Genomic DNA, 576716 nt, shown 5'->3' on the forward strand with positions numbered 1-576716 from the left:
TCTTGGTGACTTATGCATTATTGGAGTGGCTCAAAGCACCTGCCAATTATTTATTTGAAGTCGTGGAAGTAATCTTTTAACTTTTGCTTGTGTCTGTATAGCTCTTACCGAGTACATGGCTTCTCCCTGCCAGAAAGTCATCAGAATTTACTCTTTATAATTATTTTGCTAATATACTAGAGTTAAATGGATCCTGACTACCTTATTTTTATCTCAGTAAGTATCAGAAGGAGAGTTATGAAGTATGCTTACTTTAGTACCTGGCTTGTCATTGAGCTTCACTGCACTGATGAGACAGTCTAGGGTTTTGACATTGATTTGTGAGTCTCCTGGTAAGTCATAAAGATCAAGAGAGATTTGTTGGCTTCATTAACACGTTGTCATTCTAAAGGTTAGGTGTTTCCTTCACATCAGTTATAAGTCCCTACTGCAGCCACTAAAGCTGTCTCCTTTCTTTTCTCACAATGTCGAGTCAGTTGTGATAACAACTAAGACATCATTGAAATTTCTTAAAATCATTTCTACTCTTGTTTCAGGCTGTTATGCTATACTTTTCCTTTGAGTCAAGTTAGTTTATATAAGCAATAAAATTCAAAAGTGCTAATACATTCAGATTTATCTGCAACTTTTGGTATCATTAATCATGACATTTTTTTCTTTTACTGATTGAAGTTCTAGTAAACCATATAATGTTTTTGGATACTGCTTTTTCCTCAGAAGAACTTTGCAACATTTCCCACCACACCAACCAGTGCAGCAGATCACAGTTCACAAGCTATGGCGCTCTGCCTGCAGCCCTTTTCAACAGCAAGTTTTCTTTTCAACCGTCCATCAGCAAAATACTTGCATGAAATTAAATGCATCTCCTATCAGACGACATTGAGAGAGTGCTACCAGATTGCAAGAAAATCTGAACAGCATTTCAGAAATGTTTTCTTTGAAAAAAATCATCTCTTTGTTTAAATAAGAATTACTGTTTCAATCTCTACACTCCTGAGTAATATTAATAAAAGATGCACCATCAGAAAACATTGTAATTGAATTGATTGCTGAAGGAAATCATAACCCAGAACAGAGATATGTGGACATGTTTTTCTCTTTTTCCAGTAGGTAAAAAGATAGTTTTCATGTCTTTACAAAGCTGACAGTCCTCTCTACCAATTCTGTCTATGTATAGTAAATCTTGTATTTCTTGCTAAGATACCACCACATCTGTTATAGATGTTCTCTGGTCAGTCAGGTAATTCATATTTATAACTGTCTTTAAAAAGTGTATAAATTATGCAATATACCGGGGGGAAACTATTCTTATCTCATATGAGAATCTGAATTTAAGCTGCATACCATAGTGGGCATAGCAAAAGTTCAGGGTGAAAACAAAGTTTCACTAGGAAATAGGACTCAAAAATTATGTAGTTGATGAATAATAATACAGTTTATTTTTTTATTTGAATATTAATAAGTAATTGACAGTAACAGCCAAAAGATCATTCAAAAGACTGCTGAACCATTTCTGCATTGTCATTTAAATCATTAATACCACATTGGAAGATATTAATTTAGATGTTATTAGTTTAGATGTTATATGGTTACAATTTATTTCAGGTTTGTCTATATCTGGAGATATAAACTAGATTACAAATTCATAGTATTTAAATTAATTAGACATCAAGCTTTCATTAATAATCAAAAACTAATCCACACAGCCCATATAAGCATGTTCTTGTTAAGCTATGTGTTGATGGCACAGTCTTAAACTGCAGTAGGTGAATACATTAATTTAGTTGAAACAGTACCAAAGTTATTACTGATGTCTCTGTGTCCAGGAATTCATACTCTTTGAAGATTTTCTTTGAGATATTTAGAAAAATGAAATAAGGAAATAAATGCTCTTAGAGTTGGATTGCTCACACTTTTTACCCTTTAAATCAGAATAATTTTTTGATCTTTTCTATCATGTCCCATTTATCATCCTAAATATATCTTAGTGCTGTCTCCAGTTTTGAGGCAATTGAGCAGAGAAGTCATAAGGTTCTAAATTACATGTTCATGATGAGAACACTGGAACAGGCTCTGAGCAAAAGCAGTGTTGGAAAACTTCAGTTGTTCTAAAGAGCAACATGTCAAACATACCATACCTGCTTTCGAGAGAGCTCCAAAAGCAATGATCCTGATTGTCTGCCCCTATTACCCAGTATGAAACTTAGCATAACAAGGATGATCCACACAGGCAGGATGTGTCTGAAACGGGAACAGAAAAGGGTTATGAATGTTCACATGTCAGCTCTACAGCGAGATACCTAGCAACTCCTGTAAGAAAGGAATTTAGTTATAAAATGCAGCTAAACAGCAGAAAAAAACTTTCAAATATAATTTATTAATAACTGTGATTTTTTCTTGATGAAATATATTACATATTCTCAGGGAAATTTCATTCATTGATAATTGTTTTGATATAAAGATGCAGTGGGAATGTATAGAACTAATGAATAATTTAAAATATATTTCTTTTTCTTAGCTGATTTTTCCTACTGCATAAGACAGTGAAATAAAGCTATTTAAAAGTATATGATTATTTATGAAAATCATTAATGTAATGCAGCAGCAGGAAAGACTGCATTTGTATAAGTATGGATATGCTGCTGCTAAAACAGCTGGGGTTACTGCACTTTATGTGAATTAATAACGTTTGAATGTGCACTGTAATTATATTAGTAATAAGAATATAGAGAAATGGAAAAGATTATTTTAAACTTTGCACAGTTCCAGGTCAGTTCAGTATTTGTACAGTGAGTGGTCAGGGCAGGATTTTTCTTCACAACACTGTGATCAAGTTTCTATTCTACATTTGTTTAGATAAATGCCTCATAAAATTTAAGGTAGTTTGGCAGTATACTTGCTGGAATGCATGAAAGGGTGGGTAAAAGAAAGCCTCTAAGCCATTATAGCAAGTAATCCTTCCTGCTATATTGACCATGCTGCATTCTGTACTTAAATAACTGTACTAGAAAAAGAAATAATCACCTAATAAAACATGCCAGGATGCATAATAAATGTGCTGGGAGATTGGATATTAATGACTACAAATTCTAGCTGATTAGACAATTGTCTTTTGAATGTGCTTTTGTATATATCAGCAGCTGTGCCCAGACCTTCCTTCTTGCTTGGAAGTTGGAAGCCATACATTAGTATAAAGTTGGATCAAACTACTTGAGTTGGAGTAAAAGGTAGAGCCTATATCAGTATTAACAAGTAATGATATCAGCAATAGCCTAGTAAATTTAAACTTTCCTTTTTATTTTTTTCTTCTCGGAGGGCCAGTAAGAAATCGGTGACCCACCAGAAATGTACCTGATGGGAGGGTGAAAGTGCCCAAGTCCCTCACATTTCCCATGGCTTCTGTTCAGGGAGAAAAGCAGGTCCCTCCCTAGTGGAATAGTGAATGATCTCGGAAAAAAAGTGAAAAATCTCTAGGAGGAAAAGAGCTTACTTTTTTCTTTTTTGACTATTTGCATCTTCTAATGGTCTTCAGCCACCTATTACTGACTGCCTGATTCACTCTGCCCATGTATTAGCAATACAAGCTGGTATTTCCTAATTTGTACTTTATGCTTGAAACAGCATAGCATCAAAGGATCCGTTGGTTTCAACCTCATTGTGATATTCTATAGGCAAGAATAAACCAAAAAAAAATAGCTGTTCTTTTTCCTAACAGTTATTTTAGTGATTATTAGCAAAAATACCATTCGCAGAACTGGTATTCAGCACAAAATTTTGGTACATAGTAGTTTCCTTATTAGCAGGTGGCAGTACTGAACAAAATTTCTTTGCTTTTGCAGTACTTACCTAGCAAGAATATATGAATTGGAAATGGCACAATGCCTTGACACAATGGCGTAATACTGTGCACAACTGCACTGCAGCTATCTTAGCAAGATTAACATGTACAGAGTAAGATGTAAAACCACACCTGAGTTTTGCTTACTTTGCTTTATTAATTTGAAACAAACTAGACTAGAATAAAGCTTCTTAGCATTTTGTTTGGAACATCTTCATCAAAGATTCCAAGCAAAGAGAAAACCTTTCTTCTATTAATTTTATTTGAAATAAGAATTTTAGATTCTGTGCTGCAGTCTTCACTGTGCAGAGCTATGGACACCAACCAAGGCAGTGACAGATAAAACATGGCTGAGAAATGAACAGGATTTTGTCTGTCTTTTTGAGTCTTCTTTGTGGCAAAGACACCTTAAGGAAAAAACACACTTAATGGTTTAGGAGGGTCGATACTTGTCCACACTGGCAAATGGGACATTCTGGAGTCAGAGTTTATTCAGAAGAAGAATAGTAGCTCGTTACTGGAAGAGGATATGGGGTATGGGGATTAAGTCTCCTTGCAAAGGTGGAATCTGAGCATCAAAGTCTTGTTTGCGCTTGCCCGTGCAGCGCTAGTGAACACTGTTGATTTGTTGTTGGATGTATATATGGTCCAACATGTACACACAGATTTTATGTAGACTAACTATTACATTTGGGGGCTTTGTAAGCTACTTGTCTAAAGACAAAACTTAGTAACTGTGGTAACTTAGAAGAAAGGACTTCTATTTTAATTTAAGTTCTTTTTACTTTAAGAGTTTCATCAATTGTCCATCACTGCAGCTACTGACAAATGATGAAGTGACTATTGAAAAGGGAGGGGTATGCTTCAGTGATACTTAGCAATTCCAGAGGGTGACCGCCATCAAGGTTTTTTAAAATAAAACTAGGATCACCAAATATTACAAAGTTGCATGATGTTTATTGGTTTGAGCTAGTCCTATGAAGGTTTTTCAGCTAAACTACTTTAAGCTGTTTTTCTACCTCACTTCAGTTGTTTTTATTTTACTTTCCTGCAGTGCCACATTGTAAAGCATTTTCATTTTTATTTTGGTAATCAGCAGAATTACTTAAAAAAGCATAAGCAGAACTGTTGATGTGTCAGCAGTGGTGTCTGATGTGTCCACAAATATACAGAATTGGAAACCAAACTGTTTATAACTGTTAGCATAAAAAGGTTTTAATTGGGGGGATTGTGATCTGCAAAGAGATTAAAAAAAAAGTGGTGGTAGAAGGAAGAAACAGCAAACACAATGAAGATATCTGTGCCATTAAATTTAGAATCAGATTTGCTATTCATTTGCAACTTGGGAGAAAATATAAAGAGATTTAACAGATGTAGATAGTAACTCTTACAAAGTCCTGGAGGCACAGCTAGAATGATTACAGCTGTATGGAAACGGCTGTTCTTAGTTCTCAAGGAAAAGAAAACAACAGATAAAGGATGGCAGACTGATGAAAGTGGTGTAATATTTTATGGACCTATGTTCCCAAGATACTGCAGTGCAATAGCAATATAAATCTTCTTTGGTATTTATTCTGCAGTTGACCAGCATTCCAAAAATGAAAAGTGCATTAGATTCTCTCTGTTACAATATGTTCAAACAGACTGCTAGTTGTGTGCAAGTATTTTGTGTTCATCTCATAAACATAGTTGTTGGTTAATAGGGCTTAGATCTCCCTTCTCAAATATTCATGACATATTTGTTTCTATATTAAATGTTATTATGAAGTAGAAGATATTTTCTTGTACTCCATGTATAAACTTTTTTGTATAAGATGTATTTTTTCTTTCCTTACAATGTAGCCTTGAATGGGAGCAAGAGCACCCATGTCCATGTAAATGCAACTGCTGAGAGAAAGAGTGTGATCTCTTCCAGGTCTCATACATCCTCATGAGTAGTCACAGTTTCTCAAGTGGTTCTCACTCCCCAGGAACCTGGCCTTGAGCACAGGCAGCTTAAATTCCTGGCCTGGGGGAGACACTTGACAAATGCGTCTTTGAATCAGAAGCACCACATTAAGGACCTGCTATTTTCTAAGCATCCACCTTGAAACATGTTTTTTCTAGTTTTCCTGTTTGGTCTCCTAACTGTTTGTTTGCTATCATATTGTGATCCAATATTTTACAAGTTTAAAAAAATATATGTGGGCATAACTGGATGCATTTTTATTTTTACACATGCTCTTCCTGAATCTCTAAAGGTAGGATTCAGATGCCAGATATATATTTACCTACAGTTAGTCTACATCCATAATATGTATTTTCACTGGTGAAATAAAATATTGCTTCTAAATATCCTAGAGGGTTTTGGTTGAAGGACAGCAGTACATTAAGAAATGTAAAGGGTGTACACAGGTTGTGTAGTTCCTGCCTGTCTAAACAGACTAAATATTCATTATTCATTATTAGTTTGGGGTTTTTTCTGTCTTGAGTCTTACAGACTTGGCAGTATTTTAACCTTTTTTTTCTGTTTTTCTTAAGCAAAAACCAACTCTATACCACCTTTCCTTTGTTCATCATCCTAGAGATAATGTTTTTGAATTTTAAACTTTTAAATTCTAATACTAGATTGCAGTGTCATGATTTAAGGATATTAGTAATTTTTTGCCAAGGGCAAAAGGCTGATTTTAACAAAATAAGTATTAAAGATACAAAAATCCTATGTCTAATAAGGGAAATCAACAACCTTACTAGTGAACTACATGGGATAAGGATTGATATATGTTGGTATATGCAGTATTTGCGTTTTCTGAAGTATATTACATGCTATATTTACATATAGGAGCAGTGTCTGTTTAAAGGTTGACTTTACTGTGTGTTAAAATTCAAACACTTGCACAGAAATGTTATTTGAATTTTACAGAGTGAGAACTGGTAAACAACAAGAAAGCTTCCAAATGCAAACCAAGAAATTCCTCAGACAAAATCTCCTTTAAAAAAAATGCACACAAACTTGAAAAGCTTTTCTTAATAGTAGTTGTTCTCTTAGTGCTGTATTTATGTCATTTAATACATCAGGTCATGATTCTGGCGGAAAAGTTATTTCCAGCATTTATTTTACTGCTGGGCAGTTGATAGCTCAGGGCATACAATGAAAATAATAAGGTGAAAGCTAAACTCTCACTCAAAGTGTGGTCATTTTTGAACTAAAAAGAATGTATTATATCAAATCACTGGGGTCGCTGGCCAAGATTTGCTTCATAGAGAAATGTGCAGCTATGCCTGGGACCATGTGTCTCATTTAAATATTTTTATTCTATGCAAAACAGCTCTTGATATAAAATGCTACAGATAGCCTTAGAGTATTAAACATTCATGTGTGGTGGTACCTGCCTTTTCTTCCTTTGTTTCAGGAAAGCTGTGTTGCAGAGATCATTGAACAAATCATTAAGACTGTGCATGGGGATGCCACTGGGGTCTGACAGCTGGATCTAGTACTCTTGAGAGTGTCCATTACCCTTTTCCCACGAGTGGGATAAAATTTGCCCTCCTGTCAAATTTTGTCTGACAACTTCTACTCACTCTCACTGCTTGTCAGCACAAGGAATATTCTGAAATACATTGATTTAACCACCAGAAATTTTAGAAATGCAGTAGTGAGCTGAAGACAACTCCTTCATGCCTGGAATATATTAATTTTGTTTTCACTGGGGACTGACAGTTGCAGAGAGGCTGAGGGTGTTGAGACTGTTCCTTTGCTTCTGTGTTTTGCTTTTTTCAAGTGGCCTTTTGCTGCTATATGTCCCTGAACGAAGATAAAACCACCTTAGTTTTTTGTCATCTCATCCTTTTATTCCTTACCACCATCAGAAATAGCCAGTTTAAATAGTACCTTGGGGGGGGGGGGGGGGGGGGGGGGGGGGAACCCAAAAACAATATATTGAATTATTAAGGAAATTTTTTGAAAAAAATTGTGATAAATATGGTTTTTGAACTTAATTATCCATAGAGAATGTCTTTCAATACAATCTGTTGTCTACTGGGGTTTGGGATGGGGAGAAATTACTGTATTTATTCGAATTGTTTAATTACTTTAACTTTTCTTCTCCACCTACAATAAAAAGATTTTTAGTTCTTAACTTATTAATACCACTGAGAAACTTCTTTGGGGATCAGTAATTCCCTCACTCTGCTACAAAAGAAACTTGGTTCAACAAATAAGGCAGCAAGTATTGCTTAACCTTTATTGCAGTTGCATTCCCTTTCCCCCAAACAATTAAAAGTGAAAGAAAACAATTTTCCGGTAGTGAGGGAGCAAAACAACCACTGTATTCTGTTGGTCTGTCACTCAGAGCACATACCTCATGTATCTCTTTTGGTGTGTTAGACAATGTAATTCACTAGGAAGGAAAAATGCACTAGACTGGAATTCACCAAGGGAATTTACCAGTTGGCTGAACACCATATAATATAAAATTAACTTACTCCTTTAGCCAGGATCCAAATCAGAAAATCTAAGGAATACCTTTCTGAGGTACTAGTTCTGTGAGCATATCCTGTATACTTATGTTAAGAAGTGTAAATCAGAATTAGCCATAAACCATGTTGAACATACAAAGTTGGGCTGAACTGTGTTGTTTTGTTACTGCATGTGAGCTTAGGATCTTGTTGAATCCCACACAGCGAGAAATGCAGTTGCTGCTTGACTGCCACTTCTATTTGCATACATCTGGTATGACAGCAAGTTTTGACTACTTCTTGCAACATCTTTGTGCTGATTATGTCAGTTAAACACCACCCAGGATTCATTTCCTTAATTGCTTGGCCTTTCACCTCCTGAGCCTTGCCAGTCTTAGGCTACAATCATGAGATAGCACTCAAAAGTGAAATGAGCACTGCTTGCAAGGTATTTTGAGGACAAAAGCTCTGGTTTTTGTTTGTTTGGGGTTTTTTTTGTCAGGTTGTATTTTGTCTGATTTAAGATTATGCTTGAAAGCTCACACAGTATCAGATAAGCACTAAAACAAATGCAGAAGTGACAACATGCTAGGGACAGGGAAAGAGACTGTCAGACCTGTTCAAGCAGCCTTGGAACAGCCTAATTATTCTCAGTGTGCTTCAGTGAATGACAGCATGTGTCACTGTCCTATTAGCAAAAAATAAGTTTGAAAATACACATTACCCAAAACAAGCATCAGTTCCAGTGAGGGAGTGGGCTGAGATCTGGCCACACTCCTGAGGTACCTCAACTGTAATCTCAACTTCTGAAACTGAAGGGATGCTCAAGTTTCTTTGCTTTTGAGGGATAAACAAGACATAACATTTTTAAATAATTAATACTATTTTCCTGAGAGGAAGTTGTTAATTAAATGCTAAGGCTATGGTAGGCCTGTCATAAATTGTTGCTCATCACTAATTGAATACCTAAAAACTAGTTACTAAATTTTTTCTATATAACTCTTTTGCCTAATTAGAATGAGTTCAGAAAAGAGCAACATGATTGGAAAGCTACGGAAATTGCTTCTGAGGAGATTAAAGAAATTAAAATTCATAGCCTGGTGTGCAGATGATTATTGGGGGGAAATGATTCCTGAAGTATTAATGACAGTAAAAATATTCTTAAAAATGGCTGAGAATGGCTTGAATATTCAGCCAGTTCCAAATCATGTTGGTTTACCACGAGGAAGACATCAAGGTATCTCATTTGTGGAATTTGGGTTTTGCCATGTGCATGTCAAGAAGCATCTGAAAATTAATTTCTCATGACCCACAAATTTGCTGTACATAATGGAATATCTGCTTATCTAAGCTGTAAGCATGGATTGTATAGAAGGTGTGGTAAACCCTACAAAGCTACTAAAGAAGAAAAATTTGATCCCTGCATCAGCATAACACAATCAAGGTTCAAGACTGTGTGTTTCTGTATTTTATTGCTTCCCTCATTTCAGCATCTACAGGAGCCTCAGGATGCTGTGCTTAGTTGGGCGTTATAATGATTTCTCAGGGAAAACCTGCAACCTTGCTTTAAGTTACTTAAGTGATAAGGCATTGTGAGCTCATTGCTCCTTTCAGGGTTTGGTTTTATCCTAGTGCTGCTTTCCAGTTTGCAAGGACAGCAAAATTGCTGCAGCAGAAAGATTTTCATTGCATTCTATGGATCCTCAGATATCATTGTAGGTTCTTGCATTGGAATAGGGCTGTGAGCCACTGTGTTAGGAGCTGAAAAACATCAAGTTATGCCATTTCTTTTAACCCCTTCCCCATATGTTTTTTTACTCTCTCTCTTCTGTGAAATAATGGGAGTCCAGCTCATAAAAGCTTTAAACTTTCTTAACTGTTAGTACTCTGCCTAACTTATACTTTTAATGGCAGAATTAAAAGGTCTAAGAAGCCTCTAAGATTGCCAGAGTGAAACCTCTGAATGAAAAAAAAGAAAAAAAATTTTAAAAAGAGAGAAAAAAAGAAAATTAAAGCTCCCTTACCTTTCTATTTGGAGATTATATGCATTTATATCCCTGTGTCCTCATCCATTTATTTTTCTTTCTACTACTACCATTTTTTAGGAGTAAACCTGTTTATCAGGAGTCACCTATATGAGGAAAAGAAAAGGTCTTCAGTGTCCATGTTACAACCCACTACAGAAGGCAAGGATAACCCAGGTTCTTGTTAATAGATCCCTTGGGATTTATTAGAGTGAAACAAAACTGAATACATATATATGTATTTACAAATACATATATGTAGGGTTTATTTTGGAGCAGTTTGGCTGCAATGGAAAGCAGGTGCATAGGCATCTTGGTTATTATCTGTAGTAATATAAAAGCTTAAAAATAAAATTTAAGAAAATGTAGAAGGGAAAGAAAGAAAGAAAGGATAAGAGTAGATAGATATCACCACGTCTGGATCCATGAATGAGATTTGATTTTTGCAATTTTGATGTCCATTGGTCAAAGTGATGGTCCCAATCTTGATCCATTGCAGGTGGGGGAAGCCTGCAAAATACAACTTTCAGTGGGTTAATGTATGCTGAGGGTCAGGTGGAAATGTTTTACTCTGTCTGATACAACATTGTGGACCACGGGGCACTTCAGGAGTCGCTGATGGTTTATGATAGCTCTCACATCAGCAAGGCTGAGCCAGCTATGCCCCATTGGAAGGGATGAATGCCCTCAGGTCTAAGCATTAATGTCCCAGTACTTCCTTGGAAAGCAGTTTTTCATATCCAAGTCATTTCTGTAAGGGAGGACACTGATATCATAAAAAGCACTATCTTGCCTTGCAGGATCTTCTTCTCATTGACCTCTTCCCACATCTGGCTCAAAACCCAGCTTGTTGCTGAACAAAGGTCAGTTTGTCATGTCCATCCTTCAGTGGTAGGTGTGCACCCCCTCTGCACCTGGGTGGTTACTTTGTGTATGGTCAACAAAGCACTCTGCTGTTTTTGCATTCTGCTGTTTTTGCAACTCAATTGTTTTCAGTCATTAACCATTAACATTCCAGTCTCTCACAAGGTGGTATGGACTAAATTCTGAATATTGCATAATTCTGAATGGTAACCACATGTTGCAGATCTGTAGTCAAATCTGTGCATATTTCATATTTAGTACAAGTCTTATTATATAGAGCTAAGGGACCAAATTAGGATTACAGTGCTTTCTTTAATGTGCTGCAACCATGTAATATGGATTGATTTACCGTAGCTCATCTTTACAGGTCAGATACAGTCATTTTTTAACAAGAACATCAAATGTAGAAATATGTCAGCCACTTCATTCTTCATTTATAATACTTTCCAGTTGCTATGGTGAAATACAGTCTGGAAAAGCCAAGGAGAGAAATAGAAGATTTAGTGTACGTGGGTCATTTTATATCAAAGAAAGGTGCAGCACAAGAAAACAGCTGCATAATAGTGATGTTCTTATGATTGAGGTTAATAATACATTTATTTTTTCCTTTGGTTTATTTGCTAACCATTCATTGAACCATAGGGACCCAGAAATACCAGTTTTGAAAGAGGTTTTGCACAGGATGAATTGACGATTTTAAATTGAGAGATGATTTGGAGGCTTGGATGATGGATATTCCTGTTCATTAGTAGAATATTAGCTTTTATTACTGGCATACACAGTTCATTTATTTTCTCATTCATCACCACAGAAAACACCTTCCCTTTCTATAGGAACTCCTCTGAGGTCATCTAACTGCACAGCCCATAAATACATAGCTTCCTGGATGTATGGGCAGGCACAAGTGGGTACAGTCATAATTTGGCTAACAGAAAATGACTGAATATGGAGCTGTGAATGGTGCTATTCTCTTCCATCATTTCTGCCAGCTTGATGTGTAGGCGTCCCAGTAGTTTCTTATTTGCATGAATAAAGTGATTGATAATGGCGTCCTCTTGCTTCAATGTATCATTACAAAAATAGTAGTGAAAGAAGAAACTCAGCAAGTCAGACATTATCATGTTTGTTCCAAATGTGAAAAGACTGAAGAAGACAAGAGTTGTACAGGCAAAAAATTGCATTTTCTTATAAGCAGGAAAAGCGTATCTTAGTCAGAGGAAGGTGGGTGTCTGCAGCTAACAAAGTAGTTGGGTGTGATTGGCCCTTAGTAGTTCCATTATACTGCACTTCTCCTGTGTAGAAATATATTTGTGCCTACAAATTTGGTAGTGGCCATTCCTGCTGCAGCAAGTATGATTTAATACAAAAAAACCCCCAGGTCTTTAGGCTGAAGACACAGTTGCATATTTAGAGATAATTTTATTTGTCAAACAAACCAGTGGTCTTTGCAGTAAAAAAACCAGAATTTGATTACTGACTATTACTAAATGTAATTTAACCTTGTTTAGGAAACATATAGCTGCTCTTTAATGCTTTGCTAAAGCTTAATGAATTAAAATGCTACTGTTGCTCCTGTTGCTACTCTTTATGAATTAAATGCAAGGACATGCCATTTAATTTACAAACTACTTGTACATTAGGTATTCTAAACATATTTGTATTTCATGCTGTATCAATTATATTTTTTTACAAATAAAACCACCGGTAAGTATTATGTTATGAGGGGAGTTGGCAATGGTTTTCCTGTGGGATTCTTTTCAGTTCCTGTTTTCAGATCAGTAATGGCAGCAGTCCTTTGATATAGATCAAAACAAGAACAAAAGCTTCTTAGAATCAAGTGAGAGCCATAAGGTGAAAATGAAGAGAGGAAAAAAGAAATGAAATCCCATGCCATAGCCTAGAACATTTATACAGCTATAACTGTAATATTATTTTAGTGTAATTTACTTCTAAGTATGAGACTGAACCTTTAGAAACTTGGATATCATATTTTCTTCCTTGATTACAAACCAGTGAAATTTATCTTGCCTGTAGAGATGTTGAATTTTTCCTTTCTCAGCCTATATTCACTTACAGTCATTAAAGAGCTAAGGCACTTCGTGTAAATATTAAAGAGGATATATGAAGCCTGACAAATTTAATCTTAGGTAATTACACTCTACCTTGCTCTTCTAGCTAGCAAAAGTTTCCCTGAAATTCTGTCTGCATGAGTAATCTGCTAGTGTAATATTGGGCTCTTGAATAGCTGCAGCACTGGTGAGATGAACAATGATTCCATACATTAGCCTCATTTTTCTAAACATTTTATGAAAGTTACATGATGTTCCGTGATTAGCTGTAGCATCCTACAAAGGAGGCATTACATTCAAAATTATTTTACCCTGGGAATAATTATTGAAAAGGTATGTGTAAATTAATTTCTTCTCCTGGTTTTTGAAATGCTTTCTAGTGAACATAGTTTTCTTCTGCAGATCAGAGATAGAAACTTTACTGTGTAGAAAACTGCAGTTTATTGCCTGTGAAAGGATTTCTTACTGGCTAACTAGTAGGATTAGGTTCATTATCCACCAGATAACTTTCCTAATAAGCTCAGATGTGGCATGAACAAGAAGCTGAAGATTTGCCGTTTATCTGACCTGTATGTAGGTGCCCTTTCTGTGTTTGTTTGACCATCTCATTCTCTTCTGGCTGTGCAACATCTCCCTCTGGAAGAAGTGAGTACAGAAAGAAGGGCAGCTAATTAATACTTCCAAATTTTGTTTCTATTTCTAACTCATCTGCCGTTTCCCTTTTCAGATGCATTGGGGGAAAATATCAATTAGACTTTAATGAACTATTACTCCCAGCCAATTAAGACACACACACACACAAACACAAATTAATTGCAACACTGCAGATTTCATCACCCAGGAAGGGAGTAAAATTCAAGTCAATTAATGAATAATAATACATCCTTGCCTTAAAAACTGTCATTGTACATTAGACAACAGCAAATACAGAATGTCTGTACAGAAATGAAAATCATTATAAGAATAAAGAGAAAAGTCTGAAAAGACTGATACTGTTTACAAGCAGTTGTTAAAAAGAAAATATAGTGAAAAGGCATCAAACACTTAAATGTATTTGGAATCGGGTAGGTTCTCTATAAGAGTCAGAAGAAATATGAAAAGATGAAGAGTTTATAACTTCTAGCAAAAATTTCTTGTAAATATTAAAAGTTATTTAAGAGAACTAAGGGAATTAAAAGAAAATACATATCATTTTACTGTGCTAATTACAATGACAGACATAATCCAAAAGCAACATCTGACTGGGATTACACTAATTTAAAAATAAACAAAGTATAAATGAAGTCTGATAATACCAGATAATTTTGAAAGCACAGGGTAGCCATATTAAATTGTTGGGAAATTTTATATCCTAATACACTAGTAACTGAATTATTATTTAGGTATTATTTAGGTATTTTTAGAATTTGCAATTATTTTATTCCTTAATTGTTCAAGTCTTAGCATCCTATGTGTTATTCTTAAGCATTTGCTACTTCTTTTAATGTGTTAAATTAGGTGGAATTTTTGGTTTTAAATGGCAGTTTTTCTCTGCTCTTAGTCAACTTTGAAATTAATGAAATGTAATTTCCTATATCTAAGCTTTATAAATAATATTTCTGGGTGTTTTTTTCTTTCAAGAAGTAAGGGAAAATTGTTGGTATTCTACAAGCATACATCAATCAGTTACAAAATGTACTTAGTGCATAATACACTGTCCTATTTAAGGTGTCCTTTTTATATTATTTGTATTCCACACATAAATGATTCTATTTACAATGGTTAGAGTAGCCAGTAATTGGTAGGGATTGTTTGTAGAAAAATTTTAGGACTCCAGAACCGGATCATTCTTGTAGGTGCCACTAATTTAGGCATATCTCATCTGTCCAGTTCAAAACTCACTTGGGATCTGTGCCTTCAGGTAAGATATATCTCCTACAGCACTTCAGCACAGATTCCTCTTGACTCTACTTAGGAGAGAAATATTTGTTCTTGTTTTTATGCAGAGGTCCTGAGTTCCAGCTGAAGCTCTCTGCTCAATCAGGCCAATCTTCCCCTCTGGCACATCTTTTAGCACATGGAGAACAGCCTACTCCTGTGACTGTAATATTGCCTCCCTAGAGCACTTCCAGCCTCCCTGGCCTCCTCTGCCCTTTAGGACTGTCTCTGACAGGACTCTCTCAACCTTATCAAGCCAGTGTCTGTCCAGATGTCCAAGGTGGCCTTTCTGATCACCCCCCTCCAGAGTTTTCTGAGAACTGAAAACTCCCATTTCATGATTGCTGTGCCCAAGATGGCCTGCAAGCACCCCCATTACCCACCAGCTGACACTCAGCAGGACCAGTGGGACATCTCCCCTCATCAGCTTGCTCATCAGCTTGTCAGGAAGTTATCTCCCACACACCAGGGACCTTCTAGACTGCCTGCTCTCTGCTGTGTTATATTTCCAGAAGACATTTGACAAGTTAAAGTCCCCCATGAGAACAAGGACTAGCAATCACAATACTTCTCCCAGCTGCTTATAGAACATTTTTGTGCCTCTTCATCCTGACTGGGTGGTCTGTAACAGACTCCCACCATGATATCTGCCCTCTTGGCCTCTCCCCTGATTCTCACCCATAAACACTCAACCCTATTGTTGCCATCATTAAACTCTAGATAATCAAAACACTCCCTGACATGCACAGCAACCCCACTGCCTCTCCTTCCTTGTCTGCTTCAAATCTTAAGGGAGAAGAATTGAAGGCCAGTGGAAGATGCAATGTTTAGATGGGACAGCTTCATAACGAATTCTAGTACTTTCTTTTTCCTTCATGCAACCTAGTGAAGAATCACAGGGAAGGTTGTGCAAACTTAAATATATTGCTCAATCACCACCAGAATGTGTTGAAAAGTCAAAAATGAAAGCTGGATTTAGGGAAAGAGAACAAGCCAGAACAATGCTTGGATATTATAAGATGTCATCCCCTGGTTTCAGTTTTTTTCAGTTTTATGTAAAAATGGTGTTTCCTTTTGTATCCTGGAGGGTTACATTATTGAAAAATTCTTTTCCTTTGAACAACTTCTAAAATTTTTTTGTACTGTCAATACAGGCACCCCGTAAGAATGTGACACATAAATATTTTTTTTTAAATAATTGAACAAAATGCGAAATGTGTGAGAGAAATTACAATGGATTTTGAATTTAGAAGGATCAGAATACAAAGAGTTGCCCTACATATAGCAGAATTTTATTATCTCCTTCTTCAAGATTGATTTAATTTTCTAATGTTTTGGGGTGTAAAGTTTTTTTAATTGAACTTCTTCCAGAACAACTCACATCTCTAAGTAACATTGTTGTTTTAATCTGTTGCATGGCATATTGCAGGAAAGATTTCATATATCACTTCCTTCTCCTTTCCACATAGTTTCTTATCCTTGCTGCTTTGCTTTCTAGGGTTAAGGCTTGGAGATTCACAAAGTCAATGTATGGTTCCCCTAACTTAGAGAACTATCCTGAGAAACAACAGGAAAGGTCTATTTCTTTTTTTAAGGACGTATTCTCTCAAGTCAGTAATCAGTTACATTGATTCAAGTGGATGTTCTCAGCTTATGTTTTCTTCTGTTTAAAAATTCTTCTGTAACTCATTTGCTGTGCAGGTAGAATTGGCCCCTAAAACTCATCAAATTAATAATCTTTCTCCGTGTCATTTTTTTTAAATATCCAAGCCTTTCTTCTTGTATGAAAGCAGAAAACAAAACCTTAGCTGTGTCTGGGACCACTTCTTGCTGGGTGACTTTGTGCACATGGGTTGGCACATTCAGTGGTGGAGTAGAAGGGCCTCTGTTCCCAAGAGCGGGAAGCTTAAGAACACAAGGTGGCCTGAACCTCCTGCATGAAAGGAGAATGTGGACTGACAGATTTCTCCATTTTAATAATTTCCCTGAGACTATTTATTAACAGTAAATAAGGCCTCTTTCACTGATATAGTATGAGTGGGACATTATATTAGGATTATTGTTTCTGAAATACTGTAAACATTTGTTCGTGCTTCTTCATTTAAGAAAAAGAACACAAATTTGAGAAAAAGAAAAGCCTAAGTAGGAATAACCTCAAGGAAAATATAGAAGCCAGAGATGAGAATGAGGTCAAGATGAACATGTCAGAGTCTTAAAAGGAGAAGGTGATATGGAATAGCTAGAAATTGTAAAGAGGAAACAGAATGTTACTTTTCTATTAAAAGGAGAAGGACTTAACAGGAAAATGTATTGAATCATTAATGTAGAATATGAGGTTAAAATAATGACATATTTGGAAGGTGCAAATGTGGGATAGTGTATTTGGTTTGATTTGCTTTTACTGTGCTTTCCTCTTAGACACTGTTTTAGCTTTACAGGGTAATGGGAAAGTGAACTGACACTCAGATGGAGAGCATATATAAATAATAGAGAATTCCTGACATTCTACTATTAAATACCCAGAAGTGTAAAATCAAAGAATATTCTTGCTTATATATTGACTAGATATAACCTAAAATTAACTGAATTACATGCATTTTTGAGTAAATAAAAATATGTAGATTCTAGAGTTTTGCCTATAATGTAATTCAATGCGTACAGACTTCAAAGAAAAACAAAAAAACCCCTCATAGTAAATTGTAGACTACATTTTTCTTTCCCTGCTTGGTAGCCCATAAACAGTAGATTACTAATGTTACAACTTTTATTATGGTAATTTAAAATTATAATGAATTTCTAAACAAAAATAGAAGTATCTGAGCTTCTTGATAGTTAGCAAGATTCTTTTCTAGTTGAAAGAGTTTAGCAACCTGAGTGGTTGATACTGGACATCATTTATGTAATTCTTTTTAGTGCTAGAACATATGTTTTTAATAATAAGGGTGTCTAAAATTATTTTTTTCTGAGGCTTTCCTTCTCTTTATTCTTGTGCCTTGTATACCAGTGGACAAGATTTATTTAAATTATTGGGATGGGCACAAGGGTAAGAATTTAGGCATAACCTTGTATTGTTTATGCATGTGCTGCATAAAGATTCTTCAGAGTGTATTCTTTGCACTGGGTATCCTCTTGGTAATCACATTAATAAACTCAGGACAATTAGTTTTATACAGATTGTGTAATAAATCAGCTGGGATTCCTTTTTCCCTGAGGTGTAGCCTGGACAAGATCTTCCCAGGAGCTGTGAAAAATGCCTAACACCCATTCATGTATATCAGAGTTTGGGGTTCAGCACTTCTAGGTTCATGTCCTGAGGCAGAAAAGCACTGTTTTGTTTCTTAATCAATAAAGAATAAATTCTTCCTGGCTGCAGGTCAGGGGTTTGGGCAGTGCATGTCTCCTTGACAGCACGGTATTTTGCTAGCTGGAGGCACTGATCATGCTGATGTGTATTTCTTTAATTTGTATTCTCACTTTCAGTGAAGATTCTAATTAGACTCTGGTGATGCTTAAGAAGAGGAATAGGAAGCGTTTCTCTGAACATTGTTCTTTCTAATGCAGAGGATGGTAGTTTTCTGACATGCAGCATTTAGCATGTGAAAACAGATGTCTGTCTTTAGCAAACTGTCATTTCTCAAACTTAACAAAAATTGTGCTAAGAGAAGCTGGGGAAAGGCTGTGAGGCTGGGGAGAATTGCAGTGCCTGTGCCTGGCAGTGCTGGAGTACTGAGTGCTGATAGCAGCGTGCTACCTAGTGCAAGTTTCCAGAGAGCTTTTCTTCTTGGCACTGACACAGCCAAGTCCCTGCTCTGACACAGATGTTCCTCCAGCAGCTCTAAGTAACGCTGCTCGACGGATACAATGTCATACCCAGAGGTTCGTGGTCCACCTCAGCCTTCTAAGAGGACTCGCTACTGATGAAATCAAATGCTTAGAGAAGCATGAGATACAGGGCTTTATCTAACATTTTATCTCAGCTAGAGTGGCTGGTGAGCTGCCACGGCTTGGTATAGTGCTGCTTTACACCACTGCAACTTTCTTCAAAGCGAACTCTTGGTAAAATCCTCTAATTTCCCTCTGATTGCAAACCGGTGTGAAGACTGGAATGATTTGCCTTTTGGAAGAATGTTGACTCTCGAGTGGGAGTCAGAGGGACTGCAAACAGTGGGTATTGTTGTGATTATATTTGCATCTCTGAAGCTGCTTCATTTGCTGGGACTGATTGATTTTTCAGAAGGTAAAGTGATCACTTACAGTTTGTGCTGTTTGTAGGTTTGGTGTCTGATCTGCTAAAATAGAGAGCATCAGCTATAGAAGCTGTGAAACGAAAAAAGTGAAAGTAACAGAATAAAAATCCTGGTTTGCTTCTGTTGCTTTTACTTTGTTATTGAAAACAGAAGTAGATGCTAGCATAAGATTTTTATTTTACAATTAATTTACAACTGTCTATGAGAGGATGTTTATTAAAAAAAACCTTAAATAGTGAGCATAACACCTGTCAGTTGCCTTTAAAAGCTGTTCAGTGCTACTGAACTTGATAGATTTTAGTTCAGTTCATGTTTACAAAATGCTTTGCTCATCTGATTTGTGATGCAATTAGAGTTTTGTTCTGTATCTGTGTTTTAAAAATCTGTTTCATAGATAAATGCAATACACTGTTATTACAGGGTGAGCTTTAGGGTGAAGCCTGCTCTACACCTTTCAAAAAAAGGCATAGATGTCAACATTAAATGTGTGTATTTTAAATATATATCATGAATATATTTTAAAATTAATGTTGCTTGCTCAGAATCTTGTCTGCACTCTACTATATGGGTCTAACCATTTCATCTACTCCCAAAGAGGGCTTCACATCAATTTATTAGGACTTTTGTTTCTATACAAAGTGAGGGGTTTTTTTTCACATTTTATAGAAATGAGCTATTTCAGGTCAGTTATTAATGAATTTTTTTTGCTGTCAACTTTTCAAGTTTTTCACAAAATGTCTATTAAGTTACTGAAGACCTTGCTAAAAAATTCTTGCTTTTGTCATTATGTTTGCTCATGTGAGTCCAAACCAATCCTTTTTGCTGGGTAACTGCTTTCAGTCAGAATCACACAGCCAAGGGGAGCACTCCAGTTTTCTGGAACATTAACTTTTCATCATAGAATAGGATCTTTGCTGGATGTAGATTCAAATAATAACCTCATAAAATTGTTCAATGCTGATAAAATTTGAAATCTTTAACACAGCACTTATATAGTTACTGAACTATTGAAATAAATCAATAATCAAATAAAATTTTAAATCCTTCAAACTGTATGTGGTAAGAATATATCTTTGCTTTGTTACTATATAATGTATTGGTTATGGAATTACTTTTTCAATTCTAAACAATGGGTAATTTACTCCTCATAGCAGTGCTCACTTTTAGGTTTTTTTAATACTCTGGATGTGTAACATTTGTGACATGTAAAAAAATCATCATGGTTATGGATTAACTTCAGCTTTATTACATATGGTAACAAATAGGAAAAGAAGACTGAAATGCAATTTGCTTTTTTTAGTATATGTGGAGTTAGATCCTTTTCCTGATTCCTCACTGGTATTGCCATTATGTTTGTGGGGAAAGGTTTTATATGATTTCAACTCTATTAAATCACTTTAAAAAAAAAAAAATTCTCCTGGTACAAATTACACTGATTTTAATAATAATAATAATAAGTTCAAGATGATCTATTGATTGAAGTACAGCTTTTTGTTCTAATGCACCCATTAGTGTCATGGCATTTCCTCACATGCTAATTTCACTCAAAAGTACCTAGCAACATAAACCAACCCCTAAATGTAAAAAGATTAAACTTTGTAAGGTACAGTTGATATATTTGTAACTGCAGTGTGAGTAATTCCAGTAACTTGGGGGATTTTCAGTTCTCCTGGGGCTGAACTGTGCTAACCAACTCTTCCATGTCTGGGTATTTCATTAAATGAGAATTCTGCACCAAATGCTTAAGGAATATTTTATAGTGTATTCAGAACTTGTGATTTGTTGTTCACCTGCTGAATGCAAGGACAGGTTTTCTGTTCATATCCAAGGAAGAGCACATTTAAAATGCCACTGTTGATCTGGAAACCAAAATGAGCAATGAGCCCTGCCCATCTACCACATCCAGGCAGGTCATGGGTCATATGCTGAAACAAATCTGTTCCCATAGTTAGGCTTTCTGATGCCTTAACATGCCTGTCTTAACATCCCTGATACATTGACCTATACTGCAAATATCCCTGAAAGAAAGGACAGCATGTCTGATGGTTGCTAATACAGGGCAGAGAAGACAGATAAAGGACAAATCCTTAGTTGCTAACTTGCTACAGTTCCACTGATTTTAGTGCAGCTATGGTGAAGAAGAGCCTGACTTGCCCTCATCTTCATGAGAAAACAGGAGAACCCAGTAAATCTGCTTAGTTTTACTGAATAAACTGATTCACAGGATTAACTAGGTTGGAAAAGACTTTTGACATCATCAAATCTAACCTATATTATTACAGTGTTCAACAACTGGCAGGACAGAGAGAAACCTGATTTTACCCTGTGTCCCATACTAGGGACTATGTTATTCTGCTTCATCCATTCTCCACTTTCCAATAAGCAGAAAAGAGACCAGAATGAAGATAAAGCTGGTTCATTGGAGCCAGCAAGCTATTTCAGTTAAAAGGACAGAATTGAATCAATACAACTTTTACTAGGAGAGATTGAAACTCCCCTTTCCCTCTCCTTCCATCGCTTTGAAAGTGGTTTGACACTGACCATTATCTTCCCTCCAGCTTCCTTGCCTGGAGCTTTTTCTGCCTGGCAGCTTCACTCCAAAGCTTTTGTTTTGTTACTCAGGCTGGAAGGGGAGGAGAGGAGAGGAGAGGAGATCAAACTGAAGCAATGGAGCAGAACAGTAAAGCAACAGGGCCAGGCTTAGAGGGAATTCATCCACCAAAAACTTGCAGGGGATAGATGGCAAAATGAAGGATTCACTTTGCATTTCTGTATCCAGAACAGCTGTCAAGTAGTAGCTATGGAGAGAGATTATGTAAACACTTGTGAGCAACTTTTTAAATATTAGGGAACTGCATAAATCAGTCTTTGAAAGGAAAAACTCTGTGTCTTTTCCTACATCATGCACTGATTGTATCTTGAAATATAACATCTCTTACAGAAATGTTTTTCTTTTACTTGAGAATAGAATTGGCCATTGTTGCAATCTATTTTAGACTCCATTATTCCTTCCCTTTTCCTTACACTAATCTCTAACAGTCTCCACAGCTTGTTGTTATCTTTCAAATGCTTATCCAGATATAAATGTCATGTTTGGCATGTGAATGTCCCATGAACTCCATGTCTTTTGGTTAGTAGGACTCACTGGTGTCTGTATGTCTTTCAACTCAATAGGCTATCAAGGCTGGGTAAGAATATTTGATCCTTAGTTCCTCCTACTGTGATGCAAACAAAAGACCAGTTCACTTGCAGTTATCAATAAACATATTAGGGTGCAAAGTCAGCTTTGTGAGTAAGTAATTTGTTGCTTTATCTAGAATCTGGAAATTGATGAAGGGGGTGAATAGAGGTAGTTTTTAAGAGAGGTAGTTTTCTACCTTAGGATATATCTTCTCTATGCAGGTACAGAAAGATCTTTTTTTTTCTTATCTAATCTAATCTGGATGGACAGAAGTCACCTCTAGTTCCAAAGTTATGTTAGTGCATTTATCTGTTCTGTCACACAAACTGCTAAAATGTGGCCTCTCTCATAGTTCAGATACTTAAAAGCACAGAGAAGGCATTAGGTCTGTCTGCAACCATCTGTGTTAACATGTTGTTTGTTACCCTTAGGGCTTAGCAAAACCAGTAAGGTTTAAAATACTGTCTGGAGTGCAGTATGACTCTCACCCTTAGAAAATGACTGATATGGGGTAAGACATACTGCTGAGAAATTCTGTATTGCATCATATTCTGCAAGAAAAAGAACACCAAAAAGCATGGGAACTTTGTCCTTCTCTGCATGTGGCTGACATGAATGATCCTAATTTGAATGTCCTCTTCATCCACTGGAAACTGTGCTACAAGTCCAGCTTCCAACAGACTATGCTGCTCCCTTTCCTGCATAACTTCTCTCTGCCAAATGGGGTGCAATGTAGCATAATTCCACAGTAAACAGAAAGGCAAAAAATATGCCATGCAGCAGTACCTGTCCCCTTGCCTTTTCTCAGCAGCTGCTTGTAACACCTGGTCTCAGTAAGCTGTTCAGTTAACATGTGGTGGAATGACCACCTTCTGCTTGTCTTTTCTTCTTCTCCATACAATGCAGAGCTGACAGAACTACTGTATTCTGAGTAAGCATCTGTCACCTGCCCCAAAAAATTCTGTTCATGGGTGCTGATGTCCCAGTGCCAATTAATGGCATCAAGGTATACAGCATTATTAGGTCTCCTGTGATTGTTTGTGCATCTGCCACACCTGAAACGAGAATAATTCCCCCACCATCAAGTATGTGCACCTGTGCATATAGACTCTGTTTGCTGCATATGAATAGATGGAAGGTGTTAAGGTTCAAATGCTATCTTTCCAGTAGCACACTTCTCCTCCTCAGAGACAAACAAACTGTATTACATGTTTTCTTTTGGTTTGTTTTGCCCACCCTCCTTGTAAACCTTGGCAGACATTCTGGATTCAAGGTCTCTAAAGGAGAGTCAGTCTATAGAAGTATCTATGGATTGCACAGCAGAGAAGAGTTACTTTAGAAGACCAGATGTGAAACTGCATTAAGTTGCTGCTTTAAATCCAACCTTGATCCAAATAGATGTAAAAATTGAGATGTGAATTTCAATATGCACATTTATATAGATGTATATCTGTGGGCTTATGTTGGACACAAGACAGGCTGAAACTTACTGAAACATGAAAGATGTGACCATCTTAATAACCAGACTCAGGGTTGTTGATGATGTGCTATTTACTCTACACCTACCCGCAAAAAATAGGCTCCTCCAGGCTTGGGAGAATGATTATATTTGGAAAGCACTGTCTTGATTAACCTTAACATAATTATATTGAAAGTGAAATTTTTACTTTGTTTTGCTTTCCTTTTAGTTTAGCTGTTTTTCTACCTGGACCTAATGATATGATAAAAGTGTAAAATAATGTGCTTGGTAGACAACAGCAAAAATCATTCTTTCATGTCAAAATTAGGGAAATCAAGCTTTTTATCAAAATAGGAATAAAATGGGGCAATTTATGTAAAAGTTGTGAGGAAGGGCCTTTTGGTTTATGAAGACCTTTTCATCAACTCATTTCCATGGACTTCTTCAGGGCATTTTAACATCCAGATCAACTGAATCACTGAGGAATAGGTCATTTTAGGTCCATATCAGTCTGAATTAAAAATTTAGATGCTGTGTGAAAAACGGTGAGAAATATTTCAGAGATGCTACAAATATTACCAGGAATATTTGTGTAAGGATAACGGATGTCCTGTCTCTTCACATGGGTGTTCACAGATCCTCTCTGGTTCAGGATCATACAGTATATTTGCCTTCTAACTTGGGTAGAGCTCTTTTTGGCTGCACTGTTCTGGGAGAAGCCTTCCCCACAATCATTAGAACATCTACTTTTGGTCTTGATATTTTTTTGAGAAAATATTCATACTAATAGTCATTTTAGATTGACTATTTGTAAGCAGGTAGAGAAGTTTGCCCTTGTATTAATCTCTGCAAATATAGAGTTGCTTTTGAAGCAACTTCATTTGAAGTTCCTTAAAGAATTCTGAGTATCCATCTCGAGGTTATTCATCCAGATATGTCTTGGCCATTTCTGGACAAAATCACATGTGTTTTGAAAGGAAAGGAGGTATTTTCTCCCAGAATATAGATACAAACACCCAAAATAAATGTAGATGACATATATTTGATACCTGCAGCAAAGTCTGCTTTTAACCCCCTTGCATCTCAGAGCATGGATACCAGGAACTTCCTACAAAATGCCCTTATCAAGGATTTTCCCTGTGCTCTCTGCCACTGCTCCATGATCAGGCTGCTTTTAAAATGTAGCTCTGGATAAAAGAATTCATTTTAAGATGACAAAAATTTGTTATGACAAAATATGCTTCTGAAAAATACCTACACTTGGTCATCTGAGTATAGGTGTGGAGAGAAAAGCATTGCCTAATCTCTAATGTACTTTAGGGCTGAGAATGTAGAAGGCCTTACTGTTGGCATAAGATATTTGCAGACATAAATGATCATTGCCTAAAATTTTATAGAACAAGATTAAATATACACAATGATGGAATGACCGAATGAAAAAAACTCCATCACAATGTACTGATCAGAAATAATGCAGTCACCTTTGGTCTCTCAAATCTTAAATTATTTTTTTCCATTTTTGATGCACTTTTTCACCAGAATTCTTTGGCCTTTTAATGAGATATGGGAGACACTCAGTGATTTTGTAGGGATTTATGTATCTGATTATGTGTAGACCTATTTGAAACATCGAAATTTACAAAGCAGCTGCATCTATTCCATGTCATGCAAAAATAATAACATAATTTGGAGACATTATGCTACAATTTCATTGTCTAGTATGCATTTTAGCTCATAATAAAAATACTTATGGAATTACCTTGGGGAAAAATTGCAAAAGCAGCCATAAAGCTCATTTTGCAGTCTAATCTGTATAACTGCTTCATATTACTAGAGCAGCATGAAGAAGCACAGATGAGACCATTCTGTTTATAGAAATGAAATATGTCCTTCCAAACTCTGTACTCTGTGAACTTTTAGAAATAGGCCAATAGTAGATTGATTGCATGTGTTTTTGCATATGTGTACATTTCGTGCAGCAAGAGGAATAATCTAAAATGAAGACCATGTGTACCAAATTTTAACAGTAAGTAACCTTTAAAAGATATGATATCTCAAGATAATGACAACTATATAATGGAAGGCCTGACATAGGTACAAATAGGTCACCTTTAATGTTTTTTAAAAAAGCTGTTACTGATCAATGTCAGTAAATTATGCTTCTTCTGAATAATATATATTTTCATGTTAAAATGGTAGGCTATTTTTCAGATTGATTATTTTATAATTGCTTCTAAGTAGATTGGTATTACAGCTGGTGGTGGGGTCCGAGGCTGTGACCCAGGAAGAGGTGACCGGTCTGGGGAGATGGTCCCGAAAGGAATCGCCTGCCCGGGGTCCGGTGTCTTCCCTCAGCTGCTGGCAGAGGAGCCCTTGCAGAAGCTATCAGCTCTTTAGTGATTATCAGCTCGTGATTCCAGCTCAGCTCTGCAGGGCAGCCTCCAGGCCAAACCAGACCAGAGAGAGAGACGAGAGGCCCGTGTGGCTGGTTCCGCACGAAGGCAGCTTTATTGTGGGTCCCCTCCAGCAAAGGGGGGAGCCAGCGATGGGAGCCCTCTCTTGAGGGGCCCGAGGGGTCTTTATAGGGATACAAGGGATCAGTAGGGGACCAATGGATTACAGAGGGTCTGGGACAGACCAATGGGTTACAGAATGATCTGCATAGTGTCTCCCAAAGGATTGTGGGTCTACCTTTCCTCGCCATGAACCAAGAAGTGGTTGCCTTTCCAGGGAGTCCTGCTGCGAGATTGCTCAATCTCCTTATCTCAGCAGATATCCCTCCAGGGCAGTGGCTGGGCATACCCCACAGATTGGTATATTCCAAATGTGCATTGGACCAATTTTTGAAAATGTATATAGACAGATGTTGACTATTTCTGATAGATATCTACCCTTATTTTGAGAACATTTTTAGTCTTCCATTAATCACTCAAGAAAGAATAAGTTACGTCATATGAAACAAATCCTTGTTCAGACAACACAGCTTTCATAAATTAGAAGGAAGAATATTGATCGAAGTTCACTAAAATGAGTCAAACCAAAATGAAGTGCAACAGTTTAGTGAGTGTTTCATGATGCTCCCAAAGGAGGCTTTTTCCTTGCAGATAAAACTGCTGGGTTTGGAGTAGAAGAGTGGAATTAGAGAAATTTGAGAAAATATACTTGAAAAGAAAGGACAAAAAGAGTCTAGTTTGCTTAGTGGTCAATCATCAAATGAATAAGTAGGAAGGTAAGGAGGGCCTCAATTTTTAATTTTTTTTTTTAAATAAAATAGAAAAGTTAGGAAAGTAATTTGGCTCATGAATTTCAGAGAATTAGTTTTCTATATGTCATGTGTCAATCATGTTATATTCGAGCATGTACTCTTGTGTAAGGAGAGGAAATGTAGCATTCCTTGCTCAAAACCGAGTTTTATACTTCTGAGTGATCTAATGGGAACTCCTTACTAAGCTGTGATTCTTCAGACAGTCATAGTGAGAGAGGGGCTGGTTTCAGCCTAAGTATATCTGAAAAATGCAGCCATAATGTTTAACCTATGTACTAGCAGTTTGATCTATATCCTTCTTGTACTGTAAATACTTTAGATTTCTTTGTTTCTCAGTAAAAGACAGTGTTCTGGATTTTACATGTCATGATGAAATTTGAGCTAAGGCAAAATGTGTATTTTAACATTTGTCTTGCAAAGTTATATTTATGAAGCAATGATCTAAATTTCTTCCTTAGAGACAGTAACAGAAGAATATTCCACTTGATGTGAAATAACACTCCTAGGGAAAAGCATCCCTTTCTATAAGTGGTAGAGCAGTGGTATTGTTTACATTGACATACTTACTGCCAGTTACTTTTTATAAGAATATGACTATTGGCTAATCTGCAATCAGCATCTCCCTATATTTCTTCTGTAGTTTGAATTGTTTGTAAGTTTCTTTATTATTTCTCTGTCAGGCAGGTACCAATTGTCAACAACTTCAATCACATAATTAAAAGAATGACAAATAGATAGGCAGCTGGGTTGTCATTCAGGAACTCTCATTATGATTCCTTTCTTTTTTGACCTTAGGAAATCTAGAAAATGGTGACCATTATACTGGTTAGCTCACAGGTTGTTGTGAGAATAAGTAGGATGAAAAAGTGGCATCCAATGCTAAAGTGGTGAGGCCATGTGATGAGTATTGAGAGACAGACATCAACAGATTTCTCCTAATCTCACTGTCAAAACCCAGGTTTGAAACTTGAACATGGTGAATGATAACAACTTCAAACTATTGAGACTATTTAAACCAAAAAATCACTCTGTATCCAGATAGAAAGGTATTTGCATTAGGTAACACCCAAGATTTCACGTTTTTTACTAGGAATAGCATGTATTTTCTTGTTGAGAAAGAAGGTAGTCTCATCTCATATTCCAATAAAAAGCTGGTTTAGAATGAATTACAGTAAGATTTTGACTGTAGCATAGTCAGTACCTTATGTTGTACTCTTATATACTTTCTGCAGTTACAAATGCTTCATATTACCTGTTCTTTTTAATACAAACCTTGCTGTTGCTTCTTTATTATGAGCAATATATTTGTCTGTACTCACATGTATATATGCATAGAGAAGTATACACTCCTTTATGAGATCCATAGCACATAGAATACATTTATACACATATGCAATGAAATATGTATGGAAAATAATTTTAGAATTAAATTTATGGTGTACTAAGTTCAGGTAGATGAATTTGCCATATTTCACAGGCTGCAAATTAAAAAAAAATCTTAGGTGGTTGTATTTCCTTTGAAATATTTCAAATACAGGGCCTATTTATCAGTCTCTTACTCATATGAATAGTTTTTTAATACAAAAAATTTATAATAAAAATGCATTTTTAATTTCAGCATGAGGTGCTTCTTTCCTAATAAAGTGTGGCATTTTGCTATGGATTCTGTTTTCCCAAACATAAGAATTAATTTTAATTTTAAAATGTAAAATTACAAATAATTTGAAGGATTTTTTTTCTTACTTTAATGTTGTATATAGGGTTTTTCTTGTTATATTTCAATAATGATGCCCTGCAAATAAATGTTTCTTTGTTATATTTCAATAATAAATGTATGCCTTACATTGCTTCAGTTCTTTCTCCCTCTCGGCAATTTTTCGTCCTCATTACTAAAGTCACTAAATGGAGCCAAATCAGTTAACTTGCAATAATCATTTGGGGATTGGATTCAGCCCCTGATCCTTAGGTAGATCAGAAAACTTACTTTTCTACTTGTTTTTCTCAGTTGAAGAAGCCTAATGCATCGTAGTAAATACAGAGCTTGTAGTGTATAGCAGAGATTACATATGTCCATCACTTTACTCTCTCAGCAGAATATTGTGCACAAAACAGCATTCCAAATATAGCAACCAACACAAAAGTGTAGGCTGTTTTTACAGAGGTAGAGAACTTCAGTGTATACCAAATAAATGGATGCTTCAATATGTACCCATATATTACCATGAATTTGTGCTTCTAGCTTTTTTCCAAATGGAAACAAAATTGCTGAAAATGTTATTAGAAGCTTTTATTCAGATCTCTTTTATCCATGCCAGGTTAAACTTGTATCTTATAGATGAATGCTTGAATAGAAGTATCTGAAGTATTATAATTAAGTAAAATCCTGAGTAGCAAATTCTTGTTGTTGTGAATTTTAGTAAGTGGTGCAATTTTGTGTTACTTGTATAACAAGACAGTAGTTGCAACCATTCCATTGGTTATTATTTTAAAAATTAGATTTTCTGCCTAAAGGCTTTATAGTTCAGGGCTGTTTCTCTTTGTACTGCTACAGAAGCAGCCAGAGAGAAAGCTGGCAACACAGGGAGCAACAATCTCATTTCAAGTTCTCTGCTGCTGAGAAGGAACAAGTAGCAGCAGGTCAATATGTATGGCAGCTCATACTTTCTGCACTCTGCATGGCATCCTAATCTGGGCTATCTGATGGAGGGACAGAGAGGAGATTCAGGGCAATGCCCATGTGAACAGAAAGCAGAACAAATGGGGTCCTCAAATCTTCTCCAGTGTTGAGGAGGTGGCAAATGACAGCATTTGCATGCAGCAATATGGCCAAGCATGAGAGTTTATGCTGCATAGATAATGCCCAGAAACATTGCAATGGATGCACATTTTTAAGGAGGGCTTAGAACTATAATAGGTTAACTCATTAATCACAGCAGGGTTTGTTAAGGACCTGATGATGTTTGCAGCCTTTTAAGACTGGATAAAAACAAAAACAAACATGCGGGTGGGGGAGGGCAGGCACAACACCAAAAAAATTAAACTGTTTAGGATTTTCTGTTCTTGCCACTTTTCCAGGGAACTGTAGTTATTATTTACTTTATTGGATGATAAGTGAATACTTGAAAACAAACTGGTTTCAAACAAAGGAGCCTGGCAATGCAGGAATACAAATAAAGATAGTCTGTTTTTCAGAAGACTTGGACTATGAGTTTTGGGGCAGATCTCAGAGGAAACTTTTCAGCAAATTAGGCCACATCAATTCAGTTCCTAGATATTGATCTTTGTGACCCAGTTTAGACACCTAAATTTGAAAATGTAGTTTAAGCGCTAGTAGTTCTTTTCATGCTATTTATCCTCAACAGAAAATCCTTTTCTTTTTGATGTTTTTTCTGACTTTTAAGTTGTATGATCAATCTCTTCATGGAGATGAATCCAGACAAGTCTAAATCACATGGTTTGGTATGGAGTTTAGTGGACTCAGATATCCCGGAAGCTGCCTGAAAAGTGCATTAAACTACTTCACACTGAGAAAACAGTTTTCATAGTCTTGGTTTTTGAACAATCTCCCTCATTCTTGTTCCAATAAAGACTAGTCTTATCCTGCAGGAAGTAAGAAGCATTATTTAACACCAAATGATTCACAGTGTATTACTACTGCACTACACAGTTGTACATTTCTGAGGAAAAATTAACTTAATAATAGTTTTATTTCTTTAATCCTATGATAATTGAATTCATAAATTCTTGCTTTGGAGTGTATTTGAGAATATTTAAGAGAGTGTAATTCTAAAAATGAATGGAAAAAAACCCTGTGCTATCTATAGCTGGATATTTTAAAACAAAAGTAGTATCATTCATATCCTCCATTGCTTTCTTTTCAGTTGTAGTCTTTTTGCAAAATATTAAGTCGAAACCTTAGTTCCTGAAAAAGTATATAGAGGATTTAAGTCTTCTTGGCTTATTATGCAAAGGAGAAAGGAGGAGAAAGTTAATATGTTAAAATTGAGGTTTTGTTTATTTTTCTTTAATGATTATGTAGAGAAACTGAAAATGCAACCTTTTCACAGAACTGAAACTCAGGAATTCATGGGGTCGATAGGAATGTGAACTGGCAGAATATGGTAAGCCTTCACTTGACTTAATGCTTTCTGATTTAATTTGATATCCATTTAATATAAATTTGACCATTCAATGAATATTTTACATTTAAATCATGATGCTCGTTCCCAAAGCTTGCAAAAAAAGGAGTAAATCTCTATATTATTTCCATAAATGTATTCCTTTAATATAAATTTATCCTCTCATGATCCTATGTAGTTTGGATTTTTCAAGAGTGAATGGAAGGTTTAAAAGCAGACAAAAGTACCAAGCTCCCTTAAAGCTGGGATCCAGAAAAACTCAATAGTGAGCACATTTGAACTGAAAACATTCATGTGACAATTCCTCTCTTTTGAAATTTCCACCCACGTCTGTCTGCCTTAATATATTAGGGTGGAAAGCTCTTTAAAAATAATTCATGTGACAATTCCTCTCTTTTGAAATTTCCACCCATGTCTGTCTGCCTTAATATATTAGGGTGGAAAGCTCTTTAAAAATAATTGTACTAAGCTAGTACATGTGTTAAGAGAGAGGTGTTCAAGGCCTAACTGTAGATAAAAGTTGGATATCTGAACTTCCTGTCCTTCTATAAAGGCATGAATTGAACTCTGATATTTTATACTGCCAGATATGTGTATGTTTCCTCTGGCACATCTTTTTTTCCAATTAGTAAACATCCTGTTTCCAAAACATTTGCTTTACAATGACAACACAGGGCAACCTGAGTAATTTGTATGTATAGTAGTTTCATGATAATTAAAATGGGCTCCAGACTGGGTATGCTTTGGGGAAATCATTAATCTTCCTTGAATTTTATCTTTAAATTTGCAAATTTATATTAGGTACATGAAATTATTCATGTAACAGGATATGTTTAACAAATTAAGGTTACTTAAATATTCAGTGTGTAATGAAGAAGGCAAATATACTACATATTTGCTTTCCATAGTACTATGATTATGTTCTTGTAAGAGATGTTGAGATTTTCTAAAAAACTATTTTTGTCTGGAGACAATTTTTTATTTTAATTGCAAATTTTCCAGCACACATGCATTCCAAACCCCTAGTTCCCCACCCCGAGAAAGGTTGGTATGTGACCATAGTTTCAGCTGATTCAGCTTATTTTGTGGAAGATCAACTTGCACTAAATGTTTAATTGCTGTATTCAACTTAGTGTCTATCAGTTCATGTGTTTGACACTAGTCAGGTACTTGTCATTCAACAGCAGGATGGAAAGTATCTCTGAAAGTGCTATTTTAAATTAGAATTGAAAGCTTAGGTTTTTCACTTCAATCACTACATCTGTCGTCCTGCAGTCCTCAGAAAAGCCATGTTTGTAAATTGGAGTGAGAGGAGGACGGGAGCAACCTCTGAGTAGCTCAGTGTTACCTTATTTCTTGTCCTCTGTGTAAACCAACATGTTAAAGGCCTGATTTATTAAAAGATGAATATCAATCTAGTATCGATATCCAACTGAGACGGACAAAGACTCCCTAATGTTTTACAGTTGGAAAGTGTATGTTTATTTGGCGCCAGGCACTCTGTGGGATAGCTCCCTAAGACACAGGGCCCCGATCCAAGCAAACACAAGGCTTTTTATTTACAAAAATTATGAATATCCAAAATACAAATGCATATTCATAACATTAACACCTCCCATTCTCCGCTTCATATGGAAATGAGCTTAAATGCCATTAAGCATGCGTAGTGTGTGTTCTGAATTGAGTCAGTGGTCTCGAATTGAGCCAGTGGACCCAGATAGATGAAGTGAACTCATCTCCCTCATTTTGACCTTTTTCGCCTTTTTGAACTCCAACAATCTTAATTACTTTAGTGACCTCCAAATTTCCTCTTGCGTGACTTTTGGATCGGTACTCACAGAGGGAGGAAATTGGTTATTGTCTTTGTTTCCTAGACCAACTTATCAATGTTTCTGTTCCTCATTCTAAGCACAGCTAAACAAACATGCAAATGACAGATCACCAATTATTCAGTAATCAATTACTAACATCTTGAAAACCGTTTCAGGTCCAGCTCTCCTAACTATTTTAACTAACTCTAGCTGGGCCCTAATTCCCTCTTATTCTAACTAATTTCGACACAGCGAGCCTATAACTAAAATCCTTATGTTTCTTTTAAATCCATGTTTCAGGCCAAGCTGTTATACTAAAGTGAGAGTTAAAATTAACTTTAAAAAATGCATTTCTTGATGTTATGGTAGCAGATAGCGTTTTATTTCAATCAATGAATAGAGTACTATCTGTGGATGCTACGTGTTTTAATTTTTTTCCCTTACCCTCCTAGAAGTAGTAGGACATTAAAAATTAAATAGCAAAAATGAATTCAAAAGTTTATGATTTACAGCTGTTCCTGAAGGGGACAGATTAATGAGAAAGACTGGGCTGGGATTAACTAAAGTGATTCTCCTTCAAAATTATTATGACTATATTATAAGGGACTGGATTATGAAGGTGTGAAGGTATAATACACAGTGGAAGTGTAATAGGCTTAAAGAGGGAAAGTTTGTTAAATGTATGTCAAAGATATCACATGACAGTCCCATAGTTTAAGACTATATTTCAATGATCTATTTAAAATGAAGTTGAGTCAAAATGGTCTGAAGGTTGCCCACAGAGCTCTTTAATGGTGATTTATTTTGTGGTTGTACATTGTAATAAAGTGTAACGAAAACTTCCTGGAGCATGAATGATCTAAGTATTGTAAATGTTAGCCACGAAGACAGTATTTGTCCACCAATTCTTGAAAGACCACTAGGAACTCTAATTGAAAAAAAAGGAAAGAGGCTATGACTCATTATTAATCTCCAGAACTAAACTGGTTTAATTAATTGAAAAATAATGGTAACTATCAAAGTGAACTGAAAAGGTACAATTTCTGTCAATATTTATTGGATTAGACCTTCCTGTTTTCTCTGAGTTGGGTACCGCAGTGGTGCTGCGTTGTCTTCTGGTAGCTGTGTTCACAGGCTGGATCTACACGGTAGCACTGTCCTCATTTCAAGCTGTCTTAAGTCACTTTAACCTTTAGTCTAATACTGGCTCCATATGACAAACAGCCAACCAGACTACTGGCCTGTGAGCTGGGGCTACCACAGTGCCTCTGATGTTAGCAGGGTATGTCGCTCTGGAGACAGACAACCTCTTCTGTCCTCTTTCCTTGTGTGTACTTAAAATACACTCAATGTCATATACACATCATTAGCAAAGCAAATTTCAGACAGCAGAGACTATGAATAATATTTTCAGTGTAATAGAAATGAACCTCAGGTTAAAAAACCTCTCTCTTATTATTCCTTCTTCAACAATATTTTAAATTAGGTTAATACACACTGAGGCATTTTACCTGTCACATTCAAATGAAAGTGGTGAACCATATGCTGGTTATTTTTCTGAAGAGCTGTTCCGTGTGAAAGCTATTTTAATAAGAACACGCAGTTGTGATAGTTCACAGTATACATTTATAATGTATAGTTACTCGGGGCTTGTCCTGCATTTTCTGCCAATTCCCATTTCTCATGAAGAACCCTTGATTATAATCTTCATTGTTAAAGTTACCAGGAGTTTAGAATACGTAAAAAGTGCAGAATGTGCCCTCCTTATTGTTATCAGCAAAAGTGATCTTCAGACAATATGAATAAATTACTGTTTTTCAAATAGTAGAAAGGTCAGCTTCTACCTCTCTGTTCTTTGCAGAGTGAAATTGTATGCTTGCTACTGTTAGTTTAATAAGATCTATTAATAATATAGAACTTTTTGGCTAGGAGAAAAAAAATCAAATGGCACAGGACTTTCAGTCCCCTTTTCAGATGATGCACAAATTTAGCAATTCACAAAATTGCATTATGAAAATGAGACACAAAATATTAATTGCCTTTTTGTTTTGATTATGTTTTTTTTTTTTTTTTCTTTTTGCCTTGTTTTTTTGTTTGCTCTTTTTTTTTTTACTGGCACATCTATAGTAATTGAAAGACATCTTTGGTTTAAGGAAATCTCGTAGGCAAACTGCTGCATCACAGTGGCTGACTATTTTAATAGCTGAGAAGAAATCTACCTTTCTGGGCAATTCATTTGTAGTAAAATGTCTACTAGGCTCCTTCTGCAATCTTTAAACTTTCCTTGATCACATGCTAGCAGAGAAAAATAGCTCAGCAAAGGCAACTGGTTTTGGGACCCTCTCTGCCTCAGTAAAGAAGTGGTGTCTCCATTCCCAGGAGAGGAGTGGTCTGGAGACCTTATGTACGTGGACTGTTATCTACTGCCCAAAGGAAATTAATATCTCAAAATTATGATTTTCGGCTGCATTGAAAGCACATAGAAATGTGGTTTTCAAGGTTATCTATGAGTTTGTTGAGCTGTAGAGTTTTAATTTATTCAATACTTTATTTTTTATTAGGAAACTGCACAGTCTTCTATAGTCAGTTAATGTTGGACTTTCTGTTTGTTTTAAAAATGAATAATTAAAGTTGCTGACCAAGGCAAGAAATATTCACCTTCTTTTAAATACTGATGGATTTACTGGTAATTAGACAGATGTAGCTAAATTTTCTAATTTATTTATAGGTGTTGTTCACTGAAACATTATTCAAGAAAATTTATGATATTGTGGTGATTATATGAGATGCAACATTACATATCTCCATAAATGAGAGATAATTTAATATATTGTACCAACTATTTTATACAAACACTTATAACAGTGACAAATTGAAAAGTAGTATATTTTACAAGTTCATCCTTGAGAAAGGCCAGACAAAATGGATTGATTTAGTAAGAAACAAACTTTTCCCTTGGAATAAATTCCTATTTTTTTCAAGATAAATGGTGAAAAAGCTGTACATATTGCTGAGAGGAAAAGGGATATGAACTATTCTCTTGAAGCATTTTTCAGGCTGGCAGTTACTCTAGCTACAGCTGCCAAGGTACAAGCTATCTTGACTGCCAGGCTTTCAGTTTTTTTCAACAAGAAGTTTTTTATCAGTAACATTTGTCAGGGAGCCAGAGAAAGCTCATCTGTTTGAGAGAGGACTCAGTTACCCTCACTCAGGGTCAACTAAACTTTGGAATTTGCTGGTAGCCAAAGGTTCCAGCCTAACTTACGGAAAGGTTTTTTTTTTAATCAAGCTGTGAATTGATTAAGTGAATTGATCAAGTGAAGCCATAATAATTCCCTTGTATTTGGATCCCTTTAGGCAAACAAGTAGATGTTCATCATTATCCAGCTTTTCAAATACAGTAAATTCTAACTTTTCTGCTCACAAGTTGCCTGATTGTAGTAAGGAGTTGGTACCTTATTTATTTCTAAATATGTTTCCACACATTACAGGAATCAGTGTAGATGAGAGTAAACCATGACTAGGATTTATGCCCATCTCCTGGCCTTGCAAAATTGGTCTGATCTGCACATATCTGTTATGACTGCAATGACTGGTGTTAAAGATGGAGAAAGTGTTAGAGACTGATGTAGAGAGAGATATTGTATAACTTTCCTGTTCTGTTCTTCATGTATACTTAAAAAACCCTTGCTCAAGGAGAAAGGCTGGATGTCAGACTGACATTTTCAGTTGGGACCAGAGTAAACCAAACAGGAAATTACATATGCTTTTCTGATCAGTGTTTGTAAAAATATTTTGCTTGAACTTTTACTGCCAAATGAGACTGTAACATTGTCTGTCCCAAAAGATGACACCATAGACTTCCCCATGGCACAAGTGTGACTTAGACCCTTTTTAGTGGTTTAAAACTTCCTCACTTGAAACTTCCCGACCCTTACATTTCTAAAGATATCATTTACAAATAATTTAATGCTGCAGGATGCTAGTCACATTTTTTTTTCTCCAGGAAAACATTCATAGGAATGTGTAAATTAAAAGACAATTATTTCCATTAAAGTCTGCACACTTAAAAATCAGTTGAGTGAATGTTGCTCAAACTTAGAAAAAACTGAAAGCTAGAATAGTATCAGAGAAATTATTGCTTGGAAGAGTCACATACATGATTAGCCATTCAACCTAATTTATGGTGTTGTCTTGGGTTTACCTAGAAAATTATCACTTATTAAGATGACAGGTGTGAACAAGCATGACTAAGTTAGCATGTGGTGGCACTGTATAAAGGCATGAAAAGTAAGGAAAGTTTGCAAGACACACTGATTATAAGAAACCTCTTACTTAAACCAGGTCTGATGTTGCTTCCAGTGTACCCAGAAATGTACATTAGTCATCATTATAAAATCAACCTGTCCCAACAATTACCACAGTGATATATGGATACTGCAGTTGTTTCATGGACACACAAAAGCTTTGCAAATCCATCCCTTCAATTTCTGAGTTGAAAAACATAAATAAATACTACAGAACTCTGAGCACATGGCTGTGCTAGAGATGAGGTAATGGCTGGATTGCTGTGGAAATTTATGGGTCTCCAATAACCCATGTTAAAAATGTACTATATTAATATGCAGAGTCAGAGTGGCTTTTGCACAGTAAAAATCAAATTAGGCAATGGTATTATTATGGGTTATTATTGTGCTCTTGTTACAAAAATGCTGTCTGAGATGATTCTTCCTGTTCGAGAATGTAATAAAATATTTGAGGTCTCTACAGCTGTGTTCTGTGGGGCTAAGGAGAAGAGTAAGGAATGCCTTCAGAATAGCTCCTGGCTTTCTTGTGAGTCACTCTGATAGAGCCTAAGGAGTGCATACAAAGAAGTATTATCACCTCTGGTACAGGCATGAGTGATTACTAGGTGTTTCTGAGGTGCTAATGTGTCATGACTTCTGAAATTTTCCTTCTACTATATTTTTTTTCTGATTCTAAACTTTCCTTTTCACTTGTGGAAGGTTCATAGAAATCCCTCATCCCAAAAATTACTTGCAGCATTTGGTTGCACTTAAAGGCTTAATGACAATGATTTCATAAATAGTGGGATGAATAAAAGAATGTGTACCATATATATATATCCAACATTAATGAAAGTTCACTGAAAATAATAGGTACTTGTCATTCTGATCTTTGAAAAATATCACTCTTGTATTTGTGGTATTGTCACTAATGCTTTTGACAACCTCAGAAGTTCATGACAATGTCATGTCAGTCTGTGCCAAAGGGACCCTTCTTCTGGCTAGGGCTTTACTCCGTTTTATATCCTTGGCAGGTAAAAAATCCTTTTTTCTCAAAACTTAAACACAGTTCCATTTGGTGGGACTGAGAAGGGGCATGTGCACACCATTTCTTGGTTCTCAACAGCTGAGGACAATTGTTAAATTCCATGTGGCTAATCTTATATTTGGCAGAACCTTAAGCAGTTTTGGCATCTTTGACAATAAATTCTTCAAGGAAATCACTTCTATTTTTTTTTCCCCCCCCATCTAATTTAATCAGAATTACTATAGGCAGCTTGAAGACTTAGCTTTCCAACATTTCTTCTTTTAATTCTGCAAGTTGTAAAACACTCACATTTGTAGTTCTCTGTTATTATTATCCTATTAGCTACTTTTAACCTTAATTTTACTGATCACAGATAAAAACCCCTTTCACTTCATTATAAAAATGTAATATTCCAAATTAACTGGAAATTATGAGGCAGGAATATATGAATGAAACATTATTTTAAGGCTGAATTGTAGATGAATGCAGGAAACCCACCTAAATAAAATATAAACTTGCTATAATTAACCATCCCCAAGGTTTTGTATTTTTATGTTGCTATACTGACATTTGCTTCAGTTAAAATGGTGTCTTAGAAGAAAATACCAATGTGGGAATGACAAGATACTTCCTCAGATTTAGAAATTATGAAGATTACATTTAACACCCTGAACGGGTTTCTCTTTCCCATAAAGGGGCTTGAGCTCCACATAGAGAAATAACCCTTCTGCAATGGAAACAGAACCACACAAAGCTCTGGTCTAAGTGCCAAGCTGGCTGGTGTTTTGCAGACAATTGAGGTTTTTTATGGGGAAAAATTTCCTTCTCTGAACTACTTAATTTCCTTAGATTTCATCCCAAAAACATCGCAGACAATCTAATTTATCCACTGTTCCAAAGGTGGCTTCTTTCGGTGAACGTGCCAAAATTGTATCCCATTACTCCAGCAAGCAGATTACATATCAAACCATCTTATAATACGTCTCCTATCCTTTACACAGGTCCTCTTCTGCATGGCAATATGCACTTTTAAGAGCATAAAAATGTGCTTTGGTATCAGTATTCAGTTAGTAGACTTGGGTTTTTGCAATACTCTCTCTTCAGCTGCCTATCAGAGATATCATAGAAAGCAATGCATTTTTACAAAATTTCAGATTTTTCACCATAAGGATTTGCAGGTTATATCTACTTTTCAGACTTTTTAGAGCAACAATTACATCTCTTATTCTATTTCAAGGCAAAATAACTGATAATGTAAAGTAATTTCAATATTTTGTCTGGTTCTCTTGAAAACAGCTTTGTTAACAGTCTGTTACAGAATAGTGTATTAATCTTAATATCTATTAGGTTCAGGACCTCTTGTTACGAGCATATGTAAAGTTCCAGTCATATGAACTTAATCATCTCTACTTACATGGCATTTATCACTTTCCTTGTTGGGATGGTTTTTATTGTTTATTCATACATTTATCCATAAAATCCATTGTACAAGAAAATTGACATAAAACTTCCCTTCTCCCCCTGTTCTGTAACATGAGATCAACAATCCGCTCTCTCTCTCTGTGCCTCTATGAGTTAAAAATTGGGTTAAAGTCAACCCTTCTGTGTTTCTCCATTTTTAGTAGAGGAATTCCTTCCCTCTTCTACCATAAGTACCAACTCTCACTTTCCACCTAAAAAGGTTTTCCAAGGCCCTTCCTTCAGGTCATCTCTTTTAAACTTGAATGTCTTGTGTCTTCTTGAAATTCCTTAATCCACTGGAAATGGTGTTCCATGTTACTAGCCCTTTCTTGGATCTCTGGTAGTTGTGGAGGAGATTCTTGTAGATTCACAGCCTTCTTACGTATTTCGGTGTTAATAAGGACTTTATCTGTGGCCACTGAGAAACTTTCTGTAGCTCTCCTTTAATTTTTTACAAATTTCTGTTCTTGCTTTAAATTACTTCAGTCATTTCATTTTCGTATCTGTGAGCAATTTAATTTTTTTCTGTCTTGGTCTAATGGAAATTGTCATTTCCACTTTCCCTTCTTCATCTTACACCAACACTGCTGTCTACTCTCAGATCAGCAACATTCTGGGATTTTGTGTTGGTGGTGGGGTTTGTTTTTTTTTTTTCAGGGGATTTTTTTTCTTCTAGTATAAGAGAAAAGACACATTGGGCTCACATAAATTCTAACATCCTGTTAAATTACTGCAGATGTACATCGTGTTCCAGGGTATGGTAGGACTAAAACAAGAGACAGAATTCTATTTACAAATACTGTTGCAAATATTGTTTCTGTTGACTTCTTTACTAAGTTGCATTGTGTGAGCCATTTGAGACAATATGATATATTTGTCATGTTAACTGCATTCCTCCGTAAAATGTAGTTACGGAGCTTCTCTTTGCATTAATTTTTACTACTCCTACTGCCTTTCATTCTGAGATTCTCCCTGGCTTTATTAGGATTTCTACTGACTGGCAGATGCCTACTGATTTGATTTTCCAGTATAGTCTTTGCTTTAAAAGAATAGACACAGAAGACAAATGGAGTGTGGTTTATTATTCTTGTGGATATCTATTATAAAATGCAAGGAGTGATGGTTCACCAAGGTCACTGTCAAAGTCAGTGATGATGTAAGAAATTTATCCTTTATTTCCCAGTACTTGGGATACCCGTTCCTGCTGGTGAAAGATGCAATCAGGAATATTCTGTATTACTGTAATTTCTGGTATATTTATTATGCTTATCTTCACACAGGCTGGAAGGAGATTTTTCATTGTGTCTGTTTTATGTGTTTTCACGGCTTATGTCCTGATGCCAGAGCAGAGCAGATTCCCTGTAGTTTATATTGTGCTCCATTTACATCTGACAGGTAAAAAGCAGAGTTACTGTGAGTGCATGGTTTATTGAGACAGAAGCTTTTCAGTCAGGGCCTGAACACACTGACTCTGAAATTTCAAAGTAGATGGTACAACAAAAATTGGTAGAAAACCCATGTCAACCTGGAATAAAAAAAGACAGTATGAAGAGAGGTTAGGCTGTTGAGCTGTGTAATTAAGCAGTATCTTATATGTACTGTGTGTAGCTGAGGTTTGGGCATGGGAGTAATGTGTTACTGTGAATCACTGGTTCTTTGGTAAATGCCCCGCGCGTGTTTTACTATGTTACCTGTTCATGGATATATGAGATGGTTCTCTCTCTTTTTTTTTTTAATTCTGTAAGGATTTGAACAGAAATCCTCTGCTAATGAGGACAGATAGGAGTGCACCCCTCAGGGGTAGATAGACATGTCTTGTATTACCACTATGACAAGAAATAGGATGGGATGCTAAACTCCCAAAAAAATGTGAGAACTGAACTGTAACTCTTGAGGACTTCTTTTACTGAAGAGTTCATTCATTACTAACAAGACCACTAAACCACTGCTTGTTTTAATTGTGGAAAAATAATCTCAAAGTTAGTTAAGCATAATGCAGGATATATGTAAGGGACACAGTCTTTACGATATTTTCAACAGGTTTATGCCATGTGCTTTTTCCTAAAAGGTATTTGAGGTATGTTCCCTAACTAAAAAGAAAAGCTGCATCCTCAAAGTCCAATTTACCTCTAAAGAGACAGCCAGAGAGTTCCTCTTAGACCATCAGTTCAGCTAACAAGCAATTTAAAAGCTAAAGACTCAGCATAGTGTATACATTTTTGACTGAAATGAAGCTGCAGTAGATGTACAACTTGCAAAAACAGCCAGTGGAAAAAACCCAACAGACATGTAAAATTATTAAATATAAGTAAAAATAGTGACAAAAAAAAGAGAAAAAGCTCAACTTCTTTGTTGTTTGCTATGTAATTTTCCTGGTATTACCACACAGCTTTATATACCCACAAAGATGATTAAATGGCATTACTTTGCATTAGTATTTAGACCCAAAAAGGTCTTACTTAAACATTTTTACAATCAGTAGGTTATTTTGCCAAACCATAATTTTGGCCAAACTATAATCCAACACTGTGATTTATCAAAGTTCACTGAAAGGTGCTATAGGAATTGCGAGTGTTGCAAGGTGCTAACTGGACAATATACCCCAAGGGACCAAGACTGAAGAAGGACTCCTGTCCTGACACATTCTCACAGAATTCTTCCCAGAGCTCTTCTGGAGCACCTGCATTGCACCAGGGAGAAGGCAAAGCTTTGCCCCAGTTTCGCTCCCAAACCTCTGCAATTCACTAACGTTCATAATTAAAATTACTTTAAATTGAAGGTCCTTGTTCTGGGTCACAATAATTACCATGGTGATTTAGGGAATATACCTAAGTATAATTTCTGATCTCACTTTGAGAATTTGAACTCTGTACTTGTAACTGTGTCAGACTGAAAACTCCATTTGTATTCCACTTTCTACCTCCATATTGGAAAAAAAGCTAGCAAAGGATGGTCAAGCTTTGATTCAACTGATTTATGTGAAATGTTTGAACAATTTTGAGTGTTGCCACATGTGAGTATGGTCATCTGAGAAATATATTAGAAATCATCTGATGAACATGCATGGAAGTTGTAAAAGATATTTTCAGATCCAATGTTTTGTAGAGGGAGAGTAGATGAGACAAATTTTGTTGACGGGTAAAAATTCATGTCAGAGAGGTAAGGAAGAACAGTGCATTACTCACACAACTCTGATTCAAGTAGAAAGGAAAAATTTATTGTTGAAGTAATACATTTTCACCTGCTTTTTAATTTTTTCTTTTTTTTTTTTAATATTTGATGAGATATCTAGAGACAGGATAAAGTATATTGGAGGTTTTTACAAGTAGCACATACTATATGCTGTAACTGTTGTTTAAGCCAGAGGAGGTTAATTGTAAACCAAAATTCTGGTCAAACTAGTGCTCTGGAAAATGATGGGTTTCTAGCAATTGAGGTATTTGGGAGAATTTGCATTAGTCATAAGGCCTAGGCAACTAGGCTGTGGGAGATCTTACCTCCCATTAATGCTCACTGTCTGGCAAATGTTATATCCTGAGACAGCATCTGGAGACTGAAAACCAGGTTTACATTTTAACAATGTTGTTTTGGTAAGTAAGCCTGAAATAATAGCTTAAGGAGTGATCAGCAAAGGCAGATTTACCAAAACTGCGATGATTACCAGCTATAAAAGTCAACCAAATGAAATTGGAAGAGGAAATGTTCTTTTAAGTTAGCTGGTATTTCAGAACATGTGTTTATATTATCAACAGCTTCTAAAGGAACTTACTGTTCACAATGTGGTCTCCTGGGATGTTAGAAGAAAACAGCATTCAGGCTACTCCAGCAAATCCTCAAGAAGTTACTACTGGATTTGGTTCTGGGTAGCTGAACCTCTCAAATTTTATCCTTACTTAAATATAATCCTGATAGAACTTGCACTAAAAATCAATGGAGGAATTTAGGAGAGATTCAGGAGGATTATTTGCTGCTTCCTTTCCAGAGGGAAAACTTTAGGAAAGAGATACAAACACTTGACTGATAAATTATGGTACTCATCTTTGCATATTTTCCTGTAGAACCAGTGGTCTTATTTTCTATAACTGCAAGACTAAATCTCCTGGATTCCCTTAGCAATGTTTCCTTATACTTTCTACAAGAACAGACCAGAGATTTTTAGAAGCTCTGTTTTGCTGCAGTGCTACAGCATGGTTTTATGTGGAAGGTGTTGTTCAGCTCAGACCATACTGTAGTTAGCACTCTGATTTCCTAGCCTGCACCTTGGTGGTTCTGGTTCAGCATATCAAATTTCATGGTTCCTCCCATAACAACAAGATGAGATAAATAGTTGCTTTTCTCTTTCTTAAAGTAAAATGGAGCATACCAAGGGAAGATGACTTCGATAACATCACTCTCATCTTATTTTAGACTATCTGACTTACAATCAGTGTTTCCCTTTCCTTTATTTCGCTGATCTTCCGTACACCTCTGGACAACTCAGTCTAAACTGCTGGTGTTCTGTAGTTACATAATTACTGACATTTTGGACTTCAACAGCAGTCTGTGATGGAGCAAGTAGCCAAAGGAAAACAGTTATAGAGCTGTTACTGATCAGTAATGGATCAGTTACTTTATTACATAAAAGAATGTGTAGTTGGAAATGATTAGCAATATCCAGTGATCTGTAATTAGCAGTATCTTTTTAACAGGATGGGGGAAAATTGTGATGGAAAAGCTCATGGGTGGACATAAAGACAAGGTGCTGGCTTACTAAGTACCTCCTCTTCCATGGCAAACAGCACAGGGAGAAGGGGAATGAGGGATTGCAGTCAGTCTGTAACAGTTCCCCTTTCTCTTTCCTTCCCCGTTACACTTTTTCTGTGCTCCAGTGTATGTCCTTTCCATGATCTGCACCTCCAGCTTGGTCTCTCCACAGGCTGAAACTTCCTTCAGGAAATATCCTCCTCCTCAGGCATAGGGTCCAGCAGCTACCCCACTGCTGCCAAAACCTTGCCACTTAAACCAAACACAAGAGGAAATAAAAACCTGGATAAATACTCAGTCACCAAATCCTAAAACCTCAAAGGCAACAGTCATGTAATCTTTTGTGCTGTGTCACCAAGCATTTACCTTGAAACTGGATATGTTCTTGAGCTTACTAGTGCAGCTGAATGACTCCAGGTTTCATGGTATATCAAAATCTTGTTGTTGTCCAGCTTCAGAGTACTTGCAGTCATTTCATACTCATTTGTTCAAATATTATTCTTTGACTCACACAGCATTATTTCCAGTTCTCAAGTTGCCATTTTTGATATATCTGCTGACAAGAGCCATATCCTTTCTTGGTATTGCCTTAACTGAGCTAAACAAGTTCAGGTCATCCTGGAAATTTTTGTCTTTCTCTATTCCAACTTCAGTTCATCTTTTACAAACATGACTGAACAGAATTTTGCATTCTATCATCGAGTGTTTCTGTCTGATACCAAAGACTCAGAGTTTCAAACTTTCTCTAAAGCATTTTAGGTATCTTCTGTCATGCCGCGTCTGATTGATCAGTAGTTGATGGCCATTTTATGATCAAGTAATACATGCAGGTTTTTACTTTCTCTGTCACTTCCAAATAAGGGGATCCTTTGTCCAGCTCACCTTTCCTGTTGTTAGGTTATTTAGATTACTACTGCTTATTGTGTCAAAATATTTTATAAAAGCCTTGTTATTTTGGTATTACCTATTTGTACAAGGTATTGTCTCAGTACTCGTATGAAGAGCTGTGAAGAGAAATTTGCCCATTAAAAGAGTTGAAACAATTGTTTCAAAAAATTGTGATGGAGAGGTAAGAAGATAAATAAATATAACTCAGCAACCCTGATAAGGCTGTCTGTTAAACTGATACTGTCTGGGTGAGAAGGAAGTTTCAGAAACTCAAATAATTGGTTAATCTAAATGTTAAATGAGTGCAAGATTGGCAAGTATACCATAAAGGAGTGTTATTTTCCTGGTTAAATGTACTAATGCCACTAATAAAAAAACTGAAGCAAAGCAACTCCTACCCCCTTCCTCACATACAAAGTTGTTCTTTTCTTGAACGACCTTCATAAGCTCCAGTAAAACATCTATTCATCTTTCCTACCTGACAAGACCATAAGAACAAAAAGAGGGTTGCTTCCACCTACAGATCTCAGAAACATTCTGGCAAGTTGTTATTGTTATAAACTTTGCTCTCAACCACCAAGATAATAACCGCAGAGTGGCAGTCTGCTTTCATCTTTTTTAATACCCCAAATTTGTTGCCTTTCTTGTCTTTGTGTCTCCGTGGCAACAGCCAGTAATGAAGTTGCTGCAGGTGTTTTAATGCCAAAACTTTGTAGATTGGTTAGTTGACCAAATCCATGCACCTGTAGCCTTTTCATTAACACTTAACTTATTCCTATTTTCTCTCCAACATGCAATTAATTGGGTACTTGAAGCAAAGGCATAGGCTACCACCCAAATCTCAATGCACCTAACTATGCCTGAACAATGTGTTTATTACCTATTTACAGTTGTGAGAGTGTGTGGAGTGTATATTGTATGAACCTCATACAGTACACAAGTCTCTTCCATTCAGTTAAGTTTTTCTTTAAATATGAGGTTTATAATTGCTGTTGCTTAGTTCTCAAAATTGTAAAATGAGGATGAAAATAATTTATGTAACCTCTGCCTGAAAATAGCTCAAGCCCTGTGTATTTTAAGCTTTGGTTGTTGATAAGTATAGGAGTTTGCTTTTCATGCAGAAAAGCAGAGGCACAAAGCTGAATGGTTTTAGTGCTTTTCAAATCTGAATGCCTCATCATCTTTGGGTATCTATTTTGTGTTACACACCAGGAATGATTTTGATAGAAAAGCTTTAATGTACATCATAAAGCTCCCATGGCAGCTCTTCTGCAATATTTTGTTTTGCTTATTTTTCTCCACATATTTGCTGCCCAGATGATTTAGGATTTCTTAGATCACAAGGGCCACATTGTGAGTGAAATTGTTTTTTCCCAAGAAATGTTCTTTCTAAAGGAACAGAGATTTGTAATTATCTCAGAGCTGAGAAAACCTCGAAGTTGCAGAGACATATTGATTGAAATATATTACTTTGGGGCTTTGTATGAGACATATATGACTAGGAAGAGCTTATTAACAGAAACAGTGATTATCCCTCCATGGAAATGTTCATCTTGGCATGTGACTTCTGATAGTGCTAGCTCAGATACCTTACCTTCTTCCACTCATTCTCAGCTAGATATTATAGGGGACAGTCTCTCCTGCCAAATAAAGTAAAGGATCAGACTTGTTTTAGTGTAGACCAGATACCACTTTCTCTGAAAGCAGTGTTTTGTTCATCCAACTTACAATAGTGATACCAAACTTATTTTTTAGTACCTTTTTGATGTAATTAACTTTATGCGTAACTTGGCTCATCTTTCAGAACTAAGCAGAACTGACTGGGTTTGCATACATTTTATACTTAAACTCTTCATAGTTTAGTTTGTGTGTTTCTAATCATGCAGAGCACAGACCTCAGCATCAAAATGCTGGTTGTGAGTTGTGAGAAATGTATAGGAAGACACGTGAAAAAATAATATCTCTGTCTATTATACACACAGAATTTCTGGTGGATGCTTCCCAGTGAATGTGTCCAAACAATCCAATAACTGGGTGATTTAAGAGTTCAGTTGGCACCTGCTTTCATTCAGCTTTCAGTGCTTTTGAATTATTAAATGATACAGTCTGGTGACAGCAGTAGAGTTACACTCCAGGTGCCTTAAAATTAGATACAGAATTTCATTAAAGCCTGAGAAATGAGAAGAGAAAGTTCCTGTGTTGTTGGTTGTGCCCTAAAACACACTGTTTGACTAATATCTGTTTTAATTTGGGTCCAAGCATCTGTACTTGGGAAAGACCACAGTCATCAGTCCAAGCAGTTACAGGTAATATTAGTGAGGAGCCAGAACAAAAGGGTTGTGATGGATGATAACATAAGACCCATTCACAGGAAATTAGATTTTTGAAGTGCCAAAGAGAAACATTACAGAACTCAAACACCATAAAATAACTGCTTTCTCCATCCTTTACCCTGGAGGAGGCAGCACTAATGTTCCTATAAGCCAGAAGGAATGTTGTTTTAGTAATTGAAACTGTACACTTAATCTTGCCACAGATCTTCTCTTTCATTAGACTTAAAGGCAGTTCTGACTCCTAAGTGGTTATTCCTCACAGAGGCACAGAAATACATACTGAAGAAAATAGTGTACAGACTTTTAAAATGTAGTTACCAAAATGTATATTTTTGTCTTCATTTGGGTCATTAACACTTTTTTTTCTGATGCTGATTAAGAAGACATCCAAAATGAGAAGGAAAACCAGAAATACTTCAATTTCAAAGGCAGCTCTTAGTAACGGGATCTTTAAGCAAGTGTTAGTTAGATTAGGCTCAAGTAATAGATTACCTGATGTAGGTGAGGTTTGACATGATTCACAGTTCTGTGTTTTTGTAAATATCTTCTTTAAACTTATGCTATATGCTATTATATTCCTTTCTGCACTTCATAAAACATTCTTGATAAATATTTGCTAATTACAGCCTTACTGGAATACTAAACAGTCAGAACCATTCATTATCCAAGTATCTGAAGGTGAAGAAGATGGAAGGAGCCCATCCTCAGGAACTTGTGCATATGTTTTGCTGGGAGTTCACTCACACCACTGTACCAGCCTCTTCTGAACCAGGGTTAGTGGTATGATTTATTAGTCAGTCTTAATCAGCAGCTATGCTAACATAGACTCAGGTAGAGGCACAAGTCCTGCCTCAAAGATATAACAAAAGTCACACTTAAGACAACTGAAGCTCCTTGGTAGGCTGTACTTAGATAAAAAACGAGATTTATAATTTATGGGGGTCATTTGTTCTCCACAGGGAATTGTCACTTCTCCTAGAAACAAAGGTGGTGAGGCTGTCAGGTGGTCATTTATTGTGTTGCCTAGTCTAAAGCTTTAGCCATTTCTGACAAATGTTTTGAAACAACTAAAGCAATGTTGAGTACACAATATGCCTAAGAAATCTGACATTATATTAGAATTATTAAAAAAAACCCCCAACCCTTACTATAAATCTTTTCTGGAACTTAAGTTTATTACATACTGTTGTGGCTCAACAGGCATTAGAATATACTTCTGGTTTTTGTGACAACTTTGCAGGGAGTGAAGATTGTTGTATTGTTTCCCTTAAGTCTTATCCTCCTTAAATGAAAAAAACCCTTGTTTTTCAGAATTCTTTCTATTAGAGTCCATTTAACTCCTGATACTCATTGTGAATTCACTTCTACAGGTTTGTGTCCTTGAAAAACTGTTCCCTGACACTGGTGCAAAGCCATACCTGAAGTTTTACTAATTTTGCAAAGTCATCCTTTCTTCAGGGAGCACTTTGCTCTTTTCTCCACTGACTTGTATTCTTTTTTTTTTTTTAGCTTGTCCAAATCTCTTTGAATTCTGATCCTGTCTCCAGTGTGCTCCCACATCTTCCCAAAAAATTCCTAGAAGAGTTATTTTAATTTTAAGACCTGTGAGGTTATTTCATGTAACTTGCTGGTGTTAGGATGTGATTTTCAGGAGTAGATTTTGTCCAGAAAAGCCTTCTAATCATAGCAAGATAAGCCATTTGTGCCATATAGAAAGTTATAATTTTCCCCTCTTTTTTTGATATTATCAATAAACTCATCTCAAAAGTATTTACAATAGTAATGACATATTCTGAATATTTGGCCTTTTTTTTTTTTCAGTATTTCTTCATCAATGTTTTTCAGCAGAAGTGCTAAAACAAAATTTCTGCATCATTATTTACACAAAAATGCAAATGGTTTTTTTGTAAGTGATATTAAATGACTTGCAGAACTATCTTTCTGGTTAGCATATTTGAACAGTTAAAGCAAAATTTCCACTATGAAAATGTTATTTTACGCATCTTGGAATGTGCTTTCTACTTCCATTTTTACCCCCTGCTCAAGAGTGATATAATACAGTTTCAATTCTCTATTGCAAAATTGCATTTTAGCAATTATTTAACCAAATTCAAACCAGCACAGCCTTGGTAACTTCATCATAACTGCAGTAGTTCACGTTTGCCCAGCACCTGCCTATCACATTTTTATGCAACTTCTAATTGTTATGAGTGGTTTCAGTCATTTGTATTACACAGACAAGGACATGTAATAGTGACACCCAATTGATGCTAACCTACTAAGTCAGTGCATCTGACTCACTCTCCATGAACCTTTATGTGTAATAGGATGTGATAGTCAATCAGAACAAAGATTGCTTCCATGTGCTCTTCCAAATAGTTTCTCTTTACATAATTCAGTTTTAGGAATGACTTCAAATCTACCTATTCTTGGACTATATTGCTTGCTGGAAAATGATACATTTTCATCTGCCATCAGTATTACAAATTTATGATTGCTGATGAATCATTGTTCCTCAATATTTGACATTTTAATCAAATGTTCCCTGGGGTGCATTTTCATTTCAGATCATTAGTGTGATTCTTATTGGAGTACAGAAAGAAATGTAATGGAAAACACCCAAGAGCGATCTGCAAGGCAAAAATTTTTCTACAGAGGGTTCAAAGTCTATCAGAATCCCATTCTGACATTTTTAATGAAATAATTTAGACTAATTTGATATTCTGACTGTGAAAAGAAGCTGTGTTTTAGGTGATCACAGAGGATCTTCCAGGATTACATGGGCCTTTCAATTTTAAGTAATCCAGTACTTCTAATATATGCATATGGCATGTAGGTTTTTTCTTTCTCTTGCTTTTGGTTGCAACACTTAACAAAAGGGAAAAAAGGTACCAAAAAAGTGTTTCTTTTTGCACAATAGGTGTTACTGAAAAAAACACAGCTGCAGGCTGTTTTAAATATTGGACTGCAGCTTTCATCAGGGAGATTCAGACTGTAAATTTTTCTGTTCTATAACACAGTGCATGTTCCAAATAGCCAGCAATAAAGGAGAAACAGGATAGCTTTCCAGATATCTCAACAAATAGGCCCCTGGATTTGCTATCAGGAAGGAACTAACAGTAAATACAGTAAAGAACATTTCCATAAGGCCAGAATCTGTAGCAGCAGATTTCAATGTCTTTCTGAAGAAATATGGATAGATAAATAGTAATGCTCAGTTGACCAGAAAGAGGCTAGAGGATGACTAACTGGCCTAGATTTCCAGAATATATTTCCTGAAGTTGTTCCATTCTTAAGGTCAAAAGAAAGGTGTGATCTCATCATCAACCCAGACCTTAATCCTGAAAGCAATGTGTATTCTGCCCCCAATCCAGCAAGATAATATTTCTGCCTTGTATGAGACTGAATTTATAAAATTCAAGTATTTGTCTACTTCTTCAAGATGAAAGTAGGATCTCATTCTCCACATCCTCAACTTCGTTTTCACTGAGTTTATCATGAGAAGTGTGGGTAATAATTTTGTATGGCTTTTAGCATATATACACACATCTTCTCTGACTTTTTTAAACATCATTAGATTGATAGTTCCATTAAATTGGCAGAAACATTCTTCAGTTAAGTAATTCTGATTACAAAACTATGATTATCCCCACAAGGTTTAATTCAGAACTGATTTTTTTTTCATTCAAACTATTTTCATAAAGTCACACCACTGCTGCTCCTTTACTTTCTATCTTTCCTGTGTGCACTTCTGTCAAAACTTTTCCAACAGATTTACCCTGAAGTGTCCTAGGATGGTCTAGCTCTTTTGGTTGAGTAGACTCACAGTGACCTGGTAAAGAACCTTGGGCTATGTTTGTGAAGAGTGCGAATGTGTTCTGAAGGACCATAATGCTATAGAGTAACTTTAGCTAAAGAGTAATACTTTGATGTGTCTTTTTAATTGTGGAAGCAACTGCCAAATTCTTTCATTCATTCATTCATGCATTCATTCATTTATCCTTTCATTGATTCTCCTGCTGTTGCAGCTGCTGGCTTTATGCTCCTGAAATTACTGCTTTTTTTTTTTTTTTGAGACATCATAAGGGAAGGAGCCATGTGTGCTACTTGCAGGTTTTGCTTTATTCTTGCATGGTTTTCCATTAAAATCAGAGCATTGCTGCAGACTTCACACTATGAGAGCTTTCAACAAACCCTAACAATATTTTAGAAGACTGTATTAGACTTGGGCTTCTGTAACAAGTCTCAAATGTGCCATCCAAGAGGTGGAATCTCCATCTCTAAGATAAGCTTGTACATAATTTTCTCTCACCTTATTATTTTGAAATAATTACTGGCATTATTTTGAAATACAGTATTGTCAGTTGGAACCACCTCTTAAAGCATGCAGTGGAACCCTTTCAGACACACGCTGTGCAGTGAAGACAATTTTAATTAAACAGTTCTAAGAATTTCATTTATTCAGCTGTAATGAGCCCTGCAGCATATAAGTGAAATGATAAAGATTTTGCAATTCTGAAAAAGCTCACAGTCTAGAAGCTATGAACTAGCAATTTAAGGGAATAAAATAACATATTTTTTGCTATCGTTATGAATTCCCTTTGTGCGTATTATATCCTAGAGACAGTTTAGGAAAGGTTTTGATGCAAGTGATGCAACATCTTGTTTAGTAGCATCATTGTCTGAGGGGATGAGATGAAAATAGCAAATGCCAAATGAGATATTTTAGTTACACAGATTTGTATAAGGAATGTTTAGCAACTACAATAAATAAACCTTTGACAAAGTCTGTGTTGATTAATTCACCAGGTGAATATTTTAAAAAATATTTAATATATATATATATATATATTAAAATCACACATAGAAAAATAGCATTGCAACTTAGACATAAGCAATGCTTACACCAGCAAAAAAAGGTTTCATTTAAAAATAAGTTTTTTTTTTCTTTGATATACCTGCCCCATTACCGTAATTAAAAGCCAGAAATTCTTCCGAACAGTGTGCTTTCAAAAAATGGTTGACTCAGAACTGAGGAGCAATTAGAAATGGATTTTCTGTATATAAATATAAACACTTGTTTATTTCAGTGCAAGTATTTTCTATCTGCTAAGAAAATCATAGAACTCCTCCAAGAACATGGAGTCCAACCAGCACTGCCAAGTCCATCACTAAATTGTGTTCCTAAGAGCCATGTTTACACTAAATCCCTCCAGGGACAGTGACTCCACCACTTCCCTGGGCAGCCTGTTTTAATATTTGACAACCCTTTTAGTAAAGAAATTACCACATATTTATTTTATTAGATAGTGGTCCTGTCTGACAAAAGAACCTGTAACAACCCTGATATCAGCAGCACCCTAAAGGCTCAATCACTTCTGGCTACAGATTTGCCGGCAGGAGAGATTATTATCCACTGCTTTCTTACAGACATTTTTCACTCTGGGGTGGTTATTGTCCTCTCACATCTATTAGCTCAGTCTCAAAAATAGACCACACTAGTATAAACAGTTTCAATAGTATTTTGTTCACATTTCTAAGTATATATATGTGTTGAGTAATGAGGTTTTATTTCTGAATTAACTGCCATAATGGCTGTGTCACTGGCTACTCAAGGAGAGAAAAAACTGGTAGATGCTAATTTACAGTGTATTGCACCCCGAAAAATAGCCAGGTTTCATCTCAAAAACACATTAAGCTATACCGTAACAAAGCGTTGTACTAAATTGCTTATTGATTCTGAGATCCTGAACAATGGGTCATCAGGTTGCTTTCTCAATGCTCTTTGTCCAGTTCCCTCTTTATTTTTGTAATTGATTTTTTTATTTAGTTAGCAATAATAGAAGTTCTATAGATTGCAAAACAGTATTAAAGAGTCTAAAGTTATTCTAAAAATGATTAATTATAAATAGAATTGATGCTTTGAAAAAGAATTCTTAAATTGCTAAAAGAAAAGCAGTACCAAACACCAACAGATTTTTTTTAAAAGCTTAATTAGCTAGCATTAGTACGACCATCATTAAACACTTATTCTAAACAGTCACCAAGAAGATTGCTGATGGTTTATTAGGCACCTTTTATTCTGTCAATCCAAGTGCTTTTATTAGGAGAAGGGATCTTAAAAAAAAAAAATCTTCCTGATGTCCCTTTTCCTGAACCTCAGTAATTTCCTGAAGTTTCAGGGCACAGATTTTCTTTGCAGGTAATTGCAGACAGAATGCTGCAAGCCTTAGTGTCATTGTTTAGTGCAGTGCAGCCACTCAAGTTGGTTTGACTGTCCAGAGTGACAATTTCCCCAAATCTCTTTTCCACATGCCTAAGAGATCTGAAAGAAAAAAGAAGAGTAAGGTGCTGCTCTACTTTTCTGAGCTGGCTAGTAAATATCCTTGTGACACAGGTCACCAAAACAGGCATTTTCTGAGAGATTTCTGTCCTACTCAGAGGATCAGGCTTTCATGCAAATATTCCTGGTGTAACAGCCTATGTTTAGTGTAACAGCATCAATTTAAAAATCCCACTTACATATAGAAAGTCTGGCTTGTTTTGTTGAAAATGATATTTTTCTCCTTCAGTATATTTACTCTGTAGTTTTTATTACTGTTTTTTATTGTTTTGGGGGTTTTTTTTTGTATTTCTGAGGACAACAAAGCCAGTAGAGAGATTTGATTTCTTAATGAGAAAATGTGCATGTAAGTTACAAAAATTATCATTAAATACTCTTATCAGAAATAATATCTGAAATGATTACTGTTCCTTTTTAAATAAATCTGATTTTTTTTTCTGTGTCCCCACTGTCCTAATTCTATATGCAAACAGCAAGATTTTGTTCTTTATGTCCTAGCAGAACTTTGAAAACTGTTGAATTAGGCATTCTTTAGAAAATACCAGCTTATGGTTTTGTCCCTGTGATAATTTATTTTTTATACCTAATATATTTTTTTAATTTTCAAAAGAAATAATTAGGAGGGTACTTTTCTTTAAAAGTAGATAATTCCAGCTTAGAGAAGCTGTTCTCTTGAAGCCTGTTACAAAAAGAGACAGACAGAAACTTCTGCAAAAATGCCATAATTGGGAATTTGCTGTCTATCTCAATATTATTCTTAATTGGTGGGAAGGAATTCTGATTAATTATGGATTTCTGTTTTAAATTCTTAGTGTCTGTGAATAAAATTAAATTAGATGGATGTACATGGGCTTTTGAGAAGGTATTAAAATTGGGTCCTTCCTACTGCTTCTTTCACCAAATTGCTTTAATTATTCTTAATTCCTATTAGATAAAGTGAGAATTATTGGTCTTACTGTAAGTATTGGTAGTGGTCTGTATTAAAAATTCAGAAACATACAATTTTGTCAATACACAGTCAAGACTAGAAATAGAAAGGTACTTTCTATGCAAATATTTTTCCACTGTTACTGTTTTAATTCTGCTTCCCAGTCTTTAACAATTGATACTAGTTCTAGTGTTTCTCTTCCACAGCTGTCTCTGTAAATTTTTACAAGCCACCTACTCTAGTCACAGCTCGTTCCCTGTGCTCTGGCTTGCCAAATTATTGCTTTCTATTTTAGCTCATTTCTTCATCAAACCACTTCTCATCTATGTTACTTCATTTAAATAGATCAACAATATCTGTTATTTTATCAACTTCTCCACTGGGTCACAAAGTGGGAAGGCTTGAGACCCTCTCTATTACTGATTTGTATTTGGACTGTTAAGTGCTTATGTGCTTTTCCAGTTACAGAACTTTCACACAGGAATTCATGTATTCTGCACTCTAACTAACCATCATTTGATGACTGTCTGGTAGTACAGAACACCAAAACAAATGGCTTATAATAATGTATTAATCTTTTTGAATGTGGATTCTGTTCAACAGAATTAAGGATTTTTTCCATTGAGTTAAAATCACACCATATTCTGTGTAAAACAGAATGAACCGTTCACTATGGTGAACTATTTTCTATATTCAGATATTCCTTGAAGGTAAGTCCCACAAGAAGAAAGGACTGAAAATTGAACATCTTAATGCTACTCATATCTTTCTTCCATAGGTTTTCACCACCTAGGTGTTAAGCACTGGGTAACCTTCTCAGAAGTAACATATTTTTTACTACATGAAAATCTAAGGGACATAATAAGAACTGGAGTACTTCTGCTGAAATTACCTTTGACCAGAAAAATTGAGAGCTTTATTCAAACATAATTGGAGAATTATATGCCAAGGGCTGTAAAATTATTCTTTCCATCTTTTTCTTTTTAATAAATTGCTACAGATTTGCATATTTACTTACAATATTTATTTGGTCATGTCTTAATTAGTGTATTACTTAAAAACTAAAAAAATGTGTGGTCACCCCAGATTTTTCTCAGTATGACATAAGTTTTTTTTCTGACAATTTATTTAACTACATATATTTATCCATATATGAATGTGGTTATATCTGTATCTGCTCACCTGATTTTAAATTGAGCAACAAATACCGTTAAACTTTGTGGATATAATTTCAGACAGTAAGGCTTCTGTCACTAGCAGCTGACATTAGACAGCTGTGCTGTATGGCTTTGTGCATGCATATGTAAAAATTCACAACGAATTTTGTTGTTTCTCTACTTTATTGTGTTTGACTCATTTACTTTGTCTGGGACTTACCAATAAGTCTCTATATCTCACACTTTAAGGAGTTAATTGTGGCAATTAGTCTGAAGTGATATGCTGTAAGCACCCTGAAGAAATAATCTGAAATTATTTCTTTAAAACACAACTTCTTTGTGTTCCACTGGGAAAGAAATTTTTTGAAGAAGTCTTGAGAAACTAAAAAGGAATTTCAGTTTATTCCTGACAACAGTTTCTAGATTCCCAAGATGGCCAAGATCCATGTGTGGATGGGCTATCAGAAGACAAGAGAGCAACTTGAGGACAATTGCCAAACTACAACAATAAAAAAGGTCCAAGATTTTATTTAATTGCAGTCAAGATTGGAAGTGGTCTGGAAAAGAAAACTAAAGAACACCCAACCAACTATCATAGCCTTCTGTGAAAAAGATAGCAAGTGGTTTTGTGTGCTTTTAGGCCTGATAAAAACCAGTATCCAGTAGGGCAATTTATCTAGTATGGCAAGAGTGTGGTTTGTCAGGATCACTGGGGAGTCTCTCTGAACTGAACAGATTTGCCCTGGCAGAACTCCCAAATCAATAACCCTTGCTCTAAAGGGACTTTGCAAATACATTTTTTTTATTAGTGATAGGACCTTTGGGGCAGGTGGTTTCTCTACTGGAAGTTTGCTTCTCCTTGTTTCCTGTATGGTAGAATTACAGCACTCAGTGGTCTTCCTACTTACTCTTTCTCCCATATTTATTGACTCATAAATTGATGTTCCTTTGGTCGCTCCTTTTACCACAAATTGATACGTGTTATCATACATGGGTACTTTACACTGGTTTAGCTGAAAATTTTGAAAACTAATTAGATATCATTTAGTAATAGGGAATGAAAAAGACACAGGGATTTTATGTATAGCAAATAAGCCATAGCTGATTTATACCAGGATCTCTCAAGTTCAAAAGTCAGATGTATTTCTTTCTGATTGACACCAAGTAAGCAGGAGAAAAATGAGATACAGCATCCTCTTTAACAAGCTGAATCATAAAATATCCTGAGTTGGAAAGGACCCTCAAGGATCATCAAAATACAACTTGCTTGGAAGTAACTGACTTACAGCAGGGCCATGAGAGCTGTGGTCCCAGCACTTGTTCTTCCTGAACAGTTGGAAGTTCTGTCAGTCTCAATGTAAGAATTTGCTTCATGCAGCTGATAACAGAGCACTGCAAAGGCTCTTCACATGAAGTTAAAATCAAGCACTTCTTCCTGTTGAGTAGCTGCCACAAGTCTTTCTTTTGTTCTTTTTAGTAATTGTTTTAAGCTTTTGAAAAATATTGTCATTTATAATCATCCTGTATGAGATTATTGCCTAAGGATCAGAGTCAGCCTGCATTTACAGTAGTAAGTATTAATTAATGTCCTTGTCCTCCCACACACAGTGGGATCTAAGTGACCAGCAGATAGAAAAGGAGTCCCTGATAAAAGCAGAAATAAAATACAAGTAAAATACAAAGCAATGCATGCCTTAAATGCCCTTATTTATGCCACTCACAGATCTTCACTTTTCTCTGTGAAAATTTGATCTAGTTGTAGCTCAGTGCACAAATAGAAGAGTTTAAAGGGATGGCAAAAAGAAGAACATGGTCCAGTTTTCACTTCCTTGTGCATGCAGAGATATGAATAGAAAGTCTCAGAGTCTTAGCTAGAAATTCAGAGAACTGGGTGATGAAAAGCTGAGATCACTAAGAGAACAAAGGAAGATGTCAACCTCATATTAAAGTAACTAGTCTAAATGAATTATATATATTTAAAGTGTGGATAGTTTCCACAAGATGAGAAAGGAGTATTACTGCTAGAGGAGCAATATAGAGAGAGATGTTTAGAAGAGATGTCTATCCATGTTACAGAGCAGCAAGCAGTAACTCCATGTCAGAATGATATGGTTATGTCAAGGCAGGAATTTTATCTTAGTAGCAGATTCTGAACAGAGTGCAGGAGATACTAGAACTAGGAATGTAATTAATGCACAACAAATGAGAACTGAAGTATGAAGTTTATATGGTGAAATTGAAGCTGCAGGCAAAAGAGAAGAAATTGAGCACTAGCAACTTAAAAACATTTCAACCACAGAAAACTGCAAGTTTCAACAAAATCAGGAGGAAGTAATCAAACCCCATTATTTGCAGCACTTTTTTTCTTTTATCTTGTGACCTGAATTGGCACAGGGCAGACTTGCTATCAGCATTAGCATACTGCAGTCAGTGTTTGTGTGTGTGCCTGTGAGTGCGATTGTTGGTTCGTAGAGAAGAGCATCGTTAAAAACTGTCCAAAACCTAAAAGTTTAATCTCTTGTTCAGTAAGTGGCATTTCTTTTATGTTTCAGTGTTAATCCTTACTTATGTCCTTTGCAATGGTTAGCAAAGCATTAGGATGGAAAATTTCAGTTGAACCTTTCTTCCTAATTGTTTTGCAAAGGTTTCAAAGTTCCTTTATAAGCCAGATTTCATATCTCCTTGTTCAAGGAACTAGTTTTGTTAGGACTTTTGGCTGGCAGAATCTAAAGGCCTTTTCTCCAACTGTCCTCATAATGTTCTGTGAATTAACCAGCCTTGAAAACATTGTAATTCATAGAAAGACTAACATAAATAAATTTTTGGAAACTTTTTTTGTATATTTATTGCATGAGATAGATAAAACTCATTTTTATGACAGTGTATAATCATCTAACATTTTTCAGGCTCTTGCTGGTTAATAATTTCATGGTTTTGCTATAGAATAGATGCCTTTGAAAACATTCTTGAATAAAGAGGGCAATAAATGCAATTTCTAATCTCAGAAAGTATTGTGGACTACCTCAACTTCTTTCTTTTGCAAGGATTAACGGGAAAACATTTTTTGTCTTCTTTCAATAACACTGCACCTTCTCTCCTGCTCTGTGATGTAGAAAACAAAATCATGTGTCAGCATTATGTGAACTTGGCAGCAAGGTAGGCTCACACTTGCCCAGGTTAAGCATTTGTTCTCAATCCCACACAAATCCATCACTACCCCAGGCATTCAGAAAGAAATAGTTTCAGAGAAGTTAGGAAATACAACCAGTTTTGCAAAGGAAAGGGCTGTTCTTAAGCAGTCAGATGCCGTCATGGGAAACAGTGTAAAGGAAGAGAGGAATAGTTAGGGATTCTCAGCCAGGGATTCAATGGAGTCTGCCATTGAATCACAGACTTATTTTTACTAAGGGAAAGAAATTATGATTTTTTTTTTTTTTTACTTATTTAAACATTATTTAAAATTGATGCAAACACATCATATTTATATATTAGCAAATACATGACTCCTGATTTTTATTATGCCTTAAACTGCTCATGGAATTGTTGTAAGTTCTTATATTCACCACTTAAGAGATTTTGTTACTTCAAAAAGATTTCTCTAATTAATACTTTTAGAACTCTAGTGAAAAAATTGTGGTATATGATCACTCCTATCCAGATCATTAATACTTCAGCCTATCTGACATTAATTATACTCTCCAAATGCAACTGTAGTCAAGATGTATGAGAAGACTGAGTAGAAGTTCTGCATTTTGTAGCAAATTACACAATGGTTCTTATGGGATCAGATTGACAAAAATATATTTGTTACTTCTAGCCAGTCTGATAGCAAATCTGTCTTACTTGCTAAAATCCATCATGCTCACATGCCAGGTATTTTTAATTACAGATTCACCACAACCTTGGTGTTATTAGCACCACACTCTAACTAGCTAAGACTGTCATCTTTTGGGTGCCTAGCAGTGGTTTTCAAGATGGAACTGTACACACGGTTGTAGTAGCTGCACCATTCTTAAGGAAATCAGAACAATTTTGAAATAAAACACAGCACTTACCTTTTGTTAGTAGGGTGTACTGCATCCAACTACATTAAATAATTTGTAATAACTCAGCTCTGTACAAAGGAAATGTAAATGTAAATATAATGTTACACTTTGTTTTAAGGCTAGTTAGTGAAGAGGAAGGACTGATACTAATTTCTTCTATTTCTTCTTTATAGTATTTTTAATGAAGCATTTAATGAATGGCACAATTTTTGGTTTCTTTCAATTTTTTTGTGAAAAGGAAAAGTAACACGTTCATTACTTTGTTCTGCCCCTCTTCTGTCTTAGTCAAAAAGATAATTTTTATGGAAGCAGCATATAGATTTTCAGTGGAAAGTGGAGCAATTTACCTCAAGAGTGGCAGCATAGCAACTGGAAACTCTTAATATATCAGAAAGTTGTGGTGTCTTCTGTGCAAAGATAGTGTAATGTCACTATCAGGCCAAATCAAAATGAGCTTTACCCAAAACACAAAAAAATTGCAGAAAAATGTTAGCAATTTAAGTATGGAATATAAAATTTAAGCTCCAGACAAACCCTACAGAATTCTGTGGAAAATTTGCTGTTGACTTTGGCAGCAGGCTTGGAAATGACCTGTTCCTGACTGACCTAGGTCAAAGCTGACTCACTGACTAGTTCAGCAGAATTCAAAAACATGTACTGGTTTAATTTCACCATTTTGTGGCAGTTCTCTTTAAAATCTTATAAAGCATTTAAAAAGCACATTACAGTGACTGCCTAGAGCACTGCAGGTTAATTATTTCCACTCAGATTAATAAGATAATAGTGTGAACACTATGAAGGTATACTCCTCAAATTATTCATTAAAAGTATCTCTCTCCTTAACTTTCCTAATGAGTATGAAAAGACTTCTCTCCACAAGATACTGGTGTACTTGTTAAGGGATGTTATAACATGCTCCACACACATGATTTGGAGGAGACACAGATGCTCCTCCCTCCTGCAGCTGGTACCACACACACGGGCTGTGACCTGGGGTCCCGCTGCAGCTGCTGGCACTGAGCCTCTCACTCAAACTGGAGCCTGCAGTAGGGGTTTTTCAGGACATGCACCCAGCACAGTGGCTGGGACTCCCACCCACTCCAGTGGGTGGCACAGAGACCTCACTGGCTCCAGCCAGCGGGTGACACCACAGGTCAGAGGCACCTGTGCTCCTGGGCTGACTCCAGCTGCTGTCCCTTTGGCAAATGTAAGCGTCTGAGTCCAGCATTGTACATGTTCACATATGGCATAGACACAGTTTAGATAAGAAGCTAAATTTGGAGGTAATAAATATTTGAAAGGTCTCTTTCTTTTTCATTCAAATGTGTTTACTTTTTCATTCAAATTATTAACTACTCTTAAACATTTTTGCTTTTTTCTCTCTCTTCTTTCTCTGCTGACCTCTTCTTTTTCATTACAGCTCATCTCATATCACCCATTTGATTTCTGTCACTGTCTTTTGATAGACTAATTTTTTTTTTTCAGTTGCTTTCTCTAATCTTCTTACAACAGTATTTTTCCCTCTTTGCTTTCATATTTCACAGCATAGGCACTGTGCGCCATTGGTCTTTAGCCTCCGGGTTAGATCTGATCCTTCATTTCAGTTGAAGCATCAGTTAGTTTTACTTCACTGCAAAACTCAGGGAATCTCCACTAAACCAGATGAACTCAATTGAGTAATTAGTAGAAATTCAATCACTTTAACAGGTTTTCTTAATGGGTTTGTGCTGCTGTTTGTGACACGCTAAGTGCTTGGAGGGCCTTTCGCTGCCTGCGCTGCCCTGTCACTGGTGCTCTTCACCCTCCAGGCTCTTCACTGACCAGGGACACCACCACTGAGGTGTCCAGAAGTGTCTGCCCAGTGCTAGGGCCCATTCACTGTTACTCAAGTTTCCACCTTCTTCACTCTTTGTAACCATAAGCCATCTGCCAGATCTCCACTTTCTCAGCATCACTTGCTGTTTCTGTGGCACCAAACTGCTTGTGAATAGACACGGCCAGAGAGACTTTTCCTAAATTCAGTGTCCTTCCTGAAGTAAAACATTATTGAGCCACATTTCCTTTGCCCCACAACTTATATTTGCTGCTTATTTCTTTGAAAGAAGCTGTTAAATTCCATTAAAGCTGTACAAACATGTTTGAATTCAAACACAAGGAAAAATAACTTTAAAAATAGTTCTTTTATATTTTTTTATTACTACTTACACATTTGGTTTTAAGTCTGCTAGAAAATGTTACATACAAAAGTTGTTAACTGTGGTTCAGCTTTTTTTTTTTTTTCAATTCCAGAATCCCGTTGAACAATGCTAAATTAGAAATTTTGTTAAGTATAGCATACAATTCTTTTATTGCTCAGGATAGTAGAAAAGCCGTACTTGAAACTATTGTATAGGACAGATTTTTTATCGTTTTCTTTTATTATTATTGTTTTTCTGTCCCATCTCCTACACTCTGCTTTGAATATAATTTTCCTTTGAGCTGATCTCTTATCTATCTTAAATACCTCTTCCTAATCTGTCTTCTTTCTAAATCCCCACAAGATCCCTTTCTGCTGATGTAAGTTTTTCTGTGAACATTTGTATGCATTGCAGATCGCAAAAACTTCTAATAAACAACAAAAGTGGGGAGAGGAAAAGGAAGGAAGCTGCATAGTTCAGTGTAGCAGTAAACTTGATTCATTGTGCATTTATTCATATGCTCACATGGTCCACTTCAAGTGAGATTTCTCTAAAGAAAATAAGTGATCTGGTAAAAATGTGTTTCCTCCCATAGGGGACCAGCTTAGCTTTACACACACTTACAGAATGTGTGTGCACATGTGTAGAGTGCTATTAAATGAATGAAGTCATCTTGACATACTAGTACACTTTCAAGTGTTGCACTGAAGAAACTCTGCAGTTTTCAGCGTTTATGCTCCTGAAGATGTTTATAACAGTTTTAGATAATGTTTGCATTGAATATTTGCATAGAAACTGTTCATAACATAAGCAGTTTTTCAGATTAAAAATCTGCATGTATATCATGGAAAGGCAGGGTCTGAATGATAAAGCTGTATTTGGGAAATCTAATGAAGACTGTAAGGAGAAAATTATGGCCATTTCTCTGCTTTATCATTTTTATACTTTGACGCTTATCTACTCTATTTCTTCTCTCCAGTGGTACTACTTAAGCCTCTCTTCTTTCGTCCTTTTTCTTTTGACAATCCAACAAACACCAAACTGTAGTTACTGGTTGTGACAAGATCACTGGGTCTTTGCCCTTCATTTTCAATCAAATCCTGTTGCCTCCAGACTTCCTGATTGGCTCTGATCTCTAATTTATTGATAGAGAAGTGTAGCTATCAGTTCCTAATCTGCATTGCCATTGGGGGACTGATTTATAACAGTATGTACAAGGGAATTTAAAGTGAAGGAGAACAATCTGACTTTTAAATTAGAATTTCAAGGTATTCCCTAACATGTTGCCATCCGATTTTTTAGCTCAATACCTTCGTGAGTGATCTGATGTGATTTATTGGGTTTTAGTAGTCAGTGAAGTTGATAGGTATATATTGCAATGAAAAACAGGAAGCGAGGGTCAGTAAAGGAAGAATCAATAAAATGCATGGGTACGGACAAATGAGATTGTCAAGAATGTTTTCCTGGCTTGACAAAAAATGCTGATGATCTACCAAGTAGCCTACTGACAACTCACACAGTTCCTTGGCAGGTGCTTCCAAAGAACTGAGGCTGAGACTTATAAATATTTATGTTGTACATAATTTCATTCTATTCCCAAGCTTACTACACAGAAAGCACATGTACTCTGATTTGTCTCTCTTCCACAAGTCCTGAACTGTGAATATGAAATCTGCACTTCATTTTGTCTCCCCTGCCTTTTCATCTGTGATGAACCATTAACAGTTTAGTGGGGCTGCCACTGTTAAGGCCCTGAGAGAAATTCCATAATACACCTGAAATTGAGCATAAATCATCATGTCAAGAAACCACTTAATGCATTTCCCTTTCAGTTTTCAGAGTCTTTCTCATCTTTGTCTCAAAATTTTATATTTAGAAAAATGAACTCTCCAGCCTAGATTTCAGATCTTCTGCTAAACTGCTTCCAAAATTATCACATCCAGAACTAATATAACATAGGCATTTTCCCCATTTTTTTGGAAGACATAAAATTCTGTTGGTGAACAAAATCCAAATTCCAGCACTGCTGGGAGCTTAGCTGTACTGTCAAGGCATTGGAGGTGGCCAGTGGATTGTAAACACTGCTGACTAAAAAACAGAGTTAAGACTTAAAAAGTAAGAGCTAATCTGCTGGTTTTGCCAAATATAGGAGGGAGACTTTAAGAAGGAAAAAAAGTAAACAGAAATAAAAATACATGAAGAGAAAGAGAGGGGGAAAAAAAGAGGTAGTTTACATGTGACTGTTCTCCTTCACCAACAGTGAGGGAAGAAATTGTTGGAAGAATTGTTTCTAGTTTTTGAACTAGAAGCATCCTCCTAAATAGGATAATTACCTGCCCCAAAAGCTTTTAGGGACTCAGATTACTGTGCCTTCTGTGCATATTTATCACCTAAATCCCATTACAAAAAGACAGCAATGAGGCACGTGGGTACTTCTTTGAAGGGAGAGCATTTGATGAAAGCAGGAAAGGTGAACAAGACTTTGGGGGCAAGGGCAGCAATAACAAGGTCTATCTTGTGCACTTAGTGGGCATTTAAGACAGACTGTCTGATTTATCTGCCACACCTGCAAAATGTGGCCTACCTGCCCTTGCTTTCATGCTGACTACAAAGAATTTTCAAAGACACCAATCACACATGGAAAGGGAGATATTTTGCCTCTGAAAACTCTTTTCTAGATTGTCTTTCCTGGGGTAGTCTGACCGGTCTCTGTAACAACAGGGCAATATGTAGTATGTACTGTCTTTCTAAAGCTGAGATCATATGTCTGAAAAAAGTAAATAAATCGAGTTAAGATAGTCTGGGTGTAGATGTATAGGATTAGAAGTATACAGTCATTTATAAATCACTTTTAACTTTTAGCTTATAAAATTTATATATTTTTGTATTTTTTCATAACCAGCAGTGTCAACACTGTGTGACTAAGACTAAGTCACACAGATAACAATGACCTGGATGCTTTTGGTCAAGTAGAATTTTTAAAAGTAGCACTTCAGAAAAAAATTGCACTGGTCATACGTCCATGCTGTACTCTTGATATTAAACCTTGATTAATAAGTTACAGTTCTCTAGTTTAAATATCTCTACACCAGAGCTTTAAGCTGGTGAATTTAACAGTTGCAATTACAGATATAAATCATGCTAAATAGCACTAGCTGGGCACTCCCACATGTCTGTGCACAGGTAGCAGTACAGGGGTACCAAGATATGAGAATAAGCCATGTTCCAGTTACAGAACTGTTTGTGAAATGTAAGCACCTCTTGGGACAATTGCCCACAATTCCACTGGTGTCATATGGAGATGAGTTCTAGGACACTCCCACAGTGAATTCTGGGGAAATACGTGTCTCATAGTTTAATTTTCATTGCAGGGAAACAGATTATTAAATCCAAGAGCGAGCAGCACCAGTGAACTAACCTTAATTTGAAGAACCTTCACACCTAGCCCAGAGGAGTTTGTGCCTTACTGGGTTAGGGATAGGAGTTATGACAGTTCTAGTCAACATATTACTGAAAAAAACCCAAAATGAGTCTGGGAAATTTAGCTTCTCCTGAATATCTATTTTCAGGCTAATAATTACTATTATTCCATTATAGAATTTTGAAGGAAATAGCATCAGTCCATCATTATCAGTGTGTTGATGCTTCATAGCTCTTCTTTTCATGACGAGGCACTTTAAAGACTGGTAATAAGAATTTCCTACTGTGTAAATAGTTTTAATCTATTAGATTAATTAGCTTCTTAATGGTCACACCTTTTTCCTTAATCTGTTTCAAACTGGGTAAATTGGTACAGAATTCACAGAAATCATTGCAATATTTCATCTCCATTATCACCTTTAGTGTTTTGACACCACATAGGTCCAGTGTGCAACATATTTTCTCTGTATTATGTATTTTTTTAGCTCATGAAAAATCACATTGAAAGTTGCAGTACTGATCAGGAGATCACAACAGCAGACTGCAGTAGCTGCAGAATAAATTAACTGCAGCCACTGGGAATGAAAATCTTCCATGCTGCTTTCTCATACTGTGACAAGATCAACCAATCCCTTCACCACTGCCCTGACCATAGTGTCAGAATCTTAAATTAGCTCCCAGAAGTGAGTACAGAAGCTATACTGTTCTCCTTGGTTAGTTACACCTCTGATATTACTTTCTCCCATATATATTATTTTGGTTTTGACCTTTATCATACGACTGCAAAGCCCATATGGTTTGCATTGAATTCCATGAGCTTTTGTGTGAGCCGAAAAGTAGCAAAATTGTCTGTTTACTCAAGGTTTTTAGCTTCAAACCGTTTAGAAATAATACATCCCTTTAGGTTTTTTTAAGCATTGTATATATCTTCAGTAATTACATAGGTGTAGACCTATGTAATTATATAAGTAATACATGTATAGTAAACTTTTGCAAATCTTTACTCTTTAATGAATGAAATCGCAGTAGATATTTCTGCATCATGTCTATGCTAGAAGAATTCCTAATAAAGAAAAAAATCTTTAAGATAAGAACATTTATTTCATGCTCAGATAGGTACACTTCAGGCATAGTGTGATACTACAGAGACTGCCAGCTGAGACAACAAGCTACCCATTTAAAGGCTCAGGTTTTGTACTCAACTGAAAATAAGAAGTTTGAGATCCCATCAGATCCCAGATTGCATTGTATCTTATGCATTTATCTGCACTATGTTTCTGAGTTGAGCTTATGGTTAGGTGCTATGGGCTAAAAGTATATTCATTCTTATTATTTGTATTAAAAGGTTTAGACATTTCCTGAGATAGTCATTTAGGTCCATCTGACCTTCTGCTGAAACTGGATTGTTTTGTCTATTCACTAGACCTGCTTCTCTCTCAGAGGCAGAATTTGTCTGCTGAAAGTTGGTTGACTTTTTCAGTCTGTGGCTGAGTTGTCCCTATTTTTCCTCATTCCTTTTCAATTTCTTTCAATGTTTTACTCATATACAAACTGATATTTTTTTCCTTTTATTTACAAAGTTTAATATCCTTAAAGCTTCTTGCTTGCTGTTCCCAAATACAAGCGTGTACCTAAGATGGCTTGGAAACAGTTCTGTGTCATGTCTCTAACACCGGGATTCAGCACAAGTGTAGTAGAGGGCATAACCAAAGATTATACTGGTGCCTGTGCCCTTACCACAGGACTTGTCAGTTGTGTCTTTCATCTCTTGCCCTGTCTGTTTTGCACCCTTGCTGTTGTGGCAAGAGCCAGCATAGTGTTTGTGTTTCTGTGCACGCCATCAAGATGAAAAGTGCAGGAGTTGCATAATGTCCCAGCCAAGCTCTGCCTTTCTCAGGAACATAAATCAGTTACTAAGCTGTTTTACAGGTATTAAGTCTGCCATTTGCAGCAAATATCCACCCAGGCAATGCTTGCTTATGTCACCCATTTTGTATAAAATGGTTGGTTAGACCTCACAGGAAGATAGTCCAACAATTTCCATCACAGTAAATAAGGGTGATGCTGTTCACCTGCTTTATGGCACATGAACATTAGCCATTCAGCCAAATTAGTTTTTAAAATGAGAATATAAATAATATTTATATTTTATATGTGTAGAATGCCAAATATTACAGGGAGACTGGCTACACATCATGGTTGATAATTTAATACTCAGAAAAGGCAAAAGTACCACATTGGTTATCACAGTTGCCGAATTTGTTATATGGGAAAGCTCAGCCATGAAACTAGAAGTCTGCCAGAAAGGACAACAAAAGATATCTTTGAGATTTCATTTGGGTTTGGTTTTGTTTTCCATTTTAAATTTTAAAATTAAATAGACTTAAAAGTCTTTAAAATATTTTAACATTAAAATTTTTACGAATCTTTTACCTTCTGTTGCTTCAAATAAATAATCTGATACTTCTCTGTTAGATGATTTAAGGTGGGTTATAAAAACTTAAATGAGTTATAAGAATATTACAAGAGATGCACACAGACAAACAAATCCCTTTTATTGGAAAGATGCTGGAAAGATACAAAGACAAAACGATTTTGTTGTCCTGTTCAAAAATTCTGTTTGTCCTTTGTGATTCATAATGGCTGCCATCTGTTTGGCCTTTTCCCATGAGGATTCTGCTATAATGATGAACTCTGCAGCATGTACAGAAATTGTTCTCAAGCCTATGTTAACAGTCCTGATAATATATTTTTTAGGTTTCCTCTACGTTCAGAACAGTACCAAACGCAGCATTAAAGAGCGACTTATGAAGCTCTTGCCCTGCTCGGCTGCCAAAACGACATCTCCTGTTACTCAAAGCAAGTTTTATTTTTCATTTTTTTATTTGATTTTTTTTTTTTTTTTAGGTTTGCATGCATTAAGAGTTATGCTTTCATTAACTGCTCATTTGAGAGGCAAGATATCTGCTGAAGTAATCATAAGGTCTATCGAGGTTTAAAACCTAGTGATGAACATATTTGTCTATGCAGAGTGCGATGGCAAGATACCAGCACCACAGTCTGCCATACAGGAGCTGCTGGGTTGGCACTTAGGATCTGAAAGTTAGTTGAGAAGTGATTCCTTGGTTAAATTTGATACTTGCTCTCCATGTATTTGAAAAATGGTAACTTTTTTGCATTTTTATGCACACGTCTATGTGTGCTTCCTATCCAATACACAGGGAGTACCAGCATAACTGGTCTGGGAGGAAAGGATTGGCCCTGCAGGTTTTGAACATATAACTTCAAACTATTTAGGGAACAGAACTTAAATTTGGTGTCTGAGAGAAAAATAATATTAATGAGATTGAAAAGAAAGTATGTGAATGTGGATATACAGGAAAAGCACACTGAATTATACTGAATGTCTTGATATGCTGTAAGGAAATAAAATATCTCCAGGGTAGGTAACAGATAAATATAGAGGGACAGAGGGAGTGAGTGAGAGATCAATACATAGATACATATCTATACCTAGATAGAGATTAATTATAGTAATAACATTATAATGTCTTCCTATATAAATAGGCTCCTATAGCAGATTTTAAAATATCTCTCTGAACCAAATTCAATCTAGATTAATTTGGTTTAATTCTAGGCACTAATATGAGCGCCTAAAACCAGAAGCTGAATGGTCCATGTGCTGCCTGTATACTCTTCTGATAAAGCATATCAATCAATCTCAGGTAAAAAAAGCCTGCAAGAGCAGTTTCCCATGTCTAGTGAATCCAGGACAACCAAAGGCAACTTGGCTAGAAATGCAAGCCCCTACTAAATGTCCAGACTTCACAGATCTACATCTAGGCTTTCTTTTTGCTATCCCCCTTCACTGTCGTTCATATGCTCCTCTGTAGTGAAAACTCTGGTACTTGCTTTCCTTTTTAAGCATTTGAGATCTCTAAGATGAAAAGGGCTAAATTTCTGGATGTATACTGATTTATTTTTTTCATGGTATCTTCAGCTGATATATTTTAATTGAAAATAGGGTACCTTAAAAACCTCAGTTACTGTTGTGGCACTTGATAATAATTCCTTCTGGAGAAGTTGCTTTCAGCTGCATGACCTGATCAATATAGCCCTAGACAATAAAAGGAATCAGAGAATCACAGGTTTGCTTGAGTTGGAAGAGAGACCTTTAAAATCATCTAGTCCAGTCCTCCCGCACTAGACCAGGTTGCTCAAAGTCCCATCCAATCTTAACACTCCCAGGGGCATGGAATAAATAAAGGAAATAGAACAGAATTAATAGAAGTTTGATCTGTTTGTTTGAAGTTGGTGAGAGAGTGACACATCCTTATTCCTTGCATACTTCTATTAAAGCTCTTCGTCTGCACAGGTAACCAAATATATTTAGTCAGTCTCAGAAACCTTGATCATGTCAAACTTATGTTTTCTTGCTGAAAGTATTCTCTAAACCAGAAAAGAGGTTGAACTAAAACTAGTATTAAATACTTCCTATTTGACAACCAAGTGGTAAAAAAGGTGCACTCAATAATTTTCTCTGTAATCTCCTCAATAATGAAGTGCTATGTTAAGTAAGAATGTTATATGAAGCTAAAATGTTAAATAAAACTACCATTGTAGATACACATTGTTATTATTCCATTTTGACATCATGTGCTATTTCATTTCTGATAGCATGAAAGAAGCAACATTATAGTGTCTTAGGAATAAAAACAGCACTACTTGCAATAACAATCACATGATGTGAATTCCTTAGAAATTATCAGGGAAATATTTTTAAAACAAGTAGCTTGTTGAAATATACATAGGCTGAATTTGCACTTCTACACTTCTATCAATATGTGCTGACAAAGGTTATCTAAACACATAAAATCTTGTTTCAGCTTTTGTATTGAACATATTTCAGCATTCCCATTGAAAAAAACATGTAAAAGTACACTATTCTTATTTGTGTGCTCTAGTCTAGTAACTCTAAATTTAAAACCATCATTCCCTAGATACGTGCATGTACTAGCACACTAGGATAGGACTACACTCAAGAATGGTTTTGAAAAAGAAAAACATGCTAAATAGTTATTAAATGGTTAGGGAGGCTATAATTTGGAGTTTGTGCAGGGAAATGCATGTGCACAATTTTTAAAGATATGAACTGAGCCCTAGCTTTGGGCATGTTTCTCCAGCTGCCACTGTTTACAGAGTCATTTGCTTTTTGCAATGTTTTTACCATTTAGTTCTTTAATGAATAATGAAAGGTTCACAGCATATCTCCTATGACATTCACATTAAAAACTCTCTTTACTATTTATCTATAAGAAACCCACTCATTAGTGAAATCAGTAAGGATATTTTGTTTAGTATATTAATGAGGGATTGTGAACTTGTTTCTGGTTTTCAGTTGACATGAAATTTCATTTCTATGAAAAAAAAAAGTACTCCTAACTTTTCTAGGCTGAAGAAACCAAAGAACTGAAATAACTAATGCCATAGAAATCATAAGTGCTTTGAAATAGATAAATTTTTACACATGTTCCCCGCATATTTTAAAGTATAGATTTTTTTTTTCCAGCCTGGTAGTTAGAAGTGTGAAGAAAAAAATTTAAAAACTGCAAATGACTCATGAATGGTATAGCATTTTAATAATCACAGTTGTTACATTCTTATATTCTTATATTTTTATTATTTGTATCTATAAGAGACTAGAGAAATTGAATGTGAAGAATGTGGTACTTAACCTTTTCATTAACATCATCAGCCCATTGCAGTCTTCTACATTCTCACTGAATCATTTAAACACAATAAAAATGCTTACTGCTAAGGATATACCAAAAATCATGCTCAGTATCCCATTGTCTGACCTTTATCTCTAGCCTCACATTTATTATGTGTATTCATTTAGCTTCCAGAAAAGCTTGTAGATGTCTCTCTAGGTAGCCAGATGTTTTACAAATGGGTGCTTAGAGAACTCATTTCAAGTTAAGTCCTTTTCTGTCTAAACTAAAGCCCATTTAAATCCCATGTAACAATTTGAATATAAAATACAAGTGAGCTTTCAAGAATATTTATTCTCAGGTTGATTTTTTTGCCAATTTAATCTAAGTACTTGGTGTTGACTTGCAGTTAACAAAAAAAAATCATCTGGATCACACTGAGATCATCTTCCTGAGATGAGTGCTAACAGCTACATATCTTTTACAGGAGAAAGGACAAAGCCCTAAATTTTGTGAATATTTTTCAAAATGTTTATATATTATTAAATATCTCTTTAAAGGTTGCTCATTTTTTGTTTAGCAGAACTGTATCTTCTCATGCCAAATTTCTCCCAAGCAGCTGAAAGCTATTATTACTGCATTGTAGCAGAACAAAAAATATGTGAAACTGTAGGCATAATACTACTTGGAGTATTCTCTCTGCTCTTATGGATATTGAACCAAATGAAAGTTTATTCTAAGAAAAAAGAGTCCCAGATTCTAATGAAATAAAATATGTATCTTCAGCATTGTAGAAGTGACAATTAGGCATGTTGTATTGTTTTATTTCTATAGTTGGTATATTTCTTAAGTCGGAATAAGGCAGTGATTTCATTAAATTAGTCTGGACTACTACGTAAGTTATGTTTTATGCTGGCAGTACTTAGAAATGGACACACATATTCGTAATTTTTGGTCAGAAGTGACTGGCACCCTATATATGAATACATATTGTAAGTTCCTTCACCTGTTTTATTGAACTTTCACATTTAAGACTGTACCTAGGAAAAAATGCATTGCTAATTCTCACTGTTTTAGGGCTACACACAACTGTAAACCTTGAATGTGTATATCTGCATTCTTACTCACCTAAAGAAGAGGTCACTAAAACTATCATGTTCCCCACTTAGGCTGCTCACCCTCCCCAAAGTGTCAGTTACACGATACTCAAAGTAAGATCAGCTCCTGAGTGCTCAATCTCAATTTCATATGCCTTCCAAAGGACAACTTCACAATAAAAACCCCAGTCTGATATGGTGAATTCACATCCATTAACTAACTGAAGGAAAATGTTCAGTTTTCTGGAGTCACTAAAGTTATATTAGATTGTTTCCTTTTGTCAAGGACTTTTAGAAACAGAAAAGTCATACTGAATGTATCATGCCTGCCCTTGCAGGATGTTGGCTGTCCAGTTTATTGCTATTAGTACTCATGAAATAATATGCAGGCTACTGGATCATCTCTGCTGTTCACGATTCTTTGCAGCCCCAGAAGCAGATGATAGACACCCTTTTCCTATGAGCTCAAAATGGACTCATCATTTGTCATTAAAGCAGCAAAATCAAGTCTTTAAGAGAATGTTCTTTCTTGCTTTCTTTCTTGCTTTCTTTCTTGCTTTCTTTCTTTCTTGCTTTCTTTCTTGCTTTCTTTCTCTCTTTCTTGCTTGCTTGCTTGCTTTTGCTTTCTTTTGCTTTCTCGCTTGCTTTCTTGCTTGTTCTCTCTTCCTCTCTTTTTTCTCTTCTCTTTCTCTTTTCTTTTTTCTTTTTTTCTCTTCTCTTCTCTTTTTTTCTCTTCTCTTCTCTTCTCTTCTCTTCTCTTCTCTTCTCTTCTCTTCTCTTCTCTTCTCTTTTCTCTTTTCTCTTTTCTTTTCTTTTCTTTTCTTTTCTTTTCTTTTCTTTTCTTTTCTTTTCTTTTCTTTTCTTTTCTTTTCTTTTCTTTTCTTTTCTTTTCTTCTTTCCTTTTCTTTTTTCTTTTACTTTCTTTTCTTGTTTCTTTTCTTTTTTTCTTTTTCTTTTTCTTTTTCTTTTTCATTTTCTTTTCTTCCTTCCTTTTATTTCTTTCTGAAAGTGTTAAGTATTTCTACCTCCTGTATTTCTTGTTGAGTTTTCCTTCTCTGTCTCTTGTATTCTGCAGACACTGTAGAAGATGAAATGGAAATGGCCACAGTACGACATAGACCTGAAGCTCTTGAACTGCTGGAAGCACAGAGTAAATTCACAAAGAAGGAACTTCAGATCTTATATAGAGGTTTCAAGAATGTAAGCACTTCCTTTTAAAATTTACAATCTGTTTACAGGATATGCCACTGCAATCTCAGCTGTGTAAGAGTGACTAGCAGTGCAACTCATGAGATTCAGTAGCTAAATACTGCATGTCTGATCAGATGAGGAAACAATCACTCTGAAACAATTGGTCTAAAGTCATTAAGCTATTTAATGACCAAAAGATGCAGACAAAATAGAAAGCATGCAGAAGAGAATAATTATAACTTAGTATAGTAGGACTTTGTTCAAAGACAAATTGAAAGTTTTGTCGGGGTTGTTTGTCTAAGGATGCAATAATGGAAGCATCCTGAAGAATTTGGTCAGTAAGAGGAAAGATTTTGATTTTAGTATTCACAGGAGCTGTCAAAAGAAGTAATTGATTTCAACTGCACTAGATGGCTTTTTTATTTGGTGAACAGCTTACTAGTTCTACAAATCTATAAACTTCTTAGACCTCTTATATCCCCTAGATCCCTTTACTGGGAGTAACTGGGAATTTTTTTGCTGATAATGTGTGATGTAGTGGCAGGTTCAATGTTTTACTCGGCAGGGATCCCAGCTGAGGACCCCAGTACATCAGTGTAGTCTGACTCCTTTCCAGTGTGTACAGCTGCCCTGTAGTGCTGGACTTGGCTTTGACTTGTGAGGCATGCATGGTTAGTACAGCAAAAAAATAAGACTCAAAAACATGTCAGTAAATAGTACTAAGCTCTGTTTCCTTTAAAAATAGACTTTTTCTCTATTTATTTTACTATCTTTCATGAGATTAAAAAATATGTAGAATATTGCATGCAGTTAACATTGGATAGAAAATATTAAAGAAATATTATATTAAAAAACTAATAATAGTAAATTTTTAATCATCAGTGTTAAATGTTAATCTATAGTGCCAGCTGTAAGTATTAAAATTGTGCAGATGCTATGTCTCCTGCTAAGCTGAAGCTGAAGATGAATTTAATTGCATTTATCACCTTGTGATTTAGTTTTTCTTTCACCCTTCTTGGGTGAAAAGGGCCGACTTTTTGTCCATAGCATTTGCTACTCAGATGAAACTGCATAACAAAGTATAATGTTGATAAAAACACAATGATGCTCCATTATGGAATCAGAGAGGGTATCTTCAATAGCTTGTACAAGAAGTGTAAATTTTGCAGAGTTCTTAGCTCTCCTGCATTCTGTAAAGAAAGCAAGACATGCAAAGGGATGTTTTAAACATATATTTTTATGAAAAACTTACAATGCAAGTGAAACAGAGTCATTTAATGTGTCCTGTCTGTATCATCCTCAGTTCCAGAAAGTATATAATGTTGGCATGTTAGTGATTAACAGTGATTGCTCTTAAAAGCTTTTCATTTCCTCAGGGTTCCAGAGAACATTCCCCTGCTAATGACAGTATTCTCCAGGCATTGAAATCATGATCTAATGTCCCTAATTATCTAAGGCAAAAAGGTACAAAGTATAGTGGATAAAATAAGCCTTCTGTCTGTTTCTCCAAGAATAATTATTTTAGAGTCTCAGAAAGGAAGAGCCTTGATATTTCTTTGCATAAAATGAAGTATGGAGAAAGAGAATAGGTTATAAGGAAGTGTTTTAATTGATACCTGTTTTAGCATATTCTGGAAAGAGGAATTCCAGCTCTTCATATGCTTTTCTGTTCCAAGATGTAAGTTCTACTTATATCTATACAAAGGAATGTTGATGGTAAGACATGGTAATACATCTTTATCCATATGTTTCATTTCTTTATCAGTACATGATAATTCAAGATGTGCATGTGTAACATATCTTTGACTATTTAGAGTTAATAAGCATGAAATTCAATGTTTCTGTGTATAATATCATTGCAAAATTATCAATTATGATCTAAAATGCTGTAAAGCATGCCTAGGGCTAGTGACTATTATAAAGATAAATCAGTTCAAAGTAGTATTCTTTAGCTCAAGAATTAGATTTCAGAAATGAATGATTTCAAACTTTTGGTTGAGTTAGAGTTTGTTTTATTTTTCATATTAACAGTTTCTACTGCAAAATATGGTGCTAGATCACAGTTCTCTAAACCCTTCAGAGAACTGGTAGGACAGGTCTACTTCAGCTCTATGAGCAGATTGTCTATGCTGATTAGTTCACCTTTCCTGTCACATATCTATTTTTTATCAAATACAGCTTGAGTGGCTTTGGTGGGTACTGACCCACAATGGCATTGCAGTGCCTCCCATGATTTGCTCTCAGACTGTCTTGCCCTTACAGTGCTCCATCATCCTCTTCTGCCTGCCACAGGCCACCTGCCTTCTCTCTTTCTGATCCAGCTTAATGCTATCCTGACAATATTTCCCTGCCTGTGTGCTTCATGTGTCTGTTTCATGTACCAGTATCTCCTGGGTGCCACTCAGCTGGAGACTGACTTTGCTTTTTTGGGCATGAGCCAGCAGATGTGTCTATGCGGCGAAGGCAGCAAATGGTACCCTGTTCTACTTTAGGCAAGGCATTTCCAGCAGGTTGAGGCAGCACTGGGAGGCCACACCAGCCCTTCACTCACTCAGCCCTGGTGAGGCCACATCTGAAGTGCTGTGGCCTGTTCTGGGCTCTCCAGTAAAACAAAAATATTGACATACTGGAGAGAGTCCAGCAAAGGGTCACAAACATGTCTAAGGGAGTAGAGCATCTCTCCCCTGAGGAAAGGCTGGGAGAGCTGAGACTGATCAGTCTGGAGAAGAGAAAGCTCAGCAGGGATCTTACCAGCATCTCTAAATATCTGAAGGGAGGGTGTAAAGAAGGTGGAGCCAGGCTCTTTTCAGTAGTGCCCGGTGCCAGGACCAGAGGCAATAGGCACAAAGTGAAACACAGGATGTTCCTTCTGTACATCAGAAAATCCTTTTCACTGTGAGGGTGACTGACCACCAGCACAGGTTGCCCATTGGGTTTGTGTCATCTTCCTGCTTGAAGATATCCAAAAGTTATTTCTCTGACATGGCCCTGGGGATCCTGCTTCAGGTAGGCCTGCACACTCAGGAGTGTGGAACCAGATATCTCCAGAGACCCCTTCCAACCCCAGCCATTCTCTGAATCTGTGATACTCTGTTTAATCATTCCACTAAGAAAGGAAACTACTGAAGAGATTTAATGAAACACACAGGTACACATATTTAACATGACGCCATCAAAACTTGTGCAGATCCTACCTCTGTGCTTTATGCTTTTCACCTGATATTTGCCTGTCTTACTCTCTCTTCAATAATTTAAGTATATAAAGCTAGATGAATTAAAGCATGAACTTAAGTTACTGTAGTTCTGCTGATGTTGTGGTCCTGTTAGATGAAATTAGCAGCATCCTACAGCACATTAGTACTAATTGAAAAGCTTTTGTCTGTAGAATCTCACTCCAGCCTGCTTATTTCCCTGAATCCTGTTGAGTTTTAGGATGTCTGTTCTGAGATAGGGATGAACAGAACTTTTGGCAGCTTGCCTCCAGTTATTTGTTATTTATGACGTCAAATTGCTTACATGTAGTTCTGACTGACTTCAGAGGAGAAAGCAGCAAAATACACTTGTATTTATGTAGTGTTGATGATTACCAAGGTTAATTTACTATCATCCATTTGATTTTCCACTGTACACAAATTACATGCAAAATTCAGGCAGAAGGAGCACAGGGTCTCACAGAGCATCTTTGTGTGTACATAAACACCTGAAAGCTTTCGGAAGTCTCAGATCACACTGTAGTAGAGCTGATGCTCTGAGTAAGCAAGAGGTAGAGTATAATTACAGGGAATGCTCAAAGTCTATTGAAATACCTTTGGGACAATGGTTGTTTTGGTAGAACTCAAAGTCAGCATTTAAAATGGAAGAGGGGATACACTAAAGAAAACCTAAGGAAGTGGGATAAGCACCTTCAGACGACCTAACAACTATTATAAGGAAAATTATCATGGGAGAACTGATGTCTATATTAGGTAATTTAGCCATTTTTAAGCTTCTATACTATCCTTGAAAAATGAGCTTAATATAAGTCCTAAGCCCTTCTCAGGCTCAAAAGGTTGTCCCCAGAACTCTGGCTTTACAATATTCCTGTGCTGTTGATGAATTGTTGCTCAGCTGCCATCACAGTGGGACGTTTCCAATTTGTAGTTGGCTTCCTGTCATTCCATTTCTTGTAAATTGAAATTGTGATTGCTGTAGTCATTAACCTTTCAAACCAATGGCTCTGTGGCAGTCCTAGTACAAGTGGTACTTCACAATAAATTGTACAGACTATCAAGCATGGACTCAACATGTGGTCTTTCTTTCTCTTCTGTCCATTGATAGATCTCTCCCAGTTCTAAAAACGTCAATTTTAAAAATACCTAGATAATGCTTTTGCTGCACAAAAGATGCTCCTCTGCTAAATTTAAATGTTAATAATCTTTTCATTTTTGGTTGATTATTCTTTAAAAATTTCTGTAGAATCCTGTGTTGGGAAACTGCTAGATTTTTCCAGAAACTGAAAGGATTTTTCATGAACATTTATCTTACCTGGATGTATATCAGAGAAAAAACATAAGTTGAAGTCATACATGCATAAGAATGTCTGTGGACACATACTGGAGCTTTAAATAGGCAGCTCCATACTTTTGACACTTATTGGGAAAATGGCATTTCTAAGACACTTCCCTTTTTCAAATGAGACAAAGAATGATAGTAAGAAAATAAATCTGACAATGTTACAACACAAAGATCTGTTCCCTCATTACACTACCAATCTATGTGCATAAGTCAAAATATGATAACTTATTCTGAAATTTTCATATTTCCGTTATGATTTGATGGTGTGTGGCATTTTTAAGTCTCACAGAAAGTTTAATGGAAGCTAGTTTTAGAGGTGATAAAGCTCATTTATTGATTGTCTAAAGCATTTGAGTTTTGTGTTTGAACATTTTCTCCTGTAATTCGAGTTTTAAAAAGCAAAAGGAAAATTATAAATTTTATAAAAGTAATTGAGATTTAGAAAAGCAGAACTGAGTTGGTACACTGCATACAAATAATTTTTACTGTATAAAACATTTTTCTACTGCAATTTTTTGTTCCATAACGAAGATGAAATTTGAGTATATACCATGCATTTTGCAGGATATGCACTAGCTTGTGCAAAAGCTGAAACACCTCAATGTAATTTTGAGTACCAGAGTTAAAGTTTTCAGAATTATTTAACTTTTCTGATGTATTTGTATGCATGATATTCTAGAAACTAAATACAGTTGTTTTTTTCACTGCAATTGGAACTGACTTGGTAAGAAAGGTATGAGAAACGTATCTCAGTGTCCTACACATGGATGGCTTTTATCTTTATGGCTATGCTATTTGCACAGCCTCTGATCTATGGCAAATAGAGATGTACAGTTCTGTCTTTCACTTTTGTCTTTCAAATGTATCTTCTAAGATAATCAATGTCTTGATTAGAAATTATTTAGTACAAATTGAAATCTTGTACTGACAAGGGACGTTTGACTATAAAAGAGATTAAAAAATGGGCATCGCGAAGAGTTAAAATACCTCTGTGATGATCCAAAACAGAGATTTTGAAACTCCATTCCATTTTTCTTGCTTTCTTACTTGACCTTTTCCACCTGTTCTAAAGCATGACAGGGGACAATGACAACATAATCCTCTTAGTTTATATCTCTGGAACGTATATTATGAAACAGAGGCTTTCATGCTACAAGAAGTAATATTTTAGTTTGGATCAGCTTTCTCTGAATTGGCAGTGTCACCTGTCTCCCAGAGACAAGAGGATGTCTTCAGTTCATTGTGATCCCATTCAATTCTATACTGAACCTGTATGTTAGTATTGCAATGAGTAAATGCAGATTCAAGATTAATACAGACCAGAACAGAGAGGAAAAACCCCAAAGTGAACATGAGTGGAAGTGGCACGTGTGCAAGAGTATTTTGCCCCTTACATCAGTCCTCCAAAGCTTGTTCTTGTAAGTGAAGTAGCTTAGAGCTTAAATATGATTTTCACCCTCCCATGTGGAGCCCTAGTACAAGCAAGGAAGAGTTTTCATTTGACCAGCAGTCGGTGCAGTTGCTTTTCCTTGAGATCTGATGACTGTACAAGTCTTAGGGCTTCACAGCATGCAGTCTTAGCCAGAGTAGGTTCTTTCCAGATGCAGAATTTCTGACCAAACAAAAGAGGGCCTAGAAGAAAACTATAGATCAGTTAAAGGTTCCTACCTGGTTTTCTTGGCTAACATAAATCAATACTAAAACCATTTGAGCTACATCCCTCTGTGACTCTGAATATCAAATGGGATCTCTGCTGGGCATCAGTGCATGAGACATTCCCATTGTGCTGAAAGCTTTTGCAGAGGTGCTGACCCCTCTGCACAAAGCAGTGCTTGAACATCAGTGTTGTGGACATGAAGAGGCTCTACGAACAAAGAAGTACCAACAACTTGTCTTTTCAGATAGACATAGTGATGGCAGCTGAACAGGTGGTGCCTCATGCATATAAACCTGCTAAATTTGGGGCATAGAAATGCCAATAAAATAGAGAAAAAAAAAAGTAGTTCTGAATCTTGCTAGAAAATCAGATAGTAGTAATTCAAACTAAAGATAAACATCTCCCATGTTAGAAAACTCCTGTGACTTGTTTGTCTTAATAAACTAAACAATATACAACAGCATAATGAAGTTCAAGCAAGTAAACCTAGAAGCCAGATAATGAATGTAAGCATTATTTACTGCTCAGTTTGTTAAATGATTTTCACAGTTCCCTCTGTGCAGTCAATAGACAGATTTCTGTAAATCTTCTTTTTCTCTCTAGGGTTTCAGTAGACATGTATAATGCACATAGCTCAAATCTTCCTTTTTTAAATTGAATTCTTGTTTTCCTGTTGTGCTTGAGATCAATTGTTTTCTCAACTTTAGATGACTGAAGAAAAACTTTAAAATAACCAGCCCTTGCCAATGAAAAATTTTGTTATTATTTTACAAAAGCCCTGGCATTCATTTACTACAGCCTTGGAGGGAACTCTTCCATATCTCAAACAAGGCTATGTGAAAATCTTTTAGCAAACTGAGCAATAAATAATGCCTACATTCATTGTGTATTTCCTTCAAGTGTTAGTAAAGAGACTTGAAACATTTCAAAAATGTATCAAGTAAAAATAATTTGGAAGTACATTTTGACAGACCTAGGGTATAGTTGTCAGTTGTCACAAATTTACAGATAGTAATGTGTTCAGCAGCAATACTTGTTTCAATTAGTCTCACAGCTACTGGCAGAGACTGAAATCTTCTTTCTGAAAGTATTAATGAACTCAGTCCCTACACTTCTATTCGTCTCAGGACTTGCACGGAGATACTTCACATTATGTTCACTAGGGAAAAAAATGTCATCTAGCTTACCAAGGACTGTCTTCATAATAGTGGCTGCTTGCTCATGAATTATCTCTGAAAAGGGTAGATGCCAAGTCTCTAATTAAGAAACATACAAAAAGACTGTGACTTTAAGTATCCAGTATTAATAGCAGCACAGAGCACCAAATGCCTCTAAAGATTGTCATTGTGAAGAAAAAAAAAAGAAAAAAAAAGACAAAAAATAGTCAATATTAAATTCTAGTGGAATTGTATTGCTCTGTGTGCTTGTGAGCCCCTCCTATTTGGAATTGGCAGTACCCTGTCCTGTGCTCTGGTGTGCTCTCCCTGGGACTCACAAGTGCCAGGTTGACACTTGAAGCACAGTACAGACCTTCTGCTCTACCAGCCAGATGCTCAGTGTAACTCATCTGCTGGTAGAGCTGTTTTCTACCACATGAGCTTTTATGTGCATCAGTTTGGAATATAAATGTTTATGTACTGGAATACGAGCGGCCAAATGTTGTCTTTGGCTACAGCTCACTGCAGTTATGTTTTTGCAGCATCTGGTCTAAGCAGTACAGAGCCCGGTATTTGAGTTATGGGCAATTGTTGGATTTTGGTTTCTGGGTAATCACCAACACTAGAGAAATAATGTTTGGTGCAATGCAGCTCTGATGATGCTGTAAGTTAAAAATTTAGTAAGGAGACACCTCTTATTCTCCTTTCTCTGTCTGTCCCCTTTTCTTCCTGAGGTGAGATGCATATTAACTGTAACTGCTATAAACATTGTACTTTATAACGCACAGCTTAACATAAAAAGGTTCAGTGATAATATTTATCAGTTGAGACAGCAGCATTCAAAAATCCCTTTACCTGGCTTTCTTGCTACCAATTTTCTTACTTTCAAAGAATTTTTATACAAAATGTTGTAATTCTGTATTAAATCTTGTACTAAATGGTCTCTCTGTTTCCCTGCAATTCTGAAACAGCAAGTGGACATACACATTTTCAGGTAGGGATCCTAAGCCTGCAAAATGAGAGGAGAGGAAATAACCTGCTGGTGAAACTTCACAGTGGTGCAGTTCAACCATTTGGGTCCTATGGACTTGATAGATAAATCTTATTTGTTCTGGACTCAAGGTTCTGTCATGGATCCCAGGAATTTCCAAATTATTTTGGATCTTTATATTTTTTTCTACTTTAAATTTTTGATCAATGTGAACAAAATTAGCAACATGCAGGTTTTGTCAGAAATAAATGAAACAGAAAAAATTCCTTTCTTTCAAGAGAATTAATTTCTGTTTACAAATGTCTTTAGATCTACATCTGTGCTAAAAATAAACACTGGTAAATCTTCAAATGAAACAGCAAATCACAAGTGACAAAGTCTCAAGGTCAAGTCTTTCAATGTCAGGGAAGTTTATTACAAGTCTTGGGTCAACCTGCATTTACCTTTGAGTGAAAGTGTCTGACAGAGCTTATATTCTTTAGATCAGCTGGACATTTGTGCAGTTGCTCTTCCCTCCAATTATGTGAATGATTCTCATATTAGCTTTCAAGTAATGGAATTCATTCAACCCAATGAATTCCGTTGTGAAATATTCTTAAAAGATCTTCGATACGGTGAGTGTCAGAGAAGAAATAGGAGCCAATAACTCAGAAGACAGCATGATTCAGTAAACACAGCATGAAACTAAAAGTCTAAAGACTCCAACCTTTTTTGCTCTCTGGCAGGCTTATTAACTGCCACACACCTTTAAAGGCCTTAACTATCACACTAAAAAGCCTTCTGGGTTGCCTGAGAGCATTATACCAGTGCTTCAGAGCCTGCGTGGGCTCCACATTGACAGCTGCCTAATTTAATGTCTCTGGTCTGACAGCCAAACCTTTCAGAGGGTTCCTGGCTATCGGAGAGATTGCTTCTCAGCCATTGATCAAAGCCTTCTCAAACACGTCCTGGGAACAAAGTGGGAAGTACCAGTGGGGGGGCTGGTGGCTGTGGGAAACTGAACTTTCCCAGGAGCTGGAGATAGCAAAGTTCATCCCTAGAGGAGAGAAAAATGAACACTGAATTCCTTGGTGTTAAAAGTGAAATGTGTGTTCTGTGGGCAGTGTATTTGAGGGAGATGCTTTACCCTTCATTGGCCAAGCTCCATATCTGTCAAGTAGAGCTCTCAGTAAACTCCTGGCTGAAAAAACACTGATCTAGAAAGCATTTTATGTGCACTTTATGTATTTCTAACAATTATTTACTCACTCCATTTATGCATCTCTGACACTGTGACCAGCTTCACAGTAGCCTCACAAAAAAGAAGTGCCAAGAACAACTTCGAAAGTGAACTTTCAGTGGCTGAATATAGCAGTGTTTGTATCTGACATACTATCTTGGAGCAATTACAAGTATCAGAACAACACCATGATTATGATTTTGCTTGTGACTTAAAATGTCAGAATTAAGCACTGAATTTTGATGCACAGGCTACCAAGTCAATAGTCTACTTCACTGAAAAAGAGGCATAGTACCACCTCCTGTAATAGAGCCTAAGTTATAACAGCCTTAATTTCTTATTCTGTTCTCAAAAATCTGCAGTTATGGAACAAAGGCAAAGTTTATGGCACATAAACTTTGCAGACTATGCGAGAAGTTTTTATGTCCTGCAATTTCAGCCTCAATGTACCTCCATAAGGAATGATACAACTATGAGAAATGAAATCTCTTTTTTAGGCCTGAACTGATTGATAGATGACTCTTTTTTATATGTATCTGATTCTCCAGTTATCTCTTTTTATTCTTCTTGTTACCTGTTTTAACTGGGAAATGCCTTCTCCTTTTTTATTTCTCTATGCTGTTCATGTTTTCATGAAAATATGCCAGCAAAAATCAAGCACCATTTACATTGGTTTATTTAAGTATTCAGTTCCAATGATTTGACTTATGATACAAATTTTAGATATGCTGCCAAAAGCAATGTCACAAGTATCCACATATGAGAAAAGGAAAGTTTCAGAACAGTCTAAAGGAGACTTATATGTTTATTTCAGTTTTTTGCTGTGCTAAAAGATTTATCAGTTCATATTCCTTGCTAAACTTCAAATTCCATTCTGATGCTTTTCTCATGTCTTTTACTGAGTTATAGGAATAATATCTCCTTTGTAAGCAGTAATGGTACATCCTCCCCTATCTTACGGAACTGTTCACTCCTCCTTCTCGAAAGGATTTAGATGTATGGCCGCAAAGCCCGCTCTGGCCCTTCCATGATCACCATGAACAGGAGAGCTCTTATGGCCAAGTGTTTTCTCCTTATCATGGACCTGCACTCTGGGGAGCCCTTTGGGCGACAGAATAAAATAAAAATGTCAGTCCTGGTGGACTGGGCAAGCACAGATGTGACAGTGAGGTTTTCATACACGGGGGGGACCTTGTGTCAGACATTGAGTGCCAGAGATCCTCCAGGATGAGGCATATTGACCTCACTGTGTGGGCAGGAAAGAAGCATTTCTTCCCACAGACCACATCTCTCTCTCACCCACAGCAGCCTCATACACATCACTGCCTCAATTGTGTCTGATTTTCCCCACTGTACTTGGTGAATCAGCTCCAACTTATGCTAATGTCAGGATCAGTTTTATAAATATTTATGCAGGTAAGCACATTTGTTCTTCTGTTTGCACTGCTGGGGCCCTTCTCCTGAGATAAAATGTTGTTAGTAGTGGGGAAAGCAAAACCTTTGTTAAAGGGTAAATGTATTACCATATAAAATATAAATAATGAGCATAGTGTTTGATTTTCAGTTCTAAACCAGTCTCCATTGAATTTTGTTCTTTGCCATTTCTGAAAACTGGCAGGAGGCTGTAGGCAGTGAAATTCCTTGGTCTTTTCATTGTATTTAGCACTAACCAAATATTGACCTGTCAGCCTTTACCATTGCACATCTTTGAAAGAAACAAAGAACAACCACTCTGAAAAGTACTGCTATAGCATGACTTAGGACACACTTTCAGCCTGACTGTCTTTCATTCAGACATCCGTCTCAGGAACACAAAACTTAGTGTTCTTACTTCATTTTTAAACTAAAAAATTTGGTTTGATGTCAGTACTTAGAATCAACACCAGTTGATTGATGAGCACAAAAAAAAAAATCATATCAGCATTTGAGACAGGATATAGAATATTTTTTCACCCCCAACATGCTGAGGCTGCTTCATAAATACCTTGTTCTAAATTCAGGCTTTTCTATTTTCAGATACGGCTATATAAAGATGGCACAAGTCCACTAACATTTAGCAGAAGGTTGTTGGTACAACTTCTTCCTCAGTGAATCTCCCACTCTTCAAGGATGCAATGAGCTTTTAGAATAAACAAAAGCACCATCTCCCTCATGTAAGAAAAGCAAAATAAATACCTCCATGGTTTTAAAGTAGGGAATTGACCTACCTTAAAATACAGCTTTTAGGGACTGGTAATGTTCCCCATGCTGCAAGAGAACTGTTCTTGCTGCACAAGAGAATCTCTTGAGTGGGTCTAATGGAGTACACCCAAGGGACCAGCACTTGCTAATATGGAGCTATTCCTCCTCCTCTCACCTAGGATTTCAGCTGATCTGAAGGGGCTTGATCAAAAGAACTCACGTGGGAATGTGTGAAAGGCAAGTCGCCAAAGCAGTGCTCACCTAAACACAGCTTTTCCCAATTGGATGAGCACCTTTTGTTTGCCAAAGTGTTTACAACAAGCTGCACTGCTGAAGTATAGCTTCTGCTTGCATTTAGTTTAATTATATTTCCTGCCTATTTGTCAAGTCAGGATTGTAAATGCCCTCCTGCAGTGACAAGTAAGGACAGAAGCAATAAGCACCATTCAGATGCCAGGGACACATCCATGAAGTTCGGTGTATTGAGCTTTTGGGAGAGCTTTTTAATTTCAAATCTTTAGTCGTGTTGTTTACTGTTGTTTTACTGCCAGTGCTAATAATAAGAAACTAAAAATTTCACTAGCACTAGTTAGTGGGCATTGCTAAACAAAGAATGGCACTGATTAAAAGCATTTGCTGGCACCTTGCCTGCTGAGTTGTGGAAGCGGCCAAAGTGTTGATTGTTATTTACTGTGTGAAGCTGCACATGCTGGATGTGAGCCAGTTCCTTTATTTCTGCTTGTTTTCCTCTGAAACTGCCATAGCAAGTAGGGGGTGGGAAGAGGCTTTTGTTCATTAGAGTATCCTCCAGTGGAAGACTTAAAATGTGGTACATCTTTGCTGTGCCATAGGGAAATATTATTGTAACTCTTCTACAGGTGGCCAAGTAAAAGCAAGAAGTTCTGTGTTTTACCTGATGAGACAAAGCTTGGAAGGAGTTTTTACACATATTTCACCAATGGATGTCAATGGAGACTGATGCTGTCAAATAAAGACTGCCACAATGTTCCTAGAAATGTAGACTGTTGTCACTGAGCTATAAAATGAGTTTACAGCTCCTGTGACAGACATGAAAATGCAACAACCTGAGGTGTTCCCCCTGTGAGTCTTTAGCTGAAGTAATCTTACTGTACTTTAAGTCAGAGAGGAAAGATTGAAAGGAAAGTTGTCCCTTTACTCCCAGTAATTAGGCCACTCTGTTTGGGTCTCCTTTATTTTGAGTCTTATAAAACAGCTTAAGCTTTACACTGGTAACCAAATAGGCAAATTCATAGGAAGACTTAAGAGTAGGGACAGAAGATTTTCTGAGGTAACCATCCCTAACCATTTCTGAAAAAGCACCATCCTTTTGTATTACTCTGTATGTCTTTCACCCCATACAGCTTCTATAAAGACTGGAGAAAATTTTTCTTTCCCACCATCACTATTAGCTCTCTGGGCTCACAACTATATTCAAGAATGCAAGACTAGAGTATGTTCTTTAGTGTTCTTATCTATAAGGACTGATTCTGCAATAAATGAAAACAATAGCAGACTGTCTTAGGGAGGTATTTTTGTCCCTCTTGAAGTAAATAAACCTGATCTGAGATATAATTTTGTTTACACATCTTTCATCGTTCATCACTTTTTTTGTTACATCTTTCTATATGATGGCATCTCATGCCATCATATAGATATATATGTATATATCTATATGTATATATGTATATAATAACCATATGAAGTTATTTCTAAAAATGAACACCAAATTTTTTTTCAATAAAGAATAGGTGCTCTGAAAGTGATTTTTTTAAAGCCCATTCCTGAGAAAACTAACACGAGAAACCAAATAAAAAGCCAAGAAAACTAAGAACTAGTTCAATTTCAATAGACAGGAGGTTAAATTAATAGCTGTCCCTTTCCTCATAACACAAAATATAGAAGTGAAAATTGAAGTTAAAAACACCAGTGGTTTTCAATATAACTGAGTTGAACATAGGTTATTTATTAGAGAAAATGAGTGAAAATCCATCACACTAGAAATAGGTTGTTATAAACAAATTCATGTGTATAACATATATTGTTACACATAGTGAGGAAAATATTTCACAGATGAAAAGCTTATTAATACTGGCCTTGGAGTTAAATTTTTCATAAAAACTAATTTCCAGTAGTGTAATAAATAAAAATTAAAAACCCTACACCACCTTGTATTTTGTGCTTTTACAATTTCTCCTCTCTGAGTATCTTCACATGTCTTACACACGTGAGTATACTGGGACACTCGACTCTCCTACAAAGTAGGAAAGGCTTTGAGCCTGTTTGGTGGCCAGTACTGTTGACTGGGCACCCGGTGCACACATGTTCAAAATTTTCCTTTACCCATCTCTTCTACAGCAGCCTCTGCTCTTCTTCTTTTCTCTGCATGTTTCTTGATAATGAACCAGCAGCTCCTTCAACAGCCTTGCAGAAGAAAGGTCTGGACTTGTTCCATTATAGCACAGGCCTGGGCAGACCCCAAAATGATAGGCATAAAGATAGAATAAAACAAATTGTCATCCTTTGTGAGTAGTTTGAGATGCTGTCCTGCCAATCATCCTCCCAGCCCTTTGACAAACTGGCTTTTACAGTAGGCAAACAGCAAGGCTCAAGGAGAGCACAGAGTTGGGTGAATAATATAATTGCTTGATCAAAAGAGCCAAAGCTGGCATCTCTTCTGTAGTCACTGCAATTATCTCATATGTGCACTGGTTTCCTAAAAACTTTCTCAAAGCTCCCATTTGATGTGCTGACATCTTGAATGATAAATCTATACAAAGGAAGCTGTCATTCAGGTAGTTTCAAAAAGAGGTGTTTAAATGCAGAAGCCCAAATACTGACAATGCAGCAGTCCAGAAGGCACCAGTTCAAAGAAGCTGATCAGAGAAATGACTGTCTAGAATAGATTGCAAAGACATGGGTTTTTCCTTTTAGTTCATAGCTGAAGCAACCCCTTGAAATTTTATCAACACCTAATGGACAATGCTTATATTTCTACTTCTGTGAATTTGTTGCTCTCTTGGGGATATCTACAGCAGGAAAGCAGTGGCTCTCTTCTCCCTACATAATCTTCTGTTATTTATTCTTTTAGAAGTATTTAGAGAAAAGGAAAAAAAAAAAAAAAAGAAAAGGAGCATAAATATGGTTGTCTGTGATTTCTGATTTCTGAAAATCTGTAGTGATAGAAAAGATCTTTTGAACTGTCTGAACCCAGGTTATTTTTTCTATTCTTAATATCTAGTGCTTTGCTTAGCCACATTTCAAATATTTCAAGAGAGAGGTTTTTCTCTGAATTAGTTTTCTGAGGCAGCTTCACAGGCTAGTGCATGGCGTGTCTTTTAAGCATATCTTTTGAGATATTCTTTATAGTACACTTGTTTTCTCTTTAATGACTTCAAAACCTTCTCTCCCCCAGAAACCTCGTTTTGTTTGCATGATCTACTTTGAAGTCCTGCTAGAATATGTTCACTTTTATTAGCAGCTGCAGGATATTTACCCTGCTCTTGGTGTTTTTTCTATGGCCAGTAGTGTGACCAGAACTCCAGAAATTCCACCCAGCCCCTTTTCACAAAGATAATTTCTGATATGTGTTCTGTGTTTTTACTGAAATAAACCAGTATCAAAAGTAAACCCTGTATTCCAAGATTACTTTCAGGACAGAAAATTAATCATACTCACACTCACTTCAAAATAAATAGGCAATGAAATATATTCCTGATGAATATAACATGGACAAGTTTATTTGTATTTACTACAGAGAAATGAGTTACAAAATTACAAATTTATTTGGTTTTTAATTTACAATAAATTACAAACTTATTTATTCTCGGCATGCAGCTCTAAGGTAGGTCAAAGTTTCCATTTAGCCCTGTTGGTATTTGGTAAATACATCTTTACTTCTAAAAGTATTCCCAAGTAAAATGGCTACAGTACTGATGAATGAATGTATTGAATTATAGACATTTATTAAATAAAAGAAATGAAATAATTACATTTCTTAGGGGGAAGTATCTGGTCAGATTCAACAGCATGAGAGAGAAGAGGATGCTGCCATGCCCCAGATCCATCCAGCAGAGGCTGAAGGTGTTTTCCCAGAAGGCACATGCACACAGAGCAGATAGGTACACACGGCCAACCACACGGGTCACAGGCAGGTGCACAGAGCAGTCACACAAACACAGGCAGCACCAACAGCCTCATCCTGCTCCCCTCTGTGGCTGAGCAGGATGGAGGTCCACTAATGCAAATACATTCGTACATACATACATGTTCACACACACATATACACACAGGTGCAGATCCCTCCAGCAGCCAGACTTAGATATGGGGCTCATATGATGCCCAGTGACTGCTTCTAGAGACCAATTTCTCCAATTGCTGGCACCTGGGCTCTTAAGATCCAATTAAAAGAGATGCCTCTGTCTAAATTACTGTGCAAGTAAGAACAATATGCCAAAGTCAATAGTATGGATTTTATTTAACAGTAACTGTGGGGTAAAGAGAGAAAGAAGGAGGGTGGGGGGAAAAGGGGAGAGAGAGAGAGAGATTTAGCAAATATGTCACTACTACGTGGATCCCTGTTTCAGTCTACAACTCACTTGTGAAGGGAAGTGGAGGTGCAGACACTGATCTCTTTTCTGTGATGAACAGCGACAGGACGCAAGGGAATGGCCTGAAGTTGTGTCAGGGGGTTTGGGATCGGATATTAGAAAAAGGCTTTTGACCCAGAGGGTGGTTGGGCACTGCAACAGGCTCCCTTCGAAGTGGTCACAGCACCAAGCCTGGCAGAGTTCAAGAAGCATTTGGACAGTGCTCTCAGGCACATGGTGTGACTCTTGGGGATTGTGCTGTGCAGGGCCAGGAGTTTGATGATTCTTGTGGGTCCCTTCCAACTCAGTGTATTCTGTGATTCTGTGAAAATGCCAGAAGCATCATACTTACAAAATATAAACAGTTATTATTAAATATAAATGAAATATAAACAAGTTTAGTGTTGTATTAAATTCTGGTTTTGTTTTCTACACTGCTTGAAGTACATTCAGTGGTCTGCAGACATGACTAAATCATTATCTGGGTACTAGCAAAATTTCAAAGCTGCAAGGCATAGTAAAACTGTAAAATCCAATTTCTGCATTGGTCCTGGAGCAATGAGGTGCAGCAGGCATTGAATTCTCTTCTTCCTGTGTCCACAGGCCATGGGATTTTTAGATTTATTTAGTGTATAAACTTCTCCTAACATTTTGCATGTGCAGGTCCACATCAGGACATTATCTGGTACCATTACTTTTTTGCAATTAAATAAAACACCTAGTAAAAATATAACTTATAAGCATACATGCTTACTTATATAATCTTTCAATTGTTTTCTTTAATGTCCAATTAATATGTTTCCAACACTGCTTCTGCTTGCCAACTTAAGATCACCCCTTTCTCATGTCCCATGAGTGCTGCAGTTGCTGAGGGAGCACTGACTTTTCCTGTTAGCCATGAGCATGTATGCTATCAAAACAACATGATGTTATCACTTACACTGCTTAATGCTGCCCATCTTGAATTGCACCTCCTTTTTTCTGGGAAAAGTTTCTCTCTCTGCATTCTTTCTCTGACTTATGCTACAGAAACAGCACAAGACAAGATCTGACAGAGTGAAAATGCAGGAGTATTGGGAAATAAATTCTTTCATGCCTTTCACAGAATGTGGCAATTCTTAAAAGCGAGCTGGGATTTTGGATCTGTCTGACATGAAATTTGCATCTATCTGATGCCTTCTTGGTCTGATCTTGGACTGTTCTGTCTGACATATGGAGTAATATTTGGTGATAGCCTGATTAAAGGTTATCTGGGAAGGAGCTTCAAGAAGGGAAGAAAAGATCAAGATCTGAAAAAGATTTTGAGATGTGGGGATTTGAAGGGGAGTTGATAGACCTGTTCTTCCAAACAGGCACTATGTGAAATAGAGCTTGAGAGAACTTTTTCTCCCACCCTCACCCTTGTGCTTTTTTAACTACTTGCCCTCCTTTGTGCAATCAGCCTATGGATTGCAAAAAGGCTATGGAGCTGGTGCCTGGACAGCAACACTGGGAAGCAAAACATTATCCAAAGTGAACTGGAAAAACATACAGAGGCTATTGAGGGTCAGAGAGCTATCTTTAGGTCTTGAAAGTGACAGTTGATAAGATTTATAGAACTAGTTGGGTTTGGATCTAGTGCTGTACCTGTATGACAGATACCTGCTTAGCTCATCTGCTGCAGCACAACGCCTGATCAATGCCTTTGTCCTGGCAAAAGTCTTCAAGGTAAAAGTCATATTGATACCAATATGTCAGTGTCTGTGTCACCTTTCAGAGCAAGATTTATGTTTTTATTGTTTCTCTTCTTCCAAGGCATATGAGATCATGATAAACATGTTTCACCAAAGTCATTATCTTTTCCATCCCCAGGGAGAGTGCTTGTACCTGAGTTTCTTATATGTACCAATTTGACACACGTTTTGCTTTGGAGGAGGATTGTTCCAGATAATTTATGTAATGCTTAAATACTTCACCAAATGAATCTTCAGATCATCTGAGTTCCCTTGTGATAATTTTTCTATAAGCCTAAAGAACCCACTGCACATTTCAAATACAAATTGTGCCAATATAATGCATTACTGTAGCCACATGAACAAAATGCTTCTATCTGATAAAAAATTGGCTAATGGTTTGCTGGTACTTTTGCTGAGTAATTTTGCTATGCAGCCACTGATCTCTTGACACAGGCTATATGCACATCAATGTGCACTGATCAAACACCAAATACATATAATTCTTTTCTGAATGAAGCTAGATGTTTAGTCCAAAAATACTAATTGTATTTCTTAGTGGGAGAAATTAATTTGGTATTGCAACCCATGTGAATTGTTTAAATTGTAATTTAGCTCACTTTTCTGAAAAAAAATGAAAATCATCAGCAAGGCTAGGTTTTAGAAGTAGCGGAACATTAGATACAGCAAATATCCCTGGAGGGCCCCAAGACTGTCCCAAGCAGAGAGAGAGAGAATAACTCCTCATCCTGCTGGCCTTGTCCCAGTAGGTAGTTTATCTCATATGTCATAAAAATGTTTTGCTGGCTCACCCTCAGCTTGACATCCCCTGTACCCCCACATCCTGTTTGGCAGTGCTGAGTTCAGTCATTTCACAGCTGGTGCTGGGGCAAGGGCAAATTTCTTCCCAGATACAGAATACAGAAATTCTTGTTGAACTTCATGACGTGCCGGATTGCACAGATTTTGTTATTATTTGGCCTAGATTATGTAATTAAATCAAGGCCATTTGTTAAATGCTCATGTTGTTCTGTTAAATGCTCTGTTGTTCTCTATCATACTCAAATGGAAAAATTAGGAACTGGATGGGTCTGTGAAAAGCCACTGTGAGTTTAGGTTTTGAGAGTTTTGGTAGCATTAGTTTTGACATATGTGCACACTATGTTCTTCCATTAAGTTTTGTGTTTATGGGAAATTCAAATTTGCGGTCAGAATAGAAGTACATGCAAAAAGAGAAAATATAATGAGTTATTGATAATTAAATCAATGGACATGAACATGTATCTAAAATGAAGCAGTATGAAAACTGACAGCAGATGAAGCATGGGATGGAAACCTGTCATGCAAAAGTTTAAAATATATTCAAAGTTGCCAAAGTTCCAGCTTTATCCATCATTCAAAATTGCTTGTTATGCAGACAAATGTCTGAACTTTGAGTTTTTTTCTCCTTCATTCTCTTTTCTACATTTCATTATTTCTCCTTTTTTGTGTCTTCTTGGTTTTCCTCTTGTCTGAGGAGGATGTTGATTAGGTAGTAAAGAAGAATCACCTACTGCAGCCTTTTTAAAAATACTGAAGGAGAGACAGCTTAGACAGTATGAAGCTTGTAAATAATTTACAGGGTTTGGAGTGGTTCATAAGACCATGTGCTGGAGGTGTAATTTCCCAGCAGCAAAATTGCAAGCAAGAGAGATCATCAAAAGGCAGAATATTCTCTGTCTCTTCTTTCTGTCAGTTTATATTATTTTCTCTTTAAAAGAGAGAGAAGTAGACTCAGCTCAAGATGAACATTCCCTCCTTTCTATTCTCCAGAAGGACAATCTAATACATTAATGCAATTTTAAAAGATTGTCAAACAGAAATTTGCTGTAACAAAATAAATTTTATTCAGATCAAGGAAAGAAAGAATATAGGAAAATTTTTAAATAAGCCTCACTTTTTTTTTTCAAACTCTTTAATTATTTTCCTCTCTTTTATAAGAGTTTAATGAAAGGTTAGATAGATTTTTTTAATTATAGTTGGTACAGTGGAAAAAGTCAGCAATAGCTTGACATAAAACCATGGGGCATACTTAACAATTACAGTATTTAATCTCTTTCCCTGAACTGCACAAATCTCCTGATAAACACAATAAAGACAGATTTAGGAGTCAAGAAAAGTACAGTCATGGAGGTAAATCATGTTGGCCACATATATTTTTAGAATGAAATTATTCAAGATCAGAAGTGTTCCCTGTCATGTAGAGTCTCAGAGGAAAGATGCATGCTAAAGAAAGAAAAGTTTGAGCTGATATTTCTGGTAAGTATAATTGGCCAGCATCTCAGATTTTTAATGAATGTCCTTAAGACACCATTCCTACAGACCTTCAAGGATGGAGAAGGTAAAGTGTTACTGGTAATGCTGTGGCAAAGAACAGAGGAAACTACAGAGGGACACGCTAGAGAAACTCAAGATGTCATTCCTGGCTCTGCCAATACATAATTATCTGAAAGTAGGTTGCCTTTTCAAGCAATGATTCTTTCAAACAGTATGGTGAAACCAGAGCTTATTAAGTGACAGAAAAAGAAGGACTGCCTTTAAAGGAGGTATGTAGATCATGTATTTCTCTAATAACAAAGGCTGCCAGCTTATTTTGAGCTAACAAATAATAAATCTTATAGATTTTTGCAGAGTATCCTTAATTCACCTCTAACATCACAACATTTAAATGCAGTCAGGAAATGGGACTCGGTCTTCACAGCTTCAGACTAAGCACTGACAGAGTTGGACTTGCTGGCATTTCCTGTAAAAAAGGAGAGAGCATTCTTTGCAAAATGAGTATAGTTTGAATGTCTGTTTCAGCCAACGAAAAGGGGAAAAAAATGCTTTACATGTTAGTAAGTCAGAGAGTTAGACGAACTTAAATGTACATTTTGTCGTTCATTATTTATTAAGCTTCTCAGGGAAAAAAAAAAGCAATATCTCACCTGTACAAATTCAAATATACAGGTTTTCTCTTTAATTCCTTCAAAATGTGCCTAGTTTCTTTTTCTCTTGTCTGAAAAAAAATTACCTGCAGAACATAGAGAAGCCACTGCTTCTTTTTGCCACCGCATTACTCTTTCACACTCACACCCATCTCAGGGGAAAGGCTGTTTATTTTTCCTCCTGCAGGTCTGGGATTGACTTAGATCATATACCAATGTATGGTTGGAAGAGGAAATTGTGAAATAATTCTGTTGTATTTTCTACATTGAATAACTATAATATTATTTCGGTATCTGAAGAATTCACTAATATTTTCTTTATTGTACTTTGAATCCAAGTAAAAATACTGCTCTTCTGCATGCACTTATACAACTCCAGAAGGCTTCACAAAGCCAAGCAGCCTAGTAGAATCACAACATCAAGAATCATCAGGGTTGAAAAAGATGTCTGAGGTCATCAAGTCCAGCCATTTACCCAGCACTGCCAAATCCACAACTAAACCATGTCCCAAAATGCCACACCTACACGCTTTTAAATATTTTCAGGGATCGTGACTCAACCACTTCCCTGGACAGCCTGTTCCAATGCTTCACAACCCTTTCAGTGAAGAAATTTTCCCTAATATCCAATCATAACCTCCCCTGGGGCAACTTGAGGCCATTTCCTCTTGTCCTATTGCTTGTTACTTGGGAAACCTACTGTAAACCTGCTAGGAACCACAGAGACAGCGGCCTATCTGACTGCAGTCTTTTTGGGAAGCTGGTAAAGAGAGAGAGAAATGTTTTAGAATGCCCTCATACCCAAAGACATGACAGACAGAGAGATGCCTTCTCAGTTATGGGTTGCTCTTTACCCAGTGAAGGGTAGGGATTCATTTCACTGTTCCTCCCATTCCCCACAGGCTTTGGTTCCAAAGGCAGTGTGGCCCAGCAGTCAGTATTCATCTCATCTTACAGACACCTGTGCTACAACTCTGCCTCCATTGGTGACAGCCTCTGTGCCCAGGGACAAATAATTTTGTATGTGTATCTCTGACACAGCTGTTTGTCTGTCTGTCTGATCAAACATAATTATTTCTAACTGTATGTTTGCATATACTTAGTTATGATGAAAAGCTGATTTAGCTAAGGATAAGTGACATAATAATAATAGACCTACAGATTTGACATGCATTTCTCAGATGGTGCATTTGTATCTCAGTTAGAAAGATTACACTATTTGTTTCTTAGCAGAAGGTGCCAGAACTATGAATATTGCAGTGGTACTTATTTCATCTAATTGGAGTACTATTTATTCTCACAGGAACAGTTGTTATTACACTGGTAAAGGATGTGACACTGCTCTTTATCTCCATTTCAAGCTATTTCGTTTCCTGAGTTTAGGAGCACATATGTTTTGACTCCTCAGTCTAAATAGCATGACAATAGACAAAAATATATATAAATGTATGAACCTTAAAACTTAACTTGCATTTTCTTGTTTTCCTCTGTTTCTAAAAGTCCTTTCCTTTTAAAGAGCATACCGTGCTTTTTTCCCCCCTCTTTGTGATAAAGAAGGAATTAAGGCAAAAAAGGAATTAAGTGCATTTCCCAAAGTCTTCTGCTCGGTCTGGCAAATTCAGGACTAGAAATCAGCTCTCTGGTCTTGGATGTTTACGTGTGACTTAGTAAACAATTACAGTATTCCTTCTGCTTTTCCTACCTCTTTGCATACATTATTTTTGTAAAGTCATTTGTTTAATCACCTTTATTCTTCTCCTTCACTTCCTTTCATTTCCTTTGTAGTCACTGTGTTCCAACATTTCCTACTTATTCTTCTTACATGTTCCAGATTTTGAAAATTATGTGAAGATGCAAAAGGATCTGCAAGGCTTGAATAAGATCTTCAGTGGCAGGGTCTTTTGAATTCATTGACTATAACTCTTCCAGTAGAGTATGACTGAGTGTTCTATCAGTAACATCAAAGTGTTTACATTCCTGCTTGATTTCCATACCGTGCAAATGCTGATTGCAGCTGAGGGAGCCACCACCCATGGCCCACAGGTGACCCCAACAGCTCCTCTCACTGCAGCAGAGTGGCTGCTGCTCACGTGTGTCACTCAGGTCTCAAATGAAGTTGAGATCCACGGCACAGAAGGAATTTTTGTCTCATAGGAATCCTTTAGGAAGATACCTCAGTGTGAAAATGTGCATTAATATTTGGTTGAGAGTGCGAAGTCACACATGTTGAACTGTCAGTCACACACATGTTGCGGATGGTCTCATGAGCTGACTAAACCAGATTGGATGGTATTCATTTCTTGTCATTTACTTTTTTTCCAGGAATGCCCCAGTGGTGTTGTCAATGAAGAAACCTTCAAAGAGATTTACTCTCAGTTCTTTCCACAGGGAGGTGAGTACTTGGCAGACATAATTAGTACTAAAGCACGTCTGTTAGTACCTCAGTCTGACAAAAGAGCCTGTTGTTCAAATTAACAAGATTGTTGCCTCAAGCTCTGCCTGAACTCACAGGGTACTTCCTTGAAGCTTGGACACATTTTTAAGTATGTATTTCTGAATGAAATGCAATGATATCTACAAAAATTCAGTCTTCTGTTATGAAGTTACTGCCGGTGCTTGGATACCTTTGAAAAACAAGTTTCTCTGAGTAGGTTATTTCTCTTTAATGTTTCTAAAAATTCTTGCCCATTCTCTTACTCAAAAAAACCTTTCACAGTTGGAGGAACTGTAGGAGGCACTGCAGGTACCCTCTAATATCAATAGCATAACCCCACTTTAATTCTGTGGGGTTTCTCTTCTTAAATGCTAACCTGGATTTCAATTAATTGAAATTCCAGGAGTTTTGTAATTTTTTATTTCCATTATCTTGTAGTGCAATGAAGCTAACACAAAAATGTGTGACAGGTTTCTTTTCCTTGAACCTCAGATTTCTTTCATTTTGAATTTTTTCCTCTTTTTTTTGCTCTTGTATTTGCTACTTAGTTACCCCTCTTTATATTTTCCTACAATCCTTCAATCCCATCTCTTTGACTTCTCCCAGAGCACTTGAGATTTGTGTATTTCTCTGAGACTGTTCAGAACTCCTTCTTTTTATTTTTTATTTAAAACCCCATATTAATAGGTAGGAACAAAATATCTCCCCATTAGTTTTATTTTGAATAAAGACCTAGAAGGTAAAGAGCAGCTTTCAGTGTGGATTACCATCTCTGAAATCCTTAAGAAGTAGGCACACTCAATAGAGATGAATAAAAGGCTAGAAGGGTTGACCTGCCTAGTGTTTGTTTCTGTATGTAGACTTTTAGACCAAGCTAACAATTACAGTTTGAAATACTCTATTTTGTATTTACCCTGGATAATGAAAAAATTCTCTCGATGTGATTTACTATACCTTTACTACACTTAATAAAAAAACCCCTATCTTATTTCTTACTGTTACACCCAGCATTTTTTATGGGCAAAGAGAAACCACACCTGTTCTAAAAGTAAAGTCAAAACATATTGTGAGAGTAAATGTAATCTTAAAAGACCAATCTTTATTAGTCCAGATCTAATTGTTACAGAGAAGAAAAATTATTAATGTAGTTAAAATGGATATATACTGAATGCCTAGTTTCTCCCCCTATTCCTCATGTTAATGCTGATCCTTCTCCTCCTCCTCTGGTACTTAGGGCAGTGGCATCCTTTGGAGAAGGAGGTGAGAACTGCAGCTGACTGTCTAGTTAAGAAGCCAGACTGGGTTCTTAAATCTTTGAATGTCTTGTCAAAATAATGTGTCCAGATGGGGCTTTTAAATTTCAGTTGTGCATAGAATAATGATTTTATGTATGTCCCAATATTAAAGAGGAAAAAAGAATCTTGAAATTTGTCCCCAAATTAAAACATATAGATCTGTATTCCAACTGTCTGCGTGATGAAAAAACAGGTACAACATGATATATCATTATGACAATTCATATCTGAACAAACAAAATTATGTCTGTAAGATTTCAAGCTTCAGGGCAACCAAATAAAGTTTTCAATGTCATCGACCAAGTCACTTCCTCAAGCAACTTCCAAGACTGTCCAAGACAAAGTACATGAGGATTGCAAATAGGACAAGGGGCCACAAGAGTAACAAAGGAAAGGAGATGACACTGGATTGCAGTAAAAGCAATGTATTTTAAAAGGCAAAAGTAGCTTTGTAAAAAGCTTTCCATGCCAGAAAGGGCACTCCAGTAACTTCTTTTTAGATTCACTGCCATACAGGTGAATGAATACAGCCCTGCATTTATGCAGTGGGTCACCTGAAATAAAACTTAGGATTTTTCTTCAGCCAGGCGGGTGATAGATAAGAATCCACACACCGAATAATTATTACACTCCTTCATCACTTCTGAACAAAACAGATTGTGCTCGTAGTTTGATAAGCCATACTCTTCCACATATAATGATTATCATTTTTTGTCTCTGACATTTAAAAGGCCATGATGGTGTTTTTCAAGGGAATTCTGATTTAATATCTGTTCCTATCTCAGCCTGTTAAAAGAGCAAACTAGCCTACTAGTTATGATATCAGATCCTTGGAAAGAGACTATATTTAATTTAAAAAGTTAAGATTTTGTCTAAAATGAATAAAGTTCAAGATTTAGGGGGGAAACCAAAAGGAGGAATAAGACTAATCACTCTAATTAAAAGACTAACTTGCCTCATCCTGCTGTGGTTTTGAAGGCAAAATTTAAGACCAGAATTGCTTCAAAAATCAACTCGGAAAAAGGTTTTTGATTTATTTTTTTTCAGAGCAGTTACCAGAAAAAAATATTCTTCAACTAGAAACTTTTTTTTTTGTATACCACCATACAAAAAAAGTAGCATATTGTATCATGTATGGGCAACATAAATAAAGTACCATTGTGTTTTCTCTATATCTACAGAAAATAACCAGGATTATTTCAGATTTTTTTAAGAAATGAGTGCCAGGAGAATAGGAGGGTATTTAAAATTTATTTTACAGTAATTATACCTCTATAACATGTTTTGTTCTGAAGATGATTTGCATAATATAGTCTATTGCACAACAGAAGTCTCAGTAGATTATAGAAAATATGACCATTAAAATGCTAAATATAAACTGTAGTCAACAAGTTTACATTTTTCAGTTAAAGTGTGAAGGTTCCTGCCAAGCTGTGCTTAAGCAATTACAGTGGTGACTGGATACGTGGAAGAATGAATGACTCTCTCAAATAGAGGTGGTGGGGATTTAATTCTCTGAAAATGTGTTAACAGACAGGGTTTTAAGATTGTAGGTTTTTCTTGTTATGATTATTTCACATCATACAAAATTAACATGTTGAAGCAAGACTAGAGAATTTTCTTACAAATATCAGGTCTGAACCTGTGAAGCACAAAGCTTTGAGTTTTGGTATATTTGGTTTCTCGAAGTCAAGGTGGCATTTGAGGTGAGTGGCCCAAGACTATTGCTCAGTTTAATACAAAACAGTATTTTGGGCTGTGAAAAATAAAGGTTTGCAGGATTGATATAAAAGACAAAATAGTTTAGTGCCAAGAAATCGGAAAATGGCATTTCAGCACTGATCATGTTTTTCCATAATAGGGAGAAGTTTGTTCTGCAAAGAGGACACTGATTTCATAACACTTTGCCCTTTATTAATAATTTGTGAGTTAATGTTAATTAACCTAAAATTAAGGTAAACATATGAAATGGAAAGAGAAAAATGAGTATTAAAAGTAAACAAACTCTCATTCTACATTAATTTGCATGATTTTGAGGGAGGGAAAAACACTGAGGACAGCTGACTTCCCTTAACCCCAGCAGCTTGTACCTCAGATCCACAGGGCATTCTCTGGATAAGTGCTCTCTCTTTGCAATATATTACTCCTGGAGCAGGTTGTACCTTTCAGAAGGCATTCAGTGGAAATAGAAAGATGGATCTTTACAAAAATTACAGTCTTGACAGATTTATATTCATACCGCCATTTGTTTCTGAAATGAGTCAATATGCACTGAGGAGGAGGTTTGGAAAGTATGCAAATAGTGAAGGGATCATTGTTTAAGGTCATATTTCAGAGTCTTACTGACCATTTAGTGAGTCACAGCCAGTTTTTCCAATCCCTAATACCCCAATCATGGGAATTCAGCAGCAAGCCAGCTTTAAGAATCTGCTTCTCAGGAGAGGAGTTCCTCTCAGCTGTGGGTGAGCATAGGACCCGATAGCAGCATCAGCTTTCTGCCCAGATCAGCTTCAACCGGGGAAACAGGTCTGTGTCCAGAGCAAAACTGATACAGTGAGTGTAGTGTCTGTTTCCCTCATTTAACGGGAACAAATGAACACATTCTTCATTTCAAGCATATGAGATAGATCCCTGTCACAGTCAGTGTTCCTGTTAAAACTGGTTGTTTCAGAGTACAATAACATGTCGTCTTTGCTATCTCCTCAGGTATCAGTAAATAAGATGTGCTTACTGTGAATTATTTTTTTCTGCTTTAAATTTTAGATTCCACAACATATGCACATTTTCTGTTTAATGCATTTGATACTGATCACAATGGATCTGTAAGTTTTGAGGTAAGTGATGCCGTTGCTTAGTTCTATAAAATTGAGTATTTTGCCGTTCCTTGTAATGAAGTACAGTTGGTGCCTGGCTCACATTAGGGAAAATTTAGCTTATGTGACTCAAGTTTCAAGTTTTTCCAATGTAATAACAAAAGTTGTTTTACAATTGTATATTTCATAATGGTAACTCAGACTGTGCTACTACATAGTATTTTTAAAAACTTGTCCATTTAAAAGGTAACCCGATTTAAACACAAGTTACCTAAAACAGTTCTTGCTCTCTGTCTTTACAAGGTCTCTGAACTACAACTAATGGTGTGGGGATGACTCGGCCAAAATAGGATTTTTCATACTTAGTTTCCAGAAATTTCTAGAAAAAGGCTTTAAAGCAAATGTTTTTGCAAGCACAAGAGTTGGAAATTCGTTCTTCCTCCATTTAACTATTTTGTTTTCCCCATTCTACCTTTCTGTGCTAAAGCTGATGTCATCCACACAATATAATATGGAAAAAAGGGACCTTACTGCAATGGTGTAGATGAGAACAGGGTGTACAAAATACTGCAAAGGACACAATATTTTAAGCTATAGAATTAAAAAAAAAAAAAAAGTCAGTTCATTTGCAAAAGGATTTGTTTTGTCATGTTTTCTGTGGTTTTGATTATAATGAACGAATTATTTCCTTACAACTTTTGATATGTTTGAGATAAATACACTCACTTTAAATTTATTGAAATGTCCTGTCATGTTTTTATGATTTATTTTAGTGAATGGTGTTGTGAGGTCTGTCAGATTTTTTTTGTAAAAATAATGAATTGATGTAATAGGAAGAAGACATGTGAATCAGGTGCACTGTGATCAGGAATCTGTACCCTAAACTAAGACTATAATCAGACAATTTTTTGATCATTATTTGCATTTATTTAAAAAAATCCATGAACCCTATCTACCTTTTTCCAGGCAGATGAAGTCTGTGTGAAAAAGGGATCTGTGTGAAACTAGGAGCAGGAATGGAGGTTTTATTCATGTCTTCTATACATAAATCTGCTAGGACCCCTCTGGTCAAATCACAGAAAATCATATAATGGTTTGGATTGGAACAGATATTAAAGATCACCCAGTTCCAAACCCCCTGCCATGGACAGGAACACCTCCCAGTAGACAAGCTGCTTTATCCAACCTGGCCTTGAACACTTCCAGGGATGGGGCATCCACAACTTCTCTGGGCAACTTGTGCCAGTGCCTCACCAGTCTACCAGTAAAGAATTTCTTCTGTATATCTAAACTAAACTTCCCCTCTTTCACATTGAGAAAAAGAATTTTTAGAATCGGTAGTTGTAAAGTATTTCTGCTGTTATCACTAAAAAGAATGGTAACAAAAAAAAAGCTTTTGTACCTTTTCTGGTCAATTTGTTAACATTTGTATCTCAGAAAGCCTTTAGAAATGTGCTGTATTTGGAGCCCTTTTTAAGGGTTTTGATTATCTCGGAGTGCAGGTTTGTGCACTAAAAAAGGACTTTGGAATAAAATAAATCAGGAAAATAAAAGCAGCAGTGCTTTTTTCCCATTGCTCAAACAGACATTTCTAGCTTATTTTTGTTCAATATCAAGGCAGGCATGAGTGATCCAGACTTTGATATTATTTGCACTAATTGTGAATGCAGCATAACTCTACTGCTGTCAAAATATTCTCACTTCTGTGTACTTGTAGCAACATTATAGTTACAAACTCTATGATAGGATTCTAAAAGAATCCTCCTGAAGTTAAAAATGTATGGGGTTTTTTTTTTTTGTAATCACATGAAAATAGCTGCAAAATGTGAAGGAAAGACTGTGAAATGTGCAAAATACAATCATCTAATTTTTTCCTGCTCCTTTTAATCCTAGGTGCAACTGTGCCATATTCTTTCTATTCCAATCTTTATTCTAGTTTTCTCATTTCCATTAGAAAAACAACAAAAGTAAACATCTCAAAAGGTAGAGAGGGAGTAATTTAAAAGTTTGGAGAACAAATAATCATTCTTTCCAAAGTACCTTCTATATCAAATTGTAGGACTAAATACAATTTAATGTAATTACCTATGATAAAAACACTCTGGCTATCTTCTGTGTAAAAAAAATGGTAGCAAAATTCTTTTGAAGGTAAGAATGACTTTCTTTTGTATTGCACTCTCAATTTTCCATGAAGCAGTGGTAGCTGGAGCTGTGGGTAAAAAGAGAGAATTTGCTTTAGCTTTTTCCTCAAATTTTCAACCATCAACAATGAAGTGTTAGAGCTGAGCACAACTTAAATGCACACCTCAATTGACATTTCTTAGTGAGATTGCATGGTGAGATTGCTGTGTCCTTAGAGTTTTGTCATCTCTAAATCTGTATGATCTTTGGTAAGAGCCAGGATCTCTAAGTGAAGGATTTATGTAGTATAAAAAACAAACTTATAAAACTAGGTGCTTGAATTTATCTCTCCTTATCCCATGATTGTATTAATTTTGAGACTATTTTATTTCATTAGTTATGTGAACTAGTTTTGCTTTAATATGAGGACAGAGTTTCTGAAGACCCAGTGACTCAGCAATTGGGCATATTAATGAAGATCTTTTTTCCATTAGGCAGAGACAGATATAAAAGCAAGGTTTGCATTTGCTGCATCTATATTGTCACTGAGCCAAAATTAAGATCTGGCCTCAAAGCTATTTAAACAGCCAGAAAAATGGAGGCTAATGAGCTTTGGACACATGGTCAAAGGTAAAGCTCATTGCACACACATGCAAATATCCAAATCAGTATCCTTCGTTTGTTGTAGATGCAGATTAAGGCTACTCTAAATGTGACCTTGCTGAAAGTCATTCAATAATCCCACTAATTCTCAGTGCCTTAAAGCACAACGCTGTGTCCAAACACAATGGAAGTGTTTAAAGATTTCTGTCATATTTAATCAAAACCAAATGTATATTGGTTAATAAATTAGCAAGCATGCTAATTTTCTTCTGTAGGGAAGTACAGTTCGTAAGATCAAACACAATTTCATATTTCACTAATAATAAAAGTAGTGTCCAAGGCAGTATTATGAGGGCAGCAGTTAAATGAGCCATAGAATCATTGAATGCCTTGGATTGGAAGGGACCTTGAAGATCATCCAGTTCCAACGCATGGCAGGGACACCTCCCACTAGACCAGGTTGCCTGAAGCCCCATCCAATATGACCTTAAACACTTCCAGGAACAGAGCATCCACAGCTTCTCTGGGCAACCTGTTCCAGTGCCTCACCATCCTCACAGTGAAGAATTTCTTCCTAATAGATAATTTAAACCTACTCTCTGCCAGTTTAAAGCCGTTCCCCTTGTCCTGTCCCTACGAGTCCTTGTGTAGAGTCCCTCCCCAGCTCTTTTGTAGGCCCTCTTTAGGTAATGAGAGGTGCTCTAAGGTGTCCCTGGAGTCTTCTCCAGGCTGAATGAGCCCAACTCTCTCAGCCTGTCTTCGTAGCAGAGATGCTCCAGTCCTCTGGACTTGTTCCAGCAGGTCCATTGCCTTCGGCCCCTGAGCTGGATGCAGTATTCCAGGTGGGGTCTCATGAGAGCAGAGAAGAGGGGCAGAATCACCTTCCTTGACCTGCTGATCACGTTTCATTTGATGCAGCCCCGGTCGTGGTTGGCTTTCTGGGCTGCAAGTGCACATTGCTGGTTCATGTTGAGTTTGTCATCAATCAGTATCCCCAAGTCCTTTTCCTCAGGGCTGCTCTAAATCCATTCTCTGCCCAGACTGTATTAGAGCTTGGGATTGCCCTGACCCAGGTGCAGGACCTTGAACTTGGCCTTGTTGAATTTCATGAGGCTCACAAGCATAATTCTGTGAGTCCAACACAAAGAGGTTTGTCCATGTCATGTAGGAAATGAGCTGATTTTTCTCAGTACAATGGTGATCTCATAAGCCTTTTAACATCATCTGATTTAAAGTAGCTACAAAGAAATGCATTTCCTTTCAGCAGCAGTTCCTCCTCTGTAACCTGTGTTTTACACATACCAGGGCTCCACCACTTCTGTGACATCATTTGATTCCTTTGCAAAATCCTAAAATCTAAATTTAAAAATGGATTTAGGTTCCTGCCTACCTACTTCTGGCCTTGAAAAAGACATAAAGGAGCACATGACCAGGTGGAATAATTTTAAGCTTTCCTATGGATTTGAGACAGCCCACTAATAAGCTTGTTAAATAATTTATTAATGAACTAGTTATCCCCAAAGATTTACTGAGCGATAAAGCGATCAGAAAGTCATCAACAACCTCTCTATGAGATAATTAATCACTGCTGAAAAAAACCCCACAAATACAAGTTCATCCCAGATCACAACTAGACACTCTCTACAGCTGTAGTGCAGAACAGAAATGTCAGCAGGCTCTGAATACACAGAGGCTCTGATACAGGTGCAATGATGCTGCATTTTGCAACCCTTCAGTGAGACATCCCCCTTTCTTGAAGAATCAAAATTAGGCACAGAAGGAGGTCTGAACAGGTATTAGCATGCTCTGCAGGAAACTGGCAAGTTACAAACAGGAAGCTGTGGAAAGGAGCAAAGGCAAGTACCAAGGCAGAGACTTTTGTGCTTCTAACTTCACTGTCACAGACTGAAGACCAAACCTCGAGCTGAGTCTCAACCCAGACCTCCTGTTTTAGGCTCCTTTGTCACCCTCCCCATTAGGTGCTCAGCTGAGCAGGACCGTCCCTCTCAGTGGGCAGTGTATCTGAGTATGGTGAAATTTTCTTAAAAAATAAACAGGCTCTAAAAGTAGAATTCTTCCGTCTCTAGAAATTAGATGTCTAAACCAGGCCAGAAAACAGCAGCTGGGTACTCTAATACTGTAATGGGGACTTGTATTCAAGCTCTTTGCTAAATGCTGTGCCTGATTTGTGCATCACTGTGTTGTTGGTAATATGCATAAAGATGGGCAGCTGCTCGCTGGGTTTAGCTGCTTCCCTCTGTGCTGCTGTTTCACTGTGGCTTTCTGCACTGGATTTTCAGCTTAACAGCTAGAATGGCTACACTGCTCCTGACACACACATTGCCTCCTACCATGCAGAGCATTTTCCCAGTCAAGGCTCTTGCCCAAAATATCCTGTGGATTTGGCCTATATCCATTGAATCAGATACTCTATTTCTGTATGATTCTATTATATGTTCTTCAATTGCTTGAAAGTATGTGGAAAAGACATCCCATCTAGCTGGTCATTATCCAACTCATCACAACTTCCTATTACAATAAATCCTTTCTGTTGTTCCTGAGATGACTCCTGCACAACACTCAGACAAAAGCAGTGCACTTGAACTATGTGTGATCCCAAGACATGTTGATGCAATATGGAAGGAGATGACTCACTGCTGCAATGTTTAGATCACATACCCAGAAGGCTTTTGAGTTGTCTCTGCTTTTTAAGAACACCCAGTCTCATGAAAAACAATATAAAGTAAAGGGCTTTATTTTTAAAATCAATGACAGAAGGGTAGTCTTGGAAATGGGGATATAAATGATTCCAGGAAGCCAGCTAACATGACAGAAAGGAAGAAAGAGAATTGAACAGGAAAAGAAAAATGGATGTATTTTAGATAAAATAAATTCACAAATATTGCTGTGCCAAATTAAAAATAAATTCAGAATTCTTACATATAATCTAAGAGAATAATGCACCTGGGGACCTTAACACAGGACTTCAGAAGAAGCTGCATCAAGAATGTAAAACAGTGTAGAAAAGATCTGAAGACATGGTACTGAATTAAAAAGGTTAATTGTTAATGCTGTAATGTGATCAAATCTGTTCTGAATTTCTTGAACGTTTTAATGCTTAATAGTACATTGTTAGAGAGCTGTTTGGAGATTTAACCTTGTGACCCTCAATTAGTCATTGAGATGTAGACAAGACAAGATGAGCAAAATTCTTTCAAGATTCATGTATTTACCCCAAAGGGCACATATACCAATAAGACAGAAATTTGTGACAGACTAAGAAAACCCAGAGCATGCCAACTGAATTGTTAAAAAGACTGAAGAGCTGTCTGTGCCTACTAGACCATCTGAGGCCGTGATATCTGTGTGTACTTCACTGTATCAGGTATACTCATCTGACCATGTGGTACGCCAGGCCTTTGTAATTCATGTCTAACCTCAGTGCAGACTTTTCCATTGTTCCTGTGTTAGAGAAAATGCAAAACCTTGCTGGTGCAAGTAAGAAATAGGTCAGCTTTTATTGTCTTTGCTTTAATGTTACTCTAAGACTTCCTGTATGTCATTGCCAGCAATGTAGAAAGGCACAATTAAATATAAGCACTTGCCATAGTCCTCTCAGCCTATTATGAAGTCAATTTCATATATTTATGGGTTCATATGCTTATCAAATAAAAAGAGGTGGAGGAGATGGTTAGGGAAGAAGAAAGCTATTGTTTAAAAAATATTAACATGCTAAGAAATACAGAAGAGAAGTGATGGGAGTTAATATTTTCTCCAATCTGGAAGATGCTCACTAAATGTAAATGAGGTTTGTGCTGTCAAAAGAGTATTTATTATGAACAAAAATCTATAACCAAATACTACATATAAATAATCTCAAAAGCCTTCTGATTCATTTCTGTTCAATAGCTCTGTAGCAATAGAGCATTGGTGGGTCACAGAAACATTAAGATGGTACATGGACATGTAATATATTTACTATTCCCTATCATACATCCAATAAAAGCAGTAAGAATTGAGGTGTGCAGCATCATACATGAAGTTTGAATTGTTGACTGCAGCAGATTGATATCAGAGATCTGGGAACCACATAATCCACTTTAACAAGGTACAGATTTTACAAGAATTTAATGTTCCTTAGTACATAATTCTCCCCAAATTGATCTCCTGTGCATAGATTAATCTAACTGCCACTTAAGCTTTTCTTGGACCATTAAACCATGGGGATTGCTTTTTCCTGGTATTAACTTCAACAGGAACTGCTTAGGTGCAACATTAGGCATTTCAGAGGATACAACCAGTAATGGTAAATGATGGTTTACTTTATAGAAAATTACTCAATTTACTTATTAATTATGAGTGTAGGAAATAGTTCTTAGATTGTTAATCCAGCAATCATTAATACAGTCAGTGAAGCAAAAAAAAATTGGAACAACCCATCTTTCCAGACTTCTGACAAATGCATTATTCTGGATTTCTGAGTGTTTGTGAAAAACTGCCCAATTCCAAACTGACCAAGACTTTTTGTTTATTTAGGATTTTGTTATGGGTCTCTCAATTTTACTCCGAGGGACAGTACAGGAGAAACTGAACTGGGCTTTCAATTTATATGATATAAATAAGGATGGATATATAACTAAAGAGGTAAGGTCTACTTCTTACTGTAGTCACTGAAAGCAAAGGTTGTAAAGGTAAGTCCTGCATTGAAAGAAGAATGGCTTCATTGTCAAATTAAGCGTGTTAACAAATTATCAGATATTATGAAGTTAGACACGCTGAAAATTAAAGAAATTATCTCATTTTAAATGCATATATGAACATTTAAAGGGGAAAATCTTTACAGAAATTGTAAAAGTTCAGAATTCTTCATGTACAGAAATGGTTGGCTTCAACCTATACAGTCCCTAGAATAGATTCATAGGATATTTGGACAAAAATGAATTAAGTATGTGGGCAATAATTGTTACTTATTTTATGAAACTACTTCTAATAATTTTTACTTGAAACAGAATTTATAAAGATTCCTACCTCTTTTATTCTGCAAGGATTCAAACATATACTTAAATTACAGTGGGACTAAATGAGTGCTTTCATCAAAATATATGGAGGGTTTTTTTAAGTGGGATTTATGCAAATATATAAATTACAATTATAATTTTACGCTTTTAGGAAACACTTCAGGATCATTATGAAAGGGTAATCTAAAGAATAATTTCTTAGCGTACTGCAGATGACTTGTTTTTTGTAATTATTAAAATTTTCACAAGCCACTCAATAAAATTCAAAGACTTTGATATAAAAGGAGGATTCTGCATAAGTGCAGGTGTGTGCATGGGTGTTTTGATTTTCTCTGGGAAAAACAAGTTTTAAGAAGCTGATGTGCTTTGGCCATTCACTTGCTGTTACAGAACCTATTTTCCTGTTAATTTTTATTCATAAGACAATGGGAGATTCTTCCCACAATCAATGAACTTTCACATATTAAAACCATTTAAAATTAAAATCATACATCCATGAAAGCTGAAATCAGATGCTAGAATTTCTGGGAATTAAGTAGTTCCTTCTTGAAGCTGTTCAGTCAAAAACTAACAGGTGAATTTCAAAATTTTATTCTAAAATGCAAATCCTAAAAATTATTTATGTGTTCTGAGTTAAAGCAGTGTTTACAATGCACATTACATTGCAGAAACATAAGATTTTTCCTCTTCAGGAAATGCTTGATATCATGAAAGCAATATATGATATGATGGGGAAATGCACTTATCCTGTTCTCAAGGAAGATGCACCTAGACAACATGTGGAAACATTTTTCCAGGTAGGTCGGGTAACATAGAAGTCAACAAGACTGCTCTGTGAGCAGGTACAGAAAGATTTTCATTGCTATAACAGTTTTGCATATCCTTCCAATTCTGTAATCCTTTTTATTCTCTGTGGTTCCATCCCAAGTTTCTCAGATCTACTCATTGCATCCTGTTTTTTCAACAAGCTCTTTAAGCATAGTCCAGTATATCACTTACTGTGACTTTTGGACTGGTTGTTCCTGGGCCGACATGTAACTGAAATGAATAATGAAAAGGACTTGTTTTACCCAGGAATTCAGGAGGAGAAACACACTGTAGAGGTTTGACCCTGTCTGGATGCCAGGCACCCACCAAAGCCTCTCTCTCACTGCCCTGTCAACTGCACAGGGGAGAGGAAATATAGCAAAGGGTTCAAGAGTATCATTCCTGATGGGCTCAGCCTTGGCCAGCAGGAGGTCTGTCCTGGAGCTGGCTGGCATTGGCTCTGCTGCACATGGGGGAAGAGAAGCCTCTGGCAGCTTCTCACAGAAGCCACCTCTGTAGCCCCCCTGCTACCAAAGCCTGGCCACACAAACCCAATTCCCATACATTCTTCTTCTTTTTCTTTTTTTTTTTTTAAACAGAAAATGGACAAAAACAAAGATGGAGTAGTTACCATAGATGAATTCATCGAGAGCTGCCAGAAAGTAAGTACTCAGTGTTAAGTACTGAACACATATCTGTTGGTTATTTCTATCATAGCTCTACACAGACTTCTGGAGTGTCAGTGAGGGTGATCTGAATACCAGAGACAGCACTTTCCCAAGGTAGAGTATGCAGGTACACCATTACACAAAACCACTAAACAGCGTAAATCAATTTGCTGCCTGAATCTGCAGACGAGCTGTTATATACAAGCTGTCACTGCTTATTAGAAAACTGTGCCAATATCGTTTCTCTCTTTAATAGTGTATTGTTTGCACTTGATAGGAAGAAGTTTCTTCACATTCAGCTAAATATTTATTTCTATCTTCTGCTCATGCTGGGGCATACAGTCCTGTCACAACTGGCCTATAATCAGGACAATAATAATATTGCCTGAAAATTTATCACCCATGGGTGAGTTTCGCAGTGAGTTGTGATGTGCTTATAAGGAGTGAGGCCTTATAAAAAGAGAGTGCAAGGGGCTTGCAAAGTGTTGGATGGCAAGAGTTAACACCAGACAAGTTTTCTCCAGGCAAGGCTGAGAACTGATTGTGATTATCAGCCACAAGCCTTTACACTACCCAGGTGGCTGTTAATTTCTTTCAACTGCTGTGAGCAGCTCTTGGCCTCTAGAGCCACAATAGAGAACTTCTGAAGCAGGAGTTACAGCCTGTTTTCACTCATTTGCTCTTCAGAAACCAGCTTGTTCTCAGACCAGTATATGATATGAGGAAAGGTAAGATGCATTTTCATAAATTTAAGGAAATCTTGTTAATTTGACAAAAATTGTAAGAAAAAGAAACACGATAAAATAAGGATGACTAGCCTTTGGCATGATAAGAGGTTCATAGAATTGTAGAATCTGCTGAGCTGGAAGGGACCCATCAGAATCACAGAGTCCAAGTCCTGGCTCTACAAAGGACACCCCAATAATCAAGGTTGTTGAGTGCAGTAAAGCATCACATTAGACCTAGTGAATATGATAGGCTTGATTGCATTATGTAAATTGATACAGCAAATAAGCCTGACACTATTTGTTACAGTGAGAAATATAAGAAGCCGTAGTAGTGGTCTACTGATACCTTGCCCAGCAGACTGATTAATACAAAGCTGATGGAGACCAGCACTATAACCTGTGCTTATTGATTCTTATCTTCTATGTCAAGAATAGAGTAATAAAGAGACAGAAGATAACAAGACTATCAAGATAAATGCATTTATTGAGTGATAGTTTTTTAACTATTTGGAATACAGAAATCTCTAGATGCTCAAAGATGCTCTAGAAGCAGCCTGTTTTTATATGCATCTGTAGCTATTCATTGGAGTTGCTCTTATGAGCACAGCTACTTAGTAAGTGAATCTTTGTTTGATTTTAATCCACTGATTTTGGGCGATGAAAGACAGCCAAGAGCTCTGCTAATGGTGGCTGTTCTGTGGATCCTTAGCAACGGGCACTGGGTAGTGTCTCATCTGTCAGCAGTGCTCTGTTGCACTGACCATAGTTCCAGCTTGTCAGTCTTGTTCAGTACCAACAAAAGGCATTTGCTCTGCTAACTCTGCATGATGATCAGAAACAGAGAAGAGATTAATTTCCCAGCTGAGGTCTGTAGCATTCCGGAAGTTAAATGACACATTAATCTGCATATGACAGCAATTGTGCTGATGGGCTGAGTGATTCATTTACAAAGAAAATTAATACCTTTAGTAAGGAATTGACTGCTCCTTATCCAGTGCAATTCAGTTTCTCAAGTCTGTTAGATTTATTTTGTTTGTTCTAAGTATTCAGAATACATGTGAGAGAGATGCTCTCTAGACTGCTAAATGATGGAGATACAATGAATGCTACAGAATGCTACGACTGTCACCATGCTGCTTATCTCACCTTCCCTTGCTTTTAACTTCAATGGTGGCCATGGTTTTTTGATACAAAAAGTGTCCTGCTGCCTAAATTCTTGTCTCTCTGACAATTAAGAACTGTTTTTCTTTTAAGACTTCTGTGCTTCAAAGTGTGTAATTCATGTTTATATAGATATTTGGTTTTAGAAATGAGGTTTGGGGTTAGGATTCATAGAATCACAGAATACAGAGCTGGAAGAGACCCATCAGGATCAATTGCAATTCCTGGCCCTGTGCAGGTCACCCCAAGAATCGCCCCAGGTGCCTGAGAGCATTGTCCAAACGCTTCCTGAACTCTGTCAGGGTTGGTGCTGTGACCACTTCCCTGGGGAGCCTGTTCCAGTGCCCAACAACCCACTGGGTGAAGCGCTTTTTCCTAATATCCAACCTAAACCTTCCTTACACAACTTCAGGCCATTCTCTCAGGTCCTGTCACTGGTCACTGCAGAGAGGAGATCAGTGTCTGCCTCTCCTCTTCCCCTCATGAGGAAGTTGTAACTGCAATGAGGTGTCCCCTCACTCTCCTCTTCTCAAGGCCGAACAGACCAAGCGACCTCGGCTGCTCCCCGTACAGCTTCCCCTCATGAGCCTTCACCATCCTCATGGCCTCCTTTGGGTATTCTCTAATAGCTTTATATCTTTCTTATATCGTGGCACCCAAAACTGCAGTTTTCAAGGTGAGGCCGCCCCAGTGCAGAGCAGAGTGGGACAATCCCCTCCCTTGCCCAGCTCGTGATGCTGTGCCTGATGCTCCCAGGACACTGGTAGCCCTCCTGGCTGCCAGGACACTGCTGACTCATGTTCATTTTTTCATTGACCAGGACGCCCAGGTCCCTTTCCACAGTGCTGCTCTCCAGCCTTGCATTCCCCAGTCTATACACACAAGCAGGATTGCCCCATCCCAGGCGCAGAATCCAGGACTGGCCCTTGTTAAACTCCGTATGCTTGGTGATTGCACATCTCCCTATTTTGTCCAGGTGTCTCTGCAGGGCCTCCCTAACCTTGAGTAAGTTGACAGCTCCTCCCAGTTTAGTGCTCTCCACAAAGTTAGTATTCCTTTGAGTCCTGCGTCCAGGTCATTAATGAAGATGAAGAGAACTGGTTGAGGATGAGCCCTGCAGGACCCTACTAGTGACTAGTCAATCAAAGTCCTTCAAGAAACTCAGTTCAGGAGTTAATGTGGCTTTGCTCTTTTCAGGATTATTTATTTTACAAAAGAATATGGCTGCTGCTTTTAAAAGACAGCTGCAGGAAACCCTTTTCTTAACATCCTGATAGGTATGAGATCTAAAACGGTAAGGTCTGAATCTTTAAATAGACCAAAAGTGTGTTCTGCCAGGGAAAGGCTGCAGGAGCCTTTCTTTGAAGGTTATCTCAGGCAAGATTTGCAGTCTCTGAGAACTGGCATTCCTCTACTTTGAGTTGGAAGCCAAATTAGTGAGTTGCAGAAGTACATCCCTTTTACTGCTGTTTTGCAATAACTAAAGGAAGTGTGGCATGCTTGCTTTACAAGCAAGAAGGAACACGGCAAAATATCTTTGAACAGAGGTCGTACTTCAGGTTCCTGGGGTACATTCCTGAGATTTTTTTTGTGTAGCATCAAGAGACTCTGGTGTGTTCTTAAACACTCATTTTACATGTGTGCACCTTTTTTTAAAATTGTGTTGTGCTGAGCACTTGTTTGGCACAACTATCAATGCAGCGGCACTGTACAGCCTGAGGTATACAGTTGGTTCAAGGCTCTTAATTCACAGTCCCATTGCAAAGAATAGCCTGTTCATTCAAAAAGCATTTAAAGTTATGCAGGGAATTATAAAGCATTGAGGCTTTGAGCACTGTCTTCTCTGGCCACTGGGTAGAAAGATCTGAGTAGAACGGAGATCCTTCCTCTATCTTAGAGAGGGAACGTGTATGCCCTCATTTCCCTGCTCTCCCTATCCCACATGAGTTTGAATGTCAGTCTGCCATCCAGACTCCAGGATTCTTCCTGCTCCCACAGGAGAAATGGACGATGCTGCCCTAGACATGCCAGACTGCATCTCAGAAAGCGGTGGCTGTTTGTCTGGCTTCATATAAATTACCAAAGAGCATATCTAGGTCCTGAGAAACAGTGTGGCTACCTCAGGACCTGGGCACGTCCCAGTTCCTTACCTGCCTTCTTTCACTGCTTGGTGCTGGTGGAAAATCGTCTGGCATTGCTTCGTATCTACAGCAGCACCATGAAGAACAGAGACAAGGACTAAGGGCATGCACGGGGCATAGGTGACTGTCAGGGGGAGTGAGTTATAGGTCCTTCTGATAATGAGAAAAAGGCTTCTGGCACAGGTGTTTTCTGCAGGAGTAACCTTTTCCATATACAATGCTGATGGTCTGGGTTAGCCTGAAAACAGCAAAGAAACCATTTCCAACCTAAGAAAAACTGGCTTAAAGGTAGGTCAGATCTGCCAAAGTTCATTCATCCAGCTTTGTGCTTCATATGGACAATGCTTCATATGCGCTAATACCTCCCTTTGTCTTGAGTTAGGAAGTGTTTAACAAATCTAAGATGAAAAATTGTGTAGAAAAATGTACTGAAAAAGAGTCAAATGAAAAATATACACTTGACAAAGAATTCCAATGCAAGCATCTGGGGGTTTCTGGTTGTGTTTTTTTTTTTTTTTTTTTAAATGGGAAAAAACGCTACTAAAACTCATCATGTTCTAAATATTATGACAAGTCTGTATTTTCTTGTGAAGACTCTTCCCATTTGATTTACTAAGGGAGTGGCATTGGAAGTCTGTAAAGAAACAGCCAACCTCAGAAATACGTAGTTGATTTTAGAAAACTGCTAGTTTCATTCATGATAATACATATATAATAAAATTGGTAGGAAGTGTCAAAACACTTCGCAAATTCAGAGCATGTTCTTTGCTTCACACATTTGCTGAGCATAGTTGCCAGTGTATATACAAAAACATATTAGTACAAAAACATTTGTACTAATTATATGACAAATTACTTAAGTCAAACCAAACTTTAACCTTACATCAGTAACATTCACTGGTTTATTGATGTTTCAAAGCAATGAAGTGAGGAAGAATTTAACTTTCAGTAATTTAATATAATACCTTTACTATACAAATTTTTGAAGCATTAGCCTATATAGTGTATTTTTTGAAATTACATTATCATTGCTTCCCTAAGTTGTTTTATTGTACAAAGTAGTGTGCAGATCATTCCTTACAGCAGCATCATTTGAGATGACATACTGAATCAAAGATAAAAAACCCCACTGTGCATGTTTCATAACATAAATTAAGCTAATTACTCAGACCTGTCATTTTCTACAAAGCAAATCACCCACTAGACTGAAGAGTGAATAATTTAACTGGAAATTGATACTGAACATGTGTTACTGGAAGATTAATGTACAAAAATCTCACATACTTATCAGTAGTGAAGAATACTGTTGAGATAACCTCTCTAAGAAGTGGGTTTTTCAATGCACATATTTCATGAAACATTCAAAAATAAAAATAATTATTCAGTCTTTTTATTCACTAGAATTAAAGATGGCTATATTATCTCTGAAGAAAGTACTAAAGGGTAGGATCATTACAGTGGAGACCAACAAATGCTAAATCAGCATGTAATAAACTCTTGTATTGTGTATATACATTGTTTTGTGCAAACAACTGCTGATGTAGAAATGCCAGCAAATATGGGCTATTGCAAGTAACTCTTCTATACACTGGAAGGTAAAACTTACAAAGAAAAATAATTTTTGCTGACTGCTGTGCTGAGCGTTACCGACTGGTAAAACCTGGAGTAGAGAGTGATGCATCAGTATAATACAGAACTTGAAAGAATAATATTTTGTTAAAAAAATTACCTAATGCAAAGCAATCAGAAAGCAGAAGTAGCATTTAGAAGCAGTCACCATCTTTCAGTGTGAACACACAGAAAATCTCAACTGAGGAGCTGAAGAGTGTTGTGGTGATACTTGTCAAACTGACTGATTTTGGCTCATGCAAAGGTGCACACTTCAGTCTATTTTTCTTAGAGTTATCCCTAACTATGCAGCAGAAGCCCCAGGATTGCAAAAAGGATCCTATGTACTCTGCACAGGACTAGCAATTACATGTACAGGTTCACACTTGATACCACTATTCCATGATTATTTATTGTCTAAGTGTATTCTGTTATCCTGAATATAAAATGATAACTTCAGAAATGTTGCAGATGTAATTTTCTCAACATGCTATTGTATTCTTGACAGAATAGTTTTGGTTTCATTAATATATAGAAAAACTTATTTAAGCATGGATCCATTAACAGCCTTTTTCTGCTAACCATTTCTCCAAACCAGCTGAAAAAAATGTTGCAATTAACTAAAATTTTCTACCACATTTCAGTATAGATATATGCTAACTACATTTGTAATGGTGTATGATTTTTGGTTTTGTGTTGTCTTTTTTTACAGGATGAGAATATAATGCGATCCATGCAGCTCTTTGAAAATGTGATTTAATGACGACATCAGGTCTACAACTAATGGAAAAATACGAGCTATTCTGCAACATTATCTAAAAAATTGATTTCCCACTTTATCATAAATAAAGTTACTCAGCTTTACACTGAGACATGTATTATGCAAGTAAATTTTTTATTATAAACTTCCCAACAAAAAATCCTTTCTAAATTATACAGTTTAGCACTTCAGCAGTGGCTACTTAGTTAACAGGATTGTTCTGAAAAATCAAGTTCTTACCACAAATGCAACAAAATAGAACTGACATTATGCACCCTTATTATCATTCCAACCCCTAGTCAAAATCGAGAAAATCACAAGGAGATTAAATAAATATTCTTAGTTTTGCTACTCGTTTGTACTGGATTAAACTCCAGGTGTTGAAGTATATTTCTTAAATCTCTAGCTTCTGATTTATACAGAGGCATTACAATTTGTTTTCTTCTCATATTTCTAGGGTGTAGTCCTCATTTTTGAATGATCTTTTGAGTTAAAATGCTATAATTAATGTGCAATGCACATCTTGCTACAACTGCCTTCCAACTTTGACTTGATTTTCTCTTCAGAAAAAACCCCAACAAACCCAAACATAACAGATAACTTGAGAGCAAGATGTTACAGAGCAACAACAACAAAAAAATTGCTTATAGGTATTTTTATTCCATAAAAAATATGAATAAGCTTCTACCAATCTCACCTAATAAATCTGTACTTAATTTATCATGACATGAATATCAGGAGTCCTACATACTGTATTTTTAATTCTTGGATGTGTCTGCAAAATTCTTTGCCTAAAATTAAGGATCTTCTGACTTCTAATTTTTCATGAAGAAACCTTAACTGGATCCTAACACTTCTTTCCTAAGTATGTGTCCTTCTGCCTTTAATGAAGAAAAAGGCATGAACTTTTGAAACTGCCATCCCCCTTTAGTGCTGAGAATGAACATCACTAAGTAGTAACATCTAAATGACTGCTAGAGAGGCTAACATCCATTTCAGCTTTTTGTAATACCTTTAACTATGAGACAGAACCAAGAAAACAATGAAAACTTTAGCTATATATCATCTATATGTGATAAATGCACTACACTTTTTAAGATAATTTCCTCATTAAGATTGGAGCTACTTAATTCTGAACTAGAAAGATCCTCCTAAAAAAGTATGCATATAAAATATAACACTGCCCCTCCATCCATGTAATTTTTAAGATATATTGTCCACAGAGTCTATGCCAATACTTCAAAATAGGTGAAATGCTATCAGATAGGCCAACCTTCATTGTGACATTGCTGCAGAAAATGTGAAAGGGGATTAATGAAGTAGAAAGAAGGTTACAAGTATTCTTTTGTAAAAATAAATCAGGTATCTATTCTGGTGTAGAGATGGGATGTTAGAGGCATGCTGAAGGCTGCTCTGCTATCACCAGTGTAGGATAAGAGTAGTACAATACATGTACACCTGAAATCTGCTGTAGCGTGTTTGTGTAAACTAAATGTGCACATTTTGTAAAAAAAAAAAAAATAAAGTAGACATGAAGAAAAAAAGGACCATGATCAATTTTTTGAGCTGTTAAATACCTGCTGGCAAAAATGCTTATTGAAGAAATAAAATTTTTTTAAGGCATAAATACATTTATCTTGACTTAGCACAGGTCTGATCTTGACAGAGATTGGTCCTGAAGTGAATTTTAGTCAGGCTGTAGTAATTTTAAAAAAACTTCTGAAATTGCTTTCACATGACAGACTTTTATTAATACTCTATGCATCAGCATCTTGTTATGACAAAAGACATCCTTTCCAACAACTTTAAATGCCAGAATTGAATATTCCTCAGGGGAAAACATTCTGTGCAAATTTTGTTACTTCAGTTAACTCTCCCTCACAGTGTACTCAAATAAAACATGACCCTGAATAGGGTCAAATTCAAATCAAATTCAAATCTAATTTGAATCAAATTCAAATACATTCACAGACAAATGTTGTACCCTACAAAGCTTGACAGGTAAGCTGGCTTGTACACTCTTTTTGTTGTCTTTAACTCATATTTTTTATAGCTTCCACGTTCAGAAGCTTAGTAACTTGTCTGGACCTGAATTCACAAGCAAGTCCCAAACATACCTATGACATTACTGAACTCAGTGCAAAGGGAGCACAGTGTAAGTACTCCAAAGTTACATCCAGCTCCCATTCGGTAGGCCCAAAGTTAACAGGGACTAATGAGCTGAGCAAAACCTCTGCTGTGGCTCTGTGGAGCAACCTGATGCCTCTGCACTGGATTTTCAAGAGCCTCTCCAGGCTCTCAAAACACCATGCTGAGAATGCACTGAGCAAGTTCAGCTTTGCACCATATGCTGCCTGTTTACTGGGTTCAGCTTCACACCTTTAAAAGCTGACTCTGAAGAAGTCTGTGAGGGCTCACAGTTCTATGTCTGCTCTAGTCCTGATGAATCTAAATGCATCCATCTCTCCTGTGTCAAAAAATAAGTAATATATTTCAAAAGCAACTATACATATACAATTTAGCACCAAGTTAGATTTTATTTAAGTAATTACAACCAATTTATTTTGCATCACACAATTATACAAAACATATTAAGCACAGCAGATATATTAAATGAAATTGTAATTTAAAACAAAATAAGATTCAATATTTACTCTTTGAAATAACAGCACATTAACCAATGTCATTGTTAAGCACAATGCATATGCAAATATACAAAGAGAAGTTTTCCATAATTACATATTCACAAACTGATAAGACTCCTGCTCTCCATCATACTGAAGGATTATTATTATTTTAAGAGAATGTATCATACCCCAAATAACTGTCAGTGATACTTGCAGACAGTTTCTTTCCTAACTTCACCTTACAGTACAAATCACTACAGTTTTCTTGTTCAAGAATAGATAGAACTATAGGTTGGAATTTTAGATTTGATGATAGCCACAGTTGCCTGTTGAAGAAAACAAAACAAATTTAAACAAAATAAGGGACACTAGCACTACATATGACTACTCATATAGTCACTACAAATTGCATAATTCATCTTTGCTATTATCAAACCGTAGAAAACTAAAGTTAATCTTGGCTGAGAAATTTACTGTCAAAAGGGCTGAAAAAAATGAACTGAGAAAATGCACCACTGTGATAACTAATGCTGGAGAGTAAACATCCAAAAGAAGGGACATTTAAACTCATACCCAAAACTGGACATAAAATATAGACATGAAATAGTAAGGATTTTTAAGTAGAGGAGTGATGTTCTGGAAGGCACTTCCAACAAAAGTAAGAATCATATGCTTTATAACTAACTTAGAAAATAAATTTGATAAATTAATTGGTTGGATTATATAATATTGCTTTGTAACCACAATTTAGGAGTCTGTTTCCAGGTTTTTTTGCTTTATCTTATTACTGTATTTTTAAAAGACATACAGAAAGACCTACTCACAAAACAGGTAAGACTACAAGAAATTGGGGGACTGACAGAAGAATTAGAGGTTAATGACTCACTGGATTAGTTACATTACTGAGACCTAAATTTTCAGAACATTAAGATGAGACATAATTTTCCTTGTATTGTCTCATTTCATATAAATAAAAAACTCTCGTCCTCCTTCATTTTTTGTAATGTTTTTCAAATCTGTAAGACAAACATTGCTACTGCTCTTAAATGAATATGAGCACACACACAAAAATGAAGAGGCACCTATTGATTATTTGGGCACCTACTGATTCAGGCACACAAGCTTGGTACTGGTAGGCCTGCATGTATGGTCCCTAATCTTCAGGTCATTGCTATTCTTTGCAAATAACCATTTAATATAACACATACAACTGTTCATAGGGTCAAGAAAGCAAGTATTTTCTCTTCTGGACGAACATCCAAGCCACTACTCCTCACTTTTTCTCCTTTTCTCCTTTGTGCACAATGTACAGCATAACATTTGGCAAAAGAACGTTCAACGGAAGAAACCGCTGCCATCTATTACTTAAAGCATCTTTTTGATTTATAGCCACTGCAGATCCAAACTCTGCATTAACCAGGGTGGGCTGGAATGTGTCAGATTCCCTCAGTAAATGGCATAAACAATAAGCTATTAGTGGGAACAGCAGGCATCATCAATAACAGCAAAAAGTAACTTTTTGCAAGAGTAAATCTTGTTGAGAAACGTATTTAGTCCCAGAAAATGGAGCACCAAGCATGTATCCCAGCCCTACTGAAGCAAGAACATGGCAACAAAGCCAGAGATGAAAGTTCTTTTGGCAAAATTGTATTTAAAAGTGCAGATTACTGAATAATCATCCGATCAACTCACCTTTCCACCATACTGCTCCAACTTTTGTAAAGCAACAGTAACTTTTTCTCTAAATTTCTTGTCCATTAATCTCTTTAAAAGCTATTGGAAAGGTAAAAATAAAAAGGTTTGTTGCACAATATAGTACAGCATATGCAAAGAGGCAATAATAACCTATTTTGTTACTTTATTCCACTTTAATTTTGCAAAATTAAAGCCACAAAGAAACATTATAACTTGCAACTGACGTCAAAGTATGGAACTCAATAAAAGCAAATGGAATAAAAAGTTAACTAAAGAGAAACTTAAATTCAAAGAAAACTGATCTGTTAGCCAACAAAAATATTTCTTTTTCTTTTAGCGAACGAATTTGAAAGAAATATCCACCTTAAAAAAAGTCATGAAAAGTCGTCCACATGAAAAGTTAACTTTTTTTTATGTGCATTGAAAGAGATTTGTTGTAGTGGAAATACTTCAAAAAAACATGCTGTAGTTTCTCTCTTTTGTATTGGATGTCAAAAAAGGTCCTTTTATTTTGCTGTAAAAGTGCACTTTACAAGCAGGTTGAAAAAAAACCATGAAAAGCCTGTCTGACAGAGGAAGAATGTCCCCAGAATGACTTGGTATAAAAGTACTTCTCATAATCCCACTCAAATCTTATTTAATGAAAACTTCCTTGTGCAGAATTCCCATCTGAAAGAAGTGGGAATATTTGCTTCTGTTAATGATTTGAAGCGTTCATGGTTTTGTTAAAATACTCAGACTTAAAAACTCATTTTGCAATAAATTTTCCACCCAAAACAAAAACATCTGGATGTTTTATTAAATAGAGAGAAGACTTCTATTATTCTCCAGTTTACATTAACAACAGTTTTTGGACCCTGCTAGAACTTTATAAGTCACCATACTATAGGAATGAAGGAGTCACACAGGGGACCATATGAAATAATGTTTTTCATAGAACTGCTGAGTCCTCCACTGTATCTGTGCAGATATTATAGTAAACAAGAGTGCCATTAAAATACAAATGATTTTTTATTACAACATTGAAAACTTACATTTGTGAGTAGAAGCTTAAGATGATCATTAAGAGATGGGCCCACAAGAGCACTCAGTTGCACTAAAGCATCCAATCCTCTTCCAAATACTTCGTCATCTGCATGGGCCTTCAGAAGGGGCAGAAAGAAAGAAAATCCTATGAGTAATATTCAGACTAACACACAAGTTTTTCTAAACTGCAATGTCTGCATTATGATTGTATGGAGTAGTTTTAAACATAAAAACTACTGTGCGTATATACTAATACTGACTGACTAGCACTATCTAGAGGCCATGTTTAAAGCCAGAGTATATTTCTGAAGTGGACAACAAAAGCATCCATGAAATGTCCCCAGAACCCTTGCATTTCTTCTGAGAAAACTAATAATTTACTATTGATGAAATAAAAAAATTGGCACGCAGAGTATCTTGCTACACTGGCAATTTCAGTATTTCACTGCATATTAGAAATAACCTTCCAAATGCTGCTGTGTCGAAATTGAGACACCATTTTAGTTGCAAATGAAATGAATTCTAGGTAATTTCTATGTAATTCATAATGATAACTTTCTTTGTTGGAGAAACAGAGGAGCCAATGACCTTCTGCCTCAATTTATTTAGTTCCTTGCCAACTACACCTTTGTCACCTGCCAGCAATTATCAGGCTCTTATCTACTTCTACAATTCTTTGTCATCTTTATTGCTCCCATGGAAAGGTTCTTCTATACCCGACTTCTCTAATGGTTTAGTTATTTCGCTTTTCCTTTAGCAGAGAAATAGACTCATAACAATTTATTGTGGTCTCATATTAAATTTTAAGTTTGTTTAAACAACTGTTTTTCCTCTCCAGCATTTGGGCCCTGAACATTTTCTTTTCAACTATAAATCATTGACTGCTTATGCAGTAGAAGGTTTAACAAGACTTAATACCAAAACAGTGCAACAATAAAAATTATCAGATGAGTAACATTAATTGGAGAACTATAATTCTAATTTTGTCTTCAAGCTAAACCAAAGACAGTGATAACATACAATTCTAAACTTCTGTTGCATCTGATTTGAGATCACAATTAATCTTCAAACTTCAAGCCATCTCTGTTAAATCAGAACTGAAAAACAGCTAGATAAAAAGGACAGATACTTACTGAACCAGAAAACGGCTCACAAAGACATGAAAAAGATCCAAAAGAGATAACCTTCAAAGTCAATATCTCATTTTATTTTCTGATGGCGTAGAAGAGTTAAAAATATTTCAAAAAATTAGGAATATGACCTCAAACACTTTAAATGTATTCTTCCCTTTTCCTCACAGACATATTCTGGAGATGGTGCTGTGCAGGGCTGGGAGTTGGACCCAATGATCCTTGTGGGTTCCTTCCAACTCAGCTTATTCTGTGATTCTCTTTTACCTTTGTAGCATGTTTTGAATTGTTACATGTAATAGATGAGTATTTATTCCTGAATATCCATTTTACTTCACCTCATTTTTATTTTTTTAGATGTTATTGTGTGGACATATAAAAAAAACCCACCACAAATACGTATTTTTATTTCTGCTTATATTAAAACCTTTAATAGAACAGTTTCATAAAATTTTCCCATAGCTACTGTTATGTAGTTGTAGAAGAAGTTGCCCATCTGAATTTATATTTAAAGAAATATTTAGCTAATAAACTAAGGTAGGATTAACAACAGAAAGAAAAATCATTCCTATCCCTCCAAACCAAAAGCCCATGCAATAGATTCATTACATTAATATTATCCATGTATTTCTCACCAGCAGATGAAAAAAAAAATCAAACTCATTAAAATCTCTGCATGAAGAACAAGACATACCAATGAAGCCTTTAAGACTGGAACTAGACGAGGCAACAAGGGAATAGCTTTTTCAGCAGCACCTTCAACCAGAAGTAATTCTTTAAAACCCTCCTTGGAAACAAAAGTATAGGGATGTTTTGTCTCTCTTAGTCCCTGTTGCAAATGTAAAACATAATTTTCTTAATAGTGAGCCTTCTTTTACACAAAAACATGTTTTAAAAGTTCCACATAGCAGCAAGATAATGATTAGATTTTGTCAGATCAGTTCAAAACATAAAGTACACTAACTCCACCATGTGGAGCCACTGGGTACAACTCTGCTCACAGAATATTCTAATTAATTTTTCTTTTAGAACATTGAATATTAAAACTCACATTACGAATACTGCCAATTCGATCAATATTTGTACTTCACTACCTTTAATCTAACAACCCAAGGTATTTTTTCAATGAGACCATGAACTAGAACAGGCCATGTTTGTAAAGGGGTTTTGTACCCTGAAGAAAAAAAAGAATAGAAAGTGAACTATGGAAGGAAAGACACCCCACACCACATACCTCTGTATGCAACACTAAAAACTTGTAGACAGTACAAAGATGCACTTCTGGCAAAGGCCTGACTGGAAAAACTCAAAGATTTAAAGCCCTGTGGCTGAAGCCTTTCTTCTTAACATAATAGAAGCTTTATGTTACTTTAGGAGTTGACAGTTTTGTTAGTCTTAAAAGAAAACAAAGGAAAGAAAGAAAAAACCAAAGGAAAAATAGAAAAAAAGAAAAAAAATGGAAAAAGAAAGAAATAAAATAAAAATTTAAAAAGCCACCTTAGTGTATGCACTTTATTCTACCTGCAACATTGGATTCAGCCATTGGATCACATTTATTTAGACACCTGAAACATTTTTGGTGATAAATGTCACGGATGGTTCTGAGAAAACAGAAGCCTCAACCTAATGTATAGTATTTCTCTTCCAGTTATTTACACTGTACTATTTCAGTCTATTGAGGAGAGCATTCTTATTTCACAAGGTAGGCTTTTGTACAAAAATAAGCAAAACAATTTAGTTTACAAAAGATCTGCAAAACCACAAATTTCATTCAACAGCTGGGAATTTGAGATGCAGTCTTGCATTTGATCAGTATTATGAAGATTAAACAGCTCTACCTAGCTCTCCCAAAATGCTCTAATTAAACTACAAATAGCAATGTTCTTGACCATTTTCATTCATATAAGTGGGTCTTTTTTTTATATTTTCCTAGTAGCTAAGCCTAAATTAGCTTGATTGTTTAAAAATGACATTTGCCATTAGGAAATGGTTGTGTGCTTAATGTTACAAGAAATTGAGTTTACCTCTGCCAATGTTATAAGGAGAGGATCAAAGGGAACAGTTTCGGGAAGGCAGTCCCACTGCAGTTTGTGCTTTACTGATCCATGCACTAACCTATACAAAGAAAAAAGTTTTAACAAATTAACATATAATAATACATAATTTATTGCTAAGACTATTTGCTTTAAATGTATCACCAATTAGTTTGTCATATTACTACATTGTACACACAATCACAATACATACTGCTCTCCTCAGGGAAATCACAGGATCACAGAATCAACTAAGTTGGCAAAGATCTCTGTGATCATTGAGTCCAACCTGTGTATATGTATAATGGTTAAGAGTGCAATTATAATAAATTCCCAAAATATGGCAGTTTTCAAAATTCCACTCCTAATCACATAGAAATCAGAAAACAAAAGTTACAAAAATTATAGATGCCTCTCATACCAGCACAGAAGCTATTCCTTTTGCAAAGTTACTTATTTTGGTACGTATATCAAGAAACATTTTCCTCAAATAGCAATTGGTAAGGGAAATCAGTTCAAACTGAAAAAGATCATATTGGAATTTACTATTTACTCCTAAGACACAAATAAATGTATTAATGTATTAATACTATGTATTAATGATTATTTTATACAAGTATATACATGCACATTTTATTAGTGATGACTTATATTTTTGTAAAGTAATTCTGCATCCATGTGAAAAAACACTAGAGTATTTATTGTCTAGGCATATATATAACTAAGTAACTTAAAATACCCTAAACTATTACTTAGAAGTAGTTTTGTTAATATTTGATATTATTGAAAACTACAGAACAGAAATATTCAATAAAATTTTGTCATACTACTAACTTCAGATAAAAAAGGCTGTGAAATGTTTACTTACTAAAATGACACTAGAGAAGTAAACACATTTACCTGAAGAAATTGTTTGTGAAATAGGTTTAGGAAACCAAGTGTGCACATACTTAACTATTCTTTAAAAATGTGGCTTTGATATTAATACAGCATAAAAAAGAACCAAAATAAGACCATTTCAAAAGCATGGAAAGTTGCTTTCTGCTCTGGAAAGAGTCAAGTTATTTAAAAAATTAGAGTTATTTAAATTAAATAATTTAAATTAAATTAAATAAAGTTAATTAAAGTTATTTAAAAATTAGAAATTTTTCCAGAAATTAATAGAATCAAATGACCTAACTAAAAAATGAAACATGAAGAGATGTATTTCATAATATATTTAGTAAAAATAAAAACCAATCCAACACACCTGCATGGAATGCCACCTCTAGCATATGTAGCAGCAAATGCAGTTGACGGTTGAGAATAAGGACCAAACTGTGAGGACAGAAAAAAAAGCATTATTTATTCATAACAGTAATGTTTTAAAGCTATTATGAATATGTTAAAACTGAAGTTTACCAAAACCTGAACTTAATCATGTGATTCTAAAACAAATCAAGAAAAGAACTGCAGCTATGGGGTGGAAAACATAAGTGAGACACTTATGAGAAAACAGCTTCTAAGACTCATCTGGCTGGGGAGTTGTTAAAATATATAAAAATGTAGAATCAGTGGTCTCCTGATGGAATAACTTTATTTTTCTATTTTTTCTTGCAAATGGTAATATTAAAGTTTTACAGGTTCTCTCCTTAGCAGATCAAGGCCTCCCACTTACCTGAAGCTCTTGTTGCTATATTGGAAATATACAGAAAGCACGTTTACTGCAATTCCATCTTGATCTGAGTATAGACAAAAGTGTATGGTGGCAAGATGTGGGAGAAACACCAAATATTGGGCAAGATGGTGGGAGGGCACTGGAAATGCACAGGGAGGTTCACACTGGGTGAGAATCTAGGAAGGACACACTGGAGAAGGACACTAGGACCTTCATGCAAGGAAAGGCTGAGAAAAATTGGTTTTTATCATATACATGCTTCTTATGCATATGAACTATTATATTTACTAGCATGATCATTCAATGCTGTTTTCCAGATTATACATATTATCACAAAGCATTCAGAAGGAAATACCATGAAATCTCAATTTTTGTCTTTTGAGTGTTTAAACCTCCATTATGATTAGCAGAATTGTGTTTATGGCTTAATTTCAGTCATTGTGCTACTTGCAAAGAGATTTCAAGTAAAAAAGATTCCCACATTGAAGTATTCAGCCTCTGTTTATCAGTGAAGTACTTCTGCATTTAATTCACTTTCCAAAAAACCTGTGGCATTACTAATTGTCCAAATTATATGGCCCAGTGGTGAATTATAATTCATGCATTCAATGCTAGTTCTCCAGGCACGTGACTTCCATAAAATAAACAACGCCTTTCATTACTATTCTCCCAAGAGCACAAACTTTTCCTGAAGCATTACAGAGTCACAGTAACTGTGAATTTCAAATAATGCTCACCAGCAATTAATTTTCCAGATTTTATGAAGCCTTGAATACCTTCAATATGCCACCCCATTCTTGGTTTCATTGCACAATTGAAATAAGTTTCTCTAAAGGAGCAGGTGCCAAAGTTCAGACGTATAAGGAAAAGAACAACAATCCTTTTTAATGTTTAGCTCTAAGTCTCTTTCTAGGGCAATAGTACATAGAGAATAACAGTTACCATCCAAGCCACAATTGTACCAAAATACCTTTTTATAAAAATGTAATATACAATGTTATACTTCAGGTATTTGAGCTTAGAAGATAAGGAATGTATGATTAATAACGGAAGTTTAATTTCTATGAAAAAAATAGGACCAGAAGAAGCATGTCCTGCATGCCATTTCATAGAGTAAGGAAAATTCTTCAAACCACAGATGGGTTTTGACCAAACAAAACCACCATCACCTATACATACCGGATCAATAGTTTTAGGATTCAGCTTGTCACTAGGCTTTGGCTGTGATTCTGGAAAACATGTCTTGCTTTTCTGTGCTGCAGTCTTTGTTTTTATTTGGATGCCTGCTGACATTCTTAGAACATTGCTTCCTACAAAAAAAAATTATTAAAAACATAAAATAATTTTCATTCCTATATGAGAGAATATCAAGGGTTAGAATCCCCAGGCTCAAAGACTGACATGAACAAACAATCAAGTAAGTCTGAGTAAGTGCACTAGGAAACAAATGCTTATTCTTATATATTGGACACAGTGCATGGAATAATTGTAATAGTCTTGTTATTCCATTTTTCAAATGCACACATTTCCCAACCTGCTCCTCTTCACTTGTGTTCTTTGAGACCTGCAGCTAAAGTGAATTAGATACAGTCTGCTTTTCAGGCAGCCTACAGAAATCCAAACAGCAGTACACGGCTCTGCAGAAGAGCCCAGAGTCAAAGAGGGTTGGGTGCAGTTACACCAGAAGAAAGCAACAATTTGAAGAATGTCCAGGATGAAGGAATGAAGCTAGTACATTCAGGACACAAACTCCAAACCACAATCAATAAGAGATGAGAATAGAAATGTAAGCCAGCAAAGAAAAAACGCAGAAAATGAATTCCAATAACAAGAATGAAAGTACTTTTTTAAAAAGAGTGCAAAAATAACTTCGTCTACATCCTTAAATACTGATTTAAGTACACTTATCTTCTATAAGTCAATGTGCCAGCTACACATCACTACATATGTATGTAATTGGGTTAAAGTGTCCCTAATAAAAATAATAGTTCTCTGCCTATTTAACATACCAAGTCTGATACTATGCTGAATAATATCAATTATTCCAAGATTTCAAATATTAATAAAATTATAAAGAGTGAAAATGCTAGTTTTGAATAATATTAGTGCTCAGTAGTTTTTGCTGTGGTATATTCTGCATGGAAAAAAAAAATTAGTAAATAAGGAATTAAATTCCAATAGTGAAAAAGAAATTACACTATATAGAGATGAAAATAACAGGAAGCTAAACATGGAAACAAATATTGCCTCAGGGATGAGCAGAGTGCTTGCTATCCAGCCATCACCCTTGATGACACCTGTCTTTCTCAAAAACATGATTAAATGCCAAATACTGAGATCAGGATGAATCAGAGAGACAGATTTTTTGGCCATGCTACTTTCTCACCCTCAGCTCTACCAGCCACCATGCAGTCCTTGTGTAGCTTGGCTATTTTAATTCTTCTCTCCAAACAGGATTTCCAGTCAGGTACCTTTGTCATCATCTACATTATGAAATCTTTAGGATTGCTTCTGTTTCTGATAAGTGATAAGGTCCCAGCACGTGTGTAAATATGCTGTCTTTATGACTTGTGGAAAGAATTAAATTAAGTGCCTAAGTTTTACTGAATGTTGTGAAACAACATATAATAATGATTAGCAAATTAGCTAAAATACAAAGCAAAACTAAAACTGAAAGTTTAAATTCATACTTCTTGACTGATGATTTAATCAGAATTAGTGATACAAATCAGTTCACCTACTACACATATGTTTTCTCTTTCCTACCATTTCCAGAATGTGGCCTGTCTCCACTGAAAGTCTTTTTAAAAGAACTAATATACCACAATTAGACAATTAAGCCTCTTCAGAACACACAAAAACTTACATGACACTTATGGGAACTATTCTGTTTGTAAAATGGAATCAAATGACAAGCATTAATATAGAAAGAAATCTACTGATTTTGTATGTCCATTTATTATCACAAAATTCTAATCACATTAGAGTTAGAAGACAGATTTTTAACTGTCAGAAAAGTAAGAATCAAGATTGTTTCATACTATAAAAACACCAGGTAAGTTCTTGACAGTAGCAGCACATATCACAAAATACTGCTGTCAGTGTCAGCCTTTGAAATGTACAATTGCTCATAATACAGTCAGCCTGCTAATACCTACATAAATATTTTTCTCAGAGAAGTATTTAGAAGTGATTCAGGTATATTTAATCTTCTCTGTTTTCCAAGTAATCAAGATACATGCTAAGGTACATTAGGTTTTAACTAATGACAAAATCCAGAAAAGTCAGTGGTTGTACCATGAGAGAAAGTAAACAAAAAGAGTGACAATAAGCAGGAACAACGTCAGCCTTTTGGTACAAAGTAAAATAGGAGTAATGAACAGTGATAATGGTTTTGTAAAAATACAACTGGGACAACATGCCAATGTATTGGCAGGGAAGGAGGGAGCACTGAGCAGAAAAAGAACTTTTCATAAGGACGTCCCACTCTCCAGAGATGAAAGCTCTTCTATAGTGAGGAGCTGGAAGGGGTCACACGTGTTTGTAGAGCGATCAGACGGCTGAAGCACGGCTGTGAATCAAACAAGCGACATACGAGGTTTGATACAGAAGTGACCCATCTACTGGCAGATGACGGACTTCAAATAAAGGAGCGGCACTTTAAACAGAAATAGGAAAAGCGCTTTTAAGCGACATCTTTCAAAGGACGAAAAGTGCAGCCTGCAGTTCGGGTTCTAGAAGTCACTTAAGGCAGGCAGAATGGAAGTCAGTAGGATTTGAAAGGCGAGGTTGCTCCCTTACCCTGCGGAGTGTCAACTCTCCAGGAGTGCAGAAGCAGAAACAGATGAGGAGCTTCGAGCACCGTCACCGCCGAGAGGCTCAGGCAGCGAAGCTCCGGCGAGTTCCCGCAGAGCCACCGGCCCAACCCTCAGGAGCCCCGTGGGACACCCAGGGGCCCCGCGGGACCACGAGAGGCCGCCCCGCTCCCCTCGGCCCCTCTCCCGTCCCCCGGCTCCCGCTCCCTGGGCACGCCGGGACCCGGGCAGCGCCGTCCCCGCTCCCCTCGGCCCCTCTCCCGTCCCCCGGCTCCCGCTCCCTGGGCACGCCGGGATCCGGGCAGCGCCGTCCCGCTCCCCTCGGCCCCTCTCCCGTCCCCCGGCTCCCGCTCCCTGGGCACGCCCGGATCCGGGCAGCGCCGTCCCGCTCCCCTCGGCCCCTCCGCACCGCAGACGCTTCCTGCCGGTTGCCAGGGTTGCCACGGTAACTACGGGCCGCCGGCAGCCCAAACTTCCTCCGTGCTTGCTGCAGACAGAGCGACAAGAAGACTAAAAGATTGAAAGATCGGGGGGGTTTTCTTTTTTTTTTTTTTTTTTTTTTTTTAGCCTAACTTGTATGCTGTGATTAGTCATTCTAATGACTAACGGTGAATTTTCAGGTGACATCTCCACTCAGTTCTAGCCACTTTTTAAATACCTTCTCAGCTATACAATCCACTCATACAATATTGAAAGGTCCATTGGAAGTACAGCATCACATCTGAATGTGGTAAACGAGCTTTGGGTAAAAGGCTACTTTTTAACTTGACCACGAGAGTGCTTTCATGCTTTCTTCAAGAGATCTGCATATTCTTTCACGCACACAAAAATAAATCTTCAAGCAAATTGTTTCCTTGGTTTGCTTAAATTGTGTGGGATACAAGCTCTCCACCATTGCATTCTTTCTCACTTCTGTCATTTCTACTGCAGAACTGGATGTCGATAAGAAAGACTATTTTCCTGATTTTCCACAGCAAAAAAATTGCACTGACAGTGGTGAAAAGTAGTTGCAGACTATTTTTTAAATGCCATCGGCGTTTTGGGCAATGCAAGCATTTCATAATTGTTTCTATCCAACATAAATACTTTGTATCTGCCAAAAATGGGGAGTCAAAAGTGAGGACTTTTTCAGAGTTAAAATAGGCTGCGTAATTGAGTGCTGTTGAAAGGCATTAGTGCAACATACCTTTTGGAAATAAATAAAGAAAAAACCCTATAAATAATATTGGAGAAGGGAAGATTTCTATTTTTTTAGGTGTTGTTAATTAAACTCAAGAGACATTATAGTACTTTAACAGAATTATTTTACTGTTCCACAGTACTGAAGGCAATAGAAAAATGGATGTCTTTTTATCCAAAAATGTTATGGATTGATAAATGATCTCAGAAAAAATCCAATATTTGAAAAGCAGACCATGAAAATCTTTGAAAATCACACTAAAAAATGCAAAGCAGCCTGATCATTTCCAGGATGAGAAAAAAATCTGCTTTTCTTTTGAGCAAGGTTTATTTTTGTTCAGTGTTTCAGTATCATTTTATACATGTATGTGCTGTAGCTGTTTTGTGAGTACAAAACAGACCACAGCTGTGGAAGAAAGTAGTAGTACAATTCCTAAGTCAGTAGGAGGTATGAACTGCTGTGTAGCACGAAGCAAAACCCCACTGATCAGCTCCGTGGAGTCAGCAGCTCCCACTGAGTTCACGGAGGCACAGAAACGACTGGGTTGTAAAAGGACAAGTAAGGCTCCAGTCTCTGTGAAAGAGCAGGGCTTAGTACAGAGTCCAACCATTTTCCCGAGAAATGCAAAATAAGAGTGTCACGATCCTGCAGTGAGTATGTACCACGGGGAATCCTGCTGTTCTTGGGGTGTTGAATGTATGGCAAGGCTCGGCCACCTGAGTGAGTGCAGGCAACCCGGTATTTTGGGTGGGCTTGGTCCTCTTGTGTGGGAGCCTAACTATCCCACGTGGGAGAAATACAGACTAAAATGATCCTAAATTCCTGGAGTAGGGTAGGATGAAACTGTATCCTTATCTATATTTTTCTAACTTGCATGAAATTTTAAGAGTTAGGAAAAGAGAAGTCCTAAGGTTAAACACAAATTCAGTCCCTTCTGATTCCTACAGTATGATCTTAAAATGTTTTTTATTACACTTGTCCTATGCATTTGCAGATCCCCTGCTCCCTGAGTAGCTTCTTCATTGTTATAACTTCCCTTGGATTTTCTCACTTAATATAGACATTGGGAATATGGGTCAAAATGCTTGTAATAAAATATATTTATTTAAAATAAAATGCTTTTCATTCTGTGTCTTACTGGTTTTGGTAGTTTTAATAGGAACTAGTCTGTGACATTTTAAACATATTTGGTGGATGGACAATTTAGGAGGGAAAATACTGTATGATCACAGTATGGATCAACAAAACATGACAAATTTTAGCATTTTTGTTCATTGTGATGATACCAGTTCGTAATGTTAAATATGGTAGCATGAGCCACTATTACTGTATGCTTGTGTAGCATTAGCTCCAGTTATGAGTTTCTTCATTATGCATTTTTAGTTTGTTTAATTTAACTGCCATAAACTTTCCTAAAGGTTTGAAAATAAATAAAGACAAAAATATGAATAATTTCCAATGAGTATTTATAATGAAAAGAAACTTACGTGTTTGCATGTTCAGCTGAGCATATGGAATACAAAAATGAAAGTTAACTCAGCACTGATTACTTACTTTTCCATAATAATACTCAACCAATTTAAATAGAACCAATGATTAATTAATTATCTATAACTGCTGATAAAACCAATGTGCAATTTGACTTCTTTTTTTTAATTAGTCACAATTAAATAGTTAAGTACTGAGGGGGAGGAGAATTCACCAATGCCAAATGAATTCTGAGGCTTATGAAATAAAAACTAAGGCTTATTGGAATATGGCTAATTGAAAGAACATAAACCAGTCACATGTTAGATCTTTTTGTCTGAGCATATTTATACCTTTGTTAAGCTAATTCATTTGTCGTGGTTTAGACTTGGCATGTTGCCAGAGCCAGTTGTGAAATTGTGGGGAGAATATTTCTTGACAAGTGCAGGCTTTTGAATGTGAAAGAAAGAGAGTAGATACTTTAATTTTTGTCATAATTTAATTAATTTGAATTGTCAACATTTTCCTCTCTGTTTTAGCAGCTTTTCTGTTAGACAATAAGTGGTTTATGCTGATTTGTTCACTATTTTTTTACTAAATACAAGAAGGAGATTAACAACGGATTTAAAAATTGACTAATTTTACATCTTACTGTACAGAGTCTTAAATGTTCATCTAATAGTACACAAACATATATTTTCATTTGAGATTATTTTAGAAGCTTATAAACCAAGTGCAATGTTAACCAGTTGGGGGCTGACAACTTGCAACCTAGTAAGAACAGTAAAAGAACAAAACATATTTCCTCTATGTATATGGTAATTCCTTTCATTTCTCCAGAAACTCTGAAAAGTTAGAAATTCTCACTGGTCTTTCAAAAAGTTTAAAACTGAATTCTAGGAGTGTGTTACTTAGATAGTCTTCAACTACCATTCCACAAAGCTTTTATCCTGACTTGACCACTTGGCATACTTTATAAATAGTGCTCTCTAAAAGAGGAGTTACCGCGTTTGGCAGTAAATGTGAGCTACGGAACAGGTTGTTGACACCTAATTGTAGTTTTCAGGTTTGACTGCAAAGATTAAATGCTCCAGGCACTTGCATTGACAAGTTGCATCAGATGATTAGTTCAGTGCCTGTCACAGTCCATGGACCTGTGAATATACCCTTTTATCTTCAGTGAAAATTGGTGTGAAACAGCATCCCTTCAGTTGAACAATTCTGGACAACAGCCCATAGATTCTACTGGATTGCTTGCTCTTTTTCTGTAATACACCAGAAATTATTTGATTGCCTATTATTAAGTGCTAACTTGCTATAGGGACTTTGGATTAGCAGATCAAAGTCCTGTGTAAAACTCAGAGGCAAGGTCCCAAGAAACAGACTGACCCACAGGAACCTTCAGGGTCTGATGTTTCAGAGTAACAAAAATTCATACAGGTATGACCCCCAAATTGACAAATTTAATGAGATTCCTAATGAGTATCATGGAGTACATGGTACACAGAGTACTGTTAGTGTGCAGGCACGCTGCTTTGGCTATGATTTGTGAATGAAGATGCAAGGCTGAGCACAATCAAGTAGTTGCATGGACAGTTGCATGGACAACTGCAGTTAAATTCCACGCTAGGCTTTTTGATTGCTCTCAAGGATATCTTGCTGATCTGAAATTATTGGGAAATTCAGGTTTTTCCATGAACATGAGTGCCTGAGTGAGTTGGAGAAATTTATGTCCATATAGATATAAAGATGCTAACTCATCATTGCTCCACTTTACTTAATTAAGTGTTTAGAGCAGCTCTGCAATGATTCAGTTATACTTGTATTCATCTTTTACCCATGGCCATACAGAACCAATGTTCCTGTCTCCTGTATATAGCTAGTACTACCAGCTTCCAAAGTAGACCAATTATACCCATCCTTCAGTGAACTGTACTACTTTAAAAAATGAAATTAGGATTAAAATGAGACATGTCAGGATTTGGTTTTTCTTCCGATTTGTCTAACTTTTCATATCCCCATCAATAATGGCAGTTTGAATTTGCTCTTTCTGGTGATGCCATTTCTGGTGATGCCAATTGCTCAGGAAGGACAATTAATTCCATTCCATCACTCAGATGCTGGCAAAATCACAGCTACTTCTGTAAAAGTACTTTGCTTGTTTATGGAGAAATCCATTCCCACAAATTTAGTTAAAAAAGAAAGAGTTAGGAATCTCCATTTCTTTGAATCACTAAATCTGAGTTTTAAGATACTTGATTTCCTGCCTCCCTGCTGTTCACTGGAATTTTAGTTCCTAATTAGTCTCAGGAGTCAGAGCATTTCCATAGTTAAACACCTAAGAAGAAGATTCACAGGAAGTACCAAAGATGACCTGGTGATGACCACCACTGAGTCATGGAAAAAGTAAAGGAAAAAGCTATGGTTTCAGAGAAAAGTAGTTGACAAGCAGTTGGGGAAAGAAAAGGGGGAGTTGGATATACATTTGTGATTTCTTTTCTGAAATTCACAATTGTCAAAGTTTTCAAAGGTAACAAAATGTTTTGAAAGCAGTGCTAGGAGGCTCACTGGATTATGGAAAATCTGTTTTTGCCTGATTTGTACAGACTTGAACCCAGACTCTCCTGCCTCTCAAACCTGACAAACACATGGTGATATCTGAGTATTATTCTCAATTGCTTCAGGGCATAGCAATGGTATTCTAAATTTTCCCAGAGTACACACTTTTATTAACTATTTTTTGCACTAAACAGGTGAAAGTATTTGTAAGTAGAAACAGAATGAAAGAATGCATAGTAATCCTGAAAATGAAGTCATACCCAACATCACAGAAAAAAGTGAAAAAACTAGAAATGACATGTTCTCTTTATAAATCAGAATCTACCTTTAAAAAATGGACAGGCTATTAAAAGATGACTACTTTATCACAACTTTGAGTGCCTCGAGAAATGTTCACCACTATTTTATATTGCAGGTACTTGTATCTAATATGATATATGCCACCCCATGCCAATAAAAAAAAATTAGTAGTGTGGCCTTTCTCTTTGCCCTGCAGAGAATGCCATTATTCTCCTCCTGCTGATTTTTGTGAACTTGGAATTTGATTTTAAGAAAAATAAAAAAAGTTCTCATTGACTAATGTTCTATAAATGCAAGACAGACATGAATGAGCTCTAACTGTACTCACCAGATGATTTTTCTATAATTATTTGAAAAAAAACCCTCCCTACTAAAATTCTAAGGCAGGATAAATATAATTTAAATTCTGCTGAGGGAAATAATTAAGCAAAGTTGAAAACTTGCACCTCATTGTCAGGGTGCTGCTATGAGGGCTGATTGACATGTTTTCCCCATCAGAGTTGAATAGAGAAAAAAAACAAAACCAGTTGAGGCACACACTGCAGTTTTGTGTTTTCCCACTCGGTGGCAATGATTCCCTCTCTTTCCTTCCCACTTCTGTGCTTCCTCCCAGATAACTGCTGCTCTGCATTCTGCAGCCTCTGCTCAGAGGAAGAAACAAGGGAAAAATCATAGTTTTCTGTTACTTCAAATATCAGAGATGGCAAAATAGAGGAGTTTGTTAAGTGAAAATGTAAGTATCTTATAGTTCACTTGTCAGAGAAAATGTGTTCTTTGATGGGAATTTTTTTACCAGTTTTATCCCACTCTAGGGCACAGACCAGTAGCGGTGTGTAATGTATTGAATATGAGCAAGTTTACTGGGCTTTATAGCCCTTCGCAGAATAATGCAAATAATAATAAATACAAAAAAGTCTGCCATGAATTCACAAGGCATCACGAGAGTATTTCCACTCTTGTCTTTTCTTTCTTTTCTTTTTTTTTTTGTTTTTTCTTCCCAACAGCAGGAATAAACCCATGTACTTGGTACTACTTGGTCTGCAGAGAACATGTTAGGGAAGAGATCTAATTGCACTGGCTAAACAAATGTATCTCTGCAGAAACTGTAGCTAGGTGCAACATGTTCTTTCATAACGTTTACAAACCTTTCAGCTTTTGCCTGAGTCCATGAGGTTCCCTTTGCTGGATCAGATGTAGCAGAGTGCTGCAGCAAGGGCATCAGCCTGTGCTCTGTGGCACACACAGCTTGGGAGTGCTGCATCACAAAAGCGTTTAATGTCTCCCACATAACAAGCACAGCTGGCACTTGAGATAATAAGTCCAGGCATGGTAGGAAAAATATCTTTGCTTAAGACATAGAGAAAGTTTGAAAGAAAGGCTTAAGATTTATAAGACTCAATTCAAGATGGTGTCTCAGAACTAGTAACAGCCTAGAAGTACTGGCCATAGTGATGGTGATGAGCTGTGATAACAGTCATGACTAAATAATAGACTCAAAGGTAGTGGTGATGTAGCAATTGTTTTCATATTTTCTCCTTTTAGAAAGTGGTTCAGCAACATCCCCTCTGTCCCTGCCCACCCAGGAGCAGCAAGTGGGGGAGGAAGGCTGCCCTGCTCTCTCTCACTCTGCTACTGGATTTTGGAGGAGGATGAATTGAAACATCTTTGCAAATCAAATAAACAGAAAAAAACAGAAAACCCCAAGGAAAAAAAGAAAAGGAACGAAAGAAAGAACAAAAATAAGATATTCCAGGAAAGGTGTTGGGAGGTAGGGGGAGGAGAGGGGACAGTGGGGACAGTGCACTGGAGTTGCAGTGAGAAAGAAGGCGGTTAGTGGAGAACGTGGAGGGATTAAAAATGAGGATATTGGAAGTGCAATGTCTTCAAACTCATGTCTTTTAGACTTTGTCTGTTCATGGATTGTAGTTCCTGTAATTCAGACATCATTTTGGTTTTCCACAGTTCTACTTTTTGATATGAGAAGACACTGGGTAAGAGAAACTAGAGGATGGAGAAACTACATAATTAACTAGAGGAAAAAGGGGCAAGGAGGAAGGGAGATAAGCTTTTGGTATATTCCTCAACATAGTACATTTCTTCAGTCTGTATTTGAAATAGTACGATATGAGCACGTGTATTTTTGAGGAAAGCAAAGGAAAGGATGGGAACGGGAAGTGTGGGGAATGAGGACCTCACTGCACTGTTCAGCTACAGACTGCCCTGCTATTGCTGGATGCCAACATAGGTCGTGCTCCCTGTGCGGGTTGACTGGAGAATCTCAAACTGATGTCCCTGTGGATGTGAAACTAATCTCAAGAGTAGGCTGAAAAGAGTCGTGGTGTTGTCAGAAAGGCTAAGAATGCAGGAGTCTGGAAAGTTGGTGGATTCTGTAGGATAAACACTAACACATACACACTATGGGAAGCAAAGAGGAAACTTCCCGAGAGCCTGCCAGGTCATTTATTTGCCATGAGACAAGGTATGGACAAGTACAACATTTACTATCAGCTTCAAGTCTGAAAGGTAATTCAGTTCACAAGACAACTGTGTGTTTAAATACTACAAACTTGCCATCTCACAAAAAAAAATCACTTCAAAACTGTTGCACATTCTGTCTAACTGGAAGACTTTTGTTGAATTGAACATAGGGGAGATCAAAGATTAATGCATCATAGTGTCTGTTCATTGAGTGTCCAATCTGAGAGAGCTGAAGAGGGTGCCCAGGGAAGACTACATGAAGTGAGGCAACTGAACATAGCACTTCCCATGAATATTCTCCCATCTTTCAGCCTTTTGCCATTCAGTAACATCCTGAGCCAGGGATGGTTGCAGCATATTCCGTAGTTTTCAATGGATTTCTTTCATGGGCAACTCTCCTGTTGAACCACAGGAGACTTAGTATTCACAGTAGCCTCTTGCAGCTCACCCTTACCTTTTTATGTTGGTTGAGTATTTTCTCTCAATTAATTTTATTTCTTGTCAAATAGTTCTTCTACTTAGGCCTTTTCAAGGTATCAGGATCATGAGCAGCACGAGTTTGTGTCAACCCACATATTTTAGGTTTTTTTGATTGGATAATGAAAAATATGGTATCACTTCTCAGAATCTCAATACTATCTCTTTGTTCCTAAAGTCCCAAACTTCTTTAGGTTTCAACTTTTCTAGACATTCTGTAAAATTAGTTTAAATTGTGGCAATTTTTCTAATCAGTAGTGCAAAGCAGTGGGCCAGAGTGTGCTTTATAACTGTCAGCTGGTTCACACTATATGTGGAAATTTTACTGCACATGGAAGACCCCACAAGGTTTTCTCCTTTCATCCTCCTTAATTTACTATTTCCTATACTTATTTACTTCTTTTGCTACTCTGAAAATAGATTCAAGTTTCGGCCAGGCCACTTCAGTCTGTGTCCTGTTCTAGGCCAACCTCTCAAATGCTTCCATCAGACGCTGGTTCTGTAGATTTCCATCCACAAAACTGAAATGTCATCATTTTCATTACCAGCCCAATCTAGGAAGTGCAGTGCCCCACTGAATATGTTGGTATAACATATTCTTGAGAGCAATGCAGACTCAGTCCTGCAGTATTATTCCATTCTGTGCATCCATCCATTTTATTTAGCATATATACCATGAATGCAGCTCTAAAATGATTCCATGAGCACTTCTAGCATGGAATTCAATCTTGCAACTTACTACAGTTTTCTAAAGATGACTTCTGCAAACAGTGGTGTTATAATTGTGGAAATCAAAACAATCAGTGGGGGATAAATAGTGGTAAAGACACTGATGTCCTTGCATGGTCCCAAAAGGACTGTATCTGTTAGGACAAATACTGTGTGCATTCCCCAAGTAGTGGAGAAAAGCAATGAGCTGTGGGAGAAGGTTAGGTCACCAACTGGAGGTTTTTTGTTTGGTTGGTTTTGTTTATTCTAATTAGATACATTCTAGTTTGAATAAATATTTTAATGCTCTGTGATTTTTGCTGAATAGTAATTATCCATCAGCGGCAATAAGTGCTGCATAAGTGGTTATTCAGAACTTACATTATTTCTTTGACTCAAAATAAATAATAATATTTTACACCCTTCTTCTTCACTAAAGTGTGATTTTGCACTCAGTTGTTTTAATGTTATGGATTTAGATAGTGACAGTAGTAGTCAAATTCATTTAACAGTTTGTTCTTAAACTGAAGAGGCAATGACCATTTAAACCTACTCTTTAGTTTTTGTTCTTTAACTGGTCTTTTACTTACAACAACATGTCGGCCAGTAATATTTCATTTCTTAGTGCTCTGAGACACTGGACCTTGTCACAAAGAAAATGAAAAAAGATTAGTCCACTGTTTTGACAAGCAAGCACCAGATATTTTATTGCTAAGAAAAATCTCTTTAGCTGAATCTGACAGTTAGACCCAGACATATCTAGGTATTCTAGTATTGATGTATGTGCTTTTAAAAATATGCTTATATTATTATTTCCTTCAGTTTTATAGGTGCAAATACAATTTTATGGAGTGCTGCTGTTTAGATCAGATTATTATGATTATTAGAGATATTCCTCTGCCTGAATTAAGGTGTAAACTACACCATATGCTGAAGTCAATAGTATGGATTTTATTTAACAGTAAATGTGAGGTAGAGAGAGATAGAAGGAAATAGAAAAAAGGAGGGTGGGGGGGAAGGTTAGAGTAACAGATTAAGTAGAAAGATACCACCACCCATGGATCCAGACAGTGTCCCATTGGTCCTGTTCTTCTGTTCTTCTTAGTGATGGGGAGGTCACTCAAAACTTCTCACCACTTACACGTTTTAGCAAACAAAGGAATCATTTCTCATTGGGTAAACAGTTCTCTTATTCTATTGGTTAAATGGTTCCCTTGCTTCCAATGCTAATTAGTCCCATGCTTAGTCTTTCTCTTCTTTTGAGTTGGTGGGCCATGTCCTCTCCCTGCTGGACTCAGTCAGAGCTGATTTCAGCACAGTTGCTGAGTTGACTTTCCTTGTAGATTCTTTTTGTTCATTATCAGTGCTCGCCCAGCTTGTTTACCTCTTCCTAGTTTGAGATAATTGGACAATAGTACCACCTTTATCCCATCTCAAGTTCCACTCAGGTGGCTCAACTTATTGCCCAGAAATCCAGGGTTTCACTGAGACATATTCAGAAGGGGGTGTGTTTGGTGGTCACAGATGAGCAGTTACTTCTTTATACAGTTTGCCATAGTGGGTAAAGTCCTTCAGTGATCTTAACAGTGTTTGAGGCAATTATGACCTTTAAGTCTCTTACAGTTGCTTCCTGACCACTAAGTAGAGCAAACCCTGGGAGATGGCTTTTGAGCATCAGCTGTGCTTGGGAGCTTGTGAAATTGGGTACAGAGCAACTACAAATGCGGCAGTGTTTCTAGAGCCAACATGGGTCCAGAGGCACTCTGTGCCTGCACAGCCCTGAGCAGGAGCTCTGCTGTTAATAATAAGGCCTATGGACTCATGCCAGCAATGACCCAACACAGCACCCTTGGACCTGAAATGATGACAAAAAGGATGGCAAGAAAGCTGCATGGTGCCACACAGTCAGCAAGAAGCTGTAGGAATTCATTAGCTCTCATCAAGGTCTGACTGGGCTTATTAACTGCAACTTAGCGCCGTATTTCTTCAGTTCCTGGTGTGCAGGCTGTAGGTACAAGAATTCTCTGTGCAACCTAAAAGTTCAATAGTTATTTTAATAAGAGAAAATTCTTATTTTTGCAAGATCCTGAGATATTTCAGACTTAAAATCACACTATGTAGCATGACCCTTTCCCAGATGAGTTCCAGCTGAGCTGGTATGTCTTCACAGCATAACCTTTTTGCTAATCTGTACAGCAGTACCTCTGCCCCAGCAATGTTCACCTGGCCTCTCAAGCTGTAGTCTGTAAGACTCTGCATGATGCCCTATTTCCCCAGGTGCTTGGTTGGTGCATAAACAAAAAATGTGAAGATACCATAATCTCTAACAAAACTGTGAGAGGTTCACCATGCTGAAGAGGCCTAAGGTCCAAATGCATGTGTACAAGCATTTTAACCATAGATGTGGTGCCAGGTTCACTGTGAAAAATAGAAGCACCAAAAAGCAGAGGTGACAAGCAAATCCTGTGACAATCTGTTGGTAACAAGCCATTGGAAACACATCAGGTCCACTGAAGATTTAGAAAAATTAAATAGGAAGCACGATTCCCAATGGGTTTCTTTGGAGTACTGTTAATCAGTAAAGCAGAATCATTTGGAGAATGAAATTGAGATTTAGAAAAGAATTGTGAAAAGTGCTTATACTGGAAATATGAGCCACAAAAGTGGCTAGAGCAAAACAAAAAAGAGAAGGGTTTTAGATTATAAAAGTAAAGGTTCAAGACAGTATTAAGTACAGATGTTTGGATATACCTCTCAACTACAAAGTAATTTACAATAACAAGACTGAACTTGAGCAGGCTGAAAAATGTCATGTGACAATTATACTGAAGGAATTGTTTCTGCACAGTAGAATATAATAAAACTGATTCTGCCAGGCCCAATTCAATGCTGTTATGTGCCCTCAAGACTCCATTTATACTCCAATAAAGGGAATTTGCACATTGAAAATTATTATATCCTTAAATCACAACAACTCCCTGCATTTTGTCCTTGCAAAACTACAAAATGACTAATTCAAGACTCCTCCACAGAAAGTTTAGCAGTTAGTATTTTTCCCCCTCATCCCAAATATGTGTTGCTAGGTTGGGATTGTTTTTTTTTTTTAAGATCTTTGTGAAGGAAAGGGCTTTGAGGTAATGAAAGATCTTCTATCAAAACAAAAGAGGAGTCTTTAATGAGTTACTCTTTAGCTCTATTGTAAATGTAGTGGCCCATTCCAGATCAGTCAACTTCTTCATCAGCTTAGAAAGAAATTCCCAATAGGGCAGATCCCAGATTCTGCCAAAACTCCATTTGTTTGTTTATTTTTTCTTATTTTGACTTGCCAAGGGTTTGTGTTTGACTTGTTGCCATGAATAAAACTATTCCTCTTTCAACAATGGGCTCTCTGGGAATGGTGTGGGAAAATTAATCCCATTACACAGCTCAGAAGTTCCCACTCAGTGGTGACCCAGGACAGGCAGCTTATCAGGCACTTAGCAGAGCTGTCAGCTGGTCAGCTCAAGTGGGATATTCTTCTTTGTGAAGTGAAGCAGGCCAGCAGGAGCAGTAGTGGGGTTTGTTTGTTTGTTTTAAGTAAATAGAACAACAGGGAACTTCTACATCCTTGACCTGAAAGTCATGCTCTGTAAATAAAAGGCATTAATGGTAGAACATGTAGGGTGTCATTAAGACACTGGTCAGAAGTGTTAATTAATTTATAATCCACAGATGAGAGGGGTCTCCCCAAGATGCTGTGTCTCATGACATTTCCTTTGACTCTTTCTCTTTCCAGTAGTTCAGACTAGCCAAGTCCTTTCCTACGTGTCTCTTGACAGAATAGTTTTCCTTCAAGGGAAGTTGTTTTCAGATTCAGTGATGCCTTCATATTTTTGCTCTGAGTGATGGGCATCTACTGATACTTCTTGCCACATGGCCAAGCTCTCCTGATGATATTGAAGGGAAGATAAATACCTAGAGAAAGAGTTCTCTTTTTTTTTGCTAAGGTGGAAACAGTGGCAACACTGCCTGAGGAAGGGGCCTTGCTTCCCAGTAATGAGGTGAGAATTTGCTGGGGAGGGACAAGATTATCCATAGAAACATTAAAAAATGCATGGAAAAACATGTGAGAGTACCTGGGTTTTGGAGAGAGCAAGATTAATACAGAAGAGGAAAATGTGATTTTTTTTTAGTGTAAGTGTGCCTTTGACTTATGAAGCCATCTCTGCATGAAGGGGAGGCTGCATGTGGCTTTTAAGCACTACTGTTCCAGAAGCCCAAGCACTGGAGACTGAAATAGAATAGAGTGCCAAATTGAGCCTGACCCCAGTCTTAGTAGTGTTGATGTCTTACCTCATTGTCCTAATTGTTCAATTAAAGCAAAATATTATCTGATTGTGGCTAGGAAACACCACACTGTATCAGAACTGAGAAAAAATTGGATTCTGGTCATGGTGCAGCTTGTGGAAATCTTTTTGTGTGCAGTCCTTGCCATTATTGCCCTGATATTCTCAGTATTTCACTTTTACCTCAATGTAAGTGGAGTGCTCGTATTCAGGAGACATAAACCAAACTGTGCTCATGAGAGTTTTGAATAGACTAGTGACGACAGCCTAGCCAGAAAATATAGTGGTTAAAAGTGCCATTTAGAGAATGGCCTTCTCAAATTCTTCTTTAAGAGGAAATGCATTACTTATTTTTTTTTTAATCTCCTTTATTTTAAGCAATTACATTACTTCAGAGCAGCTCCCATTTCCTAATATACTTCTTGAGATGAGCCAATCTTGCAAGCTACGAGGTGTCATCAGTTCCCAGTGCCAGTGAAGACACTGAGGGACCTCAGTGATTCCACAGACCAAGGACTCTACAAGGAATTGTCCTTCAGCCATAGTTTGATATTTGTGCGTTTTTTCATAGATTCTTAACCAATGGCATGGCATTCTGTGATTCTGAGTTTCTGTTTTTGGGGTTTTTTTTCTGTTTTTTGTTTGTTTATTTTGCGGTGGTTTTTGTTGTTGTTGTTGTGTACTCAATATTTAGGCCACATAGCATAAAATGCTAACAAAATGAAACTGTGTTAAGAGCACCTGGGTGTGCCACCTAATACTTGCTAAAGGAAATAAGGAGGCTGAACTAGATAAATATGATCTGTGTTTTAGTTTTGCAATTTTTTTTTTAATTGCCTGTTACTTCATTGCCCAAGGTCAGTCTTGTCAGACAAGTGGACCAACAGTTCTCTAGAGTAACATAAAACCATTAAGTTGCTCTTTGATCTTGCACCTTCTTTAGAACCTTTTAATCAATTAACCATGAAGCTACTCAGCTTGTCTTATTTCCTGCACATAAAACTACTCTGGTCGAGCTGACACATCACTACATTATAGATCAAAGATTGAAGGAAATTTCACATCCAACCAGGATAATTATGTGGAATTTTTCTGAATCCATTATATACATTTTCATGCCTCAAATGGATGAAAAACAACATTTTGATCTAGAATGAATTAAAGGATTCTTGTGTATTTGAAAGTTTGGTTAAATGGGTTTGTGCATGATTGGCCTTACACAAGGTGTGGATAGATTTCATGGCAATGTTGCTGAGCCTCAGCTGTCGGTCTGTCCTTTGAAAGTGACCACTATTGACAATAATAGGAAACATGACCTGTTGTAACATAAGCACTGTTCTCTTGCTTAGGATACCTTTAAATAAAAATGATATTTCAGTTGTTGACTGTATTGTAAAGTGATACATATTGAAGTCCTCTTAGCTCAGGAGTAAAATTTTGATAATGGAAAGAGTTGTGGTTTTAGGCTTGTGTAGGGTCACACTTCTGTGTTCTAATTTGTATGCATAAAATGCTTTTTTATCAAGAATCAGAGATACCTTCAGTATTATGTTTTTAAAGATCTATAACTGTTTATACTTTTATTTTCTAGTTATATGGGAATGAAGGTGTGTCAAAACATATATTCCACTCCTTCTGGACAAATACTGGAATACACAAACAACTTCAATCAGCTCTTTGTTTGAGCTTCTCCCTTAAGTGGGACAGTGTTACCCACACTGGTCCAAAGGAGCAAAGCATCTGCTCATTCAGATTTTGCTTAAGGCATATTTTGCACAGCTGTTTCTTGTGGGACTGGTTTGTTCCCCTTCTACTTGCTGATGCCGAAAGCAAAGATGTCCTGACCCAGATAAGAGTGTCACCTGGTGCAGGTGCAGTGGTAACAGGTAAAAATACCAAAAGCCAGCACAATTTCTGAAGAAAAATACGGCCCAGTAAAGAAGCATTTTTGAAAGAATCCATGTTATAAAATAAAGGTGTAGGATCTTCTTCACAGATATCACCTTATTCCCTGAAGACATATCTTGAATTTAGACTCACTAGACTTAGAAGGAGATAGGAAATAGGAACCCTTAGAGCTTCTATAACTCACATTCTTTTCACTGCTAAGTTTAAGCCACGCTCTTTGCAAATCTGTATTGATTTTTCTGAATGTCGCACTTCCTTTAGTTAAACAGCTCCCTGCTGATATTTGTCATCTTCCTTTTAAGCTGAATTAAAAGTGAATGAACAAGTTTGTGGATAGAGTGGATAAAGTGCTCTTTGATAGATGTACTTCTTTTCTTCTGAACAAAGATGAGTACATTCAGCTCTTGGTACTAAGGAGGAAATATTTTCCTCAATCTCCTTCTATATAAATCCCTCATTTAAGTCTAAATGGAAATTTCCCAGGAAAGGGAAGGATATTTGTGAAGCTTGCTTCTACATTTACCACTGCAGTGTCTTTTTCATGCTGGATTCAGGATTCAGTGCGGTGCTTTCCTTCTGGGATTTGAAAAGACACAAAAATCCAAAAGGAGTCAGTAGGAGGTTACGCTTGATTTTGAGCATAAAGTAGGCCAAACTTTAAGTTCTTTACTTGTTTTCTTTCTACCTCCAGCTATAAATCATCCCAGATTCATCAAACTGTTTGCAAAGCTAATCCAAGCTGGACCAAGTTACAGACTGGACCAAGATGTAGGTTTATAGTAATGTCTGAAAACAGGAAAGACTTTACATCAGAAAGGAAAAACTATCTGGTTTCATTACATGTGGCTTCAAGTTTCATTACAAAAGGTTTTATATGGCTTTGATGGTCTAATTTGGCTAAAAACTGGGGGGAGAAAAAAAAAAAAGAAGTGATCTCCATGTGCACACAGCTATTTCAGTGCATGTATGTGACTAAATTAGATATGCTGTACCCCAGTGAACTACAGTGTGTTCCACACAGACATACTGCATTTAAATGCATAGAGTACAAAGTCAAGATAGATTAGGTCAAACCTCCTCGCTGCCAGCTACCTTGAATTCTTAATCATACCTGCTGTTGTTCATAGCTGCTCAGGGGAACCAAAAAGCCTGAATAAGTACATATCCTGAAAAACAAACAAAAAAAAGTACTCACTTTCTACCCTTGTATATATGTATATATATACACACACACACACACTAAAGATTTTACAAGAAGAATCTGTTTTCCATAATGCTTTCTTATGGAGCCACAATTGAGTCTTTAAAAGAGAGTATTAAAGAAATGACTTCAAGAGACGACTTCACTAGAAGCAGTTTTACTGCAGTAGTACTCACTTAATTTTATTTTTTTGGTTAAAGACCTTCTGTCTTTCATTTTTGATTGCTGTTGCTGAAGAGGAATTGCCAATTCCCTTCGTTCCCCTGGAGTCTGGAGAGCAGCACTGAAGAGCAACCTCCTTTCCCACAGATCCTCAGCATCCTTTAAACGGGGAAGCAGGGCAGAGCTGAGCGAGAGGGGCACAGAGGTTTTCCCAAAGTAACACAAGTGATGGTTCCTTTAGCCAGTAGGCTGCAGGATGAACCACAGTTCCAAACCCAGGTTTGATGCACTGAATACTCTTTTTCTTCTAGCAGATAGAAGTTGTAGTGGCTCCAGGCCAACTAAGTTGAGTTTACAGCTGCTTTGCATCACTGAAACAGCATGAAGCAGCTTGAGCCTACAGTGAATCTGGCCCTAGATGTCTTCAATCTTTAATATTTTCTTCTGTCTCATCTAATACTGTTGTTTTTCTACATTTTACCAGTCTGTTAATTACCATATGAAATTCAAATGAATTGTGATTAGTTTTGCTAAAAGAACTTATTCCCAAACAGTCCTTTCATGTCAGCATGAAGTAGGATGACTTGTGTAGCTGGTCACTCTTTTCTGGGCTGCAAGTGTCCTTTCTACAAAAGTTTGAAAATACATGTTTGTATTTGTTGCCCTTAAGCAATTGCAGCAGTTAATTCCTTTGTGAATTCACTGCCTAGCATTTTGATATATCCAGAGCTGGTTCCTTTTTAGCACTCTTATTTTCCAGGCATGCATGCCTTACCTATTTGATTGCTAATTCTTTGTTCTCTTAGTAAAAAACCCAAACAAAACGGACAAACTGGGGCATATTTTCCGTTTGTAGTGTTTACATGTGATTGCTGAGCAGATTTTCAGTTAGTGCTAGGTCTCTTTACCCTTCCTTTCAATTAACCTGGTTACACTTGCTTTTCAGAATGAAAACGAAGAGGTGTCATTCTCCATGTTACACACAGACTGGGAATTTTATTACTTAAATGTTTTGACAGCCACAGTTCCCACTGATTGGTACTAGCACTTTGCTGTAACAGTTTAAAAATTAATAAGTTATTTTAAAATGCTCAAATGTTAATTAGATGAGGAGTGTTCTTTCAATTGCCAGCATGGTGTTTTGCCCTGACTAGACGCCTCATGTTATCTTAGGGAAGGCACATGCAGGAAGATGATTGCTGTGACTTTTCCACGAATGGGAAGGAAGAAGTGGCATCTGGGAAGGCTGTGGGAATGGCAGGCACAGTCAGGCCTGGAGTCGGGTGGGTAGGAAAGGGGGGAAGCAAGCAGTGTCTGGAATGCCTGGAGCAGGAGAGAAGGTGGGGATGCCAACAGCTGGTCTGTGGTTTGCAATAATGGATGATGAGCACTGTTTTGATCACTTGGGACTGAAACCTTTTGCTTCTTACATTTAAGCTGCTTTTCAAAGTTTCTTGTTACAGGTTTTTTGTTTGCCCTTTTTTTTGTTTGTTTTGGGTTTCTTTTCTTTTCTTTTTTTAAATTATTTAGAGTAATAGTGAATCTTTTTCTGCAGAGGAGTATGTGCTGTGCCACATGATCTTGCTGTGGATATTCTGCGTAGATCTATGTGTCTTCTGTGGTCAGTTTTATTTACTGTTGACATTGTTTCATGTTCTTACCTTGCCTCTACAAAATAAACATAAAACTACACAAAAATGGGTGAGCTGTTAGGGAAGGAGATCCAGTGAAAAATAAAAAAAAAAAAAAAAAAAAAAAAAAAAAGGAAAGAGGAGAGAGAACAGGCAAACCTCAGACTCTTTAAATTTGGTATTTCTAAATAGCAAACAACTTCTAAGGCACAGGTCAGAAGGTACTCCTCTTATTGCTGTTACCATAGCAGAAACACATAAATGTGATTAAATAAATAAAGCTAATCAGAAGCAAAAGAAAAAAAAAAAAAATTTGCAGTAAAACCAGCTCAAGCTAACCTAGTCTCAGAGGACTTTGAAAGAAAACATACTTCTAAAGATGTTCTGTGAGAGATTTTAGGCACAGCTGCAGGAAAAAAAAAAGGTATCATTTTCCTTTCTCTGCAAGCATTAAATCTGTTCTGGAAATTAAACAAAGTCGACAAAGTTTCACAGAAACAACAGACTGACGCCTAGAATGTGAAAAACTATGAGAAAGAAGAAAAATGTCCTGAAGGAAGGCTACTGGATACTTTTAAGGAACTTTAATGTCAGAATAAGCAACCCAGGCACATTAATCCTATCTTTACTTGTCTCTTGTGATATGGAAAGTATCCTAAAAGGAATTTAAAAAAAAAGTAAAAGTAGTAGCAGACAAAACCAGATAATGATTCCCCTGGTCTACGTCTACAGGTATACAAAATAGGTAAGTTTATATCACTCTATAGCTGTCAGACTGTTTCACATGAGCTAGTTTAATATTTTCTGAATTATAAAGACTATGAAAACGTTTTATCTCTGTAGCTGGATGTATAACCTTCTTCTTTAAGGCAGGTCTTCTGATCCCTCTACAGATGTTAATAAATACCTAAAACAGGAACAAAAAAAACAAGTCCTAATTTCCTGTATGTAGCATAGGACAATGATTGAGAGTACTGAGGCTTGATGTGTAGAACTAGAGGAGTTTACCTCTTATCTGGAAAGAAATAAAAGGATGGAGTTGCAAAGACCAGAAAACACTACTAAGATCAGCATTCTGAAATAAAGTTGTGGATATGGGAGGCAGTTTTAAAGCCTGTTCCCATGGCTGAGCAAAATTCCTGCAGTCATGCTGTAGAGCTGGAGCGTATTTACTGGGACTGTGGATAGCCAGAAGTCTTGCTGTTCAGTGAGATGACTGTTTTTTCTCAGCTTGACAAATGACATGCAGCTCTGACAGAGTACTTCTCCTTTGCTGGCCATCACCCCTACGGACACTGGCCAGAACAGCAGCAGCAGGAACATACCCTCCAACTCTGATTTAATCACATGGAGCCCAGGAGACTAGTGAATAGAGCTGTTAACTCTCTGTTTGGTTTGCTTTTCCCATCTGTGTTTTATTAAACTGAGAGCAAGATATATTCACTTTTTTTAACATCAGGATCTGTTGGTGTCCGAGATGATGGTTGATGTTAGGGTATACAGACACAGCTTAACCTGGCTGAGGGCCAAAGAGGCCTATGATTTCCAGCCTAGACAATTTATTTACAAAAGGACACAAAATCCCTCTATTCTAAAATATTTTAGAAAGGATGAGCATGACTTCCCACTCTCCCAGGAACACAATACGTAAAGAACACAGTGAAAGAGCAGGCTCTCCAGGCATGCAGGCAAACACTTCAGTTTTACTCTACTCCTGACAGCCCCTACATAGTCACAACTACCAATGATTTTCTGATTTCCTCTCCAGGAATCTTAAATAGATTGGAGATACCAGCTCTGTCTATAGATACTTCTAAAAGCCAAGAATCCTGAATGGCTCAGCTGGTGAACTGCACTTTATGGGAACTGAAATTATGTGCCAGGCTCTCCACTGTAAGGTGGGATAGCTGAAGAACAGACACTTGCATGCCTAATGAGCTACTGCAGGAATAACGCTTCGAAAGGAGAAGAAAGGAACTAAAAGAGATTTTGAATTGCTTTGAAAAGATACACTTTTCCTGAAATAATAGGGTTAACTCAAGACAGAAATATCGACTGTGTTTGTCAGAACTGTAAAGGGTTTTTTTAAAACATGTAAGTTTCAAGCAGCAGCAGATAAAGCTCCCAAAATAGAGCTTCAATACAAACAGCCCCCAAGACTCTTGACAGTTTTCCAAAGCTTCTGGGCATTTTCTTCTTAACAGCAAGCTCCTTTCCATAATGTACCACTCTCTCTCTCTTAGTCATCACCTTAGTGACCATATTTTAGTCATCCTCTCACCAAAACTAACATGGTGACAATCCACTTACTGTGGTGCCTTGCTACTGTCCCTGCAAGTACACTGTGGATTATCAGGTCTGCCAGACTTCTTGTCATTTCCAAAACCTCTGCATGTTCCTCTTTCCAAGCAAATGCCTTCATAACATCATATGAGTGTTATATTGGTTGTGGTGCCTACACAGAGCATCCTCATATTACAACGATTCTTGTTATACTAAGGCTTGTGGTATCCTCACATGGCAATGAAAATTATTCTGAAGACAAAACTGTTACTACAATAGATCTTATAAAATGAACTGCATCTCTTAAAGCTTGTTCATAGCCTACCATTGGTTTGCTTAGAACAGTGTTTTTATCCCTCAAATATCCATCTGCCCCAGAAAGGTTAAAACAGACTGCAGAATCTGGTTCCATGTGTGATAGCTGCTGCTCTGAACTGACTTTCAGTGTTAACAAAAGAACAATGACTTTTGTTAGCTTTATTCAAGAATGGTCTTTTTTCATGCTCTTTCACAATTTTGTCATCTGTGAGATGACAGTAAGAGCTGTGCATGAGCCAGTACAAATTAAGCAGTATTCATGTGTTTTCTCTTTTTTACAGCTTTTAAGAATACTGGCAGAAAATGATGGAATCTTCAAGTTTTATTTTTCTTAGTTTCTAATGAAAAAAGAATTCAAATTGTATGCAGTGCTGCATTGACATGAGAATTTGGACACTCTACCAAGTCATATCCTTCAGATCCAATGCATTTTATGGATTTTATTCAATACATTAAAAGCATACTGTATGAGAGTGATTCCTAGAGAAAGTAGCAGATACAAGGAGAAAAACCTCATCCCTAAGCTCTGTGTTAAAAGCTGCATGACTTATGTTTTTGAATGAAAACTTGTGTCTGGAGCATTCTGCAGTGAACTAAATTCTCCGCAGTGGTAGTGATACCTGAAGTAGCAGTTCCCCATTTCCTTTTTGTGGAATACAGGTACAAGACAGCCTATGATGGCAGTATTACAAGAACCTTGATTGGAAAGGTGTTAGGGTGACCCAACCCACTGAGGAAGCTCTCTCTTGTCATGCACAGTGGCACTTTGTGATGCTTGAGGATGCTTGAGGTGGTGAGAAAAGGGGTTAAGGAGAGCTGAATCATCACTTGATGTAGGTGCCTTGTCTTTCTTCAGAGGGCAGGTGACAAAGCTGGGTTTGGTTTTGGGGTGTTGGGTGGGTTTCTTTCTTTCTTTTTTTTTTTCTTTCCCTCTTTTAATTCTAACGGTGTTTTCTGGTTCTGCTTGGGCACCACAGAAAATCCCTCTCTTGATGACCTCAAGATCACCAGTAGCTGCCAGTATTGCTTGAACACCATTGCAAAGTTCCTCTTTCTCTGTCAATATGTGGACAGAAAGCAATCCAGCTCCAGATACTTGGCACAGGGACTTTGAGCTCCAAGCGATATTTCCATATCCAAGAACACTGTTTAAGGACTGTTAGGCAAAAATGGCTTCTTTCTCCTCAAAGCTACCCCTATTTACAGCACATTTTTAGCAGTCATAGAAGCTGCAAAGAAGGCCTCATACCAAAGGCTGTTTCACTGGATATCTAGACAAATTCTAATGTAGACTAAGTAAAATAAACACAGAATTATTTGTAAAAAATATTTTAGAGAAGATAAACTTGGTTAAGTATCATCCCATCCAATTGATTTAAAATACTCAGTCAAAGATTAGTGAGAATGAATCCCTCTAAAGAATCAAATTACTTGCTAGAACAACTATCAAATTGCCATTTTTATAACCAATAAAGTATTAGGATAGACTCAATTTGCCTTTTCCTCCAGTGTACTTTATTTTTAAGTATTTTCTTAGTTTTGGTGTAAGTTCATCTGAGTTCATAATGCACAGAGATTTTCAGATGTCACTGCTTCTAGGTGTGGTAATCCCAAGTAAATTCCTTCTTCAGATTTTCAGCAATGAATACACTAGATCTAGAGTTGGGTTTTATACTGTTTTTTACCAAATATTCTTTGCAACAGATGTTTAATTAAAGGCTGCTAGACAACTTAAACTTCTCGGAAGAATACAAATAAAAGCTGTTAATGAAGTAAATATCTGTTTAATTTACAAACATCAGTAGCATTACTGATATCAGTCCAAATATGACAAAGCACACTGCATTACACATGTACATCTAACTTTTTTTGTAAAAAAAATAATAAAATAAAATTGAAAAAACATCTGCATTTTTACAGGGTACCCTGGGTTTTACTGAAAGAAGAACACAACCCACTATTGATTACCAATTCTACATTATAATTTAGCAGCAACATGTTAACATGGGGAACATTAGGGCAGTAAAGTAGTTTTATTATTTGGGGAAAATCACAGTTTTTGATAGCACAGCCTTTTTTCTTTTTTATAAAAAAGGTAAAGAGCTCCATGGGAATATTAATTTATAAAGATCTATCTTCTAATATCATTTTCTACACGCCATCTTATTTTCTGTAAGTACTGTATATAGGGAAAATTAACTTCTCTACAATTGCCATCTAGTGTAAAGACATTTTCTGTCATATATTACAGGTTCTTGGAAGGTGTCCTGAATATCTGCTATACGTGAAACTGCAAATTGTCACCACTTTCTATTCAGTGACACCAAGTGGTCAGATTCTAAGGAAAAGTAAAAGGGAATGGAAATATAAAAACAGACTGAAAACATTTACCCCAAGACCACATGCTACCGTTAGTTCTATTGCAAAAAAATCCTGATTTTTAAGTCCTTTAAAAAAAATTACAAAAATACTGGGACAAATATAAATTAATATATATTAAAGCATTGAAAAACAGTAAAAGGGGTGGCCTAAAAGGGTTAAGTACAATGTACTTTGATACAATAAATATTTCTCAATGAAACCCAATACTGTATAGAGTTGTTTAGAACTCATAGAAACAGAAATCCATATTATTACTAATTTATCCATCAATAATCTATTTTATCATCCCCAGAACATTTATATTACAAAAAATTAATACTGTAAAAGGGAAGATAAACAATTTTTTATGCTTCTTTTGCTAACATGCTGACATAAAAGTACACATCATAAGGAGATTTCAGGATTATAGTATATTCTCGTATCTCCCATTTCCCATTCATTAAATGAGACGCCATCTTCTCAAGATGCTTAATAATTCCAAAAGACAAAATGTGTTTCAAGCAATTATTATTTCTGTATAATCTGATTCTTTTTTCTCATAAAACTTCCTCATCCATAGGTAAATGACTGGTATGGCCTGTCAAGACAATAAAATAGACTGATACGAAAGTGAAAAAACAAGCCTCGTGTTCTGGTCAGTATTTCATCTCTGAGATGTTAAGTTGAAAGTCACATGTGTATAGTGTCAGTGTATCTTCAGCATGTTATAAAGAAGAATCCATGTTAAAAGCAGTTAAAGTTTCCCATCTCTGCTGCAATGTTACCAGGTCTTTTTTTTTTTCTTCAAAGCTCCTCTTGGGTATGAGAAGTCTCAGTTCAAGCACTTGAATCTTTTTTTCAATGAAGAAAAAGTCTTTATTCTCATAATAAAAATAAGTCTGTTCTGTATTTTACAATATATTTCAAATATTTCCACTATGAAGCATTAATTAGTCCGACACGGTCAATAAGTATACAACATTTTCAAAGGACAAGTGTGACAGGGACACTTAGGAGGGACAACTTGTACAGCCACACTTCACCACTTTTTCAACCTCGTCCACAAATGACGACCCGTCAGTGCATTCGAAGGAGTATTTCCGCCTCTTGCTCCGTAGTGGCCCGCAGCACTGCCCGGCTGAGCACCCGCCTTTACATTCTAGTCTCGATACCTTCTTGGTCGTCTGGCACGCAGCATACCCTTGCTGCTTTTGGTAGTAATCTCGGACTCGTTCCCCTCGACAAGAGATTTCTGCACAAAACAGCATTTAAAATAAGAGATACAATTTTGAGACATGGGTCAAAGATTGTGCAACACAGGAAAATGCTGTGTTGCTATTTGCAGTTGGGGTTGATATTTTAAAGTTTGACTCAGACTGTATATTGGAAACTAGTGCTTCTACCAAATGTAAGTTGATTAATGCTGGGTTTCATTCCCTATACCTCCTATTTTCGGTAAAGCTTATATTATGTATATGTAAACCATAAATACAAAGCTATTACAATGACAAGAAAATTGGAAGCTTAAATCTTTTCCTCTTTTATAAAAATACACATCTTCTGTTCCTACACTGCTTGCAGCTGGTTCTGTTTACCACAGGGAAATGTTTCAGAGAGCATGCAATTTAATTTATTAGACCTGGAGTTTAATATTATTCAAACTCTTATTTAATATAAGTTACATTCCGCTAACTTCATAAATTACTGAGGTATAAAGCCAGCTAAAAATGAGACATCTGTTAAAAGTTCTACAACCATATTCTTCTATTCACATCTATGTACAATACAAAATAAATGCCATCTGGGGTAAGGGAAAGAGAGGGAGAGGGAGAGCTTTGATAGACAAAGGAAAAAGAAAAAGGTAGGGGGAAAAGTCATCCTGTTTTCATCCATCTCACCTGCATAATTCGCTGTGATAAATCAGTTGAAGCTGAGAGGTCAAAAGTAGAGTTTGTGATAAAACTAGGAGCAGAATCATTGGATTTGGCTTCTCAGTTGCAGAAGGTAGAGAAACAATAAATACAGAAAGATACAGCAGGTAAAAGGTAATAGTTAAATATAGTAAAAATGTGTTTCTGAATAAAGGCAAAAAAAAAAAGAAATGTTTTCACGGCAAAACATTTGATGAAAAAATCCTCAAAATGTAAACAAATTCATGGGAAAGGCTTGATTTTTCTCTCATCAAGATAAATTCTTATGGTACAAAAAAAAGCAACAAATGTGTGTGTTGTGGAAAAAAAAAATTGGTCATGTTTTTGGCTGTTCATGTGCTTGGCTGTTCATGTTTTACTAAAAAGGCCTATTTTCTAAGACCACAACAACATTAATTAATTTTTTTACCTTTATCACAACTGTCCCCCGTGTATCCGCTGCCGCATTCGCAATATGCTTTCCCAAGTCCTGAAAGCCTACATTTGCCATGTTTACACCTGATGGATTGGCAGGGGTTAAACAGCATTTCCTCTTCATCACAGAGGACTCCCCCATGTCCCTGCAGGCATTTACAACTGTATGAAAATGCATTGATCGGCAAGCAGGTACCATGCACACATCTACAGGGGAAACAAGCCCAAGAGAATAAAAATAAATTATTCATCAAAGTTCAGGCCAAGCAACATTAACTACAAATACTTTGGACTGTACTCAGGAGAAATTGCTTTTGTTTCTAATGGACTTTTTGAGTGAGATGCAGTGAAGTGGTTTATAATTGGTATGCAGGTTTACACAAAATAAGCTGCAGTACAGAACTCTCTCTCACCAGAAAATAGCCACTGTAGATGTGTTATGGAAAAATTTTACAAGCCACAGTTACTAAAAACAACATTTCCTGTCTACCTAAATTTTAAGCATGCTTTTGAGAACACAGCAAAATCAAGCCAAAGAAAAAAGAAACTCACCTGAAATTCTGGTTCACGTATCATTTAAAAGGAACTCCATATTGTCACTCATGAAATATGGGGCTCCCAGCACAAAGACAGGTCAGGCCCTTCCTAACAGAAACTATTTTGACTCAAGAAATGGTAGTATCAAGCTGAACATGTGCTTTCCCTTCAAATACATTAGTCTGCATTGCCAACTGCCAGTAGCAGGGTCTTGTATGAGGCAGGTCTGTGCTTCACTGCAAGGCAACAGCACTCACCCAGAATTCATACCAAACCTCACATTAGAGGAGACTGTGCATTATCAAGTCTCACCCAAAGTGATTGAAGTAGCTAATCTCCCAGTTGAGCTTTGATAAACATTTGTGGCAGGCTCAAACCTTGTTAGACAAAAAAAAAAGTGAGTTAAGCTGCATCTGATAAGTTCTGATGTATAGTGGTATGGGAACACACAGCTGGTCTTACTTCTCTTTGAGAGAGAAGTGGTGCTTCCCAAAAGGAGGATGCTTAATTACCTGTTCATAGGTGTAATTCTAGGGGATTTCATCTTCAAAACATCGCCAATGACTCAGAATAAAATTACTTCCCTTTCCTCATTTTTTAGCACAGGGTCGATAATTTCCTTCCAAAAAAAAATGTTATTCTCTTTCAGTGTTGTTTCCATAGAAAAATTTCTATCTACATACAGTTTCCTAGGGAGATCACAGTGAATATTCCTGTGTGTGGAGGAATGCAATCCTGACATACAAGTCACCCTTCCTGATGTTTCTCCTCTCTAATATTTTTCCTCTCTATAGTGTAAGCTTCTTGAGCTTGCAACCTCCTTAGTATGCTATGTATGCCACCTAAATAAATGCAAATCTTTAGATAAAAAAATACATATAAAAATCCCATTTGATCTAAAATAAAATCATTTGTTTCAATTTGAAGATAGCAAAAATTCATCGAAAATTGTATGACGTTGTAAAAGAAGAATTCTGTTAAGAGCAACATCTCATTTTGAAATTTTTAAGATAACATAGCCAGTTTGGGATTAAAACCTGCAAATATAAAACTAATAGGTTAAGCACTTCCAACTTCTCTATTAGTCTGTATATTGAAGCAACTATATTCTCTACAAAAATTAAAAATTGTTCCTGTGGTTGAAGTCTGATATTCCAAGACTGTTATTAAGCATTTAAAATGGAAGGCATAGACAGTATCACAGGGCAGATACCTTTTGTTTAGTTTTCATTATGTTCAGCATTTGATCTTTTCACCATTTATAAAACATCCACTTTTAGGACATCTGATCTACAAAGTTACTCATGTGGCACTGACATCCTGTCATACTCTATACAGGCTTTAGATATCAAAGCAATCTGTGTCAAGATCAAGTCAAAGTTTTGCTTTGACTTAGAAGATGATTAAATTTTAGCTAATGCCAACTCCCATACTTTTGTTTCCACCTGCTCTTTGAAGTTCTAAATTTCATCTTCAGACTGTACTGAAAGGAACATCAAGCTAAGTGCAAACTCTTGGGCACAGTTTCATCTCATCTAATTTTAGGTACCTGTGTCAGGCACTCAAGTTAGATGTATAATTGCCATAAGCTCCAGACACAGTCATGGAGAGAAATGAGCTTACCCAGAGGGTGATTAGACAACTTGAGGTCTAATTTATTCTTTTGAAATGTGCTTATTCCTTTACTGACTAGAGAACAAACTTTGGTCACTATATGTTGAATTCAAACGCCTAGATGTAGGTAAAATAAATCTATCTCAAGCCTTTTCATGATGTGCAGGGATCTCCAAAAGATCATCTACATTTTTGAAACAGAGATCACAGTGAGAATTCTGTTGCTCAGATAAAGCAGCATGTCAAACTGTATTAGATGGATAAAACACATCTATTCAATAGACAATTTAGAGATGAATCAAGAAATAAAGAATTAAAATCCACAGGAACTAAAGAACAACAAAGCCCTCCTCCACTCAAAATAATTTTGGTTTGGCTTTCTGTCTTAAAAGCTCACAGCACTGTATACAGCTGAACCAAACCCAATACTTTTCAAGAGCAAACAAAATATTAATGCTGTGCTCCCTTGCTTTTATCTTTGATCCTGCCTACCTCTGATACTGAGAACTTGTAATTTGCTGCAAAAACCACTCAGTTTGGGTGCTAATGTGCACAGTTATAAGAACCTTTGAAGAATCTAGTATTTCAAGGACAGTTTAAAGAAATTCTTCGGCTTTTCTTATAGTAGAACTTGTGGTTACAGTTTGATGTTATTTTTTAATCCTAAAGTATAGAAGTATAAAGTCACACTTGTATTTTTTAACCTGCTGCGACTACCTTTCTTTAAAGTTAAAAAGAGAAAGAGGACAGGGTAAGAAAAAGACCAATAAACAATGAAATGGTATAATGACATCCTTGAAATCCTGACTGCTCTAGCTCTGGGAAAAGTTCAAAACTTAATGGCACTGAAGGAGTCTATAACCCATATAAAGAAAACTGCATTATAAAGCATGCTTACTGCTGTATAAAGATTTAAAGTGTCAGACACTCCACACACTATGTGAAAAGATTATTTAAACATCATTTTATATGGGAGTTGAAAATCATCTTATTAGAATCTCTTAGCCAACTTAGGCCACTGGTCCTTAAAAGTCAAAAATTACATAGGTAAATGCTGCACTGAAAAAGCAGCAGCCAAAAGATCCAAGCAGGCTTACTTTACCAAAAAAAAGAGATATTTGCCAAGCTGTAATGAGTACAGTGGTAATGACAAACAGAATGACATCTTGTTGCCTAAGATCAACAAATACAGAAGAATTTTGAACTTCTGAAGTTTCTGATCTTCTTGTGCTGGGAGTCCATGAACCCAAATTGAATCTGTCTCTACAGCAAATTTAAAAGATCAATACTGTCATATACACAATTATGCCCAACTTCTTCTCTCTCCACACATTTATATACATGAACCTCTCTAGAGACATATATAAAATGTCTAAACTAAAATTTTCTGCTCAAATCAGTAAACAGAATTAACACACTCAGACTTAAACAGAAGTTCACCATAAAGATCGAAATCTATTTTCCTGCTAAAACCTGGGGTACTCTGAAAATATAAAATATTAGATATATCCATTTTATAATTTTTCAAAACACAGTAGGGAATATTAATAATAATAATAATAATAGTATTATCTTCCTCTATACAATTGAAAATAAGCCTTCTTCAAAATTATTTTTGTGCCAAGGGTCATATCCACAGTTGCATCAGTATATCTCATTACAAAAGAAGCCCATTCAGAAGTATGTAAGAGAACCTCCCAGGCTTTAGGCAGAACTTCAGTGAGATGTGTGAATCTGTTCCTCTAAACTGGGGACTTTTCCTCATTAGGTTTATGGAAAGAATATATACTAAACCTGGATGCTGTTTTCACTTTTCCATGCTCAGGTTATGTTGCTTCTTGCAAGTGTGAACTTTTATGAAAAAAATATACATAACAGGAGACTTATATACATATTATACTACTGCTCTTTCTTGAGGAAGGACATACTTATTTCCAAGACATGGGTCGTTAGTTTGTTGATCACAGAGTGGTCCGGTCCATCCTCCTTCGCACTCACAGGAAAAGCCTGACTGGCTGGTAGCATGGCATGTTCCATGCACACAAACTTTCTTATGACAAGGCTCACAACCTGGCAGAATTCCCACTTGCAGTGGCACATTTCTGAAGTCCTGGAGTTCACTGTTGATATATAGATTACGGATGCAGCCATGGAAGCTAGTGCCATTCTGCCCTGGGGACTGGCGTAAAGCTGCTATGTTATTTTTCACAGGCATGCCTAGGAAATTAATAAAAGCAAATAATCAGTGTAATAATCTCACAATTTTCTATACCCTTTTTTAAAATTTTTAAAACACTTTTAAAGGACTGCTTCTTCTTAATTAATTATTCTTAGCTATTCAGACTAGAACCATGAACAAGAATCTAATTTTTGGAAATTTTCCTGGTTCTCAAGCATGTGTGTAAGCCAGCTCCGAACCTGTAAGTCTCTAAGTCACACTTAAGAGATGTATATAAGACTTCATCATACAGGAAGCTCAGAACTGTGAAAAGGTCAGCTCTGCCTGGTTTTGACCTAGTGCTTTTAAGCCCAGGATAGCACATAGTTTCTGAATCCCAGAAAAACAAAAGTTGTTGAAATTTAGCAGCTGATACGGCATTTTTTGTAAGCTAAGATACTCAAATCCAGAAAAATTTAGTAGGACCAGCTCATCAAAATGGGGCTGGCATACACATTTCAAATGTGAAGTTTTGCTATGGAAAATTTCTTGGAAAGGACAGGTTGAGGTTCCAAAACTAAAAATACTTTTGTTTAGCATGTCTCAAAAACAGATTAATGAAATAAAACTGAAAGCCATCCATAGTTTGATATTACAGTCTAAACCAGTCAATAATAACAATAATTCAATATCAAACTACTTAGGTGTATAAACTTTTAGGTAATGCAAATGTCCACAATGTTGACCATTTTCAGAGTAATTCCTCTGTTACAGTCTATAATTGTAACAGGTGAAATTACAGCTGTAGGTGTATGTGATGCACTTATTCTGTTATGATCATTCAAGAATAATTCAGAAGAAACATTACTATTAAACTTTTTCTTGTAAACATGGAAGTTTCTTCTACTCTACCCCCTGCTTTTCTTTTTTCTTTTAACTTATTGCCAACATATTAGCCCATAGTAGGTAGTCCTTAAGATGCTATTTTCTAAAAATGAATACACAAATGCCTAAATGAATCCCAAGACTCACGAGTAAAGGAAATCAAAGGGCACTGAGCACATTAAAAAGGATCTGTTTACCTGAAAATAAATATTCTTATTAGCTGCATAGGTTTATTCCTAGACAAAATCAACAATTTTCATTCTGGTACTTAGATAATGACAAGAAAGCAGCAATGTTCTGCATAGCTGCTCCTTAATCATGTAAACTGATACTTCTAATAATTTTCTGTATTACTCTGAACAGTTAAGAGTCATGCAGAAATGCTTTGCAACCTAATGAAGTAGACATGCCTTTCATTTAGAGGTTATTGTAATTTCATTTGTGCTAGGCTTCAGTGATTATAGAAATGAACAATATTGTATTCATATTGTTGAAGAGCCTAATCTTCTTTGATCTTATCAGTTAAGTAAGTGTATTGGGTTTGTGTGGCCAGGCTTTGGGTAGTGGGGGGCTACAGGGGTGGCTTCTCTGAGAAGCTGCCAGAAGTGTCTCCCATGTCTGACAGCGCCAATGCCAGCTGCCTCTAGGATGGACCCATCAAGTCTGCCAAGGCCAAGCCAGTCAGTGATGGTAGCAACAGCTATGTGATAAGATATCTAAAGAGGAAAAAACCCCAAAAGAGTAATTGCGCAGATGTGACCAGAGAGGAGTGACAACACTGTCAGAGGAACAGCTCTGCAGACACTGAGGTCAGAGAAGCAGGAGGGGGAGGAGGTGCTCCAGGCACTGGAGCTGAGATTCCCTTGCAGCCCGTGGTGCAGCCCATTGTGGAGCAGCTGGGCCCTTCAAGCCCATGGATGTTCACAGGGCAGCAGATCCACCTGCAGCACATGGAGGAGCCTCATGCCAGAGCAGGTGGATGGATGCTCGAGAGAAGACTGTGACCCCATTGGAAGCCTGTGCTGGAGCAGGCTCCTGGCAGGACCTGCAGAACTGTGGAGAGAGGAGCCCACACTGGAGCAGGTTTTCTTGGGACTTGTGACCCTGTGCGGGACCCACGCTGGAGCAGTTTGTGGAGAACTGTCTCCCATGGAAGGGACCCCACACTGGGAGAGGTGAAGGACTCCTTTCCCTTAGGAGGAAGCAATGGCAGAAAGAATGTGATGAGCTCACCATAACCCATATTCCTCACCTACCTGCATTGCTTACAGGAAGGAGATAGAGAATCGGGGGAGAAGAAGTTAAGCCTGGGAAGGAGGGAAGGGTGGGGGGAAGGTATCTTTAGTAAGCGTTTTACCTGTCCTTATCCTACTGTGATTTGGACTGGAAATACATTAAATTAATTTCTTCAAGTTGAGTGTGTTTTGCCACATCAGTAAACGATAGAGGATCTCTCCCTGTCCACATCTCAACTCATGAGCTTTCATTAGATTTTCTCTCCCCTGTCCAGTTGTGGAGGGGGATGGTATAGTGGTTTTGATGGGCACCTGGCACCCAGCCAGGGTCAAACGTTAAAAAAGGCTTTGAAGTATTATATTAAAGGACTCAGACTGCAAACAATCAGGAGTTTCCATTTCCTCACATCTACTCACCCACCACATTCTCAAACCAGGGACAGGGCAGAGTCATCAAGGTCCCTTCACCCTGTTGTCTCCCTTGAAAGCCACACTCAGCTAACGTTCATGGAAAAGGCTTGAAGTATCTCAGCAGAATAGATGCACTGAACTTACTCCTTGTAAAAATAAAAGGTGTATAAAACTAAGCACACCAATGCAATGCTGAACTAGATGCTATACTTGAAAGTGTCAGGAAACTTCGGTGTGATTTCTGGGAAACATATAAGCATGTATGTATGATACCAGATAATAGGCGGTATATCACACATCATTCAGAAAAACTTTTGTCTACATTCTCTAATAAGGAAGATGTTTGGAAACACAACGCAAACATATGCACAAGCTTTCAGCCTATACACTTTTGCTTCTTCTAGCAAGCTAACAAATGTCAGAAGGCCGAAGTGTGTAAAACCTGCTTATATTCTTTAGCAATATTTCTTAGATAATTTTTATATAAAGATTCTTTGCCAGTTAGGAAAGAACTGTGATAGAAACAATACAGACAAATACCTCAGATCTATTTTTGGCAAGGTAAGAGTGTAGTTCCCACCCCCTCTTAAGCTTTTGGAGACTGAACCAGACTATGGGTAAACTGCTGTTCAAGGAGGCAAATGGGAAGAACCTCTCTTAAATAACAGTCACACAGTAAAACTGTCAAAACAAGTATCTTATTCTAGAAGCTGCCAGAACAGAGCAGGCACAAATGAGAAGCAGCTGATAGTCTACCTGTCTCAGAAATAGGGACATCCATGAAAGAAGGTGCCACTCTCAACTAGTAAAATATGCTCTAATTTCTGAGAGAAGAATGTGAAGTATCAGTGATGTCTGTGACTCCTTTGAAGAATTTTTGAGAAGAAACAGATTGTCCCTTAAGAAATCTTACAAAAGCCATGCACTTTCAATATGTTTTACTGAAATTTGTTACAGAAAGACTGAAAAATATGAAGCATGTGTATTTCTGACCACACAAAAGAGCCATATACTTGGAAAGGTAAAAAAACCCCAAAAAGTATAAATTGATTATCTCACTTTTGGTAAAAATAATGTTAAATTATCCCTTTCAAACCAAGCTAAATATTGTGACCCAAGAGCAACATTAAAAAAAAAAAAAGAAGTAGGGGGAAGGCAGGAAGAGATGGAACGAGAGGGAATGAGAGCACACACTGTACAAGGGCTTGCTGTCAAGTCTGAATTTCATCCTGCCAACTGAGGTGATGCTTATCAGAAATGCCATTTTAGCAGGAAAGTGGTAAGAGTAAGTTACATGATGATATAGGTGTCAAACTAAGACTTTGGCAAAGATAAAAATACTGCATAAAATCCTAGTGAGAATTTAAGTTCTTAACTGATGGAAATGTGTGATAAATTCTCTAAAAAAATCTAGATATAGTTGGATAAGAAAAAAATTATTGAATCTCAAAAAGATGGGTAGTATAAAGATACAAGAGTGAAAACTACCATCTTGAGAATTTAAAAAAAATCATAAATACATAAATTAGATAAAGAAGAGGAAAGCTTGAGAGCTGAACATCAACCTATTTGGTTCTTTTATTTTATTATCATGTTCTTCTATGACTGGTTTTCATGTTTTTTTGAATCAACATTTTCTATGGCAGCAGAAAATTGTCTGTTTGGAGCCAAAATGTGAAGAATTATAATAGAATAAATGCAGGACCTCCCTAAAGAGCATGCACTAGAATGCAAAAGACTGCTGCTCTTAGGTATCAAACCACTCAAGGAAAAGATTATTTCCAAAAGTTATTCTTCCGATACTTGAAGATGACGATGCAGATTGGTATGATTCTCCCAGTGGAGGCACAGATCTGCAGGGTGAAGAAGCAAGGAAGAGAACCATATGTCACAAATCAACATCACCGTGTTAAGAATGTGCCCAGAATAAATGTTTACAGTTGGCAGGCTGGCCTCATTTCATCAAAAGGTGCTTAGAACAGACAGGAGGATTATTGTTCTGCACTAAGCTCAGATTTCAAGTAGTACAACTGGCCTCAGCAGTCATTAGACAAACTAATGTTGACAATACATGTAAGCAAGCACACAGTGTCTTATCAGAGTCCAGGACCCCTTCTTGCAAATGTGGCATAGGACACTGTGAACAACAGAAGTGATACACAGGAAAAAAATGCAATGTGCTTCTACAGGGCAATCCTCATTTGAAGGCATCAGTACCTCACACAAATGTACCACTGATAGCATAATTTTTTGCAAGGAGGCAAGATGCTTAAGTCTAAAAAGTTATTCTCAGGCATAAAAGAATTAGGCAAAAATGAAAAAGAAAGTAAATATTCTTTTTATAGAAAGATCAGAAGGAAACTCCTTACATGCCTCTTGTAGGAGTATAAGGTTAAACTCAGAACATGAAAATTTGTAGAATTTAAGCAGTATTTAAAAACCATGCTGAATCTCTGATCACAAAGAACTTTGACTTGCTACCATGTGAGGAGGCATAAAGTGTGGGCTGAATTTTCTTTTCTAGATTGCACAGGCCATCAGAAATCCAACAGGAACTGCTAGTTAAAACAATGTGTTTGAACTCAGAGTTCTACAGAGTAAATTGCATCAAATGATCAGAATTTTTCAAATACTTTAGCTGCACAATTTAAATGAACAATTAAAAAAAAAATTTTTTTTCTCAAAAGAAACAAAAACCAGGCCCTGACAAATACAGTGAGGCAACTGTCCAGTTGGTTCCCTTACCTAGTGTCCTAACTCCTATCAGCCCTAAGCAATAAGATCTCCAGACATAAATTATACTTCGTGACATTATACACTGCTTTCATTTCCTGCAGATACCAGTACAGGGAAATAGAAATGTAAACCGAGCAAAACAGAATGCTACCATTCTACACTTTCTAAATATGCATTACTAAATCTTCATGCAGTTAAACAATGTTAAGCACACTTCTTCAGTATAATAAAAGGCTAAATAACAGTAGAAAATGACAAGATTTTATAGTCATAAAAAATAAACGCAATTATAAAAAAGCAACGGGTTCAGTTTGAGGACAGTATTTCTTAAAATTGAAACTATTGACATTAACTGACAAAGTTTCATCGTAAGGTGTTATGTCAATGAATGAGTCTCTTACCATGTGTTTCTTAAAGCATGCTACCAGAGTAAATTGTCCATAATATCTCTAGTAAGAAGCAGTAAGATCCTCTTACCTCCCACATACAGCGGAGAATCAAAATTCAGAGTGGATTGCTTGGACAAATTGGTAATTATCTTGGGACTTCCTCCATCAATAGATAAAGATAGAATCTGATCCATAGCTAGTAGCTCCACAATGTGGAAATTGCCATCATTAATTGTTTCCACACTGCAAAATAAATATTAATATTAAACAGGTTAATGGTCTGGTTAGAACAGTTTTTTATCTTCTTCCCCTTCAAGAGTCAATACAGTTTCAGAACAGAACTTCTCTAGGAGTGCATTCTCCTGAACATTACATTTGAGGCAAAGACATGCATGTATGCTTAAAAGCCAACACAATGTAACATCCCTTCTTCTGCACTAATGATGACAGGGCTGGAATACTTTTTCTATGAAGACAGGCTGAGGGAGCTGCGGTTGTTTGTTCAGCCTGAGAAGAGAAGGCTCCGGGGAGACCTTAACAGCAGCTTTTCAATATTGAAAGGGGGCTTATAAGAAAGATGGGGAGAGATTTTTTACCAGGGCCTATGGTAACAGGACACAGGCTGTTTTAAACTGAGAGAGCATAGATATAGATCAGATAGACTCTACTAAGTAAAAGAAGTGACATAAAGAAAAATTTCTTTAATATGAGGGTGGGTTAACATGAAACAGAGAATTTGTGAACCTTTTATTGGAAATGCTCAGGATCAGGTTGGATGGGGCTTTGTACAACTTAATCTAGTGGAAGTTGTCCCTGCCCATAACAAAGAAAGTGGAACTAGGTGATTGTTAAAGGTCCCTTCAACCTTAACCATTATGTGATTCTAATGTTACTTCAAGATCATATATGCATGCAAGTCTGTGTGTATCCTACACTTTGCAGAGTATTGGGTTTACATATCTTGCTTGCAAGTATGAAGGCCTGAGTCAACTCCAGTGATACATAAATCTACTATTTCATGGAATATGGAACTGCATCTAACTTTAGTCCTGCCAGACAAAATCACATCATTGGTGCAGACAGATCCACTGACACTTGCAATAAAGTTGTTATCTTTACTGGGCATGGTTATTTGTGTTCAGCTTCTGGCTAGTACAGTGAGTATGAATATTGTATTCTTTTTCTTTTTCTCGTCTACATACACCATTTCCTTCTGCTTACTAACAAGATATGAACTCACTAGCAGGAGAATGCCTGAAGGCTGTCAAGGTGAAAATGCTTGTTTCAAGCATGGGTGCTTACCCTGCATAAGGACAAGCCTACTCACGTTACTAGGCACAAGAAATGGCTGCGGGTGCTTATCAGCCTCAATACCTACATAGCAAGTGCTTAAGTGCAGGAACTACTCTGCACTTGAACACAGTTTAAGTACATCAGAGAAAGAAGAATATCATTACTCAATTCTGGGACTGAATATATCATTGTACTTGCATAATTTGTAGTCCATTTTCCACTGGAGAAATAGAGCTGAATATATGCATGGAAGGTGTGAGCTGTAGTCCAGAGACCAGACATTAAAAGCATTCCCATGAAAGCCTTTATTTGTTTCAGGGCACCACCAAATAAGTGAACTTAAGCCATTGAAAAAAGTTATTTAAATGAACCAATTGTATGATAGCCTGAAATGGACTGAACAGTCACACAGTCAATCAGCTCCTCTCATTGAGAAAGCAGGATAGCTGAAAGGGATTAGGTTCCTAAATCTCAAGGCAAAAATCAAGCAAATTACCTTAAAACATCCTTTGTGATGTTTTAATTAACCTAACTGCTTTTGTCCTGGAACAGATCAGCAGCACACATGGTCATTCACAGCTGTGACACATTAAATACCTTCTTAGCCATTTATTACCAACTCCACAGTGAACAGCCTCTGCTCACTGTGGATCAAAGATCTGTATGGTAGCATGCATGCTTTACATAAACCCAGCTCTATGTGAGAGTGCAAACACATGACAGAGCAAACACTAGCACAATAAACACTTTATGGGAGCTGGCAGGAGGGGGACTGCCAGTTTCCATGAGTGGAAAGGAAATGGTCAGGGCTCATCATTGCTAAAGAGCAAGATTTTTTCAAGGTACCAAGAGGTTTGTTTGCTCTGATCAAGCAATATAAAAGATGCCATGATTAAGTTACTTAACACATTTCAATGAATCCAGGCAAAAAAAAAAGTGCTAAAAAATCAAAGTGCATATAACTTCTTGACTTCAGGAAGCAGGAAACCCTAATATAATGTTCTTGTTTCAAGGAAACTTATTTTACAACTTCTCAACCTTTCACCCAACAGTATTTAAAAGAATAAGAGCAACACAGAAAATACATTTTTAGAGCAAGAGGTCATACCAGGGATATACAAACCATAATGTGTAAGGGGAATGTGTCTCTGATAAGATTATTAAAAGCCTCTGTTTTAAACTGTTTTACTGGTAAAAATTTACTGCACAAAGAGGAGCCCTCCTAGGTAAGGGTGGTTTAAATTGAAGGGGAAATAAACTCAAGGCATATCTGCGATATTTCCTGCCAATGCACTGACATTACTTCTAGCCCATTTCCCATTGGAGATATAAGAGTTGAATGCATAGATCGTAATGAAAAGCTGTAAGAGGAACTGATTTAAGGCTTCTGATACTCCGTAGAAGAATAACGATCTGGGAAGAAATACTCCCATATTTCCAATAAATATATGATGAAAACTAGTTTACAAAATGAAAAGGGGTTTTTTGTTTGTGTAAAAAACAGTTAACATTAAAAATGGATGCCTAGACAGAATAAAACACAAGTGAATCAAATTTTTCCAAATAACCATCTCCAATGAATGAATATTAATTATTGGTCTTGGCATCATCTCATCTTGTTTTACAGACTGACTGATGAATGCTTTTGGGATGATGGCTCTTTCAGCAGTCAGTTCCCATGAACTGGGACGGAGGAAGGAAACAAAAGGGAGGGACTGAAGGAAAGACTGGAAACATTCCAGGAGACAGCTTTAATAGGCAACAAAGGTACAGAAAGACAATGAATGGATAAAAAGAAGGTAAAGACCTTAAAAAGGGCAGAAAATACCACAAAGATCCTAGGAGGGTAAAACCGTAAGAACTGGAAATGATGATGAGATTAGAGTAAAAGATCCTGTGCTACAACATACTTCTTTCTAGAACCTGAAATAGGGATTGAACAGTATGCCATTTGTAGAGCTATCACTAGATGCACATATATACCTATATACAAATGTGGAGATGTATATATGGCTTCCAAAATGGAATCATGAAATCACAGAATCTTTTAGGCTGGAAAAGACCTCTAAGATCATCAAGTCCAACAACAAAACCAGCACTGCTAAGTCCACCAAACAGTGTCCCTAAGCACCACATCTACACTTTTAAATACCTGCATGAATGGTGAGTACACCACTTCCCTGGGCAGCCTGTTCCAATGCTCGACAACTCTTTACATGATGAAATTTTTCTTAATATCCAATCTAAGTCTCTCCTGGTCCAACTTGAGGCCTTTTCCTCTTGTCCTATTGCTTGTTACTTGTGAGAAGAATCTCACCTGGCTACAATCCTCTTTCAGACAGTTGTAGAAAGAGATGAGGTATGCCATCAGCTTTTCCTCAACAGCAGGAGACTTCACTACAGTTGGACTATTACACGAAAGTTTTCAAATATCTCAGTAACTCACCATCACACTTATTTGAAATTAAATGGAGGTTAATAACAGTAACAACAGTAATAGAAACAAAAATAATAACACTAAAAGTGTGTATCTGCTTCACTAAACAGTGTCACTCTGTAACATGTCACTACATTTTCCATCCCTTTCTTCACTACACTTGCATTCTTCATATGCCACATAATTCAAAAGAGACAATCAACTATGTAGGTGAAATGCTTTTTATTATTTTGTAACAGTAACCTAAATGGGACTTTGTTAATTGGTCACTTTGTTATTAAGTCCTTACATGTTTATGTTTTTTTTTTCCTGTGTGAGTACTGTTTTTCAATCCTTCTCTAGAAAACTATAATGGACAAGTGTGAATTATCAGTATTTATTATATTTCAATAATGCTAGAGAAAGCATTAAATTTATGAGAAGGAAATATATGTTTTGAATGGGAAGAAGTATTCTAGATAGATTAAAAAAATGGGAGCCAAAATAACTTGAAACTACATATGACCCTCATTCATAATGCTTCTTATTCTCAGACAGATGTAACTATTGAAATAAAAATCAACAAAAATAATTAAACTCCTGAAAAAACAATCTAAACTTTTTGTTTAGCCCTAACCAAGATAGAAAATAAAAATAATACTATTTTCAATTGTAGAAACTTGGAAAAGTGAAAATCTACACAATTGAAATACATGCACTATTTCTACATGTTAAACCATTTCATGAAGTCGTAAGGAAACCTTATGAAATACAAATCACATAAAAAAAAAGGACTCTTAAGACGCTTATTGGGTATGTTTTTTCTAAACAGCTTTATATTGTGTTTTATAGACTTTTCCCCCCCCTGTGGAATGCTTTTAGTAGTCTACTAAAATGATAGTTCCCTAGGTGCTACTACCTAACAGAGTTTAACACTGTTTCACTGCTATATATATTTAAGCTTTTGATTTTGTATTGCCATAGGAGTACAGTCATTTATAAAAATCATTTGTTTTCAGTGAGATGTCCCTAACAGAATGCAGAACAGTGTCACTGCTACAAACTCTATAAAGTAAATATACACTATATATAATTTTATAACACGAAATAGAACAAAAAGAAGATTCAAGGAAAACTGATTTAATACTTCCCCTTTACTTCTGAAAGTAGTTTTAGCACCAAGAAGGCAGTCAAGGCCAGGAAGTGATGCCTGTTGTCTTTCTGCTCACTCTTGCAATGACTGTCTGCAAATTTTTGTGAAGTTATATAATACCTCCCAAAAAATTCAGGTTGTACTTTTTCAGAGAACCAGAGAAATTTGATTTTAAAAAACCCTCAAAAATTATTCTCCAGAAGCAGCTGTGGATTCTCTCTCTTAAATACTTAGGAAGCAAAAGTCATTTCTTTTTCAAAGGTAGTGCCTTTTTTCAGAATCAAGCTTTTAGCCTTCTCTTCACTTGCCAGAGGAAAATCCCACATTATATGACTGTCTAACAGAGAAGAGAAGCTTCTATTTAATTTCTGCTTATACAGTACAGTTTTACATTTTATTCAGCACACTAGGAAATTATTTGGCAGTTACAACAAAGAAAAAACTCCAATGCCACTTGCAAGCTTTACACAAATGTATAAATATTCTGCTGAAAGCTAACTCTTATTCTGTTTTATTGCATCAAATAATATATTTATCTGACATATCTGCATTAGAGTTATTTACCAAGCCAAATCACATCTTTTGGCAAGAGGTTTTAAGTGTCTGACAATACATTCATTTGCATATATTTCTTTTAACCATCTATTAAAAAATGTGACACTGATATAAGGAATGAATATAGGTTTTGTTTCAGTCACAAATGTGTTTCATCCAGGTTCACCTGTAAATAGCAGAGGCTGGATATGATCCTGTGTCATAGCTGACCCTCACTCTACCCCGGTACAGTTCCACTGCTATATGATCTTTATCACCTTTGTACAGCAGGATCCCACTGTCTTCATCTGTGGCAATCTAGTTAAAAGATAGAAATATTTAGAAACAACTAAAATTAAGTATTTAATAAAAATGAGGTATTAAGTGAATCTCTGAATTTACTGCCATAATCTGTTACTTCATAATAAAATTCTGTTTTGAAGGGCAACCTGACAAAACTCTTTCTATTCCTATCAATAAGCCCACCTTCTCCCATATGAATATAGTTATTGCATTAACTCTTCTAGAGTTTTTAGCTCAAACTGTGAAAAGCTCTTTAAGTGACCCAACGACAACTTTGGGTAATTTTCCACATCATGAAAAGTCATTTATTCTCATTTCCAGAAAAGACAATCTACAATGCAAGCAAACTTACCTGTAGAGTGATATTGGTCTGGGGGCGTATCTTAGCTGAAGGGATTTGCAGATAGGATTCTTTGTTGATGAAGTTTATACTAATCAACTTTTCACATTTCTCACCCTGGTAGCCTGATAAACACTGACAAATTGGTTCACTTTCTTTTATGATACACTGGGCTCCATTTTGACATTCATAATTATCACAAGGGCTGGTGCGAGGTAGAACCATTGGTGGTGAAAATTCACAAAACAAGCCACTAAATGAAAACAGAAAACAATCATTATTTCCAAGAAAAAACAGCTTTGACAGAAGACATACGTGTTTGTACCACCTTCAGATCTTTCTCACCTGTATCCTTCTGGGCAAATGCAAGTGTATCCATTAACTGCATCAGTGCACTGCGCTCCATTTTTACATTTGTTGTCTTGGCAGTCATCAAAGTCAATATCACAATGCTCACCTACATATCCAGGTGTGCAATCACATCTGTAAAACAGGAAAGCAAATCAGATAGCACAGTGCCCTTTAATGATCCAGTGTGATTATGACCAAGTTAAGGAACTACTGTATTGTTTAAAAATCAAGGAAAAAAAGGCATTACTGTTACTTTGTGTGTAAAGACTATATAGCTTAATCATATTATTAGATGGGGAATCTACATATGTAACGAGTAGAGGTTTGCTAGTTAAAATGTTTACACACCTGCTATTATATTGAAGAATTGTGTGTAAATCTAGAGAGCCCTCATAAATAATTTTGACAGTTTTTAGAATTTATGAGCAATGCAGAATATTGCAAGATGTTGTTCGTGGCTGCAAACACTAAATATAATCAATATTGTTAACTAGTGAAACTGAGGCAAATAGTCCAAGTCTTGTACTGATGGTTATTTTCTTTGTCAACTGAACAGCTATGAACAGACCAATGGTCCATTTATACAGTTTAAAGGTTATGCATAATTTTTTCCCTTACAGTTCCACCAGTCTGATTTACTGCAATAGCTCCATGGTTGGTGAACTAACAGAAATCTCAAAACACATCATCTGCCATCCCTGAACCCCCACTGAACTAGAAACAGCTCATCCTCAAGAGAGTATGTAATGGTTTTTGTTTACTTGTTTGGGTTTTTTCCATGTGAAACTCTCATTGCTAATGCTAGTGACTTTTCTTCGGGGATTTCTCATATGTAAGACTGAGTGAATGCCCAGAACTCTGTGAAAAATTAATGGAAAAGATTACAAATCCATGCATCCAACATGGTATTCTTTTTAATTAAAATGTCTTTAATTGATTTCATGAGATCTTGTGATTCCCTCCTTGATGTTATTTCTTTCAGTATCCAAAATTTTCTCTAAGCTGGCAAGTGTGATTTTAAATAGCCGTGTAACTTTAAATTTAGTACTTCAATCAAGTATGTCTCATTTTTATTCAACAACATGCATGAACAAGAAAAGGGAAAAATATAAAGCATGCCATTAAAAGTCTGACTGAGATACATTCTTGAAGTATACTGCATGTGATGTTTTCTGATTTATAAGCTCAGAAAGTAACAGGAAAGGTTAATGAACTGGACAGTAAAGTATAAGACACTAAACTAGGTTTATTGAAGTGACATGAAAAAACAAACATAATGCACTACAACATAACCCAAACCATTTTTCTATTTTCCAGTTGAAAACTATCAACTTTATTTCACATACAATTGAATATTTAATATATTTTTCCCATATTTTAAATAAAATGTCATTTCATAACTAGTGGAAATGATAATAAATAATCTGATTTTAGCACAAAAGCATGCTATGTATAAAACAGGTACTTGTGAGAACAATTTAAAGCTGCAGGTTTCCTGTATTTATTAACCTAAAGCCTATAAAACAACTTTAAATTGTGCATACTAATTAATCATGATAAGGATATGGCATAATTAAAGATTAGCTTTCCTGGGGAGGGAATTCTTTGCTTTATACCTTTCAGCATGCCTTCCTAATAATCTCTTTCACAATTACTTCTCTAAAAGCAATATAATTATTTCACTTCAATTAAATGCAATTATTTTCCTACTGCCCAGAGTCCTAAAAAGGTTTTGCACAAACCATCATAAAGACTACCCTGTGTTTCCATTTAAAATCTGATTGGAATTAGAACTGTTAGAGATCAGTAAAATTCAGTAAAACATACTTAAGATAATAATGCAGCTTTACATGAAAATAATGGCCTGTTATGCTGTAATGCTTACTAATAATCAAAATTAATACTTTGAGAATAGAATTGACTTCCACTTAAACAGAAGGAAAGGAATATAGGCAGGATAGAAAAATACAAATTTCGATTCAGTTGGACTCTGAAACAATATTTCAGACTTACTTGTATCCTTTGGGTGTCAAGATACACTTTGAATCATGCTGGCAAGGATTCAGGTTTTGGGCACAGAAATCTAATTTCTCCTCACAGAGTTCACCTGAAATATAATGTATGTTGTCAATTCAGTGAAAATATCACAGTGACCTGAAAATAGCAATGAACAGAATTTTAAAAGCAATGGCTACAAATTCCTTTGCTAACACTGAAACATGCATACTTCTTTACATAGTAATAAATACGTTTAGAATAAATACTAATAAATAAATAGTAATACAGAAATAATAAAAATAAATAAGAATATACCTGGTAACTTCTTTATAAACAATATCAAGTTCAATCATCTATCCATGGATATAAATGTTAATTTTGTAATTTTTAAAAATTTACAATATTTATCCACCTCTGCTATATAGCAACACTAGTGATTGAAAGTCTTCCCACTAGAACAAAGCCATCAATATGTTTTTCTCTTATTTCTAAGCACATTATGCACAGATTTGCCCTATCACTATAAGCAATCTATTACCTGAAAAAAACCTGTTAATATCACTGCATGTCAATACAATTCCAAATATCCAAAAATGAACACTTGTTTTCTACTTTTCCTTAAATATGACTCTCCATTTTTTGCATTTGTTAATGTACCATAATTATCTATCATCTGTGAAGAGAAAAGAAATAATCTATGTAAAATATCTACCCTTCCCTGCTGATAGAGGCAGTGGCTCTAATTTCCAAAATGGGGTTATAATCTAAATAGTATTTTAATATGGTTAAAAATTATTTTATTTGAAACTTTATGAAAAGGAAACACATGTTTATAAACAGATCAACAATATCTTGTTCCCTGACTAACTCACCAGATGATATCACGAATAGCACACTCGCCAAGCTTGTAACCACTGGTTTGTAAGGTAGAGACACTTATTCCAGCATCCACATGAAGAATATATGTATAATGTACAGGTATAAACCCTGTGCCTGCTGAATTTAGGGACTGACAGATCCGTCAGACTCTAAAACTACGGAGGGAGTAGGATTGTCCCTTGTCCTCCATCCAGTAATAAAACATGAGCTGGCAAGTAAAGTAGAACTGTACATTAAAATGACAAAGAAAAGAGCAGAAGAAAGGATTGAATGATCAGACAATCAGTGCTCAAGCTGAACTTGCCTTCAAAGAGGCAATTATTTGGTATCCCTCAGTTTTACTGAGCTGAGCATGGCAGTGGCTTGCAGTGGAGTGGACAAATAAACAAAAACTTCAAAAGCGCTGAGGAATAGTCTATATTAAAGCAAGGATAGAGAAAAAGGCAAAATTGAATCAGAAGAAAAGATGGTTATGCCAGTAAAAACAGAACTGAAGCATATATACTAAGTGCAATAAGACATGGGACCTCTACACCTTCAAAAATGAGAGGACAAGCCAAAAAACAGCTAGACAAGTATTTTGCAGCCATTAAAAAGATACAGCGTGGTTCTACACAAAGATTTTTTTTTTAAAGATAAATAAGTAAGTAAATAAATAAATACCACCTTCTCAATTTGCAGGTAGTGCATTTTCTCTACAAACCAAATAAAGGTTTGAGTTAACATAAGAAAATGGCGCTCATGCACAGGCCACTTAACAGCCTCAGGAAAACTGTCAGCAACAACGTGACTTACTCATTATATGTAGGAAACTGAATGGAGATCAAATGCAGGCCACTGAAGACGACTAATACAAAGGATTATAATTCTATCCCCAAAGTCTCTTTGAGCTCTCAATAGAATTATTAGTCTGGAAATGTGCAACTGTTATGACTAGGTCAGTGCACAAAGAATCCTGAAATACCAGGGATTCTTTGCATCCCACGCTATATTAAACAAAACCCAGATCTCTTTCTCTTTTCAAAGGGCTTTGTTCAAACAAATACATATATAAGAGGTCTTCAGTGCTATTCTTCACATAGCATTTAGTCAATTTGCAGAACTTGTAATAGCTAAAATCTGTTTAAAGACCAGCAGTGTTTAAGAGTGAGATGCAAGTATGGGAACAGAGAATTCTGATTTTAAGGATCATGGGAGTAGAATAAGCAAAAAGTGACTCTTGTTTTAACCTAGTTTATGCACATTCCCATAGTTTAGAAATGTATGTATGTGCCTACATATATGTGGATATATATGCACATTTATATACACCTACACAAATATCTTATTATGGCAAATATTGTATATTAAATTGTATACAGAACTGAAAAAATATAAGACAGCCCAACTACAAATAATTAAAATGTGGTTGTATAGTACTAACAAAAATTGGGACAGAAACACTTCTAAATATTCCCAAGATTATTAAATCTAACAGCATATCAGAGTTTCTGAAAGTGATACACTGAGCCTCTCTCCCATGCAGGGCTGGAGCTTGCTGTCTCTTATATTTTCACAGCAACAGTTCAGTGAAAAAAAAACCAAAATACCTAGAAAAAGGCAATTTAGGAGTGGCATAGTAGGAGCAAGCACTCTTACCATTGCTGTCAAATTTATTGAACTGATTTTGCTATAGGATATTAATTGGGCCATGGCTTAGATTATCATTGGCACAGACTTCGGACATACCCTGTGGGGAAAATAGCTTTACTGAACAGTCTCTAAGCCTGACCATTTTTGTATATCCTGCCCCAGGTATTTAAAAAATACAGGATTTCTTAGAGTACACCGCATTTCAGTATTCATAGGTTGATGGCCCTAATATCTTCAGAACTATACTGAAAGCTGAATCACCTCATGTGGGGTGCTCAGGGGCACTTGACATCTCCTTATTTCCCGCTCTTAGCTGTGAATCCTACATAATGATTGGATTTAAGTTTTAAACAGGTTTACAGTTTTGAAAAAATTCCCACTTCAAATCATAAAATCAATGTTACACTACCAGGCGTACTGCAGCCAAACAGCTTGCAAACATCATCAAACATCACCAGGCATTTTTGAGATTATGGTCAGACTTTGATCTGAGTACTCTGTAGAAAAACACTTAGAAGCAGGACTTTTTGTGCTGTGACAGCAGGAAAGTAAGGAAACTTTCCCCTTGCATTTTTAAATTGTATGCATGGTGAATCACATCCCTGGAGTTTTAGTTAAACAGTCCATAGCAAATAGGAAACAGGATTCAAGGAAAAGGATATGGTAAACATGGTGGCCATATAGCAAAAGACTCATGTAAAAAATCCTATGATCATAAAAGCTAGCTTTACTTATACTACAACCTTCAGTCATTAAAAACCCCATAGCATTAATGACAGACTTGAGCACAGGATCAGTAAAAAGAAAAACAAGAAAAATTCAAGATGGAATCCAAATATGTACAACAGATACTCTATTTCTGAATGAAGATATAAATACCAGAAGAAAAAGCCAAGATAATCCATATGCAAGGTCTTCTACAGCTAATAGATAGTATTAATAATTGTTAATAACTGCTAATAGGTCTATACTCCAAATGGAGCATTCCCATGGCCAAAATAAAACTGAAAAAATTAATAGAAAAGGTAAGTAAATTATGGGATATGGAATCTGAAGCACTGAAGAGTATAGTTTCCTGCTAAAGAAACCCCTCCTTCAGCATACTGAATAATCATTGTGTTATTCAGAATTCAAATGAGACAAGGTGAAAGGGAGTAGTTAATTTTGTTGAAATGAAAATACAGCGATGAAAGTGAAACACTCATTGGAGAAAATACCAGATTTACCAAGTTAGGCTCCTTGGCTTTACTGGAAGGAAATCTTAGAGACTTTCCTGATTCAGGACACATAATACAATGTTTAAAGAGCATACTGCAAAATAATCAAAAAAGGTTGTGAGAAAGAAGTCTCAATTCAAGGAAGCTTGACACCAATATTTGAAGACATTCTTTCATTCATCTAATAATATTTTAACTGAGGCTTCTGTAAGAGCTTGGCTAAGTAATTATGTTTTTGAAAGATGGGAACATTTCTGTGTGTAGGAAAATAAGGAACAGACTAGTTTGTTTAAAAGTAAGTAGTGGATAAAGTGTCAAAAAACCTGTGAAAAGTTTCCAAAGTTTAATTAGAACCAGCAATAACTCTTTTCATAAGACATCTTGCTTAATTCATCTAGGGAGTCTGGATTCTGGTATAGAGTAGCATTGAAACCAGTGGAACTCTGTGTGGCACAAATGAACACGGCCCTCCAAGCTTCAGACTAATATTTACTGAGATTTTGCATAGATGATGCAGACTTAAACAGCCAGAAAACATTATTAAATACTGATGTATGCTGATGATACTTGATATAGCTATCCAAGGCTATTTATGTTTGCTAGATTCACAGGTCAGTTTGTGTTTCCCCTGAGTGTGTTAATTCACTCTTATGACTTGATAAGATTATAAATCACAAAAAACTTAATCACAGAGTACCAGGTTGATCCCTCAAGGATCATCTCTTGGCAAAAGCAGAACAGACAAGATGGCCCTGCACCCTGTCCAGCTGATCCTAAAAATGACTAATGTTGGGGAATCCACCACTTCCCTGGGAAGGTTATTCCAATGGCTCAGTGTTCTCATTGTAGAAAGGTTTTCTCTTTTTAAATCTAATTGGCATCTCCCCAGGAGTAACTTGTACCCATTTCCCCACCCCTTTTCCACGTGACTCCTTGTGAAAAAGGGAGTCTTCATTTTCCTTGCAGCCACCCTTTCAAATACTGGAACAGGGTGATAAGCTTGCCCCAAGCCTTCTTTTCTCAAGGCTGAACAGACCCTTAACTCTAGATTTTCCAATATGCTAATTACAGGCAAGGTTTTGAAGAAACAAGTTTAAAATCACCCTTAAATTATTAGCAAAGCTGAGTTTGCTATTTGAACAAAAACTAGACAGAGAATGAGAAAGCAAAGGTAGTCAGTTTTAATTATCAAAACTCAGGTTTTTCCTAGAAGAATTATTTCCTCTTCCAAAGTCAAAATACCAAATACCTACCACAGACTAGAATAGAAGGATTTTATATGTGTGCTTATATATTCATTCCAGCTTCTGAGCTTAGTTATGAAATACTGTGAGTCAACTTTTGCAGTGTTTATGTTTTATCAATTAGGTATCACTATCTGACTCTGTGACTGGATGTCTCTGTTTGATGTTGTGACTCAAATAGCCAATAGAGCACATAAGGGGTTGGAAAATGTCAGTGCCATTTAACAAACCATATACAGAAAATTGCTGCATTTTTATTAAGCCTTGAGTTCAATGTACAGTATACAACATAAATTATTTCAGGTCTTAAACTCATTATTCAGAAAATACAAATAAAAGTATCTACTATATGAGGGACAAAATTACTTAGAATTAACAAAAGTTTGCAGTCACAGTAGGATGCATTTTATAATCATATATCTAAATATTTTTTTGGAATTTAATTTCAGAGTCAAATTGCTGGATTGTTCCTATCTTTCACCATCCCGTAAGTCTTTCTTGCTATCCCCCGTGCTTGTGGATCTCAGTGTAAGATGGGGCTTATTTAGTTTAACATTTCTATTTGTTTTACATTTGCTGCTTGGTAACAGCAAAGAAATAGTAACTTTTAGGTAAGTAAGCTTTAAGACAATTAAGGTATACAGAAGGGTAGATCGTAGACCAGAATGAGTAATGGCAGTGATTAAACCAGTAGCAGGTAGCTTAGGTGCCACAAATATCATGTATAATTCCCCTTTATGCAAATGCAGTAAAATTACTTTACTACTTGAGCTTTTAATATAGACCAGTCATTTAAAGTATATTAAACTAGATGAAATAGAAAATTTTATGAGTGATAAAAAGCAAGAGTAACAAATGTATCTCTTTATTCTAAGAATATGTAACACATGCAGTTCTTACAAGGATGGGGATTATGATTTAATTTGATGAAATTATTAAACTTTTTATCAAGTTTGATGTCACATGATTTTCATTTGATTACTTGCATGCTTAAATTTCAGGAAGGTACTTATTTGATTAGCAAGTGAATTCAAAGTAGTAAAGCAGCTCCTTTATTGCAGTGGCAGGAAGGTTGTCTCTAAGGCTTGCCTAAACTGAGATAATTGCTTGAAATGATCCCTTTTTTTTTCTTAATACTGTCACAATTCAAAAGATGTCTTTCATGATAAAACTGACTGATCCTCTAAGCACCTTATAAACTATCAGTAACTTTCATGTTCCACTGGCAAGCTAATATAAATATGTATCACATGCACATCTGCTTAATTTTGGAGCTGAACTTAGTTCACGTCCCCTGGATGTTTGATAATTTGTTTGTGAGGACTTTGTTCTTTCTATAATCAGTAATTTTAATATGTTACAGTTCACACTTGTGTAATAAACAAGAAAAACAGCAGGCTATTTTTGCTGTCCACATGAGTAGTAATAAAATGCAAATACAGCAACATGTCTAAATGGAAGACAGTTTAAGCATGGAACATCTATGGTTGGAATAATTTTCTGGAAATACCTTATACTCTGCTTCAGTTACAGAGAAAATTTACATTGAGTTTATGTTGTAGTAATTATTCATCAGAGGTCTAAATTAATCAACATAGATGATATAATTGCAGTCTTGCTCAACATGTTACTTCATGGATAATGAACATATTTTCATTACTATATATAATCTATTATATTGCTTTAAAAACTGAAAATATATTTATCAAATTAATGGCAAATACACCACAAACTTATTAATTTGCTTTTAAAACTAAATATGCAACTTTGTACTGTCATTAACTATGCTAGGTCTCAGATTGTATATATGATTGGATTGCAGAGAAGATGGTTTATGTCTGTTAGTGTGATAGGTGCTAAGCAGAAACTTAAAAAAAAATTAAAAATTAAACACCCAAAGTCAGTGTCATAAATCTCATCAATATTACCTTTCTTTTACCACAGCCCCAGATTAATATGGCTATTTCAATTTGTTAAGATATTTACAGCAAATAAAAAGCCACAGAAATGATGAGCAAGAAGATTGCCATTTGATACTCCAGCATGTTTTCTAGTAACACAATCTATTGAAAAAATTAAAGCAAAACAGTGCTAAGTGCTATAACACAGAGAATACATTGGCACAGAACCAAGGGATGGCTTTAAGGTGAGGTGAATAAGGATTTCAGAACATAATAATTTAAGCTTTTTTTAGTCCTGTATCAGTGTCTGCACAAGTTTTTAATACATCTGAAAAAAAGACAATGAATGCAGTATTAAATTACTCCTGCACAGCAATCTGCATCTTCAACAACATCCTTTGGACATGGTATTCACAGCAACAGCCAAGTGCCTAATTTGAGGATTTGCAGTGAGCTTTCTAAATTATATCTATATACGATTTATTTGGTCATTTGTAATAACTGAAATCCATGCACCTTTAAGAAAAGGAAAGTGAGAAACCAAGGTAAGTGAAAATAGGCTTAAAAGACAACTGACCTTTTTCCACTTCATTCAGATTAGCAGCTTGCAGTGACAAAGACAGAAGAGACAAGAGACTTTTTACATTGTAATACGACAGCATAGCACATTAAGCTAATGCACAACTATAGCAGCAGAGAGGTTGATATAGCAAATGAAGCAAGCTTCAAAGTCTCACCTCCAGCAGAACAAAACAAACAGAAAGGTAAGAAGTACATGCCACCAGCGGCGTAAGAGAGGTTCTACTTCTGGATCAGTTAGTTCTGTGGTCTAATGACTGACGACAATGAGCAAGAGAAATGATTATCTGTAATCTATAGAATGTACATAAAATGACCTGAAGTTTACTAGACTGAGGTTAAAATAAAGGACATGGTAATGTTAAGAGAATAGCAAGATTAAAGAGTGCAGGACATAGTGAGGTATTTTGAATGTTTTATTTCTCCAGGCTTCATCAGACACCTGAATGTCTGTTGATTCCATTTGCTTACTGTTGTTTCACAGTTACAGTCTTAAGAAAGCTCATATTATAGTGCAAATACCATTCGTTGTTTTTCCACCTGTAACTGTGGTGGTTGCTGTAAAACTTTACTGAGGCAGAGAAAAATGGATTCCTGATTCTTAAGCAACAGCACAATAAGCTTTTTAATTGCTTGTTTTTAAATCAACACAATAGAGTTGAGAAGTGTTGATTTTCAAGGAATTGTTAGAGAAGTCAAAAAGAGACAGTTTTACACTGGAACATTCTTTGCAGTTCATTTTGGATTCTAACAAGCCCTCATAAAAATAAGACTTTATAGAAGAATGATTTACATTTCATACCAGCAGGTTTCAGCTGACTTCTTCCTTACACTATGCTGCTGAAATGTAAAGCGTATTTGCAGATAACCATTCACTCAGAAAAATATTCTGGGCTGGTGCAATTCCATGTTGAGTTCATATACGCTGTGACATCTTGAACAAAGATGATTCGGAGTATTGTCAACAGAATTAAAAGAGGAAAGGACAAGGCTACAGTAGTATTTTCCTAGTATTATATACTGTGCCACTTACGGCTCAGGGACTTTCTATGCTAGAGATCAACACCTGTGAATCTGAAAATCTTTGTATATATTGAATATATAGCCTGTTTTCTTGATTGTTAACAGACTTTTGGCCAGCTAGTACATGAATTCATTTAGTGAAAAATACCTTTCATAAAAAACCCAAACATTAGAAATATCCGTATCTGATTTTAACCTGTTAGGGACAGATATCAAAAACCAAATGCTTACAAAGTTCCTCATGAAAATCACTCTATACGTACTTGACAGGGATTCTGTTATTTATCTTTCAACTCAGGTTATAGGCCAGAGAGAAAGAAAAGTACCTCATACACACTTGAGGAAACTGTACAATTACTTTATGTTCTGAACATTACCCTTTTTAGATCCTGATGTGTCCAGACTGCTTTCAGTTTAATTCTTAATACTGAAGGTTATTTACTATGCAAGACCATGGTTGACAGATATGGGGACCCCTTGGCTAGCTCAATGTTTCATTTCACCTTATAATTTATTTCAAAAATCACTTAAGATCTCACACATTGTGTCCTATTCTTAGATGCTTTGTATGATAGATAGTATATTGTAGAATTCTGTACTTTATTCTGTATAATGGAAAACCTAAAGTTTTGCTACAATTTCTATGAAATGAGTCGAGGCTCTAGTGATGCATTTAAAAAAAGGTCTTTTTTAAAAAAAAGTGTTGAAAAAAGCCTGATAAGCTAGCGCAAATTCTCCACAGTTTTTAACAGGGAGGCTAAACGTAGTGATTAGAAATAGATTGTTTAGATTTCTTTTAGAGCTGGTGAGAAGATTCTCACCTATTCATGTGTCTTACTGACTTCAGTAGAGATTATGAGCAGGTATTGTATCTGTAAAACTCACCATATGATTACAGTGAAATTATGCACAGCTATGAAACAAATTTAAAAATGCATTTTCTTGTATTTTAATTAAAGAACTGCAATACCAACAGCAAAAATTTTGTCAATGTTTATGCACTCCTTTTTTGCTCTATCCATAGAGATATATAGAGAAATGCTTCAATTTTTATTTCAATTGTAAATTTAAAATTTACATTTCATTTTCAATACTCCAAAAATTCAACAGGCACGCTTAATCAAAGTTTTAGACTAGGACATATAGACAATCCTTTGTGTCCATGAAACCTCTTAGCATGAAGCTGCTGAAGAGGAATACTGGACTGATGTGACTTTGCTTTACATTCTTCCAGCCTACACAAGAGAATACCTGATCCCATTTTAAAGGAGATAGCAACTGATGCCTGGGGAGCTGAAATTCGACTCACATATACCTGAAATATTAGTTGTAGGAGAAATAGAAAACACCTGTTTCTGCTTACTGAGGCTGTTGCCTGTTATTTCTTTCCAAGGCTTGAATTGTCAATTGCTCTTAGGTGTTAAGGTATTGGTACTTGGCAAAACAGTATTTTGTCTTAAGAGAAGATAATGTCTGTCGTTCCAGATATGGATCATCCACTCTCTGTTAAATAGCTTTCTAGCTTTCTGGCTTTTTTATTGCTTTAGATATTGTAGCTTATCCTGCATGGGGGAATTTCTACCAAACATTTACTGAGAATAAGTACGGGATGAATACCTATATTAGATTATGAAGTTGTATTTCTTACACCTGTGTTTTAACATCTTCACTCACTATGCATTCCCAATACTTAAATTCTGACTTTAAATCTGGATACCTTGAAACATGGGAGCAATCCAACATTTTGTGGAACTAGTGATGGAAACCCATGGCATGAGAAAGGAGTTACCTGGGTTTTCAATAAAGGAAATTAATTCATGCCTTCACCTCTCCTTACAGTTTCCCTGAGCTCAACTTTGACTGATTGATTAAAGTAAAAATATAGGATAACTGAGTAGAGTTAATTCCCAAATTATGGTGGATCTTACATTTCTTTTTTTTGCATTTCAACTTATAATTAATTTAAGCTCTATGTTCTTCTAGTGGTCAGCTAGCTGATAGAAAATAGATGTGTCTAGTTAGAAAAGCTATAAAACATTTCAATGCAAACAACAGATCTACTTCCCCCGTGCTGCTTTTCCAACTATCCTTCATTCCTACAGAGACCATGACAGCAAGCAAGAGATCCTCTGTCACAAAGAGAAGGATATGCTTTGGCTTGGCTGCCAACTGATAGAAACAAATAATTAGACACTTGTCTTTTTATTCTGTGCAGGAAGCATCACACTCGGCATTAATATTTCTAGCAGAGTACAGGACGGACAGCATCCAGCCAAACACAGTTCCCCAATGGCACAGACAAATTCTTTATAGTAAAATGAGGATTACAAATAAAAGTTGAATATTTTTCAGATTTCTACAGCTACAGAGGTCCTCCACTGAGGTGTCTAGGCAAACAGTAGGGAGGAACACATTTTGAATGACTGTAATTTCAAAAGGAAAACAGGAATTATTGAGTGGACATTAACTCTAGTTTTGACTACAAACTATACAGGAGAAAAATATGGAGGGAAACCTGGTATTAAGTCAGTTGTAGAGTAACTACTAATTCACCTGCAAAGTGGAAAATATTACTGTTCTGCTAGGAATTCTTGGAATTACCTGTGCTTTCTCTTATACTCCTACCTGTATATTCAGGTGGACAAAGGCAAGTATAGTTATTAATTCCATCCACGCAAGTAGAATTGTTTTCACAGTCATTGTCTTCACAGTCATCAACATTTACTTCACAGTTTTCACCTTCAAATCCATCTGCACAAATGCACCTGTTAATACAGAAAACCAAATAACCACATGGACACTTTAGATGGGGAATCCAGACAAGAAGTTCTGAAACTAATAGAATTATATTAGAATTATAATATTCCATAACAGAACATGATTGATATAATGTAAAAAGCCCTTATATTAAACAATCCCAAAGTATTTTTCGTATTTTAAATAACAGAAAAATACTTCTAAAGTCATACCTTAGTCTTTACTTTAAGGACCCTGCTAAATTAAATCATGGAGCATTCCTTTTGAAAAGCATGCTTCCTTTACATTATAAGATTATATTTCTTATGGAAAGTGATCCTTTTGGTTTTTTAAGGTTAAATACATGGAAAATACTCCGAAATCAGTGATTAGTATGTAATAGTTTTCCACAATCATTCAGTTAAGTGCACCAATATAAACTCTCTTTAATGTACATGCATTCATATAAAAAAACCAAATTCTGTATAAATTCTTCAAAGCAGTAATTTATTTTTTGCTTTTAATCATGTTTCTGCAAAACAAATACATCAAAATAGATAGTAAATGTAAAAGTCACTCAAACATGACTGCACATACATTTTCACGTAGTTTGCACTATCTATAATTTCTGAAGCTTTCACTATGAGATTGTTTTGATTTTCAAAATATGTAATGTTCAAACAAATAAATGAAAAAGGTCAAATTCTGAGGCATGACTATGTCAATTTAAATTCTTGAGGCATAGTATTAAGATGTATACACTTAATTTTTAATAGAAGACTATTTAATCCTTGGGCAGAATTTGGATTAAAAGTAGGAATAATGCCATAATGAATTGCAGGATAATGAATTGTATTTTTTTGAAGTGTCATTTCTAACAAGCTTGAGGTATAGATTATTAAATGGCTAATAATCTCACATAAGAATGCTAAAGAACTTTATTTCATAATTCATGAAGTACATCTGGACAAGTGTACTGTGTGATTAAATAACTCAAGATTAAAAATGCTCACAGCATGTTTATCTGCTGGCATAGTGAGTTTCAAATGAATCATTAATTTTCTGTTTCACTGGGATTTACATTTTATCATTTACATGCTGTCTGTTGAAGTAATACACACAACAACAGATGAATGATGAGATTTTTTCAGCAGGGATCTAGCTAGCTATTAATTAGCATTATGGAGTCAATACTATGTGTCTTGACCTGATATGCCTCAACTAATTACAATCATTTGTTATTGTTTTTAACTGATTCAAAGCTTTAGAAGCTTTCCAAGGATGGCAAAATGTTCTGAACATTTCCCAAGTGCTAAAAATCTGCCTTTGTGGTGCACTTACCAGCAAACACAGGGAACCTAAAGATTAACACCAACATTATTTTACCATATAAATCTCAGTAGTTTTCCATCCTGTTATTACAATTAAAAAACCTACCAGAAACCATCTTTTTCTCCTTCTTTCAAGTGACAAGTTCCACCATGGTGGCACGGGTTACTAATGCAAGCATGAATGGGAATATCACAGTCTTGACCCTACAGGGAACAACAAATATAATGTAAGAGGAAAATACAGACACTAGTGGAAGGGAGACAAAGAATACTTCAAGGTTGTTAAGGATAAGCTTACATTTCAGTGAGCTTCTTCCTCTTCATGCAGTGCCTACCTTGAAACCATATGGGCATGTACATCTGTAGAAGTCAACTGGATCATTATTGCAGGTTCCATCATTTTTACACGGATTTGATAAACAGGGATTACACTTTGCAAGAATATTAACATCCACAGGCCCTTAAAAATACAAATTGGATAGTCAGAAACAAGCAACTATTAATTTACCATGGACAGGACCTATCTGCCATGTTGCTTTAAATTTTAAAATAGACTTTAGACTTTGTGGTGTATTAATGAAATGCTGAACTGTCCTTAATTCTTTTGATGTGACCAAATAAATTTGGGATTGGATTTTTGGTTTAAGTATTACTTTTTGGTTTTTGTTAAGAAGCTGACACCAAAGTGATTCCCATATTCCTATTCTATGAAAGCTGTACAGTTATAATCCATGAAAATTACCTTCCCTTTCTACTAAAAAAAATGAAGAATACAATTTCAGCTTTTGCTTTGATATGGGGTAGGAATTGCCTGTGAGGAAACGGGCTATCACAGTTTTCAATCCTTCCCATGATGGTGTTACAAAGAACACTTTTTTAAATGCATTTTTGCTTTAACTTATTTTTTTATCTGCAGGATCACAGAGATGGCAAAATGAAATGTTAAAATTGCCTGTAAATTTCTTGAGCATCTGCAAACTGTAATTTAAATTCATTGTCCAAGCTATCTCACCATAAATAGCTCTATACTGTGTCTTTTTTCCTTAGAAGTCAGCCACTGTTCTGTGCATTACTGTGTTAGTTGAGCCCACAAATTATGTAAACTGTACCTTGAACCTATGTGCAAATGAAGACTGCAATCCATGCTTGCAGGCCAGCTTCTTCTATTAATGATTATAATTAAAGGATTCAGAAACGAAAATTGACAAAACCCTAAGTTTCAGAACCCAGACTTAGAGCTTTGACTTACACAAATCTTGTCTCTTTTATATAGATGTTTTCTAGTTTGTTTTTTTTTTTTTCCCCTGTAGTTTTCCAGTTCTAAAGCCATTTTATGGTGAATATTTAAGTTAGGTAACCTTTTTTTTTTGTCAAGCAACCACAGAAATCACTGGTTTCTTGTTAAATGTTAGAAAACACCTGTGTACAAATAATCATTAATTTTCATAATTTTTGTGAAGTTTGATTACTGTAAGAGAAAATGGGTGACTTTGCCAAATGCCTATTAGTGGAATGAAGATACATTCTCTATCACCCACTCTATGGCTTAATGACAATACTGCCTCCAGTTCGATTTCAGATTTCCCCTATTAAAAAAACCCTTCAGTTACCCACAGGTTCCTCTGAAGGAATAAACAGTGATTTCTTCTAATCTAAATGGAAAAAAACCCCAAACTCCTGGGACCTGCAAGAGCTAATGTCTGATGGCTCTGTAACAGGTTTTACACAAAATGAGCCAAACTGCAGAGTTTTCCAAGCTGAAAGGGATTTGCTGAGATATGGGGCTTTATTCTATTTTTAAACTTAGATTGCTTAACATTCTGATTTGTCTTTGAAAATTAATCTCAGATTAATTGTAAAGGAGCTGGCCTGGAGGGAAGCCATGTGGTTGTAAGGATCCAGTAGGAAGTGTTAGACAAAGAGCAGGTGACTTTAATTTTTTTTTTTTTTAATCTGCAGTTGCTGGTATCCTTCTGTGTCACAGCTTACAAGCAGAACATGGTAATATGTGATAAAGTGCTTACTGCCAAAGCCATAATCTGTATGGATCATTAATTTTTTTTTCTCTTCATTACATTATTTTGAAAGAGAAATCTATAGCTAGTTAAAGTATGTGCTATATCAGCACACAGGAGAGGTAGAAAAGTTGAAATAAACATGATAGAATCAACATCTAGAAAGCCCTGACTGTACTCTAGTCTACTGCTGATTATGGAGTACATTAAGAGGTTCTGTGAAAAAACTTAAGTCAAAGAGGCACATGCATAAAAATTTGTAACAATGCACTATAGACTGGGAGACAATCCTTCCTTCTGTTTATTCTGAATACTATATCCTCTTTTCAACTTTTCATGCAATAAAATGCTAATTAATTGGCACAAATTAAAAAACATTCAGTAACTAAGGTCTTGTTCCAAAATGGTTTAGCAATCTAAATTTCACTTCCAAAACAGAGACAGAAAATGGGAACCTAAGTCTCAACAAGATAGTAAACAACATTATCTGATTTCATACTTTATTTATTTCAAACTAACACATATGTAGTATCCAATATAAATGAGTATTTTGATTTATCATTCTTCAGTTGTAAGATCAAAAAAAAGCAAAGACAATTTTGGAACCTATTTGTGTTTTCACTATAGTGTTCCTCTTTCTGCTTGCATGTGTTAAAAGACTTGTATGTGAAAAAGAATTTGGTTCATAACTTATTGTTTAGTTTAGTTTTTCAAATTGTAGACATCTATGTTCTTGAATAAGCCCTGAGAAAAAAAAATTCTTTTGTAAATAGAAAAAACCTGATAATATTTTATTGACACAGAGACATACATGTAGCTAAGATGCTTTAAGAAAACCTATGACACAAACCCTCTCAAAACACCTTCTAGAGAAACCTGTTCCAACAAAAACTTTGAGCTCTGACATTTTATGACTCCTCTCTTGCATATGGCCTCAAAAGTAGTATCTACACTGCTAATGAAATCACCAATTTTAGTACAATGCAATGGAAGTAATAATTTCAGTTAGATAACCTTCAGATTTTAAATCCAGACTTTTGAAATAAAAAAACCTGTTCATACAATATGCTATATATATACATAAAATGATATATCATGAATAATCAGCTGTAAATTCATCACAGGGAAAAACGGACAGTAAACATGCGTGTCTTAGGAGAGAAGTCTGCTTGAGGTACACAAAAGGAAGGTCAGAAGGTCTGTTCTTAAGCAGATCACCCATTCCAGATCTACTTATAACCTTACCTGGTATCAGAAAACCACAAGGCCCTGGAATCTCTAGAAGCAGGGCATGGATGACAAAGAGGTAAAAGCAAAAGATTGAGAAGCTGTTAGAGGCCACATTAAAAAAAAGAAAGAAAAAACCCACCCACAAATGCAAAAAAATAACTGGAAGAAGAAAATATTAACAGATGATTCCTGCAGTAAAAGAATTCAGAAAATTAGAGTAAGGCAAAGTGATTTTGCCGAGCTTTACAGCTGGATGAGACTTCATTGTAAAATGCCATTTTCACTGGGAATTATCATTATGTAGGTAAAATTCAAGCACCCATTTCACTATCAGTCAGATCCATAGATAGTGATAAGAGGGAATTACACATTACTCTTTTCCTGTAAATACATATACAGTAGCAGACCATCAAGGGATATTCTGAAAACAGCCCTTTTATTCATAGCCAAAAATTTTGGTTCTAATAGGAACCTAATTTCTATTTTCAGCAGTTTATTTTTAAACAAAAGATAAAATTACTTTGAGCAACAGACACAAAATGTCTTACAGGGCCATCATGTCACTGAGAAGCTGCTGATCTGCAATCTGTAATTGTGAGCATCTTCATATGACAGTGGCAGGAAAATTATTTTCTTTCAAAGGTATCCATAATACCAGATCTCCTCTCTTGGAAGTGAAACAAATACACAGTTCTCACCCTGCATAATAATATAAAGGATATTTTCTGATGGGCAAGAGGGAGTAAGATATACTTTCTGGATTGCCTGACAGAAACATAATGATTGTAAGCAGAAGTGATACAGTTTGTAAAAAAAAACCCTTGAAAAAGCTGGAAAATAACTAAACAGGTTCTTCATGTCCATGCAAATATTCTTTCACTCTCATCCCTACGGCAGTGTGCAATAAAAGCGTATCTGCAATATTGTTCAGTGGATGTTTGCAAAGAAAACAATCAGATTGGCCAGCAAATGTCCTATCTAAAATGAGGTTAAGAGACTTTACAACAGATGAGTGTCATATGCAATGAACACTGGCATGACCTCAGAGATGTGATGCTGAAAAATTTCAAGAAGGATTCAGAGGGAAAAATAATTCACTGGCATCACAAGTAACAAGATGGCTTCCAGTAGTTTTTATATTAAAAAAAAACAAAAAGTTTTTTGACAGAAAGTCTAAAGAGAAAAGATTGAATAGATTAAGTGTGCAGTAAAGAACAACTTTGGATAAGACAAACTCTGACAAAGTCCCACAGCTTTTTTAAGAACAAAATGAAAAAGGGATAAAGTTCACCTGTGAAGATACATTAAAAGATGAATAAGTCAAAACAGCTTGAAGATTACCTAGACACTACGTTACTTCTACAAGACTAAAGATCATATTCATCTGATGCCTCAGAAATCGCAATGAGCTTAGTAATGGCTTACAAATGTAAGAACACATAATTGGTTGGTTTTTTTTCAGTTGGAGTTTTAATGTTTTGAAATCAGGCCCATGAAAAATGAAGCTACAGTAGAAGCTTTCTGTTTTCAAAATATTTAAGAAGAGATAAATCAGTGGAATGGAGGAAGATTAAACAGTAAACAAAGTTCTCACTTGATGTAAGTAAAAAGTGTACTTTTCTAAAAAGTAATGGTACAGTTGAGAAAAAGAAACTAGGAATTAATGGACAATAGTACGGGTTGTGATACAAATGCCAGCAACACTGGTACCAACATGGAGTTAAATACCCTGAGAAACCTGCCCGTTTAACAGCATTTTAGAATGAGGCCTCTAGAGTGGTTATTACATTCCTTTATCTACCTTTTCCTTGGTTTTTTGTTTGTTCATTTTCGGTTTGGTTTGTGCTTTCTTCTGAAATATCAGAGACATATTATGCATTTAATTGCAGACTGCAAGGATTATCAATGTATTTACAGTTTTTACAGTGAACAGCTTGAAGGAAAAAGGCTAAGGGAAGTGTAGATGTTTAAACTCTATTCATGACTGGGACAGTACAAAGTACCTGTGTACCTCCTGTACTATGTTGTACTATGTACACATGAGGAATACTATACTGCAAATCCAAATACTTTTTTCTCTATCTATTTTAAAAGAAATAGGAATTAAAATCTTTAAAATAAATACATTTCCTGAGTGGAACCAAAGGCCATCTCGCTGAGTAATAATGACAAACTGAGTGAAGATGTTATAATAAACGTATTTTGAGCACACACGACTCCTAATTCACAGCTCAACTATTTGTACAAGTTAAAAACTGACACTTCAAAGAGAAAAAAAAATAACAACCATACCTTGGCAAGTAAATTTCTTAGAAGGAGTTGTGAGAAGAAGTTTATCTGCCATTTCTCCAGGACCAGCACAACGTGCAATACCAGGTTCTTTGTACTCTGATTTTACCCAGTCAGATAGCCACTGCATGTTGCAATCACAATAAAGAGGATTTGCTCCAATAGCCCTGTGGAGAACAGACAAATAAAAAAGGGAATCAAGTTTTAAATGGCTGCGTTTTAAAAAAGAAGGCAGAGAATGGGTTGGCAAAAACCATTAAAAACCCAAACCTGCTCTCCCACCACCAAAATGCCTGTTAGAGCACTAAGTGTCTGGATTTGGGTTCTAGATCAAGAAGTGATAGTTTCAGTAGAAACTTGGTCCAGAAATCTAGATATTCTTAGCAGCACTATGTGTGAACTTTGATGAGCCAATACCAGCTAGCTGTGTTTCACTGTTAGCCTGTAATGGCAAAGATCAGCTGCATCAGCAGAGTGAGACTAATACTGTGCAATTCAGTTAACAAGTATAAAGTATTTCTTCCGAAGCAGTCAAGACAATTCCACAGAGTTCTGCTCTGGTATTTTTCCTTTTCAGTTTATGGCTCCCAGGCTGGTACAAACCATCTGTTTCTAAGCTTACAAATTTGATTTAATTATTTCCTCTTTGGAGCTCTCTCACTGAACTCACAACTATGTGCAGAATTCTGTAAGAGTTCTCTGCTGTGTAAGTAAATAAAACTACATTATCCTGGCTTTGTAGTAGTTACATAATAATTACCTCATTATGAAAGAAAAGCCATTTCTTTAAATGATGATCCTTCTGACTTTTTTAAATTAAAAAATAATTTAGCTAGAGATTTTCAGAATTAATTTCTGTAACAGCTTTTTAAGTGTTTATTTTCTCTGCTAGAAACTATAAATACTCTTAAAACTCTGAAAACAATAGCACATTGTGTAGTTAATTCAGAGGATTGAAGCATTGTGCTATTCTGTAAAGATGTACTCATGTTCCTTTTCAGAAATAATCATGGAACTTTTAACAGATAATCTCAACCTGTGTGAACACTATCAAATGGCAGTATTAGAACATCCTCCTTCTCTAGATGTTTCAGTAATTTTCTTCAGATTGTTCCACAGCTTTGAATCAGTGGGTCTTCTAGAAATACAAGTAAGTCTTTGGCAAGCAAAGGCAGTAGAAACTACCAGAGTTGACATGCTCTTCTCTGCCTCACTGAGCAGAAAGCCCTCTCATATTAACTTTTTAATACATTCAAGCCGAACTCAAGAAAATATACATCTCTTTTCAGTCAGGCTTAAGAGCCTGTAAAAAAATGAGCAGTAAAAAATGAGACTTAGTGACAAGGGAACTTCCCATGCAAGGAGAAACACCTCGAATTTGTCCATTCCATATTTGCAAAAGTGGATGTCAGCCTGAACTGAGATAACAGAATTGCTCTGCTAAAATAAGAATATTAACAAGGATAACTGGTATCCATTAAGAAAGAAATACCAGCAACAATCAAATTTATGTAAGTTTTACTGATATTTTATGCAGGTAAGGTAAATAGTTGCATTTGAATGAATTATCAATGATTGGGAGCTTAATCAGTATGAAATTTCTGAGAAATGGCAAGCTAAATGTAAATGTCCAATACTGAATGAGAAACAGATAATTAAGTTTTTAACAACTGCTGCTGTTCAGAAACTTAAACCCCCAGATATATCTAAAGGCACTAGTCAACTTACTCCTCAAAGTCTTAACTATCCATAAACACGAGGTTTGCAGAAAGGTAGCTTGTTCTCATTTAGGTTCCCAATGAAAATTAAAAACCAGGAAACTATTGCCTCAAATTATGTTCTGAAGTCAGATGTGATGTATTTAGTGTCAACAGATGCCGACACAGAATCGTAGAATAATTTACAGCACTCTGGAAGTCATCTATTCTCACCTCCTGCACAAAGCAGGGCTACCTTGGCAGTCAGGGTTGTTTAGGGCTGTTTCTAACAGCTCTCGAGATCTCCAGGGATGGAGATTCTCCTGCTTCTTTGGGCAACCTGGCTGAACCATCCTCACAGTGAAGAATTTTTCATTATGTTCAATCAAATTTCCCTTGTTGCAGGTTTTGATGGTTTACTCTGATTCTTCACTGTGCACTTGAGTCTTCTTCATTGATGTAATCCTTAGAGGCCTGAAGACTATTAGGTTTCTCCCTTTCTTCAGGCTGGATAAGCCCAATTCCTGTAGCTTCTCTTTACAGCTCATACGGCCACCTCCCAAACTTGCTTGCCCCTATGCTGGACTTGCTGTAGTTCATAAACATCTGCTTTGTACTGGAGAAACTGAACACATATTCCAGATGTGGCCCTAGGAGGGCCAAGAAGAAAGGAGTGATCAGTATCCTCAATCCCCTGGCTGCTCACTTTCAAATTCAGCCCAGAGTGTCTCTAGCCTTCATTGCCATAAGGATGCAGGGCACACAAATTCAACTGGCAGCCCAGCAGCAAGCCTAGGATTTTTCTGGTGAGCTGCTGCCACCTCTCTGGCCCATGCCCAGCCTCTACACTTGCATAAACTTCTTCCAGAGAACTTCTTTGCGTAATGTCTTTGTTTGACTATATGAAATTTGCTAAGCATAACAAAAAAAAATACAGTATACCAGCTGAATACTCACAGGTGTGATAATGCTGAAAGATCATTAAAGGCTCCTTCAGGAACAACAGAAATATCATTGCCATGTAAAGACCTGAAGAGGAAATAAACACAATAATGTCAATGCATAAAAGTCATCAGGTTAACTTGACAAATTTCATCTTCTTTCAACAGTTTTCAGCTTTTCACATTTTTTTTTCTTCCAGTTCCTCAGTGTTTCCAATTGTTTGTGGTTTTTGTTTCTTTTTTGGTAAGCTCTACCTGGCAGCCTACTTATCATTTGATTTTTTGCATCCTGGATTTTCATTAGAAATGTAAATACTGTGGTTATTTTAAAATTGAAAAATACAAGTTGATAAAAGTAGGTACACTTCTGCAAAGTAATGATTGGATTTAGAGATAGCAGATAGAAAAAGAGTTTCTGATTTTTTTCAGCAGCTCCCTGAAATTTGCATTAATAATGTTCATATGTTCTTTTTAATCTTTCATGAATGCATAGAACATACAGGCATTGACTGTTAATAGAAGTATTAACATTTTTGTCTGAATTTGATAGCAGAGGTAGAGAATGAAAGATTTCCATAAGCATCACTACTGGGAATAGTCATATTTCTTTTGTAGAAAAGCTGCTGTTTTCACCAACCATATGAAGTTCAACAAGGGCAGGTGCTGGATTCTGCACCCGGCATGGGGCAGCCCTGGATGTAGGTTCAGACTGGGCAATGAGATGCTGAAAAGAAGCGCCACAGAAAGGGACCTGGGGGTCCTGGTCTTCAAAAGCTGAACATGAGTCAGCAGTGCCCTGGCAGCCAGGAGGGCTGAGCGTGTCCTGGGGCCATCAGGCACAGCATCGCCAGCCAGGCAACAGAGGGGATTGTCCTGCTCTGCTCTGCTCTGGGGCAGCCTCACCTCAAGTCCTGGGGGCAGTTTTGGGTGCCAAAATAAGACTTTGAACTATTAGAGAATGTCCAAAGGAGACTAATGATGGTGGTGAAGGGCCTTGAGGGGAAGCCATATGAGGAGTGGCTGAGGTCACTTGGTCTGTTCAGCCTGGAGGAGAGAGGGGAGATCTCACTGCAGTTACAGCTTCCTCGTGAGGGCAAGAGGAGGGGCAGGCACTGATCTCTCCTCTCTGGTGACCAGTGACAGGACCCAAGGGAATGGGCTGAAGCAGAGTTAGGGGAGGTTTAGGCTGGATATTGGTGAAAGGTTCTTCACCCAGAGGGTGTTTGGGCACTGGAACAGGCTCCCCAGGGAAGTGGTCACAGCACCCACCCTGACAGAGTTCAAGAAGCATTTGGACAATGCTCTCAGGCACATGGTGTGACTCTTGGGGATGGTGCTGTGCAGGGCCAGGAGCTGGACTCAATGATCCTTGTGGGTCCCTTCCAACTCAGCTTATTCTGTAATTCTGTGAAAAGTATCTCTCCTTTTCTAGAAATTTGTTCAGTTACATGAATATCTACCACATATAGAATTATGGTTCTTGAAATTATCTATATTTATATTGAACAATTGAAGTTATGAAAGCACACTTAAATAATGCCATGCTTGAGGTAGTTAATCCAAACAAGTATTTACATGGTTATAAATTACCCAAATGGAGGCCTGTGGTGGCCAGTGAACATACATTACAAGGGACAGAGAGTTTTCAGTAAGACAAGTCCCTAGTACCACAAATACCTCTTTACGTTAGGGTGACCAAAAAGGCTCCTCCCACGATGCATTGTTCTGTTATGTTAATCTATCCCAGTTTGAATTCCCTGATTGGCTGTTGGCCTCTACCCCCCCCCTTGTCACTCCCCCAGAGCTTCTCCATTGGTCCCCGTTCCCTAGTCCTGCCTTTTCTCCGCCCCTGGATAAAACTGTGAGCTTTGGGACCACGTTGGCATTTGCCTTTGCACTCTTCGACAGTGCAGCAGCAATAAATGCTCCTGCTGGAACTCACACAAATGCGCTTCTCGGCTCTTTGCTACCGACTGTGATATTGAACCCACGCGTGCGACTGTGGGGGCACGTGGGACCCCACGGGCTGGGCAGGGACAGTATTAGAGGCCAAAATTACATGTTCTGCTGTGGATGTTTGAAAAGGAATTTTTGCAGGCTTTTTACTTAATGACAAAGTGAAGCTGTAAATGAGACTGACTGTTCTTTATTTTCCTTTGTCCATTTTTGTGCCCTGTCAACCATGTTTTTCCTAGTGGTAAAAAGGAAAGTTTTCATGCAACCAAAAAGTAAAGTTACTGATTTTCAGTACTTAACCGTGATGTCATGGTTTTGGAAATACTCCCACATTAAATGAAACAAGACAGAAAGAAATTTACTGTTGGGTTCAAAATTCAACTGCAAACCCCCTTCATATATACTGAAGGAATTTATACATACAGCATTTCTGCTATACTTTAATGCTTATAACAAGGAAGAAAATAACACACACAAAAAAAAAGAAATACAGCTGGCATTAAAAATCAGAAAAGTAGAAAGTGCATGTCTGTATATAAAATGTTCTCCAGCATCAGGTCACTTCTTGTGCAGCATTTTGAGACTGTACGTCCCCAGAATGAAGCCACTTAGTTTTTAAGGCTACATAATTATCACTTCTCAAATATTTGATAGGTTTTAAAAGCTTCTAACTTCCTACGGTTCTGCTATCTTCTGTACACAAATAAAAATTATGGAAAATAGCAATGATTAAAAAATAATACTTACAACAACCTAAGTGATTTCAGCCCATCGAAAGTCCGTGCAGGGATACATCTTAGGCGGTTGTAACTAAGAATTCTGAAAATATATAAAATGCTGTCAGTAAGGGTATCAGTCATTCAATAAACTATGCAGAGCATGACCAAAATCAGCTTTTGCACACACAGCTAGTTAGGAAACAAGTTATTTTACAGCCTCCAAACCAAGCAAATTTTAAGATCAACTAAATGCCCTTTCTTTCCAAGACAAAAAACCCCACTGCTTCCAAAGAGTCACTGTTACATGTTTAAACTTACAAGGTGAGCAGCTGAGTCATGTTGCTGAAGCTCTGATTAGAAAGAGTGCTGATTCTGTTGTTACTTAAATCTCTAAAAAATAAATTCAGAAATTCAGACCTTAAAATGACTGCCCCAGTCCCAAACCACTGTAAGTTAAAATGACAGATATATTTTCATTAGTAGAAGTAGTATCATCATTGATACAACTATTTAAAGCAGCACCTGTTTTTATTTTCACATGCCATATACAAGCCCAGCAAGTGTTTAGCTTGATCAATAAAAAGCATTCTCATTTCAACACAGATGGAAAAGCAGTGCAATGCATTCTAATACAACAGCAATGTTCATCATGCTACCAAGTTAATAATGCAATCCTTCATAAACTCAAGCACAAAAATGAAAGTGATTTTTTTTTAAAGGGAAAGTCATTTCAGTCATGTCCCTAATGACACCTAAGTAAATATCATTTAATACTCTACTTAACACTTACATGTGGAAGACATCAAAGCCCAGAGCTATTATTATAAAGAACTCTATCTAAGATTTACAGATAAAGCCTTAAGGTCCTCTTTGTTCAATATTCTAATGAATAAAATCTTAAATATAATGGAATCTGGATTGGTATGCTGGTAGCTTCAAAGATGCTGCATTAAATGGGAATACTCTCTGTTCTTTGTTCTCATATTGTGCTTTACTTTTCATTTTATGTTGACTACTTAACTATTATTTCATGTATTTTGTGGTGAAATACTGCCTTTGTTTCTGAGGGAACCTTGATGTGTTAACTTAAGAGTACTGTTGAATAGCTATGCAATAAACATATTTCCCCACTTGAAATTTTCATGAAAGCATGTAAGATGACTGACTCAAAATAAACATATAAGGCAAGTATAACAGAGCAATATATTCATAAGAGAAAGAAAAAGTTAAAAATAAACAAATTTCCTTGTTAATTGGGAGCTCAGGAGACTTGTATGTAATTCTTTGTTTGGCCACAGAACTATGAATAGTGGTTTCTTTTTCCAAACACAGCTGAGGAACATTCCCTACTACATAACAGCAGTATGAGTAAACGTACAAAAGAATTTAAAATAATGTGCCCTGCAGGTCTGATAAATGGAGACTGTTAATACTCATTTGCATTCTATTTACTGTTCGTCTATTCATAACTTGTCTAAACAATTCACAAAGATTTCCTACAAGTTCTACACTGGATGGACTTGAAAATATTGCAAGGCTTTTTTCCTGATGTTATTTGAAAAATACAAAAAATTTTGAAAGTATGGGTTTTTTAAAAATTTGTGATTGTGACTTCTTTTATTTAACATGAGATAAATAAAGGAAACCAAACTCTTATTTTTGAATTGCTCTAAACCCACTGAAAAACGAAATTTAAGAGATTCTGTTACTCCCCTCCACTTTTCATTATAATGAAACCACAAAATGCTTTCAGAATGTAACACAGTTCAGCCTCAGCTGGTATAAATTTTTATAGTCCTAACAAAGACCGTGGAACTACTGTTGGAATTACAGCCATTTACATCTACAGTCTTCCTGTTTTTCTCACTGTACACTTAAAAGGTTCAGAAATCATATTCAAACCATTCATGAGGTAGAGGTAATAAATATTAGAGCAACTAGGGTTTTGCCTGAAATCACATAGTGAGTCAGCAGTATAGTTGGCAGCAAGGCATGTTAGACAAGCTCTCTCCTTGTGTCCATACACAATGAACACCATACATTGTGGGAGAAACAATTACCCTGACTTTATAAGATCTTACATCTCTTTTGAAGTCAACTATAATTTTTGCTTATTTATTTTGTGATGTAATCACTGGAATAAATACCCATGCTCATAAAATGTGACTGAATATATTATATGTAGGATGTGATAAGTAGAATAAAATATACATTATAAAATATGGTTGGGCATTGGCTGAAAGATACAGGCTTTTTCTTTTAAATAAATTCAGGTATAATTGAGTAAGGTATTTTATTATGTTTTTAATTCCAGTAAAGAACGTTGCTTCAAAACTACTTACATGAGTGTTAAATGCTTGTAGTTGGAAAGCTCTTTTGGAACAAGGGTAAACTGATTTCCATCCAAATATCTAAACCAGAAAAACAAAACAAAGAGCATTATTTATTTCATTAAAATAGCATAGTAGCATCTTCATCTACTAATCTCAGTATCCAACAGTAAAGTTAATAACAAATGAATGCATACTGTTTCCATTTTATAAGAAAACATGCTTACAAATTTTGGGTTTTAGAGGCACAACTGAAGATTTTTAGCCTAAGATCCAAATGCTACTGTATCATATAGAATGCATATTATGAAGTAACACAGTAAAAATCATCTCTTGCATTATAGTTTCTATTACTTCATAATGACTCTGCAAAATGAGGTCTCTATCATCTCCATTTCCCACATGCCTACAGAGGAAAGGTAAATCTGACTTCCACAAATCACAGTGAGTGTGGATTTTTAGCTATCATAAATAGAAACAGACTCTGACATTGCAGAGGAAATCCTTTACAGTATGAAGAGCAAGGCCTGGTTTTAGCTCTAACAGCAAATTCATTTGTCGTGCCTGTGGTTCAGGTCACCTTCCTTAATTTATCCCTGTATATTTCATGATACATCACATGCTACAATCCTATTCCTATGAAGTATGTTAGGGACTGAAAACAGTAATCAATTACCCTTCACCAGAAAAGTTAGATTTTTTCCCCCTCTTGGTAGGTTTACAGCTCCTATATTATATTGCTCACTCTTCTTCCATGCTCATAATTCTCAATAAGAGACCTTCTCATCCTTAGAATTAATGGGTACAGAGCCATCAAATTGTATCAGCACCTGTGTTGCAGGCGGAGAAAGGTAACAAACCTTGCCTAAAAAGCTTCCAGTGTGCAGCAAGACATAAAGTACAAGTGGAGGGGTTCTTCATGTAACCAGGGCAAGTAGTTTAGAGATGATAAGAAGTGCTGAATTTACCTGATGGTTTGAAATGAAGCAGATAGTGGCAAGAAGATTAAAGGCCTTTAGTTTCTCAGCTAGGGCAAATGACTTTGCTGATGGTGGTATTACATATGTTTCCTGGAACCCAAGTGGAAACTACACCCTCATTTTCCCTATACAAAGAAGGTATTTTTGCTATCCAAATACTTGTAACAAGCTTGAGCTAAGAGCAGTCTTTGAAAGAGACATTTTTAGTCTGATTTTGGGCTTAATGTCTTTACGTATGCTGTAGCATCTGTGGAAACTTTTGTCTTGACTAAATGGATGAGCTGAAACACAGTTAAGCTTCACGAAATAACCATCTACATCTAATAAAAAAGCTTTCTTTCTTTCTTCCTTTTTTTTTTCCTTGGACCATGCCTTTCTAGGGCTGCTTGCCAAATCCAAAATGTGTCTCAACAAGCTTTATACTTACACTATGTTAATGGTGGTGAATAGAGCATGGGCTCATATAATTAATTATTAAGAAAACCAAACCAACTTTTAAAATTTTTGAAGTAGTAACTATTCTGAGGAAATTCTTTTATCAACAGATAAATTAGGTTATATTATTAAGCTTCATTAGAACTGAAGTACTACAAGTATCCACTTGTCTGATAAAATTCCTCCTTGTTCAAATGAAGCATTATTAAGATATTTTACAAAACACATGAAGAGTGCATGTTAGAAGAGCCATGCATGCTAAAGAGCAAGAAGAATCAATCAGTATGCAACTGTTAACAGGAACCACCTCCATTATCCTTTTGAAAAATATGCCAAATTGCATGCTTAGACACTAACTAAAGCCTACAAAATTGTACACAAATGGCTTTTCAGTCACAGAGTTCCACTTGAAATTCCAAAAGTATCTCTCTTTATCTGCTTTGTTTTACATTGCTTTGATAACCTTATACTGCCAAATTATGTTTATACCAAACTATATTCAAGAAAGTCATCTCTTTGAGGAAAAAACCCCAAAATACCAAACCCAAAACCTAATGAAGTTATAGTTTTATATACGTGTGTGCTAATTTGAGTTCTTAATAATTTCAATTTATTAATGGCTAAAGACTTTTGGATGCTATTAAGCATCAGACTAATGATGGATATCTCAGAATCTTCTATACAGTACCAAACCATAAAACAGTAAAATTATGACTTATGAAACATAGTTATGCTGTTTCCTGGAAAAGCACTATATTAACCAGGCATTATGAAACATTATTAAATACTTGTCATATGTAACACAAACCAACATTTTTTCTCATAAATAATTTCTTTTATTTTTCTATATTGTGACCTATCTGATCAAGAATTAAATAAATTAGTATTTCAATTTTTAGGTTCCTATTTTCCCTTTCATAATGCATAAAAATTTGCTCATATATTCTTATGAGTAGCTTATTCAGTTAATGTCTTCAAACAATACATGAGGTAGCAAGCTGTTTTTTATATCTATGTTACTGTTCACCTGCATATTCAAATCGTATCTTTCATGAAATGCAATCTTAACAATTTTTCTCATAGAAAAAAAATGTATCGAGATTAATAAAATATCCCAGATTTTATAAAACTGCCTATGTGAAAAGGAAGACATACTATTAAAACCAGTATTTTTGAAATATCACAAAACTATCACAATCTCTGTATCATAGAATATTCTAAGTTGGAAGCATCACAAAATCACAGAATCATTAGGACTGGAAGGGACCTCTGGCAATCATCCTGTCCAACCCCTCTGCCAAGGCAGGGTCACCTAGAGCAGGTAACACAGGAACACATCCAGTGAGGTTTTGAATGGCTTCAGAGGGGGAGACTCCACAACCTCCCTGGGCAGCCTTTCCAGTGGTCTAACACTGTCGATGTAAAGAAGTTCTTCCTCATGTTGAGGTGAAGCTTCTTGTGGCTTAGTTTATGGACATTACTCCTTGTATTGTTGCTGGGCACCACAGAAAAGAGTCTGGCACCATCCTGTTGACACCAGCCTTTGAGATATTTGTATGTATTAATGGGATCCCTTCAGTCTTCTCCAAACTAACCAGGCCCAGCTCCCACAATCCCTCCTCATAGGAGAGATTGTCAGCCCCTAATCATCTTTTTGGCCTCCACTGGACCCTCTCCAGTAACTCCTTGTCTTTCTTGAACTCTGGAGGCCAGAATTGAACACAATACTCTGGAAGTGGCCTCACAAGGGTTGAATAGGGAAGGAGGATCACCTCCTTTGACCTGCTGGTTACACTTTTTCTAGTGCACCCCAGGACTGAGTCCAACTCCTGGCCCTGCACAGGACAATCCCCAAGAGTCACACCATGTGCCTGAGAACATTGTCCAAACACTTCTTGGACTCTGGTAAGCTTGGTGCTGTGACCACTTCCCTGGGGAGCCTGTTCCAGTGTCTGACCACCCTCTCAAAAATAACCTTTCTTTGCCATAATTTTACTTCACACTAAAGTGAAACTGACTGGTTTGTAGTAACCAGGGTCAACCCTCTTGCCTTTCTCAAAAATTGGGACATTCTCCAGCTTCCAGTTGACTGGGACCTCTCCAGATTACCAAGAATATACAGAAATCATTGAGAGAGGCCTTGCAATGACAGCTATGTCTTTGAGTACTTTTGGATGACCCCAGAGACTTAGAGAAGGCCAGCAGGAGCAGCAAATCCTGTGCAAGTTTGGGGTTGGCTGGGAGTTAATCATTCTCACAGTCATGGTCCTCCAGCTCAGGGCATTGGAACCCTCAGAGCCGATCATTGGTATTGAAGACCGAAGTGAAGAAAGCAGTAAACATCTCTGCTTTCTCTGCTGTCCCTGTTTGTGAGGTGACCATATTCATCAAAAAATAAACCAGTGTTATTTCTGGACTGCCTTTTGCTATTAAGATATTTTAAAAAGCTCTGTCTATTGTCCCCAGCAGTACTGGCCAGCTTCAACTCTAACTGGGCCAATTTTCTTCCTATGCTGATGAGCAGCACCTCTGTATTCCTCCCATGTCACCCGACCTTGGTTCTACTGGATGTACACTTTTCTTTTTTGCCTTAGCTCCAGAAGATCCCTGCTTAGCCGAGCTGGCCTTCTGCCTCACCTGCTTGACTTCTGACATCATCTAATTGCTTGCTTTTTAGCTCTTAACAGATGATAGTTGAAAAGTGACCAGCACTGATGTACCTCAGTACCTTCCAAAGCATTTCCCATGGAGATCTAGCTAGTTCCCTGAGCAGCCTGAAGTCTGCTCTCTTCATATCCAGAGTTGAAGTTTTGCTGGCACTTTTCCTCCTGTCAACAGAGATTTTAAACTCGACTGCTTTATGACCACTGTGGCCAACGCAGACACCACATGCCACTTTACTCACAAGACCTCTTATTAACATGCAACAAAACCAGGAGAGCACCCTTCCCAGGCCACTTCCTTAGTACCATAAAGCCACTGTCCAGGTGTTTTTAACTCCCTGACTGAGATGAAGGCTATTGATTTAGAGGATTAAGGTGCTTGATTTGGAGGTAAAAAGTATTGATTTAGAGGTATAATAAACATGTTCATTATGAAAACACATTCATATTATTTTCTTTTTGCTTTCTTGTGTAATTGAACTTCATTCCTTCCTAACCAGTGACCAGAGTTTAATCAGATTCACTGTTGCCCCTAATTTAACCCATTGTAACATATCATCTACACGTGGTTATACAGTTGTTCAGTGCTGGCGATATAAATTCTGATTACAATTTTATATACATATATTTTTAAAGCTTTTCAGTAACAGATAGTTCTTAAGAGTGGTTTGGGACTTACAAAGCATTGCTAATTCAGACTTAACCTAAAGTTTCTCAAGATAATGTGAAAGTCTTTATAAAGCAGTGGATTAACAAATTTCAACTCATCTACTAAATTCAATTCTTCATTTTCTTTTCTTGACCTCATTCTTGACCCTGACAATAAAAATCTGACATTAATTTTCATAAAAGAGAAAAAAAGTGTGCCACTTACAGTTCAGTTACATCTTTTGGGATGCCTTTAGGCAAGGCTTTCAGACCTTTGTTGCTGCAGCGAACTACTGTGTCCAGACAAGTACATTCTGCAGGGCAGCGGGCCAGGGGAGAGCAGCTATTGTCATCATTTCCTGGTTAATAAAAACAAACAAATGCTAATATTGCTAATAAATGTCACTTTAGTATTAGCAATAATAGCCCAACTGGATTTTCTTTAAGCCAACATGATATTTCTACCTTATAATATCTTGATAGGGAAAAAAATTACATCATCTATGTAAACCATCACTCCAAGAATTTACATTTCAGGTGATGCTTTACTTAGTACAATGCTGTTTTACTAGGTAAGAATGCTATTATAAGGGAAAAAAATCATTAAAGAAAGAATAAATCTTGAAAAGAAAGACAATAAAATTAATAAAGTATTAAAAACAATGTCTTTAAAAAAAGATGCAGCCTTGAAAATTGACAAATCAATAATGCAGTAAATGGAAGTATATGTGAGAGATACAGGATAGCAGCATTTCTTTTAATTAAGAGTTAATGAAGCCACAAGCTATAAGATGTCATGTTATTTGATCAAGTAACCTGAAAGTGTGCTTGATTCAAGCATTGGTGTTTGAAAATATTCTCATCTGAACTATAACATTTGATCAATTTCTTTATACTATTTCTAAATTATTAATTACAGTACAGAACATAGGCAAGAAAAACTTTAGAAGGCATATGTACAACAGCCTGTGCTTGCTGATCATCCAAAAATGAGTGGAAAATTTTTAAACTGATATAGAAACTGAGCACGAAGGCCTTTAAAGTGCAATACTTTGGGATCTATGGGAGTCATGCAGCTATCTATATGAAAGCTGAAATTATAAAAGGTTCAAATATTGATTTCCTTACCATCATCACATGTAAAATCCTGAATTGCCACATCCTGGATAGGAATCTCTTTGAGGAAGTAGGGTTTTTGGCAGCGAGGGTTCCCCGTCACAATGCGTTTCTTCCTTAGCCAGTCTCCAAGCCATGCGAGATGGCAGTTGCAGTTGAAGGGATTGGCCAAGAGGTTTCTGAGAACCACAGGAAAATTCATCTCAGATGACATCACCCTTTCATCCTAAGGATTCTACTTCTATTTTCAAAAAAGCACACCTAATACACTGTTCTTCAAAAAATACTGCATGTAAACCATAGGTGAAAGGTGTAATTTAGGCCCTATGTGGTGAATCTTGATACAGCTTGTTCAGAAATAATTTAAAACTGTCAAAGACCTGACTGCATGTCAAGCCACTCTCTACCAATAATGCAATAATTTCATATAGAGATGGAGGCTGATTACTTTACATTATTAGCTTTAACCTGACAACAGCTATTCCATTAATTTATCATCTCAAGATTTCCATCTTTTATTTGCTCCAGAGAATAAGTTTCCTATCTGAAATGACAGCTAAGTTGATTACATGCCAGTTACAAAAATGAATTTACTTCTAAAAACCTCAGTATTTTGGCATTTCCTTATTTCACCACAAACCTATCGACAATTCTGTTATTTATAAATATGTCATCCTTAATATGCAAAATTAGTAACTGGGTGCGAAGTGTCACTTTTCATGTAAAAAGGGGATTAAGTACTTTCCTGAATGATGCTACCTACAACCAGCATTTCTTCACGAAACTGAGTGGCAGCTTTGCTTACTCTTTTCACTTCCCTTAAATTATACAATATTTAAATAAAAAAAAGATGCTTCTTTTTATAGACAATATGACTGAAGCTTCATTATTAAACACATATGAATTAAGATTCTCAGCAGGCCAAGGAAATTTAAGCTAGTAACTTTGTGGCACAGGGCAGAAGGACAGACAGCATGGTAATCTGACCAGCTGTGATTGCGTGCTGTCTACCCAAAATGTGGCTTTCTACACTGGTTTAGATCAGTGGGCTTCCACAAGGGGACTGACCAGGGTGTTTTTCCTGCCTTCTCAGACACTTCTGGAAACCAGTCTAACACTGCATCAAAGGGCACCATGAAAACATACTCTTCATGTGCCCAAGGTGGTCCATAAAATAAAATTTCTCAAAACTGCCTCTATGAAATCTTTTTATCCCTTAACTTTACCATGTGCTGTGAAATTACACATCAAAGTATTAAGGGAAATGCCCCCCAAAGGTCAGAGATTTAAATATGGTTATGGTAAAAGAAGAATGTGACTTACAGCGTAGACAGCGAATGCAGCGTGTCGAAGGAGCCGGGTGCCACAGTGGTGATCTGGTTGTCATACAGAGAGAGCAGGCGGACAGAGCTCAGCCCTGTGAAGCTGTCGTTTCCCACACAGCTCACCCTGTTGCTCCTCAGCATCCTGAGAAAGAAGGATCAGCATTTTTCAGCTTAGCCTGGGCAAGGACCGGGGCTGAAGTGGCTGCTGGAGTGAGGACCAAGAGGTATGACTCCAAAGGGGCTGCTGCCAGTGAAGAGACCACCAGTGCAGTGACCCCTGTGCTGCCTGTTTCCTCACTGAAGAGACTGAGTGCAATGTGTGTGGAGCAGGCTGGAAGACAGGTGGGTCGGTTTCACAAAGGCAAGGTGTGTTTCACAGAATCACAGAATGCGTAAGCTTGGAAAGGACCACTGGAGATCATCTGGTCCAACCTCCCTGCTCAAGCAGGGTTCCCTAGAGCTTTTCCCTAGAGAGTTACTCAAGATTGTGTTCAGGTAGCTTCTGAGTATCTCCAGACGAGACCCCACAACCTCTTTGGCAGCCTACTCCAGTTTCCCCATGGCATTTGTGGTTTTTTCTTGTTCTTTCAATACGAGAAGCAGTAATTACGAATTTTTAATTGACAAGAAATGAAACTGATTGAAATTCCCCAAATTAGAGAAACACAGCAGCCCTCTCTTCATATTTCCAAGGCTGATGATTCCACAACTGCTATTTATATAGAGCGGAGGCATGTACCAGCTGACCTCCTCTTCAGGCCCCTTTCACTTCATTTTCCTTAGGACAAATTCCAGAAACCACTTCTACTGCATTCAGAAGCATTTCATTCAAATAAAATCAAGCTACCCTGACTCCTCCTCAGCATGACTCTAAGACAGTACAGCTTTCAGAATCCTAAGCTATTCTAAAATCTCTCGAATTTCTATAAAACTTAAGAGCTTTGGAGTCTGTTGTTCTCCTCTCTGTCCACCGAAAGATGGTAATTTTCCCCCATGCTCTTGTCTAGGACTAGCTGTTTTAAAAAATTTTAGCAGCTTTAACTACAAGCTTAGAAACTGTAGACGTGCTTTATTTAAAATACCTAATGTCTGTGGACAGCTGAAACCCCGAAGACCATTTAATCTTGGCTCTGGCCTGCAGATCAGGAGGACAGGCTCTCTGAAGAAGGCCAAGATGCTGCAGACTGTATAAACACCTTTTTTGAGTGGAAAGAACTAAACTGATTCACGGAAAGAATGAAATTAGTTCAAGATATAGTGCTTTTAATCTTGCCTTCACTGTTGAAATGACAGAAAAATTACTTAGGAGAGAATCATTTCCCACATTTCAATACACACTAGAACAATTTCCTCCTCCAGCAATTCCCAGTAATGGCTGAGCTGAAGTGAATCAGACTCCATTACGTAAAATGTGTAATTCCCGTGCAAAATTCTGTTACTTTGATGATTATTCCCATTTCTATTTCTGAAGTTGGATGTTTACCCATTCTCAATTGCTTCATTGCTTTAGAGGACTCATTATACCCATAATTAATAATTAATAAATTAATACAATGTATAGCTTCTTGTAAAATAGGAACAAAAACTAAAATATGCTTGAATAATCCATAGCTAATTCTCCAAAATAATTTTTTTTAGGACAGATACAATAATATTCTCAAAAATACTGGTGAGAAAAGAAGAATAAAAACACTGAAATAAATATACTTACAGTGTTTTGAGACTTTCTAGTCCTTTGAACATTTTGTGTTGAACACTTTCCAAGCGGTTGCTTGTGAGCAAGAGTTCATTCACACCAGAGGCTCCATCAAATGCTCCTTCTTCTATATCTGTAATCTTGTTATTGCTCAGGTTTCTATTACGCATGAACAGAAACAGAGAAGAACTGAGAGGATTTTCTTTTATAAATATCCTAAATTAACTGTTAAATGCTGCAGACTGCATAAATTTCAAGACAGACTTAGAATCTTAGTTTTCCACTAAGGCCCACTAATATCCTCCAAGATCATCAAATGCAATCTTGATGCAACAGTCAAGTTATTGTGTAAAAGCACAAAATATAAATATACCATTCAACTTCAAACCAGTAAAAAAAATTGTATGCCCTTCTAATTAAAGAAGCAAAGATTTTTAAAGTAATTTGGAAGATGTTTTTAAATAATGGCAATTACCCAACCCATGCTGCAGTCCCACAAGAACATATTTTCCTAATTTTGAATCGTATCTCTAGCTATATTTTTTCAGGTCTCCAGCCTCTGTAGTATTTTTAGATGAATTTAATAACAAAATTATACTGTATGAGTTCAGCACAACTAACCTCTCTGATTTATTTTAACTTGATAGACAAATATAGGAAAACAGTATAAACAGCAACATATGTAAAGGAAATGTGTGAATGTAAACAGTATATGAAATGTTAATAATTTATGACATTAGTTAGAAGGCAGGGTTTATAAGCAAGATAGTTCATTTATCTGCAATTTGCATGCAAAGTGGATCAAAATGTGGGGAAAATGACCTAAAATATTGCCAAAGTATTTAGTAGTTACGATTTTAGTTGAAATATGGAAATTACATCCCAAATGTGTAGGATCTGTACTATATATACACAAAAGTATACATATGCAACAGCACACATTTTCTTAGATATTTTCATGTTAGTCTCCTTTTGTTTTGTTTGTTTCGTATCATTATTTACACATTACAGAAGTACATAGCTACACATTAAATAGTTTTATTCAATAGTGATTTTTCAAAAGGTCTTAAAAACTCTCTGAGACAAAGTGAATGGAAGTAAAGCTAAAGACTCTTTGATGGAATTAATGGTATTGGGAAGAAAATCAAACATTATTTGATGCAATTTTTAGAATAGTGTTTAAATCATTCACAACAAGAAAGATACTATTTCTTAGAAAAAAATCCAAGAAGTTGTGGCTTAATCTTTAGTGCTGACTACTCTCTCTAACCTGAAGTAGAACCTACAACTGAAATGTAACCTACAACTTGCCTGTGAGGAAGGATACAATCATGGAACCAGTTAGGTTGGATAGGACATTTAATATCATCAAGTCCAAGCATTTAATCCAGCACTGCCAAGTCCATTACAAAAAGGTATCCCTAAACCTTTTAAATTCCCCAGGGATGGCAAGTGCACCACTTCCCTGGGTGGCCTGTTCCACTGCTTGACAGCCCTTTCCATGGAGAAACCAAACTAAACCTCCTCTGCTGCATTTTGATATCATTTCCTCTCATCTTGTCACTTGTCATCTGGGAGAAAAGGACAACCGCCACCTCACTACAACCTCCTTTCAGATAGTTGTAAAGAGTGAAAGGTCCCCACTGAGCTTCCATTTCTCCAGGCTAAGCAACCCATTTCCTAAGCTGCTCCTCATCACACTTGGGCTCCATACCCTCCAGCAGCTTTGTTACCCTTCTCTGGAGTCGTTCCAGCACCTCAATGTCTTTTTGGTAGGGAGGGATCCAAAACTGAACTAAGTACTCAAGATGTGGCCTTACAGGTGCCAAGCACTGAGGAACAACCACTGCCACCAGTGCCAAGCGCTGAAGGACAATCACTGCCCTGGTACTGCTGGACACAATATTGCTGATACAGGCCAGGTGCCATTTGTCTTCTTGGCCACCTGGGCACACACTGGTTCATGTTCACCAGGCTGTCGACCAGCATCTCCAGGTCCTTTTCTGCTGGGCAGCTTTCCATCCCCAAGTCTGCAGCACTGCATGGGGATGTTGTGACAGTGCAGGACCTGGCACTTGGACTTGCTGAACCTCATACCGTTGGCCTTGGCTTGTCTGAATTCCTCTGCAGAGCCTTCCTGCCCTCCAGCAGATCAACACTCCCACCCAAAATGGGATCATCTGCAAACTTGAAGAGAGTGAATTTAATCCTCTCATCCAGGTCATTGATACAGGTATTAAACACAACTGGCCGTAATACTGAGCCCTAGGGAACACCACTTGTGACTGTCTGCTGACTGGATTTAACTTCATTCACTATCCTCTGGGCCCAACCATCCAGCCATTCTTCTATCCAGTGAGGTATAAGTCCATCCAAGCCATGAGCAACCAGTTTATCCTGGAGGATGCTGTGGGATATGGTGTCAAAGGCTTAGCTAAAGTCTAAGTAAACAACATCCACAATCACCGCTTTCATTTAGTTTAACAGTGGAGCTGTTCAGTCTGCAAGGTGCTGTGGAAGACTGGAAGCAAGAAACTAATTGTTTCTAATCTCAGATGGCTTGTCCATGTCAAGCCCTTAGTTTCCTAAAATCTTTTTTGTTCTTGTGGTAACACAGATACTACTTCACCCACTTCACACAGATATTTTAAAGATTAATGTTGCATAGCTAATCAATGTTCCAGTCCATACACATGCTTTGTTACTGACGAAGCATCCAATCAATGAAACATTTAGGCCTTAATTTTTCAATGTCATCTGTGCAGAAATATCTTTGCACCTATCTTGAACCTCCAAAAGAAATACGAACTTCACAAAAGTATAGAATTCACTCATATTGGTGTCTCTGTAACACTAGTACTTCACTGCTTTCCAGTAATGCTTAAGCAGTCACTGTGTTATTCTCTCAATGAAAAAAATGTTGTAACAACTGATAACTATATTAGGAAGTTATGGAGCAGTATTATTAAAATAGTTAACTTTTTATTTATCTTTTTAAATTTTTTTGCCTTTTAAATTAACCAGATTTTAAAGCCTTTGGGAATTTCAACAGACAGGTACCCCAAGACTGATTAATATTCTTTTTTTTTTCTTTTGTCTTGAACACCTCCTCAACTTAAAAGGAATATGGTTAAATATGAAGATCTGATATACATATGTGTGTGTATGCATGTGCATGTATGAAGCATGAAGCATTTTATTTATTTTCTAGAATCCTGCAATCATAGAATGTCTTCGGTTGGAAAAGACCTTAAATATTATCTAGTTCCAATCAGACTGCTGTAGGCTGGGACAACTTTCACTATACCAGGTTGCTCAGACTCATCCAACCTGGCCCTGAATACTTCCAGGGATGGGGCATCCACAGCTTCTCTGGGCAACTTTTCCCAGTGTCTCATCACCCTCACAGTAAAGAATTTCTTTCTGATAGCTAATCTAAACCTACTCTCTTTCCATTTAAACCCATTCCTCCTCGTTCTGTCACGCCCTTGCAAAAAGTCTCTCTCCACCTTCCTTGTAGGCTGCCTTTGGATACTGAAAGGCCACAATTAGGTCACTCTGAAGCCCTCTTCCAGGCTGACCAATTCCAAATCTCTCAGCCTTTCCTTGTAGGAGATGTGCTCTCCATTCCTCTAATAATTTTGGTGGCCTCCTCTGGACTTGCTCCAACAGGTCAATGTCCTTCCTGTGCTGCAGACCCCAGAGCTGGATGCAGCTCACCAGAGTGGAGTAGAGTGATAGAATCCCCTCCCTCGCCCTGGTGCCCACACTGCTTTGGATGCAAGCCCAGGACACATTTGGCTTTCTGGACTGCAAGCACACATTGCCTGGTCATGACCTTCTTGTCAACCAACCCCCAAGTCTCTTCTGTTCATCCCTGAGCCCATATTGATACTTGGGGTTTCCGGGACCCAGGTGCAGCACCTTGCACTTGGGCTATTGCACATCATGAGGTTCCCAGGACTCCCCCCTGCACCTTGTCCAGGTCTCTCTGGATGGCATGCCATTCCATAGGTGTGGCAACAGCACCATTCAGCTTGGTGTCATTTGTAAATTTTCTGAGGGTGCACTTGATCACTTTCTCTGTGTCATTGATGAGGACATTAAATATAGGTCCTTAAGGGACACCATTTGTCACTGATGTCTGGTGGGACTCTGATCCACAGACCAGTACTCTCTGGATGCTGCTGTCCAAACAATTTCTTATCCATCTAAGCCCACCCATCAAATCCAACTCTCTCCAATTTAGAGAGAAGGATGTTGGAGGGGACCATGTCAAAGGCTTTGTAGAAGTCCTGATGAATGACATCTATAGCCCCTTCCTTGTCCACTGATGCTTTGTATTGATACTTGATAGTTCCGAAGTACACGGTAGTTGTAAAAAGTGCTAATCTGAGATTCTTGAAGATTGAAGAAAACAGCGTTATCTACTATACAGCACCAGAACACTGTTGTGCCAGACATTCCTACATTCTTTTTTCTAATTATCACAGCCCAATTCAAAGTGGCAAGGTGTACTCAAGTGGAGAGGTCAAAGGCAAGTTCATTTTACATTGTTGGAATTTTAAAAATCTTTTTATCTAAAAAATCAGTAATAAATATTTAACTAATTGTGATCATGCCAGCAAGGATTTGGTTAAGGCTAACAATAGTTGAAGCAATACTACTGCTCCCTTAAGATTTTGATCACTAATAATTTAGACTGATCTCTTACAAATGGTAGTCACTTGGTGACTACTAATCTATTTCCACTTGCATTTTTCTTCACTTACTATTTATGTTTGGATTTAATCCTGAAACGATTGAGCACAGAGTCACAAAGTCTAACTAAATGATCTACCCTCATATACATCTTTTACATAGGCTAAAGAAAAGATTTTCATAGTCTTATTTTTAGAAACAACTTCACTGGTGAAATTATAAACTCCTCTTAAAACATTAACTGTTAACATGGCTTTACATGGACGACCTAGCAAACCACTTTTTTCAGTCATTTTAATTTTGATATTCCCCTCACCTAATGACAGTTTAATGAAGCACAGAATCAATGGCATGTCCTTAATGTGCTGTAAGAGGCAAAATTGTCTGGTTAGAGAGTAATACAGCAAGTTACAAAAGATTACTGGAATCTTTTCTAAGCAGCTTATACTGCGAGCTCCCTGCTGTGGCTGCACAACAGACCAGCTGGCTGGACATTGCCACAAAGGTGCTGGAGCTATACACCATGAGAAGTGGTTGCTGGCAGTGCCAAGCCCCATAGAGAAGAGCTGCCAACTCTGACCTACCTCAGGGATTAATTTAAACCCATTCTTGATTTTCGATTGGAATATACTGAATCTTTTGTAGATTAGAACTAAGAAAGGTGGAGAGACACAGCAAGGAGCTAATACACTATCTGAATAGACAAGGTCATTGAAGTTGCACTTACATTTTACGCAGCTGAGGAAGTTTCTTAAAGATTCCAGTAGCTTCCAGGACTGAAAATTCATTGTTATTTAGTCTCCTAAAAGAAATTACATCAATGTCAGAAAAAAATGATTCAGGCATTGGTACAGAATGTTCCACATTAAGTGAACTTTTCAGTTTGGTTTCCCTGGATAGCTGACGTTTAACTGGTAGCTGAAGAACAATTCCTTATATAGTGACATTTCTAATTTTGATAATTCCTGTGAATGAACATTCTCATTAGTTGAACTTAGGCATATGTAAGACATTTTTAAAACGTGATCACAAAATTTTACATAGCTGAAATCGAAAAGGAATATAAGATGATGTTTTTAATTTTTCAAACAAAAATGTAACTAAGGAAGGATTCCATGGCAACTTATAAATAAAAGTCTTTAAGAAGGACATATAAACCACTGAAGATTAGTCTTCTGTTCTTTAAAGGATATCAGATGGAGTCTGCCAGACATCTGGAGGTACTCACAGAACACTATTTACAAGAATGAAATAATTACTCTTCTTTTGAATAGGGCACCCACTGCATTGGTCTTCCCATGAATTTAAAAACACTTCTCTCACCATGATTTATCTTCATACTACTACAGCTGGCACACATATATTGCTTAAGACAGCATTAAATGCTGACTTGTACCACTGTAAGAAGATATGCAATGAGCAACAAATACTAGCTGGGCACTTCTCTTTCCTGCACAGGTATCAAGGCTTACAGTACAGTACACCTTTAACAGCAGCTAGGTTAGGGGACCATCTATATTTCAAAAATTACCTGCATTGACCCAGTACTCCCTATTTCCTCTCTTGAAAGAAAATGGAAATTAAGAGTCTTAGATCCTTTATATGCTCTAATTATTATTTTTCATAAAATAATATTATTTTATTATGCCATAATATTAAGGAAGGGAGTCTGTCCAGCTTTTCTTTAAAGATTTTAGAAGATGTGACTGACAAGATCACCGTGAAATGGAATTCAGCATAATTCTAAACCCAGAATGCTTTTCAGAATTGTCTTACTGTAAGACAAGTTTAAAAAAACCCTAGAAAATTAAAGAAAGCTGCTTGTTCATCCTTCCCTCCTGTTCATTCTCATTGATAGCCAGAAGGGAAATTAAGGTTGTAAATCTGAAGGTATGGTTGTACAACAGTTTCAATATGGAACCAAAGTGAAAGAAGACAGAAGTTTTTGGATATACACAAAACATTCGTATACCACACCAAATTACAAGAAACACAAATTTCAGAAGATGCTATCACCTCTAAACATCAGCTGAATGACTTAATATCATTTTTAGTGGGACCATATAAAATATTCTTTCACATTGTCAATTAACAAAATTACTTCACTCTAAACAGCCTTTTCTTTACCCTCTCTATCAACAACAGAAGCACTGACCATTCTATAAATGTTGACATCTTCAAATACTTTTCAAGTGCTATACCATCTAGAAGAATAACTTAATAATGAAAACATTTACTGTTTCTAGTAATACTTGCTCTACTGAAAACATTTCTAACCCCATTGAAAAAGGCAAACAATTTGATCATTTATTCTTTGCAACAATCTTCTACCTATTAGAAGTAATTTGCTTTGTCTGTCCCTCAAGTTTCTTTCACACAAATGCCCTCAACCTTTCCAGTCTTCTTTTCCACAATTCTTGTTCTCCTTGAATTTTTTTCTGAGCAATTATATCCATCCTGAAAAGTGAAGCCTTTAACACAGTATTCCAGCTGATAGTTTACTACTGCTATGTACAGTACAATAATTATTTAATATAATTTACATGCTACGTTCCTGTACCTATATCCTGAAATGAAATTTGCATTAGTGCCCAATAGCACTTCTTCATCTTTAATATGTATGATAAGCACATCCTTTTATCTTGACCTACTTGCTGGTTTTTCCTCACTCTTGTATGTCCGGTGCTATATAGTTCTATCTAATTTCATATGTAGAATGTTAATTCTCATTTAAATTGTATTTATTTTGTTTAAATTAGTCCACACACAATGGAATCAAAATTATTACAGATGGCTGGAAAGTTTACAGATGTGATCTCCATTCTGGATCTTAATATTAGTTTTTGAGCCCAGTGCTCCTCACTGGTAAAGACAGCAACTATAGTTGTTACCTATCAATCACCAGATCAAGAAAATGATCTTAAAATTACATTTATCTGGTTTAGTCAAAGAAAAGTACTGAAATACCATTCTCAAAATAAAAAAGTAAACAGAGGCATTTGATGATGATGTCTATACATTCTGTTTGGATGGAATATTTGATGTTTTTTCCTGTTTTAGTAACACAATGGCTAAGATATTGCATATTTTTGAACAATAGCTGAACTTTCCTGGAAGGCAATAGACTGCAGTGATATTCATGCTTTCCAAAATTACCTTGTTAGGTTATCATCTATTGTACAATCATTTTAAAAATTCAACATATAAGACTGAAATTATTTCTTATTTAGCATTTATCCTGGGGACTTCGGTTTGAATGACTTCTGAAATGCTTCCTGACTTTTCCTATGTATTAGAAAGCTACCTGAAAAATATTTTATTTCTGAGGTCCAATTACAGACTTGTACTTTATATCAAATTGGCAGATTACACAGATATTTCACTGCTTTTCTGGAAGACTGTGAGCAAGAGACAAAATGGGAAGTTAGAACAGCAGTTAGTTGGTTTAGTTATAATTTTTTTAACTTTAAAAATTAAGTATCTGCCTTGAACAACATTAATATTTTCAGATTTTTTTAAAAAAACAACTACTTTGAAGAAATAGGGTTTTTTTCCTGTGATATTATTACTGTTGCAATCTACACAATGGACACTTTTCTTAGAGAATCAGAGAATATGCAGAGTTGGAAGAGACCCAAGGATCATCGGGTCCAGCTCCTGGCCCTGTCACTGGTCACCAGGGAGAAGAGATCAGTGCCTGCCCCTCCTCTTCCCCTTATGACAAAGTTGTAACTGCAGTGAGGTCTCTCCTCAGTCTCCTCTTCTCCAGGCTGAACAGACCAAGTGACCTCAGCTGGTCCTCATACGGCTTCCCCCAAAGGCCCTTCACCATCTTTGTTGCCTACCTTTGGACACCCTTTTTTCCTTACTTTTGATCTTCCTTTCCAAGCTGAGATTCAACTCCAAACATCACCCTGCAGCAATTAGTCTAGCTCTCCTCATCACCTACAGAAGCATCAATGTAATTTGACTCTAACAAGTAATTTTATATCACATTTTGTGGGTAAAAAAAAAAAAAGGCTAACTAGCTGCTATTCTCATACATGCCAGTAAATATTGTGAACTGGAAATCAAAGAATGGGCCTAGAACTAGACTGGGAAGTCCCAAGATGAACAACAAAGACAACACATCGAAGACCAGGAATAACAGAAGGAAACAAGAGAAAGAGCTGTAACTTTTGCATCAGTGAGGCAAACACCAAAAGAGTGTATTTGGCTAGAGCAAATGGATTTTCAGCAGAAGTAAAAAAAATGAAGAAGCAATTTTTCTATCCTCTCTAGAATATTTTCAGGACTATTGAAATTTTTATTACATCAAATGGCTTGAAGGACAATCTGTACAGCCTATCAAGTACCATAGAAATAGAAGGTTGAATAATGACTTTGTTACAGTTTAACACCCTTATACTTGCATAGAATGCTGGAAAGAAGAGGGCTCTTTAATGGCAAAAACTATAAAGGGAGCCATGATGGAAACCAAAGAGTGGTAGATTCCATCTCAAACTAAAAGTTCTCAGTTAAAAAAAAATTTACAGAAGTGAAAGGAAATAATTACCTTCTGTAAAAGTCTCAGGGGAATGGTGGATTTTTTAATCCACTAACATTTCAAACAAGACTGGGTGTTTTCTGAAAGAAGTTCTGTAACCAAACATTTAGTCAAAAAAAAAATTGTTGACTGAAATTTGAGTGTTTAGGATACAGAGTAGATGAAGCTTGATTATTTAATTGTTCCTTCTGCATTTAACAGGTAGGAACCATAATTACAGAAAGAAAACACCTGACACTATCTTCCACATGTAAATAAATGAATGAGAAAACCAATTAAAATGCTAAATTAAGATTATTATTTCTTCAGAGAAGAGACAATTAAACATGTTTCCTCCTAAAAATCAAAGTAATACATGCTTAATCACTTCAACAACTCCATTTCTCATCTCTTGGTTCAGTAACTATCGTATTTACAACCACTACTTTATGATCTCCTGCCACAATTTAACCTGTTACCTATTCCATCAGCTTTTATTTTTAAATTTAAAAAAATTTATCCCAAAATATTGGATAACATAAAATGTATTTCTCTTCTGAAATCTATCTCCCTTCATCCAAGACTGTATCCATTTTTTCTCTGATTGTAATTTTCAGATTTGTAATAAGAACATGTTGTGGTTTAAACCCAGCAACATACCATGTTCAACACAGCCACTCGCTCACTCCCCGCCAGCAGGATCGGGGAGAGAACCAGAAGGGTAAAAGCTAGAAATCTCATGGGTAGAGATAAAGACAGTTTAATAGTAAAAGAAAAAGCCAAGCACACAAGCAAAGAAAAACAATAAATTAATTCACTGCTCTCCATGTGCAGAGAGGTGTTCAGCCATCCCCAGGAGAGCAGGACTCCTTCATGTGTAACAGTGTCTTGCAAAGACAAACACAATCACTCCTAATGTCCTCCCTTTCCTCCTTCTTCCTCCCCTTTACATCCTGAGCACAATGTCACAGGAACTGGAATAGCCCTTCAGTCAGTTTGGGTCACCAGTCCTCACTCTGCCTCCTCCCAACCTCCCAGGCACACCCAACTTCCTTCCCAGCATAAAAAGCAGAAAAGGCCTTGGCTCTGTGTAAGCCCTGCTCAACAATAACAAAAACATCACTATACTATCAACCCCGTGTTCAGCACAAATCCAAATCATAAGCCCATACTATCCACTGTGAATAAAATTAACTCTACCCCAGCCAAAACCAGCACAGACCATCACTAAGTTCAACTCATTCTCCCAGCTTAGAGACAGACAAAAGTCTCCATCTGTGTTTTAAAAATACTTCAGTTTTGAATCCCTTTTCGTCTCCAGGTATTCAAATACTTAACAATAGTCTCATTATTTCATATCTCATTGCCATACTGCTGCTTTGATGCCAGCTGTAGACTGCTCTTCTAAGAGATGTGCCATCCTGTTGCTCATCTCACCCCTGTGGGTGACAACTTGATCACAATACTCTTGTCTCCAAATCTCTATACTGCTTTACTATATCAAATCAAACTCTCTTTTTTTTTTCCCCCTCAACATTTTGCCTTGTTCTTTAAACTGAACCTCCTAGGAAAACCAGCTATTTCCTTCCACTTTTGCTCTGCAATGACAGCCACTTTCATCTACCTTTCTGCCAATCCTTCAACCACCTCTGCACTCCCTTCCATAGCATTCTTTGCACATGGGGAAGCCTTGTAAAGCTGTCTTATTTTTATCTTTCACTCCCTGCTCGAAGACTACTCCAGTTGTAATGCCTACAAATCATTCCCATATGTCACTTACTAAGCAAGTAATAATCTCTGAGTTCTTCTCTGCCCATCTCTATTCATTATATTATTATCTCATCTTCTTTACCCAACTCTGTCCTGTTTGTCTGCTTGATCTTCCTCTGGTCTCCTGCCTGATAAATGTAATGTGTGCTTTGCATAGCGATCAGCTCTGTCTGTTTAAACATCTAGGTAGCACTTTTTAAGACAGACCCCTTTGGTTACTGGGTGCCCTACTTTCTCCTATAGTTAAAAATTAAAAGTAAAATAAACCCCACTACCTTTCAAAAATCCAAGTGGATTGCTCAGGTCCTGAAAAACTAGAAACATAGAATAGTTACCTCATTTATTTATCATGGGTTTTTAAGGCTACAGGGTATTGAAATAATGCATAAATAATTTTTATGAATATTTAGTCCATTGAAGTGCACCACAGAGGTTACTTTTAATTTTTGCTGTTCAAAAAAAGTAAAGCCGTGGTTTTATATTTGACTGTTTTAGTTAGTTTCTCCATAAGTAAATAATCCTTTCTTATGGGTTCAACTTACAACTCTGCTGTGTACTGGGGGATGTGATCAGGAATTTTGTTGAGTTTCTGATTGGAGCAATCCACTGTGGTCCCTTCACAGCGACATTTCTCAGGGCAGGCCAAATCTGCAAAGCAGTCTCCACTTAATTTGGATCTGTAATCTTCAGTGCCTGTAGAAGATTCAAGTCAAAACACAGATACTAAGTCAATAAAGTATAAAATTTGCTTCTTGTGAGAGGGTTGAAAAGACGTCTGCAATGCAGATAATGGGTGGGCAACTTGGGAAATGCATGATAAACTTCGTGATACTGAACAGACACAAGGGCTTCAAGAGAGGGTTCAATATAGGGACTTAAGATATGCTGGAAAAAGAAACTGAGACCAACTTCACATAGCAGGATAACATTAACTTGAGCTTTTCACAGCTGTACTTTCTGCTGATTATGTTGTCAGCCAATCTAGCCTTGTTTATAGCTCATCACACAAATGCCACTTTTTGTTTTAGAATTTGTTTTCTTTCTCTGCATCAAGAATAAATAGATCCTGAGTGCCACCTTTTCTCTTTCTCTGGTTACAAATTTGTATTGTTGACTGGACTTCATTAACCTCTGATTTTTTTTTTTATAGCCCCAATACTCCACATCATCTCAACACATAAGATTGAAAGCCCTGTTTCAGCTTTAATTTAAAAAATGTGTGATCCTGACTTAAGCCTCAGCAGCTTGCCATGCTGTAGAAAGCTGCGTGACGTTCCATGGTGCTTGACAGAACCATGTTTTACTCATACCTCACAACCACATGGTTAGATCAAGCACAACAGAAAATCTCGCTACATTATCAAAACTGCATCCATTAGGCCAAGGATAAGAGCAAGGGAAAAGAGGAAGGAGTAGGTATAAATCACAGAAGCATTTGAAGTTTAATACTTGCTTACATGACATGGCATTCTTATTACTGAATGTCCAGTGCCACAGTAACAGTATCACTGTCACAGATTAAATAAAAGTACAGTATATATTAAAAAAAAAAGAAAAAAGAAAAAAAAAACACATTGAAAGTTTCCTCCACCATTTCCCAGAGTCAGTCAAAGAAAACATCCTAAACATATCAAGAAAAAACATCCAGTAAGGAACTGAGGGTGGGTGACAAAGAAAACAAAGAGAAGCCGAAAGGACCTGTGGGTTCTTCTTGGACAAAGGTGAAAAGACTGAGACTAGTAGAAGGTGCATCAGGGCTGGGAGGTACACTGTGATTTAGTTCAGACACTGAACTTTACTTACAGCCAAAATGGTGAACTCCTGCAAAAGTAAAGATAGCCAAGAAGGAAAGAAAGACAGAGTAATGCCAATTAAGACAAAAACATGAACTAAGCTCTCGTGTTCTCTACTTAACTTTCATTTGATTAGAAGATGGTTCTAGGGCCATTGTCTTTAGCAGAAAGAAAGAATAATTCATTTTGAGTGGCATTTAAAAATGAAGATAAGATAGGGGTTTATTACAGATTTCATATAAGATGATGATCATGCCTCCCATGAATTATTCTTCACTATTTTGAATGCGTTCTTTAAAAGCTGCTCCCTGAATATATAAAGGAGTTACAGAATATTCTGAGTTGGAAAATACCCTGAAGGATCATTGAGTCCAATATACATGCTATGCCACTTAAATCCTTAATAAACCAAACAAATATAGGAGAAACAGATTGCTCAGTGGAGGGGAAAAAACCCCAAGAGTCATCACATATTATGTTATCTACAACTTGTAAATTTTTTAGTAATACATATGATGAAACTACTATAGAGTATTTCTAGGAGGTAGCAGATAAATGATTTTTTTTTTCAAAGAAATGATTTAATACTTGCCAACTTTTAGTCTTCCAAATTACTATAATGAAACTTTAATAACACTTCATAGTGTCCGCAGAGCAACATCTCCAAATGACATATTTAAAACAAATATTAAAAATATTTAAGTGTTTAAAGAAATGCTAAGATTTTTTTTTATAGTATCTGCTTAAGTATAAAGTGTTTTTAGCACTTTCAAATACCAAATGAACAAGTCTACAAATAAGTTTTTTTTTTTTCCTCCTGTGTCCAGAGTACATCACTGTTAGCAGTTTAAACAATTAAAATATTCAGGGACAATGCCTTCAACAACTAAAATAATTTTAGGTAGCATCTACCTGATAGCCTGCTAGAAAGAGAAAGCACAGAAACTGTATTTCAAGAAGCAGGTATATAGCCCATTTTGTTTAACTGAATTGTTTCCTTTCTTCTTCTTTCCCCCCCGCCTCCCCCTGGAATAGCAATTTTTAAAGAGTACTTAAAGAAGCCTCAACTGCATGTGTGGCCATATTATAACCAGGCTGTGAAGACACCTGCTGGCAAGAAAACACTTGTAACTCACAACAAAAGTTGTGCTGGTAAGGTTGGGTAGAATCCACTCTGTGGCAGCTGTTCTACATATTAAGGAATTGAGTGGTACTACAGGTTTGTGAAATTGAATACCCCTGTTTTATGCTGCTTTAAAACACATTTTTGTGGATGCCAGTGCTGATAAATTGCTGCCTTATTTTGTATTTCATTTTGTCTTTTCTTCATATTCAAAACAACGTATTAGTATAAGGGCATGAAGAACTTCACATGACTGCTGCAAATGTAAGTGTTAATTCACACAGCATTTGGAGAAGAGCTGTTAAACACACGAGCTAAAGAGACAACAACTAAGATGACTGCAGAATGATGATATACCTGTAGTATTTGAAAGAAGATGTGCACTGGTGTCCTATTCAATTATTGTAGATATTTTTCTAGATATTAAACTATGGCAGAAAATCCTGATTGCAAATCACATACTGTAATTCATCAATAGATGCATTATTCTCTTGTTAATGTTGTTATTTATAATCTGTTATGAATATAACTTGAGTATTTTTTTTCTATTAAGAAAACAGTGCACACACTGACAAGCAAGGTAAAATAAAGAAAGATCCATACTTCAAAGAGCTAGGGCCAACATCAGTAAATCTTTTGTAAAAATATCATAGACTTATTGTAGCTTAAAGCAGTGTGTAAATTGCTATTTCACCCCAAATCTAAAGTCATATTTTCTTTAATGGAAAGCATTTCTGATTCACTGTATGCGTGTGACCACCGAATGCCTCTAATTAAGAATATCAGCTTTCTTTTCCAAGCATTCCACTGTGATTTCCTAAACAAAAGGAGGGTGAGCAAGCAGTAGATGCAGCCAGTGTAGAGCATGAAAGCGAGGCAAGAAAATGTTCATTTGTAGAATGTTTAGTTCTTAAAGTTGTGCTAGCTCTTTGATGGCAGCATGGTTTCTTGTGTTTAAAAGCAGCTCAGGAGCTACATTTTAAAAACAGCAGCAGCAGAAAGGCAAGGTACAAGGTAAGTAAAAGTGTCAGTTTAAATATGAACTAGCAGGTGCAACCTTCTAAATAATTTAAGTATAGCTATAATTTTGGTAGGTTGTGTGCAAATCTGTGAGAAAGAAAAAGGTAAACAGAGCTGCATGCTAAGCTCTTATATTCAGAAAAAAGAATTACTAATATTCTACAAAGGAAAACTATGTATAGCTACAGGTATTGACTAATGTTAATACACATGCATCAGTTTCCTAAAAGCTATGACAAACTTTGCTTTGGGGGGAAAGGGAGAGAATATCTGCAGTTAGTCAATCTTACTGCAGAGCCAAACCTACCTGGAATGAAATACTGTTCTTTAGCTAAATAAAGAGAAAAAAAAAAAAATAGAAGATGCACCTGAATGTCAGCAAGCAAAGAATGAGTTTTATTAGATTAAGTATGGACTGCAGTTAACTACAGATAATTTAGTGAAAAAATGTGTATTCACAACGAGAGCTGATAAACAACAAAGTGTGAATAGTCATAAATGTATCCGGAACATGGATAAAAAACCAGTTTTCATCTGGTATTTGCACTTGAGACTGAATAAACTGTAGAATGTGAAATGCACCTGGAACAGCTGGATACCATATGACGAAAGTTAGGATTTAAAGAAATGTAAGTAGGAAACGGAATAAGATTAGAAAAAGAAAACAGTAAATTTCAGTATGAGGCAAGCTGCCTCTATAAAAGGGATATGTCATGTTTCCATATTTAGCTTAGAAATTTGCAGATCTTTCACATATTCCAGAGCCCTGTGGAAATTTTACAAAATGATTTATGGTGGTGATATTTGTAGTGAATAACTTTAGCATTTCATTCTGAAGTTTTACATATTACATTTATTTTCTTAGACTTAATGCTACTCAGAAATAGTGCCAAATGTGTAAACTATAGTAATGTTCCGTGATCCAATAGTCTATGACTTCCCAGATTTCCCTTTATTCAGTCAAAAAACTAAAAAAAAATTCTGCAATGTTTAATAATTCTGTAGAGAGACAGCTGCTTTCATTAGAACTTCTATAACCACTACTTTTTTTGCCAATAAAGGAAAAATAGCAGCTGAACTAAGAAAATTACCTGAGCAGCGGAATTTCTTGCTTTTGATCTGGCCGATCCTTTTGTTTGCCAGACGGCGGGGGCTGGTGCAACGGGCACCACTGGTCTCAATGGGGTTTGTGTGAAGATAATCCGCCAGCCACTTCAGATGGCAGTCACAGATAAATGGGTTCTGAGCCAAATGCCTTTCATGAAGAAAAAAACCAATAATATCACACATTATTTCCCTTTTGTCTCAGCAGTATCCAGTGCTTTTACTGCACTGTAGAATATGAAGTCGTACTTGAGAAAACCATAAACAAGAACATACGTACAAGGTCTGAATCGCACGTAGGGGTGAGAAGGTGCCTTTTGCAATGGTCTGAAGCTTGTTGTCATACAAAGAAAGAAGATTCAAGTTGTGCAGATCTTGAAATGCATCAACTCGCAGACAATTGATCTTGTTGGCATTCAGTAATCTGTTTAATGGAAGACAATTATAAAATTGAAAGAAATTGCTCCATGCTGCAGCTTCAGCATTTTTCACAGACAATTCTTTGTGCACCTTTGCAACCAGAACAAGAGATGTAGTTACAAATAATAATTGACAGTGACATAAGGAATTTCAGTGAATTGAAAGTGATGTAAGGAATTTCAGTGAATTTAAGCATCTTCTTTAGGTTATATGTATTCCTACATATTTGAACCTTGGAGTTGAAATCTGTACATTTATTTAGCTAAAATCACATTTCTTATATGTGCTGGTAGAATGTCTGTGTGGTATTTGTGTATAGTGCAAAGAAACAAGCCTAAAAATCAAGTATATTCAAGGAAAACTAGTTTCTTTTGCCAAATAAACAAACAAAAAAGGAACTGAACACTGTGTTCATTAGCTGGAAGAGATGTGCAGTGGCACTTTTAATTATATGTTACTAATCAGCATGCTGCCACATTAACAGAGTTGTAGTAAAAACTGGTGGCATGGAATATATCCAAATCTGTCTTGGATCCTTTTCCTCTGCATCTTCAAAGGGAACCTTTTCTTCCCTGTACCTCCCAGACTTTTAGTGTTAAAACAAACAAGCCAATCTAAACCAGCTCCTTTTGAAGAGAAAAAAAAAAAAGTCATTCCATTAGACACATTTTTATAACCCAATATTTTTTTACTCCTTTCCATGTTGAGCCAGAAATGGAATGAAATGGTGGATTTGAAGTCTAATGCTCTGATAAAAAGTTTTGCAAACAAGTAAAAACTTACTTGGACCTAAATGTACTATCTATACAATGCATATTAAAATATGGACATTGTTTTTAATACAGAATTGAGAGTTCAGAAAGGTCTCTTACTTTTTTTTTTTACAAGATCTGAATTATATTTTATAAATAAAACATCTTTAAAGGAAAACAGGAAAGTATACCCTGCCCACCACTATACTATTTTTGTGACTGAATTAAATCAAAATGCAAACCTCTAGGTGGTGCTAGAACTTGCATTTTCTGTGTATATATTTACTGTTTTGCCATGTTCAATTAGTTGTTAGTAATGGACACTTTGCCAACACTTCATGGTGAAGTCTGGACATTAGAAAATTCTAAGCATGTGTGAAGAAACCTTAGATTCTTTAAGAAGACCCTAACTCAACAAGTCAGTTATTCTGGGACAAGTTCTTTCAAAACCACCGTTGTTTTATGGTCTATTTAACACATTTCTTTTACACAGTACACCTACTGCACAGCCTCTTCTGCTAAATATTGACAATATTTAATACACATATTACCATGGCATTCTTTATTCCAGTATAAAATTTAAAGAGCAACGGTATCAAAGGTTACATGTGGAAATTTCCAAAGTGTTAAATGAAGTAGCAGCTGGAGTTCACAGAGTCAAAGAATTGTACTGAATGTCAGAAAACATTAAAAGCCACCAATGAAACGGTGGTGTAGTACTGTTCTTTCATGGGTACAACTAGAAAGGCAATTGCATAGCATTTCCACTATATATCTTCTCTTTATAAAACACACAAATATTCCTTTTATGGTTCCTACACAACTTCATACATGCTATTTGCCATTTAGAGGGTATCATATCTTTATGTGTTTTATCCTTAGAAATTCCACTCGGGAGAATGATTTAATTTTAATCATTTTAGGCTGAAACAATAACTGATATGATCACATTTGTGGATGAATGGCAAGCTGGCCTAGAACAGTCTTGACTCTTTCGGTTTTAGCATAATTTGGTTTTACTGTACTTTGATCTTACATTTGGGATTTCCTGCCAGTTCTTCTTCTGGCATAAATCTCTCATCATGTTTACCCTTTTGAATGATTCCAAAATAGAATAAATAAAAAAATACTCACAGCAGTTGCAGAGAAAAGAGTCCTTCAAACAGGCCCTTTGGAAGTTCTGTGATTTTATTGCCATAGAGGACTCTGTACCAGGGAATAAAGCAAAGCTACCATTATGAAACGCATATGCTATGGGATTTTGACTTCAAAAATAGAGAAATTCCAGTATTCCTGAAAGGAATTTAATAACAACCACTTGATACTTGCAATATCCTTGTGGTCCTGTGAGGCAGCAGGATCACACATTTTCCCAAAAGGTGTGTAGCCCAACGAGCTCTCTGCAGAACCAGCACCTCACTGATTACAGGTTTACCAAGGGACCTTGCTAAGTGGATTTGCTGTTTGTAAAACAACTAACTGGGGAATAAAAGACATGTTTGGTTTTGTTCAACTCCTTGCCATGAACATATTTACAAAAAACCCCATAAGTTATTAGTGTCAAGCTGTAAAAGAATGTTCAATTACCACTGTTGTTCTGAAATGATTATTACAACTTTCAGAATTGATTGAATTTATAGCAAAATTTTGCAGGGAGCCAAAAGGGCAAAATAATTTCACCATAAGAATATAAGAAATTTTCTTCTGTTTACAGGTCAAACAGATACCTACAGTGAATTGAGAGAACGTAAGCCCTGGAAAGCATCTGGAGCTGCTTCAGAGATCTGGTTATTACTCAGGTCACTGAAATAAATAAAATTTGATTCAATTAATTCAAGCTATTTTCAAAATAATGAAATTTAAGATATGTAATTGGAATTAAGCATGAATGTGAGAAAGAAATTAAAATATTTACATGAGACACTGCTGAAGAATTTTAATATAAAACCACTAAAATTGCCAGTACACTGAAACAAAATGCATATTAAAAATAGACCTTTCAAATGCTTGAAAAAAAAGACAAAATATTTACTTTTCCTAATTGCTTAAGCACATTTTCTTAAGGATCCTCTGCTTGCTATGACCACAGCGCTATATAGCCTCAAAAACTATCTGAAATTATCCTCATTCTCTTTTTTTACTAGAATTTTCACTACAGGAACATACTGCTTCTATGCAGAACCATATTAAACAATTTCAATATTTTTTAAAAACCCAAGTATTATTAATATGACAAAGATGCTATATGGTGTCAATAATCAGGCTGCCATATCAGTTTACCTTCTAGCAGTCAAATTTTTTAAGTGCTCACACATTAACTGCAGTTCCCCTGTACCATCTTGACTTGTTTTTTATCTTGTTATATATAAATTTATGAAAGTAAATGTAAGTTATTGGGTACATACATTCTTCGAAGCTTTTTATAGGGGGAGAAAGCTCCAGGAGGTATGACCTTAATTGAATTTTGTTCCAAGCGTCTGCAAAAGAACAGCAACAGCATAAAAATACAACCCCCAAGCTAAATAAGAATCTAAAGTCATAAGAAACTAGAAGGGATAGATTTCAACAAAGAAGACAACTTTTTCTTCCTTTTTCAGTATAATTTTTATTTCTTTCATAAAAAAAGAAAAAAGAAAAAAGAAAAAAGAAAAAAGAAAAAAGAAAAAAGAAAAAAGAAAAAAGAAAAAAGAAAAAAGAAAAAAGAAAAAAGAAAAAATTATTCAGCCTAACTTAACCTATTGAGAGTAATACTGAAATTAAAAACCCAATATTGATTTTATATTTAAAGAAAACTTATTTTCAGAGCATACAAGAGTTTTCTAAAATTTAAGATAGAATTGTCATTAAAAATTTCAATCTTGAATTAGTCTTAATTTACTCCCAACGTACTATTCACATACAGCAACTTACATAGTAATTTTTATTTTAAAATGCCTAGAGACTTCCATGAGTTCATTGAAATATGCAAACCATGGGAATGAGAAGGGGAATGTTCCTACAGAGCAGATAACATATGTTGCTACCTGCAATAAGACAACTGCCATGTTTTTAAAGATGCACACAATTTCTTTAGATACGGTACACTAATTATTTTCTTTAAGATATAATATTAGGATTGTACAGCCACAACTCTAACTTCTTTAAACAAGTATTTTAATCTCCACTTGTAGCTAATGTTACTGGCCACACTTGCTTTGTGTGTATAGTGGCTGTAATTGAAAATTCCCATACCGCAAAGTGTGAATTTATTGATGGAAACCATTTTCCAAGAAGTTCTTGAATTTGGAGAGTTTTGCATTTGGGAAATCAATGCAGATATAGACCTATGGCTCAGGTACCAACGAGTCAAAACAGAATCACCAATGAGCACACTTAAAATAGAAGCTACTTACTCACACACGCCCTTATACCACAATCATGGCAGTGCAAATTTCCACCATGTAGACATAAGGTAAGAAACTATTATACCAAAAAGCACTACAGGAAAAGGCAGGATTATTCGAACTCCATACCATGCTTATCTAATAAGCTTTGTATTTCCCTCTTTCATGCACAGGTATCAACTCTATGATTTATGTACACAAAGACAATGCCAAAATCTACTTAATAAAATTAATCAAAAATCTGTAAGTTTACTGCGTTAATCTAAATTACAAGGACATTGCCTCAGAATTTAAGGGGAAAGAACCTTTTTAAATCTAGATGCAGAAGTATTGGCCTATTTTTTTCCTTTTACTCTTGTCCTATTAACTGTCTTCTGTTTCACTTTTGTTCTGATTGAGACATATGAGCCTCTGTGTGTGTACAGTGTAACTAATAAACTCAAATATTTTGAGTAAGCTTTTCCAAGAAAATATTCTAACAGAAATTGTTTCTTTTTGTAAAGTTTCTCAAGAGATCATGATATGGCTTAACTGAAGCTTTTTTTCCTCGCCTTCATTAAGTCTCGTACAGATGGAGATATTTATATATTTAATACTTAAAATCTCTTTATTCTGGTCATGCTTTAACTTAGCAGAATTTGTTGTTGAATGGCTTATGATGAACCCAACAAAAAAACCCAAAAACTCCAGAAAAATCTTCCAGACACAAAGAAAATCTCACTTCATCACAACTGTTTTAGCTCTTTCTAGGGAAATGTTGTCACCTTGCTATAGATTTCAGGTATATTTTAAACACGGAAGGGAATCCCATGGCACAAGACTGAAATCTTTTCCATAAACATGATTCTCATTCATACTCTGCCTTGGCTGAGCCTTTTGGATCCATGAAACACATTTCGCATCAGACTAGGGGTGCTGGCCAGGATACAAAGCAACAAGGTCACTTCTCTCCTATACACTTGGCTAGATGCAGGAGGCAAACACCTGAATAAGTAAAAACTTGCTGAAGTTAAAGGCCAACACCAAATTAGGCCACACCCGAGTATTTTCTGTCCTTACATTAAAATTTTAGCTTAGTTTTCCCAGAAAATAAAGATTTGGCATGTTTATCACCTAAGATAGTTTTCTACTCAGATGGCTAAATCAGGGAGAGATAAACTCTCCAGGTAATAAAACTTCCTCATTTTAGCAAGTGGAAGGAGTTGAGAAACCAAATTAACCCAGCCATGAAGAGCACGGTTGCCAACCATCCATACCTGTTAAACACTCTACTAGGCAGCAAGCAACTGCCTAACCACCAGGGATAGCCTAACCTGACATTTATCAGATGTGGAGCTCTAAAAACCAGCCAAAGAATATCTTGCACAGGCACATACATAGGGCATATGCAGAGGACTGGAAGGGAGCCAGGGGCGAGGGGTGGGTAAAAAAGGACAGGGAAGGACTAGGCCATAATACAGAGGAGGTCTTGAATTGCCAGAGAGAGAGAGAGAGACTGTGGGGAAAAATGTCTCTGGGTATATGGGAAAGAGATATTGCAGAAACAATGCTCCCACATGAGGCTGTCATTTATAAAAGCTGCTTATTAGTCCATGACATAGAGATTTGTAACTGGAGTTACTAGTATCTGCACTAGTGCTGGAGGGGCTCCAGCCTACATTCATGTATCTTTAAACATATAATGATCTTAACTAGGTAGAGATAAGGCATGTAACTCGAGGGCTAGCATTAAATAAAGACACAATGCATTTTCCAGTTTACTCTCTTAATTAAAAATATATATTAATTCTATAAACTGAAGTACCTTACAGGATCCATGTAGGCCATTTTTCAAGAGAAGATGGAATAGCAGCTTTCATTTACTTTTGTCCAATTTGGCTACAAATTACATGGGTCCAAAACTTGGAGAAGTCTTGCTGCAACATATTTCTGAGAGCTAATTTTCCAGCAGTTCTAGTACCAATTCACTGATGGATATGAAAATGAACTTTATGTCAACTTTACCTAATATTTCCTTTTAGTGAGACATTTATATTCTAGCAGACAAAATGTGCAGTGCTGGGATATATTTACAAGCTCTTCTGGATAAAGGATTTGTTATAGTAGGATCATCTAAATATGTCTTTTCTTATGCCAAAGTGTAGGAACTGAAAGACATCACATTTTAGAAAATGAGATTAACATAAAAAGGGAAGAATAAGATTATATAAATACAGAAGAAAAATCTTTTATACTCCACTTTGTCTGCAAAGAGAGCAAATCAAATCCACATTTTCAAGCTTTGTTATCCTCTGATTTTCTGCTTTATCTTCATAGAATCAGCTGAATTTCACAGAGTATAAATTTGCATCCACTATTCCAGAGAAAATCTAATTAGATATATTCCAGAGTTACAAAGTACAGATAGACTAATAGCTAAAGGAAATTTGCATTCTACTGATAAAAACCATAGTAATTAAAAACTCCTTTATATTAATGCCCTATATTAATGAAATATTTCAAATTCTAGAATAGGCTGGGTTGTAGTTATCTGTTACTGAAAAAGTCAGCCATTAAGTGCTTGCAAATGACTTGGCCAGAAATAGCATTTTATCACCAAAGAACAAAAAAAAAAAAAAAGCTTGAGTCAGTATTTTTCCATGAAATTTGTATTAAATTTTGTTCACAACTTCTTTCAAAGTCATTCCAGAAGTCATTCTTCCTTATAAATGAACATGTATGTATCATAAACAGTGCCTTGGTGTTTTCTTTTTCAAAAGTCACAGTCAATTTTAGTAGCATATTTAGTAAGGTAAGCTAATGGAGGAAGACAGTTAAGTACATTCTTCATCAAAGCTTGCATTGCCTCATGTAAAGAAAATACTCTGCCCATCACAACACAAACGCTAATTAATGCTTTTAATTAATTAAGTCTCTGTCTCCTTTTAGTGTTTCACTTCAAAGAAGTTCTGCATTGATATATAAGTGTTTTATTGTCTGTTAATTCTACCAAACTGGTTGAAACTTTTTTTGAAGACTACTCCCTAATTTCTCCTATCTAGGAAATGTACTGAGAACATTTCTCTTTGGAAATCTTTCCCCTCTGCTTATCACTGCAGACACTGTAATGCACAACCACTTACTATTCTAAGAAACAAAGGTGCTTCTGCAGTTGTGACTTCCAACCTAATCAAATCAAATCAAAGTAGGTCCCCAGCCAGTAGACAGATTCTTCCCACACGGTCCCCAGAGAGCCCTGTGACATGTAAATCACTTGACACTTTCCAGGAGGATGCTGTTCTGTACTATAAGCCTGCAGCACACCATTACTGATTACTACTTCCGCACTTACAGAGACAGACAACATGCTTATTTATACTGACACTTTTAAACTAGCTTATTTTCCCACTATAAAAAGTCATTTCTGTGAGCGACTGCTGCACCAGGAAAGAGTGCAGACTGGGAATGAAGAACACCCTGTTGTCTACAGAATCATTTTTACTTTAAATCATACAGATGGGGTACAAGATACTAAGTCCTCCCAGTAGAGAATGGTAAAAAAATACACACCAAGACGTGCTGCACCTAAATGCATGTAAAGGGATCAGAGATATATAAAAAGTATTTTGTAATACTAAAATAAAACAAAACATGTTGCTTAAGAAAACATGAATTTGAATATGGAGGAGCAAATTAGACATATATTTTATAATTAAACAATCAGAACATAACATCTTGATTAAGTAAATATGGATGACAGAGTAGTACCTTTAGCAGTTAATTAATCTATACTTTTAATTCCACTATCTACTAATTTACAAAAAGTCTTGCAAGAAGGTTGTCAAGAAATCCCAAAAGAATTTTACTACAAAGTACAAGCTGTGCAATGAGTCTGATGTATTGCACAGATGCTGATTATACATGGTAATAAAATTGACAGCTCTTCTTTGCATTTTCCCCATCTGCTTTTAAACTAAATGGCAAAAACAGCTGTCAAAAACCCAAAAAATAGATTTCAATGATGGGATTGAGTGCAGCTCCTGAATCTGAAGAACTGCAATATACAGCCAACACATCTCTCATCACGTGCAACATCTGCCAGATTCTGGGTTTTTTTTGTTTGTTTGTTTTTAAAATAAGGAAACAGTAATGATCTCCCTTGCTGGAGGAATCCTCGAGGCTATTAAACAAAGTACCTTTTTTCTCTCTCCACAACTGTGCCTCTAGAGTGCTTAAATCCACTAAATGTCACTCCTAGCTTTAGCAGCAGCAGAATTCTGTTGAAATCTGTGATATCATCCACATCTAACAAAACAAAAGATGTATTTTGAATGATTAGATTACTTGCATTTCTTACTTTCAGAATCTAATTCTGTGTATTAATAAATCCATTTGACAGTTTCCTAAATATTTGTATATAAAGAATCACTGTCAATGTTGCCCTAAAGCTTGCCAAACTGTTAACATCCAGTCTAATTGTTCTATCAAATATTTCCTCAGGGGATTGATTTTAAATGACAGATGACTCCCTCAGCTGCATTACATGAAGAAGTAACAAGAATTGTCATTCTAAAGCTATTAAACAATTCATTGAATTTACTCAAAAGCAGGTCTCAAACCTGCATTTCGTTACAGAAAGGGCCATCTCATGCTCTGAACTCTAGAGCATCACTAATGATGATGGGCTTGACATCTCTCCATTGTTACAGATTCAGCCTATAGCAAAATACACCGCTTGTTAAAGAATTATTTGGTTAGCACTTTGGCTTCTGTCAGTGTGGCTCCAGTGCAATTAGCCCAGAGTCAAGTTAGTCTCTCTAATTAGCCCATTTTTGATGAGAGTTCTTATACTACCAAACCTAGTCAAGCTGTTCAGATAAGTGTTTTAAATTCGCAAAAAAGTAGATAAAATCCTGCTACAGTCTTGACTGATCACAAGTATGGATCTGTCCACCTGTTCTAAAAGAGCAGAAACACTACCTTGAAAATCCCTCCACTGTGTGAGACCAACAGTGTGACAGGAGTTTACCTTCTAAACAATATGTGGTTTCACACTACAAATGTGCCATAAAAATAGAAGTTTTTAAACTGAGAATATGTGGTTGCTTACTTTAGCATGTATTTAGAAACGTAATTGATGAAGAAACATTTGAATGATAACAAAGCACAAACTACCGAGAAGTCAGTATCCATAGTTTCTTTTGAAATTACTTCACTCCCATAATTGCTGAGGAAAGTGAAGAGCCATGTGTAAAAATAAAATCTAAGATTAACAACACCTTTGGAGTGTGGCACAGCTGTCAGAGATCTAAGAGGGTTTTTCTGGAAAAGTGACATGGGCCTTCTCCAGCTTCCCTTCACAATGTATAAAATATTCATTTATTCCATGCTTGAGTTATTTTCTTTCCCTTGGCAGCAACAGAGAGGTCCATCAAGGTGCCTCTTCTACTTAACACCCACGAGAAAATTGCACAAACCCCCAAGAGGTGGAATGGTGTTCATGCTGGCCAGTACCTACTGCTTGTGTCTTGAAACCAGCACTGGTTTCATGTGTTTCTTGTCTGGTTGTTGTGTTCTGTGTCTCTATGTTCTCTTGACTCCTGAAATTATCCTGTTGTCTGAATTTAATTAGTTTTCAAGATAGGACACAAGGGTATGAAGAAAGCCAAAGATGTGAACAATGGCAGCATAGAACACATGCTAATAAAGAACAGATTAGATGTTATACGTACAAAACCATCTGACAACTCAAATGAAAAAGCTGGTTTTCCTGTTTTGTAAAAAGCACAAAGGCACACGATTTACAGTAATTTTCAGATTAGGAAGATATTTGAGTAAGAGCATGACAAATCATTTCTCTTGTGTGTGTTAAGCAGGAAGGATTAGCTATCCAAGTAGCAAAATCATCTATTTTTGAAGTAGGCCAATGGAATATGGTTTAAGTTTTGCCCAAGAAATATTAAGATAGGAATGCCAAATATAAGTCACAGGTAATTCAGTGAAATCTGCATTGGTAAATTAAATATATTAGGGTGAAGATGTTAATACCTCCACAGATTTCTTTACCTCATTTTAATTTGCTGAACCTTTATTCAATACTCTGCATTATGGATAATGCATTTTTTGTTATTTACATGTAGTTATTCTGTGTTTTTATGCATATATCATATAAAAGATGTTTAGATTTTAGCAAATTTCTAAATTTTTGATTAAGCACACAAAGCAATTTTATATTGCAATGGGCATAAACTCTGCTTTAACTAAAAAATAATGACCTACCCAAGATCACAGAAAAGCACAGCAAGAAAACTGTATCATTGACAGATGAACAGTCTAAACAGAGATCAGTGAGTAGCAAATCATAAAACCTTTCTAGTAAAATTATAGTATAGTATTATTTTTATTTTCATGAAAAGATTTTCAATGTTTATGGCCTTATTTGAGATATTTAGCCAACTAGAGAGGGTAAGGGACATTTTTTAAATTATCATGCAGAACATGGAAAACTTCAGTCAGTGTATATTGATACTAAAATTTTCGTTTCATGTCAGCTATTTTGCAGCAGATATTTTCATTTCATTAGGAACCTTTTTGGTCCTCCTCCATATGTAAAGCTGTACTCATGAATTTTCATGAACAAGCATGTAAGCAATACATTATAACTAATAATATTGCATCTGAAGATTATGTACTATTATTATTTGATATAAGCTTTTGGACATAAAAATGCATTAAATTTTATCAAAAACAGAAGCAAAAGTTCTAGATTTCACTAAAAATTCACTATGTCTCCATAGTCCAATGGTGTAAATCTGCTTATCTGGTCCAATGCATTAGCCAGGACTGATCTTGAAAACACTGGTCTTAGAAACCTTTGGGAAGGGAAGACGATAAGAAAAGGTTTGAGGAAAAGGACACATGAAGTACAGTTGAAGAGAAGTTAAGAATATAAGAAAAGTTAATTTTAATATCAGGACAGCGATATGAAGTTGCTCAAAAGTTTGGAGTGTTAGAATAAGAGCTGAGAAAATATTAGCCAGACCATATGAATTTAAGGGGCATTTAGTTACTTATGTATCTTTTAAGACACTTTATTTTAATCCAGCAATTTCTGAAAATTCAAAACCTGACAGTTTTCTGGCTTCCTACTGACCAAAGTATGTATCAGTATTCATAAGCAAATGAATGCTATAACAATTAATTTAATTTTTTATCCATAAGTAGACATCATCTTTTCACTTGACAACTGCAAGTGAAGAGCCACGTGTGAAAATAAAATCTAAGATTAAAAGCACCTTTGGAGTGTGGCACAGCTGTCAGCATTTGTTACGAGAGCAATTAAGAAAAGATTTTGACAAAACACAGAAGTTGCAAAAAGAGCCATAAGAATGATTAAATTATTTTGAAACATTTTATAGTGAGACCAAAGAGATTTAGCTATTTCAGGTAACATCAGAAAGTTAACATATATTTTCTCAAAAACAGAAGACACAGTTATAGAGGATTCTTGCAAACTGCTAAAAAGCAATACAGTGTAAAGAGCAATGACTATATAAACATATGTATATATAGAAACAACTTGGAAAAACCCTTCTAGAATCTCACTGGATGTGCAAGATTCTTGCTGATGGCTCAACTGTTTAAGAGGTAAATCACATATATGAACGAAGATTCTAAGTCCTAAGAAGACTGATGTTTTGATTTAAACTAAAAAGCAAACACAAACCTAACACGGAAAACCAATCACCAATTTAATGTCTTGTAACTTAATGCATCCTCTCCACAGTATTCCTCATTCCTTTCAATCTGCAAAGATACAGGGTTTGCTCTCATTTCTGTCGTGCTACATAGACAGCCAAATCATGCTTTGAACTGCTAAAAACAGAGAAAGCTGCCTTATCACTGACATTTCAGAATTTTCCTGCTATGAGAGTCTTTAAACTGTCTTCAATAAACATTCCTAAACCCTCCCCAGGTGACTTTTCTCTGTAAAGGGCCATCCTTACAAGTACCTTTGCATCTTGATAGAATAGTCTCTCTGTTCAATTGCGACTTATTTAAGACTGTACTTTGGCCTTTTATCTAAGGATTAATATTAAAAGACAACAGAAATGGCGAAACTGTACACATGCCAACTGTCACTGGGAAAGATACAGACACAGAGCTCCCAGTACCCAAATAAAATTCCTCATGTATGCAAAGCACTTTCCCAGTGTCTGCAGTGTGAGCAGACCACTTTATCTTGGTTAAGTCCATTTGTCAAAATCAGTTCTGTCAGATCTCTTTTCCTCTTCTTTTTCTTTTTTCTCTCCTTTCACTTCCTTTTTTCCCCCTTCTCCTTTAATATAATCTGAGTGTTACTGTGAGAAGCAATCTCAGGAGCTTTTAATCCTGCTTAATTTCAAACACAACTCACAAAAATGTAGTTGAGTGCTTGGCATAACACACAATCATTAATCAACAGACTTATGAAAACAAAGTATAAGGAAAAATGAGATACAGGAAGATGAAAACATCAAGAAAAATAGCCAGAAATCAGGATGGCAAGATAAGACAAGACTAAGAGAAAAAATTAGGAAACTCATGGAAAATGTAAATAATGTTGTCATGGAACAACTGTACAGTTTCTACTTTTGGCATTCAAACATTATAAAGCTCCATTCACATGAAACAAAAACTTTATCCTGAAAGCCATAGTAATAAGAAGTCAGGGGCTTTTCAGTACACTGGATTGTGAAGCTGAACTGTTAAAATTCCTGACTCTGATATGTTTTTTCATTTCACAAATTATGTGGTTTAGGGTCTTTTCTGCCCATTACAAAGACTAGAATTATCTATACAACTGTTCCTTTTTTAACAGTGGCAACCCTGCAGTCACCCTTTCCTCCAGCAAACCTTCCTCCTCCCCAAAACGCCATTGTAGTGACTGTTACCCTTCTGAAAAAGAAGAATTTAATTAAGTCCTTCCTTTGACTAACAATTTTTTTTAATATAAAAAAGTGAAGGAACAATCAATTTAATTCCATTTCTTTTTGCTTAAATAATCACTTGTACAAATTTATGGACATCAGCACAGGTACTCCTTTCCCCCCCTTCCCCCTCCCCCACCCCTTAGAAACACTTATTGCAGGTCTATTTACTTTTGTTTATGCATAATATTACAGTAAGGAAAGAAGTTTAGAACCACTTTGACAGGTTGAGCCATGGAAGAGAAAACAAAACCAAAAGAATATAAGAGCAGCAGTTCACAAAGTCAGGTCTAGCTCATTAATGGCTTTTTGGCCTCCTTTGAAATAAGGGCCTGTCACACCATTCTGAGAAAAGGTACCAGTACAATTAATAGAATTGCTGCTGGGTTGCTATTTGTACAGTTTCTCACAGTCTGTTTGAACACATGCCAAAAAAAAGTCTCTATTTGAAGGGGACCAGAATTATTTCTGCCGATCATTCAAAGAATTTTCAGAAGGTGAATCCTGAAATTGAACCAAATGAAAAGAGATTAACAGTGACGAAAAACTAAAATATGGAAGGAATGCCTGCATAGAGGCTGATAAATGCTATTGCCATTAGAAAGGCTGTAATTTCTAGCACCAATTAAAGTAATAGTTTTGAACCTTAAGAATGACATTTAATGCCTTTAATACATGAACTCCATGACAAAGGAGGAGAGCACTAGGTGCGTTAGGCCACTTAAGCTGCTTATGTCTAAGAGACTGAACATGCCAATGAAGGGGCATCCCCTAAAAATTTCTGTAAAAGGAGAGGGGTTTAAACAAAAAAATCTACACCAACTCAAATTATGATGTTTGAGATGAATTAATGAATAATGTACCAAGCTTTGCTTAAGTCTATGAAAAAAGGCTAAAGTAAGGCATACAAAATAACAAAAGTTGGAAGACTATTTGTATTATTTATGGCCACTGTATTTTGCCTCACAATGTTACAATACCAACATTAAAATAACAGGTCTATGGGAAATATTTTAAGTTCCTGAAATGTTTCCTGCAGGTCACTCATGGTATGAAATCTATTCATTTGAACCAGTGGCAAAGGTACATCTGTGCACCCTTTTAATTGTTGTGTTTACTGTAGAATTCATAGGTGCACTAAAACTGGAGGAGTTTTGGTGCTCAACAAAATATTTCCAAATGTTTTTAAAATACAAATGGAATATGAACTATTTCTTTCTCAAATATTATCACATTGATTGGATAAATCCTGAAAAGTTTAGGTATTCTAATTTGGCTGTGAGTTTATTTAGATAATAAAGTAAGGATTAATTTTGCAGAAAGGGTGTAACTGGTACAGATGCAATTGTACTAAGTCAATACAGATTAAGAATTATATTTACTGAGATGCGGAATACTTAATTTTGCTGAAGCTTTATCAAACAGAAGGGAAAAATAGAGGACACCACAGGTTTTATTCTCCTTCCATTTTCACTGGCAGCTACTTGGAGATAAGCAGTCCTGTTTCTGAAAGCATCTTCCCAAGAGGCACTTGGCAGACAATGCACTGCCTGCTGACTGCCTTCATGCAGTGGGAATCGCTGCTTCCAGCCAACTGACTTCTGTACCAATTGAGAAGTCAGGCAGAGAGTATGACAAAATCGTCTCAGCAACACCCTGACAGTCACCAGTAAATCCAACTACACTGGAATGAAACAGCATTTTGGCAACTGGCTCTGCCTCCTCCTGCTCCCGCCATCACAGAACGCCTGCTCATTCCTCAACCACTTCAGCTTCCAGTGCTATACTGTTTTTCTTAGTGGTTTAGGCTATCACACCAAACTCAAGAGACAGGGAAGCTGCAGTGCAGTGCAAGCACATGCTCTCCCTGCCAGCTCTGCTACAGAGGTAGCCATCAGCCTGAAAGGACAGTTCCTAATGTCTTAAAACAGCATTCTGAGACAGTAGGGCTATCAAGGCAATGTAAAGTCACAGCATCAGTGTTAGACTAAACAGAAAGCCTTTTCTTGCACTTTTCCACAGAGAGCTAATTCAGAGCTTCAACGTGCAAAATTTTACTCAATTGAAACTGCCAGTGTATAATACTTAAGAAATTCAATATTCCATTTAAAGGTTCTTTATTTAACACACTATTTAGATACAAGCTAATTTATCAACCCCCTAGGGCAAAAAAAACAAGCATACAATTGTCAACATGAAATATACACTTTAAACCTACAATTTCATGGTATTTATCAAAAGGATAGAGAATAGCAACATTAGTAATACCACTTGGCTTTATACAATATTGCCCCAGACGGACTGTAATGAATTCAAAGTGTTCTTGTGCAGAAACATATCAGACAACATTTTTTTTTTAAACAAAGTTAAGAAATCAGTGTTTCATAGGGTACTGAGAAGTTGATTGAGGTCAAGGTTTCCACTGAGAGAAAGAATGGAAGAAACAGGCAGAGAACTTGGCAAAAAATCACAAAACCGTGAGCATGTGTTGAAGACAAACTTCAAAATAAACTCAAGAAAAAAAATAATGGAATTACAGATCTTTTAAAAGTAAATATGGATTATATTCTTATTAAAAATAACCTGCTCTCCATATAAGAACAAATAAGTAAGAGGCAGATACAGATGGAAAAACAAAATCTCACAAAAATAAGTTGTCAGATTTTAAATACCTCTGTAAAGGAGGTTTGACAATAAAGTTTAATGTCAGCTGCACAGGAAAATATTATTCATATGAGATACAATAAAGAAAAGACAAAAGGATGGAAAGGTGTAAGCACCAGAGGAGTTTGTGTACCATGAAGTTGGATGAAGCACAATATAACAGGCTGGTGGTACTCAGCACTGGATTCTTCAAACACCGCTCATAAGCAGGGGAGAGAGGGCAGAGAAACTTGTTCAGAGCAAGGGAATTTGAAAGTATTGTGGATTTTTCTAATGTTCCTGTCAATAAAGTATAAAATGTTCAGATGAAAATGCAGTAAAAGATTGACAAAATAGGAAAAGTACTGAAAAGATTGGACAATAATTGGTGTAGGTAAATTAGAAGTATAATCCTAATTTTCTTGCAGTGTGCACAGGAATCTGGTAGTATTACAAAGACGAGTGAATAAATAATAATTTGGCTGTTAAAGCCTGTACATCCTTCAGAAAACAACAGGGAGCCAGCACAATTCTCTTTCCCCCTCTCACTGAGAACTGGGGAGCTCCTGCCAAAGCATGTGCTTAAAATGGTGATTAAGGTAATGAAGCCATGTGTGTGGGAACTGCGTAGTGGTGGTGGAAAAGCAGTGCTCACTGTACCCTTCTGCCTTGTGCTCAGCAACTACCCAGTATTCCTAATGCTGCCATGACAGCATGGGCTCATCTCTTCAAGTATTTACTGTCAGCTACCATCTTGGCATACTGACAACATTATCGCCTAAGAAATAATTGAAAAAACAGATTATTTTGTGGGATACAATCATTCCTTTCAAACTAATCTCAAGGGATTGCTATAAGCAACAGTTGCAGAGGACTTCTTTAAAAGTGAAGCTTTAAAATACTTCTTATTGTATGATAACAATACTGGAATGTCACAATCTTCCAGCATGTTAAATTTAGTTAAAAGCAGAGAGGACTGAAGTCTTTCATAGAGCAGCTTTAAAACGTGACATACAACCTGATTCAATGCTAGAAATGTCTGTGGATGGGATAATAGGATTACTTTTACCAACTTCTTGTTCCTGACAAAATCGTAACAACTGAAAAATAAGCCTAGGACTCTGCAGGGCTAGTACATGGTGCAACATGTACTGGCAGTTAAATAATGCAAGTGAGTATTAGGTTGCAAAAGGCAAATGAAAGAAAACTAAAATTCTGTTAATAAAAACCTAATGATTCACTGTCATCTGGAATATTGTATTCAACTCCGGTCATTGAAGGTAAAAAAAAATTACAAAACAAGTATTTCAGAGAATGGCATCAAAAAAGATTGAATGGAGTTAGAACATCAGAGAAGAGGTGAATGAAGATGGCATGCAAAATAGAAGGTGACAAGGCAAATTATGTATCTGACTGCATTTTTCTTCCCACTACAAAGACAAAGGAACATTAATGAAACTTTAAAAAACTGTATTTTAAACTGGAAGAGTTTGAGCACAACTCCCTCCTCCAAAATTAGTATCTTAACATGAAGATTTAAACATAGTAGGGTTTAAAGCAGACCGGATATTTAAAAGAAAACCCTTTTTTTCCCTGAAAGCTATGCAAATTTTCAAGTTTCAGAGCAACCCCAACACATATTGGGAGCAAAGAAAATACTTATGCTACTGGTATTTTATTTCTGAAGTTGTAAATTTCTGTTTCCAAAATATTCTTTAGGGACAACTGATGTGGGCCACTGGCCAGGGTGGAGTGCTAGTTTAATCCAGAGTCTCAGATTTCCCTCACTTCGTTATTGGTAAAACCTTTTTCACTCCACAAACCACCCATTTTCCAACCTCTTCTCTCTCTCTCATTCTCTTTGATGCTATGAAGCTAAATACACCTCCCACCCATGAGAATCATAAGACAACTATCACTAAATGTTTTCTTCACATTAAAGCAATAAGCATAGCATAAAGCTTTCTCCATATAACCAGCAAAATATATTTATTGTCAAAATTTATCTCCTCTTCAACGTACTGACAAGGAAGCAGAAACAATCCTGTGATTCTCATCAAATACTTACAAGATCCTCTAATTCTTCCACTCAGTCAGTTTATCCCTCAATTTCAGAACATTTCCTTCCTTCCTTCCTTCCGAATTCCTTCCTTCCTTCCTTCCGAATTCCTTCCTTCCGCCCTCCCTCCCTCCCTCCTTCCTGCACTTTTCTCTCCTTACCTTCCACTCAACAGGGAAGTGTTATTCTCTCTATGATAAGGTCAGCCTACCACTGGCTCAAATCATATCTTGTATCATATTCTTCTTTCTGAGTCACTCAAAACCTATCACTGAAGTTCAGTTCTGTCACCACACCAACATTCACTGTGTGTGATGATTACTAAAATTTGATTTTTTAATGTTCTGTATCTTCTACCCCTCCTGAGCAAAATACTGTGATCTGCATTTTATTTAGCCAGAACCTATGAACTAGATACAGTAGAGAGAGATAACATATAGTTTACACTGTGTCAGTATGGACTACATACACTGTACATATTTATATGAGCACACATATCTCTATATTTTAATGGATTATGGATCTCAAAATGTGAAAAACCTCACTCTGGAAACTGAATGATGCCTAGCCTAGCAGGAAACATTGAGCATCAGTTTGCAATCTGTTAAATGCCTATAATCTGTTAAATGTATACTGAAGGTGGTGTGACATGGTTACTTTTACCTTCCAGGACAATAAGCTGCTAAAAAACCTAACATTCCATGCCTAAAACTCAAGAGCATTTCTTACATATCTAAGAAAAGTATAGTGGAAAAAAAGTCAGTCTTCAGTGTCTGTAATCATTGGTTAGCTCCAGTGGTTAGCACCAGAAATATAGTGAGGAATATGTGACATATATTCCCTACTTCTTTCTTGCAATATTTTTCCTCCTCTATGCACATATATGCATATATGCAAGTAAAAATGTTGATATACAGTTTATTAAGTAAACAGTTCTTCCTGGCCACTGTGAGTGGATTTTATGAAGGAGTCACTTTATTTGGAAGCAGAGGGATTTTTTTGAGAGTGGTGAAAGGTAAAATTGTTTGTACTATACAGCTGAATGACTGTATTGGTTCATGTGGGGTCAGCCAGGTCAGTATTAACAACAGTAATAATGAACTGACAGATGTGATTATTATTCACATCCTAAGAAGAAACCAGGGTAGTTCCAACCCTGTAATGTTCAAAACCACAGGTCAGATATTAACAAGCCAATTAAAATCTCATTGTGGAGCCCTAGATTTAAGCATTCAAGATCGTCTTGTATCATCAAAATACTCACAAGCTTTTTATTCTGAAAATTTTCTCCAACTCATTTACTTCTAGCCAGACTCCACTAACCAGGCTGTTGTCACAGCTACTTTGCCACTATTTCCCTGGAGGGAACTCCCAGCTTCCGTTCCAAAACACTGCCCCTGCCGATCCCAGAAAAGAGAGATCTTCATGTTGCTGTTCCCCTACCCATCTTGTTAGCAAGCTCACCTTTTACTTTTGCTGCTCACCTGCACAGACAACAATGCAGCAGTAACTTTCCTGCTGTGCCCACACAACCTCTCAGCCACATTGCTTTTGGAGACTGTGGGCCCTATAGCACCCTTGCTATGACTCTGCTCTACAGTCAGGACATGGTAGTACTCTGCATATGACATGTCACAGGACACTACCAGTGTTCATGCTCTTCTGTACACAGATATGTGGCATTAACACAATGACTACATTTTACTCTTGCCTTCTCAGATTACCCTCTGAGGATACTGCTTTAAGCAGAACACTTATTATTGGTGGTACAGATTGCTGATCTTTCACGCAAAGATACGCCTCTCTAGTAGCAAGTCTGATGAATAAAGTGACTAAAGGTGAGTGGCACAGTTTAACCCCAACTGGCAACTAAGCCTCACAAAGCTGCTCACTCACTCCCCCCCACAATAGGATGGGGGAGAGAATCAGAAGGTTAAAACTGTGAAAACTCATGGGCTAAGACAGAGACAGTTTAATAGGTAAAGCAAAAGCTCCATGCAAAAAAGCAAAGCACAGAATTCATTTGCCACTTCCCAAAGGCAGGCAGGTGTTCAGCCATCTCCAGGAGAGCAGGTCTCTGTCATTGTAACACTGTCTTGGGAAGACAAACGCCATCACTCTGAACCTCTCACCCTTGCTTCTTTCCCTGGCTTTATATGCTGAGCATGATGCCATATGGTGTAGAATATCCCTTGGGTCAGTTGGGGTCAGCTGTCCCAGCTGGGTCCCCTCCCAACTCACTGTGCAGCCCAGCCTCCTCTGGTGGAGTTGGGCGAGGAGCAGAAAAGCCTTGGTTCTGTGTAAGCACTGCTCAGCAGTTATAAAAACATCTCTGAATTATCAACACTATTCTCAAATCCAGAACATGGCATCATACCAGCTACTATGCAGAAAACGATCTCACTCCAAACTAGCACAGAAAGCAAACCTGAAAGCAACAGGCTTTAGAGTCTGCAGGGAAAAGCCATTCACTTACAGAAGAGCAAGATTCCCAAACTATTTTTAAACCAATTCAGAATGCAGTTTACTCATGAAATATGAGCAGAACATAACAAAAATAACTCATAAGATAGCATAAAGGCCTTAAATGCTATCATACACCCACATATTCTTTTTTACATCTGAAGTTGAAGGTATATACCAAAATTCCTACCCTATATAAGGCATGAATTTATACAAATAACAAAAAACTAATACACAAGAAAAAAATGTTTTCTGTAAGTTAATGGAAAAATGTCAGATTACGCACATTTCAGTAATGGTTTCTGGAAGGTTCGTTGGGATCTCAGTAAGGCCTTTCCCACGACAGTCCACAATGTTGTTACTACAGGTGCATGCAGTAGGGCAGTGCAAGACACTGCAGGATGGAGCCATAAAGGACTGGTGACCTGCGAAAGAAAACACAACATTTCACTTTTTGCTAAATTTAAGGCAGAACTTCTAAAATAAACATTGTAGCCTATCAGTGCTTTCAAACTGCACTAATTTAAACACACAGTTAATAGTAACATGTTGATACAACCCAGAGAGGTGAAAGACAAGTTCTCAACTATTGGGCCAGCACTACATAATTTTTCAACTTCTTGGCAATAACCATTCAATATCATCTCGTTTAAGAAGACTAAGTGTGATCCATTTTTCAGGTATATTTTATTTATTGCATGTTGTTAAAAACTAATTACTGATTTATCTAGTTTTCAGAATGTTGTATAGTATTAAAAAATGCATGTCAAGAGAAACTAATGAACTTTGCTACAAGCACTGAAGGTGACCTGCCAGTTTTGTTCTGGTCTGTCAATACTTATTTGAATATGGTCCTTCAGCTATGTATTGCTTATAGACAATTTTGGAGTCTTCGTTCATTTCATGATGTTTTCATTCAGTCACACAAAAATACATAGAAGTTTTGACTTTCACTTACTCTGTTTTAGCTCATCAGACTTCTTCCTCCCACAATCTACCATTCTTTCTAACTTGGGTGGCTAATTTACATGAGTTCCCTCCTGATTTCTTAGTGCTGTATGTTAAACTCAACATTTTATATTGCATTTAAACTTAATAATTTCATATTTAGGTATGTTTTAGAAAGTAAAAACTGTATTATATTTTCCTGCAAACAGATAGATTGCACATTTTAAAATACATAATGCACACATTCTTCTATCAATTTAATGATACAGAACAGTTGTTTTGTAATGGTACAGAAAGACATAAAGGGATGGGAAAGGCACAACAGCCTTTTCTTTCTTTTTTCATTAAGTGAGGAAAAGCTAGAGACTGTTTTGAAATTCTCAAGGAAAAAAAGAAACAACTTCTTTACTATGAAACCACAATTTAACTTAAGATCTCTCTCACAGTATTTAATGTCATATATTAATATAGGAAGGGTACACTGATAATGTAAGTTGCAGCCAGCGCTATTCCCATTTAAAACTTCATATAACAACTGTCCAAGTTCTAAATTGCTGAAAAGATTTTGAGGCCAGGTTGGAAGGGGCTTTGAGCAAGCCTGTCTGGTGGAAGGTGTCCCTGGCCATGGCAGGGGAATTGGAAGTAGATGATCTTTAAGGTCCCTTCCAAGGCAAACCATTCTACAATTGTATGAGACAGACTTTTATAATATAATAACTTGATTTCACATTTATGTTTGTGTTACAAAAGTACAAACAGCTGCCAAATCTAATAACACACACTACTCTTTTTATACTATCAGGAAGGAAATGTTTCACCTACCTTTATTGAACAAAAATACAGTGATTCAGGGAGAAAATATGGTTATTCCCCTTCCTAATAATCAGCATTATAATGATCAAGTTATAAAACTGTTCTTGACACCCAGGCTCTGCAGCCATAACATTTACATGTAAGATATATGAAATTATCTTGTTAGGAAGCCTTTTAAATGTACATAAAAGCAGAATTAGTGGCAAGAATACTGTTAGCATTTGCTGTGTGAAGGTGGCAGTGCCTCACACTTCGATGTCAGAGGCTATTTAATAAGGACAGAACACTGTGCTCTCCACAAAACTCTTTTTAAAACATGGATCTGTGCGAAATTTGGCATATTTGGCAATAGGCTTCTGGGAGTTTGCAGAAAATCAACCAGTAGGAGAAACCCTGCTGAACCACTGAAAAGACAGCAATATTGAAGCTGGTTTTTAATGTTCTTGGCAAAACTTGAAATAGTAGACAAAATTTACAGAAGATTTTCCATCTGAGTGTAAAAATGTTTAAATAAGAAAGATAAACTTGCCTTCTTCCTCATCTAGAAGATACAAATAAGGAAAAAAAATTGAATAGAGAAAATGTGATTAGTAATGAACTGTTAGTCATTTCATTATTTCATATAAAAAATAACCTGATGTATTAAAGCATAACAATAAAATTCAGAAAGTTACTTAGGAATTCAAAATAGTACTTAAAAGTCAGAAAATAACAACAAGTATATACCTGTAAAGTTAAAAAAAAAAAATTCCTTACTACTAATGGCTTTATATTCTCAAACAGTACACATTTTATTTCATTTCCTGTACCTCTCCCCCACAACTATACTTTTAGAAGTTTATAAAATCTATGTCAATGCAATATTTACACAAAATTTGAAAGGACAGGAGCACCCCCACAAATACCAATAAAAATGATTAGGTTTTTCTTAATAAGCATTCATGCTTGGATTAGGCAAGAGCTAACAACAGCCAACATGCAGTGCTAGCAGCCACCCCTGAGCTGTCAGCAGCGTGGTTCAGGCGGGCCTCGGTGGGCGAGCCAGTTTCTCTTACCGCTGCAGACAAACTCGCGCTTCTGGACCTCGGCGACGTTGTGGCCGCGGAGGTGCGAGGGCCCCATGCACTGCGTGTAGAGCCCGACCCGCGGCCGCTGCCGCAGCCAGTCCGACAGCCAGGCCAGGTGGCAATCGCAGTACAGGTTGTTGGAGTGAAGGCGGCTGCAAGGAACAGAACATGGCAACACCTTCCCATTAGGAAGGACAAACAGAAAAGCAGCCGGCTTGCCCAGCCCTCCCTTCAGCAAGCAACTATTCCAATTTAGTAATAGAATTGTTAAGGAGGAACTTTTTACATATTTCACTGAAAGTCTGGGAGTTACAAGTTATTAGATAAAACTATACAAGCAGCAAAATCACGTTTTATTTGTGGTCTAATTAACTGGAAGAAAAAAGAAGGTTTCTTAATAAATTAACTTTTCTGTAGTTTCTTGGTTCTTGCCTAAAAGAAAGAAGTAAATATACAAAAGCTTGAAAGCTGACATGGGACTCTTCCATCCAGATCTGTAACAATAGTGAATAAGACAAAAATGTCTCAAGAAAATGCCCTAGAGTGGTAATATAATGTCAGCAAAAAAGGGTTAATAAAAGATTTGGTTTCCAATTAGATATATCTGTAAGTCTGGCCATTATTAGTCTCTATAGAAACAGCCTGAAAGATCCCTTTAACAGGTCATACTCATTTTCTGCTGAAAAAGATAGAGTAATAACTCAGTATAAAGCACCTTCTTTCACATCTCTTTTCTGATTTCCTCTCTAGTTGTTTAATAGCAGAAAGTGGGATTGGCTGCTTTTGGCTGCTAGGCATCTATGTTTTAAGCAATGCCTGAAATTAAAAGACCAAATGGAAGCAAGTGATGGAATTAAGAAAGTTGTCTCTTTGTTGGTGTGATCTGACACAAGACCATGGCTCCTTGCCAAGTGGCAAAAAGCACTTTGCCATTGATAAAATATCAGACAAATGTATTCACTAAATCAGGTAAATGACTCTGGCTCTTACATTTTCTTAAACTACCAAAAAGGATGTCCATAGCTATAAATCAAATAGTTACTCAGAATCATCTATAACAGGGAAATGCCATTTTGGTCCTTTTTAGCTGATGTACTCAGCCCTAACTAAATAACTGGAAAGGAAGTGCAGGAAATTCAGAATGTAGACAAAGAGTCTAATTAATCCATTAGAAAATAAATCTGCAAAGCAACATGAAATGTGTAACCAACATAAACTAAAATATTAACTAACAATTTTTCCCCCCCATAACTGACTAGAAATCAAAGGCAATATATTTTCCTGTACTAATTCTTGTGTGGGTGCTTTGCAAATACAGCTCACAAAACAGCACACTCATTCAGTGCAATCTGTGGCCAGCTGTAGGCAAGAACACCATTGCAAATCAGAACTAATGCCACTGAAATCAATACAGTTAAACAAGCATATTCTGACTGCAAAAGCAATGTTACAGCTATAATCCAGGACAATGTGTGTCCAGTTTATTTTGTTTCTAAAATATATTTTCAGAAAATGAAATATCCTAAACAAAGAAAACATAAATATAGCTAATTTGATTAACTGTATTTTATGGTTCAAAAGAGAAACTATATTTGAAAGTTTGAAAGAAGTACAGAATGCACATTTTCAAGACTCAGGCCTGCAAGAACAGAATGAAATTCTATTATCAAAATCTAGCTGAAGTCACCAAAAGCCCATGGTCAGCATTATTTAAGTACTCTCATATTTGTCCAAGCAAGAATAGTTGCAATTCTGTTATGAAAGCAACAGAACTGCTCACCTGTGTGAAGTTTCTTCAGTGACATGTCATACGTTAACCTGGATGAACAGTCCTACTGATTTCAGAACAGTTATGCAACCCAGCATGGGTAAAAGAAACTAGACAGGTTTTTTTGTAAAAGTAGTTTTTTAACACTAACAGCTACTTTTGGGCTCTGATAGAAACATCCCATTCATTTTTAATTCCCACTTCACTGGAAAATCTGTTTGAAAGTGAGTCTCTGGACTAAACCTGGTTTTGCTAGTCAACAGGATCTAGATTTATTTGTAGTCAGTATAAATATACCAAAACATAATTCCAGCCTGTATGACTTGCATACATATTCTTTTCCCTTTGCTTTGTTTTAGAAGCCTGAAGTGTTCCTCTGTGAAAGTCGTAACCTCTAAAAATGAGGACCTTATTGTAAATGCTGACACAACTTTAATTATAATAGCACTACTGGATGATGCTATAATTTTATGTTACAAAGAATGTTGGCAAGCCAGTTTAGTTTAATTAGGTCTGCTAGCAGTATGGTAATAAAAGCATAAAGATTTCCCATTTATCACGTCTGACAATCAATCAAAGAATCTCCAATGTTCCTAAATGAAATGTGACCCATTCAATAGCTGAAAGTAAAACAAATTTTTGACTTTCAAAAAACATCAATTTATTTCTCCATATAGCTGTAATATGTAAAAAGAATTCCCCCTGCCTTCATCTTTTTTTTTGTTAGAAGGTGAAGCTTTTCTGTGACTGAATACAGCACTGTGGAATACCATTTGGGAAGAGGGCACGAAACCGTTTTTATAGACTTATTCATCTCATATCCTAAAAAAGTTGATGGAAAAGGATACAACTGCTTCTTTATCTCCTGAGCCCCAAGTATAGCTTTGGGGTCACTTGTTAGGTTTACATTTCAGAATTAGCTTCCATAGACGCACACAGAGACTTCACGCTCGTCAACCTCATGAGACATCAATATTTTTTATTTGAGCTTATGCTTGCTTTGCCTGTATATGTATCTATAGATCCCTGACAAAACTTAATAGAGGTAAAAATAAAATATTGAACTGATAAAAAGGGCAGCCAGTTTCAGTGGGACTACTCACAATGTTCTGAGTTTGGGCATATGGTTGAAACTTGCCACAGACAGTCGAGTGATGTTGTTATTGTTGAGAGTGCTGCAAAGCCAAGAAGAAGCACATTAACATGTTAAGAGTTTTGTCACATTTAAAAAAGGCACAGCTAATGAAAGTCATGGGGTACTGCTTTTAAGGATGGGTATCAGGAAAAACCCCATATTTTTAGTTGTATTTTTCCTCCTTGTTGAATCCCTAACAAAATACCACCATTACCAGTCCTAAGTAAGAGGTCGCATTAGCCTATGATTCACTCAAAAGGAACTTCCACCATATTGATAACATCTATGGCATTCAAGCCAAACTTGACATCCTGAGGTAAAAAACAGAGTCCTTGGAGAAAATGTCTTGGTTCTAGGATGGTTCTAGGATGCTGATTTCTCTTTCTAGCTTCTGAGAGTCTGTTTTTTGACAGATAATACAAGATCTGAATGGTTTTTCCCAAGAATTTTAGGAAAACAAAATGGACTGCACTTAGGTTTTATATGGAATGAGTTGCTATAAATGATCCAGAGCTGCATGAACAATGGGGGAGTTTCCAATATGATAGAAGGAGTCAGGAATTATAACACTTTAACAAACTAGCAATTTAAATTTTAGACAAGGTGTTGGGAAATTGAGATAGGAACTAGAAACAAATCTTAGCCAATTCTTGGCTACACAGGCCCGTTATACTCAGTAAGTGTAGCTTGTAAAGAATCAGAAACTTTATGAATTAACTTGCAGTTAAATATTGTCTTTAGGCTGCAAATAAAATGCAAACAAGCTTTACTCCAGAAAAAGGAAGCAAGCAACAGAATTGACAGATTTGACTTAAAGATTACTCATTTGAGCAGAACGGAGAATGAGCTCTATGTAACTAAAACAGTAATAAATAACTCCACTGAAAAAATCTATTCTCACTTTTGAAACAGAAAGCATTTTCCTTTTTCCTTTTGTTTTTTTAAAGCAAAACCCGTAATTTGTACCTATTTTGAACACATTTTTAAGTACTGTCTGATCTTGAAACACAGAAAGGTAAATTCACAGCACCCTGACCAGGATCAGGCTATATATCTCCACATTAACCAAGCAATTATTTACTGGTGCAATGTGCTGCATTTTACCTTTGTGTGCTTACTCATTCCATGTACAAAATCTTTCCTTCGCTGTGCATAAGGGATCTCCCCTGTGGGTTCTTAGGGATACATAAACAGAGAGAAGAATAATTGATAAAAAGATAAAAAAAACCAAAACGAAACAAATAAATAGGGGAATTGTGGCCCTTTTCAAAACATAACAAAAATGAAACAACAAAAAATGGCCATGCACAAAAGGTGTCTTAATGAATAAATGTCAGTAAATTGTGGCAGAGTTTTCTTACAATGTTCACATGGTAAATGATGGCTCCCACAGTTCTTCCTGCATAACTTCGTACAAGATTTTAAAATCTTATCTTATCAATGAAGGGGAGGGAAATGAGTCCATATTTCCACAGCTGTTAAGAGAAGGCAAATCTACAAATGTTTTAATTTCCAATTTTGACTGCTTGATGTTTGCCTTGCTATTTTGTATATATGAGCTATTAATTTATTTTTGCAAGAGTAAAAAAATTAAAAATAGGAATAGATGTAAGGAATACATAAGGAATTAAATGATTTTTATAGCTATTTCTCTGTAATGATAAAAATGCTTGATTTCATTACAGAGATGTAATTAAAAAAATTTGGCTCAATACTTTTACCGAAGTGTTACATACTATAGCAAAGAATTTGATGACTGACTTTTTTTTTCTATTTTGTAGACACTTTCCTTTTTTTTAACATGTCAGCATTATATTTTTCTCATAGTCTGTTTCCCAAATACAGCAGATTTCCCATTAAAAAAAAAAAAAAAAAAAAAAAAAAAAAAGACAAAGGAAAGCTAAAATTTCACAGAAATTCATGGGGAGGAATATTCAGCCTATTTTGTATCTTTAACAGCCTCTAAAATTCTACAGTTATTTAACCAAGATATAAAGACTTGTTACTTTGGTAAGTGTTTCAAATTGTCACTAAACAGGATTACAACCTATTTAAAAGCTTTACCTCAAACTTGAAGTTTGAAGTAATATCCACTGTCTGTGCTTAGTTAGAATAAGTGACTCCAAATGAAAACGATATGCATAGCCTTATTTGCTACTCAGTGTATATACAGTATGGTCTGATCTACACATCTTACATTCTTTAAGCCATATTGTAAAGGAAGCTTAATTAGATACAAAATCTTCAGTTCTGTTTGGAATACCTATCTCAACTTCTTAAAAAGCCATGAATCTGTACATTATTTTTATCACATAACATAAATCAAAATAGCAAACATTTAGTTGTATATTTGAACAATGCTAATAGACTATGTATATTCATTCACAAAAATTCTATCTACTTTTCAGCAGGCTATTATTTCAGAGGCTTCTTCCTTCTTTTTTCCACTCATTGAAATCAGTGTAAAAATTCTACTCCTGACCTCAACTGCAAGGATGACCTTTTAAGAACACTAAAATTGCAAGCATTAAAAAATGCAGAAAACATTTCATTTCTTTTTCTTCTTTAATAAATATGTAACCCTTGCACTTGTAAAGAAAGGCTCATATTAACAAAACAAAACAAAACAAAACCAAACCATAATAAGTAGATTAAACCATTACTGGAAAAAATATTCTGCCACATATATGAGTTCCAAATGTAAAAATCTCAGAGAACATCACATTTACTGATGGACAACTAATCATCAACTTAACAATTAGATGTAGTATTGAACCTACACTATATTTTACATGGCTTTATACCAGAGAGTTAACAACAGGCTTGTTATTATGTGATTGCAAAGTAAAAAAATATCAAATTTGGCTGCCAGTTTCATTCACTCACAAGTAAAACCAACTAGTGTTTAATAATAAAAAACTTTTACCACCAGCTACTCACATACTCTTCGGTTTCTTAGACATGTAGACACTAGCTATTGCCAGAGAAGCTTCTGTTCTTCAGAATATTTAAAAAAACCTCAAAAACCCAAACACAACAAAACCTTCCTCACCCTCCTCAAGTTGTGATTTATCAGGTGTGATTCAAATTAACATGAAGTAACTCACTTACACACAAATTCTTTCACTTCTCTTAATGAAGAAAATCCAGAAAAAACAGTGTCATTTTGACTGACAGAGCAAGTATTTCAGGAATGTGTCCTGTGTCCTGTGCCTCAGATTCTTTGAGAACTAAGGCACTTTGCTCATTACAATAACTATTCTCAGATGATAATTTTGTTACCTTTAACCTCACTGATAGCCACTTGAAGAAAGTGAAAAAAAAAGTATGCAAAGAAGAGTTGCAACAATAATCTTCTGTGACACAAAAAAAGATTTTCCTACACATACAAATGTATTTATGCACATAAAACTTAAAATGTTTTAAAAGGAAGCCATTAACATGGACATGATAAATATCTTTAACATATAGCAGTAGTGTTTGCTAGAAAGTGCCTCTTTGAAAACATCCAGATTGTCAAATAGATATAGCATATTGCTCCTTACACTGAGTGTGAAAGATCAAATTGATGTTGAGTATACAACAAAAGCAATCCTGAAAACGTTCAGCACATCAACAGTAATGGATAATTTACAAAATTAATTGGGTTCATTAATACTGCTGCCCTCCCCCATTTTAAAATGAAATATATTCTTTTCTTACAGTATCTGCCAGTGGCTTTTTTTATTATTATTATTATTATTATGTTTAATGGCTGTCTTGGAGAGTAAAGGAGTATCTCTGCCTCTCCATATCTTCTTACCATTTTATAGCACATTGCAGTGGATTATTTTAAGATATCTTTTCACTAGACCATCCTGACACCAGGCTGCAGCTTGCAGATAAGCTTCTACATTAGTACTCCCCAGATGCTGAGCTCTTGCTACAAGTAAGAGATACAAGGAATACTTACAGCACTTCCAGGTCACGCAGAGCCCTAAATGCCCCATCTTCAATACAGCTGATCTGGTTGTAATCCAGTTGCCTGTTAAACAGATTAGGAAGGCATTTGTAAGGGAGAGGCACGCTGGCAAGGAGAGGTGTAAGGGAAGCCTCCCGAAGGGGTGGCAGAGCCAGGCCATGCGAACAGAAAGGCTCTGGCCATCCCTGCCGCCCGCTCGAGGCTGTCGCACGGCGCTGGCCTGCACGCTGCCACAGAAATCCCTTTTTGTTCTCAACTGTCTGCGCAAAACAGCAGCACTGGGAAAGCTCCAGTAAATAATAACTGCACCTTATATTAAATGCCAAAGGAATGCAATTTCATTACATCAAGAAAAGCTATCCATTAAAAGCTCTCAGCGTCATCTTGCTGAAACAATTTCATTAAGGTAAAGGACGGTAAATCACTTAATGTCACACGCATCCCCTCGGTGACCTAACAGAATCCATTTATCAGAGCAGCCCAGCTGCATGTTAATTCCACCCGCCGCGGCAGAGACCAGGGACAGACACGAGTTTTAGGGGTCTCCCTGCGTGTGTGCATGCCTGGAGCGGGTGGGAGGTGTTACCCCCAGGCATGCGGGGGCTTTAGAATAATTACCTCCTGGAATATGCCTACATGTAGAAATAACAGTGTCTGAGGCATTTCCAGACTTGTTTACTTATCTCCTTTAATTCTGCTCCAAATGAAAGTAGTGTTTCTGCTGTAACCTTCAGTATCTGGTTTTCTACGGACTTTGTGCTGTCTGCAATTATATGCAGACAGTATGTTGTAATGGAGCACTTGAATTCTAGACATAAAACTCAGCAATCCATCCCATACATTATTAATCCTTAAGTATTAAGATATGAAAAATTTAGATTCATTTCTCTGAAGAATATTATTACCTTTTCAATTCAAAACATTGACACAGCACATATAGCCCAATTAAAAATGTCTGCTTAAATTAACAACCATGCAAGTATGAAATCACACTTTCTCTACTGATAAAAGCTTTCCCTATAAATACTGAAATGTCTTATGCATTTCAGGGCATGACTTGCAAAGCAAAGATGATAAAACCTCACTTTAAAACTTCTCCAAGCTGGTAGCTTGTCAGTGTCAAATAATATACATGAGTAAATGTGTGTGAACAATACTAAGAAAATGAACAAAATACAAATGAACTCTGCCCTTCTGTCTTCAATTATATATTAGCTAGCAGGGCTAATGACACTTTTACTAAAGCATTTTCTGTGATTCTTGTGAATCCATGATAACATTTTACTTTATTAATAAATCATCACACCCACTGCTGAACGTAATGTACCAACTTCTATGAAGTTCTTCTAGTTTCATCTGAATTACTACTACAAGGGAATAAAATATTGTCATAATTGTAACAGTGCCTGTGTTTCTGTGTACTGAAAGTTAAATGCAAACTATCAGTTGCTGAATATGATATTTAATCATTTTGGTGCAATGTTACAACACCAGTGCTGCAGTGTTGAAATATTTAAGTCTACTTTCTAAGGCTTCTTCAATTTTTACTAATGAATTTCATTTAACAATTAAGCTAATAGCCTTTTTATTTTAAAGAGGTAAAATATATACACAGTACAATTCTCTAACCTCTCAAACAATTTATCAAAGCTATTTAAATTACTACAATGGCATGAAATGTTACCCTTGACACAATACAAAAGAGAAATTGTTTCCAGACAAATTGGAAAAATCTTTTAATGCTATCAAATTTGCCTAATGCAGTCTGCAGGTTAATCTGTAAAAGGGTGAGCTGTATGTTTGCCCATATCTTATTATCCTTAGCTGTCAATGTATAAATCAGTGCTGACACAGCTTCTTCTAAATCATCCATATTATACACAAAGGAAAATCTTTTAAAGCAGAGAAAGCACTTGAGCAAATCTTGTCCTACACAAACTGGAAGGCAGATGTCTTCCACTAGACTGTCAGCAGTTGCGGTGATCCTGAAAACTTTTGGACTTCTTCCTTTAATGAGTCACCATGATCACTACCTTAGTGAAGGGTGAGTTGTTACCATTTAAACCTTCTTACTCTGTTTGCACTGAACTAATGGATTGGTTTCAGTTTGAGGAAGGGAAGTTTGCAGATGGGAGAGAAAAAATATTCCCTAGTTTTAAAAATTACTGTCTTTGAAAGATGCATTCATCTTTATGTTTTAGATTATCTCCCATCAGTTACACTCATGATATAAAAATGATTAGACACACACCATGAATAGCAATTGGTGTGATATATATATTTTTGTTTTTCTAAGCTATGAAAAGGACATGATTTTGAAGACTGTGTGACTGGTTTGAATAGCAATTTATGGTAAAAGTAAAGGTTAAGGGTAAGGATACCTACACTGCATATATGACCCAAACAGAAAGTTAGGCAGTATTCCACAACCAGCATAACATTAACTTATGATGTCCTTCTAACAGATATACTGAAGAAGTCTGATTGGGTTTTTTGATTAAAAAAAAATACTCAATAGCAAGTATGTATTAAGATATGTCTTAAGACATAAGCAAGAATACTAGAAATTAAAAAGTACATATTTATCTATTTTTATGTTATGCTTTACAGTTTATTTTAAACGTGACTTTAAAAACTACACAATAAAAATCTCCAGTATCATAATGAAACCTTTCTCACCACTAAGCTACTGAGGATACTAATAACCCTAATTCCATTTTAGAAAGCCTTTTTTTCCAAAAGAGCTGCTTTTCTTCTTTTCAAATTATTAGAACACTCTGAGAACCGAAGCTGACCAGACATGGACCAGCAGCTCTGGCCCATTCTAATCCTTCCCCGCTCCCCAGTTTCTCTTCATCATCTTCCTGCCTGCTCCATCTCCATTTTGGATCTTTTCTGGGTGGGATCTCTCCATGCTTTTGTAAAGTTGCTGTTCCTTTCTGCCTCCAACATTCACAAAGCTTCGGCAGTGCCATTCCTGTGAAGCTCATAAAATACCAAACACCAGTTGTCACGTCCAAAATCTTTCCATAATCACAAAGAACTAACTGGACTTTGCACCCATGTCTGCAGCATTACCTGGGTATTTCATATACTTACTAGCCTACTGCTACTTAAAACGTCAACGTTTTTGTGAGTTCAGCAATAAGAACTAGTAAGAATAATAAGCATTCAACTAATAATAAAATGTCTGCTTTAAAATGTTTTCTATTTATTGCTCTTGTGGATATATCCTATGCTGTAGAAACATGTTGCTAACTTATATTTTCTTCCCTTCTGGCATATGTTGTCTACCAGATAATGATAAATAAGTAAATATACTTTGTTATCCTTCACGTAGAACATTTAATGACTAACAGAAGTTGCATACATTTAAAAACTACCACCCTCATACAGGCAAAATCCTTCATCTGACTCTTGACAGAGAAAACCGTCTTTACTCATTCCTAGAGGGTTAAAAGTTGGGACAATTAAAACAATTGTCTGCTTTACTCTCCTGTTCTTCACAGTTTGAGGACACTTTGTGGTCCCATGCTAGAGAGCTACGTTTTACAACAGAACTGAGTTATGGTTCCTATTTCTTACTTCTCAATTTCAGTTTCAAGACAAATCAATAATAATTTCAGAGGAACTAGTCAAAAATGATGTAAACAAAATTGTGCCAGAATTTATTCTGCTTTTATCAAACGTCAAAGAACTGCTTGTTTCCCATGACTATTACTAGTTACATCCAAGTAACCCATACTTGCTGAACAAACTAGAAGAAAAGGGAGAACAGATATATAGTTCTGGTGCTTAATCCCCTAAAAATTGTCTAGCACTCAACTTGGTTAATCCCAGAACTATTGTACATTGTAAAATAACAAAAGAAGTAAAAAATAAACAGAAGAATATCATCAAAAGGAGAATGTGTACAAGATGAACAATCTGTATGTTAAATGACTCAAAAGATACGATCACATTATTAAGAAATAATTTTTTAAAAGAAAACGAAACTCTAAAAATAGTATTGAAATGCTATTTATTTTAACAATCAGTAAGAACAAGGGGGTTTTTTTGCCAAAGGCTCACCAAAGGATCACCAACTAGCTTGGGAACAAGAGGTTTAGGAGGCACTAGAAAACTATACCTATTCTTTCCTTCATGGCTTTAGAGCTATTTTTTATTATAACAAAAATCTTAGGCATACACAGAATATATTTCACTAATACCCTGTGAAAATCCTTCTTGATGTAAACTTGAAATGCAGGTGGCTAGCGGTCCAGTTGAGATTCTCAGTAAGAGCAAGCATGAGAAATATTGAATTCTAGATTCTTTAAGCATATTTTAGACAAGTGATGCATTTGGAACAGCACTTGTACAAATGAATAGACAACTATACTTCCAGTTGCAGTGGAATTTTATGCGTGATCTGAGAAGAAATAAGTAATTAGAACAGCTTCAGCAGGAAACTATTTTTCAACTACTAATATCTGAAATTAAAAAAAGTCCAATCATTCCCAAAAAAAGATTAGTACAAAATTCATTTATGTCCTTAGTGGCAGTTTTAAATACTTCAAAATCAGCATAAAAGAGGTATCAGGGCAACAAGTAATACTGATCAAGGTTTTGGACAAAGATTAGTATAATGGGAAGGACTTTGATTGGAGGCTGGTGACTGTCTCCCTCGTCACTAATTCTTCATTTTCCCAGGCAATTTAATGGGTGAAGCTACTACATTGCCCTGCAGCCTTTATCCCTGGCATGACAGCTACAGTCTCCCCTGCTTGCTGGGAATGAATGGAACCAAATAAACACAAAGAAGAGAGGAGTCGAAAGAAAGGCCAAGGGCATGACAAGAAAAACAGGGCACAAGATCCTTGCATGAGATACGATGAAAATGTGCCCTGCTGTTTTTGGTAACATTTGAAATTGCATATATTTAGAGCACAATTCCACCATGATATTTGTATATTCCTTTCCATCCTCTGCCAAGTATTGATTACACAGAGAAAGAGAAAATTGGAATCTTATAAAATTTTACACACTTGAAATGGAAAAGTCATAATGTCAAAATCTACTCAAAAGGAGAGCATAGCACTATTGTTCTTTCAGTGGTGTCTTACACCTTTATGTAACTGAGTTATTTTTCTTCCTAATTCAACCAGCTTCAAAAAAAACCACCCCATCCAAGCTTACAATCTGGGCACCTAAAGCGTTTTCTTACCGTATCAAATATAAACAAAATTCCTGGGGTTGGGAAAATTTAGAACATCTTTCACATCCAGTGTGTGTGCTATATCACCAGGGAGGGTTATGACACCTTCATTAACATGTATATTAACAAAATTGTGTTTATTTTCCCATTTAGATGATAATTTCTCTTTATTTTTTTAAAGTGGGTGCCACTGTGTTCTCTGAAGAATCTAATGTCTTGGTGAATACTTTTCTCCCTGAAAAATTAGCAAGTTAAGGGTAACTTTCAGAATTATATTTCCAGAATTTCACGTTTATTTCTCTCAAGTTGCAGATGAGTAGCTATACTTACAGTGTATTACTCTAAGTCATTCAAGAATAATTCCTTGAATAGAAAAATTGAGACTTTGACACATTGCAGCTATTTTGTTTTCCTACATTTGAACAGCCAAAATAATGGATACTGGTTTTATAGTTTGGAGAGCTACTACAACATACGCTTCCCTCATTTTTTGTCACTTTTACTGAAGAGCTTAATGCTTTACAAACAACTGTGCTGCAGTGGTGAGAGTGAACCCAGAGACATTCTGTTTGGTGTCTGTGAGATGACCTCTGAGTTTGTGAGATGGCACTTGGCGTTAGCCTCCCCAGTAGAAGACAGAGACTGAGTCCAAAGAGGGCCACCAAGATGAGAGGGTTGAAGCAGGTGACATTTGGGGATGGTCTGCAAGAACTGTGTTTCTTTGGCCTTCAGAGAGAGGGGAAAGGGGCGACCTTACTGCTGCCTACAACTGCCTCAAGTGAGAGTACAGACAGAGCCAGACTCTTCCCAGCTATAAGACAAAAGGCATAACAAACTGGAAACTGGGTAATTCCAGTTTGATGTAAATTACATTTGTGAGGCCTGAAGGTTTCTCAGTTTGGTTTGTTTTTATTATGAGGGTGTGGCAGGTTGCCCATGTTGTCAATTCTCATAATGTCTTGCCCATTTTGTTTTTATTTTCTACAGATTCTATACTGTGAGTGTTATTAAGATGTCTAGAAAGAAAACACAATGGATGCATTTTATGGAAACAAAACTGCTTCTTTTGAGAAACATCAAGAGGACTCTAAAGCTAACACACTGCAGGAGATTTTAGTGGTATTATCAACCTCAAAGGAAGCCATTTCCTTCAGATTATCTGAATTAACACCTCATTCCCTTTGCTCTGCAAAGACTAGAAGTATACAAGTATCCAAAATATTCCAACTCCTGATTCAGAACAAAGGTATTTGGTGGAAATGAGAGAATGGTGAGTCTCCATTCAGGAACATAAAATACTTATCAGGTCAAGTTCTGTGAAATTTGTTAACCACTTTTAAAAGAGCTTAATAGAACTACTATTCTGGATGGTTGTCAATCATTCCATGTTAAAAAAAAAGGCTCATAAATTAAAGTGAAACTGATGTAATTACTATTGTTACACATTTTTTTTTTTTTAAAATATATATTACAATATGCTCTAATGCAGATTTCTTTTCTCTTTGTACCTTCCCATATCTCATAGATGAGTTTGGAAGAGATGTAACATTTTTAACATTATGCTTAGCTACTGGGCTATTACTAGAAAAATTATCCAAAACTAGAACAAATATGGAATTCTGTTTATGACAATTCTTAGTAAGGACATACAAGTACTTGGTTCCTGGACCTTAGGTTAATCACCTTCATAGACTCATAGAATCACTTAGGTCAGAAAAGACCTGTAAGATCATGGAGTAAACCTGACACTGCCAAGTCCACCTCTCAATCATGTCTCTTAATGTCATATATTACACGTTTTTTAAATACCTCCAGTTTATGGTGACTCAATCTCTTCCCCAGGCCACCTTCCCAAACCTTTAAAAAATTTCTGGTGAAGAAATTTTTCCTCATGTCCAATCTAAACTTCCCCTGGTGCTACTCTAGGCCATTTCCTCTTATCCTCTCGCTTATTACTTGGGTAAGAGACTGACACCCACCTGGCTACAACCTCCTTTCAGATAGTTCAATTCCTCCTGGAATAGTGATGCCTTCTACTACCTATCACTTACCAATTGTCTCCTTAATTTTCTTGAACAATGAAATAAAACTTGTAAAATTCTTGCTATACCTTTCTTCTCTAGGTAATGTCCAAGGCTAGATGGAAGGCTGGGGTTTATCTCTCCTTGCCAAAGATTCTGGAAAGGCACAATGGCCTGATCTAGTTATATAAATGCTGTGCTAGAATCCACCCAACCCACCCCATGAACTCATTGGTCATTCTGCAGAGTGATTGTAGAGGGATAATAAAGTTTTCAGATTAGGATTTTGATGGCATTTTTTCCCAGGGACAGCTAATGAGGAGATATCTGTAGTATTTGTCCTATCACATTAAAAAATATGCCATGGATATGATTTGGAATTTGTGGCAACGCTATGGAATTTATGATTTTTTAAAAAATTATTTCCCCAAAAGAGAAAGGCTTTAAAGGGTAGATCTACTGTTTTATGCAAGTTTCAGACACAATTCAGGATCCTTAGCTTAAAAATACACACTAAGATAAAAATAATATCTCAGATAAAGATTAGCATCCTAATGCTGTTTCTAACTGGAGTTTTCTTACAATGTATAAGTACATTTACATTCTAAACTGCTGCTTTGCCACTAGAATATTCTCAATGATGCTGCTATTTTTACTACCAAAGTTCCCTTCTGTAGCTGTATAAATTTTCAAATATAAAAGATCATGCAGAAAAATGCAGGTTTCTTGTAGCCAAACCTCTTTTTCACCATGCATAGTGATGGGACTAGTTCTGAAAAAAACTCATAACCTGTCAATTAAACCAAAGTACCAAAGCTACTTTGAGAAGCACTTGCATGTTTAGGAACACAATAGAATTGAACATAATAATTTTTTCCACTGAGGTACGATAGAATTTCACTGCAGGAAAGAACTGTAGTAGGCCAAATTCTCGGGCATTCCACTAAATCTTAAAAAGACATTTTCCTCACCAATTTGTGTGCAGTGCTGCAGGCAACAGAATGAAGTAGAGTCCATCACAGAAAGACAGAAACACAAAGGGCTTCCTGTCCCATCCTCTCCTACTGAGGATACATCACAACCCTCCCTTTACAATCACAGAGCATTCTGTTTACAAAGCAGTACAACTAGAAAGTTTGTCTTTCTCTTTTAAAACTGGCAACTTCAATTAATAAAAATTATTTCAGCAGAAATTACATGAAAGCCTCCTATAATGATTTGATATTTCCCTATATTTATTGATGCCACATAATTTAGCAATCATATTTTTTCACAGTTCCATCACACTGGAAGCTCCATAGTCTTTCTGAAACACATTATTGCATGTCCTCTGTCTTTGTTGGTTGTTTATAAGTGGCGAGTCCTTAGCTTACAGCAGGGGTTATAGCTTTTGAGAGCATGACATTTGATTTCCTGCTACAGAAGTTCAGAACAGTCTTCAGGTTGCTTGACTCGTTCAATCCACTAAACTGACCGACCACTCTGAACAGAAAGTTGAAAAGTCACTGCTTTGCTTTGTCTTGAAACTCATGTATTTCCACATTTAGAAACCATAAGAATACAAAACCTGCCCGTGAACATCAAGGTCACTATCTCCAGGAAAGTGTCTTTCTTTCAGAAAAGACAACAGAAGAAAACTGAGCAAGAAAAATAGTCACACAAGTATAAAAACATATGTTAGCAAAACTAGATAATAGCATGATTTTCTTTTATGCAAGCAAACAAAAGGCAAACTTTTAAAACCAAGGCAAAATGATTTTTTCCACTTGAAGCCATAAAATGTTTCAAATTGCCTGACATTCAAATATTAAACTCAGGTTTCATAAACTAATAGTTATAATGCCATGTTGTCTTCAACTCTATTTCAATGTCTTACATTTCCATAAGGCAATTTTCGGATGTTTAAGACGTGTTAAAGTATTTTGCCAAAGCAAATGGTATTGGTTTTATGCAGAGATTCCTTACGTAGCTGTAACAGTTCTTAGAAAAAAAAAAATCTGATACAATGAAATAGCACTGTATCAACAAAGTATTATCATCAGAATATATGGAAAGAAGGAAATACTTACAGATTTTTTATGTCTACTGCTCCTCGGAATGCCTTCCTTGGTATTGCTTGAATCTGATTTTCACTAAGATCACTAAGAAAAAAAAATTAAATTAAACGTAAAAATGCTATATATATATATTTAGTTTTGCATATAACAAAAAGGAAATATTAGAAAATAATTTCAGCCATTATGGTTCAGTCAGTATTTCTAATGAAGGTAATTTTATTACATAAACTGTTTTGACTATTATTGCTACTTCTTCTTTTCAATTACAAATCAGTTAATCTGTGTTGCACTAAGTAGTTCCTTTAAAAATAGCAACTTATATGCCAAAAAAAAAAAAAGCAGAAGTGAGTGTTTTCACTTTTCAACCATTGCAAATCCCTGTTTGATAGTATATTCAGCTTTATGTAAGGAAGACTGTAATCCAGCAAAAAGAACAAATAGTGAGCTATTGAGAAACAACGATGATCTGTGTAATATCTGAGATCAATATGCTTCTGACTTTTGTTTCAGAGTGTCAAGCACCATATATTTTAAAAGAAAGCACCATATATTTTAAAAGAAGGAATTAATATACATTCTGCAGCAGATATCTAATATTCCTCCCCAAATCCCTGTATGATCAGCTGTACCATGCTATCTGAAACTATTATCTTTTACAAAAGAGAAATATTATTAAAATGCTTATAAAATTATTATTCAGTAGTGGTTTTTTGCTATCAGTATGAATAAACAGCCCTTTTTTTTCTGAAAACCAGACATATTTGTGGCCTTCACAGGTCAATATTGGAAATAAAATCTAGTGAACTGAAGACAGTAGCAGAAGACACAGAGAAAATAAAAAAGAAAGAAACAAAAGCAAATTAGGATCCAGAACTTTCCATTTATGCCATGCACTATTAACAATGATGCACTGCAATAGAAGATGACCAATACGTTAAAGTCAGTATTGCTGTATCTATACCACATGCAGTTTGGAGGTTTCACTTCAGACAATAGTTTGCTACCCTGGACCAAATACACCTATCACACATGGTACATGAATGTTTGAAGTCTTGCAAAGGGGCTTATCTACTTCATTGTACTAAAATTATGAAATCAGATCTTCTTTTGGAAGCCTTCCGAGATGCACCTATCTGTACACAATATGGGCAACACAATTACATGAAGAAGCTTTCTTAAGCATCTGAATAAAATGTACAAACAAATCAGATGCATACAGGTGTATCTACAGAGGGATTTTAAGTCCATTTGCACAGCAGTTTTCTTGTGGTTAACTAGATTTCATTTTTCTAAAACCAATCCAGGATCTTCACTCCAAAGCATATCAAATGCAATTCAGCTCCTAACAGAAGTTTCTCTGTCTTGAGCTTTAGAGACATCTTTAGAGGGCCTTTTTCATAGAGTTTTTAGAGAAACATTGCAAAACTGTGCACAGAAAAAAAAATCTAGCTCAGAGTAAGTGAACAAGCAAGAATAATTTAGTTGATTAGACATAAATAGTCATGCTTTTGAGATATTCTTTCTCTAAAATGTAATCTAGCATGGGCTCATATTGCCAGTTCTGAGAAATCACTCCTGAAGATCTTTCAGATTTATGAACTCACAAAAAAAAAATTTGAGGACTTTATAAAACCCCATGACGCCCAACTTTAACAAAATTTATATCAATATAATTATTTTGAAAATAATTCCACATACATTGACAGCAATTTTGTTTTATCCAATTCATTGTTAATTTATGGAAAATCACTTTCTATTTACTAAATCTTTCATAGTTCATGCACCTAATTGCACTGCAATATCTTACAAAGTATACTTAAAACTAGACCCAATTTTAGTATTATTAACCGTGTGTGAAAAAAGAGAATTTGTGAGCTGTGATTTAATTTTCAAGCCACCTAAGTAATCTTGAAATGGGATATGACTGCACTGCTCTGACAATAAATTCAGGGGCAATGAATGAAAAAGCAGCCTTCAGCATTTGTTACGGTAACATGATTTAACAGCCTACTTCCTTGGAAAAAAATTCCCTCATAAGCATAAAATGCAAATATCTATATTTACACTTCTGCTTAATTGACTAATACATTTTACCTATATAAAAAATTATGTGTGAAGTGGCTAAGCTAGCAGTAGTGATTTGTATCATGATCAATGATTAGTTTATAACACAGATATATATATGTATCTATGTAAGCCACTGCCATACTCATATACTAGAGGAGATAATGGGTAACAGTGCATTAAGCTTTTCATGGCATTTGATATAACATCATCATTCACCATTTTATAGAATTTTAAAAAGTGAAAGATGAGCAATACTGAGGCCAAATGCAAATTATTTTAAAAAATCTAATAGAAAATATCAATGGTCAAAATCTTTGTTTCTGTGGGAAATTTTGGCACAAACACAAGGACTTAAAGGACAGCTATTGTGCCAGGTTCCTCAACAGACAATACACTTAGGCTGGATGTGCAAAAGACAGAAGACTAACTAATTACATGTTAGATTTTCTGCTGGGTCTGCACAGTCAACACCATTTCCATGTAGCACAAGCTCAAGAAAATTGAAGTATAGTGTTCCCTGGTAATTTTAGCTCATTTCAAATGTAAACTGCTTGACTGCAAAGGTTCCCAACCTTGCTGAACAAGGCATTGTTTAAAGCATCCATTTAAATATGCAGAGCTAAGTAAGGTTGGCAATTGTTGTTTTCCAAAAGTAATTTTTTTGCAATGTATCAGCTGGTTTCTGAAACTTTCTTTGAACTGTTTCTCTAACAGAAGTGTAAGTTCATTTCTACACTGCAAAATTCTACTTCTCATAAAAAAATATGATTTTCCTTATAGCAGGAAAACTTTTAGTAGTTATTTATTGATTGCTTCAAGTTTTCATCTGCACAGTGTAAAAAGGTTTCTTCATAAAAACCTTGAGGGGCTTAAACAAACATCCAACTTTTTCTTCTTGCATAAATTACACCTACATTTCACAACTCAGAAGCTGTGTGTGGTCTTTTTTATTGATGACTGAACCCATTCCACTGCAATTCTTAGACTGCTCACAAAAATGGCCACAAGCAGCACAAGGTGCATTGTGACTTTCAGGGCAAATGGGGCAAAAATCTATTTTGTAGATTAAACCAGACAATTTTGCAGGCCATTACACTACATTGATTTGACTTTGCAACTTATATTCTGTAGTGAAGAAAGGTGCAAAACCCCTTTTCAGCCTGATGGTCATTGTATTGCTGCACTAATAACTGTGTGGACTTCATCTTCCATTTCCAAAATAGGGAGCATTTGAACAGAGACTCTATGATGGCAATTGATACCCCTAAAATGAAAGAATGTCTAAGCATTTCAGTAACATTTAAGCCAGGATACAACAAAACATCTTTTATAAGAAAAGATCTGTATTTTTTTAAAAAAGGCATGAACCTGCTTCGCATTAGAAAGCATCAATATGACCAAGATACTTTAATTGGAACAAATTATCCTCCACTAATATTACAGCCCAAGACCTTACATCAAAATCCAGAATACCTCTGAAACAGCAGAATTAATTTAAAAATACAGCTAGAGTGAAAAAGCCAAGGCTATCTGACAATTTCTTTCTTTAGAGCACAATGGTCCAGTGAGATGTTTAGACAAATTCATCTTTATGCAGATTCTAGCTGTCATAGAGGCCTCTTGCAACTAAATTGTTCTTGACTCTGTTACATAATTCCTAGAGAGATACACTCCAAGTTATTAAGGGGAGTACCTTAGACATTGAGCTTTCAAGAAAATTCCATGGTGCAACTTTGTGGGCCTCATTTATGTCATGCAGTGGTGGGCAGAACACCTTCATTCCTCGGCTTCCACCACTCCTCCTTGCTCCGGCATCACCAAACCTGTGCTCAGGGCCACGTGTAACTTCAGTCTCTCTGAATGTGAGATGTTCTCAAGGAGAACTCTCATGTTTGTTTCCTCAAGTTAAAAGGTAATACAGGGGTTAAATGGCAGATTTGCACCAAAAGCCACCTGGGTGAGTTAGACTGGCAGCAGCTGACAGAGATTTTTTAGAGGAGGCATAAATGAGCATCACTGCTGCTCTAGATGCACAAACCAGCCTGGGTACAGCAGATTGTTTCAGATAAGTTTAAGATGTATATAAGTCAAGAATTCTTCTGAGTTGTAATATCTGGCTGCAACCCCATTTTCTCAAATGTAAAAAAAGGAAAACCAAACCCATACACCAGACAAAGCTGAATCCCACTATAAATGAAGATACACAGTGGAGAATGCACAAAGATTTCTGAATTTTTGCCCAACTATAGCAATGTTCAGAAAAACTTGCATACTATTTTTTCCTCTCTTAGAAGATCAGGTGTGTTTTTCTAAATCAAAGACTAAATATGCTGCATCTAAATAATTACTTTTTATAATTAACATAGTCTATCCAAGTATTCAAACTCATCAATAAAACCAGAAATAGTATAGATTCTCTAAGATCCATGATCAAATAAGTTCTGCAATTACGTGCTTATGTAAAATAAAATTTTTTAAACAAACTGGGTAAAGGAAATTTATATGCAATGGATTCTGATAAGCACATATGCCTCAGCTTTTAAAACAAATTCCAAAGATTAAAGATTTAATTCAGATATTCTGACAAAGCAACTGAACTTGTCTAATTTGACATTATGCCTAAAAGAATGTAGATTTCTGTATTTCACAAAGCAAACTAGAAAAAAAATCAGTAACAAAAACAACATCAAAAAAAGCCCCAAAGACCTCTGTCCCACTCTCCCTCTCCCAACAGCTTCATTTTGTGTATGCAGGGTTTTTTCTCTAAGTATCCATGGGTAATGATAATGTATGACACTTGTGAAAATAGCATTCGGAAGACCTTGCCAAAAACCTTGTTACTACTGAATCCCTCCTAAGAACAGGCGGGAAATGGTACAGTTATATTTATCATATCTACTGGTTAGTAGAGAGATGTGTATCAGGGAAAAACCTCACAGCTTAGAGTCCTGTGAACATTTGAAATTCATACCAATAGAAGATACAAACACGTTCTCAGAAAATAAAACCTTGAAGACTTACATACAGTATTGTTTTCTTATCTGAAGATAAAGCCCTGAGATAACCTGAAATTAATGATCCTGATAGAATGTTTCAGCTCTTAAAAAATGCAAACACTACCACATCTCAGTTATTTTATTACTTACCAGGTATGGTTCTCAGTTGAATATCCTATTTACCCTTAAAAAGGAGTGCTCAATTTTTAATTATATAAATTGAAACATCACATAAAATATCTATATCATAAACTGTTAAGGCTGTATCACAGTTTTGTTGTGTGGCTAAATCATTGTTCATTCTGAAACACTAAATCTTTTGAAGATGGCAAACCTGCTTGTAAATTTAATTACTTGTAATTTTATTTTCCTCTATGGTTTAACCTCCCTCTGTGTCTGACCAGTGATATCATAAATCTATACTGCCATCCTGTACTTTGCAAAATACTGAGTGCTGGGAATGAGTAATGTGTCCTGATTTTTAAAGGAAGAGGCAGAAATACTCAGCCAAACTAAGTATTGAATGCTTACCAATTTACTTACACCAGTTTATAAAAACTTCTCAGAAAGTGGCTATTTCATAATCAGCAGCCTGATAATTATTTACATATAAGTGACATGAACAAAGTAAGCCTTGCTAAGTACTTCTCTCTTACTGGAAAACAACAGTCTTAACATTAGCTAACTATATTCTGCATGAAATCCTCCATGCCTGTGCAAGGTGGCAAAGTATCATAGTTCATGAGACTACTGGACATTCAAAGAAATAACAAGAATGAGAATTATTTAAATTATTTGGCTGAAAATCAATTATATGTATTTGGACATGGGGGATTTCACTTGGAATACAAAGATGGTGAAAAAAAACAAACAACAAATTTTAGAATAGGATAGTTCAGTTGAAAGGGACCTACAATTATCACCTAGGCCAATCAGATGATTTTGATGGAACAAGTAACAACTTCTTTTTACATATCAATTAGACATTTATCCTAAAATAATAAAGCTAGCAAAACAATTGATTTATGAATATCAAATGTTCCTGTCCATTTCAGCTGTTTTTATTATGATCGGCTTTTTCTTCAGTGTTCCTGCAATATTTCTGTATCTGAGTACACCTTAAAAATACAGGTGGCAGGGAGAAGACAAGCACTACCTATTCATTGAGGAGCTCCTTGCAGAAAGAGCCTGTGAAACGTGCTCTGGTATAGGCTACTCACTGGATCCTGGACTTGATTAAGATACCTGTGAGGTCTTGCATGGTCTGAGATAGTTCTCTAGTCACAGTCACATTAACGAGGCACATCATCTAAAACCTCAAAGCGATTCCAGAGCAAGACCTAAGAGCTATTGTTTATTCCTCTGGCTTTGATCTTAGGGAAAGCAAAGTACTCTGCCTCACTGGGAGGCACTGAAGACACCAGCAGTAAAATCTGAGATATGGAAGGCAAGAACATGCTGACACATGATAGTGTGTGACACATGATAGACAAGGGAGCCACAGCCCCAAGTTTCAACTGTCTTGATATGTCTCCAGAGAAGTATGGCAAAAGATTATTTCATATTATCATGAACACTGGCAGCTGCCTCTGTTGGCAAAAGCTGCCATAGCCATGGGCTTTCTGATTCAAAGAGGAGAGAATGAAACCCCAAAGTAGATTTCTCATGTTGCAATGGATCTCTGATTTGGATTTTACTCCTAAGATGCCAGTTTTCTACTTTCAAAATTTGAATAAATACGTTTTTCTACTCTGTATTAGATGTCTTGGGTTAACATGGAAAATTTCTGATCAGACGGGTTTTTTTCTGCTCATGAAACTTCATTTATCACTATATAAACATACTCCTAAATTTCAAAATTCCAGCATGACTAGGAATTTAATCTAAGACCTTTTCTGAATGCTACAGAGGCATGCTTCGACAACCACAAGTTTTGCTGTGTTAGGATAAAGTATATATGAAAATTATTTTCCAAACTATGTAATGAGAATCAAACCAAAGTAAAAAGTCTTCAAGAATTCAGATGCTACTGAACATTGTGGTGCTATACCTGGAGAGACAGTTCCTTCAAAATTAGTAGCTCAGGTGAACTGAAGATACTGAAGCCTATTGGGAATTCCATCACGGCAGAAATATATCAGATTGTAACACAAGCTTTCTAAACAAACGTGACACAATGTGTTTTAATCTATGATACAACATGTTTTATCCTATGTCCAAAAAATACATTAATATATACAAACAATTAAGTACCTTTCCCATCAGTCAAGCAAGGCTTATCCAGTTAATTGTAAGAATACTGACATATGCTTGGCTTTAACTTTATACAGCTACTGTATAACAAGTTACAGTACAGTATGACTTATTCATGAAGATAATCTTATACCCAAATGGCTTGTCGTGTCCTTTTAGCAGGCATAGCTTCCTGGCAGATCTACAGATCAATTATGATGGAACAAGGAAATGTTTAAAAATATATACTTAAAAACACAGTCTAAACTCTTGTTCTGAAAAAGCAAAACAAACAAAGAAATGAAATCAAACAACCAACAACTCTGCTGCACCATTATTCTTTGACTGTGAAATAAACCAGTTAACTTCCTATTAATTTCAAGGTTTTTTTCCTTCTGTTCTTTAGTAAAACAATCATTGCAGCTATTTCTCTTCATATTGAAGATACAAAAGGTGTCCAATACTATCAGCAGTAGCTAATATGTCTCTATGGCACATATATCCCTTTATAAAGATAAAAACCTATAAATTATAATTTCAAACATCAGTCCTGTAAACCATTATTGCTGCTGCTTCCCATAGGAGGATTAAAATTTCATGTATGAGAAGGCTACTACGAGCCTCCTTTTACAGATGGGGAAACCAAGGTTGCATGTATCAGCGGTAGCATGTATCAGTACCCTGCTGAGGAGCACAAAATCGATGAGAAAGATTTCGATCACAGAGTTTCAGGTTCTCTCCGCATCACTAATTTCCATTTGCTCTGTTGACTCCCTAGAGATTCAGATGCTGCACATAGTAGGCACATAACCTATTCTCACGCCAAAGCAGGATCACTCCCTGGGCCATGGTGTGCTACATTGCCCAAGTGAGTATTTCACATTTCACAACACAGGGCAATCATCACTGCAACACGGACTGAATTATTAGAGTCACACCAATTCCCATGGTAAGGAATGCAGCTTTTTTTTTTCCTAAGAATATTCAGACTGAATTTCCCTGCCCACTTTTATCTCTCATTTTTTAATGATAGCACTTTTGATTATATCATTGATGTTTCTTTCATTCTTAATGCTTGAGGTTTTTTAAACGTCATCCATTTATAAATCTGTTACAGAATCAAAATGTACTTTTTATTATAGTTCTGACATACTATTATTTGTATTATTTAAGCAGCAGGTCTTTTAATCCACTTTATCTATTTATTTATTAAAGAAGAGAGATCATTTATGCGTAAGTATAGAACATATACAGCAAAAGAGAAAAAGTAATGCACTACACAATAGTAGTACTGGTAGCCTGGTGATCTCCAGAGTTTACCAGTACCTTCAACCTTAACATTTAGTACAAGTCATCCAAAATTTAAATTCTGATAATTAGGTCTAATATTTTTTTTGTTTGAGAAACTCTCTCATACCCATGCAATATAATACACAACTTATTTATAATTTTGAGTAGTAGTAATTAGTGATTTCTGCAGAATCTAAATAGCACAGACTACAAGTACTAGGACTTTAACTTTTTAAGAGGAATACATTTTGGGTTTGGACTAAGCCAAAACCATCAATCTCAGTCTTGGCAGAAAAGTTAACCCATGGGCTACAAAATCAATTCTACTCTACAGTGTCTTCAAAAGTGTACTTAAATCAATTTGTATACTCAGATACTACTGAAAATAATTGCCTAAGAATATTCACCATTTATTCTTTATTGTTCTAGAGTGGCCTAGCAGGGCAAATGCTAATTGTGCAATAAAATAGGAGTATTAGGACCACACATGTATTTTATTGGAGTCTTAGAAATTATTTTTGAAAAGGAAAGCAGTCTTTAATAGTCTTTTCCACTAAATTAATATAGAATTCTCTTTTGTTTAGACTATAAAAACCCCAAAACAAAACAAGAAAGGAAATTACACATTGTAGCTCCTGAAGAGGAAAGGACCACCCACAATTTCAGAGAGAACTGACATACTACTTCAAATTTGGCTTCAGCGTAATCCTTTTCATAGAAAAACTCGAAGCTCTTAAGAACACCCCTCACCCCCCAAAGAAAAAAATTGAAAATTTTTATCCTCCACACAGTCTCAAATTGGTCAAGCTGAAGGAAGGCACTGAGTAACATTTTACTGACTGCTGCTTATCATGCCTCCCTAATAGCACTATCATTCCCCAACAGGGCCCAAGACAGCAGCACAGCTGTGATGTGTGCAGGCATTGTTGACCTACAGCCCTACTTGCAGTTTGCAGAGTGGGAAATGACTTTTACCCATATGGATGTATATCCATATGGTGAGGCTGCACCTCCGGTGCTGTGTGCAGTTCTGGGCCCTGCAGCGCAAGAAAGACATTGAGGGACTGGAGTCCAAAGGGCAATGGAGCTGGGAAAGGGTCTGGAGCACAAGTCTGATGAAGAGCAGCTGAGGGAGCTGGGGGTGTTTAGCCTGGTGAAAAAGAGGCTCAGGGAAGACCTTATTGGTCTCTATGACTGCCTCAAAGGAGGTTGTGGATAGGTGGGGATCAGTCTCTTGTCCTGGGTAACAAGTGACAGGACAAGAGGAAATGGTCTCAAATTGTGCTGGGGAGGTTTAGGTCAGATATGGGTTTTGTTCGTGGATTTCCCTCTCCTTTTTCTTTAACCAGTTTGGAATTGAAGGCAAAATAGAAAATAACTTAAATCTTTCTATGCCACTTTTTCATACAAGGCCACAAAAGACTGTTTCTTTGTAGGGAAAGGGTGAAGATTCTGCTATTTTCATTTTACTTGTCTCTGATAGGCGATTTGGTGATTAATTTTTAATCAACTATTACACTTGACAGACTTGAAAATGCACTATAAGTTGAGAACTTTAAAAGAATAAAACAAGATTCTGCCAGGTAACTTTCACTTCTTCTGGCACATTAGACACTCAGCATATGCATGGCTGAAACATCCATTTGGCTTGGCTGGGGATCCGCTCACATTAAGAATAGATGAGATGGCATATTTAATTTTCCAAAAGACCTCTTCAACAGTATCTGAAAAATCTATCACTACTTTTCCCTGTAACAAAACTTCCTTTTTAGAAGAAGTTTGCAGCTGTCAACATGTCTTTAATATTTAATATTGTTTCACCTGCTTTGGAATTGAAACTGTAAGCACTTTCAGGAACTGATTGAAAGGTTGTCTGGTACATTGTCTAGTTTCACTACACAGGCGGTAACCCTGTATATTCTCTTCTGAAATATCACTCAGCAAGCTGTGGCAATTTCTGTTTCTTCAAAACAGAGCAGAGCGGATTCCTGATCCAACCCCATTATGCAGAGCTGCAATTCCAATACAGACAAGTAATAATTACTTTCCTGGACACAGACGTTTTTCATGAAGTATAGCTCCAAACTTTTACTCTAATAATAACCTGAGTAGTTCAAGTCTTTCCTAACAGTAAAACTAACCTTGAACAACTTGTCAAGAGACAGGGAAAAATTTGAAGAGGAAACTAGAAAAGATCTTGCAGACCATTAATGTTGAACAGCACTGTGCTCACTCTTCCTTCATTTGAGTCAAATGATGCAATTTGGAGATTGTCTCTTGAGATAGCTCATTGCTTGATAAGACAGATTTATTGTACAGTCTTAGCTTTATACAATATGTATAGTTGCATAATATATATGAAGCACTGATGCTTCAAGCTTTAAGGCTGTTGCCTGTCAGTGCCAAAAACTATGCTAAAACAGTGAAAGAAACCAAAGCAAATTATTTAAAGGATTACCACAGATGATTTAAAAAAAATTGACAACAGCTAAGCTACCATCTTGGCTGCTTATCAAGATGACCAATTTTATGTGACTGTTTTTCTGGTCTTCACCCATCTCTTTATAGATATCTGTCAATTCTTATACTGTAATATCTTTCACTAAACTATTTTGCTTTACTGGGTGCTGGTTTGTTGGTATTTTTCTTATTCTGCACAACAGAGTAAGTACAGGGACTAGCACCACTGGGCTTCTGGACCAAAGAACTAGGGCTTTTAGCTGTTCTATGAGAAAACTAATAATGGAAAGGACAAGAAACGTATGTTCGTTTTATCTTCCACTTCACTGACAATGAACTATAAAACAGTAATAACAAGCTCAATTATTTGAGTAACTGAATGACTGGATTTTTTTGTTTATTCTATTTCTTGTGTGTTGTTTATGTGCTGGTTAATACAATTAAAAGCTCTTAGGAGAAAAAAGAAATTGTTTAGAAACTTCAGGGCAATTACTGATACATATATTCAGGTACTCTGGAAGTAAAACTTCCCACTGACCAGAATTAGATTACTTTAATACTCTAGCTGCACATCCCAGAAGTGCCTAGCCTCAAGTTTCTCTGTTCAAGGGCTCCAGGCTTTTCTTTCTTCTTGAGCCTGCCTTCTATTTCTCTGACTGTTCCAGCCTTTTCCCCCAAACTTCTGTCACCACAATTGTTTTCCCTTTCAGTGCCACACAAAGAATGAGAATTTCAAGAGGTATTTTCCTCTTATAAAAGGAGCTGAGAATACAGAAGAGGCAATATAACTGGTCTGTAAAGCAAGAAGAGTGCATCTTACCTGGATTCAGGGGCTATTTAGAATTGAAAACCCTTGTAAAAATGGTAAAAATGTATGTAAGTAATAAAAAGAAAATTCGCCATTACAGAATGAATTTATCACAACCAATTTCTTAATCAATAGCAAAATAAGATGAACAACTATGGGTAATATCTGCATCAGAGTGCTTGCATTCTATATTTCAAGAATGTGAAAAATCCTATTTCTTGTTACAGCCCTGTGTGTATGCTGTTGACACAATACCAGTATGTAAACCACATTAAAATGTTCTAGGAAAAATAATCCATGCAAAATGGAATTTAATATTTTTTATAGAAAAGCTTAAATTTTATTGCTACTTCTGCCATATTTATCCCCCTTTTCCCTCTCAAACTTGCAAAAAGGCTCAGCTGTTTGTACTAGGAATAATTTCCATTCAGACATTTTTTTAAGCTTGAAGTCTACAAAGCTGATTTTCTGTTCCAGGACTGCTCTTTTCCACTGACACCATCAAAAAGTAGCTGCTCTTAATTGCACTTTAAAAACCCATCTTCCCTCTTTTCAGATGTTTTTCCTCTATCTGTATATTCTCAAGCCTTTTTTTCCCAAATTGCTAAATTCTTTCCCTTCAACCAATATCCAGACTCTCCTAAGCAGCTGATGGAGCTTTGCCTCAAGTAACTACCCAGAAAATTCCACTAATCAGCCCTAATAATTAGGGTAAAGGGCATTTGTGTGGGGGGTGTGGTGTTTTTCTCTTCTTGTTTGAGGGTTTTTTCATTCAGGAGGATGGGTGTTGTGTTTTGCTGTGTGAGGGCACACAAAGGCAGTTGGATGGAATGGATATGAGTTAAGCAATTGCAATCAAATGAGAGCGCGGCACACTCCGGATGAGCAAGGGTGACATTGACGTCTCCATTCACAAGATACTACACACTCCAGCAGTGAATAAATGGGTAATTTCAGAAAATAGAGGTCCAGGTGACCACAGAGAGGCTGAGAACAGTTAAGGTAATGGGAAAAAAAGACTATTAAATTTACTTTTTAAAACCCCAACAAAAAATGCATAAGCTTCCCTATTGCTTAAGGACTAATTTAAAAATATACCATAAGATGTTTAAATATTTAGATTGACTGCATTTTGTTTGAAGCATAAATGTTAAAAAGGGATTTAAGAAATAAGGCTAAATAGAAGAACACATGGCATTGCACCTGTACCAATAATAGCCACTAAACAGATCAACATCTCAGCACTGTACAGCTGGGCTTTCTGATAAAGCAGTCAGTGTGAATCCATTTGCACTTCTAGGGAATTCAGGAAGACTTCTGCCAGCTCAAAAATCCTAGGACATGCAACTTTACAACAGCAGGAGCATCTGTACTCGCTCTTTTAACTGACTATGAACAGATCTCCTCTTAGAACGGGACCGACTCTGAGCCCTGAGGTGATTGAATTTAAACGATATTTACACAGATAGCAGAGAAGGTGTGAGAATTTGCCTCTTCATAGCTCCACTGCACTTGCTATCTCTTGCCATATGGCTAATTCCTTCTCATGCTTATTCTTCTGTTTCAGTTCATGTTACAGTATATTCTTTTTACAGACCTGCAGCTTCTAACATCTGTAGCAAAGGTCCCAGAAATTGATTTACAGGCTGAAACACAAGCATATCCAATCCTGCTCCTACGCAAGGCTATATATCTTTGTTGGAAGACTGACACATGGGCCCCATATGCATCAGTGATAACATAAGCCTTAACATAAGCCTGCCAGGCACAGATGTACTTATAGCTCCAGAGAGATGCAATCTAATGATGGATAGGAATAACCCAATCATACGAACATTTGTATTTGTAAACCCTACCTAGTGCTACAGACAATATGTCTACATTTCACTGCCACATTTCTGCAAGGATATCAAGATGTTCCTAAGGTATGACGGGCATATGATGAAACTTAATGGTATGTAAGATAGAGAGACTGCTTTCTGAAGCACAACTTCATAGCTGGAAGTTCTAAAAATTAATTGCTCTTCTGGCAAACCCAATGAAAATTAAATTAAATTAGATACTGGAATTTTTTCATTTGAAAGCTCTGGCAAAATAAAGTTAATAGACGGAAAGCTTTCTGCAATTAAAAGTGACAGGTGCATTGCTTTCTCTAAGCTTTTAAATCACATCTGTCAGAAAGCCTACTAAAATGCATTTTTTAAGCTCCTTCCAATGTACTCAACTTTTATGAATCAAAATACTGTAGAATTATTAAAGATATATAACTTAAGTCACAGCTTTATGGCAGTAAAGAGCTAAAATTTCTATAGAGTTAGTCATCTAACATATTTAGGACAATGGATTAAATCACAGAGTAACTCTGTCTCCTGTTTCCATTCACTTCATTTGTCAGCATGATTTCCTACTTCAATTCCTAACCACTGCATGAGAAAGACACAACTTGATTTCCCTAATTTAAAGCCAAGTTTATAGTAAATTCTGGCCAATCACAACTTTGCTTGAATTATCTATTCTATGTGTTTAAGGTGATTTAGGAGAGAGATGGTTAACAGTATTTATGCCTATGAAGAAACTTTTTCAAGACAGAAAGTGTCTTGGAAAGAGGCAGAAAAGTCTGAGGCCAGGTTCTGCTGTGCTTCTTGCAAGTGAAACTGTTTTCAAAGAACATGTGTTCCAACAGCGGGAGCAAAACCACTTATTGCATGTCTTCCCCCTGCCCTTCAGACACACCTGAGCCAATCCTCTACCTCTCATTCCTCACTCACAAAACCAGGAAGTACTTATGCCCAAAACTCAAAAATCTTCAACTCAAAACTCCAAACTCTCTAATGATTATTTACAGGGGTTTTTTTTTGTTTTGGTTTGGTTTGATTTGGCTGGGGGTTTTTTAGGTTTCAGTTTTCATCTTGTTTTGCTAGCTGTTTTACTGTTGGTTTTGTTTTTCTTTAGTAATCAACAACCAACCCCAGTTTTGATAGGTTAGGAATGAAGTTTACTTAGGGAATGCTTCTCATCCCCACTAATTCAGAAAATAAAGAAAAGCATTACTCTTCAAAGATCCTAACTATCAATTAAATGTAAAGCTGTTACACATTGTAAGATGACCTGTGACAATATGAATTTTATAGGCCATGGCACAGCACCTTCAAAGACAGAGGATGGAAAATTACGCTCAGTGGTACATATCTCTTATTAACCACACACATACAAATAATCTCATCCCAATTCAGGAGAGCACTGAAGTATGTACAATTTATCATATGTGCTCAAATCCCAATAAATTCATTGTAACTACTCACAAGTTTAGCGTTATGAAGGTCATGAAATATATCTTTAAATCACAAACAACTTACAGAAAAGCAACACTGAACAGATTTCAATTATAGGCTTCCCTTATTTAAGCATATATGAACAAAGACAAAATTCTCCTCAGGTGGGAAAACAGAACAAGAAAAATAAGTAAATTGGGTTTTGTTATCCATCTATAAATTTTCATCACGCCCAATGCCAAATTATTGTGACATCAAAACTAGTATTTCAGACAACTGGACCATGTGCAAGTCCTTAACATAATTATCATTCGTATTTAACAAAACTCAGGGGTTTGGTGCTGCTTTTTGGGGTTTTTTTTGAGGAATGGAGGTGAATCTTGCCAAGTTCTCAGCTACTCCTGCAAAAAAATAATTTTGAAACTCCAAAGTCCTCACATGCTTCTCCCTTGCACTCCTTATGGGTTCAAGGGATTTTTCTCAGAGATGGAAATCTCTTCCAGTGGCCAGGTAGATGAAAGTTTTGGAGTGGCAGGTCAGTATTTCAGGAAGATTGACCATTCAACATAATACTACACTTCAAAATTATGTGTCAGGTCTGCATCCCTGCAGAATAACACAGGAACTGTGCTATTGAGAACAGCATTCTGAGGAGGAATCAAAAGCAGTTAACATATACACTGGAAGAGTATATATATTGCTGGAAAAATAAACACAGATAAGGATTCATCCCTGACTTGCAACTGAGTAAGTCTGAGAGCTGAACTGCAGTGCTACTGAGTGCTTCACGCATGAAAACTAAAAATACACCAAAACTGCCAAAGGAGCCAAGGTGTCATCAGGATATGTCTACAAACATTTGCTCCAAACAGGGACAAAAATATTTAAATATTTTCCCTTAGTATCAATTTTAACTAGACTGTGGGTGAGAATGAAAGGTCTGCAGTCTGTGAAAATGAAAAGATCAAATTCAGCATTCAGTAGGGATACAGAATATCTAATTAAGCCCTGGATCTGCAGTAGTTTTTTTCCAGTTTCTGTTCCATATATCTTTTTCCCTCTGTTAACCATCTTCCCATCCACATCTATAAATAATGAAAATAAGCCAAAGTTTCTTCACTGATATGTTTTATATGAATATCTGAATGGAAAATATATCCAGAACTCTTTTGATGAGCTGTATTAATTGAACAGTTTAAACAAACATAAAAAACCATATAGAAATACGGACTTGAAAAAAGGTATCAGATAACCCTCTTGTAAATAGAACTTAAAATACTGGAATCTTAAGGAATAGGAATTACCAGATTCAAAGCCAGCATTAAAAACAGCTTGGTGATACAAAATGAAATCTAAGTCTCTGTGTTGGTAATATTGACTTTACTCAGGTGTTAAGTCTAAGCTTAAAAATAAATGTTCTGATGAACTTTAGGATATGTATTTTATTCTCCTGCATTTGTTTTTTCTTTTCCTTTAACCTAGCTGAAATTTCATTATAGATACTTACTATTTATAATACTGATTAACGTGTATTTTTATATAGAACAGGAAGAAGAGTCTAACATAGACTTCTGCATACCTATACCAATTTCTCCCTGTTGGGTTTTCTTGTTTTGATTCTACTTTTTTAATTAGGGACACATCACTTCCAGTGGGAAATTACCCTCCACATATGAAAACAAATGTTAACTATGGTACAATGCCTAACCTGAAGAACCAGAAAATATCTCACAGTGTCTGTTTTCCACAATACTTTTAATATGCATTATTTCCTTTTCCATACATACAGTAATAAGCAACACAAAATAGAGATTCTCAATTGAGGCAGAGATGACATCTGAGCTTGCAGTTGAACAAAGAAACATAGAAAAACTATTTGAACAACAAAGAGAAACTGACTGTTGTGTTTTGTTTTGTTTTAATAAAATCAGGATAAACCTCTGGGTAAATGTGCTTAACAACAAAAATCACAACAGCCAGGATTACAATATAAGGATTTCATATTACTGCCAGGTATGTACATGTCTAATAGTGAATGTCTTTGTCTTCCTTCCATTTATGAACAGTTAAAGATTATAGCAATAAATCCCCATGCTGAAATAAAACGGAGACTAATCTCAAGATTAGGAATCTAATCTCCATTAGAAATAAGATATAGGTATTTAAAATGAATAGGAGGTCAATTTGCTACAAGCAACGTGACATTCTGTATTGTTCTGTATTGCACATGCAATGCATACTCCTGCACCACAGGTGAAGTATGTTAAAACTTACAAGCTGACACAAAAAGCAACAGATTTAAAGGAGAGTTTCATTAAAAGAAACCAAATGTGTCAGCAACCATCTTCAAATTGAATTTTGGTCATACAGCTCCCTGGTATTTTTCGCTTTGCTTTTCTAACTAGTTCCCCTATGGATTAACCTCTTCTCACCTCTGGTTGTATATACACTGCAAGATAGAGCTGCTGGACAGTTCATTAGAGAAGCTCCTGCTGTTTCTTCCACTGGAGAGGAGGCACCTCTAAGTTATCATACACAGGCAGGCCCAAGTCAACATATCTTCTAACAACTTCTGGCAGCTTTGATCACACTGGTGGTTCATACAAGTTTCACAGGCAAAAAAAAAAAAAAAAAGAAGGCAGGAACTTTGAGGCATTTCCTGCTACTGCTACTCCTTTGGAAACCAAACACCCTCACTTAGTAATCCATGCACCATACTATCACCGGGCAGGGGCAGTGGGGGACGGGATTTGGGGGCTTTTTCTGTCTGGCACACCTTAAAACTAGAAAAAATATATTTAAATGGAACACTTAAATGCACTTCTAGAAAATTTATGTTTTAAATAACTCCTAGATAGAGGTTCAAACATAACACTAAATCAAAATTAAGTTTCTTGATTCAATATTTCAAATGCCTGTTTCTGAGATGTGATCCACCCCAAGGTTTACAAGAAGCTTTGCTTTTACAGCCTCACCTTTGTAAACTGCTTGAGGCTGCTTCACTTTTCTAGAGTTGCTCTATGTGACATGGTGGCAAAGAACCTTAAATTGCACTTAAGCACTTGAAACAGGCTCCTTCATACCCAGCAACATTTCCCACTACTCAGCTAGGTCTCTTTCCTTGACACCTCTGGTGGCCAAGCCAAAAAAGTCAATGGTCTGCAGCAATGAATGAATACTCCAGGATCTTTTCATAATGGTGTAGCTGATTGAAGCCGTGTTTGAGAGGCCTTACCTCATTTCCCACACATTTTCTGACCCATTTTGTCTGCCTCTTCTCAGAGGGGTTTTGCCTGTTATATTGAGGACTAAGCAGTAAACTAATTATCTTGTTCAAATCCCTTTGCAACCCCTCTAATCCTATTAGTTATAAGAATGTGTGAATACTGATTGCACAACTTAAAACAGGGAGAAACAGAAAAAGAGACAGAGGCAGAGGGAAAAAGCCAAAAGGCAGGATCTGGGAAGATCTGCTAGGCACTTCAGCTTTTCAAGACTTGTCAGGACGCTCAAGACTCCCATCCATCACAACACAGGACAATTTGTAAGGTCCACATTTTCATTTTCTGTCAGTCTTTCGTGTCTGCCCCAGAACTGCTGCTATTATCTGAGGCAGCTCCGAGTCCTTTGCTCACAGCAGAACTTGCTGACCCGTGACTCCAGTTAACAGTTACATTTTCTCTCTTTCCCCTTTCATAATGAACATTTTAATGAAGGGGATGACAATATTACAATGTGTCAAAGAAGCCATATGAAGTACCGGAAATGAATGGATGTTAGTGTAGGCATCTATAGGCCCTATGAGCCCTACTTCTTTTCTTCAAAGAAGCCTCACAAGTCTTATTAAAGAGCCCTCTCGCCCTCTCCCTCAGCTGAAGATACCGGAGCAGTTGCCTCCTGCCGTCCAGTACTGAGTGAACTTTAATCACTTTTCCTATTTTGTTCACACTGGGGAAGGAGCCAGACTTCAGTGAAAAGCCTGCAGTCACTGTTGATGTTAAAGAGCATGAAATTTATCTGACTTCCATAAAAGATGAGCTCTGCCCTTCCATTCCTGCTTTTGCTAAGCTGGCTGCTCCGGGGACAGCCATTCTCTGCTCCAAAAACAAATATTTGCTTTTAGCGTGGATGGATGCTGCTGCCTAGGAGCGCCTTTCCCCTTGCTTTTTAAACTGTACATTTAGTTGTTTCCACCTACAAAGAAGACTTGTGGTCTTGGGAAAGAAATTTAACTTTATCATTTAGACATGCTGTTTTGCAAATGAAGGTTTTAAAAATTCAAACAGTTCCTGTTTTACATGAGTAATAAGCTCTGGCTAATTGGTTACCATAGAAGCAAATTCACCAGAATTCTCAGAGAATAAGAGAGTAAGAGATTTACCTTTTATTTTTTGACCCCCCTTCCCTACAGAAATGTCTGACAGTGAAAACCTAACTCTAGGATAAAATACGAAGTTTCTTTTCTCACAAGCCGTACTTGGAAATTTGAGACATCATTTATCTGGTGAAAATTATAGTAAGTTGTATTATTTCATAGCATTCTATTACTGGGTTTTAAAACCTCGCTATTTGGAATTGGCTCTAAAATTCCATTATTAATGCTTGCTTTCCTCACAATGGCAAATCAATGACATTTTTGTGCATATTTCACAGTGCACATCTTCTCTAAGGATTACTGCTATATAAATAAGCGTTTTCAAAACAACTGACGGTGTAACTTTAGAAATGTGTATTTCTGAAGTGGTAACATTTCTGTGTCATTTAATTACTCACATATTTCAAATCCTGTAGCAAAATGGAATGTAAAGAACCCAAAAACAATTCCAGGAGCAATTTATCTCTAAAACATTTTATGTATATAGCAAACCTGAAAAGCAGTAACAAAATTGCATTGATAAGCTTGATAATAAAAAGATTGTGCTAGAAAGGAATGAAAAGTGGTACTGATCCACTGACCATCCACTGTGCATGCCATAACCTACTCTAATCCCCAATTGATACTGACAACTGCAATGACAAGGGCTAAATTGGAGCCATAAGTGGGAGTAATGATTGACTGCCACTTCAGTACGTCAGCAATTGCCCAACTAAAATGAATACCACGCAAACGTCCTCCTGTAAAGCAGAGACCTATCAAAGGGAAAGAAGAGCTTCTTTAACTGTAACGCATCCCAAAAACATGCCACCGTGGGTGGGATGTGCACCCAAGTGCCCAGCAGACGTGAGCTGGCCCTCAGCAGGAGGCAGATGCACAGAGGAGGCTCTTCTTGCTGTACTTTTAGCTGTGACCACCTAGGGGCACTCAGCGTCCTACAAATCCATTGCAAATCTCAGCTTTTGATCCAGCCCCATTCCGGTGTAGAGCACAAAACATATTTTCTGTCAAGCATCCTGCCTTATATTCAACTTGAACAACAATGATGAGTATTGTTTATTGATACTTTATTACTGGCAGATAACCAGCCAGACAGCCTTGTTCCCTCTAAATGCTTCTAAAGAGCTTTTTTGATAAAGGCTTTAATATACCATGAAGATTTTCAATCAATAGGCAAAAATATACAGACCATATCTTTTGAGAAAGTGATTTCAGAATTTAAGGCTGGACTTCTTCCAAACTGCCAAGAAACTTCCAAACTGCATGGAAAGCTGTCTAGAGGGAGTTCACTTAATTATAATTCACTACTGCTTTGAAAAGGACGTGGCAAAAATGGACAGGAATATAAAACTGAGAAAGCACCATAAGGTCAAGAGAATCGCAATTTTTTTCTTCTTCACATGCATTCTTCCTTTGTACATTATATTTTTTATATACAAAACGTAAATGCAAACATAACTATTCCTACATTTTGGGATTCTGTGAATTATTAAAAAAAAAAAAATGGTATCATTAGCCTTCCAAATTTTCAACAAAAAACTCCTAAATATTTTCAGTGAAGCAATCAGCAAAATAAAGTTTTACATTGGCACAAATGGTTCATTTAGGCTAAACTGCAGCAGCCTACTAGCCAATCCTATCTGATATTTTATGGTCAGGTTTTATAGCATGAAAATTCTGACTTTCAGCCACATTTTTTTCCGTTCAAACAGAGTTCACTTAACAAGCAGAATGCAGACCTGCTGCTTTCCCTGGTGGCCAACTTCACTTGTTCAAAGTCTTTGAGAATCTTGGAACAGAGTAATAGCTCTTAAAAGAACTTTGGCCTGCAGCTGTTATTAACTAGCTTTGGACGTATGGACCTCCGTTGACAAGCACCTCATGTAGAGAGGTTAAAAAATTGCTACCATATGCTTTCAGCTTTTTTAACCTACAATGTAAAGGCTCAAAAAAACCCCAAAAAAACCCAACCCCAAACAAACCCTTTCAGTACTTTAAAAATACAAATCAATTTACACATAAGCCGACACTTCTATCTTCTACTGCCTTACAGTTATGAAATATGTATGTCATTTTTAAAAGGGTACTGCAGTGTTCCAAAAGGCAAGAGCTGATTTCAATGAAAGGAACAACTGGTTATAGGTACAAAGATCTCAATGGGCTTCATTACTGGACACAAATTAAAAGCCACCACACACTTAAAACCAACATTAAATAACAATAAAAATCTGCGTCATGAGAAAATGTCTACTGCAGAGAAAAGCATTCTCTCCTCGATGAAAGCTAAAGCTAGCACTGTTTATTACACCTTTAGCCTCATGTGTGTATACCTCATGTTAGTTTTCTTTTTTTGTGATCTAGTTCAGATCTGAAGGAGGAGCTGTATGCTCAACTCCTTGTTCCTTTTTTCCAGACAGATCCACTGGTTTACTGAAAGGTATAACTCTCTGGACAAGGACAGTCTCATCATGAGACCAGAGAACTTTTCTTACTCACTAAGGAAGAAAGGTACCAGTACTTGTACCATACATAGCCTGAAATGGATATTCAGTATTTTTGACTTTGCTGAAATAAACACCCCAAAACAGTTAATTACTGAACTCTTATGTCTCTGTTCCACAGACTCCCATTTCATTCTCTAAAAACACCTTAACAGCGTTTAGTGAAGAGGTTAGTGAGCCTCACTTCAGCATACATCAGATCTGGGTTTGAAGATTTCAGATTCTACAGGTACTGTACAGATTTTCCTTACTTACTGGAGGATCCCCACTGAGTATCAACAGGAGTTTATTTTTTAATTTTAATTTATCAGGGGGTTAAAGTGCCTACTCAGACTGTTAGATGAAAAAAAAAAAAAATACTACCATGAAATGAATCGCCTTATACAAGAAAGTTCTGCCATTCACAGTGTAGCCAAATATCCCAAGCAGTAATCAACAATAAATTGGAGTTATGTTTACAAATCCAAGCTACTGCTCTATGAGATGATGAGAAAACCCAAGGAGACTTACTTTCCCTTCTACCATAATAAGTTTTAACTTCATGTATTTTAATCCAGGCCAGTTTTCCCAAAATCCAGGAATATTCCATGTGCCAAATATGTTTTTTTAGTCAGAGAACAGAATAATCACTGGGAATATTAAAACTACCAAGAATTATATCTAGATAAATGGGCAGGAAACTGTAGATCTAGAAGAAATGCAGTCACTAAGGAAAGATTTTCTGTCTATCATAAGTACTTACAGAATTTCATTACCATGTTGCATAAATATACATATTTATACATATACATATAACTATACCTATTTAATACTTTTACAGTAAAATAAAAATTCATCCTGCAAAGTATATAAATACAGTATTATAATTTCATTTTAAGATAGGGGAAAAAAGGGATCAGTACCAAGGGACTAGCAGTGGGAGTCATCTCACCCATCTTCAGCCAGATAAAAAACATATAGTCTAGTCTCAATTGTCTACAGAAAGGTGATGACACCTTTAGAAGAAGAGTAGCTTTATCTCTGTCGCCGCATTTGAGAATACAAGAAGTTTTGAAAGGCAGCTTGGATTTAGCACCTCAGTTTCAAGGAAGCCAAGACAGAAATCCACACAGACTGACCCTGGCATGCTGCCTAGCCAAGGTCAGAGAACAGTTCACATTAGTTGCGTACTGAACTGATGTCTCCCAAATACCAGGATGGTTCCCTAAGCATTTGTACATTAGGATATGGCATACTCTAAAAATGCTGGATTTTTCTGAGTAGAGGAAACAATCCAGACTTTGTTCTCTAGCCAAACTAGAGCATCTAGTAGAGTATCTATGGGCATCTCCTGAGCTCCACAGTCTGCTCTGAAGTATGACAGACATCCTGTATTAGAAGACTTACAACTGCTCAAAGCTGGAGTCAACTATCCCAGTCTCACTGCCTCTTCCTCTAAGGGATTTAATTGACAACTTTTAAACCTCAACAAGTTCTATATATTTTGATGTTAATTACAAGAAACACAACCTATTTTCCAAGAGGTGACCAGAATGGCAACCCAGAGACTTTCAAAATAATTTACCACTCAGACCCACTCTTCAGTCACAAGTAGAGTCAATTTTTTCATTTAAATTATTAGCTGGATCAACAGTTAGCTCTTAAACATGCAAATCTGCTTACCACTTCAGGCTCAAAAACCTTAGTTAAATTCTACCCATATAAAAATGTGATGAGAAATTGCTGAGACTTAGAAAATACAATGCTATTGAATAGCCACATAAACTTTCACCTAAAGCTGATCATCTTAATAAAGAGAACCTGTTAGATATTACTTATATGGCAGCATTGTCAACGAATGGACACATTGCCTTCTAATGAAGTTGCACTAAAATATTAAGGTGGGGAGGGGATGGATGGAGTGTGTGCATGAAGTTGATTTTGTGAGCTTGTTTAGTTGTGAAGATTTTTTTAATTTGGCTTTTGGACAAATTCTTAGACCATGACTTCCAGGATTGCACAGCTTTACCACACAGGCACCCCTAAGGGAGGGATCCCCATTCTCCACTAACAGCACAAAGACATAACACAGGAGGTTCATGGAAGTGCTTCATCTCTGCACGCATTCCCTGGCACACAGCCAGGAGCCTGACAGCCTCAGCCCAGGAAACCTACTGGAGCAGGGCAGCCACGGGAGCCTCTACTTTCCCGCAAAAAGTCAAACACAGAAGTTTGAATTTTTTCAGTTTGGAAAAATGTTCAGGGTGGACCCTAGGAAGCGATAAAAAAACCTCTAGCCTAATTTTTGTCATTGTGAAAAAATATGAAAATATAAAAATCTTTCAGAATATGAAATGCAGGAAAATCCATTAGTGTACAAGTCCACTTACTGAATAATACTTTAAAACACTTCTCCCCCTGTTTTGGCTCTATGCACCATCTGATCATTCAAAAACTAAACCCACATGATAAAGACAGAAAAAGATACATTTTCAAAAATGTATCAACATGTATAGGTGACTAACAGAAAAAACCAGATTATTTTAAAACCTTTCAATAAATCTCACATAATTTTCCAACAGCAGTATCAGCCGGCTAAAGAAACCAATTAAAATGTACCTACCCTCCCATACTGACGTAGGCAGTAAAAACAGCATGGATATTCTGATTGGTGTTCCTCCCCATATACTATGAGGATTTAACCAGTAGTCCATGCATAAACTATCTCCTTTTATATTTCTTAAACACATCATTAGTATAAAAAGTTTACTGCTTTTGGAATGAGGACCTTTTAACTAAAGAAAAAGAAAATAAAATAATAAAAAGAAAATAAAAATTCCTTTCTAGACTACTGCTTTTCTATGCTTTTCTATGTGAGACTATTGAGTGACTCACAATTGTTTTACTCTAAAAAGTTGTCACCATTTACAGTAAGTTCCTTACAATTTATTCAGTATAAGTAATTTAGGGATTTTAATTAAGCTTGGTAAAAATAGGCCACAATTCTTTATTAATTTTGCCACTGTTAAGAAGAGTGTCACAGAAGAGCAAAAAGTCTTGAGTAGTTTCATAATATTTTTATATTTTAAATAAATGTAGGTTTTAACTCTCTAAAGGAAGTTTCAATTATAAAAGTATACTAGGTCTTAAACCTACTTGCAGGCACGAAGCTAAGAATTTGATAATTACAGGAAACATCAAATTCAAGATGTAATAAGCAAATAGTCGACTTCTTTACAGAACAGACCTTTTTTATTGCAATGTGAAATACGACATATTTCCTATATATTATGGTAAAATGGATATTTTAACAGTAACAGAGCTAAATATAGGAGAAATTTGTGATTTAGGAGGAACATTTGTTTTATCTAAATTTAATAAAGACCCCATGGCTTAGATACAGCTGTTTTTATCAGTGAAAGCCACAAGAAGTTGAAGTTTGGTTATTGAAAATTTAATTAATTTAGTGAACCCATTCCATTACCTTAACATATGGTATTTTTTACAGAAGCATGTTATATTTTATGAAGTTGTTTTAGCTATATCTACTAGCTTTCATAATCTGGTTCACAATTCACCAACTCCTGGAAAGCATCAGTCCCGATTTGCATTTTTTAAAAGACAATGAACAAAATGTTCTCAGAACAATAGGATTGTAAACATAGGGCAACCTGTGAACTTCTACATTTCCATTCGGATTTTGCAGTACTAGTACCATTTCTAATGAACATCTGAAAAATATTTTAATTCATGAATGATTTAGCATCAGTACAAATCTGCCAATACGAGCAATTCTTGAATGAGAAGAGAAAACAGAGTTCTTTAAAGAACAGGCATTCTTTAATGGATTATTCCTCTGTGTTGCTTCCTGGGTTTAGATTTAAATCAGGGCATCTATTACAGCAGGGACCTCCATTCCTGGGGGGATACTAATTCCATCTCATGCAGCTAAACACCAGGCAGGCTTAGACTATTTATCTGGACGTCAATAGCATCATACAGTGTCACACAACTGACTAAGCAAAGATTGAAAATTCTCTATTCAACAATCATGTCTTCATGGTCACTTGCACAAGTGTTATATTTCACGCTGCACCTATTATAACAATCGTGCAACTATACTTTATGGGTAGCCAAGCACTTTTTAGAGTAAATGCAGCCCAATTACCTGTTCCAACAAGCAATAGGAAGTTATTTCACAGAGACGTGATGAGTAAATATCATTAAGAAAATTTATGAGGGTTTTTTTCAATAATTATTGTTTTCCTATATATAAATTCTTTTGTTACTTATTACATATTAGCAATCAACTTTTCAGGATCCTGGTATGAAAGCTCTTTGGAGATTTCAGCAGTACCAAAAGCATAATTATCCCTTGTATCTACACAATATTAAACTAATTGCCCTCACATTTCCCAAGCAACGTCAGAAGCCACGTGATGGTTTAAACTGAGCTCTGCCTTGTGAGCAGAGCTCTACCCATCAGGCTGGCAACAGAGTGCAAACATCTTGTTCCTTGCAACTTGCTTTCCATCCTGAAGCACACTGACTCTTTAATACTAAGAGAGAAGGAAAAGAAAATAACAACCAGAGTTGTGTTAGCACCTTCAACAACTGTAAAGCATATTCTGCTTCATAAGAAATCAAATCTAATTTTGACACAGTTATTTCTAAAGAAAACAAAAGAATTTTTAAAGAAGTGATGCTTCTGAAGTTATCAGAGAAATACAAATGACAAATATGCACAAATGACAGTAACCAAACTCCAAATCCTGAATTTATCCTTTAACATATTTCTTTGACAGCCAGAAGCTTTGATGGGATACCAATAACAAAACATTAAAAGCAATTTCTTCTGGATTCTGATAAGAGTCATCTGCCCAGCATCTGAAAAGGAAAGCAATGGTGAGTTTTGAAATGAGAGCAAAGATGTGTCATATATGCCACGAGGGCATGTGCAAGTTCTAAAAAACAGCAAAAGAAATAGGAAACTACACCAAGGGGAATTTCAGATCACTTCACATCAATTTTTGCCTGTGGCAGATTTGATATACTGCATTACTGAATTACAAGATGCTTATCAGGCTTTTTTGTTCCTGTCTACAATAGAATAAAACTAATCTATTTATAATTTTTATTTTTACAATCTTTAGAAAAAAATACACAACTTGAACAACTGGAAAGCTAAACGAAAGAGTGAAAATCAATAATTTTTATTTCTGCACCTAGCATCTTTCCAACAAAGAGAATAGAGAGTCACAAACATTCCTTTGGATTAACTTAATTATAACCTTTTCACATGCAGGGACCTAGAGACAAACTGCAATCAGTACAAGTTCTCACCTTTCTGTCTGCTCAGTTACAACCCTGTCTCTCACGTAATTCAACCCCAGTATTCCTGCTAAAACATTTTGAACTTCAAATTTAGTTCAGTGTCAAACATCAGCAGCCAGCCTAGCAAGCACTGACCTAAAGGATTCAATCTGTAATAAATTACATACATTTTAATCAAGTAAATACAGCTAAATAAGTTTGAACGGATAGACACGAAGGAAAAAAACCCTTTAAGTTAGGTTTGGGGTATGCTAGTGATTCCAAGGACATCATCATACATAAAGAGAAAAGCTTTTGAAATATGAAATAAAAGTAGTTTCTAAACATTAATATCAAACTCTTTAAACATGTGCAATCTAGCAAACTACAGAAGATTTCAGCTACTGGTCTCTCAGCACTATTCTTATTTAAACTTAGTTTATAGGAAATGATACATTATTCAAAAATTCCAAGGAAATATACTCTAATTGATTGTGATAGGCTTCTCTACTTCACAAGTTTAGGAAATTTTAAAATTCACTCTGTAACTCTAATCTATTTTAAAGAGCACTATAACACCAAGAACACAGAGGTTTTTAAGTTGTATTTGAGGGTAAAGAAGAATGAATAACATGAATCTGAGTCTCTGAAAAAGGATTTTTCACACTTGGGAATTAAATTAATTAACTAATTAATGACTGTGAAGTGTGAGATGGTGGGAATATGAATCAGAATTTTCCATCATAGAATTTTGTGCTTGATTTCTAGAAATCATTTCTACTGAACAACTTAAAAAAATTTTACTGAACAACTTAAAAAAACCTACCAAAACCAACTAAAAGCTCTACTGCATGTGAAGTCATTGACAATTAGCCTAATTACTTACATGAAAATCTTAGTTAAAAAAGAATTGTATCTTATGCCAGTATATAGATTTACTTAATATTGACTGACCTATTTTCCATAGTTTCATAAAAATTGGCTCAGAAACAGAAATTAAAAGTACATATTTCAAATCGATACAAGATAGTCCACCAGCTCTAACAATTAAGATGCAGCACCCAGATTTAAATACTATTTTCAATAGTTTTTAGTGTTTTAGCAACTTGTATAAAGTTTCATATAGGGGAGATCCCCTGCCTCTCACAGGCTGTAGAAAGGGCTGAATTAAAACCTTGGAAGGAAAAGCAGAAGACTGAAAGGAAGTACCTTTTTGGCATGTATGGTTAATGAAAGTCTGCATCTACACTTAAAAATTTGTAAGCAGATCTGTCCTACCATCTTTGAGTCTACTAGTCTAATGGGTAGTCTCTTCTGCCTGGGAAATGATCTTGAATGAAAAACATCTGACTTACAAGCCACCATACAACTCTTAAAAGCACTGAGTACCTAAATCAGAATCATATGAGCTCTTGGTGTTGAACTGAAACCAAGCTGTGCTTCAATCTGGCCCTACAAAATGGCAGAGATTAGACAAATATTCACCAGCTTGAAGAACCTGAGAAAAACACTGACAAAATTATGATCGCGTGTCAACATGTGACCGTAGTTAAACTGCTCACATGTGTAATCAGCAGGGACCTTAAACATATTATTTGCATCAACCAAACAAGAGAGACCTGTCCAAACCATTGTCACAATAAAACTTTGAGAAACAATCCAACTCCAGTATTTTTATGAGGATGTAATCAAAGTCATTCATCAAAACACCATTTCAGCAGAGAATTAGGCCTCCATTGACATTTTCTCCGGCAGCTCAAAGGTTATTAGGAAGAGGCAAGTATACCACATTTCAGTATTTTCTCCTTGAAGCCTAGATTACATCTCCTGGAAGTGCCTGACTGAAAATAAATTCAAGTTTCCTGTATTTGTTTAAAGGAATTAAAAAGGAAAGCATGGGAAACAAATACATAAACAAATTTGTCCAAGAGAGAGGCATAAACTTAGACTGAAACAGCTGCTGAGAGGCTGCTGTGGACCACAAAACACACAAAAAGGAGGCTGTGAGCAGGGTTGTGGTTTCTAAGCTCCCAGGGAACTTCTCAGGCAAGAGATGGAAAATGACAGGACCATGGATACCAGGCTTTCAGAAGGAACAGCTCTTTGGAAGATGCTTGCAAGCCCTCAGCACTCTCTTCAAAAGGGCGATGATCTTATAAATTTGAGACATTTTGCAAAATTCACATTGTTCCCTAAAACAAGCCACAACTTCAGATTTCACTGTGCCATTGAGATGTCTCTTCTCCTTTTTTCAAGGATGAATGAGGAGGAAGGAAAAATTGGGAAAAGCACATGCATCATCCCCTTGCAAAACTGTCCATGGAAATAACTTCAGTGTAGCTGGCCCTTCAAGCTGTTGGAATGCCTTCTCATATATCAAAGTAGGAATGAAAGGTGGTAGCAGGAAAATCACTGACAAATTCCTACTGAGTCAAACTATGTATTTCCATACTAAATTACACAACATCTTTAGTATTATTTTTCCTATTACAAAGAGCTGCCCCTAAAAATAACTGTGAGATTTGTAACATCTTCTCCTGGCCATTGTTAAGAGTCTTCACCGTTATTCTCCAAAAATAATATTCCACATGTACTTATTTAACTATTTAAAATCAAAGTTTTAATTCAGGAGGAGAATAGTCCTCAGATCCTACCTTAAATAAAATTTGAAAAATTAATGCCTGTGCAGAATGGAAACGAGGATTAATTTCCCCGTGGAAAATACTTAACACACATAAGACAGTTAATGGAAACAGAACTGTGCTAATGTATTTTACATTATGAATACACATACATATGTTATTACTTCACACTTACATCATGTCCCTTATCTGATAATCCTCAGATGTGTTTAAAACATTAATGACTTTATCCTCACAGAAGCTCTACTATGTTGGAAGCATTTTCCTGTTGATTTCATTCCCCTCGTGTGAGCTCTCTGGGCATGCAATACTATGTTGTACCTGTTTGGAGAGTGCCTATCAATACCATGGAGAAAACCTCATTAGCAAATTCACGATAATTAAGAAGTCACCATGGAACAGTGAGATTGTGCACTGTGGAAATTATTTATATGCCCCAACTATCATACAACCATACCATATTCCTACTTCTGCTTCTAACCCTTCATAACTCTAAATCAGAGCTGTTTCTACTGTGTTACACACTGCACAAATCTACCATGAAAAGAAAATTCTACTACTTCAGAGAATTTATATCTAAACTTAAAGCAGAAAGACTAGGCAAGGGAAAAAAGACAAAACATAATGTGATTGTAAAGCCACAGGTTAGTGGTATCTATAATTAAAGCTAATTATTAAGACACTGGCAAGTTCTCTTCTACCCTGCTTGCAAAAATCACTTATGTGTGAAAGCCACTTAACTTGACCCAAATGGCTGACTAACAAAGGGGATCTTAACAGGATAATAAAACCCACGCTTTTTGACAGAAAAAACCCATGCCTTTGAATTATAGAAATTGTTTAATTATATATGGTCTATTTAACTGAGGTTTATATAGACAAGAAAAAGATTTTAAATATTAAAGGCATGACTGTTTCTCAGCATATAAATAAGACTTTTCTCTAAATCCCTAGTATATTGAAAATTCACATTATTCCTCATAGGATATCTATGTAGGCAAAAGACACTGGAAAAGATGGATTTGATAAACAAAAAGTAGTATTTCTTAAGAAAATGTGAACATCAGAAGTTAAAATACCAACTGAGAGAGGATTCATGCCCCTCTTAGACTGAACAAGATTTTGTCTATGATGTATATGCTGGTGAACTCAGAAAAGAGCTATCTCCCCCCTCACTAATTTACATGCTTTGAGATTTAAATAAATAAAAATTCACTTTTAGGATGCTATTTATAGTTCTTTTCTATAGGTTAAATAGAATTCCCACCTCAGTAGACACCCTTAGTGAAATATTTCATGAATTAGTTCTAGAAACAGATTTCCAAGAAGCTATAAAGACCTCAGTCCTTTAACTGTCTGGGAAAAAATGTCACACATGATTTTATTTCACTTTATATTTGAAGTTGTTTTGTACAATATGTTCCCATCTTTATCTCTACCAGTGTATATGCCAAAAGAGGATAAACAGCTCTCTTATCATCCCCCAAATGTCAGTCTCCAGGAGGTTATCTTACATCTGGCTCTCAGTGTTCCTCTTGGAAACTGGACATAAATGATTACCAGCAGTGCTTGGAAGGCTTTGGTCGAGCAGCAGCTCTGGTCAGGCTTTGTGACATAAGCCTTCATATCCTTCATGTCCAGAGTCAGAGTGTTCATCACCTGAATCCAGATGCCAAAAACTAGAAGGCTGAGAATCCCAGTGGATTCCATTGAGTATTGCTGTGCCTTCAAAGAGCAGGAAAGAGTTTTATGCCAAATATTTAAAGTGAGCACTTTATTGCCAATCCCTGGAAGCTACAGTGGAGCTATTTCTCTGGCTCAGAAAACTTATATTGCTTATACACATATGTGAATTAACGGAAATAGTGCTCATTAGGCCATTTAAATTTGTAATGGGCACATGAATATTTACTGGAAATAAGGAATATCATATCCATCTTATTAAGATTAGGTAAAAATGCCCAGGCTGTGTATTCTTTGTGCTTCTGTATCAATTACTGCATTGAATGAAAGAGACCTGCACTTTTGGTTTCAAAGTTTCTTTCCCATTTTCCAGTCTAGAAATAATTTCATAGCCTACCTGTATCAATTTCAGTAGTACATAATTTCACAGATATTTAAACCAGATTATATTCCTATTTCTATAAGATCCATAGGTTTCTAAGATACAAATTGAGGTGTTGCATTTCTCAAATTGTCATCATTCAATGAGATTCCAAAGGTCCTTCCTCGCCAAGACACTGAATACGTAGTTATTGTGATTTACTGTAGGGAACAGCATTGTTGTAAGCTCAGAGCACGCAACACTTGTCATAAAACGAGTAAGTGGTATCACAAGACAAGGAAGTGACTTGTCAAAACCCCAGGACAAAACAACACAGAAACTCAGTATTTAAGAATCATTTTTCTGCACCGTAAAATAGTTCTGAAGTTCAATACAATTATATGATACCCAATAGCCCACACCAGAAACAGTTCACAGACTGTGAATTCTTGTTTTTCACATGACAGGACATAGGCTTTCTAAGTTAATGAGAAAGAATGAAGACTGAAATGCTGCACTCGTTGACCCCAGAATTAGAACCATAACCAACTACATCACGTAGTCATACAGATTTTTTTTGCTATAAATGCAGATGCAGCTGTATGTTTGTATTCAGCATGTTGCAGCAAATGCGTACATTTACAATAGCTCAAAACATCTTGCTCCAAGACCTCATGAAAATGCACTTGTAAATTTAAAATTCTTATTCTAAATAAATTTCAGATCTACCCAGACAGAATTGTACTTAAAAAATTATTTACCCAAATGAGTATTCTACAGTCCTTGCTAAGTCAGTCTTCAGCCATGAATCCATTTGTTACAATTTTCTTCAAACTCATTCTTGACTTCAGGTGTAACATAACAATTGATGTAATCCATAAAACAGCTTACTTATAAACAGTTGCAAGGAGGGAGTTCAGTAAAGCCTCTGCAACTGCCCACAAATTAAATGTGCTAGGAATAAAGAAAAACTGTTTACAAAATCAATTTCTGTGAAAGAAGAGTTAAAGAATCCTCTCAAAGAGTTAAATTAAAAGCCAGAATTTGTTTCTCTGCAGAAAATACTATGACTGCATCTCCAATCTTTAGAATGCTATTTAATGTACATAGGTAAGATGCTTAAGTGTGGGGAAGAATGGGCAAGCAATACAAAGATAATGATTTCTTCAGTCTGTAGCTTGTCAGTTTCATCCTGGAGAAGAATTAGCAACCAGTCATAACAAATGCAGAAACTGTACATTCTGAATATACTGAAAAATGTCCATTTTAGAAGGAATAGCACAGGCAAGGTTGCAACCATATGGGTTTCTGGAAATCATACACAGGAAGAGAGGAGTTTTGGAAATTATAATGACCTAAGTGTCTTGTGAGACATACACAGATACAGTTTTGACATAATATAAATGTATTTCACCCTAAAATTTGTTATTTTTAATTAGTTTCAGCAAAGAGAAGTCCTCACCTCAAAGTAAAATGAGTTAGATGACTTAACACATTCTCCAGTGCTGTTTTCTATTATTTCAGCTTATAGAAATAGAATTATTTGGTCAGGAAGGGACATTCAGAGATCTCTACTCCAACTCTCTGCTCAAACAGGGATCAGGTGGTTCAGGACCACATCCAGTTAGGTTTTGGAACACCTCCAAGGAAAGAGATCCCCTAATCAGTCTGGGCACCTGCTCCAGTGTTCAGCCATCCTTCATGGTGAATTTTTGCCCTCTGTTACATAATCAGAATTATATATATTCATCTTCTATATTGCCTATTGTTCTACTGCTGTGCAGCTCTAAGAGGAGCATGGCTCTGTCTTCTCTGCATCCTCTGATGACGGTGTTGCACACAGCAGCAAGGTCTGCCTCCACCTGCTCTTATTCATGCTAACCAGACCCAGATCCCTCCGCCTCATGCGCCTCAGCCTCCAAACACTGTGGTGTGATCTTCTTCTAATGAAGAGCCCAAACCTGGTCACAGTTATCGAATTACTTGAGAATACACATTTGAAAAGAGTGCTGCCTGAAATAAAGCTTTAAATAGTGCCCTTAAAGGAAGACAGCATTAGTATCATAAAAAAAATTTTCAAAATCTGTATCCTCTTTCAGTTTGTATTTTCATCGTTAAATATTTCAAAGATTCAAAATTATTCTAAAGAAACTTAAAATACTGGTTAGAAGTTTTGAATGAAGTATTACGTGTGGTCGTAAAAAATATAATTCCAACCAATGCTATGGACAGTAATATGCCATCAGAATTTTAATAAATCCCAATGAGACATCTTTTAGGCACTAGATAAGCAAGACATCAAGATGACTATAAGATATTATGAATGCCAAACAGAATCTCTATGGAGATCACTTCAAAGGACATTTTCCTGCATCCATAAAATTAAGTTTAAATTATGTGCTGCATGGATCTTTTGTATGTGTTCCTGTTACCATGAACAACCAAATTCCATTACAGATGTATGAGCAATTGTTTTCCATCTTTTCATGACAGTACAAAAATTCTCTTCAGATAAACTTTCATTTGTCTTTTGATTTTACAATGTTAACTCTGATAGACATTAAAGGTTTGCTGGAAAGGACTGATAGAGCATTCCTATGATCTTTTATTTCCACTCAGACTTAGGACATAATCTTTAATCTTGGTACATAGAAAACTTCCCTCGATGCAATTTGGTATTTTGCCTAGGAACAAAAATTGCAGAATCAGGTCTGCAATTTGAATTATTCTGTCTTTTTTTTTTTTTTTCTTTGTATAGCCAGTTTCATGACTGATTAATCGACTTTAAGGCAAATAATGAAAGCAACACATTTGAACTGCCTTTTCCTTGGAAGTCAGCTTATATATTAACAGAAAATAAATTAAAATTCTTAAATTACAAGTTAAAAGAAGAACAAAGTAATGTTGAAGCCCCATTATTTGAACATTTTGGGATTTGTTTTTAAACTATTTCTTCTCATCACGGGTCAATTTAATTAGAAGTAACTTCTCAGAACTACCTATAGTCATGAAACTAGACAGAAAACCTGAATGCATGTAGGACTTACAAGGCCCTTCAGTTCATTCTTACTCTTGCTTAGGGCTCCCCTCTAGAAAATTAAGACTGACCTTTGCCAGTATTATATGACTTTACGCCAAAAACTTTCAGCAAGAATTGTCAAATTTTGCAGATTTTAAGATGTCTTTTACCCCAAATGATGCATTTCTCCCATGCACCTGGAACTTTACCGAGATTTAACGTTCAGGGTTGTTATAGTTTCACACTTCAGTTAGGCCAGACAAGGATAAATCACAAACATTTCGCTCCTTCTACTTTCAGTGGTGACTGACACTGGATTAAAATGTTTCCTGTTTGCAATGATTTCAATGTGCAATTCTCAGAGCTACAGAAAATTGTTGTACAATTATGAATTTAACCTACAGCAGATGATGCAGACCTTGGTACAGTAAAACATTCAAATACATGCCAATTTTGACATTCTGCAAGTGTGTCATCAAATGATAACTTACAGATAGATGTTCAAATTTTTAAAGTATTTTTTCAGTGTCCTAATCTGGGAAGCCTTTAAATGTATGCACTCAATAGGACTTCTATTACTGAATTCAACAGAACCAAGATTTCACCCTCTGATTCACAGCACCTATACTGGATTAATCACAGCAGCTAATTTTAGGCTCCTACACATAACCTTGCAAGAACACCACACTTCTTAGTATTTATTAATGCAATCTTTTCTACAATATTGTTCAAATACCTTTTTTTAAACAGCAACAGAATGAGAAAAAAACAAAAACATCCACTCTCTTGCATTCTCAATCTGTTCCTGTTTTAGTTTCTGTCACAGAAACAAACTGTTTTCAGCAATAGTTTTTGACTAGATTTCTGCTGGTGTAACCAGACACAATTTAACAAACTTCTGTTACAGGAAATTATGAGGAAAAAATATTGCAACATCTCTTTTGAAACCTAATTTAAATATCCTAATCCTGATGTTTTTATAAACAGGTCTAAACAAAAATCATAAGCACACATTACTCTTACTTTACCTTCACTCCTCCTTTTCTTTAAAAAACTAATGGAGTAGCTTGCCTTTCCAGTCAACAAAGCTCTTTTCATCAAGCCATGCTGACTATCTCTTCCTCCCTTTTTTACCCCCACAATGAAATTAGTATCTTGTTAGTATATTATAGAAATTAGTATATTTCCTGACACACTCAGCTTAGTAAATCTTAAAATGTATGTATTTCTTCTACAAAGGTGATTTTCACTCTCTCCAGTGACTGCTGTTCAGTGTATAAATCAAGATTTGAAAAAAATTTATTTCCTGAAATTCAATAAGCTTACCATGTTAGTATTCTTCTAGCCAATTCTGTGGAATGCCAGTTTTCAGCTACTGGATCCACATTTTTCTATTCTCACATTCTTAAGTTTTAGTCGCATGGAGAATTAAAATCTCACTTTTAATTGCTGTGGATCATCTCACCAAGTTTATTTATGCTTAAATCAACCTGTCAGTGGATAACACTATGGAACTTTGTGACTTGCAGAATAGAGACTGCATTTGAATTATAAAGCTATTAATTTTGGCAGAGGTGGGCTCTTTTTCGGCCAACATTTGTGGTAATCTCATTTGGTGTATCTGGTAGACTTTCCACTCAAGATGCAACTTTGCTTGCTCCACCTGTTCTTTCATGTCCCCTCAAGCGTCTGCAGCTCTCATTCTCTAGCCAATACCATTTAGAGGGCAAATTCTTCTCTGCTAAAGCAACCATCTGCAACATCTTACTGATCCCTTCCTTTACCCTCTACATATATATGTGGACCCTAAAGTACTACTCTACTCACATGTGCCAAAACCCACATGAACTTTCTATAATTTTCTTCCCAATCCTGTCTCCATATCCAGCTGCAGGATAAATTAACCTTCACTATTTATGTATGTTTCAGGAAAGAAGTAAGCAGTAAGCAATCCTTTGAAAATCTGCAGGAATAACAATAATGTTATTTTCATCCATTTACAGCTGAACAACTGAAAAGAAATTTCATTCATAAAATGCATTGATAGTATTCCTCTTTCTTGTACACAAAATGATCTGTATGGTCATACTCTTGTGATTTCACAGTACTGTCATCTAAAGAAGTAGATGTCTATAAATATGGAATAGTCAAAAAATTGATTTTTTAAATTTTTTTTCCATGTAATAGGAATAAGCTCATTTTTTTCCTCAAGTTAATTAGCTTTCCTATTTACAAGGAAACACCATGTTTTATTACCATGAAAAGATTATTACTTGGATAAAATATCAAACAGAATAGATTTGTAAAAGTGTTGTAAATAATTTTCCTAAAAATAACACTGGGTATATTTATCTTGGAGACAGCCAAAAGCTTAAAAGGACATTAAATTAACATTCTCTGAAGAGTTACACAAATTTAAAATTTCTTTCAACTCCTGTGGGAAGAAGGAAAATAAGCACTGTTATTTCTATTTTATGGCTAAAGAAACACAGACAGAAGTTAAGTGACTTGCCCATAGCAATGCCGTGAATCAACGTCAGTGCCAGGACTAAAATTTATGAGTTCCTTTTTCCTACCAAGAATGCTAAGACACACACTGCTCTTTAAAACATATACTACTTAATATTTATTACTATAAAAATATGCAGTGTGCACCTGGAATTGGATTAGTACAAATATGAGTTAAAGGTTTACAGTCCTTTGCTATTAGGTGAGTTGGTAGATGGATAAAAATACTCATTTAGCTACTTCATTACAGCTTTACAATTACAATTTTAGGCCAAATTAATACTCTGCTAATCATCTGCCTTCCCTTAAAGCTCCTCCCCCCTTACTTGAATGACAATCAGTAACAATCGCTGGCATTTAAAAACTGCTGCACTGGGTGGTCTTCATTCCTAACCCAGCTATCCATATACATGTATTTCAAATAACTTACCTTACTTCTGCTTAGTCAATATTCCTATTTATAAATAATGTTAGGGTATTTTTTTCATGTGAATCCAGTAGTATCAGGAGACCAAAACTGAAAGGAAGTCAGAATTGCCTAGCAGCACTTAACAAATGCACAGCAAGAAAGGAAACTCAGGTAGATAAGAGTAAAAAAAGTAAAGAGGAAGCAAAGCAAATTGAAGTTGTTCATTCCAGAAGTCTCAAAGATGGTCAGGAATTCAACCCTACTTTCATTGCTGTTACTGTTGCTAAAAAGACAGCTTTGCCCCTCATCTGACATGCATGCTTCTCCTCTGAAGGTCCAGTTACCAAATTTTCCTTTCAATCCCAGGATGACCCCCTCCACAGGGTAGCATGGAAAAGTTCAAAATGCAGTTCTCATTGTCAAAGCTGTGCCTGGATAACTTTCTAGTGCTGGCCCAAAGTCTGTGTACAGTTTAACATATGTATAACAAAAATTAGGCAGAAAAATAACTTTATCAACAACTAAAAAAAATGCAAATCTGGGCAAAAGAGCCAACAAAATTCTATCAGCGCAGAAAGCTGTAGCACAGTTTACTATGTCTAGGATTAAAAATACTTCACTGCATTATGCTGGCAATATTTCCCTCGAATGCATTCTTAAAACAAATTAAACCCCAACACAGAATTATTTCACATAGCAACTGGTACTTAATGTTGTATCAAAATGTAATTTGGAGTTTAAATTAAAGCTTGTTAAAATGCTTATCTGAGAGATTTATCCAATCAGCTTGAAACATCAGTTAATCGATGAAATAGTGATAGCAGTGTTGTATAAGTACAGAACCACCTACCAAAACTAAAGAAAATACAAGATAAAACAATCTGTGAGTACTACCTATTTCAGTATGAACACTTTACAAATCTGCAGGAACCTCATCTTGCTACAGGGGATAGGACACGTGATATGCAATATAATCCTCCAGAAAACCAAAAAGGATCTTCTCAGTACTGAAAAGTTGTGAGACTGAACAGAAGGAAAACAGGAGTTGTTAAAGGGACGCCAAAGAAAAGATACAGCAAAGAAATGTGTTCAGTTCAAGTCAAAACATACAAGAAAGTCACAACATCTCAAAAAAAAAGAACGCAAACACTGAGTCACAAATTTCTTTCCTACAATTTAAAAACATTGAAAAAACTTCTGAGCAGTTTTTTCTGACCATACTACTTTTCATGAATTTAGGAATATTTCCTTCTTAAGCTCTATGCCTTCTTACACACTGCAAACTCTAAGTAGTGACAGCAGTAAAATCTATTTGTACTTACAACAATGCAGTTTAAACCAACACCTGCTGCTAATTTAGCAAAACACAGATTTAAACTCCTTTTGCCTTCACATCTCTCTCTTCCAATTCTAAACCTATTCTTCTTCAACCCTGCTAAAAATCAATAAACAACTTTTAAGATAAAGAAATAAATATTCAAGAATAAGTACTCTAAGAAACTCCTGCCTCATCATCTTTATGTCAATAATGTCATTTAGATTCTTTGTTTTCACTTGTTTAAAAATCGTCAAAACTTCTAAACCTTAGAAGTTAGGTGCTAATGCAAAACAATAAAATATCTTTGGGGCTTGATATATGAAATTTGACTGAACACCTATATTCTTCATTCAAGAAGCCTCTATACAAAACATAGATTATGAACATTGCCCAGTCTGATGTGGGGCTGCTTCTGTGTGACCAAAGCCTTCCAAGGAGAGCCAATGACAGTGCCCCAAGGAAAAAAAAAATCTGTCACACTACAGAAAGGTTACATCTAAATGGAGACAACATGCTTGCGGTAGAGTTATTTTGAACAGTCTCAAAAGACTGTTCATCACAAATCTCAAGAGTAGTGTAATTTAACAGTAAGGTTATATATAAACTAATCATAATTATATTAACTTACACTGTCCAGTCAGGCAGGAGGGAAGGTTCAACGAAACATTGTACAAATGACTTTGTAACACTTTAAAAGTCCTCTCAGACCCACTACCATTCACACAATTGTAATTTTATTAAAAATACATCACACCTTTATTTTAGCAGAAATGTGATCCTGTTTTAAGGATGAGTTGGTGAGGAATGTAAAATTACATTAAAAATACTTTACAAAAAGAAGTTGCAATTTTAATATGTATTTATACACATCATAAAAGATTCTCTTCTCTTCGACTTCCCTTTATCAAACCAACAACATACCAGTCTCTTACAACACAGGAAAAAAAAACAAACAACCCAACATTAAATACCTGAAACAAAAAGTTTTACCATAACTGACGTTGACCTTATAGGAACAAATACCTATCACAGAAGGCACTGCAAGTGTCCCACAAACACCAATAATTAATTCATTTCACAGCACCTTCTGAATACAGTTTTTCATCTCATTATGAGGTGCTTCAAATTTAATTACTTCATATTTTACATTATTACTTCTGTTATAAGATAAAAAGCTATTTGGCAACCTGCCTGCTTTGATCAAAGTATCTGATTTAAGAGCAAAACAAAATGAAAATTGAACATTAAAAACTATGGGAACAAAAATTTCTGTGTGCACAAACATACTGGATTTCTTAATAGCATTATTTATATTAATGTCTGTTTTTATACAAAGCAAGTATTTGCCTTTACTTTTCCTTTGTAATTTTTTAATCACCTCTTATCCTGGTGCCTCAAAATTACTGGCATAAATTAAAACATAATTACATGCAGATTTCTTCCAAGCAGAAAAAAGAGACAGTTTGGGAAATTCCATCACATATGTAGAGGTTTCTTGTAGTTTACTATATGTTTACTTTGCAGCTCTATAATCCAGCCATGCTGAATGCAGCATACAAATTATCAAAGAGGAAGAGGTCTCTGTGGCTTCATCAGGGAACTGTAGAAGTCACGTACAAAACTTTTATTAGAAAGATTGTGGTACTGCTAGCCAGTTTCTCAATCTCATTTAAGATTTTCCAGCATTCAGAGACAGATATATCAGGAACACAACTACCTGGGACAGAAACACAGACAACATAACTCTGAGGAACACAACTTTCACCAAGACCAGTCATGCCCCTGAGTATCCACCACCACAGTTAAATATATTTCAAACACATCATTCCTCATTCAAAGATGCAACAGTTTACCCACAGACTGAGCCTGAGGAGTTGCAGATCCCAAAGGGGTATTTTGGATTGCTAACTATTTACCTAGAAATTGGGATCATTTGTTTTGTTTACCCACGCAAACCCTAGAGATAATGAAATTTTTTACAAAACTGATAAATAACTTGATATAGGCAAAAATTCTTGCTTCGCTTGTTAAAAATGGTGTGCCTATATAGGTGAATTTTATACATATATAGATATACGTGTAAACAGACACGCAAACACACATATACATTCTCCTTCTCCACAAAAAGTCTAGATTACCAACCTTCCCCAAGTGAAAAAAGGATTCTCTGATATAAATGCATTCTCAGACTATGGGTGATTTGTTTAATAAGTTTCTAGACATTTTTTATCAACTTTCCTACAATTAAAATCTTAAAAGACATTCAATGACTTGATCAAACAATAGACTTGCTTAGTCTTGAAGCTGCATTTGAAGGGGATGATAACAAGGTTTAACCAGTTTATGAGAGTGAAAACCCCCATTAATATTTCCAAAGTTGAAGTGAATTTTCTCATACAAGAGATCCACTGGTTTCCATAAGATATGAATAGAATATCATTATTCTATACAAATAGAACATCATTATTCTATATGAGTTATTTCTGCAGCACTGATTGCTCATGTGGAAGACAACGAATTGTCATATTTTATGTAATTTCCATTCAAGTCAAAAGAAAATTATTGGAACATTTTTGTAAGCAAAAACATGATTAGTGTTCCCCATATAGTTCTGTGTAACTCAGATAGGAAAAACTTTTTGATTACGGCCAACAATTAGGTTCTTCAGATGTTAGTCTCCTTTGAAAAGAAGGTTTCCCTGTGTGTTGTATTCATGGATCTTTGTAAATACCACAAATTGGAATGAAAATCTGTTTAGCTAAAAGGTTCAAATACAGAGGAGTTGGTGTTAACACTAACAGAAACCTGCCCACCACACTGTTTTGAAAGACATTGAAACTCAACAGCAGACATGTCTTTGGAATAATAAACAAGTAAAAAAATAAAAAGAAACCAAACACCACAGACCACAGCCATCACTAAATTCTAATCTTGTCTTCTGCTCTACCAGCAGTTTTCCAACCTTTTCAACCAAAGAAATTTTTCAGATATACTCCTCTTTTGAAGTATCTTTATAATTCATGGAAGAAATCCATGAATCCAAGGGGAAGAGAATGAACAAGAAACCCATAGAATGGCTATCTACAATTTCTGAAAATTGTTGTCCAAATAAGCATATTTTCTTTTGAGCTATGGCCAATAAGCATGGCAAAATAATGCTGTGTTCCAGAAGCTAACCCGTATCTTTAGTCTTTGCCTTTGAAGAAAGGTATGTTCTGTCTTCTCCAGGAATATTAATTCTTTTAGAGACAAAGATGAGGCTGGCCTTGGTGATCATCCTACCCCTGCTTTCCCTTTCCTAGACCAATACTACTGCATAGCCCTATTCCCTCTCCCCACTTCCTCCAGCACAGCAGTTGGCATTCTTCATATCACCTTTATGGCGATGAACAAGTAAGTTAAGTGCTCTCTGGATGCATTTCAGTATTTTCTGTGCATGTTCACATCTAACTTTCATAAACTATGTGGAAAGATTGTTAAAAAACCAAAACAAAACCGAATAAACAGGAAAATAAAGGGGAAAGTAGAGACATTTTCTGTGCTTTATATGCTTTCTGAGTAAAATGAAAGCATTATTTCACTTTTGACTTCAACATCACATTACCAAAAACTGAACTCAGGTACCAGAACAAACAAAATTAAGGTGTTTACCACTAACTTTTAACTGATGGCTTTGCCCTTTTCCATGATGGCAAAACCTTCCCTCTTTGAGCTGCAGAGAATATATTGGTGTCCATACCAGTCTCAGTCCCATAACCTCCAAAAATCAACAGAAATCAAAATTGCATAACATAATAGATTACTTTTGCTTCATAAGCTTAGAAATATGAACTTGCGTAAAACAAACAAAATTTGATTCCTCCCTGTGAATTTCTTTTTACTGTGAATACAGATTTGCAAATCATTGATATGGTCTTTCTATCTAATGCCATCCTTCCTTGCCTTTAGCTTCCTACAATAAACCTACAGCTATTACTATTTCAAATTTATTCTTATTACTTCAGAATGTTAAATTTCACATCTGAAAACAGGGAATGTTTATGCTGAAAAAACCACCTCCACACTAAGGCAGCTTTCTGTAGTTTTATTTCTCCTATGCTTTTTGCTTTGGAACTTGTTATTCTGAAAATACTTGTCAGCATTAAACTTTAAAAAAGGAGTTTTTCCTTTGAGTAAATAAAATCATTCCTGTTCACCTGTACGCAAAAGTGAACTCAAAAAGACTGGTGAAAAATAAGTCCAATACTGCAAGGATAAAAATTTAAACATTTAATTTCAGCATGTTTTGATGGAATATAGTTCAGGGACAGAAAAAACAAGATGTGCAAATGTGTGTGTCCTGTTAAAAAAACAGGCAGCCTTAATAATAAAACCATTACACCGTCTTATGATGGCAGAGCCCAGAAAACTCTTAAGGTTTGTATCTTTTCACAGATAAGTACAAACTCCTCCGAGCAAATAGCATTAATTATCGTTACTAATTAAGTCTAGACAAGCTAGATCTCTTCCCCTGGAATGTTTTTGCCAAGCATTTAATACCTGCAGACTTCAGGCTGGGTGACGGGCTGGTAACGCTTCATGAGTTACCCCAAACGCAGCACTCAAAGCTGGCTGGAGCTTTGTGTTAACTTTGCACCTGCGCAGGGCCCCCGGCTTCGAGAGGCTGTGTGGGATCAAGTGCTCCTGCCACGGGGGTCAGTCAGCTGTATCAAAATCACAGCAGACTCCCTCATAACAAAGTCTCCTTTTTGTTGTTAATTAAGACAGTACCAAAGAAATAAACTTACTTATTCAGTCATGAGGGCTGAATGCTCCCAGTAGGTAGTCTTTTCACAATTCAATTTCCCTGATGGGACTCGAAGAGGAAATGAAACAACAAATTGTGCTCCTGATGATCTAAGCAGAAGCTGCAATTCCATGGGGAGTCCTGCTAGGTCAATTAGTTCATCAGGCTAACAGAGTGCAAATCCAGAAACCAGTGTCCCACCAACAAAGGTTTGAAAAAGTGAAGTTCAAGGCCCAGTTGTAAGGCAGTATCCAGTAGATATTATTGTTAGGTTTGGCAAAAGCACATTTATTGAGTATAAAACCAGGGCAGCAGTACTCAAAAGCCAGGGGGATATGCCTGTCCTGCCAGATTCATTATTTTGAATGCAACAGATGCAGCCCACCTTTGTAAGATCTCTACTGAACGTTCCTGAAAAAAGAAGTTCATCTCAACAAAATGTTTCCTTCTTAAATTAGTTATTGAAGAGATAAGTACCTTTAAGCAAGCCTTTCTCTGAAAAGTCGAAGTGCACTGCTGCACCTGTTGTTTTTTTTTCTTTTAAAGTGTTTTGATATTCTGTAAACTCAGTATTATTTCATATTATATTCTTATTGCATAGTATTGTTTTACAAATCTGTGGCAAAAAAAATTAACAGGACATTATTCTTACTATACCACCCAACAACACTGTAATGCAATTGACAGCATTTAAGTATTTTTAAAGCCCCACTTCAAGCAAATGTATCAACCTGTGCCAAGTTTTTACCCTTGATATTTTGAATAAGAACTTGATACTTCAGTGGTAATTTTATAAATTGCAAGCACTGTTTCTGGTGCCACAAGGACAGGCTTCAAAAGAAAAGGTGGTCTAACAGACTGTTGAAACTCCCAACTTTCACCTTTAGTCCTGTGAATGTCCCAAAATATCCAAGCACCCATTTTGTTGCTGTAACCTATGGGATCTGAATTACAGAACTCATTTTTACCAACCTCGCAGCAGGACTCTGGGATTAACAATTCTTCTCAGTTTGGGAACAGAAAGGACTATAAATTTCAGGCATCTGTACTCCTTACATCTGCATATATTGCTGCAATATAGTTGTCTTACTTGAATAGTCAAACATGAGGCAGCTGAATCTGCAAATTGTTGTCAATCCTGTTATGTTTATAAACAATTACTGCATTTTCTGCTGCAAAGCCACTCTAGATAGTCCAAGTTTTTGCAGAAATAACAAAAAATAAATACTCTTTTTTTTTTCCTTTACTGGTCACAGTTGTAAACAAAGATGTGTAACGAAAAATGGGTTATTTGGTTCTAGTTTACTTTATTGCTATCAGCTACTGCAATATTAGACCTTGATGCTTTATTTACAGAACTCCCCACTGACAAAAAATAGCACTGTATAATGAGTAGACAAATGCATTTCAAGAACACATCTTGAAAGCTGTTTTTGTAAAACGCCTTCTGGCTGCAGTATTTGAATGTACTGTATGCTGACAATCAGTAGGGACAGCAACACAGATGTGCTTTGTTTGGCTCCTAATGGATTCAGTCCTGAAAAGCATTAAAAAGAAAGAGTGGAGAAAATTTAAGCTTTACCTTTTCATGAAACTCTGATCATGCACTCTCTTTCTCCTCTGGCCATGTGGGTTGAAATACGGCAGAACAATAATACAGGCTATTTATGAAAGAATGCATCCTCTTTTCTTTCAAAAAAAATATTAAAGCTACAATATATATTCACAGAAAACTATGCTTAGATTGTTATGTTTAATTTTATTTTCTTAAGAATAGGTTAATTTCAGTTAAATTTAAAATCATGCACTAAAACATTTAGGTCAAGACTCTTTAGCTTGTCTATCTAAAAATAACACTTTGTAAGTCCTGTAGAGGTTGTAAAACTTGTTTTACTTAATTAACTTTTTATAATTTAAAAAAAATGTTTTTACTTGCAGTGTCTTGAAATAATTTGAGTGCTTCTACATAGTAAATATAAGTGGTGGCTGAAAGAAATTCACAGCCAATGATCCATCGTAAAGCCAGTCCTAGCAGTTAGTTTTAATGGTAATGCTGTTGCCAGTAAGATCATATTATAAAAGATATCAAAGAAGCACCTCTGAACATGATTATTTTATTTTACACTGGAAATCTGCATTTTGATGCAAACATAGACTACCACTAGATCTGATCAATTATCCAGGTGTTCTGACATAAAACTGAAACTAGAAAATATGGTAACTTTACGGGAGCAATTGCTAGTGATCATGTTCTATGAAAACATGATCTCTGTGAAGACTGCTGTTTTGAACAAAGCGTACCTTTTCAAGAGGGAATTATGCTGACTTCAATCCCTTTTAAAATTTTCTGGCAGGAGAACTGGTGTGACAGTGTACATGAGTTGGTAAGTGTAAAGTAAACCTGACCTACAAGTTTAGCTCCTAAACTTATACAATGTCACAATTGCTTTCTCATTTCTAGGCACCATGCTCAACTGTCAGCTCTAAGAGTCTGTGTTACTTGTGACTGAGAAAACAGGCATGGAGCACCTCATGTGAATCAACAGAGAGTATGTAAATATAATACAAACATCATTATCACAATCCTGTAGTCTTCCAGATTGCAGCAAAGAAGCAGAAATGACACAGTAACTTGTGAGAAAAATCTTGCTAATAACAGGTTATGCTGTTAGTTTATATCAGATGATGGCATTGTAAATATTTATATCTAATCCATTTTCACATACCACAGTAGAAAGGATGAAAAGTGGAATTAGTAACCTTAGGTCCAGATCTTTTCTTCAAGTAAAACAATATCAGTACACAAGACCACAAGTTCTCTACTAATTCTCTTGCGTTTTCTTACAAGGAAGAGGAGGAGAGATTCCAGACACTTTGAAAAGGCTGCTGTCCTCACTGTAAGAACATTCAAGTGACCTTTTCAACTGATGATACTTCCATATGACAGCTTCCAGGAGCACTAATTAATGCCCTATGGTCTTCACATTTGTGTGCCTATTAACAATTATTAGCTCACCGGACTTCGGATGATTGCTTTATTTCTATCTACAATAGATCCTGCACACCAAAGCTTCATCTGAGAACCACTCAAACAACTGTTTGAAAACATCTCTCATAAATGTCAGGCCACCATTCAATTGCATTTGGCATCATTTTAAATGACAACTAAACCATGCAAGTGGAAACTTGCTCCAAATAACAAGGTAATCATAAGATGTTGGGTACTTAATTAGAAACTGCTCCGGGTCCTAGATTCTCTGCTGCTTAGTAATGACCACAGTTTCACCTGATTATGGACTTCAAATTCAGTCTAGCAGACAGATAAATTCTATAAAAAGAACACAAATATGAAGAATGCTCTCAGGAAAGTGGACTTCTCAGGAAAAAAGTTCTTGTTAAAACACGATGTCTGATGGACTCATCAGATCAATTGACAAAGGCAACATCATTAATGGAAGTGACTTCTATAAACTCTGTAACGCAGGCAGTGATATTACTTTGATCTGGAGCATAAAAGAAACTCTTCTGAAAATACATTATTTCTAGTTCCAGTATTTTTAAATAGCGTGTTGGAAAAATGGAAAGGAGAAAACTAAATGAAATGAGAAAGCAGGCTCTTTAATGACGGTACTTCAGATGCTCATATTGCATACTCAGCAGACATTTTGAAGGTTAATTGAGCACTGACACTGCAAAAAATTTAAAAGAAGATCCTATACTTAGAACATGAAGATAGATAACCTATAGGAAGCAAGGAACATTTTTAACAGTAAACAACAAAAAAAAATTGGAAAACCTACTGGGGAAAATTCAGCTTTTCATGATGTATTTACATGAAAAAAAAGCATTTTAAATAAAATTTTATTTTTAACATCCCTTTTGAAAGTATGCTGAGAACCACTTAGGTACTTGAGAACAACATACTAGCAAATTCTGAAATTTTATGCTCCTTACCTAAAACATCCAGTAAAATTGCCTTGTATAACTAACCAGCAGCAGACATACAATGAAAAATTTCAATCAATTTCTTAAAAAAAAATTTAAAAAATAATTATGCCAAAATGTATTATTTGTCATGTTTATAAATTTTGGAGCAATGAGACAAGTGGGATTTCACTTGGTGCTCTAAGCTCCTCTCTGTTTTCCTGTCTGCCTACATGTCCACATCACACAGCTCTTAGTGTTCACACAAGTCATTTCAAGTGTCAACAATATTGTGATGGTTCTTGGATGAGTCAATAAATTATACCAATTTACTTTAAGAAAAGACTGAAACACTGATATAAATGACAGCTTGGAATATAGAGATGATTTCACAATAGAATAAAGAAAATATCTGCCTTTGTTATATGATGATCATGCTACTTATATTTGCAAAATAAACTTCAACAAAGGAACCAGAATTAAATTTTTTTTTTTTAATTTATATTGCGATTTTAAATCTTGAGCCCAAAGTACCTCCACAAAATTAGGTGTGTCATAGTAGAAGTGAAAAGAAGCAAAACCCAATATCATTACACTTTCTTCAACTAGCAATGAAGTGGAGTAATAACTTTTTATGATTTCAATGTGAATAATCTGAGCCACTGGATATGCCGCAAGAAAAATTCATAGGTCTTCCCCACAGCCACCTCAAACCGGATTTATTCAGTCTAATGCAGTCAATGATAGGAGCCATGTAATTTGGTGCCATGCAATCTTCAGATAGCTTTATGGAATATACCATATATTATTCCCCATTTCATATGGATTGGTAAAACCTGTCTTTTCCTTGGTTTTCATATACACGCTTGCATTTTTATTTCCCTCAGAATATAATCAGAATTCTATTAAAAGAATGCAGGAGATTACTACTTTTCAGAGGCACCCACACTGTTTTCAGGAAAGGAACCAGTGCTTTTACCCAAAACTTTTTACAAGCTATTTTTAAAGACGCAGAAGTAAAAGGAAAGAAATCTAAGTTTTTGACTTTGATTTTACTTTAAAAGAGTTAGAACAAAATGCTAAGTACTAAGTAGTATTTTAACAAAGAATTGTCAAAATACTTTTAGAATTCAGAAATGTTTGTGGGCTAAGAATTGCTGAACAACACTACACCAGTTCTTTTATTCTGTGCATAAGTATCCCCTGCAGTGCCATAGGAACTTCTTGATGTATTTTTCAAAAGGTTTTCAACTCAACCTACCAGGTGGTTTTAGGAACTCAAATTCTTGTGCTGAAGCCCTGTGCCAGCAGTTATCAAAGAATGTGTGGCATGCATCCTAATGTTCTTGCTGTGTGATCAGTCTGTTTCTATATTTGTGAGTATATGTATGTGTATTCCCATATTTGTGGTCCAAATCTTGTGACATTGAACATGGAATGGTGTAGTGTTTTACTACAGCTATGTACATAGCAGTCTCACCAACAGAGGCTTTTCAAGCAACCATTAACTGACTTCACCAGAATGGTTTGAAAAGCAGGCTTTTCATTTCTAATGGTTTAATAATAATGGTTTGGGTTTTTTTCCAAAAGAGATGTAAAGTTTGGTTTAGTGCTAAAACAGATTAATTCTCTCAGGTTTCTACCTCCACACCATGGGAGATCTGACTAGGTTAAATATTGCCACGGTTTAAGCCCAGCTGGAAGTTAAGCACCATGCAGCTGCTCACTCAACCCTCCCTCTCTCCCTGGCCCAGTAGAATGGGGATGAGAATAAAAGTAAAACTTGTATGTTGAGATAAGAACAGTTTAACATTTGAAAATAAAGTAAGATACAATAATAATGGTGAATGATAACATTAATGTTAGTAAAAAGGGAAAAAACAGTGATGCACAACGCAATTGCTCACTACCCACTGAGCGATGCCAGACCCCTCCTTTCCTGAACCCAGATCAGCACCACTTCCAGGTAACTCCCACCAGTTTAAATATAGATATATATATATGTATGTATATATATATACAGTGTATCTTTATTTAAATTATTAAAAGAAGAGCATCGAGTAGTCTAGTATTCTGTTCTTCAGCTCTTGTAGTTACCTGAGCTTCCAATAAATGTATATACAGCTATTAAAAATGAGAGCCATGAAACATTAAAGGAAACCTTGGTCTTTATACTTTATCACTGGATACCGATCATGTTACAGAAAGTAATTATTACAACTTCCTTTTAATTGGTTCTAGTATCTAGTCACAGCCAAAAAATCAACTCTCATACAACAAGTATCTAACTCCTTGACTTGAATCTGAACAGGAATGGGGATTAAGGAGAGCTCCATGATGCCACATCAAGGGGAGTGCATGTTGTGAGAAGCTTCTTGCTGCTCACTCTGCAAATACTGGGTAAATTCTTTAATAGTGATACCTCTGGTACTGAATACAGCAGCTCTACGAGTAGCAGCAACTAGACCAGGCAGCTTTCTGGAAAGTCTTTTTTCCAGAAAGGGTAAATTCAGCTCCTTGAATTACCTCAAAAATTGTTCGCAGCAAAGCTACACTATAATACCTGGGTGTTTGCTCTTGAAATTTTGACTGCTGACAACTATGGCTAAGCATCTGGGATCAAAATTTACTGCAGCACCCATGTATTGCTCTATACCAACTCTATCTTTGCACTTTCATCAGTTAATATAAAAATCTTTCATTTGAATTTATTCAAGTAATTTTGTTTAATGATCAGCTCACCTAAAGCTGGACAACCAGAAAGCGCTTCTTCCCTTCCAAAGCTGCATATATTTGAGATGCTAGAGGATAGCACTTAATACCTCTAAAAGCTGACAGAAGAGTACTCAGTATCCAAAGCTCTATGAATAAGACACCTTCCCCCTTCCCCCACTTCATGCTTATATTCTTTTGTAGAATGAGTATAAAGTTTCTACTAATAAACAATTTTTAAAAGCTAGTCCTCTGCATTTTAATACACACAATTTTAGCAAGTGTAGTACATTCAGGTATATCTACTACTTAATGTGTGCAGAGTTAATGCATCATTTTTGGCAACATGTGAAAACATTGTAAAGATTAAATTGTATACTACATTTCATAACAGGTTTGAACTATTACTATCAAGTATTCTCAGGGGAGAAAGACACACACCAGACACTAGAGAATAAAGCCTTTACCTATAACTGCAAATAACACTGCTCATTGACATTCACCTCCCAACCATGTGGGCTTTTTTGGGCAATTGTCTTCATGAGTTCTACCTCTTGCCGAAGTTCCCTATTTGTCTCTAAGTAACTTTTTTCCACCACTGTAAGATACATTGTACTTTCACACTAATGACAAAATCTGCATGTATCTGGCTGAAAGCGCAGGTATCTGTGGCAGACTTAGGGAAATCAATTCTAGCACATAGAGAAATCCACTCCTCACTATGAACATGTTTTTCTGCCTAAAGTCAGCTCTTAAGAGCTGCAAAAGGTAGTTTAAATGCCTCTACTTAGTGTATGAGTAATGATTTCTCAATAGATAATAATTTCAGATCTATGAGGGTGGCTCCAGAGCCAGGATGAATAATTAGAACCAAAAAACAACCATTGTTAAGGCTCCTCCCAGTACTCTTATCTGTGTGCCATCACTGTTGCTTACAAAGCAGCATGGAACAGGAATATGGGAAAATCTGATACAAACCATGACTGATGCAATTCTTAAGAAAGAAAAACCTAATTATGGCTAGCAGAAAGTATCCTGCAAGCTTATAAGGAAGTGTAGGCAGAAATAAAAAAATGAAACTTGTGTTCAAGGCTGTCTGGACAACTGAATATCTTAAAGCATAATAGCACATTAGCCTAGCAAAAAAAAAAAAAAAGCTCAAGTAGGGTTTAGTTAGCAATTTCAGTGGTTAAGTTCAGTTTAGAGTGGGACAGAAGCATAGCCAGTTCAGCTTACAGTTCCCCCTAGCTTAGCACCAATCCTGATGAGTGCTTCCACAAAGAATCACCAGCCAGTTGAAGGAGGTGACTGTGACTGTCCTGCTTTACTCTGCACTCTGCTCACTCCGAGTGCTGCATGCAGTTGGCTGCCACAATAAAAGAAGGATATAAAGAAACTCAAGGAGGGCCATGAGGTGAAGGGCTTTGAGAAGCTGCGTGAGGAGTAGCTGAGGTTGTTTGGTCTGTTCAGCCTAGAGAAGAGGAGAGTGAGGGGAAATCTCATTGCAGTTCCAACTTCCTCATGAGGGGAAGAGGAGAGGCAGACACTGATCTCTTCTCTGTGGTAACCAATGACAGGACCAGAGGGAATGGCCTGAAGTTGTGTCAGGGTAGGTTCAGGTTGAATATTGGGAAAATGTTCTTCACCCAGAGGGAGATTGGGCACTGGAACAAGTTTCCCAGGGAGGTGGTCAGAGCAACAAACCTGACAGAGCTCAGAAAGTGTTTGGACAACACTCTCAGGCACATCGTGCAATTCTTGGAGTGCCTTGTGTACGGCCAGGACTTGGACTCTGGTGGAAAAAAAGTCTTTAGTGTGAGGGTGGTGAGGCACTGAATCTGTTTGCACAGGGAAGTTGTGGATGACCCATCCCTGGAACTGTTCAGTGCCAGGCTGGATGGAGCTCTCAGCAACCAGGTATAGTGAAAGGTGTCCCTGTCCATGGCAGGGTGGTTGGATCTAGATGATCTTTAAGGTCTTTTCTGACCCAGGCCATTCTACGATTCTATGATCCCTATGGGTCCCTTCCAACTCAGGATATTCTATGATTCTAGGAATGATTTAGTTAAAATATTATAGCATACTGTGTAACAGGTGTTCTGAAACCAACCCAAAAATTTTAAATTAATAACACAAAAGGCAGCACATATATACATACTTGAAAGACTTTGTAAAAAGACGTGAAAATTAGGTATCCCACTTTCCAAAATACCTATTAATATGCAACACTAATCAACATACAATTCAGAGCCATTTAGAAGTGGTTACAGATCATCTCCTTAATATTCTTTACCTTGCTCTCTAGGCATTCTGAAGAATGAACCATGCACACATTAAGAATTCTCAGTATAAAAACAAGCTGCTGAAAAGCAATCTTTCAATATTTATGTTTCACTATTACACCACAAAAAACTGTAAAAATACACATACATCTACAGTAAAAATAGGAGAATGCAAAATAATACTGAATTATATTAACCCCTTTTCAGAGAGCACAAATGGTCCTAAGATACATTTCAGTCTTATTTATATAGCAGAATATTAAAAAAAAAAAAAAATCATGCTTACTTGAACTCCCTTCACTAGATGAATTTCATAGCTATGCAATATTTTCAACTATCAGTGTTGAAGCTTTATTCTTATCTAGGTCATTTGAAATGTATAGATATGCGATGTGTATGTACAGTTGTGCATATAGATATCCACAATCAACATCAGCTCAGGTTTTACATCAGTAACACAAAACTGAAGAAACAGGCATGAGGATGCACAAATATATCTGCATGTTAACAGAATACTAATAAAGATACTGTTACACTGGGGTCTAATTGTTGGCAGCTTTAATAACAAATGGAGAGCAAATTTTCACGCCATGCTTAATCCACCTCATAGTGGACTATTCCCTGCAGTGTCCATCCACAAATGTACAGCCACCTCCCCTGCATCAGGTGTAACAAATAGATGGTCCCATCAGACAGATCCACAGAAAATCTAACCATGTTTTCTTTCGGATTGTCTGTGGGTCCAGCTCAGTCTACGCCATCTTCTCTGTGAGTGGAACTCAGCCACAGGCTCAAGAAGCAAGCAGAACAGCAGCATTTAGAAGCAAAATGCCTTTATTTTGGATCCACTGCCATGGGAAATTATATCCCTAGCAGCAAACGTGGCTGCAGAAATACGTGGCAGTAAATCACACAAACACGGGATCAACGGCAATGATGTGCTAATGCACCCTGTGCTCACAGCGATATCCACTGAAGTGCGATTTATAAAACCATAGAACAACGCCATCCCTGTGCTTCAGGACCACACAGACTTGCAGCCTTTCCTTTCTGAAATCAAGTGTAAACCACGTTATTCAGGTAATACTAGCTGGACCTAATTCTCCCATGAGTGCCTAACTTGATCCAGCTTTTGTCCTGCTTATGCCTTACTGCCAGAACTTGTAACAGATTTTGGTTTTTTAGCATGAGTACCTAAAATGTATGTTGTGAACTGTTAATATCAATAAACGAGAACAAAATACCATATTATCTTCAACCCCTGCCTGTCTGGATTTGAGTCAGTATACTCATGGGAGAGGCTTTATGGAATAATCAATAAAGAAGTAAAAAAGCACAGCATCTTCTCTAAAGGAGAGAACAGAGGGCATACAGCAATTTAAAAACCATGCCAATAACAAGAAAGGAAAAACTAAAGTGGAAAAGGAAACCCAAAACACATCCTCTCAACAGAGCTCCCAGCAGAGTAGAAGACAAATCCATAAAATCTAATTTTTGGTATCCAGCTGAGATGCAGTAGCAAGCTCTCTGTAAGCACTCAGTGCTCTGCATCAGATAGGTACAGAACAAACATATATAGCTGTTCAAATTAATCCTGCATAGACCAGTGATAAGTAACCAAGTATCCAGTGATCTGCAATATAATAAGGTACTGGTCTGTTCTGCTGCAGGAATAACCAGCAAGTCCTACTCCCAATCTAGGCAGGTTATCCTCTAAGTGCAGGCTTATTCCCCTCTTAACAAAGTACACAGAAACCCTTAAGCTTTCTCTCTTGCACATCATGTTATTCTTATCAGAGTTTTTCCCAGCTCCAATCTCTGCTCACTACCTAGGCACTAACAAAGTGCACACAAAACCACAGTGCTGCTACTGTCCTCCTCTCAAAAATGGAAGAGTCAGGAAATTACTCCTGGAACACCCACACAAAACAGATCTGTGAAATGACACAGAAGCTTATAAAACTACTCTGATTACAGAAATACAGAAGGATGGTTATAATCATCAAAGACTTCTAAATATAGAGAGGAGGATGACACTGAATGAAATAACAGACTTCAAAAATGTTAGATTTGTTAACACATATTGTAGTGACCTCAGTTTGTTTTGTACTTGCAGAGCTGAAAAAAGGAAGGTCATGATGAGCTGTCAGAACCTAACAGCACACAGGCATGAGAGTGCTGCATCAGAGGCCTCATCCTTACTCCAATTAAATTGTGACACAGCAACATCGATTTTAATGGGCTCAGGGTGGGATCTCTGTTGGAGTTTCTGTCACCATTGACCCAAACCAGAACTCAGATGCTTTGCTTGAAGCAAAAAAAACTGGTGTCCACTAACCCCTGAAGCCCGTCTCTTTACAGTAATCCATTTTTCAGGAACATTTTCTGTGTAAATATGTCTATTTTTCAAGCTGCACTCTCTCAGAAGTCTTCAAAAAGATCAAAACATTTTTCTGTGGCATGTAATGATAATCTGCTTGTGAATTTTTAAAAAAATTTAAGTCTTACTTAAATATTAAAATCAGGACTTAAAGATACACCATAAATTATTAAAGGAGAACCCAACTTTAAAAATAAACACAAAATCAAGACATTGCAGTCTATGTATACTTCAACATAATTTCTCCAGAGTTAAGCTTTCAATGCATGCAACACCTACACAAGACGGGTGAGTTAGAAAAAAACATAGGACTTACTTTTCTGGTTTTGGCCATATGTTTAAACAATCATTACCAATTTTTGTCATTTAAAGATCTAAACTCCTGAGGAGGTACAATGGAAATATCCAGTACTCAAATGTAATCATCACTCAAGTACGGATTTAACAAACTGTATTTCAATGATTTGAGGTCCCACTACAATGAACAAACAAAATGAAATTATTAACGGAGTTTTTCACAGTTATTTGTTAATTAATCATTGTATTCAGAGATGAAAATTAGTGCCACAGGACATTACCAGAATACTATATCTGATGCATATGCATAGTTTTTTTTCACAGATTCCTTGTGGCAGTGCTACCTTTTCAAATCCTGCTCATGTTTCATATCATTGCACACCAATGCACAACTACAATTGTGCTATTCTTTGTACATACTAAGGGACATAGATAAAGTCTATACAGTAATCTTCTGGTATTTTTTAATATTACAAATTGTAGAAGGATAAACCCCGCTGTGATCATTGAACCATGTCATGATCCTTCCTAGGAAATCTCTACAGAGATAAAGATAACACAAACTGACCTTTAGAAATCAGATGAGGGACACAGCTATCATAACAATGGTAGCTGAGTTCAAATGCTCAGTCTACAGAGAACAGGAATACTCTACAAATAATTTTTTATTTCTTTGTTTATTTAATCCAAGTGGAAATGTTTTTTTCAAGACTCCACTTGAAAGCTGGAGGCAAAATACAAAGATAAATATGCTCACTAATTACACTAGACATTGCATTTTTTATTTTTTTGAAATTTAAATTAAAAGATACTTCCAAGATCTCCATTCAAATTAGGAGATCACTGTTGAACAAATGTACAACAGGTTTCATCATTGTCAACAGCAATTTAGAAGCAACTTGTACTTAAACATTATTATGCTGGAGAACAACAGGCAGCAGAAGCATGGGATTCTGCCTTCTACGCACTTTCAGAGACCAGATGACACAACAGCATGCACAGAAGCTCTGCCTGACTGCTTTTTAAAGCAAAAAGTGTAATGGAAAAAGCAGTCAGTTTTTCCTGATTTTTAAAGAGTTAAGTGTTCTCCCTGCAAGCTGATACCTTGAAAAATGGAACATCCACAGAAAAACCCATACATTTGGCAATCTGAGTCATTTTTATATGGAATGACAAGAGGTGGGGTATTAAGCAATCATATAAATGCATTTGTAGTACATTCACAGCCAGCTAGAATGGGCGTATTGGTAAACATAAATTCTTGCATCTATACCACTTGATTCCAAGTTGTGTTGAGTATGTGCATGCAATGAATGAAGTGATACAAGACACGACATGAGAAATAAGATGCAAGTAGTGAAATAACCCACTTGACATAAAATGCCAGAAAAAATATCACTTCCTGTAAATATGCAAAAGCAACTAATAATTACAATCTTGTTTTTGTTAATATGTGTTACCATACATTAAAAATGTTTCATCTTGTCTTAACTATGATAATATTGACTGACTCTGATTTAAATTCAAAAGATACACAAAAATCGTAACCTTTTATCTTTATTAATATGGAAATATAGCTTATAGCAGTGAATTTTTTTTTTATGCATTTCCATCAGCATATTTATAGGTGCCTAAATATAAGCAGCTTGATGGCTTTTTTTCATACTACTATCAAATTCTTCTGTCAGCAGCAAGTATTGAGTGCTTAAAAAATTAATAACTAAAAGATATCTGAATTTCGAGTCGGAAATAACAGTCATATTGAAAAATTTCATTATTCTATTTAGAAGCATGCATTTGAATCAAGTTTCCAATTTGCAAACTGAATTGCTATAGATAGACTGTGAGTAAAATGCTCCTGGTTGACACATGAATGATTGTACATAAAAGAACTCTTTTTAGAGATCAAAAGGAGATTGCTCTCTTGAGCAAAAAAAGTATCATTTTCATAGAGAAGTTACTACAAGTTTTAAGAACCTTTGTCAAGGAGAGATGTATCTGTTTATACAGCACATGTGAATGCCTCCAGGAGAAAAGACAGATAACTCATCTAAAATTATATACCTGCAAGGTCTTTTGGTTACGCATTTCTATTTTCCTTCTGTCATCTTTCCTGCAATAATGACATCATGGGTTTTGAAAGAAGACTTATGTAATGGAGAATACTGTAGAAAAAATTGCTATGCCTTTTTTTTTTTTCATTTCTTTGTCAGATTTCCCTCGCACACCCATAAAGGAGTTTACCGGTGTCTCCCAATGCTCCACAGCATTTATGAATACATAAACAATGTATTTAAGGTCTGAGTAGATGATCTGAGAAAGCCAAAACAAAGCATAAAGCAGGAAAAAAACTGCATCTCATGTTACTGTGATGCTGAAGAGGCCTCTTGGTTATCTGAGGCACTTTGCACATTATTAAATTTGAGGACATTTTGTCAATAGAGTTTGCAGATAACAAAGGCTTGGTGAAAGCATTTATGTTTTAAACAATTTAACTAATATTGCTCTATGAATATTGCAAAAAAATGAATTTTCACTGGTGAAAATGTGTTGGGTTTTTTCCCCTCAGGTCAGGCAAAAAACTCAAGTCCTGTAGGAAGACTTACCTTCACCTCATAGATTTTGTTGGAGCTATGTCAGTTCATACAACAATGATCTGGGGGCTTTTTTTTTTTTTTTTTTTTTCTATGGTGAAAGATTTTCCAGATAAAAAAATTGCTTTTAGCCTCAAATTATATTTTTGGGGTAGACCTTATCTCTTCTGCCAAACATTTAATCACATTGTTATAATTTTTTGTAAGCCTGCCAGATCCACACCGAAATGAAGATCAGACAACTCTCAGACAATTAAGCATTCTTTGAAATACCATTAAATAAATTAACTTAAATTGACTTTCAGAAAACTATAGGACAAAAACCACAAATTAATAGCAGGAAAGTTTCAGGTATCAGTCTCTTTCTATTTCTCCTGCTCACTCTTCATCAGAATGAAAGAAGTTAATAAGTAGTTTAAGTGCCTTTATTAAAAAAAAACAAGTCTTCCATGTTCTTTATGTGATCCTAAAAGACAGCCTCACACACTATAAAGCCAAAAGGACCACTCTTTTCATCTCACACTCATTTCCAACACAGTCCTTCAGATTTGCTTGCCACATGCCTAATGCTAAGAAGTGCCACTGACAATCCTGATTTTAAGTTAAAATCCAATTATCTTTTAAAAATTAGCTTGCTTGCTACAACTTCCAAGTGTTTCATGATGTACCCAACAGTTACAGAGCTCCTCAGCAAAGTACTAAAAAACTTAGATACAAGTAATCTGTATTTGCAGATTAAAAATACCTTTCTTAGCAGCTGTGGTTTACCATGATTCTCAGTTATCAATGAAATGAAAAGTAGGTTGAAAATCATCACTGATTTTTTGATGTTAAATGAACAAGGTTAGGCCATTCTCAGTTGGGATTTTGTAGGTAGCACCAGCCATTGACCATTGTCTAATATCACATGTAACCATTTAAAGCACAGATTCTTACACTTTTAAGATTTTTTGCTTCTGAATTGTCATGACTAATAAACATATGGTGTCATTTTAGGTTCAGAAGGCCACTTACTCTCTCTTTTGTTGACTCTGTTCACCGACATGTGATTTCTCTGTGAATCATGAGCATTAACTTTTGCCCGGACAGAAAGCTCACTTACAAAGGTGCAGGGATGCAAGGAAAGTCGTCATCTCTCTTTGTTTTCTCCCCAAAGCAGTCTTCAAAACCAAAAACAGCGAAAACCTCTTGCAGAGCAAGCTCCCATGAAAGAGCCTCCTGGCCCCATTACAGTGTTAAGAGTAAAAGGATGAAATGAATGTGTCTAGTCTCTGTAATCTCTTTATCACCAGCATTGACCTGTTCACTGCTGAGCAGGTCGATGATGACTAGGCAAAGATATAACAAAAAGTCACCATTCCTAAACATTCCTCCCTCTCCAGAATTGCTGGTAAAAGATTTTGCTAGCTAACATGTACAAACCCCTTAACAATTAAAAAAAAAAAAAAATTGAAAATGTTAATAAGAAAAATCAACATACAATGGCCATGAAATGGAACACAAACAACTCCACTGTTAAAGAAAACTGGATTTTGTTGGCACAATGTACAGAGCAGAGAACGAAGAGCTGATTAAGTAAATTAATCACTTATGCAACCAAGTGGAACTTTAACTATGGAGCAATAAAAACACCTCATATAAAGGGCAAAAGCATTCAGGATATCCACTAATTCAAAAGACTGTTAATCTTCAAACTTGCTAGTTAGAATGAACCTCCCCTCTTTAAACCCTGGGGGTTAGATATAGCTCACATGAACTGCTGAAATGAGAAAATGTAAGGCATGTATTAAATATCCCAGAGGCAGCAGTACTTAGTCCTCCAACAGCCATTCAGACTAGCTCTTTATACCTGAATGCTCCAGTGAACTCTTTGTGTTTGCTATACTAGATGGCATTTTTACCATGACATCAACAACTATATATCATCCCTCTTTTTCTCGTCTTAGGTGGACTCTAATTTTCTGCACTCAATACAGATTGATCTGTAAACCTGCCTTTTCTAAAACTGCTTTCATTCTCTTCAGGAAGCAAAACAAGGAATATGTAAGAGCATGTACTTTTTATACATTTCAAAGAAAAATTTTTTTTAAAAAAATCAAGTTTATATTAAAACTAAGAAAAACTGAAGACTTGCACTTTAGATCAGGAAAAAAAAAACCCCAAAAACCCAACAAAACTAACCACAAATATTTATAGAGGGTAATAGGACATCGGAGTTCAAAATAATATTTAGTTATGAAATCAAGGGAGCAGCAAAGGTAGCCCACCGAGCTTCCAGTGAATACGTACACTTCTACAGGGAAACTAATCTATGCTTCTTTTATAGTCAGAGAGCAACAAAAATTTATGGGATGCAAATGATCAAAGCAATTTCAGATTTTATCAGCATCAGAGAAATTATACCCATTATTCATGTATACCTTTGACTCCTTTTTCTCCCAACTGATTTAAAGGGAGATGAATAGCTCTAATTCAGATGTCTTTGTTGCAGAGAACAGCTCTGGTCCTTAGGCTTCATGGGAGCTTGTCTTTCCAGTCCAGCAATTAAATTCAGTTTCAGTGTACAACAACACTTAGTTATGGAAATTTTTATTTGATTTCAATAGGACTTTGACATCTACGGGTCTTAAAACAGCAATCACACTTCAGGACCACTAACTTTATCAGCTCCTAGATCTGCTCAGGGTCCTGCACATACAGAAACAAAGTGAATAATATTCAGCCATAGAAGAGTGTTAAGAACCAAAAAACTGAACCACAATCTATATATCAGGTGTTACCTACCACTTATACGGGCTAAAGTTTTGTATATACTTTAAAGGGTACATGAAAGGATATACATGTAGAGGGCATTAATGACAAGAAGTTCTTGTTTATAACCTGCAGATAGAGAAGTTCCTTAAATATTCAAATTCTCATTGCACTAATCCTACTGAATTCTAACATGTTTAACCCATTTAGGCTCATGGATATTTACTGCTATAATTTATAATCAGTAAAAAAGTTTATGTCTTAATGCAACCAGTTTTCATAGCTGTTTTACCAGTAGTCAAATCCTAGAAGGAGATGGAAAATTTTTAAAATAAACTAGAAATCTATAAAGAGGTGGTTGCTGTTGTATCCTATATGAAAATAAAAACAACCTACAACTACTGAAATATAAAAATATAAAACCTTGAAAGATTTCAAGAATAGAGGGAGGCAGTCCTACATAATTTTTTGCTTACACTTAACTCCTTATCAGTGATACTTCCCTCATAACCTTCACAGGAGATACAACATCCCCTGTAATGCAAAACTTTCCATACAAATAAATACATAGTGCCTAATAAAAGATAGCAGTGTGTTATTGTCTTTTTTTGTACCTTTGACTCTTCCTCACTTCCTCCTCTCCATTTTTGTGATGGAGTAACACTATCTAACTCCTTGAGCTTCTTTCTTTCATTTGAAAATGATGCCCAGGGTATAGAACTACCCTGCAAAAAAGGTACAGCAAAAGACATTCATGCAATTGACTTATTGCTCTTCACATACAACATAAATGCACGTGACTCCTCCTTTCTTTTTCCTCAAGAAAAATGTTTGTGTTTCAGACTACCAAAAAATATTTTCAAAAATTTTTATTTTCATAAACTTAACTTTCCAATAAACATGTGATCCTATATGAATTCTTACATAGGTCATTTAAACTTCCTGGAAGTAGACCAAGTTCTTCCTTTTCTTGTGTGTATTCGTAGTAGACTGCCTTTTCCATGGACACTTTGGGAGATGAGAAAGACATTTCCTCACTGTGTTGGGCAGGAGAAGCCTACAACCCACCCCACAGAGTGCCAAGGAAAGCCTTTTCCTGCTTTTGAAGCTCATGTAGCCAGGAAACACAGACTGTCACGTGACATACCAGGAATCCTTTGAGTGTTAACTGTCTGGTCCAACAGCATTCACAAACAGCCAGCTTTTTCTACCCAATATCATCCAAGAACAAGTCAAAAGTGTTGAGGTTTAACCCCAGCTGGCAAGTAAGTACCACACAGCTGCTTGTTCATTCCCCCTCAGCTCTCCCCCATGGGGAGAACAGGGAAGGAAAACTCGTGGGTCGACATAAGAATAATTGATAATATTCAATTCAGCTTAATAATTGAAATGAAGTAAACTATACTAATGATAGTAATAGCAATATTATTAAATGTAATGGAAAGTAGAGAGAGGGAGGAATAAAACTGAAGCAAAATAACTGCTGCAAACTACAACTGCTCACCACCCACTGACTGATGCCCAGCTTGCTCCCAAGCAGTGATTGGCTCCCTTCCTGGTAACTCCCCCACTTTTTACTCTGGACATGACATTCTATGGAATGGAATATGCCTTTGGTAAGTTATGGAGCCTGAGAAGCTTCACATTACAGCCTTGGCAACATAAAGGCAAAAGAATTAGGTCAGTAAGACAACATAGTTTAACCTAATTTTTAAAACACTCTGCATCTTTTACATGCCACTGAACAAGTTTCTTCACAAACCATCCCTGTTTTCCACCATAAAACAGCCATTTTTGGAGGGCTTTCCTTGCCACCTAAAAGAATAGTGGTTTTTTATTTAATTTATTGAATATTTATTAACTCACAACAGCTTTCCCAAATAACTCTGCTAGGAATACTTGCATGTTGTATAACTAAGTTACAGAAACTAAAAAAGGCCCAGTGGAAAACAGGTGGCCCCAATTTTACTCATCACTCTGGGACATAACTAAAACTCAAAACAGCACAAAATTAAGAAAAGCAGATACAAATTCTTCCAAGCTTACTTTCTTTTCTAGTGTAAAATCTGAAGCGATGATGATATATATATGACCCCCAATTCTTCCTGCATTTTCTGTGTACAGACTGGTAAGCTAAATATTTCTTCCATTTTTTAAACCTACAGAGTATGCTATACATTATGCAAGTGTTTTACATTATAAAAAAATTACCACACATATTGGATTTTGTTTTATAGCCTCCTCATTGTTTAGTCTGTACAGCTAATAGTTCTCTAATATTTCTCTCTCACTCAATAAAAAACTTAATCCCAAAGATTTCCTTTTATTTTTAAGCAGGACATTTCAAAATTGTATATGACATCTGAGCAAGAGCTATACACAAAGTTTCACTTCATTTTACTGTCCATAATAACCATTTTTCTAGTTGTTTTACATTCATATGCACATATTTTTCCCAAAAAATGTGCAGTACTTGCAGTACTCTACATCAGAAAGCTTCCTCACTGTACCAAAGCTTACAATAAAAACAGAAGTATGACATTAAAAAATTCAAATAGGCTCCAACTAATGGAGGCCAAATCCAAGAGCAAAATCTGTGTCTCGGTTTTTATTCACTGCTTTTGGAATCTATATTAATGCAGATTTTTTCCTCCTTACATCTTTTGATTACTGAGAATTTTGCTTCCCACTGTTTCAGACAATGGAGGCTTAGAGAGCAGAAACAGTTTCAAGGGGTGGTGCACATTTAACTACCACTTTTCAGCCCTAAAAGCACACACTGGCTTTTCACTTCGTTTGGACAAAAAGACAAGGAGGCTAATTGAAAACTCTTATCTTGGCCCATTTCTACTGCTTTATCTCAGTTAAGTACAAAATACAGCTTAACGCAGGAATCACTTCATAAAATTCTGGTCTCTGAATACAGTTATACTTAATGACAATTCTTTGATCTGGCCTTCAACATCTATTACTCCAGTTAAAAAAGAACCTTTTAATTTGGCACACAATGAATCTTTAACTGCAGTTGTATTTTAAAAACAGAACATTAATGCATTCATAACTGTGCAGTTATTACCACCTTCCTTTAAACTCCTCTTCTCCTGTAACAATTCAGAATCTATATGCTTTTGGGTGCAGAGTGACTCATTTTTCTTTCAAATTAGTAATGAGTAGTCTATGATTTACAAGATTTTACTTCTGAAATAAAATCCATACTTTTTCCTTTTTTTTTGTGATAGTTTGATACTTTTATATGTCATTTTTTCCCCCACAGTGTTCCTACTAATCCGATTCTATCTTGCAAGGATGTGAGATGAATCTATTTAGAATTCAAACCAGTAGTGTAGGTCAAGTCCACTAATAAATTCAATAGCAAAGAACAGCAGAGGTAAATTCTCCTTCCCTTGACAACAAAGTATTTTCAAGGATATATATGTATGGGAAGGAAAAAAAAAAAGCAGTAACTGCAATCCCCTATTTTCAGTGAATAAAATATTCCAGGTTTTCCTTTCCAATAGGCAGAAAAATTAACTTGGGGTTTTTTTGATAAATGGAAGTGAAATCACTGATTACTCATTTACAAAAGTATACTGAATTTGTTTTGAGCAGATGTTTTTCTGCTACATAAGAAAATTATTAAATGCTTTGTTCAAAGTATTGCTGTATTTATTCTTGATAATTTTTTTACTTTTTGTTGTTGTTGTTGCTCTGTGTGATACCTTGGCATGCTTAGGCAATCTTTCTTAGGTAATATTGCTGGAATAAATGGAATAAGATCTTACGAGGCATCAGTGCAACAGGACATTTACTAAAATGACAGATTCCTACTGACCCTGATGCTTGTTCCAATCCTTGCAGAAGTTCATGACTTAAACCTGCTAGTATCTACTTGTACTTCCTCAAGCTAAGAGCATTACATACAAACTCCTGCTGGACTCTGAACTTGTCTATGGATGCCATGAAGCTCATACCACATGAGAATTTCAGAAGTGTTAATAAAGTGGCATTGAAGCCTCTGTGCATATGTTAAAACTTTCCTTGATAGATGATCGGAAACAAAGCTGGCTTGTATAAATATATACAGTACTGCTCAAACGTTGTATTTGACAATAAAAGTAAATTCATCTAGGGACTGTATGTCACTTAAGACCTAATGCCAGAGAGCTAAAGAACCTTTATGACAGGAAATTCTTAAGGAAACCCAGGAACATACATATATATAACCATATAATATACTACACATTACCATGAGAGTTCTAGAAGTTTCTAAAATAAAAATCCTAAGGTGTATGAGATCATGGCTGAAAACAATCATCCAATGCCAAGACATTTTTAGGGTAATGACTAAGTTGTGACTGAAAAAACAGCACCTTAAAATACCGTTTTATCTCACAAACAGGACTCGATTGCCACAAATGCACTTGATTTGCCATGAATCAGCACAAAAAAAAAAGAGATTTTTCTGCATTTTAACAGTGTTCTGCTTTGATTCCCATGTGTTTACATGTATGCATACAAAGCAATGACAAGAAATAATATTCAGTGTTCAAAGTGTGAATCTGGGCACTCACGACTGCAGAGTCCTTTTGAGAAATCTCAGTAAGTGACTCAATTCCCAATACAAAATGGTTCTTCTACCCCTAGCATTCGTGGCGTTTGCTATATTACCTCCTTTTTCTAATCCCTAGTTCATTAATATCCTTCCTCCTATCCATACTGTCATTCTTTATAAATTAAAGCATGTCATTCTCATACTCTCTCATACTCTTTCACTGTGTTCTCCTACACTCTAATATATAAATGCCTTTGTCACCTCTCCTCCTGCATCATTCCTATCAAGTGTACCTTATTCTCAGTGCACCATCTCACACCTCTTGTAGATGCACAAGGAATGTTCTCTGCTCACCTGGGGCATCAATAAACTCTGGGGTGAAGTCGTCAGTACTGAATGTCTTAGTCTTAGCTACTTATACTATCAAGTTCTCCCAGATATTATTTTAATAATTAATAATAAAGATGGATCCTGACAATTAGTTCAAGAATGACAAAATGTACAATGGGTCAAACTGATTAAAGGTCTTGAGATCTTCTCCCCCTCCCTGAGTTCTTGCTTGCTTACTCAAGAGTGAATTTTTCTAAGCAAAAATACTTTATATTTTTATGTATATAGTCTACAGTACTTTCAGTGACCCTGGAGGAGAGATATGCCATTTTGATATGGAATATCACTTTAGCTGGGTTTATACAAAAGTTCAAATATGAATAGTTTCCTAAACTGTATTTATTCTCAAAGCAAGGTGGCTTTGTGAAGAATCAGGTGTACTACTACTTTTTGGGGAAAAAGCCCTCAACAAACCCTAAGAAAAGCTAAAAAGCAAAGCAAACATTAAAATAGAAAAAATTACTGGAAAAAAATTTTAACTGTATTCTTATGCTGAGCTTTCCAAAGACTCTTAAACGAAATGGTATTAAGACAACAAATGTTTCTTAAAAATTTTCATTTTAACAGCAGTAGCTCTAATACAAAATAAATCTACTGGATATTCTTCAAAAAAACAAAAAACAAAAAACTAATATTAAACTGTTTTTCAAAACAATAATCTCTATCTCCTTTAGTATCTTCTGCTAGACATGTTTGTTTTTTCTGATTTTCCAAAAATATCTCTGAACTCCCTCAAATCTAAAGGCATATTTAGCTATGCTTTGTGATCAAGAATTATTCAAAAGTTTCCTTGTTGAGTCACATAATCCTCTGCATCAATTATTTTTCCTTTCTTAGTTTCACCTCTTCTGTGTAGTTTTACATTACAGCATTATCCCCCTTGATAAGTGGGAACAGTACACTGCTCCTTGAGCATCTTTCAAAATTTCTTGCCCATTCTCCACTAAATTTTCTATTTTCAAGGTCCAATCTCTGTCCCTCTGCTGAACAACTAATCCTATTGGACTGATAGGATTATACTACAGTCTTTGCACTTTACTACAGTCACTGCAGTTCTTCTCTGCACAGCCTCCAAAGCAGCCGTAGGAGCAGTAAACGGAGCTTCCATGTGGTGCCTGTAGCTGTGCTTCCCATTCCCAATAAGCCCTGCCAGGTCTGTATTTCACGTGTAGATTTCTTCTTTCCCTTCAAGACTAAGTCCCCAGTTCCCAGTATGGAGTGCATTTCCGCCCATTTAGCTCAGCTGCTCCATGATGGCTCATGGGCTAGAACCACTGTTGAATATTTTCTGTATTAGACTGCATTTAGCACCTGTGGGTTCTTGCAGCAGTAGTGATAGAATCCTTCCAAGTTTGCTCACACTGAAACTGTGTTTTCCAACACTGAAACTCTTGTCCAACTAAAGCAGGAAAAAGGTATTAAGAAGTTAATTTAGATACAGAAGTAAATATGGCTATATCTTATAAATATACAGAAAAAACGGAAAGAAAATGGTAATATTTTAAGATTCTAACAGGCACCACTCAAGAACAGAGGTCTCAAATTTTATAATATTACTCTTTCCAGCTGAGCACAACTTGCTATACTGACAAATAGTCTTCTATACTACACTGATTAAGTTATCAGTTTCACAGTGCCTAAAAGACCAGTTAAAAGACTTGAATAAAGATTTTGTAAGTGTAGTTTTATCTCTAGTAAAACAAAATACTATGCTGCTACTACAGTTATAGACTGAAAACACTAAAATCTACACTCAAAGTTAGCAGAATTACACTATGAAAAAAAAAGAAGACGACCCCAAAAAAACCAGAGAATGGCATTTTATCCATACACATTTACAGAAATTGTTGGTTCATCCAGTAACCTGAAGCCAAGCTCTGGGTAATATCGCAGGCAGTAGATAACAAAATCACTTTGGGATTCCTACTGACACAAAAGATGTTCTTATAAAACAGGCTTTTGATTTGAGAACTTAGAAGTCTTTGGTACAAGAACCATGAATCTCATTTTGTAGCAAGACTGAATTTGCTCTGCTTAAGGACCCTGACAAATCTTATTGAATTGCATCAATGAGGAATTGCCAAACAGTTTCCAGCATGCTGATAGAGGGATAGGTAGCTGTGATGTATCTTTTTTTAAATTATTCTACCATTTTTTTTAACATTTTTGTTTCTATCATATAGTTATTGGCTTAAGTATGATTAGGTTTTCCATGTGACTATGTAAACTTGGAGGTTAAGAACCCGAACACACAACCCTTATTCTATCAAGTAAGATAGAAAGAAACAATCACATCCTAAATCTAGTTATCTCTTTCATTTCACACAGCACTTATAACCAGACTAGGAAGTCTCAGAGCCACTCTGCTCTCCTTCATACCCTAGAGAACTCTTATTATTTCAGTCCAACTTGCTATCTTTAAGTTTATAACTGGCCTAAAACCTTTTGGGAAAAGACACAAACGCTCTGGTTCTGTGAACTAATTAAAAAAATTTGGGTGCAGATGAAAAGAGATGGGACATGCAATTTGTCCTTTAGTGACAATCCTTCTAGTATTATTCACTCATTTTTTTATAACTTCAGAACTCAATGAACAGCATAATGCAGTGTTTGTAAAGTATCAAGGGACGTATAACAAATGCACACTTGTCAGTTACAGCAGTAAAAGTTTAGCCTTAAGGGGAATGGAGAAGGCTGGGTGTCAGGAAAAAGAGAAAGGCACAGGTCAAATAAATTCCAAAGAAACCAAATATCTTGGGGTCTGTGCCAGTGTGACATTACTCATGAAACCACATGGAGCCAAGTCAGTAGAGACATCCCAATACACAGGTCAATGTATAAAGTAATACTTAAATTATTATCTCAAAATAGTAGCAGAGAGAGAACTGAAAACTATCAGAATAGAAAGCAGATTAAATCATCATGTAGCAACCCTTTTTTTCCCCCACAGATCTTTAGCTCATGCTACTTGGAGAACAGTGATGGCAATATTCAATTCCTTAGCCAGAAAATACAATACCAGCCAATGTTTCACATAATATTACAGCAGATTATTTGTATTCTTTGTATTAAGGAAAATCTATTACCGAGAAGGTATCCATGCCTCAGCATTTCTCATATACATAAATAACATGGTTTATAAACCAGCTGAGAAGATTTTGCATAGTAGCTGCTCAAAAGAGTAATTGGTTTAACATAACAGACAAAGAAGCAAGATTGTTCAGGTCACTTATTTGTGAATTAAACTAAATTATATAAATAAGCATGGGATTCGATTTATCCTGTTCACCAGCTTGCTCAAGCTAATAATGACTGATTCACTCTGAAATGCTGTATCAAATACAATTGATTTCTGCAATGTGAGAAAAGGAAACAGCATGATAAAAGGAAATGCACGTTAGGGAAAACTTAACCTAGGCATATAGAGCATCAGGTTTGTTTAGAATTCATCACATGGCACGTGAGATGAACCAGCACAGCATAATTTAAAGGTAACGTGTTTCTCAATGGTTTAACCTAAAGCAGAACCTAAGAACTAGTTAGGCCTTTTCCTTAGTCCAGGATTTTTTAAATCATCAGGTAACTGCTTTTGTGGACATCCGATGACATTGCCTCTTGGCTGGTGCCGAGTTTGTTTTTTAGCCAGATAATCGTGCATGCTACAATGCTGCATTTAAGAGGTCATTGGTTTAGCATCAAAAAGGTCACAAAAAGCAACCACACTGACTGTGATCCTCCTCTGAATCCCTAAGCACTCAACTGGTATGACTTGGGAGGTGAAGGAAAATGACTGGAAGGTTTTACTCAGTAGAAGGTTTCCAAGCAACCTTGCACAGTTGAGCAACCTCAAGCAATAGGAACAATGGCTATCTTTGGCAAGGATCCATTAAAGGGAAGCCTGCAGCAATACCATTGTATTCCCACCACCACTGGCTATAAATACAGGCTACATTAAATAGGATAAGAAATAAAATAAAAACAAACCCAGAAATGCGGTGAGCAGAGAGCTGGGCAGACTGACTAATTTTGGCATCGCTTTAACTCCAATTTTGCACAATATAGTAAAAAGATTAAGAACCTTTGCTTAAAGCACTGAACTTTGTACTGGGATATTTCTAATACATTTGTCGTTCTGGTCTAGGCACAGTCCTCACATACAGCAAAGATAACAAGGTGTTGTGAGATTGCTAGTCACGCACAACTCGTAACCAGTTCAACCCCTTAAAGCTGTAATTTAGATCCTTGCTGGGATAGTTTAAGGTAGGTCAAGCTTGGTCTTTTTCGCATTCTTATCTCATGCTTACAGAGGATTTTCTCAAAATCTAAGAATGCCAGCCCACACATCTGAGTGAATTGGTGGTGGTTCTGAAGAGACACAACTTGGATGCCAGACAGCTACACAGTGGTTTTAGACTTCAAATTGCAAGATAGGTAGAAAAAAAAAAGAATATGGTGAAATGTTTTTTACTATTATTTCTCACAGCCATGTTTTTAATGAAACTGCTAAAAAGCATTTCCTTTTGAACCCTGCATCCAAATGATTTGTGCTATGTAGGGCGACCAGAAATCAAATTGTACACTTTTCTGCCATTAGCATTTATGATCCATTTGCATAAGCCTTACAGCTTGTCTCTTTCTCTTTAAAAAGAAGCCTGATGTTTTAATTAAAGTGTTTGTAAAGGAAATTCAGTATGTACAGAAATAATCTAGAAGATTTCATTAAATAAATTAATCTGACTGGAATTCCTTTGAACTCCCACAGCTTCTGTGCAACTGATTTTTTTTTTCAGCAAATAAGCAAACATAATTAAGAGGTTTTTGAGCTTTGCAGAAACACACAACCTTGTAATACCAAACAAATAACTGAAAACTCACAATATGTTTGGTACATGCCATTTGGCACTAAACACCCTAGTTTATTTCCTAGAATGTCAATAGAATTACATTTCCAAGAATAAATCACCAAGTACATGCCCCATATTCAGTAGATACTCTTCTGATACCTCTAACTACAGCACTAAAATACCTTGGGGGGGAAAAAAAAACATTGTGAAGGTAGAGATTGCAAAACTAAAGCGAACACATATTCGCCTTTGAAAATAAAACACTGGATTGATAGACTTGGAAAAGGAACAAATTACTCAGATGCTGTGAAGTAAAAATTATCTATAGATAACTAGGTAAATTTACAAGCCATCCTCAAAGCATTGTTCTTGTACCAGAAGTTGGTGAGCAGTAAAATTTAACATTCATTCAGCCAAAACAAATAAATTAAGATTTGTAATGCTGAATACAACACCTGTTGCCATACCAGTTTTTGGAAGTTCAATATTCTGCTTTTAAAAATCAGGACACGAAAAAAAATCAAGTAATTTTAGCAGTTGTTTCCTTATTTTAATAAAATCAAAATAATAATGCATCAAATATGTCTTAGATCTTTAGAATTATATCAATAAAGAGTATAATTTCTGATTAAGTTTCCCATTATGCAAACAAGTTCTCCTTGAATAACAAATGTAATATAGTGAAGTTTTTCCATTTTTCCAAATACAGGTAGAATATATCTTTCTCTACCTTTCTATTATCCTATTACAACAGATGGTGATGATGCATAATCAGATTTCGGAATCTCATTCAGATCAATTTCTGTATTATCTACCATCATTTAACCATTTGGATTGTTTGCAAGCTCTCTTTAATGTACAGAAAAGACTTTTGCATCAAGCTGTGCTCATTGAGTCACACACAGAAAAGCTTTACACCAACTGAAGTTGTTTTACAGTTATTAAGTTATTATACTTGAAAACTTAACTTGCATAAGTTTGTACATGTACTGAATCTATAGTCTAAACTTAGGATACAGGGGTTTTTTTAGGGTCTTTCATCAGTGCAAATGGTTATTTTACAGTTGGATTTTTTCCCCTGCTTTGCGTTCTTACCATCTAATCAGCCCAGAACCCAGATTAGGACTGTCATGTTGCATCAGGAGTTTACAGTGAGTGCTCACTAGAGTGCCTTTAATCCTCCAAGGTTTACTCAAATGTCACAACCATCTGGAGGAAAAGGCGACTCCTTGCTGGGTCCCGCTGACCACAAATTATTTGTAAAGAGAAAAAACAGACAATAGAAAGCAAAATGCTAAGTGTTTTCTCCCCTCCCTGTCAAACACACTTGCAGAACTACTTTTGACATCATGAGCAAAATCAGGAACAACCTCACAACTACACTTTAATTACTAAAACTTATTAGATGCCTACGGTCATTTTGTTATCAGAGGCCCAGAAGAGCAAATAACACAATATAATGAGAATATGTCAATGAGAAATTTTCCTATGAGTTTGTAATCAATTTTACAATATATAGACATGTTGTTCAGACTAGAGTTCCATTATATTACATTCTTTGTCAAACAGACTAGTTACATTCCAAATTTGAAAAAATTTAGATTCTTTACTCCAGATTTTTTATTTCTTCCTAACTCAGAGATACTCATAAAATTCCTGTGACAAACTTAAAATTGCATAAATATATGTTAAGTAGTGAGAAAATCATATTGCCTTAATCAAATTACAGAAATATAATGGCAGCTTTACAACAGTTTTTATTAAAAATCTGGCATAAGAAATATATGGTATTATAGCTTTGCTCAAAGCTTTTACTTCAGAGCAATGAGGAGGAGGTTGTATGCCCAATGCAGCTTCTGCTTCTTGTAAGAAAGAAGTCTGTGTCTAGTTTTCATTTTGAGAAGATACATTCCTAATCCTCTTCTCAGAGGAAACCCACTTCCTAATCTAGAATGGACAATACTACAAAGGCAGCTGCAACCCATTCTTTAAATAGCTCCATTTGCCACTGTATTTACTTTCCATGCACCACCTCAAAGAGTTTACGTGTGTTTACTGTTAGTTTTCCATTTAAAAAATAAGAGAAACAAGGAAAGAAATAGGTATTGTAGGTAATTTAGCTTCACATCTTCTATACTTGTCAAAATGGCATTCCTGTCCTTACTTTCTGCTTCTTCTCTGCACAGTATTTCACAGCTAAAAAGTAAAAATGGTGTGAAAACACATAACAGAAGTGTGGAGCTTCCCATAGCCACCATCTAAACAGAAAGAGCTTTTTTTCAGTTAACAAGGCACTGTCCAGATTTAGCCTGATCACCCTAATAAGTTACTTTAAAAAACAAATTAAAAATCAGAAGTAAATGCTTTATTGCTTGCATAGGGTATATCAACAGCATCTTTGACCAGTGGTTTTATGCAAGCTCACTTTCATGTTTGCTCACTTTCATGTTTGATCATATAGATGCCATGGTATTGTTTTATATTCAGAACTGACTAGCTAAATATTAGGGTTGATTACTCAAAGTGTCACTGGATGACTTGCAATTGCAATGAAGTGCCCTTGTTGCCTATTAAGATATCTAGTTGGCAAAATTTCAGCCAAATTTTATACCTACTTCAAATACATTCATCTACAGTTTTATTCTCTTCAGTGAACCCTTGATGTCCAATATTTGCATTCATAAGCTTGTAAATACCTCAGTGAAAGCTGGAGGAAAAATCACTCATTTCAGAAATACTGCCAACTGAGTTGTACCACTTCTGAATCTGCCTTTGCTTTGCAAGCTGTAGACTCCACTTGAAATTAATTTCTGATACTTCATGATGAACAGTCCTTATGTTGTGTGCAGGGCAGAAAGTTCTATTCCTTTTCTTGCAGATACAAGATATGTTCAGTTCTCATTATAAAAGAAAACATGACATTTTCATTTTTGTCCATAGTCTACTACTTTATTTACTCATAAGGAAGTACTACCTTCAGCACTGTATTTGAATTAATCATTAAAGCCAAAAAATGTTTTGTTACAAGAAACATAAAAATGTCAGCTGAATTCAAAACATAAAGAAAACAAGCCTAATGTCTTCAGTGCTTTGCTTTGAGCTGAATTTCGGAAGATGACAATTCTATCCTTAGATCCTTCAAAATAAATAGAGCAGAGGTTTACGTTGAGTTTTAAATCCTATCTTGCAAATATCAGTTTTATTTATATTCCTTAAAATTTCCCAGGAGAGAACTGCGGTCTCTACTTCCTCGCCTTATATCCTCCTACCAAGCATCAGGCAGCCAACTCAACCTAAGGAGTAAGAGGGGCTAGGTTATCAAAACAATTCAGAAATCTAAAGCTCTACAAATGCATAAAATACACTTACTCTGAACTGTTTATAAAAGAGAAAACAGCTTTTCTTGTGAAAAACTGCTTTCTTTCCTGCTACGGTGCGTCTTGTACGCGACAATATGTTGTCATTGGTTGACAGAAGGTACTCAAAGCCAGTCAAAAGCCAGAGTCAAATGATGAGAACTAATTGAGAGTTACCTCTGCTCTCAAACAAATTTACTTTCTAATATAGAGAAAGTATTGTGAAAAGATAATGCAGTTCTCAGAATTCAATAAAGATATTAGATGTTACCAGTAAGCTTCTAAATAGCATTAAAACACGGAAATGGTTTTAAGCCGAATGGTATAAGCCTACAGTTTGTGGGAACTATTTATTTAAAAAACAGTAAATTCTCTCTTTCTAATTTGGCATATTTGTATAGCACAAAATCTTTAGGCCCAATAGCTACAACTCATTTTACTTACTAACAAAATCACATACCCCTTTTAAACTTTTACCTAGTACAGTTGTGACTATCTCTAGGAATGGTAAAAAATGTCATCAGAGAAGAAATATGCAATAAATAATCCTCAATCCATTGAACAAGTAAATGCAATTGGGGGGGGGGGGGGGGGGGGGGAACGGACAAATCTTTCTCCTACATTCTGAGCAGGAACCAGAGAGGTTCAGCAGAGCAAGAACAAAACAATCTACAGTAATGTATTTTTCAGATCTGTGAACTCACAATAAGTACCAATCACTATGACACACTAATTCAGTCAAGCACCAAAAGCTGGAAGGAAATTGATAGAGAACAAGCAAATAAAAATCTCACACAGTTATCATTCATAGACACCTATATTATGCCAGCAGCAGTGGGGAGACCAGTCAGCAAATATGAGCAGATGTTATATCCTTTAAGTTTTGTACAAAAATTAAAGATATGAGCAATATATAAGTGATAGCACAACATAATGACAGATATTACTGTCATGTTCTTGAAGTAACATGTTCTCTGTAATGAATAAAGTCCAAAAACTTCTTGACTGGATATGTCAACATAGAAAGTTAATCATCTTTTCTCCAAAGTCTATTGAGATTAATGTCACTATTAAGATGTGCTATGATCCAAACAGTACAGACAGAATTTACATCAAAAGTGATTTTTGTAGTAAGGCACTTTGCATATATAATACAAATATTGATTACAGAGATCTCAGTTAGGGCAAAGTCAGTATCTGCTTCACTTATGCTTTACCAGAACCAGGCAAGGCTTTGGGCTATTCTGTGTGACAGGGTTCAGGTGACAGTGAAGCCTCATCACAGAGACTTCTAATCCCTCATTCATTTATGCACTCAGCCCACAAACAGGCAATTAGAAAACAAATATCCCATCCTACATCATGTCCAAATATTGATGTTTCAATACCAACTCAGGGGCTTGGCAGAAGGATCATGTTGAAAGATAAGGTTGTGTTTGCACTCACTAAAAAGAAAACTACAAACAACAAATATTACAGTTATTTTTCACAGGATAAATGACATTGTGTTCTGCCTTAAAGCAAACTTAACATTTCAAAACAGAGAGATGGGACAGATGAAACAGACTGACCTTGTCTAACACTGCTGAGGAGCTATTAATACAATCCAATAAGATTAAGGATATGCTTTTCAACAGGTCTCCATTTGGAAATAACCAGTCATAATAAATGAAACGATAGGATGCTTTAAAGCACAAATAACGCTAATGGCCACCCCTAATGAAGGTGTAGTAGTTTGGTCCAAAATACTCACTACTGTTTACCTTCTGTGAGATAAGAATTAGGAGAAAAGCAAAGCAGGCACAAAACTTGAAAGAATATAAAGTTTATTAATAGACCTAAAAGAAGGGGAAAAAAATAAAATCATACCACACCTTCAGAACACTTCTCCTTCCCCCACCTTTCTCCCTTCTCCCACTGACAATGTAAAAAGACAACCCTTGAGACGTTCAGTCTGTTTACCACTTCCATAATAACCTTGTTCAGTTCATTTAGGAAGAGGAGTCTCTCTTGCTCATACTATGGAGATACTATCACAATGCCCAGGCTGGTTCTCTGCTCGCATCATGTGTGAGTCCCTTCCCCCGACTCGCAGCTTTTCCCACAACTGCTTTCAAGGGTCCAATCTTGAGCTACTGGGGTACAATTTTAAGGCTGAGCTGCTCAGAAACAAAAGTTCTCTTCACCCATCTCTGGGAGCATTTTCATCTCTGAGAACAGAGGCCCTCCCCCGGGAGAAAAAGGGTCCTCATCATCTTCATCTCTAGGATGATCTCTGGGAGCATCTCTAGGAACTAAGATCTTCTCCTTCCAATTTGGAGCAAGAGTCCTATCAGTTCCATCTCTCCCTGTTCAAACTTCTCATCAAATTACAGCTGCTTCAGCATTTGCTTATTCCAGCACAGGTACTTTTGCTCACAAGTACAAGTTGAACGCTCCACTCTCCATGCTTTCATGAAATTACAACGGGTACTCTGATATATCAGTCTATCACCACCATAGCTTTACAACAGAATTTCAGCTTTAAGCATCTCCTCTTTCTCCTCCCTCAGGTTTTCAGCTCTTCACAGCACTAAAAGGGTTAATTTCACCTGGGCCTTGCGGCTGGAATTTCGCTTATCGCTGTTGGTTACATGATCTTTGCTGGGCAGTGGGCAGTCTCATCTGAATCTTCATTTTCGGCTGTACTGGAGAGGAGGGGAGAAACCGGACCGCTCTGTCTGCACGTAGCAGGGATGTGGGGAGGCTGTGGGTGGAACAGGGCTGCACGGCTCCAGGATGGCTGTGGCCTGGCCCGGCCCAGGCAGAGCAGGTCCTGGCAGGGCCCCAGTTACCAGTCCTCTGGCCAGAAGCAAGAGAGAGAGCTTCCTGGGGTTTGTCCATTCTTAAATGTGGACCACAGAGGCGGTCAAAATTCTAAGTGGCTTAAAAAATTGTCCATAATCAAACTAGCCAGCTGATAGGTTCTGTCATAGAGGAAGCTGTAAGCACCTCTTTGCAAGAAAATCACTTGCAGGGCTATGCTTGTTAACCCATGACAGAAGGTTTATTCTATGTGCTGCATTGATAAAGAATGTGCACTCCACAAATGTATCAACAACAGGAGGGAGGATCAAGCTCACAAGCTCCACGGCCTGAACAGAAAAAGAGAAAACTACCAAGAAATTTAAAGACGTGCTAGATCCTCAAGAAACACTGCTGGGTGCAGGAAGAGAGGACTGAATTTAATTTCTCGCTACAGTTTAAAAAGATTTATAATATTTCCTTGAACAGTTGACTAGAAGGCATGCACTGTTCCTACCACACTTTATGTTAATATAATTCAACTTTCAAAATAAGTCCCAGTCATTGCATTTACCAACATGTTCCTACTGCAAATTTCCTGCATTTCTTAACTTCATCAGTTGTCTTTTGGACTTAAAGAAATTTACAATATTTAAGTATATTCTTAAAAAATATTTCATGACAGAAATGTTCAAACATTTTACTAATGCATCCTGTTAACTTCGAAAAAGAAATAATCCCAGATGTTTATCTTTTGGTAATGCACATCTGATATAAATTAAGTCATCTTAAAGGTAATATTTTCATATGAAGGGCATAGTTAGAAATTTGTATTAGCCTCTTGATAAGACTCAGATCAACAGTCATGGTCACATCATCAATCAGACTCAGCTCACTACAGCATGAATACTTTTAACTCTGTTTCACCACCAGATTCATCATACAGCCTTGCTGCTTCTTCAGGTGTACAACAAAAACTTTAATCATGTTAGCCCCAGTAATATGCAGTGCTCCCCCAGGTGTCTAACCTTTGATAAATAAGATGGCATTTTAAATAAAAACCCCAAACAATATATCAGCACAAAGGTATTTCTACACGCCTATTAGAAGATGCAAAAATTTAGACAATTAAGGCAAAAAAGATAAGCATACTTATGGATCTATATAATGCAGAAATAAAACAAACATAGTGAGCAAATATACCAACACACCAAGTACTATGTACTATAATCAACTGCTCAAAGAAAGCAATTTAGGGTTCTAAAATTCTTATATCTTTTCCACACTACAATGAAAAAAAGGAAGTCACTAGTACAGACTTACTGTTTCTCTGACAAAATGAAAATTTACTGAGAGTCCTCTCACAATAGGTTCTATAGATATCTCCTATTTCCATCCCACTTATATGTAAAATAAATGTGTAGAATGTGTAAAGCTCCTACAGGATTTTTTTAAAAAACAAAGATTAAAATTCTTACGAAAAGAGGTTGGTTATTTAAAAAAAAAGTCCACGAACACCAAGTAAAGAGATTCAAGACTCCTTGTCCAGCCATTGGAGAGATGTCACCTGGGGGTACTTTGGAAAAAAAAAAAAAAAAACATTCCATGCTAAGTTTCTCCCGGAAAGAGTTGTCTGCTCATCATAAAGTGTTAGCCTGCACTGTCAGTCATCTCTACCTATTTAAACTGAAAGACAGCTGAGGAATATAGGAACAGCTTACATAAGTTTTCCTTATTCCTACAGCTTCTTAGTTTAAGTTAATTCATATTACTTATATGTATGTTTTCATTTATCAAAGATTTCAAATGTAGGGAAGAAAAACCTTATGGTCTAGGTAAGACCATGTGGTGGTTTGACCCTGGCTAGATACCAGGTGCTCACCAAAGCCATTTTATCACTCCCCTCCTCAATTGGACAGGGGAGAGAAAATACAACAGGCTCATGGCTCAGGGTAAGGGTAGGGGGCGATCAATCACCATTACTGTCATGGGCAAAGCAGACTCAACATGGGGAAGTTAATTTATTACCAATCGAATCAGAGGAAGATAATGACAAACTAAATCAAAACACTTTCCTCCCATCCCTCCATTCTTCATGGGCTGAATTCCACTCTGAAATTCTAGTTCCTCCTCTCCCTCAACAGCACAGGGGGACAGGGTGTGGGGGCTGTGGTCAGTTCATCATATGTTGTCTCTGCTGCTGCTTTTCTCCTCATTCAGAGGACTCCTTCCCCTGTTCCAGCACAGGGTCCCTCTCATGGAAACAGTCCTTCATTAACTTCTCCAACATGAGTCCTTTGCAGGGGCTGCAATTCTCTGTGAACTGCTCCAGTCGAGTTCCTTTCCACCAAGTGCAGTCCTTCAGGAACAGTGTGGGCCCCCCATGGGTGTCTCAAGTTCTGCCACCAAACCTCCTCCAGAGTAGGTTTCTTTCTCCACAGGTCACAGGTCCTGCCAGGAGCCTGCTCCTGCAGAGGCATCTCCCAGGTCACTGATGGGCTTGGCCCTGGTCAGTGGCAGGTCCCTCTCGGGGCAGTCTGGCACTGGCTCTATCAGACATAGCAGAAGCTTCTGGCAGCTTCTAACAGAACAGTAGCCCCCCCATACTCCTCACTACCAAAACCTGGCCACACAAACCTCATGCAGACAAAGCTGCCATCCAGCAATTCCAAACGACATCTATCCATCACCAGATCAGCAGGAATTGCTTCTGATGTGCAATGGGAAGCAAACAGAAGAAGGGGTGTTTTATCTTATCATTTTTGAGCCTGTGGTGTGTGAATTAAGTGATATATAGGTATATACATATATGTTTAAATGTCTGTTTCAAAATTAATTCATGTCTCTGTGCAAAGCTTCTTTTGTAATGTAGCGTGCATTCCATCTTTATATAAAATTCCATCTATCTTCTAGCAAAATAGAACTTTCACAGAACAGAAAGGCACTCTTCATAAAGTAAAATACAAAAATGTACAGAGAAAATGGGTTTAGCTTCATGAAAAGAAAGGAGCTTTGCCTTTTTAGTTATGTTAAACAAGAAGTGAATTCTGATTCCTTCAAATTACTTCTACTGACTGTTAAATCATTATGTTTTGGCTTTTTCCCCGATCTTAACCATTACTTTATTGCAACAACAAGAGCAAGTTATGGATTCACTGATGTTACCTCCTTCTGGAATCACTTCACAGGTGTTAAATTCCTTGCACATTTTGATTTCAGGAAAGGGAGACCGACAGCACAGAGCAAACCAGCCAAAAGACACATTATGCTGGACTAAAATTAAGACAGCCCAGATGGGTAAACACTATCAACACAAAAGACTACAACAGGTACTCATAAATCATGCAACAGAAACCAAATATTGGTTGGAAAAGGGAGAAGGAACAGAATAATGACACAGTTGGTTTTGATTAAAATGGAAAAAAGCCTGAAAACTCTGGGTGTTCAACACACGGGCATAATTTCAGAAATCTATGTGACATCAGTTGCTATAAACCATAATTGTTGCCCAGAGAGTATCAGATTCCACTAGGAACTTCACTTTTATTTTTAGACTATTCTAATACAAAGAGGGCCCAATTTTTGCAACAACAATCAGCAAACCTTTATTTTATGGCAGCGTGATAGAAAGAAACAATATGACTTCTCTAAATATAATTACTAACCTTGTCAAATTAATACGATCAGTAGTGTTCCGCTAGATTAAACTTTCAGCTGGATGAAAACAGCTCATTCTATCCACTTGCTATTCTACTGAAGTTAATTCCTGTCTAAATAAAGAATGACAAATACTGAGACCACTTATTTTCCAAACTTGTGCAAAGAATTCTATCAAAAGACAAAGAAATTCAAACAAGGGAGGTAATAATTAATTGGAGAAAAGCTTACAATGATAAATCTGAAGGTAAATAATAAATTATAATTGGTAATATAGTGTTGGATTTGAAAGTAGGAAAAAAGATGCAAAATAGATAAAAAGACCAGTGATGAGTGGCATCCCTCCGTGTTCTGTCTTGGAAGAAGCACCATCAGAAAGTTTGCAGATGACCTGAAGCTGAGCAGTGCAGTTGATACAACTGAAGGACAGGATGCCACGCAGAGGGACCTGGGAAAACTTGAGAATGGGTCTATAAGAATCTTATAAAGTTCAACAAGTGCAAGTACAATGTGCTGCACTCGGGTCAGGGCACTCCCAGACAAGGTTATAGACTGAGAGAAGAAGTCATTGGGAGAAGCCCTGTGGAGATGGGCTTGGGGGTTCTGGTAGATGAAAAACTGGACATGGATCAGCTTGTGTGTGTGCTTGCAGCCCAGAAGGCCAACTGCATCTTGGACTGGATCAAAAGCAGTGTGGCCAGAAAGTCAAGAGAGGGGATTCTCCACTCCCACCTGGAGTACTGCATCCAGTTCTGGGGTCCTCAGCACAGAAAGCACACGGATCTATTGGAGCAAGTCCAGAGAAGGGCATGAAGAAAATCAGAGGGATGGAGCATACCTCCTTTGAAGATGGGCTGAGAGAGTTGGGGCTTTTCAGGCTGGAGGAGAGAATAAAGACCTCATTGCAGCCTTTTCAGTACTTGAAGAGAGCTTATAAAAGAGAGGGAGACTGACATTTTACATGGGAACATAGTGCTAGGAAAAGGAGGGAGAGGAGGGATTTAGATTAGATAATAGGAGAAAATAGTTTACTGTGAGAGTAGTGAGGCACTGGAACAGGGTGCTCAGAGAAGTTGTGGGTACCCTATCCCTGGAAGTGTTCAAGGCCTGGTTGGATGGGGCTTTGAACAACCTGATCTAATGAAAGACATCCCTTCCTGTGGCAGGAGGGATAAACCTAGATCATAATTCACTTCCATAGCAAGCCACTCTATGATTTTCTAGTCAGATTTTGAATGTGCTGCTTTAGAAGCATAAGCTATAAATATGGCATTAAAATTAATTTCAATAAAATGTTATTTGAAGGCAGATGGTAAGAAGGGTTGAGATGGATATGTCCTTACTCTTTGTATATATCTATATAAATTTATAATATTAAAGTATTTATACCTGGCACTCTAGACTGATTGTATGCATCTACTTCTCTATAGTAATTACTATGAAAGTAAAACAGTTCTGAGACCAATAATCCTAGAACACATGCAAGTACAAATGTCAGACAGTGAACCCCTTCACTGAAAGCAGTCTTTCAAATATTCTGTGAGATAGAGCATTGAATTTCATCTACATGAAAAAAATCAAAACACAGCAGTATTAAGTTATCAAAGTCAATAGTTTCCATGGGAAGTAAAGAGAAAAAGTTGATTGGCACCGTTTCAGCAGGTATCCATAAGTTGTTTAAACCAGTGTTTGGGGAACAGAAACTTTTGAAAGCAATCAACTAAAAACTTCCAGAATTAATGGGATAGAAGTAGATGCTAAAATAAGCTCTTTTCGTCCTAGGTACACTGCCAAATCACTACATGCAATTGCCTAAAATTTATTTATCCTGTTTATTTATTACAGATTTAATTGCATTTTGAAGGCACAGATCTGCTTTACATGGGGAATTCCCCCATGCAATTCCTAAAAAGCTCATCTTGCAGAAATAGCTCTGCTCTCAATTGTGCTACTAGGCAGCCATACTGCAAGCTGATGAATGTTTGAAAGCATAAGTGTCTTATCAACACATAAAAAGAGACTGTTGACTCAGCTAAGAATTTTGCCCACTTTCAATTCCATCTTTTCCAAACAATAGGCTATGATGATGGGGAACGTGAGGATAACCACCAGCACTGACAGATTGAAAGCTCCTTTTAATTCCTTGCTCCATAGCCAACACCATGGATACTTTTGCACCACCTCTGTGATCTGTCATATAAATGCTCCAAGCCAATTTCCAGAACACATTTATTTTGCTAAAAAAAGCAAAACCGCTGATTTACTGAAAAAGCTAGGCTTGAATGTTTTGTTGTCAGAAGATGATCTATCCCATGACTCAATAATGAACACTTGATCAAAGAGGAAGAAACTAACATAGTTCCAACCAAAACAAGGGAAATATTAATGTCCCTGGGAGAACCTTACCTTCCTTTCAAGTCAGGTGATTTTATAAAGTAAGAGTGCAAATGAAGGCTCTTAAAAGAAAACGTAAAAACAGCTGGGTACAAAATTGACATAGTTTGTCTAGGACTAAGAAGACCATAGGGAAAATTATAAACTTAGCACCTGCTACTAGCATCCCTAAATAAATGCAATCAGGAAGCAGTAATGCCACTACTAGCACTTACTCAATTTAAACAGCAGCGGTATGATGTTTGTCTCTAGACATCAGCTTCAAAAGGCTACCTTAAAAATATAACCCAGACCCTGAGATAGTCCATTACTTCCATCTCCTATCCATTGTTCATCCTTCAAAAAATGCAAGCGTTTAAATCCATTAAGAAGGGCAAACTTACCTGTTAAGCACTGCATTGCTAATTGCAGAGATGAATATAAACTTAAAAAGCAATTACAAATTTTCTTTAATCTGATCATTTAAAAGAGGGTAAATTATGCCACAAAGTGCCTTTCAATCAAGGTCTGCTTCTTTAGGACTTCTTTACTGAAGAAAAAAAAAGAAAACAAAAATTCTAGTATTTCTTTTCTTCATGTAATAAAGACTGATCACAAACATTTTTTCATGAAACTTTACAGCAAACAAATCAAATGTAAAGCCCTTAGCAAAGCGGTACACTGATCAGGTATAATTTGTCAAGAAGAAGGATCTGCTATAAAAAACTTCACCTAAATACACAAATGCTTTAATCAAAATTTCAAAATTAGATACCATACCACAGTTGTAACTCTCACGCTTTGGTTGTTTACTATATTGAACTTTTCATGAATTGTCTTTCAAAACAGAAAGAAAGATACTTAGGAAATGTCTTCACTTTCAGAATTAATAGACTACTGAATATTATACAAAAGTATTCTTGTTTGTACCAGATGAAAAGCTTCCTCCTCTAAGAACCAAAACATTGTTTTACAGAGGCCAGGTTTTTTGTGCCCTGGCTGCTTCACTGATTTTAAATTGAGGGAATTTTGACATACTCATCAAAAACAATATCTATAAAAACAAATCTAAGGCAATAATATAGTCCACCTGTAGCACTGAAAGCATATTTGACCTAAGCAAATCCAAAGTTCCTCAGATTGCTGTAATATGAACATCAGCCTTAATTGGTTATTAAAGACTAACATAATTGACAGAAAAGAAAATATTACTATTTCAATGACACATTAAATTACAGTAATTCTAATAATCAGTAATGTTTGATATTAGCTTTTTCCCATCTTGTATCGATGAGAGCACTAGGATCCTTCAATTTTTTTTTTTGTCTCAAATGTAAGCAGAATGGGAGATTAGGTTAACTTATTTCCTAAATAATTTGCTAAAAGCTAGATCCGAGAAGATAATCAGGAAAAAATCAGAGCTTCCTTCCTCCATACAAGAAAAGACATAGTAACAGAGAGAAGAAAATGAGATGGCCAGCATGTATCATAAAAGAAAAAATGATGAAAAAAAGAGATCAGTGAATGAGAATAAAAAAAATAATAATGGAGTTAAGGGTTCAGACCCATGTCCCTAACCCATACAGTTAGTATAAAAGAAAAAGAAAAAAAACCAGAAACTGAAATCATAAAGAAAAGGGAAGAAAAATAAATTCATTAGGGGTACTTACTGTTAATAATATCCACATTCCACAAACTCAGTCACTGAGATTTTATCATTGGTGGGAAACTAAAATAAGGCCCCTGTAAAATTATGTGATTAGAACACAATATTTCAAGCAGACCAAACACCTAGGAAATCCCTCCAAGTGAGTAGTTTGGGTTGGATGGGTTTATTTATTTTTACTTAACCTACATACTTGCTACATGCAGATTTTTATCACTTTAACTCAAGACATGGGCCTAAATATATTTTTGACAAATGTCAGGCCAACTTGACCAATCTGCTTCAATTCAATGACTTTTCTTCAAGATGCAATAAAGACCACTTCCAACTAATGTTGCTGCCACTACTGGTTTACAAAACATGTCAAAACGAGAAGCATGCAAAAAGAAAGATTAAAATCTCAGAACACAGCCATATCCTAAGATGCATTTCAAAAGAAAGACTAAAATTATTACTATGACAAAATCAAACAAAGGATCTCAGTTTCTATGAAGAGTAAGAAACAAGGACTGAGAAGAACTTTTCAACTAGTAGAACTATCATCCAGGTGTCTTGAAAAACTATGAATTCCCACCCCCAAATCCCCTTCTCCTTGAAGGGAATATAGCTCCTCAACTTTTAAAAATGTGCACATTTAAACTATATAGATTTACCTTTTTTTATTTTTCAGACACTGAAATGTCATCATCTCAGCAAAGCTGCATTATTTAAGTTCAAATAAACTGTTTTCAGCCTGAAAATCTGACTCCACAGTAGACTGTGAGGGTAGTAAACCGTGAAGAACCTGAGTACTTCTGACCAGCATGAATGAGCTGCATGACACTGAACAAAACAATGTTTCCCTGTGGTCTACTTCCCATATTGTCTATGCATGCTCTTGAGACCAGGGACTGTCCCACTGTATGGCTGCCAAGTGCTCAGAAAAGTGGATTTCTCTAAAAACCTACTGGAGTCTAAAGAATAATGCAAATAATATAGTAATGAGTTGTGCTTAAAAAAGGGGGAAAAGCTGGGTTGCATTCTTGCAATGCAAGAAGAGATTTATTCCCAGTATCTCCAGATAAATTATATCTGACAAAGCAGCGCTCACGCATATACAAGTCACCAACACATAGTCTCTTCTGGTATGCGACCAAGACAGAAAAATTTTTGGATCATGTCCAAATCATCCAGCTATTAAAGCTGTGGGGGTGTCACAGACTTTCTCCGGAAAATCTACTGGCTAAGGTGAGAAGTCACCAGCTCTACCGTTTCACCCCTACTTTTTGAGACCATAAAGATGAAGATTATACACACTGTCTAGCACACTGTCTACACACTGCTGAAACTCTCCTGCACCTCATATTAACATGAAATAATCTCCTACAAAACTTATTTTATCAAAATAACATCACAACACTGTTTTGAAAATGAATGATAAAAATTTTGTATTTAGTAATTTTTTCACCTCAGATTCATGTTTACTAATAAACGTAGACCAGACAAGGGGATCAGAGGAATAAGGCTCACTAAATAGGTTATTGTCTTACAGGTCTATACTTCCTAATAAACAGTCACAATGTAGCGAGTGTCAAGTGGGTTTTAAGATTTATAAATGAGCAAAATGCCCTAAATAAGTTACTGTTCTTTTTCAAGCCCTCATATACAATTAACCCTATAAATGAACTCTCATCCCTGGCAGATACAAGAACTCATGCACATTTAAGAGATTAAATCTCTTCTGTTTTTCTGAAACATCAGGTATGTATGCCATCCATCTGATAAGGCTTTTCCCTATTTGTGTGCCCAGAAAATCTGCTTGACACTTCTGACGTAAAAATGAATCATTAATACGGAATGCTAGGAGAAACTGTATGAACACTGCCATTTTACGAGTATTTACTTCTTAAGAAAAATCATAGCATATATCATCTGACTTCGAATTTACCTTAGTATGTATTTCTTAGTGAAGATTTAACTCTCTTCTATGTGTTCATATGGTCATTCCTCACACTCTTTCTGTTGTATTAGGTCATTGCTTCATCAGCTGCACTGATGCTTTGTCTAAACTTAGCTGGTTTGGTTTGGACAGAGATTAAAGAAGTGACCAAGAACTGTTCCTGTTGGATGAAAAATGGAGACTAAATGATTTGGGACTTGTCCAAAATTGTTCAATTTCTAATAAACAAGAAGTGTTGAGTAGGCTTTCCAACTTTAGCAGAAGTTTGCTGAACTACTTTTCATTCAGAAACTATGAATTGAAATAATGATCAGACTTCCTACTGGGCTTCTGGTGGACAGGTATGGAAAGCCCATTTTATAAATTTAATTACATTTATTATGTTTCAATGTATTAATATTGCTAACATACAATACTTCAGCACAGGAAGGCTTTTTTTTTTTTTTTAGCTTTGACAATCTGTATGATGTATAATAAAAACAGAGACAAGACATGTCAATGTATTAACACCTTCTCCAATCTGAGCTAAGGACAACCATAAACAAGAGTTCTCACTATAATGCCTTACCAAAATCAACAACCTCCCACAGATCCATTCCATGCCATTCATGCCTATCCCAAGATAAACAATGGCAAGTGAAACCAACCAGCAACTTGCCAGCTTCTGACACAGAACACATAGTACTGAAGAAGCTATGCAGGTTGTTTATTTATTTATATATATATATAGATACTCCTATTTATACATCTATATTTAACTAACCCAATTTTATGTGGTCCATTTGTTATTTAACTTTGTATGAAGATGTTGGATATACTATGCTATACCAACAGCACATCAATACTTCCAACCAAGCTTCTATCAATGGCATACTATGGATGGGAACCTATTTTGAACTGCTAACATTCTCTGTCCTTTCTACTGGAATATTGATCTCTACAGCATGTGAAAAAAAAATCTATATGCAGTTAATGAACAGTAGTGCCACAGAATACACAGGATTTATATAAATTTTCCAGCATCTGTACTCAAAGAAAGCTTGTTAAAAAGGAGAGTGATAGCAGACAGGATCTCATGGTAGCCAAACAGACTGAAGCAACAACAGGAAGAGAAGAAAAATTTTAAAAATACAATTTAAGAGGAAAAAGAAAAAAAAAGTTATAAAATCTAAGGATGAAACATCCAGCCCATTATTTGTCCTAATGATTCCTATTCCCTCAAATGGGTTCAACATCATCACATGGGTACACACATAATCTTTGAAACTACATCTATTCTTTAAGATGACAATATTTGTATTCTTCAAGAAGGAAATCTTAAAGGCACAGGACCAGGTTGCACTCCTGTTCTAAAAGAAAAGCTAGTGGGAAAGAATGGTCTGGCAGAAACTTAAAGACAAAAGGAGAGTTTATGACCTTTAGAAGAAGGGGCAGGCCACAAGGATGTTGTGAGACTGTGCAGGGAGGAAATTACACGGGCCAGAGCACAACCAAAACTTAATCTGTCTACTGCTGCAAAAGATAATAAAAACTCCTTCTATTAATACATCAGCAACAAAAGGAGGGCTAAGCAAAATTTCATCCTTTATTGCATGTGGGGGGAAACATAGCGACAAAGAAAGAGAAAAAGGCTGAGGTACTGAATGCCTTCTTAGCCTCTGCACTAGGTAAACAGACTCAGGGATCTCAAAGGCCTTTTCCAACCTAAATGATTCTTTGATTCTATTCCTCTGGTCCTTTTTTTCTAGTGCTTCATTTGGAAAAAAAGGAAGGGCACTGTAGATCAGCAGTCACTTTCAACCAGTCTGTGGACCTCTAGATCATGCAGCTAGGAACAGTTCAAAATAAGTATGCCAAGCTCCCAGCTGGAAAAACACCAGGCATGTTGAATCCATATGTTCTGTAACAGAAAGCTTTGCAAATGTTTCTAATGCCATAATTCTTCTTCAGTGGTAGTTAAGAAGGCCTCTTTCCAATTTTCTTTGAAACCTTTCATATTCTTCCTGTGTAATATCTTTAAAATTCATTCTTTCCTGCACTGGCACATAATAAATAGTCATATAATTAAAATTCCTAGTATGAAATCCTTACCACAACAGCATCCTATGGCACAACTCCTAAGTTATAATACAATACATACAACATGCAAATAAAGGATTTGGAAGGAACTCAAGAGCATCCCAATATATCTTACCCATTCTACAGACCATGAGTTCTCCTAACTTCTCTCACAAGCTCAGCTCTACTGAGAAGAGTCCACTTTCAGTAGTCTTGAGTAGGCACTCCTCACGAGCAGCTTAGCTCAGCTTCCCCTCCTGATTCAAAACATGAGTCTTCCCTCAGACATTCATGTTGAAAGCTGGTATATTACCATTGAATCTTCTCTTTTCTGAACTAAACAAAACTACTTCTTTCAAATTAATCTCATTCACTGCCTTTACTAAAACTCCAGCTTATTTTGTCCTCCACCAAACATGTCCTTTAATTTGTCCACATCCTTCTGCTTGAGTCCATTGAAACTAGCTACAGCATTCTGACTGACAGCCCCCCAATATCAACTTGCCTAGAATAAACAGACTACTGAGTCTGCTATATGTCTGAAATGCACATACTGTACTTAAAATGCAATTTAGGAAAATACATTGCACTTCTGAATAACATCCTGGCTGAATACGAAGCAAATATCCTGGAAATTTTTGCTGCATATCTCTTATTTAAGTATCTCTTATTTTCAGTGTATTTGACATTTCCCCCTTAAACATGGCATTTTTTATTAAATATATTTCTCAATAGTATTTTTCTCCATCTCTACACATTACTGATAGTTTCACTTTAATGAGGTAATTTTTTCTGTAATTTCTTTCTTTCCCATAATCATTAGAATGCTCAAGTTTCATCCAAGTGTGCAAGTATACATGGTCCTAAACAGAACTGTCTTTGGGGGGAGTGTGTGTGTGGAATATTTCATTAAATCCTAATTGGTTTCCATTACATTTAATTTTTAAAAATTCACTTGCCATGGGCATAACCACCTAACACAACTGTCTAATGCAGCAGAACTTCATTAAACAGAAAACATAGAAGCTTTTAAAATAACTTTTCAGCTTCTCCAGTGTAAGACAGTAGCTGCAAAATTATCCTGCCCAGGTATTTGAGAAATGAATTCTATCTTGACATGTTTCTAGTATGTTGTGGAAGTAGTTTTAAAAGCTGTTTAAATGTAATGCATATATCTATCAGACAGTTTTTGCTTTCCAGCTTGGATTCTGAAAATGCCGCTTTGAAGTGATGGGCCACAGTTGCTTCTTTTTGAAAAATAATTCTCTGTTTTTTGAATACCTATTCACTGCAGTGAGAAGTCAAAAATTATATGTGTTAGCATACAATTATTGCTAATTGTGTTCTCGGCCGATTATTGCACATTTCCTCCAAGATCCCTTGGCTCCATTAATCTTTTGCAGTCTCAGTAAAACCAGATCTTTTAGTACCTTATTCTAAAATGTTTACCATTTTTTGTAAAAGTTATTTTTACTTTAAATGTAATAATAAAAACCTAAGTGGTTTCTACTATAACAGACAAAATGAACGCATTTCAGAAAAAGACAGCATAATACTGTTCATTACACAGTTCAATGATTGCTTCAAACCAATTCACACATAAGAGCCTGCAATCAGCACATGAAATCACTTTTCTTAGAGCTGAAATAAACTTTCCTTGCTTTGGTTCATTACAGAGTTAAGCATATGTGTTTATGATCACAGCACTGAAGCTGAAGTTAGAAGGGACCTCTCGAGATCATCTAGTCAACCCACCTCAAAACTGAGTTAACTAGAGCACATGGCTTAGGACTGGGTCCAGTCAGGTATCGAATAGCCCCAAGGATGGAGACCTTAGTGTCTCCACAGGTGACCTGTTCCAGTGCTTATCCCCCTTATCCTATTGTAAAGAACTTTACAATCTCTAAATGGAATTTCTTCTATTCTGATTCATGCCTTTAAAAAAAGTATTTTTTGTTCTAAGGAAAACATTTTCAAAATACCTATGCTTTGGGACCCACACTTAATTTTGGGTTTTTGTTTTGACAATTTGCCAGTTTCACGTTTTGTTATTTCCTTAAAATGAGCGACAGAATATTATTAAAAATTATATAAACAATTTCACAGGATCTAAAACCTAAACAGTCCATTGGATTTAGGAGGCAAAATGCATTTGTAATGCTTAATTTATCACTATGAAAAATTTTGAATTATTCAAGCAAGGCTCAACCTGCCCAAAAACCATTCAGTACGCTTAGGTAGAAAATACTTCCTTTGAAAAGAAACATTTTACACTGGTTCTCAAAAATATCTGTAAAGCAACTAACAATACCAGAACTTCTAAACAACTAATCCTACCCAGTTCTGTAATGGAATTTGAGTTTTCTATGACTGCAAGTAGCAAATAGTCAAGTCACTTCATGCAGACATAGTTATGAAAGGACAAAAATTTGTTGCTCACCCAGGCAGTAATCTCCAACTAGTGAATAATCCTGTTTTATGGAAAAAATTTTACAAACCTCCCATTTTCCACCTTCAGCTGTTCCATTCCCATCACTGTAAAATAAAACCTATTAGTTAACTCTATTGCAGGTTCCTTGATTGATTGGGTTTTTTTATAATGACTGTCCTTTTTGGAGCAGTCTGGTGGGACAAGAAGCCTTATTCCTAGCATATCCTATGTGTCTTCTCAATTGTCCAGCTTGTTTCAGGTATTGTAAGACCAGAGCTGCTCGGGTTGGCATTGTCCATGGTAAGATTTTATACTCATTTCTAAAAACACTACAATAATGCTTTTTCTTAAAATTTTTTGAAGGTGCATGTTGTTTTGAGCTGCTATGCTGTAAGACCACAGTAAAAGTCTGCACTATGTAAGTTTATGTTTATTGATTAATTAGTCTCCCTCTTGCACTGGTCCTAATCTCTTGCATTTACCTTTCAAAACACAAAAAAACATACTAAACTGCAATGTTGAACAAAACCAGGTAGGGTTTTTTTTAATTGTGATATCAACTCACAAAACTGAGTTACTAATTTTGCAGAGACGATGTTGGCTAAGTTACTGACATTGTTAATAATCCTTCAGTGATTCTTCATAAAACCTTGGTCTCATTAAACATGGAATAGTTTCCACACAGTGGATTGAAACAGAAGAGAGCTCTTCATCTTACTGCCACGCAAGAGATATCCAAAATACTCCAAGGGGAGACAGTAAACACAGATTAACTTTGATAGATCTTTGCAGTGGGACTATTGAAACACAGTGGAGTAATTCCAATTGTTAAGACACAAAATTCAATCATCCATGTTCTTTTTGTAATAAAGGTCATACACACTGCAATCAAGTCAATTTTTATTTTCTCAAAAAAGAACAGAGGTAGATAAGGAGAACAGTCAATAGGTTTGAAGCAAAATGACATTTTAAAAGAGTCGCAAAAAAATTTTTTTTGATCTGCTGCTAAGATGTAACAGGACTAATTAAAAGGAAGAAGAATGCCATAAATACTTGTTCTACTTTAGACAAAAAAAATTCTTAAACAGCTTAATGAATAAAAACATGACTGAATAATTCTAACATATCCTTTTTCAGCAGGTAATGTTATCTAGTTTAAAGAAAAAAAAACCCAAGCATTTTGAGAAAAGTATACTACTGACCTATTTAAATAGTAAACAAAAGCAAGGGATGGAAGAATCCTCAAGTACCATTTAATTGCAAAGGACATTTCAAGGATTTTTTTATATTTTCCCAAAGAAATACTTTGCAAAGTTGTATTTCAGCATCAACTTCACAATCAACTATTTTATATTGAATACAGTACCAATCAAGTTCAACATCAGCTCTGCAATTCACTGTGAGTAGACTAAGGAATGTAAATGCCATTAAGTGTCCTTCAAGTCTTATGTTAAGCTTGAGCACCAAATTCCTTTGTAGTTCTTCTCGGGTATTACCATTAGTATAGAAGGGTTAATAGCAAAGGCTGATGATTGTTTAAAAATTCACATTACCAAAGTGGATTACATTGCATCTACTGAGGGGATCAACAATGTAAGCCTACACTAAGCCATTATTGCAGAAACAAAGCTTGCATTTTAAGCCTTTGGAAACAAGCATAAAATGGACAAAAGGAAAAATTCTTCTGATGTAAGAACAAGGCAAACACTACATGCTTTTCATACAGACTCACATTTTCAGAGCCATACAGAATACATGAAAATGGACAAATAGCATCCCCTAAAACTCATCATGAACTCCTGAAAAGATCAGCAAACTTGAAGAAAAGGACAAAATGGATAACTGTAAGTGATCAAATGGTATAAAGGAAGTCTTGTCTTCTCTTTTATTCTAGGCACAACAAAATTAATTATCTTGAATTTAGGAATGATGACTAGAAGAATCAAGTATGCTTGTTAAAATCTGGGGGTTTAGATACTCAATTCAATGCTTGATGTTCCAAGGCACTAAATGATGCAAATTTCTGTTAAGGTCAGTGGAATCTGAGGTTTCTCAACACATTCATTTATCTGGCCAGTTAGAATTCAAATCTCACTCATTTACGTTTGAAAATACTAACAGAATCCTTTGGCCTTTCTTCCACACTTCCTCTTATGCTCTCTGAATCCATCACTAAAATTTATCTCATTATACAAAATTAAAAATGAACAAATTAAAAAAGATTAACAAATCCCAGGCTGAGCATGCTTTTTCATCTGGAATAGCTACCCCAGCTAGTTTCTAAGTACCTCTTTCCAAACTCTCCTATGGATGAAAATGCTTATTGTTATTTCCAGTTGTAAATATAGGAGTTCAAGTTTTCTACCACATTACTAGGCAGAGTAAAACACTCTGATGTTATGAAATATATATAGGAGTATATATATATATATATATATTTAGGAGTAAATCACTGCATATGCTATCTATATTACAGAAAACACCCTAAACTTTTTCAGAAACCTATTCTTCAGCAGAGAAGATTATTTTATATTAATAGCACAAAACCACTTATTTTAAACCCCATGCTAAGCTTCTTCAAAACAACTAAGCAGGAAAGCATTATTCAACATTTCCACAATTTAGGCTTGCTTTTGTTTTAATTTTGTCTCAATGAATTGAAATTGGATCAGCTACTGAAAAGTTGTGCAAATCTAATAGTTAATATTAATCATAGCTGAAGCAGACTACTGCAGGTTGTTTTCTGAAGAGTTTTTAAACTGTTAACAGGAACAGGATTTATGACATTTGTCTTCTATGTTTACTTTAAAAAGAGAATCATTATTTAAACGATCCTTTATATGACTACAGAAGTTCACATATAAATATAATAAAGTTCACACATGGAACAACAATTTTCCTAGCACAGGCAAAATTAATTAAGTGATTTTTGTTAGAGATCTTTTTGCAAGACTCAGACTGAGTACTGTAAACTATTTTGCAAATGGGGCAATTAATTTAAACAAAGATAGAAGATCTTTATTCTAACTTCAATTCCAAAGCTCTTAAAAGTAGGATGACCTTGGTACATCCTATAACCTTTTGCATCTCTGGCTTTGGATTCTCTGAAGGATGGATAGAAGATAACAAAACTGAATTCCTTCCACACTGTCACCAGAGTCATATGTTCTAGCGAGTCAGAACAGGGACAAGTTTCTCAACATTTTTCCTCTTCCCATCTATGATAAGGTGTCGGCCACATTTTCTCCTTCCCTCAGTTTAAAAGCTGATCTTTATCTTGTATTTTCAACATATATAACCATATGTCCTTTTTCTGCCTGATGGTTTTTCAATTCCTTAAGGGAGGGGAATGGATACAGTTGCATTTTTCTCATTAAGGATGTTGCAATATTTTCTTAAAATATGTTACCTCTTCCTGAATTTTAAAAACGTATTTATCAGAACAGCAAAATTCTAGCAACAAAAAGAAGAAACAAATTGTTGTACAGAAAGACACAATTTAATTTCTTTAAAATACATTGTGCACCTAGCTACCTTTTCATCTACTGATGAGATAAATATTAAAACAATCTTCTTAGGAAAATGGGAAAGGCAGTATATAACCCCTTTGATTTGACTTCATTTCATGAGCTTAGATTTCTTGGCTCAGAACAGTCTATTTGTTAGCACTTCAAGTATAAATTAAGGAACTCAGAAGACAAATAAAAAATAAAATTAAAAAGATAGTTTTAAAAAAAGCAATTTCTTAAAAGCCAGTAAGTTTTTGGCAAGTGATAGGAAAAAATTGTCCCACTCTATAGTTTTTCCTTTGTTCTTGCTACATTTTCTAAAAACTGAACAGAGCAGAGGAAACTGGTTGCAGCAGACAAGAGCATTTTTTTCTGACATGTAATTAATTCTTTGCCATAGGAACCACGTTGACATCTCATACGTAGTACACATACAAATAGACCAAGATGCACCATTGACACTGACCTGATAGCCTCATTTTTCTGATTACAGATAACACTCTGTGTTGTAGAGCTACACAGAAATTTTTACAAGCAAAAAACTCAGAAAAGTAACAAGGAAACAGAAATCATAAAGTGTCTATATTCCAATAAGTAGGAGCTGAGAAGCAGAAATACGACAATGCTCCAAAAGAATAATACCTAAACTTGGTTTTCAAGGACACTTTTTAGACACAATCACACATAACAGAAAAGAGATAATACAGTTACTTAGCATTTTTCAGAGTTAATGCATTAATAAACAATAATTCCCATGCAACAACAATTTTTCACATGTAGCTTATGAGGCTTAAAAGCTTACACCCAGCAACCTTCAGTGATCCCAGTCTGTAGTCTATGAGCTGGATGAGCTAGGACTAATGGCAAGAGACAGAGAGAGGCTCTGGAGGGAGGGACTGCCTGCCTCTTTCATATTCCCCTTTATACTATTCCTCTTCAATATACCTGAGGAGTCGTCTTCTTTTGTCCTTAAGCAGCATATTAACCTTCTCCAAGTAACACAGAAAAGGCTAAAATACATAAACTAATAAAACCCTAAGACATTTCTGTAATTATTTTTACATTCACTAACTCTTTTCCCTCCTTGCCTCAATTCTGTTGCATTCCCTAATTTTTTAGTTATTTATTAACATGAAAAAAAAATCAAGTTTTCTAAAAGTAAAATAACATTAAAAGGTAATTGTCTACTAGAGAAATTTCCACTCACTTGACATTAAAACACAATTGTACTAGGATGTTTTTTTCCTCCAAGTGTTCCTACCATTCTTTTAAAATACTTTTTATAATACTTGTATGAATAAACGTATTTCTCTTTCCTAATGTCTTTCAATCAGGAGTAGAACTGGCATGGAGGAGTAGTATGGACCCTGCTTTTGCACCTCAACGAAATAATGAATTGCTTACAAGGGCAAGAAGAATGGCCAAAACTATTTTCAACAATAGCAAGAGGCAGAAAAATTATATGCTTACTTTTGTTAGCATTTAGGGAAGTGTGACCGTGTTTAATATGTTCATCTCTGAAGGAGGTGGGGAACAGTATACATCTTGTATACTAGAGAGATGAAAAACACTTCTGTGGAAAAATGCATATACTTCCTATTTTTCAGGTATCTATCAAATATCTCCTATTAATTCTTTGAACTAGAGAATGTTCTGCCAGCTGAACTGGCAATAGTGTGAAAAGGAACTTATTGGGCTTTGTTAAGTGCTCAGCACACTAACTTATTTCTGATAACTGGAAGAAGAGCAACAAGCTCCTCCACAGGCCTTGGCATAGAGAAATACAAGTCCTACATGAAAAACTGTCTTTGAAATGAAAAAATGAATTATGGAGATTGTAAATAATACAGACAAAAATCAATCAAGACACACTGCAAAGCAGAAGAACAAAAACCCTTGTATTTCTGAGAGATCCCTTGGCACAAGGCACTGAACTAACTCAATAAAGATAATGAACAGAAACAACTACAGCATGACTCTTTCTGGTACAAACAGATCAAACTGACAAGTAGGTAGTAAAAATAATAAGGTGGAAATAACTACAGTATCCCTAAGTCTAAGGAGTTTCACCTGTTGATCCCAATTAGCACCGGACCATGAGTACAAGCTGGAACATGCACTGTCCTGTTGAATGAAGGAAGTCATGGAAGCAAAAGGTATCCCATCAGCTAAGAATATCTTCCTACTCAAAACTCAGAATCTGGTTAAAAGAAGGCTCCAGCCCCATCCTGGCTGGTGTGTCCTGGCCAAAAATCTAAAGAAGCATTCATAAAATAGGGGTTTTTCCACAATGCCTCATCTCAAATTCCGCCTACAGATGTATGAATTTAGGACTTTGGTTCATAGTACACTCATGTATCAAAACAATCATTTATATGCACCATAGGAAGTGATACAATAAATACAATTGATAAGTAAACAATGAAGAAAATAGAACCAATGCTAGCACATTTAATCACTGATAAGGAACCCAAACATATCTGATTAAATTTCAATGATTTTATTTCAATATACAGTTTACATCAAAGAAAAATCTGATGGTATGGGTAAGAAGTCTTCTCAGTTCATAGGAACTTTGAACTTTATCAGAACTCAAGTAGCAGTCCAAAGCTCTAAATGAAAACTCAAGTCATGCTGCTCCAAACCAAAGAATAGAAAAAAAGCAAGAGAAAAAATTCTGAATGGTTTTCATCCTCTTCAGTTCAGGCTGATTAAATTCTATGATATCTCAAACTGAGTGATATTTTGATCTATAAATACAGAATTCATGATAGAGGCATATTACTACCGAAGGGGAGGAAACACATTCCCTGATCACGGCATAGAACTTAATTTTACTGAATTATTACAAAGGGTAACAAAACAGACATTAATAGCTCAGCAGAAGAAAGCAGACAAATCCTGAAGAGGGTATGTAATTCATGCCCTCTAACTTTCAATGAATAAGTAGTCTCTTTAAAATCTGTATAGACAAAGTCTCTGGGGCTGAGGCTGGTGAAGCACTGGCTGGCCATGAAGGTCCTCAGCACCTGCCTGGGCACAGCCTTGAGCAAACTGCTTCAAATTCAATGTTGCTCTGCTATAGGCTAAAGGCCCATCTGATTTATCCTACAAATTCTCTGATGGCTTTATCATTCGTGGGCAGGATTCAACAACATTTAAGAAACCTAAGCTTTCTTGGTTTGATTTTATATTCTGCAATCAGTCTTAAATGATAAAATACTAATAGAAAACAATTTCCACTAAAGTAACACAAAGTATTACTCCTGATATATGATTCTACTCTGAACATCAATGGTACACAGACACTCCAAAGAGTTGGTGAAGAAATAGTTACTCTGCTTGTTATTCTGCCTTCATAAAACAAGTCTTTATTACAAACATACTTTGTAATGGCATTGTATAAGCAACAAACGAAATGTGGTTCAACTTGACAAAAATGTAAACATTTAATTAAAATAGATGAGTTAATCACAAAAGATTGCTTTTCATGTAATGTAAAAAAGATAAAGTAAATCATTAGGCTATAAATAAATGCACGTAACACATGTTCACATGTGTTATTTCCAATGTTTTCCATTTTAATGTTCATGCTAGGGTTGTTCACCATGAGGATTGATTCAATTAAAAAAAAAAATTGTTCCATCTTCAAAATTTACTGCTTTAAGACACTACACAAAGTAAAATGAATAGCTTAACATTTTGAAGCTTCCTCTTGCTCACACAAACTCCTCCAATTCTAAACCAGTCTAATTAGGCACCTACTGTTTAATAAAAAAGAATCTCTGAACTTCAAACAGAGGGATCTGCCAAAAAAATTGGATAGTGTTTAAAAAACCAAACTGCCTTCAAGTATTAGTGTTTCCACAGTGGTCCTTAGATGGTTTTAATCAAAATCCTCGCATCAGACTGAAAATGTGATTTTTCTCATATGTATATAGTAGAGCTAACCATTTTTTCTTTTCTACTCTTTCCATCCTTTAATTTTTCTCCTAATTGTTTTTGAGCTGCTTAGCCTTTGAACATGAAGCATTCTGTCAAAAACTCCCTGCTTCTATTCCTGTGTTCTCTTCAGTTTCATGCTATAATAACTGAATATAACTTGACTTGTGACAATATATCCAGTCACTAGTACTCCTGAAAATTTCAGTCACATGTTAACTGACTCTAATGTGAAAAAGGGACATAAAACCATACTTGGTGTACAGAGATGCCATGTTTCCTGGAATACAATGAACACTGTTTGTGGATGCATACACATTTATACATACAACTGTGAAGGCTATATTTTGATTATAATACCGATTTTAGTCACGCAATTACGTTCTCAGCCTTATAAGAACAACTATCTAACTCTTTCAAATAATTATAAACAGAGTCAATGCATTACCTGGGTGCTGGCCACATATGCCAAGAGAAAGATTCTTATCCCAAAGTTACAGTCATTACTGTACTGCTCTCAATCTTTCAGTGCATCTGCATATTCAGACTGCAGATCTGCAGATTGTGCAAATTCCTGCACTTAGCTGAAGCAACCCCCAGTATCAATACAGGCTGAGAGATGAAGGGATTGAGAGCCCTGCAGAGAAGGACTTGGGGGTACTGGTGGGTAAAAAGCTGGACAAAACCCATTAAATGTGCACTTGCAGCCCAGAAAACCAACAGCATCCTGAGCTGCATCAAAAGAAGCATGACCGAGTTTGAGGAGGCAATTCTGCCCCTCTGCTCCATTCTGGTGAGACCCCACTTGGAGTACTATGTCCAGCTCTGGGGTCTTCACTACAGGAAGAATATAGACCTGTTAGAGCAGGTCCAGGTAGGAGGGTAACAAAATTCATCAGAGGGATGAAACACCTCTCCTATGAAGACAGGCTGAGAGAGTTGGGGTTGTTCAGCCTGGAGAAGGGAAGGCTCCAGGCAGACCTAATTGCTTCTTTTCAGTTCTTCAAAAAAGCTTATATGAAAGATGAAGATAGACTTTTTATTAGTGCCTTCAGAAACGCAACAAGGGTAATGGTTTTAAACTGAAAGAGTATAAATTGAGAGTAGATAGAAGGAAGAAAATTTTACAGTGATGGTGGTGAAACACTGGAATGGAATGCCCAGAGAGGTGGTAGATCTCTGGTAGATCCTGGAAACGTTTCAGATCAGGCTGGATGGGGCCCCGAGAAATCTGATCTAGTTGAAGATGTCCTGATCATTACAGGGGGGTTACTAGATGATGTTCAAAGGTCCCTTTCAACCCAAACCATTCTGTTATTCTACAATGGACAGAACCAAAAGGATTCAAGTCACATACAGCCATTCAAAGCCTGGCCCTCTATAAACCAATGACAAATTGCATTCATGTTCCAGGCATGCAAATTATTGCCGCCCTTCAAATGGCCAAAAGTAAATTTCTGTGTTACAACTCCACAAGAATTCCACCTGATAAAACTGAATTTGTCAGTTAAGAACACAGAATCACAGAGTCATTTAGGTCAGAAAAAACCTCTAAGATCACTGAGTCAAATGTTGGGCCGATCACCACATTGTCAACTAAACCATGGCACTAAGTGCCACATCCAGTCACTAAACACCCAGAGAAAGGCATCCTCCTTCTGTTCTGGGGTTCCCAGTGTCCAGAAAGATCCTCCATATCTATAACTGTTCAATCAAAATCATTATAAGTAACTCTAATCACTTATTATTTCCTTCTGTTGAAGGAAAAGACTGGAATAAAAGACAGCATGAATCACAATTTTTATCTAGACAGCATTTACATATTTTTCCTTTTCTCTTTTTTATTTAAAGAACTGACATGATCCTATCAATTTGACACACAACACTACATGGCACAAAGATACACATCCATTTACAAATTTCAGCAATAAAAAATAAAACATCCACAGCTATGCTCAAGCCCATAGAAACAATGCGTTCTCATGCAAACCAGGAAAAAAGTAAAATTTTGGAGTAAGAATGACAGTTCTTTTTTCATTCCCTTAAAACCTTTTAAAAATTTATATTACTATTCGTGTATGTCCTTATTTGAATTGTGATCTCTACATCCCTACAGAAGTGAGGATTTTCAATCAAAATAATTTGAAGGCAGCACTTTTTAAAGTAAATTGCATTAAAAATGGAAAAAAGCATGCAAACTTCTGCAGATATGGGTATAGTATCTCTAGCATATGGCAGAGGGCTGGAAACCAGACCAGACATATAACCTGCTCTCAGAAGGCTTAAAGACTTTGGTATTACTCATCTTGCTCATCTGAAAAATAAATGCAGATCAAAGATTCACCTGGAAGAGAAATGGCAAATATTTACTGAGATCTACAAATATTCATCTACTTGCACAATTTCCTACTATTTGAACAATCTGAAATAATTTGACAGGGGGTGACACATTTAGCTATGAGAAAATAGTTGTATTACAAGTTAATGCTTCTATAATTTCTCAGACCTCCATTAATTATTTCTTTCACTAAACCAAGACTTTATAGCAAAGCCTCAAGTGCATACATTTTTTTACTGGCAAATACAAGTGAAGGTGATCTCTGAAAAATAAATGTATTTCTTGAAATATTTTCATGAAACCAGGCTTCATTGTGTCATGCTGAAGAGTTACAATTACCTGAAAATAATTTTGATGGCATTTCTGAATAAAGTAAATAATATCAAATTTCTGAGTTGATTTAGGAAGAGAAAGAAAGATGAGCTCTCAGACCAAAATCTTTGATTACAACAGACATGTTTTTTCATATGGCTGCCTCAGTACGTTACTGGATTTGAACCACACTTTTTCCGCCTATTGTACTTAAACTCCTCATTTTACACCAAAAATGCTCTGGGTATTCTGGTGTTTGAGGTTTTCACTTGTTTTGAGGCTTTTTGAGGTTTTGTTTTGAGGAGGAGTCTTACAGAGAAGAACTTGGTTTTTTTGATCTTATGCCCCAGAGCAGGAAACAGAATCACCCCAAATAACTACATCCCATCAGCATATCATTTCAGTTTGTTCCTACTGAAAAGAGCACAAAGGGTCAATTTGCAATGCAATTCCAACTAAGACAAACACTTTATTTGAGCCACAATTCACAAGAAAATGTCACTATATAATACCTTAGAATTCCTAACTGGAGTGACAAAATGCTGAAAAGGCACTGTTCTCAGCCTTTCTGTCAACTCAAATCTCTTAAAATGTGCAGCTAATCTATATCCTAATGGCACTGAGTGGGGGATATCATTAAGAGTGACATTTACTACACAACTCCACTGGCATCGGGATATCCAAATAGTACCAGAATGTACACCCACATTATTTGGATTACACCTAAAAATTTACTATTAAGATACCAAAATCAGTTCAAGTCAATGCAATTTATCCAGAAATATCTATTGCAAAACACTACGGTTTAACCGAGAAAGCTGGATAAATCGCTGGACTAAATAATTCTGAATTTTCAGGTGTGGTCCTAACCACCATTTATTCACACAAAACCTCCTTTTTAATAGGGGAGAGTCAATATTATGACAAGTTACCATTTGTCAAGTCCTGCTAGGAGATGCATCAATTTTCCAGGCATGAATCTACTGGGACTGCTTGTTAACCATGGCAGCTCTGGTGGTCTAAGCAGGCAACATGTCAACTTGCTTACTACTTAAATTGGTTTCTGTTTTCTAACAAATGTTTCCACTAACAAAAAAATCAGACAAAATCAATGCATGTGTACGTAGCTAAAAACATTTTCCTAACATTGGAAGTTCAGTACTGGAGAAGCAGAGATACCCTGAAGTTAGCTTGATAATACAAGAAGAGATAAAATCAGACAGCCTTTCAAAGGGCCCAAATCTTTCTTTGAGAATATATATTATGAAGTTATACAGATTGAAGCTGAGAATCAGGTCTGTGTGCAGTTCTTGATCAGATGCTTAAGTCTTTATACTTTGGTCAAGCCCATTTACCTACTTCACAAAAGTAAGTAAACCAAGCCTCAAAGTGATTTATTGCTGTTACCTGCATCAATGAGATGGAGCTGTGAGGCTAATGTTGCTTCTACTCTTGAAAATCCAGGGATGAAAGGCACACCATAAGTCCAAAGTAGTAGTAGCATAATTAAGTGTTCAGTGTAAAAGCTACCCTGGGCTTTGAAAAGCTATCTTGAAACGTGTGAATATCAACTCATTTCTGTATTAACTGGCTCTGCACAGTTATCTCACACCACCATAAAAATTCCAGATGTGATACAGTACTTATATTTAGAAACACTACCCTTTGTCAAGATAGTGGTACTTCCAATTTTGGGAGGAAAAATTTCTTTGACATAGTATTTAATAGGACTGCTTATATTAAGAGAGTGATTATGTATGAAGGTACACACATAATGGTCTAACTCATTCATGTGAGCAGAATGAACTGCAATTTAAATACAAAACCTGTCAGCTGGTGCTGAGTGAAGATGGGAGCTGCTGCCTACTTTTGAAGTTAGAACAAATCAAACATCAGGATTGGTCTCTGTGTCTCTTTTCTGATGGCATTTTTTTAGTTATGATATTTAAAGAGCACTAAAACATTTTGAGAGGAGGAGGGACACACTACATCTTTTCTGTAAATCCTTAGCCATTATAAAAGAACTTCAGACACTTATTTTCATACAAAATCCCAGATATTTAGTTACTTCTTATATATATTTTGAAAATGCCAACCCCTTCAATTCCTAAAAAAATACTGTAGGACACTCTAGCTAGTAGTTCTATTTCTAACACTGCATCACTGATAGTACATCTTGGCTTGACTATAACAAATTTCTCCTCATAAAATTCAAGATGGCCTTCTTCCAAAACTACTTAAAAAAAAACCCCAAATAGACAAAAAAAACCACACAACAAAAAAAAGCAAGGTCTTAATAAATCTAGTACCTGAAACCTCTCTGTCAAATCCCAGTATTTTATTAGTAGTATTACAAACACAGTGTGAACTCTAATTATAAAAAAGTTCTATATGTTTTCTTTGAGAAATGTTATTAAATATGGGGAAAAAAACTTACTCCTGTAAGTAAGTAAAAAAAAAATCTGGATCTAAATTATTAGATCATGAGATTGTTCTTTTTAAATATATTCTTCCAAGAAACGATGAACGAATGATAACAGTTTGGTAAGTCATGAATTCCACTGACACCAATACCAACCTATTCAATAAATGAAACATGAATAAGACAGCAATCTGGTATCTTAAAAGTATGATGTATTAAGATGGCATCATCTTTCAGGTAAGCTATTTACACTTTTAACATGACAAGAAGCAAAAGCTCTTTTAATGTTAATAATGAAGTAATGAAGACTCGTAGATACAACAGACTTCAACTCCTGGGCTTTAAAATATAATGCCAATTAAGAAACACCGGGAGCTAAAAAAATTAGTTCCAGGTACCAACATCAGATGTCACCGATACCCTCAAGTTTCCCATTCAACAGCAACCTAATCCTTTACACAACTAAAACCTCCACAACAAGGGCATTTATGTTCAAGACCACGTAAGTTCTAACATTCAGACACTTGCACCCACAGTAATGCCTTATAAAATGAAGCAGCTTCCTCCCTAAAATACCAGTTTGGGGCAAAATATAGCTAGCCATAAGAAGATCACTCTGTTTCAAGGATGCAGTCATTTTCACATTGCCATTTTCAAAAAATTATTTAAATTTAGATGTTCTTCATCCCAGGAGGTTGCCCTAACCATCAGGTTCCTTCTGAGCTAAATTTCTCCTTTTCTACAAACTACTTTACTCTGTAAGACCAACCAAATACTCAATATAAAGAATGGGGAATAGGAGAAGGGAGTCTCCAATGGAAATGCAATGTCAGAAAGCAGGATTAAAACCACTCTGCAGCCACAGGTACGTTTTTCCTGAGAAGCAGGACTTTTTCAAAACTGAACATGACAACAACTTAGATTCCAAGCCATTGAGTATGTGAGTAGAACCTTGTCCTGGCACACATGGTGTGTCTCTTCCAAGATACAGGAGTATCTAAAAAGAAGTCTTCAATGGCAATGTCCTATTCATCTTGTGATGAATACGGCAATGTCCTATTCATGTCTCCTGTTAAGACAACATTTGTTTAGCTTTCTCTTGTTTCTCTTAACAAAGCCAGGCTATCCAAATATCAAAAGAAAGTACACCAGTAAGAAAGCAAAGGATGGAGAGTCACCCGATTATCTGTGGGAAGAAGACAAACTGTGGTGCTGGCCTCAGCACTTCCTACTGTTTTTCTTAATTCACTCCCTGTCAGCTTGCAAGTTCCTAGGAAACATCAGACCTGGGCACCAACTCAAGACTTGTGAGAAGTTAAATCCATAAAATTACAGGATTTCCAGAAAACATCATGTAGGTGCAAACCACAAACTTTAATCATTCCCAGCTGGCACTTCAACTTTGTAGGCACCACATTTCCTTTAATATATCATGTAATGACACTCTTGCCTTTATTCATGCCAGAGTCATACCATCCTTGAAAGAGCTGAGGAGCACGGGCCCAGTCTTGTAGACTACACACTAAAATATCAATCCTAGATCTGTTTCATTTCTACTACATCATTTCTGGTTTACTTACTCCGCATCACTCCTTGATCACAAATTCTCCTTCACCTTCTCATTTCAGGAAAGAAGAATTAAAATTCCAGAAGTATATGGTAAATAATGTTTTAGCAATAGCCAACTACTTAGCTAACCATAACCCTTCCTATCATAACTCTCACAAAAAAATATAAACAATTATTGCTAAAACAAGGTGGTAGGGAGGTTATTTTATCTTTTCAGGTATTCTGAATACTAAATGTAAAGATGAGATCATAACCCAAAATAATTATTAAGAAATTAAAACAGAAGAATTTATTTCTTGCTAAATAAAAAAGATACAAAAGATATCAGGATCACAATGCAATAAAAACACCACAACAAGTAAAGCTCTAAGTTATACCATGTTTGCTGTAAAAAATGTTACTTGAAGCCCACAAAACAGGTACCATGCACCTCTCTTTAAGCATCCTAAGAAGCTTAAAATCTCAGGCTCAGACCAAGGAAAGGAAGGAGAAAAAGGTTATAAATATGCTACAGAGAGAAAAGGAAATTAATTAATTTTAAGCAAGCAAAATAAATTAATCCAGAAACATTGAGATCTCTGCTCTTCTGAAAACAGTCCTACATGTTAGACCATAAATAATCTGAAACAGATAATCACTGATATGAAATATATCACAGTTCAAAAGCACTTGGGGAAGAACATAATACATTTGCAAGTCTTTGAGTGAAATATCCTGAAGGATGAAAACAGAATGCTCTAGATAGAAATGAATAGGAGAAGTTTTTTTGTTTTGTATTCTAGGGGTTTTTCAGTAGCACATGCTGCATTACTTATGAGTGAGATTTTAAAAGTAAGAGGCCAGTAAATATGAAAACCACTGGATACTTTTTTTTATGGTTCTAATGTCAATTTAAATTATCAGGTTATTTTTTTCTAATATATAGAAGGCATAGCAGAAAATTATAGAAGTGTATATTATTCTACTTTAGCAGAATAATTTGACTAAATTCTAAGGGTGTTTTTTTTATATTAGTAAAGCCTTTCTTTTCACTTTCACCCTCTTTTTCACTATTGAAGGACTCCAGAAGGTTTTCATTTCTGCACTACTCTGAGAAAAATGCATTCTTCTTTGTTAATGATGTTTCCTCTGTCAAAAGCAGGAGCTTGATGAATGGGTTGAAACTTCATGTAACTTCACTGTTGCTGCTGGAACACTAACTTTAGCTTTGTCAAAAGCCATTCTATAGCTTTTCATAGTAATATTCAATGAAAGAAATGTTCCACCTACTAAACTGATTATTACTTTGTGAAGGTAGAAGTTCATTTATTCAACAAAAGAATTAAAATATGACAAACCAGAGCACTTAATATAGTGATGCTGTAACTTACATTCAGATCAAAACTGAATAGCCATTAAGGGAAGAAATGTTGGTGAAGACTTTTTAAAAGCTCAAGAAATACATCTGCATTCTTCTGTTACATTATTAACAAGAGCAATAAGAATGAAGTCACAATAATATAAATAATTTAGTTTTTTCTGTAACCTAGTTTGTGGCGTAGCAGGATGAAACTGAAAAAGAAGAAAAAATGGTTTATAATCTAAATATAATAATTCATATGTGAATTAACTGGATTTCTTATAGAAAGCATTTCACCTTAGGTATGATTAAATATAATTTCATATTAAATATGGTAACATAATCTTTAATTATTTAAATTACAACATTTTCCTTATAATTAAAAAAAAATGTTGACCTTCCTAAATGTTTAGCTTGTGAAAGTGTCACTCTGAGTCAGAATCAGTTTACACAGCTAAATAATCCCCTACCAGATGTTATCAACCCAGTCTTTAAAATAGCCATTGAAGTATGTCTTCCAAAAGCCTTGGTGGCCTTCCACTAATTCAGACAATAGAAAAAGGTTTCCTAGTTTTAAACCTAAACTCATCACTTCAAATGAAGCTGCTGGAGAGAATTGAACAAAACAATTAGTTGCTAATAACTCCGTAACATTCTTCTCTTACTGTCCAGTCCTCTCCCCTCTAGGATAAGCAAACCTAAGTATTTCAAGATTTTGTGGAGCTACATTTCCTAAACTCTGTAATACTCATATATAGTTCTTTTTAAGGCTTGGTCTTCTATAAAGTTGCAGTAGTTCTATAATCGTCTATAAAAAAAGTTTCCCAAAGTAGACACAGATAAGCACGAAACAGAAGATGATCCAGCCTTATTACAGCAGGAGCTTTGGTAGGTCAGACAGACTATATGCCTTTTCTGCAACAGATCTATGACTTAACATTTATCCTGTGACCCCCAAACCACTCACAAGTCGTACTTTGCTACGCTACCTTGTCTCTGCTTTCTATATTAATTTCTCCTGCTCAACACTGGTCTTCACTGTATTTTGTGAGTGGATTTCAGATCACCTACCTAACACACTACAGACATCATGAACCCCAATTTCAGCCAAGGTGTCTGAAGCATCCACTCACTGACCACGTGCCCCAAACCCATATGTTACAAAGGCAGGGTAAAACTCCAATATCGGGGTATTTAGAGCACAAGTAGATCTAGGACTGCACTTGTGACACCTTCTCAGCCTAACAATGAATTGGCTGTTAAGCATTCCCAAGAGAGCAGTTTCAGCTAGGAAGATAGCTGTTAATGATTTATCTGATCCTATTTCCTTATATCATTTATAACAACAGAGTAGAAAACAGAATAACAAATAACAAAAGAAACAAAGTTTATATTCACTGCTCAACATTTATCCTGAAGGCTAGAATTCCTGTCCCATTCCCACACAACACACACTTAAAAGTAGGGCATAAACCAGTGACTGTGCATTGGTTTCCTGGAGTGCAGCAGGACCTTACAGTGTTAAGACAAACATGTGAAAAACATTAAGCTACATCACCCTGGGGAGAAAACTTAGTGGCAACACAGGCTCTCCATCCTTACCCTCATTCTGACCACCCTACTGAGCTTCAAGCAGAAATGCACACTTACATACACACATTAGCAGAGTAGAGATACCAAACTCACTTGCAGTATTTGAGTTCCACAATTTATTTTAAAAATATGTCACCATCATTTAGATAGATGGTGGCAAAGACAGCTCGATCAAAGTAATATACTGTAGGGGATAGCTCATTTGTCTTGACTTCCATCTCCTTAAATGCATTTAAAGAGTCAGAAGGAAGCTTTTATGACATGATCCTTCCAGACTTGCCCTTTTCATCTGGATCTCCGAAAACATATTTCTCAAATACACATAGAAAGTAGTTTCAGTCAGTTACCTAATTCAAAGTACAGGCTGGCAGAAGTGGTGGATCAGGAGACAGTAGCAAGGAAAGATAAATTTAGAGAGGGGTGCAAAGAATATTTTTTGCAGGATACCCTTAGACTCCCAGAAAGGTGGCAGGTATATTAGTCCCTGAGATAGACAAAATGAAATGGCAAACCATGCAGGCAGAAGAAAAGTTTAAAAAATTACCTTTTTTCTTAAAACTTTCTGCCTCACCCCCTTCTAACTATGCTGTTCCTACAGTGATAATTATAATTATCTGCTTTATTCTCCACCTCTCTATAGAATTCAGGGCATTTTTTTCCAAAAACCAAATTTTAGAATCCTCCACTGAAAAAAAGAAGGCAGTTTTAAAGGCATGTTTTATTAAAGGTAATTTTACAGCACAAAGAATAAACTAGCAGAAGATTAACACAATTCATCAGACAATTAAATATTACTGTACTCAGAGTTAGCTTCTTACAAAACACTTCAAACAACTACACAACAAAAAAATTTTAATACAAATCAGGCAGATATTTACCTGAACATGAAGAGACAACACAGTTTTACATTAATGTATCTAGATAATAGAACTGGAGATGCAGAGAAAAATTTTATTATTCTAAAACAGAACACCAGTTACTACCTATTAAACCTTTTCCACAGGCAAAAATACAGACTAGAAGAATAGGAACATTGAATGAGGAACACAGTTCTGAGGAATACTTTTTGACTTACAAATTCTAGAACAAAAATACTTTGTAATCTAAAAGAAATTTTAAAAATTAATTCACTAAGAAAACAGCTTCTGTTGAGATAAGTTATCAGGCAACCCGATTCTACTAACTCAGATAAAATAGTTTGTGAGAGTATTTTTTAAATTTCATCCAGTTTTTGAATTTTGGATTCATTTATCAATTAAATGCCCAATTTAACCAATGCAATCAGAATCAAATAGTGTCAATAATTACTAGTATTTTCAGCACTGTTTCGAAATGCAATAAATTACTCATACTAATTCCATTTTCTGCATTCACATATATTTTTTTAAATGTTGCTAGTTCCTGTTTCTTTATTGCACATTGCATATAATTTTGGGTACATGGCTTAAAACCTTTTGGAAATTTTTCATATTAATTTATATATTTGGATGATAGAGGCATTAAAGCACATAATGCAGAAAAAAAAATACAAGATGCTTCTGGAGGTCCAGGTTATCAGACGAAGCATAATAATTTTGTCATTCAAATACTTGGAATCTTTTACAAAATATTTAACAATGCTTGAATAAAAATTCTCCTAATATCCACTGCCAAAGTAAAAAGTATTCAAGATGCTGAGACTCTTGCTAATGCTTAAAAAATATACCCAGAACTTAAGTGCCATATACATTCTCAATTCAGTAATTTCTAGTTGTATTTTTATTGGTCTCTTCTATTTCCTATCTCTTGTGAAAAATCCCTCACCTTATAATGAGTTCATTTATTTCAGTCACTCTCTCCTTCGTGTTCACAACCTTTCTCTTTCCAGTTTCTAGAAGTATCCTTGCTTCCTTAGTAGTGGAAAGGGCCTGAATGCTAGTGTGTTTCTTTGCTTTCTACTTGAGACCCCCATCCTCCAGAGAGCTCCAGACACTTTAGGTCTGTTCAGCAGTTTCCTGAGAATGAGCAGAACAAGCCTGACCCAATACAATAGGTGTTGCTACTGCTTAACAAAACACTTAGGAACGGTAACAGGTGCAACTGAAGATAGCAGACTATACTGTGTTAAAAAAAAATTTTATTTCACTCCCCAAATACATTTTTCCATTATCACAACACATTTTGCTGCTATTAGGTCTGCACTCTACTCAGAGCTCTCCAGACCACGCCCAATCGTTTAACACAACCACAAAAGCTATAATTTTAGGGGATAGTCCACAACGGAGGTGGAAATTTCTTAAATTATATGGCAAGGTTACAGCAGCACACTGACATTTTATGAAGAAGTAAGGTGAAATCACCATATTTAATAGAGGTAAAAAACTAAATATACTGGATTTTTTAAAAAAACAGTAGCATCTTAAAAAGGTTCTCTTCACTTGACTTTAGTGCACTCAGAAAAGGGTGAAAGAAGTTTCCATCCAGACTACAGGGTCTCTTATCACAGTCTTACCATAGTTTAACACAGTTGGCCATAGTCCATTTAGTTCCCACTTAACTGGAGAAGAAAAGTAAGTTGGCAAACTGGGTGAAATCTCCAGGCAACAGGGAAAAAGAGGGTCACTTGTTTGAAAAGAGAGCCTAGTCTAAGAACAGATAGGAGCCTGTTTCACAGCAAAAGATCCAGTTAGCAAGATAACAGCACAAACCACCTTAACCTGTGATGTGAATGATGCAATAGATGTGTCTATGTGACCCACATGTGACACCTCAAGACTAAGTTGCAGCATTGAGCCTAAATTTACACTAGCTGTCTTTGATCTGCCCGTAAGAAATATAGGTATTAGGTTAAAGCTGCAAAGCATTCACAATATGTGAATCATCTTTCTTCACTCAAGTATCAATAATCATCTTCAGCTGAAAAATGAAGTATTTGTCATGACAGTCCTTGTATCCTCCAATTTACCAATACTGTCTTGATTCTACAAAACAAAGATCTTCAAGGACAAACCAGTGAAGTTATCTGTCTTTCCAGAGGGTTTTTCAGCTTGGTATTTTCTTTCTTTGGTGCATTGCAAAGAGCAGGTGGCAGGGAAAAGGAGAGGGTGAGAGAAAGGTAAAACTGTGCCTCATTGGTGAATATTAAGAGCTACATAGATTTAATGTTCATTTTCTAGGTGGATCTTGTTTTGGAGGCAATAGGTGTAATTCTGCAGTATCACATCAAACAAGGTTTTTGTCATTTAAAGATTTTTCACGTTACAAAAATAATAAAAACTTACGGAAAATGCAATATCTGAACTTCCTCTTGCCAGCACTGTATTTTATTAATATAAACAAATATATCACTCTTGGGTTATGTCATACTAAAGTTTTATAGGAATGCAAGGTAATAGCGAAGCTTTCTAAAGAAATGAAGAGAAAGACCGCAGTGGCACATTTAGTTTCCTGATCAACAATAATGTCAAGATACATTGGCAGTAAAAGTTTAATAAAAATTGGATTGCAGCTACTTCCTGAGGCTTATGAGGTGTCTGTAGCACTGCACCACAGCATAGCATATCAGAACACAGTGAGGCTGTTTACCCTGTCAATCACTTGTCAATCTATCCAGTTTTCTACAAATACCCCTTGTATTTGGAAGCAGTTTCACAAACCTCAGTAATTAAAATTTTTAACACAATGATAGACAGGTTTAGCAAATCTACTAAACTAAAGCAACTAGCATGCACAAGGAACAAAATTTACTGTCATGGTTACCTTTGAGCAATCAGTTAGATGTAAAAATCCCATACAGCTATTTAAAATACATGTTTATTTTTCAGGTACTCTTTTCATTTGTCTTGGGGATTTTTTTTAATATTTTATTAATAAGCATGTGTGTGTGTGACTTTAAAGTGAGCAGATAATTTGTTTTTCTTCTCCACTGCATGATTCCCATAGAAGTAAAAAGAAAACACTTCCTTTTACACAAAGTATCTTGGAATCATTTATAGTAAAGAAAGATAGACTAACTAGATTTTCCATTAGGAATGCAGAAGAGAATTTTCAGGAGAAAAGGTCATCTTCTCCAGAAAAGACAAATCTAGACATCACAATGTCTATCAGCTGAGCTCACAGTAAAAGTCACCAACAAGTAACATCATGTTGAGGTTGAGGACAGTGATGAGACATAATATACTGAAAATATTGAGAAGAAGAAAGCTTTCACTGCATCCAAGAATTTCATGAATTTGGTAACAGAAGTATGGAAGAAGCATGACTAAACATGAAATCCCCTGGGATCTGACAAGTTATACAAGAAGAACAAGTGTCATCAGAAATTATTGCTGATATTTTATCCATTAAACGATCCTCTATTTCTTTGCACACAATTTTTTCTTTTATTGATCCATGACATGCAAAAAGGGGATTCGACCAGTATAAAGCTCCTTCTGACTGCCCAGGAAACTTAATCTGGAACTCTGTCAAATTAGGGGTTTGATTGGAGTATGCAGTCAGAGTTTTTATTGGTGAGGAAATAAAAATTTCTGTACTGAATTACCCTATCCTGTGACTCTGGGTTCAGGTGTGGCAAGCTTACATTTCCTGAAGAAACAGGGGCCCCTGCAACTCTAGCAGCTGGCCAAAGCATCAGTCCACAAAAGCAGGAGAAAGAGTAGCATCTTTTTCCCAACATAAATCTAATTACGATTTTTTAAGTAATAGCCATCATAATTCAGACATGTAAGATGAATTCTTCATCTTATACCTAAAACACATTTCTGGGAACTATAATCTGCATTTTCAAGTGACCATATACAAAAAGGAAGTTATATAATTTGCCAAATTTCTTGGTGCTAATTCATTATGCAGCTTCACTGTTTGTTGAAGCTGCATTGTCAAGAGTGTACAACTTCTTAGAGTCATCTTACCCATTTCACACTGAAAAAAATGAGTGAAAACAGCAAACACCAACTCAGGGACTGAGAATAATCTGAGAACAAACAATTAGCTCCATCAGCCAGGAAACCATATGTACATTATAACAGTCCTGGCTAGTACTGTGATAGGAAAAAAGGAATCTGGAAGGACCAGAAGGTTTCTGAATTTCAAAAAAGCGTATTTCAACAAGACTGTCATTCACTTTAGAGACAATGTCAACTACTAGGACATTGATCAAGCCATCAGACCAATTAATTGTAGGCCATTAAGAAATCTTCAGGGATAGAGCTGGCACTGATAGAAATGGAAGAGTGAGGAAGATTGACTTCTTCATGATGAAAAACACACATCTTCCATCTACAGACACATCACTATTTTTCAAGATTCACATACAATTTACAATATTGTTTCCTACATTTTTCATATGCTTCCCTTGGCACCAGATTTCATTAAGATGCTGGCAGTGCCATCTGCAGCTCCAAAAGCACCTCCTCTGTCAACAGTTTGATCTCAGATGAGTCATCCAGCTTGGGCTAGCAAGCAAGCAGAAAAGCCTCTTAAGCCCATGTAAATAAGTCAACTCAATGAGCTGCATTAAACACCTTTCAAGAAACAGTCAGTCAAGTGAAGAGGGCAGAAAAATTGCCTTTACCAGAGTTTGAAATTCTAACCTTGAAATTTTGAATTTTAAATTCCAAAATTCTAAAATGTATCACAGGCCACATTCCATTGCTAAGTCCTGCACCGTCAAGACAAACAAAAGACACATCATTCCACACAGCAATACAGGGGTCCCTAATCTTTGGTAGAGTTACCTGGAGAACCTGATGGAAAGTAATCTCCCAGCTGCCAGTGCTGACACTCTCAGTAGTATCAGTATCATATGTCAGACATCCACTACCGGACATGACTTCATTTAGCAGAGGAGCTAAGCAGTACATTTAGAAAAAGTTAACAGAACACATTTATACAGAAATTGCTTTTATCAAAAAGGAGCAGCAGAGGTTGCATCAAAAACAGGAGCCACGACAAAGTTAAGACCTTTCTGTTCTAACAATAATTTTCCTACTCTCAAACCTTCTTTCTGAGTTAAGACTTTTTGGGTCGGTCTGGCTTGAAAATTACTTGAGGATACAAAAAAAATAACAAAAAAAAACAAAAAAAAAAAAAACCTGACCCACTTTTGAATTATATACAGATACTAACTTAGAAAAAAACAAAGTGGAGTTATAGGTAAAGTTAGTACAATGCTAGGAAGCTCATGGAAGCTGAAAGTAACTGGCTCAGCATCCACAAGGGGGAGCCTGCCCTTGGGAACAAATCTGAACTCTTGCACTTCATTAGACAGTTTACAGTTGTCGGACAGCTCACCAGTCCACAATTTGGTACAGAACATTTTCTGCAGGTTTTAGACTTTAATCAGGGCTGATGTTTGCCTAAGAGGAGAGTCACAGAGAGGGAAAGCAGGAAGGAAGCTGAAACAAATCAAGAAACGGGGATGTGACCTTTACAAAGGGAATATATATAACCTGTCTAAATACACTGATTTTTAAACGGAAGAACCAGCCCAGGGAAACAGGAATGGAACACACGTACCCAGAAGATATATTTCTTATCTCAGTTCCTATAGTATGTCTATTTTCACTTCTAATCTGCTTGGAAATGACTAAATATTTGTTAGTATTTCCATTTTGGAACTATTTATCTTCATAGCCATGGTAATACATTCACATAAAGGCATCAGAGCTGCCAAATTCCTTCATTACAATTTGGATCATGGTGTAGAGGCTGGGGCGTTGGCACTTGCATCTCACTGGACCCATAACAGCAGACACTCATCATCATCAAGTGATTATCACATTTTCCCTCTATGGCTATGTTTATTTTAAGAAATTCCCATATGTTCAAACACTACCTAGGCTTATTTCAGGGTACCAATTCTATATAAAATTCAGCACAAATATTTCTTTACTTTCCCTTTACAGTTCATACCCTCTGGAGCAGTTTGTACAGATTCACATCTTCAACACAACATCCAAGAACAAAACATAAAGCATAAAACAGACTAAAAACATATTTACTATAAATGTTTTAACCACACCCCCTGCTCTCCCCCCCCGCCCCGAAAGTTACTAAGTTTCATTTCAAAACTACAGTTAATTCACACCACATTTTCTTTTTTAAAAAAGTCTCATATTTGGAAAGTTTTATATAGTGTAATCCTCTCTAAACATTACACAACCTCAAAAGCACTGCTGATAAAACTACACACAGCAGGATATTGTTATTAAGCAAATAAAGCAAAGGATCAATTAAAATGTTATTTCTGATTATACAATATTTTCCTCCAGTAAGGAACAGAAACCAAATTCAGAACATCTTTTCAATCTTGTTCTGGACCACCCCACTGAAACACTGAACACGACTGAAATTGTTTGGGTTTTTAAATTACTTGTTATAGCTTTCTGTGTACAATATTTACTCTCCTTTCTAGATGCAAAAAAAAAAAAAAAAAATAGACCCTGGGTTTTCCATATCTTGATTTAGAAAGAAAGATGTTCCTAGCACACTCAGGGAAATTCATTAAGCATGGCATGCCAAAATGATGATGACCTTACACTTGAGCAGTACAGATACATTAATTATCTTCCGTTGGTATCTTTCCTTGGGCATATCAAAACTACTAGCCCTTTTTTGTTTTAAATACTTGCCAAATTATATGGGACCTGTACTATTATTGTACAGAATTAGATTACACCACTAAAGACTTTTCTGCAACATTCGCATTTAGCAAACTAGTTGAGAAGTCATCCCAAGTTCAGAAGTCAGAATAAAACACAATGGAAAATAGTCATACAGCCATAATTAAAAAATGCAAGTAAAGTGAACAAAACACATTAATAACAGCAGACTTTCTTACAAAACAATACCACCCACAGCTAATCATGCAAAAAAGGAGGCTCTAAACACAGTTATAGGAATCTAGCTTAAGTTCCATTTTCAACAAAGTACACAGTTAAAAAGCTGTACATTTCTAAGAAACTATAAACTGTAGCATCACATTATTATTCCCTATATGAAGATATTAAGCTAAGTTTCAAATTTATATCTAATTCATCAAATAATAATGCAACATTTAATGGATAGATATTTTTCTTAACTACTTTCTTTTGGAGAAACTGAGAGAAATCTTTTCAAGACAGACATCTCCACCTTTATTGGCATTTTCTCTTTGACTACTTCTCAAACACCGGAATTTCTTTTAGTTCTTTGAGGGGTTGTTGTTTTTGTTTGTATTAAAATGTTAGTATCTTAAACATTAATAGTGAAGGCCCAAAGAATTACCAGTGCTAATGCATTTGCATACCCACACATCACACTTTAAGGCCTTGCTGTATGCATGAAAGGCAGAGTTGTGAACACTCAAATTCCTATTCCATGGAATACACAAAACTGAGTGGTTATGCTAATAGCACTTTACTTCAGGAAGCAGACTTTGAAGTCTTTTACAGCAACAGGAACAAAACTATGTTTTTACAATACAAAATGTTTTCTACTTTTGTTTATTCAACATGCAACAATCTTTATGTATCTTAATCTAAATTTCTCTAGAGTAAGCGTGCGAAATAATACACTTTTCTGCCAGCACTGAAAGGCTCTCTAGGCTCCAATCCTACATTACAAACTATTATGGTCATCCGCAGCTCTTGTAAGAGAAAGTCTTCCCTGGACAAAAAGACAAATCAGCAAGCAGCAGATTCCCAAGTATTTGCACCTTTCAGTTAAATGTGAGCTTTTTCATGTTTCAGAGTTTACTGCCTACTACCAACCCACTGTCTAGGGTCTATCTAGGTAGGAGAAGCACTGCTGGCCAGCAGTGCTGGCTCCTTTTCACCACCCTAGTCCAATACACTACATGGAGCACAACAGTGCAAGCTGTCATTCATACTGCAAGGAAGAATTAGGCTCCTCTCCCCACTTTGCACCTTTGTGAATAAAATCATGAGGAAGAGAGCATATAAGAGAATGGTTTGGAGACCAGCAATGAACAAAATAAATCGCAGAAAAAGCTTTGATTTTCAGCTACTACAGAGAAAATCCAATACCCCTATTATTCCTAAAGGTTAAGTCTTGTGAATTTATTATTCCAGAAATCTGTCCAGTTCCATTTCTTTAATAAGAATTTGTGTATCTGGGAGTACTATTATTATTTTTACTTCAATGCTGACTATACATCAATTTATCATTCTTAGATCACCCCTCTCAAAAACTTGCAACTCCCTTCAGAAATCTTTTCTTGACCAATCATCTTCCTAATTCAACTACATTTCTCCCAGTTTTGCTTTTTGTTCTTCCCAATATACATGCACACATGATACTGCCATTATTTTGTTATTCCACTCATTTAAACAGGCTAACAGCACATACTAATTCTAAAGCCTTCCCTACAACTGAAATCCATTTCTGTTTTCTTTTATTTGACTGAGGAAAAACAAAAAATAGGTTTTGCAACCTGATTTACAAAAACAGAAAAAACAACTCAGTTTAGCCAAAATATTAGTGAAATATTTTTAATGTTGCAACAAAATGGAAAAAATATTCATTTGAAGTGAACATCCCATAACATTAACTAGCAAAGCAAACAACATCATCATCGGTTTTGCAAAACTCCGTAACATAGTTAGAAATACTTTCTTTTCCATTTCCTGCAGTTCCTTTGATATATACACATGAAATGGGATGATCTTATTGTTCCATGCTGCACATTTACAGCTATTATCATTAAGTCTCTCACAATAGTTTTTTCCCCAGTGATCACAATCTTTAGTTTGCCGTATTTTGTATTTCCCACATTCTCCAGTCCATATCTACAGAAGAAATAATCCCAGCATACTTCTTTTTATTAATTTAAGTCCCTTAGTATTATTTCCTTTATCAAAATTTACTGGTGTGCTGTTTACACAATTTAGATCAGCAATCAATTGACTACAAAAACAATGGACCAAATAAATACTTCACCCCAGTATCTAAAACTTCAATAATAAGTGGCACAACTGGCCATGCCCCAGCACTTTTGAACAGAGCATATAGTTTTATATGTAAGACTTCAAAGGTGATACTACACTGCATGTTGCAAAACTGCTTCATCTTAATATGGCATGCTAATTGAACAATTTTTACTAACAGTAGTCTTTATTTTAGAACTTAAAACACTTGTACAATTTTCTGATTATTTCCTACTCCAAGAAGACTTACAGCATGGTGAAAGACTCTCTTCTTTTACACAGATAGAGGCACTGTTATCAGCCAGAACAGTGAAGATGATCTGACTGGCATTTAGGGCCTCAAATCTGAATGCACATGGCCACCCTCATTACACTGCGGTTATGATTTTTTTAATAGACAAAATTTCAATTTGGCATCTGCTAAACTTGCATGCAAAACTCAAATTTTGCCATGAGACATCTCTGTACTCTGTGCCAAAAGAGTAGTTTCAGCTTCTGCACCTCTGACATGAACACTGCACTAGAGATCAAGTAGCAAAGCATTCCTCTACAGATTTGGTAGGCTCTCCAAAAAATTCTGTTTTGTCATTTTTAGAAATGACTCTGACATAAAAAATTACAGCTTTTGAGTGGTATTTTTATTGTGTCATAGGCACATAAGTGACAAGGAGAGTACTGTTGTTATAACAAGTTATGGCATAGGAGAGTTACACAAAAGTATTGGCTCTATTGAATTTACGGACATTACTAAAATCTAGAAGGGAATTAAGCCTCTTGCCTTTTGCAAAGAATGCACAATTCATAAAGAACACAGAAAATATGACAGAATCAATTACTCATTGACTACATTTAACATTTATGCAGAAGTAGTAAGGACCAGATAGGAATCTTCTCCAGTTTCAGAAATGATCACTGCTTTCATGCAGTATACATATGTGTCAGTGCCATTTTTTTAGTTCATCTAAATAACTTTCTTTAGTTCTGTTAAGCTTTTCAAATTATTTTCTCCCTCTTTTAGCTGTACATTTACATTCTTCTCTCTAATAAGCCTTCCATAACTTTGCATTCAGAGAAGCAGCTACTATAAATCCACCTTCGTTACATTAGCTGTTATCCTATCTTCACTGCAACCCTTCCCTGTGGGTCTTATCAAACTCAGTATGCAACCTTTGCAGTTTCAGGGTCAATCAACTATCTAAATCCCTGTCAGCTATCCACCACTCCTACAAAAAGCCACATAAGTGGGAAAAAGAAGAGCTGATGCTCCTTCTATCTCCCTCATGTTAAAGTACTAAAAGCACTGAGCAGCTGCCACCAAACCTCCCCTTGTACATGCTACCTTATAAAGTACAAGCAGCCCTTCCTTACAATTGTGTGGATTACACATTCATAACAAAAATAAAAATAGCATTCAACTGTCTGGATAGAAGGAGAAATGAAAAGAGGCAAAGGTTTTGTCTCTTGTACATATTGCCCCGCAAATCCTCAAGAAGTGCTTAACTGAAAGAAGTACCCCCCCCAATTCAGCCCCCTTGTTTCTTCCCCCTAAAGACTAAGGGCCCTGGAAAGCAGCCTTCAGAGTGTGGTCCTTTAAACACCCTTGAGACAGGGAGGGCCTGCACCTGGGCTTAGCTGTAAAGATGAAAAGAGTTCTGCAAGTCCCAGCTTTATTCCCCATGAGGTGGGTCTGAACAGCCATTAGCAGAGCAGGCCTCTCAAGTGTCTGAGGGAGAGAATAAACTCCGCTCAGCATTCATAAGCAGCCTTTCCCAAGTAAAGCCACCAGCCCTGGCTCCAATACCCTTACAACAGCTTCAAGGATCAGGACAACAGTCTCAGTTGTTCATCACTGCAGCCCTGGCTTCAGTTCTTCTCCAAGACCAAGTATTGCACTTAGGATATTGGCACTTTCCTTACCACAATGAGAGTCCCTTTAATTGGTACTTAGATAATTGGTGTGACCTTCCCACCATGCCTCTGAGTCCCAAACAGTTCAGAGTAGTTTCAGCTGAAGTTTACTGGTATGCATGTAGATAGTGTAGCCTAAGTCTTCCTCCATGCATTACTCGTCTTAATCACTCACCAGCACAGCAAACCTACAAGCTCTACCAGGACTGAGAAGAGAGCAAGCTGCATGAAGCACAGGGTAAGCCTTTCTTATCTATCCTAAGCGTCTCCTAAGGCTCCTTCATCCAACATTTCAATTCATAAATGGATATTGCAGGATTATTTTTCAATTAAAAACACTTAAGAGACGACTGAAATTGCAATACACTGCTTTAACTGCAAATGTTCAAATATCTCAGACAAACGCAAAGGCAAATCTCTATCTGAATACTAAATTTCAATTTAATAAATATATTCAGAGAAGTCTGAAAAACACTAAGATCCCAGTGGCAGATAGAAGTCTTACTGCAGCTGTAATATTTCATCAAGTGTTAGATGGTTTATGTCAGTTGCGTGAAAAAAAACCAACATTTACTATATCAGCAGATTCCATCTGCATTTTCTAGCTCAGTTATCGACATGTGAGAAGGACATGATCACGAGGAAAAACAACAATAATACAATAAAATTTGTGGATCAACAATTGACTTAAGCTGTGCTGGGATTTTTATTATTATTCTCTTACCATGCTTTGAAGTTGTGGGATTTATTCCCTGACCAAAAACCAAATAATAAACAACCCCCAAAACAATCTCTAAACCTATATACAATTTCAATTTTCCTACAGTGTGCTTGTTAAAACACATCAGTTGAAAAGCATCTGCTCTTTAACAAAGAGCATTTCATCTAGCATTAGATCTAGGATGCAAAAAAACCCAATTCAAACACGCTTTCTAGGGCAACATTACTGCAGAAAGCATTTGTAGATCAACATTACAACAAAAAGCATTATGAAGGACCCAGAGCAAATTAAACCTTTTAGATGGCTTTGACTTTGATACAATGGAACATATGGAAGTAGATCTGTGCTGTGTGAAGTGGATACACAATTTTGTAGTAATGCTCTTTCCCTTGCCAATTTCCTATTCTTTTTGAAGAATTCAGACAATTCTGCAACCAGAACACAATATGATATCTGTTTCAAACTTCCTTTTTGGTTTTTCTTATAAGATCTTGTATATACTTACCAAGAACATACAGACAAATCTGGCAAAATAACAACTTTTTAACTACAGTAAAATTTTTGTGGATAAATTCTGTATACATTAGTAATTTTCTAAGAAAAACTATACTCTTAAAACAATGTATACTTCGGGAAATTTTTTTAAAAGGAAAAAAATACATGTGTTGTTTGAACGCTGTGTGAGTAACTTTAAAGAAGCATTAAAACAAATTCAATGCATTTAAAATGCTATATAAATCAACATTCAGGATGAAGGGTCAACAGGGGTTAAACTGTCTTTCTTGATTGCATTCATAAATGTCTTTTCTAGCTGTATTATGGAAGCAACTGCAGCATAACTTGGATATTAAAACCTCCACGGAAACCAACAATAAAAGCTGCTAAGAATTTCACAAGGGTTTTTTGGTTTTTTTTGTTTTTTTTTTTTTCTCTTAGGTGTTAATTAAATGATCATTTAACACTGAAATGTAAACACAACATTTTCATCTACTGACAGCATAGCCTCTTATAAATCCAGGGTAATAAACGTCCTGGTGTTAATACTCTGAACCAAGTTCCCACAACACACTAAGATGCCTTGTCGTGTCTAAGGTTAAGCATCTAGACACAAAACAAAGATTGTGCCTACTCGACTTCCAGTTCAATTTTCCCATCGCCCAGTGACCTAGGTAACACTTTGAGCAATAAAGAATAAATTTAATTTCTCCAGCATTTTGTGAGGATTAGGAACAATTGTTGGCCTGCAATGACTTTTTATCCTTGGATTCTTTCTCTTCCAGAGCATTCCCCCAGTTCTAAAAGAAAATTCTGATGGTTTAAGACACAGAACAAACAGAACTTTAAATTAGGCTTTTTTCAATCAATTGGAACTGTTGGAGGGGAAGCAATCAACTTTTCTTTGGACTTTTCTCAGCTATTCAGTTACTTTAGGCTTTAATCTTCCACTTGTAGAAGAAATCTACCATCATAGGAACAAGCCTCTATACGTTCAGATTTTCCCTTGGCCTGATTTATTCCTCTTTTCTGTTCTTTTTTTCTTTTTAATCAAGATGACACGGCTGCACTTAAGTGTCCACTCTGTGCAAGCCAAGACTTACAGATGTCCTCTTTATAACATTTCACACCACGTTTCTGCACCACATAATAACAGCAATTCCTCTGACATGCTTTTTCACTTCCTTCACTGAGTTTCAGTTTCCTACTTAACTCCGGACTGAAAGGTTTCTTGCATCACAATTTACCAAAGCTTTCAAGGTCAACCCTCCAGGAACAACCCAGGGACTGATTCAGACTGGACATGAATATGGTTACAGGTCACCCAAAACCAGTCACTTTTATTTTCATATTAAAACACAGTTCTCTGCTTTAACTGCTATCATGCCAACAAAGACACAGAAGATAATTATTTATGCTGGGGGTCAAAGTACCAAAACCACAATAGCTAAAGTAGGCCTCTTAATTACCCTGAATACCACCACACTATTTAAATAGATCTATGGCTTGAGTAATTAATATGATTCATGTTTTCACATTAGACATATTTAAATGCCAGCAGCTAATAGCATAAAATTTTTTAAATAACACAGATATTGATGTTGGTTGAGAAGAATTGCCAGAAGTCATGTTTTTGTTTGCTTGGTGTTTAACATAAATTTCCAATTAAGGTTAAAAAGGGACTGAACAGTTTTGGAGTGTTTCTTCAAATGAAAAAATCAGTAGTTATAAGCATCACAGAATCACAGAATGTTCTGAGTTGGGAGGGACCCACAAAGATCAAAGTCCAACTCCTGGATATCCCTACAGACGCCTTTTGCTGAAATTAGTCAGCTATATCACTTACTAATGCAGCTTACATAAAGAGTTAGTGATCTGCCCAGACGAGAATTTGTTTACAGCCCCAGCAGTTCATCCAATTTTCCATTTTATCCAATAGCAAAAGAAATATTACTTGTAAAAAAACGACAAAATCATATTTTTATAATTAAAGAAATAAAGGCAAATTCAACCACAGTTCAAAGACAGCTTCCAATTATCTCAAAAGTAAAAACTACAACAGTCCATACTGATAGCATCATTTCACAATAAAATAGTTTGTTTCCAATTTCAAACATCTCATACTATTACTTCCAGTAACAATATTTCACCTGATTTCTCTATATTTGATACACCATTTTTTTTCCTGCACAGCACCATAGAGGTGACGTGCAAACCCAAAAGAAAGCATAGCTCAGGAAAGACCTACAGATTAAGAGATTCTGTAACAAAGGGCAGGAAGAGTAACATAGTGAAGTCTGAAGCCCAATAATCTCACAGAGTGATAATACATTTCACTCTTTTTTCCCCGACTACATTTCAAAAGTTCATTCTGGTTCTACCAACATTTCCACTCAGCTGAATCTAAGGCTGAATGCTTGCTGTTGCTAGGATATAGCTACTGCAAGTTGTACACCAAATGCATATAAGCAATACTTGTTCCTTTGCTCAAAAAATCAATTACCTGATGAATTGCAAGCATTTTTTCAGCACTTCCAAAAACCTCTAACATGCCATCCTGTCATATCAGTAAGGCTTATGTCTGAAGCAAAGCTACAGTGGTGTTTTTTGTTTTGTTCAGTACCTTGAGATGACAGTTTTCAGTTTTGAAACATTACAGCAGAGAATGAAAGCTCAAGGTAGAAGCAAGTGGTGTCAGGACCAGAAAATGATGCAGATGCGAGTCAAATTGCTTAAAGTATTCAAGCTCCCAATTCCCTTTTGTCTTTACATTAAAAATGAGCAGGTAACAGAAGTAGCAGTCTTTATAATGTCTCACAAAAGTTTATCTCCTCAGTCTTCCATACCAGAAATTAATGCCAGAGAAGAGGCATTACAAACCTAGCACAGAGGTAACATGCTCTTAGTTAACTTTAGTTTATTCTTACAGGCAATGAACCTTAGCAAGCATATTTTTAATACACATTAACTATTTTTTAGATAGGCCTTTCTGTCTACAGATTGGGATTATTGCAAAAATAAACTCACAGAACTGTAACTGGCAGTGGCCATGCAGCATAAAGGACCACATTCACCCTGAAAACATTCCATACTGGGGCAATAAGACCTCCTGTTAGCAAAAACACACTGACGTAGCAAACCAATAAGTGAGCTTCCACACTGCAAAAAAGATTAGTAATTACACATATATTAAAGATTTCTTTTTAATTACCGTCTTACAATAACACAAAGTCAGAACTATATATTCATTTATACCTACACTAATATGCGGTATCTCTTCACTAAATAATAATTTTAAAATATAGTTACATTCTAAGAACTATAGTCACTGTTCAATAGTGATGCTAACAAAACAATGCTAGTATTTAAAACTTAACTAGCAGTAGAATTGCTAGCTCTAAAATGATAAGATTTAATTCTATCACATGAAAAAAATAATGGAGTTGCCTTGTGTGCATGCTGCTAGAATACACCATAACAAATCATAAAAAAACTCAAACAAATGAGTAAAATACCTCAACACACTATCCTGAGGAGGATATACCAACAAGGTGGTTTCATAATTCGTGTTTGAATAAATGTTTGTTAAATCGCTGTCCATCCAGCCCACATCTGCAATAAAGTGGAGCACACTGTAATATTACTGCAGCACAGTGGAAACCAAACCACTGCGCTTACCTGACAGCAGCTCCACTAACAATGTACTCTCAAAAGGAGAAAAATTCTTCACTATTGCCTTTTGAAAAGGAGAAACTCATTTTTGCTCCTATTTGGATTTAACACCCAGAGCAGGTGTTTGCAGTTGGAATACTTCAGAGGCTTTGAGATAACGAGCATTTTTCTAATGAGTGATTCCTTTATTGAGTTGTTAAAATGGATTCAGACTGAAGATAAGTGTCTTTTCTACACAATTATGACCATAGTCCCACTTACCATGAATACTGTTAAAAGAAATATGACAAAATCATAAATTACACCTTAACAATAGGGAGTCCAGCACTTAAAAACATTTAAAAGTCCTTGTTCCAGCACCTTACATGCACCATCTTATTACCTTCTTTCCTTCCTATCTGATGTGGTTTGTTTTGTGGTTTGGTTTTTTTTTTTTTTTTTCTTTTTTTCTCTTTCGGCAAAGGTAAAAGCAAAACAACGCTCAGCAAGTGATGCAAACGGCACCTCCAGCACAGCACCGAGAAGCAGCGGGAGAAGTTCCCCGGGCCGCCGGCTCCCCGCGCCGGGAGCGGCCACGGGCTGGGGCTGCCGGCCGGGATGAGTAATGATGTCAGTCCGGCCGGACAACGGTAACCCTGGCAACTGTAACCTGCAATTCCTGCCTAACCATTGTGGGATTTATTGTGGCAGGGGCCAAAGAGGCCAAGAGTAAAATGAAGCAGAGAACTATGGTGTCTGACACATCGAGTACCACACACTTTAATCATAGCTGGCAGAAATTAATTCAGGAGGAATTTTTGCAAGGGCCCCCCGTACGGCATGTTTTGTTGTTGTAGCTGCTGCTGCTGTTGTTCTGGCCTAGGATAATTTTTTTAAGTTTTTTGATGTTTAGTACTTCTTCCCTGTAATTATTTGCTGTTGGGAATTTTTTTAGTGACTAACAGACATCTCAAAAGTGATGCTTATTAATCAGACCACATTAAGTTTTGGGGTTTTTTTTCCCTTTAGAGGAGAAACATTCACAGTGTGTACCTTCAAATACATATATTAGAAGAAAACATACATAAGACCACATTCACTACAAAAGTTGATTTTTTTTTTTAAAGCCAACATTGCCTAACTTATACCACAGATATTAGTCGGTAAGGAAACTTAACCACATTCCAAGCTCAAGAAATGTAAAGCAAAAGGGACAAGCTTTGTGCATGTAATTCAATCACCTTTACATCCCACTGATTAATAAAGGTATCTTTTAAAACTGATTTTTCAAACAGCTTGTGTCCAGCACTCAGTATCCTGCAGCAAACAGCAATCAATGAACTGTGATCTAACCAGCCAAAGTCAGCAGTCAAAATCTATTTGCCTCAGATAAGCACTCACTAGGCTGTAGTAGTTCTCTGTGCTAAGGTACCATCCCTGAGGCTACACAACTTAGCGTGAGTGGGCATACGGGTCACCAAAGAATGCATCTGCTCCTGGAGGAATACTACTTGTTGAGCAAGAACTTATATCATCATCCCAGGGGACTTACAAGAGCCCCTTTATTTTAATGGTGTTGCATCAAAGCATAGGTTCACGTGCATTGTGCTTTGAGAGATTGCTTGCAAGGTAAGATTGATATACCCTCCAGCGCTCTTCATACTATTTTTAGAATTAACTACTTCCTATTGAAATATTTATGTCAAAATGCCTTTGTAGATAGCTCTTAATGGGAAAATCAGCTTCTGTTTTGACTAAAATTATCCATTTTAACTAGTTCCAGGAGATTTCTTGGAAGGCTGCTAAACTGGAAAGAAAGTAGCCTGAAAAATAATTTAACTGCCTTTGAAATTAGGTGTCTTTAGACACAGAAAATAATGCACTGTCTCTTTTAAATTCTCAGCCTATTGCTTTCCTTTACTTACACTTCCCATCTGTCAACAAGTGCTTGTAATTTTATTACACTGTCCTGTAGTTTATGCAGAGTTGGTATTATTTTACAGAGTTCTGTTAATGGACTGGATAAATGGTAATGCTATTTAAACTAGTCTCCTGCTCCAGCAAACACAGCTGCAACTGTACTACTATTTCTAGGCAAACATCTTGACCTGAACATGCAGTGCTCTCTCAACCCGTCCAAAGAGAAATTGGAGCAGACAGCAAAGGGAAAGCATAGCCGGCCGCTGGCGGCGACCAACTGTGTCGAATCATAATTCATATACAGTGTAACCTCTTTCTTTTATATTGCATTTAGCCTACACAACAAGCATATGTGCTTCTTCACCTGGCATCTCATTTACAGCCAAGGGTCAAATGGTAATTATTATTCACAGAAGCTCAATAGTATGTTGAAACCTTGCAGTACACACATTGTTGGATTAGCTGTTAAATGCCAAAAATAAATACTAAACCCAAAGCAAAATATATATATTATTGATCATGTTTAGAGAACTTTAATTTTCCTTAGAAAAATATTTATTGGGATGTAAATACACCTAAGCATATACAATGATACATGTAAAAAACAAATCACTTTATACTCTTCAAAGGGAACAAGCTACATATTTTCTGAAAACTGACCACAAGCATTTAACTAACATCAGTGCTTTTGTGGGCCCAACATTTTTTTTATTACAAATTTAGTGCTAAGCAGCTGTAGTTTTTTTACTATCATTCATATTTTCTTTTAAACATGAATACATTATAACCAGACATTCACTTTCATGGTCTGATCAACAATAACCCTTAGGCAGAGGAAATTTAATACTGTGAAGCCAGTGATCTCTTACTTTCCTCCATATACACTATGAGCAGTTGTGTGCTTTAGGTCAAAGAACATTATAGATTTAAGACTAGCATCTATCAAATACACAATTCTGAGATAAATATATTCAAATACGAGTTTGACTGAAGTGGGTATCTCTTTTTTGCCTGCAAATTATGGCTCATTTCTGTATTATATGAATCTAGGTAGCAACCATTACACTATAGGTGAAATAATAAAATGATCATAAATCCCTTTCATTTCCTTCCTGATAGAAGTAATGTCTTTATCCCAGCTGATGGAAATTATAAGAGACTCAATTGTTACTATATAATACCATATTTGAATATATTATAATATTATACCAGAGCAAAATACTTTTGTTTGTCAGGAAAAAAGCCTTCAGCAGCTTTCTGGCCTAGTCATTTAACAACTGTCTACAGGAAATTTCTGGAAACAAAGTATACATCCAAGGCAAAGGAATTAAACATACACAAAGAAATGTTTACAACAATAAGTAATTTTCAGTTTGCCATTGCATATTGCTATAAGAAGGGAGAAAATAACTATTATTTCACAATAGTAAATTAAAAATCAACTAAAAATAAAAGCTTCAATATCACATTTGTTCTCAAACATAATTGCATATGCTAAAGGGGTACAAGAGGAATCCCACTTTCCTCCACCTTCACTTTTCTTTTTCCAAGCACACAAGTGATGAAACCCAGTATTAGTCAGCAATTTTGAGAGCAGAAATCTCACCTGGAGTCTAAAGAACTGTATCAAACACATATCTAATTAAAACCAGCTGAATTGGTGCAACCCTTCCAAAGCCTACTTAAGCATGTCATGTGTTACCTCTTCCATAACACATACTGTAACTTAAAGATACCTTACAATTTATTTTGTTCAAATAAACCAAAATCTAAACTTTATTCCAGATTTCAACTGCAACAGAATTAAGTGGCTTCTTAGAAAGGACAATGGGTCAAACCATTTATTTTAAAATATTTCCAGGAGCAAAACATTATCAAACCAAGTAATACAATCAAAACAAAAGCTCATTACTCAATTTGTTGTTGTTTTTGTTTAAGGTAAAGCGTTTAATAGTTTTTTCTTCCCAGAGCTTGAGTTACTAGCTTTGTCCTCTCTACAATGGGACACAGGAGAGACTTCTCTACAGACCTAGCATTTGCCAATGCTATCATTTTTCTGGCCAAGTGTGTACAGCCACAAAAGCCACAAAATCAAAGTGCTTATACAGTGCTGTAACTCTGCGTCAGAATCTCCACAAGCATTTTTTATTTCTTTTAACACAGAAACCATAAAAAAAACCCGCCAACATGAGAAAAGGAAAGTCAAAGTATTATTTCAGCAAAACTTCCTTACAGAAATGGGAATCAATGACAACACTCTCATACAAGTATCAGTATCTGACCTAGATGTAAAATAAAATTTTTTAAAAATCTTGCAAAGCAGTCAAAGAAAGTACTCAGCTTAAACAAAACACCAATGTTCCATGACACTCCTTAGTTCTATTTGAGGCAAAAGACAAGCATCCTAATAATAAGACACAATAACAGACCAAATCCAAATTTTCCCAAAAAACAGTTATTGGGCCATGCCTACTTACAGCCTGTATAACTTCGGTGTCCCCAGAAAGAGCAGTTCAGAAAGCAACTGGAGGTTATTTCTGTTTAGGCGCCTTTGGAAAGAAAAAGAAAAAGTTGTGTTAAATTACAAATGCTACAGCAATGCAATGCAACCACTTTGAGTTGGAATCCCAGTGCTGTAACAAGCTAATTTTAAAGACCAGAAAGGTCCATTAGCGGAGACATGGTCCAGTAGTAAATTTACCGTGGACTAATTACATTTTCTGGTTTTCCCCAACAGACCATATTACCTATTTTATGAAAGATTTTGAATCTCTGCAGTGTGAATCAATCACTACGTCAGGACACCCTTCTGCATAAGCAACATGAAAGCTAAAAATATAAAATCAGCAGTGTAAATGCAATTCCCTACCAACTCTACGTTTGTCTTGGTATAATGAAGGAGATAGATATTTTGTGACCATGAAAAGGTTCAAGGGCGTATGTATCAAATGTATACACTTTCAGTAACAAGATAATGTTATGTCTAAAGATCCATATAACCTATTTACATAAATTTTAAAAAGCAAAGGAAACTGTTACAGAAATCCTGATCAAACAGGAGTCAAAAAACCCAAGGGGTCACAGTTTATATTTGGCATTACAAGGAGGTTTTTTCAGGCAGTTTTTTCTCTTTAACTGTAAAGATAGGAACTTCGAGAAAGCTAAATTAAAAAAATAGAACCCAATCAATTGTACAGAAGACAGTCTACTAAAGAAAAAACTGCAGCTGAAATCTGGAAGGTGCCTATTTGTCTGTGAAGATTCTCACTGAGCATGCTGACTCAGCTGCTCAAAGGTGACAAGATCAAAGCCCATTGAATTATACCCATAGACAACAGAACAACCACTAGATAAGGCAAGTATATTCTATCTTCATGATCTTTTCTTAACATACAATGCAGATTCTTCTTTCTACCTTGTGTGACAGCCTTGGAGCATACAGTCATCCCAGTCGAGAAGTCAAGCTTAAAACAGGTTTTTTGGTTGTTTTTAAGCAATGTACCACATGTGCCACCTGCCATTCGAGCAAAGCAGCCTACTGGAAAAAACTGTTGTGTCCCATAAAATTTATCACAAGTCACAGTTTGCAATGAACGACACTTGTCAAAACAGTAATTCAAGGCACTCGTGGAAACCAGACTGCATGGGACTATCTGATATATATATATATACACACACACACATGTATATAAAAATATAATCATTACAGTGATTACACTACATGCACCAATAAATTGCTATCAAGACATTCCACAAGGTGAAAAAATATACTGGGCATCAGTCTTGCAAAATTAAGTTTTAGAATTTCATAAAGGCTCAGATTTTCCTGTTTGTTAGTATTAGGGCTGAACTTAAACAATTAAGCCTGTTTAGCCTCTCTGGGCTAATTTTTCAAAAAAAAAATTTCCATATAAAGGTTTTTCCAGTTTAAAGGTGTTTCCAGAAATTCCCTTTTAGATGCACAGACATTAAAAATCTGATTTTACATAGCTCCATGGTTTAGTTCACTTAGTTATTGCTCCCTTAAACTCAATGTGACTACTGATGAGAGTGAGATAATCTGAAAAATATTTTTATGTACACAGAAGTTTGCAACCACTCTTCAGGTCACAAGCAAGCAGTCAGCTTTTTGAGTTCTAGATACCCATAGTTCTCCAGTCTTAATGTCAGGTTCCCTTCTGTTAGTCAAGCTACAGAAATCCTGATTACTCTAAGCAGAAGAAAACTAAATCACGCATTTAGAGATTAAAAGAAAATTTGGAGTGAAAAAACCAGAAAAGGAAAGACTACACTACTGGGATAAGAGAGATGAGTGACAACGCATTTTAATAATTGAGAAAAAATTCCTAATTCAGCAACAATAAAAAAAAAATCTGGGTTGTGATCTTGAAAATCACATTTCCAAATTAGTAGAAGGAAAATTTTACATATAGAAGAAAGATAGAGCTCTAATTAATGACTAGTGGAAGACTTCTGATTGAACATTACTTCAGAAGAAAACCATCCCTACATAAATATAACAAAGTGATACATTCTATTGTTTCTGCATCTACTGCATTTTCAAAATAAAATCATTTAAAAATAGACATTTTTCTGACCGTTAGTAAATTTATGTATAAAATTATATGCCAAGACCACAAAACTGAAGTACAAGACAATTGTTTCAAACTAAGTTATATCTGCAATCCAAAGAGATTTTGAAAATGAACAAATGATTAAGTAAAAAATAAACAAAATTCATTCACCACTTCTCTTAGCTAAATAGAGATTTAAACCTCTAAATCTGTGATTACAGATCCAAAATTACATGCAGGGTAAAGACTTTAAAAAGTTAGTTTCTAATCAACTGTTCAGGACAATAATCTCTGTTGATATTTCTTAACTCTATTGTTTGGACACCAGACAATGATGAGCTGTTACTGAAAGGGCAGTGAAATTACTCAGTATCTGTATTTTTGCAGAAGTTTCATATAAGAAAGGCTCTGCAGTACAATGACATAATATTAATTGATGATCAAGTCTGTCAGACAAGCTACCTTTCACTAAATGCAACAGTCTTACAAGGACACACAAGATCACTCAGAGGGATACTTTACAGGCAAAATAATTGCTCTACTATTTAACTCCTTATACAAAGAGTAAATACCTTAGATCAGGACTTTCTGTTATTACTTGTAGTTCACATGGCCCTCATAACTGAGTATACCTTTAACATACTGATGCATCTGCCACTGTACAGACTTTCAAATCTAAATTATGGACAATAAATCAACTTCATTAATTAAAGTAGCAATAAATAGCACTACCCTCATGTCTCCACAGTTTCTACCAAGTGAGCTTGGCACTTCAAATTAGCGTTTCAACACACGATTTTAATTTGCCTTTCACAAGACTAAAATATTTGTTCTTCGAACACTACACAGATTGAGGGAATACACAAGTTAAAATACTAATCTCTTAGGAATCCTGCATTTTGTATCTTCTACTTTGAATAACTTCATCCCAGTCACTGAATTTTCTTTTAGAACTAAGCTTTCTCTACCAAAAATTTGACCATTCATTATTGCCTGTGACCAAGAACATAAAACATTATTAATTTTCATGAAGGCAATAATGGGAAATATGTCTTTTACTATACTTCAGAAAGAGGCTTCAGCTACTCTTTACATCTACAAGTTATATCAGATGCTTTTAAAAGAGTCAATTTGCTGAGTTTTCTATATGGAGATTTTATGAACTAGACTTCACTGAAAAACATTTTGCAAGACTGCAGTAGGTAGTTCTGTCTAAAAAAATGCCATGAAATCATAAGTGGATTGGAAAAAGTAGGCAGAGCAAGTCTGAAACAACAGCCTAGTATCACAGTACACAACAGCTTCCCATTCAACAGTCACCATGAAGAGTTTCTAATCTTTGGAAAGAGCCACACAAGGAGTCCAGAAAATACATTACTATTTTAAAATGGTTCAGTATTTTACATGGTTACCCAATAGTTCCACTTTTTCAGGTGACCTGATGCTTAACTTTGTCTGAAAAAACACCTATCCAGAACACACAAACATACTGCAACAAGACTGAGTGAGAAAGATATGATCCCTTTCTCTCTGGAGCTGAAACCCAAGGTAAGCACAGTGGATCACAGAATCCAAGACTGTAGGTTTTAAAGAGCTACAGCTACTTTGGGTAAAAACAACCAGAAACACTCCACCACATCTTCTTTCAATGTGTGCTGGCAGACACTTCAGCACAGCTACCTAGCAGGTCATGTTTCCACTTGGGCAATGTGAGAAGAGAAATTTCAGTTTCACCAGCTGAACTGCTCTCCCAGGACTGACAGGAAGCTCAGAGTGAAGCACTGAGAAACAGTGATGAGATATCCCATACTGCTACTATTCAGTTTTCCATCTGAGCTACAAATATTTGAGTTTCTCAAGCAGAGAGCTCAGAGGAGATGAAGCATTAGTGGTGTGAGCAACAGAAAATGTACTGAAGAATCTCCTCTAACACTGTAATAACTTGGACTGCAAAGTCCTTTGGTAGTGTCCAGAAATAAACAGGTGAGGCTCCAATATCATATAGCTTTCAAGCTGCAATTCAAATACACATAATTTTTTTCTTCTGTTGCTGAATGCATCTTTAGGAAGAGATTGGGCAAACTTAGGTAAATTTTTGAGCTCTTTATGATGAATTCAAGCAAGGTCCACATACTACCCAATGTATACAAAGTATTTCAAATACTTCAGCTTAAAGCTCTCAGAGCTCAGTCTTCTAGATACAGTAAAGGCTAGAAAAACATCTTCAAAGTAAAATGATGGTAGAAGTATACAAAAGGATTTAGGGACAAAGAAAAAAAATCTTTGACAAATGAGCAGGTAAAAATACTCATTACAGGAAGCTCAATACCAACAGGCAGATAAAAAGTAGGAACAGACAAAGAATAAGTAACACTTTGAAGCAAACAACATTAAAGTAAGCAAAAAAGTGTAACTTGATTTGAGCCAGTGGTTCTAAACAACAGGCTATTTTAGTTGAAATTGGTATATATCTGAGTTGTACTTGTCTTCTGCATGCAGCCAGAGGATATGTAGATGATGACAGATAGAGGTACATTGCAGGAACAGCATATTGCATTCCCAGTAGCAACATATCCTAACCCACTGAAGTCTGGCCATGCCACAAATCCATAGTGATGTCTCTCTGAAGTTTTCACACCACAATAACTATGATCCAGTAGCAATCATGCATGGAAGAGGAAGGGAGAAAAAAAAACAAAACAACAACCTTGATTGCACTGGGTAGAGTGTAATCATCTACAATGCTATAATTCACATCCATTTGTTTCAGACTTGTTACAGCCTTCACTGTTAACTTGTTTCTGATCCCACTATACCAACTACATACAGCCAGAGAAGGTGTGTGAGACTGTAGAGCCTTTCTGGGGAAATGAGTTGTTGCAGTGCTTGCCTGTCCTCGCAGTGAAGAAGTTTTGCCCTCATGTGCAGTTACACTTCTCACTTTGATTTATGCTTGTTGGCTCACCACAGCAATGAGCCCAGCTTGAGCTTCTCCATAACCACCTCCCAAGTACTGGAAGGCTGCTATTTTGTCCCACCTAAGTAATTTTCCAATGGGTTTTAGTTCAAGTAGATGCAATTCTACCCATAGATCCCATAGGACAAAGAAGCCCCCAAAGATAACTTGAGAACTGATCGAAGTTAAAAGCTGTTCCAAGCAAGTTGTAAATCAGCTGTACTCTAATTAGAAACAGCCTATCCCATTGGGTGCACAGAGAATGAGAGCCTTCCAAAACTCTTAATACACTGCAGAGATGCATTTTATTCCACCACCATTGCTTCGGGAAAAAAGGATAGAAGGCTTCCAACTCACACAAGATTATTGATAGCAGAATTCATTGTTTTTCATTCCTCCTTCAAAGTTAGCCAAGAGAAGTAAATACACTATCTGCACATAGTAGCACACAGCACTGTACAGCTTAGAAATTTTATTCTTCAAAGGAGCATATCTACACCTCCTGTTTGTCAGCAGAGGAAATTACTATTACACCCATTCAAAAATAGCATATAACAGCTACTGAAGCTCATTTGCAAAATATAAATAAACTTTAAAAGCACAAAAGCCTGTTTTCATTATATTTCACTTTAAAATGGAAGAACATGCCAGTAATCAAACCTCTGTGTGTTCACACAGGAGCACTTTCTACTCACAACTGAGCCCATCAGGGTCCTTAAGTAGTTCCAAGATGTTACAGGGATATGCATCCTCTGGGAAGGTCTAAAAGTAGTTCAGGCTTTATGAGCTCAGGAAATATAGAATCCACCTACAAAATTATCCAAGTACCTCAAAACAGAATGCTAGTGCACAGCACCCAAATCATCTCCATGGGCTGGTTTAAGTATGATGTCCTAAAAATCTGACTCTAATATATAGGGTCAGAATAACAAACATCAGAATAAGTGACTCCTATTACCTCAACAGAAAAATTACAGAGAGCTTTCAGACTTGCATCTGAAAGGAAGGCAAATCACTACTTTCCTACAAAAAACACTGTGCTATATCTGCCAGAGGCAGAAAATATTTGTGCATCCATGTCCAAAGCCGCAATCTGCTGAACTTCAACACATCTGGCAACTGCTGTCTGTGAATGTGACTTGCATGTCATCAAGTGAGAGGAAAGCCCAAGATTAAGAGCTAAGCAGAAGGTTGTGCCAGTTTTTCCATTAAGAATTCTCTGCAAACAGAATTTCTCTAGTCAAACTACTCATAATCTCATTAAGCCTAGCAATATCAAGTTTACCAACCACATAAGTAAAAACCGGAATCTGAGAAGTTCAAGGCTGTTCTTACAGCATTTGGGTGTCCAAGAAGTTTTTCCCCAGGTCAAGAACCACTTAAGCAGGACTCCATTTTCCGGGCTAAATAGTGACTAGCTAAAAAAGGTATCTAAGTTATTCTCCATTTAATTTCAAATATAAATTAGATATTTGTTTCAGTAAGGAAAATATAAATTCTGAATGGAATCAGGACACTACTGCAAACTTAGCTTCTTATTTGTGTAGGAAACAGTGAAAGGTACTTCTCAACTATAATACTACATTGAAACAGGGTACACTACTTGAAACAAGGTATTTCTGTCCTTCATTTTCTTCTCCCATGAGTTTGATGTCAAGTCCAAAATTACCACACCCTTCTCCTACCCCATCAGTTCTCCCTACATTATGCAGAACAGTGTTTTGTACTGTCAAGAGCTTAAACTCATTTTGCCTTTTTAAAATGTTTTTTTCACTAAGAAGGAAAGCTAGAAATTAAGGCTGCTGTTTTCTGTATTCTATATTATATTTCTATAAATAGTTGGTCATTATTCCTATTAACTCTGCCTACAGCACAAGAAAAAAGCATGAAAAACATAATAAAAGCCTGGGAACTGCAGGCTGGGAAGCCTCATCTCAATGCCTGGGAAGGCTATAGGGCAAAATAGAAGCTATTTCTATTCCAGACACAGTAAGGACAAGATGACGACTGGGAGTAGTCAGCATGGATTTAACACTGGGAAAATGATGCCTGACCATCCTGGTAGCTTCCTACAATGAATAAGGAACTTGGCAGTAGATGCTTCTGGTACTGCCATTCATAATGATTGTCCTTACAGACAAACTGATAGAGTACAGACTACAGAAGCAGATAGTGAGGTGGATTAAAAACTGCCTAAAGTCCCAAGTTCGAGAGCTGTGGTCAGGGGCACAAAGTCCATTTGGAGAACAATCACTAGTGATGCACCCCAGGGGTCAGTAATGGAACCAGTACTGTTCAAAACTTCATTCACAACCTGGAAGATGGGACATATTGCACCCTCAGCATATTTGCAGATAATACAAAACTGGAAAGAATGACCAATGCACTAGGTGTGTGCACTGTCTGTCAGAGGCACCTGGACAGGCTGGAGAATTGCTTGAAAAGGAAACTTGGGAAGGGCAACAAAAGGGAAATGGAAAGCCCTGAAGCTGGAGAAGAATAACCCCATGCACCAGCACACACTGGAGAACCACCAGCTGGAAGAACCACCACAGAGAAAGGCCTAGAGTGCAGGTGAGTAAGAAATTGAACTGAAGCCAGCAATGTGTCCTTGAACAAAAGGCCAACAGCATCCTGGGCTGTAATCATGAGTGTTGCCAGCAGGTCAAGGCAGGTGGTCCTTCCCCTACAATCAGCACTGGTGAGACAGATGGAGAGGTGTGCCCAGTGCTGGACTTCCCACTACAAGAGACAGGGACATACTGGACAAGTCCAGGGAAGAACTGTTAAGATGACTAAGCAGGCAGATTGAAGCACCTGTCACACTGGAAGAAGTTGAGAGAGCTGGGACTGTTTAGCCTGAGGAAGAAAAGTCTCAGAGATATCTCAATGTGTATAAATAAGTGATACACTTCCATCTCAAGTAAGGAAGACTGAGCCAGACTCTTCCCAGGGGTGCACAGTGAAAGGACAAGAGGCAATCGGCACAAATCAAAGTACAGGAAAACTGTATTTCAACTTAAGAAAAGTGTTTGACTGTGAGGGTGGTCGCACTGAAACAGGCTGCCCAGAGAGGCTGCAGACTCTCCATTGCTGGAGACATTCAAAACCCAACTGGAAACAGCCCGCAGCCACCTGCTCTGATGGACCTTGAGTGTAACATGGGATTAGACAATTTACAAAGACTTAGTCAAGCCTCCACTATCTTGTGAAGCTCACTCATTGGACTTTATTCTACAAAGTATACCACAAAGAAGGAAACAAGCTATAAAACCTCCACAGAGTAACAAAGGTTCAAGTATCAGATGAACAAGGATGATTTTGACAATACCTGGAATTACTTCCAAGAAAAAAAAAAAGGCAAAGAAAAGGGAGGTGAAGCTGACCTAGTAGGTGGAATTTAGCTAGGGTTTGAACAGATTGTTTAGAGAGACAAGGCCTGCAGAGAGTCCTGATAGGTTTGTAACTGTCTTTCTACCACAGAGTTCAGACAGTAAATTTTCACCCAAGCATTTTACTATAACAGCTGTACGGACATTCTGCCTAACTAGCCAGAAAGGCTGGTGCACCCTAAAAAAAATTAAGGGAGACTTTGCCATATTGTATTTGATTATCTGTCTAGACTATTATTAAAGACAAGCCACCACAATGAACTATATACTATGAAGGAAAATAGGAAAATAAAACATTTCTTCTGATGAAGTTTCAACCAGGCTCTTCATAGTAAATGAGGTAATGTAACAGTATGAGTCACTGAAGTTGCAACCAGATCCCTCGTACATTTTGGAGTTTAACTGTAAAATTCCAGATAGAAGAATTCTGCAATCAAAATAAGGAGTATCTTAGATAATCTTTCAAATATGCTATATTAAAATGTAATCACAAGTCAATTTTCACCTGTGGCCACCTAATATTAAATCAGTATGCTAATAAAATTCAATTGGCTTTGCAACAGATAAATGTGATTTTTACAGAGTAAAATGAAAATGTATAGCTTTAAGTTTAATATCAGTGCTCTATAGAATCGATTTAAAATAGCTTCTGAACACAAAACACCATTTGAAACAAAAACATTGGCACAAGAGCTCTGCAGAATCAGATTTAGTTTTACCATTTTGCAACAGTGCAAATTACCCATTTCAGAGGAAGCAAGAAAGAAGAGCATCCAGCAAACAATGCCACAAAGGATGAGCACAAAACAGATGTGGGAAAAATAAACAGCGTTCCTGCCCTGGAATTTGTAAAAAGGTCTGCAAAGAGCAAACAGCACTTCTCACTGCAATTTGACTTCTAGACCTATAAAAGGAGTCCCATGAGAAAAGACACTCAGATGAATAAAATATAATAAAAATAAATAGTGGGCATTGACAAGGCTTTTAGAAGAACACTGTTCTTGGACTTAGAGTTTTATCAAATATTTTGTAGTGTTCTGTAATCAAAACGTAGCTATAATTTGATTTTTTTTAAATTCCATTAGAACACTGCATCTTTTTAAAGACTGTCTTCAAAGACAGACTTTGTCTACCTCTGATTCAAGAGACATTTTTAGAAAACATATTTGAAGTTGCTTTGACAAAAGCCTGCTAATGCAGAATAACTTTTTTATTCTTTTTCTTAAAAAACTATAAATACAGGTGGCCAGTATAATTAATGTAAGATAGTCCCACACTCCCTTGGTAAGTGATTAACACCGCAGGCTTTGTGATCTCCTCCCTGTTCTAAGAGGATGAATGTGCTGTGCACTGCCCTTAAACTATCTAAGGCTAGCTAAAAGAAGGATTTTTCACATCCATGATTAACAAAGAATAACTGTTCACCCCCTTCAGGGCTGTTCAAAACCAGGTATCCTCTACCTGAACTCATTATTCTTCCATTACCTATCACACACCTGTGCGAAAGTATTAACCCTTCAAATGCTCAAGTATTCCAACTGAAGCCACACAAGTGATTAAGTACCAATGCTATAGGGAGGAGACAAGAGTAACATCAAGCAGCCTTAAAAAACAAGCACATGCATAATCCTACAAGTTTTAATCAGCCAAACCTAGACTTTCCCAGCAGCAGCAGTCAGAACTGTTCAGAATGTACTCCAAATGAAAAAGTTACTTCCCAGACTTCACTAATGAACTTGCACACCAAAATGAAGACCAGCATTCAGTGAGAAAAGAAACTGTAGACTAACTTTCAGCTAAAGAGCTGATATCAATCTGAGAGCTCAGTACAACTACTATATAATGCAAGATCTTACCACCAAAAAACTGATTTCATTGACACAGTTTATAGTCAAGCACAAGATGAAATATTGTTCGTTTATCAGCTGTGCTTTTAGGAACTATAGTGATATAAATGACTCCTGGAACAGTAGTTCCACTGCTAACACAGAATTTTTGCCAGGGATCCTAAAAATCCATATTAGCCTTGACACTTTACACCTAAGTGTTTGTAACTTGGGGAAAAAAAAAAGTCATATTTTTCTTCAGCTAAAACCACAAAACTGCATCATAAAAAGAGAAGACATTTAACATTTTTTCCAGAATTCCCTGCTCCTAAGTTTTTGATCATATATCTTCATAGAAGTGAAATCTAAGGCTTCTAACACTTCTCTTCTGTAACTGAAATAACTATATATTACCAGATTCAAAACTCAAAAACTTCAGCCCAAACCTGCTTATTCTGGGATTAATTTATTGATGCAGCTGACATTTAAAGAATCACAGAAAATATTGCTAGTCCTCTTTTAGAAGTGTTTTCCTACTTGGAATTCACATTTTATTGACAGAGCTAGTCAATTAATTGGAATAAAACTGCAATCTCATGCCACACATCAATGCATAATGAAAAGTTAGAACATAGGTTTATTTTAATTTCTGGACAACATGTTTTTTCCCCCATCAGTGATTCAGTAAGTCTGCACCCTAAAAAAAGAGCATACACATAATACAGTGTGGCCCTTTACTAGACTAGACAGAAAGAACAGTACTCGTTCATCTAGTCTCTTTTGAAGCAGCTGTTAATGCTCTTGATAAATGCCCAGGCCTGCTGCAGTTATGCCCAAGACAAACTGTATTTGTTTTTACCCTAGATGGAACATTTTATTTCTTAGCCTACCCTGCGATGCATGACTTTGTAAGATGAGCTCTGTAAAACACCATACATTCAGAGACCATTTAATAATTTCAAAACCTCCTAACGCAGTGTAATAGTTTACCACGTTTATCCAACTAGGTTAGAGCTCAAGCAGATAACTCTAATCCCCTAATACATGAAATACAGCTAAACCCCACTTTATTTTACTGAAACTTACTTAATATTTTTGACAAGATGATCTCCTTTGTATCGAGGTTATAATTAAGCCCTTGCTCCAGCTGAAGCTGCAAACACAGTAATTTCACACACAGATTTGTATCCTGGAAAGAAATCCACCTAGTACCACAGTTTGTTTACTAAGTAGAAAGAACTTTTCCTTGAAACTATTTTGTTGAAATATACTTTACCTTCTGTGAGATGGCACAGAAGTAAGTTTCAAATTGCTCATCCACAGCATGTACAAAACAATACTGATTTTCAGTACTACTCCAACTCTCATAAATCCACACCTAAGTAAGCGCTCTCTTCATGTTAACTTTGAATAACCTGCTTTAATGTATTTATGGAGATGAAGCCCAAATAAATAGCAAGTAGAAGCAACTCCTCAGTTTGTCATTTTAGAACTGTGTTGCAAAAATTTAGAAAAATCAATGAACTGTAACAAAACATTTAATTCTTGAAATGTTTCTTTCTACATCATTCAGTAATGCATTGTAAGAAACATGAATATACAACAGATAGCTTTCAGTTTAAAAGCTACTTCATGTACCAACTTGATGTTCAACCCTTACAGCATTCTTTTCTTGAACTCGTGATTTCAGCTTACTCACATCATGTAGCTCAGGAGGGCTGTTTCTTGGGGAGGTATGGTGGGGTATTTAGCCCAGACACCAACTCAGAAGCTGCTGTTCGTCCTTTGAGAGTAACATTTTATGTACACACAAGTTTTCAGCAGAAATAGGTTTGGTGGGGATTGGTGGCTTTTTTTTCCTTTGTTTGTGGGTTTTTGGGTTGGGGGCTTTTTTTTGTAGTTTGGCTTAAGTCTACACCAGTAACACTTTAGAACTGTTAAAATAATAAATGGAAATTTTAAAAATAAAATATATTAATTCAATTATCAAAAGTATAGGGGCTTGGCCTGGAAACATTTTAGGCCACACAAGTAACCTTTCTCACAAGAGTAATCAGTGAGACTACTCATGCAAACCAAGTTATTCACATGGTAAATGTCTGCAGAATCAGACTCCAAATTAGCATTTTAGGGACATACTGCTCCTTCAATGGATTATTCATAAATACAGGAAGAAAAAGAGTGAGTAGTTTTAAAACTATTGCTGTAAACTCTTCCTGTTCTGACATTTTTTCCATGTCATAGCCTTAGCATAGTAACAGCTGGAATCCCAACTACTATACTTAAAAAACATATTAGGAAAAATTATGATTGAAAAGTTTTCCTATCAGGCAATTTTTTTTTTTTTAAATAAATGAAAAGGCAACTGCTCTTCTCTATAAACAAGTGAAGAGTATATTTAGCCCTCAAAACCTGACAACCCTATATTTCTGGAATACATAGAACTGTAAAGAAGTTTTAGATTTAACTAGCTTCTAATAGAACTGGTTCAACAGTCTATGGTAGCTGTCTTCAACAAAATTTTATACTTCCCTCCAGATGACAATAACTTGTAAAAACACTCATATTTTGAGCAGTATTTGCAACACCAGCAAATGAGGTGAACTTGGGGATAACAATGGCCTATACTTACTAAAAATAAATTTTAAAGCTGTGTCTTATAGTGTTAGTTTTTATAAAGTGGAAACTTTCAGTTTATCTTCATTTTGCTTTCTTAAGATACTATTTCAAAGTATAATAAACATCACACCCAAGATGACAGCTTTACAAAGAAAGAAGAACAAGTATTTAATTTCACATTCTCATGAGTTGCTTCAAAAGCTCTTTCCCCCATAATAAGCAGTGATCTCTGGAAACCCATAAGCATTGTGAAAATCCTCCATGTCCTGACCCTTTTCGTCTTCCTGCGATGAAGCATATTGAAAACCACTGCTGACACGTGACTGTGGTCTCTGTAAGAGAGGTTCACAAAATGTAACAGGCCACATCCAATCCTTTCTCTGTGGGACCTGCCATGTACTGAAGAGCCATATACTCTTTAGAGGCCCTGCTCAAGAACATGGGCTCACACAAGTTACTAGCTAATACAGAAAGTCTTGCAGATGTTAAATACAGTACAGTCAAGACTAATTAATCCAAGAATTTTAGCACTGCTTCAGGATGTACTTAAAGGTACAAGCTGTCCCTACTGAGCTTCAATTCATACATCCCATTTTTCAAAGAGGGTTGTTTCAGCAGACAGAGCATCTACATGACACAATAGACCATGTGATTCTTCTGTTCAGTATCCAGTCTGAGAAGAAAACCAGATTTGTGGCAGATTTGCCAGCTCAGGCAGTGCTGTACCAAACTGGACTGGAGCCTTAAGAACTCACCCCTTAAGAGCCTTCAAGACCGTCAGAGATTGGAACTAAGTGAATACTGCAGTGTATAGCCATTTATTTGACTGAAGACTTATCACAGAAGTATCCAGCTGAAAGGCTTACAGCAGTATCAGCAATTCACCAGTGTTTCTCCAGCTACTAAAGTTTCCACAAGCCTAAAACTTACTAAGCTGCTAATATCCACCTTGTTTTCTCTCCTGTTTCTTAAGCAGCATGCATAGCCACACAATCATTTATTGCAAACTGAACAATTTTACTTTAATACAGGCTGCTGTAGTAATAATCACTTATTACAGCAGTATTTACTGTAGCCTTGGGTTCCATTGCACTTCTACAATTACACTGGTGTGATACAAATTCCCATTGTGGAACATAGTAGGTCTAAATAGCTTTGTGTACATAGTAACCTACATACCTAGTGTACTAGAGATACATTGTTGTTTTATTAAGTTATAGGAGAAACCACCTGACAGATTTTTATGGATCTAATAAAATAAATCTTAAGTAGATCTCTTCTGAAGAGGTCAATTTTCTTCTCTCTGAGATTAATTTTGCAAAGTGTTTCAATTCTTCCATTACAGGGAGATGAGGATACCCAGCATTTTGAATTATCAGACCTATAAATGAGTATTCACAAGTAATTCATTAACCAACTAAACAGTTCCTTCTAAATCAGAGTTAGTGGTCTAAAAAAAAAATTGTAACTGAAATTCCAGTTAAAAACAAACAAACAACCCCCCGAAAAACAAAAAAAAACCTACCACCCAAAAAAAACAACAACAAAAAAACCCCACCACTTCACTTAGATAGATGGGCATTTCTTTTTTTCCGAAAGGGAAACTACTGTGAAAGTCTGTTGTTCATGTTAAAGAGTACTAAAGTACAGGAAATATATTTTAAAATTCAGCCTGTGTACACTAGCAAGATACTTCAACATAAGCAGTACTACATGTAAATAATCTTATAAATCAAATTGACTTCATTTAAGCTGCAGTGAAGTTCTCTTATACCTTCTGCTTGCATGCTGAAAGGCCTGCATCAGGTATTCTTTGACAGCAGCTTGGCACATTGCACTTAGAGTGAAAACTTAACACCCTACACATACACACTGAAAAAAAATTAAAAAGCTTTAAAGTGCTTGCTATTTAATGTATAAAAGAAAATACTTGAACAAAGTACCCAAAGGTTTCCTGAGAAATTTTGGATTTCAAAATCCCAAGGAGATGAATTGGCTGTCAGATAACAATGCGCCTTCATCAGATGGACTTGGCAGTTGTAAACAAGAAGAATTCTCTCAGCTTTCCCCCACAAATATGAAATATTTGCTCTTAGCCAACAGCTGGGGCAGTTTAAAGACATCCTGCATATATATTCAAATTACAAGTCACCCACACACCTAACACAAACTGAATTCCACCAAACTAAAGAAACTGACAAGTATTGGAACAGATGTAATATAACTCTGAAGACAAAATAATAACCTAACTTTGTAGGTCCAAATAACTAAACTTTCAGATAGCATAGTTTGCCTGCTGAAGGGCGAACAAACATAACTCACAAAACATCCAAAAGTATCACAATTTCTCTTCAGAACTAGTATCTTATGTAAATGGAAAATATCTATTGTTTTCCAATTATCAAGGGAAAACCAAAGCAAAAATGAAACAATGTAATGGCAAAATACAAACACATCAGACAAGTAAGTTAACTATTGAAGTTCATTTTTCTCTCATAAAACAATTCTATATTTCAGAAATATAAATAGTAAATGCCTTGATATTATGACAAAAGTTAAAACGTTGTTTTAAATTTGTTAATAAATTACATAGCAGGATCATACTTTGATATACTTAAGAAATGAGGCTGCTGATAAACTGTTTTAAAACTTAAGCATTTGTAAGCATCAGTGTCAAACCACATTCACAGTGAAAGTGTGGATCTTCTAATGTTTGTTCATGTTTCATATATGTGTATTTACATTTGCAATATGAACTACACTGCTGTTTAATTTTTTATCTAGACGCCATAAACCAAATTTAGAAGTGTGTATATATTATTCCAATATATCCGTCAGCAAGAAAAGCTGTTTAAAATCCCTATACCTTGTACAAAGTTGAAAACACATTGTAAAAATGCATTGAATTAGGTGTTTTAATATGACTTAGAAATGTACAGCAGGTTTTTTTTTTCCAAAGAGCAATCGATCTCATTAAAATTTATTAAAAAAAAGTTGTACTATATAATAACACTCCCTTTTTTTAGGTCAAAAAGTTACTTCAGCATATTTGAAAAAATGAGGTAATTATCTCAAGTACGTCATATTTCAACTATTATAGAAATATCATAATTACAGTATTGGTTACTAAGTCTCTTGAATAGCTTTGTCTAAATGACCAACCAAACCATAATGGTTTGTGGAGGTTTTTGTTTTAAACACACAGCAGCTGTGGATACAAAGCAACTATGATATGACAAACCACGTTCAGGCCAGGGCTGCTTTTCAGTGGAGTAAAGCAGCAATACTTTTATAAAGTTAAAGCAGCAGCAAATGAAACACTAAGCAAGACCTCAGAGGTATGCTTAAAGAAAAGGTGATACAATGAAAATGCAAAAACTAAGATGCCTAATAATGAAGACACGAGTTCTACAGGAACATATATATTAATACTTTCCAGGCTCCACACTGAAACTATGTCCAACAATCAGCATCTTGCCTTTAACAAGTCAGATGTCCCAAGTCGCACAATACATTTTTAAAAAATTTCATTTGAAGAGTAACAAAATAAGAAGGCACATACTGAAAACTAGTTTGGGAATTACTCATTTCCTAGGTCTCACTGCAACTAAGCAGGTGTTTGTACTTCAACTTCACCAGATAAGGTCCTCTCATCTCTGCTCCATCTTCTCTCCCCACAGTACTCAATCTTTTTTAAATCCAAATTCAAATTATTTTTGAAAACTAACAGTTCATATTTTTTCTAAGCCTTCGTAAAAGCTTTCACCATATAAAACCTGGAGAAGAATTCAGTTACTGCTATGTACCAAGACAACACTTTACAGCCAGTAGTTACTTCCAATAAGACATATAAAACATCCAACACTAACACCTAACACTATAGGTCAAGAACAGGCTTTTCTTGGTGCGTCTGTGTTTTCAAAAATCCTTGCGTATTCAATATTAAAGTGAAAATATTTGATAGTATTCAAACTATTTGCAACAGGAAAATTGCAGTTTGCACTTTGAATCCAGACTGCTCTTGAATGCTCCTCCCCAACCTAGTCTCTAACATACTGCTTGAGAATTTCTTACTTCTTTTGTGTCTCAGTAAGGCTAGAAGTCCCAAGTTTAAAAAAAATAAATTAAAAAATCTGAAGCGTGAGTACCTTAATACAGAACTCATTTGACCCCCCCAGAAGTTGATACTTGTAGAATTAAAAATACTTACAGCCTCTCCAGTTCTTTTAAATCCTGGAATGCTCCTCTCTCAATAGTACTAATCTTGTTCTCCATGAGCTGACTGAAATACAGAAATTTTTATATGTAAGTTTTAACATCTCTGAGACAACTTGTTGCATTAACAATGGTCATTTAAAGGCAGCTACATATTCTTTAAAACAATACAACAGCTATTCTAGACTGACATCCACTTTAACCTTCTGTATCCCTGTCACCAGCAATTTACACGGGCTCATATACCCAAAAGAAGGAAAATACACTTCGGTAAAAGAAACAGGAATTGATATTACATTTGCTCATTTACTTAAGGAGTCCCAAGTTTAAAAGCCACACATATGCCTACACGCTGTGGGCACACATGCACACACACCACTGCCCTTCGGCAAGACCCCAGTTGAACAGTATGAAGGCGATATTAGTCTCACATGAGAATAACAAAACAAACGCGGAATCGTGGTGTTGGAAGAAACATGAGGGAAAGACTGAACAGAGACTGTAACCGTAACAGTAGTTCTGCTTTGTAACAGAATTAGAAATTACTACAATTTTGTATTTATTTCAGAGGGAAAAGGAAATGGATTTTACAAGACTACTTGCTCGAATTAAACTGGCCTTAACAAATAAGCTAAGTAGTTAGATATTTCCTCAGAACACACAAAAAAAACCCCAAACCAAAAAACAAAACAACCAAAAAAAATCCCAAAAAATCACAAACCACCTCCAAATTTTAAAGTTTCGATAATGCTCGAAGAAAATTGTTTCAAACAAATAAACAAGAACCCACCCAAACAAACCAAACAATTCCTTCCTCAACTTCACTGATAAAGTCTTTCCTTTTCATCCAGAACTACAGAAGAGTAAAAATAATCACCTGGGACTTACTTTTACATCCAGTAAAAGAATAACTTTCTTAATTAATTCCCTTATAGTTCTGATTGAGAGTACCCATTTTCAGTGTGAACTATAAATTTCACAGCCTTAAACTGAAGTAACTCCAACAGTTATTCAACCAATTTTAGCAACTCTTACTTTTAAGCTATGTGCTAAATTAAGTCCTCAAATTCTCATAAACTTAAGGGGAGATTAAAAAAAATTGAACAAATTATATTTAAGGGAATTGCTAACTTGTACATAACAGTGTATAACACTTGGCAGAGCGGTTTTAACTTCAGATACAGTAATAGAATAGTTAAAAAGTAGTAACCCATCCAGCTAATGAACTGAAATGTAACTATAACCTGTAGCATCAGTCCTAAAAGTTATCAATGAGAGAAAGGGAAAACTTACAGAACTCGAAGGTGCCTTAGACCAGCAAAGTCAGTCTTCGTGATTCTTGTGATGTTATTTCCATTAAGATCCCTAAGAAGAATAATTTGTAAGCAGCTAAATTAAAACATTCAAAAGCTATTTTTAAATTGTTTTGTTTGTTTTCACGGGCACAGAGTTTTCAAAAGTTAGGAGACATAAATGAATGCGACGAACCATTCCTACAATTAACACCATGGGTGCTCCTGATCTCCAAGTAACTGAACTAAGGTTTATCTTGAAACCAGCAGTTTGAAACTTTGTAACAAGAGAGTGAGTTCTGCCTGCCATGACAAAGCTCATGTTTAACTATAGTCTTTACCCATAGAAGAGTCCAAAGCTCTCTGAATGGGGCTATAACTGCATTTAGGAAACCACCAAACTTAGTACTTACATGTATATCTATACATATGCTACAACCTTTATTTGACTGTTACAAAGTGACTGAAATAAAGACAATTTTCACCATTTCAAGCAATTTTCAGATTTCCTCGTATGCCTAAAAAGGTGGCATAGGGCTTAACTACCTATAACAAACATTAGATTTCAAACAAGCATTAACACTTGGAGTAAGTGATGGGAAATAAGACTTTACCAAAACTAAGCTCTCCACTCGGTACACAGGAAGCAATATTGACTGCAGAATGCAAAGCATGTTCAGAAGCAACAGAAACCTGTATTTAGGCCCTAGCACTTCTGATCATACTTCTATACTAGTTTTTCTTCTGGAGTATATGCCTCTTTTTCATAACTTTTTTGGGTTTAAGATATAAATGTCTTTCAATTCCAATCACTACAAATAAAACCAGACTTGGCAATACATGAGATAAACCATTAGGAAGTGGTATTGCATGGAAGCTATTCTAACAATTACAGCTCATTCCCAACGTAGCTAGGGGGAAAAAAAAGTAGTATTTTTTTTCGTGTTTTATACCACATATGGCCAAAACACCACACGAAACCACACTAGTCTCAGGAGAAATGTATCCCTGATACTCTTCCTAAGTGAAATTCACCACTCCAGACGCGCGTCCACATGCCATCATTTAAATGACTTATCAGAGTAAGAAATAATGCGCACACCACTTCCACTCCTAGGACCCCTCTGAAAGGCAGCCTGGTATGATAAATAACCGACCACATGCAGAAAACTGCCCAGCTGCGGGTACGAGAATGGAGGGAGGGATCACCGTTACAGCACGACTGAGTGCCTGCGAGCGCGGCTATCGCCCAGCGGCGTGCCCTCGCCCACCGGCAGATGCGCGCCCCCGCCCGCCCCTCCGCGCCGGCCACCGCGGCTCCACGGCGGGAGGGAGCGCTGCGCGCCCCGGGGCCTCCCTGCCCACGCTCGCGGAGCGCGGCGGGGCCGCGGCCCGGCTCTGCCCCGGGGAATGCGAGCCGTAATAGCCAAGTTTGACGGGAAATGGGCGCCGGCGGGGGGAGAGGCCGCTCCACCGCCGCCTCGGGGCGCCCCCCTGGCCGCCGTGGTGCCCGCCCCCGCTCCCCGCGGAGGCGGGAACCGCGCTGCTCACCGCGGCTTCCCGGGATGAAAGGCAGCGGCTGGGAGCAGCGCCCACCTCTTCCGTGTCTCCGCGCATCGCTGTGAAACGGGCACGGCCAGCAGCAGGAGAAGGGAACAGAAACTCCCCCCTCCCTTCCCCCCCCCCCCCACCCAAAGGGCGTCGGGACCCCAAAGCGGGCCGGCGCCGGGGGCCACCTCAGCCCGACAGCCGTCAGGAACCCTAAGGGGAGCCGGGGACCGAGGGGCGCTCGCTGCCGCCCCGGCCGGGTTACTTACAGCCTCTCGGTGTTGCGGGGGATGTTCCTCGGGACGCCGCGCAGCGCCAGCCCGTGACAGTCCACGGTGCTCCCCGAGCAGGAGCACTGCGCCGGGCACGGCTGCGGCGCCACCGCGCCCGCCATCGCCAGCAGCAGCCCCAGGGACAGGGTGAGCTTCCCCCAGCCGCACATCATCACCGCCCGCTGCAGACCAGCCGGGCCCACCGGCCTCGGCCCCGGGGAGGCGCAGGGCGCGCCGCCCTCCTCCTCCTCGCCGCGGGGAGCGCTCGGGCAACTTTCAGGGTGCGGAGACAGCGAAGTCCGTTCTATCCAAAGCCAAGTCAAGAAAACAACCCTGGCAAAGTGAGGCGGGTGGCACCGGTCCGCGGTTGAAGGCAACTTCGCCAGGCACGGGGCTGGGCCCGGGCCGTCCCTCGCTAGCCCGTCGATGTCTGGGAGAGGCGGCACTTGGGTCTCTTCTTCACACGCTCCCGGCAATAGCGAAGCAAACCCAGGGGCTCAGGGTGCGGCGGAGTTAGCCGAGGTAATTATCTTCCTCCTCGCCCCTTTCAAAGCCGTGACTCCCCGCTGAGCCCCCGGCGAGAGGCCGCGGAGCCCCGTCCGCCCCAGCAGCGCTTCCTGCGCGGCGGCCCGCGCAGCGCTGCAGCCGCTCCCACGCGCGTCCCCCGCCGCGGGCCGCTCACAGCCCCACGGGGGGCGGCGGCGGGGCTGACACCGCGCACACACCGCCCTGCCAAGAGGCGCCTCAGCAAATCATACCCCTCTCGCAGGCATTCATCAAACTGTCTCACGGAAGGAGGAGGGAGGGGAAAAAAAAGTCAAACACACAAGATGCTGTTGGGCTTGGCTCTCCACCCCCCGCGCCCCCTCCTGCTGTACGCTCCCAAGCCAAGTTTAGCAGGAAAGGGCTGGTCCTAGAACATGATAATAATAAGCAGTCGAGAAGTGATTCGTTGCCCTGATGGAAGGGAGTTCATCCACGACCTTCTCCTCGGTGACAGATCACAGTTATAGATCCTCCTGTGATCCCGGGAGCACAGCGAGACAGAGCAGATAACAAGCGAAGTGCGGCGAGAGCGGGAGGGGCGGGGAGGGGTGTTATTCTGCTCCCCGTGGTCTCCCGGATACCGTGGCTTTGCTGCGGCAAAGGCACCTGATGGAAGAGGTGGGAACTGCTCAGTCCTTCCAGGTGAGGCCAGTTCAGCAGCTCCTGGGCTTGCTGCAGGAAAGGGAGCAACTTTCCTCCTCTCCCGGAGCCCCCCCAAGGCACAGCGGCTCGGAAAGGGATGGCGCCTCTTTCCCTGATCCCGCCGGTGCACCTGAGCTGTCGGTGCTGGTGCCGAACAGCCCGGCTCTCGGCTCCCTGGCGGCGGCGCTCCTCCGGCGCGGAGGGAAACGGCGGAGGGGGGCGGTGGGGAGCGGGAGAATGGAGGCGACACGCCGGGCTCCTTCCCTCGCACCCCGAGTCTTTCCGCTTGAACAATGGGATAGCACCGCCGCTCGCAGGCCGGCCGGCTCTCCTCACCGCCGCAAGGTGCCTGCCGCCGACCGCCGAAAGTGCTCCCCGAGCGCGGCCACCAGCCGAACGAGCCGCCGGCACCTCGCCAAGAGCTCCCCACGCGGCCGCCCAGCGCCCCCGCCCCGGCCGGTGCAGCGCCCCTCGCCCGCTCCCACGGAGCCGGGAGCGCCCCACGCGCCGCCCTATATAGGGCCGGCCTGGCCGCGCCCCCCCGGCCCCGCCCGCAGCGCCCCGCGCCCGCTCACTGGCTGCGCCGCCGCCCGCCCGGCACGGCCCCGGCACGGCCCCGGCACGGCCGCCGCGGAGCAGGGGGTGCGCGGCGGCGCCAGCGGTGAAGGAAAGTTGCGGGAGCGCGGCGGCAGCGGCGGGGGAGGCAGGTCCCCCCAGCCCGGCCGGGCAGCGCCTCTTCACTCCCCTCTGCACTCCCCGCCGCACGGAGCGTGGAGTTGCTGCGCGGAGTTTGCCACGCAGGCCTGGTCTGCGCGTGTCCAGCGCTCCACGAGGGAGAAGGGAGAGAAGAGAGCGGGACTGGGACTGGGGTCCGCCGCGATGCTCGTGTGTGTTTCAGTTGGAGAGGGAGGGGGCTGAAACGCCTCTGGCCGCACTGATACTGGAAATACCTTGGGCGTCTCACCGAGGGTCTTGGCTGGGAAAGAGGACGAGGATTGTCGTGGCATGTTCTTGGGTTGCAGATTTACTGCGAAACACACCAGAATCTCTCATGCGTTATTTTCGAAAATAAAATAAAGGGCAAGTGTTAGTCCATATATTAAAATATGTCGAGTAGCAATGTTAACACTGCTCCTTTAGAAAACACCTTCAATTAAAAAAAAAAAAAAGTGTTCTAAATACACACAATGTTCCTAATAAATTTTCCCAATGTGTTGTTTATTGTCAGTGCATCTTCCACATTCCTAGGAAAATACTAAGTGCATCTTAACATTTTAACTCATTTTGTTTTCTTCGCTTGTGAATTCAGTTCCATGTGATTTGCAACAGCTCTTGAGTCTCCAGTAATAGGTGAAAGTGATTTGTCTTTCATTAGACGGCAAACCCCAGCAGGGATGACTAAGCCTTCAGCACGGTGCAGTTTGGAAATGCTCAAGGGAGTCTATCGTTTCTTCCATATGGCTGGGTCCAGCTGAGTCTCTTCATCCCTGAGGTCTCTGCTGCACGATCCCCGCAAGAGGCTTACTGTCTCTTTTTGCCCGTTACCAAGAGGACAAATTTCTCAGATATGCTATTCTAGAGCCGAGTTAATCTGCTGAAGTGGAAGCCAACGAAGTTACTCCTGACTTCTCTTACTGTAGAATGTGAGCCCAAAGGAAAATTGCTAAAAATGCACATGCCTACAAAAACTTTATAGTTTTTGATCCATTTGTTTAGACAATGCACAGCAAATATGATTGTTGCAGCTTTCAAATACTGGTAATGGCGTCTTTGCTCTTACAGAGATGCAAAGATACAGTTTTTACATTGATGCAGGAAGGAGAATTCAGTGAGTGTAAGGGGAGTACGCCAACTTCCGTGTATAAATGCTTTTCACTCTTTTCTCCCATTTGCTTGTTTTAAGTCTTTACAGAGGTTTTCAAAATGAATTTGCAAGTTTCCAGCAAGCAAAAGAAAAGAAAAAACCCTTATTCTAACATATTGCTTTTATGCCTCTACTAAAATCCTTTATCATATAACTCGAGAAAAAACAGAAGATACAAATGTTAACCATTCTGTACTTTTCATTATTTGTTTCAAGTACCAGCAATGTGCTTAGTGCTGCAGAAGACACAAAAAGAAGAAACAATAAATCTTTTAAATATAGTAATTCTCAGAAAATCTAAATCAATTCTTTAAACATTAAAAATTGTGGAACTCCTTTATGCAGACCTGATTCAAAATCTAAATTGGTCTTAATTTGATGTACTTTGTTTTCAAAGAGAAGTATTCTAAATATAAGCAAGATCGTTTTTTATTCCTTTTTGGGGGGTACATTGATTTTTAACATGTCCACCTTTGAAGCATACCTTTCAGTCATTCAGATTGATTTTGCTGAGTGTCTTGCCTGCCAGCATATTGAAACTCTCTCTTTGTGATCTAAACACTTCCATGGGAGAGCTCCCAATGTCTGGATTTGTCTGAAGACGAGGCCTGTCAGACACACTCTGGTATCCTTGCTGGAATATGAACCTGCAGAGTGCCCTGTGGCTGCAGAATTAACTGTCAACCACTTCCAAAGTTTTGAGGGAAAATATTCCCACAGAGGAAGAAGCTGGGAAAAAATTTTAACAACATGATATATTAAAAGAAAAACAGTTAGAAACATTCGTCGGTGGAAGAGCAAAAATATTGCTACAGCCATTTCAGAAAATACTGACAGCATCTCAAAGCAGATTTATCTTCTCTGGATTTCTTTGTACAACATTCCACTCTTTGAAGGGTAATCTAAAGGGATACTCAAAAAGCTAAGATCAGAACTATTAGCATAAGGAGATCAAAGTCAATAATAGGTAACATCTTCAGAATAGGATCCAGAACATCAAAAAAAAAAAGCTTTTTCTTTCAAATAAGAAAAACTCCCAGCTGAGGTTGGTAACAGTGACTATGGCTGTGCACAAAGCTCTGTGCTATGCAGATACATCTGACTGAGCTCGATGAACGTAATCAGCTCTGTGAACATCACTGTGGCTTTACAAGGCCAGTATGCCTGAAAGATACTGAACCAAATGACTCATCAATTTGTAAATAACTGAAGGTCAATAAGGTGAGAGAAAAATGGCCAATAGAGGTATATCAAGAAAAAACATTATAAACTAATCTGTTTTCCTTCTTTGACCAGGTAACTAGCTTCTGGGTAAGGGAAAAGTATGTTAAATGGTGATATTAGCAGGCCATTTGCCACCATACACATTAACATTCTCCTAAGCAATCTACTTAAATATAATCAAAATTTAATTGCTGGAATGTGGACACTTAACTGGGTAAAAAAAAATCCAAAGCCTATATCCAGGGTATGGTTGATGGTCAGTCTAAGACTCTAAAGATAGTACACTCTTTTAAAAAGCTGTTAAGACTGTTATGGCGCTGAATGATTCCATTAGTGATTGAAAATTAACTATAACTATTAACAGATGATACCAGAATGGAAAGGGATGCAAGGAGCTTGCAAAGCAGAATAACAATTCAAAATTATTTTGATAACCCAGAGAAAACATGTGTAATTAGTAAATCTTAAGGCAGACATGAACCTAACATTGCATTCAGAAAAGAATTTCATATGCATAAATGCAAAATGACTAGCTGGGCAGCAGTACTCCTGAGAAGGATATGGTGATGAAAATGTATCATCTTAAATTTATGATAAAGGAGATTCCATTACAGAAAGGCAGATATCATTCTGATGAGGTATATATTGCATAAGGAAGGTAAGAATTCTTAATTTCTTACTGATTACTAAAACATCATATAAGCTTCTGTCAGCTTTTATGAGGAGGATAAAGTGTTCAGTTTTGGACAACATTCCTAAAATATGCTGTAAATAAACCAGAGACACTTCAAGGAACAAAACAAAGAATATAAGTTTAAGCAAACATAAACTATGAAAAGAAGTTGGAAAAAAGTGAAGCTTCCTAATTTTAAAACAAACAAACAAACAAGCAAAACACTGCACCTCAAATAACAAATTGAGGCAAAGGAAAGACATGATAATACTTTCCCAAATTAAAATGTTTCTGTGAGCAGCACAGTGTTCAGTTAATAATAACCAGTAAAGGGTTTAATTTTCAAGAAGGAAGGTTTATGAATCAGGAAAGCTGGTAGTAAAGAAGGGTCTGTAAACCAAAAGATGAAAATGGTGGTTTTTTTCATTGTCCCCAAGTCAAATTTTACTGAAAATTTTAAAACAGATTAAGCACATACTAGATAGGAATTATCCAGATGTACTGTATTTAGTGTCTGAGTGGGGACATTAGATAATTGTCTTTTCAGATTCTTTTTAGTTATGATTTTTTGTGGGCATAAAAGAAGTAGCAGTATTAATAATTGTCAAAGAGGACATCTGGCTCTGTGTATTAGTTGTTTATTATTTATTATCACGTATTTATAATCCAGGATCATCTAGTGCTTCCAATCCGAATTGTGCTTGGAAGTGAAGTGGTACAACAAAAATATGCTCTCAACCCCCTAGCTTTTCGTTTTCATGTAGACATGATGTATGAAAGGCAGAGGGAAAGAAATACGGTTTTTAAAAAACTGGCAAAAAAGATCATTTTGTATATCAAGCTAATGTGAAGTTTGTTAGTTATTTACCTGTAAGTAAGTGGAGATCTTGAGGAAAAAGCAATGCAGAGATGATGCTGGCACTCAAATAAGAACAGAAGAGAAAGTTTGTGCTATGATAGGTGCAAAAACATGTCATGCGGAGAACACAAAAATAATGTAGGAAAGAAAAAGGATGCTGGAGAAACATAAACACATACAGTGAGAACAAAAAGCTTGAACTTGCAACAAAAGAATGGGGAAATCATGTATTGCTTTGCTAAATAAATCTGAAGAAAAACCCCATACTTGTCTGTAAGAATCTATTGTAACACAGACAGAGAGGGATACATGCAATCCACTGGAAGCCATATTTAAATATTGTATAAATAATATTTTGCTTTTATTGCTTCCAAACATTTACTATTTTTTTTACACTCTCATTGGATGAATTTGAGCTTGTATTTTTCAAGCTTTAAGTGTGTTGCTCTTTAGACTGTGAACTACAGCCTAAACAGCAACTCTAACATTATAAATGTACCTACACAATATTTTAGCTCATGAAATTTTATTTAGTTGCTAGCAGTCTTCTCTAGTTTTTACCTAGCCAAGTTTATGATCCGAAATATCTCCAAATTAAATACAAGATTAAAGTAAACTCGAGCTGGCAGGAAAGGAATATAGGACCATGTCTGTGTTTGTACAACTTCTCCAAGGCAGCTAAGGATCAAACTTCCTGACTTCTCTGAAACAACACCCATAATAAGCATTACAACTGGTAGTAAATATTTCAGAAATGTATCCTTAATCTAAAGCTGAGAGACCTAAGGTTTATCCAATATCAAAGGGACACTATCAAATTTTTAAGGTCATGGATTTCACACATGTAAAACCTTTAGGCTCCTGTGGAGCTGTCTAGAGTCTCACAATGCTTTACCATAAAGTATGATTGAAAATTTATTTGAAAAGTTTCCTGGGTTTTAGGAGCTGATAATGAAAACCCTGAATCCCTCCACTATCATTCTAATAGAATAGGGTGTATTTATTAATTTCTCAAATAAGTAGAACTTCAAGTACTCTGTGCAGATCTGTTGTATAGCAAGACTGTCTTTAGAATGTACCCCTTTAGAAGAAACATTTACAATATCTCATGGCTAGGTCTAGAAAAATCTGAGAAGTGAAGAAATGGAAGTGTCAGAGCTGGGTGAAGACAGTCCCATCACAAGACTTGGACTATGCACACCTCTTTTTTCAGGTTCTGTTTGCTTCACTTGCGCTTAGATTTCACATGGCAACACAGCATTATTTCAAGATAGCTAGGCTAAATTTGTTTAGAAAATGAAGGAGTTATATGAAAGGCTGTCTGACCAGCAGTAATCTGACTACTACTACATAAATGGATAAATTTACCTCTATTAAGAAGATAAATTTCCAAATAATATCTGAAAATTTTTAAAAAATGGGATACTGAAACTTAAAGGGAAAATGGAAGAAGTGCTTCTGCAGAGAAAACCAACAGAAAACATTGCCAATCTTTTCCCCAAGTTCTTATGCAACAAATAAATCAATTCATTTCACTATTTACCTGAAACACGTATTTAAGTGCTTATTTATTGTAGTGCATCTTCACCTAGCACTAAGTCTCATAATTTGTGTTAGTAAAGTCTTTAACCCTTAGCAGTGACCTCTCAGGTGCTATCAAATGTAGAAAATGTGATAGCTGTTACATGTTCGATACTCCTATGACATAGATTAATGAACACAATACATTACTTATCTTGCATGTAATGGCACTGGGGACCTCATACACCTCATGCAGTTTAAGAACATTCGTTAAGAACTATTATTTCAACTAAAAAAAGCTTTAATAATTTATGAGGAATTTGTATTTGAGAATCCAAATACCACTTCAGCGTGTGCATATTCTTAGATTTCATTACACTTAAGTGTAAAAGGGATTATTCAAATTATTGAACCTGACATTTTTCATGAGACAGACCACTGCAGCTGATATTTCTGCACGAAGACTGATAATTTGTGCTAAGCAAATAACATCCTTTCAGGGTGAAGGATCCATAGTCTCTTACTATGGAAAGTAACCAGGAAAACTCAATCTTTAAATGATTTAGGTTTGGCTTCACTTTGGCTTTTTGCAAACAGAAACCTAATTTTAACAGCAAGCACAGTCATGCTACTTTATCCTCATTTGTTTCAGTGTTAATGTCTAGACTTTAAATTAAATTGCTGTTTTTGTTCCCTGGGGATTGCCACCCTGATATAGTTATAAACAGAAAACATATCCTTTCTCGCAGCATTCATTTTGTCAGACTTCCTCTGTTGTAACTGAATCTGAGGATAAAATGGCTTTTCCTCTTGAGATTAACTTTTGCCTATTCCATCAATGCAACTCACAACTTGTGTTCACTGTCATCTAGCAGCAGAGGTAGAATACTTATTCCTGGGACAAGGAAATAAACTGCAATTGTTTGTTTGGTTATGTTGTGGTCTGTTTTAGTTTGGGGTTTTTGTTTAATTTTTTCATAATGACCTTTCCAAGTCTTTCTCTTCTTCTCCTCAGACTTTTGTAGAAACATATCTGCCCCAAGGTAATTGAAGAGGGTTCGTCCACGTTCACCACATGGTTAACTAAAGGGTTTTTTCTTCCCTTTCAGGATGTATAACAATCAAATGGATGGATATGCTAATAGTACAAAGGATATTTTTCTGTAGTTTTAGGTTAAAATTAACGTCGCTTTAAAAAAAAAAAAAAGGAAAATATTGTTAACCAGCATGGACAGACTTTGTGTCCTTCCTTTTTGCCTCTGTGTAACAGAAAATTGGTCAGTTCACTGATAACCCTTCTGTTTGCCCTACCGAGGAAAGCAGACCTGCCCTTCTTTCTGGCCTCTCTGAAGACTCAACTCAACAAAAAAAAAAAAAAACTCAAACAAAAAGACCCCAACCAAATAAAAAAGAAAATCAAAACCCACACCATAACCCAATATCCACTGGACATTTCAGAGGCAAAGGTTTGTTTTAGTGAGTGGGTTCATTTTGGAGAAAGGGAGGCTTGTAAAATGTCTCAGTTAAATACTGAATTCTCTCAAAATTTCTGGCAGTTTTCATGGAAGAATTTGTTATAACCTGATTTTGTCTAATCATACAAAAACTTACTGGAACATAATATTTTCATTATGTATGCATTCTTTATTTTTGTTTCTTTATCACCATGAAGGACAGCATAATGTACTTAAGTTGTATCTGATGAGGATTGAAATTGTGTCAGTTCTGGAGAAAACAGTGCTGAATTTTTGTTTACCTGTTATTGCTTAAAAATGATTTTGTGAGGACATATTTTCCTGGAAAAAAAACCCAGTTTCTTTCCATAGATAACTTAAAACACATTTTCTAGAGAAATAATATTTAGCTATAAAAGCTGGTAGGTATTTTCACCTGGGTATATTCTATTCATAAACAAATTTTGACTTCTCAGTCACAACCTGAATGAAGTTTTAAATGGGCTAGTGCTGGATTCTGCACCTTGGATGGGGTAATTCTGGATGTAGGTACAGATTGTGGAATGAGATGCTGGAAAGCAGTGCCAGAAAAGGGAGCTGGGAGTCCTGATCAATGCCGAGTTGAACATGAGCCAGCAGTGCCCTGGCAGCCAGGAGGGCCGAGCGTGTCCTGGGGGGCATCAGGCACAGCATCGCCAGCCGGGCAAGGGAGGGGATTGTCCTGCTCTGCTCTGCTCTGGGGCGGCCTCACCTCGAGTGCTGGGGGCAGCTTTGGGCACCACAATAAAAGATATTAAACTATTAGAGAGCATCCAAAGGACAGTAATGAGGATGGTGAAAGGCCTTGAGGGGAAGCTGTATGAGAAGTGGCTGAGGTCACTTGGTCTGTTCAGCCTGGAGAAGAGGAGACTGAGGGGAGACCTCATTACAGTTACAGCTTCCTTGTGAGGGGGAGTGGCAGGCACTGATCTCTTCTGTGTGGTGAACCATGACAGGACCCAAGGGAATGGCCTGAAGCTGAGTCAGGAGAGGTTTAGGTTGTCTCTGTGGTTCTGTGACTCTGTGATTCTGTAACCTTTGAAAAACAATTATTAAGAGGAACATAAAATATATTCCTCCTCATGTTGGTAACTCAGTGTTTTCACCAAAATATTTTTGCCTCTCCCTCTCCCATTGTTTTTGTGTACCTGGCACATTGCTCTGTTCTCTAAAAACACAACATGCGAGTAACAGGGAATACTTTAGTGTAGTAACTGTTCAGCTAGGAAAGGGTTTTGGAAAGGAGACAACTCTCTAAGCAGAGCAAGAGGATGACCTACAAATATTTATTTTAAAATAAATATTATTAAGGATGCATGCCCTTTAAGACTTGCATCTTGGACTATTAAACAGCTTGTACTCAAGAGGAATGAAGCAGACTCAAATGTCCTGCAAAGGACCGGAAGATACTCAAGAAGAGGAACTGCCAGTCTGCATTCAGCTCTTCTGAAAAAATTGTGCAAACATAAGATCGAGGCCTTTTTTTTCTCTTTACTGCTCCCCCTGCATTATACCTGCTAGAAGGGTAGGCACTAGAAAACAAAAACTACAGAAGAAAAGAAAAGCAGAAATATGTATCCTAATTTCCCCTTAAAAAAGGTAGAAATTGTGATTTCTGAATTGTGACATTTCTCCCTACCCAAATCTCCCTTGCTTAACAGCATATATTAAAGGTATAGGGTACAAGTTTCACTGTAGACCTTAGAATAATACCAGATGAGAGATATTTATTCTGTCCATATTGCATAGCAACATTTTTCAACAGCTGTAGCAAATATCATGAAGCTGATTCTAAGAAAACAGAGAGTGTGAAGATGGAAAGAGACAAGAAAATTCTTTCAGATGACCAGTTTTCTCAATGAAAAATTCATTTTCTGATCAAAAAATGGTAGTTGGAATTCAATATGGTTTTATAAGAAGTGTTGACTGAAAGAATAAATGATACTTCATTTTAGTTGTAAATTTCATTTTGACCTGCTTAAACCAAAATATGTTGACTTGTCTTTTAAAATGATGATTGCCTGCCTGATATAATTTTTTTCTACTTAATTTAGTTTTACCAAAGGAAAAAAAAAAGTCGGAAAGCAAAGACCTCACACTGACCCAAATTTTCACATGAAATATCTGCTCCAGTTTTGGTATAATCAATGAATGCAAGATTAATAAGTCATGTAAATCCAGTCTCCAGATTCCTGAGGCATCTATAAGCAGAACCTTTGCATACCTGGGAGAAGTATGTAAAGAAGTGAACTTTTACTATGTTAATGATGAGAGCTTTTTACAGTCACCTAGGGTGCAAGTCAGAAATGGATAAAGATCTTCAGAATTATGAAAAAGATTGCCACTGAAAACTGTGTTGTTCTAATACAGTTTTAAATGAGTTTTCTGAAGAAAGAGATATTCCTGAATGCAATCGGAGCAAATTTAATTGTGAAACAATTCCTAAACCATCAATAAGGGTATTTGGCTGGTTTAGATTTGTTTGCAATTTGAAAAAGTACTGCTAAAAAAAATGGTCATAGAATGTAATACTAGATTAAATTATCAATTTTTTAATATTTAAATGAAGAGAAGCAAAACCAAGTGCATAAGATCATTTGATGTCCTCAGGAAAGTAGTTTGTGAAACTATTTCCTCTGAGAACTCTGTTTCCTTCAAGAGAAAAAGACTTGAAATTGCTTTAAGTGAATAGCATAATTTTGATCTGTATTCCAAGGATGTAGGAAAGAATGAGAACAATGCTTTCAGATCCTAGCTTATGAATAAACACCTAAAAACACAAAATGAAAGCAGAGATATCAGACTTTAATATATTTTATAATTCTCAATTGAGAGCAAGATATTTATATCAATAAAATAAAGAACAGAGAAAGGACTGGGGTTCCAGTGAGAGTGAGGTGAAACTGAATTTATATATACTTGAAAAACAAGATCAGGTTGTCTTTGCTAGCTCAAACTTGATCATAGTGAAAAGGTTAGCACAGGTATGAAAACACAGTTAGGTACACATTAGAATTTAGGATATAAGAAAAAGAACCAGAATGATTATGGAACCACAATTCACTGTGTAGAAAATAACCCCAAATAGATAAGAAATATTCTATGATGCATTGATAAAGGTAATTTGAAAAAATTCTTAAGCTCTTTGACTGAGCAAGATTGCCTGCCTATTTCTGTATGTTAACTTCTAAGGGTAACTTGCAGGTGTACCTAAAGAATACTCTATTTTTGCCAAAAAGGATTATAAGTAATTTTGGCAACATAGGATAAAATAATGAATATTATTTCATCCACTTGAGCCTGCAACTTTTTATTTAAGTTTGGGGTTTTGTTTGTTTGTTAGTTAGTTGGGTTTGGGGATTTTTTTAAGTGAGAATGGAGGGTTCAACACACTTCCTTTGTGTTTCAAAGGCTAATCAGATAATTGTATAACTCTAAATATAGGAATACTTTTCTGGAAATCTACAGATATTCTACCTTTTTTTTTTTTTTTTTCCTGAAAATATAGACAAATCTGATTCCTCTCATGTAGGATTAGAGATCATGGATTAATTTCACTCATCATTTGAAATACTCCAGTGTTCTGATAATGTGATCATGGTATAATTTCACTCATCATTTGAAATACTCCAGTGTTCTGATAACATGGGTACTACTCACCAGAATTTAGTTATGCAAAACAATGTGTCTCATCTGAAATATATCACTTCCACCAGCCCAGTGGGCCTGGTACTAAAGCAGAATACTAATTCAATACTGAGTAAGAGGCTCCTCTTTTGGCTCTACTGCTAACATCCACAGAATCATAAATATACATAACATCTTGTAAAGTACAAAAGAGGAGTTCAACAACTTGGAAAGAAATACTTCAGTTTTCTCTTGATAAGTGTATAAAACTCTACAATCGAAACCAAGTGCAGCCTAACCATACAGCTTGTTTTCAAAGAAATTCCTATTGTCAGTGCAGCATACTTTTTGCCACATCAGAGAAATTCTTAGCTCTCTATTAACACCATGTTGAGGAATGAAAAGAAGTTCACATCTACATTTGAAGAAGGAAGAAAGTTGTATGAAAAACAAGACATTTTTTACTGTGTATATACAGCAAATTAAACACTGTAAAGTATTTGCTCCTTAACACCATTTCTAACCACCTCTGTGAATGCTGACTTCCCCAGAACTAATCTTTTAGCATCTACAAAACAAATAATTCCTTTGATCAGGATGTAGCTTATTAGAACAAGAGTAAGACAGAGTTGAGAAGCTATTTTCAAACTGCTAAGAGTCCTGGTTTATTTTAGCCTGGAAATTCCATTTTACCACCTCTCTCACTCTCATTTTGCAGCCACAGCTGCACTAAATAATTTCCTCAAGCTAATACGTGCTGCATTTATATGTCAATCCTCACCTTGATCTTCCTCTCACTGCAGTAACTGCTGCTCTTGCAGGGGCTTGCTGAGTTGTTGTGGTTTCTCTAACCTACTGTGAGGTTTATGTATTTAAACATGCTGGTTTCTTGTATTATTAAATTTTTTCATTGGGACAATATTATTGTACAAGAGTGTTGATTTAAAGAGAAGTTTTTCTGAACAGAAAAAAATCGCTGTCAGTAGCTAGCAGAAGGTAGAACAAAATATTCAACACTTTGTAGCAAATTGAATGCAATACTCTGATATTCTATCCAGTCCAGAAATCCTAAGTGGAAGCCATGAATTATAGATCACCAGTATAGAAGTTAACATCTGAAAAACCCCATACTTGCAATCAGTAGATTCTGAATCATCAAATTTTTGTTTGTTTGTTTGAAGCATAGGCAAAATCTCCAGTGCCTGTGTTTCTTCAGTCTTTAAAGTATATGCATTGTGATAAAAAAAGCAAAGACATTCTCCTCAGGACTCTGCTTATTTCAGTATTCAATATCAGTGGTATTAAGCCAGTAACAGTATTTTTCTTTTCCCATGTTGTTTGTTGTGTGGTCAGTGGTTTTTCTCAGTCTCTATGTTGTTTTTGTGTGTACACACTGAAAACAAAATGGTGAACTTTGTCTGGAGCTTTTGCATGTTTTTTGTCACCCTAAGATCTAACACAGATCTTAAATCTTAAATATTTACATCAACTATATGAGAAACTATTATTTAATCACCATTCTTTATGCACTAAGAAATTAAGGTCTGAAGTTCTCGCCACATTTTTGGTGCCCAACCTGAGGTGCCTGTGACCAGAGGCTTTAGTCATTATTATACAACTTTGTACTCCACATTGTCTGTACTTCATTACAGTCCCACACAACACATCAGCCCCTCTTTCCATTTAGACATTCAGAATTGTAGTGGACAATATTTACATCAATTCAGTGCTGTCAAAGGGAAAAGTCCCCCCATTTTTTCAATGATTTATTGTGTCTGATTCCCATCCAGATTCAGACAGAGGACATATATTCTTGACATGGCTCTGATAAGGACAACTCCAAGACTGAAATTCAAGACGACTCTTCAAATAATGAATTCCAAAGTTTTTCTAAAGAGATCCAGTCTTACTGCTCCCCATCCTCCCAAAAAAACCAAACCAAAACAAACCTAACAACCCCCCTAACAAACAAAAACAAACAACAAAACAAAACCGAAACAACCAACCAACCAACCAACCGATATGGTCTTCATCTACTTATCCATCTAAATCTCATTCCTGTGAAAAGTGACATACCTCATTCTCTTTTCATCCACTCGTGTTTTGCTTTTACAATCTGTCCTGGCAGACCACTGTCACTACAGCTAAGGAGGCAAAGGGGCATCAAATTACTGAACAGAAGTAAATAATCAGACTTCAGGTGAAAGAGGATATGTAGTGTAAAACAGATATTGTCTTTGCTTATAAATATAAATTATGCATTTTCCCTGTAGCTTCAAAAACAATGACATTAAATCCTCAGCTGTCAGGACTGATAAGTAAGGAGTGATATTAGAAGGACAGAAAACTAACATTAACTAAATACTGGAAGAAGATAAGGAAGAGAGACCAAAGATGTAGCTGGAAGAGGAGATGGACAAATATTTTTTTAATAGACTTTTCAGAAGAAGAAAAGCACAAGAACTCATTGGTCAGCTCAGGAACTGACTAACATGAAAGAAGAAAAGAGCTGAGCCAAATGTTTACACGGTTTTAGGACATGCACAGAAAAGACTGTTCTTGTCCATTAGCTCCCTTTTGCCCGTTGCATTTATACTTCATACTGCCCATTTCAAACTAATTGAAGTCAGCAAACCATCTAAGCAAGTGCTTAGGTTCATTTTTCTTCTTCATTTAATAAAGATTACACAAGATTGAATAAATATTATGCAACATACTTCTATTTCCCATACTTAAGTGTAGCTCTTCTTGGCTTAACAGGAGTGTTTCAGGATTGTAACATAGAAGGGTGTAGATAGTAAATTCTTGGCTTTATTGAAGCCAGTGGTAAAACTATTGTTGTCTTTCATGGAAACAGGATTTCTTCAGAGTACTTAGCTTAATTTCTAGCTGTTGAAATTTATGTGCATTTCAGACATTTCACTACATAGAAATCTATAAAAGAGTTTTGTAGTAGTAAATTTTTCACACTCTAAATCTTTATTTTAAATGGAAACTTTGTAAGAAGCTACATTAAAGCCATAAAGTAAAATAAAATTAAATGAAAAATTATGTGTATAAAGAAATACTAAAACATGGAAAAATGCTAAAGTATTTTAATAATTTAAAAACCTCATGAAGGCTACAGCATAATTTTCAGCCAAAATATTTCTAAAACTGGCAGCCCACAGGAACCCTGGAACACCCATGTGGAAACATGTTTTTAATTTTGGAGTAAATAGTTTTTCCTCATACACAGAAGTATTTTCTTTAAATAGCATAAGATGGCTCAAAAGAGTGCGGAAGCTAAGCATTTTTGTTGTGCAGTTAGAAATGAATTATACATAGTTAGAATCAAAATTATTTCTAGGCTACATCTGAAAAGTCTAGAAAAATAAACATTTCAGAAAGCAAAGCTTATAAAGAGGTCTCTCTTAATGCAGTCATTAGTAGCTTAGTTTTCCAAGTACCATTCATCTGATCATTGTGTTTGGGCACCCAGAGGTGTGAACCTACTGACAGGGACCTTCAGATGCCATGATTACACACTCACAGACAATAAAACGTGGAAACTTTTCAGTGTTCTGTGTTACCAGGGATGTCACAGGGAGCAAAGCCTCAGAGCACAACAAAGGAGGTTTTTCTCAAAGTACAAAAGGATCTGTAAAAGAAAAGGTTTTTCAGTTGAAAGTTATAAACTGTTCCTAATCTATGTTGTTCTTCTGCCACTGTAGCTAACATTAGGAGTGACTTTCAACACTGTGGTTGAGGTAGACAAATTAGAAGTCTTAAAGACAAAAGATTTTTCCAGAAATAAAGTCCAGCATCAGAATGAGCAAAACTAGTGAGTGTAGCAAGTCTGTCCTTTGGGGTTTTTAGCTTCAAACACATAAAAGAAAAGCACCTATTTCACTCATCTTTCCTGTCATTAACCTTTTGTACTCTGCACATCTTGGGTATGAAAGGCTTCTCACAGTCCTGAATACTGGCATTTCTGTCCCCGCAACAGGTAGAGAAAATCTATGAATAACATCTACCTTATCGCCAAGCAGAAATATCAGTCACTGAATCTTTTCATATTTCAAATTATCTGATTACTATACCATGCTTTTCCTAGAGGTGAAATGATACACTTCTAATTTTTTATGTGTTTTTTCTGCTCAGTTGCATGTGAGATGCTATGTTGACTTATATGATAAGACTACTTGATCACGTTTCCCAACTACACGTTAGAAAACATTAAGAGAAAGTTAACAGTAGTGATCAAGAATATGAAAAAAAAGTACATGAACTATGGTGAAAAGACTGCCTACATAGAAAATAATGCATAAAAATTTTGTAATAAAATAGGAGAAAAATAATGAGTAGTGGGAAAAAAAGGCATATTGGGAGCTTTGTTTCTAGTAAAAGAAAATACCATATTCAATTGAAGTTAAAGTTGTCAGATTAGAAATCAGTGGTAACTAATTTGGTATAGTACATAATTATTCACCAGCACTATTAGTCACAGGAAGTTCTGAGAGCTGGAGAAATGAGAGAATTTGAGAGTTGGTTTCTGGAGGAAGTAGGAGGTCCAAGCCAGGTACTGGAGAGACTGGTCCAGGGTCAGCTACCAGGAAGATCCATTTGCATCTGTGAGCTTGTGAGTCAACTGCAAAGCAGGCCACTATTGACCAGAGCTGGGCACACGGGGCAGTGGCTGCAGTGCCTCTGCTGAGCTGTGTGGTTTCATGACCATTAGCAGATTCAACACTAGATTTCACAACAGCAGTAGAAAATGCAAAATAAAAATAGCTTTCTTCCACGTTGTTCTGTAAAAACACTGGCCAACAAGAAAAATATGCTGTTGATCATAATGATTGCATTCTGCTTTGTCATAAAAATATTAAAGTCTTTTTCATCTACTGTGTCTTTATATTCTTATGTTGATTTATCCTCTGAATTTTACTACTTTTTTGAACATTTTCAGTTTCATAATGCTTTACTAACATGAAAAATACTATAATTGTTGCCGAAAATAAACCTGTATTTACCTCTTAGTGTTGCTTTCATTTATGATCTCTGTACCTGTCTCTGATGTTCTGAATCTCTTCATGGCATAAATTAGCAATATAATTGTAAAAACTGAAAGCTGCTCTGGAGCTTTTCAGAGGAGATCACATTTACTTTACAGTTGCTTGTTAATTGCTTTAGTGCCTAAGGATGTACAACATATGTCCTGCAAAGAGACACCCATATGGTTGTACAGTGTATGTCCTGGCACTCTGTTGCCACAGACTAGAAAACAGACTTCTGTTTAAAATGCATGGCCCATTGCATGATTGAAGGTGTGACATATAAAGGATTATAACTGACAACATTGAAGCCCTACACCTGTCACAGTGCTGTGTTAGGAGGATATGTATGTTGTTTGCCTGAGAAAGGGAAGGAAGATTGACTCCAGTGAAGAAACAATTAAAAGATATTTTAGAATTTCGCAAAGGGGAGATTTTCTTTCTCAACTGTCTGATTTATTTCTGTCAGCATAACTCAGCTATAGCTCAATTTTGATTCAAAAGCTATAAAGTTAAAGAAATTAGTAGAGGAAGAAGATATAAGGGCATTAACTGGCCCCATGGAACCACATTTTGAAAGGTCATTAAGACTTTAAAGCAGCAGAGAGGTGATTAAGGATGTCTATTACAAGTAGCTACACTTTTAGAGGCCTAAACACTTTGAAGAGCCTAGTTTTTAGGTTTGCACTTTTCTGGTATTTTTCGAATATTTGAAAATATGCAAGAATAAGCATACCCTCAGAAACTCAACAGTAATTGTGGATGGCTTTCTTAAACCAAGGCAAACCTCTTCCAACAAAATCATTGCACTCTAGCACTTGCATTGTATGAGAGGTTCATTCTCCTTAGCTTCAGCTTTCTCAGTAAAGTACTTGGGTAAGAAACTAGTCTAAGGAAAAGATTAGTCTCACCTAACTTTAGCTATATAAAGTATAGTACTACTAGAGCCTGAACTAATCATCTGGGCCTCCATTGCACAACTGCAGAAAGTACTTCCGGAGTCTGTCTTAGAGATCTTTCCCAGGGTAGGAGGAATCATCCTGTGGAGAGGCTCAGCTCTTTTCATTGACTTACTAGATACTTAGGTAAGTGATTTCTCTCATCTACGTTTAGACAGCAAATTTATAACACTGGTGCTTCTTAAATAGTTAACAAGAAGTGAAATACATGACTTCACAGTGAGTCATCTTATCTGAAACCTGAGTCATGTTTCAGTGATGCCTTTCTTTCTTCATTGACTACAGGGGAAGCGTAGGAGTACTCCTACACTGAAATGATCTCCTACCTCAGGTGTCTAATTTAAATGGTTAGATTATGTGAGATTAATTAAGGTTTATGTGACATTTGAAAGCAACCTGAGTACTTTGCTGGAGTTCCTCTTTCTCCTGAAGGGTACAGTTATCTTCTACATTGTGATCCTTTCCAGGTTTTTGCTCATGAAGAGAATAAGTGACAGAATTAATTTCTTCTGCTTAATTTTCCCCATTGGTGTAAATTTTCTGAAGTAGCTTATAACAGTAAGCTTATAACTATTACTTTCCTATTAATATGAATTGGGGCTGAATACCTAAAAATCATAAACAATGGAAGAATATCTAAGGGATGCAATAGTGAATAAAGCCATTTCCAAATTCTCCAGCTGATTCAGAAAAATAGGTGGCTTTTTTTCTATTGTACTTTTGTGCCAATGTTGCACTTTTGGTCATAGTAATTTACTAAATGAAGAGTTGGAGCATATTTGAATTTAAAAGGTTCCTTGTAAAAGGTTATTTTAAAATACTATGCATAAAATTTAATTACTCAAAAACATTTTTATCTACAGTTTCCAGAATTTTAATGATAACAAGTCTAATAAAATTCAGAGAACTTCATCAGAAGAGACAAGTGAAATAAGATCCACTTAGGGGAGTAATCAGTTAAATCATCAACTAATTGTCTTCTTAAGGTCTTTTGCAATCTTTCTATATAAATGCTTATTAGAATAAACAAACTTTTCAGTTTTATTCAGAATCTCCACATCAAAATGCATTTCTTTCTTTAAAAATGTGCTCATAACTAATAATAGGCTATAGAAATGTTTTAATAGTTAAATACAAAATAATGACACTCATTATCACTCATGTCACAATGCTATTCTTGTCTTAGAATTTTTCCTCTTTCACACTTAAAACAGACAAAAGAATACTTCTTTATTGTTTATTGCTTTTACACAGCACCTCTCTTCATTTCCTCTGTTACATATAAAAATATTATTTTCCCTTCAGGAAAGCTCCTTTTTTTTTTTTCCTAGGGGCTGTCATTTACAGATGTAATATCTTTCTGTTAAGTATTTTTTACCTTATTTTTCACTTCATGTAATTTGTGAAGCCTATCCCAGAAGATGCCACTAAAATAAATTATTTAGCGGAACTCATACCAAGAACATTCTCTTGAAAATGCTCACAGAAAACTTCTCATATGAGCAGATTATTCCATCACTGCATTACTGAATTCTTGCACTTCACTCTGAGCCATATGGTAATACCTACTGCTAGACATAAGGTTTCTAGGAATCTCATCTATCTCAGTAAGGATGCTAGAAGCACATGGGGTTCAGTGTTTGTTGGTTCAACACTTAGTTGGTGCAAAGCAAACTATCCTTATAGCATTCCTGTTGGGCAAGCTGTTGTTACCAAAGAACCTTTGCTGGGCATTGGGCTTAAATGGTTAGGAAACTCATCTCTTTCTTTCCATCCCAAAAGCCACCTGCACAAAGAATTTGAAGAATAGAGGTGGGCGACTTAAAGTAAGTATTCCACTCACATATTTTTTCAAAACATATTTTATTTACAAACATTTCCTGTGAAATGCAACTTAATCAAATTTACAAAGCAAGGCTGCTTTGATCCTTGCAATGAAGTTGTAATATCAGTTTTAAAGCCTCAGGATTCAGCATTTGTGATTATTTCTGTTTTAGTAGGAAAACAGATTTTCAGTCCATCAGCTGTGAAAGCCCTGGCAATATTGCAGACTAACATTTTTGGCAAGGTTCACCGTAAAGAGCAAAGCAGGGTTTCACAACTGCTGGCTCCAAGGAAAGACAGCAGTAAACAAAACAAACTTTCCTCACTTAATATAGATTTTTAAAGATTTGGACTAAAGAACAGTGAAACACTGATATGACAAAGTTTCACACATGGCAATGACTAATTAGCTATGTATATGCATTCAGAATGGCAAATTTTACCTTGAAGGCCAAAAACAGGAGGCCAGTTTGCCTGAGAAAAAAATAATGTTATTTGTTACAAGTCAGTGGTTTAGTTTCAAACCTGTCTGGGGTAGTTTTCAGGAGCGAAATACTGTATAAATATGACTGCAGTGCAAGAGAAACATAAAAGGAGAACTTTTTTCCCATCCTTTTTTTTCAGGCAAAGATGTTTTGACTGATTTAAAGCAAATACACACACATATAAACATACCCATATAAATATATATATATAGAGATACTTTTACAGTCACCCGGCTTAATGAAAAAAGTCAGGACATAAATGTCACCCACAATATTTAATGGATTTTTTTCTTCTTTAGTTTTTATTTATAGAACCCAAGATATCTTGGACTATCTGTATTTTATTCTTATTTTTCTAAATTTTATCTGTTTTAGTTACTCACTCTAGGGGGTTATTAATAGATTACATTCTACTACTTAAGCTAAAATTCACTGCTAGCCTTAATTAACTGCTAGATTTGAATGAAAAAGGATGTGAAACTATACATGATGCTTGTAGAAATTTAAATTAGCTTATAGGGAAAAATATATCATTGTCAATGAAGCATATTAAAACTGTGTAAGTTTGCACCATTAGTCTGTGATTTGCATTTACATATAAAGAATTACACTCTTTACTGTAATGTTGAGCTCTACAAAGCTGTAATCTCCCCACAGTATTTTCTTCTAGAACACAAAGAAGGAAGGGAAATAATCAACTGAAACTGAATTTTTATAACAGCTTACCCTCTTGAAATCAGATTTATTGTATTTAAAATTGGTATGTATATTTTAAGAGAAAGTATTTGGACTGATTTATTAAAAAATGTAGAATTGAATTTTTAAAGAATTAGCAAAAAGAAATTTTGTGGTAGGAGAAAAAAAATAGTAATTTTATACAGCAAAGCATAAAGTTGAAGAGATGTATTTGTGATTTGGAACAACTTTTAGTTTATAAATATGCCTACATGTGACTTTAATTAAGTAACCTATATAAACCAGTGGAACTACCTCTCCTCCTTTAAATTATGCAGGTGCTTAATCTCTGCACACAGTCCCCTAGGAATGGGAAATGTTTTAGTTGTGAAACAAAGTTAGATCCCTGCCTTATTTATATCTTGAGACACAGCCTTAAGTAATTCATGGTAACCCACATGATGCTTTGGTGAAAACACACTAAAACCTGATAATATTTACTGCATATCTACAGCTATATTTTTATTTATGTATTTACATATTTCAGTTTATGGTTTCACAACTTTTTAATAAAGATTTTATATACCATTTAATCTTTTCATTTTGAGCAGGTTTGTTGGGGTTTTTTTTCCTGGGAAATCAAGAATAATTATTATGATCTCGCAAAATAAACAATGCCAAGATGTATTGCTCCATTTTCTGCAAAGAATTAGTTTCATAAAGTCACTAAACAGTTAATGATACCTCTGGAAGTTATCTAGTGCCTCTGCTCAAGAATGGTCATCTAGTTAGCCTGGGAACATGCCCAGTCAGGTTTCTAACATCTCCACAGACAGAAACTCCACAACCTTTCTGGGCAAATTGCTCCAGTGTTTGATAATTTTTACAGTGAAAAAAGGCATTTTCCTCCATTTGAAGGAATTGTTTTGTTCTTTATTTTGTGCCCATTACCTCCAGCCTATTCGCTGAGGAGTATTTGGCCCTATACTCTGTTTTCATCCTGTGATGTATTTACACACACTGATTAGGTTCCCTGAGCTTATTCTCCTCCACACTGTGCAGTTTCAGCCCTCTCATCCTCTCCTTATATGACAGATGGTCCAAGCCCTTAATCATACCCATGGCCTTTTCTGAACTTGGTCCAGTATGTCCCCATCCCTCCCAACACAAGGAGCCAAGCACTGGGCACAGCTCTCCAGATGTGGTTAAAGTGGAAGGATCATCTACCTTACCCAGCTGTCAACTCTCTTTCTTATAGACTCCAGGATGCTGTTAGACCCCTCTTGCAAAAAGACACTACCATTCCTGGCTCGTGATCAACTTCTTCCTCTCCAAAACCTCCAGATCCTTTTCTGCAAAGCTGCTTTTGGCCAGCTGGCCCTCAGCATGTAGTGGTGAAGACCTGAATTGCTTGTGTTTTGGGGATGCTCTAGCAGTTCTCAGGGTGGTTAAAGGTCCCCATGAGGACCTGAACTTGTGGATATGAGGCTTCCTCCAGTTGTCTGAAGAAGGCCTCATCTACTTCTTCCTGATCAGGTAGCTGGTGGTAGACAGCTTTCACTGACTCTGTTCTGCTGAATAATCCTGATCACACTTCCACAGGCAGAACTTGATGCATCTCAGTTGCTTGCTCATGTGAAGGGTGTGCATTAGTGTACAGGCACTTCAGATGGGCTCCATTCATTCTGATTCCCTGAGAAAAGTGCAAGAACACTTCCTTTGTGCATAACACTTGGGATGGCCCACTTTTCAGTGTTGTTTTTTTGATTAAGAGGTCTCTCTCGCCCACACTTGCACCCTTTGATTGCCAGCCCTGTTCACCACTTTATTACTGAATGGAGCATCATCATATCTCTCTCTTTCATTCCCAGTTTAAAACTCTCTTCACTAGGTAGGCCAGCCTATTGCAAAGATACTTTCATCTCACTTGGTCAGATAGATCCCTTCTCTTTAAAGCAGTCCTTGGCCCTCAAAGGTGTGAAAACTGAGTCCCTGATGTCAACATGTGTTGCACTTTTCTATAGTTACAGATCTACAGGTGAGGCAGGAGTCTCAGAGAAGATCCAATCAATTAAACAGCTAGGCTAATTAACAATAACCAGCCACCAACATCCTCACACATAAACTTATGGACTGGAACTCACACTGGAAGAAACAGTCACAATTTCTGTTATCTGTGCAATTGGTTCTCAGCTCTGTCTAACACCAGTGCTATAAGACTATATTCATTTAATGAAGACTGAAGCAAATGAGTGGAAGATTGCATATGTGGAACCAAAAATGTAAATCAGGTTCTTAGTAACAAGTAGCTCATCTTCCCAAAGTACATTATAATCTTAAACAGCTCTGCAATTTTATCACTAATGCACATTATTTTGCCCCACCCAATCCATAGAAACGTGAATAGGAAGGAAAAACCTAGATAATACCCATACTATTTAACATCTGTTTTTAAAAATTTATAATCAGAAAGCATGTGTATCCAAGCAGTCCATAAACGTATTGAATAGAGATTTATTTTGACACTATTTACCATTCTCTTCTCATAAAGTCCTGAAAGTGGACTACCCCTCCTTGAAGGGCCTTGAAATTACAACGCATTGCAATGAATTCTTAGTGAGCTATTGTTTGATCCACAGTCCTATTTCCTTTTGTATTCTAAAAGTCAAAAGCACATAATCTCATCCAGGTAAAACATGTAAGCGTTTTGTTTTATTTTATTTTTCCTTCTTTTAACTTCTCACAGGCATAGGAGTTAATGGATCTAAAAATGTTGGAAGTATCTTCACAAGAATTACTTTTCAATTATACATAAAATCACATACCTACATTTTAATCAAGCAATCTTATTGTACTCTTAATGAAGAAGTCATGTCCTTCGGATGTAAACATTCCCTCAAAAATCACAGCCATATTCTACAAGATATATTGAAATTACATTGGGTTTCTCTGTAGTACAAATAGAAGGCAGCTATATTAAATCTTCAGGAATTATCTTTTAAAAGCTTAACTCCAGTAGGGGAACCTCAAGTCTCTTCCTGTCTACTAATCTCACACCACACTGTATATCAAAACAAAGGTTCCTGCTAAGGAGACATATAGAACAAGAATCAGTATTAATCCGTTGTCATTTCTTAAGGTCAAATTTTTTCTTTGGTGAAGAATATTATTCATGATAATAAGCAAAAGACGAAGATCTTTGTGAAACAACAGATTTTCCTCTTGTGATCACTAGACAGAAACAAAAGTAGAACACACAACTGTGTTTGTTCAGTAGCACTGCATGTGCATGACAGTCTTTAAAAAAATAGTATAGTTTGGACTGTATTCTGTCTCATGTCCTTTTATATAGTTTTGGCTCTGGAGGTCTTAATTGCAAATTTGAATTTATTATCAAAGAAAATATTTTCCACACAGTAAACAGGTGCCAGGTAAAAGAAAGGGAATTTGCATTAGGCAAGTAAATGCTCTAACATCCAAAGAACATAATAAATCTGTCACAAGGGGAAGATTTTCTAAGTAAAATGGTAAAAGAATGTTTGCTCCTCCAAACCTCTGAAGACTTGAAATAAGTAATTAGCTCAAAATTGAAAACATACAGGAGTAGAAAACCAAATGAAAAACACTAAAAAAAAGTTTTCCTGAAATCAAGGGGCTAACTCAGTAATCCCACAGAAAAATATTTTATATTACACTACATCTAAGAATCATACTGTGGATAAAGTCCTCCTTTCCTCATCTTATACAAAATTTATGGATAATCACTGAACAAATTGGGGAAAATTGCTTATGATCTAGGGAACAGTAGTTTCCCTAAACTAAATGTAAATCCTTCTGCATGGAAAAGAACAGCATAAATGTTATCAGTCTGCGGGAGTTGCATTGCTTTCATATTATATATGAATAATGTATACATAACTGTGATACAGTAGAAGATACCAAAATCTATGTTTAGGCAAACTGCTACTCTAAGCTAAATCTTAAGAAAATTGCATGAAACAATCAGACAACTGTACCAAAACGTAAGATATTGTGAATTTACAGCAAAGGCCAATATAACCAATTATCCAAAAGTAAAGCTAGTAAACAGAAATTCCCATCTAAAAATTCCCAGGTACTTTATAATCATTTACATAACATACAACTCAAAAACAAACCCTTTGAACAAAGCATTAATCCAAAGTTTTATTTTTAGGAATAGGTCACAGGACAAATAAAGCCATACACTGAAATGGTATTGTACTTTGAAAAGAGAGTTTTAAGAAATAAGTTCATAATTCTCAATATGTGCATACAGTGCTCAAACTTAAAGTACTTTTTAGGGCAGCAGAGACAATACTACTTTAGGAAATGGATAAATAGCTTAACAGTGTAATTGTGAAATGCACCAAATTACAAGTGAGCATCAGCATTCAAGAAGGTCTTGTTTAAGTGTCAAAGCCCTCACAGGTAATAATGATGGAAAATAAACAAATAATCCAGTCTGACTTTTCTGGACTGTCTTGATTTGTCTGAGGTACCAGTTCGGGGAATTTCATGGTTTTCATGAAAATTTAAGTTATTTTACCAGGAAGTAGCAAGCCCGAATAAGTACTAAGCAGCATAATACCATTTTTAAGCTCATGGCATACCTGTAAGTCCTCTAGTGAAAAGGAACCTCAGACCAAATGGCCAGCTATTCCTCTCAAAGACATAGTTCAAGTTTAGACAGACAGAGTAACAGTGAGGAACACAGAAGCTGAAGATGTTCTTTTCAAGGGTGTCTGGGTCCCAAAAACCACAGAGTCATTTGAAAACATTGGTCAAGCCAGGGAACAAAGTAAGAGCTTATGATTGTAGAAGAAATTACTTTCCAGCTGAAAGAGAAGATAATAAAAGGCCTTTGTCAATAATAAATCTTTTCCTATAGATAGATAACAAATAGATAACATACAAGTTAATTAAAACAAATAACCAACCAACCACAACAAAATACAAAACAACAAAAAAAGTCCTTAACAAACCCCCTTACAATCCACAGACTAATAATAACCTGCCTACAAAAATTTATTTGAAACCCTCAAAGTCAAACCAATAATAATTTTATCAAATGTAATACATACATCAAGTAAAATAATATGAGCACAGATGGATTATAAGCAGGGTACACTGGTATAAATACTGGGCCCCATTTTTATTGAACATTTTCATCAGTTACCTGTATGATCAAACAAAATACATCCTATGAATTATTTTAATTTAAGACAACAGTTTACATGAACATTATGAGAGCCTCAGTCTAAAATTATCCTAAGAAATCTGTAGCCTATGGAAAGCCCTTGAATATTTTAAGGTGCTGCATTTAGCACAGCAAATCCCATGCATCTGTGCATGTTTGAGAAGTGATTGGCTGAAAAGGAGGTTGCTTAAAAGAGCCCAAATGATAAGGTGACCTCCAGGTTGAATATTATAAATCAAGGACATATGCTTATTACAACTGAGGCTAACCACACACTGGGCTTTGTTTTAAGTTAAAAAAATGCCAAAGTTTTCTTTAGGCTTGCATAAAAATATTTTGTATTCAAGTTGTGAATATATAATCATCAATCTTTCATTTTGCCACCTTGTATGATACCAAGCTTTGGAAATATCTTTACCCAAAGTAATTTTCTGTGCTCATTTGCTCTCAGCCCAGGGCTAATCCCTCACTTCCATTCAGAAGGTTCTATCCCCCAGAGTGTTACAGACTGCCATATCTGAAAAATTCAACAGACAACTTTCCTCTCCACTTCCTAGGTGCTGTCTTTGAACACAACAGACTTTACAAGTGGAATGAGTATCATCCATCACAATATCTGAAAAACTAAATCAGATCGGGTAAAAATTCAGAAAAACCTAAATATAAGTAATGCTAAGTATCTTGCCTATTGTACATGTGAATGAGCATGTCTAGACCCTCTCAGGTATGGACATGCCCAAGTCAGTGTGGATGGTTTATCTGGGTTGAAGATTAATTGCTCCATATATACAAAAATTGCTACAAAAGGTCTAACTCCATGCAAAACTGTGCCATCTCCACTGAGGCTTATCAGCTCAAGTGCAGCACCGTGCAACCAACCAGAGCCATCTCAGATACTCTTCATAAAATGTTGAGATTGGGATTGAGGTCAAGCATAGAGAAGCATTGCCATTTATTCCACAAACTGTTGTCCCAGCTGAGTTCACTAACTGATTACAAAAAGGAGTATCTCTCCTCTTCCCCATCTGTTTCTGGTATCAGCTATGCAGCAGTGACTAACAGCTGAAAGGCAGTTAGGAACAGATGCAATTTTTTCACCATTAAAATTCATGATAAAAGCAAGCCAACCCAATGTGCCAAAAGTCTGGCTCCATGTCCAGTGAGTGCTTCAAGATTTTAGTTTGGGTTCAAATACGTAAAAATATATCGCTCTCTGGATCAGGCTTGACATACAATACAGTATATGTTCTGTATGGATTTAAGGAGCCAGATGCAGCCTGTAGAGCTGAGCCAGAGCTAATATGTTGAATATATAAAACCACAAACTGGATGGGAGGTAAGCAGGTTGGAAATACAATGAACATATATATTGCATCACCTTCTCTTTTTGTCTCACTAGTTCTATCAAAGCTATAATAAGAATGTAAGTAGTTCAGGGACTGAATTTATTTTATTTCTTAAGGAAGTTACTGGATTTCCTGTGATATAAGCTGTATCTAACATCTTTACCGTGTGCATGAGAAAAGAATTCTTCAGCATATTGTGATAGTATCTGTTCTCCTGGATATATGTTTCATTGTTGAAGATCATAACCTTAAGCCACCTCTGTTGTCTGGATAAATAAAACCAGCTGGAGTGCTCCTTTAAAGTATCATTTCTATTTTCGTTTGATTATACTATTATGAAAGCGTTTCTGGAGAATATCTTATTCTGTCATTTTCTGTCCTAATTACTAGCTTTTACTTCAAGAAAAGTAATGAAAACTGAGTCTACTGAACCACCTGGCAGTTTACCTAGAGGAAAAAAAATACATTTTAGCAATGTGAGTTTGATACAGAAAAAATGGGGTCTTTAGATCTGTGTAATTTGAATTACAGTGGACTAATTTTTTCACTGCCTAATAAAAGTTTCTTTGACATACTTTTTGACAAGTCCAGAGGTTTGGATCAGCTGCATTTTAATGATGTTTCTATGGGGGCTTCTCCCACTGCTTCTTTTCCTTAAAAAGCTTTTGCCACTAGGTATGCAGTCTGTGTGTACAAAACAATCTTTTAACTATTAAATTGAGTCCTGATCCAATATTTCCACTCAATTTTAGTTATATCTTTATTATTCGAATTTAGAAAGGTTAACAACATCTTAAAAAACAATCCTTATGAAGAAAATAAATGCAAAGCAATTACACTCCTGCAGAAGATGTATGGTCAGAGTCCTTCAAGTTGTTTTTTCTTAATCATATTGTTAACAAGATTTTGCCATGCAATAGAATCAATAAGGCTTTTGCCTACATTTAAAATATTAAGGTTATTATGTTAAGGTTAGTTACTGTAAGATGCTCAAAGTTAGTGTGTGCTAGCAAGTTTTGTAGAGAGAGCATAAGCATAGCATTATTGCTAATTTTGAATAAGAATGCTTCAAATAAAGCTATTAAGAGATGGTATGGTTCTATGGCTTTAAAATTAACTGAGTACTCAACAAATGAGAAAGATGAACTACTTTTGTACATACTATGCTACATTTTTTTACTACACAATTGTGCATTTATTCAAAATCTTGAAAAAAATCTTTATTTCATTGCAGGGTTATGAAATACGTAGATTACAGGTAATGAAAAGTGATAAACCATTCATACCTTTGATAATAAGGATTCTAGGTGAGTGAGAAGAAACAAGTGCCAGACTTTTCCCCTTGTGTTTCAGATTCTTTGATCTGAATAAGTCGTGCAATACTATAAATCAGAGAAGAAAAAGATAGCTGATACCCACACTTGGGAAATGGTGCTTTTTGACTACAGCAATTTTTCCTGAGCTCACCATGGAGTTTGTATTTACACCAAATGTCTAGAACACAACACCCTCTTGCTACTGCCCCTGTCATATTAGGCCATTCATATGCACAGATCAGCATCCCTTAGTGGCGTATCTGGCCATATATTTGACAAAATACTTGTTTGTTATGGACTAAGTCCAGCTCTGACTGAAATAAGTGGAAAGACTCATGTGGATTTAAGTAAGAGTTGGTTCAGACTCCTTCTGAACACTAAGATTTATGACATCCTTAACATTTCATTTCCTCAATTTTAAGCATTTGGGTTTTGTAAATGACGTGCTGGATAAATACACTGTTGTCACTTAGCAGACTTAACTGGTGTGTGAAAAGAAGTCTTTTACTTTCAGATAAACTGAGGGATGGTGGATTACAGTCTGCTACTCAGCTCACATAGCCTTGCATAGATCCATGAACCTCAACTGGCTTTCAAATATCTAATCTGTCAGCAAATGGAATTCAAGAAAAAAGTTTATATTTCTTTGAAGACAGCATGTATGGAGGTGCAGGTCAATAACCTGAGGATATAGCCTGAGCAAGAAAATAATAGATTACAGGCTTTCTAGATAAGGTACCTATTTGATCCAAAATTTTCTGCTCTAAAGCACAGAAATCACAGAATACACATTACAGAACAATTTTGAGAAGCTCATGAAAAACTAGTGTTTATCACAGAAACAAAAATGTTTTTAACTTATGGCTAATACCTGAATGGAATTATTCTTATAAATTGTGACATTTAAATGTTAGGGCCTTATTGAAGTATTTTCTGTGCTGTTGTTTTCTTCATTCTAGAAAGACATATCTCTATTATATGCACCAGAAATATAAAATAATTGTAGTAATTTCCATTCAAAACTGATGTTTTGAAGGTACCAAAGTCTAAAACATAGTTTTGCAAGCCTGGAAGGAAATCTTTCTGAAAAACGTTTTAATCGTAATAGTTTCAACAACTTTTTCAGTTATAGGTCACTAAGCAGTAAAAAAATGTTCTCTTTATTACTTTTTTTTCCTGTAAAAGCCTATTTAGAAAGAAAAGTGGATGTTGCATGCAGCTGTTTCATCGTCAGGACTAGGACCCTTCTGCCTCCCTTGCTAGCCGCACAAGAGAGGAACTAAAGCTGACCTATCAGAGTGTAACAAAGTTAGTGGCTTGGCTCAATAGGAAAAGATTTCCTTGAAAGATTGAGACAACCAGTGCAGGAATACTGTTACAGAAGCAGGCATTACCAAAACACTTTCTGAGATTAACTATTTGAATAATACTTATTTAGATTTTCTTGGTTTTCAGGTGTTGTGCCTGTACAGTATAGATGTAATTAAATTAACTATGTGCTCTTAAAAATACATATCTATATTCAGGCAATAATTTTTACTTCACTGCAACTAATTAGCATCAGCTAGTTGCAAAATTTCATCAGCAGTGTATGGACATTTCAGAATATAGGATCAGCATTTTTCCATTTAAAACAATTATTTCTGTGCTTTGTTCTCTCCCTCCTTTTTAAAGTGACAGTTTAATCATGACAGAAAACTGTGAATAACAATTACTATAAGGGATAATATTAAGGGCTTGAGCTTGTTTCCACAGATCTTGGCAGAAGTTTCCTTACAGACTTCAGCAGAAACAGGGACAGCTGCTAGGGTAACCACATACATGAATTTAATTTTTCATAAGGACACATCCAGTGCTCACTGACTTGTGATGAGGCAGCTGCCTAACTCTTCTTGAGTAGTAGGGAATAACGTTATCAAAACATTTACGTACAGCGTTCACCCTCGGTTTTATTACCTGTGCTATCTGATATAGCAAAGTCAGGTGAGCTGAAGCTTGGTATCATCTTTTTTGCCTTGAAGTAGCGTGGTACATTTTGTAAACTATCTAATCAATTCTGAAGCTGCAGAGGATTTTCTATATAGTGGGAGAGAAATTTAGTCAATTTTGGTGTATACAGAAATGGAAGAAAGGAATGTATTCAGCTCTTGCATATGATTAGCACAACCATCTGTTTCACCTACCTGCATAATTGTCAGCTAATCAATTGCTAATTGCAAATGTCCAGTTGCTTAACAGCATTGTACCTGCAATTGAAATTCATTATCCTAAACACTTTACAGATCTTCAGTCCCTGAATTATTTATTTCCATGAGAAAACAGTGAAAGGAAGATGTCAAAAGAAAGCAAGGAATGGAGATAGAGGTAAGAAGGGAGAAGGGTAGAGAATACAGATGTAGGTAACTATAAGATGCAGATATGTGTAAGACATATGAGAGTAAGTAAGGCACAATGGCACAGGCTTTTTTATGATGTGTTGATGGAACAGGGATGTGATGGAGAAGGTGACAGGTGGAAACTGGAACAGGAAAACAAGCTTTCAGCAAGAGTAGGCAAAAAGAGATGAAGGGTTATTGAAAGAGGAATTTGGAACTCTGGCACACAGGGAGAAGGCTGCAGAACATGCAGTGAATGTGGTCAGTGCTGGTCAGATTGTCGATGCAGTTATCACAATGGCTTCTAACAGTAATTCCTTTGTTATCCTGAATTATAGATCAAAGGCTTTGGTGAATGATTTAGCATGATGTAATAATGTATTTCTCTGGTATTATAAGACCAATGACCTTTTTGCCTCCAAAATATGAACTTGACAGGTACCATTATCTCAGTAATCTCATGTAATAAGATTCTGATCTCTTTAAAGCAGAATTTTGGCATTTTACTCTTAAAGCACAAGAAAGTAAAAAGTAGAGAGAATAAAAATGGATTTTAATCTCTACTTCACTATTTAAATGCATTATTATTTTGGAAAATATAGCTTAGGAAAGAATAATGCATCTGTGATTATTCTGATAAAATACATACGTGTATTACGAGATGTAATTTTCTTTATCCTACCTCATTTCTCTCAGAAACTTGCTTATAATTTTAACAGTATGGATAATGCAAAGAAAAAGTCCATGTTAAGTTCATCAGGAAGATTCTGGATGAATATTTAAAGAAAACCCAGGAAGGAAGAGTTATGTTTTATATACATTTTTAAAAAACCAACTGATTCAACTGTGCTTGAATAGAAAGAAAAAAATTTTAGGAGAGCAATAAAAAAAAAAATCTTGTACTCTTAATAGTTTTATCAGATATTCTCGTGATATTTGCATTATTTTGGAGATAATCCATGAAATACTCTTCTGATTCATAATTTATTTGTACCCATTTGTATTAATATTTGTTACATGGTAAAGGGAATGATAGATAGTGTGATGGTAACAATATGATAGTATCATATAGAGTCACTTCATTGACCAGCTTAATCCTAAAACAAGAGGTTGTAGACTCAATGAACTGTGTCAAAAAGGTTTAATGGAATCACAGAACTATTAAAGTTGTAAAAGACTTCTGAGATCATCAAGTCCAACTGCCAACCCAGTACCACCACCACATTCACCACTAAAACTGTCCTCAAGTGCCACATCCACTCATATGACAATATTCATATGATAGGAGCTAGCCCTGCCCTGGAAGCAGTCCAGCATTTGTTGAAATGGAAAGAATTATTTCTGTTGCCTATAGCATTTCATATAAGATAAAGGAACAGGAGGAGTCAACTAGAAATATTTATTTAATTTCTTTTCAAAATTTGTGATTTAATCACAACTATTTCAACATTTTACATTACTACATCCAGCTTCTAGGAACACCTTTCTCGGGGGCACAGAGTCACAGTATTTTCCAAGAATCCATCTCTCCAAGAATCCATTCTTCATAGTGATTTGAAGTATATTCTGGTTTCAAATATATGCAGGACATACAGTATGAATTTGCCATGTGGAATTAAATAGTCTCCACTGGCCAATGTTGGACATAGAAAACATGGCCTAGTTTGATTTTAGTTTTCACATTTACAGTATGCTGCACTTGAGTTTGTAAAATGATTTCTTGAAGCTTATTTTGGTTTAGGAACAGAGTTGGTAATTAAAAATTTGATTTTGAATAAATAGAAATGGCTAAACAAATTCAGTCCCTGTACTCATTCCCATTTCTCTTTGGTTTTTGTTGGTTTTTTTTGGATTTTTTAACAGCTTTTGTGAAATCACGCTTCAAATAATTTACTAGAAGTCATTAATTACTGAATTTGCTTAAGCTTTAAAGATTCAGTCAATGACAACAAGCACCCTTTCCTGTGATTCACTTGGGCTAAGAAAATTTGAAAAGACTAGAAAATATAAATACATATTTCTCATCATCTCTCTTGTTTATAGAAAATTTCACAAAAAACCACATAAATAAAGAAGTGTCAGGTGTTAATGAAGAAAGAGATTTTTGCCACACTGCAACCTCAGCAATAATCAGAAATTGCTTATGCTGTTCTTCACTAAAGTGCCCTTATGTTGGCACTATAATGTGTCAGAGAAACTTTATATCTATACATAAAGTTTATCTATGATATATATCTCATTCTTATAAGTATTTGATTAAAACCATTAACAGTAGAACTGATCCTGTTGCCTTAAAAACAAACAGCAAAGCTACATGAGATATGAATAAATGAGTGAAAATTGCATTCCAGAATGTTTTTATTTCTGCTTCTATGTTGAAGGCAATTTTTAAAAGTATTTTATAACTTAGACCATAGAAAAAAGGAACAAATCTGTGAATACCAGTGTGAGAGGAGAGGCAATAAAAAGAAGAAAAGATACAACAGTATTTCTGAACTGATGGTTCTCCTACACAACGTTCAGCGTCTTGAGATCTCCAGGTGTATGCAAATATGAATAGTCATCCTGTAAACTTGCACAGCATTACCATTTCTGAGTCAGATCAGTCTCTCTTGGATGCAGAAATCAAGGACCAGGGGCAGAAGTAGCTCTAAGTTTTGCCATCCAGAAGCCCTGATTCCAGAAGCCCTGGAACCGTTTAACATCCCCAGTATAAACCAGAGCAGTCTGGAAACTACTGCATGCCAACTTTTAGTGGTCTCTGAGGCACCTTTTGTTGTCTTGAGCCACTGCAACAGAGTAATCCAACCACAGTGTCTTACATACAGTCATTCTTTCTTTGGATTTGTGTATATATAGAGAAATTATTTTTGGGTCATTCAGCCTGGATACATTAGTAACCTGCTCAATGAGAAGTACTCCCTGAAAGAAATTGCAATTTTGTGTGAGATATTAGTGTTAATTCCCCCATAATTTATTAGTGAGCTGTTCCAATTGTGCTCTTATTAGTTCTTGATTTTATAGCTATACCTGTATCTCATTTTTCTCTTTCTCTAGCTCTACTTACACACAACAATTTTGCTACAATTTAGTATAGATTTTAAAAACTACACAGATAAAAGATAGGTTAGATAATATCTACTATTACATATCGCATTAGGAAGAATGAAAATTTATCATACTCAACAGAAACTGCAGGAGCTGTCCAGACTAACTTGGAAGAGCTATGAAATTTTTATTTGTTTGGATTTTTTCGTTTGGTTGGTTGGTTGTTTTTTTTTTTTTTTTAGATTAACCTGATAATGCAAGAATTGGTTTCTAAATACAAAATGACACCAGAAGAAAATGATCTTGACCTAATCCTATGTACTTAATGCTTCAGACTTATGTATTTATCTTTGGTCAGTGGAATAACAGAATCAACAAAACAGATCCAGAAGGCACCGCTAGGGTTAGGACTTGAATGTTGTATTTGTGTGAGTTAGATGAGAAATAACAACCTTGGAGAAAAAAATACTTAATATCCATTTCCCTTCTACTTTGTAGAAGCAACTATAGAATCGGCTGTTTCCTCATTAAAAATACTGACAATAATGCAGCAAAACCACTGAAACAGAGGAGATAAGACTCTGCACAAATTAAATATTAACATTAAAATGAGATTAGATCAATGGCAAGAGTTTGCAAGTTTGCTTTTAAAAAAAAATTAATCTTAATTACTCTCATACAAATCAGGTGAAATCACAATAGAACACGGCTCTCTGTGGGTGTAATACATAGCTAGAATGTCTGTCTCCAAAATATGTGACTCAGGGTATATTCATAATCCCAGTTTTAATGACAATGTTAGGCCTTAAAGAGACAAGTCTCCTCCATACCTTCTGTTGACCTCAAAATGATATTGAAGAATCAAGTAACTTTTTCAAGAGTTAAAATATTAATACGGGTAAATAAAGTGCTAAGGGAAAATTGAGGAGGTTTACAAGGAAAAAATGGGAGGAAAGGAGACTGGATAATCTTTTCTTTACAAAAGAATATAAATAAGAGAGAATTAAGATGGACTGACAGCAATGTAAAAGTATTTAATGGGGGAGAAAAATTAATTAAAATGTTCTTTATACGATAAATGCACAAAATATTTTTATGCCTTAGAGTTTAAAACAGGCAAGTTTAGACTAGGATAAAATTGTATTTTATTATAGCAATGAGATTAATTAAGAATTGGAACAGTTTATACATGTGCATCTCTGTCACACATTTTAAAAAACAGATTGAAGCTTTTCCTTCTAAAAAGCATAGACTTAAAACATCAATTAATTAAGAAAATCTTCCAGGTCTTGCCAAGCAGAGATGATGTCAGACTGGATTATAACAACATTTTTCTTCAAGCCTTGGAATCTGTGGTATATTTGAACCCTGATTTTCTTTTCTACAAACTCTCCCCTACTCCTCTGCTTCCAAATTACATATTTTCATATTCACTGTTGTTCAAGTTTTATTTTTCAGGTGAAACATTATGCAAATTCCTAAAAAAAAAAAAAACAAAAAAACCAAACAAAAAAAACCCACAAACCAAAAACCCCACCAACCAAAAGGTTTATAATGTAAAAAAATAAAGTATGGGCAAAGAAAGAGAACAGAACAAAGGATAAAAATAACAAAACAAATGGATAAAACCAACAAAATGTCCAGGATTATGGCAGGGCAATGGTACTAAGAGTCTGAAGGTCTGTCTATATATTGGGTGATTTGGTTATAGTTTTCAGGGAGGGAAAAGAAGATGAATGTTAATGAAGTGATCAGAATTGAATTGAGAGGGGGAAGGATTAAAAGAGGGAGGAACAGGTTGGGAAAGGCAACAGAAGAGGGAGAGGAAGGTCTCTGATGATAACAGAGGGCTGTTCCCCAGTGGAAACAGAGATCGGGAAAAAATGTCAAGCGTTTGGGAAAAAGTCCAAGATCTGGATTTTACTGATGAGATTAAGAGATCACAGTTGCTTCCTGGCTCCTTCTCTTCTCTGTATGGAGGCAGGACATGAAGCCAATGGCCACAGTTCTTACACAAGGGCTGGTAGTTTCCATGTCTGAAAGTTTCACAATCACACTTTCGCAGTTTCATTATTGATCCATTATCAGAATTTAACACTGCCTCAGGTTTTTTTTAGTAAAAAGTTTTTCCACCTGGTTGTTTGTTATACATCCTATTTTAAATCCTTATGAGATTATTTGAGTTCAGGCATGAATCAACTTTGGAGTAAGCTTTTCTGTTAGCTTCATACCCTGGCTGAACACATGTGTCTCTAGAACCCAAGGACCATTCTTTGTTATTTCCTCTGACATTTTATCATCAGGACTCTCCTCCCGTCCCCTAGCTGCTGGTGATACCATCCAAATAAATGCATCTGCTGGGACCATCTCCTCCAGTCATATCCAAGATTAGGTCTTGTACAAATTTGACTTCTACTTAGCTTTGGTTGCTTGTTTTGCACCCATAGGCAAATTCAATCAATCTAAACCAGTCACTTTGGCCTAAATATTTCACTGTAACTGTATTACCTGTAATGGAGCTCATCTCTTCTACAGTGTCACCAGAGACTTTGATGTGGTTTCTTGGCTACAGAAACAAAGTAATTCCTAATTAAATTAGTGTTGTAAGATTTTAGGCACTATAAGACATCTTCATAGCCAATAGTGTCTATAACTATATACTTTTGTACTTTTTCAGGAATGCCTTAATACATTTTTGTGATATAACTATAACCCATCAGACAGTTTTATCATGCTTTTAAGGCATGCAAAGTTATTTCATTCCTCTTCTGCCGCAGGAAAAAAAAACCCTACAAACCCTGCACTTTCCCATCATTGCTATAAGACAGGTGAAAAATCTGTATATTTATGAAAAATGGATCAAAGCCTTCCTGTATTGATCATAGGACACTCTCATCCATCAGTGTAATTAAGTTAAATAATGTCACAACATTTAAAAATCAGCGCTTGCCAAAAGTGAGCATGCCCAGGAGCGTTGTGAATCTTGGACAAACTCCTACACTCACCTGCATTGCCCTCACAGACATCATGGGTCTGGGTTGAATGAAGGTTGCCAACCAGCCTCCTCTTCCAGCACTTTTAGGATCCTTCTCAGAAAGCCATCTGAAGTAATCAAAAATGAGACAGACACAAAGAAACAATTCAATTAAAGAACGCCCAAACCCCAACAACCCACAACTGTGGATTGTGTTGATTCCAGGTTCCCAAAGAAGTCTGGATAGCTAATTTAAATGGGGGATTGTGTGGTGGGTTAGCCTTGACAAATGGCCAGATCCCATGCAGCCACTCAGACAGTAAGTTGCTCACTCACTCACCCAATCACTCTTCCCCTTAAGCGGGGAGGGGCACAAAACAGGATGAGAAAGATCTTTGGCTGAGATAAAAACAGGGAGATTGATAACCAGCTACTACTGTGGGTGAAAGAGGCTTGGGTTGAGGAAAATTTATTCAATTTATTGCCACTTGAAATAGAGTTGGGTAGTGAAAAATGAAGACAAACATTAAAATATGAAATTTTCTCATCTTTCTCCCAGACTCACCTTCACTTCAGGTTTCTCTGCCCAGCCCTGAGGGGTGCAGGGAGAGTGGGAATCTATGGACACCTTCTATCAGTTCTTCTCTGCAGCTACTTCTTCCTCACACTTGCAACTTTCTCTAGTGTTGGTGCTTCAATGTCTGCAGATCCTTCAGAAAACATCCCCCTGCCCCAGTGTGGGGTCCTTCATGGACCATAGTGTCCATGGTAATAGTATGGATATCTATTCTGGAGTGGTCCTCTCCATGGGCTGCAGGGAAATATCTGCTCCCCAGCCTGGAGTGTCTTCTTCCTTCCTCTCATCCTAGGCTCCATGCTTTTGTTTCTCCCTCTTTATTCCTTCCTTCTCTCTCCCCCTGATGTTTTTTGTCCTTTCTTCAGTATGTCATCTGTAGTGGGTCCACTGCAGACCTGACTGTGCAGTATGGGGCAGCCCCTGATGTCCCCTCACAAAGGCCTCCCCTGAAGCCCACCAGCCACCAGCACCTCTCCACAGAGGCCAGTTGTGCCTGCCATGCAGAGCACTGTGTACGTCTGGACTGACAGGGGCAAAGAATCATGTAAAGGAATGTTAGAGGATGATAATCCATCTTAACTGAAATTTTAAAGTAATAGTAATTTAAGTGAGTGTCCATGTGTCTTCACTCTGTGTGGCGATATTGATAGCTACTGCCGAGGTTGTGATGCTGCGTGGGCCTGCAGGGAACCCAGCTGCCCCTCACAAAATGTCCTCTCCTTCCCGGTTCTTGTGCACGAGTAGTGTGTGGTGTGAACAAGCACCACATGGTGCTGGTGTTAAAGGCTGTATCACTTGGAAATGTGTGTGGAATTTATGGGCTGGCTGTCTTCACAAAGAACCCAAATGCAAGAGGAGCTCTGCAGTGCTCCTCCAAGGTTCTGAACTGGTGACACAGCTGAAGTAGTTCAGCCCAGGATGCTTCACAGGGACAACTTCTGAGTGAGTACCTAGGCACATCTCAAGTTCTGCCTATTGTAACATGGAAATCAGCAGCATTTTTTGGCTGATTTCAATGAAAAATGAGAAAATCCTTAGTTAATTCTCAAGGCCTTATGGGAAAAAGAAAGTGTTCAGAAGGAATCAGCAGAGAGAAAATGAAAAAAAAATTCCTCCAATTCTGAATAATTTTTTTTTTTTTTAATACTACAATAGGACAAGAGGTTGGAGAGAAAAAAAGGAAACACTGAAATAAAAGCTTTTAAAATGATGAATAAAGGATGCTAAGAGTAACTTAAAGATGGAAAACCAAATGCAGAAAGAAAGAAAAACTTTAAAAGTAACATAAGACCGTAACTTTTTTTTGGTCTAGAATGGCATCTGTATAATTCTTAAGATTTTAACCAAATTCCTCTGTCAGGAAACTACATTAGATACATCTATGTAAAAGATATTTTCTGGTTTAACCAGCTTAGAATGACCACATTAATTTTCTGCTTCACTGCAATGTTAAGTAATAAAGTAAGATGTCTTTAAACATAATGAGTCAGCAGAGTTACAGGTTAACTAGCTGTTACCTGTTACATCCCATTGCCTTTTTGATTCTTGATACTGAATATGGCAACTAGTACAGCAACATTTTTTAGTTTCAGATAATAACACTATATTTTTTCTTGGTCCAGAATGGTTTTTCTCCAAAAAAATAAAATAGATGTAAACTGGATGTAACACAATTTTGTACCCTGCACAATGTCTACAGGGGAATATTAAAAAAAAAAAAAGAAAAAACAACTCTTTTTTTTTTTAATAACTAAAGACAAGCAATTAAAATTGAAATCGTAGTCTACTTATAATTAAATTATCTTAGCTGACATGTTTAATCACTGGTGGAAAGTTTAAAGAAAATTATATTTCTTTCCCTCCCCAATTTTCTACAGAGGTGATGTGAAATCTTAATCAGATAAAGCAGAGAATGCATCTAGAATCAATCTTATAATGATATATACATAGCAAATAGGAAAGAAAGTGATATTACATGAACTAATAATTTTATATATATGTATATATGTATAAGTAGTCTGTTACAGACATCAAGGAGTTGCTTTTAAGCTGAGCTATTCTAATATCTGAAATTATATTCCATAGACATGTGATTTGTCACTTCCTCAGGAGTTTTTTTTGTCTGCAAATGTAGGACCCAGGATTTTTAAAAGTAACAAACCTGAAAATAAGCTTCATTAAAAAGAGTTGTAAGTCTCTTCCACAGGTTTCCTGTTTCATCTTTGATGTTTGTTTGAGTTTCAGGAGAGACTGGAATATAGAAAAGTACTGAGTATGTTAACAGTGTTAAGTAGAGAACAGAGTAAGTGAAGTGTTTTCAGTATTTCCAGTCTCAGGGCTTATCTGAAATAAATAAAATTACTAGTGATATACAAATATACAGTAAGAACAGCACTGGCACTTATTCTAATAAGTTATTATATCAGTAAACTCCTCAGTCTCAGTAAATGCTTGGCCCTAGGCACTCTTCCAAAACCTATTGTCCTATTTTCCATGATATTGAAACCAGATGAAACTTTCTTTCTGCATCCATCTGACCCTAAGCAACCATTCTCCTTGTCATTTTAATGAAATAATTCTGTGGTTTTCCGTTGTTTTTTAAAGCTTCGGATTACTCTGAAAATTATTTCACCGGACTAAAAAGTGCACACCAAACTGAAGTGTACATGTTCGTGCACATTTTGACCTTTTTTAGGTGTTTGACTTTGGGATAAGAGTTGATGACAGAATATAAAGTCATTATTGAATGCTGTTTATCTTATCCAAGGACTTTCTTCAGTTAATGCATATGAAAGTAAAAGCTTTCGGTAGCTACCATCATTCTATTCAATTCAATAGTTGCACTTTAATCAATTAAAAAAATAGAAATCCTGAGAATTACAAAAATTGGGATAAAAAATAAAAATGAAACACTTGCAGATGTCCAGGGAAAAGCAACCAAGAATAACTTTGTTCTTTATATTGAATGAGCGTATTTGAGTTTACACTATGAGCACTATTGTCTTCATCAATCCCATTGTAGTTCTAAATTTAATTAAAAATATCCTTCTGATGTCTTCATTCCAATTTGAAATTTTTCAATAAAAAGAGTATTTATTAATATGCACACAATAAATGAATTATTTTATTATTTATTCTTTTATTATCTATTAAATTCTTAATTTTTTTTTTTCAAAAATCCATCCCCACAGATATCCAAAATTTTCCTTGTCCAGGTCCTCTGAAGTCCTACTGAATTCAGTAATGGATAGATCATGCTACTCCATATCAAGTAGGACACCAAGCAGAGGTTATTTCAACAGGAAAGATGCTTTGTGATAGAAGATCATTACCATTAGTTTTATTGTAGTCACGTTCTCTGTTATTAGCCTTTTTCCCTGTTTAGCACACAAGATAGCTTTAACTTGTTCTATTTCTATTGGGATTTTAGGTTATATGAATGTAACTAAAGCAACACCTAAGCTAACAAAAGTTATATTCTTTTTGCAGTTTGTCCAGTTGTATATAGTAGCAAGAGTATTAGATTCAAAGTGTCACAGCTTATTTTCTGTGGAAATGCTGAGGCACTCATAGAAAAGATGAGTCTTGGATCATTTAGAGCTTAAAAACCTTCTCATGATGAGGAGTTATGAAAGGAGGAACTTCTCAGGCCCAGCAGTGATTTCTGTGGTTTCTGTGATGCAGCATTTTGTAGCTTTGCAGTCTGGTAGACAATACTTGTAAGACCTTTGGTCCTGGTTCTGTTCTCATTGCTATTTGTGTAAACCAAGAGCAACCTGAAATTATCCCTGCTTTACAGCATTTTCAAAGAGAGGAGAGATAAGCCTGTACATATCACTTACCAGGGATCTTAAAAGCAAAGAGATTGTTTGGTGCTATGAAGATGTTGTCATAGCTATTATGCATACCAGTCTCAGTCTATTTTAAGTTGACTAATTACGGAAAAGTTGAATACAAAAGAAATGCTCTAGGGCCTCCTAATCTGAAATAATATCAGGCTGTGCTTTATCAACTCACGGGGGCCTGTTTGTGAAGATTATATGCATGCTTCTATCTGCTTTGGAGGCAGAGCTAAGCCAGAGTTAGCTCTGTGCACTGGAAAAAACACACTGCTACCCTATGTGCTTTTTGGGTGAGCTGGTTCAGACTCCTCTAACATGAAAAGGTCTGTTTTTATATAAATACAAGGAGAAATAATAGACTCTCAAAATATATGTTCCATCCCTATAGTATTTCTTCCTTGTTAGTGTTTCAGCTCTGCAGAGGTATCTGAGAATTTCAAATTCTTACATATAATTTGTTAATTGTCTTAATAAGTATAAAACTTAAGGCTATTGTAGGTGCATTTTCTGTCTAGTTTTCTCTCACATCTGAAATGAGAGTCTTGAATTTAAGAATTTTTAAGAGCCTATAGATTTGACAAATCCGATATTGGATTTGACTTAAAGGAGTCTTTGAAATGTAATATTTTATGCATGGAACACATTCATATTACTTTGCTAACCTGCCAAAGGCATGATTTCATCTGTGTTTTGTTTGGATTCTGCAAAATCTCACAGGAAGCAACTGCAGAAGACTGCTGGAGGACACCTACATTTAAAAAACGTATGCTACTCTGAGATAAGTTCTCTGTTTCCCTATTCTTCCCTTTTAAAGCTTGTACATAAATGAGAAATACATTGTCATTCAGGGCTGCCTCAACCCAACCACAAGTTCTATGACTGACATTTATGCAAAATGTTGATAGACAAATTCCGTAGTTATTTATCAACACTAAGCAGTCTCTGCAGACATCACTCAGCAACCATATCCCATCATGCAAGCATTCCTATTTCCTTTCAAGTCATTCATCTGTATATGGGAGCTATTTAAACAAATAAACTTAACGTAGATATGAAAACAGTTGCCACATTCATACATATATAAAAGGAAAACTTCATTTAATAAAAGACTTTCTTTTGGATATAAGAAAAACACCCTGTAATATGTGAAGAAGCAGAGAAATAATACCTCCTTCCTATGTACATCCCATTTCGTATACAGAGAACTAAGTTAAAAACTTCAAAAGGTAGAATTTATTAACCCATGCACATGCATCTTTATGTGTTTAAGACTTATGAATAAGAAAAAGGCACAATGACTTGTGTTACCTATTTACTTTTAAGAAAAATATTTTTTATTACCATAAATAAAGTTTTAAAGGCAAATCTCTGTCTACTCTGTGTAAATTCACTAGAAAAAACTCAACTTACTGTTCTTCCTATGAAGTTTTTACAGGAACAGGATTTTATTTTTTTTCTGGGACATGAATAAGAATTTCAGAGTAATTTTAAATGCTTGGAGTACTTAAGACTGAGCAACACTGCATTGTGTGTCCCACCTATATATTAAAGTACAAAATAATATATTTTATGCAATACTTTTTAGTACCATGAATTGGCACATACATTTGGAAAATGTTCATTTTTTAGTTTGGTATGCTAATGCGAAGTGGAAAAAAAAAAAAGAAACCTACAATAAAGCTTTCCTGATCAATAACTGGCCAGCAAGCTGGACTTCTGTCTGTCCCAGTACTCCTCAATAACAGATTTAAGTGTTCCTGAATGATGATTTTGTCCATTTATTTTTTATGTGATGATTTAATTCAGAGTACATAAGACATTCCCTCACTATCTGCTTTTAAGATTCAAAAAATGCTGACCTCAATCTGAATCAGATACACCCATCCAGGAACAGAATTTTTCCCAGACAGCTATGTTGGAGACCTCTTCTTCAGCTTTGAAATGTTACAACAGCAATGGGAAGTAGCTTTGCAAGAAGGACTCTGTGTTCTTCTTTTGAAAAGCAAGTGGAGGGAATTCCAGGTACCATAGTCATTTACAAGGGGTGTGTTCTAAGCCCTGCCTCATGTCAGCTCAGCTCCAGCAGGCACAAAGTGCTTGTCTGCTCCTCTCTAATGCAGTTAAAATGGCAACTGTGGGGCAATAGCTGAGATTGATCTTTCCAGAAGTCCTAGGTGGCTTCCTTCAGCTACACAGCTATCTTGCCTCTAGTGATCAGCCCTGATACCAGCTTATTCTTGAAGAGCTTTTTTAATCATTAGGGTCAGGCGTCTAGGTACAGAAATGAACCCCTGAAAGAGTTTTGGAGAATTTTGGGAAAAAAATCTAATTCTGATAACTCTGGCATGAACAAGGGAAATTTAAACAACCTGCCAAAAGAAAACAAACTTAAGTCCTAATGTCTCATAAAATTCAGCTCATAAGAAAAGACAAGATTCAGAGCCCTAACAAATGAAGCTCTTTCTGATACCTGATGGGACATCTGCAAGCAAAGGCTATCAGTGCCAGAGAAACAGTTTCATAATAGGAAACATTGTTTTGAATTTTTTTTATTAAAATACAAATATGTTGGTTAGTTTTACCAGTTTCATTAATCACTACATGGTTATAACTGGGTGCAGCTAGTCCCAGTTAGTTGCTTGTGATTAAAATGATCTGACACGGACAAAGGATTTATCACTTCTCTTGCTTCTGTTTCCCTGATATCTTCTTCTGTCTTGCCTTGTGATAAAAGCCTGAAGTTATACTTGGAAAATCTATACTTAGAAACCCTATTAGAGGTCTACATCAATTTCACCGCCTTATGAATTAGAAAAAGTACTGTACATCACCAACCTAGACATCAGGTTTTTTCCTTCTTCTCTCATCATAGTTCATCAGTTATGACACACACAGCTTAGATCAAGCTGGCTGAGTTAAAACAGACAAATCCTTCCACTAATATAGCAGAACAATATTTCAGTCACTTTGCCACCTGCAAGGTGTTAGGAAGCATACCAGATAATAGGGTTCCTCAACCATTCTATGGGATATTTGTCCTCAGTGGGGTAAGAGCAACATGCCCAAAGAGTTAATTCTTTAGAGTGGCCAGACAGTTAATGTTACTCTCTGTGGCTGATGAATTGGGTCCTCCTCCAAGGAGAAGCATTGCTCTTATGATACGTTTGGGAAAATGTGATTTAGAAGGTAAATTTCCCAGCAGCAAGCTGATTCTTCTGAGCTCTACCTTTAACACATGATTTAAGGTGCACAAGTCACTGCCAATCTTGTGGCGACATATTCAAATACAAATTTTCCAGGGAAACCTTTTTGATCCTGTGTTTGGATGCATAAACCCCACTCTTCAGGTTGCTAGAACTTAGTAAGTCTGATTTTTTTATGCCTGCAGTTATGTTTTAAAATGAAATAGTACATTAAATTATTTTCTTTCTCTGCCTGAGCTCTTCCCGCATTTCAGATAAAATCAAGTATAATAATTATAAGCGCATATACTTAAGCTGCTGGAAAATATCGGATTCCTTCACACTTAAGAAATATGTGATTCATTCAAATCTCATCAGTTCATTAGAGAACATGTGAATTTCACCCAGAGGGCAACAAATGATATGTTGATAAATCCAATTATCATAATTTTGTTAGATTGACTGTCACAATGGGAAAATACCTTACTAAAACTACAATACTTTAAAAGAGAAATATAAAGCCAGTCTGCTATAATGAGGCTATAAAATATGCATGTGCATTTTAAGAACCATCCATTGCCCCTGTGCAGACGTGCAGAGTACTTGTTATTTCAGGAAGTTAGTGATGCATACATATATCAGAGAAGCATGTTGTGCCATCTTCTCATTTCAGTCCACAAGAGACAAAACCAAGTCAGCACCAGGTGAAGAAAATGACGTATTCATACAGAGTGGATTTTTTATTTACATGGTACCACAGAGTATAGTGGGTCTCTTTGCAGCTCAGTTATCTCACAGATAGTAGTAATTCTCACAGCAAACTTACTCACAGGTTCCACTCTGAGGAATGTTGTGCATTTGTCAGGGTGATATGGAATAACTACTGCAATTGGAAGTTGGCTGTTTGTTAATACATCTGTCTAAACCCCAGTCACTCACTTTGTGGGATGGAACAAGCAGAGCCTTAAAGCAACCACAGTTTCCATTTTCTGCCTCTGTCACAGCCTTCCCCTGTATGGTGTGAATTCTCCTGGTGCATGAATTTCTGTGTTTGGCACAGAATAATGGTGGAAAGAAAGCTGACTGTAAACTAGAATTTACCTCAGCCTCAGTCAACTGAGACTGAATATTCCCAAAACAACCTAAGAGTTTCTTGGCATTCATTTCATCATATCCCTGTTCAGTTAAAATGTTGGTCTTTTACAGACCCTTTATGGAGCAAAGATTTGATGGCAAACTTTGGAGAGAAGGTAAAAAAAAGGTACCTCCTCAGGTACAAAGGTGTACAAAAACAATGGTCAGAAGGAGAGCAAGAAAAATGTTAGTAAAGTTCATTGTTTTTATATTTTCTTTTAAGTTGCATTTGGATTTAAAGATGTTCCCATGTAATTCAGAAAAAGGTATGAATATATGTCAGTATGTCTAGCACATCTGTGTCCCAAGTGGCATATTGTTTGTATCCCTGTTGCAAATCATAAAGAGCTTAAACTGGCGTCCCTGTTACTCAGTGCAAAATTCTGAATCATCAGGGTTTTGATTATTGTAAGATCTTACCATCCTGCATCTGAAAATCCTTCCTTAGAAGAGCAGTAGGCCTCTAATAAATGCCCTGCATTTAACAAACTGCCATTTCCAATGAAAAAAATTTTTAAAAAGTAATACACTGGAAAATTTCCAGCTAGTTTGCAACAGAAATTAAAGAGAATTGGTTCTTTCTTTTTCTTTCTTGTTTGCTTTCTTTCTTGCTTTCTTGCTTTCATTCTTTCTTTCTCTTCCTTCCTTCCTTCCTGATACTAGCTTTAGGACTAAGTTTAAATGAGTGACACTGGGATCTCCATCATCCCAACTCTTCTTTCCAGGACATGAGCTTGTTTTGAAAACTTGTTTTATAGCAAAACAGAAGATAAGGCCTTTAAGATATTTCCGAGTAAGAATCAGATATTTGTGTCAAACAGGAATTTGGACTACAATCAAAATCGTTTCTTCTTCTTATTGCAAATTTATTTTGCTAAGTCTTTGAAACCTCTTATTTACCAAAACACCTCACAAGAAATCTCCTAAAAAACCTCACAACAAACCGGTTGCATGGAAAACGCTGTTTTTACAAAACCTCAAGGCAAGTATGCCATGTATTTCATTTTTACAAAAAAAGCTGAACTTCACAGTCCTCATCTTGTCCATACAACCTGATGAGAAGTATTTTTCCATTCTACACCATTGCTGTTCACCTGAAAACAAATTAAAGCCATGTTAGAATGTTATGATCCTCGTTGATACTGATTGCCATGATAAGAACTATATTTTATGCTTGTAGTACTGGCTGTTCCAGTGCCGTGTCCACAAACTTGAGCTTAGCTTTATGGTCTGGGTCCAGAAATTGTGAGACCATCTAAACTGACACAGGAAAAACCACAGTGAAGTTATAGAATAATGGTGGATACCATTCTTCAAATCCCTTGTCACAATGAGATTGTCTGTCACATACCCAAAGGTAATTTGCTGAGACCCCACAAGGCATTATAGAAATAAATTCTTCAACACCTCAGCCCACCATATGTTTCATTAATCATCACTCTAAAGGCAGCTCTGCTTTGATCTTCCTTCTCCCCCAACCCCTTATCTTGGGAAAATAGATTTTCACTTCTGATTCCTTCTCTGTAGATATAGAAGAAAACGAAAATATGGCATTTGACAAATTTTTAATTTGTGCTGCTGCTAAACCTTTTTATATCATGTTCGTAAGTGTAATAATTTGACCAGCACAGAAAAATAAGTCAAAAAAAGGCCAAGGAAAACTCAAAAAATGGAAATCTGGCAGTGAAAATGTAGTGCTGGAAGGCAGATTCCAAAGTGAACAGTTTAATTTCTGTAGTTTCCTTACTTGCCCAGTAAATCGACACAGTTGTTGATTTTATTGAAAAAGGACCCAAATGCAACTATACTCCTTATTGAATCAAAGATGGAGCATTATATTGTGCATGTCTATTAAATTAATCAGTGCCTTACAATTCACAGGTAGAAAGAGTGTCTATACAGCTCAAATTACTGCAGTACTGTAATATTCTCCTATATGGCCTGTATCATCTACTCTGTGAATACCAATTTCCTTACCAGAATGTTTTCTAACTCTCTAAATTTCCAACAGTTACAATAAGTTTTCTTCTAAAAATTAATCAGCCTGCCACAGAGCCTCACATCTCCTTGCTGTCCCATTAGGTACAGATCTGGGCCAGTGGGAGTTTTTTTGGACATTATGGCTGCCTCATTTAAAAGTCACATACCAGTTGCCCATGCTGGGTTTGAAAATGAAATTTAATTCAGTGAGATAGAGGAGATTTCAGAAACTAGCTTCAAGTCTGATCCATCAATTAACTTTTAAAATTTAGAATTTAAGGTGTGGAAGAAAATAGTTAGTTTAGATCATTTAAAGAAGTTTTATGAGCCCTTTTTACCCTTTGCAATTTGGATTAATTTTAACAATTATAATATTGGGATTTACAGGCAGTACTTCTATTCTTTTATTTCTGTTAGCATTTTAAAAATCTTATAAAATATTCTAGAATGTCACATTTCTAGAAAGTATGTTATATACATGTAATAAAAAATGGACTATGTATATCCTATGTAATATACTTTCTGATATTATTTTGCCATTCCAGTTTAACTAACTTTTGGTTCTTAAATAGCTTCTTTTTTTTTTACCAAAAACCACTACCCATGAGGTATTCATGCATACAGTGACATTTTATAAATTTTTTGATAATATATTCACACACACTCGCACAACATACATTCCATTATACATGAAATTGAGCATTCAGTACATCAGTGCACCCAGATTCCCTACTCCTGTCAGTTGCAGTCATACTCCAAACTGGGATTTCCAAAACTTAGTAAGGTGAGAAAAATACCTGTAAAGTCCATTAGAATCAAATTACAAATCAATTAGATGTGTTATGAATGTAATGAGCATGGATAGGAAGAAAAAAATCTTGTCATAGATATTTACTTATACATGCATTGGCTATCACTTTTGTTTTCAAAGCTTGCTTTCATTTAGATTGTATTGTTTGTCATTATGCTAAAAAAAGCTACTGGAGTAAATAAAAGGAATTTTAATGAAAATGGTACCTGGCCTATCAAAAATTTTTTCCCTCTTCCCCAAGCATTGCACTGAGGTTGACCAGAGAAATCTTTTTCTATGCAAACAGATCTTGGGCTGTCACCAGAAGGATAGCTTCCAGGATTTTAAACTTTTTAAATTTTTAAACTTCACAGGATTTCTTTATAAAATGAGACTCAGTGCCAATGTTCCCTTACCTATGCTACACCAGAGAAAACAGTATGAAGGGCTAACACTGTATGGTATTTGAAATCACACATAGATAAAAGCAGGAACTCTCTACAGCTAGAAATATAGACTCTTTGAGGCATTAGACCAGAAATGTCACAATATTTTATTTTCTAGAAAAGTGGTAAAAGGCTGCAGGAGAGGAAAAGAGCTAAAATGTTGTCCAGTGCAACATGGTTTAGCTCCAACTGGCAGCTAAGCACCATGCAGCTGCTTACTCACTATTGTAGTTTAGACACAGTATTTCAGCAGGTCCCAAGGAGCATGCTGTTATATTGTCCTACTGAAAATGTTCACAGTTTATTGCTGTTTGCTGTAGAGTTCAGAATTTTATACATTCTAAAACTGAGCTCTGTGGTATATTTAGGTGAGCCAATAAATATTTAAGATAATGCATAAACAAATTTGTCTAATTGGAGTAGTGCTCAAAATTTTTTTCTCAGACTGTCAAGAATATATTTTTCTTACGTACTTACTAGAATTAGCACGTGGCTGGTATATCTAGAGAACCTATCCACAGCAGAACAGGACACTTGTCTTTAAAATAAGGAATTACTTGAACTTTTATGGACAAAGAGACACAGCTGATGGACTTGCTTCCTGGCAGGCTCTTGAGACAATGGATGAACATTTTAACAGGATTAATATTTCATTTCCCCCTTTCCAAACCAAAGGGCTCAATCGGATCTGGAAATACCTCTTCCTCCTCTCAACCCTTACTCTACTGATGTCATCATAGTCACGCTATCCCAAAAGCTTCCTCTAGAGGGCGAATAGTCCAATCAAGGCCTGAAAAACAGCCGAGTACAATCAAGCTTTGAATACCTTCACAGTTTCCACAACCTTTCTCAAAGCTTGATTATCCTCAGAGAGAAAATATATGTCCTTATATTTAAGCAGAATTCCCATCTTTCACCATGTGACTACTGCCTCACCGTGCCCCTCTGAGAAGAGTCTGGCTCTGCCTGCCCTATGCTTCAACTAGGAGGTTGGAGTTCTCCCTGCATCTTCTTGTACATGGTGTGCCAGTGCCTTCACCCTCTTGGGAGCCCTTGACTGCACTGACTGAAGCATGGCATGTTCCAGCTGGTACTGGGAAGCCCAGAACTGAACACATGACTGCAGGTCGTCCTTCAGAAGGAGGGAAGGGACTATTCCTCCGTATGTGTTGGCTGCACTCCTACCAATGCAGCCTGCTGTGCTGCTGGCCACCTTCACTGCAAAGGCAAATTGCTGACTTTCCACTGCTTTAACCTCAGGATACTGGGTCGACATAGACCAATGTGTTCTATACTCATTATACTTAGTTTGATATATAAATAGGTGAAGCAAAAAACCAGTTTGTCAATAACTGAATGGTGCAGCACAATGCTTTTGCTCTGTAAGACTGCATAGCGTGAGTGGACCAGCCTAAATCCCACCCCCTTCTCTTGGTGCACAAAGCTGCGTTTTGGGCTTGTGCTCTTCCCCTACTCTGTGTCTGTGAGTAGGATGTGGATTTAAGGACACCTGAATTAAAAATTCTCTGCTCCCCAATTTTAAAGAAAACAGAACCAGGCTTAATTGCTTGCGGGTCTGCAGGAGTCTTTCCATTGGATTGGGATCAAGATATGTAAATTTAATAGGCATTTACCACAGATCTCCAGGCACAATCTGATATTAGACTGTTACTAAATCAAACTGTTGTTCTTTGTTTATACAAAACCTTGGAAGAAACTTGGATGAAAAACACATATGGTTCATTCTCTCAAAAACACAAAGGAGTTGTGGATTGCTTTGCTACTTGCCTTAGGCTTTCAAAATAGTCTTTATTATGTCTCTTCTATAGTCTCAAGAAAGTAAAACAGAAGGAGGACTCTAAGCATAAGAATTAATGAAGTACTGTTTTTTAAAAATATTTTACCAAAGGTAAGACAGGAAGAAAACAGTGTCTAATGTTTTTCAAAAGCTATTAACATTTTTCAAAAGTTTTGGTGGGGTTTTTTTTGGTTTTTTTTCTGTTTGCTTGTTTTTTTGTGGGTTTTTTTTGTTTACTTGGTTTTTGTTGTTTCATTTTTCTTCTGGTTTTTTTTTTTTTTTTTTTTTTTTTTTTGTTTTGGGGGGGTTTGTTTTGGTTTGGTTTTTTTTGTTTGTTTGTGTTTTTGGTTTGGTTTGATTTGGTTTTGGTTTTGGTTTCCCCCAGATCCATCAGATTATTTAATATTAAACAGAATTTGAAGATTTTTTTTAGTCTCACTTTAACTCTGCTGAAAATATTGGCCACAATGCAGCAAAAACTGGCATAGAAATAAATGTCTTCATCAATAGCATAGTTTGACTTATACATGGAATAATCAGAGCTATACAGTCCAAGGAGGTTGACTCAATTATGTCGGCTGAGAACAGTGACACATCTCTGGGAAGGCAGTCACAGGTCAGTGTATGACATCATACATTTGGACCCACAGTCATGGAGTATGAGGAGATTCATATAGACTGGTGTGGTTTAACTTTGATCATGAGACCTATCCTTGAAACACTACCTGTGCATGAAGGAGTGCCATCTGGTGTAGCCTACACACTACAGAAATAAGAAAGGGAAATAACAGAATGTAATAGGACTGAAGCTTTTGAGGAGCTTTCTAAGAAGGGGTGTGTGCTTCAAAAGATATTCAAAACAATTAATTGAAAGGAAATTGACTTACATTGCACTTTTATGCGTAATCTGAATCAGAGCTAATATAGTTATTATACATTTAAGTTATCAAACATCCTTTAAGAGGTCAAGTGTTATTGCTTCAAATGTCTTATTCATTCATCTTCCTGGCCTATCCAATTTCTCCAATTTCTCCGGAATATATATGCATTTTATTATTTTTGTGATAAGGTCTAACATGGACTTCATCATCAGCCTTCTATGTCTTAAGTTTCTTTCCTTCAGTGATCTCTGAAGTCTGGGATGAACTGCTGCATTGATATGCTTTGCATATAATAAATCATCTGTCTGTTTGCCTTACTATAAGACAACTTCATTTATTTATTTATTTTAAACACTTAACATTTTGAAAGTGGCTGCTATTGTCCATTTCATCCAGTTAAAGTAGAGGAAAGAATTATAGTGACTACTAAACATGCTCCTTACATCCACCGCTGCGGATATCTGTAACAGAAACAACAGGCTAATGCTTTCTCACATCTGTGTCAGTATACATGTTCAGGATCCCATGATCTTGGCCGTGAGCTCTGTGTGAGTACTTGGTTTGTGTGGAAAGGTTTCAGAAGAGGGGGACTGCAGAGGTGACTCCTTGAGAAGATGCCAGAAGGTGCCCAAATGTCCAGTAGAGCCAGGGCCATTGCTGGCCAAGGCCGAGCCCCTCAGGTGGTAGTGCCTCTGGGATAACAAAATTATGAAGGGAAAAAAGAGCTGCTGTGCAACAGCTACTGGAAGTGTGGAGCGAGAATATATGAGGAACAGCTCTGTGGACACCAAGGTCAGTGAAGAAGGAGGGGCAGGAGGTGCTCCAGGCACTAGAGCTGAGATTGCCCTGCAGCCCGTGGTGCAGCCCATGGTTGAGCAGCTGTGCCCCTGCAGTCCACGGATGTTCACAGGGGAGCAGAGATCCACCTGCAGCCCATGGAGGAGCCCCACACTGGAGTAGACGGATGCCTAAAGGAGACTATGACCCCATGGGAAGATCACAGTGGAGCAGGCTCCTGGCAGGACCTGTGGAGCTGTGGCAGATCCACAGTGGAGTACTTTGTGAAGAACTGCAGCCCATGGCAAAGACCCACAACGGAAAAGTTTACAGAGGACCACCTACGATGCACTGGAGCAGGTATGAAGAGTATGAGAAGGAAGGAGGGATGAAGACATGTGATGAAGTTACTAAAACTCACCTTCCACATCACTCTGTGCTGTTTGGGGGAGACGGATGCAAACTCATGAGTGAAACTGAGCCTGGGAAGAAGGGAGGCATGAGAGGAAGGTGTTTTAAGATTTGTTTTTATTTCTCATTATCCTATTATCATTTGATTGTTAATAAATTAATTTCCCAAAATTGAGCTTGTTTTGCCTGAAATGGTAATTGCTGAGTGATCTCTCTGCCCCTATCTCAATCTATGAGTCTTTGTCATATTTTTTCTCTCTCAGTCGAAGAAGAGAGTGGTGGCTTGGTGGCAATTGGCATCCAGCCAAGGTCAACGCATTGCAGTGTGCAGGGGACTGTTGTTGCTCTGAAGGTAAGTAAACAATTGTTTTAACCTGTATCCTTATATACATAACACACACATAAACTTCTAAGTCTTGAGAAATGTTGGTAGAATACTGTTCTACTTCAAATTATCTAAAATTCACTGTGTGATCACCAAAATGAGAAGAGAGATGAACACTATCAACAAACAGAAAATAAAGAGAATTTATGATGTTCATGGGGAAAAAATTGTAAACCCTGTTTTATATAGCATGCATTTGCTTGTTTGTTTCTTTGATTATCTATGAAGGGAATAATAATAGCAAAAAGCTCCTGAGCCTTTAATCCTGAGCTTTGTAATTACGCATTTATCCTTCCATCACCACTTTTCCAGTAACTTCTGTAGGTCTGATACTTGCACACCCCCCTCTCAAATTAACAGGCAAGATCTCTTACCTGCAATTAGGGTCTTGCACAGCATCATGTTCTGTGAATAATTATCAGAAAAGTAATAGGGAAGGTCAAAAGATCTGCCTTTCAAATTACATTATTCAGTGCTTAGTGACACAGAAAATGAAAAACTGTCAGCTCTTTCTGGGTTTGTAGCTTTGCTGCTTGACTCCTCAACAATGCAAAATAGTTTTTCTCCATTGCTTAACGGTGAAGAGAGAAGCTACAATACCGAAAACTCACCATGGATCTGGAAAACAGCAGTATCTGCTCATGCAGCTAACCAATTTTAGAATCACTTCAATAAGCAGAGACTTTAGAGTTGGAAACGGAATAGTAAAGCCCTTCACATAAGGGAAATATGGAATCTGCAAAGTGTTTACTTATAAGAATAATCTGAATGAAAGTATTCAGAGAAAAGTTTGTGCTGGCTATTTCCAAGAAGTTTAAAACTGACAACAAAACTACAGGCAGTACCTGGTTATTCGATGATACATACTACAGACGGTTTTAGAGACATGTAGATACATTCCTGGGTAAGAGAGTCTCAAAGTCCAGGAAAGAGCATAAAATTTCTTTTGAGATTGTTCTGTTAAGTAAAAGAAATGTTTTCTCTTTTTTAGGTAGATTCTTTGCTCCTCACCCCCACCAGCTGTTATCTGCCTCTCCCCCCTCCCAACACACACAAGTTCCACACACGAAAGCAGAAGAGAAATAGTCGTTTCCTCCTCAATCTCCACCAATTTTCCTGACGATGTAATTAAAGGGCTGACAGGGAAAGTGCAGTACTTGCTGTGAAATGAAATTGTTACACTAAAGAGAGTCCTAGACAGCTCAGTGATAAGATAATTTAGATGGCAAGGGAAAGCAGCTAATGTATATGTGGGTATAAATGACAAAGAGTGGAGATTTGAGCTTTTGAAAACGTGGTTCAGACATCTCATCTTGAGACTGTGGGGAAGAAGGTGCAGAGCTGTACTTTAAGCTTTCCTGCCAGTCATAGGTAGAAGCTGAGGGTTATTGAACAGGAACTGCATCTGAATGAGAAAGTAAGAGACAGCAGCAAATTGATGGCAGGTAAGTGTTGCTAAAGCAGAACAGTGTAGTGAGGGAAAAAAGTAACAAGTAGAAAGAAAAATATGGTGGTTTCCTAAAGAAAGAATAAAAAACCAATTTTAAATATTCCTTTCAGATACAAGAAGGGATAAGAAGAACACAGTAGCTGAACTCTATGTATAAACAAACAATTTTTCTAACTTTTTCTTTTTTTAGCAAAACAAGATGAATTACATAGAAATTACTTTGAGTTCTTCTGAAAAGAGACCTAATATATAAAGATTTAAAACCTATTATATCTGGGTGAGTCAGGAGAACTGGTGCATGGGGTATTATATGTATAAAAGGAGAATATCAGAAGAAAGGAATGACATTTGCAGATTTCCTGCCAGCATAAACCATTTGCACTGCAGTGAAAGGTAGAAATGCCAAGAAAATAATTGCAGGAAACTTTGAAGACTTTGTAGGTCTGAATGACAATCTAAACCAGGAAGTTTAAGCACTACAATGCCCACAATAAAGCATCTCTATTACTCTGACATTTCAAAAATATGAAAACCATGAAGTGGTTCATGGAAGGGGCTAATTTGAGAGTCACTGCAATATGCACTGCCTGAACAGCCAGAAAGACTCGCAGCTTTATTTGTTTACTTCAGAGAAAGGAGTCATATAGACAAACTATTGGTATGCAAATCGACAGTGGTAACAAAAAATTGGACTTAAGATACCCTAAAAGTTTACCACAGAAAACTAAATATTTGAAGCAGTAAGAATTTGTAAAATTCTTAAAAGGTTTTAATTTGAAAATTAAAGAACTGAATGACAGTTAAAAAAAAGAAACATGTATCTACAAGACTCTAAAGTAAGCTTAAAAAAATTTGTAAGCTATTGTTTATTTTCTTTTTTTTCCCCTTTTAATCAATATGTTAGTTTCACATCTTTGCATGACCAGAATACCAGATCCCCAGCTGTAGAATGAAATCAGAGTCTGAAGGAATATCTTCTTTATATTACAGCCAAAGTAAGGATATCCTGTAAGAAAGCTTACTGCTGAGACATTTTTCATTTATAATTTTGTAATAATGGGTTTAAACAAAGACAAAAAAAGATTCTGAGAATCCACAAGGTCATGTCCAAACTATGTATACAGATTTTTAAAAACTTACTGTAATAAAAGATGTTTAAAAAAATCACAGTTGAATGATGGCCTGCTTATGAAATATAGCTAAATTTCAGTTCTGTATACAAAGGATGGACCAGTAAGGATTGGTGAATGTATGCTGTAAAAATCAGGGCAGTATCTGCTGAACATTCAAAAAGAGCTGCTGGAGAACTGAAAGACTATTAATGAACTTTAATGAAGAGAATGTTAGTCTTATGTCCACAGGCTAATGAACAATGAAATGTTGAAGAAATCTGTGAATAAAGGATAAGTGAATTTCCACCAAATAATTTTTTCTTGTTAATGCAATAATGCTTGAAGACAAAATTATTATTTGTTCCTTATGTTTGGTATCTATCATTTGATAATGGTTTCAATGTCAAATTTACTGAAATAGATTCCAAAATGCAATCTGTGCCTAATATCTTTGCATTATCACCCATCTTGCTTTTCTTTTTCTTATCCTTTTTCAGTTTTAAAGTCACCATTGTATTTCTTCTCATCTGACTGCTGAAATTCATTGTACTTTTTTGTTTAGAGTCTCTGCATTATTCCTTTGTTAATGAAGTGCAATAATCCTGAAATATTTCCTCATTATAGTTGATGGCATCAAATCAGATTACCTTACTTAGCAACCGTTACCAAGAAAGTCAACATCTCAAACTATATAATCCATGTTAGCATTGTAAAGTGCTTTCTTTTATTTTATTTTAAAGCCTCATCTAACCTTCCTTCTTCAGAGGGAAGGTTTGGCATTTTTTTTCCAGGTAGTTATTTGTGATCTCTTAGCAGTCAAAAGAAAACAATTTTGCTAAGTGAAAGACTCAACAGTTCTCACCCTTCAAACAATTCTGAACACAGTCAAATGAGAGCAAAATCATGTTTCTTTGCTAGGGTGGCTTGTTAATAAAAATAGATTTTAGGACAAACTAATTTGTAAACTGTTTATTGTTGTTTATAAGCAAATTTAGATAGGTGTCTGGCATGGACAGTTCTGCACCTATAAAACAGCACCCATAAATAAGATGGAAAGAAAGGACTTGATTAATGAAAAAAACTTCCTATATGCCTGTCACTTTCAGTACTTAAAAGTCTTGGTACTTATTCATGATTCTGTGTAATTGTTTTATTCTACAATAAGCAGAAACAATATTTTTTTAATCGTGACCTCTAATTTTTTCCCAGTGACTAAAGATCTTAGCCCAGGGAGGTGGTGGAATCACTGACCTTGGAGGTATTTTAAAAAAAACTGGATGTGGCACTCAGTGCCATGATCTAGTTGACAAGGTGGTGTAAGGTCATAGGTTGGACTCAATGATCTCAAAGGTCTTTTTCAACCTAGTTAATTCTGTGATTCTGTGATTCAGGATGAAGTACAGTTCATCATACGTGATATCCTATTGAGAAATTGGGATAGAGGCAGTGGGATTCACCTGCAGCTTTCAACATAATTTGCAAAATATTTGGAGGAGGCAGTGGCTACTTCCACGCACAGCCTGTAAGGTTGCTGGAGCACTTATCTGCTCTGCTGAAGTGCTGGGGCCAAAACTCTCTTTACGTTTGATTTAGAGCAGACTTGAATTCAGCTTTTCTACATCTCAAGAGAGTATGATAACTTCTGGCTTGTAGGGTACTATGGAATGAGTAAATATCAATATCAATCTCCTTTTGAAGAGGCTCTACTTCATGTAACTAAATATTAATTCAGGAAGAGAATATGAATGGCTTCGCATAACGTAATCATTAGAGTACTCAACTGGATGCAAAGACAGCCGGATTCCAGCCTGTTTCACTCTGTTGCCTCTGTGCCCCATTGTGTTGTTTTTACTCCATTTTGTATTTACAAAACACAGCATTCCCCCATGCCTTTGTCTATCCAGAAACTTTTATTTAACATCCTGAAAAGAACTGGCTTGACATTTCTTCAATTTTTCTCCATATTTTGCTTTGCTAGGAATGTGAAAATCATATTTGAAATTGTTTTGACTGTTTTAGAGATGCAAATTTCAGCAATGATACATGCTCCAAAGGCTTACTTCTTGGGTAGTTTTTCTTGTCGAAGTTTGTTGAGGAGTTGAAATACAAATCAGATTACAGATGTTTGCTATTAACTTGGCAGGAATTCTTGTTATTGTTATTATTTTTGGTTTTCATTCTTAAACACCTTAGCCAGTGACTGTTTATTTAGTACAGAAAGTCTGCATGGATTCCTCTGATGGAAGGAAAAATTAAAACCAAGGTTTTTTAGGTTTTCTAACGCTTTAAAAATATTTGTTCTTCTTTAATTAAATTCAGAATAGATTCAGACCAAAATTTTTAAACTTGACTATTTTAATTTGTTAGAAGATTGAAAAATATCCTAAACCAGGACTGGCAAGAAAAACTGCTTCCTCTTTCTCTCCCAGACTTTTGTAATTGAATAAATTTTCTTTGTGGAATTTTAAAATTTTCTAGGTCATATGAATGAAAATAACCCTTTTTGCCCTGGTACTCCTTCAGAGTTAATTCCAATTTCTTTGGACTGTGCAGTTGCACTTTACTGCTCTGAATACCACTTCCACTTTACTTTTGGGATGTAAGGAGATTATATAAATTTATGTGACTCTCAAGCATGCTAATATCTCTAAGACTTTACCTTTTGGCACATCTTCTGGCAGCTAAAATATTAAATATGGTAAGCAGATACAAAGATGATTAAGGACTGATTTGTCATTTGTACAAAATATTTTTAAATGTGTATTTATTTAATAGTCGTACAAAGTCCAAAATCTCTGCTTTTACTGTATATGATATAGCAGTTTCAATTCGAGTTGTGTGAAAATAAATAACTATGTATGACAATGATTTTTTCTTTGATGGAATACTTTTGCTGAAGACAGGAAAAAATACAGATGAAACTTTAAAGAGAGTAAGGAACTTCTGTGGCTACAGTGGGATTTCATAAAAGAGCACTTAATAACCAGCTTTGTTGCCTCTCAACTTTTCCTTTGACAGTCATAAATTTCTAATGCTAGTGCATGAGAGAATATAGGGGTGGTCTTCCTTAACTATTAAATTATATTTCAAGTTTTGTCCTGGTTTATTTTTCATCAACTTTGAACTCTCATTCCAATATTTTCTCTATTTTAACAACAGTGGCCATCTGAATCAACCATGTTTTGAGGAATAAAAGAAAACCACATTTTTTCTTGTTACCTGTTAATATTATGAACATTGTGTAGTTAAAGAAACTTTTAGATCTTTCCTTTTTAACATAAAAACTCCCAGCAACTTCTTGCACAGTGGAAAGATGTGGAATCATAAAATAAACACAAGCATTCTGTAACACTTAAATTCTATATACACAGACTTTCTCTAAACTTCAAAACCAGGGCCGAGTTACAAGTGCACTGAAGTCTGAGGATCCACTCAACTTTAGAAATCTTTGATTGCTTTTCTATTTCCTAAGTCATTTTGGCAGTGTTGACTGGTATTAAAAAGGAGATTTACATCTCCTAACCAGGGATAATTGTGAATGGTCATACTGTAATCACAGTCACACTGTTACATAACATCTGGCACAAATAAATAGTAGGGAAAACAGGAGCATTCAGTAACTTGGTTTTGAGTAAAAATAAGGCACTCTTCAAAGTTAGACTTACAGTTCTGGTTTTTGGGAATCATTGGCCATGTCTCTAAGAGGTTTATCCTTGCTCTTCTGTTATCTACAATATTTTCAACCACACTGCTTGTCCTTCCAGAGTTTTCATCGGGTTGTATCTGAGGAGTAAGTTCAGTAGTTCCAAAACTGTGAATTACCAACTTTTGCTAAACAACCCAAGTTTCAGCCTTATCCTTTGGGCTGTTTTCCTCCCAGGATCTGTTTCTTCAAAACCCTTTTTCCATTTTTTCAGGGCAGAAACAGTAGTTTGCTTGTGTCAGTAACAGTGCAGTATGCACTCTTAGAGTGATAGAAGAACATTCCAGATATTTATCTTAATATAATACTTCTGGTATCTCTAACTATTTTAATTCTGTTTTCTCTTACAAAGGAATTGTTTTATGTTAATGTCAAAATCATTTGATGATGACATGGCTCAGAAAAATATTTCTGGAGAAACAATTTCATTTAGAAGGTAAAACAAATATTTCTCTTGTCCATCTGTCCCATTCAGCTATGCCTCCTTCTGCATACTGATTTTCACTTCTCAAAACTTTCCCACAATTCACTTGATATTTTAGATAACTACCCTCACAAGAATGAAAATATATAACTGAGAACTAGAAATGAAAATTAGGATTTCATCACAGTGTGGTCAGAATCCTCAAAATCTTGGTTCATATTTCTAGGATACAAGAATTTTAAAGAACTAATTTTAATATCATTAAAATGATGTCAATTTTTTGTCAATCCCAAGTGGAAAAAGATTCAGTCTGAGAACAACAAAAAAAATATTTTAACTTACCTGATCAACGTTAAAAGAAATTCAAGACAAGAAATTGAAAAAAACCCCTTTTACTAGTACACTCACAATATTTCTTGATATTTGTGGCTCAGTTAGACTTTTGTTCCCTTACTACATAAACAGCTCTTAAAATATTTGTTATCTCATTTCTGTGAATAGAACTATAGCAAGTATCTTAAGTCTTTAATGCTTATTCCAGTACAAAAGAAATGCTGTGAATTTATTCCAAAGATAGTTATAGCATCTACATATTTTTAGTTACTTTCAGCACTTCTGTACTTCAGGTACAGTCTCCAAATAGCTCTACATATTTGTTTGTTTGGAATATCTTCCCAAGAAAAGTGATGGAAATTTCATCAGGAATATTGCCCAAAACTACAAGACCAAATGCTATCTAACTGGCCCTTTACTGGCCAAATGATTAACTAATTTTTATGGGGAAAAATTTCAAGAGATTTTGTACCACATTGCCTTTCTTTGAAAACCATTTTCTATAATCCCTCAGACACTATTAGAAAGCTTATTTAGCAATTTTAATGTGAAAATAGCAATGCAAAACATTAAGTCTTTCTAAGATTCTGAGTCATGAACATCAGGAACTATTGTCAGCTCTTCTTTTTCATGCCTCATTTTTGATGAGTTTCTCATTACAATCCTGTTTTCCTACATGAGAAAATGTTTACAGACATTGTTTTGCTAAGTTTTTCCACTTTTTAAAATTGAATCTCATTTGTTTTAGAGTAGAATTGACTAATGAAAACTTTTTATAATGAAATACTGTGGATTTTTATGTCAACTTGTTGATGGAGGAAGTGTAAACTAAAATTTTCTTTTGCTGAGGTTTTTCACAACATTCCTCAATATTTTTTAAAATTTTATTTATTTTTATTTTGGAAGCATGCTATTTTAAGTAAGAAATTATAAAGGTTTTAATCTATTTACAAGATATATTCTTTCCCTCTGAAACAAATGGCATTTCCCTCCAGTGACCATAGAGCAGCATCTAAAATACCACATTTTTTTCTCAGTGCTACCAAAAGGAAATAGCAATTTTGCATCAAATGCCTTTGATTACTTATTATCAGCAGTATGGGCATAGAAAGATAAACTGCTCCACTGTCACATTTTGATTGTTCATTTAGACTTCAGAGATATAACAGCAATAAGTTTTCATATCAGAATAGAAATAAATAATGGTCCCGTCCTTTATTTTCCCCCATCTTTTTTGTTTGCTCTCTCGACTTTGCCAGAGGAATATACCCAGGATATCACTACCTTAACAGTTAATCAATTTTTTAGACTAATGGTTTTCATGTCCTTTTGTTAGTGGTTCCCCCTCCTTTTCCTCAAGCAGCTGCTGTTTTCTCTGAACCATAGCAACCAGTCAAGCAAGCAGAATAAGTAGCTCCCTGAGAAAACAACACCAAGTCTGCTCCATAGGTGATCTAGTGAAGAGAACTTCATAGCAACCACTCCTGTCCTCCATTACTAGGCTTATAAATATGATTTCTCATAAGTGAGGAGTGTTACCAGGAAGGGAAGCGATATCAGTAGTTATACCAGCACTTGTCTGTGGTCTGCAGGCAGATAGAGTTGAAAAAATTATTTCAGCAGTCTTCCATGTATTTTGGATCCCAATGCCACAAGGGTAATCCTTTTTGTGCTAGGAAGAAGCCAGCTTTTAGTAGCAGAGAACTTTTGAAAAGGCTGTACAGCTGGAAAAGGGTAACCTAGCAGAGCTCCTCTACTTTGGTATCTTCCAGCCATTATTGCAGCAGCCTAGCAGAAATACGAGCACTAGGCAGTGACTATCAAGAGTTACTTCACACAAATTGGCACCAGGAGACGTTCCCACGTTTTTCACAGACTGTTGAAGCTTACCTGTCCCACCTGAAGAGGATATTGCTTTAGTTTCACACTTTCCATCAGAGGCAGAGTAAGAAGCACTGTTGAGTTTCAGATTTTCCTGCCTTGTAAGGGAATGCTGATGTGTCAAAGTAACAGGCAAATCTTAAGAAAGTTTTTGGAAGGAGAGGAAGTGAATATAAATCTACTACTTTGTTACATCTCTTCTATCAGGGAGTGTTTTTAGAGCACAAACATTTAAAAAACACAAGATTAAAAGTCAAATAAAACAAGAATGATGAACTACATAAGCTTACATAATGGTTAAAATATAATTCTGATTTTTTTTTTACATGATATCATAACTGCTTTTTGTAAATCCTACAATGATTAATGACAGTGCAGAAGGTAGACATTTACAGGTTTTGGAATAAAATCAAGTAACTAACTCAATGGAAGAAGTATTGTTGTACTTTGTATTTTTATGCAAAACATGATTTAAAATTTATGAGAATAATTATGTAGTCCATGTATACTGTTGACTAAATGTAAATTAATGTCACTCTTCTGGGGCAAGGCTTGTATGTCTTGTTATCTAACTTGCATTTGCAGATTGGAAGAACAACAAAAATGCCTATCTGTTTTAAAAGTTTTCAAGAAACTCCATCATTAAAAATTCAAATAACATCTGATTTAAGGTAAGAGGCATCTCATTTTTAAAGCATCTAATAATATCATACTCACCTGAAAGCCTGTTATTATAGCCAATGAATACCAAGTGAATGTATCAAGTTATCTGGGATAACTTTGCACAGTCTGAGGTTTCCAAAGCACAGAGTAAGGAGTAATTAATTATACCAGTTGCCAGTGAGGTGTAGCTTTGCCCCTCAGTCAGCTGTTTGTGAAACTGTTCCACTATTTGAAGGAACACAAGAAAGTAGTTTCCCTGGGTTACTGCAGCTGGGAGAGGTCCTGCCGTTCACTGAGGAGGATTGTTATAGGACGTTTCAACAGAGTGCAGACAGACTTTCAAAGCTGAAGTGAAACTTCACGACCTTTCAATTAATACGTAAGAGGATAACTGGAATGTGAGATAATAAGAATAAAGAGTCCATTGAAGCATTTTATTCACATATGAAGCTTTTCTTCCATTTACCGTAATTTTCAGACTAAAAAGTGGCCGTTGCTCCAGTTTTCTTTCAAGACTTTTTTTCACTGATGTTTGTGTCCTGAGTTTAATTAAGCTTTATGAATTCCTTACAGCTGGAAGACTTAGCAAAGGCTTAGATATGTTTTGCTGGCATGAACACTGTTATTTTCAGACTGAAGCTGGTTTTAATTGGATGGTGGAATAAATAGTTTATTGCAATAAGTGAATCAAATTCATGTAGGAAACTACTGAAATATTTACAACATAAAGAAGAAATAAATGATCTGGTAAGATACTATAGTACTTGATGCGGATGTAAGTCTTAATATGAGAGGGAGTGGTCATAAAAAAAAGGGAAATGAAAAGAGATTTGACTAACCCTTAGAACAGGTCTTGGTATCTTAACCATCTATACTGTGCTATCTTTACTCAGTAAATTACGCATACCACCATGATGACATCACTCCAAGGTCCTCAATTAATCTACCCCTTTTTATGGTCTTTCACACCTTTCATTGTGGTCAAGAACCTTGTGAAGGATGAAGTGGATGCTAATATTTATACAGCACTTAATGTAATTGGGTCCTGACCTGGCTAAGCACAACAGTTATATAAACACATATGGAAAAAAAAGAGAACTGCTGCAGGGCTCAGCATGCATTTGTTCCCAGAACTCAGTTTTTGTTGGTCCTCTGGGCACAGGAAATATCAGATTATTATGACACACTGGCTGTGGTCTGTCAATAAATTAATATTTAACAATCAAGAGAGATTAGGAACTGAATGTTAGCTTTAGAAAAACACTCCAAAATTCCAAACTAAGCTGCTTCCTTGAAAACAATAGGCAAAGCCCAACAGAAACCAATTAACTTGAAGGGTTAAATAGAGATTTGGAGAAGTGCTATACTTAAGATTTGAAAAATATAGGTTTAGGAAGAGGAGTGACCTAATATAGAAATGTTAAACATAGAGTTTGTAAAAAACACCTCAGCAGTTGAATGGCAAAGGTGCGGGAAGGCTACTTTTTTCTCCCTAGATATAGAATGTAATAAGAATGCTAACAGAGAGACAAATCTTGATCTTTCTTGGAAAAAAAAGTAAAAATGTAGATTAACAGACAAATATAAATTAGAGAATTGTGAAGGTATATCTTATGGAAATTGTTCTTTTCCTAAAATAGTTTGTTTAAAGGAAGTATGTAGTTTTTTGGGTGCTTCAAAAATGTTTTTCTCTAACTCTGCAGCACCACTGTAGAAATAAATGTGTGTGAAGAACCCAAAACAAAGAGCCTCTCTGCCTCACTCAAAAGTCTTAACAGGTTTTTTTCTGTCTGACAGTGAGGCATACTTAAAAAAAGCTGCAGCTGGCAAGTAAAAGGAGAGGCTGAGAGGTAAAGGCCAAAGTGTACATGCAAAACCATCTCAAATTCAGTGCTTGAGTGGATAAAATATTTTCTTTCTAATCATTTAGCATTTTTAATCTTCTTATCACTGCAAATGATACATTCACCAGTATACAAGTGACTGCATTTCCTATTTCTGTTCAAGAGATTTATCCTCTAGCTGTTATTTTGGCCTTTTGTTTATATGTTTACAAACCTAAGATTGAGTGAATGAAGAACGAAACATGAATTATTAAAGTAGTATAAGACTGCTAAGTATCTTAGCCATTGCTTTTCTAAACTTTCAGTATTTGTGGTTGTAAATTTTTATTAGAACAATGAAACTTTGTGTATTGTATTATTTGGACCTTTGTGGAATGCCAACCTCAGCTCATTTTTGTCAGTGTTTAATACAGGAATATAGTAGTCCCTATTAGAGAATGTAGTGCATTCTAATAACCTTTCACGGTGAAAATCTGCTAATTCTTTTCTAATTTTAAATCGGCTTTTCTCACTTGAGATTGTCCTACACTGCTGCCAGAAAACTGGCTTAGATTTTAAAAATTATGAATCCACTACTAGGGAAGATTTCAGGGTAAATAAAATAATTTACTTATAATTTTTTTTTTTTTTTGTCTGGGTTGGTTTTTTATCCCTGAATAGACATAGCACCAGTTGAATTCAATAGGCTTTGTCACTTGAGGTCCATCTATGGCAAAAAAAAAGCAACTACTACTCAGAAGAACAGTGGTGTTTCTCATATACCACCCCAATCACAACTGGTACTAAAAGGAAAAAAAAAATAACAAAGAAGAAATGAAACAGCATTTTAAAGGAAAGGTGCTATCCTAGACATGTTGGGATACAGTCTTTAATGTTACACCAGGCTTAAACTCAACAAGAAGCTGTAGTTGTCTGAAATACTGCAGGTGTCTGTACAGAAACACATGCAGCATGGGAAACAATGTGAGGAACTAGAGCTCCAGAGTGACAAAATCATGACTTTGTTGAATTAGGAGTAGGCATGGCTACTCTGATTGCAGTGCTGCAATAGATGGGAAGTTCAAAGGTGAGTTTCAGGTATATTTTTGCCTTCTGCATCAATAACTTGTTTTTCATAGATATTTATATCCATATAGAGTCAGATGTTGGAGGCCAGAGAACATGCATATCTCATCACCTTAGCTTCAGCCTTAAGCTGCATTATTAATCACCACAGTGGTCTGATCCTGACTGAAAATCTGTTTTAAGGAGCATGTGGTGTCAGATGCATCAGAAGGATCAGCTGTCATTATCCCAACTCCAGGGTTTTCGATCCCTTCCTAAAGGGTGAGCTGTAACAACCAAAAATTTGCTGAGAGAGCACTTTGGAAAACATGTAAAAGAAGTTGTGAGAAAGTGTCTCCAAGTTCCTCTTGGAACAGCTTTTGCATTGCTGGAGTTTTTGTTATGGTATACTGTATAGGAAAGTTTAAGGGAAGCTGGAATACTAAAGAGAAGCTGCAGGTAGTTAAATTCCCCTGCACCATGTAGGAACTCTTAGAATGGAATGAGTCTGGAGAGATGGCAAATTCTGAAGTGTAGGCTTACTTACAACTTTCATGCTAGGGTCCCAGCTATTCTATTCATCTGATTTTTCATTTATCTTCAGTCATCCCCTGGCACATGTACTGGCTAGATATCTTTCCCTTGTGAAGACAAATTAAGGGAAGATTTGGAACAAAGCAGGACAGCTGTGTTACCTGACAGATGAATTTTCTGTGCTGAATTCTATGAGTGAAGGCACTCAAGCTTACCCATTCTTTGTCTCTGTTCCTCAGGAGGAGGGTAATCATCTTGACAAAGGGTGGGGGATAAGTCATGCTTGCAGAGGAATCTTATTTTCCTAAAAGAATATTAGATCTGCAGAGGGCAATTTGAGACACACGAAGGAGTCTAAGCTTTAGTAAACAATCATATTTATACAGACTCTGGCTGTGAAAATATTGCAAGGTATAGAAATCCCTAGAACAATAAATCTTCTTGTTCTTCCTGATGGAGATAGATTCTAAGGTCATCAACTATAAGGATCAGATGAGTCTCACATGAATGCTTGGGCCCAGAGCTGCACTGGTAATAAACAGGATTTTTATTACATTTCTAAGTGCTTCATGACATGTGTTAAATTACTGTAGGCTTCACAAACTGCAGCTCAGAAATGTTGTGCAATTGGATAGCTCAAATTTGTTCCCTTAGTTCCATTTCAACACAGTGCTCTTGCAGTGCTCTCAGCTGCTCTTGCAGAACAAAAAAAGTCATTTGCTTCTTTTATTCACTATCTGATCTGAACCGTTCAACTTTTGCATGATTATGGTAAATGACCTAAGGATTTTTCATATTATAATAGCGTGAAATACTTTCTTAATTGTATTTTTTAGCTGATGGACCCTTCCATTTTGTATGTTAGTCTGTCATTACTTTAAGTTTGCATCTAAAGTGCAGGACGTAGAAGCCCTTCTCAGGCTGTGATAACTAGATAAATCTGAGCTTTCTATCAGCCAGGATGGTGACATGCAACCACCTCCTCCTGGCCATTCTGTCCAGGCTAGACCAGGTCTTCGTGTATAGCTGTAATTTAGGTTATAAACTTTTGTTACAAAACAAGTGAGTCTATCTTTCACAGGGTCTCACTATCTGGGTTACACTTCAAAGCCAAGTGAATCCATGCATGTATTTGAACTGATGTTAACTCAGAATGTTAACTCCATTTCTGTGTTTGGACATATTCACTCCATTTCAAAAATCAAGACTGAAATAATTATTATGATTCATTGTGAATCAGAGCTTCCACCTCTCAATCAAGCCTCTCAAAGAAAAGACACAAAACAATAAGTATTGTGGACAAATTCAGTGCAAAACTGAAGTAAATTAGTTGTGGCATTTTTGTTTTATCACTGCAGGGAAAGCTAGGGACATATCCAAGTCTCTGCTTTTAATGAAACAAGTATGTCCAAGTTTCCTCAGCAGAGCTGATTGCCTAGTCCTCAGCTTATTCTTCCATTTTATTAAGTACTTGGAATGAATAAGGCTAAAAATATAATAAAAGCAATTCCTGCATTTTTGCATTTGAAATCAGATGTCTAAAGGTTAAAGCAGCAATATTACAGGGTGAATATTCTACCAATAAAATAAGAAGAAATTTTAAATGCGGAAACATAGTCAGTCAATGCTTCTCCCTAGAATACTAAGAAATATTAAGAAATATTTGGTTTTATTCATTTATTCATGGCAAACATCTACCTTCACATCTTTGTAGAAATATTCCAAAAAACCATAATTTGACCTTGAGGTAGGTGGTATCTTATTCTGGACAAGCTATTTTTTTTGTGACAGAGAGATGATTAGTAGATGTTCTTTTAAGAATTCTGAAAACTATTGCAGAGGAAAGAACATCTATAATTTATATTCAGAATAGCAACTCAATAACTAAAGGTTAACAGTTTGGAAAAATTACAACAAAAAAGCCTTAGCAAATTGTTAGTGAAGTAACCTTATACTAAAGGGAATCTTTTTATACTTAGTGCTAGTTTAAAAGGAGAAATTCTGGAAAGTTACTGAAAAATAACTAAGGTGAGAATTTAAAGTAAAATAGCTGTCTTTAGATGCTGTTCAGATCTCTTTTTTTTTTTTTTTTTTCTAGAAGCAAGATTTTAAACTTTGCTGGCATCATAATAGATCAGTTAATTTGGCGTTATTTATATCTGAAAATCTGTAATGTTATTTTTCATTTCACTCTGACAGTATTGCAAAAATTATTTTGGGAGTTATTTTTAACTGTCAGTAGAGAAATTCTCTAGGAAAAGTATGAAATTCTATCATGTAATTTATATTCAACTGAGTTTAGTTTCTTTTTCAAATGTCTTTGTTTGCTAATTTCTTCTATTTGAGCTAAATTATTAGCTAGTATTAAATTAATTTGCTTACCATGTTTGCATATATTTTTCTTCCAGGAAGCAGGAAGCTTTTATGTGGTCACGATTCCATGTTTTGTAACCAGCATATTTTTCTTTAAAGTTAGGGCTCGACTGATAAAATAGCTTTTTTTCTGAGAATCACAAGAGCTTCAAGGATGCTTCTGTGATAGTGTCCTTGGGTAAATTTATACTTTTTTTCTAACAAACAACCTCTCCCATATATTGGCTATTTGACAGATGGTTTCACTTCCACAGCAGTTTTCCCTTGTAGCCATATTTTGGTCATGGCTCATATTGTTTCAGCTATTTGTTTCTATTTAAGAGTTCAATATCTCTGCATTTATTCTAAGAAGCCACTATTATGCCTATCAGCTTCAAAGAGATTTAACCCACCTATTAGCACAAGAGGGCTTCATAACTACAGAATAATGTTTCATTAGTCCTATCCATCAAAACATGATTGTCTGCATCATGAGGAAGTAAGACACTGGACATATCAAGTTCTAAGGTCATGCAAATAGATTCTGCTCCTAGGGGTTGTCAGGTGTATCCAGCTGGAACACCCAAGGATCAGGGACAATACCCCACCTGTTATAGTCTGGGAAGAAATATCTGCTGTTGAGTGGAGAGGGAGCATATATTTATGAAAATAGAACATGTATTTTTGGAAAGAAGCAGAAGTAAATTGCAAAGAAGTCCAAACATGTTGGATTTTGATCAAGGTAAAAGCATTTGTCTGCTACAGGCCAAGAAGCCAGAAGCAGGCTTTTTCAATTTGGTACCATATTCTAAAAATCTTATCAGTTTTCTCCTTTTGATTATCAAAAACTTTTGTATAATCTGTTCCATAACAGTTTTGTAAGCCTTGTGGCAGATTAATCTTGTCACCTGTATGGGACCGCTTATTTTTATGAAAAATTTTTAAGTTCAGTCATACAATAACTCTCACAGTTTTTATTTTCCATGTTTAAAAAAAAAAAAATAGGAGTCCACCAGTAACTATATGCAAAGAGAATTAATAAGATGTTTCAAGCACCTAATGTCATAAAAACACTGCAAGACTAAATATTCAAGGGCAGGCCATTAAATTGGTCTCTTGCATTCTTTTAAATGTAATTTTAGCTGAGAAACAATCTCAGCAGGTAGATAAGATTAAGTGGGAAACGAACAAAACCAGAATTGCACTCCTTTTACTGGAGAGGCTGAGGCTGTAAATATTTTTGCCACCTTCACATGCATTCAGGTGCCTTCCAAAAAAGGAAGAGCATTTCCAGCTGCCTGCCATGGGCAAACATCTTATTACTGATGCACAATATTACTCATTAGACCTTAAATGCAGATGGAGTCCATATTTGCAGGATATTTTTGGTCAACTTGTCAGCAGTCTGGTAGTTGATATGAACACTCTTTGATTGGAAAGAACACAGAAATTGATGACAGGTGCTTGTTTGTAGACCTCACTGTACCAGCATAGTGATTTCATTTGGTGCTACACAGACAGAGTCAATCCTCCATGAAAAAAGACACTTTTGTAACACCAGATATACAATAATAAGAATGAGTGTAGAAACTGCTCTAAGAGGCCAACACCCTAGCCCTAGGTACTGTAAATACAGACAGTTTTATCAGCACTCTCAGAATGAGCACCAAAATCAAAAAATAAAAAACCACATTTGTATTTAATGTCCAAAAGCTGGTACTCAATATGGTATTGTCCAGCCTAGTACTGTGCCTCATTTTACTGATAGCATAACAGATTTCTGGTTTTCTTCATCCTAACTACAAGTGTTTTATTTTTGAAATGAAACCTGGACAGACACTTTAGATGTCAATTTATTTATGTAGTTCAAGTTCTTAAGACCCACTAAGTCTTGAAATAATTAATGATGTATATACAAGTAAACAATAATTGTTTCCAATGGAAACAAATCTCTATTTGTATAGCAATTGATGATTCTTCTAAATACAGCCAGTTCAGGGGCAAACCCCAGGATTTACTTTTCCTCCATTCAGGATCAAATACTGATATATGAAATTTTAGTTCCAAATATGTGTGCAAGGTTTAAAGGGATATATTTCAGAAAGGCTATGTCATTGCATAATAATAAAATAATGTTCAAATCTGGACAGTTTGGCACTCAACCTCAAATATGAAATGAATCCAGGCAATGTTACATGAAAATCTGGGCTTATAAATTTGAATGAACCCCAGGTAACAATCTAAGAAATAATTCAATACATTTATGAAATATTAGTAATAGAACAGTCTATGATTGTTTGTGTATTCTGATATTTTTGAATTTCAATATGATAATCTTTCATTTTAAGTCTTTTTTTTGAAATGGAACAAAATTATTCTAAGATGCAGGCCAGACTCTCTTCCCATAGGACATTTGTGAGTAGGTTTTCTGCAGAAACATGGTAATTATGCTGTATTTACTATTTTTACTGTTTACGATGCTATTTGTGGGTGGGTGTGAGTGGAATAGCTTCATGTGATAATGACTGTATTTTTTATATATGCAGCTTGTTGCAGTAGCAAGGTATCTCCCTGTTATAAAAGGATATTAAAGTTATAATCTGCCAGCCGACATTAAAGTCCTGTAACTCCCAGCAGCTGAACTTGTTAAACAAGTTGATACCACTCTAGGTCTCTGGTGAGGGCATATGCTGCACCATGATACACTGCTTATCTCCAGGCATAGCTGTGCAAACAAAGGCTTTGAGAAGGATTTGCTTCTCTGACTGGGAGAATGCTGAATTCAAGACTTATTTTTTTGTTACATGTTGAAGATCCTGTTCGTGTTGAACACAGAGAAAAAAACGAAAAAAAGACAGTGTCTGGGTTCTTGAGTGGTCCACAGTCCTATCGGGGTGATGGGATAATGAGATTATTTTAATTTGCTAGCCAAAAAAACCTTTTTTCTTCAAAAATCAACCAAAACAAAAAAAAAAAAAAAGAAAAAGCAAGCCATCTAAAATAAATATCCTTTGTTTTGGGGCTTCTCTTTATCCCCTGGTCACAGTGTTAGGACCTTTTCACCAACTTTGTCTGCTGCAGGCAAAACCCCAGGAAAACCGTGTTCCAGTCTGAACACAGGAGAGCAGCCAATCATTAGGATCTCAGGCTTCTGCTCTACTCCCCTGAGGCTATGTGCCTCTCCTCTTTTTCCCTCAATCCTGAGTTTTCTCATTTCATTGATCTTAGTGACCCTTTCATATTCCTTCTACCAAAGGATCCCCCATTACGTGACCCCTTTCTATTAGATCCCAGGATAAGTAAAAAGAAAGCAAAATAGACTCATGCTGTCTTTACACTGATATTATCGGTAAATTAAATATACTATTTTATGTATTTATGCTATGCCTCTTAATTAAAATGGTAACACATCTTTCCCTGGGAAGTCTACAATCTGTGCATTTTTCCCCCTAAATCTGAAGTTAAATTAAATTGAAAGCAGAAAACAGATGAACAGCTGTCTGTAATAATAGGTTTGTAAGTGTTTTAGTAGACACATCAACAGTTTTTGGTATACAGATAGGGAAATGGGACATATGGCAATGGTGAAGAGCAATTACGACATTTTTTGAACATACTAATAACACATACATGTAATCATAATCACTTTAAAGTTTCCCTTGTTTGAAGCTCTTTATCTTCAAGTTGTTTTTCTACAATTACATCCTAGCAATGATGCAATATATTACCATAGGAAGCGTGACTACTATTGTACCTCTTAAATATCTATCAGAGGCAATGCTTTAATAATATAAATTACCTCAGGGTTGAAAGCATATTTTGCAATGACTCTGTCTAGCTGTCAAAATCTTTATTGCTATACATAAAAAAAGATGGAGTTATATTAGCAAGACCATGGCACTTATGAAGCCTTTGTAGTCTGTTCAATAATTTTTCTGCATCAAATATTCATTTTATTGTCAGTTGTTACCTCATTTTCTGCCAATGCTATCCCGTTAAGTCTAACCATGTTAGATCTTCGGTCCTCCCTTACATTTCAGATTTCTGCACATCTTGACTAAAAATATGGCAGGGAAGTATTATGCATGATTCAGATTCACGTGTACTTGCCAGTATTCTCACTAGACTAATGGCGCATTTTTTCTTGTGATTATCCCTGTAATGTTTCCTCTTTGTGGCTGCCAGATTAAAGCTCGATCACAGTTCAGAAAAGATGGGCGAAAAAGTAATGATCTGAGTTGCCTGCACATGAATTGTCCCCAGACCTGGCCCTGGGAAAAATAGATTGATTGTAAGCAGAAAACAATCTTGCCCTTGACAGTATGACACACAGACTTAAGACATTCTCATATTAGCCAAGGTGATTAATTTAAAATATTATATGCAGTGTCATATGTTTGCTGATTGTTATCTCCTTTCTCCTCATTGTGATCACAAAAAGAATGAAAAAGAAAACATTCTTCTTTGTAAATATGTGCGTGTATCTTTTTTAAGAGACAAACTTAGTATAAAGTGAATTGACATTATTTCAATTATAATCTGCACTAATGATCAATTGTAGCAGTGATAATTATCAGTTACAATTGGTTGCATGCATGTTAGGCAGAGGCCCCTGCAAACAGAATTTCTTGCTGAATAGGGCACTGATCTAAAGAGCTGGCAATTTAAATATAAGACAGGCAATATCACTTTCCCTTACAAAGATTTTTTTAGTATCCTGAAGATTAATGAGTTGGTGCCTGTGTGTCAAGAAAGCATGTTCATTAATTTTATATCAACATTTGATATAAATGTGCCCATGCAGAGGTAGTCTTATTTGATGGAAAAGGCCTGTTGGTTTGGTAAATACTATCAAATGCTGTAAAAAATTCCTTTGCCAACAAGCTCTAAAATCTGTTCTACTTTGTACTGTAAGCCTGTGGGGGGGAGAAAAGACTAGTTTTCCAGGGTACCAGTTCTCTTACTACTTTACATTTACAGAGCTCTGCTTCAATAGAACATTCCACCTTACTATGGAAAACTGCATGTGAAGCTAGGGAGGGGAAATGGCACTTCCTTTTCATTCAAGAAAGTTTTAGGAAAACGTAAAGTGATGAAAGAAAATATTTGTTCATGTTAATTTATATGGTTTCTATGTGATATTAAAGCTAATATGACAGTTAAAAAAAAAAAAAAACAATGAAAATCACATCTTAAATAAAATTCTGTCTGAAGGAACACAAGCATGTAAAAAACAGTATTACCCAAAATACAAATGAGAGAGCATTGGTGGTGTTCTGACAACTTTACATACATCTGGTACCTTTAAAAATTTGGAAATCTTTTCAAAAGTAGCTTTCTGTAGGAGAACACAAAAGTAACTCAACAGATCATGAAATCATTATAAAAATAGTTATAAAATCCTGCAGTGCAATGCATTAGCGGTTTTCACAAGCTCTTCTGTAAGTGCTCTGCTGAATAATTAGAGACAATTGTCCAGAATAGTAGGAGACAAGAAGTTATATCCCCTGGGTAGGAAAACAAGGTAAAGAGCCCACATTTTTTTAGTATCAAAAAAGGACCACAGTTAAAAACATTTTTAAAAGCACGTAATATTATTTTATTTAACTGAATTCTAAGCCCTTATTTAACTGAATCTTGAGCCATTTGGGATATAGCATAATTGTGTTTGTTGTAACAAAGTAGACAATCAAAATTCTGCTTATCTGTGAAAACCTCTTTATAGAAAACATTAATGAAAAATCATGGTCATCATGGTTTCCTACAACTGGAAAGAAATTGTCTGGTTACACCTTTATTTAAAAAAGGTAAAAACAAAATCTACAAACATGTTTATGTCAGAAATGAAAGCATTTCTAGCATCAGTTAAAAATAAAATTTTATTGAGTGTTAAAAAGGAAGTTGATCAGTCTCTGAATTAGAATATTGGCCATATTCAATGACAGTAGGAGGGGAATCAATATCTTCAGAAAGTTACATTTTCCTAATAGGCAATGTAAAAATTCTTAGCTAATTAGAAGGCCCATAGCTGATTTTGGTTTTTTCATTCTGACAGTACAAATACAGTGCCCCCAGTTAGGTGCCCCCACTGAGGTTCTCCCAAACCAGATGCTGCTTGCTCGCTCCCCCCTTCCCCTTCTCCTTCCCAGGACAGCAGGATGGAGTTGGGAATTGGAAGCACAAAAGCTGGAAATCACAGGTTGAGATAAGAACGATTTACTGAAATGAGTAACGAGCTAAGAAAAGAGACTGTAACAGCAACAATATTAGTAACAAAAGGTATAAGAAAGAAACAATTTAAAAGGAAAGTCGGTGACAAATACCAACTGGTTTTTTCTTTCTTCCCAACCATGATTTCTCCCATCAGAAGGGGCACTCCTCTCCAAAACGAGAGCATCCCTTTCCCGGAGCCCAGCAATGAGGTGAGGGTGTATAGAATAACCTACTGGCCACGCCCATGGCCGCAGGCTCTGCCCCCATCATGGCTACTGCAAAAAATTAACTCTGTCCTGGATGAAAGTAGGACAATCCCTAAATCAACCTTTCTACTGTTTGGAGGAAAAATAACTAAACAAATGATACAGAGCATAAATAGCATTATCCAGCTATGAAGATGGCATTAGCTATGCAATTGCAGGAATAGAAAATGAACATTTTTCATCCCAAAACTATTCTACGTATATATTGTTGAAAATATTTTGTCTAAATTCCCATCCCATCTGTATGGATTTTGTCTTTGGTCCCTTAAAATTTTATACTCCAAATTACTATATTTGTAATCTTTAATATGCAAACCAGCTATTATTTATGTCATATATAACTGTATCTGTGTTTATGATTAATAATCATGGTAATTTAGAATTCAAATACATTCATGTGGTTTCCTTACGAGTGTTATATACATCCCAGATAGTGAAGGTGAGAATCTATTCTAGGAAGATAGCAAGGAAAGAAACAAACACAGAAGTGAAGGATAGCATTTATAAAACTATAGCAATGACATTTGAGCGCTGGTGAAAAGATTTAAATATATTTTCTGGGGGAACACTGGATTAATGATAGCTGAGTGAAAGACTTGTCCATTTATAATAAGAGGTTTGAACAATATAGCTAATGAAATTACTTCTGATATGAAGAGTAGGCAGATTCTGTTGGGGGCTAAAACCTATAATCAGCTGCACGTCTTAATGACTAAGAAAGCAGATATTGTAGGAATCCTGCAACACAAGCTGTCCCAAGCTACTAATGTCTGCAGAACTATACAATTTTTACAGATAGGATAGAGAAAAATAAAGCTATCACTTTGTAGGATTCAACTTCAGAAAGTAACAAAGTGAAGCTGTGACACTTTAAAACATTGTGCAGGCAAAGATGGAAAAATTTCGTTTAAATAGCTTAATAAAAAAATATATGCTGGTGATTGAGACTGAAAAGACCCTAAACCAAACAGGAGATAATTATTTTTGACTAAGGGTATCAGAGAGCTGAAACAGCATCACAGAGTCTCTCCAGAACAAACATTGTTCTTTCACCAGAAACTTTGCTGAAAACACTCACTGACTGTATAGATGAGTGTTAGGCATGGTTTAATAATATATATAGTTCAAGAACTAAAATAATGAAAAATTAGGGGAAGGAGAAAATATGCAACTGTCTGCAATATATAACTACTGTCCCTTGAGAACAATTCTGGAGAACTGTAGATTCCCCACTTTGCAAATGACAGTGTAGGGTCCCCTGATAATATTACAGTCATCTCAGCACATGTGGGGCTGCTATCTACATAAATTGTAAACCTTTGTAGAATCACAGAATCAGAATCAATTAGGTTGGAAAAAACCTTTGAGGTCATTGATCCCAAGCTATGACTGAACACACCATGTCAACTAGACCATGGCACTGAGTGCCACATCCAGTCATTTCTTGAGCACTCCCAGGGATGATGACCCCACCATCTCCCTGTGCAGTCCAATCCAATGTTTAATCACCCCTTCTGTGAGGAAATTCCTCCTAATGTCCAACCTAAACCTCCCCTGGTGTGGCTTCTGACTATGTCCCCTTATCCTGTTGCTGTTTGCCTGGGAGAAGAGACTGACTCCCACCTGGTTACGCCCTCCTTTCAGGAAGCTGTAGAGAGCAGTAAGGTCACACCTGAGCTTCCTTTTCTCCAGGCTAAACACACCCAGCTCCCTCAGCCACTCCTCATAGGACCTACCCTCTACACCCTTCACAGCTATGTTGCCCTTCTCTGGACTTGCTCCAGCACCTCAGTGTCCTTCCTGGATTGAAGGACAGTGTACATATATATATGTATATATATATATACAGGACAAAATACATACATATATACAAAGGACACAGCAGAATATTTGTCTTCATCTTGTTCATAAGAGAGTGTTTGGACTCCAGTTATTTCAGCTTGGTTTCCTCACAGCCTTACTAATATATGCAAAGCAAATATGCATTGCTATGAGGATATTTTATGGACCATTTTTCATTCACTAGGAAAATGCATGATTGGTGATAGATCAATTTTCTACACTCCGTCTACTAAAAGTCATAAGAAATCCTAATTGCAGAGAATATTTCTCATAACTATATGCCATAAGACTTGTCTTTCTAATAATGGCCTTCATCTTCCCTAGGAAACATTTTTGAGTTTATTGATCAAAGGTCGTTGAAAATCACTGCCTAGTGACATAAAGTATTCTTCAATCCATTGCAGATGTTTCCTTCAGAAAACTATCACAATCAGGTAGAATTAAGTGCCCTGTAATATGTTTTTTTATCAAAAAAATAATCTGAGATTCTTGTATTAATGTCATGACTCTATGTCCAGCCACAGTTAGCTTGTTTCCTTTACTCCTGGACACATAAACATATCCCAGCACCACTCCAATCTCAGTGCTTTTTTTTTTACAGAAACCCTCCTTCTTCCAAAACACTCAATCTGAGAAGAGCAACCAACTCTCAAGCTTTGGTCTTGCATTTCCTCATAAGCTTTTGTTGCCTCCAAGACAAAACATAATTTCCAAGCAGCTATCCCCTAACTGATTGGAAGAAATATTTTGGCTATCTCTATTTCCTCTGGGTGGCTGTACTTAAGGCACACTCAAGTGCGTTGGAGTTTTATTGGCCTTGAGAAACAGATGACTTGATTCATTCTACGGAGTGAGTTTGAGCAGATCAGTAAGCAGCTTGAACAGCTATGGGCATTTTGTTCAATTCCCAACATGCTGGTACAGACACAAGATTAATGTACAGAGATTTTATTCCATCACTTAAAGCAGTCAGTATCTAACTTTACATCTGGCTGTAACATTTAGCTCCATCTTGTCATTTCAAAAATCTCTCAAATACAAAGGTTCCAGTGAGAGCAAAGTCTCTTGCTTTCCTGCTTATGGAAGAAAATACACGACAGTTCTGGAGGAAAGCAGCTTGCCTTACCATGTGCAGTTTGATCTCACAGAATCGTGTAATCATTAAGGCTGGAGAAGATCTTTAAAATCATCTAGTCCCACTGTTAACCCAACACTGCCAAGTCCATCACTAATCCATGTCCCTAAGTGCCACAACTACCTGTCTTTTAAATACCTCCAAAGATGGTGATTCCACCACTTCCCTGGACAGCTAGTTCGTGTGTTACTACACTTTCAGGGAAGAAATTATTCCTAATTTTCCATCTAAATTTCCCCTGGAGCAAACTGAGGCCCTTTCCTTTTGTCCTGCTACTTGTTATTTGGGCTCATGAACAATCCAGAGTAAAGGCCCACAGAAGAAGATCACTGTGAGGACGTACACTCAGACAAGTATTCTGAACCAGTGTTTGAGGAGGAATTTAAGATGAAATGATGTGTAAAGCATGGAATTGCTATTTTATCTGGAACATAGATAATCATATGCTTATGTCTTCACTTTCTGGGAACGTAGGATGAGTAAAATCCAGGAACATCTGGTTTCCTGCAATCTGCATATCCTCAGACATCTTAGCTATTGGTTTTGATGACAGTGCTCACTGTAGGACATTCACTGTTCTGAAGGAGGATTTCTTCAGTGGTGTAGATACAAATCATGCATACCAGCCTGTCATCGTTTTATCTATTGTCTTCAATAAAATTATCACATGTGCTACCAGATGAAGACTGTTTAAAATGGATTAAATGAATTCATAATTTTTTTGTTTAACAATTTCATACTTACTCTTTGCCAGAGTCTTTGCTATTTCCCAAGATTTGATCAGATGTTTGTCAGACACTAAATTTTTGTGCATCAGGACTGAGATATTTTCCAGGCGTATTAATGCACATGTAAGAGAAAATTCTTATATGATAATTTATAAGAATTTATTTTTTAAAAATTCTTATAAGGAAATTCAGTTTATTCTTTATATGATGATGGTCTTGCATTGGCATTCTCAATTCAGAGTCTCTTGGGAGTATATGTTTTCCATTTTTACTGTAAGTTACTGAACTTGTCTACTTTTTTGCATTCTACACAGGGAAGTGTCTTTTCAGATTTTTTTTGGCTGTTTAGAGTCACTAGGGATGTCCTTCACAAAAAAAAGAAGGGAATTCTATCTCCTGAGAACTCCCCAGGAGTAGAACTGCTGATCTTATAAGCACATGGAGCAACAAGCACAACACAGTGCCTGCTTCTGTACCTCCAGCTCAAAGTCCTGATAACTAGCTCTCAAGCTGAACATAATCCTATGATCCCAGTATCTCAGAGACTGGTTCTTTCTGTTGACACACTAGGACTGTCAGGATTAAAAAGAATTCTTTAACTAAGTTTCTGCTGCTGAACAGGAGACAAAGATATCTATGCAATCTAAATATTTGGCACATGTAAATTAAGAAGCTAGCATTTTCTTTTCCTTTCAAACCAGATTTTTTCAAACTAATATAAACAACATTCTTTACATGGCATAAGTTGCTAACTTTTTTGGAAAATTTATTTGTTCCTCTCATTTTTAGAGAAATATGTATGATCAGATTCTCATTTTGTATCAAAGTTCTTAAAAATAATGGATGATAAATCCATTTTAATCAGATTTTATGAGTTGTCTCTGATTTCAGTCAACTTTGTTCTCTAGAATTCTTATTAGACTACCTTTTTAAAATGAAAGTGTGTCCCTAAATAGAGTGTCAAAGGAATCAAAGAGTAGGTGCAATTCTGCATCTGAGTGTTTTAATTGTCATCCTACATCTTTGAATTGGGTTTCAAATATTTTGTGCATTTTAGTTCAGTTTCCCACTATTCATGAGGAGAGCAAAAGAGCAAAATGTAAAAGAGTACAGTGTTCACTAATAATTATGATAAATTACTTTTTCCTTCTAGAAAAATATATGTTGTAATATTTGAGAAAATCATTTTATAAAACCCAAGCTAATTTCTGGCAGACATTAGAATAGTGTTTTCATATGTCTTTCTTTCACTGATTATGCAAATAAATAAAACTAAGAAAAATCATCACTGTATGTTTCTGATTTGACACTGTCTCCCAGTTCCATAATATAGATATAATATCTTGGAAAACAATTTATTCTGTTCTGTTCAGTTTCTTGAATTATATAAAAATATATATCAACTTGTCCTTCATGCTAGGTGTTCTGATCAGCATAAATGTATTCATGGGCCATAAACTTCTTTAGTAGAGAGCATTATTCAAGCAATAATAGAGAAGAAAATAAAATATTTTATTCCTCATCTTTATTCACTTTTCAGCTTTTTGAGGGCTTATTTATTAAGGTGCTGAACTTACAGTGCTGAGGGAAAATCCCTCTTTTCATCTTCACAGCTTTATCAATTTTTCCATATTGTTTTGGGTAGGACCTAAATCTAGGAAATCACTTTAAATTTGAGTAGTCTCTTCACAAATAGAGTATTCATGTGCCTAAAATTCAGCAGTATAACAAGATTCAGGTTTCAGTTGTAACAGTCTAAGGATAGCAGGCATGGAAATGGAGAGATAGTTTAAGTGCAAATTCCCTATTACAGGAATTGGGTTTTGATCAGAGTGGCTGCACACTCCTTAATGAAAGCAGCGACACTCAGGTCAGATTCACTGACCACTCTGCTACCAACATCACCTTCATAGGCATATATAACAACTAGGAAAACAGAAAAGGAAGGTGTGAGAGAACTGAGTACACATTACAGAAACAAGTAATCCTGGGAATTTCTGTTAGGCATTTTCTTTATCATTGTTTACTACATACCTTGCAGGGACTTGGTAAGAAATTTGAAAAGGAACTCAAAGCTCTTCTACTTCAAAGTAAAACAGTGATCAAGTTTGTGATGCAACTACTTTGTGACTGATCTAAAATAATCAATATCTAGTGTATATTAATAATTCACATCTGTGAGCCATTTGACCATTAAGGTTCATGTAAGTAGGGAGGGCACTGCAGCCTCTGAGATGTCCTATCCTCTCCTTTCTTTTATCGTCTATCCCAAACAGAGCTATTGCCAGGTCTGACACTGTCACACACATAATCTGTGTGTGTATATCTGTCTGTCTGTCTGCCTGTCTGCCTATCCTCAAATAAATAGACAAAAATCTACATATATTTGTGTGTGGATGTACACATGTATATTTACATAGAGACATTTACTGGGGGATACAAAAGGTATTTACCTTTTAATTAACTAAAGAACATCAGAACTGGCCCAGTGTATAAAGACTTTCAAATTCATGACATTTCCTAGAAACCACAAGTCATAATTAGCACAATGGAAACACCCTTTTCAACCTCTTTTCCACCTCTTGTATGAAGAGATTTTTTTTCACTTTAATGAAAAAATGAAAAAGACTTTTTTAGATAATTGCCTTTAGAGAACATAAAATCCACCTGAAACACATTCCCATGGTCAAAGCCTAAAAATATTTACTGCTTATAACTGAGCTACAAAAAGCAATATGTGAGGTTTGTTATGGGTCTGGACTAGAAAGTCTTTCCTGATTTTAGGCTGATATTCTGACTGAGAAACGTTGTGGGGAGACTAAATTTAGTGGCACAAGTGAAAGATTCAAAAAATTTATAGAAATTTTTCCTTTCAGAATGCAGGAAAGATAAATTTACAATAAGAGTGTTGTAATCACATATATATAAAATAAAAACTTCTGACCTACATTTTTAAGAGTGAGCAGTACTGAAAACTTAGTCACACTTGAATCATGATGATCCCCATTCTCTTTCTTAGTCCTATTTTGCATTCACAGAGTATTATTTATTTTGTTGTTGTTATTATTATTATTATTATTATTATTATTATTATAAGTTTTTCAGCAACAAGAAAATTCTTGCTTTCCATATATTTTTCATTCAGGTTCCATATATCTGTCTTTAATGTAAATAAATATAGAAATACAACACATTTGCTTTTTATTATCAATTCAGTATCCTTTTCACTAGAAAGCTAATCCAGGTTAACCAAGAAACTCTAATTTTGGTTAGGCAGGGCTAACATTAGCATGACAGTAAATACCATGTGAACTGTACTTGCATGGTTTTTTTAGCTTTCAGAATTTACTGCTAAGGTTTCTATTATTTCCAGATGACAGGACATGGTGATGAAAAGTATGGGAAAATATGGTTAAGTTAATGGGCTTCCTGCAAACTAAATCATTCTGAATCATTGAACGTGGCTTCTGCATTATCACATTGTTGCTTAAAAGCAAAAAGGCAAATTACAGTGCTGGAATTTCCTTAAAAAGATTATCTGATGAACTGATTCCAGCAGTGGTGGAGAAATGTCATATATTCTTGGGCTTGATGTACGTACCTTCTCTGTAAGATCTTTATATCTGTGACAAAGTCACAGGCAGTGAAGTTATATTCCCACTGGTTATGTTACCATTATCATAGCACATGTGTAGAGAGATTCCATCTAGACTGAATGTTGTTCAGCTTTCTTCATTTTAAAGAGTTCAGATATTCTGCACTAGATTAAAGCTCAAAATCAGAATACCATTGGAAAGAGAGGTTTATTTTCTTCACACAGGAAATTAAGATTGACTGTTATTAATTTTCAGATATCAGAGCCATGCAAAAAAAACCAGACAGGGGCTTGTTAATTATTAGATCTTAGCAGTGTACCCACACTAAATGGTAGCCTAGATTTACCAAAACAATTATTTAAAATACATTTTTAATGATTTGAATACTTGAGGAGTAGATCTCTCCTAATTGTGATAGATGAGTGGCTCTTTTCCGTTAGATTTGGCATGCAAATGTTTTTAAAAGAAATGCAAACATATTTTTGTAATTTTTTCTCTTCTCATATTGCTGCAGTGTTAAAAGCTAGGGATGTTCTAATACCTTTGAAAGATGCTTTGAAGGTTATCGAGATGCCAAAGAAAATGCGTGCTGTGCCTATAGAAACATCCTGTCTGTACCTGGGTTGACTAGGAAATCCTGCAATGCAGCAGGTTTTTCCTGCTCTTTCATCTCTACATTGTTCTGTCTTCAAATTTTATATGGACCCTTGTACCTGCGTGAGGCCAACCAGCAAGGGTCTTGTGCTTGGTGCTTGCAGGTACATTGCAGAATCCTAAATGTAAATCCAAATTTTGAGCAAGTACTGAAGGCATCATCTGCTGAAACCTACAGACACTGGCTGCAGGGTGTCTCCTTATCAACACTCCCTGTGCATATGGTTTATACAGAAGGGATGAGATATACTTTAGATCTGGCAGGAAGGAGCTGTGAGAGAGTGGAGCATATGGTGATCCTGTCATGCATTCCTGCATCTCAGCTGGATTCTCACATAGGAAAGCAATATGCATTTGCCTCTTAGCCATTGAAGGTGGCTGCAGTAGCTTCTGGGTAGACATAAAATCACTGGAGAGATGAAACCACAGAACATCTTTCAGCCTGTTGATATGTCCAAGGCAGAATTATGTAGGTCAGTGATGACAAACACTTATTGAGACTGAAGACACTGTTAGATGAAAATGGAAAGATACAAACTTCCCAGAAAAATTCAATTTAAATGTTTTTATTATTCAAAATTGTCTAAATCTCCTTTAGATTAAGTCCCTTTCTACTTACAATGAACACTTATTATTGACAAATCTGCTGCTCCCTACAGCAAACCTGAAAATAGTTGCAGTTATTTACTGCTACTGCCTAGTTGATGTTTTCCTCTTGCATTAATACCTTGGTCTTGTCTTTCAAATGACACCTTGCACTTTGTCTTGATTGTTGTGAGGTCTAGGTATATCCTCAGCTATACTGGCCATCTTCTCACCCATGTATGATCTACATATTTGTCTTGGGGTGACTTTATGATGTGTATCCCCTATTGCTGCTCTATGCCCAGAAATTAATTTTGTGCCTTTAAACTGAGCCTGAGAGGGGGGAGAGGAAAAAAAACTGAGCAAACTTTTCAAAGCAGTTGTTCAAGGACACAGATACACACTCCTCTGCATCCTGCTGCAGCAGCAAGAGCGGAGAAAGCACCCTTCTTGCTTTCCAGCCAGCTTCCGGCTTTTTTTCTCCAGAGAGTTGAACTTTGTTTTCCTGGGACTTCGGCTTTTCTCTTCTTCTCTTCTGGACTCTTTCAACACCAGAACACATCGGGAGAATTTTCCACCAAGGCCCCGGAGGTGGGCCCACAATGACCCAGCTCCGAGGAGGAGGAGAGAGACCACACCTACAGAAGGACGCCGAAATCTCCCCAGGTTTCGCTCCACAGTGAGAGGTTTTATTATTTAGCATTATTGTCCTTTTCCTGTATGTTTGTTAAATAAATAGTTTTTATCTCTTTCACTTTCCTCTGAGGAAAATTTCTTTTTCCTGAACCTGGTGGAGAAGGTGTGGTTGTAACCTGCCTTCTATCAGAGGATATTTTCCTCCAAATTTGTCCAAAACCAGCACAATATTTAAATAAATTTAAACCTCATAACTAATGAGAACTCTAACTTGGGACAGACCCCAGCAGAATTTCACAATTGCACTCCTTTGTTTTGACACAGGGTTCATCATAACTCCTTTCAGAATTTGATACAACTAGCTTTCTATCTTTCTTCTTATATTTTCATTGAGGCCATTCTTTCATCTCTAAGTTTATAGTAGTAGTGCTGAAAATTTGCTAAAGTGAGGCTATATATCAGCTGGTTTTCCTCTACCCATGTAGTTGGCTAGCCTGTGGGAGAGAGATATTAAATTGATTTGATATAATTTCTGGTTGATAATACGCCAGATGCTATTAATTTTTGTGTTTCTGTCTAGGTTTTTAAAAACAATTTACATAGCTCTTCCTGTACTTTTCCAGAGGCTGATGTTAAGCTGGTTAGTCTGTTATTTTCTGCCATCTCCTTTTTGCATTTCCATTTCTTCGAGCTATGTTTGCCTGTCTCTCCATTCTTTCTAATTTCTCAGAGATAACAACTAATGATACCGCAATTTCATCAGCCAGCTTTTTAATTGCACTGGAGTGAAGACTGGCTGCTTCAACTATTTTGAGAATATTTAGATATGGTTTGACCTGTTCCTTCCTTATTAGAGGAAGAGGTCTTACCCTCTGATAATTGCATTAATTATGACTGCCTTATGACATTTTCAGGAATAAATTGCAAAAAAATTATTAAACTCCTCACTTTTCCTCTATCAGCCTGCAATAATACCACACTACAACAAGTAGTCAACAAGTAGTCAACCAGTCTTTCCTCTTATGGAATGATTTCTTGATATAATTTAGCTTCCTAGTTACAGGTCTTCAGTTTTGTGTTGTATCTTCTTCTTCCTCTCTCCCTATGCATTTATTCTGCTTTTTGTATTTGACCATAGTAACCAAACCTAGTTTCCACTTTCTTTTTATGTTTGAAATTCACAAAAAGCCCATGATTTCATCAAGCTCATCTCTTACTGCACCTTTAATCTTTTTTCTGTTATAGTTTATTTTGCACCCATGACCTCAATATCATTTTTTTATGGAACTGACAGTTCACTTTAATTTTTTTTTTCTCTCCTAGGACTCCTTGTTTACCAGTTCTATGAATTTATAGAAACTCACTTTCTATAAATGCCTCGTTTTTGTTTTGTTATAGTTCCTCTTTTTTTTTTTTTTTTCCCTAAAGATCATGAACTCCATCATTTCACTCTCTCTCTAGATATTTTCTATTTAGGTGTTAATAACAATTTTCTGCACTTTCTGTCTATTGATGTCTCCTACTCTTATGTTTAGAAGTCATTACCAATGTGTATGAGTCAACTGAGAGTTGCTATCTTCCTTTTCACAGAGTGAATGTGTATATTGAGTCTGACTGAGTTAATTTTCCCATAGCAGCCCTCACAGTGCTGTGCTTTGGCCAGATTTTGGTAGAAGGAGAGTTACAGGGGTGGCTTCTGTCAGAAGCTGTCAGAAGCTTCCCCCATGTCCAGCAGAGAAAATGCCACCTGGTTCCAAGACAAACTGGCTGCTGGCCAATCAGGAATAATAGTAATGACTCTGTGAAAACTTATTTAAGAAGGAAAAAAAAGTTATTGTGAAGATTACTTGCAGCCAGAGCACAGCAGAGTGAGAATATGTGAGAGGAACAGCGCTGCAGACACCAAGGTCAGTGGAGAAGGAGGGGCAGAAGGTTCTTCAGGTGCCAGAGCTGAGATTCCCTTGCACTCTGTGGTGCAGACCATGGTGAGGAGCTGTGCCCCTGCAGCCCATGGACATCCATGAGGATGCAGAGATCCACCTGCAGCCCGTGGAGGAGACCCACACTAGAGCAGGTGGAGGCCTGAAAGTAGGCTTTGGACCCATGGGAAGCCTGTTGTAGAACAAGCTCCTGGCAGGATTTGTAGGCCCATGGAAAGAGCAGCCTACACTGGAGAAGATTTCCTGGTAGGACTTGTGACCCTCTGAGGGACTGACATTGGATCTGCCTGAAGGACTGTACCCCATGGAAGAGTGACCCACTCTGCAGCAGCTTGCAGAGACTTGTTTCTCATGAGATGGAATCACATCAGAAGAGTTGATGGAAAAGTCTCCTGTGGGAGGGATCTCATGCTGGAGCAGAGGGATTCCTCTCCCTGAGCAGCGAGAGAAACAGTGTATGATGAACTGACCATAACCCTCATTCCCTGACTCCCTGTGCCAGTGGGGGAGGAGGCAGAGCTCAGGAAGAAGGGAGAGGTTGAAGGAAGGTGTTTTTAACATTTATTTTACTTCACATTACCTGCTCTGATTTTATTAGTAGTAAATTCAATTAATATCCCCAAGCTGAGTCTGTTCTGCCCTTGATGATATTCGCTGAGTGATCTCTTCTGGTCTTTGTCTAAAGTCATGAACCTTTCATTATATTTTCTTTCCTCTGTCCACTTGTGAAGGAGAGTGATAGAGCAGCTTTGGTGGATGCTTGGCATCCAGACACGGTCAACATACTACAATGGGCTATACAAATTCACTTTTATTTGTAAGCCTGGTCGTTTGAATGACTTCTTTTGTTGCTCACAAAATCGCTCATTCCCTTCCTCTGGCTCTGGTGGTATATAGCGGATGATTCCATTATAGCAACACCATACTTTCACCTTTGCCTTTGCCCATGATTTTTTCTGCACTTAAAAGACAAAATGTTCTTAAGTTATAATATATATTGCCATGTCCCTACCCCTTCTTTTTTCCCTCTTTGTCTTTGCAGAACAAGTTCCTCCCTCATCTAATACTATTTCAGTTGTCTTGTTATACCAGATCTCTTATACCTAAATCCTCAGGCTCCATTTTTTTCTCCTTTACCTGACTGCTCATGGCAGATTTGAACAACCAGGTTATGACAGTGTCTGGTTTAAGGGACAGAAGAAGCAGTACAAAACCAAGACTTTTGCACAGTGAGTACCTCATATTTCATTTCTTCCTCCCTGCTAATAACTGGCTTAGGCACTAGGCACAAAACCTAGCTCCTGTAACATCTTTTCTCTATTAACCGAAGACTCCTGCTTTATATGAGTAGTCTCTTTTAGAAGCTCTCTGCGTCACATTTCCAAGTCTTTACCTGCCCAAAGTCAGTTAATCTGCTCCTCAGCAATCCTTATATTGCCTAGTCTTGCACGCACATGATTCATTGAGACGACTTAAGCTGCTGACTTTGCCACTGACCTTACATGGTTGAACATGTACTTTAATTATTGCTAATGTTGTGGTCTTTTTGGAGAGGAAATATTGCTCACAGCCTTAAACAAATGGTCATACGTAAAGTAGCCCATTATCTTAGATTTTGGTCCCTATATCATATATGTCTGTGTCAATGGCTCCAGGCTAACTATTTGCACCTTGAATTGCACCTTGCACATGAATTCCTTGCTTATTCTTGCATAGTAGTAATTTCTTGTAAATGTCTTTTTCTCTTCTTTAGTCAGATCTTATCCACTCTGGTGGTGATGGTGTTGTGTTCTTCCAGTCAGTTATCTTCCTATGACCCCCAGTTGTAGCAAATTACATGCATACATCCCCCCATCCCCTTGCAAGTCCCCTAAAACAACCTGTCAAACAAACAAACACACAACAAAAAACCCAACAAAAAACCTGGAACAAGTCTAAGTTTTGGTGGACTTATCATGTTTTATAACATTCCTTGTCAGAACAATTCACTTGTCTGACTGTCTTGGCCATCATGAAATAGAAGTTGTTTGTTAAGTAAAATAAATACGTAAGAAAATCAGGGACAGTACTCTCCTTGGCAAATTTGTAAAAGCAAATTTACATATGACTGATATCATCATCATGTGATGTGATCTTACCAGTTTCCACTGGCATCAAGAAGTCCTGTCAATAATAAATTTTACAACATTATTACACCTTTATATCCTAATTTATAACTAAACTAAAGAATTTAAATATATTAGGCTGCAGTGCAAGTGAGTGGTTCTTAGTTGTATAGCCATAAACTGTTCCAACACCTACAAGGTTTTTTTCAACCATGCATTATAGATCTTCTGAGCACATGCTGCTTGGTAATATCCTCTTCAGTTTTTTCAGTGTTTCAGAATGGACATACTTTCCTCAGCTCACACATGCACTTCAGCATGAGTGATGCAGAATTCCACTCTATACCAGAATCTGATTTATTAAAGCATTTGGCCTGCGCAGAAGAGACCTTCGCTACTTCCCCTCTGGGAAAAATGAAAGTGAGACAGCTAAAGTCTTATGCCTTGTTTTTTTTCCTTAAAGTATCCATTGGTAGACTGTACTGAAACTTAAGATATTTCATATACATACAGTTACTGTACTGATAGAGAAATGATAGCCTCACAGCCGGAGAAATTTGGAGAACAGACTGAGTGCTTACAAATCTGAGTTTGTATGTGGAAGTTTTATATTGCAGGAGTGTAGCTGTGGCTAAGGAGTGAAGAAAAGAGGGACACAGAAGGGAAGGTTTAGCATGGGAATAACTTTGAGCACCTTAAATGTGTTATCATTACTGTGTCTGGGTGAATAAGGGTTTTTGAATGATTTATTTATTGGAGTTGTGCCAGTCTCACTTCTTATCTTCACAAAATCTACAACAGGGTTTTATACTGGAGGGCAGAGGGAGTGTAAAGTAGGGGAAAGAGGAACAATGTGTTCTAACTACTCTTTTAGCTTCTGAAATACTCTTTCAGTGTGTCCTTTTGTATCTGTTTGATATTCCATGAATGTAAGACTACTGGGTGGTTAAAGGTGGAGATGATGGCACTGGGGGTACCCATATTTGGCACAAAAACTGGGAGTGACCAGCCACTAGCTTGCTTGCACCTGGCTTTGATGAGAGACTCCGTCATGGATCCCACAAACCTTTTGTGATTAAAGTTTTGAGGAACACAGTTCTGCTTTTTTTTTTTTTTTTAGTTGATTGATCTCTTTATGACAAGTATATTTAATCAAAAAGATTCTACTTAACTCCAAGGAGAACTGTTACTATTCCATTTGCTCATGATAACAAATTGCCACAGGCTTGCATGCCAAAAATGGAAGACCTACTGGTACTGCACATCAGATGGTCTGAGCATGTTTTTTATAATCAAAATTTTGAATAATCTCAGACACTTCTACCACTCCAAGGTATATGTTAAAAGGTTCTATTTTAAAATACCCCAGGGATCAATCATATCCCTAATTAATAATATAGTATAAAGATATGTGTAATAGAGACAGGTAAAACTGTCATTAGATTTTGATAACAGAACTGTCCCCTTCTTTCCATCTCAAAGTTTGAGCTTCTGCTATATTATTTAGTTTAAATCTCTTATGAAATCATTATTTAATTGCTATTTTGAAATAAATTGTTAAGCCTTCTGAGAACAAATTGTGTATAAAAGAGACTGTATAAATATACAGATGAGACTGTATTGATTTTTATTATTTTTCTTCATTAGGACAAAAACCTCTACTCAAATTCACTACATACATCTGCTACTTTAAGTCATGGAAGTATTTACTGCTGATTTACATTGAGATAATATGCAAGTGACAGATCGTAATGAGTTGTATGAAATAATTCCTTCTACAGTTTAAACAAATAAAAAAATTGTGCACATGTATTTGGTTTTTCACTTCATAATGACTAGTAACATCTACTATCACCTGAAACTTAAGAGGGACCCAGAAAGAAGTGTATCTCTTCTATATTGCAAAATAGTGTTTCATAAGTGATGGTAGATTGCAGGGTATGCCCAGTCACTGCCCTGGAGGGATATCTGCTGAGATAAGGAGATTGAGCAATCTCCCAGCAGGACCCCCCTGGGAAGGCAACCACTTTTCAGTTACAGTGAGAAGACAAACCCAGAATCTTCTGGGAGACCCTATGCAGATCCTTTGTAGCCCATTGGCCTTTACCCTCTGACACCCACCCCCTGTATCCCTATAAAGCCAGCCCCCTGCCCCTGCGAGGGCAGAGAGAGCTTGTCCCTGGCTCCCCTTCACCGGACTAAGAAAGCTGCCTCGTGCGGAAGCAGCCACACGAGCCTCTCGTCTCTCTCTGGTCTGGCCTGGAGGCTGCCCTGCAGAGCTGAGCAATCACTAAAGAGCTGACAATCACTAAAGAGCTGACAGCCTCTGCACGGGCACTCCTGGCCAGCAGCTGATGGAAGACACTGGGTCTCAGGAAGACGATCTCTTTTGGGACCATCTCTCCGGAGCGGTCACAGCTTCCTCGGTCAGAGCTACTGACCCCTCACCAGCTGTCATAGAAGATGATCACATGTAGATGTTAAAACAATTGAATACTGGTTAACCAGCACTAGCCCTTCAAGAACAGAATAAACTATTTCATTGTAGAATGTAGAAAGTGGAACAAGGGGCAGTGATATCTGGTTCCTGTTTCTCAAACATGATTTTGCAAGCAAGAATTTTAAAAAGAAAAATCCCCTGGATTTGAGATTATTTTTTGCAAGCCTAGTATAGGAAATCTCAAACAACTCAGCAGAGGTTCCACATTTTTTCTGCTCCATGTCCATTTGTTAGCTTTACTGAACATTCCATGCTTAGTGCCATAAGCTCATTTTTCTAATTGTGTATGAATTTGTCTATTCCATAAAACGCCTTTTCCAGCTCAAAGCCATTTGCAATTCTAAGAGGGTGTCTTCCTCCAGAACGAGGGCAGGGAACAGAAGAATGTGTGCGGGAACCTTGTCCATTGTCCCTCTACTTAAAAACTTCAAGACAACATTAGCTAGAAACATCCTCTAGATGATGATTCCTGAACTTGTAATGATGCAGAAGCCAGCTCTGCAGAGCAGCATGAAAGAACTGTCATTCAAAAGTCTTTATGGGAATTTGTAAGCAAAGACTGTTAGAAGATATGTTGATACCAAGAAGACAACTTCACATTGTAATGGTTTTAAGCGCAAAATTATGACTACTACCTACATAGTCTTCACAGGACATGGAAGCACTGTTTCCATTTCTTTCCTTGTACCAGTAGCTGTGATTTTCCATCTTCCCCCTGAGTTTTGAGATCTGCTTTGTCTCTTGTCAAGGGCTGTGCAACAATCTGCAGCAATAAAACTACGTAAATCAACATAAGGAAATAGTTTAGCTAACAGGGTTTCAACAACAACAAAAGCACCATCTGTGCATGCTAAACCAATTGTTTCTCTTGCTAGTTTCTCTTCAGTTACAATATATCTATATATCTATATATATAGATATGGCCAATCTTATGGACTGGATCCAGATATTGTTTGTATAAAACAACATGGTACTGCTTATGAAGATGAAAGCATTTCTGTCTGTGGTACTGCTGCATCCAAAATTGCTCACTTCAGGCCCATACTAAATATGCTCTTGCCCTTTTCTTGTAATTGCGTCGGCTGTTTAAAAACCCAGACCTATAAATGTTTAACCTCCACTAATTTATTTATGTATATATGTATATTCTTGAAGCAGGGTGACAGATGTTTAATATATGTTCTTTATATATTAAAAAAAATATTTTAGAAGTTAGTGTTAGCAACTAATTTATTTAATATTTTTCAAAAGTTTTAATTTTATTAAAATTAAAGTTAAAATCTTTTCTTATTTCTGTGGGGATAGTCATTATACTGTCTCACAGTTCTAAAGCGAAGTGTTCAATTGTCAAATGAAGTATATTGAGCCATGAAATTGTGGTTTTATATCTATATATTACTTTAAGTTTTCTGTTTACTTTGGATGCTTTAGTTCTAAATAGCTGCTTGCAACTGAATCATAGTTAAAGTTATTTAATAGTTTGGGGGTTTTTTGAGTTGGGCTGTGATTTTTACAACATCACATGACTTCAAATGCTGAAACTTTGAATTATATGTTTTTTAAATTATTATTTCTTTAAAATAAATGTTTAAGATTAAATAAATGCTAAAAATTGACAAAAACTTTAGAGTTGAGAACACCATTCATTGAAAAGATGGTTATACCTTTGTTGTGTCTGCAAATTATTCCTTTCAAATGTACATTGTATATTGTCCATTGTACATTTGCAAGAAAATCTCTTTTCTTCTAGTTTGGCTTTCCAGGAGATATGGAAGACTTTCTGAAGGTATAAAGCTTAAATAATCTTCTCAGGGTGTTTAAAAATAAGCCCTACTCTCTTGTTGCATTGAGACTTAGCTGTGGCTTTATTGCAAGCAAGTCTACTACCAGTGAACTCTAAACTGTCTTTTCATTCACCCTGTTTAGCAAACCTCTCTGGCTCACTCTCAAATTCAGCATGTCTCAGGTTCTCAGGTAGAAGCTATCTTCCTTCCTCCCAGAATGGCTGACCCGAACCAAAGCACAGCAGCCCAGGTCCCATAGTCAGTCAGCTTTTCTTATTGCTGCTCAACACATCCTTCTTTTACAAAACATGAAAAGCTATTGATATATAGCAAACTGTGTCCTATAAGATAATTTTATTGTCCAGAATGGCCACTCATTTTTGGTTATTCTCATCCTGGTTTGTAGATGCAGCATGCAAAATAATGGGAAATGGGGTTCACTTGTTGTTTTTATAGAACTACTTGACTCAAGGCACAAGAGCTGTATATCTTGTAGACAGAGAAAAAAAAAAAGTTGTGTTTATATCTTACCTAGTCCTTGCTACCTTCCTGTGAACCCTTATTACTCCTAAACTACAGAAAAACTGTTCCCATGAACCTTGGCTCTACCCCGATGTTCCTCCTTCCACTGAAACACCACATCCAGACAGCCCTCCTAAATTATCCTTGATAATTATCCGTGAGAGGCATTTTCCGAGCAGATGGGAAGTCCTGTATTCATCTGTTACTGTGCCTGTCTGACACTTGGACTGTAACCACCACTGCAAAACTGAGTTGGTGTGAGGTAAGCTCCTCAAAGGTCTCCTGAGAAATGCGCCTTGGCTGGACTAGGCAGTCTCTAGCAATTCAAATAGTTGTCTGTTTCTGAATAAGGATGGCAACAAAGGATTCATAGAGCAAAATTACTAAGCAGACTTTTAGACTTGGTTAATATCCACGTCACCTTTATGTGTCCTCTCACACTCAGATGCTCTGGGGTTTGACTTGAAGGGGTAAAAGCATTTGTTTCGGCACGGTTCAATGATAAAATGTGGGATCTGAGGTAGCAAGCCAGGTCTTGTTTTCATTCTAGCACTTGTTCATTCTTAAGTGGGGGGCTTAGAAATACTGAGAAGTCATGGCTGTCTGCAGCATGACTCTGAAGAGATATTGTGTATGTGGTTGTCTCTGCTCCAGTCTTCTCACCTTCAAAATTCAAGAAGGCGTGTGCTCAGGTCACTAAGACTGGACCTTACCAATTTAACGTGTAGGAATACACACATACCTCTCACTCACTTGTTTTCATTCCCATAGCCAGGCTGTCAACAGAGCCACTGAATACATGACTCCTGTGCAACCTGCAAGTTAATGCCTGTGGGAGAAGAAATCTAATAAAAGCTTCAAAATGTGGTCTACTAACTACATAGAATTCATTGCTTTAGGATAAGCATCTTTTGACCTCAGTTTCGCAACTCAGTTAGTGTGAAGTCAATTCAGAATTTAAACCAGTGGTATTGTAATTTTAAAAATCTAATCCTTTTTTTCCCTAACCATAAACATGTAGTGGAAACATATATTAACATATTTTCAGAAAAAAGAAAAATAACTTTAATTAGAAGTTTAGACTTAGCAGAATATTTAGCAGGTCTCTGCAATCTCAGCAAGTCTATTTATACAAGGAACATATGTATGTATGTGTAGTTATTATATATATTTCACTGCTGAGTTTGTGACAGCAGTGAATATAATATATATCACAAGTTTTAAGGTATTGAGAGAACATTTCTATCATTAAGCTGCTGAAGCATACACACATACATCCTTAAGTCTTTCATGGCACAATATTCCTCAAGCATTCTATATTTAACTTTTTGACAAGCATCAACCCTTCTGTAATATTTATGATTTCTTGAAAAGTTACACTTTTTTGTGAGAAAGTGACTGAATCAGATGAAGATAATTTTTTTTCTGGAATCAAAACATTATTTGGATAATAGTATGTAGTACTGACTGTAAATTCCTTTTATCTTTCTCCTGTGACATTACATATCCTTAATTTAGTAGTTGCACTTATTAATATTTTTTTTAGTATTTTTCTTTCCTGAAAAAATTACTATATACATTTCAGTTCATTCAATATTTTATTTTTTGCACTTCATCTTTTAAATTTATAACAAATGAGCTGCTTAATGAAATACTAAACCCTGAAAATGTTTCTCAAGGGTCTCCAATTTTGTCATGCATAAGGAATCCAAAGCTGCAGAGGAGAAATCCCTATCTTGTATCATAAAAAAGTAGTTCTAATAGCTGGAAAATATTTTAGGATTCTTTCAGCTGTAGAGTAGAGAAACACTCTTCTACATTTACATATAGGCATGACAAAATGCAATATAATTCCCCAACTTTTTGGCATTTGAAGCAAAGACAAGAAAACTATTTTCCTCTGTCTTCAGACCAATTGATGATACAGCTATAGCATATTCTCCTATACTAGGCATCCTAAGGAACTTTCCATATGTTGCATTGCTCTTGTGAAGATAAGCTGACAATAGATTATTCCCCATTTAGTGTTCCTATAAGGAGCAGCTAGCAAAATGTGGGTTTAAACTACTATTTGAAGTCTCAGTGACCACAGAAAAAAATCTATCATTTCTGTTTAGGAGATATCTGGTCTCTGATAATGGTTGGTGGGGGATACTTGGAGAAAGAGTTTAATTGATGGGAGGCAAGGAGCTGTAGGATCTGTGTGCTCCTAAAGGTCCTGAAGGTTATGAAGGGGAAGCATAAAGAGTAATAAAGCAATTTGTGCTCTTAGTTTGAAACTCTTCACTAACAAAGAAATCTGTGCTATTTTTTGGAAAGTTGATATTTTGAGATGGATTTCCTTGATTCTGCAAAAAGTTAGGGCATGAACAGTTGAAATTAAGCATGTCCCTCCTTTTGAAGCAACTCCAAGAGACCTTCCTCACTGGTACAAAAAGTGGCCAGTGTGATCATTAGTTAGCACCATGCTAGGGGAGATGCAATATCTTACACACGCTTCTATCATTGAATAGTTTTGAACTAGGTGAGCTCTCTGCCTACAAGATGGTCAGTGAGGCTGGATATTCTGACAAGGAAATGAAACTGGACCTTAATTTGTTCTAATTGTCTATGGAGAGGGTGACGTCTTTTAAATAATAGTGTGACTGGAACGAAAAAGTCTCCCTAAAATTAAATAGCTGGTTAGTATGGCATGAAAAAGAATTATTTTTGTTCAATGTATTTTGCACTATGGCAACAATAAAAGCTAAATCAAACTTTTTCAGTCCCATTCTCTAACCTTTATTGCAACTACATTCAATAAGTATTACTCTCCTTGTCTATTTTTTTAATTACTTCTCCAGATTAATGACTTCCTGCAAATAAAAGATAATTTTAGAAGAAAGAAAACAAAGGACCCCTTTCTGCTGAATATGGTATTCTGAAACTATTTATTGAATATGAATATAAGGTTTGGAAGTGTTCTGAGTAGGGCAATGTTTTTATCTATTTAGATATATGATTAGATTATCATCAGGAATGACGACATGCCTATATGAAGCTTTTAAAACAACAAATTCTACAAAAGTGTTTCATGATTAGTGAGGAAACTATCAGCTCAGTTAAATAATAGAAATTAGGAAGGAGTAGTTTTCATTTTGCTTTGGGAGCTAATACATTTTTTATTCTAAGAACCCTGTAATGAGGTACCTTCCCTCTCCTCCCTTTTTCCTTTCCTCACATGGCTTCACCTGCCTTTGGGATTGTCACCAGCAGCAAAATGCTGAACTGTATCTGCATGACTACAAATGTTGACATGAATGCAACTGGAACAGTGTAATCACATGTAAATCTACCATTTACACAGTTGAAGAAAGGGGAAAGAATACCATTTCAAAACGGTAGCCCTTTTGGAAAAGGCAACATTACAATTTCCAAATTGTAGATCTAGATATACAAAGCAATACAAGCAAAATTGCACTTTGAATATAGAAATTCTGAGTTGGAACAGAAATGGTGATGAAAAAACGGTAGTTGCTGGTGGAACAGCTCAGGAACATCACCTGGGAAAATACACAGTCACCATATATTTAGAAGCCAGATAAGTGCTTACTTTCTTCATTCTGTTTACCATCTTGATGGTAGCCAGAATGTGGCCACAAATCCTCTGCTGCTGGGAGCTGGGCCTTACTGTGACTGTACAACACTCTGAGTACACACTCCTATGAAAAGGTCCCTGAGGTTAATACTTTTTTGACCATATTGTTATTTACATTTTTCTCTGCTCTAGTTGGTGACTCATGGCTAATGCTTATGAAATGTCAGTAAAATATCATTGGCATTCATTTAAATGAATTTCATGTAAGCTCATGGCAGACTATTTTGTTAAAGTTGACGTTGTAGTCCTGAGACATTCTTCACATGGAATGGAGAAAGAATAAATGGTCCTTGAATCAACCATACCATTTATATTTGTTCCTCTTTTTAAATTATCAAGCATCCTGGGATTGGAATGCACAATCAGTTTACAGCCATTTTTACTCCAAGTACTTAGGATGTTTTACTTTGTCTTTACTGCAAGTCAATCCATAAATGTAATTTTTAATATGTTAAACATTGTTTATTGGATTTTTTTCACAGTTATCTGGAATGTTCCCTGAAGTGGTATTAAATTTATATCTAAATTTCTCTCTCTCTAAATGAATTGATAGCAAGAATTTGGAAAACTGAACTATAGCACAGACTAATTTAGTAACATGTTTTAATCAATTTTTTAGTTTTCTGATATCAAACATAAAAGCTTAGTGACTTGCTAGAGATCAAATTCTGTTCCCTGTCTGAGAAGTGTGATTATGGGAGTGGATAGTATCAAAGACAGCACACTGTCTTTGAAATGACAGAAAACTTTGCTTTGATTTAGTCTTTAAACAGTATTATTTTCCAGAAAAGACATATCAGTCCACTTGTCTGACAAGTTTTATTATTAGAATATTTGGTTGTTGTTTTACTTTAGCTCCTGGGAGAGCAGGGAAGAGAGCCGCATGAATTTGAACTAAAACAGAATATGTGGTTGTGAAACTTACACTTTCAAAAGCAATGAGATATATAAATATTTGTTATGTTAATCTACAAAATTACTTTTATTATTTGACCCATATGGCTATGTGGATACCAGTGCATATAATTCAATCATATATCCCAGTATTACAAAAAATGCAGCCTTAGAACTTAAACACATTTTTCTCTCGTGTCAAAGGTGAATCATTTCCTTATGTCTGAGATATCAGGATATGAAGAAGATTACTTTCACAGACAAACAAGAGACAGCTGCCCTTGATAATGTAAGATTTATTCTTAACATTCTTTTCAAAGGATCTATTTATGTCCAAATTTTCATAATGAAACAGAACTTTTCAAAACTGTAAGAGAGGCAAGGCAAGGCAAGAATATAATCTTTTTGCTCTCACTTTTGGTGGACTGAAATTCATTCATCATAATGTGAATTCAAAAACAGACAAACGTAATACAGAGTTTACAAAGGGGAAATCACGTTTCTCAGTTTAGGAGCAGAGTATCTGCCTGTTGAATAAGTGCTAAAGGTATATGCATACACAAATTCAATTTTATAAGACCTTAATTGGGGTGTGTAGGGTGATAATCATCCTGCAGGAATTTTGGTCAAATGCACACAAGAAATCTATGTCAGATGTATTTATATTTTTTTTTTCCTCCAGTGTGTAGCATATAGAAGGAATCCATGTCTTCTAAGTCACAGAGAATGAAATGGAAGATTTGCATATTTTGTCTGGTTGCTCAATGATATTTGAACTTCAGATAAAAAGAAATCAGTCCTTACATCTCAAGAGCACACTCTGATGAGAATGATCTGGAATCAGAGCTGAATGGTTTATGTCTCTTATGATCTTTAATATGAGAATAATGAAAGTTGGAGGAATTGCAATATTATTCTAATAGAAAGATTGTGCCATATGATGTCTGTGTATTAATTTATGTGCTAGCTACACGTGATTAGTCTGTGGTCAATTTTTGGCTAACCATGAAACAATATATAACTAAAGGAACTGTAACAATGTGCAATTAGATATGCATTGGTTTTGTGAATATGAATATCAAATAAACTTTTGAAATTGTGTTCTGACTGTTTACCAGGTTCTGCTGTTATCTGACAACATTACACTGTCTCTGGGTTTGAGATGTCTGTACATTGTCCCCAGGACCTTATGGCTGTGTTCTGTGGAGCTCACAAATGGAAATGTGACTCTACTGACCTGCATCTTAGTGTTGTTCTAAACTTTAAGTTATTTCATTTATTCTAAGCACCATTAATTTCATTATCATAGTCAAAAGCCATTCATGACTTTTTTATTGCCTGAAAGAAGCCACTTTACCTAAGTATCCTAACACTCCTCTCAATGGCTAAGATTACTAAAGGTGTTTGTGTGTTGTACCATCCTTATCACGATTGATGGTTTCTTTTACTCCTTGTTACACAACGGGAAAACTAGCTGCCTTATTAATGTTCTTGTTATCTTATTGTTTACATTGTTATCATTCTAATATTAATAATATCTTTTAGATATATCTTTGGTTTAAAGTATACTTTAATTTTAAAACAAAAACTCCCTCTGTCTCATTGGTGAGAATATTTAAGATCTTTTGCTCTTAAAAAAGTCATAGGATGAGAGAGAATATAGCCACAAGTAAAAATAATTCTAAAAGTGTTCAGTTTAAAATGTAGGAAATAAAGAGTAGAAGTAAAGCAGTAGTTTTCATAGAGAGGATGAAGTCCCACAGGAATCTGTTCTGTGTATGTGCTCTTCAAAATCAGGAAAAAGGAAAGAACAATGAATTAAACATATTTGTTAGAAATATCAAGTTATCAAGGTAATAAATTGAGGTGTTAACAAAAATTTGCAGAAGAAACATACAAATTTCAATGAGTCATAAAATGTAATAAAGTATTTTGAATAAGTGTATATGTAAAGCAATGGAGAAAAAACTAAAATTTATGTACACAATAGGCTCAGATCTGATCTAAAATTCAAGAATTAAATACTGGATTTATAATAGTTCTATGAAAAATTATCACAATAAAAATACATCATAATGAAAAATCAGTAATAATTACAAAAATTGCAAAAAAAAAGAATAGAAAACATTTTAATTTCACTGGGTACACGTATCATTATGAGCATATCTTGCATACTAAGTACAGTTTTCATCCCACATCTCAAAAATGTAGGCATGAGAATTGAAAAATTCTGGATAAGAAAAATAAGAAAAATAAGAAGGAACAGTTGAGTTGACACGGACTTTTTAGATTTTCTGGATCTCTTATTTTAGAATGAAAAAGAAATAATCTGTGAAGAATTTAGCATATTTATCAATACCAAAGTAGCATGGAGAAAATGCCAAGGGAAGGACTGCTCCTTGTGCTCTATGCCACTAGAGCTAGGGAGGCATCAATTCAATTCAGTAAAGCACAGTTTAAAGCAAACCAAAATTAAGAACAAGGTACATCTTAACATTAATTTATCTGAAGGGCGTCACATATATTAACAAGTTTTTATGGGTTGAAAAGTGACTTAATACTTCATGGGAGAAATATTCTTTGGCCTCCACCTTGACTCTGTAATTCACTGGGAGAAAGCCCTGGGAACTTGTCCAGTTCTTTTGCTCTTCCCTATGCATCCCTTGTCATCTGTACAGGTGTGCTTTGGGTTTGGTGTGACATCAAAACATTCCAATACTTTTCTCAAACATTTATGGCATATGGTTAAGCATTCATCCCAGTTTAAAACAAAGTGCAGAAAGAAAAGTATTTGGCCAAGGACTCCAGGCTCTCTGGAAAAAAGAATCACCTGATATCTACCTGCACAAGGATTATTGCACATTATCAGTGTTTCACCCTTCATATGGCCTCAGATTTAGTCTAACCTTCAAAGTTTAATATTAAGTAATTAATGATTTTACTGTGGGCGTGTCTGCTCTGCAGACCATAGTGTATTTTACACATAACAAGAAATGGTTTAGCCAAGACAGCAAAGAACTCATTGTGAGCTAATTTGTTCTGCTTCTCATATGGGCTGGACATGTGAGTTGAAGTCCATGTTGCCTCAACACACCTGCTTCTGGTGTGTCAGCTAGCTAATTTGAAGGTGGCTCAGCAGTATCCCTGCATCACAGTCAGCAGCACGGATGCATGTATGTGTCTTCTTTAAATTTTCTATCCCAACCCCAAAAGAACCAGTTTTCACTTCACTGGTTGCTGGTCTTGAACATGTCTATGCTCTGAGAAGGAAATTTTTCTCTGGGACTGTAGTTTCGAGCTGCAGTCATGGCTACACCCGCTGTTTGGACCTGGGGAGCCATAAACTTGTGTTTTGGATCTAAACCAGTGGAACTTTAGCCTGTGCTTTCAGAAATCACCCAGAGCTGATGAAGTTAGATTAATTTGAATTCAAAGCTTTTCATCTTCTTTGTAATATCTCTCAGATTTTCCTGTAAAAGCAAGAAAAGTATTAGAAGAGAGAAGAAAATGACCACCTGCAGTTTTTCTTCATTTTATGAAGTACTTGAAAGAAGTAACTCCACTGTGGGGAGGTTGAAATGACCCTGCTAGCAGCAGGAGGGAGCTTGAGGGCAAAAGATAAAGTGACTATTTTGACTACAAATTTCCCTGCATACACTGGATTATCTACCTCTGTTGGCTGTATTAAGAGAATAAGTTTTTTCACATAAATATTGTTGGTTTAGAGTTCCGCTACACTGAATTTTCAGACTAGATTTGGAAAACCAGAATACGATGCTATCCCTTTATCCTTTTAAAAGGAGTTATTTCCCATATGGGTCGTCTGATCTCACAACATGTAACACTGGTTCTGTGGCTGAGTAAGGGTTTCTACTGCAGTGCGTCCTGTACCTCCTATGAAGTTAAGACATGATCCATATTCATATTCAGACTGTTTTTTCACTGTTTACCACTATAAGCATGAGCAAAAAAGTAACAAAAACTAGTTCTTCCCCCATTATGGTTTATTCTCCCATCTCATTTGCAAGTTTTTGTCACACTCTTAGTTTTATTGAAAATAAACACATGAAAGACATAGATAAAGAGTTCAGCTTGGTTTAGTAGCAAAGGAAATTTTCAAGTTGGTGTTTAGTTGTTTGGGGTTTTTTGTAAATATATTTAAATGATAAAATATTCAGTGAGTGACATCATGAAAAAAATTTCAATATGGCAACCTTTTGATACCTCATTTCTTCCTCAAATGTCCTTAAATTAAACGGTGGTAGAAAATATCAGGTATAATAAATTATTGGCTTCAATTCAGTGCCAGTACCATATTTGTAGGTTTACTGCTGTTATTTGTTATCCAATCTAGACCGTAATTTCTATGTAACAAGAACTCAGTTTGAAGAATTTCCTATAACATAATTACTATAACTGTCATCAGTTTCTTTGTGATATATTCTAATTTATTGTCATTATTTCCAGCTATACATTCTTCAGTTATAAAATACACATTTAATCAAAGTTAATAATTTCTTTCAGTCTACAGTGATTACAAATGTAAAATATTTGCAGTTTGTTATCATGCTCTTCATTAACATATTGCTTGGTTTCCCCATGACTATTAATTCTGTGCTGTAGATTGCCTCACTGCCTCCAGAAAAATCCTTATTCATTTTGAGTGAAGATGCCAGAATGTGGCCTTTTAAATCTTTCTTGCATTATATTTTAATGTCAAATAAACAGTTCAGCAAATTGAATTGCCACAATATGCAATATAAATAACATTCTTGTTTGGGCTGAATGGTGACTGCTGAATCTTGCCATGCCTTTGAATATTTTGCTCTTTGACAGATTTAAAGAATCAATTTACCCATAACTGGAAAAAGCTTACACTTCTGTTTATTCTCTCCTACATCTGCCTGATCAATAGGTCTGCAGTGAAGGGGGCATGATGAATGGTTGTAAAAGGCTGCTGTTCAAACACAGCTCAGAAGAATAACTCTCAGCTCCAGCGTATATCTTTGGTGATTTTTTCAGTATACAACATACGTGGTATTTCAGTGTTTGTTTTTTAAGTAGCAAAGGAACTACATGGGAGCAGTAAATGGCATTCTAGAGACATGGGAATGACAGGGAATGACATTGCCATCATTGATCTGTTCCAGTAGACTCAGAAAACACACATTTTTTCAGATCACTATTTCAGCTTCATACTCACAAAACACTTCTTTAATAAATGCTAGAAGATTGTATTGATGGTGCAGTTGAAATATATCTAAATTTTAGTTTTTGCAGATACCATGGAGGGAAATTTAGTCCATTTGAAGCACTATTTCTTCTCCTTAAATAATTTATTTGAATGAAAGGAGGAAATAGTTGTCACTTTTTTATGAAATGGGAAGAGTTCTGGAAATGTATTCTATGGTAATGCTTTACTCTGTTATGATTTTGAGCTCTGTACCTTCTGCACACCAATTTCCTGGCTTCTAATAGCTGCAACAAGAAAAAAAAATTGCCAAATGATATTCTGCTATCCACCAAAATTTTAATAAAATTGCTTTAATAAAAAGAAGGATTCAAATATTTTTCTGTTAATTTAGAAAAACTATTCTACTCTTTTTCACAGGCAGAGCTACAATGATAAAGCGTGATTATGTTTCTATTTGCTGATACCTGAATTTCTGAGCTCAGTGAGCATTATTTAACATCTCATAACTGTGGTCTTTAGCAAAAAGGTTTTTTTTCCATTTATATTTATGCTTTAAAATAAATGTTCAATAATTGTTTCATATGCAGATAAAAAGGTTGTGTTTAAATTTTATTATTCATTGATAACAGCAGAGGCATGAGGTGAGAGTTTGATCAAGAGCACTTGTGTCAGACTAGAAAAAAGCTCATGCTGCCTCCAGTGTCTATAGAAAAAAAGGAGTTATGGTGAAGGTTATCACAATTATCCCTCTGTGGTGGATGATTACAGTGGAATACTTACTTGTGGAAAGCCTCATTGCTAGATTATGTCTATTAGTTAAGACAAAAGGCGAGCGCTGTCCTCATTCCTCCCATGGGTGATGTTCTCACAGGGTGGACATTCACAGCTTTCTCTCTGAGTGGATTTTCAAAGGTGTTTTTACTGTCCTCGAAAGAGCTATTGAACATTTACATTTCAAAAGATGATGTTGCAGTGTTAGACAGTCACGGTAGTGCACACGGTAGTGTGCAGAACCTCCCTCTTGTCCTTCCTCATTTATACAATATATACTAGTTCCTTTATTCAAAACTCTCCTTGGTTGCATCTTCATTGGCATAAAAATCTTCTTGGACATCATCAGCAAACACTACCAACTTGAGTAATGACAATTTTGACTAAAGTTAGTAGGAACTGCAAGCACTTTATAACTGAGGCCAGTGTCAGAATTGATATATAACTGCAGCCATCCAGGAAGAAAATAGTACAGACCTGTAATTTTTAATAGATATTTTTTCCTACATTTAAAATAATGGATTTAAAGCCAAAAATTCCCACAGGATTTAGGTTGCCAAAGCACTGCTATGTACCTGGTGGTATTTTCTCTAATGATTCTACTCTGCTTGGAATGCCCTTTCTTCATGGCCCTGTTGCTTGCAAACCTTTGTATGCTTGTTTTTCCCCCTGTTAGAATGCATCATTTATTCTATATTTCTTTGAAGTATCTACACTGGTATGTCACCTTCTTCTTTAAGACTTACTGCCTAATAGGAAAGAGTAAGAATCCTCATTATACTTCTTTGCTTATGTGAATTTTTGGTCATAATAAGGAGTTATACCAACTAGGGTACACAGGAGGTAATGAAAAAACAGGGAAATTGCTTACTATTTCTCTACAAGTAACACGAGATTTCAGAGTTATTTGTGGGCAGTGCACAGTTACCTTCAGCCCGAATGAGAAGTTACTATCCTTACTCCAGTCATTGTAAGGGAATTATTCTTTCCTTAAACTGATAAAAACCAGGTTCAGAAACAGGCATAAATGCAGACTAGCACACAACCTTGCTGTATGGTACCATGCAGGCATTTATTTTTCTGTCTATGCTGTTTTATTTGACTGCAATAGAACTGTTTGTTTCTTACTGTCTCACTTTTTTCCTAGTTATTGCAGTTCTGGCCTGCTTTAAAAGTCCGTAAGGGCTGTGCTATATCATTCTTCTTTAAACCCATTTTTAGATATTTCCTTGTAAGAAAATCACCATGGGTTGATTTTTTTTCTAATTACTTCAGAAAATATCCTGTGAAAACAGGTAGAAGGTTTTGGATGAGGGATTTGGTATCCAGATGCCATGGGCAGTTTGATCCACTAAATAATTCACTAGCCATGCTGTACAATGACATTAAAAAATCAGCAACTCCTTGTACTATTATTCTGGCAAGTTCCTTACAGATAACTTCCAGTGCTTGAAGACATCATGTGAATACTCATTTTTTTTCAAAACCAATGGCATATAATTTTACCTTTTTTTTCTAGTATATTTATTAGAACTGAATTTTAATTTGCACTGTAGCACATACCTAAAAATTACTTTTTCACTATAAATTGATGTAAATGCATTTTGGTTCATATTATCTACCTCTAGAAACATTGTTCTAATTACAGGGATCTTAGCTGGGGAAACCAACTGAAGCGCAGCAAGCTAGCTTTTCTTACTGGGATCTCTTGATTCCTGTGAATCTGCAAAACCAAAGTAGGATTCTGTCAGAGACTGGATTAGATCAATGTCTCCAGATTCAATCCTCAAATTTCCTTTTTCCTCCCTTATCAAGCTCAGAAGCTGCAGTCCTTAGAATTGTACATGCCTCAGTAAAATGAAGAATGTAAAATCAAAGGAATATCCAGGAGATTAAAACAATGTTTTGATGGTTGTGGTTTCATTAGGCTTTTTTTCCTAATAAAACATACATAAACAACTCTGAGGAACTGAAAACATGGAGATCACAAATGAATTCTATGTTTTCCGCTGTGTTTTTGGTTGGAGGAGATGATGCATGACTGAAGCCTTGATAATGGAACAGGTTTAGTATGACTTGTGACAAACTAAGAAATGCCTTGTTGTTTATTAGACAACAAGATTAGTGGTTACCTGATCAGAAATGTCTATCTCAGCAGGTACTGAAATAACCTTTGGGAAATTTAGCTTCAGGTGATGCAGTAAGAGCTGTTGGATGCTGCAGATGTATTACTTGAAAAATCTAACCTAGCTATGATCACCACACGGCTGTAACTCTGGTCCTGCCAGAATCACTCTGGTAACTCTGGTATTGCTCTCAAAAATAAAGGTGAGCAACCTAGAAGTCCTTGTTTTTGAAATGTTTACTTAAACTTTCCTTGTTCTGTGAGGTTTGTCTAGAATGATCCATCATCTTGTTGTTCTTTTGCTCCTATTGGAGATATTCCAAACGTAAACTTTTATTTCAAGGATGAGTCTCTCTGTGTCTAGGCTGGTGAATTATAGAAAGCATGGCATGCTTCCCACTACTGCTTGTCCACAGTCTAAATAAATCTGGAATCCCAGATAAGAGACTGGGAACCTGTGAGGCAACTGTGGGATAGGTTCAGTGACATTTTGCTTACGTATAAATTAGAAGCCATAGTGAAAGCTAAATGCACGTGGAAATCTGTCTCTCCTTTGCAGAAAGACCTGGAGGTGGAAAGGTTTGAGTAAGGCCTTGTTGGATTTTCACAATTAATCAACCACTTAGAAGACAGAAGAGTCATGGGGTAGGCCTTGGGATATTAATGTTTTTCAAGTAACAAAGTTGGTTTTTTTTCAAGAACAAACCACTTTGATGTTTTCAACAAATAATTTTTAAAAAGTAGTAAAAGCTGTGGATCCTCCTATAAAAGTTTTATCCCTACTGCTGATTTAATAAATCCTGGAAATCTGGCCGTTTGTGATTCTAAATATGTTGAATTTCTACTTTCCCTGACTATTCCTTCAGGCAAAAAATGAAGATCAAGTCCTCACAGGGAACCTTGCAGCAACCATCTGAGGACTTCTGAAGGTTTTGCTCATTACCCAGTTTGCCTATTTGGTACACTGCTCTCTACAGGTCTAGCACAAACTCATTGGACAGTATCACTCAGTGGAGTACATTAGCTTATGAACTATAATGTCACATTGAGTTATGTCATATATGACACAACCTGACCCTGAAAAAATATGATGGATAGTGATGAGCAGAAAAGGACGTTTCAAAAACTTCTGTCAAAGTTAACTTTTTTCATTATTATTTTTATAGCTGGCCTTGAAAATAGCCATATTTAGAAAATAAGATTTTAATAGGGCACAAGGATTTCCCCCACAGTGTAATCAGATATAAGTAATTAGTGAAAAAGCAAGTATTTCTCATCATGTAATACATTCCGTCCACAAAAGGTAGAACTTCTATGACTATACATGTCCAGCTGCTCTGTCTGCTGGAGGAAACTAACTTCCCTTCAGTCTGATGTGTGAGGCTTTTTACAAATCTGGAGAGATTATGCTAGATATATATCATATGCTCCCTCTAGCTGAGATTGTTTTATACATATACATGTATGCTTTCTCTTAAATTCCCTTCTTCAAATTGATGGCTCCCTAGTGGGCTTTTTAACACTTATGTGGTGTTTATCATCTTTAAAAGATCTTTTAAATATGTGTGATTGTACTTAGCTTCATGAGGTGTGAGTGAACTGAAAGGACAACAGATCTGTCAATGCTGTTTAAGGTTAGTTTTACAGGTCTCAATTTTTGATTATGCCGTGAAACCTCCTACATGTTAACATCTGATATAAATCCCATGACACGTGTTTCAGGGTCATGCTGCTGGATGATATAAGTGCTGTATATGGAATCAATGGCTCTGAGAGAAGTAATGCTTGTGGCTGTGCAGTTGTTGCTCATAGTGCCAAAGATTGAAAGGTGATTCATGGTGCTATGAGCAAGTTAAAATGTATTTATTATTATGAAAATTGCCTTTCTGTAGTTCACCCTTCTGCTCTTGCCTCCTCAAGGAATTGTTTAACTTCCATAAAATACAAATCCACCAATTTATAAATTTGTTTTGTCCATTGGCAAGTCGGTTCCACTTCCTATCCAGTTTGTCTCTATTTCAGACACATCTTTTCTTCAGAAAAGGAAATTATTGTAGGAAGATTTAACTGTCTTGGCAAAAAGTCCATGGTTTATGATGTTTAGCATATTTTGTAAGTCTGAGGCTTTATGGTGATTTTACTTAAGCATTTATGATGATCTTTGCTATCAATAACTGGTGAAAGCTAAATTAGAGGTCAATGAAGTGTGCAAAACTCTTGCCACTTCCTTCTTAAATAAGCAATGTGAGTTAGCAATTATTAATAGAAAAAAAGCTTCTTTCCTCTTACAATTATTAATATTATAATATTGATAATATCAAAATTATCAATATATCTTTCAGAATTAAAAATGTTATATTTTACTTTAGTAAGTTTTGTACCACACTAAAAATAATTAAAAATATGAAATTCGTGTAACCTTTAAAGGGAGGTAGAGATGGTTTCACATGTCATGGGTTTTAGTATGACGGAAGAATATTTCTTCAAAGCTTGGAGTTTCCAGTATCCTAAAACTAGCAATGTCCTCTGATGTTTAAACATACAGTTTGTATGCTGTGGGTATATTTTCCTCCTGGAAGGGAGGTCAAGAATCCCCACATAACTTGATTGACATCTGTAGTGAAATTGGCACTGCTCATTCTAGTTCTGGGGTTAAAAAATATGAGTTTTGGGAAGCAAATGTGTATTTTGGGCTTTGGGCTTAAATATCCTCAAAGGAATTCTCACTATTTGAATCTGAAATAATTTGTCAAATTAGCACGACTGACATTGCATGAAACACATTCTGACATTCTGCAATGTGGAGTACAACAGAGTCATTGAATTGAATTATTACTGCTAGGTGAGGCATGAAAAGGCTTGAACAGCATTGCATGAGTGTGAAGCTGCTAACCCAATAGTAGAACATGAAGGGATTCATTTAAGGTTTTTTTTTAATAAGAGAAAAGGGATTTAATTGCCATTAAATTATAACAGAGTTTATGACATGTTGTTTCCACATGTGTATTTAAAAGATCTAAAAGCATATGAAAAATATGAAGGCTGGTTTTAATCAACTGTTCACTCCTTTAGAGTATAAATACAGTACCAGTTTACCTTACACAGAAAAATATGTTAGGCATCCTTTGTTTTCGTGTTTGTACTACCAGATCTGATACTTGCACTAGCAGATCCAGTACTCAAGACAAATGTATTCTTTAACCTCACTGCCATGGACTATATATAGAAGAATTTTCTTTTTGATTTTTTCTTTTTTTGGTGAGGAATTCATGTCAATAGTGTCCTTCCATGCCTTTTTAGTCTGACCAACTATTGAGATTTGAAAGGGTTTTTTTTATTTCTGAAGAGAGATGATTGATAACAACTGCTGTAATGAGAATGATCACTTAGTAATCAAATCACTTTCCATATACAGTCTATGTTGATGTGCTAAAACATTTAACAGTTTTTGGCCACAGTGGATGAAATATGTTAAAGTATCCAAGCTCAATAGCAAATAAAGAACAGAAGAGTTGACAACAAGAATTAATGCTTCCCACGATGGACAGAAGAAGTTCTGGCTCTTTTGGCCTCAGGGAGACAGGTTGTTTCAGCTGCAGGAGATGCATGAATGTTCTGATACTTCTCTCTGGTTTAATCTGAGATAGTATGTTTTGAACCTAATAAATATAAAGGAACTTCCCAAACACCTGGAAGAGTGGCTAAATTTCTGGCAAATTCAAGAGTAAAGACTCCATGACTAAAGCTCTGATTTAAATCCAGTAGCGACTCTGACAGCCTCCTGCAAATAATGGAATTGAGTCTCTTCTTGCATAAAAGTATTACCTCCAGACTACTACACTTGATACCAAATTAGGTAGCCAGGTTTACATCTTCCACCTAATTTTTGATCCATCTGTGAAATGACAAAACATATCACCGGTTCTGTGAAGGGGTTTGAGATCATTTGGACCCATAGTGCTGAACTGTGGAAGCTGTTGCTCGGGACTAAGTGGAGTTTTCTCTCCAAGCGGATGATGCCTTTAAGCAAGGGGTGCAAAAAAACCCAGGTCCATAAGGATGGATTCCAGGAAAAGAAGATTGTAAGTTTAGCTAACTTTTACTGTCTTAAGTTAAACAAGCCTAATAATTTAAATACACAAATTAAAAGTCACATCCATAATGTATTAAAAATTAAAGCTAGATTAAACTCGGGCACAGGTCCTGCAGCAATCACCATTCCATATACCCTAGTGTAAAAGTATAAATTTAGCCACACTTTTTGAGTTCATCTCCGGATTTTCAAAACTTAGCAAGCCCCTTCAAAGCTCAAACTTCAGATGACCCAGTACCCCTTTCAAGCTCAAATGAAGAAGTTTGGCTGTCAAAAAAAGCTTAATCACTTGAAGTAATAGTCTTCCTAAAAATCTGGCTTTAAGTATGTGTATTATACATGTTTAAATCTGTACTTCAGTGATACTGAAAAATGAACTGTCTTGAAACTACACACTGTTGAAATTGAGAATGATTGTTTATCTTGCAGGTAACCAGCACATATATGCTCTGGAGGCAAGCATCTGGTAATGTTTGCAAAACCACTGATTTGTTATAAATTTTATACAAAATGCTCCCTTTGAGTGAAAGTGTTAACTGTTATACTGTAATGACCAAAATTTGGAGAGACAGTTTGAAAGCATTTTATTCACATTGATGAATAGTTACTTACATAAACAGCTGTGTTAGAACTCAAAATAGATGTCTAAATGCATAAAGTATCTTGTGATGCCTGCACACATTATTAGCTGATAAATATTCTGAAATTGTTTCACAACCCACATTTTCAAAAACTATGAGACTGGATGTCATCTTATCCCTTTTTAAATCATCTTTTTGTGTGTGTTTGTTGGCAAGATTACATCATTGCTGAGTAAATGTTTAATTTAGGTGTCCTCCTTAGTGTTGTAATCTTTTTGGTCCATTTGGTCCTGAATGCTTCATGCATGTACTCCAGATCCTCACACAGGTCTCTAGTGAATGTAAAAACAGAAACACATCGAAACTGGATGTTTTTTAAAGAACTAAATATGCTGCTAACACAGAAAAAAATCCATATTTGACTGAACTGTGAAAGGCACCATGCTGAAAGTTTAATGTGTTTATTATGCATCATCCAAAATAAATTGTCCTACTTTAATGCTGGTTTCTTAAAATATGCATTAGGAGTTTTAGTGATTAAATGGACATTGTCAGCTAGGTAACCATGCAGTATTTTCCTTGTTTGTTTTTTTGATTTTTTTGTGGATTCAAGTGCATTTTTTCTATTTATTGGAGAGGATTTTTTCACTACAGTTACATGAATACCCCTACCAAGGAAATTCCCCTCCTCAACCTACTGCCGGCTGCTCTGAGGAAAATGTTTACATACACAGGGCAAATATAGTCTGAGTTGCATCATCAGCCTGAAGAGATTACAGATACCAGTCAAAGAGCTTATCCAGGCAAGTGAATGGCACTACTCTTCCATCAGATAGGCAGCTGACAAATGGACAAAACTTTTATTCTTTACTAGCCAGAGTTAATTGAGCCAACAGAAGTCATGATCACATATTACTGCTAAAAGCCATCAGAAGATTACAGTTTCCTTTTACAGAGACACACCTATGCAGGGGCTGCTTATTCAGACTATGAACTAACCAAATTAGACCCACAAGGATGTCAAATCCATCACACAAAATTCTGCAAGTTTTACCTAAGACATATAGACTTTAAGCTGCTATTCTTTGCTACAGGTCTACTGCAGACACAGAAGGGTTAAGTCATGAAAAGTCACAGGCTAATAAATCGCACCTTACTCCTCAGTGCTTCGTATCAGTGTCAACTGGACATTCTCCTGACGAATCTCAACTGAAATTGGACTACTATTGGTGTAAGTTAGCTTTCCAGAATGGTATAAATAAGGAAATGTTGTTACTGTATGCATGGAGAGGATATGAAGACCATCAGATTATGACCCAGGTTTAGGAATCTTAGTTTAAGTCAAACAGAATTATCCCTGAAAAGAAATATTATGAAAATATATTTTTTTCCAGGCAAGGAAAGCTTTATTACATTCCTTATGTGATGTTGAACACATAAGCAAAGGAGTCAATTATTTCTGAGATTTTCTTGCAGTAGAATCTAGTCAAGAAACTGGGTGAGAAAAAAAAAAAAAAAACAAATCCAAAACAACCTGGGCAGAATTATTGCTGTTACACTATGAGTTATTTTTGGTAAGGAAAACAAGTGGACACAAGAGATCACAGACCTGTAAATTGCATTGTTGTACTGAGCAAGCTGAATGATTCATACACCAGTAGTTGTCAGCAATTAAAGGAGGATATGTTGATCAGTTCTAGGCACACTGGATTTATGAAAAATAAATACAATGCATAAATGTCCCTCTTCTAACCTTTGTCTTAGAATGAAATAAACGTATGTACTTTAAAAAGTGGACATTTGGGTACAGAACAGATTTTAAGTGCAAACTTGTATGCATTTTAACAAGTAGGATCTATGCTTGAAGATGATAAAATGGTTACATTTTATCTCAAATCACTACTGGATGTGGGAAATGTATCAACATGTTGAACTACTTGAAAAGTTCATGTATGTCACATGCCCAGAGGGCAGTGATTTGTTGACAGGAAACCAAAAGGGGTCAAATAATTTTACCTTGATTTAAATTTCAACCAGGTTAAATTTTCACAGCTTATTGGGGCAAATTCCCACCATTTAGAATTTTTTTTCTAGGGTTACATGGTTAATTGTGTTAGCATCTACTGATATAAACCACTGAAGACATAAAAACACGTTTTGAGGCCCTTCTCCATTTAACAAAACACTTGCCTCCTGACAATTTTGCGCTTCTTAGACTCTGTAAGAGAACATGGAATATTTTCCCCTTTCCATGTTCCTCATTTATGAGAATAGTTTTCTCTTCTCCCCACTCCCACCTGTAGGATAGCTAAAGGAATTCTGCTCCTAATCTCTTCTCATTGTACAGTCTGTAAAATCTACTGGTTCATGTACACCATGGAACATGGGAAACTTTTGCCACAAACAGCTTTCACTTAGTCTGTTCTCAGTGCCAGCCACTCTCAGATTGATTTACTATTCCCAGCTCTTGTGACTTTCTCACAATATTTATCTCTTTCTGTAAGTAGTTTGGAAATATGTTGCACCTGAATTTCACTACTGAACTGGAGTAACCTAGAGACATTGTTTACACTGTGGTTTATTACTATAGCCTTTTACTGGCATTGTTAGCATAATGTAAGAAAGAAGTATTTTTTTCGAAAGAAGTATAACTACATGGTTGGACACATTAAAAATCAATATTTGGGATGATTTAGAAATTTATTTTCTTGTTTAATTGTGGTCATAAAATCAACTAGGAAAGGGTGAATTGATTATCTATCATTGTTAATTTATTTTTGGTGAGCATTAGATTACTGAAGCTTAAAATTTAGTTTTGCCAGCAAATTCAGTCACTAATATTTTAATTGCAAGTGAAGAGGAAAAAAAAAAAAAACAAATTCAATGGTTTTGAAATTTGAATATGTATGCATAGAAATTGGTTTTTTCTACTTTTCCAGGAGTAACTATTGCACAGTTCTGACACAGTTCTACAGGGTCGAATGAGGAGGCTTGGTTTGTTATAGAGCGACTGACAGCACAGATATTGAAAACAGCACTGGAAACAAAATGGTGAAGAATGATTTCCTGAGTCAGAGCCATTCTTAATATAAACTCTATCAGCATAGGCCTATACACATCAGAGGACTTGGGCAGGGCTCCATAGTGTAGTGAGTGAACCTGTAGGGATCTTTTCCAATCTAAAAAGAACTGCAAATTTTGAACAAGAGCTCAGTCTTCTGTGGAAGTCACACACTCTAATGGCAAACATCCTGTTAGAGCAAGACCAGCTGAACATTAAGCATTTGTCATCATTTAAATGGAAAGCTGAGATTTGTTTAGATGCTTTAGCAGAAGAGGTAGAGGTTTCCAGGCTCACATAAACATTTACCTTTATTTAGTGATAAGCCCATGGCAGGGAATCTTATGGGTATTTATATTTGGCTCGGGCAGTCTTGTAATTATTTAATAAGGCACACTAAAGATAAGGTTATCATGATATAAGTGCCTGTAATCCCTCTGGGGTGTAATTGCCTCATGATAACCTCATCCCTTGAAGTTGTCTCTATTGCTAATATGAAAAGTGTTTGTTTTCTGTGGGAACATATGTTTTGTGATGGGACAGCATTAAACTGTCAGATCAAAAAGTTAAATAGCATTTGGAATGAGCAGAAGGGTTCAGATGGATTAACTCACCCCTTATAGATGGTTGACCAGACGAACTGAAAAAATCCAAAACCATTTTAAATGAGTCAGGTTTTAAGTCTGAAAGCATCTGAAGAGAAATAGCTGTTTTCCCAGAAACATACCTTAGGTTTTTTAGACTCTACTAATGAACCTTGAGATTCATGAGTATCAGGAAATATGTTTCAAAAGACATAGTTGTGGGGGGTTTTTTTGAGGAGTTGGTTTGGCTGGCTTTTTTTTTTTGGTTTTTTGTTTTTTTTTGTTTTTTTTTTTGTAATGGTAACATCTGTATCTTTTCTTCAAAATTCAGCATTTTGACTAGTAGATCACCCATTCAGTAACACAGCATTGTGTATGGCATTGTAAATCATGAGATAAGCATTAATAAAATGCACATGCTTCACAAAACAGTCTTGGAGGACATCTGTTATACTTGTTGCTACAAGGAATTTTCAAAACACTGAAGTACATTAACTCACTTGAAATGTACCACCTGAAAACTAGATGAGTCTGTCATGAAGACTCTGAAATACATAAAGAGCACTTTCCTCAAGACTAGAGAAGTGTATGGACAGGAACACTCCTTGGAGAGGCAGAGAAATACTGTTCCTGAAGGACACAAGTCCAGGTCAGGGACTTAGCTTTCCTCTTGCTTCAGGCATCAGCTGACATAAATTTGCACCTCTGAGCAGTTGCTCACAGATGAGTGTATGACAGGCATGCACATTTTGTGTCCCATTTTGCTTTCATGAGAAGCCCTGCGGCCTGCTTGTACAAGCTGCTATGTACATTCTTGTGACAAATTCACTGTGAGGTCCAGCAGACAGTCACCCCCTGTAGCTCCAGAGGCTGGAGGGACTGCATGGAGAAACCTTTCCCATCACATGAAGGGTGTTACAAATGGGAGGTCAGCATGGCAGGCTCAGTGTTTAGGTTTCTGCACTTTTTATAGGCTCTGGCTAGTTGTGTGCCTGAAGATGGAAAATATTTGGAAGTAAACCAAAAAATTCAAAACTAACCTTATATTTCCTTGGGATTTTTGGCATCAGTGGCTCTTTTGGCTGCGTCTGAGTGGAATAAGCTGTGTCTTTGAGTTTAGTACATTATACAGTAACATATTACACTTCTCTATATTTTGTGCCTGGGAATTTCACCTCATCCATCTTTCACAATGTTCAGCAGAGACTTTTAAAAATCCCTGAGCCAGCTTTACGCAATTAATTGGAGACAGAGCCAAACCCTAGATCCTGATTTCAAACCTAAATCCTTGTTCCGCTTAATTCTGATGCTATGCTGGGCCTAAATTAAATACAGAATCAAAACACTCAACATCTAACAAAATTTGAATTTAAATGTTATTTGTTTGGCTAAGACTGAATATCCTAAGTGCAAATTCTGGCCATTCAATACCTACCCTTGAAACAAATCTTACACTCAATAGTAATAGAATTAGTGAGGAAAAAATGGCATAGTTTAAAATAGTTCATCTCAATTAAAGCTAGATCTCAATTAAATGTTTAAAACATTGAAGCATTTGAAGTTATATTTCATTTGAACGTTTAACTATTATTTTGATTTGGTCATTAGTTAGAAACTCTTCAAATATCTCATATGTGTATCTGTATCCCTTGGTCTTCCCTCTTTCCAGTTGTTGAAGTGTTGACCACAGCCTTGTTACTCGCTATTTCCTTAGAAGAACTTGGCAGCTTTTGTTTACACACAAATGTATGTGTTAGGAAAATACATAGGCAATAATTGGTTTTTTATTCTATATTACACCATCATCTTTATGTTATTTATATACACATTTATATTATTTATATATGCATATTATGCTATTTAAAAATAGTAATGAGAGTTTACTACAATTTTTAGCCATTTTTTTCATATTTCCATTTTAGCTATATTATTCTAAGTCAAAACATTAACAGCCCATGTTAGCTCATAGCTTTCATTTTTCCATCTTAGTGTAAGTCACACTCAAATTTTAGGCAGAAGGGCATGAGACCTATAATTAATTAAAACTAATTAACTGTTTCTCAAATTTGGACAGTGACATTTGGGCAGTTTCCCTTGAGTACTAGTGCTACTTTGGAGCCCTCTCCTGGAAGCTCTATTTGTGAATTGGGAAGCAGCTCATGAGTTGTTTTTCATTTGGAACTTGCTTTAAGAGTATGAATTGGAAAGTTTACAGCTGTCTAAATAGTGGAATAAAAGGGTTTTTTCCTCGAGTTCGACTATTTTCTTATCTCTGTATAATTAAAAGTGGGAAGCCAGTGGTAAAGCCATGATTGTTAATGATGTTGACAATATAGTCCTTTCTTGATGCGTGGCCCACTTCTTTTCAATGTCCTGATCTGCCCACAGAGACTCCAGGAATCTCAATTCTGATAGATGTTTTAGCCTAACTCATTTCAACTCTAACTCTGATATCCTGGCTTTCAAGACACTAGAGAAAAGAGCTCGTTTTATAACCTTTTTCACTGAGTATTTCCAGGACTTGTTTTACTCTGTTTCATCCTACTAGATTGTTTCTGTATCTGACCAGGTAACGTATTACTATTTTACCCCAGGCTTAAGATTCATTCTGTATACACAAGATTTATTACTGGTATCATTTTACTCAGTGTTTAACTGCCTGTTCCTTGATTGCATATTTTCCCACACATGAAAACAGAAGGGATTTTGAAAGGCAAATATCGTGAAACTTTAAAAAAAATCCCTGCACGACATTGTGTGCCACCTTTCAGTGATAGCTAAAGAATTTTTGATTTATTTTTCTTTCTAAACTAAACCAGAAATACCCACAAAATTCACCAAACTTTCAGATTTCAAATTAACAGTTCTTGAGGCTTCCAGAAAGAGAAGATTTGTGAGATCATGTGGAGAGGATGTAATTAATCCTGTCATCTTTTTCTGTGTCATTGCCATGTACTGAGTAGTCATTGTGCTGTTTCTGCATCTCTCAAGTCATAATGCCTGTTCATACTCTGTCATCTCTTCCCAATCTCATGGAACACAGGGGAGGGTTAATTATTTTATCCATTTTCTTACTTTCTTCAGGTCAAAATTGAGCAGAAACATAGCTCTCATCAGGAAAATATGAACTGATTAGTGTTCCATCTGTGGCACGCCTTGACTGCCAATGGATTTTTTAATTATATTAAAATGATGGACTTTGATATGAGAAGTGAAATAGGAAGCTAGTTTCTAATAATTGCTTTAAAATGCACTTTGGAGGAAATATGGAAATATTAGCATTACCAGTAATACAATCTGAATGAGCTAAATGGGAGGTGTAATGAGAAGTTCAGGGCAGGATGGAGCAGGCAGAAGATTGAAAATGTCATTGTGTGCTGGCTATCATTTCCCAAGTGATACTTTGGCCTGCCCCTGCTGTATCTGAATACCAAATGAATGGCTCAGCAGTGAGTCTGTGCTCATACTGATTTACTCATTGCCATTGCTCCTACAGATACATAGTCATATCCCTGATATGTGTTTAGAGATGATATCCACAGAACAATTACATTAACGCCTAAACTAAAATTGACTTTTCCATGTTTGTTCTACCTTCCAAGAGTGTTCTTTGCTCCTGCTTTCATGTTGGAACTCCATTGCAATGTACAGTACATAGCTTGTGTTGCACTGTTCTGAACAGCCACAGTCAGTGAAAAAATCCCGCTGAATTAACATTTTTGACAGTATGCTACAGTAGAGAAAAAGGAAGAACTATTCGTTGATCTTTGCAATTAAGTCCTCCAGCCTTAAGACAAATGCTGTTCATCTGAGAGCCACAGGAGACTGCCTTGGCTGTACCTTCAGTATTTTCCCTTTCCAGCATTTTAGCTTTTTCAGATTTTACTTTTTATTTGAATATACTTTGGTGAAAAAAAATTTTTAAAATGTATTTCTTTCCTTCCTGTTCTTTACTATGATCTTTACTATAAACAAAGTACTGCAATCAGCCAAAATTGTTTTAGCTCTCTAAAGAACACTATTCAAGAGACTGATTTGGAAAACCCAGAAATGACTTGGGTATAGTTACAATGCAACACGATGAATTAAAATTAGGGTCAGACATTGAAGAACAAATGTGTGTGCGATTAGATGCATAAAGCTAAGTTCCTAAGGATTTGACAGTTATGAGATTTCTGCTGTTAGCAGGTTTGTGTGTTGTATGTAGGATTAATTTCCGGAAAGTATCCTGTGTTACATGAACTCAAATAGTTTATCAGACAGAAAAGATTCTGTGTGGGAGAAAACTGCCGTGAACATCAAACCTTGTGGGACAATGGATAAGGCATCCATAAGATATAAAGACGTAGGAAATTGGTTTGTTAGCTTTGCTGCTCATGAAAATACTTGTAATTTTTATAAAATGTTAAAGTTCATAATCTTGCTATTTCTAGTCGTATGAATTTTTGGTTTTCTGAAAACTGGGTTTCCTTGTTTCCAATGAAAGCTGGATTTAAGACAAAATCAATGCTCTGAAATGGCATTTAAGAAATAGCTGCATTAAAAAAACCCTTACAACTACAACAGTTTTAGTATTTAATACCTCTAGTAGCCCTTCAAGTCTTATTACTTTGGATAAACAGAATGCATCTCCAAGAACCTACTTTCTTTTTATTTATACATCATCTTTATTAAAATCCCAACCCCAAATTTTCTGGCAAAGTCTATACCCACTTTCAGAGTCATTGACATCTTCAATACAGGTTAAAACCCATTACTTTTTCAGAGGAATATTTGAAATTGCAAAAACTGACACCAAAACAAGACATATAGAGCATCTAGCTTCAAATGTCAAGAGAAAACTTCAACACACCATAGCTGTCCCAAATTTTCTGTTCATTTTCTAAAAATGGATAGTGAGCAGTGTAGAACATAGACTGGTTTGTAATGTTATTAGCCTTTGAGTCCCTATAGTCCTGACTGGCCCATAGCCAATCTGAAGCCCCAATTAGGCAAGCACAGAATTCCATTCATGCTTAAAATTCATAAAACATACAGTACATATGTTGAAACTCTACAAAAATAGTGTGGCTTACTTTTATTACACCCTGATCTCTTGTTTTCTACCTTCTATTGCTGTCACTTACTGCCTTTATGGATAAGTGACTTAATGATACTTTATCTGCAAACAGTTCTCCTGTGTCTTGTTTTATTTTTACTAACATAAACCTTTCTGTAACTGTGGCTTTCTGTTTTAGTGAACACAATCCTACAGCACTGTCTCATTATATGACCTCGTAATGCTGAAAAATTTTAGGGGGGGAAGACTGACTGTAAAGAGACTGTGAAGGTTCTGTTTTATTTTATAAACATGGTGAAATCCATATTAGTGAGATTCTCTATTTTATTGCTTGCTCTAGTATCTATGTCATCACTGACATCAGCATTACATGTGATTTGGGTGCTTCCACAGGGATTGCATTTCCTTAAATAATACTAAAATCTGAAGAATCAGCAAAGAACCTTAAAAATATAATTACACATTGCAAAACAGACAAAATTATGGCATTGCACATTTTCAGTAAGAGATTCAAAAATATATGTTGCGAGAAAACAATTGGGGATGTTGTTTCTTCCTTAGTTTAGGGTTTTCCTCTAAGGATGTGTCTCAGACCTTCATCAGGCTCTCCAGAAAGGCATGGGTATCCTGAGGGGCCCATGACCTATCTGCCAGTTCTTTGCAGATATTCTGGATACCCTAGAGGGTAGAAGTGGGTAAAAATGAGGTGCCTGCATTAAGGCAACTGAATCTCACCCTTGATGAAGTCCATTAACATGATTTGATCTTGGGTCAACATTCCCCAAATAAAATTATCTGAGCAAATGCCAGAAAATTGGTAACATATAGCAGGAAGCCAAAAATGAAAAAAAGAAAGAAAGAAAGAAACTTTCATACTGTCAACTCACAGTAGTCACTGAATGGAAAGACAGAATTATGTGTAAGGAATATTTTGGATAATGATGGTGAAAGGATACAATTAAAATATGCTTTTCAAATGTTGGTTTCAACATTTGAGAGTCTTGAGATTTTCAGTCTATGCAGAAATTCTCTATGGAGTTAGTAAATTGATACCTTCTGAAAGAAAGCATTAGTCAAAGGAACTCTTTCTCATCTCTTGCATGTTATTGATGGAGCAGTTTACTTTAAGAAAAGTCTAGAAAACAGGGATAAAATATTCTCAGAAAATAGCCTAAGCTGCAAAACCATGAAAACAATACAAGATTTACAGAAAAAAATTATATAGAATCAACAAAAATTCTCTTGGTGAAACAAATGCAAACATAGGCATAAAAAACTGAAACTTAAGTCAATTTTCAACCCTTTCAAAAATTAGCTGTAGGCACCCTTACCAATGAAGATACTACTTTAAAATGAATTGACAAAATGGCATTTTCTGACAGATATTCTTTTTCTAGCCTAAGTTATTTAATATTGTTTATGTAAATCTATTAGTAATTTGGGCAGACTGAAAACTGCAGTTTTTTGCATTAACTCAGGTGCATTCAAGTTAGCATTTCTGTTTCAAAGCATGAAAAAGAGTACTATTTTTGACGGCAATAGCCCATAGCTGTTTTTCAGCCAATCATACAATGTAAACATTTTTTCCAGCTCATTAATATGTCTTGGGAAAACAGGTGAATATTTGTAAATAATTATTTCAACAGAAATTAATGAGTTCACTGTTGCATATCTTTTTATATATTGCCTCACCAAATTAATTACATTCATTAATAATGTTTTTCTCTGGGGAGACTTATATCAACCACTGAAGTGATTTAGACTAGGTTTTGGAGTAAGTGTTTCACAATTTAAAAAAAATTGTTCCATATTTTAAGATGTTTACTGATAAGGGTAACTACAGCTGTGACAGTCTTTTGAGAGGGTGATGAGGAAGTTTTAAAATCTCAAAACTGACAAAATGTTCTATATTTGTAATTTTTCCATTGGCACCTCAAAATAAAGATGAGAGTCTTGAGAAAGGAACATCAAACAGAAAGATTTCTAGGTACTGACAAGATACTCATCTGTTGTCATAGGTTGCTGTGTTGGAGTTATGTTAATAGTGCAATGTAAATTAATTTCTAGCAGATTAAATAATCCTGTATCTATAGTAAAATTGATAAGAAAGCTAGAATAGGTACTCCAGAGATATCCCATTTTTCATTACTAGCCAAAATTAAATCCTTTTATTTGTGTGTGCAGCTACAAATGCACCTACACTCTGTGTGTGTGTGATAGCGAGAGTACACGTTTGTAAATGCGCAATACCATATGTATGGCATATATGTGAATTGAACACTGAAAATAAAATTGTATTAAAGAGTTGCTATAAGAATTATTATCCTAAGAAAGAGCTGTTCTAGAGAATTCAGACATGAAAGATGTTCACAAGAGGGTGGTTGTAACCCTAATGCACCATTTCACCTAATTACTATAAACAATTGTAATCCTAATGCATCATTTCTCAATTGCTCTTCTGAGGAGTTGGGAGAAGAGCTTTATTCCTGAAGTACAAGCTTGCTGAAAGGACATAAACCCACTCCTATGAGCAATGATTGAAAATAACACCAAAGTTTTTAGGGGGGAATCAACAGCACATCTTATGTTTGTAGTGATATTAATAGATAGTGAGAATTTGTGTGAAGATTTTATTTACTATTGTGCCCATTTTATTCTACTTGTGTGCCCTGGGTGAACTATTAAAAAAGATAAAATAATGGGTGCTCAACCCCAAAGTGACCATCTCAAAGCATCATTTCATAGACAGAAAAACTAAATTATAGAGAAGGCGAGGGATTTTTTTCAGAAATGGTGAGCGATCACATCTCAGATGAGCTTGCTGGGATCCCTGGACACTCACCTTTCAGGAACTGTAAGTCACCCATGGGTACTGAAGAAGTCAGTGCCCAGACCAAAAATAGAAAACACTTTTCCTGTGTTGTAGGTTTACATTAAAACCACAAGTGCATTCCTCATATTTATCTGCCAAACCACTTCTGGGGTGATTTCTCGTTATAATGTCTTAAATTACAGAGCAAACCAGAACTGGATCATTTTGGTTTTGCTAAATGGTTTTTATATAGATTGTCAGATTGGACAGACAATTCATGTCTTCTTTAGACGGAACCTGCTTTTTTCAGAGTTCCTGTGGATGCTACATTTAAGGCTGCTAATTGACCCAAAGGACACTTATTTTGAACAAAAATATATGTAAGAGCAATTAAGCTTTTTTGCTGCTATTTCACTTGTTTATATAGCGATGGGGTTATTTCAGGTTAAAATATATTTCTTTCAACAAATTCAGAGATTTTTGCTGGGAAAATAATGCTATCATAGCTAAAAGAAGAGCTTCTGATAATCATAGCTAAGATTCAAATGGAGACAAATGAGTTTAAAATATGGAAAGTGGTGGCAGATATATCACAGTTTTACTAACATTATTCAAAAATATTGTTGGTTTTGTATGCAATCCACTGTACAGCTCTCAATGAATATGCCATCCGCCTACTCCTGAGAATATTCATGACACTGCTGCTAGACGGTATAAAGTCACTGTCACTAAACTACAAAGGGGAACAAAGAAGGTTGACATTCTCACGTGCAGCTCTGCAAATCACATCATATTTGACATAGACTTCAGCTGATACAATCATTTCTACTTTGAGTCCAACACAGTATTTAACTCTTTCCTTGCCTAATAGGATATTTGTAGTTGTTGTGCCTTCAGTAGATTTCTAAAAGCAAATACCAACAATATCAAATGAGCAATTTCAGACCTTATGCATAGACAGAATGTACAAAGCCCAAGAAGGAGGACAGCAGAGTAACCTTTTATTTTGAAATTAGAATAATGATGCAGCCTTATATCACAAGGCTATAAGACCCTGTCATCATGGTGCATTTTAATACGCATTCTAATAATGAAAAGCCTAATAAGACCCTTTCCTTAGAGTCATTTTACCTAGAGCTTTTTCCAGGCAGACCTCAGCCTTTGTGCCAAGCAGATCCTTGTTGGGGTGGGCAGCCTGTACAGAAGATCTCCCAGTGCAGAAGTAAAGGCTTGTACAGCACAGGGTGTGGAGGGGAGGGGGAGACTGTGTGATTGAAGCCCTCTCTGCTAATGGGCATCTTGCGAACCCTTACTGGTATAAATAAAGTTCTAGTGGATGATAGTAACTTTTCACTGAACTGTTTCTCTCCACCAAAACCTAAACCTTTCCTCTTTTTTTTTGGTTGGTTTGTTTGTTTGCTTTGTTCAGATTTAATTAAAATTCAACCACAATGTCAAATACAGGCATGGGAGTTAATTATACCTTGAAAAAAACCTATGTTTTGCATAGGTTTTCAGATAGCATTTAGGTAGACTGTGACTATTTAAATGGTGTAGCTATATTAAAATGGGAATACTAATAAGTATGTTTCCCTTGAAATTTGAATTTTCATTTTGCCTTTGCCAACAGTTCAAAATACTGGTAAAAATTGAAAAAACTTCTCCACCCAAAAAAACCCCAAACCAGAGTACTAATTACTGATCTGGAATGCAGCTACCTGAGTTGAAGTGAATTAGTCACAGCTTTGGGGAACAAAAGTTGTCTTGCATGATCTTGTCATCTCTGTCTGAAATTTAACTGTAGCATTACCAGTAGGATAACTGAGAGATCTCTCATCTTTGAAACTCATGAAATGTTTATCAGAATATAGCATATGTGTATTTAGATTACCCTATTCATGGGTTCTCATCATCCTTGTGAAAACGATATAAAATCTCTGAATGTAGCATTAATACTAATGTCTGGTCATCCAGTATATTCTTAAAAACAGTTGTATGTCACCAAACTTTCATGTGACGGCAATAGAAGTAAAGAAATTCAATACATAAGAAAACAGAACTAGAATAAAGAATGTGAATTCCCAAGCTCTGGGTCTGTGAGAGAAACAGATCTTTTTGGAGAGCCAGAGAAAAAAAGAAGTAGGAAGAAAAGGTGATTCATGCAGTCTTGTCTTGACTGCAGAGTAAGTCTGCAGAGTAAGGCTTAGAATCTGTGCATAAGAAGTCTCTCCAGAAAACATTTTCTTGCGTACAACTGACCAAAGTGCTGCAGACAATCAGATGCAAAAAAACCCCCTTGGGTTGGTAGAGACAGAATATTTTAAATCAGTGTTCTATGCTCTTCTGAGCATCAACTGAGACACATCACAATAAGGCTTTAATTTGCAGAGAATTTCAGAGATTAGTACTTTATTGTTTTCAAAAATGTTTTTTCTTTTGCATGTCCAAAAAAAACAGATAAATTATTATCTGACAAATATCAGGGAAAAGTTGCTAAAATAATTTATTCTTGAGAAATATCAATGCAGGAAACATCTAATGACAAAAGACCCAGTCTTCAGCTGTGTAAATTGGTCATTGAAGACTTGGGACCTCATTGTGCCCCATTAATCACATGCCCTAACCTGTTTTCCAACCTGGTAATGGTTTTTTTTCCAGCAAAGATCAAGTAAGAAAGATTTTGTTATATATCTCTACTTTTATAGACCATTTGAAAAACATTTGTGTTTCAGTAAGAAACCCTTAGGACAGGGACAGGATTCATCCCACTTAACTCTTAAGCACTTAACTGGGGCAGCAGGAGTTGTTTCCAGTTATCCAAGGTTCCATGAAAGAGATAGGCATCTCCAAAGGGCAATTCAGTTGACTTGATCTCTCTCTATAGTTCCACTGTTATTATAATGTTTTTAAACATTACATAATATTTATGTCTGTTTACATTAATTATCCAAATTACTCTCTATAAAGTTGGGTACCAAGCCCTCATTCTTGTGGAATGGTCTGAAGCCACAGCCTGGGAAAAACAGAATGAGTGTTGATGACTTTTCAGAGTTTTAAAAGGAAATGAGATATGATTTTGTTTAAAACAAATATTAGTAAGACTGGAAGTTTTAAAATAAAATATAGGATCTTTAAGTCTGGGAGGAGTATAAAGGGGATTTGTTAACAGCAAAACATAAGAAAAATGGAAGAAATTAACAATCATCTGCTGTGTAGAAAACAGAAGCTGCTATTACTGGCACAAGGAAGTGAAGAAATCAGTGGCTTTTTGTCTTTTATTTTCTTTCTTGTTATAGTGAGTAAAAACTTAAGACTAAAAATTTAAGTCTCTCATGTATAGCAGTAAGATTCAGAGATTTTTCTTTTCCTTTTCCACTTTGTCAGCCCAGTCTAAAATTCAGAAAGTCTGATGAAAATGAGTTGTACTCACATCTTGTAAAAGAGTGATAAGCAAAAAAAAGTAATCCTTTCTCCTTCTGGTAAACTAAATAGTGTTTTTGGGAATTCTGTTTTTCCTGTTTAATTTGCTTCTATACATATATTTTGTCAATATTCTGGAAATAATTAGGAGTCTTTGGAACCCTTTGAATGTCAGGGTAAACTCCCTGGGACACCATCTTCCCAGTAAGCAGGGTAAGCAAATTACAGGGCTCGGTATGTGGTTTATGGTTAAAGATTCCCATAAAACAGCCTGCAGCTTCTTGCTTCAGAAACAATCAGGTTTTTTGTGTGTTATTTAGTTTCACCTTCCAAACCATAGGAAGAGAACTGGAACTATGGCAAAATGACTATTTTAGTGGTTGGGCTTTTTATTTTTTGTGTGTGTGTGTGTTTTCTCTGTTTGTTTTTTGTTGGTTTTGGTTGGTTGGTTTAGTTTGGTTTTTTGTTTGGTTGGACTTTTGTGGTTTTATTTGTTTTTTGTTTGTTTCATATTGCAATATATCTTGCTAATCAATTAATTGGTGGTGTACAGAGATAATTGCCTCTTTCTGTGTCAATGCTCTGAAAAAGCCAGCACATACAAACACCAGTAATGCTGTCTAGGTCAGGGTAACAAGTGAGTCACACATCAAGGTAGGTTAACAACACCTCCTTTAAAAAAAAATTCTTCAAAATAAAATAGCAAATAACATCGCTGAGTTAACAAAGCTACAGAGTATTGCTGGGGATCATGGAGAGTCAGCAACGGATGTCAGCTGTTATTTACATTACAAGGTGTTAGTGAACAGGAGGCATGGATCCCTTGTGAAAATAAAGTCATTGATGATAACATAACCATCACATTTTGTAGGATGTACTGTCCACCTGGGAACCTAACAAAAGTGAAGGTGTATTTTTCATACTTAAGCAACATATCAAAAGATATGTGGCATAAGCTTTTCAGGAGCAAGCACCCTTAAAGGGTATTTTTTTATACTAATAGTTCAGGCAGTCTTGTCTGAGCAACAAGAGGTGTGAGGATAGACACTGAATGTGAGATATTCACTGTTGTGTAAAGAAAATGAAAAAGAATACCAAGCAAAGCCCCATGAGACTCCAACTGGTTCTTGGGCTGCTGTTGCAGTTCTATGTGAGCATCTGCAGTTTGCTAAGACTAATCAGATGTTAGAGAGGCATCTGCAGTTCATGGAGAACCCCTAGAAGTTCAATGGAGCTTATTTCCTCATGCTTGTTCCTAATCTAACATTTGTGGGTTGGAGCGTTTACACTTTATTTCAGTGTGGCATTTGAACAGGATTTCACAAGAAAATGAGTCTTGGGACACCATCATGCCTGTGTTTTCAAAAACTATGTATTTGAAAGTGTTGACAGATTTAAACAAAATTTGACAGACAAAAGTTTCAGATATATTAGGTTTCTTTAAGTTTCATAAAAACTTGGTTAGAAGTAGGAGGGAGATTTTTGGGCATGATTTACTTGCCTGAGCATGGACTGTACTAATATTTGTGCTGTCCTAGTTTCCTGCCTAGTCTCCAGCTACCATAACAGAAGGGCCCTCTCTGTATCAGGTATAAGGATATCCCAGAAAGCATTAGATGCTTGTGTTTGGGAATACTCTGTAAATCTCCAACACAACTTTCCAAACGGAAGCAAAACCAGCATTATAACTCAAGTATTATTAAAAACTAGAGAATTTACACAGAACAGACTGCTTAGAAGTGCTCCAACTACCCAGAAAACTTCTGGTTAGAATTTGCAGCTGCCTAGTTTTAACATCTATAAGAAATCCTGCTTCTAGCTTTATGTAGAACTTCTGAAAGAAGATTAATAAATTTGAAAATATTCTCTGGTTTACAAAACAGGATTATCAAATATCATGAAATTTCCAAGTTCACAAATATATCTTGGGACTTTCACACAAAAAACCTGACATTCATTTACTTTAAATTTATTGCATACAGCTCTTTATTAAGCTACTTTTTGCTTTTAATGACCTAAACTTCTTCAATACAACCTCTTTTTGGTTTTGTTGTTTGTTCAGTTTTGGGGTTTTTTTTAAATTTATCATTTACAGGAACCTTGCTACTTTTATAATTTTATTTTATTTTGAGTTGAGATTGCCTTGCTTAAGGACCACTTTTTGTACATTGTTCTAAACACATACCCCCACACATATGTATGGAAGGAGTGAAGTTTGCTGGGAAGACTGACAACATGGATTCATTCAAGGGGAAGGTAATTTTTTTCCATAGTATACATCATGAAGATTTTTTATAGACAAGTCCCTCTATTCTAAGTTGTAATAAAACCAGCTTGCATAAAGCTGCCCAATACAGGACATTTTAATAAATATTTTGGAACTTTTCCAATTTTTGCAGCATTCTGTGAGATGTGGTGATTTTTAATAAAGCAGAAGAATAAATACCCTAGAGAAAGTTTTAAGTGAGAAGATTTGGGGGGGGAGGGAGTATCTAAAGTAGTATTATTTATAAAATATTTATTACATGCTTATTACATTATGTGGCTGTTACTGCAGCAGTTCTATGGAGACACTCCAGCATCAATTTGTGCCACAGCACAGGGATTTGATACTGGTTTTACTCTGATGCCAGAGAACACCTTTGGCCTTGCTAGCATCTTCAAGAAAATGCAACAAAATTTTGCTGAAATGGCAGGCCCTGAGGAATCTCAGGTCACACTTAGTAAATAGAGTTTTCTTCAAATCTGAAGACTAAATTTTCCTCAATGGAGTATTTACACCTAGGTTCTCTGATGTGTGTTTATCTGTATGGCAATAAGAATATAAACAGTTTTCTTTCTTCTGGGAAATTTAATGTGCTCTGTACCAGACATGTAGGCTTTGGTCAAGACTTTCACTGTAGCGATTTTTCATGCTTTTAGAGGTTGCTTTTGTTCTGGGTACAAGAAAGGGGATGTTTTCCTCACATGTTTCAATGTTCATGCAGCTGCTTTTAGGAAAAGAGGAAAGAATAGGAAGTGTCCTACCTGGAATTCAATGAAAAAGCAGGCAAAGATGGGAACCTAAAGCAGACTAATGATAATGTGACTGATTTAAGACTAAAAGACACTCTATTCACTTTTTAATCCTTTGAAGTTGCTCACATATGCAGATTGCATTGGCACCCACACTGACACCACTGAATTTCAAGAGAGGTGTGCTTGCAATTCACACTGTTTTTTGGTTTTGTTCACAGCAAAAAAGCAGACAGAGCAAAGGGGCATTCTCTCATGCTTGCAAACCAGATGAAGTTGGTAGATTTGATTTTAGGTCTACCAATCCTTCAATATTTATAAGGCTGGCACAAGTTAGGGCAAGTTAAAGAAAAAGAGATAGAGTGGAAATTTGTCCATCAAGCTGAGCTGGAAAGAGTGTTATTATGTAATCTGTATCTTAAGGGGGAGGACAAGGTCTTAGAGCAGTCATATCCTGGAATTCTTGCAGAGTGATAATGCTGTGACAAGAAGCAAGAATTATTAACAGGACCTGTGAAAGCTGGTATCTTTCCAGCTCTCTATACTTTAATCTTCTGTCTATTAACTGCTGCAAATGCTACCTTGGCATATATTACAGCACATATATAATTTCTCATTTTCTCTCTAATAGCACCCCCAATGGGATATAATACAATATTGCTATTTTACCTGCCTGTGACATATGACAAGGTAGATCATACCCTTCAGTTGCCTGAAATTCCCAAAAAGGTTGAGGAAAATAACATCAATCATTCATTGCTAAAGTATCCATGAAGAGGAAGCAGATTGGCTTGTTACACTGGATTACTTCTAGTTTAGTAAAGAACAAAAAAAACGCAACTCAAGGATTCAGATTTGGTCTCTTTAGTTCTGCTTTGTGCACAACATCTCCTTTGTGAGCTGGCAAATGACACCATTACTGGAAAAAAATCACATGCTCTACAACTTGATCTTAATGAAGCACAGATTTGTGGTGAAGCAGTGAATTGTACAGTTAAAAGACAAAAAAATGTGACTTTCTTGGATTGACTAATGAACTAGAGTCTTTTCTCATTTATTTACAGAGCAAGATGAAGCCAGAACTGAATAAATTATCTAGATATTAATAATTTAAAACAAAAAAGTAATTTGATATTTTTTCCTCTAAATCTTTTAATTGAATGAAACTTTCAGGTAATATTGGTATCAATTCAGCATTTCACTCAACTGATCTCTTTCTTTGACAGGTTAAAATTAGACAGGCATTTCTTGGATACTCTCTGAGTGCACTGTGCTTATGAAAAGGAAGTTACAGTTGCACACTCATTGAAGGGAAAGGTGCTAGGTGTCATAAGAACATTCACATGCCTGTTTTGAATGTCTAATACTATTCATAATAAATATGACAGGACTCAGATAATGCTGTCTAATTATGTAGCATAATGAAATGGTTTGAGCGAAGATTTGTGTCATACTGGTTTTTGATAATGATTTTAGACAGACATTGTTCAGACTTGACAGTGAAGAAGGATCCAAAATTGGTGTCTAGAGGCTAGAGATGATGATCAGGTATTTTCTGGGGAGCTGTGAAAAGCTCCTATGTGTATATATCTGTCTACATACTTACTCGTGTGCACATGAATATATACATTGTCTTGCTCACCATATAGTATAGCAATTACGTTAACACGATAATATAAATGATATTATCCTTCAAGAAAGCAAGATATTATTCATATGGGATTTTTATGATCAACAATGTGTCTGATAGAGCTATATATTAATAAATCCCCTAATTCTATGGGCCTCCTGAGTAACATAAGTAATATTTTAAATATATTATTATGAATACTGTCAAAGTAAATCTATATATATGTGTGTTGAAGTTGGAGAGAGTTGAATATTCCATATCCTGTGTTGCATAGCTGTGACAGTTAAAGTATTCTAATCCTATTGAGGACTTGTGGTAGTTAAAGCTTCATATATTTTGGCTGTGTTCTTTACTGAGTCTAGTTTAGGATGATCTTTCAAATGAACAGATGAGGGCGTAGCAGGGAAAAATGAAGACATGAAAGAAATCAGTAGAACTACATGACTCGTGGAAGACAATGAGGGGTGCAAGAGTTATGAAAAAAAATTAAATTGCATTGACTCAATATTAGTCCTGCTGTCTTCTTCCCTTGAAATTCCAGCATTTGTAGGATCATATATCTTTCATTCTGAAAGTTTCGTTTTTAACCACTCAGAAATTCACAGAAGTTGTACCTTAGGAAAGCCTTCCACTTGGGTTCTTCATCTTTATTTAAATTTTCTTCTGAAGGCAAAGTCCATATTTTTTTGCTATAGACATTCATTGCCTCGAACACAGAGGAGCAGCATCACTAGACAATAAAAAGAAAGCAAAAAGGATGATGATAATATCAACAAAATTGCAAAAGTGTGCTTCAACATCTTGGTGAAGAGAAAAACAGATGCACAAATACAAACTGAAATCCTCTAGTTTATGTTTAATTGCACTCTTTGGAAAGATATTAAACATCTATTACCCCAAAATTAATTAATTAATGATTAATAAATTAAAAAGAAGCATTTCAGTTAAAAGGAGGGAAGAAAGTAATTAATTCCACCAAGGTAAATAATTAATTTTTGATTTCAATCACCCGGAGGAATCCTGTTAACCACAAGCCATTTCTTCTTTTTTTTCTATTACATTTCAACATTTTATAATGAGCATTTATGTCTCCACAGCCAGCATACTAATATGGTCTCTATTGTTTTTTTCCGAGTTAGTAATTAAAGACACAGATGTGTTTCCTAGATCACTGATGTTTCACTCAAATGATTGTATTGGGTTTGGGCTGAGTGGTCAAAGGCTGCTGACAGCCTGGGCAACTGTCCTCCCCCCAGTGCTGTTAGTTATCATTCAGAGAATGGCAGCATGCCCTGGGGAAGTCAGCAGTCATGTCACTCCTGCGTGCCATGGTGAGGAGCACAACAGCTGTTAACCCCGTAATTTGTTGTATTAGTTCTGGCAGGCTTTTCAGGACTGAAAATTAAAATTTATTTTTGTACTCTCTGCATCTGTAAGAATAGTGGGAGGATCCAGGATGGCACAGAAGGGTCACTGAAGTCTCTATTTGGACTAGAGATGGGCTTGGGATAAAACTCCAAGGCTGATTTTGAATCTGGATTTTCTCCAGTGCTGAGTGCTCAAGATAATCATTGTGTGGATTAGAACATACAATAAAAACAAAAAGAAAAACTGTTTTTTCTGTAGTTCAAGTTACTATTTTCTCATTTTCTTCCTGTCTTCCTTTCTTCTGTTAATGGTTTTCTTTTCCAGCCTACTCCACCTGCCCTTCAGGGTAGCTTTACAATGCAGGGTAACAATACATGAGTAGACTTTTCAATGAGATACAGGTGAATATAGTGAATTCTAAACCTTCTTACCAGAAGTTTTGAATTTAACCCAGCATATGGAATTTTTTTTTGATGGCTAACAGATTAAGAAGAGAAAGGCAGCAAAGAAATTAACAGAAGTGGAGATGTCCCTGAACTCAGGATAATGGAGAGTTCCCAGGATTCACGTTAATATTCTTCTAAGACTAAAAGCCACAAAAACATGATTACATAGAAAGCTTAGAAACTTCTTTTGATCAGGGGAAGATTGGTGTGATATACTGCAACACCTTAGTTTTGCTACCAAGCTTTAACTGAACTAGAAAAATTAACACAGGTTATCTTGTTATTCCAGTGTTGTGCTTTTACTACTCCAATTACCTCATTTTGTTAAAGCCAAGGGCATAACTTTTGCCTCCCTTCCAAGTTATTGATATTGTGCTGGGAAAGAACAAGATTAAGATATGGAAGCAAAAGCTCAAATGAATGCAGGTACACTACCACTTTGAGTCATTGCGGGTGTTATTTCAGAAAAAATTATATTCAACCCAAACCTGTTTTATGAGTGATAAGGTAAAAATGTAAAACCCAGTACTTTTCCAAAATTGGGCTAAGCATGATGACACAAATAAGATATTACATATTTTAAAAAGTATATTTTGTTGAACTGAAAGCTGTGTGAAAGACAAATCAACTTATCTGAAGAAATACAAGTATTAAAGTAACACTTGGACTTCTCATGTTTTTCTTAGGGTGACAAAGTTTGATATGTGAGCATTTTTCCTTTTCATTTCACCCCCTCATTTTCACTTAGTGTCTTGCCACACCTATCCTGAAATTCTAGCTAAGGAGAATTGATATCCTTTTTAGATAAGAAGCTCTGGGTCCATGAAAATGCCTTTTCTAATGAAGGCATCTAGATTTTAATTTAAAATGTATATTTTTATCTTTATGCCTCATGGACGAGCACAATTTTTCAGGGTCTACTGAGTATTAAACAAAATATATTGAATTTATTCTCATATACTGTTACAGATTTGGGCCTAAGTGGCGATTCACCTAAAGAGATACCAGTTTTCCCATTTATTTCACACAGTGTGAGGATCTGCCTGCTGTGGAAAATTATCTTTGATTGCCATGTTTTTTCTTCCAAAAGAACTTAAATTTTTATATCTCTATTTAAATAAAAAATTATGTGTCTTTAAGTGAAACCAAGTGCTAAATCAAATATAAATATTAAGTACTCATTTCAGGTTCTTTTTACTATGCCATGAGTGTGAATATCTTATTTTAGGAAAAGCATATTTAGGACAGTCAGTATCAGCATGTTCACTATTCCAGAATACAATTAACAGTCTATGGAATATGTTTGATAAACCCTGGCGTGGGAATCCTGTGCAAAGTTTGTTAGATCTATAGTGTTTAACAGCTTTATGGCCTCTGGTCTGTCCAGCCTTGGAAAAAAACCCCAAAACCCACAACACTTGTGAGTTTCACAAATCACTCATATCTGAGTTGAAGTTTCAAGTGGATTGTCGCTGGCTGGCTGCCAGATGCCCACCTAGCTGCTCTCTCACTCCCCCTCCTCAACAGGGCAGGGCGAGAAAATAACATTAAAAAACTTGTGGGTCAGGATAAAGAAAGGAATACCACCTACCAATTACTGTCATGGGCAAAACAGACTTGACTTATTAATTTAATTTATTGCCATTTAAAATAGAAGAAAATAGTAAGAAATGAAAGACAAAATTTAAAACACCTTCCCCCATCCTTTGCTTTTGTTCTTCACTCCTTCATTCTCAACTCCACTGCTGCCCTGAGCAGTGCAGGGACACAGGGAATTTAATGTCATAAGCTAGACCAGAAGGCAGATAATGTCTTCTAAACCACAGATCTACAGCACTGGTCTCATAAAATTTCAAACTATTGACAAGTCTAAGAGTTATACTTGAACAGTCCTGAGACCAGTGATGCACATGCTCACAAATTTAGTAATTACTGTATAGTTGTTTGAATATTCCTGCTGGATCGTAGACATCTGAGGCAGATTTTTTTATGAACCCCAAATACTTCCCTTTGTAAATTTGAGCTTATAGACAAAAAATGTCTTTTAAAAGTTTTAAAATTGTGTTTAATTGATAACAGATTTTTTTATGCTTTTTTTTTGTTTGGTTGATTTGGTTTGTTGGTTTGTTTGTGTGGGGTGTTATGGGGATATTGGGTTTGAGCAGTACTGTGAAGGCTGCTAAGGGAAAATGAACCCTATCTCAGTCAGACCCAATACAGGTATTTGTGGGGTTTTTTATGACTGGTAACATTTAAAGGTGTATACATTTTATTTACCCTTAAATAGTACAAAATGGAATATTTTAGGAACCAAAAGCAAATTCAGAAAAGGTAAGTAAAGCTTTTTTTCCATTTCTGCATAGCATTACAAAGAGATATTTACTTTTGTGAATGCCTCTCTAGTCATAAGGATGTACTTTTTCCTTTTTGGCTTCACTCTTAAGCAGATATTCTTACTGGAATGTTAAGTTCAAGTAAGACTAACATATTTCCTTATCTGTATGAAAGTGTTGGCAAGAAGTGTTCAATGAAATTAATAGCTTCTATCTCTCAGAGATGATTTACCTTTTATGTATTTAAATATGTAACCATTCTGAGTGGTTACAGCATTTTTTAAACTGTTTAGACTATGAATAAAATCATCTGTTATACTGAAACTCCAAAATCTACTCATCCCTTAGGTAACAACTGGGTAAGGATTTCCAAAGAGACATCTATTCTGGGAAACCTAAAAACAAAACAAAGCTGAACTAGGCAATATCTCACAGAACCACTTTTTCATATGCTTGTCCTCACATTTTTTATTTTTCTTAAAATTTGAAAAAATACTAGGTTAGGCTCTTAGTCCATATGTAAAGTGAATTCCTGATACTTCCTCTCACCTCCTTAGTACCAGAGTAAAAATAATAATAATGTCTATAAAGCATTATATTGATGAGTATTTAATAAAATCTCATCTTGGATAAACAGATGGTATTTTTATTTCATATGTAATTTACTTTTATCTGGAAAACAATTCCTTCACATGACACTATATTTGATAGATGATGAACATTATGGAGTTGATGAACGTCCCGGTTTGAGACAAATTAAGGGAAATGCTCTGGGGAGGAACATCCCCTCCAAAGAAGTCAGGTTCCATCCACCCCTCTGCCACCAGGTTTGGAAAGAAAATTCCTCAGAGGAAAGTCAAAAAGGAAAAAAAGTTATTTATTTAATAAATACAATGCATGCAGTCACAGGAAAAGAATAATGCTAAATAATAAAACCTCTCACTGTGGAGAGAGCCTGGGTAGATTTGAGAGTCCTTTATGGGTGTGGCTTTCTCCTCTCCGGAGCTGGGTCGGCTTGGGCCCCTCTGGGCCGAGGTGTAAGGTCTCCTGGCCGATGTTCTGGTGTTGTTGAACAGTCCACAAGAAAAGAAGAAGCCAAAGTCCCAGGGCTCCCTACTTTAGCTAACAAACAAGAAACTAGCTAAAAAGCAAAAGGAATGCCACTCTCTTCCCTTCTGCAGAAGCAGAGCAGCTGGGCAGAAGAAGCCAGCGAGTTCATCTCTGAACACAGCACTGAAGGAATTCCACTGGCTTCCCCCCCCCCTCCAAAGGTCTGCCTTAAAGCTACAGAAAAGGCACAGGATTCATGTATGGGCATAGAACAGGTGATAGGGGATACACAGCATAAAGTCACCCCAAGACAATGAACTTTGGTGGTAAAGAGTGCAAGAGACAACCTGCATCAATTAACTTATCAGGCATAGACAACAACAGTAAAATTCATCTAGCTTAAAAAGAACTACAAAACATCTACTTCACTTAGCATCAGAGTGGCCATGAAGCCTGGCTGAATATCCTACAACAAATTTAAACCTGCAATAAAAGACCAAAGTCACAACTCTAATGTATCATAGGAAGATGAAGTAGATGACAGTTTTCATTTATGTTCTATATCCCAACAAAGGTGAAGAATTTGCTAACATATCTTCCAGGGTAACTGAGGAAGTAGACTATGCTTTACACTCACATTTATACCATCTTCTAATATTTCTTTATTGTGACACCAATGTCCCACACTTTAAATCAAACCTCTTGACTTAGATTTGCTATCTGAAGAGTCTGCACACTTTATTTCTTACCTCTTTTCATCCTTTTCATAAGCATATCAAACTCCATCTTGAACTCATTAAGATTTCTCTTATATAATTGAAACACTTACAGAATATCACTCAACACCATTAGAAACTGTCTTCCAATTTGTCATCAAAATATATTCACGACTAATTTATAATGTTTTTGATCTTGTATTGCTGTTATTTTAACCTAAGAAGTTCATCTGTATCTCAGTATTTATCCTCCAAAACTGTTTGAAATGTCATCATATTGCCTTCGTATGAGAAGCAAACCTATGGAAGCTTGCAAACCTCTCTCCACAAAATAGAAAAAATGCACATCTTTTCACTTTGTACTATTAAATGTCATTCTGTTTTGCACTAGTCAACACTGTCATTTAATTCGTCCTACACAATGATCCTGTCATCTTCTGTATTACCAGAAACTCCTAACCAGTATGGTCCAAAATTAAAAAAACTATTTCCTTCTCTGTACCAATTAATAAAGAAATACCCTGTATGAATAAATGTAGCCTCATTTATAGATGATTTTTGAAACCAAGTCTTTTACACAAATATAACTTGTAATATCAGATCAGAACTTCTTTATAGTGAATATCTCATGAAATAAAATACATCAAAAGAACTGTTACCTTCACCTTTGGTATTCAGAGGAATATTTATCAAATCTTTTCTACTCTGAACTTTACTTCTGTTAAACCTTATTTCACAATAAGGATTTTGCACTACTTAAATTCTCACTTGGCTTATGCTTCTTTCAGGTTTCATCTGTGTTTTTGTAAAAATGTGTTAATTTTTATGTTGAATTCCCTTAGTTTAAGGTGTAGATATCTCTAAAATTATCTAAAAGTTAAAAAAAAGAAACTGAGAAAAGTGTTGTTTACCTGTTGTTCAAAAATGGCCACTCTCAGGTGAGTTGCCCTGAGTACAACATTCAAGACTTGTCTTTCTTTCCTGACCTGATAGGCTACACATACAGAATTCTGTATTTAACAGGCTTTACTTCCCTTCAGCTAAAAACTCCTTCAAATATATAACAGCAATAAAGTGATAAAAAGTATTGCAGATTTCTCTTGTATTAAAACACATACTTTTTGTTTATTTTCTTCCTAACTTTTATTGCACAGCTTTGGGAATAGTAATACTATTTAACTAAATTTGTGTCTCCAGGTTACTGAAGTTCTAGATTTCTAAAGGCAAGTACCCCATTCTGGCTCCTTTTATAACTTCTTTCTGAACCAAGAATTTCTGAGGTTTGTATTAGAAATATTAGATTGGAAGTGAATTATGACAGTGCTAGATCAACAAAGTGTCTTCTTGACAATAATGTTTCTGCAGTAGATTATTATGAATAATACATATTTAACTTATTTTGCATAGTCTGAAAAGTTATGCAAATCACATTAGTAAATTGCCTACCATTTTAGTTGTTTTGACAGAGAAGGTAAGTTATCTTAGCTGATACTGCACAAAATTGATATGCAGTTTTCTCACACCAAATCTTTATGATTATTTTTAATTAAAAGATCGGGATCTTCCTTATTGAAAGGTATTTTCATACAAAATGTTTATACAATTGGAAACTCCATGCTCTTAGCAGTATGTTATCAGAGTATCAGAAAACTACTGAGCCAAACTATCTAAACCTTCTGCTACCTGGAAATCAGAACAGTAGCAGGGATGGGAAATGCAGACTTACAGTGTGGACATCTGTGATGCGTTCAGAAGTCAGGCCAACAAGCTAAGCCCAACATAGCTATTTGCTCACACCCCCAGCCCCAGTGGGACAGGAAGTGCAAAACAGAGTAAGTCAAGATAAAGATAGTTCAATATATGAAGGAAAGAGGAAGGAAAAAAGTTGTGCAAAGGTAGTCACTTCCATAAGCAGACAGACACACAGACAGCCTCCAAGCAATTTTTACCTACACCAAAACCACCACCCCTCAGTGTTTATTGCTGACCATGAAATTATATGGCATGGAATATTTTTAGGTCAGTTCTCCAGGTTGTGTCCCCTCTGAACTTTTTGTCCACTCTTGGCCTACTCACTATGATGTCAGTGTGGCAAAAAGGGAAAATTTTGTTGCTGTAGAAGTACTGCTCAACAATAACCCAAACACTAATGGCTCATTAAGACTGTTTTAGACACATACCCAAAACACAGCACCCTATGGGCTCCCATGAAAATATAATAACTACCTCTGAGCCAAATCTGGCTTACAATCCCTCCTTACAACCTGGCTTATCTGTCTAGTCACTTTCTACATAGGGAAAATAAACCCCTGTAAACATACTGCATCTATACTTCTTTAGATCTCTTCTCAGGCTGAGATGAAAAATATTCCCCAAAGAAAACTATGCCATCCATAGATATCTAGTTTTCACAATCCAGTTTGTCAACAAGCTAATCATTAGCCAGCATTTCACCCTCATGGCAAAAAAGGCCAACAGTATCTTGGGCAGCTTGAGGAAAAAGTTATCAGTAGGTTGATGGAGGTGATCTGCTCAGCATTGCTGAAAAACATTTGTAGTGCTGTGCCCATTTCTGGAGTCCCCACGACAAGAAAGATTTGACTTGACTGCAGTCCAGTGCAGGGCCACTCATGTGGTTAAAGACTGAAGCATCTGTCAGACATGGAGAGGTTGAGAACAATGGGACTGATACTGGGCCTGGTTGAGAGTACTGAGAGTTCAGCCTGCACTCCTCTCAGTAGTGTCCACTGATGGGACAAGTATCAAGAAACACAGATTAAAAGAGATGAAATTCCATCTGTGCACTAGGAATTTTTTTTTTTTTTTTTTTTTTTTTTTTTTTTTTTTTTTTTTTTTTTTAATGGAGAGGGCTGTTAAAACTAGCACAAGTTGCCCAGAGATGTTGGGGAGTTTTCATCCACGAAGATATTCATAATCCATCTGGACACAGTCATGGACAGCCTGCTTTAGTTGTCCTTGTTTGAACAGAAGATTTGGACTACATGAGCTCAAGAGGTACCTACAAATCTAAATGACTGTCTGATTCTATAAATTCAGATATTGGAATTACCACAGACATGTAATTGCTGCTCAGAACAGTAATAGAGAACATATTTTTTATTTAATAAATTAATATTAAAATTCAATGCTTATGTCGTTGTTCTCTAAAATCAAATACTTTACAATAGCGTATGAGCTATATTAGCTTAAGGTGTTAGAAAACTTGCTTTAGATTTGAGATATATTCTATGTGTAAATTATTTTTCTGTTTAAACAATCTGAAGTCAATTGCAAGTATAAAAAAAATTTAAAAACAAAGAAAGAAAGGAAGGCAAAATGAAAAGAAAGATGTTTACTTTTGTTAGCAAGGAGGAAAAGTGACCACAATAAATCGCAAAACATATTGTTGGAAATATCTCTTGCTACAACTCATTTAATGCTATTACATGTGGAAAAGAGAACCATAGGTTGAAATCACCTTCATTCTTGCTTACATAAAGAACTAGCTATTTTAAGTGGTGTTGAAATAAGCATAACCAACTGCTGTGCCAAGTATTACAGCAGTGAATTTGGCATACAGAGTTATTGCATGTGATATATAATCTAACAAATTTCCAAACAAACATTCTGGAAACAATTACAAGTAAGCAAGCAACCCTGAGCAAAGACCATTGAAGTTTTAAATTGCATTTTGGTCACCCACGACCATTTTAAAATGTTCCACAGAATTTCTGTGCCTTGAGCAACAAAAAGGGAGTTTTGGCTGTCTTTCCAAGAGAGAGTTTAATGTTGTGAATCATTAGGAAGCATACACATTAGTCTCAAAAATAATTGTTTGGTTTATAGTCACTTGAGGCTATAGTCTCAATCAGACCTCAGCTGTGGTGGGCTAGGAGAACATACAATTCAGTATAAATACAGTTTCTTGATATATCACTGACAGAAGCATATGTTACACCATTAACTTCCAAAACAAACATGCAAAATTGTTACCAAAGAAGGAAAAATGCTATAGCATTTAAAAAATAAATTTAAGCTACTTTGAGAATAATATGATAAATTCATAGATGCATATCTTAACTTTTCATATCCATGTGACTTAAAAATATTAATAAAATAATAAATATTTTAACAATAAATAATATTTGTCACAGGACCGAACCTAGTATTTTTTACAAGGGCAGGGCATGTTCTTGGGAGGTCTAGCATTATGTCTATTCCTATTTATTCAACACACAGTCCTTCAAATATATTCAAGGTTATTAGTAAAGAAAAAAATCCATAAAAATGTCTTTGTTGTTTTGAGTAGGCATATTTTCTTTCCTCTGTAGAAAGAGCTTGTCTCTTTTTTTAAGTCATCAGGCTCAAAAGACTCTGTTCATGGGACAGGTTGTGAAATTGTGACATAAAGAGGACCAAGAACTTTAAATTTGAATTCCAGGGTATAGAAAGAATCTTGTGTTCCTACATAAATTGAACAACTACTAAGCAAACTTTTGTTATGTTTTGGCATCTTCGGCAGCACAGTGCTGAAAGAAGCCTCTTTAAAAACTAAAGTATCAATATTACTAACAATACTACTTTTAAATAAGCACACCAGTTCAGGAAAAATCCAAACAAATGAACAAAACCAATGTGGTAAAAGATCAAAAGATACTACTGTAAAACCCATAACTAGTAGAATGATTTTAAATTATAAATCCAGTCCAAACCATCTTATAGCCATTGGGTTCAGCGTGAGTAGGACAAGGCAGCCATTTGTGCTATTGCATTTTCTAATGATGAAAATCCCTCTCTGAATTAAAACTATCAGTGTGTCCCCCTGTGAATTTGGTAGTAGAAATGACCTTGGGGTGCTGTTGTTACTGTTATGCAGAAGGAAGGAGTTATTTTCTCTTTATGGATATTTTGTCTCTGGTAAAGTACGCAATTGATTTTGGTCTTAACAATAAATTATAGCTGATTTCCATTAGAGGAACTTTCAAAATATCCCTGCCTGTTCCCACTATGAAAACAGACAGACTAATATCAACCATATTATACAATAACAATTCCCCAAAATTATTTAATCACTTCATGAATGGAATTAGTTTTTAATCTTCGATGCCTTGAAGAGGAAATGTAGTGTTTTCCTTCTGAGATGCATCAACAAATGAGTGATTCTCGTTTTTTGACATAACTAAATGCCAAAATGACATTTAGTGAAAATGTGTTTTGACTTCACTAAACCTGTGTTATCTCTATTGGTGTACCAAAACAGCAAATGGAAACACAAGAAAGGAAGAGAACATAGGAATATCAAATGCGGTTCCTTTACAACACTCACTGGTAGCCACATTTACGTCACATTATATTAATAGTTCACAAAAATTCAAACAGTAAATATTTCATATTCCTGCCTTACAGGCAACAAAATGTTTCCTAAAAATCTACAGCAAAGTCAAGTATATTAAAAGGTGTAGCCACTAATAGGCACAGATGTTAAGTCCATGGTTCTATGAGTATTTAACATTCTGTTATGACAATAAACCAAGAGATAGTAACACAAACTGTGATACACTGTAAACAGATGGCATTAATTTGTTCTTTTTAAATTTCACCTTCATATAGTAAAGAGTAGGCATAATATATTTTCCCTCAAGTTTAAGAAATCTTGTGGAGTGAACTAGAAGACAAAAAGGGTATCTGGTTTTAATGCAACAGTTGTGCTTATTTCTAAAACACTTCGTTAAAACTATACTTTATAAATAACAAACATGACTGGATCACAAAACTGTAATATCATTCATTGTAATGCCAACAAGCTTTTTCACAGTTCTCCTCTTTCCTTTTCCCTTTTTATCTTGTTTACTTGTTCTTGTTTCTGTATCATCAAGCCAAGGTTTTCATTTCTGAATCTTACCACTAAGAGAGGAAAGGAAACATGTAGAGGACATTTAAATGATCCCCCTTCACCATTATAACCCTGCCAAACACATCATTCTGTTGTTCCATTTGATGATACATTTGCAGCTAATGCTGTTTTTCAAGAAGTAAAGGAGAGAGTTTGGAGTAAAAGGAGTCAGCTAGATAAACACACACAAAAAAGGGATTGCTGAAGTAACATTTTTTTTTAAAAATACGTGTTTTTATCTCCTTGTCCTGTATTCTAGCCATTAAGAAGAGAAGGCATAGGGAGAAAAAGTAGGAAGCTCTATGGCACTTGTAGGAAGTTGCACCCTTTCTGAAGCAATCTTCAGTGGCAGTGCTCGAACACTTGCCCTACTGCTGACCCAAAGGTGACACAGCAGTGGAGAACTATTCCCTTCTCAAAGTAGGAATGGCCTCTGTTCATCTCAGTGAGTGTAATGGCATAGAGGTCAGGTCAGGAGATGGCTTGGCTTTTTTAGGAGCTCTTATCCTTGCTCTGCAAGGTGAGCAGAAGTTTCTTCTCTTTTTCCATTCATTCAGCGAAGTGGAAAGAAGTCTCTTGGTGCTTAATTATCCAGAATCCAGTGATGCTGCTGTACATTGCCTCTGTTATTCTTGGCTGAAGGGAATTCTCATTCACTCTTCTTTTTGAGGCCTTTCCTATTTCTAACTCTACAAGATAAGCATTTGAGGGTCTGCTGAAGGACAAAGCTTCAGGGTGCTCATTGTTTAGCAGCTGCTGGAAGCTGTTTGAAGTAAGGACATTCCTTTTTCTCTCATCGTTTCTCTGGCATACATTTGGACCTTTTAATCAAGCAACACTTTTTACATCTAATATTTATGAAGTAAAAGTTCATCTTAATCATGCTGTAGTTTAACCCCATTTAAGAAAATATCCTGCAAGGCTTCTCACAAGTATAGCAGAAACACTTGCGACAAATATTTCCTTCACTTCAGCAATAACCTACCCCATCAGATCTGCATTTTTTCAGTTTATAATGTTTTTATTGTGAATTTTTGTGCAGAGAATATGCATCTTGGGTGGAGGAGTAAACACATTGTAAATAACATAATTTCCTAAAGCATAAATTTGTTAATGAAACATAAGAAAAGTGTTAAAAATACCAAATGGTCCTACTTCCCTTTCTAATAAAAGAATTGGTAGTTAAATGACCCCAGAAGACCAAAATGAAATTAAAAATTCTACAGGACTAAAAGGTGAGGTTGGATGGATACTTACCCAGTCCTGAAATCAAAATATTTTTTTAAGTTCCCAGAGAGGCAGTTTGAATTGAAATGGATGAACATTTATGCTCCTGGTAGCTTCAAACAACTCTGACTAGTGTGCCAGGGCAAATGAGTTCCAGGCTGCTCAGTAAGGGAGGATGGCCCAGAAGCCAAGGGTGATCCACCAAAGTGATGCCCACTCCAAGAAGCATCTGAGTGTGATGGATAGAGAAGGGTGCCAGGCGCAAGGTCCCACAGCAGAACCAGCAAGGGGAGAAACCAGGCTCAGGGTGTGTCCAGGAGAAGCAGAAAAAAAGAATCAAACACTAACATTCCACCAGCATCACTAGGGCAGGGACTGATGGCCTCGTCTGGGCTGAGATGGAGCCATGGCAGGGTGGCATGGGAGGCCAAGGTGAGGCTGGGCAGGGACAGTCAGTCCATAAATGCTTCACAGTGGGTACTATGGTTCCGAGGGTTTAAATGGGATTTGAGGACTATACTAAGGTGGTGTTGATTCAACTGGAGTGAAAATTATGTGCTCTGCATGACTATTTTAAAATTAATTGCTTTTCTTCTTAATGTAATGATACTATAATGTGAATCATCTCTTAAATGTGGAGTTGCATATAAGTACCTACAATAATTTGAAACAAACTATATAAACTTCAGTTGAGAAATTCTCACAAGCCTCACTAAATTGTATTGCTACAAAGCCACATGTACGTCACAACCTTATGTCAAACACTTTGTAACAGGGTTAAGATTTTGCATTGTTTGGAATATGGCCTGCCAGTCCATTATATTCTGTTATTTCCAGCTGCATTCTATCTGCTAAATGCTGCCATGGGTATCATGCACACCAAATTTGGCCCTATTTCCAATATTATGCCTTGTAAGTGCACACCAGATAGAAGACTTGGGACCCTTTTGTTTATCATTTCATGAAGGCTTACCTTGGCTTACCTTGTCATCTCTTTGTATCAGGGATTGCTGGGACAAAGATCAATATAGTCTCCCATTAGTGGTCCAGGAAGGAGAAAAAATGGTTTCACTTCGACCTTTATAAAGAATTTTAACTCAGGACAGCTCTTTGGCTTTGCTGCTTTAAATGAAGATATAGTGCAATACATCTTCATAGCTTTTGGAGCTTCTAACTGGAAATTACAGTCTGTCACAAAACTTTTCAACATTATCTTTGACTTCCTTATTGTCAGACTATAAAAAATCAACACGGGGATATAGTTTTCAGAACATTCCCAGCTTTATGCTCTTCCACAGTGCACCATCTTGAGCTTGAGCTAAGCACTCCTATGTGACCATGTAGCAAAATGTTTTGGTATCCAAAGTGGGTATCCTTTTGTCAACAGCTGTTCTTGTTATGATGTATAAAGTATACCTGACTAAGGACTAGACTACCATACTACTGTAGTGGTACAGAGCCTTAAACAACAAAACTTTATCAGTTCTCCCTGAATATTGGTTCCCATATTTGGGCCATTTTTGTTCCTACATGGTTCCAAAGGATTCTTCTGAGATAGTGCAATATGTGTGTTGTCTGGAAGTTTGGAAATGAATGAGAGTAATTCTCCTATTAGATCTGAGGGAAGCAATGGACACTTTGTTTGCAGGTGTTTGCTGAATGAAGCATCTCTTTGAATCACAATTTAAGTGCTACTGAGTGTTTTTTCACCACTGGCTGCATGCTAAAAATCTTCAAGTCTTGTGTAGCTGTATTTTTAGCATTATTTATATGGAGGTAAATGTTGTATTGCAAAAATTACTAGCCTGGCCTAATTATCTTAACAGAGACAAAGCTGTATACATGAAAGATACTTCAGGAAGCTATCTGTGAATTTAGTAGTTATGGGTTTCCCCAAACAGGGTCAGCCATGATTTGCTGGAATTGTAAATGGTATTTGCAGTAGATTTCCTCTTCAGCTTGGATGAAGATCATGTATGTAATGCACTATTAAACTACATTCACATCTACTATCCTAACATATTAAACTTTTAATTCCAGATTCTGAGTATCATTATAGTGGTGTGACTCAAACTGTTTCAAATGACACACACCAATGTGGATTACCACCTTTTCTCTTGAGTAAATGTAGAACAGCTGGAAATCAAAAGCTCAAAATCAGAGTCTGCCTCTAAAATAGTACAACATAGTTCTGTGTTGACACTACATAAGGAAATTAAATTTGGACACTATGCTCTAACATAATACTTTCTCAGACCTAGATAGTCTCTTTGGCTTTACTTCCCAAAGCAAAATCATCCCCATGGCAGCAAAAAAGGAGAAAAAAAAAAAAAGGAAACAAAGTTTCTGAGTTTGCATGGTGAAATGGGATAAAATCAAGGACAATTTTGGTCTGCAATTTTACTGTCCTTGTGGTCAAATTAGATATTTTGAGACTACTAAGCTCATGAGGTCATGAATCATTCCAACAGTTCTTGAAAATCACAATATAAATAATGGATATATTTATATTAAAAAAACCCAAACCTCTTTTGCTTGCATTTTACTTACTAAGCAAACTTTTAAACTTGTCATAAAGTTTAAGAAACAAAAGTTCAATTAGTCATCTTAATTACTCTATATAAATGTAAATTGGTGCCAGATGTCAATTACATTAGTCATTATTATTACGGACTTTTAAAAAGTATTTTACTTCACTTTTCCTATTTAATAAGGTTCTTGCATGTTTTCATTCTCCTTACTGGCAATTAATACCACGACATCTTGATCCTGGGCCTAAGGGGACAATAGATGAGTGTGGGTCTCCTTGTCTCATTTCTCTCTCTGGGAGCAGCACTAGACCCCTTGCGGATCCCCTTGCAGAAGCAATGCAATGCAACACAAATAAGTAGGACTTACCACACTTCTCCTCTCTTTCTCCTCTCCTGCCTTTCCTCTTGGGGCAGAAAAGCCATGGTACTTCAATTCATTCTACATAAATATTTGCAGGCCCAACTGATATCAGTGGTGATCTGTAAGGACACAGATAGTCAATTTAAGCAAATTAAAATGCAAGGTTAGAGGTTGCATTTCTAATGTGTACTTAAGAACAGTATTCCCAAACTGAAGCAAAATTCTGTGAACCTTAATACAGCTGAAAATTTTCTACCCACTTGAAAAATTAGTGTGTTCACATAAGCTGTTCAGTATGAATATTCACTGCTGGTTTTACCCCTCCATTAAATACCTTTCTTTTGGACTAGTTTTAAAATGGGAATGTATCCACTCTGACAAATTCTAGACATTTCCATGGACACAGAGTTTTGTCATTTTACTATTTCTGTTCATGGTTTGTCATAACAAAGCACTGCAGGATAAAATACGATCTGTCCTCCAATGTGTCTTTCCACTTTTTTCATTGGTCTCTCTAGATTTGCACTATTTTTTTTTGCCCGCTGTAAATCCTGATGTTTCTTCTATTCTGCAATGAGGGCATCTCTAAGAAACTGCTTTTCTGTCTTGCAACCAGGTGTTCTTGCTAATTGCTGCTAAGTGCAAAATTTTCATAACTGAGTCATTAGATTCCTCTAGACTTTTTAATGTAATGGGCTGTCATCAAACAAATGATATGAGATTAAACAGTCACAAGTCTTATAACTGAGTAATCTAAAAAATGTTCAAAATGATTTAATACCTTATATCAAATGTCTGACATAGTGATAAGTGAGGTATGAGACCTATCAACAGGAAGAAAAGAGATTAATTCATGACCAGTCAAATTACTGAGTGTCATTTAATATCCAATTAATCAAAGCTGTATCCTGGCACCTCAGTAAAATCTTACAACCTTCTCCTCACAGTCGATTAGTTTCCACAAGTCTTTATTGGATGTGGTTTAAACAAAGTTTAACACTGATGTTTCTGTGAAGCAAATTACAGAGAAATTCACATCATTCGCTTCTATCAGTCTTATCTAGTACCTTGGAAATCTGCAGCCCTAAAGAAAGTGCAACGACTGGAGTGGGCCTGGTCTCTGGTCTACATCTTGGGTGACCATTGAAAGAATTGTTTCTTCCTTCATTTACCCCCTCATGCAGACTGTTGTGCAAGACAATTTTCTGTTCCTATACACCCTAAGCTAATTTGGAATTAGTTTCTGTCCTACTTTGTGTTGGACATATTTCCTGTCATGTAAATTTTTACCTGCTTATTAACATATAAAAAATCCTGCTTAAAACATATCCAAAACTCGTTAGAATTAATCGTAAGCCTCTTAATTATTTCAGCAAGATCAATCTTAGTTTTTCAAGTTAGTTCATTAGTTCAAGCCAGTCAAACAGTTCTCATCTAGAGTAGCACTATCTTTTGGTTTCATTGTCTCCAAAATATTTCTGCTATCCTGTCCTTAAGCCAGCCTTACTAGACCACGTATTTTAGCAAATATTTCACCAAAACTATAATTTTGTTAGTTACAACAATTTCTGTGTTATTACAGACAAATTAATAAAAATCTTTAAGTACATGCCTATCCTACTTCATGCTATGCTCTTTGCCTTTCTGCTTGACTTTTTTAGGCTACATATTCCTGTACATAGACCTCTACTTTCTGCACAGATCTCTAGATATCTTATACTTTTCACTTTTCTTTCTTCCTTACAGGTATTTATTTGTATTTACCTATGCTTGGGCAAAACTTCTCTGTTCTTATTTTCATTTGAATTTTGAATTCCTTTCTCAGGTGGACTGTTTTCCGCAACTAAAGAAACACACCATGCTTGCATATTTCCCAGGCATTGAGAATAAATTTTGGTTTTCTGCATTTGTCTTCTTTTTTCTCATTGGAAAAGTAGGTTCTGCACATCATCCACAACCATATTTCTAACATGTCTTGTACTGTGCCTCTTGTGGATTCCCTTGCCTGCCAATATTGACCTGTTTTGAAAAGAAATAGAAGGTTAATGTTTAGTAGAGAAATTCCTATCTGTTCCGACTTTTAATTGAAAGCCGTTTTGGTTTCTTTAAGCAATCTCAGTAGAATAACTCTTTCTTTTTACTTTTCAGTCAAAATAATTTCAAATACCTTCTTTTGTTTTTGGGAAATTCCATTAATTCCTTACTCTTTTATCATTCTGTTCACAGACGTTCTTTTTTTTTCCCAAGAAGTCTTTATTTTCTACCATCTTTTGCCATTCCAATTCCAATTAATTTCACCTGTAGTATTTCCCCTCTTTCTGGTATTATGTAATGACTGTAAATTGAAGCACAGTAAAAAAATTTTGGCATGTGTGAAATGTTTTGGCTATATAAAATTAAGGCTTTTTTAATTACTATTTGAAAAATATAATAGTTTAATTTTAGTTGTTGCTGATTTGATAATATAATGCAAAGTATTATATATATTGGGCTGACACTCAAAAAAAAATAATCACATATTATTCCACCTTTTCTTTACAACTTTATCTCACAGCTCTGTCGCCCACAAATGTATGAGTTTAAGATCAAGGGGTCACATTAATTCATTGAATAATCAGTATCACCAAGTACGTTTGCAATGCAGTGCATGTGTCTGCCAGCAGAGAAGCAAGTCCTCAGCATGTCCTCATCTCCGGTTTCTGCTCATTTTGCTGCCTCATGAGCAGTCTTGTGAATATGATGGCCCCAAGTACCCACATCTGAGCCTGCTCTGAGAGGCCACTGAGGAGCAGTGACATTGAATACTTCACAGAGACGTACATCTAGCACTTACCACATCCTTGCAACTGTGATTTGTGTGGGCAATATAAAGGCAGAGAATGGTAGATTTTTTTCACAGCTTAAAGCACCAACAATGGTAATTAAACTTGTTAATATCTGAACTTCAACAATTTCAATTCATATTCTAATGAACATAGAGGATTCAGAAATCGTCTTCAGAAGCAGTTTTGTGTTCTAACACTGGGTAATTAGGCTACCCTTTAATGGTGAGATGTGAGCAATATTACCCAGATTCCTCTAATATAGTGTTATTTATCAAATGCTAATTTATTAGTTCATAGCAATGACAGAGTATAAAGCTTTAGGGAAAAAGATACCAGGATAGTATCAATGAAGCCTAACACTTACATACTCTTCTCTTTCTTAGTGTTGTTAATGTTGTATTAGATATGTTTTCAACTATGTAGAAGTAGCAACCACATTGACCTATATTTTGATACTCATGAATTGCATAAACCTGCTTCCTACCTGTTTGATCCTCACAGTCTAAACTCCAGAAGAGATAGAAGAAATACATAAGCTGAAAAGTCAGCATTCACTTTATCCACTTTATTTAAAATAAAACAATTTCTAAATGAGTTGCAGAAATCTGACAACCTAACAAAACATGCAGTGAAGCAAGCATTACTGAAATGCTTGAGAGACTGTTCGACCAATGCAAAAAAAAAAAAAAAAAGTGCAATGAGCAGAAGTTAAGAAAGATGTTGCATTGACTTCCCACTCACTGGAATTACATTCCCAGTTTTGTTACTTCTCTGCAGATGTTGGTAATGGTCAGGTGGGAAGCCAGTACCAAACTGCATCAGAGCAGGTTCTGCCATGAATCACAAAATGGGTAAAGCTAGAAGGCACCACAATGCATCATCTGGTCCAACCTCCCTGCTCAAGCAGGATCATCCTAGAGCACATTGCACAGGATTGCATCCAGACAATCCTTGATCAGAAAACATCTTTATGGGTCCAAATATGACTTGTGAAATGTAGGGGACATCATCCTAGTCATACAAGGAGATAATTTCACTTTCAGTCGTTCCACATGAGGCAAAATATGTTAGATATTTAGCAGAGAAAAATATACGCTGGCAGCATTTCATGTTTCATGTTAGAAAAGACAAATCAAAAACATGTTTTTGCCAGGTTCTGACAGTGGCTACTGAAAGACAAGTAATCTGTTAAGCAGTTCATGAGGAAACATCCCATCTCTCTTAACACTTCTATCTTCTCACCCTCCCCATGCCCCAGACCCTTGTAAGCAATAGACAAAAACACACAATATATGTAGTGAGATAAGAAATCCAGTGTAGAATACAAGAAAAATCTTTACATAAAAACACATTGATAGAGGTCCTCAGGCACTGAATCTCACTTACCAGCATTTGTTTTATTTTAAAGTGATGAAGGTAGAAAATGGTATATAAAATCATAGAAACATATAATCATTAAAGCTGGAAAAGACCTCTGTGAACATCGAGTCCAACCTTTGACCAAACACCACCATGTCAAGTAGACCATTGCACTAAGTGCCACATCCAGTCATTTCTTGGGCACTTCCAGGGACAGTGACTCCACCACTCCCTTGGCCAGCCCTTTCCAGTGTTAACCACCTTTTTGGTGAAAATTCTTTTCTTAATGTCCAACCTAAGCCTCCCCTGGCACAGCATGTGGCTCTCTCTTCTTGTCCTGTCACAGTTGCCTGGAAGAAGAGACTGACCACCTGGCTACAACCTCCTTTCAGGTATTTATAGAGAGTGGTAACAGCCCCCTTGAGTCTCCTCCAAGCTAAACACCCCCAGTTCCTTCAGCCTCTCCTCATAAGACTTGTGCTGCAGACCCTTCACCAGCTCTGTTTCTGGACTTCAGCACCTCAATGTCTTTCTTGATCTGAGGTGCCCAGAACTGGACATGGCACTTGAGGTGTGGCCTCACCAGTACCAAGTACAGAGGGACAATCACTTTCCTCCTCATGCTGGCCACACTAGCCACACTAGCCACACACTGGCCAGAATGCCCTTGGCCTTCTTGCTAACTGGGCACAGTGATGACTCATATTAGTCTAAGACTGGGCTTCAGAGTACTAGTTTTTTCCCTCCACATCAGCAGAACTTTAAAAGCTCTTTTTTTGTTTTTTTTTTTTGTGTGTGTCAGAGACAATTTGTTTCTCTTTAGTGCCCTAAGCTGCCAAATGGCTTTACTTTTTTGAGATGTTTTGCAAGATTTCTGACTTAAGTAAACTGCCTCATTCTCCTGTCTAGCAGGGGCTGTCTGGTAGTCTCATACCCAAAAGGTGGGCATTGCTACCAGAGAACAGAGAAAGAATGTTTTCAGGACATCCTTATTAATCTCACAGCTTTTGCTGTGGTTACCTTCCAGCAGCATTATGCTGTAATCTCCACGAAGACCTAGCTAAATACTATGAAATTGAGAGCAAAACAGGCAACATGCAAAATGAGATGTGGATCATCATGAACAATGATGGACATAAAGAAAAGGGTAGATATTAGCCTCCAGATAGTAGGAAAATGGGTAATAAACAAGAAAAACTGCAATTCTTGTTGGCAAGAAAGATGTTAAGTGAATGGAGCCAGTGAAATCAGTTGGAGGGGCTCATTCACTTGTTATCCCAAAATCATGTGAGTTTTATAGAAAAAAATGGAGCATGCAGAGGGCATAACAGATGGCTTTACTTATGACAGGCATGCCCTATTGTGAAACTATGAATAGTTTGGACGGTTGGATCCTAGAATAATTGCAGATAAGCACACTCATGATCATTGCCTGGAAAGGAAGATCTGTAGGAGTTTGTGACAGACTATACACTCATATGGAAACCACGATATGTTTATTGTCTGTCCAGACTGTGCAGAAAGAAAAAAATGTATAATGGAGAACTCACATTCAGAGAAATGTTGAAGGTTTGAGGCAGGCAGTAGTAAAACAGCATTAAAATATTTAAGTAATCATACAGGATGATTTTTTAACACAAAAGGTATTGTAAGGTATTTGCATGGATCATGCTGCATTGAATTTCATCACAAGAGATAATGACAATGTAGTAATCACTCAGATAGAAAATGATGGTGGAATAGTGGTCAAAACTTCTATTCAATGTAAGCAAATAAAAGAAAATCAGCAGAAATAACAGAAACAGGCCATGATTCAAAGAAGGCAGATTTTCACATCTGATGAAAATTAGGAATATAACTGATGCAGAGGAACACTTAAATGGAGAAGCGTGAATAAGAAGTAGGAATTTTTCAATATGACTTCAAGATGAATTTCAAGTTATTTAACTTCAATGCAGGCATGTTTTGCAGCAGAACTGGGAATCCAGGGCAGGTTTCCTGAGCCAGGAAAATGCCAGGGGAGTGCCAAGACCTGCCAGGAGTTGGCAGCTTACACAAGAGAAGCTGTCAAGCTGTGGGGCCAAGAGTGATTGGTGGCTGCCCCTCACTCCTACAGAGGCAGCCCTGAGGAGCACGAGCAACCAGGAGCACCATGACCAGAGTGAGCAAACAGTGTGACACGTCAGCCAGGGAGGTTCAGACAGCAGTTTCAGCAAGAGGGAGCCTCTTTGAAGGAGGGACATTCCACGGTCCAGGTGCAATGGGAGAGACTTGAAGTACATACAACCCAGTAACTGGATACCAGTCTGTGACCATCCGCACAGCTCAAGGGCACTTCTGCAGTCTGAGGTGTGACCTTCAGCTTCTTCCTTCAGCAGGTCTATCTGGGTGGAGGATCACTGCCAGGATAGATGGTGCAAAGTCCCCAGAGGGAACAGCAGCCTTTGATCTCAGACGAGTGCCCATCATCTTCCTATGACAGCCGGGTAGGATGACCTGTGCCAAAACCTTTCTCTTGGGTCAGAGACACATGGAGGACATGCAGGCGGCTAAGCTGCAGGAGGCAGTGAGAAGACTGTAGCAATAGGGAGGCTGAAAAGGAAAGAGATAGCAGGTTCCAACCTCATGGAACCTGCAGTTCCAAAAACTCACCCACCAGCACACACAGAAGGGAGACAGGACAATAACCTGCAGAATGGAAACTTGCAATGGCAAGGACCTTCAGGAGGAAGAGACTCCCTCCCAAAGCCTGAGATGCCCTTGCAGACTCACTTTACTATCCTGCAGAACGAAGAGGAAAGGCTTATCACTTCAGGAGAGATGCTGGAGCAGCCCCATCTGCTCCCCACATAACAGGTAGCACAAAGAAAAGGCAATGGGTGATAGCTGTAGACAGCTCTTTTCTGAGAGGTATGAAAGTCTCCATTTGTTGACATGCCACACTCTCTAGAGAGGTGTGCTGTTCACCAGGGGTCTGTTTCAGAGATGTTGCTGAGAGAGTATGAAGTGTCACACAGTTTGCTGATTATTATCCGCTGCTGTAGTTTCACATAGATGCTGGTGCCAGGAAGAATCTGAGGTATAGCAAGAAAGATTACAGAGCCCTGGGTGGGACAAGAAGGGACTCTGGAACATAGGAATTGTTTTCATCAATCCTCCCAGTCATAGATAAGGGTTGAAAGGGCTAAACAAATTTGGCAAATCAACAAATGGTTATAGGACTATTGCCACAACCAGGAGTTCAGCTACTTAGACCATGGGACTTGCTTTGAAAAACCTGATCTGCTGAGGGGTGATGTGGTCTCTCTATCAGAAAGGAGGAAGAGAAGAATCATAAAATGATTTTGGGTGGAAGGGTTCTTAAATCATCTAGTTCTGACCCCTCAGCCATGGGCAGGGACACTCTGTTAGACCAGGTTACCCAACACCACCTCCAACTTGGTCTTGAACACTTCCAGGAATGGGGCATCTACAACTTCTCTGGGCATCCTGTTCCAGTGCCTCACCACCCTCACAGTGAAGAATTTCTTTACAAATTCTAATCTAAATCTATACTCTGCCAGTTTAAAGCCATTACCCCTTGGCCTATCACTTCAGGCCCTTGTAAAAAATCCCTCTCCATCATTCTTGTCAGTCTCCTTTAGGTACTGGTGTTGCAGTGGTGGCTGCTGCTGCCCAAGTTGTTGGCAAGCCACAGGGCCGAACTGCAGCATTAAACTCATGGTGGGCCAGCTCAGAGGTTTGGCATCTCCTTTGATGGTTAAGGTAAGCACCCACAGGCCCTTGTGCTAACCACTCAGTTACAATTGGTTCATCATTTCCCCACCCCATTTTATGTATAACCTCTTGAATATGCATCACCCTATTGAATATGTATAAGTTCTAGAAAGTTCTCTGTTCTCTGTTCAATACCCCATTGGTTCCCCCCCCACTTCTCCCTCCCACCTTGTCTCTGGTTGGTCCGTTTGTACTCTCCCCTCCTCTTTGCCTAAACCTGATTGGTTAATTGCACCCCTATAAAACCCCTGGATCCTCCCCATTAATGTCTTTTGTCACTGGACCCTCTGCTGGAACAAACCCTTCAGACCCATACAAAAGACCCCTCTCTGTCTCTTCATTTTCAGTGTGTATGCTTGGAAATAGCCGCTTGTATTTGGGCCTATCATCGCTCCTGGGTCAGTGGGTGTTTACGTGGTGGCTCTACAGCCCCTCCTGAGGGTTGCCAACTGCGGATAGGGACTCCAGAGGTCTCCAGATCTGCGGCGGACACTCGGGGAAGGTGTAGCACTGGTCCTCTCCCAGATACAGTGGCTTGCATCATACTGGTAGATTAAAAGGTCTACCTGGAGCCTTCTCTTGTCCAGGCTGAGCAACGCAACTCGCTCGGCTAGTTTTCACAGGAGAGGTACTCAAGCCTTCTGATCATCTTTGTGGCCCTCCTCTGGGCTTGTTCCAACAGGTCCACATTCTTCTTATGTTGAGACCCCCAGACCTGGATGCAGTATTCCGAGTAGTGATGACAGCAGAATAAAGGGATAGGAAAACCTCCGTCAACCTCCTGGCCACACTGCTTTTGATGCAGCCCACGTCTTGGTTGGCTTTGTGGGCTGTGACTACACATTGCCAGGTCAGGCTGAACTTGTCAACCAACACCTCCAAGTCCTTCTCCTCAGGCTGTTCTCAATTCATTCTCCACCCCAGCCTGTATTTATGCCTTTTATTGCCCTGTCCCAGGTTCAGGACCTTGCACTTCGCCTTGTAGAACATCATGAGGTTTGCAGAAGCCCACCTCTCAAGCCTGCCCTTTAGATGGCATTCCTTCTTTCCAGAGTGTTGACCACACCACACCACCTGGTATCACTAGCAAACTGCCTCAGGGTGCACTCAGTGCTACTGTATGTGTCACCAACAAAGATGTCAAACAGTTTCAATCCCATACTAGCCCCTGAGGAACACCTCTCATCACTGTTCTCCACTTTGATATCAAGCTGTTGACCTTACGACTTTAACTGGGAACATCCAGCCAGTTCTGTATCCACTGAGTGGTCCATCAATCAAATCTCTGTCTTTCCAGTTTAGAGACAAAGATGTCACGCAAGATAGCGTCAAATGCTTTGGACAAATCCAAGCAGATGGCATCAGTTGCTCTTCCCTTACCAAACAACACTGTAACCACGTTGAAGAAGGGTGACAAACTGTCATGTGTGTCAGGCATAAATTGCCCTTAGTGAAGCCATTTTGGCTGTCACCAACCATCTCCCTATTTCCCATGTGCCTTAGCACAGTTTCCAGTAGGATCTGTTTGCTCCATGATCTTGCCGGGCCCCAAGGTGAGCCTGAGTGGTCCATTTTAAAAATTGGGGTTACATATAAACAAATTGACAACAGTGGATTCTGCATAGGACTTCTTTATTGTCTTCAGATCAAGGGAGGATGTGTTTCTGGATGAGATGCTTCATGAAAATGCACTTTAACCAAAGTGAAGCAGCAGGGTTGAAAATACAGTACCTATATGAAAGGTAATGGCTTATGATATAAAGCAGGTCAGACAAGATGATCTTTTGATTTCTACTAGTATTAGAATCTAGGATCTATGAAAAAAATGAAGAAAATGTAATAACCATCCATTTTATTACATTTCTCTGAAGTCAGGAAGTACAGGTTGCCAAAGGTGTGATAAGACTGAACTGACATTAGTGCTGCTGTAAACTTTTATTGTTAAAGATGACAGGAAAAAAAGGAGTTTTAATTGCTGAAGTGATTCCACAAAGTCTTCCTTGCTTAATTACTTATTTATTTATTAAAGAAATGTGATAGCAAAACTTGAATGAAAATTGTATCTACAGGGAAACAACATTAAATGCTTAAGTACACTGGCCACTTGTTTCATTTTCCTCCCTGCTATATTTCTTTAACATCAGGGTAATTTATCTTTTGCTTAATAAATAAGACAGAAAGTGAAATTCTGCAGTGACTTGGAGCAGGCACAATGAAAACACTTCATGTCTTTCATTCGTTTTCTTTCTAATCCCCTTCAACCCATGAATATTAATAATAAACTTTTATTGCCCTTGCATGCCTTCACTATGGTATTCATGTGCCTAAGATATTAAGGGAGAAAGAAAATATTTATTTTAATTATTTATTTAGGGTGTTGATTACTTGTTATTGATTGATTAATTTACTGATAGTTAACTTTTTACTTAGGATACTGTATTGAGAACTCTGGATAACAAAGTTCTCTATCTGACTGGAGACTAAAATTGCTGTTCAATCATTAAAGAAATGTTAATACTAAATGCTCATATCATGATAGCGAGTTCAGAAGATAAAAATGAAATAAGGTCTAGATGATGAGGGTATAAATATGAAGGCAGGTATGAGGAAAAAGAGGAACAGTTCTATGTATATTTAGTGTTTTGTTTATACATTTTAGTTCTTGTTTATATACATTTTTTTTGTTTTGAAGAAGATTCAAGAACATTTTTAATTGTAAGAGTGAGCAGAGTAAGGGAAACAAACACCGCAAAGGGATAGCTGATGCCTGCCAGTTGCTGAGTGCCAATCAATAATTAGGTTATTCTTGAGGAAATGTCTTTAAGAAATATTTGAAGGAGAATATAAGAAAGCTGAGTAATTTAAAAAGCTGTACTAATTAATTAAATACTGGAAAGATAAAAGAAATACAGAGATCATTGTTCTGAGAAGTAGTTAATCATGTGTGTAAGTTTGTTAAGTATATACATTTTCACTTTATACTTTGGCATGTGAAGAGGGGAGGTTTCCTTGACCCTTAGTGTTTAATTTGTCTGTCCATGCCCCAAGATAAGCTGAGACCCTTGCACCCAAACTGGAGTGTCAGCATTCTGTTGGGGGGGAGGCTCTGCCCTGAGCAGTCCTGTGGGATTGGGGGTGGTTCGACTGACTTAGTCAGGAAAATATGCCAACAGGATAAGGGAGAACCCTCAACAGGTCTTCCTCTTTATTTGAGTATGTTATCTGCTGCTAGCAGCTGTTAATGCCCATGAAGGACTCACAGTAACAGTTTATGGAATAACATTCCTTATTAATATAAAATTTGGCAGGTTAAGATTCGAGGATTGTTGGTGATAGTACCTGATTGCAAAAATGTATTCAAAGAAATGTACAGACAAGCTCTAATCCACAATAAAATATTCAGCCCTCACAGAGTATGATTCTTTCCCAACATGATACTGGGGAGAAGACAGATTCAGCCCATCAACAGATCCCAGCAGTTACAGTTGAGTCTTCCCTACCTTTTCCCCCATTCTCAACTTTTACAGTATTTCTTTGTGTTTAGGCAGAACTTGAGTGACTCTAGTCATACACATCTTTGCTATTGATTGTTGTAATATTGTCTCACTTTGCTTTTAAGATACAGTCAAAAAGAATATAGAGCACATGCCTGGTGAGGGGTGATAATAACTTGCAGACAGATAAATTTGGGATGGAGGTGTGTGTTAATATTACAATTAGGCTATAATGAACCAAGTTCATCTGAGGTGAGTGATTTTGCCACAGCTGTTGGCACAGCAGCAGGACATCTTCCCCTATCTCCCCTGGTTGACAGGCACTATGTGGTTTATCAGCTGCAAAGTACCATTGAGTTCCCCTCCCCACAAGGATTTCAACAGAGCCTGGCTGTGGTGTCTCCACTCCGCTCCACCTCCATTCCATTCCCTTTAGCTGGTGCTTACAGTTGCAGAACGTGTGTATGGGGAATCATCATGGAATAGGTTTTGAGCATGCCAACTGCATTTCATCCAGGGAGCAGGAGCTGTATTTTACCCTATAATTTCTGTAGTGTTATAACTCCTGTTATAGGTAGGTAACTGACCAGCTGGAAACAGAGATGTTTTAAGAGTTGGTGTAGAAGTTGAAATAAATATTTCAACTGTTTTATAGCTGGAACAAACTTCAGAAATTATAAATAAAAGAACAGATCTTTGCCTGGCCGCTTCTAAAATACTTTGCTGTTTGCCTTCATGATCCACTTACATCGGATTTTATATTAATATCTCAGCTGCTATTTTGCCATGGAAATATTCCACTATATCTCCTGCAAGCACCAAAAACCAGCTTATTTTTCTGCAAGCAACAAAATGAAATAACTTTCACTACCTTTCAGTGTACAATTTTAGCTGACTAAAAAACATTCTTGTATTGAATGAGAAGGTAGACAGACCTTTCAGGTAAATGAATGAAAGAAAATTTCATTCTTTCCAATTATTTCAGATTACATGGAAATTCTAAGATTCAGTGATCCTCTCTTGTAAACCTTTTTCAAATGTTATAATCTAATCAATCAACTGTTCAGTAGATCAGTGTAGAGAAAAGTTTGCCAGAATAAAACAATTCAATCAGAAGAGAGAATGTATCTTCTATATTGCTAAAATACTTCAGGAAGAAGCCCAAATTTGAATGAAAGAGTATGACTAAAAAGCATGGTTCTGTTCCTACTGGGTAATTCTGCTGGTCTCCCAACACAGCAGAGCCACCAGTTTTAAGGCCCCTTGGGTCTACATATTTTTTTCCTCTTTTTTTAGCTTAGTCTTCAAGACTGAAGGTTTTAGAGAGGATTTTCCTTAAAAAAAATCTAACCTTCTTCATCACTGTCTTTCATCATCATCTCCTCGGGAGGGCTACTGGGGGCCCATCCAAAGCAGAATCAAAGAAAACTCCTGGAGTTCTTTTAAGCTGGAAATTCTTGGACCTGGAGCCAGACATCCCTGTAACAATGCTTTGGGTAGTGATGAAGAGAAATCTGGCATCTCTCTCTAAAGTCTCCTTGTTAATATCTTCAGGCTGTGTGGACAACTGCCAAATGGAACTTTCACCTATAGACATTATCTTCAATGTGTGCATTTGTGTAACTTTCGCTGGAGAAATCCTAGATGTTTGTACGCAGCACTTTTTTAGTAACAACTATAAAGAGCCACATGTATAAATAAACATTTTTGTTCTCTCTGTGCATAGATGAAGACAAGGCTCCAGTTGAAAAGCAACTTAAAGAACAGCCTTGCCTTTGTTATATTACAGTAATTTGTTTGATACACAAGGAGAAGACAGACGGGAATGGGAGTTACCCTTGTAAAATGTTTATATCTCTAGTCTGTGCATATATGTTTTTGTTATACTTGTAATGTATTTTGTTAGGCAAGTATGCAGGACCTCCTTGAGAAAAAACTTTAATTCACATATCGACTTTTCTCAGGGCATGTAATGAACTGCAACGAACATGCTGTTCTAAACTGATAAAAATCCAAAAAATACAAGAATCCTTTTGTATAAAAAGACACCTTTGAAGAATTGTAAGTAAATTTCCTCAAAGGAAGCAAAGAAGAAAGAAAAAGTTACAGTTGAGATTAAATATTTTTTTTATAATGGTGATTATTTATTGATCTGTATATAATTTTTTCCAAGAAATACTACAGGAATTACAAAATTTTTGAACTGCATTAATTTCATTCATGTGTTTGTATGTCATTAAAATTTTGAAAGAGCTATAATTAACAATTATTTTCATGAGTAAAAGTTCTTCCAGAAAATTTTGAAAGATAACAGTTTTAGAAACACAGCCATCAAGCAAGACAATGCCTTGTGAAATGAGTGACCAAAAGAGCTCTGATGAGACAGAGAGAAAATTTAGAAAACTAAATTTTTAAAGTAAATGTTATAAAGTAATTACGTGCCAAAGTTGCTCATATGAGTACTTGGTATGTGCAGAAATGTGTATATAGGAAACAGACTGTTTGGGTCCATAGCCTCAGATATATTTGAAAAAAAAAAGGCTATGTCCGTTTAGAGACAATTAACAAATAGAAAAAGCAAGTAAGCTTGTACTTTTCTAACACTTCCCTCAGCCTTGATCTTAGAACTAGTGTCAAACTAGGAGCTAAGAAAATGTGTATATACAAGATCATAATAAACAGTCAATAATCCAAGATCATCTTTCCTATAGAGAATGAAAAAAAAAATCGAAGAGGAAGGAGCACATTTTTAGAGAATTCATTTGACAGGGCCCAAGTCCTGAATCATTACTTCATGTTTCTTAATCTTGGCAGTAGAATAAAGTCCTTAGCAGAATAACATTTTAAAGTCCAGATACACAACACTTCAGAGTTCTTATCATAACTTCTCTTTTTATGTCTACATAATTTACAGCGTTTGCAGAGAGAAGTAATTTAATACTGTGATGATCTTCCATCTAGCCTGTTTCCTCTCAGTGACCTTATGTTTACTATAAGAAAGCACCAACAAGGTGTCTTATTTCTCTGTAGAAAAATGGCAACTATTTTAAACAAAGAGATTTTATCCAAGAGAATCATAAGTCTTCCACTATCCTCATGCTTTAACAAAAATGCTCATTTGTTCTAGGGGAGTGTTTTAGTAGGAGAGAGAGACAACTTGGCTTTGCAGCAAAGGATGCATTTAAAATAAAATAAAAAATACAGCAATAGTAAGAACCACAGGTTTTATGTTTTAAATGGATAGAATTCTAGTTGGAAAGGAGTTGCTTACATATTTCATATCATGACCTCACATTCAACCAGCCCTTCCTCACATGCCCCCTAAAAACATCCTGCTGTGGTTCCTGGCATCTATGAAAGGTTGGTTGAAAGTTGCAAATTAAGCATATTTCCCAAGAGCTTGGACAGAGAATAATGGAAATAAGATCTCAGAATCCTTTTACCCATCCTGGAGCTGCAGTCCAAAGGCTAAAGTGAACCAATCCCAATATTAAAATATGCAATTTTAGTAACATGATAGGTTGTTGTGGGACATCTCTAGAGTACTTTATTGTTGATAAGAAAGTTGAATCCTTTGGAAAAATATTTGTCAGGCTTTTTACTAAACTAAAACAAGCTACAGTGTCACATTTAACAGAAATGTAAATTTTTTTGTAAATGAAACATTAATGTCACCTAGGCATTCAAGTACTGTAGTTCACAGAATCACAGAATATGCTGAAGTGGAAGGGGTCACTGAGTCCAACTCTTAGTCCTGTGCAGGACCACCCCAAGGATCCTAGCATGTGCTGGCGAGAGATTGTCCAAACACTTTTTGAGCTCTGTCG

General features: G+C 36.3%; 3 protein-coding genes across 11 annotated transcripts in view; 1 reads left to right on the top strand and 2 right to left on the bottom strand.

The window, feature by feature from the left end:
- KCNIP4 (potassium voltage-gated channel interacting protein 4) overlaps window positions 1-117260 on the top strand; it is a gene marked incomplete at both ends in the record, with an annotated part of 401165 nt that extends 283905 nt beyond the window's left edge. For 3 of the 8 annotated variants that reach the window (XM_082281893.1, XM_082281892.1, XM_082281891.1), the window contains 7 exons: window positions 73944-74068; window positions 97426-97495; window positions 101596-101666; window positions 108906-109013; window positions 110080-110184; window positions 110794-110856; window positions 117213-117260. In XM_082281893.1, the coding sequence (XP_082138019.1) occupies window positions 73944-74068; window positions 97426-97495; window positions 101596-101666; window positions 108906-109013; window positions 110080-110184; window positions 110794-110856; window positions 117213-117260 (590 nt within the window). Of the gene's footprint in view, window positions 1-19274; window positions 19387-68817; window positions 68924-73943; window positions 74069-97425; window positions 97496-101595; window positions 101667-108905; window positions 109014-110079; window positions 110185-110793; window positions 110857-117212 lie in introns of those variants that run through there. The other 5 variants (XM_082281888.1, XM_082281887.1, XM_082281886.1 and 2 more) reach the window with 4 other exon arrangements.
- A 2527-nt stretch (window positions 117261-119787) lies between these two features.
- Window positions 119788-128721, bottom strand: PACRGL (parkin coregulated like; the record flags this gene model as incomplete). The annotated part of the gene is made up of 7 exons (XM_082281260.1): window positions 119788-120213; window positions 121580-121660; window positions 122617-122724; window positions 124433-124567; window positions 125763-125853; window positions 127021-127088; window positions 128608-128721. 7 exons carry the CDS (start codon window positions 128719-128721, stop codon window positions 120157-120159), a joined length of 654 nt encoding a protein of 217 aa, XP_082137386.1. The 3' UTR covers window positions 119788-120156.
- A 26890-nt stretch (window positions 128722-155611) lies between these two features.
- On the bottom strand, window positions 155612-415055 carry SLIT2 (slit guidance ligand 2; the record flags this gene model as incomplete). Of its 2 annotated transcripts, XM_082281841.1 has the most annotated exons (37): window positions 155612-155853; window positions 156942-157153; window positions 161026-161314; window positions 167000-167154; window positions 172495-172625; window positions 172963-173203; window positions 173296-173433; window positions 175315-175408; window positions 186400-186539; window positions 187948-188045; window positions 188177-188301; window positions 193379-193542; window positions 196030-196101; window positions 198717-198788; window positions 199007-199078; window positions 201031-201099; window positions 205971-206103; window positions 206873-207039; window positions 208184-208327; window positions 209897-210040; window positions 215310-215384; window positions 221420-221570; window positions 225121-225144; window positions 225905-226068; window positions 226198-226341; window positions 228224-228295; window positions 228821-228892; window positions 229495-229566; window positions 246872-247010; window positions 249402-249565; window positions 252285-252356; window positions 256269-256340; window positions 265565-265636; window positions 394666-394737; window positions 411766-411837; window positions 413064-413135; window positions 414880-415055. In XM_082281841.1, 37 exons carry the CDS (start codon window positions 415053-415055, stop codon window positions 155612-155614), a joined length of 4587 nt encoding a protein of 1528 aa, XP_082137967.1. The 2 variants fall into 2 exon arrangements, with proteins under 2 accessions (XP_082137967.1, XP_082137968.1); XM_082281842.1 differs by lacking the exon at window positions 225121-225144.
- Between the last annotated feature and the right edge of the window lie 161661 nt (window positions 415056-576716).

The sequence above is a fragment of the Coloeus monedula genome (assembly GCF_965178545.1).
Source record: "Coloeus monedula genome assembly, chromosome: 5".
NCBI lineage: Eukaryota > Metazoa > Chordata > Aves > Passeriformes > Corvidae > Coloeus > Coloeus monedula.